This window comes from Epinephelus lanceolatus, chromosome 6 (assembly GCF_041903045.1).
Source record: "Epinephelus lanceolatus isolate andai-2023 chromosome 6, ASM4190304v1, whole genome shotgun sequence".
Taxonomy (NCBI): domain Eukaryota; kingdom Metazoa; phylum Chordata; class Actinopteri; order Perciformes; family Serranidae; genus Epinephelus; species Epinephelus lanceolatus.
The window spans coordinates 3,860,239-4,436,954 of NC_135739.1; the positions used below are offsets into that span (position 1 = coordinate 3,860,239).

The 576,716-nt window shown below is 43.3% G+C and overlaps 4 protein-coding genes and 1 long non-coding RNA gene across 20 annotated transcripts; 4 read left to right on the forward strand and 1 right to left on the reverse strand.

Annotated features, from left to right (window-relative positions):
- The first annotated feature begins 54,174 nt into the window (after nucleotides 1-54,174).
- dab1a (DAB adaptor protein 1a) lies at nucleotides 54,175-360,814 on the forward strand. 11 transcript variants are annotated; one of them, XM_033621350.2, is made up of 18 exons: nucleotides 54,175-54,563; nucleotides 220,483-220,536; nucleotides 276,177-276,450; nucleotides 302,100-302,239; nucleotides 308,843-308,941; nucleotides 323,361-323,492; nucleotides 330,711-330,830; nucleotides 331,295-331,333; nucleotides 331,792-331,854; nucleotides 333,280-333,333; nucleotides 344,455-344,601; nucleotides 346,398-346,460; nucleotides 348,321-348,417; nucleotides 349,353-349,759; nucleotides 351,191-351,386; nucleotides 351,475-351,623; nucleotides 353,016-353,112; nucleotides 359,675-360,814. In XM_033621350.2, exons 3-17 carry the CDS (start codon nucleotides 276,381-276,383, stop codon nucleotides 353,094-353,096), a joined length of 1,857 nt encoding a protein of 618 aa, XP_033477241.1. In that variant the 5' UTR covers nucleotides 54,175-54,563; nucleotides 220,483-220,536; nucleotides 276,177-276,380; the 3' UTR covers nucleotides 353,097-353,112; nucleotides 359,675-360,814. The 11 variants fall into 11 exon arrangements, with proteins under 11 accessions (XP_033477241.1, XP_078024611.1, XP_033477237.1 ...); XM_078168485.1 differs by lacking the exon at nucleotides 344,455-344,601; XM_033621346.2 differs by lacking the exons at nucleotides 54,175-54,563; nucleotides 220,483-220,536 and adding an exon at nucleotides 237,950-238,229.
- A 5,934-nt stretch (nucleotides 360,815-366,748) lies between these two features.
- Nucleotides 366,749-383,470, forward strand: LOC117253341 (uncharacterized). 4 transcript variants are annotated; one of them, XM_033620704.2, is made up of 20 exons: nucleotides 366,749-367,124; nucleotides 367,652-368,844; nucleotides 368,956-369,104; nucleotides 372,110-372,298; nucleotides 372,392-372,680; nucleotides 372,765-372,889; nucleotides 373,235-373,263; nucleotides 373,408-373,442; nucleotides 373,643-373,811; nucleotides 375,721-375,880; nucleotides 377,820-377,946; nucleotides 378,067-378,101; nucleotides 378,177-378,261; nucleotides 378,430-378,464; nucleotides 380,202-380,271; nucleotides 380,374-380,445; nucleotides 380,587-380,603; nucleotides 380,820-380,853; nucleotides 381,296-381,407; nucleotides 381,490-383,470. In XM_033620704.2, exons 1-19 carry the CDS (start codon nucleotides 367,116-367,118, stop codon nucleotides 381,390-381,392), a joined length of 2,919 nt encoding a protein of 972 aa, XP_033476595.2. In that variant the 5' UTR covers nucleotides 366,749-367,115; the 3' UTR covers nucleotides 381,393-381,407; nucleotides 381,490-383,470. The 4 variants fall into 4 exon arrangements, with proteins under 4 accessions (XP_033476595.2, XP_033476594.2, XP_033476593.2 ...); XM_033620703.2 differs by having other exon boundaries at nucleotides 366,750-367,124; nucleotides 380,584-380,603; nucleotides 381,493-383,470; XM_033620702.2 differs by having other exon boundaries at nucleotides 366,751-367,124; nucleotides 380,584-380,603.
- A 1,769-nt stretch (nucleotides 383,471-385,239) lies between these two features.
- prkaa2 (protein kinase, AMP-activated, alpha 2 catalytic subunit) lies at nucleotides 385,240-403,275 on the reverse strand. 2 transcript variants are annotated; one of them, XM_033622315.2, is made up of 10 exons: nucleotides 403,013-403,275; nucleotides 400,101-400,242; nucleotides 398,893-398,986; nucleotides 396,624-396,768; nucleotides 395,619-395,706; nucleotides 393,027-393,251; nucleotides 392,753-392,915; nucleotides 392,289-392,627; nucleotides 392,078-392,204; nucleotides 385,240-390,936 (listed from the first exon to the last, which is right to left on the reverse strand). In XM_033622315.2, the coding sequence occupies exons 1-10, from the start codon at nucleotides 403,110-403,112 to the stop codon at nucleotides 390,686-390,688; spliced, it is 1,674 nt and encodes a 557-aa protein (XP_033478206.2). In that variant the 5' UTR covers nucleotides 403,113-403,275; the 3' UTR covers nucleotides 385,240-390,685. The 2 variants fall into 2 exon arrangements, with proteins under 2 accessions (XP_033478206.2, XP_033478207.2); XM_033622316.2 differs by lacking the exon at nucleotides 403,013-403,275 and adding an exon at nucleotides 402,604-402,963.
- Nucleotides 403,276-406,813: 3,538 nt separating this feature from the next.
- On the forward strand, nucleotides 406,814-445,272 carry plpp3 (phospholipid phosphatase 3). 2 transcript variants are annotated; one of them, XM_033622317.2, is made up of 7 exons: nucleotides 406,814-407,410; nucleotides 426,315-426,472; nucleotides 428,793-428,885; nucleotides 431,169-431,356; nucleotides 431,455-431,512; nucleotides 435,052-435,228; nucleotides 443,008-445,272. In XM_033622317.2, the coding sequence occupies exons 1-7, from the start codon at nucleotides 407,272-407,274 to the stop codon at nucleotides 443,134-443,136; spliced, it is 942 nt and encodes a 313-aa protein (XP_033478208.1). In that variant the 5' UTR covers nucleotides 406,814-407,271; the 3' UTR covers nucleotides 443,137-445,272. The 2 variants fall into 2 exon arrangements, with proteins under 2 accessions (XP_033478208.1, XP_033478209.1); XM_033622318.2 differs by lacking the exon at nucleotides 426,315-426,472 and adding an exon at nucleotides 425,822-425,976 and having other exon boundaries at nucleotides 406,817-407,410.
- Nucleotides 445,273-538,501: 93,229 nt separating this feature from the next.
- Nucleotides 538,502-562,846, forward strand: LOC144463650 (uncharacterized). The gene is made up of 3 exons (XR_013491691.1): nucleotides 538,502-538,691; nucleotides 539,685-539,802; nucleotides 562,450-562,846. It is a non-coding gene; the product is annotated as an uncharacterized LOC144463650 (long non-coding RNA).
- Nucleotides 562,847-576,716: the final 13,870 nt, after the last annotated feature.

Consider the following 576,716-nt stretch of genomic DNA (forward strand, 5'->3'; position numbering starts at 1 on the left):
TAAGCGGCTATGGATAATAATTGAATGAAGAAATATAACAAGGCTATATCTCAACAATGACAACTTTTCCCTTCTTGGTTATTAGCGGAGAACAGCAGAGTAACTAGTTAACATTAAATATGAGAGAGAGCAGAGAGAGAGAAAATGACAATTGAAACCGTTTCAGATATTCAGAATCGAACTGAATCTATTAATCGATAATTCAGTGAGAACCACTTAAGTCAAATAAACCTTTATTTCCATTTGCAGTATATTATTTGGTGTTATGGCTCTGTTCTGGGGCCTCTCTGCCTTTCCTCAGGCCTACACAGAAAGCCTGAAGCAGAGAGAGCAAACCTCCCTGCCCTTCCATGCGCCTACATGGAAAGCCTGAGGCAGGGAGAGCAGCAGCAAAGACCCCCCGGGAACAGAACAGAGCAGCATCAGTGACAAACAGAAATGACATTAATAAGTCAGACACAGCATTAAAAGGAGGAGCTGGGGTGGAGGCAGGTTGCAAAGCAGCTTGCAGAGGAAGCAGCAACAGTAGGCGGGCCAGAGCAGTTTAAACAGGGCGCCATGAATGAGATTTGCCAATTGGTTGCATAGAAAGGAATCATGTGATCTATCAGCTGACTCCCTTTCGTTAATCAGCTGCTCCATCAGTTGATTGGGCTGTTGGAGATCAGCCGATGTAGCTGTGATGTGAGCTGAGCTTGACACCGTGTCCTGCCTGAACTGTCACTGCAAAATGTTCCAATATGAGTGGACATTAGGGGCCCCTTTGTGCCAAATTTTTAGGGAAGGACCCCAAACATTTGCCGAGTTTGACTCTCCTGACGCTGCGCCCCTGGTTCGAATGTGTGTAAGAGTAAAAGGAATCAAAGCTCTCCCTTTCTCACACCAACCAGTCACACAGTGAGGAAAAGATAAGAGGAGATGTAGACTGAGTCCTGTGAAGTGTTCATACGTGTGCGTGTGTGTGGTTGAAACAGTAGTAGCAGTTACTTATTGATGCCAGGCTCCTGGGGAAACTCCTTGCTGGCCTCTCACAGCTGATCACACAGAAGTACAGTTTGGAAATCTTGTAGATGAGATTACACCAAGCCAGTCGTAATCAAATGAAAGCTACCAGGATTCCCATCAGTCAGCTTCACTGCAGTGCTTTTGTAATGCCTGCCAACTGTTACAAGTTCTTGCATCTTGAATACGAGATCAATCTTGTGATATCTCTGTGTAAAGTTTCCTTTTGAGCACGGACCTCCGTGCTTCCTGCTGCAGGAGACAAGCGGAAACTAAAGCTGAGATGACTTAATGTGTTGCTCTTCCTGGTCACACAGATTCAATCTGTTTTTTTAAGGATATTTGGATCCACAGTTTTCATTCATTTTAATGGAGACTTCCCACTTCCTGGTCACATTGTTGTGTATGCACGCTGAAGCATCTGGATGCAGCTCCCTCACCACTCAGAGAGAAATTGGAACATGAGCAGGCAACAGATGACACACTCACACCCAGAGGTAATTGTAATGAGCGTGATACAATACACACACACTGCGCTGAGTAATTGTAGCCTACTGCTGGAGTCTAAACAATACTGCAACAGAGGGCTTAATCAAGGAAAACAAAGAGACAGCAGTCAGAGGGATTGAAAGGACAGAAATAGAAAGTAGACAAAGTGGAACCATGGGGGTTGACAGAAAAAGATTTATTTCAGGTGTGTGAAAAAGAGCATCTTCTTGGTGTTATTTACATTTAAATCAAACATTTGATTTTTAACATATTTTAATAAAAATACTGGATGGGAAAGTCCTTCCATTCCATGTGGGTTCTCTGTGTTCGCATGCATAGCCTTGGGCGCATGAGATCTGTTCCACGAAGTGAGCTAGGAATCAGGTGTCTACTTTATGTCTGTAAATGCACCTCAAGTCTCAGATTGTTTTGTGTTTGTATATTTTTCCGCCCACTAGAGACATCAGACTGCTTCTGAGACCTCTGACAAAACCGCTCGCAGGTATTTCAAGATATTGACAAGCAGAGCAGCGTTGAAAAGTAGAAGAAGGAGAAGAAAAGGTAGCACACCCACAACAGAGAAAGCTGAATGCATGCTAGACGGCAAACTAGCCGTGTTTCCCCCAACAAAAACAATCCCAGAGAGAGTCAGGGCAGTGCGAGAGCAACCCAACACATCTGCTGTGTAGGTGGCTGAATGATGTCCCAGAATGCAGTCTGGCTGCCCTCTGACCTCCCTGTGGAGTGTTGCTCGAAGTGGCTCATCCACAGTTCCATTTCTTGGATCCACCCCGACACACACACACATCTACACACATGCAGCAGCTGGCTGCGGCGTGTAGAGGGAATATGGTGATGGAAATGTGTGTGTGGTTGTGGTAAAAGTTGCTGTGTCCTTCCGCTGTGCATTAATTATACATGTGGCATGTGGGTGTCTGATTGAAATGAATATTTTACTGCTTTTAATCACTGCCATTGCCAGAGTGATGGAGCATCTGGCTGTGTTACCTGGGTAATTAAAGACGCTGTCTCACACATGCACACATGCAAGTCTCAGAGGTTGTGTCTGCAGGATGAGACAGAAGCACTCCAGAGGCTTACTAATGAGTAAAATTAGATTTGGAATGTTTTGAAGCAATGGGGCCCGTGGAAAAATAAAGATTGCTTTTTGTCTAACTTTGATTAGCAAAAAGCTTTTCATACAGGCCAGAGGACAATGGAAAAACTCTTTTAGCTGATGTGGCATTGGACAGAAGTAGCCTGAGCTGCAGTTAAAGGTACACCATGCAGGATTGTCTTTCAAAACAATGTTTAGACTCATACAGAGAAATCCCTCTCGATCATCACTTATGGCACAGTAGAAGTTTGTGGCAGTGAATTTATCTGCACAGACTCTGCCCTTCACCTGTATTTTCTTATTCTCCTCTTATTTTGCTATGTTCCAAGACAATCCAGCGCTCAGGTGAGATTGGGACTTTACAGAAAGGTAACAACCAGGTGCCAGACCATAAGCGTCACGCATTTAAGAGGAAGCTACAGGGCGTCGGTGGCTTAGTGGTAGAGCAGGCGCCCCATGTACAAGGCTGTTGCAGCAGTGGCCCGGGTTTGACTCCAGCCTGTGGCCCTTTGATGCATGTCACTCCCTCCCTCTCTCCCCCTTTCACACTTGTCTGTCCTATCAATTAAAAGCTAAAAATGCCCCAAAAATATCTTTAAAAAAGAGGAAGCTATGAAAATTGCGAACACAGCGCTGAAAAAACAAATACAGTGAACGAGAGTGAATCTGGGGTTAGCTGTCATTTTAACTGGATATACAGTTCACATACAGTAACTGACAGTACCTGCATAGTATACCTTTAAACCTTAGTTCATTGTCATGTACCAAACTCTTGCACATCCACACTCTCAGGTCTTCCTCCTCCGTCCACCTTACTGTCCCGACAGCCCACCTGACCACCGTGACGTCTGGAGCCTCCAGCCGCTCTGCCCCCCGCCTCTGAAACTCCCTCCCAGTGGACATTTGAAGCATCAACTCTCTCTCCACTTTCAAACCCCGCCTCAAAACTCATCTCTTTCAAATAGCCTATTCAGTACGACTCCCATCCATCTAGCTGCACACATCCACTATATACACAGAATTTTATTCGCTGACTTGTTTTGCTTAATATTTGTTATATTATTTTATTTTATTATTATTATTTTATTATTTTTTTATGTTACTTTATCTTATCTCATTGACTTTTTTAATCTGCTGTTATTTTCTCTATCTTTGCCTCTAAGGTGACCTTGAGTGTCGTGAAAGGCGCCTATAAATATAATGTAGTATAATTATTTAATTATTTAGTACGATTAGCATAAACGTAAAATCTTAATTCTTTGTTTTTTGATACAACTGGCAAATGGCTGTCCTAAATTTTCATCTCTCACTGTTTGGTCCGTGTTTTTCTGCAAGTAACAATTTAATCTTTTGTTCCTAAGTTTCAATTTGTCACTTCCTGTACACTGAGAAGATTCCCCGCTGAACAAACCTGCCAAAAAATGTATTTTTAGCAAATAGGGCAAAACTGGGGCGCTCAGAAAGGCTGGGGTTGTTCTTCTCTGGTGCAGTCTGTAGTGGGATCTAAGTAAGCTGATCGCAGTCCTTTTTTCTACCTTAAAGCCCTGCATAGTGCAGCTTTAAAGGGAGAGTTCACCCCGAAATCAAAAATACATCTTTCCTTTTACCTATAGCGCTCTCTGTCAGTCTAGATTGTTTTGATGTGAGTTGCAGAGTGTTGGAAATGTCTTTTGTAGAGATGTCTGCCCTCTCTACAATATAGTAGAAATAGATGGCACTCGGCTTCTGGTGACAAGTGGCAACAAAATACATTTAAATACTTCTGTCTCTTCCCAGAAATCATGACCCGGTTACCCAAGACAATCCACCTACCACTTTAATAAAGGAACTGATTTCTTCCTGCCAACAGCGGGGAGCGTGCATCGACTCATGGACAAGAGGCTCATGCATGTGACAGCGCAAGTTGTAAACATTTAATGGCGTCCTCCTTGGCTGAGCTGTAACGTTAGCTAGCTCAGTGGTGCAAGGTGACCCAGCAGTAGATACCTGCTTCTTCCTGCACGGTGATATGATTGATGGGTGTAGTAGAAAATAGTTCCTCCATGAAACTGCTCACAACAAGGTCTGTGGAATATTTCCTTTTTTTTCTCCAAATCTTTTTATTGACTTTTCTGCAGACATGAACAAGTCAATACAGCAGTACAGAGTCTAATAAAGTGTCTGTGGTAGAAAAAAAAACAACAACCAGAAAACAGAAGAATGGGAAACCCACCACCCATCCCCCTCCCAAAAGCCCATGCTGGATATGGTCACATGCACACACACACACACACACGCACACAAACACGCACATAAAATAAATAAATAGGATTTTTTTTTAATTAAAAAGAGATTAAAAAAAATAAAGTTACGAAATAAAGTTGGATAAAACTATTAACTAAAATGAAAATAAATAAAACGAGGCATGAAGTGTAGTCAAAGGACCATTAAGTAAGCCTGCAGTAGCTGTGATTAATTATACCAGATAATTCCTTGATCCATGCACACGATGTTGTTGAGTACAGAGTGATAGTAATAATAAAGAACAGGTGAGATGGAAGAAGCACACAGAAGGACCGTGAGGAACAACAGTGAAAAACCCTCTCTCCACCTCCAATGGGGGTATCGGAGGATAACAGCTAGCTGGAATAACAGCTACACTTGAAGTGCATGGAACCCACGCCCAAAATCATTTTGAAAATGTAATAAAACTTCGTTAATGCATTTCAAAAATGAGAACTAGCACCACCACTAGCCATCAGCTAGTCTTGCGCGAGTTGCCATGTAAATACAGCACGCCTGCAGGGCAGACTAACTGACCACGGTGAGAAATGATACTATAAAAGTGGAGTAAATGACATCTTTTCAAGTCAATTTTGCATGCCGCGGCTTCAGGGCACTTGGATTACGACAGACAAGCCATTCTGAGGTTTTTGAAATGCATTAGCGCAGTTTTATTACATTTTCAAAATGTGCCTTCCGTGCACTTCAAGTGTAGCTGTTATTCCGGCTAGTTGTTATCCTCCGATACCCCGAACGAGTTTTATAGATTAAAAAACTACACTGGACTTCTTGTCGGCATGAGGGTCAGTAAGTACTGTCTGTATTTTCATTCTAAAGTGGCCATTTCCTTTAACTCTTGTTCTTGTCCTACTGTATTTCCCCCTGATGCCGCAGAGTGCTGGTAAACTATAACGTTGACCTGCCGCTTATCTTGCCGATGTTAAAGGACGGCTTTTTCGTCAGTGTCTGATGTAAGTCACTGCCCAAGTGCCGGATTTCGACGACCTGGAGTGAGACCGGGTTGTCTGCGTTGGTCACAGTACACACAGTAATAGCCTGAGAGAGCCATGCTTTGCTCGGTGAAGCTTAACATATCTATCACAGAGAGCTAAAAAATGAACACAACCAAAATGAAAATTGATCTCCAATTTCTAGTTGAAAATGATTTATAAATCTGGTATTTTTTACATGGTCTTTGGTCGGTGGTTTTCCTCGGATCTGTTCTGTCTGTTGTGTGAACCGCAGTGAAGGAACTGTCTCGCACGGGGTCATCGAGGCTATCTGGGTATTCTCTTTCAACACACAATACGGGTCTTCCTCTAATGGCTCCTCGTGTCTTCCCCGTCTGTCTTATCATCTCGATCTGTGCCCGTGCGAGCGTGTGTGTTCATGGTTGAACTGGTAGAGGTTTTTATAGTCTGGCTGCTCTGATGCTATTAGAGATTAGGATGTTAACACAGTCCCTCATCTGACTGCATCGATCCCCAACCCTCGCAGTGGAATCACATTAATACTAACAATGTCAGGTACAAGCTTTGTAGCTCTCTTTACCCCTCTCTCTCTTTTTACATCTGCTTCTCTGTCAGTGTTGATTTGAATTTGAATAACCAGCGTTCTTCCCCGTCTTTCAGCAAGGAGAGGGTGCAATCTAATGAAGGGAAAGAGAGGAGGAAGATTGCAGAAGCAGAGGGGGACTAGAGGATGTGGAAATGAGATGAGATGAAACGGTTTAAATCAGTCTTCCTCAGCTTTGACACCGGTAGCTTTCAGTGTTTGAGTGCATACATCAAGTCACCACTCGGGGTAAGCGTATTAAGATAGTGAACAAGTATCTTTTTATGGTCCCATGAGGAAAATGAACAGCATGCAACGGTACAGTTTACTTAAGGACAGGTGGCGACAAAGTCAGATTAAAGGTCGGTGATGACAATAAAATATAAAAACTGACATTGAAAATTTGAATTTAAATACATGTTGTGAGAAACACGTGCCTCTTATAAAGACATTGTATTTTACATTTGGTTTTAACCCCTTTTAGAACATGATGTTGGCCAGCTGTGAGGTAAGATATGTGTTCTACTGGTGTAAACAGGACAGAAACCAACACAAACCTTTTTTAATCCTTCTCTTCGTCCGTCAGTGCAGCAGTGCATTATATTTTTCCTCTCAACTCCTCTGTGATCCCTGTGAATGCAACAAGACAACATGGAGGGGAAGATTCACACCAAAACACTGCCTGTGCTAAATTCAACAAACTGTGACAGACCTGATTGGACATTCAGACCAAAAGCACTGTACAGCTGGCAGGCACAGTATGTGTGTTTTGATGGCTTCCACTTTAGAAGAACACCCTTAACACTGATATCATCCAGACCTCTTAATTAGCTTATGAAAAGGTTTGATTTCATTCATGTATATACGCTCTGTCACTGCAGTAAAAAAAGATTTTTCACTGAGCAGCTGACCCTGAGATGTCAGATTTCGAAGCCTCTCGAAAGCTCATGAAAGCACTGTATACTAAATAACCTTCGTCCTGGTCCGAAAGAAAGGGCTTCTTCCCATATTAGTACAAGGCTATTAAATGAAAGCTAGGACATACTCTCTGTGGGGTTTTACAAATGTGAGATGTAACTAGAGCTGTGATGTTGAAGGGTTACAGCAGAAACAAAGGGATGGTGTCGGCTCAGGTGCTTTTTGGGTGCGCTTGGATGGATGGTGGCCAATACACAATAGAACATTTTCATATACAAAGCACTTGTTTGAGGTCTTCTTTTGAGGACCTATTCTCACCCATATCTTTAATTTTCATCTCAATTATATTTGATCCAAGGCTGACTGTGGACACCTCAGCAGGTGAATCAGTCATCCCCATGTTCTATGATAGTGCACCAGCTATTGAGCCTTTCGGCAGATGCAGACCACATTTCACTGTGCATGTGTTGGACCCCACTGATACGATGCAATATGGAGCTGTGGCTTCTCTTTTTAACCTCCTTGCATCAGCAGCAGGGCTCTACAGTAATGTTTGCCATTGCCAACCATTATGAGAAATTAGCAACCACTTGTAGCCTGTGGTTGTCATCAGGGGCAACCACTTTTTAGCAATAAAGAGCATGCATAACAAACAACAACACATACACCCCCAACCAGACAACGCTGCATGTGCACTAGTGCATTTACTCATGTGTGCACAGAGGCAACTGTTCTAAGGACAATGGTGAAGCAAATTAAGTTGTTTGACTGTGGGGAGAAAAGTTTGACTAACCCATCGACATCATAAACTTATATGAAGTTAATTTGTTAACTTAGGTTCAGGAGCAGGGCCATGCCTCAACCACACCTCTGATTACCTGCCAATCCTATGTATACCTGGTCAACCCATCCTGCTCTGTTTGGCTGAGGTTTCTTGACCCAGCCTCCCTTTCCTTCCCTTCATCCATCACCCTCCCTACCTCATCCCTACCAACATTCCTTCATCCTCTCTTCCCTTCTCCCCTCATCTCCTCTTATTCTTCTTCTTCGAGTCCTTTGCCATCTCAAATGTCATTTTGCCAGTATCTAGTGCAGGTCACAGCTGATGGGGTCAGTTCAGCCAGGTCTCGGGGCTGCACTGGGGGGTATCGTCGCATTCCAGTAGGTGGGACATGGTCTGTACTGCTCCACAGCTGCATTTGTCTTCTGTGTGATATTTCCATTCTTTCATCAGTGCTTTGCACCTCCCCTGCTCCACACGCAGTCTGTTGAGGGTCTTCCAGGTTGGCCATGGGAGGTCGTGCCCGCTGGCGAGGCATTCGGTTAGTGTGATTCCTCTCTCCGTCCATTCTTGGGCTCAGGTGTTGAGTCTGAACCATTCATCTTCCCAGATGTTGGTCCTTGCGGGTTCCTTGGATGTCTGGAGAGGTGTGACTGTTTGCAGGAAGCTGGATCTGGATTTCAGTCTGGGTGGGGGTGCTGTGTGTCCGTGCAGGGGGTGCCTTGTGTCTTCCTCCTGTGCTCTCCGCTCATCTTGAGTGATGATGGATCGCCTGATGTGAGGGGGTGCAATGCCAACTAGGGCATAGAGGCATGGGACAGGGGTTGACTTTATGCATCCTGTGATGATCCGGCAAGTGTCATTAAGGGCTGTGTCGACCAGTTTGGTATGGTGGGATCAACTCCAGCTTGAGCAGGCATATTCTACTGTGGAAAAGCAGAATATGCCTGCCTCTTATTAAATCTGGTGCATACCTCTCCTATGCCTCATTCTAGGTACCGTCTGTGTGACTGTAATCAGCTGGGGTGGAAAACGCCTGAAACAGAACCCCCACACTGAGTCTCCCTCTGCCTGATCTTCAGAACATCCTCCCAGACCAAACAGAGGACATCACTCCACTACCACACCCACTAACATCCACTCTCCAGTCCTCAACACCTCCTGCATTACACTTAAACATTTAAACAACATATTGTTGTGGTGTGCTCCTTGCTAGTGAAGTGCAGATTGTTTCAACTAACATAGAACCAGATGAACCTGAACAAAAAAACAAAAGGGAAATTTGTTAAGTCTCAGGAGGCCAAGTATCCCAACATCTTTGAGCTGGACTGAAAATTACACTGCAAAGCATGTACAACACACACCTCGATAAGGGACACATCGAGTTCACTAATTCAAGGTAGCCCATCCTGCAGAACCACAGGGCCGGACAACCACTGCAGCTCGAAGCAACACAAGTGGGCTGCTCAACAACATAATGAGGTGGAGGCTGCAAGAGCTGGCACTGCCGCCGACCGCCATCCGCAAGATTAACACCACCAGCCTGGAGATCCTTACAAAACTGTCAACATCGCGTAAGGGCGTAGGTTTTGTTTTAACATTTAGGGTGACACATATGAAACAGTGGATTTGTGGGTCCTCTGCCAGAACATTTTGAGAGTCTGGTGAATTTTTATGCACAGTTTGTGTTTATGCATCTTTTTTTGTGTAAATAATTTTGTCAAAAAGGGGGATGCACATGCTCTGAAGAATGACAAACCCATTCTGCTGGATCACAAACTATAAAGAATTTTGTTTGGATACTGTGAAAAAGCTTTGGAACATTTTTATGTCACATTTTTATTATTAAGCTGCCATATAACCGCATAGTATCTTAAATACACAAAATATAAGATGACTAAAATGGCAACCCATTTTAAAAATTAATGTTGAGCCTTGAGTCGCCTCAACAACATGGTGAAATGTGTCTGAGACAGTGTTTGTCCAACGAAAATGTTTCTAGAAAGCTCTGTCTGTTATTGCTTTATGTTTACTGCCACTAAATAAATCTGTTGATGCATGCATATATCGACTTTATAATAATAAACCCTGCACACATACACAGGTGTTTTCATTTTGATCAGACCACAGTTAAGTTTAGCAGAGCTTGTCTGAGCACCAAACTCAGTGTGCCAAGAGAGATGAAGGTCTTTTCAGGTAATCATATGCAAATTATTAAAATCCATATCTGTCCATAATTTACAGTGATTATGATATGAGCAAATACAAAGGATAAAGGTGTCTGAGTTGTCCCACTGCTGACAGGTGCATCAGGAGGGAGGGACATGTCAATCAAGTGGGAGTGTCTGCACACACCCACACAGTCGTGAGAGGAGGTCTAATCAGGGAAGTGGGAACACCTGTGTGAGTCAGTCTGCACCACCTGTGTCTTACAGCTATGATTAGCACCGCAGCTATGTCGGCGGTAAAATGGCGAACAAGATATGGTTCAGTTCATTGCTGAAGAAGCTTCGGATATCCGTAGTTTAAATGCATTTTTTATTTTGAACACAAGGGAGCAACGATGAGCCCGACACGGCTGTGCAGCCAGTTTGAGGCAGAAACGACGATGAAGATGTAACTTAATATTTCTTGGAGAGTTAGCCACAGGTGAGATTTGTGCTTTATTTATGCCTAGAATATGAAAGTGACTCTATGTGTTTGAAACCAGGATACTAAGGACATGCAACTAATTTAATATGCTGGATAAACATGTTCAAATGTTACAGGTTAAAATGTCCCACAAGTTGCAGTCAGTAAGTTTATTCATCTAACTAAAACATGCTACAGTGTTTTATGCTCTTAGTACATTTAAGGTAACTAGTGTTGTGGAGGGAACTACATGTAATTAAACTAATAATGTCTAACAACATTTTGCAGTGGCTTGTTGGTAGATCAGCTACATTAATATTTGCATAATGATTCAAGTAGTTTTATGACATTTATTTTTGTTGTTGACATTTTTTACCTCATCAAATTCAAATGGCTCATCCAGATCCAGTTGGTCAAAATTGGGTAAAAATTCAGCCATGACTACTCTAAACAGTCGCATTTGTAAGCTCGCTCCAGCGGTAACTTCCTGCAACAACTCAAGTCTTGCGAGATCAACTGCCATAAAACACCATAGACTGTATAGTAAAACACCAAAGAAGAAGAAGAACCATCTCGCAACACCAGACTTTCACTCTCTGAGTGAGTGTTTTGACTTGCCACAACAAACATGTCCGAATTTTTACCCGATTTTGACCAACTGGATCTGGATGAGCCATTTGAATTTGATGACCGCCCGTATTTATTTGAACACGGAGTACACGGACGCAGAGCTCATTGAAACTGAAGAGGGACGAGGAGAGAGAGGGAGCAGCAACAGGCAGAGGAACATGTCTGATGTTAGTAATTATACTAACAATCCGAGCCTATCTGTGTGAAAAAATGCACTTTTAGTGGACGTATTTTGACGTTGTTTGACGCTGTCTGAGTGCCCTATTATTTAATATAGCGCGCACTCACGGGCTGCAGGCAGGTCAGCCCTAGCTTCGTACTGGAGAAATGTCACATATTGAACATCCTATCACTCATTTAGACAAAAGAAGATCTGAAAATAGGGCCCAGGTTGAAAAAAACATTAGTTCCCCTTTAAGTAAAATAAACAACAAAATGTCAGTTAAGACCTGCACGTCCACGGGCACAACTCCATTTGCTACCAACAGAAGTGGCCACTGGCGGCAAAAAGAAGAGGACTTACTTTAGGCATTTGTGTGTGTTTGTGTGCGTGTGGGAGACTGATTAAGAGTGTGTGTGTGTCTGCCTGCTTACAGCTACTTACCAGGGATATTATGAGGGATTAAGCCTGGAATAAATTACAATAATTTCACATTAATCCTTGTATGTTTGTTTCTGTGACGTTTGTTTTAAATTTGACATTATAATTCCAGCTTACTGCCGGGGGAAACCATCATAACATCTGAGGAAACCTTAATGCCAGCCACCACTACATGCTGTTAGCTAAGGTTCACAAAACAGATGTGGTGCCAAAATCTTAGTGACTGGGAATAAGTGCACGCTTTCTGTTGGGTTGAGTCCAGCTGAATTCTGTACGTGTTAAATGACGAACTTTGATAGCTGAGACTTGGACAACGTAAAGGGAAAACCCACAGAGCCTTTCCTAATTCAAAGCACCGACTCACGCTATGCCTCAAAGTCCTCCAGATCTGCCAAGAAAATTAAGTACCTCAGTGCATCTGTATGTTTGTCTCATTCCAACATGCATGCACTGTAAAGGGGGGAAGGTGTTGAAAACTAGCATTGAGAATCCTTGTGTCTGTTCTCCCACATATCTTCTCAGTTCCCCTCCCCTTCAGTCGTCCTCTCAGAAAACCCCATCCATCCATACATCCATCCATCCTCACTCAGCTTAAGCAGTGCTGTCTGTTCGCTGTCTCGTTGTCATGGTTTCCATTATGCTTCCTGCCTGCTCTGGTTTGAAGGACAAAGCGCTGATGATGGTTAGTCTTTAGAGACGGAGGGAGAGAGAAAGAGGCAAAACAAAGGAGGAAAATGTATGTATATATGATGTACTTTTTCTTTTTTGTTGCTGGTTGGTAAATGTCATCTCACACGCAGATACACATGCACACACACGCTGTGGTCTTCGATCCACATCCCCAGGGTTCCCGAGAAGGTAGAAAGGCAGCTTTATGCCAATACCCCCTTTGGCGTTAGATGTTTAGCTCTAGCAAGCCTTATCTTTTAACTGATCAATAAGCAGGTGGTACGGCACTCTCTATGGGATAGGCTGCAATCACACAGGACTGCACTGAATCAAATGAGCGCGCACCAGGCCTGTGTTGTGCACACTGTGTAGCAATACAGGAAAAAAGGACTGGCTCTGAAATCTAAAACTAGCACTTGATGACTGAATGCATGCAGTTGGGTGTGTGCATGTGTGTGTGTGTGTGTGTGTGTGTGTGTGTGTGTGTGTGTGTGTGTGTGTGTGTGTGTGTGTGTGTGTGTGAAGTCTTCAGACTGTCAGAAATTAGGCTAAAACGGTGGACTTTATTTAGCTGACCTGGTTGGAGAGTGAGGAGGAGTCAGCGGAGATGAGTCGGGAGGGAGACAGGCATGGAGTGTGTGTGCTGTGATGAAAACAGGAAACAAAGAAAGAGCTTAAAGCTCAGTCCTTTCTCCACCACACGCTTCACCCCCTCCACTGTGTGATTCTCTCTCCCCCCTCACCCCGCTCTCTTATTGTAAGGTTCTTAGGGCCTTCCTTAACTTTTAATAAGAGTCTTTAATAAGTCCCCAGATCATGGCTTGGTCGGTCAGGGCTTCTATTTCAACACAGCTCTGCTTAATCTCACTCTAAAATAGATCTGCTCCCTCCACTCTCTTACTCTCAGCCCCTCTGCCTCCTCTGTCTGTATTTCTCCACAAGATTGTAAAAGTATTTAATAAACTACTGGGGGATCAAGCAAGGTTGTATCGTCCTCTGTGGTTTGTGTGTGTGTGTAGGCAGCCTAGCAAAGGTACATGACTGGGGACGTGCCAGTTTTATTTCTATTAAGAAGGATCAACAGGAATGTTTTCAGAGGGAAATTCCTCAGTTATCACAGCGATGAAAGGCAAGTTTGGCAGTGGTGAGGATGTATTTTTTTGCATTAATGTATGAAGTGATGACAGCCACGCTGAAAATGTAAAAGTCAGGTGAAGTCAGAATTAGGCCATGTAGAGATTTAGTCTAATTGTCCCTCCAGCTAGTGATATGTTTGGCCTCCTGTGACTGTACCATTCACCGAAAGTGACTCAACCATCACACACACACGCACACACTTTGAATTTCTAAATCGGCTCCTAAAATGTGTTATCCGTGCTCGGAGTTCCCAGTTTCCATGGTCTTCATGGTGATGCCATGGTGCGTCTGTGTGTCATACTTTAGTTTCAGTCTCTTTGGCCTACTTAGGCGTGTTGTAAGTAGCACACTGAGCTGCTTCTTCTATCCCCATGGACTCGGGCTGAATAATTGAGTGGTGCTGAGGCCGGGTAATAAGCTACACTGCTGCTGTAATAACCTCCTGGACAATGTGTGTGAGTGTGTCAGTGAGTGTGTGTGCTCATGTTGCCCGTGCACGGTAATGACTGCTATTACTCCAAGGCTTCGGAAGCAGACACATGCTGCTTAAGGAACCAGACATGTTATGTGAGCATGTGTGTTTTTGTGTTGTCTGTATGCAGGTTATAGGAGTAAAGATGCACAGTCTGTTTTGTGGTGTTGGTGTCTTTATGAGTCAGACAGAAAGGAACCTCCTGACTGTCAGTTTAAGAGCAGGTGTCCTCCATAAGCTTCTCATGCTGTTATAGCCAGGTTCATTCTGCAAATATCTTATTTTATGTTATGTATTTTTATGCCTCTGCGCTGGCATCAGCCGTGGCTGGAGGCAGTATATTGTCTGGTTGTCCTGTTCACATGAATGCAACATTTCAAAAACACTTATAAGGAATTTTCAAATTTCAAAGGTCCACTTGGATTCAGTGTGGCATTGATTAGAATTTGATGGTCAGAGGTCAAGGTCACTGTGACCTTGTGTCCATCTCATTCTTGTGAATGCAATATTTCAGGAACTCCTGGAGGGTTGCTCTATTTTTTCATCTTGCCTGTGTGTCCTTGTGTCAGTCTGTCCTTTCTAACATCTGAGGTTTTTGCAGGTCCATGAATGCAGCACAGCTGGAACTCTTCTTTTTTCCCTCAGTAGCAGTTTTTGGAGTTTTCAGTCATGGGATGGATAATTTATCAGTGGATTAGAGCTGATCAGATCAGCTGGATGGATGAGAGGAGCAGCTATCTGAGTAAAAGCAAACTGAGGTTAAGTTTCACTTTCACTGCGTCTGTCGTTCTGCTGCGCTGTCTGCGCCCTCAATCTGTGGAGCAAAAATAACCGAACGCTCACCTGGATATATTCCAACAGTGCATCTAATGAATGGTCCAGTGACAAAAATAAAACATCTAAACATGGCAGCAGATGCTTCAATTGTGGTGGCCTGCCTCAAATAAATCAATGTGTGGGGGAAACCCTGTTGGTTGTCTACCTTGAACCTGTGCTGATTGTGTAGCTCTTCTGTGCTGCTGGGTTCAAGATGTGTGAAGCATCCATTTTTAGAAAATGTAGCTTCTTTGCAGCCACATCCATATTTGAAGCATTGTCAGCTGCCAATCCTGCAAATTGACCTGGACACAAATGTAAACTGCAACTTGACCGGTTGGAGGAGGCTGATAACTGCGAGGCAGGAATTCTAGTTAATATGTTGATGTGCATATTTGTTGCATTCTGTTCCGTTCTGTCTGGTTGGAACCAGGAGGGTGCCAGGTTCAAGTCCCCATCTGGACCTAATGTGGAGCATGGACTGATAGCTGGAGAGGTGCCAGTTTGAGCAAGTCATCACTCCCCCCCTGCTTCGACATCTCTTCATTTAATGCATGTATAGATCCTGTTTGTGCATGTGTGACAGAGTGGAGAAAAAAAAATGGAATTTCCCTTCGGGGATTAATAAAGTATATCTTCTTCTTCTTCTTCTTCTTCTTCTTCTTCTTCTTCTTCTTCTTCTTCTTCTTCTCCTTTATGACCCCACTGATGGGTGTTGTCACCATTGCTAACAGCAACCCCCATTTTCTTTTGAATTAGTCAAATGGCCATGACAAACACCTCTCATTTTATTTCTATGGATTTCCCTTTTTTTCTCTTATTGATTTATAAAAAAGTAAACACTTGCTAAAAGCTGTTGCTCATGCAATTGTGTGAAATATTGTGTTGAATGACAATAAGCTGAATTTGTCACCTTATCCCAAACTTCACGTACACTCACTGGGAAAATAATCCTGTTAAATAATTAATGTTAACTATGATAATTGTCATGCAGACCACTGTGACCCAACTTCAAGAGCAGAAGTTGTTTTCTATCAACAATATTTTGTCTACCCCCCACTTTTCTGCTTCTCCCTCCTCCTGTGTGTGTGTGTGTGTGTGTGTGTGTGTGTGTGTGTAAAACTAAGAAACACCCCCCACTGTCAAATGGTACACACCACTTAGCAGTTCCCCCCCGCCAAGCACCAGTATCACTGTACAGCTGAGCGAACCCCTCCCCTGCTGTAATCTCAAACCAGCATCACTTAGAGCCCATAAATTCTTGATGCACAGTCCTAAACCTGGAATACTTCAAACCCAACTCTCCGCTTCACTCTGCCTGGTCCCCTCCCATCTCTCTGACTGACTGATTGGCTGCTTGTTTGATTTGTTGATTCCATTCAATGATTCAAAAGTAGAATCATAAGCAAAATCCAGGTGCTTACCAGACAGTGTATATAACATCTCCTGATGCCACCATCTTTCCTCCTTCTGCTTTGTAGCTCTCGCAGATGAAAGCGATGCCTCCTGGTTACTGAAACATGACAAATCAGAGGGAGAGTGGAAGAAAAGCCATTTATCAAAAAGTTGGAGTTGACAACTGTGTTTTTCTGCAGTGTTGCACGTAGGTGAGTGTGTTCTCTCTTTTGGCTTTGTGTACACTTTGAAGTGCACGTCACTTGTTCTTGTACTCGGCGTGTGTTTATGAGAGCTGCGGGACTAGAATTACTGTCCCTGTTGTGTTGCATGCAACAGTCTGCTGCAGACAGACTTGCAGACATTTCCTCTTGGCAACCTGTGTCACCCTCCCTCTCTCCTCTTGTCAGTCTGTCCATGTCTCCATTTTGTTTCTGACGTTTGCTCACCGCCTCATGTTGACAACCAGTATAACAGTCTGTCATTCAATCACCTTGTTGCTTGGCTTTGGCTGCTCCGTTAACAAAATCACCCTGTTACCCAGCTAACTAACTTCTGAAATCACACACACTCGCTCTCACACACACTCTTGAGTTAAAGCTGTCTGTGTGATGGATGTGCACTCTCAGACAGAACTGCTGTGTGTTGCATCTCAACCTCCAGCCTCACCTTCAGGCTATACTCACAACCAAGGCGTGTGTGTGTGTGTGTGTAAGGAGAGAGTGTTTGATCATGAATACTTTTTCTGAAAATACAGTGGAATGTGTGAAAAAAACAGGAGACACAGGGACTGACACACACACACACACACACACACACACACACACACACACACACACACGCTCCTAGTGGCTGATAAAGACCTTTTTGGCAGAGGTTCTCCTCTGTGCTGTGGGCTCATTAATGCTCTGAGTGTGTCCCTGTGACTGAGGACTAAGCCCTCAGCTCTTATCAACAACACCAGGCCTGGTCGGCTACACACGTACACACCAACACCCTCACACGCACACACACAAACACACACAATGGATTATGAAGAGTGTGGATAAGTCGCCAACATCAGCTCCGATATCCCCTTACAGGACAATGACAGACACCCCCCTCCCATCCCACTGTCACAGTCAGTGTGTGTGTGTGTGTGTAGGGTTGGTGGACGCACTGCTTTCCAGTTGATCCATTTGTATTTGTTGATCCATCTGTACACAGTTCCTTTCATGGATAGGTCATTTTGTGAGTGTGTGTTTGGTGTGAACTTGGGCATTGTTGGGTGTGTCGTCTCAACACAGGACGACAATGATGATCATGCCTCTTCTCCTTGTGGGTGCTATTTGTTTCCTCCAGCACACACACACACACACACACACACATGCAAGCACAAACTGTGGGGTTATTTACATATTTATTACTGCGCTGTGCTTGTGCTCCACAAATTGATATTGTGTGTGTGTATGTGTGATTAACTGGGTGTTGGTGCAGAGTAATGTTACAGGCCTGGTTCAGTGAGGACAGTGTGGGCGGCTGGTGGTTTATGGCTCTTTCAAGTTGGTGTGTGTGTGTGTGTGTGTGTGAATTGTTTGTTGTTCCCATGTATTGTTAGAGCCCTCAGGCGATATCTATTCAGCTTGGTGGAGAATTATTATTACTTTATCCTCAGGGAGAGCAGAGGTGACGTACTGCAACACCTGCCACCCACCACCACTCCCTGCCACGTTCCAACATACACACACACACACCTCTGCAGACTTGAGGCGTCTTCCCCTTTTCGTGTATTAACACCAAGGTCATGGCACAGCCCTCCAGGACAAATAAGCATTGATTCTTATATCTTTTTTTTGCACATGACGATGAGGGAACAACATGTTTACATGGAGTCGCAGGATTTTTTTTCTGTGCAGTGTCTCATTGCAAAAAAAATTTCCTGCATTATTAAAAAGTCAGGTTTTCAGAAATGTTACGCTGCGGTCTCATTTTCAATTTATACATTTTAACAAATGCTATTACGGGTTTCGAGTGGATTTTATTAGCCCAGAGGTCGCAACAATTGTTCTGCCTATTACAGACCTTCAAGTAGAAACATGCAAATCACCAAAATTGATGCTGTAGTTTTAACAACAGCAGCAGTATTATTTTACATCTTCACATTCTCAGTTCTTGCTTTCAGCCTGAGGCTGTTTTGAAAGATGGAGGGGACTCTCCTCACATCAAATCCCTCTTCCCCCTTTGTCCAGCTCTCCCTCTTTTTCTCCTGCTAAGAGCAGCAGACGTTGAGGTCTCAGCATAAAAACTATATTTTTTATTTCATTTTGAGCTTTTTAATCTTGGCTCTCTGTACAAGAGTACAAGTGGACCGGATGTCCTCTGGTGAGTTCAGATCTAATCACGTTGAAAGGCAGCCAGTGTAGCCTGCAGCGCTCGATAATTGGTTGACCCCAGAAACACTCCAACTCTTTCTGAGGATTTGATATTTTACGGCTGATGCTAAAATGTGGACGGCTGGTACTAACGATGGTTCTCCCCGCTTTACTGTCTAAGTCATCAGATGGTCCTCCCAGATTTGGACCAGTCAGGCGGCCAGCTACTTATTCACAGCTATGTTACCATTAGCATGGCTAATTAAAGACTGCATCTGGGGCCTGGAGAGAAGGAGAGGCAGAAAGGGCAGGTTTTAAGCGAGCAAGAGGCAAAGCTCTGTCAGTGAAGCAACACTTGGGGAAGGGGCTGAACTTGAGGACACATTATGAAATTACAGTTCGTCCATTTTCTCTTCAGTAGTTTGTGCTGATTTTTTTTTTGCACCCTGCCGAGGCTGTAGAGTGTCATTGTCTGTTTGCCTTTGTGTGTGCATGTGTTGGTGTGTGTGTGGTTGTAACCCTTGGGCGTTTCTGGTGCACGCGAGTGTTCCTTTTGTCTGTTGAGGGAGTTGAGAAGCATCTCTTTAATTTGGTCTATAATTGAATTTGGCCCATGGGCATGCCATACTCTTCTGAGAGATGGCAGCAGATGAGAAGGGGATGAAAAGAAGTGGCAGAGGGAAAGAGAAGGGGACAGGAGACGAGATGGCAGAGTGGAGTGGAGAAAAAGGAAGTGGCAAATGGGTGGAAGATGTGTAAATGTACAGAGGTTAAGAAAGGAGATGTAGGAGGAGGCTGAGGGAGGACGCAGTATTGCATCCTCAGTCATCTGTGAGACTTCATAAGGACTGTGTGCATGGGCTGGCAGTCAAGTCAATATGACATATGAATATTGCAGGAGCTATTCTCTCCCCTCCTGCCCTCCTCAATTATTAATGTCTGGCTCAGAGTTGGCTCAACTTTTACTTGAGGCCCTCCTCTCCACTACTCCTGAAAATAAGTGAGAAACTCAGACATTTGGACAAACGGACATAAAAACAATGGAAAAAGGAGCCCGTCAGACAGGGAGAGATCTACCGCCCAGCGTGCAGGGAGCAGAATCAGGCGAGGTTAATCTACTCATAATTTATTTCCACAAGAGAAATGAAGCTCACTGTTTGTTTTCTGCAATGCATTGTCAATCCAAACAATCCCAAAGGAAGGAGAGGTCTGTACCAAGAGCCAAAGGCAAGACCACAGTGCCTACTACAAGCTGCTGCAGAAATGCAGTTATCAGCCATTTTAATCACCTTTTATTACTGGATTTAAACAGGCTGCCAAGTTCAGAGCAAAGCATTCCCAATTTCATGCATGTCTGTGTGTGTAAAGTCTTTTTCTCCACAGGAAGAATGTTATCATAAGCTATGCATGCTCTTAAAGATAGAGAGGTGCCAGGTCATTGTAGTTTGAGGCAACATGTTTGATATCAAGATGACTGTTATAGTATACTGCATTCTCACTGACGTCTTGATGTTGAATCCTTTTGAAGGGTGTGGAAGAAACTACAGCTCATGGCCTTTTTGAAAATCAACACTGTGGTGTTGTGTAAGGGTGCTTAGGGTACATCAGCCTCAAAAAGGGTTTAACAGTTGGTTAGAAATTTAGGTCACACGCATAGTATTTTTAAATCTATAGTTCTGAATGTGGTTGTGAAATGAGAACATCTTTATAAAACTCTTTTCACTTTTAAATTGTAGATCAAGCCTGAGTGTGTGTATCCGATATGGGTTCTCTCTTTTTTTTTGGTGACAGATTTAAAGATGAATCATAGACCCTAAATAAAATGGGGCGGCTCGATCCCTGGCTCCTCACATGCTGAAGCACCCTTGGTTTAGACACTGAACCCTATATTGCTCCCAATGGCTGTCCCATCAGTGTGTGAGTGTGTGTGAATGGTTACTGAGCAGCACAGTATATGGTAGGCTCGGCCAACAGTGTGTGAATGTGTGTGAATGTGACTCATAGTGTAAAAGCGCTTTAAGTGGTCGGAAGACTAAAAAAGAGCTATAGAGGTGCAGTCCATGTTTCCATTTACACATAGAGAAAACCAGTCGTCAGTTTTCATGTTAATTGGTCATTATAGAAACTGTGGAAGGTCAGGCTGAGTCATCTGTGCAACAGGTGTAAGTGCACAGACCTGTGAGGTAGAGGTAATTCAGCGTCACACCGGGCTTTAATTGGCCGCAGTCGATCCTCGTGTCAGGCAAGGTGGAATGACCTGGTTGACCCACGTGTTACTGGCTACACTGGTGATGTGCCACACATAAATTACACAGGCTGTTTGGAGGATAACCATTAAAATGAATGATAACTCGTGTCATTTCCAATTTGTGTTAAGTATTATTTAAAGGCATTAAAGCATCACATTAAACGAGCAAGTGTGAGTGTCACATCAGATATGTGAGAGCTGATAACCTTAAAAGTAATGCATGCATGAAATAAAGTTTTGAATAGGTCAGGGCGGCTAAATTAATACAATGTGACTGTTTGTCCTTGAGTAACACCATCGCTGGGCAGACTGTTGCCATGACGCCAGCCAGGTTGCTGACATTAGGCTCCTGTTGACCTTACTGGCAGGTGAGAGAGGAAGGTGTGTTGGAGGGAGAGGGTGGGCTAAGAGGTGCTGTAGTGTGTGTGCGTGTGTGTGAAGGCCGGAGGTTGGGCTTGGTCAGTGTGATTGACGGGGTGTTAGCAGGGCATCGGCACAGCCACAGGGTGACCTGGGCGCAGGAGATCTGCCCCAGCTGGGTATGGGAACTCAGAAAGTGGATGTCAAGGTCTCCCCATGCTGTTTACGCACTCCACACAAACACACACACACACAAACACACAGACACACACGCACTCTGCCTGTGTTTTGAATGTTGACCTTGTTGCGCTGACAGAGTTAGCAGGAGCAACACCTCTCTTTGGCAGCATCATCTGTTTGTTTAGAGCACTGCAGTGTGTTACTGTGTGTGTTTCTGCACTGCCTGTGTAGTTTTGGTTAAACTCCCACTGGACTCTGATTCATCTGTTACATACGCACAAGCTGAGGAATGGATTCAGCAAAACCAGAGAAGAAGAATAACAAGGGTAAAAAGCAACAGTAGGCTTGCAGTTTGTCTGCCGTAGGCTCACAGTGGATGTTACAGGAAGTTTTTGGAGAACTGACTCTGGCTCAAAGAGCAGAGATTCAATCAATTCAGTCTTTGAACTGAGCTGATGAAGGCAAATTGACAAGTTGAATGTATGCAGGCTTAGTTTTTGGACATGCATATCTATTAGATTAGATCCCTGCTGTGAACAGCACCCACAGAATACCTGCAAGTGTGTTTGTTTCACAGTGAAGATAAGAAGAGAGTGAGTTGATGTCTTCATCAGCCTGAGAGGCATCACACAAAGAGAATCGGTGTTGCTCTATGAGTGTCGCTCTCTATGGGAGAGGGTGATTTATTTTTTAGAGCATGTGCACCATAGCTCTGCGTATTGAAGCTAAACACATGTTCAGTGCCGACTCCTTAGAATCTAGTGTCAAACTGTTAGCACTGACAGATGGTAGTGAACGGTTGGTCAGATTCTTAGTCTTGGGTATTAACTCAAATATTTCTTAATCTGAGTGTAGACAGTTTTCTTACAGCAAAAGTTGTGTAAGACATTAAATTTGTAGGAAATATTCAAAGTGGAAAAAGTATTTTCTCAACCCTGATTGCTAAATTTTAGATTAAATGTTTCTTTTAACTTCTCTCATCTTGGGACCATGTTAGAAATAAGTGTTCTCACTTAACATGTTATCCCTTAGATTTGTGAGTTTTTTAGATTCATACATAAATGGAAACAATCAAAAACTCAAATGAGTTTGTGGACTGGACCAGTCTGAATATTCGCTGCAGGATATTAGAGTCGAAATACTACGAAAATTTAATTTCGATGATGGTGTAGTGCGTCAGCTCTCAGTACTTAAGTCCGGCAGGCAATTTCAACCATGATTAAAAAGTTACTACAAAAGTACTATTTGGATGGGATTAGTTTTACATAGGGATGTGGACTAATGTCAGTTTACCACAGGATGCCTGTAATATAAATGTCCGATTCGCACTGGACAAGAAATCTCCCTAATTCTACCAGAGATGGGAGTGGTAACTCGGTTTGCGCCCTGGCGTCACCTCCCTGTCGGCATGTGTGTCCTATGTTGCTTCCTGTAAGCATCAGCTGAAGGATAATAATAATTAATGATTAGCCCATCATCGAAAAAATGTGCAAAACTAGTTGTAAACGCGGAAAAATGGTTGTAAACAGGACGTGACGAAATATTGTTCACACGGGATTAATATTACCCCAGGTATTTTCTCTGGACCGTTTTACAGAAGGTAAAAGTCGCTGCAATGACTGCGGCGTTCAGACGGGACTAAAATCCCTGGTAATAATTACTTTACCCCACGTCTCCATGTTAAACTAATCCTGTCCGAATAGGGCTAAAGACTAATTTGTTACCTGTCCTTCTTTTTTTTGGGAAAAAAAGAGATTAAGTTGTTTTCACCACCTGAACCTGTAATCTCTTCCATATGTCCTCTGCTCTTCCCACTGTAACTTGTGTCAGTCAGCACTGACCATCAGACCCCCCCGCATACACACACTCACACACACACACACACACACACACACACACACACACATGGGTCTCCACTTCCTCCCACTGTACAAAAATAAAGCCAAAATATCACAGATGTGACTGCTTCCATCTTGCGCTGGTGGCATCATTTGGAGTCAGAGTCTGTGCAGTAGCGATCGCCGCTGAATTAAAGGGCCAGTTTGAGTTTTTTGAATTGTGGCTGTATGAGATACTCATTTATAGTCAGTGTATTACATTCAGTAAATGGCGGTCGGAGTGCTCCCTGTTTGCAGAAACAGGTGGGACTAGCATCCCAGAAACTCAGCTATGCATTGCTGTGGATAAGGGTTAACAGCAAATGGTATTTTAGCAACTTTAAAAAGGCCTACCTAAAAAAAAAAAAATCAATCTAAGTGGACACTATATTTACAATATTTGATTATAACAGCAACAACAAAATGCTGTTCACTTTTAAGACAAAAGGTATACCATAATGAACCAGAGTATAGAGATATGTAGAGGTGCTGATGTCTACATTCAGTGTAACTAGTCACAGATGATTTCATTTCCTTGTTTGAGCAGCCTGGACAAACGCAAACACGCACCATCTTAGAAATCTTTAGAAAGGTGAGGTTGGTTTCAGTCAGATCACGCAGCAAGACTTTCTGACCCGAATGGCTGACCTGCAGCGTAATACAGTGCACAGTTGGGCGTTTTTGCATAGGAATATGAAAGTTATACGGTTGAGAAAATGTAGTACCAAATGAAATGTAGCGTCCAATTAGACTGATATAGATTTTTTTTTTATTTTAGGTTGGCCTTTTTATAACCCTAACACACAGCAATGCATAGCTGAGCTTCTGGGATACTAGTCTGTTCGGTTTGTGCAAACAGGGAGCGTGCCGACCACCATCCACTGTACGTAATACACTGACTATAGGTAAGGCTCTCATACAGCCCCACTTCAAAAAAACTGAACTATCCCTTTAACGTCCCACCATACATCTGTCCAACTAATCATGAGCAGCGCCATTAGTCCCAAGCACACCACTGTCGATCATGATGTTACGCCCTCTGTTTATGGCATCAGATAACTAATTAAAATTTATCAGAAAAACAAACTCTTGACCATACATCAGTGTGACGAGACCTACGTAAAATGACAGAAACCATCTTTATGAAAGAATTATTTCATGCGCACTTGATCGTTGAGGTTGGCTCATGTCCAACACGAGGGGGGCGGGGTTTATTACCTATACTGCAGCCAGCCACCAGGGGGTGATCGAGACTTTTTGGCTTCACTCTTGGGAAGCTGTTATATCATTCATGATATAACAGATATCGATATCATTTGATTGCGACAGTCTTACGACAGAATGGTCAGGAATGCCAGTTCCCATAACCATAGTAACTCACCTCTGCCTGCATGCGCATGGCGAGAGAGGAGAAGGAGAGATGCTTTGCTGCTGCTACGGGAGCTGCTAACTGAGATTACTCTGAGCAGCAAGTCGCTAAAAGGGTCTGAAATGTTCGGGGCTACTCATAAAACATTCGAGGCTGTAGCCTCAGACGCCCTGCAGGCTGAGCAATGTCACTCTTCCACACTAGTGAAATTGCCCTTTTTTTTTTTTTTTGAACTAACTCCGCCATCACTGAGCCGGTAGGAATGTCTCTCTCAGCCATGCTTGTTGTTGCTGTGTGCAACGTCATTACATCAACATGTGGGAATATTGCCATTATTTGGATAGGATTTTTTTTCAATCATATAAAAAATTTCGCCATATTATTGTGAAGATTATCATATGACACACCTCTACTGTGCAGTGTGAATCATTCTGTATGAGCGTATGGCTAAGTGCACGTGTGTGCTTACATTCAGTGTGGCTTAAATGCCCTTATGTGTGTGCAGCAGTGTCTCTGCCTGTGTGTTGCAGCTCTTGTAGCAGTGATTGACGAGGAACTGTGAGTGTGCAGTAGGAGCAGAGCTCAACCCCATCTGACTGATCTGTAAATATTCCCTGTTTCTGCTGCCTCAGCAGTCTCTGCTGGAGCACAACACATGGATCACATTGGCAGGGTACAGGCAGGGCGGGAGTGGGGGTATGTGGGGAAAGCTAACAAGTGTAAGCGAATGAGAGGGGAGGCAGGGAGAAAGTGTGGGGACTGGAGAAATGGAGGAGTGGAGTGTTGGAAAGAGGGGGAGCAGGGAGAAAAGAGCGGGGCTGCAGAGCTCTCTTCATCAGAGCTGCAACATTGGGTCCTCAGGCCCTGCTGGACCACAGCCAGCACCACACAGCAGCAAACACAGAGCATCGACTCCTTCTTTCTCCCTCTGTTGTTCTCTGACTCCGGGCTCCTCTGTCCTCCTTCCCTGTGTCCTCTTCTCTTAATCTAAAGGCTTCACTATGGATAGTATGGGTAGAAGAAATGGATGACAGAGAGAGAAGCTTCTAGTTGGAATCAGAGAAACAAGAGTTTGTCAATCAAAAAGAAGTTTAGCCATGTTTCAATTTAAAACATGAAATATTCAAAGCAGTCCTTGAAAAGTAAATCTTTTAACACATCAGAGTCTCTCACTGATGAATTATGCTTCATGTCAAAATTAAGCTTTGCTGTTCCAGACATCCAAGCTGCTTTTGAGTTGTTTACCATTTAAGAAATGTAACCATTAAAGCCAAAGCAAATAGATGGATGGACAGGTAAGAGGACCTGAAACAGAAAAAGAAACAAACGCATAAAAAGAGTCAGATGAGGTCGTCATCTGTTGCCTTGTTCGCCTCTGTCTTTTTTGTCCCCCGGCGTTCAGGCAGTCTCTATCAGCAGTGATGGTGAGAAGCAAACGCTTGGCTTCAGATGAAATGGACATATTGATATTAAAGGCCGGTCCTGCAGTGGAGCGTTACTGGGTAATTTTCTAAAGTAAAATTTTACATTTTAGTCATGACCTTTATGAATCTGTTTCTTTAGACATTTCCCTCTGATGCACACACACACACTCACACACACATCCTCATATTCACATTTCACAGCATCGACATGCCGAGTGTTTCGGGGCGGAACTAAAATCTTTTAAAGCCACTTTGTAAGGTTGGTCCACTGGCTAATTCCATTCAGTGTGAAATGAAATTGTGAGCTTCTGTGAGGCTTGTCCAAGTCTTGATTCGGAGGCCTGCAGCTCCTTTAAAGGAGGATTTTAAAAAGAGCAAAGGTTTGACACAAAGTGGCTTTGTTGATTGCGTGAAATTAGGTCCTGCATATGGGCTTTTTACACTGCTGCTCTTATGCAAGACCCCGTTCTCCCTCTTATATAAAGCCTGCTAGCATTTCCATTACTCTTTGACAGAAGCATATGACAATAGCTTTCCTGTGCGGTAATATGATTACATTAACATGGAGGAATGGAGCCAGTTGCTCCCAGAAAGCTCAAATCAAACAGGCTGCTCTCTGAATGGCTGCTTCACTGCGTTTAACAATAAAGACAAACACAAAGGGACAACTTCCTGTGTCAAACGAGAGCTCAGTAGTTTATTGTTTTAACCTTGTATGTCTAAAAACAGATATCTGCATATGTGTGCAGAGTCTGTAGGTAATGGGACAAGATTTATTGCAGATGTTTGTAGTCCGAGTAGCACTGACCAACTGCGTTTTAGTGCTTTGTAAACAGTCCGTGTGGAGAGGTGGAACGCATTGGCCGACATGCAGTCTCCTAACCCATTAGCTATAATCTGACAATGATTTATCTTTATAGTGGCTTTTTTAAAAAATGTATCTGCATTAATATGCAAATATCTCTTGACAGAGATTAGCCAAAATGACTGAATGCATGGAAGAGAGTTTTGGCCCAGATATCTGCTGGCTTCACCAGATCTCCCGCAACATTGGCTGTTGCCTCAAGAGGCTTATTGTCGTCAGACAGCTGATTAATTCTGAGATTGACACCCTTATAACTAGTCTCTGTGTCCTTTTCTCTGTGTGCATGCTCTTAGGTCAGTTCTTTTGGCCCAAATGCAGCGGAGGCAACAATGCTCCTTTGCTGCTGACCAACATTGCAAGCATCTTTCAAAAGGTAAGAGTAATCAGCATTTTAAGCAATGTCTTTGTCATTATAAGACATGCACAAGTGATGTGTGCAGAGCATGTTGAGTAAATAAAGGGGGTGGGGGTGGGGGCATCAATTCAGGCAGCATTTTGCAGGTGCACCACACCTCGAGAGTGTGTTTGATGTAGTTCAAACTGCTTTTGAACTTCTGTATTTTCTTCATGCTTGGGTTGAAAAGAGGCTGTCAAAATCCCATCTAAAGCTTACTGCCACAACAGCTCCAGACTGACACTACTCTCCGTGGAACTGATGGTCCCAACCCCACTGATAAAGCAAGAAATTCCACTAATTAACCCTGATAAGGCACACCTGTGAAGTGGAAACCATTTCAGGTGACTACCTCTTGAAGCTCATGGAGAGAATGCCAAGAGTGTGCAAAGCAGTAATCAGAGCAAAGGGTGGCTATTTTGAAGAAACTAGAATATAAAACATGTTTCCAGTTATTTCACCTTTTTTTGTTAAGTACATAACTCCACATGTGTTCATTCATAGTTTTGATGCCTTCAGTGAGAATCTACAATGTAAATAGTCATGAAAATAAAGAAAACGCATTGAATGAGAAGGTGTGTCCAAACTTTTGGCCTGTACTGTACATCTGTGTCACCAACTCAAGAGCAGATGCACAGAGGGGATTTTAAAGTGCCTCTTTGAAAGTTAGAATTTATACTGAAGCTTCTAGGTTGTAATTTATTCTGAAGCTTCCAGGTCTGTTTTGTGATTGTTTCGGTGTTAGTGGTGCTATCTGTGTGCATGATAGAGAGGCTGGTGAAGCTCCATTCCAGCACATCTCGGAGACGTTCATCCTCTGCTCCATCTGTCTGTGTTGTGGCTAATGGCCTCCTATTCTGTCTGAGAGCTGGGCTGTTACCGCAGCTGATCTCATTGAGCAGATAGCAGAGCACTATTCACGAGTTTACAATACAGCTTAATACACTGAGACCGTCTTTGATTTGACTTTATGTCCTTATCAGGTTTCTGTATTAGGGTTATATGGATGTGCGTGTGTGTGTACAATAAACGTGTTTGTAAGCATTGATGCAAGCGCGGACATTAGAGTGACTGTGGTGAACCCTTTTAGCCCCTCTTTGCTTTTGTGGCTTTACACACAGCAAAGGGTCAGGCCAAACAAACCACTCTTAACACTGTTACACTTAACTGTGTGTGTGTGTGTGTGTGTGTGTGTGACAACAGGAAGAGAGAGGGCGCATTGTCACCTCGATATTGACCCCAACTTGTCCTTGTAATTAACAGATAACCTTTAATGAGGCATTGGCCTCACAAGCCCTGATCACGGAAATGTCACATTTATCCAGGCCGCGACACATCCTGGGCCTACACATACATGCACACATAAATATGCACACACAAACACACACACTCATGCACATACACATACAGTGGAAAATGTGTTAAAAGTGTCCTGTCATGCCCTAAATGTCATCTGACTGTAATGTTCAGGGACAGCCTCTGTGCTCTTTGCAGATGGGTTGTGTGGGTGTGATGGGAACAGGCTGGGAAATATCAGCCTGTCACAGTGTGTTGTCATCCTGTATTGAGAAGAACAGTGAGCTGAGCACATGAACAAATTAGTTTAATCTGACGACAGTTTTGATTGAATTAAGTATGTCATAGCAGAATCCATTCCACACAGTTAATATCTGATTATAAGAACTGTTTTCCCCTGAGAGGACAATGTCAGAGTCATTTCATAAATATGAAAATTGGGAAACAATTATTCTATAAATGGGGGTTCAAACCCAACAGGCACAATCTGTCGCCACTATTGGGCCTATTCCTCTTTTCTGTACACACACAGGACAAAATAAAAATGTCATGTCATGATTATCCAGCCCAAAATAAGTGTCATTCACAATATTATCCCAATGATCATCAAAATTAGGCCTGTACCCGACTCAGTCAGTCAAATCAGTTTTGGCTGTTCACTATGAATATTTGATTCTTTTTTTTCCCCATATCATGTTTTAAACTTTGAACAGGATTTAGCAGGACGTTCAATGTGACAGTGACATTCATTTATTATAATAAACAAGCTAACTGCATTAATGACGGATCAGAAATGTGCAACAACATCTTTTGCCAACACTAGACATCAAACAAAAGCCAGAGACCGTGTCGCATTAAGTTGCTGCACCCTTGTAAATTCACAACTTCTAAGCAGAGAGAAAGTAATGTTATCTCGGAGCCTTGCGGTGCAGAGTCGCTCCTCCATCGTGCTGCTGCCTGTGTGTCTGCAGCTGTCTGTACCAAAGAGTATCATGAAAGTCTGAAGCGCTCACTCTGCAGCAACATCTGAGGACTAAAACGTCCTCAGATGTTCACACAGCACAGCACGCTGGCTAACAGAAGAAAAAGGCTGCTTGACTTGGAGCAATTTGAGTCGACTGAGGGGTCCTCTGATGGCACTAACACATACTGAAGTAACGTTACCTTACATTTATCAAGAAACAAATGTCTTTACTTCATCATAAGTAGGACATGCATTTCTTTAGTGAAAAACAATAAACAGTCTTTAAAAGGCAGACTTTTCAAGAATTTGAAATGGCATCGGATCTTGCAATATAAAATACTGTATGCCAGTGCTTCATCAAGCTATCTGGCATTTTTTGAGGTTGGTGCACACACAGCGATCTCTTTAGGTGCTGCTGGACAAGATATTCACTAAGGCTGGGCCAGTTGATGTGTGTGAGCCAAACACCAGACTGCTATACTGAATTGTACCACAAGATCTAGTCACACTTGGCTCTGTAGCCACTCCCAGATGGAATATAATGACACCATGTCCCAACAGCAAATGTGTCCGAATATCAGGTTCCATTAGAGCTCTCGGTCTAAACTGAATCCATTAAATATGCACATCATGTAAACAAACCACATAAATATCAGCTGTGTGCTTGAGATCATACAGGAGACGTAACTACTTAAAAGATGAGTGAGTACTTGCTATCTTTGTTTGCTTGTACTTTTTGAACAAAATAAAAACACATTTTATATCGTAACAATTACTGGAGATTACATGCAGTATAGCCAAAGGCAGGCCTAGATCGTTAATAGTGATGGTCACTTACCTTAACAGAACCTTAAAGCTCCCTGGCAGTCTTCCTCCCGCCAGATGCCACCGTATTTTGTGTTTTTCTGGTGAAAGAAGGTATCATAGAGATAATTCCTCATTTCAGCTTGTGTGAAATGTGTATGTCAGCCGTGTTCAGCTCAAGTCTGTGCACAGTGTAGCTTGCAGCCAGTTAGGACACCTCTTTCGTCAGCTTTAAATCTGAAATGTTGCCACACTGGTGCAGTTTTAGTTCTTTTGACTAGCTCTGCCAAGTATAACGGGTGCCACTTGTTCCCCCTCCCACCTTCACTTCATGTTTCTGCCCTCAGCACAGGTTGCTGATGTGACTACTTTTTAATTTTCCTTTTTAATTTTCGAACGTGTGATAATGACAAATGCTGGTTCAGCTGGTTTGCATGAAATCAAACTGGTTTAAGCTCGTACACCTGACTGGACCGGCAAAATCGATCCAGCTCTTTTATTCATGATTATCCAGATAACGAAGTTTCACCACCATCCAACCAACTCACAGTGAGTGTTTTTGTATGGCCATCTGCAATAAAATTGTACGTCGTCCCATCCCTACTCACAGCATCCCTTCGATCTCGCCTCCCCTGTCTCTCTGTCTCTTTTCTGCTTCCTTCCTGCTTCGTATCTGGCCTCTCTTTGAACACAAACAACTTTTTCTGACAGTCCATTTATGGGGAGGTAGATTGATGTGTGTGAGGTTTCGGTGTTTTTTTCCAGACATACACACTATAAAGAGGAAACTCAAACACACACGCGTGCTCACACACACAGAGGACCGTCTCACATCCAGCCAGATATCCATCAGGGAGCTATTGTTTGTAAGGAGGTTAAACTCTGCCCTGGATGTGGTCACTCGGGTAAGCTCTTGAGCTGTCATTTTCTTATTGGGGCTAAATAGATTTTCCAGTTTTTCGCTGAGAAATAAATAAATAAACGCCCAGTTTGACAAAAGCAATAAACTCACACCTGAACCCTGATGTCACCTGATAGGTTTGTGGGGCTCTCATAATCTTCTGGAGACCAAAATGCTGATTTATTTAAATACCCATGAATATTATAATGGAAATGTATGGATGTCTCTTTGATTCAGTGAACTGCAGGCTGGGGTTTTGAAGAGGCAAATAGGCTTTCAAAGAGTGACATACAATAAATGCGTTTGGGTCTACAGAATGTGAGAAAGATACTGATTCTATACACAAATATGTACACATCCAGCGAACTTTATAGCTTGGTGATGTTAAAGGGGAAAAAAATGACATGTTTGGCTATTCATTGGCTCTGCAGCAGTGAGTGAGGCTGTGTGAGTGTCATTTCACTGTAAATCGGTTTAGAAGTGAAACTGTCAACTTGCATCAAGCAGATACGTGACGGCCTCTGAATCTTGACGAGATGTGTGTGAAGCTCTGTCGGCCGTTCTGCACTGCAGCCTAATGCAGAGATGTACTCATGTACTGTATTGGTCGCGTCCCCCACCCTTGTGCGCATGCATGCACACACACACACACACACACACACACACACACACACGCCAAGTGTCAAGATGTACGAACAGACACAATCACATAGATATTCCCCCTGCAACTTCAGCTCTCGTCACGCCTCCCTGACTTTCTCTCATTGTCTGAATCCGAGATGAATACACACTCAAACACACACTCAGAGACACGCACATAAACAAACACACACATACACCATTGCACAAATTATACCACCCGTACGAACACGCTCTTCTTTAGGTTAGAGGACAATTTGTTCAGCATCTGTGAAATTAGACATGGGTTTACAATGTAGCCTTTTCAATACTGATTACTGTCATACAAGTGTGTGTGTGTGTGTGTGTGTGTGTGTGTGTGCGCATGTACTTGTGCGTTTTATTCTGAAGAGAGTTAAATAAAACTCAGTTGTGTTTTTTTTAGGTTCTTTTGTGAGCAAGCTTCAATGATAATTCAGGGTTTGCACACGAGGAGACTCGTCTTAATGTACTGTGTATTTATGGACCCATGACATGGATTTTCTTTTTCTTTTTTTGCTTCATGCATATAGCCAAAACACTCCTTCATGCAGGACTGCCTCAGGCCTACAAGGATCTTTTAGCCAAGACTGAAATGCTCTCCAACCTCTTTTCATTTTCTGTCAGTGAGCCATCTATTCACAAGCCAAATTTACCATTCCAGTTTACTGTAAAATTTACTGCAAAATACAGCCTGTAGAATATGTGCTGTTTTGGTGTATCTATTTGGGGAAAAAGCAGTGCTTCACATTTCTGTCTGCAGATGCTGAAAGGCCATATTACTGTATGACAAAGTGAGTGGCACTGAAAAATACTACACAGTGTACCATGGTGAAATATAAACGGATAGAGTTGAACAATTGAATTTAACAGTAATGTTGAGAACCAGAGTTTAAAGGAGCTCATACAGCTTCATGCCCCAACACATTTTGCTTCCTCCATGTCAATGTCGGTTCTTTCCCCAAGTAAATACTACATTTTGTTTTGGTTTGAGAGTGTGTCTGGGATTTGAGTTGCATGTGGTAAGGTTTTTATGTCTTTATACAACTTCCAGTGCAGCAGAAAATATCCATCAGAGGTGTCCGGTCGTGCTGTCTGTGGCCACCAGGGTTGGAAACGGCACCAGCCACCAGCCAAATGCTGGTTAAGTATGCAAGCGGCTGCTACATGTGCTTCACTCACCAGCCAAAAAATCGTTAATCTATTAAATGACTGGTAGTTCTTGGAATCCAGTCAGATACAGTGGCAGGTGGACAAAAAGTTAATTTCCAATTCTGGTGGGCACACTTTCAAGGTAGCATTAATATTCATTCCTTCATGTTCTGTAACCGCTTATCCTGTTAGGGGTCGCGGGGGGGCTGCAGCCTATCCCAGCTGACACTGGGTGAGAGGCAGGGTTCACCCTGGACAGGTCACCAGACTATCACAGGGCTGACACATAGAGACAGACAACCATTCACACTCACATTCACACCTACAGACAATTTACAGTCACCAGTTAACCTGCATGTCTTTGGACTGTGGGAGGAAGCTGGAGCACCAGGAGGAAACCCACACTGACACGGGGAGAACATGCAAACTCCACACCCCTCACAGCAAGAGGGTTCCAGGTTCAAACTCAGGGTGGGGGGTTCGAACCTGGAACCCTCTTGCTGTGAGGCGACAGTGCTAACCACTGCACCACCGTGCATTAATATGCATTAACTTGCACTGTGAAATGTAGTACCACTAAATAGTGTCGTCAAAGATATAGATTTATTGATACATATCAATTTTGGATATTTGAAACAATTTCAGTATTTATGTTTATTGATAGTATTGTTACAGCTTTCTTACTCTCCCATCTCTCTGACAGGGAGTTGACACACACACACCGCTGCAGTGCCCACATAGCCCCGCCTCCTCTCACTCATAGTTCTGTCTTCTCACTCGTGTCATTCACTTTGGTTGCATATAGGCTTTTGCCGCACAGTTTTGTTTTTAGGGCTGCAACTAACAATTATTTTCATTGTTGACTAATCTGTCAATTATTTCTTCGATTAGTCGACTAATCATTTTATCGAAAAATGTGTTAAAATGTTGAAAAATGTCGGTCTGTCTCGCCCACACCCCAAAATGATGTCATCTAATGTCTTGTTTCATACTCACGCCAAAGGGTTTTAGTTCACTGTCATGGGAGAGTGTGTAAAGCTGCCAATATTTGAACATAAGAAGCTGCAATAAGAGTATTTTGGGTACTTTTCTATGAAAAATGACTCAAACCGATTATTTTAATAGTCAATTAGTCATCGATTAGTCGACTAATCGTTACAGCCCTAATTGTTTTGTTTTTTGTACTTGCACTTTATTGTGTTTTGAATGTGTGACCACCTCATAGGCTTTTTAACATTTGCACTACCACAGTGACAATATTGTTTTCATTAAAGCTCCAGTAGGCAACATTGTTTTGGCATAATTGAGAAAAAATTTTATAATATCCTCTAAGCATAATGTAAATCAAGTGGTCTGAGACAAACAGTAGGTTTCTGCACCTCACCATGGCTCTGTGTTCAGCCTCTAAAGAATCAGTATCGTGCCGATGTGCATCAACCAATCAAAGGTCAGCTCAGACCACTGCGTTCCTATTGGCTGTTCTACTGCATATGTGCGTTCCCGTGCTGCCGGCAGAAGGGGAGAGCAAGCGGCACTGGCAAACAGTGCACCAGGTAAAATAGCTATTCCAGCATTGGCTACAACTGCCTACACGGCTAAACCCAAAAAAAGGAAGACAGAACTTGGTTCCCCGGAGCCCCGGACGGAGGGGAAGGGTGAGGTGGGGCCGGGCCCGGCCGGAGGGCGCGAGGGTCGGCCGTGGGAGCAGAGCGGAGAGCGAGAGCCCAGCCTCGGCAGTATGTGCGGGTCCCCGAGGGAGGGATGGGGAGGGCTGCTGCGCGGAGAGGGAGAGCCGAGCCTCGAGGGTATATGTGCGGGGCCACGAGGGAGGGAAGGGGCGGGCTGCTGCGCGGTGAGGGAGAGCCGAGGGTCCCAGAGAAGGAGAAATAGAACCAAGTAGGATAAAATACTCGCATACTCGTCTGGTAGGAAGGGCTCAGGGCGGAGACGAACGAAACATAACTCAGATGAGACTCAAAAATCAACTGTTTTCAGGCTTTCTACCTACTGCAGCTTTAATGTAAAAAAGTTTTAATTATTGTTGATGTTTACTACAGTCAACTCCACTGCTAACCAAACAACCGTCATGTTATAGCCTTGTTATATTTATCCTTTAACAGAAATTTTTAATTGTATGCCCTTAATGTCAGTGTTTCCTTATGGTATCAAATATCGATTTTTCTTCAAGGTATTGGTTCATAGTTAGAAATTCCAGTATCATGACAATACTATTAAATGTTTCTGCTGGATCTCTGCTCGTTTTCTGGTTGTTATATATTTGCTTGTGTGCAGCTAATGTTCCCGTCTCCATCATGTCACCAGCTGTAATTACTGGGGATATTTGAGACAGAGCTGCAGATCCTTTATTAAATAACAACCAAATCAAAAACCAGAAAGAAATCAGTCTTGATGATCTTTACACTAAATTTTGATAACGTTGATTTTACTCCCCAGTCAGTCTCAGCTCTAGTGCTTATTTCATCTTCTTATTTTTCCAACATCATGTCACTGTGTGAAATATGGTAAACATGGCTTTGTGTAGCATAAAAAATACACTGGAAAAAAAAGTGAACATGACATGTAAATCATGAACTATAAAACAAGGACTGGAAACAAATTTCAACTCGGTGGTTTTCATCTGGACCGGCCCTACTGCTACAGTCTAATATTCAGATATAACAGACCATAGAATACATTTAAAACACATTTACAGCTCAGATACACTCAGTTAAAACCTAATAAGCTGAAGCCACCTGAGTGGTACAACATTGACACTGCTTGGTGCTGCTGCTAACTGGCTAGCTCTGTTTACTGTCACTAACATTAACAGTATCACCTGCTCAGAGGTTGTCATGTCGCTCGTCATCAGCAGCGGGCACGACCTCATCTTCTTGCCCCTGGGCTGGGCTGTAACATAGCTCTGCTGGTATCAACCTGACTGCTCATCTGTCCACGTTGCTCTTTCCTCCTCTTCATTTGGTCAGCTGTTGTTATTGTTATTACTGCTGCTATAGTTAGAGACACTTTGCAGCATTAGCCTTGAGTGCTTTTTTATTTTGTCTCTGACCTTTTCTGCTCCATCTTTTCACTTTTAACTCATTTATCCGTCTAATTGGTATTTTCATTCCACCTACTCCATTCTGTCTGTCTTGATTTCACTTATTTCCCACTTGACCTCTTCTGCTTGACCTCTGACATTACATGATGGACTGATCCACTTGTTGGGGTGCGTGTAGGAGACAACAGCCAGTACCACTGCAGCTGCCATTCAGTGTAGGTAGGCTATTGGCTATTGCGAGACTGTGTAACCCTAATCAGATTGGCTGTTCCAGCATCAAGTGGGCCACAGCTGGCATGTCTTTTTTTCCCCCTACAATATTTTTTCCAGTATGCATTCAGAGGAACCTTTGAACTAGGAAAGTCCTTGTCTGCACATCATGACGTATTTAGTCTAGAAATACAGACTGCGCCCCACACAGTATGGCATTTTTCTTCACTGGGGTTACATAGGCTACTGTTGTAGGAAGTATGTGTGGGAGCGTATCAGAGAACTGTACCACAAGCCTCTCATGTATGTGTATGAGTGTGTGTGTGAGAAAGAGACTGGACTCCAGTTAAATCAAAGCTGCCTCTGTGCTCGCTCCCTGAATCCCCTGTTGGTGAAAACTCAGTTTGTCTGGGAGCTAAAAGAGACTGGTGAATTATTAAAGCTTGCTGAAGCTTCACTCATAGAGAACCAGCAGACCACTGAGACACCACAACACACACACACACACACACACACACACACACACACACACACTGAGAGGCCAGTCCAATGTAATACCCACAGGGTACCATACTCTCAATCGCTACACATGAAGAATGTTGACTGCTCATGCTGAGCAAAGCTGGTGGATTTCACTGTTTGCAGCTGCAGATGGACTGCTGCAGCCTTTCAAACATCCAGCTATAGGCTACTATTACTTCAGCTCACTACAGCAGGAAAAATATCATCCCACCTGGCTCACAACATTTGCAGCTCGTAGTCTGAACTTAAGAGTCAGACAGGGTTCATGAAGAGCTGCTGCTGCATTTCATTCTTTACCCTTTTAAATATTTATTCTGAAGACATATCTTTTATTAGATAAACAGTTGAGGGAAAAGTTGAGAGCTGTAACCTCGCTGTGTAATAATTGGTACAGTGACATATAGGCATCTCAGGTGATCCTGCAGATAGAGATGCTGGATGTGGAGGTGCCGAGCTGGTGTGGTTACATGTGTTCTGTGGTTGCGGCTGCTTATGGTTGTGAAATGAACATTCAGTTCACGGGCAGCAGCTCTGGTGGACATTCCAGCAGTCAGCATGCAAATGGCACACTTCATAAAACTTGGCGACATCTGTGGCACTGTGTTGTGTGATGAAACTGCACATTTCGAGTGGCTTTTTATTGTGAGCACCTGTGTAGTAATGATGCTGTTTAATTAGTATCTTGATGTGCCACACCTGACAGGTGGATGCATTATTGGATCATGCTGGCAAAATGCTCACTAACACAGATTAAAACAAAATTGTGAACAAAACATGAGAGGAATAAGCCTTTTGTGTGCATAGACAAAGTCTTGGATCTTTTATTTTAACTCATGAAAATTGAGAAAATACAAGTGTTGCATTTATATTTTTGTTCAGTGTAGAAGAGACAAACTGCACTTTTTTTAAAAAAGCCAGAAAAAAAATCAAATTTCCAGCTTCCTAAAAATGACATGCACCAGTTACAGCCTCTCTATCCATCCCAGTGACTCTCTTTACAGAGATCAGCCAGACTGAGTTGCTCTTTATAGCTGTGTGCATAGTGTGATTCTTCATGGTGCGGCTTATAATCACATGAGAGGTGTGGTTAGACGGTGCTTTGACATGATTTGAGGCATGTCTCTCTGCACTCATTGTTCCCTTTGTTGACTTTGCTGCACTCTCAGAACAACACAGCCTGGCTTTCGAGAGTATGAAGGCATATTTCATGACACAATTCTGATTTTTAGCAAACCCTGAACTCCCGAAAACCGAAGTACTTTGGCAGATTTTGAATTTCTAGTTGGAGGCGCTGGCACAGTTCAGTCACAGGCTCAGCAGTGTTAATAAGATGTATATTGGTGTCGATCATATTTATATGCCATCAATTTGTGATCAACTCGGTTGTTTTAATGATCAAACCTTCTTCTGTTTCTTAGAATAACACGACCATCCTGAGAGAATAGGGTTCCCTGTGCTGTAAACATGAAGGTGGATAAAGCAATTACATTGTTTTAGTAAATTTTTCCAGTTGAGATAAAATGAGCGCGGGGAGAATAAAGCCACCGTGCCCAGTGGTTTAATTAAGCTGCTAAAATGGAGCTCAGAGTGTAGGTATTAAGCGTAAACATTAAGTCATTTGTGCCACCTAGATGAGCTGATGATCAGGTGATTCCTCTAAGTGCCATCAACACACTCATTCACATAATAAAGTGGTCTATTTAACGCCCAGCTCCATACATCTGCTATCTGCCCACCATGTTGACCACTGCTGCAGTGCAGGCTGAAAATGTCCAGCCTTCAGCCCTAATTTATTTGATTTAAGCCAATTCATGGGCTTTGCATTATGACTTACAGCTGTGATAACCTGAGCCTTCAAACCTATATTTTAACCATCTAGTATGTTGTCATTATATCAATACTCTCACACTGAGTAACAGTGTGATGCCTGAACTCCATTTGCTCTGATAGCAGAGAGAATACAAATGAGCACACAAGCATTGACCCACAGATAGTCCAGGTAACAATGTTTTGTATTAGAGGTGGGCGATATATCAATGATACTCAGCTTATCGCAGCTTGATCACATGGGATGTATAAAATGACTGTATTTTAGTCACCAAATGTAACTTGTCATGTCAAGCATGTTAGACTCACTTTGGCGTTTCAGTTCTGTCACTCTGTCCTGTACTGTTATAATAAGGTTAAATAAAGTAATGTTATAGTAAAGTTAAATAAAGTACTTTTATAATAAAGTTAAATAAAGTACTGTTATAATAAGGTTAAATAAAGTAATGTTATAGTAAAGTTAAATGAAGTACTTTTATAATAAAGTTAAATAAAGTACTGTTATAATAAAGTTAAATAAAGTAATGTTATAGTAAAGTTAAATAAAGTAATGTTATAATAAAGTTAAATAAAGTAATGTTATAGTAAAGTTAAATAAAGTAATGTTATAATAAAGTTAAATAAAGTACTGTTATAATAAAGTTAAATAAAGTAATGTTATAGTAAAGTTAAATAAAGTACTGTTATAATAAAGTTAAATAAAGTAATGTTATAATAAAATTAAATAAAGTACTGTTATAATAAAGTTAAATAAAGTACTGTTATAATAAAGTTAAATAAAGTAATGTTATAGTAAAGTTAAATAAAGTACTGTTATAATAAATTTAAATAAAGTAATGTTATAATAAAATTAAATAAAGTACTGTTATAATAAAGTTAAATAAATTAATGTTATAAAGTTAAATAAATTAGCTATAGCTAATAATGTAAACAAATAATTGGACAAAACAAAAAAGTTTTACACCCACTGTTTTAATTAATTAATTTCTGCCATTTTTCAACCAAACAATAAGAAAAGATGGACTTTGATGATGTCCTCAAGTATTGTGGGGTCATTTATTGCTGATGAAACTCTATCTGACACTACAGAGGCAGAAATCATGATCACAGGCGAGGAAATGAAGGTTTTATTCACGTTACCTTCAGCCATGTTATGTCATATCATTCTAATGAAATACCGATTAGTTAGTCACGACTATTTCTGTAATAATAATAATGCCTTTTATTGATAGGCGCCTTTCAGAGCACTCAAGGACACCTTACAAGACACAGTTAAAAAAAGCAGCAATGTTTCCATAGATCATAAAGTCAAACAAGCCAGTAATTTACAAAAATAAGTTACTAAATTAACTAGACAGAAATCCATCCATCCATTTTCATAACCGCTTTTCCTCTTCAGGGTCACGCGGGGGCTGGAGCCTATCCCAGCTGACATTAGGTGAGAGGCAGGGTTCACCCTGGACAGGTCACCAGACTATCACAGGGCTGACACATAGAGACAGACAACCATTCACACTCACATTCACACCTACGGACAATTTAGAGTCACCAATTAACCTGCATGTCTTTGGACTGTGGGAGGAAGCTGGAGCACCTGGAGGAAACCCACGCTGACACAGGGGAAAATGCAAACTCCACACAGCAGGACTCCCTCCTGGGAATTGAACCCGGAACCCTCTTGTTGTGAGGCGACAGTGCTAACCACTGTATCACCGTGCCGCCCTAGAGAGAAATCATAATTATAAATATAGCTATAAAATGATAATCATAAAGTCAGGTGCGTTTTCAGACGGGATTTAAAAGTGGAACGGGAGTCTAGAGGAGATTTGAAAATATTGTGATATATATTGTGTATGGTGATATAGCCTAAAACATTGTGACGTTATTTACAGGCCATGTCACCCAGCCCTGTATTAGTGATGAGCAGGGCTTTCTATAGTGAGATAAGTCAATCACTAAAATCTTTACCAAATTACCTCTAAAATAGTTTAAACCTTCAGGCACTTATTGTATTGTCCTGTTTGACAAATGCCACCAATCTGCTGTTCCAGGAAGGTTAAAACAAATGCATTCAATTATTTGCTAATGCTGTTTGATCAAGCTCTTGTATAGTAATTGTCAAAGTCCTTCAAGCTGCCAGGTCTGCCACAGTTTCTCTCTGCATTTGCCATTTGCCATCATTTTCTAGCCTTGGGAGATTGCAGCTAATCTATTCTTGCAAGCCAGTGGCAAGTTGCAGCATTATCTGCTGTGTGTGGCAGCCTCCATTGACTGCAGCTAGTCAAGCTGGCATTCATTATCAAGCAGGTAATAACACAGAGCAGTGGGTCTAACTCAACCGGCAGTGGACTCATTAATATAAACAGGACCCTAAACCCAAACTCAATTTACTTGAAAGCCTCTTTGGAGACAGGGGTTCAGTGAAGAGTCTTTGCCTGAGTATGTGTATGTGTGTGTGTTTGCATCTGCGTGTGTGTCTAAGAAAGGTATTAATCATTCCTCTCCCACAGCCTACCACACCAATACACAAACAGTTCTGAGTGTGTGTGCATTACAAAGCTCCAATTAGATAGCTGATCAGTGGTGTATATTTAAGTAGTCACTCATCTCTTCTCCCTCCCCACCCCCACTCATATCTCTGCCATTAATGAGTCCAATTAGCACAAGCAAATATTTACTTCTAACTAGCATTTGTGATTTATCACACTGTTCACTCTTTAAAACAAACAGTCTGAGTCATTTTTTGTGTACGTGTGTGCGTGCACACGTGTGTACGTGGGTTTTCTCTCTTTATTCATGAAGGCCCGTCAGCTCATTAGGCCCTCCTGCAGAGTAAGATCATCAGCAATGCGGGGAGAGGAATCAAAAGACAGTGTTAAGAGGAGGAGAAGGAACATCCCAGTATTCTTCACTGCAATATTCGGTTATGCAGACACACATACACCCCCGTGTATCAGTCATTGATTTAGGGTGTGCGACTGTAATGGGTACCACTCCACCACCATCAGATTAATGACACCCAGACATTGCAGAAGGCACTGGGGGGGGGGGGGGGGGAGAGATTAAATAGAGGCAAACAGAGAGATGCTCTTTTAGGGAGTTATTGCTGAGAGGTACTTAAATGTGCTGCACATAGCATTTTAAAATATCAATATATCATTGGCAAATGTGTTATGACACCTTGGTAGAATTGACATAAATAAATGGTTGCTATTATACATGCTAGTGTTTCACAAAAATAAGACAAAACCCTATCTTCTCTCTGTGCTGCCTCCTTTGTGCTGCAAAGCTGTCCATTCACTACAAAGTCTGACTTGATGCCGCGCAGTATAAAATGCAGTGTAGAGGCCATTAGAGGCTGCGGGTCGTCTTGGTGATGGCGGCCTTTGTTAGCAGACATTCTGTCTCAGAATTAATGTGCTGATGATTTATTCATTTTAATATGCTGCATGTAGTAGACTCAAGTACAAAGTGTCTCTCTATATTCAAAGTACAATGTGCTTTGTGATAACTACACTTAATGAGTGTAAGTATATGATATACTTGCTTTTTATCTACACATATGTTTGATAAGCAGCTGCAATGCCAGTGGCATTAAGTACATCTATATGGGCCGTCATATTCCACTAACAGTCAGTATAATAGCCCAATCAGAATGAAAGAAAACCGTCATGTAACCTCAATCAGAAGAGGTCGTCCGATCTGACCCAACTGGAATGGATGGAAGTGGAGGTGGAAATTTCAATTGAGTTGAGAGGGGTGGTGTAAACCTTTGATAATCCCTTCAGTAGGTAAATATCAGCGCCTGATACCATGTGAACACTTAATCCACTTGTTTCACTGGTTAAAATAAATATACTCTTTATGTGCATGTTTGCTCCATGTGGGGGTAACATGTGTCGGGGAGGGACAGAAACATGGTGGTAGCAAAATATAACTGTGGCTCACTGTTTCCTCCTCTGGGGCCTTACACCTCTTCACTATATCGTTCACGATAATACAGGTATCATTTTTAACATGATATGAAAAATTGATATTGTAATAACAGCAATATTTTGACTCTTTGATGTCATATTGTTACCCATGGCAACAACAAGCATGGCTGGAAGCTAAATTATTACAGACTCTGCGGTGGTTCCAAAAAGAGGAGCAGCTTCAGTAGTGTGGAATAAACTGTGGCGTCCTGAATGTTTTATGAACAGCCCCGGACTTCTCAGACTCTTTTAGTGACTTACCGCTCAGAGGGAACTCATTCAGCGGCTCCTCTGGCAGCAGCACAGCTTCTCTCCCTCTCCTCTCTCGCCTTGCACACACAGGAGTCAGTGTCGTCAACTGATTTTGTCATCAAACTTCAGCCCTTTTTAAACAGGAATTGTGCAAATTTGCAGGAAAGCCCAATCAGTCTTTTTTCAGCATTGGCAGTATAAAAACAAAATCGGGGAGTGCAGCAAAATGCCGCCTGCCTACTTTTGTTTATACAGAATGCACCTTTTTCGGGGCAATGGGGGGCGTGAGCAAGTAACAAAACGTGTAGCTCAGCGTGTGACGTAAACAGTGACGTGGGAGGGAAGCCACAGCTGGTCAGTCCTTCGGCAATTCTCTCATAAGTCGGCCCGTTCTTCACCGTCCCCGTCATCTGACAGTTGATGGCCTCTTCGTTTGCGAAGGGCGCACAATTCCTTGTCTCCCCAGTTGCTTGTTCTGTTTAAACCAAAAAGGTTCCGCCAATATGTCTACCCTACGAGGCGGAAAATTGGGCACCTCGGATCAACTCGCCAGTCCAACTCTGTGTGTCTAAACACTCGCAGCTTGCCGGCAAAATGGCCCAACATTCGCGGAAAATGTGGCAGTGTAAAAGGGGCTGTTGATAACGTAAACCTCTGTGATTCTTACGTCTCCACAAAAAAACAACATGTGCAACATGTGTGGGATAAATTTTGTTTAATTTTTAATGAATATTTGAAGGTAAACTGTAAAACTTTATCACTTATTTTGTTGCCATGCCATGTTGACTTAATTTTATGTCATATTGTCAAGAATATCGTTGTCACAAATATACCCTGAAATATTGTGATATTATTTTAGGGCCACATTGCCCACCCCTACTCTCAACTAACATGCATAGTTCATGAACGACCGTGCAGTCATTTGGAAATGTTTGTTTCTGTTGCTGATTGATAAACTCTGAATTCTGTTTGCTTGAGACTGTCATCCACTGGCTCCTGGTCTTTGGCAGAGGAAGGGACAGTTTCTCAAAAAAGTTGGAAAACAAAAATGTCTTCTTCTGTTATATTTCCTGCAGATTAGACACCTCACAGCAGGCAGAACCATGAATGATTTCAGTTGGGTTCAAGAAATATTTTCCATATAACCGCAGCATATTTATATTGGCATTGTCTAATCTTTTCCTGCACAATTTGTGTGTATCTGGAGGATTAAAAATTCCACTGAATAGTATGTCAGGGCAGAATCGTCCCTCGCTGGAACGCTGGAATTATCCTCCCTGAGAATTTTAGATTTTGCAAAATGTAGACACATTAAACGAAACATGCTGACACTTAAGGACGTTACTGTGTTGAAATAGTCATGACAGAAAAAGTTGCAGTGGTGACAAGCTGTGTTAGTATCTCTTTAAACCCTTTTAGCCATTGTTGCTTACCTCACTCCACATCCTGATAACACTGCCCCCACCCGTCATGGGCTTACCTGCTGATTCTTGCTGTAGCATTAATTTCTGTGGACGCACACGACCAACACTCAGAGGAAGTGCAGGTTATGCAGCGTAGCCATCACGTTCATGTGGGTGCGTCGTTAAATAATGCACAACGGCACTCTAAAACATCATGTTTTATCAATGTCATATTTTATATGACTTATCAGAACAGTGATACCGTTGAAGCAAAGTACAGTCAAAGAAAAATCATTTAGACATTAGGTTGTAAATTAAAAAGAAGACACATACAGTGATTAATCAGTTACTTGACGAATATTTAATTCTTGCTAACTAATTTTTCAAGAAAAAGAGTCAAAATTACCTTCAGCTTCTTAAATGTGAATATTATCTGGTTTCTTTACTCCTCTGTGACAATAAACTGAATATCCTTGGGCTGTAGACAAAACAATACCAATATGGATGCCATCCTGGGCTTTACAGAACACTGATAAACTTTTTACCATTTTCTGACATTTTTTAAACCAAACAACTAATCGATTAGTTGAGAAAATAATCTTTAGACCAACCAACAATGGAAACAAAGGTTAAATGCAGCCTAAAATCATATATGATTGTCTATACATTTATTTGCCATTGGGAAATCATTTGAAAAAACCTTGATTAACACACTGTGCCGTATTGCCAGTTTGCTGTCCACTAGAGATTGAATATTTGGGAGTTCAATGGAGCCCAAATCAAACACTAATATATTCAAGAGTGTGTACCAATTACTTTTTATGATTATCTCTGACCTGTAGGTGGGTGTGACGAAAGGGAATTGGTTTCTCATGTCTTGCCATAAATGTGATTGCACGGTATATGCGTGTGTTTGCATGCATGTATGTGTGTATGGGCTCTAATCTGATGGCTGCAGCGTGATCATCTGCTATGTTTTATTCATCCGGGAGTCACCGGCTAATGGAAAAGGTGCTTGAGTCCACATGCATATGTGTTGTACTTGTCTGCCTCTGTGTGGGTGTCTCAGCCAGGTTGGGTGGGGGACCTACTTCTAGTTCTCTGACCCCGTTGCTCTGATTAGCTGTGTGGATGGCGGCTCTGTAAGCTGTCTGTGGAAGATCGGGAGGTAACGTATAGACACAGAGGAGTGTAAGAAAAACAAAAACAGAGGAGGGGGAAGTTGGACTGTAAGGTATATATTGTGTGTGTGTATAACTCCAGGCATACAGTAGAGTCTGTGTGTATAGTGCACATAGAGGCCGGTGACAACTGATGGTGAAGCAGAGAGAGCTTCTCATTTTTATGGAATTGAATCACTGAAGTCCTTCACACTGAACTGCTGCTCATGTCCAGAAGCTCCGCAGGAAGGCAGAGAAGCTACAGAATTAAAGACCCCGTTATGTGTAAATCAAATCACATGAAATCAAGTTTATTTATAAAGCACATTTAAAAACAACTGCAGTTGACCAAAGTGCCGTCCAAATGAAAATAATTACACACATATGTATAGCAGTATAACATGTACACAAATATAAAACGGAATAAGAACACTTACATACGTGAAAAAAGAAAAAATACTAAAATATTAAAACCACTACAAACAATCAAAGGCCATTGAAAACGTGTATGTTTTAAGATTTGTCTTAAAAGTGTCAATGGAGGGGAAGGCTATTCCAGAGCTTTGGAGCAGCTCCTGCAAAGGCACGATCCTCCTTACCCACCAGCCTCGATCATGGGACAGTTAAGACTTTGTTCTGAGGATTGAGAGATGGTAAGAGGTTGGGAGTTGGAGTAGGGGCAGAGAAGTTCAGCAATATGGGATGCCAGCCCATGTATGGCTTTAAAAACAAATGAAAGAACCTTAAAATCAATCCTATATTTGATAGGAAGCCAATGCAGGGCTACCTATAGGCTGTTTAAAATGGATTTGCACTGATGCAGAGATCACTTTATTTGAAGCCCTCGTCCAAATCCCTGGGATGCTTGAAGGAGAAGGACCCAGCTTTTAGTCACCTTATGAATGTGTATGTCAGAGGATCTGATGAGCACAGAGACTTGTCATCAGCTGCTAAACATAAGCATGTTAGCATTGTATCATACTGATGTTGGGATCATACTCAGGATGTTGAGAATCCATCTTGGATCATTTAATTGAAAATATTTTTTTACCCAGCCCTACTCAGGGAGAAGCTGGTACTTCAAAGTGTTGTCCTGACCAATAGATAAACTCTCTCAATGTCATTTTTAAACTGGGTACCACTTATTAATAAGGTGTATAACTCTGGACTTCAGCTTATTGTGGCTGAAAACTCTTTATTACTGAAACTTAAATTTATAACTGCGGTCTTGATGGCTTATTAGAATGTCTGTCTTTCTTAAGAGGGCTTGAGTTTCTCAATTTATAATCCATTATATCAGTAGTTGTAAATGGTAATAAGATTTAATGAAGATGATTTTGGTTCCAAATGCCCTGCGATCTTTTATCTAGAATTAAATGGCCGAATGGTTCATTAGAGGATACTTCTGATGAATTAAAGAGCTGAAGGGACAAAGCAAGGTCTGAATAAACACCAAGTGGACTGTTTATCGGCCTGTTGACCTAAAAGTTCTCACTCTCTTAATAGCTTATTACTGATCTATAAAGCAAATATGATTTATAAAGTATGACCTATCACATGTTTATATATTACATTGTTGCAAGTGTGTGTTCGAGAGAGAGTTATGGTGAATGTGCTGAGAGCACACAGGTGAGTCTCCTGTGTGCTTCCCGGCCGCAATCTGGAAGCTGAAGCAGGAATTTTCAACAACATGTTAATAAGGAGAGTGGTGGAGTGATAGTCAGTGTGAAGTTCAGTGAAGATCAGTAAGATTCATGTTTATTTATCATATTAGTGTTCACACCTGCCTGTTGGTCTGCTTTTTTCAGATTTTATTTAAAGAGCCAATGTGCAGGATTTAGGGGGATATATTGGCACTAGAGCACAAACTTCTTGTGTTTATTTAAATTAATAAGTGTGTTTTCTTCAGTGCATAATCACCTGAAAATAAGAATTGTTGTGTTTTTGTTACCTTAGAATGAGCCGTTTATATCTACAAAGGGAGTGAGTCCTCATCTATGCAGATCACCATGTTGCACCGCCATGTTTCTACAGTAGTCCAGAACGGACAACCCAAACACTGGCTCTAGATAGGACCACTTGTGTTTTGCATTGGCCACCCAAAGAGTAGCGTGAGTCAAACGCTGATTTTTTTTTTTTTTTTTTTTTTTTTTTTTTTTTAGTGAAGTGGCTTTATTTTGTGTTTTTAGCAGTTAAAACCACTCGGTCTGTTTGTTTTGGAGAGGAACAGACCTCTACAGTTTCTGGTAAAAACCTCCTGAACACCTGAACTGTGTCTCAAATTGCATACTTCGTTAATACACTTCTATGTAGTATACTATGTGCACTATGTACTTATTGGCGTAGTGCGCGAATTTAGACAGGGTAGTGTTGTCTCAAACCAAACACGGAAATGAAGGCTGCAAAGTAGCTAGTTAGCACGTTAGCATTAGCATTCGCGTTATCGTTCGTGGTACCAAATCATTACAGACTGCTAAATTAACCCAATAAACTTACTGGCTTATACCTGACAACACTATAGTGGTGCTTAGTGCAAAAAACACGTGTTTGTACACGTTCACGGTCGCACAGTCCTCGGCCGCCATTTCCAGTTTGAAAAGTGGTCCCTCCCCTTCTGCTACGTAGCCAAGATGGCGACCATTGAGGGCGAGAAGTGTCCATAGTTCCACACTCAACTTCTTGACCGTTTTGACCATGCGGGTACTCATAGTGCACTGCATTTTTCCATATTTCCCAGTGTGAACGCACTTATGCACTCAAAAAAAAAGTGTAAGTACAGAACACTGGATCAGAAGAAATCTGAGCATGCGCTAAGTTAGCAGTGAAAAATGGTGAGCACACATTAGCAGGTGCTGGGCTAGTGGCCTGTCTCCAACGTGCTGAACAGCATCAGAAAAACAGTGATTTGTAACATGAAGCTGCTTTATTTTGAGGTTTTACTGGTTTTGATACCAGGTCTGTTTGTTTTGGAGAAGACGAGACCTCTGTGGATAATTTGTCTCCCGGTAAAAACCTCCTGAACAATGAGCACTGAAGGAATTCTAACCAGGAGAAGTTTCAGCTGTTTGCAATCTGCAACTAGATCGCTGCCAGGAAGCACGCATGACACTCTCTGCTTGCCAATACCCGTTTGATCTCAGTGTTTCCAGCCTCCGTTTTTACAATAAAAATACATTATTCATATCAATTCATGCATCAGCGTGTCTCATGTCATCATAACGCACACAAGAGCAGTTTATGTATCCACTGTATCCGATGTTGTGTTGGTCATACTACAGAAAGATTAACAGTATGGCTTGTGTGCCGTGGATTATACAGGAGATACAGAGCTTTTTTAAAAAGAAAATCACACACTGAATGGTCACAATATTAGTTCCCAAAAACAAAACCCCGCAGATAATTATTTTTCCATATCGTTCAGTCCTACTTTAAACAAGCATTTACAAAGTATGGCTTGTTAGACAGTGGTGCCAGTTTTACTTTTCACCAGCTGACTGCTCATTTGTTGGATGGCTTTTTTCCTTGAGGGTCTAAGTTCATCCCTGGAGTCACAAATAGATGTTACTCTAATAATCACTCTTAAGAGGTGAATTTGCATTAATTTGCCAGAGGATAATCATATGGGAAGACAGAGTCTTATCTGTATAACTCAACTGAAATGTTATTTTATCAAGGCTATCCCCCACAGATCTTATTTTCTCAGTATGATGCTTAACCAAACGGCTTTTAAAATCTTCCTGTGTGTTCTTTGAGTGTATGCTGTGTGAGCCTTTTTGGTGTATGAATGACGCTGTGTGAGCCTCCATCAGCAGAGATGGCCGGCAACATTTACCCTTTGATCTCCAAAGCTGTGCTTGCTGAGTGCTTACGTCTCAAATACAAACCAGAGGGAGATTTTTTTTTTTTCAATTATTTCTCAGCTTCAGCATTCCAACACTGCTCTTCATTTACTTCCTCACCCATCAGTCCCCTCACCTCACCCCTACCAGCCCCCCCCACCCCCCTCCTTTTCTCTGTCGCTCAGCAACCATCCGTAATTAATGAGCTTTTACAGTTCGATCTGATCTGCCTCAGGATTGGACACGTCTGATAAGCCGAATGGAATATACACACAGGCCTGCCCCTCTCTGCTCAGCACTGCCTGGAAATATAATTACTGGAGGATGAATACACACACACACGAACACACTTAAACACACACAGACTGAGTAAGCCCAGGTTAATACCAATCTTTTTCCTCTTCTCTGCACTAATTAGAAATGTACTGACGAGAATCATTTGTTTGGAAGTTGAATGCACTGTGCACTTGTTGTCGTTATTCAGAGACTCAGAAAGTTAGATAATTAAATCTATTTAATGATACGCTTTAGTGAGCGTATGTGTGTATGTTAATGACATGCTCTGATGCTCTTAATGAGCATGTGACAGTGGCGGAGAGATGGGACAGCATTCCACATCGTTCAGCCAGTCATTACTTAAACGTAATCCATCTCCTCTGTGCCAAATGACAGTTAACACACGCTCTTATCAATCTGCCCCTATGGCCACACTTGACAGCTGTCAATAGACTGTGGCTCCGTTCATCACCAGTAAGTAGACGTATTCATGACAAAACTAATTTCCTAGATGAAATGATGTTCCAATACCCGTGTGAATCCTGGTGTATAGATCTGTGGGAAGCCACGTTAAACCTGGTCTGCAGTGAAGAATGATGCAGGTGTTTGTGTGTGTGTGTGTGTGTGTGTGTGTGTGTTTTTCCTCATAGGTTTGACACAGCGAGCGTGTAAGGGCATAAGCACATCCTATACAGGCACTCATTCAGTGTGGAGTGAAGCAGCACAGTCAGGTTTATTGCTGTGGCCATAGCAACAGCCATGAGTGGAGATGGAGATGGCATTTTTTCTTTAGTGGTGATGCACCGAATGTCCTTGTTCAGATGAGAGAAGGAGAGCGAGGGATGAAAACGCAGTCAGAGTGAAGGATGGAGAGAGGAGGGAGGGGTGGAGAGGGCTGGAAGAAATTTTAGAGAAGACTGAGCAGAGGCTTTCTTTCATATCCTTTTAGCTGTTTGTTCTACAAGCTGGCAGAGCTCTGTGACGGACTCTTTATGAGTTTGTCATTTTCTTCTCTCTGCCCCCTTGAACAGTGGCTTTATCCACAGCTGCTGTTACATATGGAGTCACCATATTGGATCAGGGCAACAATAGAAGAGTAGTGACATTTTACTATTCAACACACAACAATGTGAACATTGTGAACATGTTGCTCAGGCTATATGTTAATGATTTTTCAACTCTTCTGCAGTCTCACCCTGTCTGATACTCATTTTATGGTTGCTCTTTTTTTTCCCCAATGGGTGATGCGCCACTTGACTCCCCCCCACCACTGTTTATGTGTTCGTCTCTTCCCTCTCCTCTGTGCGAGTGTCTGTACGTGTAGTCTGTCTGAGGCTAATCTTTGTGTTAGGGAGGGCTGAATAAGCCTGTCTTTGTCAGGGCATTAGGTTTGGAGAGGATGAATACATTAAATGATAAATGGTGGTGGTGAAGGTGGCGGCATGTGGATTTGGATTCATCTGAATGCCACCGCCCCTCTTCCATTCCTGTCCCCCCTGCTGTCATAAGTGTGCATTTATGTGGTCTGTATGCCACTTTGTATTTTAAAAGGTCAGTTCACCCAATTACTAAACGTTTTATCATTTACTGTGTGCGGTATCTAGTCATGCAGATAGTTTCAGTTTGATGTCCTGAGGTTTTTCTTCACAGGGACTATTCATTTGGTAGAAAGTAGTTCTGCTGATACAAACCTTTTCTTTTTTAAATTTGTGTCAAATATTATTTTTCAGTGTTGGGAACTGTGCTTTCCATTCACCTTAGTTGTATTAAAGTGGAGGCAGAGACAACTAGTAAAGTGCACTCAGTATAGTGCAGATTTTTGCCAGGCGGTCACGTTCCAGCTGTCTGAGCTGATCGTGGCCACTCTAGACAGTATTTCCAGCAGAGGCGCCAAAACACATTTCAGAAGAGACTTTATAATTATGAGGATGTCTTTCTAATAAAACACAGCCACAAATATTTGATAACTGTCATTCATTATTGGACTTTTAATGGTGTCAACATTGTTTGTAGGCGACGGCACAACAAAGAATGGAATAATAACAATGAACACAACAACAGACTAAGAAAGAAACAATTGAACTAGGGCTGTACCCAACTCAGATTTGGATTTGGGTCTGAGTCTGAGTTGGGTACAGCCCTAGATCAATTGCACCTCCAAATCAGAGGCCATGGTTCTCTGCCAGAAAAAGATGGATTGCCCCCTCCAGGTTGGGAGAGAGTTACTGCCACAAGTGAGGGAGTTCAAGTATCCCAGAGTCTTGTTCACGAGTGAGGGTAGAATGGAGCATAAAATGGATCGGCGCTTTGGTGTAGCATCTGCAGTGATGCAGGTGCTGCGCTGGACCGTCGTGGTGAAGAGGGAGCTGAGCTGGATGGCGAAGCTTTAGATTTACTGGTCCATCTATGTCCCAACTCTCACCTATGGTCACGAGCTCTGGGTAGTGACTGAAAGAATGAGTTCACGGATACAAGCGGCTGAAATGAGTTTCCTCCATGGGATGGTTCAGCTCAGCCTTAGAGATAGGGTGAGGAGCTCAGGCATCTGGAGGGAGCTCGGAGTAGAGCTGCTGCTCCTTCGCATAGAAAGGGATTAGTTTAGGTGGTTCAGGCATCTGATCAGGATCCTCCTGGGCGCCTCCTGTTAGAGGTGTTCTGTGAACGTCCCTCTGATAGGAGGCCCCGGGGCAGACCCAGAACACACTGTAAGGATCCTGGTTCATCCTCCTCCGTGCCACTGCATCACTTCCGCAGCTCTCTGTACCAAAGAGTAGTGTGAGAGTCAAGAGCGCTCACTCCACAGCAAAATCTGGGCACCAGAACCTCCCTAGAAGTTCATGGTCCTGCACGCCGACCAGCAAAAAAACAAAAAAAAAAAGCAAAAACTAATGCATGACTTGAAGCTATCTTAGTCAAGTGAGGGATCTCCGACTGATGATTCAAATCTCTGACTTTCAAGGGGCAGCTCTAAATTTAACTACATAGCCTGCTTGCAGGCAGAAGCATGACAGAAGCACAAATATGCAAGATACAAAATATGCAAGTCTACAAAATGGGGCAAGCAAACCACTCTGCTTCCGAAACGCTCTTGTGGTATGATGCTGTGCGGCACAGGTAACACAACTGGGTTGTAGCTGCGCCTGGTGCAGTTGTCTCTTTCAGCTCCCTGACAGTCAAGATGGCGGCAAGGATAACGAAAATGCTGATTTATTCATCTTGTAACATGCCTTTAGTGGATCACAATATTTCAGAAATGGAATTAATCTGCAAATGTTCTGGTTACAGATGAGACCAGACTTTTCTGTGGATGTCTTTGAGCCATGACGAAGGCCAAAACGTGTCTGCAAGTGACTCATAGAACAGACTAGGTGAGGCAGATTTCTGAAAACCCTACCTGCTGGTTAAGAAGAGGTATGAGTCAAGGTCAATAACGATATGAAACAGTCAATACAAAAGGGTTTCAACAATTGTGAGTCACTGCAACCACGAGAGGTCCTTGAGCATAGTCACAAATGTGCACACAAAAGTATGAGGCTGGTTAGTCAGGTAGATTGTGAGATAAGCTGTGGACAGACAGAAATGCACACACACACACACACACACACACACACACACACACACACACACACACACAACCACACAACCACGCGCATGATCTCCTCCTCCAGGCATACTCCAAGCAGAGAAAAGATCAGGGCTCGTCACCATTAGCACAGGGCTGGAGAAATATGTTCCATTGACAACCAGCTGTGTGCAGGTTTCTATTTCAACTAAAAATTGATACGCACTTGTTGAAGTAGAGTGGAAGAACACATCAGTGACATCACTGGCAGAGGTGATCACTTTGAGTGAACACCTGCAGACCGTTTCAACTTCAAATTGACTTTTGACCCCAAAGACAAGTTTGTCTTTCAGCCAGGTCGAACATGAATTGAACAGAATTGAACACAAGATGGTTGGTTGGTGGCTGCATTTTGTTATTTTGAAGCCAGGGAATGTGCAGTTAAACTCTGACAAGGGTTTTTACCTTGACTTCAGACCCTTTCAAAGCTTTCTTTTTATCCTGAGTGAACAAAAACACAACACACCTTGGAGAGGGTGAATAGATTTGTGAGAAGAGAGGATATAGCCTCATCAGAAGGTAAATCACCAAGCTGAGGAGAATCATGAGAGCTGAGGATGAGTGATGTATACTTTAGTTAAGGGAGGGAGGGAGAGAGGATTCTGCTATTAGGTGGAATGTGGTAACTGTGAGAGAGGAGAGGAGGGGGTAGAGGCAGAGCGAGAACACGAGAGAGGCAGGCGGGGAGGGGGGCTAGGTTGCTGACTCTGAGCTTTGCTGCGGTGAGCTTTGAGCTAGCGACTCTCTGAGCTCTCTGGCTGTGTGTGTCTGTAGGCTGCTGTGGTGCAGACCGTAGCCTAGCCACATTAGCCTCCCTCCACCACTTCCACAGCTCAGTCAGCCGGTGCCTCCAGTGTGCTTCAGCTGCAGCAAGGCTCTACAGTCTCTGAGTGTGTCTGTCTGTCTGTAGCTGAGGATTTCCTGCCCCTGCAAGGATTCTCTCTCTTTCTGGCCAAAGCAGAGAGAGAAAGAGAGGGACAGGGAGTAAGAGGAGAGCAAGAGGAAGACAGGAGGGGGAAGAGCGACAGCGGGCCGGCAGTGACCTTCGTGGTGTGGTGGCAAAGCAGAGGAGGAGGAACCGGGAACAGGCACAGGATCCATCAGGTGTGTGTCAGCACTTAAAGGGATGAGTAAGAGAGAGTTTGAAAGTCTGCTGTGGGCTTGAATTTGTATTCAGAGGCTGCGCATGGTACAGTAGGAGGGATGCTTTATACGTGGAGCACAGAAATATGTCAGAGCGAGATATCTGTACACTGAAATGCACTTAAATGTCATTTTAAACTGTAATGCAGTGCTAGTGTTCAAGTTAAGAAAGTAGCACAGAGCTGAGGGAGAGGAGTTGTAAGTGAAGAAGATAAGCACTAAGAGAGATATTCTTCTGTGACATGTTGTAGATGGATACATCCTCACAGAAGCCAGATATAGAGATGCTGATATGAAGAGAGGGAGGAAAATATAAATGGAGAATACCAGAGATGGATGGAGCAGGAGAGAGGGGGAGATGTATGTTGTGCCAGCAAGAGCTCAGCGAGGATGACAGGCGTGTTTGTGTGTGTGTGTTTTCTGACTGGCTTGGACTTGGCTAGCGAGGAAAAACGGCTGTATCGGAGTATCAATCACTGTGGGCTGGGCGCTGCCTCAAGGCTGCAGGCTAGTGTGCACTCACAGCTCTCTGGGAGCATTTGTGTGTCTTTTTAAATGTTAATTTGTCCTTCTGTGGGATTATATCTTAGTATTAGTGCATTATGCTTCTTTATTGGCACTGATGGGCTGGAGTCTTTACTATAAAGGGAATGTCTCTGTTGGAGGGAGCTGGCCCTCGTGTAAGGTGCAAGTTACAGGATGTAGTTGTGTGATGTACCATACATCTACATCTGTGTATACGACAAGACCTGAAGCACTACTAGCATTTGTGCTGAGAGTTTCTGAATCAAATCAGCGGGAGGTTGTAGCATGTGAGGTTCCTGTCCCTCAGCCAGGAGGCCTGGATTCAGTCCTACATGACAGATATCACGTGCTGTGCTGAACTGGCCTTGAGGCAGTGAATCTCACCATCTAGAGGTGGTGCTGCTTGGTGCTAAAGCTCCCTGCTGTCACTTTTGTCATATTTGTGACATTTTTATACACATATTTACACCCAAGGAAACATGGGCAGGATGAGCACTGTCCAATGGACTCTGGGACATCACATCTCAAGGCCAATCACAGTTTTGCTCATTCTTAGAGTCCTGTTAGACATACACTGATCAGACTGTGATCCAAAATGCAGGAATGTGTGCACCATCGACAGCTAGGTAGAGAGCAGGGGGATGTGGGAGGATGAATGGACAGGAAAATGGGAAAAGCAATTAAAACGTCTAAGACAAAACTTGCAAGTCACTACATCGGCTCTGAGCCAATCGAGGGGCCTCAGTGAATGTTTTTGTGTCCACATGTTTATGCGCATTTGTTTGTACGACAGCCAGGGCTGGAGAGTGAGGCATAGAGGGAAAATATACCGTGTGTATGTGAGCGAAATCTGGCTTTGATGTGCATGCCTTGAGGATGGTCTGTCTCCCTGTATCTTTCTGTCTCTGTCTTTTGGTTTCCTTTTTCCCATCACATCACATCACATCACGTCTTTCTGAGGTAACAACTAGACATTGACCTACTGAGAATTAAGCTCGACTCAGGCTAATCCATTTTGGACCCTGCGTGACTCAGCAGCAGGAGCACACACACATATACACACACACTTGCAGGCTATTGGTAGTCGTGAGGTTGTTAAAATTCTGGTCTTGCTTCTGTATTGCTACAGCGCAGAATATTGACTGTGAATATTGGCACTGATATAGAGTGGATATGAGCGGTAATATTACTTTGTTTGAAAATAACAAAGGGCTACTGTATCATACTGGCAGCTGTAATATCACACTGTTTGCTGTACTGCATTTTCTGTGTACAAGTGAGTCTGAATGTGTATACAGGTGCTGTGCAGCGCTCATAACTTCCTACCCCTCCAGAACATCATCTGTTAAACCAAGAGGGGAAAAATCCAATTACATTCTCCTTACACTGTCTGCCAAAAACGAGACAGGCTTTTTATATCTTTGATTTTACAAATCTCTTTCAATCATCAAATGGGCCGAATGTACCTAAAACGGTATGCCTTTATTGTATTCATTTGGCATGCAGCATGTGTATGGGTTTGAGAAAGTTATGCGTGCATAAATGTGTGTGTGTGTGTTTCCAGCTAAGGATAAGTGTGTTATCCATGTGGAGGTAAAAGCTTTCCCTTGATAGATCCTGACAGAGAATTCCATTATCTATGTAGGTGTTTTCTATATATCCTCTATGGATGGAGTTCAGTTTGAAGCACTGTATAGGTGTGTGTGAATGAGCAATATAAATGCACATATTTCTTTTACGTAGTGCCTGTGTGTGTATGTATAAGTGCAAGCTATATAAATGCACATATTTATTGTATTTCCGCAGTATGTACCTTGTCCTTTTGTGTCCTTTATGCATTTAAGAACCCTTGGACATGGCAAATGAGAGATGGAGGGAATGAAAGGAGGAGAGCGTCCCTTCCTCTCATCCCTCTCTCTGGTGCCGCTTGGTGCTATCATGGCCGTAATGAAAGCTCATTTATCTCCATCTCAGCACAATCTCATCATTCACAATGGGATTGCAATAGATCTGGAATGAGGATGAGTGTGTGTGTATTGTTTAGGGGATGGTCATGTATGTGTGTGTGTGTATCAGAGTGGATGTTTGAATGCAATCAGTGATGCAGAAATGGACCTGTTGATGTACCTGTTGAGTAGAATGAGTGGAAATGGGTCACATTTGATACAAAAGGGCAGTGTGTTGTTGTGTTTGGTCAGCATTGGGAGGGCAAACTGTTGGCCCAGAATTGCATCAATGGACATAGATTACATTCAGAGGTCAGGGTAAGTAAGCATCCATTTGAGCTGTGGAGCCACCTCCTCAGCTCGGAGCTGAGAGGGGATGAAGAGAGGGCAGATTGGAAGACAGACGCACAGAGAAACAGAGGGACGTGTGTGGAGAGATAAAGGGCTGAGTAATGTCATCATAGGCCCCATGTCCTCCAGGTCTGATTAAGAGCCTCTCTGAGCACTCCCAGACGCTGCGCTGTGATAGGCCAAGGTCATGGCGAATCACGGCGCAGCGCTGCAGATTGATGCTTAACTCCGTCAGGAAACGTTGGAATCTAATTTGGCCAATGGGCTTCCTCTCCACTTCAGATGAAGAGGACGATTCCTCTCGCCTTGGGGCCCTCTGAGGAAATTTGTGTGTATGTGTGTGTAAATGTCTGCTGGCTGGCAGCCTAGTCAGATGAGGGTGTGTGCGCATGTCTGGATTCACTCGGCATGTGTTCCCACAGCATGTAAATGTGAGTGGAAATCTGTGTGGGTGTGTTTTCATCTTATTGTGCTTGTGCTGTCTGTGTGTGTTTGCCTGTCTCTCGCTCATCCAGTTTGTGTGGCACCTCCACACTTGTCAGCGTGTGGTTAAGGAATGCGTCGTAAGTGACTGGCAGGCTATGATATTAGTTTGGGAATAATAAGAGTATAATAACTCGGTGGCGTTTGCCTCCAGAGAGTGACTCTCAGGTAATCACATTTACTCAACACAATCACTGTCTCGCACGCCAGTGCCCGGGACAGGGCCACGCTCTTTTTCATTTCCTCTTATGAATGTCATGAGCTCTGGTATGTGTGAAGTGTTGTTTGTGTATGTGTGTGTGTGTGATGCTGTCTCGCAGCTTGGTTATGAGTGCAAACTGCTTCAGTTTTGCAGTTTCTGTAAATGTCCATAGGTACAGTAAGTAGTGAAAGGTTGTCAGATATCAGAGATGTGCGAGTAAAAGGCTGAAAGTACAGCTGTATGTGTGGACACATCACCAGCTGCCATATTAAGAGAAGGTGCTGATACTTATACTCACGTCTTTCATTTGTGTAATCCACGAGTGTCCTTTTTGAATGCAGACATAGATTTTTTTTAAATGTATTGTTTTGTAATAATTGTGTATACCTGTGTGCTTGTTAGGAGTGCTTAAAGCGTTAGAGCTTTGAACTCAGGACTTCAGCACCAACAGAGAAAAGTCTGAGGTACTGCTGAGGTAAAACACAATCTTAACAGGTCTGTCTGTGCAACAGAAAAGTTTGGCCTCCCTCCTAGAGAGAAGTTAAGAAATAATGTGGGTGCAGCAACAAAGTGCACAGTCACTGTTTTTTTTTTTCCAGACGGATCCAAGGGGCTGTTGTAAGTTAAATGCAATGCAGCAGAAACTCAAACATCAATTATGGTGATGCAGTATGGCAGCGTTGGTTGCGTTGATGAAGACATATCTTCTTTTAGGAGAGGCAATATCTATAAACTTCAGGAACACCTTTTCATTTGAGCAGCAGATGTTTTCCTCTTAGATTAGTTCTGTCAGTGGTCAGCAAACTATTTATTCTTCCATGTTTGATGGAAATAATTTAGATGAAGCAAAATCGTATTAGTGGCATGCCTTCATGATATTTAAAGGAATACTAAGCAGATTTTCAACCAGCTCTGCTTAACGATGTGGGTAGTATGTGTAAATGAACCATGGTAAACTTGCCTCTACCTTACCAGTTCACAGATCTCATACTCGTCTTTCAGCTCAAATTTACTGAATGACGCGTTACATGTCATCCAGCTGATTTTCGCTGGCTCTAGGGCTGCTGTACCACACATTGTACCTCTGGATTTTTGTGTGCCCACCACCATGGACGTAGAGGTGCATTGAGAAAGAGATCTGGTGCTCTCTCTCTTAAACTCAGATCAAACGGTATAAACCAAAGAGTTCTGATCAGATAAAAACCAAGAATCTGTTACTGTATTGTTTCTCACCTAAGATGTATTCAGGAATATAATTTAATGCTTTGGCTGGAGATAGCAGAACTAGTGAAGAAGACATACTGTTTCCTACCCTGTTAAAACAGAGGCTCAATATCAAACGGTAAAACTAGACATTCATTCATTTCTGTAACCGCTTATCCTGTTGGGGGTCACGGAGGGAGCATATCCCAACTGACAATGGGTGAGAGGCACGGTACACCCTGGACAGGTCGCCAGACTATCTATTGCAGGGCTGACACATAGAGACAGACAACCATTCACACCTACGTCCAATTTAGAGTCACCAATTAGCTTAACCTGCATGTTTTTGGATTGTGGAAGGAACCCCCCCATCCTGGGGTTCGAACCAGGAACCCTCTTGCTGTGAGGCGACAATGCAACACTGCACAACTGTACCACCTAAAACTAGACAGTGCAGATAAAATACAGACCAATCTGTTGCTGCGTTGCCTATTCTCACCTCAAATAATTTTAAGACACTTATTTTGGCATACTTTTTAATGTACCTCCATATCGTTGGTTACCAGCCAGTCACTAGAGATGCACGGTATTGGATTTTTTTGCCGTTATCCAATACCCTGGAAATCCAGAGTTCTTGCGTGTCACTCTGGCAATCAGTAATGATGCTCATTACCTATGCCGTTGGAGCCAAGCTGCACCAATCACATTGGTGTATCTGATATAGGCGGGCCAGAGGCAAGCTAAACAGATGATGACAGCGCTGCGATGACGAAGTCCGGAATCAGTCAGTAAACATTGCAAGATGCAAGGAGGACGTTTTTGCTGTTTTGCCGACCGGATACAGCAAGAGTCTAATCTACCAGTTAGCTCTGCTGGTAGCTAAGCGCTAAGTATTGTTCTGATTGGTCGTAGTGTTATCCAATTGTGTGCAGTGATATTTTCAAATGCATGCTAAGTGCCGCCCCTCGAGTTGGGCCATTTGCATTACTCATAGCCAGACCCTAAATCTTTCTAGGTTTGGGTCTGGATTTCCAGGCTAGTTATCCAATATACCAGTACGGCTGATTCTGATAGGTCATTTTAAAGCCAATATTGGCCGATACCAATGGTGTGCTGATATTATCATGCATCCCTACCTGCCGCCATATTGTTCTCTATAGAAAGTACTGGACAGTTTAATAAGAATAGCTTTTGATACTGTTCATGCCACATAAAAATGGTTGACCAGTAAAAAAATCATGCACTTTCTTTGATTTGGCTTAAACCTTTTATTGTTATTATACTTAGTCAATTAATGTTAAGCAACCTACTGTTTTTCACTTAACCAGTTTATGAAATAAGGTCCAGAACTCAATGTGTCATCCCCACTTTGCTTGTTTTGTTGAAACAGTGGTAAAAAAGAAAAGAAAAATCCAAATATATTCAATTTAAAATGATAAAAAAAACAGGGAAAAGCAATACGTCCTCTTATTTGAGAAGCTGGAACCAGTAAATCTTGTTCAAAGATTTTTTGCTTGATACATGAACCCAACAAGTAATTGATTATCAGTATTGTTGCTGAATAATTGCATATTCTTTTACTCACTCACTTTGTGCACTTAGATAAGGGGTTAATGCAGAGAGCGAGAGGAGCTTGTGAAGTGAAAGGTGTCCACTGGAGTCCTCAGTGGCGCAGCAGTGGAAAGAGAAGGAGGCAGCAGGTGGAGAGAGAACGCAGTAAAAGGAGTGGACGAGGGGTAACAATATGGCTGAGCTGGTGGATCGATAATATACTCTCTGATCCATAACATATTAATAGGAGGGAATACATTATTACTGTTAAGAGATGTCAGGTGGACAGGGCAGAGACACACACACACACACACACACCTCTGAGTGCTGGGGAATTTTCAGCTGAGCGAAGGTGAGGGACACAACACTGCATCTGGGCACAATGCCAAAGAATAACCCTCAATCCTCTCCTCTCTCCTCTCCTCATTCTTAACCTTGGGACACTCTGTAGAGCTCCATCTCCTCTCCTGTCCTCCTCCTCCTCCTCCTCCTCCTCCTCCTCCCCCAGATGTACCCCCTCTGTCCATTTCATTTCCTGTCTTAATATCCTGATTGAAGTGGTCACCTTTCTCTGTTGTGGTTAATGAGCAGCAGGTGTCTGAGTGCAGCTCACTCGACCATGGCTGGGACCCAGGGACCATCTCACAGCAGAGCAGCTTCTTTATCAGCCTGGAAAAGAGGAAGAGCCTGCGGTCCACCCTCCTAAAGCATTTTAATGGTTTTTCATGAGGAGGGGAAATAAAAGGGAGAAAGAGAGACACAGTGCAATGTTAGATGAGACATTAAAAGGTGTGATATTAGGGTGTTGTGTGCGACAGAGTTATTGCATTAGAACATTCTCACAGTGCTTTTAGTTGTTCAACTCAGTGAGACTGTTATAGTGAAAATAAGCTTGGTTTTAAAAATTGTAGAATCACAAAAACATTACGGTGTCACCTCCTTGCCAGTACAGTAATATACTTACTACACAGCCTGTTCTCTTTCCCTGGTCATCAAATACCAATACTTGTCACGCCCCTCGGTGTCTGATAGCGATGCATTGGGCACCATTTCGTCCCCGATCACACAGAAAGCGATTTGCAGGTTGTGAAATGCCTTTTCTTCAAATAAAAAAAAAAATCAAATGCCACAAAAAATGCTTGCTGCACCTCTTTATTGTTGCCAGGCAACCACAGACTCACCTTCTCATTCTAACCTTCCCATCTAACCAATCTACTGTTTATTTATTTATTTTTATTTATTTGACAGTAATTAGTATCTAGTTCCTAAGATGGACAGGCAGAGGGTACTTGCTGTAGCTCTGGTTGAGGGTGAGTGGCTGTCAGCAAATTTTTTGTTGGGCACAGATAAACGGAGATCTTTGTGGCTACATGAGACCCAAAAAAAGAGGCTGGTTTACGGGGAGTACCACCAGTTGGTCTAGGAGCTTCACCTCCATGATGACTGTTTCCAGGCATAATTTAGGATGACTCAGGGTCAGTTTGACAACCTGCTGTCAATCATCAAGCTGTATAGCTCTGGGTGTCCAGCAGCCACTACCACCAGTTTCTCCTCCATTGTTTACCAACTGTAAACTTGTTGTTGCAGCTACCGCAGAAGACCTGCTGTCTTTCAACTCATCTGATTGGACAATGGGAAAAAAGATGAGTAAAAAAGAGATGATGGGGGGTGTTTTTACGCGTTGAGTTTAATTTTTTTCAACTAGAGGAGTTCAGAGTGCTCTGGCAAAAATGCCAGGTGCTTAGATTGCAGAAATGCGAGGCACGTCGCAACGCAATCACTGCGAGCAAAAACCTTCAATCTCATTAAAAACAATTACAAAAACGTGCCTCCATCTGCTAATACACTTTCTGTGATCAGGGCCTTCGCCTGTCTATGTGATGCACAGCTGAAACACATTGTAACACATAGTTAATGTTGGCACAGTTCGGTTTAGGCAACAAAATTACTTGGTCAGGTTTAGAAAAAAGATCATGTTTTGGGTTTAAATAAGTACATTTGTCATGTGATGTAACATGATGTAAACACATCAGGTGAATGACATCAGTGTGGTAGTGACTTTTGGTTTCACAGGGGACACGAACTGCGGTCTCTTGGGTAAAAGTCCGGTTTTGTTTGACCAATCCACCTCCCCATCCTCCCACCATATTCGGACATTCTCACGCTTTATACTACGTCAGTTGCTCTCAGCATTAAGCCTTGCCACAGATGGGTTTACATTGGAGTCAGCTGACAGCCCAGTGCGTGTCATAAAGACGCTAGAGGGTGCCTTTAGCGTCAATATCACATGTCAGGGGAATGAGAAAGGGCTGATATTTGACTTCCTAGAAATGAGAATGAGCTAAAATATAAACCCACTATAGTACCAGAGTTTCAGCGACAGTTTGAATCCACACAGTAATAGCCTGCACATCAATAGTGTGCACCTGTGTGTTTATGTAGCCTGACAGCAGCGTTCTGGCTGTGTGAGTTGTCCATTGCAATGCAATGCAACATAGCACAGCAGTTATGTGCTTTGAATACACAACTACATCCACTAGATGTGAAGACAGAGGAGGAAAAATCTAAACTGATATGTTGTGAATATAATGATGCATCTCCATAGTCCTTTCTTTCACTCATTCTTGGTCAGCTCTCTGCTGTGATGCTGAAACTATATTACCAACACTAGAGACATGTCAAACCAGTCATGCCATGATTTGATGAGCATACATTTTATATAAATAAAATAATGTCTCGTGTGACAGTTGAGCCTTGACGAGACAGATCGCAGATACGCGTTATTCATGCAGCAATGGTGCAATTCAGTAGAAAGAAAATAGTTCCTACATGTAACTGCTCACAACAAGGTCTGTCCCCCAAATTCCACCAGATGCGTGTGAGTTGTGTCTGCGCTCCAGAACGGTAGCGGAGCCGATAAATTTCAATTCTAGTCAATGTGTGTGCTTCCACCGGTTGCGGCTGTGCTGCGTTCCAGCTCCGTCACAGCTGCGGCACTCCGGAGCCCTCCGCAACAAATACGCAGGACTTCTATTTTTGCTGGACGCCGGAGCACAACGCAACAATTCAGCACAGAGCAGATCGTGCGGGGCAGGAAGTTGTGCACAGAAACAAAATAAAACATCCGGTTAATTTTCAAAATAAAATACACAGTGTTCACAGCGGATCATATTTCCCTGCACTACACCCTGAAAATGTCATAATGGGAAGAGGCAGGCCTGAAGTCAACAGGTCAGAGGTTTTCAGACGTCATTTCACCCTGTTGACACCATGGACGAGGAGATGTTAATCATGGAGGTGCACCGAGATGTCTTCCTACTACTCCTCTGGTTTTGTGGTTCTGTTTATAGAAACTACATCTTGTTATATCGCGCGATTATGCGTGAATTCGCAAGATCTCGTGGGTCCTCGTGACTCCCACTGTCTGGTGGAGCTGCACCGCTCTGCACAGCGAACGCAGCTGGTGCGTGTTGATGGACGATGGAGCATGCAGTGGATAACCAGTGCAGCCGTTCCGCAACGGACTCGAATCCAGTGCAATTCCGGCGTGTGAATTATCTTGAGGAACAAGGTCATGATTTCTGGGAATAGACATTGCTGTTGAGTTCTTCAAATATATATTTGGCACTTTGAGCACCACAAGCTGAGTGCCATCTACTTCCATTAGATTCAAAAGAAGACAGACTCTATGGCAAATATCTCTAACACCCACTCACAACAAGACAGTACAGAGTGATGTATAGCACTACAGGTAAAAGGTGAAATATGTATTTTTGATATTGGGGTGAACTGTCCCTTTGAGAACTGTAACATGAGGATCAAATATTACTCTGTTGTGAGTTGTTTAGTAACTAATGGTATGTTAAAAGTACAGCATGTATTCTGGTTTTTCGGTTATCAAGCACAGAAAGGCAGCTTGTTTGTTTAACTCTGTGTATCAAATTGTTTGGTGTGTTTCAGTATAAATGTGTGTGTTTATCTATAATGTATACATGTATTGTTTGGATTCAGCTATACCTGATAGTGCCTGAGTTTATCATGAAACGAGACACATATAGGATGTATTATTTTGTGTGAATAATGGAGAGGTTAGCATACTAGTTATCAGTAGTCCTCACCCTTAAAACCCAATGATGTACCCTTGAGAAAGTCATTTAACCTCAGCCATGCTCCAGCGAGCAGCAGAGGGCTGACTGTACATACAGAGCACATCAACATTTGTCTGTGTGTAGCAGAACATTTGACATACAACACTTAAAATGCAGAGTATAGTGGTGCATAATGAATCGGGATGTTACTGACAAGTAGGAAGATATGCAGCATATAGGGAACAAATGGTAAATAAAAGATGAAAGTCTCCTCCTATGAGCTCCCAAAGCTTTCCAGGATGTCACACCTCTGATTTGATTGGTTGACTGGTGCAGTGTTATTTTTGCTGTCAAAAGGAGGCTGGGTAGGTGCTAATGGATGGCTGCCATTTCTAAGACACGAAAATAAAAGTAACACATACATAGTGGGTCAGCGAAGCCTCCAACCTACAATGTTACAGTCCTGGTGGAACTCAGAAGCTCGGACACTCCATCTTTATGTTTGCAGCTAAAAATAGCCCAGGTTTATCGTCATCACATGGTCCCTCGGGTGTTTGTTTGTAGAAAGTGAGCAAGGGTTAGAGAAATGGGCACTGCGTTCTGGGTTCAGCTCCAACTTTATGTATTTATCTCTTAGCCACAGCTGAGCTTAAAGTGGGACGAAGGAAAAAAATGGTGGACAGTTGGACAGAGAGGTGGGTGAGGGGGAGCACACACACACACACACACACACACACACACACACACACACACAGGGCTGAAGCCAGGAGCCTGGCTCAGGGTTTGTAACTCTGACAAGCACAGATACAGTAGGTCCATATGTGTTGGAGCATCGTACACATTGGGATAAGAAGCATGTGTATTTGTGTGTCTACAACTCAGTCACTAGAATGTATGTTTCTGGAAACCACTTGCCCGTAAACCCTGATGGGGAAAGTGATTTAGAAATCTACTTGCCCAAAGTCAACTTTTACTTGCCCTTCTATAAATGGTTTTATTTATTAGCGGTTATCAAATTACAACAAAGACTAAAGCTGATTGTCATGAGAACGTTTATCTGCCTTGCTCTCAAACCTGTGGCAAACTGTGCAATACATTGGAGTTTGACCTACATCAACTAAACTTGTGTTTCCAGGATAATTGAAATGCTCGAGTCTGCTTCAGTCCGTTGACTTTGTCTTGAAGTGCCTATTGACAGTGTTCACATACAACTCAGAACAGAGATGATAAGAAAGCGAGACGGCAAACTCCTCAGCTACTTCCATCATCAGCGCCAGAAATAATAATGTGTTTGATTTGTTTTTACCACTCCCTCAGTTGTGAGTTGGGCAAGTGCAAGTGAGCAGCCTGACATGATATTTTACTTAACCTGGGCAATCGGCTAATCCTTCTTGTTGAACCTTGCATCTGTAGTGGATTTGTTGAAACTTTAGAGGTAATAAAAACATTATGTTTTGTCTTCAAATACCCCGTTTGGTCGCTAAAAACATGGCAGGAAATGTCTAGTTGTGAGCTGGGCAGGTGCAAGTAAGTATCAGAATTTACTAGCCTGATGTGACATTTTATTTGCCCCGGGCAATTGAGTAATCCTCATCGTCGAACCTGCATATGTAGCGGGTTTGTTGAAACTTTACAGGTTATGAAAGCATTATGTTTTGAATTGAAATACCTGGTTTGGTTGCTAAAAACATGGCAGGGAATGTCCCGAACTCTGGCTGAAAAACACCCAATGAACAGCCGCCTTTGTTGGTCGTCTGCTGCTTGACAGTCGTCTCACCCGGGTGTCACATCATCCACCGTTTCCTCCTCTTCCGGATGAGACACTCAGCTGATATACATGGAATCAGAACTACGTCATACGCATGAAACATACAACATATCCGTAGTTTGCAGAAACGTACAATGCAGTTTTATTCTGGCAGCTGGACCGGTGTGTGTGAGAGACACAGTGAGAGTGGAACAGTGGAGAGCACTAAACTACAGACATAGTTTCACTGCTCATGTCAGAAAAGCACAGTGATGCGGTTTCCCTCTTTTTTATTCCCCTTTTCACTCTCTCTTTCTCTCCCACCCTTCCCTCTCTCCGCCCCCCCTCCCTCTCTGCGGTGTGAGTGAGGCGAGGCCAGATGAGTTGCTCTGTCAGAGGGAATGCAGTAGTGAAGGAGGAGAAGCTTTATTTCTCAGTGAGAGGTGTATTTTTCTCTTGTCAACAGGCATGGCTGCATCAGCCTCTCCTTGACCCCCGCCCCCTCCCACCTCCTCCCAATCTCCATCTTTTCCTTAGATTTCTGCGGCTCTTTTCTATCTTTGCCTCCCCCTTTCTCTCACTCTCTCTCTCTGCCTCCTATCTGGAGGCGTACAGAGGACAGATTGAGGGTATTATTTTTCTTCGACTGAGTTTTTCTGCCATGCGGTGATACTGAAGGTCCCATTCTGCTCCTGTGTCCAAGATAAATCAAAAACATTTTTCTACAGCTGCAATCAATGCCCTAGCCCTTTTTCAACAGCTCTGCCTTTTTCCTCTCTCTCTTACACATAGGCACACACTCTTCTACACACACATACACACACACTTCCTCTTCTCTGTTTCTTCCTGAGGCAGTGGTTCTTTCTTGAACGCTGACATCAGATAGCCTCCCTCCAGCAGTCCACTCCTCTGGGAGGGATTTACATCTCATTTGCATATCATTACAGATTTAATAGAGCAAACTGTGCTCCATCCTGAGTGAAAATGACGAGAGGGGGGAGAGGAAAGGTGAAGATAGCTGGGGAGAGTCAGTCTACTGGTGACTGTGTGTGCCTCTGAGCAGCTGTTACTGTGTATCCCCTGTCTCGCACACAGCTATGTCCCTCTGCAATTAACCATATTCTTGAAAAATAAAAATGATAATGATGATGATGTCATACCCTTGCAGAGAGTGCAAGTGAAACTGGAACAGGTTTCCACAAAATTAGATGTCTTTAACAAACACTTTTTTTTAATCCCAGCCCAAGATGGGTTACATTCATAGCTTTACACTTGGTTCTACACACTATATTGAAAGAATATAATGCTGTAAAGAATAAAAAAGGCCAATCACTGCTTGGGTGTGCTTATTGCAGCATCACCAGCTTGACAGACTGAGACCAGTCAAGTGGCGAGCTATGAGAATGACACAGAGGCTCGAACAGCGCAGCCAGGTTTGTAGAGATGGGGATATCATGGATCAGGTGGAAATGGTTACATTTAATTTGTGCACTGCTGCACAGGAAACATTTAACTGAGCTGTAGTTTTCAAAATCTAACAAATCAATTGTTTTTAATTTAATTAAACTTTGAAAGGGTTCAAAAACTAATGTGAAGTGTTGTTTTGGTTACACACTGATTTTAGAACATAGATTGCAAACCCAAGGAACAGCATCAGAAAGACTGATGAAAGAAACCCTGAGAGGTTGCAGTGAGTTACAGAAGCCAGTGGCACAGCAGCTGGATTGATTTGACTTATTGATTTATTTTTTTATTATTGTGCCATGCATAAATATTATGCTCAGCCCAAACAACCTTATAAGACACCGTTATTTTTGAAAATTAGTTTATTTAGAAAAAGGCACCAAAAAACATGTAGAAATATAAATTACAAATAATACTAAACAAACAAACCACCCTGATGTTTTTTCCCCAAGCTTTTGAAACAAACAACTATTTCATTCTGCCATCATCAGAACATTTCCAAGCCATTCCTAGACTTTGACCAGACACTTTATTAAAGGTCCAGTACATAACATTTATTAGCAGAAATTGTATTTAATATTCATAACTACATTTTCATTTAGTTATGGTTACCTGAAAATAAAAATTGTTTTTGGAAACCTTTAAGGTTCATTCTCACTGCCGCGATGCGGAAATGCAGGATGGATTTGCAGAAAATTCATGCAGCGCTTTTCCGCGTTTAAACCATACACACAGGCGCGGTGTGGAATTTCGCGTTGTTGTGTTCCATGTCCGCGCAGTGTGAACGGGTGTGGGTGAACATGGACTAGAGTAGCAGCAGCAGCAGCGAGCTACCAAGCTAATGTTTAACAAGCGTCAACATCATCTTTCTTTAGCACTTACCACTCTCACCGCAGCCACCAAGCTGGACAATGGACTGCCAGATGTTGTCCTTTAATTCATTGTTCATAAAATCATCCCATCTTTTATCAAAAAGGACGGGGTGCTGTGAAATGAGGTTCATCAACCTTTCTCCCATACTGTCCTGCCTGACTGGATTTTGGGCTCTCCCGGGTCTGCACGACATCACTATAAACAAACAATTTCATTGGCCCAGCTGTGTAGTTCCGCCGGCAAATTCTGTGGAGGTCAAAGTGGGCGGAAACTTTTTTCACCGCACGAAAGTTCCGCCCCGGTGTGCAAACTTCCATAAGAACCCATGAAATCAGCTTTTATATTTTTCTGCGAGAATAATCCGCATGGATATTCGCCCTCAGTGAGAATGGACTTTTAGAATGAGTGTTTTATATCTTCAAACAGAGGGTCCTCTTTCCGGGTCTGCCATGTTGTTATACAGGAGCCTAGAATGGACAAATCAAATGTTGGCTGTAAATTGCACGGTTTCACACACATTTATTTATTTGTGGCGGCCTGCAATGATTACAACATCTGCCACCACAAATAGATTTTCTGTTTTCGGAGCTGGACTGTTTGTTAGGAGCGCTGTTGGAATATACGTACAGTTATCAGTAGTACCACATTGTCAAAGCGTAGAGTTTACTCAGGGCAGAGATGTAGCAGCAGAACATCAGGCGCATTCAAATTGAAACTTAACCGTTTATTCTGCTGGTCTGAAAGTTTGCACTGACTTGCAGCAGCTGCTCCTCTCTGATCTGATCAGCTTTAAACGGCTCGACAGCTAAATTATCCATCCTGTGAGTCATGCACTGCTGCTGGGGTAAAAAATAACTTGCGCTGCATTCATGGACCCGCAGAAGCCTCCGAATTTAGAGAGGGGACACAGAAGGATACAAAGGGACACACAAGCGTTTAAAAGAAAAAAAACAAAAACAAAGTTTCTTTAATGGCATCATGACAGCACTAGTTAGGACTTCAGCTGTCTCTTGATCTTGGTTGACAAATTTCTTCCGCCTTGCTTAAAGGCACCTCATCAGGGAAGGTGTTTGATGACACAGCAAACTGAAAGACAGTTTTTGAAATCAATAAGTCACATTATTGTCGTTAGAAAGTGGTGGATGGACTGGTTAAGACAGTATTTTGTTCCTCTTCTCATAGTGCACAAATACACTTTCACATACAGTTAATAGGCCAGAAAATATGATTTGTTTATGTAAATTCATATCAGTCAGTGTGTGACAATCCTGAGATAAACTCTGGCGTATCACACAGCCCTTTTTTAATTACCTTATTGTGCTGTCTCTTCTCAGCAGCAAACTCCTGGAAGGAAGAGGCTTTTTCAATTAGGACTCCCCCCCCCATCTGAGCTCCACTCTCTACCACACGCTTTGTTATTGTGTGTGTGTGCGTGTGTGTGTGAATTATTTGGTAACCTTTCTAATTTCACACTTGTTAAGTTTCCATGTAAAAGGCAACATTTTAGAAAGAAGCCCTCAGGATGGGTGAATGTCATTAGTGACTGTGTGTGTGTCCCTGAGTGTGTTTGTGTGTATGTCGCCGCTTTGATAGTACACAGATTAGTAATATAAAATCAGGGGCAGGTTTGAGTCTCTCAAGGGCCCTTTTTCACACAGACCTGGACACACATACACACAACAAAACACATCACCATACTGTTGCTTACATTCCTGCGACCAAATGAGGTGATCAGCCATTTGCTGCTGTTTGTGATCTCAGGCCTCCCCTGGCAGGCTGCGCTGCTGTTTCTGCCATGACGATTATGCTTTCTTTGCGTTTGTTCCTCTCTCTTTTCCCATCCCTCTCTCGGTCCCTCTCTTTCTCTAATTTATGTGTTGTTGTTGGAGCTGGTGCTGATAGGCCCAGAGATGGCATTTAGCTAAAGAGCAGAGAGGCTGTTAGCTTCTCCATTCATCTAATCAATCTCACTAATGAAACCACTGTCCTCTCCACAGCCTCTTTCTTCCCTCTCTTCTCTCATCCTTCTCTCTACCTGCCCTCTACCCTCTCATCATTTGCTCTCCTTGTGCTTGTATCCTTTAAGTGTTTTGTGGCACACTGTTACCCATTCTCATTTTGTCTCCTTCCCTCTCTCCTTCCATCCTCCCTTCCTTCGTGTAGCTGTCCTAGATTCACCAGTGGTAGCTCTGTTCCCAGTGAGGCTGCTTTTTCTGGTGTTTGCTTCCTCCATTTCAGCAAAACCCATGTCTCCTCCCCTCCCCCAGCAGATAGATGGTGGATTGACCCAGTTAGGGTTAGAATGGGTATTGTACTGGGGGTGTATATGTGCCAAGGTGTGCACATCTGCGCATGCATGTATGCAAGTGAGTGTTTTCACATGTGCACATGGGGCTTCTTGTACATGCATGTGTGGTTTTGATCCTGTGTAGGAGTGCTGGTGCTTTAGAGGAGTAATTTGGTTCAGTGGTTAATCAGTTTTTAATTGGACTTTGAGGCAGTGTTGTCGACACAATGTCAATTTCAGACAGATTATTATGTGCTTTGTAAAGAGGTCTTGTTATATATGAGTATAATCAATGAGGTCAAAGCTAGAACACCAAAAGGTGATACTGTAAGGGGGGTCACCTGAGCTGGAACAATTAGCTGATGAATTGATGGACAACAATTTGACTATGAATTAAACAGCTTAAGGCCTTTTTTTGAGGAATAAGGCCACGTAGTATTTGTTGGCTCCAGACTCTCCAATGTGACAATTCCTGCTTCTCATGGTCTTGTTAAAGTATAAACTGAATACCTTTGAATTTAGAGCTTTTGTTTGGGCAGAAAGGACATTTTGAAGTTTTCATTTTGGGCTCTGGGAATATTTTCACCGTATGGGTATTTTGCCAAATGATCAATTTATCAATAAAATGCAGGATAATCAAATGTAAAAGATAATGGTAATTGCAGACCTACACTCTGTGTTATCTGACTGGAGTTTCAACAGACAAGGCAAAATCTTAGGGGATGAGATCTGGAGTGCATGGATGTAATAATAGTTTCAACAATAGTTTCTTTATTTAAAAAACTTTGACAGACGTCAAAGGTTATTTTTTTTGTGCTCCAGCCATTATAACCCCATATGTTAACACGATGATGCAAACTATTGTTGCTCTCCCTCTGCCAAACCCTTTATTTTCCACCACAGGACTTATTCTGAGTCACTACATTAAAAAGGAGAAGCTGGATCCAACTCATCATCCATTTGTAAAGGTGGTGTCTTTGACCCATGGTTAGTCCCATTCACCACTGAGAGTTAACTGGTAATGTAGCGGAAAGCAGAAGTACTGTTGCTATGGCTACCGGCAGTGTAATATTGCACACTGATTTAGTAATGAGGTTAAAATGTCAACACGAACTGTGTCTAAGGTGATTCAGATTTAACTGAACAGTCCAGTCCTGACCAGAGGAGAATGTTGGCATTATGTGTTTGTGTAAACCATGAATATGTTAATGAACAAGTTTCATATGTACCAAATAAGTGAGCTGACTTTTGTCATCAGGGGATGGTGGATGGCGTGTCATGTAGGCGAGATGCCCGCCAAACTGCAGACCAGTGTTCAGACACAACACCAGTTGACCTGCATGGACCTGCACTTGTGTAGCGCCTTTCTAGGGGGTCTGCCCATTTTTCCGACAGCCCATTGGTCCGACAGCCCATTGTTCCGACCATATTAAACCCATTGTTCCGAAGTCCCGTTGTTCCGAAATCATCATGATGCCCTGTGGTTAAGGTCTGGTTAGGTTTAGGCACAAAAACCACTTGGTTAGGGTCAGGAAAAGATCATGGTGTGGGTTAAAATGAAAAAGAAAGTGACAAACACATAAGCCGTGAGCCTGCTCCGCCTCAAGCCTTTCCCAGCTGACCCAGAGCCGGTCGCGGTGCACCATCAAGGTAGAAATACGCCCGCTGGGAGCCATTCAGCATTGCGGAAAGCTCCCCACACAACCCCGACCCCAGAGTTAATAACAGGAGGTTATGGTGTTTCATTCTCTCCTCTCTATGACACTTGTATCTCGACTAGTAGCCTACTTTTGTTGCGTTGCTGATCCTCTATGGTACACAAATACAGTAATAATCACATATCGGAACAACAGGACGTTGGACTAATGAGAGGTCGGAATAATGCTACAGCACCCCTTTCTAGTCATCTGACCACTCAAAGTGCTTTTTACACTACGAGTCACTTTCCATTCGCACACACATTCACAAACTGGTGGCTGAGGCTACTGTCCCACTCTATCTCAGAGCCCCCAACCCTTTGTTATGTTTCCACTGGTGTTTGTGGCACTGGACCAGTTTTATTTTTTTTTTTTCTTCAGCAGCACATTGCGGTGTTTCCCAGCAGCATTTGAGCCACCAAACCTGGGTGTTTCTCATCCACACATCGTGGCCTCTCCCAGTGATGGTTGAGCCACTGAGTCTGAGTGTTTTTCACCCACCTGCTTCTGCTTTACCTTCAACTCCTGTGGCACCAAACATGGGTGTTTTAATCCAGTACATGATCTTTTCCCAACCACACCTTCACCACAGCGTTGTTGAGAAGCTTGCAACACATCTGTGGTTTGCAAACAGGTACAATACAAACAATTTTCTGTCGATTGGCTTGAACTGACACCTGTCAGCCAATCATTAATTACTAAGCTCCCTTTGTTATTTGGTCACTTCTCTGCCTGTAAATCTTGTAAATCCTGTACTTCTCCTCTCCATTCAGTGACAGTTTTGGATATCTAAAAAGTGTTAAAAACATCCAAGGTAGCGTGCCGAGATGTGAAGTAAAGTAAACAGGAGGAAATGAGTGAAATTGCTTAAAGTGATGAAATGTCTCTTTAATACTGTAACTCTATCCAGAGAGAGTGAGAGAACAGGAGACAGAGGGAGAGAGAGATTGCCCTCAGGGTCCCTGTGTTTCTGTCTCTGCATCACTTCATCCTGAAATCTGTATTTGTGTCTGTGTGTGACTACATGCATGTGTGTGTATATATATTACCATGTGTTTGTGTGTAGCCTTGGGGTGTTGACGTGTGCTGGACAGAGAGCCTACAGAGAGCCTTTGTAGAGAAGTCTTCCCTGCAGCAAGGTCGCTCCTTCCCTCCCTCCCTCTCTCTATATATCCCTCGCTCCTCTCCTCCCTCCATCGGTGCATCTCTGTCCATATCTGTGCAACATTCAGTTTTCATGTTTCTCTCGCTCACTGCCACACACACACACACACACACACACACATACATTTATACCCAGACAAAAAGCACATGCTACATGAATTAATTTTCTGAAGGCAGGTCTCTGGTGAGGCTGGTGGCTGTAACTTCAGAATATAAAGTGGACTCTATATCTGTCATGGTGAGCGTGCTTGTTTGTGTGCGACTGTGACTTTGTGTGGGTCTGCTGGGTAACACCGCTGATTATAATGTATAGATACACTGACTTTTGTTAGAGGGCATAACTTGTCCCTTATAGTGCATCGCATACACACACAGTCACACAAGCTTATACATTAAAAAGCTGAAAAATCATTCACTGTGTCGTATATGTTGTCCCCGCGTCACAAACTGTATACAGGAGTATGAAATACACACAAAACATTATTCATTTTCAATAGTAGATACACAGAGGGACATTTTGTCCTTGTAATGCTTTGATGTACACTGAAGCGCTGCACTTTTAGTTGACTCTCTGTTTGTGTGTGTGTGTGTGTGTGTGTGTGTGTGTGTGTGTGTGTGTGTGTGCACTGCAGGACAGCGATACCGTAATTCCCCTGCTCTCCCACTGTGAACAGAGGAGCCGCATTGCCATGATTTTACCTTTGAGCCTTTACTACACACATATAGTATGTGTCTCTCTCTGTCTCTCTCACTCATTCACTCACTAACACACACACACACACACACACACACACACACACACACACACTCTCCTCAGCTGGATGCACATCAATCATAGCTCCAGCCTCACCTGTCATTGTCTTTGTTGTCGCTTATACAAACATCCTTTTCCTGGTCCACCGAGTATGGACCCCAATCAGGATTTACATTCACAGCACAACACCTTTTTGCTCCCATACACACCTCCTCCCACTGGGGAGGAAAATAACACAACAGCAGTGCTTCAGCAAAAAAGCGTAGAGGAGAGTGCTGTTTCACTCTTGCAATTACAGTTAAAAAAAGAAGTGGTGAAATAGAGAAATAGATATGGGTTCTTTGCGGAGGAGTTAAGTTGATTTGTGAATGTGATAAAAGACGAAAAGAATGGATGGTAAAGATGTAGACGGCACGAATGTGAAATTGGGACAATCAAGTCAGAAGGAGGGACAGGTGAGGCGTGTGTGTGTGTGTGTGTGTGTGAGATGAGCCTGCATAAACATGCACAGTGCTGAATGCTGATCAGGGACAATAAAACCTCCATTAAAGATTTATTCTGGAGAGACAGAATAAGGGAGGGCCAGATGATAGAGAGAGGAAGACGGGAGGTGGAGGGAGGTAGAAGGTAATGGGAGGGGGGAAGAGAGAGCACTCAGGTTTGTGTCACAGAGTGGATTATACCAAAGACGCCTCTCTCCACCCATCACTGCGAGACACACACACACACACACACACACACACACGGGTGCTCAGACTCTGTGCATTTTAATAGCCCTGTCACCTCCAGCTATAATACCAGACAATGGCTCTTTGAGCAGACACTCGTCTTCAGAAGTGTCTTTCGTGCTTCCTGACAGGCTCAAGCGAGAGCTAACTGGCTAGCTCACCACAATTATAGATCCCATCTGTGTAGTCAAAGAGCTACGGCAAACCTTAGCACAACAAGCCCGAGGCCTACTCTGTCAAAATGTCACCTGGACCAGGCTGTGCTCCAGGCGAGACACCCATGGGGAAAATGTAATCTAATTCGCCGCCCCCCCCTCCTCCAATGAAGTGTGCTGTCAGCTTTATCTGGAGCTCCAAACCCGTGCCCCCCTCCTCTACAAGCCCCTGCTTTTTTATCCTGTTTGAGATGATTGAGATTCAGAGTTGATGCTGATGACATTTGAGCAGGTACTTTACTGTTCCCCTCACTAGTGACTGACTGACTGACTGACTTACACACTGGGTGAAATGCTAAATGCATGGGGGGGGGGGGGGGGGGTTGGCTGATGGCATGGAGTTGGAGTCGGAAATGGAAAATGGGACTCGGTGGTGAAAGAGGGAAAGAAAGGAGACAAAGAAGGATGTTGGGGGAGGTTAGGGAGCTGGAAGAAAATCACAATCAATGGAGCAGATATGGGGGAAAAGGGGAGTCGAGAATAGATAAAGATGGAAAGTGACGAAGGGAGGAGGGGACGGAAAGCACTAGAGAGATGATGGTGAGGAGGAGAAGGAGGAGGAAATGGAAAGGACTTGAGAGGGAACAAAGGGCATCCAAAGGGCAGCTGGGACAGAAGAGGGCAGAGAGTCTCAGGAGTGGGACATTTACTCCAAAATCAACCAGCGCTGCAACAGAATCAATACAAAGATCCCCATGTAGGCTGCCAGGATTAGTGTGTCCGTATATGTGTGTGTGCATGGGAATGTGATTATCAGCGTGTTTGAGAACACTGTGACAAGGATAATTATGTTTGATTACTAAAGACCCCAGTGAGGGTTTGCATTATCAGCCACTGTGCTCCTTTGGTATTTTCCTAAGCCTTGATGGTGAGCTGCCATCGCTCTGTGTGTTTTTCTGATAGCCCTGTCTTATTCCTTTTCTATTGAACTTGTTAAACAGGAAGTTCTGCATAGTAAATACAAAGTTTGAATTGGTGTCTGTGATTGATAGGGAACTTTTTTACACCCCCACTCCACAGAAGTGGAGCTCAGTGAAGAGTAGTTCAGTCAATGATTAATAATAATTAACTTAATTTGTAGTGGACTTTTGGAGTGTTTACAAAATGCTTTGTCAAACCCAGTAAAAGCACAGCGCTCAGCTAATAGAGAGAGGCTTATAAACAGCTTTAAAACTGAGAATTAAGCAAAGTAAATGACTGAAGATAAAATAAAGTAGCAGTAATACCAAGAATTAAAGAAAAACAACACACTGTGCTGCTGTTGGTTTATAAACATGAGTTTTGAGAAGTGATTTAAAGGATGGCAGGGATTCTGCTGCATCTTATCGGAAAAAGTTTCCAAATGTGGTGAAGGGTTGTTGACCTTTAGACATCCGAGTGTTGAGGAGCTGAAGAAGCGCGACAAGAAGTTCTCCAGCAATCTTAAAGTCAGATTTGAACTGAACATTGAGCACATGGAGAGGAGCTGAGACTGGACTGGTATGAAGTTATCTGTCAGGACCAATAAGGAGCTGAACGGCTGCAGTCTGGACTTCTTGGAGTTTAGACAGAGGCCTTTGCCAGTCATTAATTTCTCCAGGCTACTGAAAGAGATGATTAAATTTGATTTGGGGTTTTTGGAGTTTTAAAGCTTCACAATCAATCCAATATTTATCACTATCAGGATTTTAGCTTCCCACAATTAGATGAACATCATTAGCTGTGATGTTGACGTTTAAAATGTGTGCTCCACTCTTAGAAAACTCAACTACATATCATATCAAGCAACTTCTAAAGTAACAGCCTTTACTTTTGAAAAGCTGTCATGCCACTATGTGTGCACCCTGCAGCAGCTGCCTGAGAAAAACTTAAATGAATATTCCAACTGCAGACAGACAAAATAAAAAAACATCCGTTCGTCAGCCTCTATCATCTGTTATTTGCAAGTCTTTCAGATTTAGTAAGGAACAAATCTTATGCAACGAGTGCATGACACTCGTGTCTGCACTGCAAAGCAACACGACTAACTTGTTAAACCACAAGAAAAACCCCACAAACTGCAGTGAGATGAATGCATGAAGGTCATCACTAGCCCCTTTTACACTGCCAGATTTTCCGCGAATGTTGGGCCGTTTTGCCGGCAAGCTGCGAGCGTTTAGACACACAGAGGCGGATTGGCGAGTTGATCCGAGGTGCCCAATTTTCCGCCTCGTAGGGTAGACATATTGGAGGAACCCTTTTAGTTTAAACAGACTGAGGCGGCCTTCCGCAACAGGAGCGGCTGTTGAAGACTTGTGAGAGGAACTGTTGATGACGCCGCATGTGCGAGCCACTGGCGGTGGATAAACAGCTGATAGCAGGAATTAGCGAGCAGCTAGTAGCAAGAGGGAGACACAAACCTGACAGACACTGTAAAGATGAGCAACTGGGGAGACAAGGAATTGCACGCCCTCCTTGTCCTCGCAAACAAAGAGGCCATTAACCGTCAGATGACGGGGACTGTGAAGAACAGGCCGACTTATGAGAGAATCGCCGAAGGACTGACCAGCCGCGGCTTCCCTCCCACGTCACTGTTTACGTCACACGCTGAGCTACACGTTTTGTTACTTGCTCACGCCCCCCATTGCCCCGAAAAAGGCGCATTCTGTATAAACAAAAGTAGGTAGGCGGCATTTTGCTGCACTCCCTGATTTTGTTTTTATACTGCCAATGCTGAAAAAAGACTGATTGGGCTTTCCCGCAAATTTGCACAATTCCTTTTTAAAAAGAGCTTCTGTTGCCTCACTGAATCCTCGTCCTTGTCCAGTGGCAACTCAAAAATCAATAACAGTGATGCTGTACAGCATGTCACGGTACAGTGACCGCTGTAAAATTAAAAATACCTATCCACCCAGCTCTCAAGAGACAGACTGAAATAACCAATGCAATTTTATTTATTTATCTTTTCTATTTTTTTGAGGAGATGCACTGTGAATAAGAACCAGTTTTATTTTGATGCAATTATTTGTACATTAGCAGGAATGTAGCATCACGTGGAAGTAAAAGCAGCGCTGTGTTTATTTAAATGTGGAAGTGCAATAAAAATTTTTTTGAATAATCGATCTCAGTATTATTCAGAGTTATTGTAGTTATCATTTTGACCATAATCATGCAGCCCTGTCAAGTTGTAGAAAAGAGGAATTGTAGAAAACGTTATTGTGGTTTGATGGAAACAAGGATATGAAATGGTAAAACCTGTTTTTTGTTTCCTCCTTTCTGATCTGTCTCTCTCTCTTGCTTACTGTCGTCTCTTGTTTAGGCTTTTGTGTCGGTACATTTGTTTCTCCTTGAGCATTTGGATCCGTGTTTGGAAGGAGGTTTGCAGGTTATTAACAGTTTGATCCCCATCTATTGTGTGATTGCATCTGAAGTGAAGCCAGTGCCTGTTGTCCAGCTCTGCTCTGAGCCTGCTGACGCTGGCCAACACTCTGTGCCCAACGCACACACACACACACACACACACACTGATAATTATCCATGGCTGAGGGTCAGAGGTTTGTCTGTGAATGTGTATTTGTGTCATGGATGGACTGATGTCCTTATGGTGCTATTGGGACCGGGGCCATTGTGTGTGTAATAATTGGACTCAGAGACTGTAGAAATCTCTCTCACTCACACACACACACACACACACACACACACACACACACACAGAGCAACAAATATCGAGGTTTTCACGCATCAGTTACAGTTTCAGCTAATTGCTCACCTTTGGCTCCTCCCCCGCCCGCTGGTTCTGTCTGTCATTTCCTGCGTCTGCCTTACCCCCCTGCCCCACTCCATACCTCCACATATGCACACGTGCATGCACTCACATTTATCACTGCAGGTCTCCGCAGTCATGCAGTCATCTCACGTAGCCCCAGCCTCTCTGCAAACATATCTTCAGTCCGATCCTGCCCTGCATCAGAGTATTGTGCTCTGGTACACATAGACATACAGACACACACACACGTTCACATAAGCTTGTATATTAACTGGTCTTTATTGTACCCTGGGTGAACACTCAAGCTTTTTAACATCAATGAAAAATTGCAAGAATGATGAGGCTGTTTTCTGAGATATTATATTTTACTGTATTGTAGTTTAAAGATGGATGTTGATGATATTTTCACAAAACTGCTTGAATAGACGAGGCTGCTATTGTGGAGCAGTGGTTCTCTTCTCTGACATTTTATGGATATAATGCATAACAGTAACAGTACAGGACAACTAATAGTCTGTGCAATTACCCCCAAAAGTGAGCACAGTAACTGCAGGAAGTTTCTGTAAAATGAGTGATTTAGATGATCAGATTATTTCCTGTGAATGCTGCATCAGAGATGAGTATTCCTGTAATATTTGTAACCCTAATAAAATTCTCTGTTTTGTATTTTGCGACTTACTTAATAGACCTTTTTGTCAAATTCAGTGTCTCCTTCTCTCTGACACTTGGACGTTATTATATTAGCTCTTTGGTTGTTTTAACTGCGTACTTTCCAATGCAGGACGAGGCTGGTAAGCAAAGAGTGAAGGCTCTGTCAGTAAAGCTTGCATTCAGGTCGTCACTGTGCCCTCATCCTGAGACTTTTTATGCCTCTGCTTCTTCAGATTGTCCATCCTTCTGTCTCATTCTCATGAACAGGATATCTCAAAAAGTCGGTGAAGATTCTCAGTCATCCAGGTCATGGTAATAGTAAGTGCTATATCGTAGGCAACTGGACTTGCTTGCGTTTCTTGAAGACGTATCAGAGACGAACTCTTGGATGAGAGGCGAAAACGTCTTCAAGAAAGGCAAGCAAGTCCAGTTGCCTACGATACAGCACTTAAGATATCTCAAAAACAACTTGAGGGAATTCCTTCAAATTTGGCACCAACGTCCACTTGGAATCAGCAATGAGCTGATTTGATTTTGGTGGTCATAGATCAAAAATCAAGGTCAGTGTGACCTCATCTGTCTCATTCTTGTGAACATGATATCTTAAGAACACCTTTAGGTAATTTTTACAAAATTGGCACAAACATTTACTGCTAATAGAACATAATGGTGAAATAATGACATTTTACATCCAAAAGGCCAAAGGTCAACTTCACTGTGACATCATAATGTTCTGCAAAAACACTTTTCTGGTCGTTATTCAACACCATAGCTCCGGAACAGAGGGAGATGCATTTGGTCAAACACTTAAAGCTACTCTCACCTTTCTTGCATTTCACACAGCACTTTGAAAAAATTTGAACATCCACAACTCCCACCTCCCTCCAAAGTCCCAACCCCCTCCTCCTGCAACTCCACCTCCCTCCAAAGATGTTGCACAGGCGGTTACGTCAGTCGGAGTGATGCAGTGATTGGTCGGAGTTTTCTTAGAACCGTATGAGAATTATGAGTTTTTGTTTCTGGTGGAATTCACTTACATTTTAGTGTATTAATAGCATTTTAACCTAAACAAAGAAAAGGGTAAAATTTTCAGAACGGTAAAGTTGCTTTAATTGGTGACACTAATCTCAGGTGCCCACCTTGAAACTGTGTTGATTGCATAGATCATCAGTGCTGTTTTGTTATGATTTAAATTTTTATTGTGTTTTCTTTTTATAGGGTATACATTTTACATCTACTGCAGTAATGCATAGATCATCAGTGCTGTTTTCACAGAAATGGATGTAAACTGAAAGTGCAACACAGAGGCATACTACCGCAAGGTGGTAATTCAAGTCGTAAGTTTATACTTTAATAATAATCCACTTTAAAACTTTAAAATTAACAATTTAATTTAGCTTTCTTCACAGAAATCAATGATATGTTGAGATATAGGCCAATTGTATCTTCTTTCCCCCCAAAAAAAGTTTTCTTACACCCTTTAAAATCAAGACAGCCTTGCGACCTCCTGTGAAGCTTTGGTGACGCGTAGCTGGGGTCAGGACCCCCAGGTTGGGCTCCACTGGGATACAAGGTAATCCTAACATGTATATTTTCTTAAACTTGAATTATCCTTTGTTTTGCTGTTTTGGGTTAGCAGCCACATGTATGCTGTTCCTGGTCATATTAACCTCCCATCCCATCATATGTACTTTGTTTGGAAACAAATAAAATAATCCCTGGTAATATTGTATTATATACGTAACACTACAGCTCCAGCCTTGACTGTATATGCTTTAAGAAATTGAACTTTTTTACACTTGCACAGCTGGTACAAGTGAGCACCATACTGTACATGTTAACTGATGGCCTGTTCAGTTAGATCTGTACTGCTCAACCAGCTATAAGCATGAGCTGAGGTAAAAGCTGGAGCAGAGATGCTGAGGACAGGAGTTACTCGAGAAACACTGTACTGAGATCAGGGCGCGAGGCTGGAGCTGTCCGCGGTGCTGAATCTCACTGGCTGTGTGTTGATGCAGCTGCATTATACTGAATACTGTGGGTTACATGCTGCTGGTGAATAAATATTCACAGATTTCCTGATCCTGTGTGCAGCCCGCTCTGTGTTGTCATATTTTCTATTCTGTTGTGCATCCTTACTGAGTGACTTTGAACTGCCTCCTCACTGAGTGTGTCCTCCTAGTGGCAGACCTGAGGTCAGGCCTGCTGTTCGGTTCAGATTGGAGACAGCTTTAGCTTTTACACTTACGCAGCTCAGTCCAGCTGGGCAACTTTATCATAAGTACCTCACAGTGTCCTTTGCCTCTGGTCTGCTGTGCATGTCTGCTGTAGCCCTCCAGCCTATCTGCCTGGTCCATACTGTCTCCGTCTCCTTCACCCACACACTCTGAAGACCCATCTCACCCCGCTGTCTTTATCTCTCTGTCTTCTCTTTGTCTTCTCCCGCTCCTCCCTGCCTCTCCTTAGGGCTACTTAAAGTGTCAGTTAAAGCGGTTGGTAGGCAATAATGAAATCTCTTGTTACAGCGGCCTAATGAAAAGATGAGGACATTGCTGTCCCCTTCCCCCTCGCTTCAACTCCTTTCTCTCTCTCCTCCTGTGGATCGGGTGGGCCAGATGATGATGATGCCCCGACTGCAGCGCGCCAGTAGCTGTCTGCTTGAACTGTGCAAGCTTATGACTTATTGTATGTGCGAGTCTTATCTTAGTTATTAGTTTATCTCCATGACTATCTGGGTTCCATAGCCCTACTGCCTCCCTCTATCACCCCTCCACATATTAATCCATCTGCTCCCTGTTCACCAGCTCTATCTGACTAAAGCTCCCAGATAGTCTAAAGGCCATAGATAACGCTGACATGCTCTTGTCTCCCTTCACACTAATTGAATTGACATGAATTGTTCTGCATCAAAATCAGACTCAACCCCTGGTGACATTTGGTATGTTTTGTTTTTTCACCCCAGCATCGTTCAGCCATTGGCTCTCTGCGCGGATACTTAGTGCACCATGACTGACAGCGAGAATAATTTTTGTTTATATATGTGTGTGTGTGTGTGTGCCTGTGTGACACACTGGGTGCTGTTAATGTGTAGTGGGTGAGCCCTCCTGAGCAGTGAAATCGGCTTATTTCCAACAGCCTCTAAAAACACCTCAGAGGTGCGTTAATGAAAGAGCAGAAAAGGAGGGATGAACACTCCTCTAATCCTAATTTGCGTCTGCTGCTGCTGCCCCCCCCACCCCCCCACAGTCTGTTTCTGTCTCTCATTTCCTCTCTGAGCTGGTCAGCTATCAAATTCACGCAAGCAACGTTCGTGTAGAAGTACAAATTTTTACTTGCAAGTGGACCGCTGGTTTGGAAATATTAATGGTTTATTCTTCACACATCTTTTGCTGTTAAATGACTAATGTAAGCTGTGATTCTGGCTGCGTGCCCTGGTATTGTGGCCGGGGTATTAAACAGTATTTGGTGACATTAGACTCTGGCATTTTTGTACAGCCTGAGGGCACGCTCAGATTGATTTCTGCCCCGACACCAGTTCTAAAACCAATACCGTCTCTGCCCTTGTCCTCTGACCACGCGCTGGAATTTAACTCATTTATAAAAGCACAGAAAAATGGCATGTGCTGTCAATATGTGAGCAAATAAACAGTGGATGTGTGAAGTGAAGGAGAGAGAGAGAGAGAGAGAGAGAGAGAGAGAGAGAGAGAGAGAGAGAGAGACAAAGCTGTGGGGGTAGAGCCTTGGTGTTGCATTTTGAGCTTTGGGGCAGGCTTATATTTAATGGCTGGACTGGGGCTAAATGAGCTGAATTAATAAGGTCTGCTCTGAACACTTACATGCCTGCTAAACATACATTTGGGTGGGTGTATGCGTGTGTGTGTGTGTGTCGTTATTAATTGGGTCATCTTTCAAGCATTTCATGCCCTCTCAACCCAGACTGGGAGGATGTGGGTTTGTAGGCTATGGTTTTGAATGTCATGGATGTACAAGCCTTTCACATCATTTATGAGCAGTATGCTTCTAAATCCTTTTGAGTATTGTTGGTAGCAAATTGATACATTTGTTATTGTTATTAATTTATTTTTTACACCTTTAAATTTTGTTGTATTCTTAACTTGTAGGGCTGTAAAGGAAATCTTGGTCGACTGAAATTCTACTTGTTCATTAATTGATTGGTCAGTGAGGGAAAAAATCTGTTGTAGATCGGCCTCGACCTTTTGTGCGTCCACCAAAGTGTTTTCTGCTAAGGTCAGCATATTTTATTAATCTTTGCAATTAGAGCGCTGCATATTTACACTATGCTAGAAATAACATCAGCATTGTTAAAGTGTTAAAAATCAACTTTTGGTAAAATGCTTTTACCCACCTGTCCAGTCACTGTGTGGGTGGGGCAAATACTACAAATACCAAGTGTCACATCCTACATGTACACTGCTAAACAACAATAACAATGAAGCAGAAATTGAAATTGCTGGCCACACAGTCCGGTGGGTCCATCGCAGGAGCCAGAGCAATTACTCTACCATGTGCCGATGTTTTTGTGTCTGCAGATTTATCATAGCAACCAGGCACAACCAAAATGTCTCAGCTAATAAAAAACGCTGCACCCCTGGAAGAAGACGCCTGGTGTTTTCAGCTTTTCTTTCATGGACACTTGGCCTTATGAAAGTAACACCAGCAATCGTCTAACCACTGAGACTTTGGCCCAACAAGAGCATATCGACCAACCAATGTACCGACCGACTAGAGGGCACCAGCCCTATTAATTTCAGAGGTTTAGTATTTTTTTGTCTCTTTCTATGCACTCTTATCAGAATTTTTGCAGACACATGCAGAATATCAACCATGCCTCTCACATATGTATCCCTTGGTGATAGTGTGTGCGTGCACCAGGCTAAATGTTGGCTTAGAATTAAAGAGTCATTCCCCAGTGTGTTCACTGAATCAGTCTGGTGCAGGATCACTACAGGGAGGATCGGGTCCACATCCCCCATCTCCATCCTTCCTTCCCTCGTTCTTCTCTCTGCTCCAGCTTATTAACCCCCAGTTTTCCCATCTACCAAGTCTTCCCTTCTCCACAAACTGCTATCAGTATGTATCTCTCATCTGTCATTAAGAATTCCTCTTCCCTCCCCCTGCTCTGAACTGGATTGGTTCAGTCCAAGTCAGCCTCAGCAGGGGACTGACTCCCCGCAAATAAGGCCAACCATTCTGACATGAAAGGGTACAGCCTCAGAAGAACAAAGAGTGGTGTGTGTATGTGTATGTGTGTGTGTGTTTGTGCACATTTATGTGTGTCTGCTTGTGATGTCTGCTTGCTTGTGTCTCAGCGGGCATGTTTCACAGGAAGGCGGGTAGTGTGTATTTAACGTGCAGACGTATGTGGGAGTCTGCAAGGACTTTATGCAGTGCATCCTCCTCTTCTTTAGGCTTACTTGACCACTTCAGGAATGTTGTGTGCATGTGTTTATGTGAGAGACAGGGAGGAAAGACCCAGAGACAAGAAGATGAAACAGCGCGAGTTAGACTCACAAGAGAAACTTTTGTCTCCGTCTCTATCTGTCTCTGACTATCTGAGCCTCTTGTCTATCTTTTCCTCATTTCTCTCTGTTTCTTGCTCAGACAACGTGGCCTCTAGGGTCAGGATTGGGCAGGATGTTTTCAGACAGATTATCTAGACAGTGAGGGGACCGTGTTCAAACAGAGGGTCATCCAGACTGCCTCGTTCTATCCACAGGCAAAACACACAGAACAACCGTGACTCACTTTGTCTCACAGTAGGAAATCCTCTTGATAATAACTGAACTCGGGCCTCCATCCTGCACCTGAATGTGCAGGAAACTGCAAAAATACCACTGCCTGGTTGTGGGTAGCTCATGGGAAGTTCATCCTCACAGACACACACAGACAGCGTGTGTTGTGCAGGATATTGTACAAGTGTTTCCTCAGCAATATTATCAGATTAGGCTGAATTAATGAGACCCAGTGGAATGGTAAAACTGCTCTTTTGCATCCTTCCTTCTAGTTATCTCACCATCCCTCCAGCCTCCATTTCTTCCTTTCACACCCACTTCACCCTACAGCTCCCTGCACCCCTGATTTTATTCTTGTTCTCTGTTTGCTCCTCCCTCCCCTCACCAGTCATAACCCCCTCACTTGTGGAAAAGATCTCATTGTGGATATTTGAGGTCTCTTCTTCTTTGACCATCTCACTGCTTTAATTAGACAAACTGTGTCGGCACATTCTGCAACCAAAGATACCAAAGTGATGGCTACACACACACATACTGTACATATAGACCACACACACTGTATATGCACCCACACAAGCGCGCACATACCCTCAAGCATTTCTGACGGATGGTTCACACAGAGCAGCATTCCTGATTTGCCAGTAAGTTATATTTAATCTGTGCACATACAGTATAATATGTGATTAAATCCTGTTTGATATGTGTGAACGCGAAGAGAAGCTGGTTGTTCTAACCAGCTGCCTGTCTTAATATGTGAGCTGGCATGAAAAGAGGAGGCAGGAGATTCCCTCATCCCACTGTCTGCTTTTCTTATTAAACACACACTGCTTGTAGGACTCTCCTCCTGCAGACAGCGTGATGTGTGTGTGTGTGTTTGTGTGTGTGTGTGTGTGTGTGTGTGTGTGTGAGTGTACAGTAGATTTTATGAATTTGCAAGTCTCCCCTGATACAGGAGTTGTTTATTTCATGATGCAAAATATACTTCATTATGAGTGACACCATGAACATGAGGACAGAGAGGGAAAGACTTTGAATGCGTTAGTGTGAGCGTGCACACTTGTGTTCGTGTAGCCTAGGGGCTGCTTCCTGTGATGTTTAAGCAGAGTTTCATGTCTCCTCTCATTAAATCAAAAGGAACAGATCTTTTTGAAGAATTGCTGGTGTGAGCATTTACATATGTGTGCTTTTTTTGTGGAGGTGGAGGGCTGTCATTGGCTCACCTCTAACAAAGATCACAAATCACAGGGCAAAGTTATTGGTCATATGCGCAATGACAATGACGGGGTGTGCATTGACGGGGGCACCTGCTATTTGCATTCATATGGGTGCAGTTTGCCACACGCAAAAGGGCTGGATCAAGTGGAATAAATTGACAGGTACGGTGATTGTACCTCTCAGCTGGTCACATTACTTACACATTACCTTTTTAAACAGCTGTGCTAGTTTCTGCAGGTAGAAAGTCCACAAGGACCAGAGTGGCAACGTGTGAGCCTGCCCACTTTGGCTATCCTCAGCAAAATCTATGGTGTAACTACTATATTGTATCAGGATGAAAATTTAAACAAATTGGATTTATCTGGTGCCGCCTTATGTTCCCTCATCTGAATGGACTGCACCACAGTGTTGTTGTAATCGAGATCAGTTTTGGTTTTGAGACCGATCTTAAGACCACTTTTTGAAGGTCTCGATCATGTCTCGAAGTTGACTGCGTTTTTACTTGGTCTTGTCTCTGTCTCCGACAAAGAGAACTCAGGAATTTGTTTCAAAACCGGTCAAGAACACAACTGTGGGGATATCACTAAACTGTCTGTGTACTGGTCTAGTTTGGGTCTTGACTCGGTCTGAACTTCGTGTAGTCTAGGGGCCTGTCCCAATACCCACACTTTCCCTAGAAATACCCACTTGCACTTGGTTGTGCATGTTCACGTCTAGGCTGGTGGTGTCCCAAAACAGAACTGAGGTAGTGGAAGTGGTTTCCAACACTTTAAACCCACCCTAGACTCCAAGGGAGCCCCGACCCACACTTACAACGAAGTGGAAGATGAAATTTCCCAGAACACCTTGGAAAACAATTTGTTCCTGTACGATCGGAATGTAGGCCATACAAACAACAGATGGTTGGACTGGTGTAAACTCATCAGCAACTCGGTTGAACACATCGTCAAAATATTTAAACAAATCGACTTCCCCAAACAAAATCGATCAGAACTAGAAGATGTTGTAGGCGCCTCCTGTTTTCAGCATTTCTCTCCGTTGATTCATCAGACGGAGGAGAATAAACATAGCACACGCCACAACACAAGCGCTGGAGCCGGCATTCTCATTGCGTCGCTACTACTCCGTCCATCTCTCACCCAACACAACACCCAGGTCCTGGTCCACGCACTTGTCACTTCACGTATCGATTACTGCAACTCAGTCCTCACTGGTCTCCCCAACAAACTTCTCCATCGTCTCCAAATCATCCAGAACTCTGCCGCCAGAATCATCACCCGTACCAAATCCACCAACCACATCACCCCCATCCTCATTCAGCTCCACTGGCTACCTGTCCATCAGCGAATCCAATATAAAGTCCTTCTCCTCACATTCAAAGCTCTCCATAACCTGGCCCCCCAATACCTGTCAGACCTTCTCCACCCTTACACCCCCACCTGTGCTCTACGCTCCTCCTCAGCTGCTCTTCTGTCTGTCCCTAATTTCAAACTGACCACTATGGGTGCTAGAGCCTTCAGCTGCTCTGCACCCAGACTCTGGAACTCTCTGCCCCCCCATATCCGTCAGATTGACTCCATTGGACAATTTAAATCACAGCTTAAAACCCATCTGTTCAGACTTGCCTATCCGGTTTAATTTTCTGTCATGTATTTTATGTATTTTTAATGTTGTATTATTGGTATTTTTGTATGTTTTTATTGTAAGGTGTCCTTGGGTGCTCAGAAAGGCGCCAACAAATAAAATTTATTATTATTATTATTATTACTAATGTGTGACGTACGCTGGCACATCGGCCACTCCCATTTGCATGAAGTGGTGTCCCATTTCTTGGGGAAAGATCTCTACCCTAATAATTCTCACTTCACTCATCAAGGGTTATCTCGCAAATGAGGACACTCAATACCAAGTGGAAGATTTAAGGGGTAGAAATGGGACAGGCCCTAGGTCTCGTCTCGGTCTTGATACCCTCTGGTCTTGGTCATTGTCTCGGTTTAGGTGGTTTTAACTACAACATTGCCTCCTTGTTAAGCCCGGGTTCGACTCCAGCCTGTGGCCCTTTGCTGCATGTCACTCCCTTTCTCTTTCCCCTTTTCACACTTGTCTGTCCTGTCCATTAAAGGCAAAAATGCCCAAAAAAAATCTTAACCAAAAAAAAAAAATTAAAAAAAAATTTGGCTACACTTAACACATTAGCCCATGTGCAGTGAATGTACTAATGATATGCACTTCGTTGGTGGAACAGCTAATAGTTATGAACCTTTGCTTTGAATCCATCACATCTTGTAAAACTCACTGCATAATACCAAACAAGAAAACATCAAAGAGGTCTTTCTTTTTGTAAGCAGGCTGCAGCTAGCAGCACTTTTCCTCTTTCTTCATCCTCGCTGTCTTCATTTTTTGTCTGGCCCAATCAAAGTGTCGGGCAGACAGTGATTCCTCTGGAGGTTTGATTAATAGCATTACATTAAATTTAGGGAGCTGGGAAGTGAGAGTGAGAGAAATGGGGAGAGAGGAGTAGATAGAGAGCAAAGTATAAAAGGAAAGAGACACTCAGTCCTTTTGTATTTCTCTGTAATAACAAGTCTCACTGTCAGTTGTTTCTGAGGAGGATAAACTGCTGTTGACACTCTGTCCCTGGAAAGACTTTCACTGCAGTTTAGTTCAATTCAAGTCAACACTTCAGTTTAGTTGAATGCAGTGTACAGTTGGAATGAAGACCTTCACATGCCTATTTTTTGTATGCATGTTTTTAATCCGTCATCTCATGAAAATCGATGCGCAGAGAAACCCTGCACCCTGAGTACAATGTGTTTATTAATCTATTCTTTGCGAAAATTTGCAATACTGTACAAAATGGAAGGGCACATTTTCTCACTTGGCTTTCTCTGCATTCTGCATTTGGCACGGCGGCTACCTGAAAGGGCCGAGCTGTCCTCCCTCTCTGTGTCCACACTGTTGCTCTTTCTGTCAGTGTGTGCAGTCCTCATCCTCTATTTCACCTATTTGACCTGTTGAAAGTAACAGAGTTATGAAATGGCACTGTGCACCCCATTCCTCTGGTTTTGCTAACATATGTGTCCTGCAGGTAACGCCACTTTTTTTTCACCGCTTCGTGGTCAAACAAGTCTCTAAAGGCTCTTAACAAATGGGAAAAAAATCAGACTATCAAACCCATTCTGAAAACTAACCAGACTGACACAACGTGAGGTCGTATTTATTTTTCAATGTGCGTCATGTTCGACGAACTTGATGTGCAGAGGCCTTTAGCTAACTTTCAGTTTGGTGTACCAGCACCATCAAGGGCCCCATTGCTCTCTTTCTCCGTCTCTCCTCAATATAAAGTCTTCTATGAATGCTGCACAGATTAAGAAACATTCCCAATGATATTATTCTCAACAGCAGAGCTACAAACTTTTGTTCAACACTCACCAGGAAAATGTAAGCAGTACAAAGACTATATTCTTTAAAGCAGCTGCTGTTCAGCTATTTATCAACTAACATATTGTGGAAAGGGAAAGTTCCTTTTTTATTACACTCCCACAATCTTTCCGCAGGCATAAAGTTTACAGATATGTGTGTTTTGCTTTGTCTCCTCCGCATTATACTCGAGCCGGTAAGGTGAGAACTACGTCATCACAGCTGCTGTCCTCTGACTGTCACCAAATGATGTTTGTGGCCTGCGTGGGCACCTGCTTTGGCACTGTGTGTACTGAAACTGGTGCACATCTGTGTTCACTGATATGTGTGTGTGTGTGAGAGAGAGAGTGTGTGTGTGTGCATACATTGAGGTGAGTGAATTTGAACACCAGCCAGGAAACATTTAATTCTCCCTGATGCTCCACCTTCACAGTCACTCTGTGAAAGCAGCAAACTCTGTATCATTAGCAGAATACATTAGTCTCCCCCTGACAGCTTGCCAGCTAAAACACCAATTAATATTCACATCCCACCCTTAATGGAATCAGGGGAGCCAAAGACGGCATCATTTTTAGGAAAAATGGACTGCTGTCCAGATACTATGAGGTCATAGGGCACATAAAACACAGATACAGGCACACACCAAGATGCACATAATACACACACACCCACAGTTGCACCCAAATAGATCTGCATGTGTCTCTTTAGATAATTAAAGGTGTGTGGGTGAGAAATCCAAATAGAAAATAGGCTTATGTGTGGTGAAATTGAATTTTAATTGACAGTAAAGCTCGACAGATTAATCTGATTTCTGATCTGATTTTACTTGTGTGTCTCATTTTAGTGGGAGATACAATACATCACTCAATGGATATCTTATTAAAGTCCCAAGATTCAATTTCTCCTGTGCCAGGGCAACCAACATGGAGTCGCAGTCGGGTTGACAAGGGATCGACTTCTCTATTTATTTTAGATTAGCTTTTGTGTAGATGATGGCTATTGTGTGCATAGATGAATAGTGCTGAGCCTTTTAAATTTGGTACCGAGATTCTGCTCTCTCTTTAAGGTGGAGTGATTTAGCAGGGTGCGACACAGAGCTGTAGCGTTGGTCAGGTTGTCCTTCCCCATCTGCTCTGTAAAATGTGTTTTCCTGGATGCTGTGTAAATGGATTGAAGCTTTACTCGCCCTCCCACTCAGCAGATCTCCCAACCATACACCTCCCTCCCTGCATGATGCTCAAATGTTTCTCACTCTGCTGGGCCTCCACCAGTCTGTGTGTGCGTGTGTGCCTTTACTGTATGTGCTTGCTGAGCGTGTGTTTAGTGTTGCTTCACATGTTGTCCTGCACGACCGGCTCACATTTATATCCTGATTGTCTGTGATTTTTCTAGCCTTCAGCCTGGGTGTGTAAGTGTCCATATGTGTGTGTGTGCAATTACTCACGTGTCCATGCATGGGTGCGTTCGTGCGTTGGTCTTTTAGTGTCACCATAGACCCGCCAACCTGTCCATGTGCACCCCTTCAGGCTCCCCAGGCTCTTATACTCAGTGTGTGTGTGTGTGTGTGTGTGTGTGAGCAGGCACGTCTGCAGCCCTGTTACACTGGTTGTTGAGGTGGTTTGTTACATGTTTGTTGCTCACTGACTTTGCGTGAGACCTTCCTGTATGTAGTAATTTGTTGGGTGAGATATTTGCTGGATACAAATGTGTGTTCATTAATGATGTTTACTGGAACGCCGTTGCACCAGAAGTATCGATCCAAACCAGGCTCTCCGTGTGCGTGTGTTTGTGTTTGTAGCAGTGACTATTGATCTCCAGCGCTCCCAATAGTGTTTATTCCTACAGCAAGTCTGTCAAAAGCCAAGTGTAAGTAATCCCTCTTCCCCTCTTCCCCATTTCTCTGCCTTTTCTCCCTCTTGTACTATTTGTCTCACTCAGTCAGATTCAAATGTTCTTTTAAATTGTTGTATTCATGTTTTCTTCAGTCTTGCTCTCTTGCCTTTATTTAAATACTGTCAGCATTGTTTGTCCCTCTTTTATTTTGTTCATTTATTTTCTTTGATATGCTTTATTGCAGCTCCGACAAAACCAAAAGCATGAGAATGAATATTTGGTCGGGTAGCTGTCTGTGTTTGTGTACCACCAACTATTCTGCATTGCAGAACATGAACATACTGTAGCATCAAATTACACTTGCTGCACTGTAACTAAATTCCACAGATAATGTCTTTTTTTACCACTGAGTGGAGTCCTATTCGCTGTGTGTAGTGGTTTGTGTTTGAAGCTACGGGGCTCAGTCTCTCTCTCTCTAATTGCTTTTGACTTGCAGCTTTTCAAACACATTACCATGACAAGGCACACTCTGAATCCAAACTGTAATACATTAATTGTTTGTGCTTTCATCTGTCACACAGCAGCTCTGACAAAGACACATACACGCACGTACACGCAATCTTTAATGCTGCCTAATAGCCACCCACATCCCAGCCAGTGCTATGACAATACTTTAATTTGTTTTAATGTTTAATGGTTTGTGTCTTGCCTCCATGATGCTGAAGCTCACACTGCTGAGTTTAAAAAGAAAACATGGCAGTGTGAGACAGGTAATGTTGATCGGTCTGTAGGCAGTGTGGAAAAGATGACTGTGTCCATGCAGCCAGTCAAATACTGTACGGCTGTCACCCGACATGTGAGAGTGACATAAGGCTATATTTAGACACATTTTTATAACTGAAGTGGTCTCAAGAGATTGCCACAGATTTTGAGTGAATACAGAGCATGTTGCTTTTTCAGTGGGCTCCATATACTAGTGTCAGACAAATTTAAATGAACTAAATCCTTTATTCATTACTCATTGCTTTACTTAACAAAGTAATTAGTTACATTACTTTCACTACTCAGTCCAGGTGCATTTACTCCAACGCCTCCATGCCTATGTTGCATCTCCTGTATTTAAAACTTTTTGAAACAGAAGATGAGACATTTTGGCTTAAAGGGATAGTGCACCCAAAAATGAAAATTCAGCCATTATCTACTCACCCATATGCTGACGGAGGCACTGGTGAAGTTTTAGAGTCTTCACATCCCTTGCGGAGATCGGCGGGGGGAGCGGCTAGCACACCTAATGGCAGACGGCGCCCCAGACTAACGTCCAAGAACACAAAATTGAATCCACAAAGTATCTCCATACTGCTCATCCGTAGCGATACAAGTGTGCTGAAGCCCCGACATAAAAAGTTGTTTCGAAAAACGTCATCTGAACATGTGCGTGCTCAAGGTGATCGGTGATCTCTGAAGAGCAACAGTCTCGTCAGTACTGATGTCCAGATTCTCAAGTGCAGGCATCGCCAATTCCCAGTCTGAGCAGCAAAGACTTTCCTCATCCGTTGGCACTGCTTTGCATTTGAAGCAACTACACCACCAGGTTTCCAGTGCTCGACAGTATTCTGCGGCTGGCTGAGGGTTAGGCTCATGAGCTGTGGTGTCTGCTTCGTCCAGTGGCCTGAGTTCCGTCTGTATACTCGGGCTCAAACAAATACGGCTCAACAAAGAAATGCTGTTCCTCCTCAATTTCACAGTCTTCAGACATGTTGGGCTGTTCTTTGCTAAAAGACCGTAGTACAAATTATCTTTTAGCTCTGTGGTTACTGTTGTCTCCCTGTGGTGCACGTGTCACGTGATGTAAACACGGGTGAGCAAAGCTCATGCTTTTGCTGGTCTCGCACACACGTGAGCGCAGAGCACAGAGAAGCAGTCAGAGCTACAGGCTACAGTGAGGCTAAAAACAGAGTTCATATGACGTTTTTCGAAACAACTTTTTATGTCGGGGCTGCAGCACACTTGGATCACTACGGATGAGCAGTATGGAGATACTTTGTGGATTCAATTTTGTGTTCTTGGACGTTAGTCTGGGGCGCTGTCAGCCATTAGGTGTGCTAGCCGCTCCCCCCACCGATCTCCGCAAGGGATGTGAGGACTCTAAAACTTCACCAGAGCCTCCATTGGCATATGGGTGAGTAGATAATGGCTGAATTTTCATTTTTGGGTGAACTATCCCTTTAAGCAGCCAGCCTGTAAGATTTTGATGTATTTACCTACCATGAACAGCTGGCTTTTTCCCACAGTGTTTCCAGATGTCCAGAAGTCCTGTCCTTCAGGCCTTTGATATCACAATATGAGACAACATGAAAAGACACATTTTCTCCCTTGCTTCTTTCCACTGGAGTTGCCTCCCTGGCTGTTGCCACTTCCTTCCTGTGTCTTGCACTTGGCATCGTGGCTACCTGAAGGGGCCGAACTGTCCTCCCTCTGTCTCCACACTGTCGCGCTGTCTGTCTCTGCTCTGTCTCATCATCATCCACCTAAATAGGCCAATTACTATCTGACCTGTTGAAAGTAGACTTTCTGAGTCATGAAATTATACTGTGCGCTCAGTTTCTCTCTCGTTGTGAATATATGTGTCCCGCAGGTTATTCCACATTTTCTTGGCTGCTTCCTGATCAAACAGCTCTCTAAAGGCTTTTGACTGATGCAGAAAACGCAGAAAATCGAGCCTTTTTCGAAAGCTTTAATGACGGATGAAGGTTTCAGAGTCGGTGTGCAAATGTGATTGACACAACGTGGGATCGTATTTATTTTTAAATGTGCAACAACAAATGTGAACACATAAATTTGATACTTATCAGCCCTCCATTAAACTCCTGGTAAGATAGCAAAGAAGCGGACCCTTAAAATGTCAAAGTACAGCCCACACACCAGAATAAAGTGTTTTTAGGTTTCATATGTACAGCGTAGTTCAGATTACATGTGTATAATTTCTCAGTCCGAACAGCACTGCCACCTGGGTTTGTTGAAGGTGGCGGTGCTGTTTGGGCTGAGAAAGCCATGTGTAAGTAAGGTAAAGGAGGTTGTTGGGTCGGTGCGGGGAGCAGTGAGAGCTGGCATTAGGGGAGTGTCTCTGGGACGCCAGAGATCACTGTCGTGGGACCAACTAGATGAAACACTAGTGAAAGGAGGTTCCCACCTGATGACCCCAAAGACATGTTAGTTATCACTGCTCACTGGTCTGTATAGTTAAGCCTTGCCATAATAGCTTATCATAGGGCTTAGGAGGTTATTCACTGAGTGCTGATCCTTTCTCTAGAGCACAAATTTCTTGTGTTTATTTGAACTATGAGCTGAGTTTCTCATCAGGAGGAGGAGGGAATAGTAGATGCAAAGCAGCAAACAGCAGCAGCAGCTCTATTTTTCAACAAGAGGTTGGGACATTTCCAGCCGTGTTTGTGACGACCACACCGGGTATTTTAAGCCAACATGATGTTTTCTTAACCCTCATCGAGTGTTCTTTGTGCTTAATCCTAAACGCCTGTTAACCAAAGCATTATCACAGCTTAAAATTGAAAATTCAAATGTTAATTTTCAAATTATCGGCTACATATGAAACGTACACATGTGACATATTCATGGCTTGCTGAAATGTACTTTACTAACATTTATTCTGGAGATTGGTTCGAAGTAACGGAGTATTGTAACATCATAACTGACTTTAAAATTGTTTTCTTTATACAACTTGTCACTGAAAAGGTAATCATGTTCACTGTCATGCCTTTCTAAGTCATTTGTTACTGAACCCTACCAGTAATTTATAAAGAGTGATTATCTGATCTAAAAAATGTCAATGCCATTGCTGTATTTTCATTGGAGTTCATTACATCAATATTTTGTTGTAGGATCAACCAAGTGAGTCTTTTTATAAAAGCAAGAAATGTAAAACATTGCTGGAAAGTGCTGTAAAAAATATTCAAACTCTAACATTATCCATCTTTGTTTTCAGGTTAGTAAAGGAAGCAGTTCATCTGTGATTACACACAGTGCTCACCTCACTGTAATATGAACAGTGCAGTTTAAGACAAACCATAATTAAGAAGTTTATCACACCCAAACACAATCTTACTGTATGAATGTGGCAGTGAGGTCCAGGACACACGTCAGTGAGAGTGCTGTGGAGCTCAGTAAACAGAGAATGCAACAAAACCTGCCGGGGTGCAGAGTTTTTATTTCCCACCGGCCACCCTTAGTAAAATGTATGCACTCGTGATGAATGGTGGGATAGTCGAATGGATTCCACAGGATTGGAGGGGAGACTAGCAGTGGGAAGGGGCAACGGTTGAGAAGAGAGGTGAGATAGTAATAATAAGATTGGAAAAGAAAAGGGAGGGGAGAGATGGAGGGCAGCATGGGTGTTATAAGGGAGGAAAGAGGTTGTTCAGGGTTGAGCAGTGAAGCAGAGAAGCTGTTGCACACCGAGGCTGAATTGTGAGTGTGTGTGTGTGTGTGTGTGTGTGTGTGTGTGTGTGTGTGTCTGTCTGTGGGTGTGTTTGCGAGTAAGCGTCTGTATGAGATGATGAGTTTTCAACCCTAGAACTCAAGGAGCCAAGCGTCCTCTCACCGCCTCAAAGTCACTTTCCCTCCTCCTTTTCCTCCTCTTTCCACCCATCTCCCCATCAGCCCAAAGTCTCTGGCTCTCCTCCACTCCTCTCAGACACACACTCTCCCCCTCTCGTCAGGGGGTCCAGTCAGCTCTGGCATTAAGATTCACACCACAACTCCCAGCCATTGAACAGAGGAGTATGACGTGGCTAGACATGTCTCTTGACTGTGGTCCTCTTTCCTCACCATGCCTTTGTTCTCACAGTATATCCCTCCTAAGATCTCTGTAGAAACTGTGCTGAAATCCCCCCGTGTATGTTTCTTTTCTTAAGAGTATGTTGAGACACTGCTTTATGTGTGTCTCTATCAACATTGGGCTTGTTACTCAAAAATATAATTTATTACTTGTTAAACTTTTGCAAAGTAATCTTACTTATTACTCCCTGCCGACAGTAATTTCTTACACTTCTCATGTGAATATCATGGTCATCTCTGGTCAGCACACCTAAGGCCGGATAGCTTGCAAATAATTTTTTACCTGGGTGTTGTCTGTTGGCTGTGACTCGTCATTTCTGTTTGATCTGTTTAAAAGATATAGATAGCCGACATTTCACCCACTACATATCCAGCCACAGGCTTCATTAGTTCTTTGTGCTTTGTAGCCTGTAGTCCACGATTAAAATCCAGTTTTGGTTGTTTAGCCAGTGTCAGGCTACAGCTACAGGACTCATCTTTGGTGGGTTGTATTTCCACAAGCGTCATGGTGTGCTGTCAGTCGTAGTCGGTGTTTCAGACCAGAAGTTTGAGGCAATGTTTTCCACAGTGTAAAGAGTCTTAGTACCACTACAGTACCTGGAACAATGATGTCCTTGTCATCTCGCCTCCTGACAAAGTCAAGGTAATGGATATGTAAGCATTTTCATCATCAGAGCTGGCTTGCTGCTTTGTGACGTGCCTAAGTGATGATTATGGAATTTAATCTGGGATCTGATTGATGGTTAGATTTCAAATGGTTGGGAGGTCAATAACAAAAGTAAGGTTGTAATATTATCACTGGAGTTTTATTAGCAATTTGTTGCATGACTATTATTTGTGCATGTGATCTGACTATGCTTGCAGCAGAAGTTGGTGTCAGTGGTGTTACACGGTGTTTCGGTACACACTGATTTTATGACTTGCCCACCACCTCACTGTCATTTTGATTTTTTTCTACATAAATGAAACCCATTGGTGTTGTTAAAAATATTGATTTGTTGATACATTTTGATTTTGAATGTTTGAAATGGCGTCAGTGCTCATTTTCTGCAGCATTGGTACATCGCTACCAGCTGCACTTTCTTGCTCTCTCTTATTGTTGATGTTTATTACAGTCATTCAACTGTTCTCTGCCACTAACCAAAATTTTCATCTCATGTCATTTTCATGTTATTGCCTTGTTATATTTATCTTGTAATGAAAATTTTAACTTGTATGCCCTCGGTGTCAGTTTTCTCCCGTGGTATCGAAAATGGTATCAAATATTGGTCTGTAAGGTATTGTGCTGAGGCTATAAATTCAGTATCCTCTAATCAGAGCCCATGTTCATCAAATAAAAAGTCTCCAGGCGCAAGCTGGGACTATATGTCCAAGACAACATTCATGGACCTGTGCTACTGACTAGGACTCAAATGTTGAGGAGACCAAAAGGATGACAGAGGAAGAAGCGATCATCCTCGGGTGGAGGGTGCATCCCATGATAGAGGGGGGAGATGAAGGGAGGAGGAAGTCGCGGCCCAAAAGAAACAAAACTTTAGCACGTTTATTAAAAAGAAAATCTGTGCTGCCACACCAACTGTCCCTGTTCCGTTTTGTTCAAAGTAAGGGAGAGATCTGGAGATCTAACGTAGTAAAGATCAAAGTAAGTGCTCTGCAGATATTGAGCGTCATCGACGAATATCTTTTCTTGTAAAATGTCCGGTATAATCGCCAACGCCGGTGTTGTCACAAGTTTATTAACCAGTGGGAAAATTTCCTCACCGTGGCATCCTTAGATCTGACACACATGTGGGTTGTCTCTACTTTTCTTTTTTCTGTGCCGGCCTTGGGATTGCACCTCATTTCTAAATTTATCCTCAAAGTGTGCCACCTCTCCTGTGAGTGGCTGCTGGGATTCTGTAGTTGGGGGGGAGGGAAGGCAGAGGGGTGAAGAGGGGTGTAGAGACTGGTGAGAAGAGGGGAGAGCGGCGGCAGCGGGGTGGGGGCGATAATCGGGGGGGAGGAGGAGGAGAGCGGTGAAGGAGGGAGGGGAGCTGTGGTGCATGTATGTGGGACACAGCAGCTCACATCCTTTCCTCTGCTTTCTTCCTCTTTTTCTTATCTCTTCTGCCATCACCCCATCTCTGTCCCCAGGCTGCTGGGTTTATTTGGGGGGATTAGCATTGTGAATGTGTGTGTGTGTTTGTGTGCATATGTCTTGTGTGTAAGTAGCATTTGCACTCACGTTCCTGCTTGCATGGACCCTTATTTGCATATTTGCATGGAAACATACATGTTATACTGAACACCAGTGTCTTTGTGCTGCGTTTATTACAGACTGGACCCTGGAGGACGCTGCACAGCAGATCATCTTAACTATAATACATCGCGAATTACACCTGGTCAGATACTGTGCACTGTGTAAGAAACGTGTGTGTGTTTTGGGGGCTGATAAAGATATAGCCCTATGTATCCACTTGTGGATACCCATGAATAGAAAATCAATATCCTCAGCAGGATTAATTACTGGGCACACAGCACGTGCGAGCCTTAGTGTGTACATACCACTGGTGTGCGCACACATGACATTTGCTCACCTTGTACAATATTAGTGGGAGAATCTACAAAGCTGTAGTGTTATAGTGTGCCTGCTGCCATTTCACGTCTTCATTGACGTTAAACAATAGCTGTTATGTTGAGGGAATATGTGGCTCTGTATGTGTCGAGATGTGTGTGTGTGTGTATTGTCTACAATAGCTGCTATGTGTGGTTAATCTCTCTCTGACAATAGCCTCCCTGAGCTGCCAGCTCTCAGGTCCACAGGCCTGGAGTGAAGCCTGGGGAGCGGGGTTGGAAGTCACCCAGCCAGGACTCAAGGGACTGGGCTTGGACTGCCTCCAACTCTCCCTGTGTGGGGATGATTGAGGGGGTTGCAAGGACACTACTGCTCTGCAAAGAGGAGAGCAAGAGAGGGGGATAGGAGAGGGGAGATGATGAAAGGAGAGAACAGATGGAAATGAATGGGAAGGGCAGGGAAAGAGCAGAGTAGGGGAAAGAGGATAGGCTAACATCTTGTTATGGCTGCTAAAAGCAGTATTCCCCATGCTGTTTGTGGTGCAATCGAAAGAAAAACACAATCCCCCATCTGTTTATTTCTTTGGGAATTCTTTGTCAGAAGTCCCTGCAGTGAGCTCTGTTACACTCAAAGGGTGCTGAAATTTCTGTTAGCTGCAGTTAATGCTGTTGCTAAATCTGTGTCAAGATAGGTCGATTTTAGTTCTATAGCCACATATTTTCTCAGTACGCCGCAGAAATGGTTCTGACTCAGCCGAAGCTTCACACAAACCTCCACAAAAGGCGAAAACGGGGAAAGAAAACGTCGAGAAGAAATTTAGAGATTCCCCGTCCATGGATGGCTGTGGATGTGTAGTAGGAGCAACTGAGGGTGTGATAACAAGATGGTGTACACTTTAGTTCGTGTACAGGTTTCATTTAACCTTGCAATTTTGTCATCATGTCAGATGATGGTACCTGCTTATTGAAATACCTTCAGAGCACTGTGGCTTCAGTTTACTCAAATGAAGAAATGAACACTTCCCTGACACTTTATCTTGAATTCAATAAATTGTCACAAATGTGGTTTCTCTATACGGCATGGACATCTGCTCTGAATGTAGATGGGACATGGACTATTAGTCATAGTGATTTACAGTTACTACACTCACAGTGGCAACGCAAAGGTGCGACATTTAAATGGCAACAAAACCTAATTTGTAAATGTATTCACCCAGTTTCAAATGGGCTTAATTGCCTCAATTAAATAACCCTCTTGACACCGAATGTAAAGATACAGATGGTGCAGTTTCAGTGAGTTTCTTTTCTCTAATTTCCCCACTGACACAGCAATCTTAGGTAGAAAGAACACATTCAAAGTTCACCATCTGTATCTTTACGCACAGCGGTGAGAGGGTGATAATTTATATTTTCTTTGAAACCTCAGAGACTGTGCTAAATCCCATCTAAAATGAATCACTTGAGTCTACTTCAGTCACAATTGAGTCTACACTACATCTGAAATTCTAATAGACAGCAATTAGAAGGACCTCATATCGTTCTGAGCAAGAAAGACAGATTTAGAGCAGTTTTTAATGAAAAGAGTGTCATCATCATCTTAAGGGACTTGGGAACGTGATGTCATGTGACCACTCGGTGCGGTATAAGCTATACTTGTGATATGGTGTCATGCAGTGCACTTGTCTTCAGCTTATGTCATGCCAAAGCTCGTTCTGTAACGTGGTGACTAACTGACTTCAGTGTTTACCTGCAGTATTATAGTAATATTTTGTGGCTTCAGCCAGTGCAGTGAGTGGCAAAATGAGAGACACGCAAACTAACAGGTGGTCAGATAGCAAAGTCTTGAGCTGATTGAGGAGTTTGGTAGATGGGTTGGTCAAGGCACAAATATTTAAAAATATAGCTTTTTCTATGGCTTTTGGCCTTTATCCACATAAAAACTGTGTTTTAGGCCACTGAAAACTGACTTTTTGCTTTAATGGCAGAATGTGCGTTGTTATTTCCTTTGTGCAATTGGCAGATGTGGCCAAATTAGTTGTAGTTCTAAACAGAACTGAACTGTTGTAGGCAAGGCTCTGTTCATTTCTATAGAAGCTGCCTAGTGGTGCGTGAAGCCTCCCTGGGGATCGTTCACATTGTTGGGCCCTTAAAGTAGTGCTAAGATCGGGCCCAAAAAATCCAGCCCGACCCCACCTGAGACTGTGCATGTTCTGTCCGAGCCCGGCCTGTCCTGTCCCTTTTACTGTAATTATGAGCCCGAGCCTGGGTTAAACCCGACATTTTTTTTAAGGATACGAGCGTGGACATTGAAAGCTGACTCTCGCCTTTCTTTCCATGGCAAGCCTTTGTCATGTGCCTCTTAAGTGTCCCTGTCTTTTTGTTGTCATATACTGTACCAGCACTTGGTACACTTGATGAAGCCGACACACATGTTGTCACCGTCGACAACTCATGTGTGGCCAGTGGCGCCGTCCAGCCTCCCCCCCCCCCCTTTTTTTTTTTTGGTAATAGCTTTTTTTCAAGCTTCTGATTGGCCAACATCATCGTTCTCTTGCGTGGCTGTAGGGTCAGGATTATGTTGTGGCCCGTTGGTTTGGCATGCCTTTGACAGTGCTTCAGTTGTGTTTTTGCGTTTTCATTTAGACTTTGGTATCACTTGGATAGTGAAATTTCAGCAGCTTATCTTACTTTATAATGAGAAAACTCTGTGTGTGTGTGTGTTCCACGTTTTTCTCCTCACTGACTTGGTCAATCCATGTGAAATTTGGCACAGTGGTAGAGGGTCATGGGAGGATGCCAATGAAGCAATATTACATCACTTGGCCAAAGGAGGGCGCTATAGCAACCGATTGAAATTGCAAACTTTGAATGGGCATATCTCATGCCCCGTATGTCGTAGAGACATGAAACTTTGCACAGAGATGCCTCTCCTCATGAGGAACACATTTGCCTCAAGAACCCATAACTTCCGCTTATATAGATTTTCCGCCATTTTGAATTTTTTGAAAAACACTTCAAATGGATCTCTTCCTAGGAAGTTTGAGCGATCTGCATGAAACTGGGTGAACATAATCTAGGGACCAATATCTAAAGTTCCCTCTTGGCAAAAGTTGGAAAACTTACTAAAACTGAGCTTCTATAAGGCAATGAATATTGCGGAGGGCGTGGCTCATCACATAAAGGTGTATAACATCTCAAGGGTTTCACCCATCACCACGCAACTTTGTAGGCATATGACCACACATAATCTGAGGGGACCCCTCCATTATTGACCCCATCAAACAAAATGGGGGCGCTAGAGAGCTCATTTCTTATCTAGGCCTAACCGCCATATGGATTTTTACTAAACTTGATAGATATGTAGAACAGGACGCCTCAAGGTGACTGGAGAAATTTAACTCTAATTGGCAACTGGGTGGCGCTATAACAACAGAAAAATGCTTCAAAATGGCTAAAATGTGACCGATCACTGTGGCTCCCCCTGTGGACCAATGTTGGTGTTTTCTAATGTTTGGTATGACTAAGTCATGGTATGGTATGCTGTACATAATCACGGAAACTGTCAGTGTGTCATTCTGTCAGTCAGTCATTCTGTCAGTCCCATGTTTTTCTACTCACTGACGTGGTCAATCTATGTGAAACTGCACATAGGCATTGAGGACTGGCATAGGTAGAATGTGACAAAGCTACCAGTGGCTATGGACTTGTTAGATTAGATTTAACAATTCAACTGTTTCACTTTAGTCTGTAGATGTTTAACAGGTTATCGATTAAAGAGCATATGTGACAATTCATGAGCAAACCTAGGGCGGCAGTAGCTCAGTCCATAGGGACTTGGCTTGGGAACCTGAATGTCGTCGGTTCAAGTTCCTGCCCGGACCAAAATATTGAGCATGGACTGGTATCTGGAGAGGTCCCAGTTCACCTCCTGTTGGTGCTGTTGTTAAAGCCCCTGCTCACCTGTAGTCCACCAACACAGCTGTTTTCACTTATGTTGCCCGATTAGGCCTCTTTTCATGACTGTGTGAGCAAGGCACCGAGCTCCCAACCGCTCAGGGCGCCTGTCCATGGGCAGCCCCCTCACCCTAACATCTCTCCATTCAATGCATGTAAAAGGTCCTGTTTGTGCATCTATGTGTATTTCCAGCCTGGGTGTATATGTATGTGAATTTCCCAGCATTGAATTTCCCCCTTGGGGATTAATAAAGTATATAAAATTAAAAATTAGAAATTAAATTAATTAAATATTCGACCCAGAATAATTTAGTTGTGCAGCATAGGATGAGTGAATAGGTAACTGTGTGTGAATAACTAAATCACACCTACAGATAAAGGGAAATGGGTAAATTGTTGTTGTCAACTAACAAGCATTTGAAATGTTACAGATACTCTATGAACTATCTGAAGGTGTTACTGAGATTTTTTTATGTGCTTGTGTGGACAGGAGGGAACAAAAACATTTTCAAAATTACCCGTGGACCTGTGGTCTGAAGTCATAGGGACAGAGAGCTATGGACAGACGACGTTGTCTGATAAACATCGAGTCACCAGCTAATACAGTATTTATATTAAGTACAGGGAGAAAGTCACGACTCTTCCTTGGCAATTACTTTTGAGGGACAGATATGACTCACCTTGTTCAAACACCGTCTACAACTTATCCTTAACTCCTGGTGTTTTTTCCTTTGGTTGAAAAATAAAACTTGATTTCTGTTTGCTGCTGTCCACCACATGATGCCTCTGCTCACCTGTCGTCCACCCACACAGCTGTTTTCACTTATGTTGCCTAATTAGGCCTCTTCTCATGACTGTGTGAGCATTTACAAACTGTGCTTGATTGGCGTCTTTCTCACCCTTCTGTTGGATTTGCTGCACATTAACAAAGTTATCTGTGTTTATATACGGGTGCAGTTGGACCAGATTTACTCCAAAGTTGTAAATTATACAACTTTTAATCAAAACACTTTACTGTCACTGTTCTTACACTTACTTCAGCTCTATAGGCTACTTCTTCGGTGCTTTATTCATGTCAGCATGCAGTTGTATAAACAAGAATTTTACTGTTGTCTTTCTACTGTAAAATGTACAATGTACCATTTGTAGCATCTGCTCCATAAACAAACAGCCATGGCAGATAAACCAATGAATAATGTGTTTTAACTTGATATCAATTAATGCAGTCTGATCAACAAATGCTTTGACTAGCGAGGACACGCTGGCCCCCAAAACACCTAAAAGTGTGAATACTTCACAAATGAAAAATGTCAGATACTTACAATTAAAACAGGAAATGTATTAATAAACAATGTTTATTCTGCTAAACAGAACACGTTGCTTTGTAGTTCACAGACAACGATCCCCAGACAGATAGATGAAAATAAACAACACATACTGTACCTTTTTTATTGTTCTAAAGAAAATAACAGCGACAGACAGGGAATTGCATCCTTGTGTATTTTCGTTCGTGGCTGATGTGAGCGGAGTGCTATGGCCTTGTAGATGATCTAAATTTGCATCGCTGCAAAGACATGACTCTAGTTAAATATGATCAAGACAAATGTCTCCCTTCACCTCAACTGACTTACTGGTGATGAAACAGGAACGTTTCTGGGTCGTCCTGGTGCTTTGATAACACCAACCAAACAGCATGAGTGAAGCATCTGAGACCCTAATTATTCTGACTGAGACCAGATCTCACCAGCACTGAGCCTGTGTGCATAGTTAATCTGTGTGAATGTGTATGTGTATGTCCTGCACTTTATGTTTATACAATGTGTGGATGGTTGTGGATGTGCAACTTCCCAACGGTTTAATACTGAAGGAGCTATATGTGACATTGAGATTAATAATATACAGCCCCTCCATGATGTTGCAATGTCACAGTCACAACAATTTGTCACAAAGTCGGCGAATCTCCATGAATTCTGTCATCTTGCAATTTTGTCGAATTGCTGCAACTTTTCAGTAAATTGACCAATCATCTTAGTTTGCCAGTTATAGGAGTCCCCCACAAACATCACCAAACTCAATTCCTTGTTTTATGGTTGTGAGGATGCAGACATTAAAATCTCACATTTACCAACAAAAATGACTGCTCAAGTGAGACTGTGAAGACGGTTCGAGGCATTTCCCTGATGTTTTGCACAAATGACATCCATTCTACAAACTATTTTCTACTGCAAAACACATTCAGAGAATGACTCAAACACTTTGACAACAGACAAGACGAATCCCAATGACGGAGGCTGTTGCATGCAGGTTTGTTGCAGGTGTGTTACTTTAAATACGCATTCTAAGTAGTAAAGTAAGTGAAGTATAAATCACAGACTCAGAACAGTGCGGTTTAATTCTCACTGGAACAAGATGCCTTTGATTTTTAACAAATCATGCACAGGAGAAATGGCAACAGTAATTGCAATTTTCAATTAATCCTGCAATTTCCTTGCAAAGGAACATAAAACATTGCAACATGCTTTGCAGTTTTTAAAAAAGCTGCCGTAAATTCAAGCATTTTAGTGGAGCTGTGAGCAGAGTCAGAGTCACGCTACCTCTGTAGCCCCTTTTACACTGCACAGATTTTCGGTGAATGTTGGGCTGTTTTGCCGGCAAGCTGCGAGCATTTAGACACACAGAGCCGGATTGGTAGGGTAGAATCGTAGGGTAGACATATTGGTGGAACCTTTTTGGTTTAAAAAGAACGAGGTGGCCTTCCACAACGGGAGGGGCTGTTGATGACTTGTGGGAGGAGCTGTTGATGACGCCGCACGTGCGAGCCACTGGCGGTGGATAAACAGGAAACAGCTGATAGGAGGAATTAGCGAGCAGCTAGTAGCAAGAGGGAAACACAAACCTGACAGACACTGTAAAGATGAGCAACTGGGGAGACAAGGAATTGTGCGCCCTCCTTGTCCTCGCAAATGAAGAGGCCATTAACCGTCAGATGACGGGGACGGTGAAGAACGGGCCGACTTATGAGAGAATCGCCGAAGGACTGACCAGCCGCGGCTTCCCTCCCACGTCACTGTTTACGTCACACGCTGAGCTACACGTTTTGTTACTTGCTCACGCCCCCCATTCCCCCGAAAAAGGCGCATTCTGTATAAACAAAAGTAGGTAGGTGGCATTTTGCTGCACTCCCCGATTTTGTTTTTTTATACTGCCAATGCTGAAAAAAGACTGATTGGGCTTTCCTGCAAATTTGCACAATTCCTATTTAAAAAGGGCTTGAGCATCTCTATGGTTTGTAAGCTAGTTCGGCTGTGCATGCATGTTAGTGCATGTGAGTCCCTGTGATTTTGTCCCATTGGCTAGGTAATTGCTGCATCTCTGCACTGCATTCGTATGAAGGTTACCGCTGATATCAGGACGGCTTTGTTGAAGAAACTTAGTGCCTACTCTCTAGTTCCCCCCAAGTAACAATGTTAGCTCTGTCAGCACTGCTGCTGTTGTTATTTATTGTGTTAGCACCAGCTTAGCCACCATCATGTTGGGAACCCTGTGCAGACAATCCTGCCTCAAACTCTGAATAATCAATATGCTCTGAATTTCGCACATAGCTCCTTAAATATCTTAATGTTGTGTCTTTATCACAGCAGCATCTTTTTGGGCTCATACACACTCGCTCCCATTTCCACAGATACACACAGATGCATATACATGCAGTGCAGAGAGAGGATCCATGTGAGAAATGTGTTTTCAATAAGACCAGGAGCTTAGTGTATTCTGCGTTAAGAGGCGAGCAAAATGAGCAGTTTTTCTCCAAGGAAATATCTAGAAGGAGATTGGACAGCTACAGCAGTATCACAGATAGTACATGGTAAATGAGCTTAGACTGTGATAGTCAACAGGGAGATAACTATCTCTCCCTCTCCGTCTCTCTCTTGCTTATACGCTTTTTTCACATTTTTTTCTCAGCTCTCATTTATTCCATCTTCCAATATGCATTTTTACCGTTGCTCTTTCCCTGGTGCTCACTGCTGTTACAACATATCCATCTTGTCATGTTTTCCTCTTTAGAGGTGTATGAGAGAGAGAGTGAGCTAAAGAGAGGGAGAGGGAGATACAGTATCCCTGTGTATTTAGCTGTGAGTGCATGTGTGAGTGGATCTGTGTGTGTTTGTGACTGCTACAGTTATGCATGCCTGTGCTCGGGCCGGGCATAAATCATCATTAGAGATGGCAGTTGTGTGTATGTGCGCGCGTGTGCACTCGTGTATGTGTGTATTTCAGTGTATGTGTACACTAAGACAGACCGACTGCAGCAACTGAGCTTTCCATGCTCAACAGGCTGCCTTATTGTTACAGCTCCAGTGCTCTGTTCCACTCCGTTTCCAAGGTTTCCGAGACCTGGGACTGCTGTAAAACACACACACACACACACACACACACACACTGCACTGTCTCTGACAATGGGTGACCTTGCACAGTGATGAGAGACCGGTTGATAAACTCTGCTGCTGGAGTGTTTACTCCGCCTCCATAAAATGGCTCGCACAAGGCTAGCAGGCCAGTAGCTGTGTGGCCGTGGACCAGCAGTTCACACACAAAAATATGGCCTCTGCAGAGCAGCCATTTTACCAACTGACAGCACAGGGGACAGAAGCTGCATCAATTCACAGTGACTCTGTGCGTCAAGCCTGCATAGAAAAACATATATCTCACTTTGTAACCATGAAAGATATCTTTCATCTTCTCTATATGCAGGCACATCCTACTTTGTGTTGTGTATCACTTTTTGGACCACTTTTTTGGCGCTATTGGAATCTGATGCAAACCTCTGTGAAGAAGCTTTTGGGCAAAGCATCACTTTAATTAGTTATGGTGCCTATAGTTTTATTATCAGTTAATTTATGTATGAAAAATTTAACTCCACAAAATGTGAGACAATTCTGAAAAATGCACATGAGAATTTCTCCAGAGCTCAAACTAACATCTTCTGATAGTGTCTTCTGTTCAACCAACAGTTGCAAACTCCAAATATGCAGTGTTACAAAATGATCACACATTAGTAATTATTAACACATGACTCATGTTAGTGTTGATAAATGTCTACACTTAAGTTCTATTCTCAGTATGTGGTCTCTCCATCTTTATAGTATACATGGCCGTAGATTTTGGGGGGGAACATGGGACACGGCCACCTCAATATTTAGAACAGGGGCGATTGCTCTGAGACAACAAGGGAGGCTGAACTTCCCCTAAAATTTCATAGAAGAAATGGTCAAATATGCACTATTGAATTTACATTACAATAAGAATTTACATTGCATTAAACGTGCGCTAGGATGCGTTTAACATCACGACTATGATGTTCAAACGTCAGCTGTTTATCACCAGTTTTCAAACGCAACCTCCCTGTCATACATTCTCATGTCAGCACGGTGGACGCGGAGCCTCCAAGCATTCCTATGAGACAGCGCTGAGCAGGTTTTTTTCATGCAGCAAAGCGAGACGCTCATTGGATAAATGCGACAAAATTGTCACTTCCAGGTAGGCTCAGCTTCTCTGGGACCTAATGGAGCGGTAGGCGGGAGAGGACGCTCAGTGTCTGCATGATGATTGGAGGAATTGTCTTAAAGGGCTGAACCCCTTTGTGATTGACAGCGCTTTGGAAATACACACCGGCATCGGCGAGTGGAGTCTTCTGGCAGAGTGCTGTCCGTTTGTACACAGTTCAGGAGTTTAAACACATCTGAAATGTGATTAAATGTTCCTTTTATAAGTTACTGCCTCGCTACAATATAAATATGATACAAATTTTATGATGTAGACTTAAAGTGAGCTTCCCCTGTTTGAAAGACCAGCAGCCGCCACTGATTTGGAGCATGTGCATTGGTCAGGCTCTCCAATAAAAACATGAAAGTAGAAGTGGACCTTTGACAGAATTACATTTACACCAGCAAATCAATGCAGAATAGGCACAAATTGGTGCACGACTGGTGCGTCATGCCGAAAAACCCTTGTGTCATATGTGTCCCCTTTAATGTTGAAACGAAACCTACGACCTTCAATACAAGCATGTTTTTCTAAGCAGTACCTGGTTTTGAATGAAGTATGTATGTATGTTTTAACTCTTAATTTTCCTCTTCTTTCATGGGAATAGGGCTGCCTCCGACTTAGAATTTTCCTAGTCAACCAATAGCCTTCATTCAGGACCATTGGTAGATTAGTTGCCCGTCTGTTTACGATATTAATTCAATTAATTATTATTGGTCCAGTCGTATGTTTGGATTTATTTTGACAAGGTGCAGCTCCTAAAAGAGTTTCACATTTGTTTTTGTTTTGATTTGGTCTGACCTGTCTGGTCAACTAACGTTTGGTCGACTATCACGGGGCAGCCCTACATGGGAGGTCCAAAGAAATCACAGTTGACAGAAGACACTTGGACATGAGTTCCTTTGTGAGTACACACATTTGGGCACGTCATGGTAAAAGATCAAAGCTAGACAAAGAAAGGATCAGGAAGATCCACAGAAACACCATTAAATGGAATATGCATTATGGTGAGCTAAAACGGAGGTGTCACGTCGCGTTAAAAGAAAAAGAAAAAAGGAAACATAAGGTTTTGATAAATTGGCTCTCCTCTCTTAAACAGTCCGCCCTCAGCTGACTCATTTGTGTGCGACGTTGTTGTGAATTGATCTTAAGAAGAGGCCAAAAAGTGGTCTCACCCACACACTCACACACACTGTGATAGATGAGCTCAGTGATGCAGTAGAGGAGGACATATGGTTAAGAGTTGGCTGGGGATTATTAATGATAATTTCCTGCTGCCCTCTAGTTACTGCAATCAGCTGCATTCATCAGGAAGCTCGGTGAGAATGAAGGAGGGAGAGGGGAACAGTCTCTGTCGCTCTGCTATCAGTCCCTCTATCTTTTCATCTCATACTGGATCTCCCTCTGTCTGATTTGTGTGTCAGTCAGTGTCACATGCTCCCTGCTAGTCCTCTCAGCTTTCTGGCTCAGTATTAATATGCGTTTTGTTATCTGTTTGGATTTTTCTCAGCATTCAAAACACTTTGACAATCCCTCTGCTTCTGGCTTCATTCACCTGGCAGGCCTCCAATACTTTGACTGTTGTGTGTATGTTTGTGTGTGTGTGCTTCTGCGGCTTTGCCAGTCCCTGTGTTAAGGGAAGTATCACAACTGACAGTTTCTTTTTCCTGCCTTTCATTTGTATCCCATCATTCATTGTGTGTGTGTGTGTGTGTGTGTGTGTGTGTGTGTGTGTGTTAAAGGAGGCGGTAAAGACTCCTCCAGCAGTTTGATCCACAGATCCACTATCCTCTGCCTACCTTCTGACCAGCTGGGGTGTGTTTCCGTATGTGTGTGTGTGTGTGTGTGTGCGCGCGTGTGTGTGTTGGACGCCAGGCAAAGGAAAATCAATGGTATTAATTTGCGGAGGCAGTGGTGTGAGCTGAGGCAATCTGCTGCACACTGGGAGCCACGCTTTGCTCTGATTTACCGCACACACACACACGGACCCACCTCCTCTTCAGTTCCACCTCCCCAAATCGCACCTTCCCTCCTCTTCTTCTCCTGTTTGGTTTGCATTCACAGACAATATCAGTTTACAGTTTATGAGGCACACTGGAATGTCACGCTTCGCTCTCCCCCTGCTTCTCTGTCTCTCTCTCTCTCACTCACACACACACACACACACACACATACACACACACGCTTTCTCCCTCACTAGCCCGCTCACTCTCGTGGTCCAGGTAATTAAAAGGCAGGCTGCTCCATGGTGGCAGGAGGGAGGAGAGGACTGCAGGGTAGGGCAGGGTAGAGTCACCACCACACACTGGCCATGCACAACCTCTGCCAACAAACACATGCACACACACACACACACACACACACACACAAACACACACACACACTGTACAACCTCTGTCTTACAATACAACATGAACCGCATTGTCACAGAGGAGGAAGGTTATGTGGCTTTGCAGCAGCAGTGGTGGTGACAGATTAGTCGCACTAACTGGTCTGCAATTAGCAAAAACCCTCATTTTCTTTCAGAATTACAGTCAATAAATTATCCCTCATAACAGTTTTATTTCAGGGGTTTTATGTCACAATTAATAAACTTGAGTAGATGCACCAGCACACCACGCTTAATGGGAGAATGACTCAAACTTGACTCAAAGCACTTCCTGTGACAAGTGACACACTCCACACACTCTTCACACACTCTTCTTGAGTACATCTAATCTACGACCACTTTTACATTTCTGCATTAAAATCAGTTTGTCGGTGTTTAAAGTTGTCATGGCAGAGGCAGTGCAGGTAAACTAATTTGTCATGTGTAGGGGAATTAATTGACGCTAAACCTTTCAGCTGTAACAGCTCCTTTCAGGCTGCGATGTGTACTGAGTGGCAGGCTCAGACTGGCCATCAAGAAGTTTTAGCAAAAGCCAGATGGGCTTGGCCGAGCTTGTACCTCCAGCAATGTTGGAAAAAGAACTGAAGGTAAAAAAAGGAAAGACCTGATGTTGAAACAGCCACGGTGCCAAAATTATCAGTAGTTTACCTACAGTATACTGTAAGGCAGGTGCAGTGACAGGGAGACCGGGGTAACATGAGCCACTTTTCATATTCAGGATCACTACATCAAGGATATTATAGTTTTGTTGCTAACTAATATATGTGCATATATTTCAGGATGTTGTGCATCCCTACAAACAAACAGAATGAGTGTGAACATAACTGTTTTGATAATATAGCATGTCCAAAAAAGTGGTCTCATGGCACAACTTACCCCGTGTCTGGGGTAAGTTGTGCCATCTCCCTCCTTCCCTCCCCCTGCCCTCCCTCCTACCCCCCTTCCCCCACCTCACCTTCTTTCCTTCCCCTCTCTCCCTCCCTCCATGAGTTAAGATATTCCACAGTTATACATGTCTGTACTGAATTAAATAAGACGCTTCTTCAAATCCATGTGTATTTTTGTTTATAATACACAATTCAACAGGTACCAATCTTTTTTAAAATTATCATTGCATATAACAACTTTAAAACATATAAACATAGGCCTGAGAATGCCTTAAAGTGCGCTTAGGAAGAGAACCTTAACAGAAGTGTTTTTGGAAAGAAAACACTGAACTAAATCTGTAGACGTGAATCCTAGTTTGGAGCGCCAATTGTGGAAATTAAGGTATTATAATAATTTGAACTTGTTTATTAACACATTTGAGCATATTGAACCAAATATCTAATTCTCTCATCATCCTTCCTCTATATGTCCTCCTTCATCCTCTCTAAACTCTTCCCTCCATCTTACTCTCGTTTCATCCACCCCCCTCCCTCCTTCCATCCATATCCCACCTGCCCCTTTACTCAATATTCCACCTGTCCAGGTTGCAGGGGAATACAAACTGCCGGGACTTCCTTGCTGTGCCACCAACTCTGTGAGCCAGTGGCTCAACTTACCCCTGTTCAAATTGCTCAACTTACCCCATAGCTACCATATTGACTTTATTAGCCCCCACAGCTAAAATGGTGCACTTTCATGATAGCTGTACTACCTCATTTTGTAGCTAATAGATACCACAATTGATGTATAAAACAAATGAAAAAAATATCTATTTAGGTCTAAACACAATCCCCATGAAACTCATGATAGACTAAATTCACTTTCATGAGTGAAAAATGCTTTTTTGGACATAAATCTCTAACCACTTAATCCATGTGGTTCTTACCTTCACCGACTCCATGAAATGATGCCTTCCTCCTAAATATTTGGTCACATGTTCAATTTTATTTACGGTTTCCTAACAACAAGGGGCGGCTCAACTTGCCCCTATGCTCAACTTACCCCAGTCTCCCCTACAGGCTGTCGTCACTTCCCCCATCACTTCTAGCGGTTTGGTCCATGATGTAATGTCAGAGTTCAAGCAGGAAATAAATAAAATCAAGACAGAAAGAGTTGAGTAAATGGGATGAAGATTAGAATTAGATGGCTAAAGGAAGAATGAAGAGGTGGAACACAAAAGGTCAGAGACAAAAAGAAAAAACAAGGCAGGGGGAGAAGATGAGGTGGTTGCCCGCTGCTGAGGACGAGCAACTTGACGACTCAGCAGGTTACACTGCTGCCTGGTAGCAATGGGGCCGGTCCAGGGGAAAATTGCCAGGATTAAATTTGTTCCCAGTCTGACTCTGCTTAGTGGCTGAGTTTGCCAAAACCAATGAATTAATGCCGGCCTTACCTGAACCTGATGAGACAGATTTGTCTTAGAGTTGTACCGATACCGACTTTAGTTGTTCTTATATCTCAGACATGTTAGGATACCTTGACATGTTTTGGAAGAAACTTCCGCCTTACTCAGAAGTGTCACTTGGTGGTGGTTGTGACATATCTTTATCAGCTGATAAAGAAGCGTCAAAACAATTCATATCCCATCCATAAACTGCAGGATCTAGTGCAGCAAACAGGTTTGTACGAAGTTGTAAATTACACAGCATTTTATCAACCATTACTGTCTACAGTAGTCAGGAGGTATTACAGTATTACCACCAAGTTTTATGGCATTCATTCTACTATTATGTATTCATTTCTTAATATTTTACATAGAGTTTTAGGAGTTGAGACATACAACAATTCATATCCCATCCATTTTTATTTTACGCGCTAGTATTGGATCGGTACTTGGTATCGGCAGATACCTAAGGTTCAGGGATCGGAATCAGTATTGGGAAGGAAAAAGTGGTATCGGTACATCTCTAATTTGTCTCCTGTGATGTCGCTCCACTCAGACTGGGTGCTGGGGGCGGGGCCAGGTGTTCTCTGGTGTGTTGTCAACAGTGCACCAACAGCTCAGCTTGTTCCATTTAATTTAGGTCTAAACAAAAGGAGTTTCCTGCTACCCTGCAGCACAGCAACTTTTTGCCGTTCTTCTTCTTATGCCCTGGCTCCAGCCTCTTACACACTCATATTACATAAGACCCACCGTCTTCACATTTTCAACCAATCAGTAGGATGATGACCACCATGTGACCACAGTGCACAGTCCAACAAGACTGAAGCTTGGTAGCAGAATGTACTTGTGGGGAGGAGGTAATGTATATGAACTGCAGGATCTAGCGCAGCAAACAGCTTTGTACAAAGTTGTAAATTACACAGCATTTTATCAACCATTACTGTCTACAGTAGTCAGGAGGTATTACAGTATTACATTAAGCTCCGTTTGTCTCTGAGCAAAATAAACACAGACAGCCACCTGCCATGAACTTCAAACTGAGTCAATTATCATGTTTTATGAGTTATTAAAACCAACATCATACACATATTTTTCACTGTGACAACTAAACCTACGTTTGATGAACTCAGAGGGACATTTTTCACACTTTTTATGATGTTTGATGATCCTCGGTGATGGTTCCGATGAATATGTCTATCATTCAATATAGAAGTACACATTAGGACAGCGCTATGCCTACATTACTCACAGCTATTTATTATAGCAATTAGGAGGCATTTTCAGCTTAGTGGTGGATGTTTGGTACATTTACAAACTAAATGAGCTGCCAATCTCCATTATAGCATCAGTATTTATCCTGGTATTTCATTCACGTACACTGGCTGTGATAAAACCCCCTTTGTCACAGTTATGAGATTAAACTCACACACATACATACAGTTATGAGATTTAAATGCACGCACAAAACAGGCACACTGCTCTCGCTCTTCCTCTCTCCATGTGTCCAGCATCACACCAGACATGACTAATCCACTGTAGAGTGTCTTAATCCAATCAGACCTGTTGTCTGCTGAACCGAGACACGGAGGGCCACTGCTCTGATATTGTTAAACATGTGCGCACAGCACAGCACACACACATTTTCACTCAAAACATCACCTTGTACGGGTATATGCTATATTTAAAACCTCAGGTATGTGTCTGAGACCTTATTTTGTAGCTCTTATTTTGGCAATTGCTTCCATTAGTTTAAGTAGTTATGTTTATATTAATCTCTATAAACGATATCTGCATGTTTGCAGAATCTGTAGGGAATGGTGCAAGATATCAGTAATCAGAAGCGTTCTGGTCTGGGTTGACCAATCATGTCTGAGTGACAGTGAACAGTGCTTGTGGAGAGTAAAAAGGCACAATACACGGGTCGTAATGATATTTCAATACCTGTCGCCTTTTGTCTTACAACGATTTAGCATTTTAAAAGAATTTATCTGCATTTATATGCAAATATCTGTATATAAATGTTAGCTGAAATGACTGGTGCATGGATGAGGAAGCCAGATATCCACTGGCTTCACTGGAGCCCCCGGAATATTGGTCAGTGCCCTCCGAGGCTTATCATCATCAGCCCAATATCTGCTGGCTTCTGAGATTGTTTTTACATTGGCTTAACAAGAGTAATTACTGAAAACATTGCAAAAAACAACTGCTGTGTGGTAAGAAACTCAAGCATCAGAAGATAAAACATAGAGACAGTTTAGCCAGATGATTGTAATCCAAACCCAAAGCACCTGAAATTTAACGAGGGTGGGATGATTTGATCCACTGGATCAGTATCGGTGTTGATACTGACTTTATTAAGTAGATTGCGTGTCTGCTCATTAATCAGTCAGAGAGGATTGGCCAAACATATTTGGAAGAGGAAACAAAGGTGGACAGTTTATTAATGGTAACTGGCTCATTCAACTTTTACCTTTGTACTCACTGTAGTTGTTCACACAGGTGTTATTAGTGGCATTATGTGTGTGTTAAACATCCAAATAAAATTGTTTATATCAGTGGTTCCCAACTAGTCCAGCCACAGGGTCCAGATTTCTCCTTGGTCATTAGTTCAAGGTCCAAATAGTTCAATATATTCAGTGTCATACTTGTGTTTGGCCATGTTGTCCAGCTAGTTTACTGTCTCTGTCAAGATGCTGTCCATTTGACAATTACTCTACAGCAGGAAATGGCACTTCACAATAAAAGTTCTGTGCCAGAAATTCACTGGACTTCAAATTAAAGTGGGTTAGGGTCCATTTTTCCATTTATTTTCCTCAGCCTGTTTTTAGTATGTTTCATGTTACATTGTTTTGTCATTTGTCTGTTGAGTGGATGTCACCATCTTGCTGCAAAACAAATCTACCCACGGGTATAAATAAAGTAACCTGAACCATTCAGAATCGACCCGCTACCCACCAGTTGGGAATCACTGATTTAGATAATCTCGCTAAACTGTACAAACTTCTAGTCACAGAATGCTCCTTATTTCTTGCTGTAGTGAACCACAGCAGCTTTGTTGCTGTGTTCCAAAATCTCATCAAGTACTCAGGTAAGTACAATGTCATGTTGCTGCATGTCGTACCCCTCTTTCTCCTCTCATTTGCTTTTTAAATCTCATCTATTATCTGCCCAATAAAGACAAAAATGTAAAACAAACAAACACACAAAAAAATCAATGACAATTCTGTAAAAAATCAGCCACACAGAATATTCTGATAAACTAATCCAATATTATTTTTTAGCCTCATAGCTCGGCAACTGAATATTTTAATTTACTGACATTGAACATGTTATTGCTTTACATAATTATAAGATTGTAATGAAAACTAAGAAAATATGTTTTTGTGTTAGATGTGTGAAGACAGTAAATTCGTGATGTTTTTTTTTTTTTTTTTGCTGACATTTGCCAGTTTTTCTGTTATGTTGTCTGATTTTATGGTTTTGAATTACGTTACCTAGTGGGTATTAATATTCTATGTTTTATAATCCATGTCGGTTTCTTAGGATGGGAGCGCTGCCATTTCCATGATGAATAATGAATTCAGAAATCGAACTTGGAAGCCTGCTCATGAAATACTAAATTTCCTCTGTCTCAGCCAACCCTATCAGCCCTCTTCCTGGTTGCTGGTATCCTGCTGCTCATCATGACTGACATGCATGGTTGCACACAGTTTTTTTAATTGACTTTGGCTTTTGTTTTAAATAACATAAACAATGCAAAGCTGCCAGGTGGCGGTTATGAGGCGCAAAGTTATTACTCCCACACTCAGATCTCTCACATGGTGTTAAGATGCTTTCGTTTTTATCTCTCAAGTCCTTTTTGATTTATTGGGATTCATAGCTCAGCACCCATCTTTGCTTTACCTTCTCGGTGCTGTCACTCTCTGTCACGAGGCCAGTCTTAGTCTTTTCTTCCAGCAATCAAAAATACACACAGACTCAGATCTCACCCTGCTGTCACACAGACTAGAAATACTGAGGAGGAAAGAAAAACTTCGGGGAGATGAACTGAGATGATTTCAGTTGTGTTGACTCGTCATTGACTATTTGCTGTTGTTTGCGGGGATGCGGATTGTTGATGACTGATATTGTGTTATAGCTTTTCTCTCTGTCATCTCAGCGAAGGAGAAAAAAAAAATCTTTTCTCCGGTCTGCTTTCATCTCGGAGACCTCAGACTCTTGCCTGTTATTGAATAGCTGAGGAGTCATTTTCTACTCCTTGTGTCGGAAAGAAGAAACTCACGCAAGACAAATGGTCCAATTCTACTTTAACAGGCCCATTCATATTGTAATAGAGGGCTGGAACAAAGAAAGGAGAGAGCTGGGATATTAGGAATGGCACAGTCAGCCTTACTCACTGTGTTTGACTCTGCGTGAATGTGTGTGTGTGTGTGCATGTGAGAGAGGAGTGAGTGAGGGAGGAAAAGGCAGAGGGGCAGAGAGAGAGAGGGAGAGAGGTTTTTCTCTTTAATTCTCTCTGTTGGAGATGTACTACCTCAGGGATATTCTGCCATCTGATCCATTTTAGTCGTGTGGCAAACAGCCAGGGCATCTTTTCAATTACAGAGAAATGGATAGTGTGTGTGTGTGTGTGTGTGTGTGTGTGTGTGTGTGTGTGTGTGTGTCCATGGGAGTGTGCATGCACGGGTCTGTCAGTGTGTGTGAGTACAGAGGGAAAGACAAAGACACAGCAAGGCAAAGAGAGAAAGAGAGAGCAGGGGAAGTCTGAAAAAAAAGAGATTTTAAGAGGAAGCATAGTGCAAAGCAGCAAAGGTGCAAGCCGGGGGTGGGGGGCTGTATTCCTCCATCGCTGGCTTAGGACTCGTCAAGAGGGAAGCGTCCAAGAGCGAGATGAGAGGGGAAGTGGGATTGAAGAGAGAGGGAGCTGGAATAAGACGGCTTTGCCATGGAGGGAGAAAATACTGCTCCCCCTCTGTCTTTAAGCCGAGCAATAATTTAAAGCCTCGGCCCTCTGAAGCCTTGGATCCACATTGACTGGTCATCTTAAATCAAATCAGGGCAGTGGGCTGGCCGCTCAGTGTGTGTGTGTGTCCGTACACACATATGCAGAGAGAGCCCCTGGTCTACTCTGAATTATTGACGGTGGAGAATAATTGATTGGTTCACCTTCAGGCCTATCAGCCTCTGTCTGAGTGCACCACCTCATATGAGCATGCCTCCTCCTGTTTAACTCTCACTCCCTCACACTCTTGCTTTGTTCTTTATCCCCGTCTTTCTCCTCCTACTGCTTGTTTTTCTTAAAGTTATATATAATATATATGTAATACTATGTAGGATTTAAGTCAAAAGACAATGTATAGACTTACACCAGGGTATTTTTCCCTCTGCCTGTATTTTCTCATTTCTTTATTATCTGTGTTCAGGATGTTTATAGGCAGGTACCCCCACAGTGCTCCAGTGAAGAAGGGGCTTTCTTAAAAGGTAGCCACCAGGTGCCAGACAGTAAGGAGATGCAGCGCCAAAAAAAATGCTAATATAAGGAGGCGAAATGCCAAATGAGTGAATCTGGGGTTGGCTTTTACTTTAACTTTCACTGGCGAGCGTTTACCAAGGATCCTACCTTTAAAGAGCTCATCCAACAAAAAACTAAACATATTTTCTCACTTTGCAGTCGTGGCATTGAGCCGCACAGTCTGGTTCTGATTACATGTGCCAAGGTTTTAAGATACCTGCCTATAAAACCCAATATAGTACAGACTGAAGAGATTTGTGTTAAAATGCATTGATGAATTTAGCTGGCAAAACTCAGTAGCAATTAGTCTTTTCTAAAAAAAAATGTTCTGGCTGTTCAGGATGGTCCATAGACCGTCGATAGTTTTCATTTTCATGGCTCAATACACTTTAGTTATTTGGGTAAACTAACCTTTAAAGCCTTTGTCAGTCTTACAAGTCATTTTCTTTTTCCTTATTTCTTATCACTTCCTTTGTCTGTCCTCCCAGCTACTGTTGACAGCCCTGTCCATGACAAGCTGTGCAGTATGTGATCAGTCATGGCTCACTATAGTGTACCAGCACATGCATCCAATCAATAACATGATTCTGCAGGCAGGAGATGACCATGACATACAACTGCTGCCCTGACATACATTCACACGCGCTAATACACACACACGAGCAGAGGTGCACACACACACGCTGGGCTGACATACAGCCCTGCTGCTTTGACAAGGTGGAGATGAGGTGAGGATGGATGGATATGAATGGATGGACAGATGGGGGGGTGGAATGAAGGTAATGGAGAGAGGTGGATGGTGCAGATGCTGCTGCAGGATGTCTGTCGGTGACGATGGAATCTGATGCTCTCTATCCTGTGTTAGGCCTCACTGAGAGCTGGACTGTTTATGATAAGTCTCCAGGTATGGATTTTTACATCCTCCATAACTCTAAAGGCTATACGATGGGCCGCCTGGCAGGTCTTACAGTTTAAAACCCAACAAAATATAGAGCTCAATTACCAGCTTACTGTGCAAATCTTCTAGTCACAGAATGCTCGCTGCATCCCTTGGGTTGTTTGGGGTCCTTTTTCAAAGCTGCCATGAACCATCCCTTTCCCTCCTCTACAGCATAAATGCCAACATGGCAGACTGTAATAGCCTCTATTGAAATCAGAAAGTGGCACAGATGCCATATAACTGTGTACTGTATCAACAGCTGCATAGCCTGCGCTCTTATTATTGAAACTATAATAATCTTCTTATAGTCGGCATGCAATTCAAATGATTATTTATGCTTATTACGCAGACCCTGTGCTGTTTGTACACTTTCATTTGAGACTGTGGAAACTCCCCAAGCTCACCAGTGATAGTGTATCACAGCGCAAACTGCACATTCTGATTCAGCATTATTTCAGCTACAAAGGCGGTGCTGCAAATCCCTTACTGGCAATTCTCAGTTCTCTTTTCTTATGTTAGTGTAAACAGCCTGCACCTGCTGCTTGTTGTATCCATATCAGTGTTGTGCTGGCGGGACGTATGCAGTACTCAGGTGTGTTATGCAAATGTGTGAACCTGGATTAGACCAATGGGAGAGTTAGGATAGTGTAATCCTCTCTCCTGTACACTTCATTATCATATTCACACCACGGCCGTGTCCTGTCTAATAATCCCTCTGACTCAACCCATCTCAGAGACAGAGACAGGTAGAGGGTGAGACGGGGAGAGAGAGACACACAGAGGCATCCTTGTAGCATCTCCTCACCCACTGCTTTCTCCTCTGAATGTGCTGACTCCATCAGAATCCCTCACAGCTAAAAGAGAAGTCAATTAACCTGCATGCGTCTCTACTCGCTCCCTTGTGTGTAGGTATGGTGTGTTTGTGAGTCTCTGTGTGTGTGTGTGTGTCAGAGCTTATGTGTCTGCGTTTGTCTATTTGAATGACAGGCAGGGGCGCGCTAATCCTGTCGCCTTTGCTTGTCACCGCAGTCAGCTCACACAAACGGGGGACACAAAAGCGTTGACACAGATAGTGACAAACACACAAAGCCACACAAACTTACGTCCATTCTATCTTAGCCGGGATAATTAATCATTAAAATGTGTTTCTGAAGAGTGTTTGTTTTATGAGCGTCCACGTCACACTGTTGAGTCCCGCTGCTCGCGTGCTTTGCTTTTACTGTCACACACTGGCAGAGGAACACGGCTTCTCTGTGGGATAGAATTATTAGATGGTCCTCAGTCTCAGCTTGGTGTCTCTATGTCTTAACTGTGACAATATGGAGAGGGAGAGAGGGAGAGAGGGAGAAAGAGAATGGGTAATAGAGACAGACAGAGCAAGAGAGAGAGACCACAGTACGTGCCACCAGAGGTAATTAGCAGAGCAGCTGTTTGAGAGGAGGAAGCTATAGCCGTGACACTGCAGGAAGGAGCTGGGGGAATAATTAGCCGGTAACACCCGTCAAGCTTTCACAAAGAGGAGATGTGTTATTCTACTTCTGCTCTCCACTGAGGAACGCCAGACCTCCACGCACGGTCCAACACCTACTGACTTCCAGCCTGCAGATCCTTCTAGTTAGATGGAATAGGCTGTCACATGTGGATATGGCATGTGTGTGCCATGTAGCTGCACCACGGGCCATATTTAGACCATGTTAATTGGGTATTGATTGTAGCGCAGTCAGTAATGATGTATGAAACTTTCAGGTGAGTCTGTCAGCATGTTATATATGCATATCTATATGTGCATGTTCCTCCTTTAGTCAATAACCATCACCATTTTCAATCAAACCTCTTCAGCTTCTATTCTTCCTACAACCCGATCAATGCACTCCAGCATAACCAGGCTGCACCACCATCATGCACAACATTTTAATACAACAAAGCTTTGGCAAATGACATTTGCTCTGCCTTTGTGCTACAATGGTTTGAAAACAGCAGGATGGTCTTTCATTTATTCATTTATGTGGCTGTGTCTAGTTTTAAGTGGCTTTTAAAAAGTCTGTATTTTTACCATGTGGCTATGGATTGCAGCTTTCATTGCACCAGTACCAACAACAGTGGTGGTGTGGGAATACTAACAGGGAGTGTTAATTTATTAGAAAGTTAAAGTACATAGTATGTAATTAATTAGACCCACTTTATAGACATTAAGGATTTTAATTTAAATTCAGAGATGTTTATTAGTGCCTGCAAAACACTTTAGAATCATTATCATGAAGTTGTATAAAAAGGATGTTTCTATTTGAGCTCATTTCATTGTGATAGAATTTTGTATTGGCAGGTTCTGTCATTGTCTCTGTCCAATATAGCACGGTGACATACTGAACTGCTCGCACAGTACGACTATATTCTTCTCCATCTGGGAAATTGTGTGGTCTAAATTAAATCTGAACATGTATATTTAACCCACATCATGACATTTTTACAGTGTAATAACAGTGTGCATTGTGGTCCTCTGTGTGCAGCTGGATTGATGTTCCTCTCCAGTCACTCTGCAGTGCAGACGACCTAAATATACAGCAGCAAATAAAGTTACAGAAGCTATTGTCATCTGTCTCCATATATCCACTGCTATAGCAGTAACCTGGTTATGGTGCACCTAACCACAGCCATGTCATATCCCCAGTGTCACATCGTCTGCCTCGGAGGCAGCCCCTGTCTCTTCAAAAAACACTTTGAATCTCTGTTTTTTCTCGAGCTGCTGGAGTTATCAGATTAAGACCTTTGTCTTGGTGAAGTGGAGAAAACCTAATCGGCAGAATAAATGGTGGCAATGTATGTTTCACGACATATGTTACATTTATACAATATTATGTAGCGGATACATTGAAACTTTATGTTTTGAAACTGCTGTGGATAATGTGTGGTTAGGTTTAGGTACAAAATCCCCACTGGAAAGGTACCAACAACCTCCTTTCACGGCACTGTCCTGTCAGGAAACACAGCAATGTCTCAATTGAAAAAAGAGCTGCTTTCTGTGGCACTATCCGCGATGGGAACACAGTGATTACTCGCAGAAAAACACCCATGTTTGGTGTCTACAAAGCCGGTGGAAACACAGCTATGACTTCCTAAAACACAACTGGTTTTGTTGTTTGTTGGTCTCCAACAGTAGTCTGCAGCTTGGCAGGCATCTCGCCGAGGTGTCACATCATCCACCATCCCCTCCACCCCCTCGTGACAAAAGTCCTTTTAGATAGGAATTGTGCAAATTTGCAGGAAAGCCCAATCAGTCTTTTTTCAGCATTGGCCGTATAAAAAACAAAATCTGGGAGTGCAGCAAAATGCCGCCTGCCTACTTTTGTTCATACAGAATGTGCCTTTTTCGGGGCAATGGGGGGCGTGAGCAAGTAACAAAACGTGTAGCTCAGCGGGTGACGTAAACAGTGACGTGGGAGGGAAGCCGCGGCTGGTCAGTCCTTCGGTGATTCTCTCATAAGTTGGCCCGTCCTTCATCGTCCCCGTCATCTGACGGTTATTGGCCTCTTCGTTTGTGAGGACAAGGAGGTCTCCCAGTTGCTCATCTTTACAGTGGTTTGCTGGCAGTGTAAAAGGGGCTAAAATCAGATTATATACCGTCACTTTAGAAACACTGATATGATACATATGAAGTGTGTAAATGTAACGTCTTTGTGGTTTGCGGAAATATACAGTGCCAACATTTGATTTCTGGTTTGTCTCTGTCGCAAAAATATAATTTTGAAGGAAATGAAACATGAAAAGTGAAAATGATTGCTGGTATGAGAGAGAAATACATCCGGAGGGAGATGGTGTTAAAGGAGGCTTGTTTACAAAATAAAAGACCGATTTTTACCCTTTTTTTTGTAGATAGTCATTTGGTGTTTCTGAAGTAGAGTCTTCTGTATATTACAGCCCTCAGACTCACAATTTGCAGTCAGTCTGCTCGCTCAACTTAATTTCCACACTGACTTTTGAAAGGAAGCTATCAGAAATGAAATAGGTGGAGTTGGATGGAATAAATTCTCTATACTATATATCTGTCAAACAGTACATTTATTCTCTGCTTGCTAAGGAAAGCAGTGTACTCTAAACAAAATTAAAATATGGATTTTTCAAAGGCTGTTGTATCTGCCCTGTTTATGTAATGATGCCCAGGTGGAGGAGGAGAAACATGTTCCAACAAACACACAAAAACCCAAATAACCAGTCACATGAGCTGGTCCATCAATCGTGGGTTCATTAAAAGGCTGTGTATGAGGCTGTGTGGAAGTTTCCAAAACTTCAGCTGGCTTGCATGTGCACCATGTGGGGACTGAAGTGGTTTGCTTCCTTTTCATTATAAACCTCACATTTTGTCTGCACGCCAAATTCAGTTTTCTTTGGCGTATACTGTCGTTATGAAGATCCAAGCTTTGTCGCACCCAAACCGTCCTCCTCCTCCCTCTTCTCCGTCTCATTCCCCGTCTGTATTGTGGATAAGTGCCTCTCCATTTCGGCATCTAGGGTAGCCATGAATAGGCTCCATGGTGTGTTGGCTCTGCAAGAAAGCCTGTCAAGTTTGTGTCCACTGTGAGTCCCTTTTTACTATGCTGAAGCATTTAGCAGCTGCTCTCTTTCTCCCCCTGCACTCCCTTGGAGTGGGTGAGGGTGTGTGTGTGTGTGTGTGTGTGTATTTCCGCGCCCTAAGCACTCTCTACCTAGAGATTACCCTTCATTTTGCAGTGAGCCACTGGAGCTGCTGACACAGCTACTTCCTATAGAGAAACTTTGCATATGTATTGACTCTGTATGTGTGTCCGTCCCCATGTCTCCCACCTATTCCCACCACAGCACAGTGTAAGCTACTGTATTCTGTAGCTCAGCGTGCCTTTGATACTGTCACACCTCTTCATTTCATTCATTACTCTTCACATTCACATGAGAGATTTGTGTTTACTTTGCATCTTACTTTGTAGCTTTAGATCTGTTAAGGTTGTTCACAAGTCCTTCAAGGCCCCGGTATCACACTGGTGTGTGTAAGACAGTGGACATAATGTGTGTGTGTGTATGATTTTGTATGGATGATGCTATGGGACTGGTTTTATTCCCAGCGCTCTGAGACAGCAGTCAAACGAGTCATAAATATACAGGAGCATCTGTTTGAGGTTCACACATACACACACACACACACACATGCACTGCCCCAGCAACCGGAAGGGCGTTGGCTTTTTTTTCTCCCCTGACAACGCTGACACCTCCCAGTGGGAGCCCGCATCGTTATGGCAACTGGGACAGTTGGATTTGCATATTCATGAATACTAATGAATGTACTGGAATGGAAATTGAATGTTAAAACTTTTTTTTTCTCGGGCCATATGGTGGACAGTGCTCAGGGAGGGAACTGAGTTCACTTTGAATTTGTTTATGCATGTTGTTATAGGAAGGATGAAGGGAAGGGCTGAGGAGGAGGAGGAGGACATTTACTGTTTGCTGAGTGTTTGAGTTTGTGTTTGAGTCAGACAGTGATTGCGAGGGATGGAAACTTAGGGAGTCTGATGGCGGGGTCACAGCGTGGTGCTTCCGAAAAGTTTTGTGTGTGTGTGTGTGTGGTGTGTTTTGTTTTTTCTTGTTGCTGCTTTCAGAAACACCTAAAGGTCCAGTGTATGCGATATATTGGCAGAAATCAAATATAATACAATAAGTATGTTTTTGTGTGTATAATCACCTGAGAATAAGAATTGTTGTGTCTGTGGTACCTTAGATTGAGCTGTTTATATGTCCATAAGGAGTGGGTCCTCGTCCAAGATGTCCGCTTGCATTTTTCGTTTTCATGTTGGCCACTGTATCTAGCAGCCCCTCCACAGTGAACCGAACACTGTAAGAGAAACACAGATTTGTATTGTGAAACTTCTGTATTCAGTGTTTTTACTGGTTTCAGTCACCACGTCTGTTTGTTTCGGAGAGGAAGAGACTTCAACGGATACTTTGGCTCCTGGTACAAACCTCCTGAACATGAGTTCACGGTTGACACGTGGGAGAAGTCTCAGCTGATCACAATCTGCGATCCTCTTCGCTAGATACTGCTAAATTCTACACGTTGCTCCTTTAAATAACGAGTGAGGTGGGTCTGAAGTTTTAGCATTGCTAACGAGAGTCTGGACATCTGAGCCTACATCCACACGCATATGTTTCCATTTTAAAAGGAGTATCTATTGCCTAGCGTCCACACTGCTCCAGTGTTTCGGAACACCTTAAAACGAGACCTCTGAGAACACTGCTGACCTCATTTTAGTTGGAATATTCTGTTTTAGTCTGGATGGGCAGAAATGGAGACTTTTGAAAATGACAACACTTTTGCATCTCGACTGGGTCCTTTCTGTCACCTGTTGAGCTTAAACATTGTAGCTAGATCTACAAGCCTTTTGTGATTTTATCGCTCTTTTAAAGGTTCTTATTTCCCATGGCCATGACTACTTCTAGCAATGAATAACGCTCCCATTGCTGCTATAATGTGTCACTGTATTTGCTTTGCAGAAACTTCCAGTCTTTTTTTCGCTACCTTAACAGGTCCATCTCATTGTTGGTCCGAGCACAGAAATCTCTTTTGGATATCTCTGTAGTATTTTTAACCAGCCACAGAGGAGACAATCTGCTTCTTGTTTACACTGGGATGTGCATACTCAGTGTACATGAATGGTCATGTGATGTGCGTTTTCAGGTGTGTTAGTATGAACAGAAATTATTTCTGAAGTGGTGCCAAAATGCTCTTGTGTATGAAGATTGTTTTCTTTTTAAAATGAAAGCAAATTAGTGTAGCTGTGGCAGTTTCTTGTACAGATATCTATTCAGACCACTTTTGTCCAGTTGAGTGTGAGGGGCAGAATGACCCCTGGGGGTCACTGTCTTAGTCTTGTTTTATAGATGATTGTGTCTCCCTCTTGCGCTCAGTTCAGCCCAGTCACGTTGTAACTTCTGATATTTCTGTTGTGTTTGAAAATGCAGAGGGAGCAGTGTGTGATACAGCTGTTGAATTATGAAAACAAACTGCAGGATGAGTCACACCAAGGAGATGCTGCTTATGCTATCTGGCTCGTCTCTCCAGTGTGCCTCAGGAAAACAGCGAGAAGGTCAAAGGTCAAATGTTTTATTAAGAAGCAAAATCTTAACATGTATACAAGTGCAGTGGTTAGGGCGTCAGAGTGCTTTCCTATTTCCAGGGATCAAAATACCACATGCAAATGTACGGTAGTGCATGAAAAATTTGAGCTCGCAGGTAATAATGCATTGACGCTCTCATGCCACACATCCATTCTCTCACGCAGTGAATACCTCTTTTATTAGTGATAGCACCACAGCGTGAAAAGAGGACACAGACCGAGCCCAGATAGATGTGAAAGAGTAGCACGGTGCAATAGCACCTCTGTATACATCATATATCATAAGTCTTTTGTAATATATATGATGCAAGCTAAAAGTCCTAATATAATAAAACAGTGTCCATAACTTGTCAAAATGTTCCTGACTATGACCTTAAACAATTTCAAGTAATTTCACTGCGACTGTACAGGGAAGATCATCTCAAATGATATTATAACACAGTGAAAACGTCCTAATTTTTAAACTCTCATAAATGAAATAAAGCTTTTCTTTTAGAGGTTCGCTTGAATTTTCTATGTAACCCTGCTCAGGATGATCCTGACCACGACCATGTAAAGTCTGAAGTTGTTTTACTGTACAATTTTAGAGATAATTAAAAGGAAAGTAAGCCCAATTTCCAGTACAACATTAATCATTTCCTCACATTTGAGCCGTCATAAAAAAAAAAAATCTGTAATAGCTTTGCTGAAATTTTCAATGACGTCCTCCTCAGACTGACCCGACTGTGACCATGACAAATTTGAAGTATTCCACTCCAAACTAAATTATAATAATATAATGATATCTTTATTTATATAGCACCTTTAAAAACAGAGTTTACAAAGTGCTTTGACAGACAAAGCAAAAGCAGTGCAATGCAAAGCAAAGACATGATACAGAAAACAGTAACAGATCTGACCTTAAGAAGACGGCGGCCGAAGACGAAGAAAAACAATAAAGAGATGATGAAAAGGTTAAAAGATTAAAAGACAATAGAAAGATGATTGAAAGACAACATTACATAAAAGCAGGTCTGTAGAAATGGGTTTTAAGAAGTGATTTAAAAGAAGTTACTGATTCTGCGAGATTGAAGGTTAGTTGTCCGCCCGCTGCTGTTGTGTAAGTGTGGAGAAAGGACAAAGGTGGAAATACAAAAGATTTGGCACATGAAATATTACAAGTTACATGCAACAGTGCATGTACACAGAAAAAAGTATTTCGAGCCCTGCTGTTTCTCCGTTCTTTTGCTCTATCCTTTTCAATCTATGTGAAGAGCCTGTTATGTTTACCCCGTCTTATGTTTTATCTCCCAAACACTGAACTGTGCTAACAATACTCCACTGTCTCCATCCGTCTCATTCTCTTCTCTCGTCACACTGTAACCTCTTCCCACTCTCAATTCTTCCCAACAGTCACCAGTGCACATGCCCACCTCACGAGACGAGCTCATTAGTGGCTTGGGGCTAAGTGTTGCTTTTAAAAATGCCATTTACTTCAAATCACACACACACACACACACATACACACACACACACACACACGGAATAATTGCCAAATGTTGTCACCTCCACTAAAATTCTAATTGCCACCTTTCCAAACTTAACAGAATAGATGAAAGTGCTCCTGCAAGCTTTCAATTCCTTAGTGCATGATACACACAAACACACACATTGCAGGGAGTGAGGAGAGAGGAGTCCCTGGAGATTGTTGCTCCTCAAACAGAAGACGTTTACAAGTGTTCCATCTCATCAGGCCCCCTCTCTCCCAAGCCCTGCACCACCACAGAGGGAGGAATACAGGTTAAGTTGTGTGAAATCACCGTGACAGCACATGCAAATTCACCACAGCCCACCCACAATGGAACCTGTCAATCTGAAACACTGTCTCCCTCCTCCTGTATAGGCGCGTCTGTGTGTCTGCCTGATCATAATGAACCTTTTTCCTGGTGCCATCAGGATACCAAAGTAGCTCCGCTTGAGGCTGTTCAGCTCCAGTCCATGTCTCATCTAGCCAATCGTAGCCCTTGGGCCTCTTTGCTTGTTCATTTTGTAAGTTGTGAAACCGCATGTGTATGTATGAGTTGTAATTTGCATGTTTATGCAAACTGTCTTTTCTGAACAGCAACATACACATCCCCAAGAGCAGTTTCACTCAGCTGAGTTCACCACTCACAAACAAATTATAGGCCTCCTCTTAATGTGTGTGTGTGTGTGTGTGTGTGTGTGCGTGTGTGCACGGACATCCTTATGTTCATACTTACACTATCTGCAGGATTACTTGGAATCTTGACGCCTTTCCTGAGAGGAATGAGAGGAATTCTTGATTTTTGGCAGAAAATACATGTTGTCCTCGCTAACTGCTTATGTTTACCTCCCCCAGTTCTAATCTCTACTCGTAATTGTCTAATCAGATGTATTTACAGATGCACACTGGGCTCTCTGCCTTCCACCATTCTCTATATGCAGTAAGCTCCTTATGTTCCACCACGTCTCCCATTTATTGGCTCAGTCTCCTTGTGGATTTACACTTTGTCCGTTTGCTTCACAGGTTCCCTTATTTATTTTTGTAAGTCTGTGATTTTTTTTGTGCAACACACGAACTGCTCTCCACGCCATTGTTGAAAAGGGGTCATTTAGGGATCAGCTGTCAGCATAAGTTTGTTCCTGGCTGTAACAGTATCCACTTTATCCACTGCAGTCAGTTGTTGGAGAGAAGTTGCATAAAGGAAAACCGTGGAGTGCCGGTGTTGTAGAATAGGAGCTGCCAGGATTAATGCTGTTCCCCACAGACAGGAAGTATCAGATAGAGCGGAGGAAGTTTGGACTGAAGCCGAGTGCGATGTTACACCTATTATCACACAGTGTCCCACAGTGCAGTGAGAGTCACAACTAGTCGCTGCACACAGGGACACACTGTTTATACACATGAGCACAGGCTTTCTAGCATAAGGCACATACAGGAAAAAAATGAGCACAAAGCTGTATATATTTGTGCACCTTGTTTGATATAAATCTTCTGAAGAGTATCAGGTATTGAACATTGGATCCTACTATATGCTTGCCAAGGCCAAACTGTATCTCTCTTTGTGTTAAGTGTGTGTGTGTGTGTGTGTGTGTGTGTGTGTGTGTGTGTGTGTGTGTGTGTGTGTGTGTGTGATTTCATTAGGACCAAGTCCCCAGCCTCCATTATTTGCCTATTTGGTGTTTGTTGTCACTAGCCCAATTTGCATGTTGATATCAACTCATTATGATCTTTAACTGAGTTGATGAATGTAGATTATGCATCTTGGTACTCAGCTACTTGCCGCAGTGGGTGCACATGTACGTACACATGCATATGGGCGCACAAATGCATACAAACACACACGCTGGGATCTGAAATGAATATGTATGTCCTGCAGAGGGACAGAGAGGAAAGATGAATAGTAGTGTTGTTTTACACACTGATTCACTGTCTCCTCCAGTCAAAGCAGAGCCAAGTAGCACAGTGAAGTAAGAGAGGAAAGGATTGCAGAAAAGAAGGTGAGGGGGGTCATCTGTTCTCTGTAGCATTATTCACCACATATTATATCTTTCTTTCCTGCTTTTTACTCCCTCACCCACTCCCAGTGGGACATACCACCCTCTCTTCTTTCTCTTTCTTTCTTTTCATGTGTCTCAGCAGGGACTGTAAGCTAGCGTGATGAAACAAAATGAGGACGAGTGATGGCAGCAGAGGGAAAGATGTCAGGGTTTCCAAAAGCGGAATGACCAAGAAAGAGAAAACAAACTTGTTGCATCTCCTTTTAAGGGCTCATAGTAATTAGAGTAGATCCCACTTTTTACACTCTGCCTCCGTCCACCTCTCACTCTCTGTGCCTATCACTTAATCTCTGTGTAGATGAAGTGATAAAAAGCAGAGCCAGTTGGAGCAGAGTGAGCAAAGGCAGACAGAGAGTCTGGATTTAGATGGTGTTTTTTAGGCCGCTGTGCTCTGTTACCAAGCAACAAGCAGAAAAGTCCTGAGTCACTGGGTTTCTGTGGTGAAAGCAGCTGATCTCGCCAAGGTCGGGGTGAAAGGTCAATGCAGCCCTCCTTCCAAGAAAATATTGACTCACAACAAATAAAGCAGCTGCAGAAAACACTAAAAAAGTGTTTGAGTTTGATGCCGTCGTCTGTGCTTATTTGTGAAGGGAAGGGAGGGCGTGCGTCCGTGTGTGTGCATGTACTGTAGGCTGTACAGTATGTGCCGAGGCTTGTGTAAGTCCTTGGTGGCTATTTTGATGCTATGCATGCATGCGCAACATGCATGTGCATGTTTGTGTGTGTATATGGTTGAAATGACCGAGTTAACCCCGTAGTGTGTGAACCTGAATTATTCATAGTGTGAAAACCCACGAGACCCTCTATCCTCAGTGTTACAAATGACTACCTTCCTCCCTATATGCAGACGCAGACTTCACGCTTCAGTCTCTGGATGGTGAGGGTAGTGGTTTTATGTTTATTTTATGTTTTTACAAGAGTATAAACTTCCCAAGTGCCACATATTATTCACTGGAATATAAATTAATGTGTCACTGTTGGATGGAAAACTTCTCCAATGCAACAGACAAAATAAAAAAAAAACGTTGCTAGATCAGGAGTATTTGGACACTTTGCAGATTTTAATGGGTTTTGAGGAGGCTTAGGTCTCAGTGCACCACATTAAAAGGTTGCAGTGGGATTGGAATCTGGTGGGCCAGACTGGACCCAACGTCAATGTTATGCAGAATACATTAACTCCGTGTTTAGCATCATTGTTACAGAAATGGGAAGGTGGAAAACCTGCAGAGGGGGGTGGGTGCAGGAAACAGCCATGCTAGCGGCTCTGTGAAGGTTGTACACAGCAGTGTTTTGAGCTAAATGCTTGTTATTGGAACATATCACTTTCAGGGTATCACCAGAATCACCATTAACTGTATTAGGACAGTAAATGTCTGTTCAAAATGTGGGCCAATCCATTCAGTGTTGACTGGATAATAAACATTTTTGACCTGCTGTTCAAAAATCTACCAAATGTCATGAAAATCCATTTCATAGATGTTTGGATATTACAGGCTGGACCAAAGTGATGGACTGACCGACCTATTGACATTGCCATCCCTAGAGCCATGCAGCTAACTTGGCTCATATATATGTAAAAAGCAGGATATTCTTGTAACATTTGTGATCATTTATCAACTCACTGACTTTGACAAGAATATTCATTTTGTTTGTCTGCAGCTAATACCGTGGCATTTCATTTATTTGCATCTCAGTCAAAGAGAATAAGAACTCTACAAGCCTGACGTCTATTTTCAAATTATGAGATTCATTCATCACATTCATTCGCACTTGGTGTCTTGGTGTTGTAAGAATGTGAAACACTTTGAAATCAGATATGTTTCACATCATATATGACCCATTCAGCTCATTTGAACCAAACCTCTGTCTCTGTTGTGACTTCTGACAATAAAATGCTGCAGAATCCTGCAACTGTACATTTATAAATAAAATCTGATATAATCTTACATGTTAATATACAGTATGTACTGGTAATAAGTCACATTAAAAACAGAAGACATTAGACAACTAGCATTGTTTCGTCTAGTCAACATCATCTACAGCGAACACTCATCCGCTGGTCCTGTGATCAGAGCTATTAATCAGTGGAAAAGCAGACAGACAGTGGGTGTACAGTGACTCAGCTCCCTCCTCATTGTGTCTCATTGTGTGTATCGGTGTGTGGGTTGGCCGGCAGCTCCCTGCGGCCCTAAACATTGACGGGGAAACCTTTGGTGAGCCTTGATGATGATTCATAGAACTGATTCCAGTCATGAATATGCTCTGCAAAGGTTCTAGCTGGAGCTCGCACACATGCTAGTCTGACTCACCACATGTAAACTGTGGCTATTAGCCTGCCCGTGGCTATTTAGGCTGGCATTCTCACCTCCTTCCGCTATCTGTGTGCTACCGTTTTCCAAATTCCCTTCGCTACAGGTAACAACACAACAGCAACCACCGAGCAAACACCCTACATGCTGAAAATGGCAGATTGTATGACAGTGATTTGGATCATGAAATAAGGCATGGCTGCTTTGTTCTTTTGTTGAATTATAAAGCTCTACAATGAATAAAACCACTTGTGAGTGCACCTTTGAAGAGCTCAGACTCCGTCTCACAGGACTCTTATGCCTGATGTTGATTTGTTTTCTGACATGGCCGGTCAGAGTTGATCATTTTACCCTGGCAGCAGCATGCAGCACTGGCACCGACTCCACCAATGTACGAATCTGTTCCACTTCACATTAGCTTGTCTGTTGAGCCACATGCAGCTCCTCTGTGGTTTTAGAGGGTCCAGTGAGCTCCTCCAGAGCTAAAGTCCAATCAGGCTTCACCTCTAGAGCATTGATTATCAAATTATGTTCGTCTAACACTGTCGACATCTGGTGTACTGTTATTGCTTTTTGTGGCGTTTACTTTTGCAGGAAATTTGACATTTTAATGACAGTGCTTTTCTCCTCACATGCAAAAACGTGTTCCCTCCAGATGCTATTTTGCAAGGGCACCCTTACGCCGGAATTCCACTGGATGCGTGTCCATTGCGGAACAGCAGCGCTGGTTATCCGCTGCGTGCTCCGCCATCTGTGAACACCCACCGGCTGCGTTTGCTGTGCGGAGCAGTGCAGCTCCGCCAGACAGCGGGAGTCACAAGGACCCACGAGATCTCGCGAATTCACGCATAATCGCGCGATATAACAAGATGTAGTTTCTATAAACAGAACCACAAAACCAGAGGAGTAGTAGGAAGACATCTTGGTGCACCTCCATGATTAACATCTCCTCGTCCATGGTGTCAACGGGGTGAAATGACGTCTGCGTTGTGCTCCGGCGTCCGGCAAAAATAGAAGTCCTGCGTATCTGTTGCGGAGGGCTCCGGACCGCCGCAGCTGTGATGGAGCCGGAACGCAGCACAGCCGCAGCTGGTGGAAACACAAACATTGACTAGAATTGAAACGTATCGGCTCTGCTGCCGCTGCGCAGACGCAACCCACATGCATCTGGTGGAATCTGGGGGTTACTGTATTCTGGACCTAACACTGTCCAAGATGATTGTGATTGGTTTAAAAGAATACAAACAAGTCAGAGCATTTTTTTGCCTATAGCAAAATGATAATGTGTGCTTCCAGACCTTTTCCTTAGCACTGACACAGCGCTGTGAAGATAGTTCTAACTACATGAGACTACACACACACACACACACACACACACACAAACTTTGACTGACAGGTGCTCTCTGTGCATCTACGTCTTTCTCTGTGCGCCATATTACATCTGTGCAGTGCTCCTTACAGGGTATGTGGCCCTGGGGGCTGATTTAATGGATGAATGAAGTGCACACTAATAGCTGCAAATACGTAGATGCTTGCACACACACACACACACACACACACACACACACACACACGCTCTCACTGAAGCGAACATACCACATACAGGCACATATTTTAACACAAGTATGCACGCTTCTGCTCGTAATAACAGCAACACAAATGGCTGCCACTCTGCTCCTGTCAAGTAGTGGGAGGGAGGATGGAGGGAGGAAGACTGCCAAGAACAGTGTATCAAAGGGGAAAACAGAGAGAGAGAGAGACAGAGGAGAAGCACTGGAAGATGTGACTGTTATATACCGTCTGTCTCCAAATAGCAATTGTTTCATTTCTCCAACTGACTTGTGTCTCTTCCAACATGCAAAACTGTTTGTGTTACGTGTAAGAGGGACATTGAGCAGAGATGACTGGGTCAGATACCAGTCACTTGTTTACACATAGCTGCCTCTCATCATCATGTGGTGAGTGAGATAATGATTGTAGAGGCACAGAAAGAGAGTGAGGCTGTTATAGTCAAAGCTTTTTGACCTCTGGCCCCATTTGTAGCTCTCAAAATTTTTTTGACTCCAGCAATTGGGATTTTTCAGTGCCGTCAGAAACTGTCTCTATAATGGAGTGAATGGGTAATAATTTTAACATCATATAAAACAGCAACTTGACAAGATGTTGTACAGCAGTTCCTGCAATCATCAGCCCCAATGAGACTGCATCACTGAGACCTCACATACTTTGCAAACGCAGAAATAACTTTCATCTAAATGCAACATTTGTCATGGCGCTTGGTAAATATTGCAGGTGAGCGTGTGGGTGTTGTTCCACACTTGGACGTTCCTGGTGTCTCGTGAGGGAAAGGATAAGGTTAATGTACAGAGAGTGAGCGCTACGGAGGATTATTTAGATAGAGCAGGGATTTCACCTGCTTCATCTAATGAACACAGCAGCTTGTAATCAAATCCACATCAAGGCTGCGCTGCCTGCCTGCCTACACTGTGTGTGTGTGTGTGTGTGTGTGAATTCCAGCAATAGGATGGTTTTTTTTTTTTTTTATTCTAGTACAAATATAGATTTTCATATCAAAGTGTAAAGTAATACACCGAATTAGGTTTAATAATGTGGTAGCTGGGAGATGCTCTACTTGGAAGAGGTTTCTAAAATATTGGCTAATATCCGCATACATTTTGAGTTACAAATAAGTTAAGTCTGTATCTGTGTATATCTATGAGTGCTTTCCATTTTGTGTGTGTGTGTGTGTGTGTGTGTGTGTGTCTGTGTTCTGTGAAAGAATGGACACGACTCTCTTAGCTTGGACATGGATGTCAGCCTTGTAATCCAATCGCAGGGCCAGTAAATCAAATTATAGAGAGCAGCTAAGAGATGGGTGTGTCTATACAGTGCCAGGCAGAGAGATGGAGCTGCGCTCTTTGCCTAGAAACACTGTTATAAGGAGTTGTCAAGCAGCCTCGCAAAGGCAGCCATGTTGGTCAACTGGTGTGCAAGATTAACACTGAGAATTAATGCCTGCAGTTGATGAATCAGGTGGCTGTGGGTAGTTTACAGTTACCTAAAGAACAGTTGTAGCTAGCTTATAATTTATTTGTGGGTGTTCGACTCAGACCAAGCCCCAATCGCATTTGTTATTTTTAACCCTACATCATGTTTTTGATTGCCTCTTTGCTCCTTGTAACACAGTTACAAGAGGTATTGGTTGAAATCTTTCCCTATGAAATGGGACACCTCTTCAAAACCCCGTATACATCATCAGTATCATCATGGTCTTAAATGGCATTTACATAAACTATGCCAGTAATGGTATTACCACAGTGACTTAGCCCATTTTCCTGACGAAGATAGAAAAGCATAGCTCATGATTTGTTTCACAAATTAAGTTTCATGCTATTAATCGATGAAACAAGTCATCAATTAAAAAAGAACACCGCTTCATTACCAGGCTGGTAGCGGGCCCCGTCGCTAACATTAGCAGTCCTCACTAATATTAGGGGAGCGGTAACAAGTGCAGCAAATATTGCTGCTGGACTTAAGTTGAATTTCGGGCACCATATGCTATCAAAGAGGGGGAATGTGACATGGAAATATGTCAAAATGCGCGACTGTCGTGCACAAATCAGCAGTAGCAATGTAACGTTTACTAGCTAGCCAATAAGCTACCGAGACATCAGCATGCTACTGGCATTTTTGTTGTTTGAAGTGCTATATTGTAGGCAACTGGACTTGCTTGAGTGTCTTGAAGACGTTTCACCTCTCATCCAAGAGGTGTCTTCAGTTTTAATGGACTGGTGAGTAGTTGCAGGCTTTTTACTCTGTGGGCAGCTGTGGCTCAGAGGTGGTCGTCCACCAATCGGAAGATCGGCGGTCCAATCCCTGGCTTCTCCAGTCTGCATGTCGAAGCATCCTTGGGAAAGATACTGAACCCCAAATTGCTCTCAATAGCTGTTCCATCCATGGTAGCCTCGGCCACCGGTCTGTGAATGTGTGTGTTAATGGGTGAATGTGACTGAGTAGTGTTAAAAGTGCTTTTACAAGTGCAGCTCCATTTACCATTTATACTCTGTGCGGGTATGAACTGTGCTAGTGTGCGGGTGTGGTCTAGGACACCACTTATCACCCACCTAAAATACAGTCTTGGGATCCCTCCCCAGACGATTTAACACCCATTCAGACTTGGATCCATCCAACCCTAATGACACGCATGATGGTCAACGACTCACATGTGACCTCAACGACTCTGTAAGGGTTCACACGATATAGATGACCATGACCTGAATGACTGAGAATCTTCACCTTCATCTTCACATTTTTGTTGTTGTTGTTATGCTTGCTGTGAAAAAAGGACCATGATATATCAAAACTACATTTGACTAAGATAATCACAATTTTTTTTTAAATCTTTATTAACAAAGAAAATACATTTGTGGGTTTCCTTTGTTCGGCAACTATCCTGCCAAAGATTCCTCATGACCCTCGGTTTGGAATGTGCCTCTAAAAATCGTTGGAGAGCCACAACACTTCGCCCTACCCTCTATCCCGACAAAAATTGAGACACCCTACATCTGCATATGAATGGGCAAAACAGATGGTGAAGGGCTAAGTGGTAGGGGCAAGGTGTGTATTGGGATTGAGCCTTAATGTGAGGGACATCCTCCATGTTTGCCAAGTAGAGTGATACATTGGAACAGGGATGTAACGATCCATTGATCTGGATCGATAAATCGATTCAGTGATCAATGATCCAGTTTCATCTATGCTAACTGAAAACATCGATCTGTATCGTCATCTTTAGGATATTGTTCCCTGAATTGCATTGTTTCGAAATCGTATCATGGCAGACTTTGTAATATCGGCAAATATTGTATTATTGTCCAAAAAATCAATAGAATTTTTTATCGTGATGAAACCAGTGATTTACATCCCTACATTGCAAGTAGTGATTATAGAAAACAGAGAAACGTCTCTCAGGTGTACAGTGGTTGTTGGGGAGAAGGGAATTAAAGTGAAGACACTACTTGTCAAACGAGAACAAGGACGTTCAGATGAAAATGTCTTTAAATTAATCAGAGGAAAACTCCTCATTTGTTTGCCTCCTGCTTCCTCCCGTTTGATTCATTTCTTTATGCAGACAAATGTATGGTGTCACATTAAGGTTTTGTGTGGGCTTGTTTGCTGCTATTTCACAGCCTGTTCTAATATGACATTATACAAATGGCTGTGGACAGCATGCGTGTGTTTCTGAGAAGAAGGATGGGGTGGGGAATAATATGTGAGTAAAAGAGAGAGAGGGAGAGACAAGAGAGGCTGCTTGAATTAAATTGGAAAAGTAAATCCTTTTGGTACGATGCCAAATCATCACAAATGTAAAAATTGTGAAGCTAAGAGTGGGGAAGAGAATGGAGAGATAAGGAGTATAAAAAAGCAGGGAAGGAAAAACAGAAAATGAAAAGAGGTAGGAAACTAATATAGGGAAGTAACAAAATGTAAATGGCAGTTGAATGTAATTGTATGTTCTCACTGTCTCAGTATTTTCCTGCTAGTTTGTCTTCTCCACCTCCCTGATTCCATCTCAAACAAACAGGTGCAGATGCAGGAAATGGTGTTGAAGCTCTATTAGAGGCTTTGGAAATGGAAAACAGATCTCACTTGAACTAAAAAGCCGACCTTGTCACAAAGTTCTCATCTAAAAAGCCCCTGAGTACAATTAGCTAACTTTGCATGGCTGCTAAAAGGGTCTTAAGAGATGTGGGTTTCACTTTGAATAAGGTTAGCTGCTGCAATGCTGCTGAATAAGGTTAGCGCTGCCCTTGTATATCTAAATGGGGTTAGCGATTGCAGCTTGTGCTTTGGTAATCATGACGTTTGTTCTCTGCTGAATGCTAACGTCGATGCTAACCCAGTTTCATCAATGCTAACGCTGTCTTCCAAATTGAATTAATTCACAGGAGGATGTCAACAATAACCCCTAGAGCGCATATGAGAGGGAACAGCTGAATCCTGAGTGTCTTTGCCTCTTTTTGACTCTGATACAAACGAAGCCTCGCCTCGCAGTGCAGTCTGTGTCTGTTTAAATGTGTCTTTATAATCTTCTCCCTTTTTACTGAAAATCAGACACATATTCACTCCACATGCTGCAAAGATTTAAACTGATTTTAATCTGTCGTATGCATCAAAGATAATGGTAGGGAGAAAGCAGACAGATATATATGAGTTAGTGTGTGTGAATGTGTGTGTCTCTCTGTGTGCGTTTTTATGAAGTTAAGTTAATGTTATGCATTAGCTAAAAATGTCTTTCCTCATCACAAGAGACCGGGTTGTATAATCCAAGCCCGTTTGAAGTATTAGTGTGTGTGTGTGTGTGTGTGTGTGTGTGTGTGTCTGTACAGTACAGTACATGCATACACATATACACACTAGTGCTCATGCTTGTGTTCATGTACACACACACGCACATGCACATGCATGCCCGAATGGATTATTTGCTGTGTGCAAGAGATCCAACAGCCTCAGCCAATTCTAATGAACCAATTATAGTAAAGTCTTTTCCTCCCTCTTCTCTTCCATTTGATAGTGAGAGTCATACTGTGGACTAAGCTGCTTTACTTTATTGCATCTCATTAACTTTACCAAAACAATGTTTGAAGTCCAAATCAGCTGTTTAAAAAAGAACATGGTATCGAAATGAGGCCCAGACCCAAAGTTAACTGCGACTAGAAACTTGATTAAATGTTCAAATCAACATAAAAGGTAACGGGTTGTAACTCTATCTGTGAGCAATGTGCTGGATTCAATTGTTAACATGATTTTTACGAACAACTATTTTCGTCTTACATCTCTGGGAGGTAATACGGGCAAGAGGAGAAGATCATCTTAGCCATCCATGGACCAGATCCTGAGGCCAGGAAAGAAATTGTCTGTGTGCCTGAGCAGCACTAAACTGACCTCCACTCAGCTCTCTGTACATGAACTTTGTCTTTCCTTTGATCCAGTTCCCACCCAAGTCCATTTCAACTCCTTTTAGATCAATATACATTTCTCAGAGATGTAAAAATGAAAAAAAAATCTTTCTGAAAAATGATTCCTCTCAGAACTCTGTTTCGGGAGGCACTTTTTAAAATGAATATCAGACATTATTCACCCGGCAGCAGAGACCATGCAGTAGAAACATATTGTAGACTTGTAGAACTAGAATTTGAAAAACATCTTAATTGAAACTGCTGACAAAGGAGGTGCCATTGTCATAACGGGCAAGTGTAATTATGACAATGACATTTTCAGAACAACTTAAAAATGAAGTTGAAATGGGTCCCAGTCATCTTGAAGAGCTGCTTGTATTATTTAAAGAGGGTGTTCTTGATGATTAGATTTCTACAAACAAGTCAAAATGTTTGCTGAATGAGTTTCCTTCAAAAGCCACAGAAACCAGCAGGTAGACCATTGTTTCTGAAACTGGAGATCTGGCAGATTGTCATGTTTAGTAGACCACCACACTGAAGAATTTTTTCCTTCTTTAAAGTCTAACAATAAAGACAACTCTCATTTTTATTTTTTCTTTAATTGATCCAGAGGTGGACATGTGCACTTAGTCTTTGTATACAAATATTGACCACCACCAGCTGTTATGTGGTATGCTCATCTGACTGCACCATAGGGCGACATGCACTCTGTAACAGAGTTGTTGAATATTGCAGTAACAATATAACGTATGATAAATAAACAGGTACTAAAGGTACAGTTTGTAGGATTTAAGGGGATATATTGGCAGAAATGGAATATAACATGATAAGTATGTTTTCTTGGTAACACTTGAAGGTATCTACACAAGGGTGACATGACACTGTCATGAACTTGTTATAAACATTATGTACATGTTATAAACATTTTTGACTGCTGTCATTCGGTTTTTGTAATGACAAGTTGACATTGTTTGAGTTGTCTTGATTATGACAGCTTGACATTAATCAAAGTGACATTACCAGAAGTTGTCTTTGTCATGACAAGTTGACATTAAATTTGTTTGGGATGTCCTTATAATGACAACTTGACATTAACCAGGATGGGATGACATTACCAGAAGTTGTCTTTGTCATGACGAGTTGACATTAAATTTGTTTGGGATGTCCTTGTAATGACAACTTGACATTAATCAAAGTGACATTACCAGAAGTTGTCTTTGTCATGACGAGTTGACATTAACACAAAAAGACATTTCTTGTTAATATCAACTTATCATGACAAAGACAACTTCTGGTAATGTCACTTTGATTAATGTCAAGTTGTCATAATCAAGACAACCCAAACAATGTCAACTTGTCATTACAAAAACCAAATGACACTTAATGACAGCAGTCATAAACGTTTATGACATGTACATAATGTTCATGACCGTGTCATGTCATAGTTATGACAGTGTCATGTCACTCTTATGTAGATACCTTCAAGTAAAGTGCTACAGTTTTCTTTGGTGTAGAATCATCTGGAAATAAGAATCATTGTATTTTCGTTACCTTAGAAAGTAGCTGTTTATATCTAAACAGGGAGCAGGTCCTCGTCCAAGGAGATTGCCAGGTTGCATCACTATGGTTCTACAGTGGCCCAGAATGGACAAACCCAACACAGGCTCTAGATAGGGCCATTCACTTTTTCGCATTGGCCACTATAGTTAGCAACCTCTACGCATGTAAACGTCAGCATTGTAAACGTGACACTGCTTTATTCTGTGTTTTTACCAGTTAAATTACCATGTCCGTTTGTTTTGGAGCAGAGGAAACCTCTGTGGATAATTCAACTCCCACTTTAAACCTCCTGAACATCTGGATCTTAAGTTATCAGAGAAGAAAGGTGAGCAGACATTAGCAGGTGCTGGACTAGTGGCCCATCTGTGACGAGCTGAACAGCTTTAGAGAAACAGTGATTTGTAACGTCAAACTCCTTCATTCAGTGTCTGTCCTGGTTTAAACCACAGCGTCTGTTTGTTGTGGATAATCTGGCTCCCTGTAAAAACCTCCTGATCAATGAACACTGAAGGAATTCTAACTGGGAGAGGTTTCAGCTGCAGTCCTCATCTCTAGATGCCACTAAACCCTGCAAATTGCTCCTTCAAAGTGTACTCAGTTATCTGCCGTTCTGCCTCCTTCAGTAAACTGCTAAAATACAAGTGGCTCGTTAAATTAACAAATAGGAAGGAAATTATTTACAACAGTCTTTTATTGAACAAATTGAGCATTGAACTGAACACAAAAGGCACCAATAAAAATGCTCTACTTACTTTATTTACATTTTACGTGCTGTTTTCTACCAATACTCTCTTTCAGCTGACTCAGAAAATCCCGTGGAGTCTTTAACAATGTGTTTATTGCACACGTTATCAAAAAAACAAAAGATATATTGTGTAGCCCTACTCAAAAGCTACAAGATACGTTTTTGTTTCTGATGTGTTCTTCATTATTACTGCTACAAGACTTCATTTTCCTTTAGAAATGCTTGGTGCCAGTAATTATTTGAACATGCACCATGGTTAGCATAGCCAGCTTTCAGCACCATGTAGATAAGGTGATAATTCTGGTGCTGTCAGAGCTTACACTGGGACAGATGTTCACTGTGCTAGACTTACAGCAGTAAGACTAGAGCTTTAATTACTGAGGGTGTTTGCTTTGTGTCATTGTGTTTACATACAATCCTTCATTTGTTCAGTAACAGCGTTTTTCTGTTTCATACCTCAGGTTAGACTGTTGGCCTGTGCTACGTGTTGCTATAGGAACCACAAAGGTCAATAGAATACCTTTTGAGTGGGTCTGTCAAGGCTCTGCGTAGGAGACAAATTTACCTGTCTGGCAACACAGATAGAGAGAGAGAGAGGAAGGGAATCGTTTCTATTGCTTCCCTGTCTTTTTTTGCATCTCTCGGCTCCCTGTTTTGGTCCCTCCCTCACAATAACCCCTCTTTACAAGCCTCCTCTCCTCTCCTCCATCCTTCTCTCCTCACTGGTTTATAGACAGATCTCATCTCCTCTCTTGCACCACACATTGTACTTCTAGAGAGGCATTCTCATCGACACTGACAGCTATCTAATTGCCCTTGCATCCTTATGAGTAGCTGTGGAGCGTGCCCCCCCTCCCAAATCCCCCCACCACCCCAAGCTATTACCAGAGCTGGTTCTCTGCTACATTGTGTGGTATTTTATAGTGTGTCTTTCATTGTGCACTGGCTGTAGCCAGTAGCGCCTCATCAACTTACAGCTCGATAGAGTAGTTCAGAACGGAGGATTTCCGTCAATGATGGGAGGTGAGAGGAGGGGGGAGGGAAACGAGCAGGGAGGAAGAGACAGAGAGCAACCTTTCCTTTACAGATCCATTTTAGAGGTGTTTTTGTGCTGGCATGTCAAAGAGAGAGTGTGTTGTGACGGTGTTGATGCACAGATGGACATCACAAATAGCAGCGTGATAAAATTTTGTCGCTTGGTTTTATGCATTTCTGCACAAACCACAGCACACACACACACACACCTACACATAGTTTTTATAGAGAAAACATTTTTTTGGTAATTCAGTCCAGTTTTTAAAAAAGCCCATTTGATTAGCATAGACAAGACATTTTAATAAGCAATGAAATGAAAAACATAAACAATCCTCTGCACATGTACACACAAACAAACAAACATGCACATCCTCACGTGTGTGCACACACTCACACACCCAGAGTTTGATGAGACAGATGGCAAACGGCTGGTGGATGAACCAAACTGTCCGTGTTATCTTTAGGTGTAATGGTGCGGTTAATGATTCTGCCTTGCTTGAACGCTATAGAATATTACATAAATTACAATGTATGCACTATCAGTTAGTGTGAGAGACAGAAGAATTTATCTTAGTTTGAGTAGCTGTTCATTAGCCCTCTCTCCCAGGCATCCAGCGATATGAGAGTCTAAATCAGCCAGACAAAGGATCAAAGTTTTGCCCTGAAACTTGGTCTGTTTTTAGCTTGACCCGATTGGATTAGCTGGTTATTAGGATGCGGCGCTGAGCTTCAAGGCTACAGCATGTTTTATAACATCCAAACCTCGTAGTGGGTGGATTCAGCTACATGTCCTTGGAGGGAGAGACAGCGAGAGGAGCAGACAGACTGTGTGCGCGTGTGTTGGCATATGTGTGTATCTGTGTGTGCCAGTATTGTGTCGTATTTAGTGTCTGTTTGAAGAGGATCGGACGGACAAACCTCCTGAGTTTATTGATTCTATTCTATCCTATCCTTCCCCAGGGACAATGCCACACTACATCACTTCCTTCCACACCTCTGTGCGCTTTTCAGTGTGTGTGTGTGTGTGTGTGTGTGTGTGTGTGTGTGTGTTTGTAATAACCCCACATGAGCACTATCTGGGGCTATGTTATGTTGCATGTTGCTACCTCTGTGTGATTCCCCTGAGAATACACAAGGCGCTGGGATTATCCCGGCCAGTCTCACATCACCTGAACCAAGTCATCAGTCACTTCAGTCTGTGTGTGTGTGTGTGTGTGTGTGTGTGTGTGTTTTTTTGGGGGAACGCATTCACACATAATTCATATGTTCCCTCTGCTGTGTGACAAGATGAGAGGATTTGTGAACATGCCAAAACAATGCCTGTGTGTGCGTGCGCACGTTTGTAGCCGTGTGTGTGTGTGTGTGTGTGTGTGTGTGTGTGTGTGTGTGTGTGTGTGTGTGTGTCTGTGAAATGTATTTTCTTTTGTTTCCTGCTCATGTGGGAATATGTTTTTGTTGAGATGCTTGCATGCAGTTTAGAAAGCAGTGTTTTCTTTAGGAACAGCTAAACAAAGACAGGAGTGAGACTAAGAAGGTCAAGATTAAACACAACAGACACTATGACAATAACACTTTTCATCATAGTAATTTAGGGCCTGTGTCCACGTTCTGTTTTTCATTGGCAGAAAAGCGGTGGCAGGGCGCTGGGGAGCGCCTCATCCTCGCGTTTAATTAAAAAAAAAACAAAAAAAACAAGCAAAAATAAAAACTGCTCCCAAAAAGAGATAGTATGCATGGGTTTAGTTTCTATGACAACAATATCTTGACATTAATATTGGCTAGGTTAGCTAACATAACGCTGTTTAACAGAGGGTTGACTGCACAGTGAACAACACGCTGTACGTTAATGTACAACACTCACCAGCAACATCCAGTATCTCACGGCTGATCTGTTCCCACAAATCGGCTTTTCTGTCTTTGTTGTTGTGATAGTTTCTCACTGACTTATAACACATCTCTGGATCGACAGTAGCTAAAGAAGCAGCAGTGATGTCACCAGCAGCTCTCTGAAAAGTTGAGAGATTTTTTTAAAACTAAAAGCGTGCAGAGCAGCCGCACAAAGAGGAGGAATGCTCTGAAGAAAGACGCTGGGCACACTATTTTTTCTCTAAGGACACGTAAGCTCTGTCCTTGTTTGGAACAGTTGAAAAAGACGCTGGTGCTCAGGAAAAAAATGTTGGATACAGGCCCTTAGACTCTTTATATGCTCGTATTTAAAAAGAAATAACCGACTGCTTTACAAGTTGAAATAAAGAACAATTTTATGTATAATCCATGTTGCCATGTTTCAGATATCAAACTCAGTGATATCTTACACTTGTGAAAAGTGCTAAATATGTTAGCTACATCATTTTCATAACTCACATTGTGACTTGTCATAGTAGCTTAAGCACTGGTGGAACACGAACTCTGGCTCTGGTCTGTTCTTTTCCCAGTAAGCCGTGACAGTGAACCAGCATGCACAATACCAGGACTGAAGCAGCTAAATTGAATTCAGCCATCATTCAATGTTTTATGTACACCTGTTTTCCCTACTGTGTCATGTCCAACCCACGCTATTTCCTGGTCATCAAATACCGACACTTGGTCACGCCTCACAGTGTCTGATACTGACGCACAAAGCACGTATGTAGTTAACTTACACTACTTATTTTAACCCAAGTTTTTCCTAAACCTAACTGAGTAGTTTTGGTTCCTTATACTAACCAGAAGTTTATTTTGAAAAGTCACTGTATGTAATGAATGTAAACTGCACATTTCCTTTGAACATGGATGCTTATTTTGAAGACACTGTGTGCATGTAATGAATGGAAACTGACACCGGGGCCACACCGCCCGCGGAAGTGCTGCGAATAGCCTCGAAGCGCCGAGAAGCGAAGCCAGTTTCCTTTCGGCGCCCATGTTAACCGATTGTGTCATCCACACCAGCTGCGCCGCGCCGGGCAGCTCCACCGCACCGGGCAGCTCCGCTGCTGGCTCGCACCCTGCAGCGATCGTTTCGGCGTCTGGTCGCAAGAATTTCGGTGCACTACGCTTCGCAGCACTTCCACAGGTGGTATGGCCCTAGCTGCGAATGAGACAAACCTACTATACTGTACATTTGTACGTATTGTATGTGTAGGTAAATATGTTAGATCACTGCTATGCTGTATGTTTAGTTGAAAATACATAGTTTTCTCAAATACATTTTAGAAATAGCTTTTTCATTAATGAGCCTAAGAATGAAATAAACCAAAATAACATCCTCATATTAAAAGTAAATCTCATAAGGCTGCTGTCATCAGCCTTGGAGAAATGAGCAAAAACATTTATAGAAGACAGTGTGCTTTTTGTTTAAGGTCATCTTGTAAAGAAATTCCCTGAAGAAAAACTATGAAAACATCTTTCTTTAACTTTGGTTTGAACACTGTCACAGTTTGAGATTCTCTTTTGCTATGTGTTGGTTTACTCATGATTTAAGAATTAAAAAAAGGGAAACAACGAGGAATGTTAGCTTACAGTATGACTGGCAAAATCTTATTTTGTTAGACAATACATGATTGGACTCTTTATACAGATTCCCAATTCACATTGACTCCTAAAAAGGAGACAAATTATGCATCTGTGGAAAAAATCTCAGGAAAAATCATTATGGTTTTAGTCAGGTCAAGACTGAGGCCACAGAATATGTGATTTATTTCCAATACTGATACAGATCTGGACTAGTGTGGGTGTAAGAGAGCCCAAGCAGGCACTTCACCTTTAAGCTGTTCTGTTCCTTTGGGGGAAGGGTCTTTTTTTTATATATCTGTAGGACACAGCCAATCAGATCCAGGATCAAAGGGCAAGGGTCAGAGGTCAGGACCTCATTGACAGCAGCGTATTCTTCTGACCACCTCCGGCCAGGTCTCATCTTAATGCTGCACCGGGGCCAGATTTGTGATTGTTGTGCCGGGTTGAGGATTGCTTGTCAGGATGGAGAGCTGATTTGCGATGGGCAGAGAATAGTTATTTATTGAGGTTGGCTGAGGGGGTAAAAGGTGAGGTAATTGGTTGTAAGCTGCAGATCTGAGGTTATAGGAGCAATGAATTGTGGTCTCAACCGCGTCCCATAGGTTTCCAGAGAATGTTGCCATATGGATGCAGCACAGTATCACAGTCACGCCGTGTTTCAGCCCTGTGAAAGATAAATTATTATTTCACAGAAGGACACTTCAACCTCTAAACATTGGCAGGGCCCAGTTTTTAATATGCTTGCTTACTAACAGAGCTTACTAAATAAATCAGGATGGAGGGTCTCAATTTTGGTGCCAATATAACTTCAAGTCCAATTTGTTTCCCTACCGTAGCACTAAATTGGAGGGATTGAAATAGAAGTCCAAGCCCTTGCAAATTTGTTATAGACTTTGGATCACGGCTTCATTATACACACTCATTTTCTTTTTCTAATATTGTGCTGCATGTAATTTCCCTGCAAATAGCCAAAAAGGATATATTAAGTGTTATCAGGCTTTGGGCTCTGATCTGTGCTGATACATTTGAAGGTCAGACCTCATAGAGGAAATGGAAATAAAGAGTATAATTTAATCTCAAGTGTATTGTAATAAAACTAGACACACAAAATGAACCGCATGGACAGTGTACGGTCCATTGTTTTAAAAGCTGATAGACTAATTGTATTGCAACAAGGACCACTTTGGAATAAGTGAACACTTCCACAGCCACATAATGAAATACAAACTGAATGGACGGGGGATAGGAGAGTGCTTTGTGTGTGTTTGTGTGACAGGAAAAGGCAGAGAAACATTCTCCCATGACAGTGCATTCATTTGTGTGGATCCATGTCTGTTCTCAGTTAGTTTTCTTCCACATGATGTATGTGTGTTTTGAACTGTCCTCTTTTTTTCCTCTTCTGTTTATTCAGAGGGAGCCTAAGAGGAATGTCTCAGGCTGGCTGTTTTGTCTCCCACACAGGCTGATAATCGTTAATGTGTTAGCTGTTTTCACAGAAAGTGCCAGACTTTCGGAGGAAACGCAACGCCACTTCAATTTGCACCTTGTCTTTAGAAACGTGTGAACAACAGCGAGAGAGTGTTAACCAAACCCTTAGGGAATGGTCTTTAAAAATGATGCTAGTGTAAAAAAAAATAAGTGTGAGAGAAGGGAAAGACGAGGGCATCATTAAGGAAGAATATGGTGGATTCTTTGAGTCCATACCAAATGTGTCGGTGTAGAAATTTTGCTTTTACTTACTGTATCTTCACCCCGAAGATGCAGCGCAGATTAAAAATGACAGTGATTCATCGAAGGTTGAGCTTCATAGATAGATATGTGAGGCGAATTGCTGGCAATAAAAAAGACAATTTTGTTCCTAATGTGGGGGATTGGGCTTTTGTGACAGTCTCTATAAAGAGACTTAACGTCCCCCTCAGTGACTCCCCTGTCCCAAAGCCTCAATGCCACCTCTTCATACATATACATGGCTGCTAAAGAGATGGTTCATGAATACTATCAGGGTCCCAGTCTCCGAAAGTATTGTCTGTGTTCCTACGTGAGTGTGTTAGAGAATGTGTGGTAATTTTTTTTCTCATCATAAATGCTATTACTGGCTGTATGTATTCAGCTCTTTTGCATGAGCGTCTCCAGTCGCCTTGTCATCCTTGCAGCAGTTGTAGGAACCAGTGCGGCTTTGTGTTCATCAGCCTCAGCAGTTGTGTGTTTTTCTAGCCATTACTGCCTCTACAGGTACCTTCACACCAAGCTCTGCCGGTAATGGTTTTCTCTCTAGTGGGAATATGCGCTTAAAAAAAGGCTTTACTAGGGTTAACCCTCAGTGTGTGTGTGTGTGTGTGTGTGTGTGTGTGTGTGTGTGTGTGTGTTTACATGTGTGTCTGTAGGTTTTTTAATCTTTGTGTGTGTCCATGTGGGTGAAATCTTTTAATGCAACTGTTTATCAGAGGAAAAGCCTGAGGGCAAAATTCTCTTTCTCTCTCTCACACTCACACACAAACACACACACACACACGCATGCCCTTTAATGAAATGTTAGCTGTTATAGAGTTTTGCAGTGGGCCTGTGTGTGTCTGAGTTGTGAGTCTTTATCAGTAGTGACTTGATATTGTGTATGTTCAGGGGGAGTTAGCTGTGTTAGGCTGCAGCTGCCAGCTTTCTCTTTATTACGCTGTGCTGTAACTGAGCTGGAGCACTAGTCCCAAGCCTACTCTCTGTGTGTATATGTGTGTGCGTGCTTGTGCGTATGCTTGTGCGTACCTGTGGCAGCTGTCATGAGCATGCTGTCTAATCATCTAATGTGTCACTCTTCACAGTGGAACAGATTCCATACTCTGGTCGCTGTCACTCTACCAGGGAGCCATCTCACCTCTCTTTTAGTTAGTCAATCAGTGTTTTAATTGTGCCGCAGTGGGAGCGTGCATATGTTTGTCAGGGACGTTCTTTAAAGGTGTGCTAAACAGGGATTGTCAGTTACTGTTTGTAGACGGTATCGCCAGAGAAAGTGAGAGCCAATCCCAGAGCCACTCTCATTTGCTATAGACGAATCCGGGAACAGCTCTGTGTGTTCTGCAATCTTGCAGCACTGCCATTACTGTCGTGGCAGGTCGTCAGTGTCTGCTGCAACCTGCTGACACTGATGACCTGAATTGGTAGGATTTCAATTCACAGTTTGATTCAGTTGGGGATATTTCAGTTACACTTAGTCACATTCACAGCGCCGCCATCTTTATTGATGTCATCACTCAGGGTGGAAAACACCCAGAAAACTCATGTCGTACTGTTGTGTTCCTGGCGTTACCTCCTTTAAACGTCAGGAATCTGACAAACTGCTGTCCTTCCATCGTTTCCCTGTCGACCAGGCTTTAAGAAAATAATGGATTGTTAAAGTCCGAAGGGATATCGGCCCATATTTCAAGGTAAAACAACATTTGATAGCCCATCAAGCTACCCCCAGCATTAGCTGCAACTGCTAACTTTAACGCTAAAGTTAATGTTGATATGACATCCTTGCTAATGTAACGTCTCATTATAAGGTAGGAGTTGAGTAAAATTCAGGATGATCAACGCACATCCTAGATACATTTCATGTCGCGCAAGCCTTTCATGTTAACGAGCTCATCTTTTCAGCTGACATCAGATGCTGTGTTCACCCTGCTGCCACTATTCTCCTGAACTTTGACTGAAATGAAATAAGCATCACTGTTATGTTGTCACTAGCTTCCCGACTCTTAAGTAAAACCAACATTCACTGAACAACAGAGGATGGCGTTTGTAAAAGCCATTATATAACTTCGTATAACAGACTGTCTTACAAGCAAACCGAGCAAATGTTAGCGTTAGCATAACAATGCGGGCAGTCAGTGCCAGTTTCTTACCTTCAGTATGGTGAATATAACCCCCTTTTTTGCACCCTTTTGAGGATGCTGGCCTTTTGGCTTGGCCATGAACCAGTTTGGTCCCAGGAGATGTACGGAACAGCCTTCAGACTCCTGCTCCAGAGAGGCATGTTTTCAACGGGTTGCTATGGGACAGCGTTGAGTCTTTCCACCCCGAGTGATGACGTCAGTAATGATGGCAGCGTTGTGAATATGGCTAATACCAATTTTTGTTAGAATGTGAAAGAGATTCTCAGAGAGCTAATAATGTAAGTTTTACAAGGAATTATTAAAAAAAAGAATGAAGTCAGAACATGACTGAATATTTCATAACAGTGATGTTTTTAGAGCAGCATCAGTAATATTAAAACAGCAAAGTCACAATATAAACTCAGTATCCCACTGGAAACAAATCAGACATCCGTCCTCTCTGCTGCTGTGGAGAGTCACTGCCTGCAGGTCACATTACCACTGGTAACTTTTAGATAAATTGGCAAGCTAAGTTAAACAGTTAGACAAAATGTTGTTGTTTTAGCTTGTTAGCAACAATTTGAGAGACTGTGGACAGAGCAGATTAAAATGTTACTTTTCTACATGTTTATGCTTGCTGAACAGGTGCATTGATGAAGTATTGACTTTGTCCTTGTGGAGGTTTTATTGTGCTTTCAGTAACATCTGTCAGCTCAAGTTATCGGCACTTCCATGTTTGTGTGTCTGTGTATGTGTGTAAAAGTGGCGCAGCAGCCTCAGTCAGTAATTTTCCATTTACTCTGGATTCCCTGCCACTCCTACCTGTCTACCTATCACCTGTCTGCTCATTCACCACACCCACCTCATCAAGGCAACTCAGTACACTTGTCCCTGATGACACATAGCCAGTACATATACCCCATCTTCACAGACACTCATTGCTAGATTGTTCTTCACAACCCATGCAAGACTGTCCAGCGCTTTATTCTGGACTGATTTCCCATCACTGACCCTGCCTGCATCTAACCTGCCTGCTTCGTCTGATTCCCGGTAAATGACTCAACATTCTGTCCCTGACCGTGAGACCTGCTTCTGTGTCCTTGGTTCCTGTTTACCTGTGGCTAACAGGCAATGTATGTAATGTTACTTTGTCAAAACTAACGTTACATTGGAAATAAAAGTAAGAAGAGACAGACACCAAGGCAGTAATAGCATGTTTTTTAAAAGCTGTTTTTAACTTCTGGTAGTTTCCCCGATTGCTCGATAAAAAAAGAATAAAAACATTTTAGGCCACTGTTTCTGTGATTTTACTAGCTTCTCTTGGATGCGTGCCACTTAAGTATTGCACCTACTTGCTAGTTGTTGTTTTTTTTTTTTTTGAAAATAAAATTCCAACCCCACCTTTGTGCTGTGCCCAGGAAGAAGAAGAAAAAAATACATCAGCAGAGAGCAGATAACTACACCGCTACACACTTCTGGTGGGTCATAACTGATGATTTTAAGGACTTACTTTTGTAGTCTATACATCTTTTTTTGCTGCATAGTGTACCTTTAGTACAGCAGTCTTTACACCAATCACAAATCCAGACACACATAGGACAGAAAGAGAGCTCACGAAAAGTTCAGTACAAAGAGATGCAAACAACTTCCTGTAGAACAGTGCACATGGTGGGTTATTGGTGGCTTCCGACAGCCAGCAGTGAGCACTCAACATGCATGGTTGTTGCTTTAACTGTAGTAACTATGAGTGCATTTTTGACACTGTGTCTTATTTTCTTTCCTCTTGAATCCTTTTCACACAGACGAAAAAAGCTGATTGACGGCTTTCTGTGTCAGAGAGTCAGAGCAGCATTTTTCAGATGACAGCTAAGCTGCCTGTAGACCAGAGCAGCATTCCACACTGTGTCACAGGGGTGCCTCACAAAACATTTCACAGTTTACTACTGTATATACTTTCATACCATTGTGTATGTACATGGTGATTCTTGCACCAGAGTTTTAGTATACAGAATAGTATCTTTGTTGCTGTGACAATTTGTATAACTTGATATCCATACCGATAAAACCTTTTATATACTCATACCACATTTATACATCTTTTTCGAGCCCCTATATCCAAATAGGGATCCAAATATGGTTTTCAAATCAGATCTTTCAGACAGACTGTCCTGATTGTTATTTGCAAGTGATCAGATTGGATTTTATGTCCAGACCATAGACAATAAAAAAGTGTAAAAAAAAAAAAAAAAAAAAGAAAAAGGACGAGGCATCTCCACTTACCCCCATTTTACAGAGGTAAAGCTAAAATATCCCAGATATGAAACACTTGAACACACAGCAGTGTGATAAAAACTACCTTAAATGACAGAAACCATCTTTGGGAAAAAATTATTTGGTGTGTATTTTGAGTTTTTAGTTTGGGTCATGTCCCATCCTTTAACATAGACGGTGGGGTTTATGACTTATACTGCAGTCAGCCACCAGGGGGCGATCGAGATGTGTCGGCTTCACTTATTTTTTCATCCACCTTTATAGAGTCACAGTCTGTGGTCCAGACATCACAAACATGAGTTGCTGTGGTAATGATGTTGGCATCAGTAACTACGTAGCTATGCTGATGACGTGGCTTTTTATAGCAGAAACATAAGAAATGACGGTCCATAATTTTCTCCTCCCAAAAAATCACACTGTCAAGTTGAGGTGTAGAACTCCTCTGTTGGCGTCTGTCAAAGGACATTTGTTTTCAATCATAAATGATATATTGAAGGCAACTGGACTTGCTTGAGTTTCTTGAAGATGTTCCACCTCTCATCCAGCAGCAACGATTCTGCCCAGCACTACCCTCACTCCTGCTTGAATGTTGTCGTCCTGTGTCATGTTGTGAGCGGAGTGTCTGCCTGTCCTTGAAAAGACTTAAAATGTCTTAAATTCTTTTTTTTCTTTCTTTTTTTTTAATATTAGTCCTTCGAAGTCTAAAAATACTCTTAAATTTGAATTTGTGTGGTCTTAACTGACAGATTTTATCTGATTTAGTTGTCCATCTTTTAGTTTCTTTTTCTCAAAATGAGTCAAGCTCTTCTACATGAAATCCAGATTTCTGGTTTTAAAAATCTTTAATCCTATCACTGAACCTAATCTTTTTACTTTATACTTTTATTTAAAGATGTGTTAGTTATCACTGCTCACTGGTCTGTATAGTTAAGCCTTGCCATAATAGCTTATCATAGGGCTTAGGAGGTTATTCACTGAGTGCTGATCCTTTATCTAGAGCATAAATTTCTTGTGTTGAACGATTGAACATACCTGTTGGCAAAATGTAGATTAACCTAACTCAACCTAATAACCGTATCCCTACATAAAACCTGCCTCTGCATGGTGTCACATATATACTACATACCTTTTATACTTTATACTTTTGTCTTATTCAATGCTTGAATTAACCTGGAAATCCAGATGCCCTGCCCCTAGCAAATTCTAATTTGCACTGCACAGGGATCTGGCCCTGACGAGCAGAGCCTGCTGAATCGCCATCGGACCAATCAGATCAGTCTATCTGACAGAGGCGGGCTCTGGGCAGGCGTAACATGGTGAGGACAGTGCTGCGCCGTAGGAGTCGAAAAGTAAACAGCCAAGATGGCAGCTGCCCAAGAACTGTGTCCATTCAGTTCAACATTTTTGCCGTTTTGCCGACGGGATACGGCAAAAGCATAATATATCAGTTAGCCCCACTGTTTGGCAAACAAATGGCGCTTAGTGCAATGAATACGTCACCTTGTTTTTTGCTCTTATTGGCCATCGTGCTATCTAATTGCGTGCGGCGGTATTTGAGATGCTTCCGTTAGTGCCGCCCCTTGGGTAGGAAGGGTGTATTGGTGAGGGCCAGACTCAAAATCTTTCTAGATTTGAGTCTGGATTTCCAGGCTATGCTTGAATAAGAAAAACGATGATTCATCCAAAAAACAGTCTTGAATTTACTTAAAAATCATCTTGAAAAGGTCTTAAGTGTCTGATACCTGCACACACCCTGGTTGCGAGTGACACATAAGACACTATTTTAGCAGATTTTACCATCCAGACTGAGATACATCACATTTTAAACCACCTCCAAATGCTCTAATTTGTACGATTCACATTTCTTTTCCTTTTTTGCTGTCCAGACTTTCTGCTATCAATCTTAATTTGGATATACAAAGAGAACGGTTTTTGGGTGGCAGTCTGAACAAATCCTAAATCATTGCCAGTAAAACGTGCTACTGTGCGATGGAGGATTGACATTGCTCTCCAGCAGGAGAGGTGCTCAAAGAGTTTAGACCGCGATGCTTATTTAAACCGCAGCTTGATTTGTTGTCGCCAAAATAAGTCTTTGTGACGAGACTGAAGTATATGATTTTGATTAATTGGACCCACATTGGTGAAAGACTTGATAATGTCAGTGACTGGATTGCTACCGGGGCTCCACTGTGACTTGGACATTGAGAAGGTTGGCAGTGTGTGACGAAAGAGGCCGTGCTCTCTGACAGACCTTGCTCTCACGCTGTCTAAAATATATGACTCCAGGTGATGCGCAGTGCTAATTAAAATTGATTACATAGCCCTGCTGGTTTTGTGCCCTTCAGTAATGGCTCTCCTCTCTCGTATTCATGTTCATTCATTCTCTGCAGTTTTAACAGCTTTTCTCTCTTTTACTCTTGTTTCATTTGGTGCTTTACTCCTCCTTTTGTGAGCCAGTCGGCAATGCATCTGATAATGATAGTAAAAATATTGTCATTTATTGGTGTTATACAGTGCGCATGGCATGCACATCCACGCACAATCACAGACAGACAGGCACAAGAATTTCTCAGCATGACCTTATTAAAAGGAGTCATCATCATTGCAGGAAAAAGCTAAGTACTTGTGGAGAAAATGACACCACTGCTAATGAGGACATTGCAATGACTTCCTCAATGAGCATTAGAGACAAGGCGGAGGAGAGAAGATGTAAAATGAGAGAAAGGCTAAAAGAACAAAAAGAAAAGGACCAAGGGAGAAAAGGTGTCATTGATTTGGTCACATGGCGAGACGGGCCGCAGATGCCCAGTACAATAAAAGGGCTGCAGGCTGAAGAGTCCAGTGAAACCTTGGCAATGAGAAACGGACCACAGGTGTCTATACATCAGCTCCTCGTTCTCCTTGACCACCTGTATCTCTGAGCCATTCTGTCAACGTCTCTACCAATAGATTGATACGGGAAACATTTTCCCTTCAAGCCTTTCCCTCTGTCTTTTTTCATGGCTTTATTTTTCACTTTCTCAGCCTGTCTTATTCTACTAGTTCAGTTCACATCCTCTCATCGCTCTGCTGGATCCACAGGTTTGTGCTCGGGTTTTGATTTGTGTTTCTGTGTGTGTACGCGCGCAGCTGCTATAGTGTTTGTGTGTTTGTTTGTTTTGTGTGTGTGTGCTATGTGCATATAAGTGTGTTTCTCTACCTGCCCAGGCTTGGGATTAAACGTCAGTCTCGTAGATTGATGTTCTCTCTGATAGAACGCCACAGCAGGAGTGAATCCATCGCAGTTTACAGATGGGAATAGAGAGACACACTTCAAAGAAACATATCGAATATCGAGTTCAGAACGCACGAGTCGACGCGGCACACGCTCAGACTCGGATGCAGCAGTTTTTATAGACTCACTGTCACATCCCGTCAGCGTTTTCCTCGCAGGCAGAGCGGTGTGTTGACTGTTGATGGTCCATATTCAACATAGGATGAGCTTCTATGAGAGCGCATCAGCAGTAAAGGGCAGGAGGTTAAATGCTTCCTTTTTCAGCACATACAGGGGTCGCGCACTGGTAATGTGCTGCGAGTGGCTGGCAGTGTGCCATGCGGAAAGGGCACACTTCTACTGTTTCAGCGAAGTGGAAGAGTGGGGGAGGGCTTGTGTGTGTGTGTGTGTGTGTGTGTGTGTGTGTGTGTGTGTGTGTGTTTGGATGTTTCTGAGTGTGTGAACATATATGAGTATGTGTAAGTGTATGTGCATGTAGGTGTGAAAAAGAAAGGGTGTGTAAGTGTATGAAGTGAGTGATTCATGGCGCAGGCCAGGGAGTGATGTACCTCTGCTGCAGCTCTGGCATTCATCCATTTTTTGAGAACATTTTTATCAGACTCTCCTCTGTGGGTGACCTCTCTAATGTCTGTGTGTGTGAGAGCATGTGTGTATCACTTTAATACTGTAAATGCAGTCATGTCAGGTCTTACAGTATGTGTGGGTGGGTGACACTAGTGCTGAAACAATTAAGTGGCTGATTAAGGGAAACTTAAAGGGACAGTTCACCCCAAAATGAAACGTAGATATTTTTCCTCTCTCCTGTAGTGCTATTTAGAGACAGAGGGATTGTTTTGGTGAGTTGCAGAGTGTTGGCTGTGACAGTCATAGAGATGTCTACCTTCTCTTGAGTATACAGGAAGTAGATGGCACTCAGCCAAGAAGAGACGCTTTCAGTGTTTACAACTGTTTAGTTTAGTTTAGTTTAGTTTATTTGCACATACATGTATAGAAAATCCAGGAAAAAGAAATTAAAAGTTTAAACATTGTGTAGGAGCGGTTAGAAGCCAAAAATGGCTCATGAAGACACCTCTCCTGTTAAATTACAACAATCATACATAAAAAGAAAAAGATAAAAACAAAGATTGTGTAACTGAATAAGAGTTCCAGACTAAGAAGTATTACAAAACTGTTAAAGATGTACAATTTACAAAAAACAAACAAACAAACAAAACAAATAACAAATGAATCAATGAAGTGTTTAGAGTCTTTGCAAATGAGAGTCCTTTTCAGATGTTTTTTGAAAAACGATACTGTAGATGATGATTGTAGAGATGGATAAAAAATTGTTCCAAAGAGATGGTATTTCAGTGAATATTGATTAAGAGTCCAACACTATAGAAGATGAAGGTCCTCAGCGTGTCTTGTGGAATATGAGTGAATGTCTGAGGAAGACACTGGAAAATGCTCGGCAAGTCATGAGTGAGATGTACATATTTATACATGAATACACAAGACTGGTATATGTTAACATTAAAATTGATAACAGTTGATATTTTCTAAAGACGGAAGCAGATGATTCACATATTTTAGCAAAGCTCGTCACTCTCCAAAATGTCTTTTGAATTAGAAAAATCTTATTGAGATAAGTGGGACATGTGGCAGCCCAATATGAGGGTAAATTAAGCTATAGAAAAAAGTTAAGTTCAATATGGTATTTCCAAATATAGGACAATAATTATTACGTAAGCTGGAATCACCTGATTTGAAATAGTGGTATGACTTTAGCAACTTTAAGGGTCCCTAGGTACAGCAGGACGCCACTCATTCATGAGTATACACACGCTTTTTTCCCTGCGTGTGATATGGTTGGCAGGTGTAGTTCTTTAGAAAGAAAATAACTCCGCCTTGAAACTGCTCACAAAAAGGTCTGTGGATTATCTTGAGTAACCAGGTCATGATTTCTGGATTGAGATATTAGCACTTTTTAGATAGGAGTTGTGCAAATTTGCAGGAAAGCCCAATCAGTCTTCTTTCAGCATTGGCAATATAAAAACAAAATCAGCCAAATATTTTTATTATTATTATATTAGCCAAATATTTCCAACACTAGGCGACTCACACCAAAACAGTCTAGATTGTTCATAAACAGCACTACAGGTAAGAGGAGAAATGTGTATTTTTGATTTGGGCTGAACTGCGACATTAACACTTTGGAATATCTATCACTCATTTGTCATTTATTGGGTAAAAGTACCAAATATTTACTGGTTGCAGCTTCTAAAGTGTGACATGTAACAACAGTGAAACATTTGAACATCTGAATATCTCTTCTTCTCTCCCCTGCCTCCCCCTGGAACAGCTCTAAGAGGTTAGTACCTTATCACTATTTCTATCACCACTCTTGTAAGCTGCGACTGATTCTGAACAAGCTTTCTTTATGTGGTTGTAGTGCGGGTGAATGACACAAAAAGAGCCCCGAGGACTATTATATGGCCTCTCTTGACTCCTTTTTTCCATAAATTATGGTTTAAGGTCCAGAATGGCTCTCAATCCTTCTTGTGGGATTTTATGGTGGCAGACAACAGTAGCAGTGTATTTTCAGTACGCCCACAAGAGTCCTACAGTAATACTAGATTTCTCATTTCGGGACTGAAAAAGACCTGCATGCTACATTTACAGGCATTAAGTCCGAACTAGTCATGCTGGAAAATGTAATTCATTTCACAAAATCCCATATTGTCCGGACTCTCAAGTTTATACATGAGCCTATCTGGCCTTCTACAAATCCCCCCAAAAGTGGAAACGTTCTTAGCGAGCGGCAGCAGAGGAGCTGTCCTTGGTGCTGAACTCACAGGAGATTTGAGAGCTGGAATTTACTGTTTCTGTGGAAGTTTTCTGCTGCAACACTGGATAATAAATGTGCTGTTTGGGACACATGATTGTATCTAAGACATTATGAGAAGTCAGTCCTGCTTTTATGTCGAGTAGACAGTTTGCGGCAGAACTCAGGAGATGAAAAATAGTCGTTTGTACGTTCTTTTTGTGGCTTTGCGACTGTTTGTCTAAGCTTTATTTTCTCTCTCGCTCATACACTCATTTTCTCGCAGTCTGTGCATGCGTCGCTTCCCCCCCGCCTCGTTCTGATGTTGTCAGAGTGAATTTTTTGCCACATGCAAATATTCAGAAACAATCAATCATGGTTCAACATGATTTCAGCGTTTGATGATTGCCTTATGCACTCACACTTGGGAAATGTCTATCAAAAACACAGACTGCATTAAATAAATATTAGGGCACGTTTCGTCCTCTGCCTTTATGAATACTTTAAGGCAGAGCTACAGATCCAAGCTGGTGCGTCTGTGAGGAATGAATTAGTTGATCTGACTGGCTGCGTGGATATGTGGAAATCTGATTGATTTGGCTCAGTCTGCAGGACAACAGCGAGTGTAGCAGCATTGCATCATGGCGCTGCTGTCAGACAAACCCCTCATACCTCCAGTGTTGATGTTTTATCGCTTCTGACTGGAATTGAATTGTGCTTTTCTGAGCGCTGTTGTTTTTTTATGACCGAAGGGCCCTCAGGGACCCATTACAAACCCGTTGTGTAGTTTCAAAATGCCCAGGCATCAATTGGAATATCTGACTGGATGTTAACTCAGTTCCTCACAAAAACATACATTTCGGCAGTACAAGCCTTGAGTCTGACAGCAGCAGTAGGTGTGAGTACTGAGTGCATGTAAACAGATGGTGGAGAGCAGAGATGGCAGAAGGCTCAGAACTGTCTTCACTCCAGCTCGTCTCCCTCCATGTACGGGAATGTTAGTTCACATCACACTGAGAAATGCCTCCAGCAACATCTTTCCTGCTGGTCGGCATTCTTCAACACAGTCAACCAGCACATACGTACACACACACACACACAACCTCTCTTCATATACACACACTCTCCTCGCCACAGAAAAGAGATGTCTGCCAGATGTGTACCACATCTATATGCTGTTGTCCATCTGCCTTTTTTCTTGTTTGTACTTATATGTGCATGCAAAAGAGTGTGTGTGTGTGTGTGTGTGTTTCTCTGCTGTAAAAGACACACTCGTTAGATGTACATTCTGAAGCACACTAATTAACAGCCTCGTTAAGGCTCAAGCAGCTCTCCTGCCGAGGCTGAGAAACAGTCACACACACGCACGCACCCACACACACAGATCTGCACGTGTAGCCACACATACACACTCATCAATATATGCATATACATTAGGAAACATATCACAATGCGCAATCACAAGCAAAACATTAACATGCATGGACTCACTGCACACACAAAGGCGCAGCTACACTCGCACACTGACTGTAACAAACACACAAACAAGCTTTTTAATCAGGACACCATCCATCATTATGAGAAAGCTGCATGTGCTGCTGTTTTTGCCTGAGCATTAATAAAGGTCATGCTTCATGTGTGGAGTCTTATTGTTTAACTGTAATATTACAACGGCAGTCAGCTGTGACTGCTGTCAGTCCAGCTCTCACACATGTTCCAGTATGTCTTATTTCCCACGCAACATTTACAGCGTTGTACATGGGAACCACAGCAGCCTCGCACCGCCCTGTCTCCCACGACCCCCTTTTTTTTCCCCACCGCTTCTGTCACTCCCTCATTCTGTCACTGGCTCTACTCCAGTGATATGCATATGCAAATTTGGTGCTAAATTACTAATTATAGTTTATTGCAGTAACAGCACTGCAATTAGGGAAGGCAGTGGTCATGTAGAGGAGAGACTAAGGTCAGTACAACATTTTGACACGCTAGAAATTGCAAATTAAAGCAATAGCTTTGCAGGAATCTCCATAAAAGCTGTCCTCTCATGACTTAGCTCGCCAGATTAAAATAGTTGGCTTTATTGGTGATGAATGTATTCACTTTTAACTTGTCACTTTAAAGCTGTAGTCTGTAACTTTAAAAAAACAAAAAACATCTTTTCATATTCCTGAAACTGTCACTGTATTCTCTCTCAGATAATCTGTGAAAGAAATCACACTCCTCTGCCTACTCTGTTGCCTTGTAGTGCTTCTAATGGCCCAACTGCATGTGAACAAAAACAACCAATCAGAGCAGAGGAGTCTGTAATGCAGCCGTCAATCATGACAATCACTGCTTGTGAATTGCGGTCAGACTCTCAAACTAGGCAGTGCTGATGAAATCTGAATCCAGATTCTGTGCCTTTTTCTCACCTCGAATGTTTTCAGAAACATATCTTACTATATAATGAGAAAACTGTGTGTGTGTGTGTCTGTTCCACGTTTTTCTCCTCACTGACTTGGTCAATCCATGTGAAATTTGGCACAGTGGTAGAGGGTCATGGGAGGATGCCAATGAAGCAATATTACATCAATTGGCCAAAGGGGGGCGCTATAGCAACCGATTGAAATGGCAAACTTTGAATGGGCATATCTCACGCCCTGTATGTCGTAGAGACATGAAACACATTTGCCTCAAGAACCCATAACTTCCGCTTATATAGATTTTCCGCCATTTTGAATTTTTTGAAAAACACTTCAAATGGATCTCTTCCTAGGAAGTTTGAGCGATCTGCATGAAACTGGGTGAACATAATCTAGGGACCAATATCTAAAGTTCCCTCTTGGCAAAAGTTGGAAAACTTACTAAAACTGAGCTTCTATAAGGCAATGAATATTGCGGAGGGCGTGGCTCATCACATAAAGGTGTATAACATCTCAAGGGTTTCACCCATCACCACGCAACTTTGTAAGCATATGACCACACATAATCTGAGGGGACCCCTCCATTATTGACCCCATCAAACAAAATGGGGGCGCTAGAGAGCTCATTTCTTATCTAGGCCTAACCGCCATATGGATTTTTACTAAACTTGGTAGATATGTAGAACAGGACGCCTCAAGGTGACTGGAGAAATTTAACTCTGATTGGCAACTGGGTGGCGCTATAACAACAGAAAAATGCTTCAAAATGGCTAAAATGCGACCGATCACTGTGGCTCCCCCTGTGGACCAATGTTGGTGTTGGTTTCTAATGTTTGGTATGACTAAGTCATGGTATGGTATGCTGTACATAATCACGGAAACTGTCAGTGTGTCATTCTGTCAGTCAGTCATTCTGTCTGTCCCACGTTTTTCTACTCACTGACGTGGTCAATCTATGTGAAACTGCACATAGGCATTGAGGACTGGCATAGGTAGAAGGTGACAAAGCTACCAATGGGTATGGACTAGTTTTAATTAACTTTCAACTATGAAATGAGAAAGTTTGTGACTGGGCTGGAAACATTTGACCAAAGCACCAACTCGGAACAACTCTTTCAATTTCCAGCTGAACGGAAACACTAGAATATGTTTTTGAAAGCATGTGAGGTGAGAAATTGGCAATGCAGAAACTGAATCTTGATTCATCAGCATTCCCTTTGACAGTTTGACCACGGTTCAGGAGCGGTGATCGACGTGACTGACAGCTGCATAAGAGACTCCTCAGCTTTGATTGGTTGTTTTCAGTGTGCTGCGTGTGTGTCTGGCATATGCCATTAGAAGCAGAAGGAAGAGGAGGAGGGACATGATTTTTTTCACAGATTATCTGTCTTCTGTTTTTCTGTCAGAATACAGTGACCGTAAAAGTTATTTTCTTATCCTGTGTGATCACACTCAGTCTATCATTACATCGAATGTTTGCTTGCAGATAAAACATTTCTCTTATTTGTGTGTTTGTGTACAGCTTTATGTGACATCACTGCACTGTATATACTCCAGGATTGTTCCTGCATGTGTTTGCAATGCTTATGTGATTTAAACACTCTGAAGGACATGTTTGTATTGTATGGCTCCCATTATGTCTAAACGCATATCTCTCCTCTCCATCTGTGTATCTGATAGTAATGAGTATGACAGAATAATGCATTCTAAATGCCTGACAGAGAGGTAAAACTGTGGCTGCTTTTTCCCTCTGTGCCTGTGGTTCTGCATGAGTGACCATTTAAACACACACAGTACAGAACAACACACAGTAACAAGCACACACAAGCAGCGTAAAGGCCATTTGCTACTTGCTGCATTCTGTCTTCATGACGCTGCTCTCACCGGGCAACTCACAGATCCCATAATTTAGCCCTTATCTTGCTGGCGGAGGTTGTTTGTAGGGGAATGTGTGTGTGTGTGTCTGTGTGTAGGTGTAAGTGTGTATGCATTCAAGCGGCCATTTTTGTGCCTGCAGACCAGGCACCACTAACTCCGTGCACTGTATTTACCACCACCTTGATTTGCTCCATTGTTTGAGTCTTAAAAAACAGTTGGCATTTGCAATCACTCTCCGCTACTTTGGCTAATTACTGCATTTCACTGAGTAGGTGGTGCAGTGAAAAGGGAAATGCAGGCAGCGTATTATAAAAATGTAGAATGCTTTGTCAATCATCCAAGTTACTCCGCTCAGATGTGAGAGTTTAACTTTGGTAATTATTAATGCAAAAAGCCGTGTGCTGGAGGTGGAGGTCTACAGGAGGTGGGCTGGCTGGCCTTGAGAAAACCTGCATTTTGCAGGAGCCAGGAGCTGAAAAGTGAGATGGGATCAATGCTGCAGGTCTTATTTAGATTCCAATTACAGCCATTTCTGATCAATTGGCTCCTCTCCACACCGGCAAACTGGGGCTCTGCCTTTGATCAATGGCCACACACACAGATGAGCTCGCATACACAGAAACACAAGCGTGAACACACTTTCACTTTTGGCTTTCACACATGCAAACACACACGCACACACACAAGCACGGATGCAAAACCATCCAAATGTGTTTGATCAATGCCCACTCGGCCTGAGAGCAGGATCTGCATTATTTTATGCTCTGTAGTTCTAATTGATCGCAGGATAAAATGATTAGTGAAGGAATCTTTCATGTTGTTATTTTTCTCTTTCCTCACACCGAGCCTCCTGGAACTCATTTGCAAGGAGAAGCGTTTGTCCTTGGATGTGTGTTTCTGTGATTTTGGTTTTGATCTCTGAAAGACGTAACAGGTACTCATTCAAGGAGCTTGCAGCTTCCAGTTGCATATTATGATGTCATGCTTTGTGAGTTAGAAAATGATAGATTTATCTCTTCAGCACCGGGTTGCGGTGCATTTTACCTGAATTATTTCGCTCGTTTTGATGAGAAAACGTTCTAATCTGATTGATGCATACACTACATGACATATTCATATTCATGTAACTTTTCATCTTGCAGTCTGTCAAAGTTTATTTTTCCATGGGCGAAACAGTGGAGGGTTAAAGGTTTAAAGGTCTAGTGTGTAAGAATTTGTGGCAGTTCCAACCAAGGGAAATTTCTCCTGTGTTCCAAGCATGTAGGAAAACTATGGTGGCTGATACAAAACTCAAATGATCTTAGCGAGAGCCATGTTTGGTTTGTCAGTTCTGGGCTGCTGTAGAATAACATGGCGGACTCCCTGGAAGAGGACCCGCCCCTTGGTTGATACAAATGGCTCCTCTTTAAGGCCCAGTCTACACATATACAGACGTTTTGGCCTCTTGTCCACACGCAAACCGAGTTTAAAGTCACTAAAAAGGTGCAGATGTTTCAAAACCCTGGTTATTCTTCAAAATGGAGAGTAAAATGGAGCGTTTGGGAATTGATGGCATCACCTCCTCAATTTGTGTTTGCCCATTGTTGTTTTGTGTCACAAGCATATGCTAGAAACAGCAAAGGCAGACGGTTTGTTAGCGTGGTCTAATGACTGCTTTACACCTAAGCTTGGTGTTGCTGCATCACTTCACAGATGAACGGAGGCGTCTGCTGCGCCCCGTGTTATTTTGTCCACCTTAGTTTAACGTCTGCCAAGATACAGTTTTAGATCAGACCTGGTTGAACTAGCAGATGGTCGGACACTTTCCAGAGTGGGATTGTTTTCAATGAGAATTGGAAGGAAAACTTTTGCATGTACGGAGCATCACGTGTATCTTTGGGTGAGCTCCTTCATCCTTATATTGAACGGGAATCAACAGTGATGAATATTATATCCTATTCCTGCCTATATATCCCTCTAAATCCTACACACTGGACCTTTAATCTACCTGCTGCCATCACCGAGCTGTTTAGGTGCCTTTGAATGAGATACTGAACTGTAGATGTGGAGAGAGTGGCCAACTGTATACAACTTGGCAGATAGAAGTGTTTCACAACTTTTCATTTTGGACAGTATCCATATATGTGTGTTTATAAGGAAGAAAATAAAACATATTTGTAAGTGGGTGGTGTCAGTGACCACAGTTTCCCAAGACAAAAACTTGTGTTTTGTTAAAGAGCACTAGATGACCTGAAATAGTTGCAGATGGCTCCACACACATGTCCACAGATGTACTGACACACATATCCTCACACACGCAGTAGCCTGGACTCCTCTCATGCACTCTTCCAGCATGCGTTTGTGTCAATATGTTTGCTTTGTTTGGATGCGTCAGTTCATTTTGTTGACTTATTTTCTGCATCAGAAACAATCGCTGCGGCAATTGGGAAGGAGATTAATTTTATGCAAATGTATGCAAATAACTGTGACACAGAACTCCATCCGCATCGGTTCTATGCAAATGATGTTTGCTAAACAGGCGTATTGGAAGGGCCAGCATTTCCCAGCCCCCTCACATCCCACCCACCCCTCTTCCCAATCCATCCTGCTCACCCTTTCCTCCTCCTTGCCACCATTGCCCCTGTGCTTCTTTTTTTCTATCATTTCCCCTTTTGGCCCCCCTTCAGTCTCCCTTAATCCCCTCTCCACCCTTTTTTCTCACTTGGCCAGGCACTCTGCCTGGTCCGATCTCCCCAGTCTCACCCAACACACTCCCCCCTTGTCTCGCTCCCTCTCCCCTCTCTTCTGTAATCCTCCTCTTCATTCCTCCCCCTCTCATCCTTCTGTGTGCTGCATGGCTGTTAGTGGTGTGAGGAGGCACTAATGGGGCTTGAGGAAAACATTGTCATAGTGCCTGGAAAGCGCAGAGCCGGGAGCCATCCAGGAGGCAGCCACGAAGGCCTGACATTAGACTTGCTAATGGAAGGTTAACAGAACAGAGAGAAGACGGGATGGAGAGGGAAAACACAAGGCCTAGAGGAGATAAAGAGGACAACGGGACTCCAGCAGCAGCAAGAAGGGTGGCATGGAGAAGGAGATATAGATGGAGACAAAGTGTGACACAAGAAAAAAAAAAAGAGAGGGAGAGACACAGACAGAGGCACTTCCAGGGGAGATGGCAAACAGTCTCATTCTCTGTTGGCCCGTCCTGCCAGCACTTTGGGGGGAAGGAGGTAGACAGAAGGGAGAAAGGGGGGAAATAGGGTGTCTCTTTCCTCTATGCTCCAATCCTCTTTTCTGGTTTCCCATTTCATGAGAAGATTGTGGCATCACGCGTGACACTTCCCTTCAAAGGCGAGGGAAAGTGTGTGTGTGTTTGAATGTAAGGGAATTCATACCCCCCCTCATCCACCCACCCCAGATTCCCCAGACAACCCCCGTGACACACACCACTGCCATCACAGCAGGAGAGAAATTCTTATAAGACTTACCCATCCATGGTTTTGTGCTCATTTTTAATAGCACCAAGGAAAGTACCATTGCTAAAAATAGTGGCTTTACAGAATTAAAGCTTTAAAAAGAGTTTGTCTCACTGTGGCTGAAGTGCCAAAGAGCACTGTGGTGCACTGTGAGTGTCATGTGGCGCACTGAAGCAGTTGGTCACAGGACGAGGGCTGAGAGGGAAACTATTTCCCCACAGCTTGTGTGGAGCAGCCAGCCACAGTCTCACGGCTAAATGGCATTTGTGAGTAATATGCTTTTCTCTGCTGCAAGTGCAAGCAATGCAATACAGCTAAGTAATATCTCTCTGCAGAGCAATACTGTCTGTCAGCATTATATGGATGAGTTGATGTCTGTGACGTGCGTGTGTGCGCGCGTGTACAAGGGTGTGTGCATGTGTGCGCGCTTGTCAGATCCATTTAGATTGCAGGTATAGCAGTTGGAATGAACTGTTGGGAGAAAGAGGGAGAGAGTCTTGCGTTAGCCATGCGTCATTAGCATTTGTGATCAGTCGCATGGTTGACTGTGTCTCGGCCATTAGGAAGGAAGTGTGGAATGAGAGAAGGAGAAAGTAAAAGACAGAATCACCAACTACGATGAATGCACAGGGATTTGTCTCTGTAGCATTACTGCAGAAACATTGTTAACCTCCATATTAAAGGAAATTACAGTTTATTACAGCTCGGGTCTTTGCAGTTTTGGCCACCATTTTTGTCAGTTATGATGTCATTGTGCTTGATGCATTGTACAAGTAATTGCTGAGATCTGGGAACATTGCAACATCGCTGTCAGCGGTCAATCAGACAGACAATCACACCAAGTTTGAAAGAGACAGTGATTTAAACAATACTCCAACCTCCAAATGACACTTTGTATATCACTTACTCACCTTGTGTTATGTTGACTTTGTGAAGAAAACTTTGTTTTTCTTGAAGGCCTCTGGTGAATGAAGCTATATCAGAACATCAGATTATGCCAAACAGCTTTGTTTTTGCTGTTGACTCTTGTTTGGTGGATTGGATGATTGAAGTCTGAAGAAAGAAGACATATTGGCAATATAACAATTCATTCATTTAACAAGCAGGAGCCTCAGTAGCGTGTGGAAGAACCATACACAGCCACAACAGCCTGGCGCCTCCTCCTCATGCTGGTCACCAGCCTGGTCACACACTGCTGTGGGATGGCGTCCCATTCTTCAACCAGCATTTGTCGCAAATCAGCCAACGTGGTTGTGTTGGTCACTCTGGCACGAACAACACGCCCAAGCTGATCCCACAAGTGTTCAGTGGGGTTGAGGTCAGGACTGCTGGCAGGCAATCCCATCCTCTCCACTCCCAGATTCTGGTGGCAGTCTCTGATAAACCCCGCTCTGTGGTGATACTAAGGCTCACTCCAAGTGATGCCGCAACTTGGTTTTGCAGAACACCAGCTTGAAGTTGCCCTATCGCACGGACCCTATCCAGATTGGTCAAACTTTGCATGCTGATTCTTGGAGCAGACACCAACTGACCACAGTAGCAGGACCCATGCTCACAGGTGCCAGAAGCTCAAAACAAGAGTCAATAGCAATAGCAAAAAAAGCTGTTTGGCATTGGCAGAGGTGCACCCCACATACTCAGCTCTGCTGCTCATCCCACAAATGCATGTTCCTTACAATTGTGGCACCATTTAAAAGGGAAATAAACAGGCTTTCCAACGGTATAAGATTTATTGCCAAGAAGCATTGTTACAACAAATAAATAATCTACCAAACACAAATTTCCTTACTTTTTTGTGCTGAGTTTAGTTTGACTTCAATAAAGAATTTTCTCAGTTTTTGGATTCTTCGTTCACCATGGAGGCATGCAAGAAAAGGTTTTAACAAATTCAACATAACACCAGGTGGGAAATGAATTTAGAAATTATCAAATGGGGGATGAAATATTCCTTTTACCACATTATCGAAACCAGCTCTGAAATGTTGGTAGTAATCTGTTGCTCCACTGGAAAAATGTGTGTGTGGACCTACATGAAGTTTGGTAAGTCAGTGATGAGCCAGGAAGTTAGTCTGCAAACTGATTGCTGTTTAGAGGCTGACCTGGGAGTTTGTGCACAACCTGTCTGATCATCTAACTGCTCATTTGTTGCCCTGTCAGATATTAGTGATGCCACTGTGTTCCCAGATCTCATCATTTAACTTGGTGAGTACGCTGTCATTAACCAACAGGTATTATAGCCAGTTCTACAAAATAAGACCAGTCGAATGAACCGGAATTATCCTTTAAGTCACGCTGAAAATAATGGCAGTGCAAAGGGACAGTGATGGGTTTCTGAAACTGGCTGAGCAACGACAAGGAGGGACACACACACACACACACACACACACACACACACACACACACACACACACACATGCGTGCATGGACGCACACACAGGGCACCAGACAATACAGATTTATGTGGCAATACAATGGCATGGCAGTTGGTGACAGCCACTGCGGTGACATCCAAACTCAGCAGGCCTCCGGCTCAGTTCTCTGTGTGTCTGTACTGTATGTACACACTCCAGTGTCTCCAGAAGCTCTCATCTGTCATGGCTACAGAAGGCTGCTGTGCCACCACGAGACGCTGCTCTTTGGTTGTGACAGACATCTCGCTGTGTATGAGCGTCCGTACGTTGCTGTTTATGCGGCTGATACAACAAGCTAGCTAAATGACTGAACTACACGCCTGCAGCTAACAGCCCAAACGAATATGCATTTACTGTAGACACGGATACACACACACACACAGTCGTGACATATAAGCATTCATATCCATTTCAGCTGTTTAGATGTGTTTTGATCCCATGAGGCCAAACGTGTTATTCTGTCACTCTGGATACTATCCAGCAAAGTTGTCTGAACAACAGCGGCTCTGCTGTTCCCGCTGCCTGCTTTCTAATTCACGCTCCGTCTTCATGCTGTAGCAGAGGACAGGGTAACGAAGTGAGCAGAGATGGATGGGGGGATATAGAGAGCGAGAGATGGTGACACAGGGAGAGATAGAGAGAGAGAATAAGAGAGGGAGAAAGAAGGATGGTGGAGTGAGATGGTGCGGGGAGTTTGATTCCTCTAGTTGTCAGAGGCGCTGCATTATTGATGTGCTGAGGATCCCACATTGTCGCCGAGATTCTCAGTCTGTCACGTCACGTCCTGTGTGCACGCCTGTGTGTGGCTGTGTATGTGTGCGCGCATGCCGCACTAGTTTGTTGTGGTCGTACAAGTCCCGCAGGAGTGTTACCTGTCAACACCTCCATATCACAGCGAGCTCAGTCAGTGACAATGCTGTCTCTGTTGCGCTGACCACATGGGAAGGACGTACTCACACACACTTCCCCGCCGATTTGTGTGTGCGACGGATTTTGTGTAGTATTGTGGATTCTCTTGGGTCTCTCTAAGTTTCCACTCGCTGCATGACTGTGATTTGGCTTTGTCAGTCTGCATTATGAAGATAGAAGTAAGCCGAAGTAGCTCACCGTGTGATTGTGCATGTGCGTGTTTGGGGATGATGAATCTCTGACATTGAGGGATGGCCCTTCTGCTCTGAGTTTTATCTCATGAATTCTTTACGCTGTCTCCTCAGCAGACAGAATACCTCACCATTGGTTACAAACACAGCAGTGCATGATCAATATATTCATGTCACACTGTACAGCCACCAGTGCATTAATGGGACTACAGCTAAAGATCTGTTCACTATTCCTTCCATTAAGTGGCTATTTGTTTAACCTATAAATGTCTAGAATGTAAAAATAAAATGCCAGTCACAGTCTCCAGCAGTCAACGTAAAATCTTTGAATGATATTTGATGTTTGAAGAATAACACAAAACACAGAAAGCCCACAAATCCTCATATTCCTCATAACCACAAATGTTCAGGCATTTTTGTTTGATAGATGTCCTCAGAGGTTAAATTGTTACTATTCATTTTCTCACAGTTGACGAATCGGTTATTTTAATTTTTCACCCTTTTCTTCAACCAAGGACGGCACATTTTTTAATCTCCAAACATCAAATCAAAGTAAAGAATAAAACAGGGAGTGCTACACAGCAGTCAAGACACTGTGTGTTGGTGATAGTAAAGAATCAGGTGCTCTTCAAGGATAAGGCAAGCAGTTACATCAGAATAAAAAACAATGACTGTCCAAGTTACTTAATGTAGACTGCCATAGAATAGGTTTGCACTCTGAAAAGCATTTAAGGCACTCAACCCTTTACAAATACATGGATGACCAACGTGTTCCGACCTAAGGCTCATTTATACTCCGTATAAAACATTGCAGCATCAAGCCATATTTCCGTGAGTCCATGCGTCCTTTATGATGGCATAGATGCAGCCAATAGATTGCATTTGAGGGCAGAGTCAAACGTTTTTAGACAACAACAAATGAGGCAATTGTGGAGGAGGTCATAATATTGTATCTTAACATGGTTCTGGTAGACCTGGATCAGAGACCCTGCTTCCCAGCGGAGATTGTCACAACCAACTTCAGACCAGACCTTGTACTTTGGTCCCCTTTGAGTCGGAGCGTTTACATCATAGAGCTCATAGTGCCCTGAAAGGATTCTGAGGCCTACGAGTACAAGAGGCTTCGGTATGCCGAGCTGGAACAACAGGGCTGGAAAGCCACGGTTCGCCCTGTTGAGGTTGGCTGCAGAGGCTTTGTGGACAGGTCAGCTACCAGCCTCCTCAAGGACATGGGAGTCAGAGGCCAGGCCCAACGTCAAGCCATCAAAGCCCTGCCCAGTGCTGCTGAAAGGGCAAGTCAGTGGCTCTGGATCAGGAGGAAAGACAACATCTGGGCCCTGAAATGACACCAAAGGGCAAGGCAACATCAAGGGGTGTGATGAAGGAGCTAAAGCAGAGAGGAGCACAACAGGGACGCCAGTTGTTGCTGTTGAACCCTCTGGAGGTGTCGTGGGCCTGTTCAATGAAAACACCTATGAAGGAGGGCGCCCACCCAACGAACCATAGCTCCTTCAACCACCCATACCTGTGATGACATCATCATCCCCATCCCGTCTCTCAAGGTATAAGCAAGGATTGTAACATCTAGTCCCATTCAGGTATGAGGCCAGGCACAAGCGTCATTAACAGGCGGGTCGCTCAGTGTGTGACGTGCACTTGTAGATAAAATATAGGCCTATATTAATGAAGGTTCATTAGTAGTTTTGTGTTTCTCTGTAATGTAGCAGTGTTAACAATGTTGCTCGTTCCGTTCCACCATTATTTAAATTTCTTCGTTGCCTCCTACGTTCGTATCTCACTTGACCTACACCACACTGCCTCCATGATCTCTGGTGGTACTGCTCTGTTTTAACTGTATCCATAAGCTTTCAGAAAACTAAGGCTGTACCCAAATATTCGGATATTTGAATATTTGTTTCTATGGGTAGGTATTCGTCATGAAAATTTGGTATTCGATATTTGTTTTTTGTTTTTTTTTGTTTTTGTTTTTTTTTTTTTACTTTTTTGGTGCTAAATGTAGTCTTTCTGTTGTTGGTAAATGTAGGTTATCAATAAAAATCAAAACTTTTAAATTGCATTGTTAAAAATGTGAAAATATAGTATAGCCTACCAACGGAGCTTGTGTGCACGGCATGCTTGAGCGCATCCGTCTGAGGCTGTGGATCAATGCCAAGTTTTACCACTTTATCACTATCCCCTCTCACTTGTAGCTGTTTTTTCGTCATCTTTTGAATTTAAAATGAATTATGAACCATTTTTGTCAACGTTTGTTTCCCCCATTTTGTACAATAAATTATTGTTTAAAGTTTCAACAAGTTTCTTTTGGAGTGCGTGACACAAGTGTGTTTTGAAAACGACCGCGGACTGTCACCTGCTCAACGCATCAGTACCTTTGGATGCCATGACAGTAATAGCCAATAATGTCAAAATATCATTTACAGACCGATTTAACAGACGATCACTGCTGCCCGACCCGCAGGTCCATTTGCGGGTCCTGCGGGTTACAGGTCGACCTGCGCATCACTACTCAGCTCAGTCTATAAGGCTGTGCTTGTTTCAACGGTTCCGATTTAATCAGAAGACAAATTAAACAGGATGACTAGCCAATGTGAAAATTAAAAGAAAGCATAGAATAATGTACTGAAGGAGACTGTTGTGCCATCACATTTTTTTGGTTTCAGGAGCAAAGTAAACAATGAGTAGCCTACTTCATATACAATGCTGCTTCAGAGGCTTCTCCAGCCTGACCAGAGTACAGTTCTCTAAAATAACAATAAAAACTTACTGTGGTCATATTTTAAGATCTTGTGTAAAACATTGTCAATCCACAGCTTCACTTCAAAAGAAGCTGTATCAGACTTCTATCTTCAAACAGTGTTGTTGGAACACCACTGCAGAGGCACTGCCAAAACTTTTTATTTGTAAATGGTTTGTAAGGCAGGGGGTAACTTAACCTGCTTCCTTTATAGCATCTTGTTTAGTTTGGTGTGTTGATGCCAGCAAAATGCTCCTGTGATGACAGTGAGGAGACGACTGACTGAGTGTGGAAGAACTAAGACATACTGTTGAAATTGCACTTATTTTTCTTGGGACATCTCAGGCTGTGTATCCGTTTTGGAAACGGATGGACATTTTCAAAATGTACTTCTTTACACTACAAAAGGGGAAACAATTGGAGTCACTGTTATAGAGTACTGTGCAGTGGTTTTACTTGTCCAGCCTGACCCTTGAGATCAAATTAAGCTGTACAGTACGTGGCCTATGAACTAAAACTTGTTTGACACCCCTGGTTTAGACCACCTCGGATGCTTTAAAGAACCCTGCTCACGTATGTGATTTCCACAGACGCTGCTCCTTTTTTTATGAGCACATTTGTAGATGCAGTGCAAGTATCAGTGCTGTTAATTCACTTAACTTAAACAGTGTATAGTTAATCCTTTTTAAGACTTATTAAGTGAACACCAACCTTTGTCAGCTGTTAAATAATGCACCTATTTACTCTATAAAAACTTTAATGAAGATACAGGATGAAAAAATAAAGTGCCTTGCAGAAAGTTGCTGCAATTAAGTTTTTTTACTCCTCAAATGTCTTGTGAAGTTTAATGTCTCATTATGGGCTCAGCAGTGCAATGTTTTAATTTATCGGTGAGAGCTGATGGCTTGTTTCCAATCCACTATATATTAAGGGATTTTTTTCCCCTTTGTCTATAGTGCAGATGCACATTAAACACAGGGAGATGTGCCGTTGTTGAGATGCCCATGCTTAACAATTTCAATTAAATGCCAGTGCTCCCAGTAAGTTACAGCAAGTAGAGTAATAAATGTGTTTGACTCAAATCATATTTCATCAGTGCTTCTTTGGCTTTTATTGCCGTGACCTTAAAGCGTGTATAAGCAGCCGCTGCCTTTGGGCTGCCGGCGCACACCACCATCAGGATGACACACACCCTCACCCTTCAACTTGCAAAACTCCCACTCGTATTTCGCTTTTATCACATGCCATGAACTGAGCTCTGGATTCCATTTTACAGCGACTGTAATGCAAGAACTTATAACTTTTTATGACAATTTGTTCATTGGCGAAGGACTTCACTTCAAGAATTATCTGCAGTGAAAAGCAATTATCTGAGAAAACATAATAGAAACCAAATGACAGACGGACAGATAAAAAAAGAGAGGGAGAAGATGGAGAGAAAGGAATAGATAGCTGGAGAGAGAGAGAGCGTATTGTGCTGGCCATCTTCCCAGCACGGAGGGATCGATCAGCAGAACGAGAGAGCCTCACTATTTCCTCTGTCGGTAGAATGAGCCAGGCTAATAATGGAAAGCAGTCATCATCTCCCCTTGCTCTCTCCCTCTCCCTCTTTCTTTGCCTCCATTCCATTTTTCTGGGAAAACAATCATAGCCTCATCGGAGGGCCGCCTCACTCTCCCACCATGATCTGACATTTGAAAAACAAACCCGTTTAGTCGGAGAAGTGGGCGTCAAACGGCAATGAGCCTTCTGAAACACTGACTCACGACATCCGGGGGGAGCCAACACACATATGCACACACACACACACACACACACACACACACACACACACATACGCACACACATAAATGGTACACCGCATGAAGCTGTCAAAATCCCTCAGTGTATCCCAGCCCCACATCAGAAACAATAGAGGAATCAAGAAGGCCGGAACTCAATGGTCCAATCACGGCAGCTGCATCCGCTGCTACCTGCTAGTCATAACGAGCTAAACGACCTTTTCCACTGCACTCATTTCTGCCACTCAAACCCTGTCCATCACTCAGCTCCAAAACACAATTACTGCCATTCAGGAAGCCGAGAGGCCAAATGTTTGCTACTTGTCATTTATGCAAGTGTTGTCCTTTGTGTGTGTGTGTGTGTGTGTGCGTGCATATGTGGGTGTGTTTGTGCCATTCCTCGCAGGTGGTAAAAATAAATGTAAGCCTTTATGTTTCTTCCCTCTCTTTGCTGTCATATCTGATTTTTCTGTGCCTATATGTGCCCATATTTCACATTTGCTCAGATACTGAAATGGAGACACTAATCTTGGGGGCCCACCTTGAAACTGTGGCGGTTGTGTAGATCTTCTGTGCTGTCGGGTTGAAGATGTGTGTGAAGCATTCATATTTTAAAATGTGTAGCTTCTTTGCAGCAGCATCCATATTTTAAGCACTGTCCGCTGTCATGGCTACATACGAGTCTGGACACAAATGGATGTAAACTGCAGTTTGATTGGCCGGCACAGGCGCACAACCACAAAGCAGTAATTCTAGTTTCAAGAGAACCACAGATTGAAGCCTGTAGCTGTGATTGTTGCACTGTTTCCCACTCATTGATTGTAATGTTGGTTAGAATGTCAAAAGGTAAAATGTCAGGTGACAGCAAAAACAGATGATCAAAATTTTACTTCTATGAGTTATTTAAATCTATATTGCAGTATATTTTGGACTCGGAGGCTTTGATAAGCTGTACACACAACATGATCACTTTGTAATGTTGCTATGGTGAACACCCTAGCAACATTTATCCAACAGACACAACAATATTTGGCACCACTTGATGACTGTAATGCCAGGTCCACACTGGATACAGAAGCGCAGCGAAATGCTATGTTTAACCTTAAACTCATGTTTTTCTCAACCTGGGCCCTATTTTCCGATCTACTTTTGTCTAAATGAGTGATAGGATGTTCAATATGTGACATTTCTCCAGTACGAAGCTAGGGCTGACCTGCCTGCAGCCTGTGAGGGCGCGCTATATTAAATAATAGGGCACTCAGACAGCGTCAAACAACGTCAAAATATGTCCACTAAAAGTGCATTTTTTTCACACAGATAGGCTCGGATTGTTAGTATAATTATCTGACCACATAACGGAAAGGAGAAATGAACGTGTGTGTTTACCTTTAGCTGGATTCAGACATGTTCCTCTGCCTGTTGCTGCTCCCTCTCTCTCCTCGTCTGCTCTTCAGTTTCAATGAGCTCTGTGTCCATGTACTCCGTGTTCAAATAAATACGGGCGCTCATCAAATTCAAATGGCTCATCCAGATCCAGTTGGTCAAAATCGAGTAAAAATTCAGCCATGACTACTCTAAACAGAGTAACTCCTCGCGTTTGTAAGGTCACTCCAGCGGTCACTTCCAGCTACAACTCAAATCTCGCGAGACGTGAGATTTCATAGCCAGACTTTTCTGAGTGAGTGTTTTGACTTGCCACAACAGACGTCCGGATTTTTACCTGATCGGAAAATAGGGCCCAGGTTGAAAAAAACATTAGTTCTCCTTATAGCAGTCAGGCTGTTCGCACTAGATGCGCTGTGTTTCAGATTTCCACGGTCGACTTGCAATCTGCAGTGACAGTTTCGGCATCTGGTGTATTTTTTCCGCACGCTGTGGGTGGATCTGGGGGAAAAAACACACTTATAATCTATTTTGAATTAAACAAAGGATACATTAGATATGAAATAAATTTTCTGATTGTGATTAATGATTAACTCTGTATCCCATTCTTCCACATTTTTGTCAGTTGAGTCTGAACAGAGAGGACAAAAAGACACACACACACACACACACACACACACACCCACATACAAGCAGAGACAGAGCTTTTGGTGTGATTAGAACGGCAGAGGAGCAGAATCACTTGCAGACAGTGAACAGCCAGGCGACTGCGGACGGGCGGCTGTGCAGCAACTGACATATGGGGGCACTTCTGAGTTCAATGTGAACATGGCGTAATTCTAGTTTTTACTTCCCTTCATATTCTGGTGTGATCTCTTCCAACACCTATGAAAAATACCTGGCTCTTTTGCTGCTAATCTACTGTGTTCACCCAACTGGTTGTAATGCCCAGGTTGTCAAATACCAATGCTTTGTCGGACCCTTGTTGGCATCTGATTGCAACACACAGGGCAGACTTTTGCATATCTGACGCACAGCTGAAACACATAGTGACACGTAGTTAATGTTGTAAAATGATCGCAGTTAGGTTTAGGCAAGAGAACTAATTTGTGAGGTTTGGAAAAAGATCATGTTTTGGGTTAAAATGGCGTGCTATGTAACACATGAAACGACTGTACGTAAATTACGGAACGTTTCGTTAAACAGTGGTGACTTCTGGTTTCACATGTGACATGAACTGTGTAGTCTCTTGGATGAAAGTCAGTTTTTTCTTTCCCCATCCACCTCCACTCCCTCCAGCCCTTTGTGGACTATCTCGCTCTCACAACATCACTTCCTGTCAGTGTCAAGTGTTGCTGTGGATGGGTTTACATTGGAGTTTAGTCACTAAATGCTGTCAATATCAAACCCCGAAGGCTGTGATAAAGCACTGGAATTTGACAACTCTGGAATGAGAACAGGCTGCTTCACCAGCTTGTTGCTAACTTTGTGTTTACTATTTGGTGATTCAGTGAATTTATGAGAGCTTTTTTTGTTGTTGTTGCAGAAAACATTTGCTTGCTGCTGCTGGAAATGAAATTCTCTGTGGGTTCATCACTACAAGCGTCACCTTTCACATTACACACAGTCTTTTGATCCGTTGTTGATATAAAAATATTGATTTATTGCAGTTTTAAACCTTCATATATTCTTCATTATTGGAGCAGCTGTTGTTGGATCACACCACTGTTGTGACACTCTTACTCAGCACAGCTCCCAGTGATGGTAGAGTTACCTTTAGCTCTTTGTTGTGGAAAACAAAAGCATCGGGGGGAGAAGCTCTGAATGAAAAGCTCCATGCTACTGAGTAGACTGCTCAGGGCTGCACAGTTCTCAACCTCAGAGTAAACACCGCAGCAAGCGTGTGCACGCGTGTGTACGTATGTCTGTGTGTGTGCACGTCCTGCTGATGTCAGAGAGAACAAGCTGTCATTCAGACAATAAGATCACAACAGGGATGTGGCACCAGTATGTGACACATGTCAGTGACGGCTTACAGGCAGCGACTGTGTGTCTGCTGTCTGACATACTGGAAGGCTGAGAGACGCGGACAGATGGAGAACTGGTAGATATACGTACATACTGTAGACAGATAGGCAGACAGACAGATGGAAAGAGACTGGTCCTTTTAACCCACCACCTTCCTCCTCCCCTCTTCCATGTAGAGGATCCCAGTCCAACTCTCCTCCAGCTGCTAGGTTGTCTTTTCAGATCTTTACAGCTATGTCATCATTCCTCTTTTTATCTCATCATCCCGCCACTAAAAGACTAATGTGGATCACACCTTCTCCAACTCTTTCTTCTTCATCTTCTCTCCTTTCCTCTCGTTTTTCTGCTCCCTCTTTTTCTTTCCACTCATCTCCCTCCTCATCTCCTTTTCCATTCACTCCTCACTTCTCCTCGCCTCCTGTATCTATGCTCACAACCAGATTGCTATCTGGAGCACAGTGTGGGGTCATTAAAATTCAACATCCTTGCACAATAACTTTAAAGAGTGCTTTTTAATAAAACACTAATGAGGAGCACTTCCTATCCGCTGCTCAATAGTCTGTTTGTTTCTTCCTCACTCGGTTTCCGAATGAACAAATGAGAAATGTGGTACATCCCTGTAGCTCAGAGTATTTTGTATGTTCAAATGAAATACTTTTTACTTCTTAGACAACAGTAGGTTAAAGGGAATGACACTGCAAATTTGTGAGCAACCATATTAAACTGTCTTCCGCTCCCTGATTGTCACATGTGGATCTTCTGGACTGATATCCTGTTCAAGAACAAATACGAAAAGAATATTCCCAAAATACCATTTAATTACGATGTTAAGGATCACTGGCATGTCATACTGTAGTGTGTGTGTGTGTGTGTATTTGCCTGAAATTTTATACTTGTGTGTGACTTTGAGGTCATGTACTCTCTAAGTTTTGTGAGCAAGCAGCAGCTTCCTGGGCTGAACAATGAAGTGCCAAAAACTGCAGCTCCTCTAATGGCCACTTGAGGGTTGCCTCAGAAGCCGGTCAATCATCATAGACCACCATGTTTAAGTGCCCAACATTACAGCCAAAATAAACATGTTTACAGCCTGATTCAAAAGATGGTTTTGGTCTGTATAACTAGTTTCCCCCTCCATGACACCTGCACGTGGGGTGAATTTTTATGCAACTAACCCCTGTAAATGATATCAACGCTGTGCATAATTAAGGTTGTGACCATTTTGAGTGGCAGGTTGGTGCCGTCTGTTGACAATGCTGGTTAGGTAACATACTCATGGTAGCATAGGTGTAACCTTAAGTCCAGTTCAGACCAATGATTAGCGACGAGACGAAACCTTTTTAGAACACTGCAGAGAAAAATTGCAGCGGTGTGAAGTGGCCGTCTGAGCTCAACTCAAGCTGGCCGTCATCTGTTTCTACAGCCAATCAGCTTGGAGTGAAGTCCGCTGGTCATGTTAAAATGACTGGCAGACGGCATGTTTGCTTGCTTTGAAATGTGCTCCGCCCCCACTGAGCCCTCTGTTTCTGTCCTCATGGTATGCCGGTGTCGGACGGTGGGTCACTGCTGCTGCTCGCTGTATGTGCTTGCATGTTTCTACTTGTCTCGTCGCGAATCTTTTGTCTGAATTGGGCTGTAGCTATCACTTTCTCAGTATGTTTTTAGTTACAAAAGCAAAAAGACCCTCTGAGGAGTCAAATGTTCAGTTTTTCCTGTAAGTACATTTTGTTTTTTATAGCTTTAAAGAAATACTTAACCCAGCAGATGAGCATTTCTGTATCAGTTCCTCACCACATGTTACCTTGAATTGGTAAAGAAAATGTTTTTCTTGCATGCGTCCAGTGGGTCATGTTATAGCGAAAATGCATATGTTTGGCAAGTACTGAGCATATTGGATAGATGAGACTTGGATTGTACTGCACAAGTTGTGTTGTAGACAGATATTTGCCTTTATTGGAATCTTCGTTCACATTGGAGGCATGCTAACAAAAACAGTCTTTCTCATGACTTCAAGGAAACATGCGTTGAGTGATTGATGTACAAAGTGTCATTTTGCCTGTGAAGAATTACTTTAAGCCGGTTTTATGCTACCCAAAATTAGCATTAGCATTTTCGCAGTTAACCATATGGTGTGTCTCAAATCACATACTTCCGTTAGTACACCTCCATGTAGTATACTATGTGCACATTGGCGTAGTGTGCAAATTTCAACAGGGTAGTGTTGTCTCAAACCAAACACGGCCGTTGTGCACTCACCGGAAATGACGACCGCAAATTTTTCGACCTCTTCTCCTTCTTTTAATGCCTAATTGTAACCGACCAGTGGAGCATTACTGCCACCGTTTGCCCACAACGTCAAAATGTGCAGCTGTTAGCTAGTTAGCAAGCTAGCATTCGCGTTATCATTAGCGGTACCAAATCATTACAGACTGCTAAACTAACCCAACAAACATACTGCTGGCTTATACCCAACAGTATAGTGGTGCTTAGTGCAAAAAACATGTGTATTTGTACAATGCAGTGACGTTCACAGTCGCACAGTCCTCGGCCGCCATTTCCAGTTTGAAAAGTGGTCCCTCCCCCTCCGCTACGTAGCCAAGATGGTACTCATAGTGCACTGCATTTTTCCATACTTCTCAGTGTGAATGCACTTATGCATTCAAAATGTTAAGTGTAAGTACAGAAGTACATGATTTGAGACACAGCGATAGACTGTAAGGCACCGTGCTAACCAAGCTAGGAGCTAGCGTAAGGTTTAGCTCCACCTTATGGACACTTCTGGCTCCAAAAAGATGGCGACAATCAAAATGCAAACCTTGATTCTCCAAAACAGGAGTCCACAAACCAGTGAGTGACGTCACAGTTGCTACATCCATATTTTTCATACAGTCTATAGTTGTGAGCTGAGGATTGAGAAGGCTCTTACCAAAGCTACAGACCTCAGCTTCACTACACACTCCTCTATTAGACAAATAATCTTGTTAATGCTTGGACTGGCCTCATAAATGCCTGATTAATGCTTCCAAATGTTCTTGCTTGTGTATTAATAAGCACAGTGCATGTAAAGTGGAGTGAATGGACACAGACAGAGAGCTTATATTCTACAGGACTTATTGTCAGCATTCGTCTATATTGTGCGTTTACTTGCTCACTTGGTGCACATGTATGTTTGCAGATATTCCTTTGATGTAAAGAATAAGTAAATGTTTCTGCTTTGTTTGCAGAGCATCTCATTTCACTAGCGCACTCCTGTAGTTGTTAGTTTCCTTGACCGGCTCCTGCAGTCTGTGATGTGCACGAATGGGGCCGTCAGATAATCTTCAGCTAGTTGTTCACATGTCTTTGATCATTGCTGCAGAGCTGCTCAGTCAACACAAAATCGGCATCTTTAAAGGTAAAATATGCCCATCTCTACTATTTCCTCACCTCCTGCAGTCAGACAGAGTTGGATGGTGCGTGTATGTGCGTGCCTGTAAGTGTGTGTTACTGTGCTGTAATTGTAGTATGACATCTACTGCTGACAAAGTGGTTTTAACTTCAGTTGATATGGACTCTTGCTGGCTAGTCTAGACGTTTCCTCCTACACCTCACTTCTGGATGGAGTGGGACAGAGACTTTGATGTTGACATCTACATTACTAAAGACAGGAGGAGAGCGAGAAGCAGAGTATGATGGAGAGAATAAGAAGCAGAGAAGCAAAGAGAGATTCAGTCAGCATAGGGTGCTTAAGAGTTTAGTTAATTATATTTATTTTCCGGGGATGATGTATGAGAAACATTGTCATAGAGATGACCAGATTCAGCTTCTTGCTAATTTTCATCTACAGCTGCACAAAATAATTTTCCTAAGAGGTGTTCCCAGGAGCCATAATAAACTGGAATGGATGGATATGCAAACAATATAAACATATGCATATGCAGGCGCACAGTGAGCATGGATGGATTGAAGTACAAATTGTCTAGCAGTCTCCTAATCTGATGTGTGTGTTTCTGTGTGTGTGGGTGCATGTATGAGTATCCATGTGCAAGGCAGTGTTTTGCTGCTGGGTTTTTGTGAGAACGGCGGGTTTGGGAATCACTTAACTTCTGTCACTAGCTGTTATGTCTCTCCCAGCCGGAGGGACAGGGGAGGAGACAGAGGAGGAGAAGGAGAGCGACAGAATGAGAGATAGAGACGGAAGGAGAGAGGCAACCAGGGAGCTGCACAGCTTTTACCTGAACTGAGAGGAGTGATTCATAAAAAGTAACTTTTTTTTTTTTTTTTGGCTCTTTCTGTCTCTTTTGTACACATGCAAACATACGCATTGTTTTGTTTGTTTGTGCTTCCATTTGCATCAATTACTGTCTTGAAAATGGAGAGAGAAGACGTGCGAGGTCTGGCCTTTTTAGCTCAACACAGCAGCCCTGAGCAGGGTTAAATATTCCTTTGCTCCTGCTCTGCCTCTACCACGTCGGATCTGTGTCATAATTTGAAGGAACTGTAGCTTTTGGCTGACAAACATGGACATACTGTACCTCGGTGCGTGGGTATGTGTGCCCTACATACACAAACACACACATGCACCGACACAAATGCATACAAGGGCACCCATCTTTCTCCTGTGTCTGTGTCACTCAGCCACCCCCACAGCAGTATGAGTCCTGTCTCTACATCCTCCTCCTCTCATCCTGAAAGGTCAGGGCTCATCACCATGTCAGATGGAGTTTATTCATTCCTTCTCTCCCACCAACGTCATTCTCACCAAGTCGGCTGTCAGAGTGGGTGAATGTCGTGCACTTGTCAAAACCGCATCTCCAGGATTTCTTCGCTTCTCCTCCTCTCTGAACGCTGAGGCTCCTGTGTCGCCCTCAGGACGTGTCTCCTCTTTTCATGTTTCATTCGTTTACATATTACGCATAAATATATGCACGATGCAAGCAGTCATGGGTTTCTTCATTGTTCATTTGCCTGTTTGTGTCTCTGATTTGCTTGCAGGTGAGAAGAAGAAAGCATGTGATGAGATTTCCCTTAAATCCAGCCATTATCTTGACTCAGAGCTCAGCCTCTCTGGCTCTGCTGCGTATTATCTGATTGCACACAGAAATTCCTTGATGCTGCCTGTGCAAATTGGTTTGCCAGACGCCGTACACATGAAGGCGAAACTGAGAGAGGGAGAGGGAGAGGAATTCGTGGCAATTAACACCACCTCTTTACACAGGCTACTTAAAATCCTTTCACTCTAAGCAAAAAAAAAAAAACTGTCTCTCCTCTCTCTATCTGTTTCCTCTCGTGGGCTCTCCCACTCTTTTTTATATCCTAACCAAAATATGAGTCTCCCCTGTTGGTGTAGTGAAGCACAGCAGGATTGCTGAGCCCATGTCTGCGCACACTCAGATGGTCATTTGAGAATTGCTGGTGTCAGGATGCATTAAACAGGTCAGACTGAGAGCAGTGTGATGTGGGCTAATTTAAGGCATTAAACCAAACGAACATAAATGTTTTTGCCAAATAGCCCACAGCTACAGTCAAGACAGATTAGAAGTGGGGGCTGAGATCTAAAATTGAAACTCACTGTCAGATGTGTTACACTAAAAGCAGAAATATTACATGCCAGAAGATGCAGCTTGGCGTACTTGGCCCTTAATTACCCGTCTTGTAAAAACCTGGTTTGGAATTAACGGTTTGTGGTTGCTGGCAGCCATAATGGCTATCATTAATTCTTGTCTGCTTTGCTGTTGTGGTCCTTCAGCTCCTATTGTCCTTAAAGCGGAGCCTAATACGAGTGCAGTGTATTGGGCTTTCAGTCCTGCTCTGCAGCCAATTAGAGCGACAGCAGCTCGTCTGTGTGGCCCATGGAGCATGTCTGGTTCTGTCCAAACCTGACCCCGCTACTGCTCCCTCGCCTCCCGCTGAAAACTGCAGATCCATTGCGACCGCTTGGTGCTGTACAGGCAGACTGCATCTGTGGGCGACTGTGTCAAGTGCGAAGGGTCCTCAGGGCCTTGGTGACCTACCATGCAGAAGATTTGTTCCAAGCTCTCCAAGTGAGTTATATGGGGTAGCACTGTGTGTGTGGGCAGGTTAGGGGACAGCCAGGGCGCAACACGGCTTTTCCATCGGCCAGACAAAGTGTGCTGATCACCCAAAGTCAACAGAAACTAATACTGCAGGGGTTAGCCACAAATCCCCTCGCTTTTAGAGAGGGGGAGAGAATAAAAGTGAGAGAATGGAAGGTGTATTAAACGCTACGGGCCTCACTATCCTATTCAGAGAAGAAAACATGGCAGAAGGTGGGGAAAAACAGGGACAGAAAGAAAGCAACGGCTGTAAAGAGTTTTGAAATGCCAGCACCAAGTGAGCAAATGGTAAACTGAAATACATTTAAGTCTGGTTTATTGATGCGGTGGATTTGAGGCACTAGCAGATGTGAGTTCCCTTTCAACCTGCAGCACCGCCAGATCACAGGCCCAGACTCCCTGGGGAGCTACACTTTACCAAACACACCACTCAGCTATGGATCGAAATAGAAAATGAAGGATTTTTTTTTTTATCCCGTGACAAAACGGCTTTTTGAAATAAATGTCTCTGTGTGTCTCTTTCTTGTGGGAGTCGTATAGGTCAACTACCTCAAAGAAAGCAGTCCATATTACCTGCTGTTAAATTTATCTTGCATCCAACAGGCACCCATTGTATGTCATAGACTCTACATTATACATCATACACAACAGTTCCGAATTACGCATTTATTTCTGTCTTAAATGTGCACACACCACATTTCACCTGTGCAAACCAGCCGATAGAGAGATGTACAGGAGTCCGGTCTGTGGGAGCAGATCATGATTACTACGGCTGTGTGTGAACAGTCTGTACTGTGCTGCAGAAGTCAGACAATATAGGGAATCCATGGGGGGAAGCTCCCACCCACCCTCAATTACAGGCTCACACTGACAGCCAGCCTCTTTGCTCATCAGCCAGCCAACCCACCCGGTCGTCAGCCAAGCCTGACTCTCCTACCCCCACTCCCAGTCAAGACACCCCCTACCTGCAGCGCGGAGCCTTCACGAGCCCCTTCACCCAGTTTCCAGCTAACCTTTGCTTTCTTATGTCTGAAACATCCTCAGTAACTGCTCTACTGTGTGTCTGAAACACTACATGTAATGTAGTGACAAAACAGTTAGTTGATTGACAGAAAATGAATCACCAACGATAATATAATAATTAATTGATCATTTAAAAAAATATATATAAAAATATATCAAGCAAAAATGTATTGGTAGCAACATTTGCTGGTTCCAGCCTGTAAAATGTAGAGTTGGGCTGTTTTTGTCTGTTTTATGTCATTTTGAATTTAGTATTTTTGGGATGGTGAAACAGAACAAGCAATCTAAAGAAGTCTCTTTTAGCTGGAGAAACAATGATGGGCATTACTGGCTATTTTCAACATTTTATGGAGAATATGGTGAACAGGTTAATCCAATAAATGATTGACAATGAAAATAATTGTTAGTTGCCGCCCTACTGACATGTTAAGTCCTGCTTTTAACTTTGTATCATGTTGATTGAATGTCTGATGCTATTTGAAAGACAAAAATGATCTAATCTGAATATATTATAGTGAAGATGGACACATTTTATCTAGATTCCGTATTGTATTGAAGCATACAATTGAGTTTTAATGTTGAAGACAAAAATCACGTTTCTTACTGCTGATGAAGAAGATGAAGACAAAATAGTCTGTCACACACAGAAACCAAACTAGGGCTGTACCAAATGTCTTTTCCTTGCTTTCTAATAAAGCTTTGAATGTCTGTCATCATATTTCATCATAAATAAAGAAATAAAAGATCCATGCACAAAATTTTCAATTTGAATAAAGTTATTCTTTAGATTAAGAGTTTTTATTAAATCAATTTTCTTTGATGAATAAATGTAATTTACGTTGCTGTTAGACTGCCAGATTAATACAGGTGCGTGCCTCCCTTTGACCGCATACAATACGTTTTTGAAAGGCTGAACACCTACAAGTATGGACTGAAGTAGAATATTTCATTAGATAAAAATATGTTGTGAATTTTTTAAATGATTACATCTTTATTTCTTTTCAATACAGTTTGACTTTTGGACTCAACAACTCACTCCGAGTTGGGAGTGAGTTACTGCCCCAAGAGAGGAAGTTCAAGGATCTCAGGGTCTTGTTCGCGAGTGAGGGTAGAATGGAGCATGAGGTGGATCGCCGGTTTGATGCAGCATCTGCAGTGATGCAGGCGTAGTGCCGGACCGTCATGGTGAAGAGAGTTTCCTCTGTGGGGTGGCTGGGCTCAGCCTTAGAGATAGGGTGAGGAGCTCAGACTTCTGGAGGGAGCTCGGAATAGAGCCGCTGCTCCTTCGGGCTCTAGTTTCGCAGACTGGGCAAGGCGGGGGCGCAGCGCACCTGCGCTTCGCCAACTGGGTGTGGCCAGGTGAATTTTGCAAGTTTGGCACACTGTGCGCCTGGCGCAGCTACTCCTCTTTCCCACCTCCGTCCCTCCTACCTGCGCAAGTCGGAAAGAGGGAGGAGAGAAGGCGTGGAGTGGGTTTTACACACATCACACCAATCAAATGAGCCCCTCTCCTCGCCCTTAAATGCGCCGCACGAAGGTGTAATGAGAGTTTACTCTATTCGCCATGGCAGAAGAGAGCAGCAGCGTCAGACGGCCAAACTTCTCCCAGGAGGAAACTGATGTTTTGGTGCGAGAGGTTGCGTTTTTCCCTTTGTGTTGAAAGGGCTCAGTTGAGGTGGTTTCAGATCAGGGGCATGTCCCACTGGTAGGAGGTCCCAGGGCAGACCCAGAACATGCTATGGGGATTAGATATCTTATCTGGTCTGGGAACGCCTCGGGGTCCCCCAGAAGGAGCTGGAAAGCACTGCTGGGCAGAGGGGCGTCCAGAATACTTTGCTCAGCCTGCTGCCATTAGACGCTCTGGAGTTTTTGGAAATATTTGGGTCACACACCACCATCGCAGGAATCTTATTCTACATATAGTATAACACACAGGGCTTGTGCATGTTGTGTTCAATGCAGTTACTTACTCATGAACGTGCAAGCTGTAGCAGTAGTAGCAACTTGTAACGTGTAGCGGCTTTTAGACCCTCTAGACTTCCAGCTCACCCAGTTGCCAGCCAAATGTATCCTCGATCCCCTCCTAACCACCTCAGCCCCGACCCCCTGACCCCTCAGAGCTCCTCCAGTATCCATAGATTATCTTCTGTGTGTTGAGCCTCGGGGGTACCAGCAGGCGATGACAGAGGGGGGTTGGTTCACAGCATCAATAACACACGGGTTAACACGGCCCTCACTACACGCCACATTGCCTCTAACCACATGACTCTCATGTACTCGCTCACCTCCACCTGCGCTTCACCCTCTGTCACTCTTGTGTCTGTCTTCCTCTTGTCCACTGTACACTTTGACACCTCCCTCATGTCTCTGTTGTTGTCATCTTAGCCTACCAAACATATAGAAGCCACATATTTATACTAACATGCATGTTTGAAATATTTTGAATGTCTTGATTCTCCCTCCTGCTGATGCTGCCTCTTTTTCTTCCCCTCCTCTCCCCTCTCTTTGTCTTTTTATTTTCCCTCTCTCTGGCTGTCACCGTGCTCCCTGTCTTCTGGTTTCCTGAAGCCCTAATCAAGGCTCTCAGATGAGGCACACAGAGTCAGAAAGAAGAGAGCACGGAGGCTCCCAGTATGTTCACTAATAGGGCAGAGGTTAGAGTCTGTCAGCTGTGGCCATAAAGACTTTGGTGCTGTGGCTCTGACAGCACACGGCTTCTTCTGAGTAACCAGGAGACCCAAGTGCTAATGCAGACGGCACGGCACGGTCACAGGCTAACTGCTTGCTGCAACGCGTCAAGAGCCCCGAGATGAATCCAAGACTCTGAAACAAAACTTTTTTTTTTTTTTCACAGAAATCACATAAACAGGAGCCAACTCTTCTTTTTTCACTCTCACATTCCTGTCTCCTCTTTCCTGCAACTTATCCTCCATCACGTGTGCCGTCTCCACCCCCACTTGCTGTGACTTAAGCTCAGGTAATTTGAATATGTAGATGTGAAGTATGAATGATTAATTAGGGTAATGCAGGGGGATTCAGAGTGCTATACCTCGTCTATGCTGATATTGAATGACTACAGCTTATTTGCATAGATCTTAACCTCATCCCACCAGTGTAAAGTCCACTTTGAATAAATGCACATGTCCAAAAAAGGGACGAATGAAACCAAACCAGTAAAAAGCTGACTGTTGTTACTTGACAGTTTTGTCATTTCCAGTTTGCTAAACTAACCACGGCCCAAATGTTCCAGTCACTGTGGGATTGTTGGGAATGTCGGGGTCGACAAATGTGTTAGCTGATGTATTAGCCCAGCTTATAGCCTGACATGTTACATATATGTTACCAACACAGGGTCAGCGTGATCGATCATTTTCCAAGCCCTGACTGCTTTGATTTTCTCTCTTCTCTAATTGGGCACAGGGGACCGGCGGTGGGGGAAAGGACCTGAGATATGATCACACTGCCCTTTTGGTGTGGCAGAAAAACACGCAGCACAGCTCTCGCACATATAAATAATTACAGAAGACTGCACACAAGTGGCGTTTTCTAAAAATCAGAGGGAAACGGCAAAAGAAAACAAAATTTGTGATTGGAACGACTGTTGTATATTAAAAAAAAAGAAAAAAATTACAGTAATCATTTCCCCATTATGTCTTTCATCAAGCTCCATGAGAGTTTGGTGCGTTTTAATCATAAATAATAATGTTGATGTTTAATCTTGTCTGTGTGCTGCTGGAGCCAGAACAATTGTCATTTAGTCAAAGAGGAACCTTATGTTAGATGTCTAATTTCAGACCACTGGAAGAAACCCCCCTCTGATTCAGTGGAGCTGCTGGAAAAATGCGCAGAGAGACTGTAATTGAAATGTAGTCAGAAATGATTTTTTTCTGTTAAGTTGAATTTGATAGCCTCCAAACTGCGAGCACATTTGCATATTTTTAATTAAATGTCTGGCCGTGTTTTTTGAAGATCATCTAAACCAACTTGTCACTTCCTATATTGTGGCATTAACTAATTAATGTTTGCCCTGACATGTCAGTTTGTATTTGTCTGTTTATTCGTTATTTAGGATACGCAGATCTTGAACGTCTTTTCTGCCACATGAGAAAACTTGCTGGACTGTGTGTGTGTTTGTGTGTGTTTGTCTGCCCCGTGGTGCCTGTGTGGTTGAACTGCATGTTCCTGTTATGTGTAGCGAATTTACATACCTCCTCACAGCAAACATTTCTCTGCACGTCGTTCCCTTGACCAGTCACACCTTTGCAGAATGGTTGCCATGACAGCCTTATAGCCTCAGCCTCTGCAGGGCTGCCAGAGGTGTGTGTGTATGCGTGTGTGTGTGTATATTCTTGCATTTTTGTGTTTCTGCCACAAACGCATAGCCAAAGAAAAGAAGTAAGCAGTGATAAGGGCTCAGTTTAGTCTTGTGGGTGTGCTGGCGTTCTTATCTGTGTGTGACGGGTAACATGGCCTCGCTGTAGAGGAAGAATATTCTCTGGAGAATCCCACCAGTCTGATTAATAGCTCATTGGTGGAGAAGCAGTAAAAGCGGTCAGTTAACATCAGTCCCCAATCATTCTCAATCAGTATCTTTCTTTGGTCAGCTTCAGTAGCTGGCTTTCAGAGGACATGTTACTGGGGTAACGGTCACTAACCTTTACTCCTCTATGACATAAGAAGGTGAACTACATGTGTGTGTATATTATGTCCAAGCGTGTATGTTTGCGCCTTATTTCTGTGCACATATTTAGCTTGTGGTTAAATGTTTATCCGTATCTGCCATGTGTTTGTGATTGAATTGTATATAGCCAAGTGCCAGAGGCTCAGTATGGGGTGCAGAGGGGGAGACACATTTTCCTTTCATTCTGTTTTTTTTTTTTTCACCAGACCTCATAAATGTCAAACATGGGTTGAGGAAATGATGCTTGTTTAGATTATTTAGATTCATCCCACATTCATTCCCAAAGACCTGCAGTTTTCCCTGCTTCAATTTGCTTCACAAATGGACATACTGGTGTACATATACAAGTGCAAGTGCACAACACACACACACACAGAGGCACACACATAATGGATGTCAAAAAGAATTGTTTGGTTTTCTCCCAAAGGCTGGGGGGCAAGGCAGCTGAGAGACGAATACTTAATCACACGTACACAAGCAGAGGAAAACACACCGACACGACGCCCCCACACTACCACACAGAGGAGTGAGGGTATGGGAGGAATGTACAATGACTTGCAGGTCTGGTAAGTGCTGCGAAGGAAAGGAAGACCGCCAGAGAACGGGGGAGGTGTGGGCGCAGGGGGCAGTCTGGGGTCAATTAGTATTCATAAAAGACAAATGAATCCATAGCTGCGGCCTAATACCAATTACTTTTGATCACCTAATCAATTAGGGTTGGTTAGGGTTACTGTAGCTAAATAGAAAATTAAGTGCGACATTCACCATTGGCGTCGAGATGACTTTTCATCAGCCACCACATCGGACATGTTAATTTCCTCATCAAGGTGGAGAATGGAAGGATATTCGCCCGCCTGGTCGGAAATGCACACTGCTGCACACACACATGCAACCACGCGCAGTTATTACAGGCCCTTTATTAAATATCCCTGTGGCCCCTTAATAGACAAATAGCATCTGATTCTATCAAGCGGAGTATAGAGAAAGAGAGAGCGAGGGAGGGGAGAAAATTAATGGAGTCCTCGGTGGCGGAGAGAATATGCAGCACTGAGAGACAGAGTAAATGAGTAATTCAGAACTGATTGATTGTACAAGAGAGAGTGAGAAGTGGAGAATGAGTGAGAGTGCAAAAGAGGGGGAGATATAGAGAGGCAGAGACAGATAAAAAAAGGACCAGGGATTGCAACAGAGGGGGAGCGATTGGAAGTGAGAGGAAGAAAATGGAATGTAGAGATGTGATAGATGGATAGCGAGAGAGAGGGATTCAGACGAGGGAGAGATGGAGTGGTAGTCACTCCCCAAACCTTCGCTGGATGGTTATTAAGCTAACACTCCTCTGCACGCTGTATGTCTTGTGTTACTGCACCTTTTCTTTCCATTCCCACCCCTAACCTAGTTTAAGTTCAGCTATTGCCTCGGGCTTGTGTAAAAAGGAGTGGCAGCAATATCAGGTCAAGCCCAGGGAGGGGAAAAGCCCAGTGGTTAGTATTCCCGGAGTGTCGGAGGCAGAGATGGAGGGGAGAGAGTGTCTGGTGGGGGGCAGGGAGAAGATGTCTCGAGGAGGAGGCTTTAACTTGGCTAAAGCTAAATGCTGGTGGTCTTCTGGCAGTGCTGCATGTGGCTTTTAACATGACTTACATCAACCCTGTGTTCTAGAAAATCTTTTTAAGAACACTATTCATTTTATAGAAGATGCAATTGTTGCCTGGTGAGTGTGACGTCCTCTTATGGCAAAGAAGTGGTAGGTGAAGTCAGGGGGTTTGCATCCTTTATTCTGTGTGTTGTTGGGTTTAGGCCACCGAGGTTAAGTTAAGCACTGTGGTTTTAGTTGACTGTTGTCAATGTGTCTCATGTCATGTAAAAAGTTCAAGTCAGCATCAACTTTTTCCTGCGGCACCACGAGCAGGTCAAAGCTCTGACGTTTCCAGTGGAGTATCGCAACATTTTCTCAGAAGGACTTGGCACCAAATTTTGGACAGACCATTTCCATTTAATGATGTATCCTTCTGACTTTCCTCCAGCTCACATTTCAATTCAGTTCAAGCTTATTCATATAGCCCAACATCAACAAATCACAATTTGCCTCAGAGGGCTTTATAACATACAACACCCTCTGTCAGCAGATACCCAAAGCCAAGGTATTGGTATCAGTATCAGGTCTGAAAAAAGTCGGATCGGTGCATAGCATGTCGCTTAAAACACTGCTGTGCTAAATTCCAGCTTCACAGGTTACTATCATGGCTGTTAGACTCTAATGCCTGATTTATGGTCCTGTGTTAAATCAACTATGTACCTACGTCGTAGGGTATGTGGCTACGCAGGAGACTCGCCGTAGCCCCCGGCGTAGCCTGACGTGCACCTCCAAAAAATGTAACTACATGTCACGGCGACGCAGACCCAGCGCAGACCGAGAGGGCTGTGATTGGTTTGCTTGGTAGCAACGCATTTCCGGCTCCGTATTTCCAGATTGCGTCATCCCCGCCATCTTTAAACATCTTCTGTTGCGATGTAGATGTTGCAGTATTAACATACTTTCTTCGACATCCAACAACTCCAACTCCAGCAAGATTCTCTCTCTCTCGGTCGCCATTGTTCACTGTGACCGGAAAAGCCAGAAGTTAAACAAAGAATCAACTAGAGATGACGATAACCATCCAGGAAAGGAACGCAGCCCCCTACCGCTCTGGCGGTGAATTGCACCGCGACGAAATGGAGTGACGGAGAAGTTCGAAGGGTTCACGACGGCGTCACGGCAACGATGTAGGTACGTCGTAGGTACGTCGCAGGACCATAAATCAGGCTTAAGTCTCGTTCAATATTTAACCAAGACCACTACCTTTCTGCATGCATGCATGTATCTGAATTCCAGTGTAGCCATGTGTGAGCACATACTGTATGTGAGTACAGCTGGCGGATGTGTGTATGACAACAGAGCTCACTCCAGGTGGAGTTCATCACTTCCTGTACTGTACTATGTGGATTGAATCTCCACTCACTACATGTGTCACACGTGCAGATCACACCCAGAAAGGCGTATGTGTGAAATAATCCTCATTCCTGCAGATTCATTTCTCTCTGCCCTCCATGTCTTGCCCTCTCTCTAATTTGTCTCTCTCCTCCTGCTCATCTCCATCCCCTCCTCCCTCCATGTCTTTGAGGCCAATGGCCGAGACAGGCTTGCACGATGCAGTATTGATGTGGACGGTTAGTTAGCTCTTCCTCCACATATAGTCCTTCCTGTCTAATTAGTGTCGAAGGAGAAGAGCCTGTCACGGTGTGTGTGTGAGTTGAGTGTGTATGTGTATGTGTATGTGTGAGTGTGTGTGTACACGTGTGCCCTAGCCTCTGCTCTCTTATCTCAGAGCTCTCATTAACCAGGCTTTGTTTTCCTTAGCTTCATTAGCATTCCCATGACAGTGGCTGTTACCTCAGTGCTAGGCTAAATGCTAGGCTAAATGTTAGCAATAAGAAGTCAGTCTGCCCCTTGTCATTAACATTAGCCTGTTTACATTGTCTAAGTGTTCGTAAGAGCAGTGACACAGATTTCCCTAACAGCTCTTTGGCAGTGCGTCTACATATCAAGTGTTTGCTTTTGCTGTTCTGCTTTAAAATTGTGAGAGACAAATCGTCTCTGCTGCCGAATATGTTAGTCCTGCTTTCACCTTTGGGTGAATCCACTTGTCTGTGCCCATGAGGAGTCCTGGCTACTCTATTAACATGAAGGCAGCATCTGCACAGACATGTTTCCTCCAGGTGTAGGACACTGTGCAGTCTCTAATATCAATCCCTGGCTCGAATGCAGAAAGAAAACAGGGGAAAAAGGAAAGCACCAGGAGGGTTGCTTTTCTGTGGACAGGCGTGGGGGAGGTGGAAGCAGAAGAAGGGGGAAAATGGAAAATGTGTGAGTACAGCAGAGGGGGATGGAAGGGGGGGTATGTTTTAGGGGTCCCAGTATATGTTCCTCATTATGATGAGGTCCTCTCTGGGGAGCTTGTAGTGAATCAGGCAGCAATATGTAAAAGACACCAGGCTGTTACCGGAGATCACCTGTGCTAAGGTGATGCAGGAGCGAAGGGTGCAACTACCATCCATCCGTAATGATCACCATGGAGACCGTGTATCAGTGAGATGAGGAGGAAAGAATGTTCAGCTGAACCCACCATAGTCCCAGAGGAGGGGTTCATAGGCCACTCTGCATTTCCTCCATCCATCTTCTCCCTCCCTCTCCCACTAACACCAGCCACCACCCCCAACAGATGAACCTTACACATGGCTCCCTACCCCAAACCAGCTATCAAAGAATCGTAAATGAGGTTTAGAAGAAGGTTCTGATGATCCGTGGTTTCTGGTTGTGGAATGATTTAACTGTAGTTTTGGGTATTGTTGTTGTTGTATAAATCAAAACCGCCTCGCCATTCTGTATACAAAGTGTGATCGTGGAATGCGGGGAACAGAGTTGTCTAGCCTCTGAGCCAGGAACGAAGGTGGTAACAGTGCCAAGGCAATGTCTGTATGAATGGGACAGCCAGCAGGACGGGATCACAGATGTGATATTTTGATGACATGTTATAAGTGCAAAACTGTCAGTATGTTTTTCTCTAAAAATCCATCTACCACCTCAGAACCAGTCATAATGCTGTCAGGAAAAAAAAAATGCAAGTTGTCTCTGAATATAAATATCTGGACATCCTGATCGATTCTCGTCTGTCTTTCAAATCCCATGCTAAAAAAGTTCGTCATTGAGCCAAATTTAACTTATCCAACTTCCGCTTTATCAGAAACTCAATGAACACCAACGCAGCCAAATTGTACATGAACACAATGATACTATCATATCTCACATACTGTTTGACAAGTTACGCACAGGCAAATAAAACAACACTAAAACCTCTCGAAGCACTGTACAAACAAACGGTCAAAGTTTTGGATCACAGATCGAATAACTACCACCACCACCACTGCCTTATCTTAACAAAGTACAAACTTTTGAGCTGGGACAGTTGAATCAAGTACACAAACCTTTGTCTTGTTTTTAAGATCATACATAACACTGCTCCCCCTCCACTCAAACTTTCATCACACAGAGGTCAAGCAATAACTGGGCAACGAGAGGTGCAACCCGAGGAGACTGTGTCATACCCATTAGGAAAAGTGCCTTTAGCCACTCAGCATTTTCAGTTAAGGCGTTGCAGGACTGGAATACAGTACCAGTACACATCAGAGAACTCAGTTCATACCATTTGTTCACAAAACAGTTGAAATCATGGCTCATCAACAATCAAACCTGTACACATTAATACTCAACTGCTGCCTCTGTCTGCTCTTTAACAACTGCCTGCCTGCCTTATTATTTTGCTTATGTCTATCTTGCTGTTGTTTGTCGCAGTCTATGTTTGTTTTTTGTGAATTAGGCTGCTTTGTAATTGTTATTTGTAGAGTCTTGGCTTGCTCTGCTTTTATGTTTGTGTTGCTATGTTTACCTGTTACTATATTTTTTATCTTATATCTTAAACTGCATGCAATGATATTGTTTTAAGCTTATAACTTTTTTATTACTTAGGCTGCCAACTCAGATCTGGCCAGGGACTGCAGATGAAAACTAGCCTTTTGGCTAATTCCGGTATATTTACAGTTCACTGTTCATTAATATGCATTGTCCCTGATAAATAAACAAATAAATAAATAAATAAACCCACTGCGGGAGATTTAAAAAGTAGCAGCGGGCGACTAACTCAAAGAAGAACAGCAGCTGGAAATATCTGCAAATTGGGAAAACAATGAGGTCCAGGAGCTCCGTACCCTCCGAGCAGAGGACGAGATTAATCACCATATAATAGACACTAAATGATTGTTTTTGCTAATTTATGTCATTGTTATTTTTCATAAAGCGCCGCCAGCACGTTTCCTGCAGTTGTGTTACATGTCATGCCTGTCACGCCTGCAATTCTGCGATGCCAGGATGCAGTCCAAAATAACAAACAGGAGTGGAATGATGGTGCGACCATTTGGTTCTGTGTAAAAATGCAAAGGCAGCACAAAGAAGGGACTTTGTAGCGGCCCTATAGCACGATCTCTGTGTAAAAATCCATCCGTCCACACATCCTAACCCCAACAAGACAGCAGCATGGTTGCTCCTCTAGAGTAGACTGCGCTGCCTCTGCATGGTGTATAGCAGTGATACAGAGCAGGAACAGGACAGCACCTCACAGTCTCACTATTATACCAGTCCTTATTTCCCATAAAGCACACAACTCCTTCTCCCCTTGTCTCACCAAAGTCATCTGCTCTGTCAGATCAGCACATGGAAAAACAGTCGCAAAAGAATATCACTGATCCTGATATCCCGTTGGAAACTGATGCAGCCTGAAGCAGTGTCCAGTTGTCTTTCCAATGCCTGTACAATGGCTAGCATGATGCTAGTTTGGCTGTGCCCATCTTCTACATCTTTTCCTCAAAGTTTAGTGATGCCTTTACAGCCTTTTTAGAGCAGAAAAGTCATATTGTTTGTCTACTAATTAGGTGATGTCTTAGATGAATATAGGCCTACTTTATTTTACATTATCAAAGAGTCAGCTAACTCAAGGCATGCAGTATGTACTCCTTCTTGTGTAGGTGGGAAGCTCTCGATACCAAACAATAGCAAGGACAGGAGGAGAGGTGTATATAATTGGATATCTTGTCATCTTCCTTTACATAACCAGTTTTCAATAGCTTTGTCTTGAGACATTGAGACATTTCAGCATTGCCTAATGTTTATAGGAAGATGGCTGGCACACAATACAGCTTCAAGTTACAAGGCCTCCTCAAGCTGTGTAACAAATAGACAGCAAATAATTGAGTAGTTTCTCTTGTGCATTTCGGTAAATTGTACCACAATAGGTTTATCTAAAGAAAAACTTTCCTTGACAGAAAAATTGGATTCATGGTGTACCTTCAAGTACTACTCCACCAGTGCATTGGTGTTTCTTCCCAATCAAATTCTCCACTATATCCTCCAACCTCCTTAATCAGATGTTAAATGTGATTCTTCACACTTGACTACTATGACTGACAACATGAAGCTCCACAGTAGTGTATCTAAAAACTTACGGCAGCAATCCCTCGGAGCGTAAGCATAAAAAACGTGAGTGGAAATGCATGGAATACGAAAAATCTCAAAGTATTGTGAAAGTTTGAAGCATGGGGGAAATGGAAAATCTCCATCGTCCAGTGTGCTCTCTGTTATTATACATCGCTGGTGCTCTTCTGATTATGTTATCTCACTGTGCCATCTTCCGCAGTGGCACCTGACTGGAGAATTAGCACCACCTACTGCTTATCTCGATGACCCAGCTCCCAATATTTGCACAACAGCGATGGATGGAGGAGCATAGCGCATTTTCTTTTGCCAATTTTCTTTTAAAATTTGTGTTTGGATGGAAACCCAAGTGTTTTTTTCATCAGCACAATGCTACACTGTTCAGTCTGTAAGGTATTCAACCTGGTATGTGCAGTTTTATGGATTTGATCGGCCAGAGCTCTGCGCTGCCAGACACCAGATTGCGCTAATGCAGAAATTGTGCCCCTTCTTTGCCACAACTCTCAATGTTTGCAGCAACAATGCTGTGGTCTCATTTTGGACACGATGCTATTGTCACTTCAAATGCAGCTTTAAAACGAAGCTAAAGGGGCTTAATGGGAGAAAAACTTCAACTATCTGAAACCCTGTTGGATGTCAGCCTTACTGAATGTGCGAGTACCTCAGAATCAAAGCGCGGGGGATTCTTTAGACTCACCAGTTGGTACCACTGTTAAAAAATAACAGGGAGAAATCTGTTGTTGAAGAGACAGACATTCTTCAGCAGACAGTTGACTCAATGATCCATGATGTAATGCAGCGACAAGACATGTATTTTGAGAAAGGGCTGTGTCTATGTCTCTGTCTTCTCTGTCAGATGAATGTTACTCAGGGATTGAGAGTGGCTAGACAGATGTGAGTAATTATGAAGAAAGCTGTCATACCTTCTATCCATTCTTCCTCATCCTCCTCTTCCTCTCTCCACCCCCTCTCCTCTCCCTTCATCACTCTTCACTCCCCTCTCTTTAAACCGCCCACTAACCCTGTCTATCAGCGGCCCGCTGCTTACATATCCTTGCAGAAGCTGAAGTGGTCATTATTCACAGCTTAGGCCATGGCTGTTTGCTGTGAAATAGCTCACAGTGTGCTAACATGCGTTCAGAAATGCAATTAGCATAGCGATTAGCATAGCTATTTCACATGTTAACCCGTCAAATGCACAAGCACCTCTCTCAGGACCCCTACAGTCAGTCCTGACAATACACTCAATGAAAGGCCATGCCTTTCCATCATGCACTCTTTCCTTTCTGAGGTGGGAATAAAGGAGAGGGAATGGATGTATGTTTAAAAAAAATGAAGATAAGAAATGCAGAACCTTTCTTTCCTTGCCTCTTTTCTTTACTTCATCCCTTCCCTCCATCTCAGCATCATGCAATGTTTGTCTCAGTATCAGTTTGGCCTTTTTCGTCCACAATACGTCCCCAAGGATCCATTCGCTAAATGGGAAACCCCTCTTACTGATGGATTTACACACACACGTGCACATGGAGCACAAAGTGGCAATATAATAATGTTATTTCAACAGCATGGCCAGTGACCCCTCTAAAGAGGATCCCTACTGTGGCTGTATACACATAACCTTAATAATTCACTCACACACTGCTCTCAAGCACACACATACACACACACACACAAAGAAAAGGTCTAAATAATTTACAGAGAGAGACGTCTAGCCCGAGCATGAATAAGTAAGAGGCAGCCCACTGGCCAATTGCGCCCCTTTCACCGCTCCTCTCTGACCGCATACACAGTTTAATCAGCACATAAATATTGCATTTCTTGCTTACTTGATAGTCTCACTAATTCTGTATTCAATTTTGTTTTCATTTAACTACCACTTAGTGAGTCTACAGATTGTGATGCTAAGAGACAGACTAGAGATACTTTTTCACATGCATTTGAAGAATGGAAACATGAGGAGATGCAGATGTTTAATTCATTGTTGCTGTAATTAGATACCATTAACCTACAGTATGCGGCTCATAGCTTGTGATTTCTTTTATGCTTTCAGACTAAATGCTTGTTCCTTCCCCACCTACTTCCTCTTGTTATTGTGACTTTAAAAAAGTCTTTGCCAACTCTAACAAGTCCCAGTTCGGCTGTTCTCCTTCTATAATTCAATTCCACTCTACACACACAATAACCATTGGGGGTGTTTATGAATTTATTTTATTTCTTCATTTCATCTGCATGTGTAACTGAACCTTTAAACATCCACTCTTAGTTTTATTGCAGTGTCACATTCTTTCTTGTATTTTTCTTCTATAAAACCTCTCAAAGCACTGATCGTAGCAAGTGTAGGAATGTAGCTGATGCCAGTGTCATTTGTGGGGGAATATTAAATTTATTACACATAAATTGAATATGATTGACCAATCAAGTGATTTTGGAGTACCAGATAGGGGAAAAAGCATCAGTGGCAAGATAAGAGAGATGCTATTACTGTGTGTTCCTATTTTTATGACTGTGTCGTGATAAAAATAATAACCAATCTTATTGATTGAAAAAGCATTTCACCATTAATCTTAATACAAAGCAGCATAGCAGGGGTTTTAATTCAATATCCAAAATATGATTAACCAAACAGATGCATTTATTTCTCACTAAACAACAGCACTATAAAGACATGACACAAATGGATTATAAATGGGACATTAGACTTTGTATAGATAACAAAGAGTGGAGATTTTTGGATAAGGACCTTTGACCAAATTCTCTTGTGGTGAATATTCGATGAGACAAATAATAGGGTAAATGAAATTGCAGTTAGTTGTGCAGTAACCATCATTTGGGGAAGAACTGGTCATGGATGGATTCCTGAATGGTCTACTGGGCATCATGGGGTATCAGTGTCAGGGGCCCCCCCGGCATTCACCTGCAAAATGTCACTTAAATTCCACGTACTGACCAGGAAGAGACTCAAAATGACCACAAAGAGACATAGAAAGACCACAAAGAGATGCAAAGGGACTACAAAATTGGGTAAAACAACCCCAAAGAGACAGAAATTGACCAAAAAAGACACAAAATTACCCCAAAGAAACACAAAACAACTGAGACAGAAAACAACCAGAAAGAGAGACAAAAAAAGACCACAAAGAGATGCAAAGGGACGGCAGAGAGACACAAAATAACTACAAAATTGGGCAAAACAACCACAAAGAGACAAACAATGACCAAAAAAAGACACAAAACCACTAAAAGATGTATAATGACTAAAAAGAGGTGCAAAATCACCATGAAGTCTCTGCGCTTTTCCCTTAAGGCGAGTTCACATTACACGATTTTCACCCTGATTTTGCGTCGCAGACTATTGTAATCTTTTGAGTGTTCATACCTGGGGATGTGTGTTTCTGTAAGCAGGAGTCTCGCCAACTGCGTTACAACCTGTGTGTGCACACCACAAGATTTCTCCACCGAGCCCTTGCCGACAAAGCCCCAGGTAACGCGGTGATGTCACCAAACTACGTTTTTTAACTTGGAGGCGACACCTCGTAAAGGCATTGATATTCTTCCCAGTGTTGAATCAGGTGCTGATTCTCATCCCAGCCGCCTCATTCTGAGGCCATGGTCCTCAGCCGGAAAAGGGTGGATTGCCCACTCCGGGTTGGGGGGGAGGTCCTGCCTCAGGTGGAGGAGTTTAAATATCTTGGGATCTTGTTCACGAGTGAGGGTAGGGTGGAGCGAGAGATTGAAAGGCGGATTGGGGTGGCGTCAGCAGCGATGCAGGCGCTTAACCGGTCCGTTGTGGTGAAGAGGGAGCTTAGCCAGAAAGCGAAGCTCTTGATTTATCGGTCGATCTACGTTCCAACCCTCACCTATGGTCATGAGCTCTGGGTAGTGACCGAAAGAACGAGATTGCAAGTACAAGCGGCCGAAATGAGTTTCCTCCGCAGGGTGGCTGGGCTCAGCCTTAGAGATAGGGTGAGGAGCTCGGACATCCGGGAGGGACTCGGAGTAGAGCCGCTGCTCCTCCACATCGAGAGGAGCCAGTTGAGGTGGTTTGGGCATCTCGTAAGGATGCCTTCCGGACGCCTCCCTTGGGAGGTGTTTTGGGCATGTCCAGCCAGGAGGAGACCTCGGGGCCACCCAAGGACACGGTGGAGGGATTACATCGCCCGGCTGGCCTGGGAACGCCTCGGGGTTCCCTCGGAAGAGCTGACGAAAGTGGCTGGGGAGAAGACTGTCTGGGCTTCTTTGCTGAGGCTGCTGCCTCCGCGACCTGGACCCGGATAAGCGGAGGACGACGACAACATGTTGAATCAGACCTGCCTCCAGGGCCTGGGTCCAAACACAACATGCTCCCCATGATCCTGTGGACGCCGCCTTTGTTGTTGTTGCTTGCCGGCTTGTCAGTGTTGCCAGATCTTGGGAGAAAAACAAGCAACCAGGGCTATGGAAACAAGCCCAAAAGGATGCGTTTAAATAACTTATTAGATGGATATATAGAGGAAGGTGACTTTTAGAGAGCAAGTCCAAATAAGGTACTCCACTTTAGAAACAAGCCCAAAGTCGCGACTAATAAGCGGACCTGGCAACCCTGCAGCTTGTCCTCCTCACATTTCTTCCGTCCTCCTGCATGCTGACGTGGGACGTATCCCACCTCTCATTGGCTGATGCTCTTTGTCAGTCGTGTCCCACTTCATCAGTTTTCTAGCATGCCAGATATCCAGTCCCAGTCACAGACGAGGGGGCGACTTGCTCGTAGGTTTGTTCACACATGAGGACTCGTCGTGGCAGACTATCTGCCAACTCAACTCCGACCCAAGGTGGTTCTCAAGATCCTCTGCGACGTCAAAATGGCGGTGAAAATGGTGTAATGTGAACTAGGCTTTAGGAGCAGGGGTGGTGGGGCCTTTGGCATATCTGTGCCCAGGGATCCATTGTCTCATAATCCACCCATGGTGCTGGTCAACACTTACATGTTTCCAGGAGAGAGTCAATGGACATGTACGACTCGAATAACATTTGAATCATTACTCAAAGCTCATAGTTTGAGGAGCAATGCTGATGACTGATTTGGAAAGTTTGACTTAAGGCCAGTGAAATGATATCAAACATTACATAGGTAAACCTAACTATGATCAAATGACTTTAGCCACTGCTATAAATGAAATACTCAAACTAATGAAGCAAATCAAACAAACATAATTCTACTAACAGCATTACTGAAATGCCTCCATTAAATAGCCTGCAGAGGTTCTTTAACTTGCTATCAATATATTGATTTCCTTCATACATAAAAGTTGGCTCTTTAATTAGATTGTACATTTCCCAAATTAAATCTTAATTCTAAAGTATTACAATACACGCAGGAGACATTTTGTACTCACAAAACAGTGACTTTAAATTAGAAAACAATTACAACAGTGTGTAGTCAATGCAGCTCCTGGGTCCTGTGGTCCTGATCGAGGGGTTACACAGCAGGGCTGCCTAGACATGTGAGGGAGGTCCCGCAACATAAAGTTCATTACACAGAAAGTGGTTTATTGGCTGTCTTTGACATAATGCTGCTTGTGTAGTTTAAACCTCCTCCTGAGCCAGTGTGCTGTCAGTCTGTTGCTTGCGTCGTCTAAGGTTAATAGATTAAATTCCGTTGTCTCTTCGGACGTAATGTTTGTCACTGTTTTACCAGGAGACGTTTTCTGTCTCAGAATTTGGACTGACTGTCTCAGAGAGGAGAATCGCTGTCTGGTGTCAGAGGTTGAAGAAAATTGTGTTTTCTGCTGTGATTTTTACCAGGCGTGACAGCCAGCCTGGTATTGTTTTCACCTTGTGAGTCTGTGTGTGTGTCATCATGGCAAAATGTGTTTCTGAAGACACCGATTGTAGTGGGAACACCCACAAACGTGGTTTTGAGTGCTTTGCCAGGTGTTTGTGTGTCTGTCTGTGTGTGGACAGGTTTTGTCACCACCGTAGCATCATGACTGTGCAAGATGCAAGCACAAAACTTTACAGGTGTGTAGTTGAGATCACACTGAAAGACGAGGTTAAAGATGGGTGCGATCTGAGAAAGGAAGTGAGACAGTAGGAAGTAAGGAGGGGGCCATTGTCCCCATACTTTATGCCCCTGGCCCACATTCATTTTAAGTTGCAGATCACTGTATCGCAGCTGGTGTGATACCATTACAAGATGGTCTCTAGTAATTAATGTGTTCTGTTTGTATGAAACCAGTAGGACACTATAACAAGGTAGTAGTGGGTCTGCACCATTACTATGCTGGCGTATGCCTGAGATGTGCCAAGTAGGTGGAATCTGCTCTCCATTTTACAGTTATCGTAGCTGACAGATCTGCTGGATCCACCAGCCCCTTTTACACTGCCAGATTTTCAGCGAATGTTGGGTCGTTTTGCCGGCAAGCTGCGAGCATTTAGACTAGGGTTGGGACTCGTTAGGATTTTAACGATTCCGATTCCTTACCGATTCCTTCTTAACGGTCCGATTCCTTACTGATTCCTACATTATATTCATTATACTTGCTATACTTAAACAAGTATATAATAAACACAAATGCAATCATACAAATACAAAAACTTTATTCTAACTGTTGCACAGTACAGTTAGATGAAAATACACATTTGTGTGTGGTGTGTATTTCAGATTTAGAGCTTGTATCATCTCCCTGAGAATATATAACAACAAAAAGTGATTCTCTGATTTCTACAGTAACACTATTGCCTCAAATTAACCACAACAATGTAATAAAAAATAGCCTACTTATATGCATTCATGCTTGGGCACTGTTATTTACGTGACAACACCTGAACATAACACACACAGACACACATTGGCTGTTTATTTCTACTGCTCCCCTCGCTGGAAGCAGACCTCCCGCCGCCAGCCTCCGCCTTGATTAAACGCTGAAAATTAAATAAAAGAGGGAGACAGGTGTCTCCTATTTTATCTTATTTTGTTATATTCCTCTCTCCTCTCTCGCTGGAAGTGTCGGACCTCCCGCTGCCCGCTCCCGTCTCAAATACAGAGGTCTCCCTCTCCGCTGAGCACCCATGGCGCACGCCCAGCCTGTTAAATAGACTGTAACCATGACAACTGTGTGACACAAACTCGGTGCTTAGTGATTAGATAATGTCGGGCTCGGTCGGGTTCGGACAGAAATATGCGGCCCGTGCCGCACTCTAATGAAAATGCACGTCTAGTTTAGACACACAGAGCCGGATTGGCGAGTTGATCCGAGGTGCCCAATTTTCCGTCTCGTAGGGTAGACATATTGGAGGAACCCTTTTAGTTTAAACAGACCGAGGTGGCCTTCCACAACGGGAGGGGCTGTTGATGACTTGTGGGAGGAACTGTTGATGACGCCGCACGTGTGAGTCACTGGCGGTGGATAAACAGGAAACAGCTGATAGCAGGAATTAGCCAGCAGCTAGTAGCAAGAGGGAAACACAAACCTGACAGACACTGTAAAGATGAGCAACTGGGGAGACAAGGAATTGCGCGCCCTCCTTGCCCTCGCAAACGAAGAGGCCATTAACCGTCAGATGACGGGGACAGTGAAGGACGGGCCGACTTATGAGAGAATCGCCGAAGGACTGACCAGCCGCGGCTTCCCTCCCACGTCACTGTTTACATCACACGCTGAGCTACACGTTTTGTTACTTGCTCACGCCCCCCATTGCCCCGAAAAAGGCGCATTCTGTATAAACAAAAGTAGGTAGGCGGAATTTTGCTGCACTCCTCGATTTTGTTTTTATACTGCCAATGCTGAAAGAAGACTGATTGGGCTTTCCTGCAAATTTGCACAATTCCTGTTTAAAAAGGGCTTAAATTACAGCAGTGAGAGCAGCGTTTACGCCACCATGATCACATGGAGCATACAAACACAAACAAGTCGAGGGAGATTGATAAGACAGTGAATTGATAAATGTCATTCAGGCTTACATAAAATCATATTGTGAACATTACTGTCCATGTAGGCAAAGCTACCATGGCGTTTGCCCTGTAGGCCAACGTTGTTTGTTTTGTCAGCTGACAATTACGTGGTTGGTGCCGCTGGCTGACAGATTACACTGCATCTGAACAGCTTTCCCAGCCCTCGCCATTACGTGTTATGCAGTGCACTGGCGCACTAAAATGAAGCAAACCCACTGCTGTAACAAAAGTGCGATCCTGATAGACCTACACACAGATCTCTGATAGGAAGTTTAGCCAACCCAGAAGCAGCTCTGCTGGGAATTTATCTCATGTCTATGTGATGATGGGCAGATGCTCTGAAACACCAACACACCCAGTCATAACTACAGTACAGGCTTACCTCAAACTACAAGAACCTACATTGGTACCTTTATGGTGCTTTCAGTGCAAAAATGTGCTCCTGCTGTTTACCTTCTGTGTTTTAGTGTGTATCATAAGGCTCAGTTTAAGAACATGTTCTGAGCCTTACTTGTAGGGAATTACGTCTGTGTTTTTGTGAAGAGCTGTAGTTTGAGTTGGAAGGCAAAACAAAAACCTGAAAGACTGAGACAAGCTGTCCCGACTCATCTTAAATTTGTAATCTAAATAACTGAGCAAACACAAAGCTTCCAAACAAGAAGCGCCCTGGCTTTCTCTTTCTCCGTCCCTTTCAATGTGTGTGTGATTGGCAGCATAACAGTTGCATAAAACACCCTCTCCTCACGTCACTTTCAGTTCTGTTTCATGTAGGATTCTGTGATACTATCTCTCTGCCTTCCCTCCCTCCCTCTTACCTGCTTATCTTCCCTCCTGACCCATCAGTCTGTGCTGACAAAGCCTGGTACTGTCTAGCACCCCGGCATCTTAATGGTCAGGAGGGCACCCTTACTACAGCAGCACAGATCTTGACAATTAATCCAGGCTGAAGAAGTGAAAAGGAGGAGGGAGGATCAACCGAGAAAACAAGATTTCTGTGTCTCTTTCTCTGTCTTACACGCACACTTCTTTCTCTGGTACTTCATCTCTCTCAGCAGGGGATTCTTCTGTTCTCCTGCAGTTATCTCTGTGGCTCTCTGAGTGTGTCATTTTGGTAGTAATTAAACTATCCGTTAAATCAGTGATGCAGAGGCTTACGGAGCCAGGCTTTGACTCCTTTCATAGCAGAAGCTTTGGGAGCAGCTTGGATGAAATACTATGATAATTTTGACCAGAGAAAGGTTCTGCAGAGGAAATCTCTGTATGTATGCATGATAGGTGAAGCAAGAGGACTATGGAGAGAGACATCGAGGCAAAAGGTTTGAAGGGAGAGTAGACGGAGGGAGAGGCAAGGAGAGGTAAAGAGGGAGAGGAGTATAGAGGGAGAGGTAAAGGGAGAAAGAAAGCGAAATAGCGTAAAACGTTGAGCGCAGGGTGCTGCATGTCGGCGGGTATCAGGGGGAGTATTTGGTGGCCGGGAGCCAGTATGAGTGAGATGAGGGGAGGCGAGTCTGCAGAGCCAATAAATTACGGGCCTTCAAGCCCCACTTTACATTAATGGAATGTGCAGCGCTGCTCTCTCCAGTCGGCCGCTGAGATTAAAGAGTAGGGAAATGGCTGTGGACAGGCTCTCCCCAGCCTGGGCTCTCTGTGTGATATGGGCCTTCAGAAACCCACAGAGCAGCCCCATGGCCCATGAAACGGTGACTGCTGTGTATGGACGTCCAGACTGAGCATTTTACTGAAGAATACATCCCAACAAAACCCGCAAGGTGTCTTTGCCTTGTGATTGCAAGCTGTGGGCTTTGGTGCTGCCGAGCCAGAAAAGGTGGTATTTAGAGCATCAGCAGTAATGGCACAAAATCCTCGCCTGGGTTGTTTATGTGAAACACTGTATTAAAGATCCCTTTCTGGGAAAGTCAACCTGGATACAGTGTGGGACTCTGAAGATTTCTTACAGATTATGTGGGATAAAGTGTGCGAGTATGAGAGAATGGCTGAAGCATATCCACCTAAACCCCACTCCCTTTCACAGCCCCTAAACCCATTACCCCACTATTCATCTCTCAATTGAACTGTGCCACCGCTGTGTCTGTGCCTGTGCCTGTCTCCTGGTGGTTTTAGACTTGTTTGATGGAATCAGATGCATCTGGGAAGATTCAATTAAAATGCCGTTGCCTTTCTTAACTACTTCTCATCGCTCGCATGTCTCCTGCCAGTGTTTTAAAGTGATTACACACAATTATTTCAATTAGATGTCAGGAAGTAGTGCCATCATCATCAGACAGTAATCAGGTTGTGGTGGAGCAGTGGGAGACAGAAAGCGACAGCTCCTCTCATTCTCTTTCATTAAAGATGGAGGAGAACATCGCAGAGCGTTTTTGCTTTTCTTTTTTTTTTTTTTTTTAAATTTTCCTTCTATTTTTCACAATGTGGCACACTAGAAACACAGAAAAAGACACTTTTGTACCCCCCTGCAAGCTGTTCTCATCTCTGCTAATGAATGAAATCCATTTCTGGATCTCTGTCTGAGAGACGGGTGACTATGAGGGATTGAGTGAGGCACAAAGGAAGAGCAGGCCTCCTGTTGTGTCCTGGACGGAGTCAAATAGAGCAGGAAGAGAAAGGGAGATTATACAGTCAGCCTTCTGGCTATACTTTACAGTGTGGAGCAGTTATTATAACACCTGAATGAAGTCCTGTTGTCTCACTGAAAATTTCAAATGTAATTCAAATTGATGCTGATGTGAAGAATTACATAGACACTTTTTCTTCTTTTTGTCCAGCTCCTACATCGCTCAAGACTATATATATATGTTTCTTCTTTCTTTGCTTCCGTTTTGAACTAAACTACTTCACCAGTATTCTTCAGCTCGTTCTTCAATCAATTACGTTAAATTTGCTGTCTGTCCTTCGCACTCGCCTTAAGACACGTGGTGATCCAGCTTTTGCAGCCGTAGCACCTAAATTGTGGAACGCTCTGCATACTTTCTTCTGCTAAAGGCAGATACCCAGTAAAGGCACATACCTGGTACCTACAGTCAGGTAGGAGAATTTGGCATTGATTTAGCACTGAAAAGAGGTGGCACCAAGTCATTATTTTGCAGTTCCCAAGTCAAGTCCCAAGTCATAATGCGCTCTTCACCAAATGTAATGCCATTTTAACAAAAGAGTAATATATTTACAAAATTCATGAATATTTTTTAAAAATCATATTTATTTGTTAAAACAAGTTTGTTGGAATTTGTTCCGTCTCCGTCTGTAATTTACGACCAAGTGTTGTATACTGCAGTTTGGTTTTAGTTGACCACCGTAGTTTTTGTGCGTGAACAAAATTATCTTTGCTATCTTTTTTTCCAACTGGCACTCAGTAATGTAACGTGAGATCTTTGTTGTTCTCTCCTGCCATTTGACTGGATGCTGTCTGATTGGTTTTAAAAAAGTGGATCCGGGAATTAAGTGCTGACTAGTGGGAATGAATAGTGTTAACGTTAGTTGATTCGGAAAATGAAGGTAAATGAATCGATTTATGGCACAATTTTTAAATAATTTTTTAATCTTTTGACTTGACCTCACAACAAGAGGGTTCCTGGTTCAAACCCAGGGTAGAGGAGCCCTTCTGTGTGGAGTTTGCATGTTCTCCCTGTGTCAGCGTGGGTTTCCTCCAGGTGCTCCAGCTTCCTCCCACAGTCCAAAGACATGCAGGTTAACTGGTGACTCTAAATTGTCCGTAGGTGTGAATGTGAGTGTGAATGGTTGTCTGTCTCTATGTGTCAGCCCTGTGATAGTCTGGTGACCTGTCCAGGGTGAACCCTGCCTCTCACCCAGTGTCAGCTGGGATAGGCTCCACCCCCCCCCACGACCCTCAACAGGATAAGCGATTACGGAAAATGAATGAATGAAGTCAGAAGGCTTTTGTTCGAGTGAAGTCACGAGTCATTGGTGGTTTGGTCAAGTTGCAAATCTTTTTTGATTATATCAGTCGCATCAAAAGTCATCAAATTTGTGACTTGAGAAGTCCAAGTCAAATGAATCGAGTTGACACTTCTGGTACCGAAACACTGGCTCTGGTGACATCCCTGGTTGTGATGGGCTATGGTGGTGTGTGCCTCTGTTGGAGCTCCAGTGCACTGTCCTTGAGGAGCAGAATATGCTATAGGAGCTCCCATGGGACTCAGGTATGGTAACAGAGCTAGCGCAGGAGCTGCTGGGACTCAGTGTTGTGATAACAGAGGCTTTGCAGGAGGAGACACACACAGCATAATGAACAACCCACCGCCTACTGCAGCACAGGATGCACACACAAACACACACGTGCGCACCCATGTAGAAACACACATGCGCTCACATAAAGTGCATGTTCTTCTATAATCCCGCCTTTCTCTTGTAGTGTTATTTTCATACAACATCACAGTGCATGCACACATGACAGTACACACACACACACAGTTATGAGGCAGCCCGGCCCTCTGCAGCACATGCTTGGTTGCATAGCCGAGGCCACGCTGACTGCATGTCTTACAGCAGCATCAGTATGCTACGAGCATGGTCCCGTGTCTACACCACTCTCCTCTCCCTCCCTTCGTCCACCTCTCCTTTATGCCTCCGTCTCAGTTCTCTGTCTTACCTCCATCACTCTCTCCAGGCTTTCTCTGCTCTGGTACTCCCTCCATCCCTGATCTCTCCCTCTTTTAGCGTAAAACTGAGCCAGATTGGAGCTGCTTATTACTACAGAGCCGTTGTGTATTCATCTCTTTACTATTTTCAGCCTCCTTATCTTATCTGTGAACAGTGTGTTTTCCTGTACTCCCTCATATTCCACTTCTCTCTGCACTTCATCTCTCCCCGGTCTCCCTCCTTCACCATGTCTTTGCGTCACTGCTGGCTTCGGGTTTTCGGGTCCCAGTGTGAAACAGCATGCTAGGCTAATTATACCATTAGGATCCAGCCATACTGGCTAATGTTTTTTTTGCTTCTTCTCTCTGTTGTATTGTAACCAGAGGATGGGCCCATTAATTGCCCCACTGATGACTGTCATCACCCACACCCCTCTATGTCCGACACAGAGGGGTAGAGTGTGTGTGCATATTTGTGTGTGTGTTTGTGTGTGTTTGAGTCTCAGCGGGTGTCTGATGGGAGGGTGCTCAAGTGTGGAGGACTCATCATGGGTTATTAGGAGCATGCAGGGGGTCCATCAAGCGTGAGAGAGATAGAGAGATAGACACAGCAGAGAGATGAAGAGAGGGAGAGATGGTTACGACAGAATCATTCCCAAAGCAAAGTAGTGCTGGTCCTAAAGTGTGGCTTCGAAAGAGACTCATTGAGTTTCTCCTCTTCCTCTCCTCTTGCATCTCTATATTTTTTCTTTTTATTTCCTGAAAATTTGGGTACATTTTTGTCCTCATGAATAATAGTTTTTGACAAAGACACTAAACTTGGTAAAGTTGGGGGATTTTCATGAGACTAAAAAATAATGATAAAAATTGAATCAGCAGAGGGCGAGATATCCTGACTTCTCGTCTCCACCGTTAAAAATGCAGGATCTCACACCTCCTGCAACTCTGTAGTGTTGCATGATTAAAATGTAGGTATTTTTTTTTTTCATAGCTTTTTGTTAAAAACGGTTCAGTACTAGAATATCCCAACATTCTTTACTTGTTGTCGCTTTAATGTGTCATGATCAGGGCACAAACGACTCGGCATTCATCTCCATTGATAAAACGCAAGCCTCAGCTTTTTAATTGAGACAGAGGCCTCTAGTTTCGCAGGCTGGGCGAGGCGGGGGTGCAGTGCACCTGCGCTTCGCCAACTGGGTGTGGCTAGGCGGATTTTGCAAGTTTGGCACACTGTGTGCGCTGGCACAGCTACTCCTCTTTCCTACCTCCGTCCCTCCTACCTGCGCAAGTCGAAAAGAGGGAGGAGAGAAGGCGTGGAGTGGGGTTTACACACATCACACCAATCAAATGAGCCCCTCTCCTCGCCCTTAAATGCGCTTCGCAAAGGCGTAATGAGAGTTTACTCTATTCGCCATGGCAGAAGAGAGCAGCAGTGTCAGACGGCCAAACTTCTCCCAGGAGGAAACTGATGTTTTGGTCCGGGAGGTCCAAGCTCGCATGCGCTCTCTCTTTCTCTCTCGCAGTCACACTCTGTTTCTTTTCTTTTGACTTTTCTAAGATGACAGATGCTGAATATATACTCCCTATCTGATGCTGTGGCTGTTTGTGGTTGGCTGAGAGGGATGTGAACTCATTAGTTTGCAGCTGTGTTAATCAAATCAGGTTGGGTTTCCATTACACGTGCCAAACATGCCAAACGTGCCAATCCCCTTTGATCTGACATCAGATATGACGGGACAGTCGATATAGAGATACATTTATGTGCTGATTGCAGATAGTTGCATTGAATAGTGGTATTTATTGCATTGTTAATGTGCCTGACATTCTGGAAACCTGCCTGTGAGGTTTTGGTGACGTGTGCGCACTGTCCGCCGGTCAGCCAAACTTCCACTTACACCGGCTGCACTCCCCCTGCGCTGACAGTAGATGTGGTTTCAGCTGGCGAGCTTTTAGCGCACCTTAGGCGAAGCCTTTTGGCACGAAACTGTCACTGCGCCAAGCTGGATCTGTCGACACCTCCCCCTGCTGCGCCGCCACACCCATCTCAGCGCACCTCGGTCTGCCAAACTACCAAACTGAGCGCGCCTCGGGTTGTGCTGCTCGAAACTAGCTCTGCGCGGGGTTCGCCACCCTGCGCCGCGCCGGGAAACTAGAGGCCTACATGTTAACGTTCCACCTTTAAAGTTGCTGGCAGTCGGCCCAGTGAATTAAGTTATTTCTTTCTCAGTCTACAGCTGCTTCAAGAGGCAGTGAAACATCCTTTCATTTTATTGATATGGTTTACTAATATGTGTAAGACTTGTCACGGTATGAGCAGTGGTTACATTAAACCAGACACAACTCAGCCCTGAGCAGAGTGACCATCTGCTATTGACCAATCAGACTGCAGAGTTCACAGCTCCACTTTTTAGTTCCAGATCTGTGTGCTAGGTACCCCAACAGAGGGGGACCAAACATGGGGACGGTAAGGAACAGTTCTGTTGGTACCATCCACAACCTTTAACATCGGAAATGGAAAATTAACCATTCCAATGTGTATTGAACTGAACTGAACTGAACTGGACTGCTCGGCAACAACAGCGTGTCATCTTAAGCAATAATACCTCCACTCATTAACTCAATAGGCTGCTGGGGCGTTGTTGGCTTAGTGGTAGAGCAAGCGCCCCATGTACAAGGCTGTTGCCACAGCGGCCCGGGTTCGAGTCCAGCCTGTGGCCCTTTGCTGCATGTCATCCCCTCTTTCTCTCCCCCTTTCACACTTGTCTGTCCAAGCATCTCAGTGACAAATGCCAAGACCTCTCCAAAAAGTGATGTGATACTTAACTTGGTATTGATATCATTGGTATCACAGAGCTGGTTATCAATTAGCTCAGTCAGCTCTTGGTTTTGCTTCCCATCCACGAGTGTGTTCATGTGAAAGAGGCGTGGTTGTCAATTCCAATAGCAGCAGCATCAGAACCATGAATGAAGAACTCTGTTTTGGGACGGCAAAAAGTCGTATTCATTGTAATGTAAACAGCAGAGTAAAAAAAAGTAGATGCACTAGATATAATTTCCAAATATCAAAAGTAGGCCAGGGCTTAAAATACATGTAGGTGTTATTATATATGACTTAAATAGAAAGTGTGTGTTTTTTGCTGTGTTGTTGGAATATGAAGAAACTCCTCTGAATGTCTCCCATAAAACACTTTAAAAAGTAACGTCAGACAGTTTCTGTGACTGACGTAAAGAGTGGCATCGTAGTTAATGATGAGGTCTGTCTGACTGAAATGTTGCATTTCTAACAACTGGAGTCAATTAACAGTGTGTGGATTATTTGCCTTTGGTTTTTATTTCCATTTCTCATTACACAGGTGTCTCATGTTATTCTGAGCTGCAGTGATGGAATCAGAGTGTAAAATCCACCACACTGTCAACTATCACTCCAGGGACAAAATAAACTTTGCACAATTAAAACGCAGCTAAAAATAATTGTGTGTTTAGCGCGGTAAATGATTTCTCTGTGTGTGAAAGACCTTCTATAAAAGACAGAGTGGGAATAGAAAGCCTGGAGCATTTTAAAGACTCTACGAACCCTATAAAAATATATAATCTCTTTTTTTTCCCTTTTTTTTCTTTTTTTTACCTGTGGTCAGGATCCTTTGTTTCCAGTGGTATGATTGGTCTGTGGTTGCGGTGTTGACAGGTTGTGATCTGATCCTGTGACGTTACGGAGCAGGTTAACTATTCAGCAGAAGGAAGGAGGATGCACAACTCCAATATTTCCAGTCGTGTTGGGTGCAAGTTGCAGAGGGATTCCAAAGAAACTAGTAGGCAACAGCACTCACAAAAGACTAGAGTCAAAATCTATGTTTTAATGGGGCAACACATGGCCAAGCAAAATGACAGACGCATTTCGGCCTAAGCAAACAAAAGTCATTTTTTTTGGCCATGTGTTGCCCCATTAAAACATAGATTTTGACTCTAGTCTCTTGTGAGCAGGGGCGCAGATGGGATTTTTGAACTGGGGGGTACCAAGCTGTCAGCAAATGATTCCAGCTCAATTAATTATTTTGTGTAAATACATACAATACTTCATGTGGCAGAAAAATCACCAGCTCAGTCATTAGACAGTTGTATATGATCACTGTGGTTACCGCTACAGGCACAGGCACAGCTACCAGCTCTCCAAACAACGTAACCTCCGAACTGAGCGCTTCCCAGTTTAATAACTGGGACATGGAACATGGAATTTGAAAAAAAAATGGACAGTTAATGAAATGAAATGAAAACCCCAGCGTTTATGCTTGTAGATGCTAGATTTCAGTGCTTTTCCAACTTCAAAACTCCGACTTACGAGTACAACTGAACGCACCATTATGTCCCCCCCGTTCCCAGTGCCATCTGCGCGCATGCTTGTGAGTGCTGTTGCCTACTAGTTTCTTTAGCTATTCAGCATAAAACAGTGATTTGTCGCCATAAAAAGTAGACTATTCGACTATGTGGTTATTTGTTCCTTAGGTAGGTAATTTCACTTTGGTTTTATTTATTTTTCTGTATAATGTAAAGCAGGGGTGTCCAAACTTTTTTGAATGGGGGCCAGATAAAACAACGTGAAAATACCTGGGGGCCAACTGATGCCCGCATCAACTGTTTTGTTTGTTTGTTTGTTTGTTTGTTTCAAAAAAAGGGAGACAATTGCAACCATTTTTATCTTTTAATGAACCATTACTACTTGATGCCTGTCTACAAACTGTATGATAGTCCTATCATTGTGAGATGAAGGGTAAAAATGTGAAGTGATCTTGCTTGATTAACCATTATTATTTAAAGTGCCACATATGGTATATTTTGAAAATCAAGCCGAGGGCAGATTAAAATTGGTCTACGGACCAGACTTTGGACATGCTTGGTGTAAAGGATTGGCTCAGTGCAGACTGAGGACGAATTTAGTTTAATTGTATGTAAATACTGAGAAATGACATGATAGAAAATATTAATAAATGTAAATTTGTTGGAGGTGGTGCAATGTTCTTGTGCTTTTGTTTCACAGCGCTTTGTTTAGCATTGTCACAGGTTCAGAGCCTGTTACTATGATCATTTCTGTAGGTCTGTAATTTATCCATGGTAAAAAAAAAAAGAATGTCACAAGCTGTTATTGTATCACAAAACATGCATTGATAGCACCACAGCCAAACCCCTCAGGATTACAAACATGATTTTGATAACAAATAATACAAACAGCAATACTGTCGAATAGTCCTTAAAAATGTACGCCTTCAATTAAACAAAAAGACGTGTGTTGCAGGGCTTTGCAGTCCATCTCAGCCAAGCAGGGCTGAGTCCATCCCTCTCCACCCCCGTCCCTGCTAGCCAAATCTTCAAATAGTCACTTTTAATTACTACCAAAGCTCTGCAGCCCCAAAAGTGTTATTTGTGACAGCCCTTGTTAAAAGTGAAGCAGCTTTGTAGTATTGAAAGCCCAAGGTTAACCCTGAAGTTACCTCGTTAACCCCAAAGTCTGCTTCGTAGTACAACCTCAGTAGCCTGGTCGGACCATCCTCATAATTTGAGCTCAACATTCTGTTTTGCTCTCTATATCAGTTTGGACTTGGGAGTAGGCCTACTTGACTTTACAGACAAACTCCATCAGCCAGTCAACGTAATAAAACACTGGGGAACATCTTCATCACAAATGGAGTCAGCGGAAGAATTGAGCTTGCAAATGCACACTCTTGTCCTTGTTTATTTGGTGTTATCGACTCTATTTCTTCAATAATTTCACTTATTGCTGTGTTTACTAATGTTGAAGTCAATGCTTGTTGCTTTGCGGAGCCGCCATTACTGTTCTGCAACCTGCAGCCTGCATTTTATGTCATCAACTACAACGCGGTCCCTGATTTGCTGCTTACGTTGTCAGCTTCGGTGCAGATCCCTCACCGGCAGCACCGAGTTCAGACTGATACAGAGGGTGAAACAGAACGTTGAGCTCACATCTTACCAGGCTACACAGGCCCAAGCTGAGGTATCTCTGCTGACTTCACTGTGACCTCATCAGGGTCATTTACTCAGCTCTGAGTGCAAAACTGTTTCCACTGTCTCAGCAGATACTATCCATGACTAGTTAATGTGATGACTGTGGTGACGTCACACAGGGGTGGAGTGCTCCTTTAAAAAGATGTCTTTACTCTCATAAAAACATTTGTGGGATGAATGAGTAGTATAATGTGGCATTAAGTAACAGGTTTCACACTCTCACACACTCACACATATATAGTGTGTACATACATATAGTACACACACTGGTTCCTCTCATTGGCCCCTGTTAATTTCCTGCGACGCATCCTCACAGCACATGAAGGCAGATAAGGATAAAGGATAAGAATCAAGACAGCCTTGTGCGCCATGATTAATTCATTCCATACTCTGCTTTGCCCAGAATGAATGTGCAGTTAATATTTAATATTCCTACGCTTTTTCACATGATTGCAACATGATTATGAAAAGGACACATAGTGGGTGTGCATGTTTGGGAGGTGAGAGCGAGAGGGGCAGCGGGAAAAATAGAGAGAGGGTTAAATCATACGTTTTGTAAATTGCATTGTTAATACTGTTTGTGCTTACCAGTGATGCTAATGTGACGCTTAAGTAATTGAAATTGGAAACAAAATTAGATTGAAAGAGACAGTTAAAGAGAGAGAAGAGGAGGGAGATGACTGGAGAGGGGGAGGACTGCTGTAGGAGGAGAGAGAGCCAGCCACGGCATTACCATATGTATTTCAGTGTGGGGGGTGAAGTGTGTGCTGACACAGTTTGTTGTTGTGCATCTAAGCAGCACAAGAATAAACACAGACTGCACCTCTAGCTTTATTTTCATGCTGCATGGAACTAGAATTCAATTTATGAAACACAACAATGAGTAACTACAGATTGTTTGCAGTATATACATTACACTCTTCCCTCTGGAAACAGGCGGCGTGAAGGAAACACATGCATCGTAACAGCGAAAAAGAAAGGCGAGAAAGAGAGGGAGCACAGATTTCATGATAATACAGCCCTTGAAATGTTATTATTGTTCTTAATTGGAGACTTTAATAAGCCTGCTGTTAGGTCATGGTGTTTTAGTGGTGTGCATTACAATAATTTACCAGCTTCATAAAGCAATGGAGACTTTGGATAAGCCTCCATGATGTCACACTAAAAATACCCCCCACACACACACTTCACCACCTCCCTTTCTATATAGTAATTACATTGCTGTAAAGATGCATGTAAATATCTCTGCAGATTAATGTAGAGAGGAGACTTATGGGTGCAGAGGCTGGCAGTGGAGCTGAGGGTTGCGCTGGTGAAAAAAATCTTTAAACCACTTTGAAATTAAGCCAAACACTGGACATGACTGCTATACCAAATGTTACCAGGTGTCGCACTTGACTCAGCAGCTATTCCTTGGTGAAACATAATGACCACTGAGTATTGCAGTGGGTAACATCAGAGCTCTCTGTCCACACTGATTCCCTTAAATATACTCTTCTGTCGCATCATGTAAACAAACCACACAGCTATTAGCTGTGTGCTCGATCAGACTGTGGATGTTACTGCTTAAAAGATGGGTAGCCTCCTTGCTGTCCTCCTATGTTTGTACTTTTAAATCAGAAAACACATTTTTGAGATATTTACTGGAAAGTTACATAACCAACGGCAAGTTGGTTGTTATGGGTGATCGTCATACCATAAACTTTTGACTCCCTGGTAAGCTCCTTCCTGCCAGCTGCCATCTTATTTAGTTTTTGTAGTAAAATAAATGAAGCATCGTAAAGAAAATCCCACATTTCAGTTTCATGAATTAGCCGTTACTCGTCCATTGCAGTGTTTTCAAAGTGAGCGACAAGAATAAATAGAAACAAGTCAAAAGTGCAGCTCAAAACGGAGCACAGCATCGCTCTTTCATCGGCTTCAAATCCAAAATGTTGCCATATTGACCCTCCACTAAGCCCCGCCCCTTTGTGATGGTCCGACAAGCTGTCGGAGTAAATATGGAGCCCACACTGTAACTAACTTCACTCCCTGAAGAAATCATATTTTTGGAGAAATGAAAGAGTGATTCCAGAGAGAAGCAGACAGAGGGGTCTACAGTCTGTGTTTGAAGGATGTATCCAGGATGTCAAACTGACTCAGCAGCAACAACAGGTTAAAAAGACAAAGATAATTAGAAGCTAAAGCCGAACTATAGGCTACAGATCACAGTGTAAAAGTGAACCACCACATCACTGCTGATCGCCACACAAGACAATGAATATCAAGGGAAACTGTGCTGATATTGAACCAGCTGTGTGGCATCACAGTGTGTGCAGATGAACAGTGTTTGGCTTCGACCTCGTGACGCTGCCAGCACCCAGACATCCACCGCCGGACAGGCAGTGATCTCCAGGGGAATCCAAACAACATTCATCTGCGCACACTGTGATGACACACAGCTGGTTGAACATCAGCAAAGTTTCCCTGCTTCCCTTCACTGGTTCCTGTACAGCAGGGTCGGTCTTTGTTTCACTGTTATAATCATTGAAAAGCAAAAGCAGCATGTGTATACATTCAGTAGGCTATATCTTCAGTAGCTAGCTAGCTAACCCTACACTTTACAGGGTTTGATTTTGGTTTTGGAACAGGGAAGAAACGTATATCTTTTTCCAACCTCTGCAGGTAACAAGTATCATTAATACACGACGTGCCCCAGGCACAACATTTAGCTCCAAATCCACAAAACCAGCCTGGAAATGAAGGAAATCTGAAACGAGTGCATCAGAGTCAATGGAGCACAGCTGTGTTGTTGTCGGACCCTGGTCTGAGCCAGCTTGATGCTACGTTATGATTGGCCAGTCTGCGTCCGGAGGTGGGACTTAGCGACGGATCAGTTGGCGCAGTTTTCTTTGCCATGGCTTCTTTCATCACCATCAAAAAACACATTAACTTTGTAGTCAACAAACTCAACGTGTGCTGCTTGTCTCCTCTTCCACTGCCCCTGAATACTGAGCTACTTTATTTTGCTGGTGCTCAGTTAGAGTCCTGTCAGGCACTAGTGGTTCCGTTAGTCCATTTAGAAATGTGTTATCTTTGTCACGTTGTCCTGTTGCTTCTTACTAATGCTTTATAAGTTGGATTTAGCACTATGACCCCATCAGCACATGTTGCTGATGTAGGCTACTGTTTAGTTTGCTCTGACATGTCATAATGACAAATATCAGTCCAGCTGGTTAGCATGAAATCAAACTGGTTTAAGCTCATACACCAGACCAGACCATCAAAACCGGATATCAACCCAACTGTAGTGGAGCTGACTCGCAAACTTCCCAAATCTCCACAACACGTTGTGTATGCCCCATGGGTTAGAAACAAGTTGATTGGTTGATTCAGCTTCCTTTCCAGAGACAAGATTGAAATTAAACACTGGAACTGAAACTTAAAATCCATACATGTGTTAAACAGCCATCACAACTTCTCTAAATGACATGAAATCTATGTGTGCTTAAGTAGTGACAGAGAATTCCTGCGTTCACACACACACACACACTACAGACAGTGTCATGTTGTTGCAGCCGTACTATTGTAAATGTAATATGAAGTAAGAGCCATAGGGCTGATGGAGAAGTTAATTAGAGGCCAGGCCAGTCATCTCCACCTTCTGACCCATTTCCACCCCTCCCGTCATCCCCCTCTACATCTCCCCGTATCTGTCATTCACATTCCCACCACTGCTAATGAGCTTATTCCGAGCCATACATTAAGTCTGCAGCTGTACCTTTTTCTCCGTACAGTGCAGCTCGCCTTTTTTTTTTTTTTTTTTCTGAACCAGAAACAGAGAGATGGCTGCTCGTTCCCACCATGTCTCCAATTAGATGCCCCTCTATTCATCCTTCTGTCATTCCTCCCTCTTCTCTCTATCCTCTTGTTTCTCTTGTCTGCCAGTGTTGGAAGCAGGTTGTAAAACAGGCTGCCTTATCCAAATGGAGACAAGCCCCGCGGTCACTGTAGTTTTGTCACATTAGCCTCTTTAGTCTCAGTGTGTGTGTGTGTGTGTGTGTGTGTGTGTACGTGCATGTCACTCTCTCACTCTGTGTGTGTGTGTGTGTGTGTGTGTGTGTTTTTAGGCTGAGTGTGACATTAGCCTCGCAGTCACAAGTAATGATCTCATCTCCCCGCTGGTGACTAGAGGCACACAAAGAGAATTTTACACACACACACACACACACACACACACACACACACACACACATACACAGTGTGAGAGGGATAGATGGGGAGCAGAGACTGGTATTGTAATGGTACTCTAATGGGCTACCTGACAAGTGCTTTTTCTTAATGATATGCCTCTCCCCTCCCCCTCCCTGTTTCTCCTTCACTCTCTCCTACAGGTGCATTTTCCGTCTTTGAGGAGTGATATGGACACCAGGTGTGGTGACGTCCAGGTATGTAGTCAGTGCTCATAGCACAGTGTTTGCGACCATCATACACACCATCTTTTGAGTAATGCCGTCCTGTCATCACATAACGACCTGCGATCTGTTCTGCCACTTTGACCTTTTGTTCAGCTGCCGTTAAACCAAAGCTCTGACTGTGTCTGATATCACTCACCTATTTGCTCCGCCCCAATTCTGAGTGAGAATTTAAAGTGACAGTTCATCCTAAATTCAAAAATACGCATGTTTCCTCTTACCTGTAGAGCTTTTTATCAGTCTAGATTGTTTTGGTGTAAGTTGCCAAGTATCAGCCGTAAAGATGTCTGCCTTGTCCCATATATAATGGATCTAGATGTCACTCGTGGTGATGGCTCGTGGTGTTGAGATGTAAATATTAATGGTATCCTCCTCAGTGTTGATATGTGAGCCAGCAATAGACGCACACTTCCTTATGCATGGTGATATGGTTGGTGGTTGTGGTTTGGTAGAAAGAAAATTGTTCCTGGATGAAACTGTTCATAACAAGGTTTGTGGATTATCTTGAGTAACCTGGTCAAGAATTTCTGTACAGAGACATTGCTGTGAGTTTTTCAAATGTAATATTTTGGTGTTTTGGGCACCACAAGCAGAGTGCCATCTAATTCCATTATATCAAGATTACATTTATGCGACTGATATAGCCAGCACTCTGCGACTCACATCCAAACAATCTCTCTAAGGGTGCAGGGCAGCATTTACAAGCGGACCAGATCAAATGCCTTGTGTGAGAAAGCTGCTCTTGATTGGTCAGAATTTCCATGTGGGAAAAATCCAGGAAGTAAAGCAAACGTTGAAGAAGAGTACACTTGCAGGATAAATGTGACACTTTCTAATGTCACAATGGAGGGACAACTACGCAGGTTGATTTTAGCGCTGCTCATCGTGGACTATATTGCTGTCATTGTTCATTTTAGTCAAACCATACAGTTTGAAAACGAGGCGCGGCTCCAACTAGAAAACAATGTTTTGATGCATTGGATGTGCTGAATGTGCATATTAAGGCAGTACAGGAGGAGGTGCACATTAATAATCCTCCAGGACTGTAACATGCTCATGTTTAACCCAAACAATGTTTAATGCTCGTAAAGAGGTCGGAACACGTTCTCACCACAAACAAACTGCACCAGAGTTCGTTTGTAACCAGACCAACCAGACTGAGACCTTCTTGAAGAGGTGGTCTCGGTCTGGTTGTTTTGGTGCACACCTGAGTGAGATTGCTGTGTTCACACCTGCTCAAACAAACCGCACATAGGCAGTCAAACAAACTTGAGTTTGATTGAACTGAACCAAACAGGGCAGGTGTGAAAGCACCCTAAATAGCACTACAGGTAAGAGGGAAAATATGTATTTTCAATTTTGAGGTGAACTGTCCCTTTAATGCAATATATTGTGCCTTCAAAACTCCACATAATCAAATTGATGTGTTTGTGGCATATTAACTACTTTCAACCATCCCACAGTGCAGTGTGTTGCATTTTAAAGGTGCAGGAATGATCTTTGTGCGACACCTGTTAGTAATGAAACCAAATGGCAAGGATTCACAATTGTCATGAATGTCATTTAACTGCTCCCTATAGATAAAACTACTCTTTTGAGTGTGTGTGTGCTATACTCATACTCTATACTCATACTATACTCATACTCCTCATTCACTCATAAAGAGTGAATGAGGAGTGATTTTGAACGCAGCTTAAATCCGTACACATACCAAATGGCGACAGAGCAAGTAGATAGATTAGCATAAAAACTCACATAAGCTACACAGCAGTCATCTCCACACATGACATTAATCACACAAAAACCTGAGTGAGTGCACAGGGGAAACAATGCCAAAACAAACCAGGGGGTGCTGAGGCAACAGCCAGCAACAACAGACGAGTGCTGCAAACTCTGCTCTGAGTATGTTGTTTTGAACCTGTTGAAAATTAATGAAGCAGCAAACAAAACAGTAAAAACAGCAGCATGAAGGCACAAAATGGCAATCAGACTCTCAGCTTTTTAAAAATCAATTCTGCATTGTAAAATAAAATCATATCTTTACTGTTTGGATTTGGTATTGCGTTGGGAGACCGCCACAGTTCTACATCCTGCAGCTCCATCTGATATGGTTTCAGTATGACAAACCAAACTTGCTATTACATTCAACATTTGTTTAGCTTTGAATGCTGCGGCCCATCCACCTCCTATCAGATCTAACGTTTTTTTTTCCTCCAGCTCTGAGCAGCCGCTCCACCCCACAGACGCCCCACAGACACACTATGATGCTCTTATATTCCTGGCTCTCTATTTTTCTATTTATACCCACTGAGATGAGCAATGAGCCCCAGGCAGCCCTCACTCACCAGCCCGAGCACACGTAGACACACACCGACACAGAAACACACTTTCTCTCTCAACACACACACACACACTTACACACACGCTGTGAGTTAAGGCTGAGGTGGAGGTTAGATGCTTTCATCAACAATGTGTCTGACCATACGAACTAATGTAATGCAGTTAGCTGTATTGCCGAGCCTCAGATAGCACACAGAGGACTGGAGTTCCCGCTGTGTCCTTGCTCTCAGCCTTGTATTTAGGCATTCTGTGGCACGGCCTTAAAGGGAGAATCCGCTCTAAAATGGCAACAGTGTCTGCTGTTCCTGTGATATTGCTCACTCTAGGTTTGTAAACATGAAAACCAGTCTCTCCAGGATTTCACGGGCTATTTTTGGGATTGTTCCAGTCTGAATTGCATAATTTCACCTCCAGCTTTTCTAAATAAATGCAGTGTGTGCTGCAATGTTCAGGGGTGTTTTGTTTTTATATTATATTATAATTACATTATCATTTATTTTTTTAATATATTGATAGTTGTGATGTCGCTACAGATTGAAAGCTTATTAACATGACCAGTCAGTGTTTCCCACAGAATTATTCTCTATCTGTGATGGTGGGTCGGGGGTGCAATAGCCATTTGCTGCAGCGCTGAAGGACCGCCTCCGTGAGCCGCTGTCCTCCTGCCCTCTCTGCCTGGTTAGCGTGAGCTAACACCAAACATTGACCCAATTGCCAGCTTTTATTGTCATCGCAATGGAAATAAGCCTTTGGGCTTTATTGTGTATTTTAATCCTCGACGATTTTTAATTAATGTATATGAAACTGATCTGCAGTTACTCATGTATGTTTTTTAATTGTTGTCAAATAAACCTACCTACCTACAAAGTGATCTCACCCCTACTTGTCATGTTCTGCGGCTTGGGCTGAAGCCCTGCAGCAGCGTTTAGCATCTGACCCCATAACGGCTCAGCTCTGTTGTTAAACTTATTAATGTAAGATGAGAATTATTTTCTTGAGAACATAACCAGTAGATTGTCTTGTTTTCCGTTGTTCATCATTTTGCATCTACATGATTTAATGTTAACTACATTCATATATTGTTTACATATTTTATTTTGCTCTTTACGTTAAAAATTTGGAAGTATTTAATATCGTGCACCTTATATGCAGGTAATGAGAGTTATGATTACGTTTGGCGGAGTGATATATATACATATATATAAGATGTGAGATGCCACTATTGTTGTCGATGCTCAGTTGTCCTACGTTCTTTTCGGACATTGAAGTGGACTTTGATAGTTAATTCAGTAACTACTAAGTTTATTGGTGAGACAGAAGAGAGAAACCTGCTTTACATTAATAACCTTTGCATAACGTTAGCGGTGTGATGCTAACAGTTAGCCCTGTCACTGTGTGCGTGACTGTGTCCCAGACAAAGAGCTCCAGTCCTGCAGCAGTAGTCTCGTGATAAACCCAGAGAGAAAGAGGGGCTGAGCGACTTAAAAGCTGTGTGCAGCTCTGCAATGAAATGAGATATTACCTATTTTTAAATAGTCAAATTTGTGTAAGTTGTGGTGATTGGACAAAATTGCAAGGTCGCTCAGAATTTACAAGGATTGGCTCAATTTGTGTTAATTGTGGCGATCGCAGCATCCTTGATGGTCTGGAAAACATGATAAACAAGCAAGGGAAGACTGTCTTGGCAGAGTAATCATGACACCCATCTCGACGCAACACTGTGGCAGTAATCGGGGCTTTTTAATTGGTAGCTGTAATCAAAACAATGAAGTTAAGTAATTTTTAGATGTAAAAGCTCAGGTCAGTTTTATATGAATCCATAAAGTCTTTTGACTTTTTTCCTGAATCACTGCCAAAGAAGCAGCACGACAGAGGGAGCGTGCGGGTCAACACCAATATCTGTTTTTAAGTGGATTTCTAAGCTTTAATTAACTCCAGCAATCAAAAAACAATTAGCAGTGAGCCATTAACCTGCTTGTTTTTCTGTGACCTCTACTGAAAGGTGAGTTTATCACATTAAATACATGCCTGCACTCGTACACCTGCACATACCCAGGCATGCAGCTGGAGTACTACTGTGTAACTGAACCAGTTAAAAATGAATGAAGACAACATCCATGAGAAACAGCACATCCTGCATTATTTACAATATTGAGAATACACTGAAGCTGTGTCAGCTTGACTTGTTCCACCTACTCTGCCCTCCTTTCCCCTTTCAGTGCTACCATCACCCCCCCTTTCCTCCCACCCAACACACACACACACACACACTTTTCCTCCCCTTACCCCTCTCGATGAGTGATTCTCAGAGTTTACCAGAGGTTGAGCAGGGTCTGTATCATAACTCTTCAGTCCAGTGGAGAGGAGGGTAGCGTACAACAGATACTCTTATCAACTCTTCACCTCACACTGATGCATGATTCTTCTACTTCATTTTTATACACTTTTATACACACATTTCTCCTTAGATAAGTGTAGATGTACTGGCTGTCTGCAGTGAGGACTTGTCTCTGGGAGCATGAGGGTTGATCTTAACACATACACTTTTATATATCATGTAGACATCAGAAGAAATGCTGTAGAAGTAGCTGTTTGAGAAGCACGTCTTACATGAAGTATAATCATGTCTTTTTCACATTTATGAAATGAAAGCTTGCAGTAATGGAGGACAGATAAATGTCTCTGACTGTAGATTTTGAAAACTGAAAATACAGATAGCCCATGGCTGTTGGTTGATTGCACCCCTTAACAATAAGGTAATGCTTAGCTTTGGTTCTATTGCAGGTCTCTCAGTCTATTATTGTGTCCTATGATGTGTTTTACATGATTGTCTAGCAGATTGTCTGTGTTGTTGAGAAGTTCTCTTCAAGTCCACACAAGACGATTGTTCTCCATGAGGATCAACTTGATGTTCTTGATGCCTCGCAGTTGTCAAGGTTCCATCCAAATGTAGCACAAAAACAAAATACCAATTAACACACATTCAATACTGCTATGCAACTATTAGAAATTGGGGGCTGACGTTGTGCATGTTCACACTTCACAGTTTCTCATATTTCAGGTCAAAATAAACAAGTTTAAGTTCATAGTTTGAAGTTGCCCCAAAATTCCAATTAGTTTACATTCATGTCACAATTCTTTTTTGTATATAAAATTTTGTGATCATCATTCACTCGCAGATATATCCCAAGACTGGTCGGATGCTTCAACTTGAAGTGTCATTTCAAATTTGTCGCTGATGTGGAATCTGTGCTGATTTGTTCATAAAACTTCCTCAAATATCCATATGAACAGGCTCCAACAGCACAGTGTCTAAAGTGCAATTCACACTAGAACAGGAGGGAAACGCAATTTGATAGGGAAGAGATACCACACCGTTGTTGTGTTAGCACGGTGGGTGCTGTAAAGCAAGTGTTGGTCACGTCACAGAAGTGAACGGTACACATGTTCAAGTTCGTACGTTGCAAACTGATACATTCAGTTCACCAGGCACGTGCAGATGGTGGCTGAGGGTGCACACTAGTGATGGGCGAAGCAGTTCTTTAGATGTTACTGAATCACTAGAATCAGTTCATTAAAATGATTCGTTCAAAAGATTAGTTCACCAAATCGCTCAGTGCTTGGTGGGAGGAGCCCTGACTGTGTGCTGCATAGTCCGGCTCAGTCTCTCTCCGTTGCTGCTGCTGCGTCTGCCCTGCACTGGTGAGTCTCATTACTGGCCAGCTTAACGTTTTATGTTTGTTTATCTGGAAAATAAGTCTGTTAAAACAATGGGGAGGTGTGTGATTGTGTTCATGTGGCTTGACTCCTGGCTACATTAGCCGTTAACTTGGAGAAAACGGTCCCTATGAAAGTGTATCGCTGAGAAGAAATGATTTGAATCACTCAGGCATCGAGGTTACGTCATTCACCGAGTGATTCATCACGCGGTAGGCAGTCCCTCCCTGCACCCTGGCTGCCTCGCGACTCGCGAGTGATTCATCGTTCTGGAAGTGATTCAGTTTAGTACGTTCACTCAACAGATTCGTTCTTTTGAACTATTCATTTGCGAATGACACAACACTAGTGCGCACACACCTTTGCCACCTTTGCCCCTTGATACCTAAGGTCCAAGCCAAGACATTATGTTGCATAATAGACCAATTCCAGTCATGATAAAAAATTGAAGTTATTCTACTGTGCTACTTTTTACTCAAAAAATGGAGATCTAGAGTTAAAATATCATCAAATAATTATCTTTGGCATAAAAACCTTTCCTTCAGAAGTTTGCTGAGAGTTTCAATGGATTCCTCTTGTGGATGACCCTGACTATGACCGAACAAAGGTTCATGTTCTGTACAGTTTTTGAGAAATATAAAAAGGAAAGTTCTCAAATTACATTATAAACATTCATAATTCATAAATTCATTCATAATTCATAATTCATATAAACATTCATAATTTCCTAGTATTAAAAATTCCATTTAAAAGAATAGGTTGTGAAATTTTCAAAGTATTCCTGCTCAGAGGTACCCTGATTATGGCCGTGACATATTTTATGTGATTTTACTTTACAGTTTTTGAGATATATGAAGGTGAAGTCAGCTCAAATGACATGACAACATTCATAATAAAAGAAAATATGGGCACATTCAGTGAATGTGCTCTTTTAGAGCACGTTCATACACAAAAGTGTTGAGAGCACTCAGCCAAACAGCTGGTTGCACTAATTCTGGTCTGCTGCCATTAAACCATTGATTGCAGAAGAAGGTGCAACAAGATGACATAGTTATAAGAGCAGCAGCAGAAAATTCCTTTATAATCTTGATGAAGGTTACAGTCTTTTCATCTCTTCACATAGATGTGATGTTTTCATCTGCTGTGATTTTTCATCCCTTTATTGATGTGTGACGATACACTGACTTTTTGGCAATATGTGGACTTTATTTTGGATTTCTGGTGTTTCCACTGATGTTTTTTACACACAAATTGAACATGCCCATAAAAACACACTGGCCGTAGTGGCATAGTGTGTTCTTTAACAGCATGATTTAGAAGGCCTATGTTTTATGTGGAAGTCATCTTACTATCTTACTATATAATGACGAAAACTTTTTTTTTTCTCATCACTGACTTGGTCAGTCCATGTGAAATTTGGCACAGTGGTAGAGGGTCATGGGAGGATGCCAATGAAGCAATATTACATCAATTGGCCAAAGGGGGGCGCTATAGCAACCCATTGAAATGTCAAACTTTGAATGGGCATATCTCATGCCCCGTATGTCGTAGAGACATGAAACTTTGCACAGAGATGCCTCTCCTCATGAGGAACACATTTGCCTCAAGAACCCATAACTTCCGCTTATATAGATTTTCCGCCATTTTGAATTTTTTGAAAAACACTTCAAATGGATCTCTTCCTAGGAAGTTTGAGCGATCTGCATGAAACTGGGTGAACATAATTTAGGGACCAATATCTAAAGTTCCCTCTTGGCAAAAGTTGGAAAACTTACTAAAACTGAGCTTCTATAAGGCAATGACTTTAACTATCTGCCTTTCAACGTGCTACCTCAACTACTAATGTACAGTTTTAGCCCACTAACTATCCCACTATTGCCAATGGTCCTACTGTACTTTCAATAAAGCAATCGTACAATCAAATTCACGAAAACTCTGTCTGAATACATTGCTCTTCTTAATGGATTCAGTTGACTATTTAATCTGCAATTTCCTATGACCTGTATCCCAACACACACCATGTGAAACTGTATGTGGGCAGCTGTGCACTCAATGGGTATGGACTAATTTCTTTTATTTAACATGTTAATTTTTAATCATTTTATGTAAAATTACTTAGACAGACACATCTCCTTTTCTAACATTGAATGCTTCATTCTTGAGTCATTAACTGCACAAAATAAATTGATAAGTAAATAAATAAAGCAGAGCTGGAAAATTCTCACAGGCGAATGAAATGAGGAAAATTGGAGCTTCATGAAGAGTTTCTAATGTTGCTGCTCATGTTATCACCCCTGCCTCCTGCCACCTCCAGTAAGACCCTGTTAATATTCTTTCTGCTAATAACCTCCTTTAATTACTTTTCGGACACAAATTATGTTGCTGTAATGAAACATGTACACATCCACTAAGTAGGAGAACAACTTTTGATTCATGTATTTATGTAACTGATTTGTCTCGTTTTTAAAACTAAACAAACAATTGTCTTTTTTAGACAAACACATTTGTGCCACACCAGATCAACACATAATCACATTACTGTTGTGACAAAAGTCTTTTTTATTTAGTCTTTTTTATGCCTCAGCACCGGCGATAGCTGTAGCTGAAAGCATTATGTTTACAGACTGTCCGTTTGTATGTACATAAGTCCCATTCTTGTGAATGCTGTATGGCAAGAATACCTTGAGGGAATTTCTACAAATTTAGCACAAATGTTCACTCAGACTCAATGATTTGAATACATTTTGGTGGTTGTTGTTCAAAGGTCAAGGTTAGTGTGACCTTGCATTTGTGCCATTCTCGTGAACGTGATATCTCAAGAACGCCTTGAGGGAATTTCTTCAAATTTGGCACAAATGTTCAATGACTCAATGATTTGATTACATTTTGGTGGTCGTGGGTGAAAGGTCAAGGTCACCGTGATCTCGTCTATCACATTCTTGTGAACACAATATCTCAAAAACACCTTGAGGGATTTTTTTTTCAAATTTTGCACAAATGTCGACTTGGGCTCAACGATGACCTTGCACTTGTGTCATTTTTGTGAATGTGATATCTCAAGAATGCCTTTAGGGAATTTTTTCAAATTTGTCTAAAGATTAAACTGATTAGAATTTTGGGGTTGAAGGTCAAAGGTCAAGGTCTCATTTATAAAACAATGCATAGGATCCACACTAAAAATGTACGTAAGGACAAAAAACAAAAATGTTGGTGCCAAAAAAATATTCAACAATCTCTACAATCAGGGTTTGAGTCGCCAATTTCCCTTCTCCAAAATGTTCGTAAGCATTGGTCCCATCAAGTCTGTATGCCTCTTTCAGGCCTTGTTTTGTATGTATTCAGTGCTGATAAGTGAGACCCAAGGTCAATGTGACCTCACAAAACAAGTTCATTGCGGTAACTCAAAAATTCCTTAAATGATGAAGTGATGACATTTTGTATTTAAAAAGTCAAAGGTCAGCTTCACTGTAACATCACAATATTCTGCATAAAACACTACTGAATTGGTGACTCAGATCTTGAAGCTGTGCTGAATGTAAAGATCTTCTTGCTGCCGGGGAAGGATGTGTATGAAGCACCCATGTTTTCACAGATATGGATGTAAACTGTAAGGGCCGTAATATACTTGCTGCAAACAACGTGAACGCGACCGCATCATGGCTGCCATGCGTGATCTGCGTTCGTTTGATGCTTTGGTCACACATCTCAACGCGTGGTACTGTGACGCATGCGCGAAATGCAATATTGACATGACCGCTAGAGGCGCTCATGCGAATGAACACAGTGACCATGAGACCAGACTAGACGGAGTTGCTGTCGAAGCAATGGCAGAAACTTTTGAAGGGAGGCTGACAGACCTGGTGCAGAACTACCTGCATCTCTACGATGTTTCCACACTGTTACATATTGACATAGTTCTTCTTCCTCATCAAGCATATGAAGGGTATTCATGTTTGTTTACAACACCCAGCAGCTGAATTATTTTTCCTAGGATGGCAAAGGCATGGCTCACCCTACTCTCCCTCTGATTGGCTAGTAGTCATTGAGTGCGTTTACATGGACAGTTTAATTTCCTTTTCATTCGGAATGAAAGTTCTTGTAAGCACCTAATTCAGAATGAAAATGGCCAATGCGATTGAAAATCCGATGTAAGGGGCTGGAATATTCAGTTTCTAATTGCGAATGACAGAATTTCTCGCACTTGTATACACTGCTCTTTAACTTCATTCCGAATGATTTCATTCAGATTTATTTAATTCCGAATGAGAAACCATCATGTAACTGCACCCATTGCCTTTTTTGGCTGGATTGGTTAGGTTTAGGCATGAGGAATGAGATTGGTTAGGGTTAGTGTAAGAATGTCAGGGTAAGTCAATTGGAGGCAGAGTAGGGCGGGTCTTGCCTTCGCTATCCTAGGCATGCATTACCCCATTTCCGGGTCATATTTCTGTTGTCTGCCCCAGGTGGAGACAGCCAGTATTGTGCGTTTTGGCTGCGTAGTGCTGCAGCAAGCATATACACAGACACAGCGCATTATGTACGCGTACTTTCGATCAAGCGGCAAGTCTATTACGGCCCTTTTCAACCAGGAAAATCCACATTGCGTGTGCTGGTCAAGACAGGCAGCAGTACAATTAAACAAAGTTGCAGACATATAACATTTCAGAATCACAGCATGAGTGTACAATATCTTTAAAAGACTTAATGGGAAAAACAGTGTTGTGGTGACGTATGACACAGTTGGTTATTTTATTTTAGAGTGGTGCAGGTGTCAGGGCTGATAGAGTACAATGAGTTCAGACTGGCAGCAGGGCTCACAGCGACGCTCACACAGAGGTGGGATTAGATACCTTTTGCTTCCCCTCTGTTCTACGGGGGAAACCCTTTGTGTGTGTGTGTGTGTGCGCGCAGATGTCAGCGTATGCTGGAAACGTGTTAATGAAATATGATGAAATATGATGGCTCCTCCCAGAGGCAAAAGCCCGCAAAGTTACACATCCTGATGAAAGCATAAACATGTGTGACATTTCAGCAGAGCACATCTTTATATCTAACCCCCTGTGGGTTAATACACGCACCCACACACACACGCACACATGCACGCATACACACTAGCTCACAAGTCAACCTGTCACCTAGATTTAAGTTGTGAGCATGCTCAGCAGTGTCTCCCTTTCTGTTTCTGTCTCTTTTCCTCTGTATTTACATATGAGGATACAATAAGAATGGCCTGTCACATTGTCAAAACTCCCCTGCATGTGTTTGCACATAGAGTTCTCAGATTCAATATATTTTCTCTCTCATAAACCATCTCTCCTCATCTCCACTTGCTCCTGTACTCTCTTCACATCTGTCAGGCACTTGATATCCTGATACATCAGAGTTATTGAAGAGTGGCATGCTTTGATAGCTACGGTTATGCTGGGATGTTTCGTCTTTGGAGGGGGGTCCGGCTTCATAGCCCTGTTCCATCTGCCACTGCCTACCCTTCCTCTCTCTATCGCTCATTCAGTCTTCACGACACACTCACACATCCACAAATGACGCCCTGGTGTTCGCAGCTAAATAAGCAGTATGGGAGATAGTAGGTGAGACAGGTCACCGTGTATGTTTATGTGCATTTGGGACATAGCTAATCTCATTTCATTCGTGATGTGTCTAACAAATTCACCTCCAGACGTATTGACACCTTTTCAGAGGAGACTGTGTCATTTACAGGCGTCAACGAACATTTGATTACAATGTCATGTGACTACACAGTAAGCCACATTGTCAGGTAGTATGGAGGGATGAGATCTGGAGCACACGGTTACAGTTAAAGCTTTTAATACGGTGTAGCAACCAACGTGTTACCGCCATGATGTCCTCATCAGTAAGACGAGGCAGTGGCAGAGAGGATGTTTAATTTGCCTGCATCCAGGTAAAGCTGCATCTCGTAGCATGGACAAGTCCTGGGCTTTTCTCATTCATCCAGCCAATGGCATACACAGAATGCAAAAATATACATCATAGAAAAATTGGTGTATGTCGCCCGAACAGAATGAGCCTTTAAAGGAAGGATGTCTGTTTCACCTGGAGCTGAATGAGATGTCACACCATTATGTTCTATTATGTATGCAAAACATGGATGGGCCTTCACCCTACTGTGCTTTAGTATTTAAAGGACTTAATCCTACTGGATTTACATATTTAACACATCTGAAAACGTATGGACAAAATAAATACAGTCATTCATCTTGGGTGCCTTGATGTACGTATATTTATGAGCTATGGTATTGGCTAGACGTATCGCCCACAACCTGTCTGTTTTATGAGATGCCTCTTTTCACTCGGAGCAGGCATTTTGAAATTTTTCACCTCCACTGCATCTCCTGAAGCTGATGAAGACCTGCTGTTAGTTGCTGCATCTTTCCTAAAGTTTGAATGATGAGTGTGTGTTCCAGATCTCATCCCCCCCAAATCCCGTCTCATTGTCCTCTCTGGTGAGCCATGTGTTTGAGCTCCGAATTGGCATCATTTCTATCCAGAGATTCCCTCATCCATATGAACATGTTTTAATACTTTCTACCATGTATCTGATGTATGAACGTTGTTGGTCAACATGTGTTACATGGTACATGGCTTAAGATTTTAATCAGGCTTACTGTCCAATGATGAAGTGACTGTCAGAGACCATCCGGCTGTACTGTACTGCCACTACTGTAGCTGAGCAGTGTTGAGCTGTGCTCAGGCAATTAGAGAGCTGCCTTTGTTGCCTTTAACGAGTTTGACCCGTTTTGCTGATAATACGCATAAATTTCCATTCTTTCGCCTTTTCTCTGTTTTTCTCTCTCTTGTCTCCCTGTCGGTCTCACTCTTTTTTCACTTCCTCTCTCTGTCCCTTTCTCTGCATATGTGTGTATTAGAGGGATCCTAATCCTGTGAAACAACGTTTAGTGTGAACAGTAAGATGGAGCCAACCTTCACGTTCTCACCGGGTATCATATCCATCTGGACATTCCCATGGATTACCCTAAAGAGAGTGTGTGTATAAAGAAGTCTGTGTCCCTGTGCATGTGTTTATGCAATTACATCTATTCAGGTGTATTTCTGTGTGACTGCTGTGTGTGTGTGTGTGTGTGTGTGTGTGTGTGTGTGTGTGTGTGTGTGACATGGGAGTGAGAGAAAAGAGAGAAAGCTAGCTGCTGGCTTGCCCACATGAGCATCCAGGAGTTATCTGTTCAGCCAAGCTGAGACAGACAGACAGAGACTGTGAGGGAAAGAAAGGAGGACGGTGAGTGAGGGAGGCAGATACTGAGGGAGGGAGATATGGCAAAAAAGGGCAGAGATACTGAAGTGTGGGAGGGAGATAGACAGGAGGGCTCTGCACAGATAGAGAAGGTAAACTACAGCTATACTTAGGTAGGAAAACAGCAGGGAAGGAAAGATGATGGGAGGACAGCGTATTGGGGAGGTGGGGTGGTTGAGAAAGAAAGGAGGGGTGAGAAGTTTATTGAGATGTGAGGTTGATGAGATGGAGAAATTAGGATTTAACTCGGGTTTCAGATCATAGAAGTAAACTTAAGCCCTTTTTAAATAGGAATTGTGCAAATTTGCAGGAAAGCCCAATCAGTCTTCATTCAGCACTGGCAGTATAAAAACAAAATCAGGGAGTGCAGTGAAATGCCGCCTACCTACTTTTGTTTATACATGGCTGTATCCTATAGATTCTATTGTATGTCAACCCAGTCTCCAGAAGAAAATGTAGGCATTGTATGTTTCTGCAAACCCTGGATACGTCACATTTGTACATTTCATACATGGCATATCAACATTTCTCTAAATCGACATAGTATATGAGCAGACTTTGTCATCGCTAGGTGGAGAGGATGGTGGATGATGTGATAGCTGGGTGAGACGCCTTGGTGTCCAGAGCCAGTCCAGTGACTTTCACTTATCCCCAGGATGTCCAGGTGGTATCGTTTCATCTTACTGAGGATTTGTGCTGTCTCGATGGTCTTGTATGTGGTTTGGGAATGTTCCAAGGCGGATCTTGGATTTTGGCCCTAGTAGACTGTCTTTTGCACTTGCGATTTCCTCTCGGCTTCCATCAGGAATGGTCACACTGCCAACGTTTTGGTGGCTGGGGTCTACTAAGTACCTTATGTCAACAGTTTTGCTCATTGTAGTTTCTGTAACACTGTGTTTTATGGGGTGGCATTAGCCCTTTTTAAATCGGAATTGTGCAAATTTGCAGGAAAGCCCAATCAGTCTTTTTTCAGCATTGGCAGTATAAAAACAAAATCAGGGAGTGCAGCAAAATGCCGTCTGCCTACTTTTGTTTATACAGAATGCGCCTTTTTCGGGGGAAATGGGGGTGTGAGCAAGTAACAAAACTTGTGGCTCAGCGTGTGACATAACTAATGACTTGCACCTTGCTCCACGGAAAGCTGTGGCTGGTCAGTCCTTCAGCGATTCTTTCATAAGTTGGCCCGTTCTTCACCGTCCCCATCATCTGACGGTTAATGGCCTCTTTGTTTGCGGAGCCAAAGAGGGCGCGCAATTCCTTGTCTCCCCAGTTGCTCATCTTTACAGTGTCTGTCAGGTTTGTGTTTCCCTCTTGCTACTAGCTGCTCGCTAATTCCTGCTAATGCCTGCACGTGCGGCGTCATCAACAGCCCCTCCGACAAGTCATCAACAGCCCCTCCCGTGGTGGAAGGCCGCCTCGGTCTTTTTAAACCGAAAAGGTTCCACCAATACGTTTACCCCTACGAGGCGGAAAATTGGGCACCTCGGATCAACTCGCCAATCCGACTCTGTGTGTCTAAACGCTCGCAGCTTGCCGGCAAAACGGTCCAACATTCACAGTAAATCTGGCAGTGTAAAAGGAGCTATTGTTAGCACCATGCCCACGAGCCAGTGTGCTGACTTTTGTCTGGCTCCTCTCCTGAGATCAGACTGGTAAGGTTGAACCTTCCAGGGGCCACAGACCACCCCCAGCATAGCTCTCAGGGTCTTAGAAGCACACAAGCCTCTCCACCACAACAAGGTAACAGCACAGGGAGAAGGGGCGAGACGCCTGCCAAGCTGCACATCACTGTTCAAGACCAACAAACATGAGAACTGGTAGTTTTTTAGCGAGTCAGTGCTGTGTGTTTCCAGCAGCTTTTAGGCATCAAACGTGTTTTTTTTCAGGGACCAATCCCTGTTTTTCCAGCTTCTTTTTAGCCCCAAATGAATGTTTTACACTGTGTTTCCACTGTAAATAGTGCCACGAAAAGTGGTTGTTTTTTTTACAGAGACATTGCTGTGTTTCCTGGACAAATAATATCAGTGTTTCTCTAAAGTGATGTAGAAAACTATTGTCAGCTGGCTTTGTCATCAGGAAGCGGAGGGGACAGTGGAAGGTGAAAACCTTGGCGAGACGCCTGCCAACTGCAGATCACTGCGCGAGACCAACAAACAAAAGTAGCTGTTTTTTAGTGAGTCATTGCTGTGTGTTGCCTGTGGCTTTTAGGCACCGAACGTGGGTGTTTTTTAGGGACCTGAGACTGTTTTCCAACAGCTTTTTAGCCCCCAAATGTAGGGGCTTGATGTTTGGTCATGGACTTTCCACGTCCACATACGATGTGCTAGGTACCCTGGGTGTGTTGGTTGTTGACGTTCTGGGACACCGTGTCAAGTTCAGCCTGTTACATGCATTGTCTGTTTTCAAAATACACTTCTGTTTTCACAGGAAATGTAACATTTACGTAAGTTTCTTTCATTATAAAAGCACTACGTAAGTACAACACCGCAAATTGATGTTTGTTTTACTTCGACAACAAACACACATGGTTGGATTTAGGAAACAAAAGACAGGGTTTGGCTTTATACTCTTACGGGATGCGAGCACCACTCTCTTGTGTGAAACCCTTCCCACCCGCCCCACTTGGAGTTTCGCCACCTCAACTTTCGTTCTTGTCCCGCCGTGTATCATGTCAATGTTAAAGGACTTTTTTCGTTTGTTTCTGACGCCGCAAGTCACTGCCCAGGCGCCGGATTTCGATGATTTCGGAGTGAGATCGGGTTGGACGTGCCTGCGCAGTGTGATGCTTGGTTGTGATGTTGTATTTCATGTCAGTAGTGATGTGATAACAAAAGCAATGTTGTAATGAGCTGTTTGGTTTTGGAGTAACTGTAATATTAATACTGACATTGTATTAGTAATTAGTTAAACTGCTCATTACTGGAAAAATTAATATTATTACTGTACACGTCACACCCCACCAACAACTGTGTCTCCACCAACTTTGAAACCAAGCCTACACTCTCGCTTGAATGTGGAAGAAAAGGTTTAGTTGGCAGACTGCTGAGCGTCCTCCAGTCTTTGCACAGATGAGAGGAATTGTGTCCAGACTGGGGCTCCCCGACCCCTGACGGCAGCACGCCACATCTGGAGAGGAGGATGATCTGAGGCGAGGAAGTGGAGAAGAAAGGGAGCAGAGGTGGTGCAGGGGCAGAGAGGTGACAGGTGGTGTGGATTAGAGGGGGCAAGCTGCACAAGGTTAAGTCTTAAGGAAGAATGGAAGAACGACATGAAATGGCAAAACGCTGTGGTTCAGTGAAGTCAGCATCTCTGCATCATCCTCAAGTTTTCTTTTGTCAGTCTTATTCCAATAAATAAAATAACAGTGAGGACGCTGTGTTTTCTGTCTTTAGGCCTAATTAACCTCACGTTTTTCGTAGTTCCACAAACTTACAGAGTGTGTGTGTGTCCCTGCTCTCAAGGTGAGGGATGAGTTTGCCAAGTCCATGACTCACATACACACAGTTGAGACTGCATGAGTTGAATGTGGGTGGTTAACTAATCAATACTCTCTGGTGAATGACTGGGTGAAGGCTGCGTCACGATGACTGCTTGCGTGCATCCATGACTCAATGAGTGTGTTCTTTGTCAGCATTACTATGTGTGTGATGGTGGCAGTGAACTTTTCACAATACAGTCATCCTTTCACATCCTCTAAACTACAAAAAATACACTTCCTGGCCAAACAGTGACGCACAAGTCTGACGTTTCCTCCGCAACTTTTAATTTCAAATCCCAAATTCCCCCAGCAGCCCCTCCTCCTTCCTGTCTCCTTTCATCTTTTCTCGCTCATTATAAATTTGTTAATATACGTTTTTCTAAATCCTTCACCATCACCCAGTGCTTTTCTTCTCCTCACACCCCCCTCCACTCCCACTCCTTGAAAGCTGGAAATCAGGACAGTTCAGCAGCGGAGGGGTTAAGCTGAACCCGGCCTTGTGATTGGCTGCCGGCCGGCGGTCTAAACCAGCCTACAGAAAGAGGTAACCAGGCAACCTCAGAGAGGGAGAGAGAGGGAGAGGAAAGAAGAGGGGGCAGAGGAGCGAGGAGGAGAAAAAAAACGCGCTGAAAGAAGCCTGACATAGTTTTGTGGGGATTGTGGAAAAAGATGTAACGAAGCTTGCAAGCGCTCTCCCCGGGATGGAAAACTGGATTACTCTCCCTGCTGAAACACACTGTGGATGTCTGAATAAACCAGGAGGAGATACACGGCAATGAATGGATTCTAAAGCCTTTTCACAAAATGGGAACTAACTGTGCTCATTTTCGCTGTAGTGCAAAGGTAAGTGCGCCAATGCAAACAGGCTGAACGGATGCAGCACAAGTGGCACAGCTTGTCCCGGTCCCGTGCGCGGTGGGGGCCACAAAGTGTGTACTTGTACATCGGTGTGTGGTAGTTAGTGTTTTAGGATGTGAGAGGAGCCTGTGGATTCAGTGTGCTTCTCTGCTCTTATCACTGCAATGAATTATCTAGTGCTGCTGCTGCTGCTGGTGCATCGGGATTTCAGTGTGTGTGTGTGTGTGTGTGTGTGTGTTGGGCGGGTGTGGGGGGAGTGACCCCCTCATAGAAACACAGTGGTCAGGGGCTGTGTGTGTTTGTTAGTGGTGTTAGGCGGGAGGTTTGCTGCATTTGGCATCTGTGTCCCCAGCGTGTGTAGTTGTTACCGTGCGCCCTTCTCTCGGAGCAGATGATGCGTAATTGCTTTCTATAAAGTGATAAAAGCGGTGCAAGTTTTTCATTCCTGCACATCTTAGAAATATCTGCTGTTTAACGTGCACGTCAATGTGCGTCCCCTTGTTATGTGCGCGTTTTCCTGCTCTTATACCCCCAGTGAAAAAAATCCAAGGGACTGGGGAAGCCTGTCTTTGGCACTCCATGGTGACTTTATAGTAACCTTATTATGCTTCTGCAGTACAGTGTGTTTTATGACCCTGTTTGCACTTATCCTTATGATTTTATTCATTTTTACAAGTGCATAATCACATATTACTCACTTTATTCCATGTTCTTTTATAGACTGATGCTTTCAACCCCTCCTGTTGTTAAATTAATGTTCCCAATGTGTGGGGTTTTGTCCACTTTGGAGGGTTGACTCGCAGTGGGAGTTAAGTGAAATGAAGTGTAGCGCCTAGGTTACACTGGTGTTGAAGTGCTAGTGCAGAAATGTAGTCAATGGTGTGTAGGTTATAGCCGGTTCACAGTCACTGGGTTTGGGTTGATGGAGGAAGGGAGAGAGGCGGAAGGGGGGAGCTGAATGGGCGACCCGGTCAGTTTGCTTTGGGGGGGCCCGGGCTCCGCTGCAGCTAAAAGCCGCATTAATCATGAAGCTGGTGTGCTCTGCAGACCCTCACTCTCTCCTCTCTTCCTCCCCTCCTCCATGCACACAACCTGCATCAGCTTTATATATGTAGGCTAGCAGGTGTGTATGTGGCTGGTGTGTAAGTGTGAAGAGGTTGTATCCTGTCTGCATGTCTGAATTGGGACTGGATTTGCAATAAAATCTCTACTCAGTGGGGATTTATTAGGTTTAAAATCAGTGTGTCACTCACAACCATGCCAGGTGCACCCAACCACCTGCATGTGTGTGTGCATTTACACAACAACCGCTCTTTTATTCTGAGCTCCTGTCACTTGAGTGTTTCCCATTTGTGATCCACGAGCTTCATGTGATCCTTTGCAGGTGGTCCCTTAGTCTTTACAGCTTGCCACTTTATGCAGACATTTACATAGTGTTAGGTGAATTTTTGGTTCAGCATAAAACTTTTCTGAGTAAAGAGGAGGCTTTCCAGACATCAGAGGTACACCGTGTCTCAGAGTTACAAGCTTACTTTTTCAAGAACAGACACCTCTATGACCGGTATCCTCAACATTCAGCAGCTCACAAAACAATCTGGAGTGATAAATAGAAATACAAGGAAGAGGAAAACTATATTTTGATCTCTCTATATATAGCTAAATTATCCTGCATGTCAGATAACACATGCAGTTCTTACTCTACTACATCTGCGTTTCTTGGGAAGAAAAAATGAACTTCAGGGACACATGCACTTGAATAAAGTTAAGCCTTTATGCAAAAAACATGGCTGCTTACATTAAAACACGACCGGTTTCAACCCTGAGGTCTTCATCAGGGTGCAAAAGGGTGGACAGGAGTCAAGCAAAACATTTATAAGCTTGTCAGTTTACTATCAGATTTAGATTTTATACATTAAACACTGACATCATAAAATATGATAAACCTCCACTGGATAATTATATACTAAACGTACTCATTAGACCACCTTCGTCTTTAAAATACTTCTTGTACAGTACAAACAGGAGACCACCGTTCATAATGAGTATTTGTAAGTGGATTTCACAGCTGTCACTTGTTTTCTTTTAGCTGTGAAAGCAGAAATTTGAATGCAGGACATTTTATTTTCACTTTGTTAATTGTACATTGTAGTCCCTCTGCTGTAACCAAGGTTAAGGATTTGAATACTTTTTCCACTCCTGCCAAACAGACCTCTTACTTCTGCCTCTATGGGCCCAGCAGGCGACTCCAGGGTGTCATAGTAACCCACAGAGTATTGTGTGGAAACGCTCAAAGAAAACCCTGTTGAAGGCTCTCTTTCTCCCTCTTTCAATTCTCATCTCCATCTGCTCCGTCTACAGTCTCAGGCTCCCCCTTTTTTTTTCGTACCCATTCTCTGTTACTTTCCACTACCCAGCCTGCTTCTTGCAATTTATTTTGCCAATGCAGCATAGTAGGACTTGTGTCTGTGCAGTGTATAATGGTCGACAAGGCAGTCTGAATGGATGTTGGGCTCAGTCTTAAACAGAAAAGATCTCCTTTAAGCTGTGTAGTTTTGACATGGGGAACTGTTTGGAACCCGGAGCTTACTGTTCAGGTTCCTAAAGCTTTTTACAGCTTTTGCAGAAGGAAGCTTGTAACTGTGAATTTGTTTCTGAGTGGGAGACATGATGTACCTCTGATATCTTGAAAGCCTTCTTTTTATTAACAAGAGTTTTATGCAGCATACAAACTCACCTGACACCATGTTAATGTCTGCTTAAAGCTGTAAAAGAAAGCACCATCTGCAAAGAACTACATCAAGCTTAAGATGTTAAACTGTGTTCTGTACAGTTTGAACTACTGTACTTTAAAGTAAGGGTGGTCATTGAGCACACTGAAGTGTAGTTGCCTTTGGGATACCAGAGCCACTGAAAACCAGTTGACCTGAGCCCAACTGGGTCCAGTTCCAACTTTCTAGCCAAGTCGAAATGAACTTTCATTGGTCCCACCAGTACTGAGAAACAACACAGTGTGTTTTTATCAGCCAGGGAGAATGTAGTCTGACTAACATGATGTCAACTGTGGTTATAGGCCTGCCACTTCTACGTGCTAACATTTCACAAAGGCATTGTTGCTGCATCCCAGGCTTAGCGCTGAGAGTTGTTCCGATACCGATACTTGTATCGGAAATGCCTTCGACACTACCTAAAATGCTGGATTGGGTATTGACAAGTATGCAAGTTCATACACAATCTGATACCACATGGTTTATTTGTTATTAATAAACTTTGAAGTAGTTTCACACCTGAATAAAACAGCAGTTTTTGTGTAAAAAAAAGTTCTTCGCTACTCTAAAACCACACCTACACTACACTAACTACACCACAACCGCTACTGGCATTTACTGTTTTAGAGCTGTGAAGAAGAATTTTTTTCTGGTGTTACTTCATCAATATTTTACACAGGATAAAAGAAAGTTCGATGGCATTCATTCTCTTCATGTATCAGTTTATGTTTAAACTAAGGGTTTAAACTGAACAATGCCTCACAACAATGATAGCAATCATTTCACATCAACATAAGTAGTGAACAGCTGTTTAATTTTTTCTTTTTTAAGTGTTTAGCCAGGTTTGAAGTGTTTCCTCTTTTGGTCTGGAAACTTTGGAGGCACCGTTTGCACACCGGTTTTTGCGAGTTTATAATTACTCCGCTTTCAACCACCTCAGATGTAAAATATCCACACACAACTCCTACTACCTGACTTTCCGACAAGTTGAAGTGTTGTGGCTCCAGCAGCACTTACGGAAGCCATTGTTTCTAGTAAAGACGATGGAGAACAGGCGTTCTTCTTTGGCGCTCATCCTTGGCACAGACTGATATGCGTATACTGCCCCCGTCAGTTCTGACAGGAATCGACACGGCCCGCTGAGGGTAAAGTTGTATCCGGAACTTACGGTTCCAAAAAATAAATAGGTACCAACATATTTTTTGGGTATTGGCATTGATGGAGACTTGAGCCTGTGACCCTCCACCTCCCGATCCAGGTCCCTATAGACTGAGCTACTGCCGCCCTATACACCCAGAGTAGTGTTGTCTCCCATACCAGAATGATAATGGGTGCCTCTAGACCTTTCTGTAGTGCTGACACAGTGCTGTGAAGACGGCCTTCCTTCATTAGACGAGGAAGAATTTGACAAATCACTGCCTTGCAGCGCTGTGACAACCAAAATGTTGAAATAACATGTATTAGTGGAATTCCTCCCATAACCTGTTTACCCCATAGAGTGGTGTTGTAATCTTATTCACATTGCTGCCTACTTTGCTGTGGCACCTCAGTGACACTTGTTGCTATGGATACAATTCAATGCCACAATAAACTGACGGACTATTCAAGTTACCTACTCGACTCCACGCAGGCGGTGTCTCAGCGGCACTGCTTTATCAACAGTGATGAAAACAATGAACAGGCAGCTGCAGTGGAATAAAACCTGTGCATGAATATAAACATTCACCAAGTTCCCCTTCTGAAGTTGATTGGACTGTACATTTTTTCTCACTTTATCTAACTTGACAACAGCAACACAACTCCACATTCAGATTAATTTTCCTTTGGAACATTTCTGACAATGGTTCAGTTGCTCTTGGGTCCATTTTGTACAGCTTTGCCTTTAAATGGACAGTTGCATTAGGTGGATGTCAACGGTACTTTTTAGGGCAGCTATATTATTTTTTGTATCAGTGAAACCTCCCATGAGGTGATAAATCCAACTCATGTTTGACTTTCTGATCAGCACTGTGCACTTTTAAGGCCCAGACACACCAAACAGACATCAAAGAATCAGTGGCATCAAAGGCCAACTGTTGCATTGCCTCACGTCGCCTGTATCCTGGCCAAAAAGTTGCTCATGAAAACACAGCAAAGACTACAGCAATTGCCAGCTAGCACATACATTCTGTGCCTGCGTGAGAGGACATAACCCTTCATGTGAGCAGACAGAAGTAGTCTGTATTTATCATTCAAAAAGGGACACTGGAAGACGGATATGTAGGATTCAAGATGCTAGTTAGCCAGTTAGCACATGAATGACACAACCTGATGTTGGTTGAACAACCGATATTCACTGTGTGTTGGCGAACAATAACACAATTAAGAAACCTTTCTGCTAAAGAGCTCAATGTGTAAAGAAAAATAGTTTTACGTAATAGGCGACAAAATGACAGGTTTTTCGGACACCCCTTGACTTTAGCCGTTTTTTTTTTTTGCTTTTCTAACTTCCGTTTCTCTTCTTGTGTGCTGAACTGAACTGCCAGTCAGAGTGAATGCATTCACAGACGGGCTCTTCAACAAGCTGAATCAGCCAAAAAAAGGTTGACGTGTCCGACAAGTGCAAAGGTACAGGACACGCTGCAAAAATTAGGGTGACGGACGCTTAATGACTGTCCCATGTTGACTATCAGCCGACCATCTGCTTGGTTAGGGTTGCCTTACAGCCAATGTCAGCTGGGGTGGGCTCCAGCCCCCGTCTCAGACCTTTTGTATGCTACATTTCCTGCCCTTACCTCTGTAAGTTAAGTCCAGTGCACTGGGGGGCGTCTCAGCACATCTCTGACTCAGGACCAGGGTTATATTCTCCTTGGTATGAGCTACAGATGCTGCAAAGAACTCTATCTTACTTAAACGTATGTCAAAGGCAGAATTCTCATGCAATAAAAGAACAGAAAAAAAGAAATTCCAGTGAAATGTATTCGTTCTTAGCTGAGGCATTTTAACCAGGTTGAAACATGTTAAATATTGGTATTTTTTAAGTAGGGGGTTCCACTGTTACAGAGAAAAGCAGGAGGGAGAATTGACTGACTCTTGGCTGGCTGCCCTTCCCATTGATCCACATCCTGTGTGTCTGTGCGTGTGTGTGACATTCTCTCAGATATAATTGGCATCGGGAATATCTTTACAGCCCGCTGGGAGTATGTGTGTATATATGTACCCTATTTCCTGGCCTTTATTCATTGTAAGGCAAATGGAATTGCGTTTGTGATACCATGCAAATCAGCATCCATCACACAGACATACACACACAAACCTTGAGACATCACGTGTGCACAGAACTATCATTACCACCAATCACTATTACTTATTGAATACCAACAGGCACACTAAACGCACACACACATATACACACACAACCCCACAGAAGGGCTGTGAGAGAGCAGAGCAGTCCATCCAGAGGTGCAGATCGAGCTGCCAGCTAATCTGCCTCTGCAGTCTGTAATCTGTAATCTTCTTAAAAACACTCGCAATCTGTCCACACCACTGGGATTAGCATCTGCAGACACAACAACAGCGCGCACACACAAAAACACACACTTTTTGCTGCCTTTACATTTGACCGCGAAAAGACTGCTGCGTGGGTTTGCTGTGCTCTGCTTTTGCAGGCCAACTTCTCATCTTTAGACGGCACTGTGACTGTGAAATAGAATTAGCAGATAAACAGAAGGAAATGCTGCACAGTTTGCTCGTTTGCAGACCACTTCACCTACAGTATTAGGTCTAGGTTATGTAAAGTGTGTGCAACACTATGCAGGACTTGGATGATAGTGGTTAAATGGGGATTGATAAAATTGTACTGACACCAGTGCCATTATTGATTCTGCTTATCGGTTCAGTTCTTTACTGATTCCTGATCAGTTTTCACTGTGAGGAAAAACAGTAGGCCTACACAGGTTTCAGCATCAATGCAACAGTTATATTTTAAACTGTTTTGTTTTCTCAGAGTCTGAACACAGTGTAGATGAAATGCAAGAATATTTGTACAGCATTCGTCCTTATTTAGGTTTGGACGTGCTGCTCAGTTGGGAAGCAGAGGCCCTCATATTAGAGTGTCATTTAATTCCTGGAATATAAGCTGGTATTGTAGAAAGATGTTTTGGCATATTGCTGCGCTTCCTGCCCTTACTTAAAATGATCATTTTACCGATCGTCTATCTTCTTGAAATGTAGCCAAGCTTTGGACCGTTCTTCATCTCCAGCATGACTCCTCCTTGTTGCAAGTTTCTAGCAGAGTAGATGCATTAGTTTGATGTCACTGTTTTGCAATGCACACCTGTCAGAAAAACATGACGGCATTAAAAAAGGAATTGATAAATTTGTCTGCATATGATTCTCTACTGGAACAGGTTCTCAATTCAATTCACTTCAATTCAGTTTTATTTATAAAGCCCAATATCACAAATCACAATTTGCCTCACAGGGCAATTGCCATCCCTAAGTGTGTGGGCAGGTTGGGTTTAAGTCCAAGATGGTCCAAAAGACTTTACAGTGATCTTCATAAACTGCATGGATATATTTTTATATTTACAATAGACTATAATAGACTGCTGCTTGAAGTTTTTCGCTACAAGACTATAGACTGCAAAAATAATGGACGCAGCTACTAGGGCTGTCAAAAGCACCATGAAATTGAGTTAGAATATTTTCGAATTAATTTAGTAGAGTTTGAATGATATTCAAATTTATTATTATTATTTTTATTTTTTTTTACAAAGAACACAAAAAATAAGATGCTTATTGCTGACGCAATATGAACGTGACGCTCAGATAAAAACACCTGTTCTGACCTCACTGAAGTGCCAGGTATGACCAACTTCTGCCTCGCTATCTGAGCAATGTTTGGATACTTCAGTGCGTAGTTTTCCACCACAAGAGTGGATCCTGGTCAGCTTGTAGTGGTGTCTCATTCTGGTCACGTTTCATCTCTTCTTCAAAAAGGGTAGGCAGGGAGGCAGCAGGTGCAACCTGAACAGGTCACACATCGCAGACAGCGCAGTGGGTGGTGTTGGCGCAGCGGGCTCCTCCGTCGGCGCCTCTCCCTCCGTTGCTGTGTCCCTCTCTGGCCTGGCTTGTGCGCGAGCCATCTCCACCCAAATGGGATTCGCCATGATATACAACATTATTTATAGTATTAATTATTAGTGATATTCGAATTATCAAATTTAGGTTCGAACTTATAAAAAATTCGAACTTCGAATTTTTTTTGAAAGCCCTAGTAGCTACTGTAACGTCACCCCTTGGTTTGTGGACCTCTGTTTTGGAGCCTCGAATTTGGCATTTTGGCCATCGCTATCTTTTTGGAGCCAGAAGTGACCACATTTGGAGGAGAGGCTGAAGCTGTGGACGAGTGGATCTGACTCAGTGACTGCTGTCACACACAGCAGCTCCACCCTTAAATATGGATAACTTTTTGCCTTAATAAAATGTGAAGGGGTGAGTTGTATAAAAATTCACCTGTACAGATGTCACGAATGTTAATATTAGCTACAGAGACCAAAACTGTTTTTGTACCAGGCTGTAAACATGTTAATTTCTGCTGTAAAGTTGGGCATTTTAACATGAGGGTCTAGGGTTGACTCGCTTCTGGCGCCACCCTCAAGTGGCCATTATAGGAACTGCAGTTTTTGGCACTGCCTCGTTGGCTTCATTTTTCAGCCTCTGAGGTTTCTGCTTGTCTGAAAGACTGGAAATGAGCAACCATGATAACTGCTTTATTTTTTCATGCACATCCAGCTTCTTTCTAGCCCTTTGCTTCTCTGAGCATAATCGCCCCTCCACATCTTTACCCCCGCAGTGTCCTTTCTGTGTTTTCTCAATCTCTGTCTTTGGTTCTCCATCTCTCGCCTGTTCCTGCTCTCTCTGTTTTTCTTAGCGCTGCTCTCTCTCTCTCTCTCTCTCTCTCTCTCTCTCTCTCTCTACATCTCTCTGTCTTTCTCTCTTTCTCTCCCTCCATCTCTGCCTGTAGTGTAGCTTCGGGGATCCTCTTGTTTCAGATGAGATGTTGATTATGGAACTGAGACTCTTGAGTTCGTCCTTTTTTCCTGCTCACATTCACACCACCATTAGTATTTCACATCATCATTATCACATTTTCTTCCATTTTCTCTTACACACTGCACTGCTGTACATGTTTGGTCCTCTGCTCATTTCTTTCTCCAGTGAGCGCCACTTTGGGGTGAAATCGCAAAGGTGTTCACTTTGTTAATGAGTTTTCACAGCAAACAAAAGCACTTTAGAGTGGGAGGTAAAGACACACACATACAGAGGCATGTGCCACACTGGAGGAGTCACAGCACATTAACACTTCAATTAATTGAACGCTTTACATACTCATTTCCCCAGAAGTCAAGATCCCTGACCACCCCTCCCTTCAAACCTCTCTCTCTCTCTCTCTCACACACACACACACACACACACACACACACATAGCAGTGATGTATGGTGCCCAGTGTCGTGCCTCAGCAGACCCCAGCAGTATTACATGCTCCTTGTGACATTTTAGGTGCTGGAGAGAATGCGGGCAAACAAAGCATCATGAATTACATTTTAATTTGTGTTCCCTGCCTTTCATCCAGCATGTACAAAGGAGCGGAGATGCCTGGTTTTGTACCATATTCTTTATTCAAGGAATACAATAGATAATGAATGCATACAGCACGGGAGGGAGACAGGGAGTGGGCTCTCAGGTTTGCTGGGGGGTTTGTTAGCTACACTTCCCTGTGGAACGGCTCCACTGATTTCCACACTCACTGTGAGACTGCAACAAAGTTAGAGAAAGAAATAGACAGAGACGGGAATGGAAAGATGTTTTCCTTAGAGGATTTCCTCTTTATATTTCTCCCCCTCTTTCTTTCTCTCTTTGTCTCTCTTGCTTTCTCTCCATCTGTGCTTTTCTGTGGCTGCTCACTAATAAATTTTTAACCGTCCCATGATTCTCCCCTTTGTCTCTCCCTTACTCTCTCTGTTTGTAAAGATTAGCCACAATTCAATATCCATCATTAGCTCTTGTCTTCATTGCACCTAATTCACAGTTAGGTTTCATGGTATGGGAACTTACTGCGTGACAGGAGCTTTGCATCTGGGAGTGACATAGTCTGTCTGACCCTATCTTGCTTTGAAAGACAAGGTGCTGGTAACCTAATTCAGTTCTTCATAGGGGATGTTAGGGTTGCCTTGTGTGCCAGACATCTGTTAAAGCAGATGAAACAGAGGAGGAGGAGGGGGTGTGAGTCTGGCATATGTATCCAGGACAGAAGAGCAGTCCCCGGGCCGGAACCACATCCCGAGCTGCCTCCCTGGAGCATCTGGTGCCCGGCTCGTACAGCACTCGCCGGGCTCAGAGGAGCGGGTAGACGCCCAGATGCTGCTGCATTCAGCCTGCTGAGCTCACACTCTCTGATGTGCGCTGTCACACTTAGATACGCTCATGCATGACATACATACACCTCCGCACGCATTTTCACGCAGCTACAAACTTGTGTGTTTCTGCTCACGGCTCTCAGCACTTCAGTGTCGCACTCAGGCACTTTTGTGATCACAGAATAGAGTTTTATGTGGTTTCATGGGTCATGAAATCTGCTCAACCCATAAACCAAGTTAAGTTTCAATTACGGTAGAAACATAAAAATGATCAAAATGGGATTCGTTTTTTTTTTTTTTTTTATTTTCATGCAGCATTAAAGCAAAATTTGAAAAACTCTGATACTTCAGTTTTTACTGTGCAGGTAGAGCACATTTTGCAACTGCATTAAAAATACCAATCCAAAACAAAAGTGATAAATTCTGCTGTTTTTCTTTACACCTCTGCAAACAGTTTTTATGGACAAACTCACGGACAAAATGTTTATTTATGAGGAAAATGAACTGAGGCGTAAAAGAGAAGGAGCTCAGAGGAGGTCAAGGCTGAGGTGAGGAATAACTGAAGCTCCTCAATGTCAATGGTGCTGCTGAGCTGTGATTGGCCATTTCACTGCTCGGCCTCGGCCATTTGTCCTCCACGCTGAGTTGTCAACACTCACACACTAGAACACACACTTGTGCGCATGTAAAAACTTGGACACACACTGCTACTGTCTTTGCCCATCACACTACCTCCCACTGTGCACCTTGCACACACACAAACACACTCTCACACACTCTTTCAGCCCTCCTCACTGTGCCATGCATTTGGAGAGGTGAGGGAAGCAGATTGAATGCAGTCTATAGGCCACATTTTCGACCTGCTGTGCAGAGGTCAGTTGCCTTGACTGCCACAGTCACCACTGAGAGAGAGTGGCCAGGTTCTGAATGGACAAGCCTAATGCATTTTAAACTAGTTTGCACTCAGTAGAGAGTATGTTATACCAACAGTGATTTTTAAATATTCACCAAATGTTACTCATTTCCTCTGTGTCCCATTTCAAACTATTGCATTTCACCTCTTGAGACAGACACATTGTCACATTGTGAACTGGCACGTAAGACATACATTCTGGCCACTTTGACACACTTAAGCTATTAGATTTTTGCCACATCATAAAGGCTGCCTTCATACCAATGCACAAGGATTTGGAGCTCTGCAGAGAGGATATACACAGTTTGAACTGGAAAAGAGCTTTCCAGTGCCAACTTGTGGTTTAATTGGACCGTTATCAGGCTGGTTGTGCTCATATTGCCAAAGGAAAGCAAAGTTTGTTAATGTTGTGGGAACTTCCCCAGAATTTTGAGGACTTTTGTGAGAGATCACACAAACCGTCACAGCACTACAGGCAAGTGCCGCTAATCAATGACCCGTAATTCCTTTCCCCTCAGTTGGGCTGGGTGCTTGATACCTTTAAAGTATTGATCAATAACCCAGTACCAAGTAGTGCTAAAGCTTCTCCAGTCAAACAATTCCTGCATTTGATCCATTTTCTACCTAGATCATGAAAAAAATGACTATTCATGTGGTTTTGCTTAGGGATGCTCAATGACATTGGCTCATCATTAGTATTGGCTGATATTGGCTTTAAATGAAATATCGTAATCAGCCAACGTGCAAATAATACATCCATATTGGCCAATATCGGCTTTAAAATGAAAACTACAGTCGGCCAGCATGCTTTTTCTGTGCAGAAAATGTCTCATCTGCTGGTGGGCCATCACAATTAGAGCATGCATGCACAATATGATGTTAATTCCACGACAGAAGAGACTTGATATCACTAAAATTAGGTGGGGAAAAAGTGGATATATTGATATTGTTATCGGCCAAATGAGTTGTTACATATCGCATAAATTGGATATCAGATATCGGCAAAAACTCCATTATCGTGCATCCATATTTTTGCTTGCTGCCAATGACCACAAGAATTCTTTGACTTAATGCAACATGTGATTGGCCCACTGCCGCAGCTACGACCCATGCTGGTGAGGTGAAGTTGAGTGCAGTGTATTTGATGGAGTTGGCAGTTCAGTGTGCAAAGATTCCACCAAGATATTTGAAAGTTGGGTTTTGCAGTGAGTCAATATTATATCAATATTGTGTCATGAGACAAGATATCATCTTAGTGTGTTGTCTTGCCATGGTTTTAAAGGCTTCAACACATCTACAGTTTTCATGAGACTTCAAATAGACAGAATGACACACATGAATAAATAAACAGATCTCCATAGATGAGAGTATATCCAGTAAGATCCATAAGCAATAATCCACTTATATAATCACTACCACAGGAAACATTTTTCATTTGGAGCACATCTTTTGTTTAATTTTTAAGAATAGTCACTTTTACATTTAGTACTTTGGCCAGCTGTTGCAGTATGTTCTTAATCGGTTCAGGAATGGCTGAGTTGATGACTCACTGCTGCAGCTTTAGTGGAATTTTTCTTTATATATTTTGTGTTCATCCATGGAACAACCAGGTACACACAGTTTTACTAATACATTTATATGTAATGTTGTTAATGCTTCTCACACACACAATCAACGCCCTCCTAATGACCCAACATATATCCCTCCAGTGGCAGTATTTTCATTTTTTCCACATCTAAATGTTGTTTACTGGCAGTTGTGTAAGAGGATTTGACCCGCAGACGCATAAATACACATTAGGAATAAAGATAAAATGAATCGGTCCTCACTTAACTGCTGGGAATTTTCAGCTTGCATCAGCCCAGAGCTAGTTAGCATGGCTTTGTGCTTCAGAGTGAGCTGTAAAAGTGGAGCTTTAGCACTAGTAAGGATGTACTTATTAGACAAGCATTTAGAGAACATAAAATACAGCTGTACCATTTATTTTATGAAAGCCTAAAGTAGCTTAAAGCTGCATTAAGCAATTTTCAACTTGCGGTGGGTAAAAGACCCCAAAACAAACGTAACAGTAAGGAGCTTGGATAATGTATCAGCTTATCAAGTTCTTACGGCTAAGCCCGTAGCTGTTAGCAAACAATTGCCCACTTAATCCAGCAGAACCAGCGCAACATGAATATCCCATTAGAATCCACATTCTCTCTACCTGTTCAGTGCAAGTCTAATATTTACTGGTATTTTGTTCCTGGTGTGACCCACTACATGCTGAGATTAAGTGGGTGTCTCTCTTGCTGCTTTGTTCCTTCGGCTCGCCACCAGTTCACACTGATCTAGACAGTGAAAAGACAACGTATCATGAGGTTTGGCAGTCTGGCGTTTGAAATGTCTGTATGGTCACTGGGCTGCATTTTTATAAACTTTGACAATCTGGTCACATCACTACCTTTTCCTCTCCTTGCTGTTCGTCTACTCATACAACTGAAGTTACATTGAGTAATGACTAATACTGGTCTGTTTTTGCAACTTCAGTATTAGAGATTCAAATGTTTATTACAACTTCAGTAATATCTGCTGTCTTAATTCAACACGCAGTTCTGGTCTGCTACTCACTGGAGCAGCTCCAGTCTCTTATTTGTGATGTGTAACCAAACTGTGGGCCAAACTTCAGCCCTTTTTAAATCGGAATTGTGCAAATTTGCAGAAAAGCCCAATCAGTCTTCTTTCAGCATTGGCAGTATAAAAACAAAATCAGGGAGTGCAGCAAAATGCCACCTACCTACTTTTGTTTATACAGAATGCGCCTTTTTCGGGGCAATGGGGGGCGTGAGCAAGTAACAAAACGTGTAGCTCAGCGTGTGACGTAAACAGTGACGTGGGAGGGAAGCCGCGGCTGGTCAGTCCTTCGGTGATTCTCTCATAAGTCGGCCCGTTCTTCACCGTCCCCGTCATCTGACGGTTAATGGCCTCTTCGTTTGCGAGGACAAGGAGGGCGCGCAATTCCTTGTCTCCTCGTTCTTTTTAAACCAGAAAGGTTCTGCCAATATGACTACCATACGAGGCGGAAAATTGGGCACCTCGGATCAACTCGCCAATCCGGCTCTGTGTGTCTAAACGCTTGCAGCTTGCCAGCAAAATGGCCCAACATTTGCCGAAACTCTGGCAGTGTAAAAGGGGCTATAGAGTGTGACTGCAGACAGAGGGGCTGCAGCCAATTTAGCGCATTTTTCTATATTTACTTATTTAACGATAGCATCATGTGGCTGCAGATTGCGATGATGTGGTTATTGGTTGTTAATTTATATGAAGTGGATTTGGTGAGTTCGACTCAGTGAGCCAAATGTGGCTGTAATTTGTGTGAAACTGCAGAATTTGGTGTTCATTCTTAGTGGGATTAGTTGTATGGTCAATATATTATTTAGTGTCAACATGAACAGTGTTGCCTTAAATATCTTTAGCATACAAACCAGGCACTGGACTCGGTTAATGCCAAATCTAGCAGATAGGCATTACCAATGAAAATGGATTGAAAGTGCATTCAGCAGATTTAAAGACCCAGCAGTCTTCTGTGTCCATATGTATGTGTGTGTGTGTGTGTGTGCGCGTGTGTGTGGTCAGTCTCTCAGTCAGGGGTCTTCTTTAAGGACGAATGGAGGATTCAATCACCTGCTCTCAGGTCATTTGTGCTCCTTGATCGAGTTCCACTGAGCATCCACTAGACTGACACACTCGACTGGGCTGCTGGAGTCGCACACTCTGACACACACACACACACACACACACACATATAGGAAGAGAGCGAGAGGGAGTCAAATGATGAAGGGGACATTCAACTGAAGGGTAAATTATTTTTTTCATTATAAAAGTGCTTTTAATGCCCCCCTTACCCTTAGGCCATGACCTGTCTCGCCCTCTTTTTTGCTCTCCGTCGCATCTCCTTCACACTTACACACACACACATGTGTGCACACACACTTCCCCTACATTTTATATCTGAGCATTAAGATAGGCAGCCTTCAATTAGCTGGATATGCTTTCAGATAACGACTCCTCTCTATCTATAGCAGTCTGAGGGCTGATGAGGATGATAAGTAATTTTGGGAATGAGGGTGTTAAAGGACCACCCATTCAACCATGGGGCCATGCTCACTGTGTGTGTGTGTGTGTGTGTGTGTGCGTGCGTGCTTGTGCACATAAAGCTGGATTAATGGGATAGGCAAGATCTAAGAGCTGCAAGATTAAATGACTGTGAACTGATTTGATGGTTTCAATCACACACATCCATAATAGCCATGCCTGCAGCTGACAGAAATATTTGGCGGGGGCTTATTTTGAAGTTGATAATATGATGTGGATGAGTGGACTTCCATATTTGGCGTGTGTGTGATTTCAATGGCACACATGCTTATTTCGGCGCTGTGCAGCCTCACATTGCTTCAGTCTTACGAGGCAGCTGGTAATAGCAGCTGTACTGTAAAAGAGATACTTCTAAAGTGAGCTTCATTTGTCTTTCCTTCCCATATTTTCCCATGTGACGCTACGAATGTAAGTAGGCAGAGCAGGCATGGAAAGACTGTTCTCTTCAGCATGGAGCGATCTGTAAGGAGTGTGTGCTTTAAGCAACTTTTTCACGTCATAAAGCAGCAAAGTGCCACAGCAGCCATTACGGAAAGCCTGCGTCCTTCTGGGCAAAAGAAAGAAAAATTAAGTGACATAAAAAGTAAGGTGAGAAGAAAAAGGCTCTATTTGAGGCATGTGTTTAAAATGGAGCCATCCAGAGAGGGAAATAAATAGGGAAAGGAGTGAATGACAGAGGGAGGAATAAAGGCGGAGCAACAGGAAGTGAAAGACGGAGGGAAGTGAGGTGAGAAATGGTTGTGATTGCCTGGTGTGCCTCACTGAATTCTGCTGTTATTAGTCATACTACCTGCTGCTGTGATCTGCCCAACTCACCTCACCCACACCCCGCCTGCACCCTGCCACCTGTCGTGTGCATGTGCCCTCATGCGTTTGTGTGGATGTCTAATGGGTTTTAGAGCTGGCGATGAGTCCACTGTCTCACCTTTCCCAGTCCCCCCCACCACCACCACCACCACCGCCACCCCCCTCTCTGGAGACTCTCCACTCGCCTGGAGAAAACACACTCTTACCTTGGCCTTTGCTGTAAATCGCCCCTCAAATGAGTTCTCACTGTGATCCCCTCACGCTGCCTTGGACCAGAGCTCTCTTGAGAGAACAACTTAATGATCCCGAGTCTGATAAACGGAGGCCCGGGGAATGAATGGAAATGTGCACTGAGGGGAATATTTGAAGCCTATATTGTCTATCAGGTGGCCTTACCCGAGAGTGGACCTCTTCACCAGAGTGGATTGACCTCCGCAATTTATTACCTACACCACTGACATCCATCAGATCTCAGCCCTCAGGGACACGCACGCAATAATAATATCACAGCAGCCCTATACTCGCCATATGACTGTCTGCCCGTCGCTGTGGCAGCCTGTAGGGTTTATTAAATGACTGACTGGATGGTGCAGTGGCTTCCTCTATGGTTTCTATACAACATACTGCCTCCTTCTGTGAACTTTAGGTGAATGATTTGTTTTATGCTTGGGTACTCTGGCTGTATGTTGGCAGTAAGACTGGCATTACAATCCTGTAGCCCCATCTCCATCACTAGTCTGATCCTTCTTCTTCCTTCTCATCTTTTTCAACCGTTCCTTCCTGTCAGGATGTTAGAAGCTTCACACTTCATCATATAGGTGGTGGCAGTTTTACATGTTGGTCTTGTGTTTGAGTAAAGGCCCATTTATGCTCCCTTTACGTACAAAAATGTATACGTCCGTTTCAAACGATGTTACCGTCACTGCCCACATACTTCCATGCATCCTTTACGTTGGCATGGATGTTAACCAATATATCCACCAGGGGGCAGCCCAGAATCAAAAGTTTGACAACAACAAACTCAAAAACAAACATGGCGACTGTGGAGGAGATATTGATAATGTACCTCTTGCATAAAAGACAAAAACAGAGGGACCCCAGTTGGAGGGCGCGAGGCTCGGCCCTGGGAGCGGGGGTATGTGCGGGGCCGGGAGTGCGGGCTCTGCGGAGAGGGAGGCCTCTGTGTTTGAGACGGGAGCGGGTGGCGGGAGGTCGGACGCTCCCAGAGAGGGGAGAGGAAGAAATATAACAAAATAAGATAAAATAGGAAAAACCTGTCTCCCTCTTTGATTTTATTTTCAGCGTTTAAGGCGGAAAAGTTCCGCCATTGTTATTTCTTCTTCATGTCTCACTAGAGCTACGTATTGGGTAGTGACAGCAACACTGCCCCCACGGTTCCCGGTGGTACTGCTTCGTTTGGCCCGTATCCGTAAGCTTTATGAAAACGTGCAGAAATAAGGACGAAATGAACGCGGAGCACGGACAGAAGGCTCCGTCTGGATCCGGATCCGGATCCGTAGTTAACATTGAGCATAAATGGGCCTTAAGACTCACTTTTCCACAGGAATCACAACAGTAATCTTACCCAGTCACATCTCTGCAACACCTTCAGCATGGCTTTAGTTGGTCCTGAATGGTGTCACATTAATATAAATGCTACAGCAGCACAAGGTGTATAAACCAAGAAATGCTGCAGATGAGCCAATTCTAAGTTCTGATGAAATGTTTCTCGTGTCAGATCACTCTGTAACACTAAGTTTTTGCAATTTCCTCCTTTGCAATGCAGGGCAATAGGGGGAAAAATAATAATTTGAAATCCACAATAATCCTCAGACAGTCTACTTAAATGTGCTACTCACAGTATGATTAGCAAAATGCTTCACATACAACATGCAAGCAAACAGGAGTTAAATCAGAGTCACAGACTATTTCTATCTAATAAATAATGAAATTGATGAGAACATTTATTAGATGATACGGTTGAGCTGATCGATGATGCCGTCATCCATCGCCCATGGCCGTCAGTCATCGACCACTTAGCCCAACAGCGTGATTTAAAAGCGAGTGAGTGAGTGGGGCGGACCTGGGTGGAGAGTGTGAGAGAGGAGAGATGTTCATTGGTATGCGTCATGTAATGCAACTTGACCCTGTATCAATATAAACGGTGTTGTCTAAATGTATATCGTGCTTCAAAATATATCGATATATTGTACATAGTCGTTACATCGCCCAGCCCTAACACACACCTTGAAGAGCACTGCTGCAGTCACTTCTAATTGTCCCCCCAAACAACAATGTCATCGTCCAACAGGATGTTTCACTGTGGACATGCTCATTTGCCAGTTTGGTAGACTTCACCCAACCCTACTAAAGAAACCTATAATGAAAACTGGGGGTTGGCATCCCGTCAGTGGAGCAGCCTGTAAAACAACTGAGAACATGTTTCCTTCATGTCCTTATTTTATTATGAAGCTGCCACTGCCAAAACAGTCTTCTCATGGAATGGTCTGCATCTATATCGCACTTTTACCCAAAGTTCTTTACAACTTGCCTCTCATTCACGTAGTTACACAAGCGTTCACACATAAATCGGGTTTCCGTCCACCAATTTTTATTCGCATTTTCAACAATTGCGAAAAAAAACTTGAATGGAAACACCAGAAATTTGAAATAAGGCCAAAATATGGAAAAAAAGTTTTTACACTTGAGCTGTGTTCGAAACCGTCCACTCACTCACTCACTCACTCACTCACTATTCCCTATTTCGTGTTTACTATATAGTGCACTACATGGGGAACGACTGAACGAGATTTCGGACACTAATTGAAATTTTCTGAACGTCGTTGCATCAGTAGCTGCGCCACATACTGCTGTGACGCAAGTGGACGCTCCGAGCATCATGTAAACAAACCGGGCACTTTGAGGATGATCGAACTGTATGGTGGTTGTACTTTTTGTCAATAAATTGTTGAAATGCCAATGTTGTGGACGTTTGGTTTTGTCAGCTATGGTTGTGTGTCTGCATTGTGAGCTGTGATAGCCCACGATAGTGCACGAGCTACAAGCTACCTGGCTCGTGCGAGCTAAGTGGCTGCTGTTAGCTCGTGAGCTAACGTTACCGGCTAGCATCCTATTTGTTTCTTTTCTTTTTGTGTATTAAAATAATTCTTTATCCCAAGGCATTTTCCACACGTCAACAACGTTACAGTTGAGATAGTACGTTTGCGCCGGAGTTTTTAATGGTAGCATTAGCTAACAGATACAAATACAGGACATTGGAAATTGTTCTTCTTCTCCTCTGGCAAAAGACGACCGCATTGCATTGTGGTATACGGGTGTAAAATGTAGGGTACATTGTTCACTCACATTTGCTGTGCATTGTGGGTATTTTATAGTCCACTATAAAGTGAATGAAATTAACCGCAGAGAATTCGAACAGCACTACAAAATGGCGAACACACTATATAGTGCACTATATCCGTGATAGGGAGCGATTTCGAACACAGCTTTGGAGGGGGTGGAAAAGTCAGCGTATCAATGGAAACAGATTTAGCGAATAAACGATGACATAGGCTACCGGATCCTACTTCTACTTCACACACACACCTGTGTGAACTTAGAGAGAGGTAATTACTCCAGTGTCAGGTGAGTGTATTTCACAGCTTACCTGAATAGACTGGACGTGTTGAATACCACTGCATCATGTGCGCTGCCTGGTGAACCAACACAGACATCACAGCATTATGTAGGCTACGCTGACAACGCTGATATGAGTGTGATGAGAGCTCTCGCAATAGCCAAGAAGTTACCAAGGAATCTCTCCATCTCGTCATAGTCGTGGATGTGCCGGTAGTTGTTTACATCAGTTGTGACGCTTGAGTTGAGACGCTCTCAATGACGTCGGGTGTTCTTTTGCATTTTTATTTTTATTTTTCACGAGAATTGCCACCTTCTGCTCGACCTGTTGACTCCCAGCGTGCGTAAATTCGCATTTTCTTTTGCACATTTTCACAAAATTCGCTTAAAATTTGTGATGCATTTAGATGGAAACCCAGTTATAGATGGTAGCGAGCTACAATGCATGGCACTGGTCTAATGATTAGTGGCAATCGGGGTTCAACGTCTTGCTCAAGGACACTTCAATGTGTAGACAAGTGAGGCCAGGGGCTGAACCTCCAACCCTGCATTGTACCTGCTGAGCCACGGCTGAGCCATTACCAATCATTTGCATAACGGAGACTTATGTTATGAAGCCCTAAGCCCATTACTTTAATAGATGTATGGACCCAGCTATGTTATAGACTCCATGCCTGATAAAGGCTCTATTGTGAGGTGTGGCTGTGAGTGATGATGTGTTTGTGTCGTAAGGTGTGTGTAGCCATCCCGTGGAGTGTGTTATGACTGGGCCAGGGGAGTTCTCAGGGGTATAGCTGTAAATTAAGACAACAGCAGAGATGGGAGGGATGGAGGATAGGAGGAACACTTCCAGGTGTTACAGAGCGTTTAATCACTCACCTGTGAGACTAATGAGATGAGCCGGCAGGCCACACACACACATACACACCTATATATGCCCACACGTACACGCACGCTCATACGCTGGTGGGACTAATTACCCAAACTCCACCACGGTGAACACAGCACGGCTGGTAAAAGCTCCAAACACACATACAAATACGCGACAGCTTGCTGCTGCCTCCCCAACTCATTACACCGCTCATCTCCAGCTCCTCTCCTCATCCCGTCGCCATCTGAAGGAGACACGGAGGGAGAGGAGACGAGAAAGGGAGCAGAGTGGTAGCTAGTAGGTCAGGAGGCAGATAGGCAGAGGCAGCTATTCTCCATGCAGGCTGTGGCTGCAGGCAGCGCTACAGGTAACAAACACATCAGTCACATACACAGCGCACCTGTTACTGTACAGATGGCAAGCCCTGGGAGAGAGGCAGGCAGAGCAATGAAGAAAGATGAGCCATCAGACAGAGAGGGAAACACAGAGGAGAAGAGACAAAGAGAAGGGAGGAATGATATTTTTCACGGGGAGATTGTTAAAGGAGATCGAAGCAGGGGAGATCCGGAGGGGGCTGGTGGTGTGGGGTCAGGAGGGGCTCCACCTGTTTGTGTAACACCATAGTAACAAGGGAGTAGGACTGAGGGGAAGATGGAGGGAGGAGGCAGGAGGAGGAAGAAAGAGGGATTTCCTCACCTGTGTCCTCTGCCTGCAGCAGATAGTCCTGTGTAATCTAGTGAGTCTCTCTCCAAGTTCTGTGTATATCATTACACATGCACACTCACATCTGCATCTTTTTTTATCTCTTTTCTTTTTATCTCTTTTTTTTTGTTCAACCTCACATAAGAAATAATCCTCTTCATTACCTGCACCCTCATCAAAGACACTGTAACATTCTCCAAAGCTCTTTTTGCACTTGAGATCTGCCATTATAATTTTTTCCTCTATAATCATAGAATAAAGGGTGTTAGTGTGTGTGTGTGTGTGTGTGTGTGTGTGAGGGAGCGTGTGTGCATGTGGTTGTGCCCCCAGCTACATATCTTAATCTCCTGTCTATTAGCATATTCAGAGTTCTCCTTTAGCTGGTGGAGGCATCTGATAGGCTAATTTCACAGCCCCGCTGGCCTTCATCTTGCTCCAGGAAGTGAAGAGGATGATGTGTCTTGGGAATAAGATGAGAAGAGAAAAGAAGTGCTCCAGCCTGCTCTGTTTCACTCACTCTCTCAACAGACCCAGCTGAATTCTGAATGAGCTAAAGGTAGTCTGGAAAATCTAAAGATTAATTTTGACAAAAGTAAACTCTTTGGTTGTGCTGTTATTGGTATAATTTTAGTTCCTATTTTGGGCTGTTGGTTAACTCTGTTCCTGAGCGATCTTTAATTGAAGGAACAGTGTGTAGGATGTAGTGGCATCTAGCGGTGAGGATCGGGGGTTGCAGAGTGCAACCAGCTGAAACTTCTTCCATGTGCCGGAGGCAAAGGTAAAGTGAGTCGTTCAACAATCAGAAGATCATCCGTTGGATCTCTGGGTCCTCCAGCATGTCCAAGTATCCTTGGGCAAGATACCAAACCCCAACTTGCTCCTGATGGCTGTTCCATTGGTGTGTGAGTGCATGTGAATGGTTAGAAGCAGGAGGTACCTTGTATGGTAGCCTCAGCCACCAGTGTGTGAATGTGTGAATGTGTGAATGGGACATGTAGTGTAAAGGCCCTGACACACCAAGCCGACAGCTGGCTGTCGACCAAAGTCGAGCCGTCAGTGAGCATCTGTTGGCCTACTTTTTGTGTCCTGCACTGTCGGCGGCTTTTCGGCAGATTGAGCATGTTGAATCGGCGGCGGAGCTTGTTGGTGAGAGAGATCACTCTGATTGGCTGTTCAGGCTTTATTCCCTCGCCCCTGTAGTGAGTGAATCTGCCTGTAGTGAAACCGGGGCTAACCGGTGCTTCCTCCTCAGGCTCCACTTCACTCAGCTGCCCCACAGACCCGCTGCTTCTTCACACTTTAACCTGAATAACAAACCGGAGCTAGCTGGGAGCGGCTAGCAGAGCGTTAGCCGCAGCATGACCGGAGGGAAGCACAGCCAGTTAGCCTCCGCTAGTCTCTGAGCTAGCCCCGGCTCTCCATTTGAATCCAACCGGAGCACCGAGCCCTGGTTTGTTATTCAGGTTAAAGTGGGAAGAAGCAGCGGGTTTATCGGGCAGCTGAGTGAAGTGGAGCCTGCGGAGGAAACACCGGGACCGTCAGGTGGAGGTGCTGCGGTGCTCGGCTGCGGTGCTCAGCTGACAGGACTTCGCTACTTTGTTTATCTCATGCATTCCTCGGACTTCCGGTTTCCCTTTTTGCGTTATTTCCTCTCGCGCAGGTGCAGAACGTACGTGCTACTTGGCTGTCGGATGTAGTCCGGTTAAGTGTATTCAAATGCAACTGACACAGGGCGACGTGAGGCAACGTAGACAACGCAACAGTTGGCTTTTGTCGCCGTTTGTTCTTTGATGTCGGTTTGGTGTGTCAGCACCTTTAAAGCACTTTGAATGGTTGGAAGTCTGTTTTGCAGTCCATTTACCATTTAACTCCCGATGAGGATTCCTTTGTTCTTTGTCTGGGAGGTTTTTTACCCGAAGGCAAATTATCCACGGGAGGTCTCTTCCTCTCCAAAACAAACAGACCAGGTAATTAAAGCTGATAAAAACACCGCCTTTCGTCTTGTCGCAGACAGGCTGCTAGCACCTGTGGTCACCTTTTTTTCTTTAATAACTTCAAATCCAGACGTTCAGGAGCTTTTTACCTGGAGTTGAATCATCCGCAGAGGTCTCTTCCTCTCCAAAACAAACGAACCAGGTTATAAAAAAAAGGGTAAAAACACTGAATTAAACAGTTTCACGTTATAAATCAGTGTTTCTCCTAGCCTTTTTGGCACTTTGCAGTCGGCCCACTTGTCTAGCATCTGCTAATGTGTGCCCACCTTATTTCTGATCCAGATGTTCAGAAGTTTTTACTGAGTGAAATGATCCTTCTCTCCAAAAGAAACAGACATGGTGTTTTAAATCGGTACAAACACTTAATAAAACAGTTTTGTGTTACGCATCAGTGTTTTTAATGACGCTGCTTATTGTGGAGGGGCTGCTGCATATGGTGGCCAACACGAAAATGTTAATGGCACTATCTCGAGCCAGTGTTTGGCTTGTTTGTTCTGGGCAACTATAGAAACATGGCAGTGCAACATGACCATGTCCTGATATAGATATAAACAGCTCATTCTAAGGTAACACAAACACAATGATTCTTATTTTCAGGCGATTATACACTAAAGGAAACAGGTAGAATGTAAAGAACAAAACTAATCACAGGAAAATAAGCAGTTTTCAGTGTGGTGCAGATAAATGGACCTTGACATGCTCGTCTAACACTATTTTGGGGCCATAACCCTGTAGATATCCTTCACAGCAACATGGTCAGATTAATTTTGCAGAGAACATTCGTGGTGCTTTGTAGAGCTCTTCAGGAATACTTGAACATTTGCAGTATTACAGTGCCTTTATTATAACTGTCTTGAGTTCTTCCTCAGATTTCCCAGCTATTTTTATTCCAACAAACCAAAGGGATTCTTCAGCCATTATTTTCTTTACAAGCTCTACTCCAACATTCATTTTTCCGTGAATACATTTTCTCTCGTTGCGAGAATTGAACATGACACGAGATATTTCTGACCAAAACTCTTTGACTAAAACTTTGACCACATAATGTGAGTGAGACATTTTAAATAAAAAGCTCCATTTAGCACTTGCGTTGTCTTGCCACTGTGTTGCTTAAAATATGAATACTTTTCCTACTTTTATCCCGTCTATCTCACAGACGGAGGGATTTTAGATTTCTCCATGAAGCCGTCTCTGAAAATAAAACACAATCTCCAGAAGTGCAGACTTGTGTCTTATTCCTGAGTAGCTCATAGAGGTCATGTCGAACATGGAGCATCCACTGGCCTTTAATATTAATCCACACAGATGCAGTGAGCTTCTCTGTGTGTTTGGCAGTGGGCAGTGTTGTGTGTGTTTGTGTCTTTGTGTGTGTTTGAGAGAGGAGGAGGAGGACTGGGGGAATCAGAATTGCCTATTCCAGTCACACAGATCGTCTTTCACTCCTCAGCCTGTGACAGCACATTTCCTTCCCTCTTCATGCTGGTTGCCTCTTCTCTACCAGCTCCCTTTCCCCTCTTCCTCCTCCTCCTCCACCCCTCTTTCTCTCAAATGCTAATGCAAATTCAAATTAGCTTTATTGGCATGACAAGGATTTGTATATAACATATACTAGAGTACGGTAATAACAGTGAATTTCTTGTTGTTCTTTCTTCTAATCCCAGCTGCCTCTTTCACTTTTGCCACAACTATCTTCCTCTCCGGCTCCCTCTCTCTTCCTCTTCCTCTATCCCTGTCCTCCTTTTTGTTTTCCACACACCTCTCCCCAGCTCCCCTGGCCCTCTCTGTGTTGGTGTATGTATTGGTATCATTAGCAGCAGCACTATGATGGATGGCACTGAGAGGCTGGGCCCTGACGGGGTGGGACTCTGCTTTAGCACACCATCATTACCTGCACCACATACACATACATACAGATAACGCACACACCGAAGCACGGATGTATCACGCTGATTCTGTGTGTGTGTGTGTGTGTGTGTGTCTACTTAGGTATCTGTACCAAAGTGCATTTAAAACGAATGCATGCCTGAAGCAAATGACGTCATTCAGACGCCTGCTTACAGATGGAAAAATGACTATTGAATTCTAACATCCCTCTTTTCTTTCTCTCCCTCTCCAGCACACACATACAAACACACACGTTCAGAAACACACACAGCCTTTTCTGAGTTTTAAGAGGTTTGTATTGACTTGGAGTCCCACAGGGAAGTGAATGCCAATAGCCCCTCTACTCTCTGTGAGAGTTCAGACAGACCAGCAGTCCAATAGACCATAGGGTGCTAAAAGGGTCTATTTCAAGAGCTGGCAGAAAGTTTCACCTCCAGGAACTTTCACAGACTCCATATGCAGCATGAGATTTTCACACATTGCCATGCCGTGTGTGTGTGTGTGTGTGTGTGTGTGTGTGTGTGTGTGCGTGTGTTTGGATGGAAATGTTTGCGCAAAGTTCAAAGAGTTTGGAATTCAGAAATGGAAATTATGCAAATCGTGTCCTGAGTCTGACAATCCCGTGGTGATTTACACCGACTCTGTTGATGACATCGGAGGGTGCAGTCTTTATCTGGGCTTGATGTGCATTCATGTGTGTGTGTGTGTGTGTGTGTGTGAGGAATAGATGGATGGACACAAGTAGAACAACAAACAAATATGAAATTTAGTGTGAGAAAGTGTTAAATATCCAGCTTACTGTGCCACACATCAGTGCTGCTGTTACTCCCCTGTGTGTGTGTGTGTGCGTGTTATGTGTCTGTGTGTGTGAAGTGGTGTGGGGGCTGATCACGTTGTCAGAGTCCATAAGAAACAACAGGGCCTTATTAAACACGGACACTCAGTAAAGATTGATTTTGTTTGGCTGTCTGTGTTTTAACTGGAAGGGCAGGCGGCTGTGACAGTGTGCGTGGGCGATTAGACACACGGGCAGGAGGCAGGAACTGTGACTGACTGATGGCTGCTAGTGGCAGGAGGCTGCACGGGGAGATCCTGGGAGAGAAGATGTACTTGTACCCCCTCGGGGGGTTCTCCCAAGGGTTTAAAGGGGCAGATTGAACCTAGACATTCCCTCTGCGGTCTGAGTGGGCTCTGAGGACCGAGGTGGAGAATCTGTTCCTCCCCCCTGCAGCGCAGACAGACTGACAGACAGAGTTTGAAGCCATCGATAAAGATCACCCGTTGGCTTCTCCAGATGTGTGTTGTGGAACAAGTTGCTGGCAGCGAGCTGCTCAGGCAGGGCACGCCAGCGGCTTGCAAGTGAAGAAGTTCAGGGCTGTTATTGTTGAAGGTTTAGCCTAAAGCATCCTTAGCTTCTTTAAGTCACTGCATACTCCATTCCTCTGCCATCCAGTCCTCCCCCCTCTCTATATCATGTCTTTCCCACTTTAAAGCATGAGCAGAACTGTGCGATTTTACTTTTACAAGAATTTAAACATTCCCATGAGTTGCTCCAAATAAGCTCCACGTGCTTATAGGGAAAAGAGCACACATTATATGTGTGTATGCTTGTGTTATCACGTTTATTAGTGAGCTGATTGTAAAGAAAATAAGATTGCATTGTGCAGCCTGGGAAAGGGCAAGGCTGATACACTGATACTTCTCCTGATACATATTCAGACACTGATCACAGATCAAATACCAGTCATCTCTTTCCCTCATTTTCATGTAAGGTAACATGAGGCCAGATTGCTGTGGCACTACACGCTGAGTCGGTGCCCGCCATGACGGAATGAATGTAACTGTTTTTTAGGAAACACAAAATCTTTACAGTGACATTGACAAAGGTACTGTATCCAGTATTTATCAGTAAAATCATGGCTGATAGCCGATCCATTAAAAGGTCAGCACAGGCACCTCTACCGATCCAACGTATTGGATCCCTGAATCTCTAGAATGGGCACTACAGTGCTGCTATATTTAGAGGTGTCACCTCACTCACAGCTCAAGTGAAAATCCACCAGCTGTGTGGACGCCATTAAAGTGGGATGGTAAAACAGTCGTTAAATATCGACTTTGTAGGCATGATTTGGAGAGGGGATTTTTTTTCTGCATAGCTTGTTGCCTACCTAAATACAGCCATTGAAAAATGGTGATGGTGTGATCGATGTCGCCACACATTAAATAACTCTTACTCTGCGTATTTCTTTGAAAACTGCGAGGTTAACTGCCCGATGAAACCCCAGCACAGCTTCCAGGTTAAATGAAAATGACATCTGGTGGATGGCACTTGCTACTTGGGCTGTAACGTTAATTACATTATCAACTTATGCTACGATAAATGAACATGACCTCGATCATGTCGCTAACCTCAATATTGCTTGCTCTATTTACATGTGTTCGTTTACATTAGAAGGTTTTTTTTCCCCAGTTTTCCCAACTATTACAAGACCTGGGTGCAACGGTTCTGCCTACGTGCACGAGTCTGAAGAACAATAAAACATTATTGAAAAGACGAAAAGTTTGTCGTTTGTAGTTTTACCCTCTAACAAGTTCATCCTTCACTCTGTAAATCCACCAGCAAACTGCCCAGCTCCCAGGCCGTCCATCCTCGGGGTCACACTGCCAAATTACTGAGGTACAGCGTTTCCAGAGCTTTGCAAAGCTTGCCTATTAGTCGCAAGAGGAGTCACTTGGTTTTGTTGTCCAACTTAAAGACTTACACTGAAAAATGTCTGGCTACTTTTATGAAGGAGCAGCAGTTAGTTACTTTCCTAATAGTACGTTAAATACTTTTTCATATTCCAATGTCTAATTATTCTTAAAAAGTCCTAAAAGTCCATTGCGTTTGTTCTTTCATTACTATGTTAATACATTATCATTATATCAGAGGCATAAACTGGTCTCAAAATGACAATGATACCGTTTATCTCAGTTATTTATGGGACAACATATCGTCCAACAAAAGTAGTTATTGTGACAGGTCTGCTCGCTACTGATTGGTTTGGGTTAACATAAACAAACTGAAGTGAAACAAATGTCACTTTAGTAGGATCATCAGGTGATCGACGGAAGGAGAACACCAAATTGCCAGTAGGTGTGATATGAGTGTGAGAGTTTTCTCTTATTTTTTTGGTATCCTTGTGACAGACTGGCGAGCTGTGAAGTGTGTACCCGCCTTTCACCCTGTGAGCTGTGATAGGCTCACAGCCACCTGTGACACATGATAATAAATGATGGATGGATTAACATTTTAGTGTCCGCATGTGTTTGGGGTGGCTCCTGTGTTATGTAATCTTCACCCCTGTTCCTGTGTTTATTGTGTGACACTGTCTGTGACACAATTGGTGTCCGTAGAAAATGATGCAGAAGCAACAGTAGTCATTTTCTTTAATTCCTCTTCATCCATCTATCTGTCTCTGTGTGTCTGCCGTCAGCGGCACAGTGTGATAAGCCTGTGGTACGTTTGTGTGTGCGTGTGTGTGCACGTGTGTGTTTGTGCAACAGCATCGTGCGACACCATGATTAAGTGTTTTGAATAATTGATGATTGCATCCCTCATTAAGTCTCAGTCTCCTGCTCCGGCAGGCTCCGGCTCTATTTTTATGCACCAGAATCCTCCTCTCCTCTTTTCTCTTCCACTCCACAGATGTAGCAAATCCATCACTCACTTTAGGCGCTGCTGATGGGGGTCCAGAGGGGCTGTGGGGGATCTAAATCATTTTGAGTGGACATTTTTAACAGGCCAGCAGCACTATGGACTGCAGCTCAGTGATGATGGTTTTCTAGAGCAAAGAGCGACCCCTGGCTTTAGAGCTGGCGGGGACACACTGGCTGCAACAGGCAAATTGTTGACTCTGAGCGTTGGTACTTTCTTGCCTCAATTGAAAGAGCCCCAATCCTCTTCTCTATTGTGTCTGCTGTCATTCCCTGTACACTATTTATTCATTCATTCACGCACCGCTGATGCATAAAATTAAATAAGTGAGGATGCCATGAAAATAACTAAAAATTGTATTTATTTGTATCTGAGGGGTCAGGGGAACACACAGCAGACCCTCTGACCGGCCTGGTGTGTGTGTTTGTTGTGCTCTTGGTTGATGAGGATCATTACCATATTGCTGACATTTGCCTGCTTCTGTCCACCACAAGAACCCATTAATCAGTGAATCATTTGCAGGGAGGAAGGCGCTCCAACACCACTTCCACATGTTGCTGAGATTTGGGACTGAGGAATAACATGCAGGAGGTCTGGATGTGTGAGAACCATCTGCAGCAATTTAGTTTTCCATGTGTTTGCTAAAAAGATGAGAATGTTGCAGACGGATGTGGTAGAATAGTAGCGTGAGATTGAAGGAGGCGGCGGGGAGATCAGACTGACAGACAGACAGACAGACAGACAGAGAGATGGAATCAGAGCGCAGGTTTGTTAATAAAGGCATATCCACAGTCTGTCGGCAAAGCCACAGCTTCCACTCTGCATGAAAAAGGAAGCCTTATACACATTGTTGAGCACAACCAATTTACATTTTAGCACATTAACAAGGCAGAGGAGACACACACACACACACAGGGGAGGTGCAGGGAGAACGAGATTCGTTTTTCATCTATTTCCCCTTAAAACATGAGAAAGGAGGAATTCCCCAAAGAGAGCGCAGCGCTTTGATATCTACAGCCCCGTGTCTGTAAATAGGTTAGGTGAAGACGATGTGAGGCGTGTGTTTGTGTGTGTGTGTGTGCATGTTTTTGTGTTAATTTGCGATCGGCACGTGCATATGAATGTGTCATCTTGTGTTGTATCCTATTTCTGGCAGGGGATTGTGGGTGGGAACGTGTATGTGTGTGTATGTTTACCTTTTCGTGATGAGGCCTCTGCTGAATGTTCCTTCTAGTCATTCAGGCAGGCAGGGAGCCATGTGGAGTACCTAGAGCAGCTCAGAGCCCCGTGTTTCCATGTTTCCCTCCTGCAGTGTGCTGTTGTGCTGGCTGGTGGCCTGGCTGACTGCCTGATAGCTGCACTGCTGTTCTTATAGGCCTCCAGGCCTGCTGCAATGGCTGGTGCTTTATCCACCAGACAGCTGCAGTAACAATTTTGAGGCGTTGTTCGTATGTGGTACAGATGTAAGCACTGTTGAAGTCACGATTTTTATTTTTCCTGCTTCAACCTCGAGAGGGATTGTCTGAAGTCCAGCGCTGCTAATGTGGTGTTGGGGGTGTAATGGCTCTTTAGATCAGTGTCAAAAAGGACCCTTTTTACCACAGGCCTGGTGTAATCACGCTTTAGCTGGGCTGTGGTGTGCTGAGCTGTGATCATATGCATTTCGACAGCGACCTTACATCAGGCGTTAACTGCATTGATCCATGATGTTGTGCCAGACAGTGCCAGTCTGTAGCCTCAGCTAACCTGTGCAAATGCAGTGTGTGTTCGTACAGGTGGTTAGAGAGATTTTTTAAAAGTCTATCCTTCTATGTTTAGCTTTTATTACTGAGCTACACTTTTTAGTTTTCTGTGGTTTCCTCCATTTCTTTGTAGATGTTCTTAGTTTCAGCTGTTTATCTTGGGTTAAGGCTGAAACTAATGATTATTTTCATAATTGTTTAATCTGCTGATAATTTTCTGAATTAATCAATTAGATATTTAGTATTTAAAATGTAAAATAAGAAACTTCCTCTAATGCTGATCATAATTTGCCAATCCAAGATACAGAGACATCTTCAGTTGCTTGTTTTGCCCACACAATGGTCCAAAACCCCAGTATTTTCAGTTTACTGTTACATAAGACAAAGCAACGGAGCAAATTCTCAAATCTGAAAACCTCCAACTGGGTAATGTTTGGCATTTTCGCTAGATGAATGACATAAAGAATAATAGATTATCAGAAAAGTTGCCAATTCCTCTGTTGATCAACAAATCAGTTAATTAACTAATCATTTCAACCTCATTGCGGATCAGTAAAAACATGGTAATACTCTCAGATTTTCTCAAAACATGTTAGCACTCGGTTGATCAATAATCAATGATTGATCACTGTTCAGTCAATCAAGGGGCCACATCTTTAACCGCCTGGAAAACGCCAGGTCGGACGCTGGGTGCTACTCTTGTGCCTACTCTGTGCCAACTGTCAAGGGCGCGGAGGCAGGTTGCGTCTGAGGTTGCTAAGCGACCGTAACCAGCACCGTATCAGCTTACTCACCAGAAATCCTGCGTGCAGAGCTGATCTTCTTCCAGGCGCTGTTTTTTAAGTGTGTAATCAGCCAAAAATATTGTCTGTAGGACAGATATGAAGTAAGGATAGACCGATACATCGGCCGGCTGATATATCGGGCTGGTATTTGAGTTTTTTACTTGTATCGGCATCGGCCGATACACGCGTGGGTTCGCGGATTTATTTTTCCCTGGCACTTTTTTTCATTTGAAAGTATGTGGTTAAGTTGAACAAAGCTGTTGAATCCTACTGTGTACAGTAGTTGTTGTTTTATTTATGCTTCAGCTTAAATATTTGTTTATTTTATAAAGACATTACTGGAAGATTTAAGAGCACTGAACTCTTTTTTTTATTTGAATGTATAATAATAATAATAATAATAATATTCTACCTGTTCTACCTCAACTTTCCATCTTGTTTTAATATTTTTTACTGTTCAATAAATGTTTCTTATTTTAAACTTGAGACCTGTAATATTTGTTATCATTGTGTCTTTTTTTTTTTTTTATGTAAATTGAGGGAGCAAAAGCAGTATCGGCCCCAAATATCGGCTCAAGAAAATCGGCAGTCCATAATCGGTCATCGGCTAAGGGTGATGGAAAAAAATCGGTATCGGCATCGGCCCTAAAAAATCCATATCGGTCTATCCCTAATATGAAGCTCTGGTAGCCCTGAACTAGAATGATCAAATTCTCTGTATTTATCACAGACTGATATTTATGGAAGAAGGGAAACATATCTGTCAGCTGTGACTGGTTGTTCCTCATCACGTGACATGTGGTGTGCACTGCGTTCCAAAAGTTGAACTCTGTTTATCTCAAGGCACAGCCATGGCAGCCTGACATTAGGTGCTCGGGAATGTGTGCGTGCCGCAACAGTAGGGCTGCTTGATTACGGAAAAAATCATAATCACGATTATTTTGGTCAAAATTGAAATCACGATTATGCGGTGCATGTGATGACTTATATATTTTACACGACAGCGTGTCATTTCTGACTCTACATGGTCTTGCATTAACAATTCTCCTCTGCTCTCTGTATCGCGTGCGGCGGAGTTCGGCCATGATGCGCGCGCACACACACACACACACACAGACACGTGTGCGCACACACACATACACACAGACCAACCTCTGTGGCTCTCCCTCTGCCATTTTCCGCACGCTGTTTTTGAAATCTTCCACGATCACCTGCCCCTCACATTATTCGTAGTTCACCTACTTGACTGGCTCGTGGAGTGAATAGAGGAGAGGAGGGGTCGGCTTCCGTAGAAGACAAAATAACATCTACAGGCGTCTGTGACCAAAAATGGTTTAGCCTAGATTTCATTCATTTTGAAACTGTTTGACCTCAGAATCGTAATCACGATCACCAGACGATTAATTGCACAGCCTTACCCTGTGGCATTTGAGTGCACTTACTGCGTGTCTACATTGAAAACGATGAATTTGAGGGCGCACAAAATGTGGCATGTGTACAGCCCCTAAGAATATTTTAGTTCATCCCAAGTGAAGTTTGGCCATTTGTTGAAGAGTTACAGGTGGAGCGGGCAGCAGTTTTCAGTGACAGAATTATTACATGTCATTTATGTTTCAAATATAATTCAATCACAGTGGTTGCAGTGGTTAGCACTGGTGCCTCACAGCAGAGGGTTACTGGTTTGAACCCAGGATGGGGGGTTTGCAACCTCTTCAAATTGCATGTTCTCCCTGTGTCAGCGTGGGTTTCCTCCAGGTGCTCCAGCTTCCTCCCACAGTCCAAAGACATGCAGGTTAATTGGTGACTCTAAATTGTCCGTAGGTGTGAATGTGAGTGTGAATGGTTGTCTGTCTCTATGTGTCAGCCCTGTGATAGTCTGGTGACCTGTCCAGGGTGAACCCTGCCTCTCACCCAGTGTCAGCACAACCGCAACATTGCTGTGAGAACTGGATTTGGAAATAAGGAAATTACTTAAAATTTTCCACCCTAGTTGGTCTGTTTTGCAATTTAATCCTCGCCTTCTATCAGTCATACTTTGTTCTGTGCTTATCTCTTAAAACATGTGGCATTGACGTGAATGACGCTGTATTTCATGTATTGTTGGCTGAGGGTTGGACAGAGTCAAGTGATATGCAGCAGTTATCTGACACTGAACTTTAGCCTACAGCTCATATCCTCAGGTCTCTTCCTTCCTTGTACCTCCCCCTCCTTTCTCCCTGTCTTTCTCTCTGGCACACAAACTAACATTAACTCATTCACCTATTGGTATGTCCTGTCCTCTCAGCAGTTGATCTTTCACCCTTCCTGCTGTCCCTTTAAGTTACGCCCCGTTTCGTTCTTCACCACTCTTCTTCTCTTCCTGAGTTGGTGAGACTACTGAAGTTTGGTGGGCACTGTATTTTACATACTACAGATCACAAACTGGTAGGTCTCAATATTTTATATCTTTAGTTATTGCTGTTAACATACACATTTTTCTGAGTTCAAATGGTCTTTGATTGACATTATGTCACTCTGTGGTTTCCTATAGTAGTGTGCTCTGTCAGTTGACCTTTCAAGGTACATTAAGCATCTCTGAGCCTAAAACTAGGAACATTTGATGGCGTCGGATTGTAACGCAGTCTCAAGAAAGATTGTTCATTTGCCATTCAGACATCTGAACCATGACAGACTGTAACATGGATAACCTTTTGTACTCGCAGTCATGGTTATTCATCAACAAGTATACAGCTCAGAGGAGAAATGTGTTGCTGATAAGGGCTCTGCATCAGTGTCAGGATACAAAGGTGGCAGGGTTGGTGAGTGGAGAGGAGGAGGAGGAGGAGGAGGAGGAGGAGGAAGATGGTGGGGGAGGAGGCAGAAGATGGACAGAGCACAGGTAGAGAGAAGGGTGGCGTAGAGGTGGTCTCTATGATTATTCATTATTGAGAGATGGCAGGAGAGCTGAATGAGTGGAGCCGCTAATCTAACTCTGAGCCTGATGGACAGAACACAATTACCCTGAGAGTGTGAGGTGGGAGCGAGAGAGGGGAGGCTAAAGAGCCAGCACCCTCCCACCCCTTTTCTCTGTCTTTCTTTTTTCTTTCCTTTCGCCTGGCAGACTTCACTGTAGCTGCAGATGATTTCTGGGCATTAAGCTCCTATTGGCAGCATCTGTTTATCAAGTCACACACATACAGCGGAGTGCATACACACACACACACACACACACATGGGCAGATCCTCACATCACCCACTCGCGCCTGTTGGCAGCGCCCCCATTTACAGACGTCCAATTTACCGCTCGTTCCCTTCTCCTCCTTTCCTCCCATGCGCGTCTCCTCTGGTGCGGCTTCAGATTGCTGTCTAAATCCAGACACACTAAGCCGTGTTCCACGTCCTCCTCTGCTGCTACTTTTAGCTCGCGCGCTGATTCCAGGTCAAACCGCCACTACAGTGTTCACGATGGCTTTTGATGGCGCTGCTCTTTCTTTCATGTTGTCTGTGTGTGTGTGTGTAAGAGGCAGGGAATTTGTACAGCTGAAGCTAGACATGGGCTGCCTTTTTTTTGAGAAATTAGCTTGTTCTCCCCTCCAGGGACTGTAGCTTAGATGTAGAACTCTTTCCCCTCGAGTCTCCAGAGAAACGACCATATGTCTGGAGCCTTGGAGAAGTCTGGAGAGCGGCGCGGCAGCAGATTTTTCATTTTCAGCCTCAGAGTCTTGTTTCTTGCTCATTTTCACCAGTAGAGTGGTGGCTGTTTTGCTCGCAATGGTTGGATGAGTTGGACTTCTTCAACTAAGTGAGTAGTGCTCTCACAGGAGCAATTTAGCGGACAGAATATGAACTCGGAACTCATTTTGCAATTTTTCCGTGATATATTTTTGATTTTACACTCGATGTAAAAGCACAGAAACACGTCTTAAATCCTGGGGTTTGTAGCTGGAGAATTAAAGCTGTTATTTTCTGGGTTAAGGCAGTTCAGGGGGGTTTCTAGACTGCTTCCTTTCTGGTCCAAGTCGAGGATTAACAGTCTGCTTTTCTTAAACACAAGCTCCAGATGCTGCCTGAAAGACTTCACAGCTAGAAGGAGAAGAACAAATTCAGAGAACAAAAAGGCGAGAGAAGGGGGACAGAGGGGGACATGTTCAGGGTTAGAGCTGGAGCCGCTCAGACTCCATCCTTTCAGTTCTGATTTTACTTCCTTGGGCTTTTTTCTCTCCCCTTTTACCCCTCGCTCATTATCTTACTCACCCACTCTATGTTCCCTCACCCCTCACTTTCTTCCCACTCTGTTCATTTCTCTTCCCTCTAACCCTTCTCTCTTCATACTCACTCTCTCTCCATCCATTTGGTGGAACAGTGCTGCTGATAATGCCTGTAATTGGAGTGACTCACACTTTTCCAGTGTGTTTGGACCAGATAAAGAATATTGTCAGCATTTTGCCGACATGGCCTCTGCTGGCAGAATTAAATGGACTCTGTTCTGTTCTGTCTGCAGCAAATTAAAAGCCTCTCAATTCATCTGTTCTCGCCCGAGGCTCACAGGGGCCTCCTATTCACACAGAAACACCGTGGAGAGGGGGAGGAAGAGAATAAGAGAGATTTCCCTCTTACCCAAGAAGCACCAGTCTTTTCGGTTTGTTCAAGTCTGCACTCTGCCACTGTTAGATGGAGATGGAGAGGGACGGAGAGGTCAAGACTGATAGTCTAAGGAGAGGTGAAGAGCAGCTCAGAAGGTAGTCAGATTCATTATGCAGCATGTCAACTTGCAGCTGTCTCCTGCTGTCTTTGTACTTCACCATCTCTGCGTAAGAAAGGAGCTTGTCTGCATTTGTGTGTGCATGTAAATGGGTGTGTGCTTTCATGCATTCACGCGACAGGGTTAGAGTGCAAATCTGAGTGTTTTTGGCTCCTAAGTTGTCGTCATCGCTGCCAGTCAGCACTTCAGAATAAAGTAGCAGCAGATGGGCAAAGAAGGGACAGACTGCTGGGGCCAGAGGGGACCACCAGGCACTGGACAGAGCCCAGGGAGGGTAACGAGTGTGGTCGTAGCATTAAAAGAAAATTACAATTTCGTCCAACATGGCTTATTAGTTTTGGCCATCTTTGCTACTGGTAATAATAACACTGGAGCCACAGAGTTAATTGCCAAGATCTAGGAATGGGACAGCTTGTTGGAGGAAGTTAGACAAGGCGATGAGCAGATGAACAGACAGGTTTTAAACGTCCAGTTTAGCCAAATCTTTTTTCTTTTTTTTTTTTTGTAAAAACAAAGAGGTTAATGTTAATTTATTACCTGGTATCACTTGAAAACACCCGTCGCAGGTTACAAGACAGGTTCAACTGTGACCTGCTTTACTTATTGTTGTTGTGTACACACACTTTTCTATGCAATGAGGGATTATAACCAGTAGGGGTGGGTGATATATATATTACACTCAATGTATTGGGGCTTGTGTCACGTAAGATGCATTAAACGACTATATTAATATTAAGTATAAATTGTCATGTCATTTTTTTAACCCACCAGCACAAACATGATATGTCACACACACTCCCTGCCCATCCAGACCACTTTCTTGTGAGGTGCGATGTGTAATCTTGTACCTGCAGGACTCCAGACTGAGACCATTTAGCAGCATTTTGCGGCCATGGAGCACCAGTGCAACTTGCAAATATTGATGAATTAACTTAAGAGCTGTTTGTTTGTTTCCTGCTGAAAGTGAACAAATCCTTGAAATTAGCAGTGCCACTGTAAGAGTTTAACTTTCTGCTAACACCTAACTGTTTATCGGGAGCTTTGGGCTCACAGGAAAAATATTAAGACAAGGGGTTTCAGTTTAATTTATTTAATTAGAGAAATAGTTCATTAACAGTACTTTATTCAACTTTTTTATAGTTGTACAATATTGACCTTATAACAGTACTTTATTTGACTGTATTATAACAATACTTTCACACTCACATTCACACCTACGGTCAATTTAGAGTCACCAGTTAACCTAACCTGCACATCTTTGGACTGTGGGAGGAAGCCGGAGTACCCAAAGAACATGCAAACTCTGCACACCTGATGTTGCCTTACACATAAAAGAATGATCCCAGTCCCCACACTGAGGCATACAGCTTGTTAACTATGCGCTGGTATTGGACTCTAAATTGGCCGTTGTTTGTCTCTATGTGTCAGTCTTGTGATAGTCTGGTACCCCGCCTCTCGCCCAATGTCAGCTGAGATAGGATAGTTCTTGCCCCAACATTGTTATAGTGAGTTCCCAAATCATAGCAATTAACTCAATGAGTGCAGTGACAGGAATGATGGCTAAAACTAAATAAATAAGACCAGGATTGTAATTATCCAGAATTTTGATTAAACTGATCAAAACTCTTGGAGAGGTGGGATTGTATTTTAAGCAGTGTCCTTGCAGAGACATATTATTGACAGGAAGCAGGAAGTGTGGAGCAGGTCTCTACAGTCTGTTACCATGGGCAACATCTGTTCAAGGCCCCCGATCAGAAACAAGCTCATTGTCATGCCTTCTGAGAACTCTTGCAAGGTTTCGCCTGCCAAGAGTAAACAGCGCCTAACTGAAGCAAACCTCTTTCTTCCTCTCTGTCTCCCCAGCTCTCTGTGGGTGTGTGTGGGATGTTGTGTCAGGGCTAAAGCCCATCCCTCTCCCATGAGCCCGTGTGCCCACACACACACCTGGCGCCTCCACGCACACACCCGGCGCCCACGCACGCACAGCCGGCACTGACGCTGTGAACTGGACCCTCGGAGCCCAGCGGAGCCAAGCGGAGCGGAGTCTAGCCCAGTTGGAGCCTGAGGATGTCAACAGAGACAGAGCTACAGCCAGCGGTCAGGCCCAGCAGCGTCAGACGGGACTCCAGGAGGAAAGGTAAGTACACGATCCACACCTGCTGTACAGTTTGAAACATCATTATTTCTCTAAGTCATAGAGATGCCACAGTGAGGAAATGTTATAAACTGGTAACAACTCCTGTGTTATAGATTACACTGGACATTTTGCAAGAAAAGATGGGAGGGGAGATGACGCTCAGTATCTGTTTTTGCTAGTGCAAATGGACCACTTCCTACTGCTATGGCTTTACACTGATACATCTAACTGGCAAAACACAAGCTGACTTTTATTATGAAGTCACAGAAAATGCAGTGTCTTTTTCAGTGCGATAGTACTAACGCTGGTGTTCATCCAAAATACATCTACCAAACAAGACAACTGTCATTTTTGGCCTCTGTTGACAGCTGATCCATTTGAAATATTGCAGGGAGGAATAGAACAAGAAGGAATAGCCACAGTGATGAGAGCTGCAGGCAACAGGCTGCACACCTCCAACTTCTTAGTGACGTAATCAAATCCTTCTCCCTCATTAACAATAATAGGTTCCTTATTAGCACTGGGTTAAAATCCAAAATGTTGCCCAATAGGCAATTTTGCTTTTTGCTTTGACACCGAATCCTTCGCCATCATCTTGTCAGTCAACTCTCCTTACTTTTGTCACTTAATAAGTGAAATCAGACCACTGCTACTCTGTTCTGTTAATCTGCTGTTGCTGCTGCTGCTGCTGCTGCTGTATTGAGCAGACACTTTCAAGCCCTTTTTAAATAGGAATTGTGCAAATTTGCAGGAAAGCCCAATCAGTCTTTTTTCAGCATTGGCAGTATAAAAACAAAATCGGGGAGTGCAGCAAAATGCCGCCTACCTACTTTTGTTTATACAGAATGCGCCTTTTTCAGGGCAATGGGGGGCGTGAGCAAGTAACAAAACGTGTAGCTCAGCGTGTGACATAAACAGTGACGTGAGAGGGAAGCCGCGGCTGGTCAGTCCTTCGGCGATTCTCTCATAAGTCGGCCCGTTCTTCACTGTCCCCGTCATCTGACGGTTAATGGCCTCTTCGTTTGCGAGGACAAGGAGGGCGCACAATTCCTTGTCTCCCCAGTTGCTCATCTTTACAGTGTCTGTCAGGTTTGTGTTTCCCTCTTGCTACTAGCTGCTCGCTAATTCCTGCTATCAGCTGTTTCCTGTTTATCCACCGCCAGTGGCTCGCACGTGCGGCGTCATCAACAGCTCCTCCCACAAGTCTTCAACAGCCCCTCCTGTTGCGGACGGCCACCTCGTTCTGTTTAAACCAAAAAGGTTCCACCAATATGTCTACCCTATGAGGCGGAAAATTGGGCACCTCGGATCAACTCGCCAATCCGGCTCTGTGTGTCTAAACGCTCGCAGCTTGCCGGCAATACGGCCCAACATTCGCTGAAAATCTGGCAGTGTAAAAGGAGCTACAGTTTACAATTGTAGCATCCGTCATCCAACTAAGTACTGATTAAAAAAGGCAAGACCACAAAGGGGACAATTAGCAAGTGAAGTAATCGGTGTATGCCGGAACACGGTGTAACACCAACTACCACGGCATGCCTACTAAGTTGTGGTGAAATTAAGTACTTCATGAGGAAAGGAATCCCTTCACTAAAAACAAAGTACTTTCTCAAGCAGTGCCATCAGTGCTAGTAAGAAAAAAGGTTAGACACACTGGTATACAGACACACATCTTTGTCAGCTACTCTTTCCCCCTTTATTTATGATGGATTTGGGTTAGACAACAGCATGCAGGGCGGCTGTTGTTCATAGCTAATTAACAGGTGTGGGGGTATTACGGTACAGTAGGTTGCTACCAAACAGGTGCGGGATGTTGTGGTTGTTGAGAAGCAAACAGATCCAGGTGTGAAAAGCTCCAGAGGCAGGTAGCTAGCAGGTGTATGAGAGCAGGCCTGGGTGGTCTCAGAGCAGAGGTGATGCCAGGGGCCAGGCTGGCAGCCATCACCCAGCTGCTCGGTGCCACCTGCCCGACTGCGAGAGCGACGCCTAGCATTCTCTGAATAAGCATCTGATTGATGTAGCAAAAACTCCGGACACCGTCGGGAACGACACTTAATGGATGCACACAACCACACAGAAACCCAAACACGCACACGCACACACACACACACACACACACACACACACACATACACTCACTATCACCTGCAGCAGATGCCTCATTGCACACGGTGCGCCTCAGCCCCTGCAAACAAGCGTCGGTTCCCCCATACACAGTGTGTGAGGGAAGGCTGAATGCCTCTCATGTCCTATTTAGAAACACTATTGTTCTGCTGCAATGGAGATCATGTTCATCATTCAGACTGCTCTCCATATGTGGGGAGATGCAGACACACACACACACCACGCACACACACTCACTAGGACTGGGATTGAAGCCCAGAAGAGCATATGAGAGGAAAGATGAATGGTTTGCCTTCAGCATTTAGACTTGAGGGTTTTTAGCTTCTCTCCTCTGCCTTCTTACCCGTCTCCGTTTCTCTCTCTCTGTCCCTCATACACACACACACACACACACACGCACACACATACAACTTGTCTCATTCTGCATCTCTTTTTTGAAAAATGGGATGTACAGTTTACTCGGCCACAGAGTCGTCGAGCTGAGCTCACACAGAGCCCTCATCTCTGCTCTGATCTGGGTCATTCTTCCCAACAGATACACATGTGTACACACACACACACACACACACACACACACACACACACTCAGCAGGGTGATGAAAGTCAAATGCAATCATATACCACACACAACCAACAAACCTTCACTGGGAATAGGAAACCTTGATAATGTACCTGTTATTGTGCTTCATGTGTATGACCTGAAACCCTCGTGTACATACAGTACACACACACACACGTTCGTGTTTCTGTCCTGCCTCGAGTTTCTGTCTCTTCGGAGGAGCTGGATTTAAATGGAAATAGATCCACTGAGTAGCTGATCATCATTAGGGTGTAAATGGCAGCTCCGCCGTAGTGAAAATCCCTGCAGGATAGTCCTTAACTCTTCTAATACTCTTCCTCTCCCTCCTCATCCTCTTCCTCCTCCGCCCACCACTCTGACTCCTAAATGACCTTGCCCTGAATGAGTGAGACACAGAGTGATCACGACGAGAGAGGGAGAGTGAGAGAGACTAATGAGTCAATGTGAAGGAGAGCTGTTTAATCTCAGGCCTTTGTTTCACAGCTCTGTGCTGAAGAATGTGATGAAAAAGACTATGGGACTGCTGCGTGTCACACATTAATCACAGATGGTGTGTGACTGGGTCTGTGCGTCGGCGTGTATCTGTGGGTCTCTGTGCACGTGTGTGTTTTTTATACACACAATTATGTTTGATCGCTGAGTTAGGGGCCGTTCTTCTAAGGGCACTTTTTTCTCTACATGAAGGTTTTTATTGAATTACTGTGACAAGATGGAGATAACCTTCGACCTTTAGCATTTACATGACCTGAAGTGAATAACAGCGGCTCTCTGCTTCTGTATTAGTCAGTCTTTTTGGTCAGGCTTGGTTCTTGAAGTATAATAGTCTTTATTAATCCTCAATAAATCCAGAGAGATTACATCTGTGCACCTCTCTATCCCTCTCTGATTACTCCCCACCTCCTTCCTCCCCCACCTCTCCTACTTATGAAATCATAACAACTTCAGTATTAATGTCAGTATTCATTTAGATGCCTGGTTACCGACCCTGTAGGCTTGTGCCTTTGCAACGAAGCACCGCCTACTCATGAGCCCTTATCACAGTTTCCACAGGTATCTGTAAACTCTGAGCAGTCCAGACAAAGAGTTATGTTTCCCCCACAGATGATTTCATTTGGTCAGTTTTTAGAGGCTTGCAGAGGTCAAACTCTCCAATATGTTCCAATAAAAAGAAATAAGACCTGAGAAAACTCAAAAATCTAATGCGATCCAGAACAACAACCCTGCCATGGCATCTGTCTTCATGAGGTCATAATGATCAAGGATTGGCGAAATGTTAGAAATGTTAAAATTCACTTATATGTTTATTATTGAGGTCGTAGTTACTGTACAGGTAACGTTGTGCTAAACTAGTGGACTGTTTCTTCTTTCTTTTGTCCTCACCCTGCAGTGTGCTGTCTGTACTCGATACCTCTTAAGGTATCGACTGAAATAACCCAGCACCAAGTGGTATCAAAACTTTGAGTCAAACGATACCTGCATTCAATCCATTTTGTATTCAGATTAGGGTTGTCATGAGAACCGATACTTCGGTACCAAGTCAATGCCAACACGCCGGTACCCGTTTTTTTTTCCGGTACCGTAAGTACCGGATACAACTTTGCCCTCAGTGGGCCGTGTCAATTCCTATTGGAATTGACGGGGGCAGTATACGCGCGTTAGTCGGTGCCGAGGACGAGCGCCGAAGTAGAACGCCTGTTCTCCATCGTCTTTGCTAGAAACAATGGCTTTTACAAGTGCTGCTGGAGCCACAACACCTCTACTTATCAAAAAGTCAGGTAGTAGGAGTCGTGTGTGGAGAGGGCCTCATTTATACAGCAAGTGATGCATTCACGTAGCGCTCGTGAATGGCGTTTTCATTTCGGCGAGCATGTTAACAGGTTAGAGCATTCACACCGCATCCATTCTACACGCTGCTCGAAAATAGAAGAGACGTCGTCTTTTTGTGTGAGTTGCGAGCGAATGGTCACGGTATTACAAAACACAAAAAAAATTTCAACAAAAAACATGAGTATGCGTGTGTTGTGACCTCTCTCGGCCACCGTAGACATCTCCCTCTTGACCAAGTGAGACCTGACAGGCACATGTTTCATGTACTTACCCATTTGTAGGGCTAAATATTAATTCTTTAGCGTTGGAATAATCACTGGCACGTGAACCTGTCCACCCTGGGCTTTGGGTCCAAACTCACTTCTTCTTCTTTGGGGTTTATTGGAGATACGGTGCAAACTGTGCAAACATGGTGCACTACTGCCACCAACTGTTCGGGTGTGGTTTGTATTTTGATGGGACAGCAGCGGTCTGTTCAGTTTTGGTGTGAATACATGTGTGCTGCCGCAACGCTTGTGGATCATTTGCTGTGTAAATGAGGCCTTAGAGTTAAAGTTTGAAACAGTTTTAATAAAGTAATGAATTTAGAAATACATGAGTTCTGTTTTTTGATTTTTATCGTGGTATTGAATGAGTATCGAGAATTGTGGAAATTGGAAGCCTGAAATTCAGGTATCGTGACAAGCCTACTTCAGATCTAGAACAATGAATATTTGTATGGTTTCGCTCGGTGTGGTGAAGTCAAACACAGTGTATTTGACAGAGTTGGCAGTCCAGTGTACTAAGATGCCACCTAAATGTTCAAAATGATGGCTATACTACACGCCTGTGAGATCTGGCTGCGTTTTACACAGCTGAATGCTTCCAATCACACAAATGAAGCAGAAAAAAAGGATCCAATGAAGTACTTTATTGATATTGGTATCATTTTAAGGGCACTGGTACTGTTATCATTTTATCAATGATACCCAATCATACACCCCCGTAACTATGACCCTGATTCTAAAAGATATAATTGAATTAACACGACTGTGACAGTGACAATAAGAAGTGATCATTATAGGGACCATAAAAGACTTCATGGCAGAACTATTGTGTTGGATCTGAGTAGATTGTACAGGTGTAAAGTGGACACTAAGTGTATGTTATTCTGCTTTCCTAACTTGTATATCAGTCACACAACCTCTCTCAATGTATTGCAGCCTCTCAGAGGGGGGGAGGTGCACCTATTTAGGCTTTCACAAGATGTGCAGTGGTGCTGTTTGTGTCCCTGTCTGTCTAATGCAACCTTAATGTTATACAAAGAGATACAGCTCCAGTAAGATGCCTAGAGTGGATGTTTAATTAGTATATGCGTTAGTTTTTTTTTTTTTTTAAAGGAAACACATTTTGATATTCGTCCTCATGATCAATAAAACATGGAGTTGACAGTCTGCCAGTGGAAGCACTTTTATCTGCATGTCAAATTAGAACAGCGAGCCAATTTGACATTTGAGCCCAACAGCAGCAGACAGTTTTGTCTCCACTTAAAACTTTTACATCTCAGCGCCCACCTCACTGATGAAGTACGATGAACCGTGAATGCCTTACTCCGGGGAACCTTTGAATCGCATTTCTCACTTTCACAGCGCAGGCAAATCATCCTGACATCATAATGTAGGATTCCAACAACACGGCATTTTGTCAAATGTAGCGTAATTAATATAATTACAGATTACACTTAAGATGTTACAGCATGCTTAATGAACGTATGCTCTGCTTTTACTTCACCCTCCAGAGGATCTCTAGTCAAAACAGGGCATGGTGTTGGTCTGTTGACGAGCTGGCAGAGAGACAGTGGAGTTTTATCTTACAGAACTCTAATTTGGTTCTGTTGTGTAACAGAAAAACACAAATGTTTGCAGTGTTTTTTTCACAGTTGATGCACTGTGAAGTTCATTTTCCTCCAGTGGCTCCATTCTGACAAAACTAAACAAAAAGCACGAACAGATACAGCTAAAAATAGTGAAATCCCACAGTAAAAAACTGTGCTGATTTTGGCATATCTCTCTGTGGAGCTGGCATTTTGCCCATATTGTTGCTACAGTATGTGTGGATGTTGATGAATATTTGAGTCTGGCCAAATGTTGGTAAATTGTGGCTCTGACTGGTTAGCTTGTCTATCCACGCAGCCTCTCTGGCTGGTAACCAGCAATCATTTGGATTCTATTTGCATGTTGTTCGGTCCTTAGACCCTTATTGTAAACATAACAGCACTGATGTTTGTATGTTTGAGATTTATCGCCCACTCCGGCCAACAGACAAAGTTTTTTTCCTTTTCTATTTGCAGTCATTGTATTCATAACATCATTAAACGTTCAAATAAAACATTCACTGATGTGTGGCTGTCTTTCATGACGTGACACCGAATATGATTACAAGTTATAATAACTTCCATTGCTGTCAACACACGCAGTCAACTGTCATCACAACTCCGAAAAATCACGACTCTCCCACAATGGGATTTAGCTGAGGATGTGTGGGAGTGTGTTTCTACAGTGTAGCTGGCAGCCAACGGCATGAAAAAAGTGGTTAAGGGTTATAGCTGTGCAGCTGTTAGCCTTTGTGTTTGTGTGTGTGTGCGGATGCGTGTGGGTGTGTGTTTGCTCGTCTCTGGTGTGCGATTAGCAAACACATTATCTTCTTCGTGTGGATATTATGCACACATCCAGTCTATCTGGCACAATCACCGAAGCCATTTACTCTGATATCTTTCCCTGGGGAATCTTAGAGCACAAACAACGGTATTTTGAGTGTGTGTGCGGTGCATGTGTTTGTGTGTGTGCCTTCTATGAGAGGTAATCAGATCTGTTCCCTCCAATCAGACAGAGATTGAATTGAATTGGCTGTCTGCTGTTGTGGTTGTCAGTGGAGGCCAATAGTGGATGGGGTGGGGGATAGAAGACAACAACGACACTCACCAGCAGATAGTGGCACACGCTTTCCAAACGTGGCTTTTCCAGCACTAAAACTATATTTAGAGATAACTGCCGCCACTCTGTCCTCTCCTGCAATCTGCTGCCCTTCTCTCCCATCAGTTTATTCCTGGAAATGTAGTGATCTATTCATTCTGCTGTCTACTCTTTTACCCTTCTGTGCTCTCATCGTACCCATCTATTTATCCCTCTGATTTCTTTTTTGCAGCACTATAATAACTTAGGAGGGAAGGTAAGGGTGGTGAGTTGTGATCAATGCTATTCCCAGGCTGGCATCACATTCCACGCAGCAAACCCCACATCTTCTTTCTGTGCAGCAGCTCAATGACACACTCCTCTGCCCCTATTCCTGAGTGTTAAAAAAGATTCATCCAAGCTTTTAAATGTGACCACAACGAATAAGCATTCAAAACGCCTGACTCAGAGAGAAAAATATATATCAGTGAAAGCCTTTAATTTGCTTTCCTGAGTCTTGGACTGTGTGTGTGTGTGTGTGTGTGTGTGTGTGTGTGTGTGTGTGTGCGCGCGGTAGATTGTGTACTCTGTGATCCTCTCAGTATGTTCAGCTTAGTCCTCTCCTGCACACTAGTTGGTGTGGCTTTGCCCACCGCATCACTAACTACAGTCTCCATAGCAACAGTTTGCTCCGTGCTCATAATTTGCACAAAAGGAAAAACGTCCCAATGTCACACACAGGCTGGAATAGAGGCTGATACTCTCACCCTGCTGTGCTGGTTGAAGGACTGTTCGTTGAAAGGACATTTCTCATTTGTTAGATGTTGACGGGGTGCTGTTTTCTATTTCAGTTTTCTCACAAAACACAAACAGAGCCGGTGGTCTGTGCAGAGATCAAAGATACATCAGTACTATGAGTTATAGCAAAATATGTATTGTTAATTTTTTTATGTTTTGTTAGACTATTGCATAACTCCATTTTCTTTTAACTTGTGAAGGTGATTTATAATTGAAAGCACCAGTTATCCCATTTTGAAGTGAACAAAATCACGTCAAAGTGATTTTTCACATTTCTTATTAATAATTATGTTAAAGGAGCTATATGTGAGAAATCTAAAGCAAATAGTCGTAAAATCCTCCTAATATGTCACAGAGACTAAGGAATAATGTTCATATAACACTGATCTCACCGACAACAATAGTTCAGCCAGAATATTTGCATTTAAAAAACAGTTTTACGGTCCACAAATCATGTTTATGTGTATTTGAATTTGTGTTTTGGCCTGTTGCTCCACCCACCGCCGTCTACCAGTCACACAGTCAGTAGAGTCTCAGCATCAGTTACAGTTACGACTGAGCTACAGCAGCAAGGCAAGCAGCATTAGCAGTGTCCCGGTACATAGCATTAGCAGCTGGCTCCTCAGCTGTATCCCAGCAGCAGCGTTAGCAGCAGAGAAGCCGGACTTGCTCCAACGGTCCGCTGGAAAACCGAAGATCAAGGACACGGCGACGCAGCCCTGCCATGACAGCCGCCCGTGGGCAAACAAATCAGTCTCCAGCGTGCCGCTGTCCAGCAACCTCGAATCTGTAGGGGAGGGGGGGCGGACACGACTCGCGGCAGTATTTTGAATTTGAGTGCAGTAACCGTTTTGGCCACATTCTTACATACAGTGCCTTTAATATTAAAAGGAAGAATAAAAGTCTCTGGAGCAGCAGAAATGCTCCTTTAACCTTCAAGTCTCTGCCTGGGCAGGCCAGTGTACATGTTTGATTGATAGCTATGCCGGCAGTAGGTCGTGAACAGATCCACCTCAAGAGCTTGCAGGAGACCAAGAACCTTTTCAGGAACTCAGGACCTAAACCTGCGCTTCATCTGGTGGAAATATAGTGGCTTGTTCCACATGGAATGTATAAAATGACTGTATCACAATTATCAAGTATAATTATTTAAAGGGATAGTGCACCCAAAAATGAAAATTCAGCCATTATCTACTCATCCATATGCCGATGGAGGCTCAGATGAAGTTTCAGAGTCCTCACATCACTTGTGGAGATCCAAGGGGAGAGGAGGTAGCAACACAACTCCACCTAATGGAGGCTTACGACTCTGTTTTTAGCCTCATTGTAACCTGCAGCTCTAACTGCCTCTCTGTGCACCGCGCTCACGTGTGCGCGCTTGCACGCGAGACCAGTGAAAGCACGTGAACACACATGAACGCAGTGCCCATGTCTCACGGTCTTGCGCAAGCGCACACACGTGATCGTGGTGCCCAGAGAGGCAGTTAGAGCTGCAGGTTACAATGAGGCTAAAAACAGAGCTTAAATGACGTTTTTCCAAACAACTTTTTATGTCGGGGCTGCAGCACACTTGGATCACTACGGACGAGCAGTATGGAGATATTTTGTGGTTTCAATTATGTGTTCTTGGACGTTTGAATCTGGGGCGCCGTCAGCCTCCGTTAGGTGGAGTTGTGTTGCTACCTCCTCTCCCCTTGGATCTCCGCAAGTGTTGTGAGGACTCTAAAACTTCACCTGAGCCTCCATTAGCATATGGGTGAGTAGATAATGGCTGCATTTTCATTTTTGGGTGCACTATCCCTTTAAGCCAACAGCATCATGATGCGTCACACACATGCCAATCCAGACCCTTCTCTCCTGGGCAGGAGTGTACCAGGTGAGGCGTGTGTTTTTGCATCTGCAGGGCTCCAGACCACGACCATTTAGTCGCATTTTTCAACCATGGAGCACCAGTGTGACTTGAAAATGCTATACATTTATGAATTGGAGAGCTGCTGTTTTTATTTTCCTGTCACAGTGAATAGATCCTCACATTTCAGTTTAACTTTTCGCTAACAGCTAACTGTTGACCATAATCTTAAAGTTAACAGCAAAAACATGAGACGAGCCGGGTGCTTCAGAATAAAAGTATCAGTGGTTCCACTCTGATTTATTTCATTGAAACAAAACCTTATTTAACTTAATTCTAACAGTACTTAATTTAACTTAATTATAACAAACTTAACTTTATTGAAACAGCACTTTATTCAACTTTATTATAACAATAACTTATTAAACTTTAATATAACAGTACGTTATTTAACTTTATTTTAACAATACTTTAATTAGTAGTTTATTATTTTAGTAGTCTACAGTAGTTTAAAAGAGATTTCTGAATATGGAGATATATATTGTGTATTGCGATATAACCTAAAAATATTGCAATATTATTTATAGGCCACATTGTCCAGCACTAAGAACAAAAGTTCCTCTTTAAGGGTTAGTACTTAACAAAAGTTCAGTAACTTTAGGGGCTAAGTTTGGCAGAGCTGATTGATCAAACACAGACGTTTCAGCAACTTGTGTCGGCCCACGGCTTCATCCACAAAACAGGGAGGTGTTGTTGTAAAGACATCAGACTTTATTTACTGATTGTTTCATGGTGGTTTTGTTCTAAAGCAGAAAAAAATAACCACCAAACACTCAGCAGATCATCTGCTGTGGAGTTTCTTTTCTCCTTTTCCAATTCTACGTGCCTCCTTTTCTTTCATTCATCACACCCAACTCAAACATCCGAGTCAGGCAACAGAACAACAGAATTACTCTCTCTCTATATTTCCTGTCTGTCTCTACATTGTAACTACCTAATAAAACAAGGCAAAATAAATATTAAATTCAAATTCTTTGTACTGATTTATTTTCTGAAACAAGACAGCAGGACATGTAATTAAATTTACAAAGACAATCTTTATGGTGCTGACTGAAAAAAAACAAGCAATTTAATTACAGTTTGACTTAAAGGATGATTGTGATAGTGTGTACACAGTGAGGAGATGTGAGAGAGTCAGAGACATGGAGGAACATTCTGGCAGATGGCGGAGCTTTCTTTTCCTTTTCATGCTCTGTGATGTTCCTCAGTCCTCCTTTGCTCCATCCCTCTCTTCCAGGACCCCGGCGGAGTGAATGAAGGGAAGGGGTTCATTACACAAGATGAGAAACAGAAAGATAGAGAGGGGAAGGACAACAACTTCAAGTGGTTCCATATTTTGGCAGAGATGACAGACATGAGAGAAGGCTTTGTTCTGGCACACTCGCCTTGGCATAAAGGAGGACTGCTGTGTTTTGAGGAGTTACCTGTGTTCTGTGTTTCCTAATGCTTTGAAAGAGGGGCCTCTAGTGTTTGACAGTCACACACACACACACACACACACACACACACACCCACATCCGTTCATAAACACACATACACGCGGACTTACACAAGCGAGCGCACCTCCTGTTCACACAGACTGTGGGATTTAGGAAACAAATAGTTTTGACACTTTTCAGTCAGAAGTGTCTTTTAGTGTTTGAACAGACTAAATTGCGTGTGTGTGTGTGTGTGTGTGTGTGTTCAGGTAAGGAACTAACACAAGAATGACAAGGACAACGTATGAGGTGCTTTTTCTGCTTCTTTTGAAGAACTACTTGTTCTGTTGCAGCACTGTATGAACATTAATGCAGAGCTGGAATTGAGCGTGTGTGTGTGTGTGTGTGTGTGTGAGAGAGAGAGAGAGAGAGAGAGAGAGAGAGTGGCGGCTCAGGGGCGACCGACAGTGCAGTCCATGGGGGGAACCGCTTCAGTGTTGCATGACAGGATGCTAGCGGCTTGTTTACACAGCCCGCTCTCTGATACCCTGTCAGAGCCCAGAACACACACAGCTGCACCCACAAACAAAACGCATGCACATGCATACACACATACATATGCACACAGACCCAGTCACATGCACACTCGCAAGCCATGTTTCCCTTCGTTAGTGAGACCAATTACCTTGTAATTAAAGCCGGGGCGAGAAACGAGCTTTAGCACCAAGAGTCCTACATAGACGGAGGGATGCTGGGTGGAGGAGGAGAGACAGAGGGAGAGGGAGTTCACAGCGCTGAGAATGGCCTCATGCTAGCAGAGCTATTGTTGGCTCCTTATTAGATGGGGAGAACATAGAAAAGGCCGACGTGGAATGAAAAGGTAGAGGAGGTGATTAAATCACCTTATTTCACTATAGAACATGCTGTGTTCATGTTCTGTTGTGTGTTTGTATGAAATCCATTTCCTCAGATGAAAACAGGGCTCAGATGATGTGGAAGGCGGTGGTCATTAAGTCTTAATCAACACGTGTTGCACAAACAACAATTTCAGTGTGTTCAGTGTGTCAGCTGAGCACCTCTCTCTAGGTGTACATGTTATAGTGAAAGTAAGATTCTGTAAAACAGAACACACGTGTATGAAAACAATTTAGCCACAGAGAATGATGCCATGCTGAAGAGTGCAGGCACAGGGCAGGGAGTAGTGCTGTATTAAAAGCTTCAAGCATTTCCTAAAGTTCGACTTCGCCGCATACCGGTAAGGGAGCACTGAAATTTAACTTGTGCCATGATAGTCGTGCGCACACTCATAAAATCCTCAGCGGGTTTGTTGCTGGATAAGGCGATCAATGCAAAGAAAAATAACAAGCACACAACTCATCCAGGCCCATAGTGAGTGTGTGCATATCTAAGAGAACAACTCAATTACAACTCAATGCAGCTCAACTCAATATGTGGTAGAGCTGGGAGATATAGTTAAAAACATCTCAGTATTTTTAAACTTTACTAAAGTGTAATAGGCACATCAGTTTAGTGAACCAGCATTTCATGAATCCCAAATATCTGCACAGCACTGCACCACACTTCAGACAAATAGCCTGAACATGTTGCCAGTTACCAGAAGACGGGCATATCTGTGTACTTTGTGTTGTTTTAATGCTTCCTCTTAAACTTGTTCTTTTAATGTGTTGTTATTCCCAACCGCGCCACCTCGCAGACACCTGGAGAATCATGAAAACTAATTTGATCAGTGGTCTGAAAATGCCAAGAGTTCAGTCGCATAACTGTGGTGTGTAGGATCCAAGAACGTCTGCCTAAAACCAGGCTCCTACTCGTAATGTTTATTGTGTGTTCACTTTGAATTCATGTCAGCAAGACTTTCCTCAGCTTTAAAGATGTATAAGCTCTACATGGTAAATACAAAGGCGGTTTTTCGCCACTCTACATCTCTGAAGCTGTGAGAAGAAGAGGAGAAGCTGTGAGAGCAACAACCCTCATTTTATCCAGTAGTCGAAATATGGCTGGTCATGTGGTGTTGCGACCTGTTCTCATTCCCAGGGCGTCAAATATGGCAACCTGGTCAATTGGCTTCTTTTCCCAACACACAAGGCTCCCTACAGTATCTGTATAAGAAGAACCAGGCTGTCAACTAAATCCAATGTAATTCTGTCCAGGGCAGTAACATCATAGAAAGAACAAGACAGTCTGAGTAGGGTGTCGTGGATGGGTCAAACACACACAGGACTTTCACTCAGGAGTGTTTGCGTCCTGTGTGAAATCCAGGAGGCAACTTGAGTTTTTTCAACCACAGAATGTAGTTACTGGTGTGCGACATCGTCTTCATGTTGCTAGCTCTCTCAGTGACAGCTTACCAGCTCCGAACCATAGTTGGGAACATGCTGGCTTATTTACATTAATTTAGCTTGGCACGTTATCAGCTGGTAACTAGCTTCTCGTGGTCCGGACCACTCTGCAGAAGAAAGGATGGCGAGGTGTTCCGGTGCCGTTCACCAACAATGGCTTTATTGCAGCCTTAACCACAAAACAATAAACATGGCCTTCCCATGAGGTTGAACAGGAACCCTGAGCTCATCTGGACACTTAATTTTTTCTTCCCTCTTTGCCGCCTGCCGTCTTCACCATGGCACCCTGAGAGAGCTGCTTCCCTCCATATTCACAAAAGGAAGCGTCCTAAACCTGAGGTAGTTTTGGTGGTGAAACCTGCATTTCCTGAGAAGACTGGCATTTGTTTTGAAAGACACTGTAGCATGTAACAAGTGGAAATTGGGAAAGTGGAAACGAAAACGGATACATCCAAAACTCACACTTGATGGGTACCTATAGCGTCATCGTTTGAAGCGTAGGGCCACTGACTAAGTTGCCATATTTGACAAGTTTGAACTGGAAACATGTTGTTGTAGCTTTGCACAATGACACAGAGCCTCGAGTTGCCTGTTTAAAATGTTGTCTTGCACTTTCAAGGGTAAAATTGGCATACAGGTTCCAGGTTTGCTATTTATTCTGTTCAACTTCAGAACTTTAGCCTGGAAATCCAGACTCAAATCTAGAAAGATTTTGAGTCTGGCCCTCACCGATACACCCTTCCTACCCAAGGGGCGGCACTAACTGGGCATTTCAAATGCCATCGCACAAAATTGGATAGCACGATGGCCAATCAGAGCAAAAAACAAGGTGACATATTCATTGCAGTAAGCCCCATTTGTTTGCCAACCAGTGAGGCTAACTGATAGATTATGCTTTTGCCGTATCCCGTCAGCAAAACGGCAAAAATGTCCTTCCTGGAAGCGAAGACTTCTAGGGCAGTCTTCTGTTCCTCTCTCAAGGAAAAAGATAAGTGTAGTTGGCTTAGCGTTTCTTCTAAGCTGAATAGAATGGACGCAGTCCTTCGGCAGCTGCCATCTTGGCTGTTTACTTTTCGCCTCCTACGGCGCAGCGCTGTCCTCATCATGTTACTCCTGCCCAGAGCCCGCCTCTGTCAGATAGACTGATCTGATTGGTCCAATGGCGATTCACTGGGCTCTGCTCGTCAGGGCCAGATCCCCGTGCAGTGCAAATTAGAATTTGCTAGGGGCAGGGCATCTGGATTTCCAGGTTAACAGAACTTAACTTCCTACTGAAAGTGTTTTAAATGACATACAAAGTGCCTGTGCTGTCAAAAGCTATAAAAACAAATGTTTTTTTAAAAAAGTTTTGGAGGTGTGTCTGTTATCCAACTCCCACCATGCACAAGTCAAAAGATTTCTCTGTCTGCTTTTCCAAAGTGACCTTGGTGTAGGGTGTGTGTGGGGGGTGGGGTAACGGGATGATAATGGGCAGTATGTTGCGTCTGTCCCTGACGTATTTTCAACTCTAATGTTTTTCTGCTGGTGAGGATAGTTCTGGATGCCTTGGGACACACATGTGCACACACACTTTAATGCACAGATAGCTCAGGTCTCTGGCTGTGCCGCTGTCATCCAGGTCACAGCAGCGGGTGGCGGGTAGGGAGGTGGAGCTGGGGAAAAGGGGGAAAAAAACACTAATGGAATGCTAGGATGAGAGAAGAAAAACTACCCCACTATAGCTGTTTTAGATCACCCAGAAGTCTTACTTTACTTAGTTTAACTCTAAAGCCTTCTCTCTTGATGAATTACTTGCGCTTGAAAGAAGCATCTTCATTTGGTAAACACAACAGCAGTCATATTGCAAATAAGAAAGAAAAAATGAACCCTAGCAAACGCACAGCACTCATTTATTTGATGAGTGGCAACATTACTTTATAATCTCATTTTACACCCGGCGTTTCACTTCAGCAACTACGGCTATGTTTTTGTAACATGCGCATATGCGTATACTCAGTCAAGTGTGAGCTTTTGTGTGCCAAATCAATCGGCCAGAATTAAGCATGAGCAGAAGGGGAAACTTGTTGTTTTCTTGGCACATGCTGTTTGTGGGTTTAAAGGAGTCTGTGTTAGAGTGGGTATGAGTGAGCGCTTCATCTGAACAAGTCTCTGATAGGTAAAGAAAGCACAAAAAGCCCACACACGTTCTCTCACACACATTCGGCAGCGGGTTTAGAAGCAGGATTAATTGGAGAGTAACTGCCGGGTTCCCTCATGTGCTGTTGAGTGTTTGTTGGGAACCATCCCAGCTGTAGTTAAGAGCCTCTGGGTGCTTCTTCATCTGAAGCACAGTGAAACAAGCTACTCACTTTACCAGCAAACAATACAGGCCTGCTGAAAATAAGCAGTGGCATCAGCTTTTGTGCCACTAACATCACATTTTAGGAATATCAGGTGTTCCACAGAAATAAGGAACAGGAAGACGCTAACAACCTCCTGTCACAAACCAGGAAAGTCCACCTTTCGTATGCATAGAGAGCTGCTACATCTCTCACTCATACTCAGTGGCCTCAAACTAACAGCCTTAGTCTCTATTGTCTAATGAAATTAATGGACTAGACTGTTATGCGCTATTGGCTGTACACTTTAAACCCTTTGCACTTGGCTTCAATCTTCAGCTTAGATGATCAGCATGCATTTGGATGGAGAAAAACTGCACCATTGAAGATCACCCCGAATACCTCTGCAGGTCATCTCAAGCGTGTTTGGACACATTAACATCTGTCTAAAAGCAGGACAGTTCTAACCTTTTGTACTGGAACTGTATGAGTGAATAGGTCATGTGGCAGGCAAATGAGATGGCAACAAAATGAGCTTTTCTTGTGAACAGGAAATAAGCCAGACAAAGTGACTGTCGATTTCAACAAGAGTGACTGTGATTACATTCAAGGAACATTACAGTTTAATACTACTGCAAGAAGTTTTATGGGGTAAGATACACTAGCAGTCGATCAGACGAAGAGTAAAATTTATAAAAAATTATGAGTCATACTGTCCATTGAAAACATACATCACAGTTTATAGACCAACTTCTTGGTATAATACTGAGTTACTGTACTGATGTGGCTTTTCCATGTTGTGTCGAGTCACACCATGCTGCATTGATTTCCATAGACCATTTCCGGAGTTTTGTCAAAGCACACCGCCAAGAAGGTTGCGTCTGATAGGCTGCATCATCCTTATTTAGCGTCAGAATTCAGTGATTCGATCCATTCCGTCATTCCGTCTTTGTTTTTCAAGCAATAAGCAGCAACATTGTAAACAACAACCTGAAAATCCACAATGAGAAGTAGCCACTAGCAAACGACCATTGGATCGTTGGGTGTCATGAGTTAAAGACAGTTGTATGGAGACGCAAATCCCTGCAGCACTGGGCTAACGTGCCAAGTCAAGCCAAGCCAGCATATGTGTATGGAAAAGGCCTATCACAGTAGCTGTGCATGCAGCAGCTTTCCTGAGGAATAAGGAACTATTACCTGTGTTTCAGCTTTTACCATAGACTGTATAAAACATGTAGATGTAGCCTTAGTAACGTCACCCATTGGTTTAGGGACTACCATTCTGTAGCCTGGAGTTCAGCATTTTGGCCTTCGCCATCTTGGTCTTTTGGTGCCAGAGGTGACCATATTTGAACGAGACAGTGGAGCTGTGAAGGATCAAGGGTGGATCTGACTAAGAACCGGAGGAAACCGCCATGGTTACAACTAGTCAGACACTAGGTAGCCACATCCTATTTTACTACTATTAGGGTTTTCTGCGGGAACTCCAGCTTCCTCCCACAGTCCAAAGACATGCAGGTTAATTGGTGACTCTAAATTGTCCGTAGGTGTGAATGTGAGTGTGAATGGTTGTCTGTCTCTATGTGTCAGCCCTGTGATAGTCTGGTGACCTGTCCATGGTGTATGCCACCTCTCGCCCAATTTCAGCTGGGATAGGCTCCAGACCCCCAGCGACCCCCAACAGGATAAGTGGTTACGGAAGATAAATGAATGAATCTGCATCTTTCCTCCTTCTCACACCTTTTGTACGCTCCATTTTCCAGTTAAGTCCAGTGCCTTGGGGGGCGTCTCAGCGCATCTCTGACTCAGGACCAGGGTTATCTTCTCCTCAGTGCGAGCTACAGATGCTGCAAGGAACTCTATCTTAAATGTATGAATAAATGAATATACCGTCTATTTCACTCTATTGGGACCATAGTTTACAAAATGAACATCATGCTCTAGGGCTGGGCGGTATACCGGTTTGTACCGAAAACCGGTATTTATTTTTGTTATGATATGAATTTTTCATATACCGCAATACCGGTGAATAGCCCAAACAATGTCCGGAACCTACGCAGCGGGAAAGTGTTTCAGCGGGGACCCATTTCACCGCTGCACACCACAGGCACGCTTGAGCAGGTGAGAGTGAGAGCATAGAAAAGTTTAGAGGCGAGAATGGCTGCCGGAGAGAGTCCTAAAAGCGAAGCAACTGTACACGATGACCCAGAAGAACTCATACCAAAAAGAGCAGTGTTTCCCCTATATGCAACTAGCAGCGACGCACCGCCGTTTACAATTCTCCTCTGCCCTCTGTATCACGCACGGCGGAGTTTCGCCCCGATGCGCACGCACACACACACACACACACATACAAAGCGCACACACACAGACAAAGCGCACACACACAGGTGAGCACCTGCATTTTCCTGACCGAAGATGACCCGTCCCGAGTCCGAGACAGTTACGGCCGGGCTCCATCGGGCACGTCAGCGGCGCGACACATCTGCAGCGCGAGTCCCGTAGCAGCTCGCCCCCCTGTTAATCAATTACAGTGGCTCCACCGGCAACGGGAGCGGCGCGACAACCCCCGTCTGTCGCGCGACAACTCTCTATTTTACATGGCTCTTCTATTTTTGTCGCGCCAAGCTCCCCTACGCCACCCTCCAGCAGATAAAAACTACATGAAATAGTGTGCTAAACGAGCACAATGTGCACATTTGAAAGCGAGTAGATGACAAACAGTACAGTAAACTTGTAGATAACTCAAATATATGTAATAACTTAGGTGGAAAATGCTTTAACATTTCATGCAGCCTACATGCAGCCTCTCGGCTCAGCAAATAGTAAACAACCCCGCTGGCTTCTCTACGTGTCGCTTCCGTACGCAGTCAGTGGAGCCCAAATGAATGGAGCAGAGCGTATGTTGTGTTCAGGCGTTGTCAGGTAAATAACAAATTCCGGCACTTGAATAGGCCATAGCACAACACAGCAGCATGTCAAGTTGGCCGAACCTGAGCAAAATACCGTGAAATACCGTGAAACCGATATGATTTTTTCTTAAAACCGTGATATGAAAATTTTGTCATACCGCCCAGCCCTATCATGCTCTATTGAATAAGATTTGAAATGAGCTATTTAGACCATGAACTTGTTCGGATAAAATTTACTGAGGTCATAAATCAAGTGAGAAGTCGGCTCATTTTCTCCCAGACTTACATCCAACCAGTGGAGTTGCCCCCTGTTGGCCATTAGAAAGAATGCAGGTTTAAGGCACTTCTGCTTTGGCTTCACTTTTCAGGCTTGGACATAACCCCTTGGTTTTTACCTGCAAATATTACTCTGTCTTAACTGTTGGCTTGGTTACAACTCGTCAGTGTAGCCATGTTGCCGAGTTTTCAGTATCTCAGGAATGACTTTGGTGAGTGCAGTGTCTAGGAATTTTGCAGGAGAAGAAGAAATCTGATTCCAATATGTATGTAATCTAAATGTAACCCGAGCAAAGGGGAAGAGTCATGCAGAACAAAGGGGGGTTGGGGCTTTAGCGGAACAGAGGAGGTTAAAAGGGGAACTAGTTGGAAGAGGGTGATGGAGGGGCACACAGGAGGCAGATGGTTACAGCTGCCAGGGGCGATGCTAGGGGCTTCCCTGAAGGGCTAGGCGTACTGTACCAGCAGTCACCTGCCATCTATCACCTGTGGAAGTCAGTGTGTGTGTGTGTGTGTGTGCGTGTGTGTGACACAGAGAGAGAGAGAAGAGAGTCAGGGGGGTTCTGCCTGTCATAACGCTCTAATCCTGAGTGACATTTATCCAATGGAGGCCTCGCTCATTCATCCATCCATCACGTTCTATTCCTCCTTTCCATCCTTTGCTCTGCGCTTTATGTCCTTCCCTCCCTCTTTGCTTGTTGCTTCAGACAGACAGCCAGACCATCCCTGCATACCAAGTACTCGCACACACACAAACACACACACACACACACTGTACGAGGTATTAACTGCTTTACTATAGCCCAGAAAGCTGAATGCCAGACATTACGACTCCGGTGCGGCACTGTAGCTGTCTATATGGTGTGGTCTTACATGTTGGGCTGTGCAGATGTGAGTAGAAGTTTGTATTTGTGAATGAGTGTGTGTGTTCACCTGTGGAGCTGCCACGACTAATGCACCAGAAGATTCTTTAATTAGTGTTGTATGGTAGGTGTGTGCTCATGTGCTTGGTTGAGTTTCTGATGATAGAGGAAGACGTTAAGCTTTTGTGTGTGTGTGTGTGTGTGTGTGTGTGTGTGTGGGTGTAACAGCCGTGACAGATGAAACGGAAGATTCTTTCATTAGTTGTGTTTGAAGCTCAGCAGGGTCACAGCAATAACAGACATTTTTTTTACAGCAGACTGAATGCTTCCCCTGCTGACACACAGGGACACGCACACTCACACGTGCACACACATGCACACACTCACAGGGAGGGCTTTTCATGGAACATGCTCCCAAAAGGTAATAATATAAACCACTCAGCAGGAGAAGTAACCCTGGACCCCCTCTACCCTTTTCTCTCTGTCTTCCCCTCTTGGCCTTTCGCGACTTCTCCCTCTCTCTGCGTTTCTCTCCCTCGGTGTGCTAAGTATAGCAGCAGTAATGGTGATGGATGCAGATGGAGGGAGCAGGTCTTAAATGTCAAACTCAAATGAAAACTGCTGTTCCCTTGAGACACAAGCAGCTGGACACATCCACTGTTATTTAACACACAGATATACTGTACATTCATTCACTCAATTATAAAGTCCTGCAGACGATATAACAATGAAGAAATTTATCCTCAGATGAGTGCATGTCATTTCTAACAACATTTTATAAATTACTTCAAAGTTAGGGGCAGCTATGGTAAAAATGGTATTGATATTTTCTTCAGATTCATAAAGGCATTAATAAAAATAAATATTTTAATTATACCAAAGAAAATGTTTTGTTTTTTAAAGATCTATCCAATCGCAAAAGGTTTAAGATCAAACTCCAAGAGGGAGTTGAGGGTGAAAATGTAGAATGCTTCTCTTTGTAAAAGCACATTGTTGATGTCACCTCCTTTGTCTTTGTCTTCATCTGCAGTGACACGTTCACTCGAGTATGCCTTTCACAGTCAGGCTATCTCTAATGTTAATACACATTTGATATGGTTTTCATATGTCTACACGTATTTCTCGAGTGCAGCCGGAGGGAGGAAGGGGTCCGGTTTGGGGACCTCAGAATTGTATCTCTGCTTTTCGCAGATGATGTGGTGCTGTTGGCTTCATCACACCGTGACCTCCAGCATGCACTGGGGTGGAGTGTGAAGCGGTCAGGATGAGAGTCGGTACCTCCAAATCTGAGGCCATGGTGCCCCCACGGGTTGGGGGAGAGTTACTGCCTAGAGTGAGGGAGTTCAAGTATCTCGGGGTCTTGTTCAGGAGTGAGGGTAGAATGGAGCGTGAGATGGATCGGCGGTTTGGTGCGGCTTCTGCAGTAATGCAGGTGCTGCACTGGTCCATCGTGGTGAAGAAGGAGCTGAGCCGGAAGGCGAAGCTTTCAATTTACTGGTCCATCTATGTCCCAACCCTCACCTATGGTCATGAGCTCTGGGTAGTGACCGAAAGAATGAGATCATGGATACAGGCGGCTGAAATGAGTTTCCTCTGTGGGGTGTCTGGGCTCAGCCTTAGAGATAGGGTGAGGAGCTCAGACATCTGGAGGGAGCTCGGAGTAGAGCCGCTGCTCCTTTAGGTAAAAAGGGGTCAGTTGAGGTGGTTCGGGCATCTGATCAGGATCCTCCAGCTGGAGGTGCTCCGGGCACATCCCACTGGTAGGAGGCCCCGGGGCAGACCCAGAACACACTGGAGGGATTACATATCTCATCTGGCCTGTGAACACCTCGGGGTCCTCCAGGAGGTGCTGGAAAGTGTTGCTGGGGAGAGGGATGTCTGGGATGCTTTGCTCGGCCTGCTGCCCCCGCGACCTGAATGGATGGATGAATGTCTACACAAAGTATTGGCTTTGTTATTATTTAAATGTTAACGTAAACAGAAACTACTGCAGATTTTATTTGTGGTTTTCAATATATAACCTGGTGAAATTATTTCAGCATGTGTGTTGGTACTCTTCAGCACATTTTAACAACACCCTGATAATACTGATAATTGTAATAATTTTGGTCGCCATCGTGATATGAAATTTTCATACCATTATATATCTGTGTGCTAACAAAGGCAAGGAAGAAAAAGGCTGCAAGTAAACATAAACTAAGCACAATTTAAAATATTAACAATCGGCTTTGCAAATGTTTTATGAGGCACGCAATGCACTCAGCACATTGTTAGACCTGGGTGGCACACTTAATGTGTTTTTGTGAGTAACACTGAATGTTTGTTTACAAGGAAGCTCCACAGGGCACCTTTAATTCTGACTGGCTGTATAAAAATGGAACTTCTTCCCAAATATTAAGTTAAAGTTTCCTGGTTTGTTTTCACAAGCAGTCAAAGAGATTTGAAGCTGTGGTTTTTCCAGACAGGCGACTCGTGTTTGGATGTGACAGTTATACTGTACTGTTCAGTATGAGTGTGTTCTTTACACACAGCAGTGGACTCATGTTCCTTACACAGGGGAGAGAGATGGCGGGTCATTGTAGCCGCTGAGTGAACATGCTTGTTTATGAGCGCTCTCGCCTGTGTGCACACTTCACGGGACTGTTTCAACTTTAATGAAGGCAATATTTAAATGTCTTCAAACGTCCCTGCGTCGAACAGAAACAATCCTCCGGTGGTTTAATCACTTACTCTCATCTCAGCCCAACTGAGACTTGACACACAATAGAGAGAGCGGTTCTCTTTCACTCTCTCCAAAATAAGGACAGATGTTCTTCAGCTCTTTTGTCTCCCAAGACTTTGAGGCAGACAGTCATGATTTACTCTAAGTAGGATTGTGACTGAGTGTGTGTCTGCTCAATGATTCAGAGGAATGAGCTCAGCCACACAATATTTGTGTGTGTGTGTGTGTGTAGGCATTGTTTTTTTATCAATGGAGAACAGAGTGAAGTGTTGTTCACTAGTCTGCCCATTTTTCCTTCACATGGGACAGGGAAGATTTTCAGACAAATACATTTTAATAAACATGATCTCCGGCAGCCTTGGACTTTAAAACCTGCTGTGTTTGCTTTCACAGTGCAGGTCATAAGCTTTATATATATATATAGATGGACGACGTGTCTCCACTTCCTCTCACTGTAGGAAAATAAAGCCAAAGTATCCTGGATACGGCCACTGAGCTAAAGCGGTGTAAATCACCAGTTTCATCACGATACGATATTATATCGATTTTTTGGATAATGATACAATACTTGCAGATATTACAAAGTCTGCCACGATATGATATTGATTCAAGTCTCTGCATCTCCCGACAGAACAGCTTGGTTGAATTTCAGTCTGCATGCACGTCTTTTCAGCTGAACATTGTTGAAACAGCAGCTAATGTCGCTGTACTGGGAAGTTAGCGGAGATGTTGTGTTTTATCTCATAATGGCATTGTTTACGTACGTCATGTGCTCTGTCTGTTGACCCCTAATTTCTCCGAAACCCAAAATATTTCCACTGAATAAATAAAGTTATCCTCGTTGTCTTTCTCTCAGCTGCTTTCCATCTTGACAGTGACACAGACTTTCAAAATAAAAGCATGTCCTATAAGATGATATCGATCGATGTTTTCACTTTCCATCAATGATGATGGATAGTAGATCATTGAATTGATGTATCGATCCAGATTGATGGCTTGTTACACCCCTACTGAGCTATTGATTGCGAGAACATTGATTGGCACACATAGCTGTCAGCCATGATGTCAAACCCTTTTTTTTTATAGCATCAAATACCTAATTAAAACCAAACTCATCAGGAAAAGGAACACCTGAACATACAGCAGCGTGATTAAACCTACCCAAACTGGCAAAAATGAATTTGACCCTTACTTTGATGTTTTAGTTTGGCCCATGTCCCATCCGCTAACATGGAGGGGGCAGGGTTTATGACCTGTGCTGCAGCCAGCCACCAGAGGATTATCCAGATGTTTTAGCTTCACTCTTTTGGAGCTTTCATGTCATCTGTCTTTATTATACAGTCTATAGTGCAGGGCTATGAACGCAAGGCCCAATCCAGCACTAGAATCCTGTAATTCCTCTCATAATGAGGCCTTTTGTAGCCTTAAATGTCCTTAAACATCGTCCAACCTCTAGAAATTCCAACGTAAATATAATTCAATTCATGTAATGCATTTAAAGATGGGCATGTTTGTGTGTGTTCATGTGCAGGCCGGCAGACAAAAGCCAAGGGAGGTGGGAGATTAGTGTCGGACAAAGGTGATTCAATAGAGCCATATAACACGATGCTCTCACCTGCGGTTAAAGGGCTCGTTTCTACGATACTGCAGTGCTTTAGGGACTCTGTGTGAATGAAGGGAGTGTGGAAGAACGAAGAGAGGAGGAGTGGGACCTCTCCATCACTCCGACTATGACCTTCCAAGAGTCACGCTGTTATAGAGTACAGAACTAATGCCTCAATATATTATCTGAATATGCTGCATTATCATTATGCCTCTCCCTCTCACTATCGCTCTTGCAGTCTTTGGCTCACACACTCAGAAACACGATGCAGAGACACACACAGATGCAGGAGTGTTTCACCTATACAATATTTTATGATGAAATATTTGCGCACTGCAGGTCAGAGATAGAGAAACAGAATTGGAGGAAGACAGAGAGAGCACGACACAAAGAGAAAGAGAGTTTAGCCTTTTGAGCGTCTCTTCTGTCTCTCTTTCTCTGTTCTGTATTGTGTGTGAAGTGGTAGTTGTAGTCACTTCAGGAGATAACATACAGACTTCCTGGACAAGAGCAAGGTCAACACACCCGCGCCATCGCAACACTCACTAATGCATGCGCACAATGCCGACAATCTCGCAACACAATAGAGGGTGAGGAGAGAGGGAGGAGAGAGGGAGGACCGAGGGAGACGGCGGAGATAAGAACAAAATGTCACACCATTATTTCGCAGGAGGAGTAGCCGGAGAGGAGAGCAGTCACAGTTTTAACTCTAATCCCGCTGAATTTTCATTGATTAACGTGTCTGAGTGTATTGACCGGTGCCATTCATATGATACCACAGTTCAATGCCCCAAAGCCTCCAATCTGACTTAGCAACATAACAAGATGTTGCTACCATCAGTAGCTTTGACCTGCACCATGGTTGTTTTTTGTGAGATTACTGTTGAAGTCTTTTGTGGTCCATGTGATTGATGATCCCAGGGTAATAGCACTGGTCTGAGGGAGATGGAGGTCCTTGACTGGAAGATGTACTGTAGACTGCAGAGCGTGTGTGTGTGTGTGTCTGCAGGGCAGGATCGCAGCGAGGCGGCTCTCATCAGGCGTTTTAAGGGTGATGGCGTCCGCTACAAGGCCAAGCTCATCGGCCTGGACGAGGTCACTGCTGCCCGTGGAGACAAACTCTGCCAGGACTCGATGATGAAGCTCAAGGTAAGGAGCGTTTCTCTCTTCTTCTCTTTTCTTTCTGTTAATGAATTAAGAATGTACGTGCTCTTTTAATTTACTGCTTAAAGCTACAGTTGGTGACTTTTATAGAAATAGCTTTTTGTCATATTTGCTAACAGTGTCAGTTCTGTGATAAAAATCATGTTACTCTGCCTCCTCCTATTGCTTCTAATGGCATCTGCAAGAATCCACTGCATGTGAGCAAAACAAAAAAATTGTCTCAAATGCAGCTGTCAATCATGTAGGGCTGCCCCTTAAAGGTTGAAGGTTCGATGTGTCAGCCAGAGACCCCTCAGTCGGCTGAGATTGCTTCAAGTTGAGCACTCCTTTTCGTTCTCAACTAGTCAGTGTACTGCTGGGGAAGTTTTGGTCCCCAGATTTTGCTGCGGAGTGAGCGCTCTTGACTTTTACGCTACTCTTTGGTGCAGACAGCTGCAGACGTGATGCAGCAACACAGAGGAGGAGAAACTTTCCACCACAAGGCTCTGAGATATTATCGTCTTTCTTCTGCTTGGAAGTGGTGAATTTACAGCTCACAGACACTTAATACAACACAGACTCTGGCTTTTGTTTGATATCTGATGTCTGCAAAAACTGTTGTTGCATATTTCCGAACTGTCGTTAGCTCAGTTAGCTTGTTATTATATACCATAAATGCCGCTGTCACACTGAACGTCCCGCTGAGCCACGTTCAAACCTTTAAATGTTATATGGAAAACAAAACAAAACAAAGAATTGTTGAAAATCCATATTAAACGCCTAAATCTGATTTGACTGAAGTACTTCCAAATCAGTCACTGCCTGTGAACTGTGGTCAAACTCGCCAGCGCTCGTCAAATATGAATTTGGGCTTTCACATTTCCAAAAAATCAAAATCAGACAAATTTGAAACATTCAATTTGTTCAAATAAATTCAAATGTCATCTAATTTTAGCAGGTGAATCTGAAAATTTGTCATTATAGTAGAGTAAAAACACAACAAACAGTATAACACTACGTTACTTCTCCATCCACGGTGTAGAACTCAAAATACTTTTACACACTGTTTCTCAAATAGTTTGGTGTCGCGATTGTTCACTCAGGTTGGATTTGCTTGTACAATAGCAATACTCGCTTAAGTCCAGTTTATTGATAGGTCAGGAGGACATGCAGCAGGTCAAGCTAATAATGACATTTTAGAGCATCATCAGCATACTTGCCAACATTGGGTTGTGAAAAATAGGGAGATGTTTTTTTCATCGGTGTATTGGCCCAAGGAACAAGGTTCCTTCGCTTGTATTTTAAACCTGATGGAGGAAACTTGTTCTGAAAATGTTGTTTCTTTGATATTCAATAAATGATTCTGTTTACCATTGAGGACAATGAAAAAATGAGCAGTTTCAATTGTTGAAATGAGTACCAGAAGGCTAAATAATAAGGCGGTTACACTGCAATGCATTTAGTATGCAGTATTTATTGCACATCAGATTAAAAAGTGTGTGCCACTGACTGTGCAAATCAACACCGGCTGGAATGTAGAAAAAGTTGAGTCCCCACACTAGATACAGCTCCCAAGATTTAATCTGAATATCACCACGTGACGTTTAGGGCACAGGCCCTTCATCAGACACCGGCTGGCTCTAACCCAGGGGAAGGTCTCGGTCCACGCTTTGTTGAATCTGGAAGCATATTTCTTTTTTCTTTTTCAATTTTTCTTTTCTTTGGAGGAGTGTCAGGTATCTCTCTTGCTCTATCCATCTCTGTCTGGGCGCTGAACTGAGCAGAAGACAGAAACCAGCGAGTGACTTTTTCTTCTTCTTCTTCTTCTTTTCCGGCAGTATCAACGCTACTTGGTATATCACTGCCTCCAGCGAGTGATTTAGAGGCTGTTTACACGTTGCCGGCTATTTTCATAAACGGACATTTCACCGTCTCCGTTTTCAAAAAATTCTTCGTTTACACTTACCCGTGTATATATACACAAGAGCATGCCAAACCTGTAGGTGGCAGTGTAACGAGAAGCTCAAGCCTTCCATGTATCCATTGTCACCATAGCAACATAGGTCGCACTCATGGGTCGCACTTTTGACACAGGCGCAAGTTCCGGCGCATACTGTGACATCGGCTGCCTATAACTCCGTCTATCTCAGTTTACATGCAAACGCGCAACCGGAGTTTTCCAAAATCTCCACTCTGGCCGGAGTTTTTAGAAAGACTCGTTTTCAGAGGAAAAATCTCTGTTTGCGTGTAAACGAAGGGCACAAACGAAGGAAGATGTCTCCATTTATCAAAATCACCGTGTACGTGTAAACGGCCTCTGAGTCACGTCACCAGCTTGCCTCATACGCTCAGGCAGGCCAGGGTTGCCAGATACTGCGACAAATATCCCCCACAATATTACTTGTTTCCTTCACTGTAAAATCGGGAGATTAGCGGGAGAAATTACTGACCTGGAGCATCGCGGGAGATAGGGTTAAAAATTGGGAGTCTTCCGCGTGAATCGGGAGAGTTGGCAAGCGTGATCATCAGCTGGATCACAAGGCAAACTACTTAAAGCGGTCTGTTGTGCTGATAGACTGTCAATTTTAAATTCACACAGGTCCTTACAGATCGAAAATTAACAATGTTGGAACAAACAGTTGAATTTTAAATAAAAAGTGACAGCCCTGATACGAATTAAAAATGTTACTGCAATGCCTGTTTCTTGCCTCGAATGTGTTCAGAAACAAATTTATAGTCATGTTTAGATGTGTAACCCAGCCGCCATGTTGACAACAGTGGAGCCAAAACAAAGCCCAGCACACCAGCCGGAGCAAACTTTCGTTTTACAGCTAAACAGTACACTAAAATATGTTTGTGAATTTGAGGTGAGAAATGGGCAATGCGGTAACAGAATTTGAGAGTTTGATAGAGGAACAGTGATTGACATGATTCACAGCTGCAGACTCGTTGGCTCTGATTGGTTGTTTTCCTTCAGCTGCAGTGAATTCTTGCAAATGCCATCAGAAGCACTTCGAGGAGGAGGAGGAGGAGGAGGAGGAGGAGGAACAAAATTTGTTTTTCACAGGCTATCTGTCTCATGCACTACTGCCAGGATGTAGTGACAGTTTCAGGAAGTACAACAAGAAAGTTAATTTTATAAACGTTACCAACTACAGCTTTGAAGCTTGCTACGTACACAGATCTTTGCATGTTAGCAGCAAGAAGTGACATAATATAACATGACTGCCTACATCCACATTAAGTACCATGACCCACAAAAACCACTGAACGTCAATACACAGTCGCAAGTCCATGAATGGTTCTTCAAATTCATGCATATTCTAGAGGCCATTTTTTAAATATGCATGTTTTATACATCACAGCATAACCGCGCCTCTGTGTGTGTGTGTGTGTGTGTGTGTGTGTGTGTGTGTGTGTGTGTGTGTGTGTGCATACGTGTATAGTTTGTTGCATTTTTTAGCACGCTGCCAGAGGAGAAGCGTTGGAAGGAGATGAGGCAAAAATAAGGACGTTATAATTTATAGGCGCGGTGATGATCAGTGCAGGGGGAAGTTAGAAGGTTAGCCATATGGATGAGAAGAGGATCGGGGTGAATGTCTCATTTGCAAGGACAGGAACAATTAGAGGGAGAGGTAGACAGATGGGGCAGTTAGCAGAGGAGAGGAGGCTTATAGGAGGGGAATCATTTGGATGATAGGTGAGAGGGAGATGAAAGGGGATAAAGATGAGGAGAAATACGGCATTTATTTATTCATTTATAACTAAAGTCACAACAAACAAGCTGATATAGTGAAGTGCTTTACTGGAGCATGTATATGAAAAACACATTGCTTCTCTCACGCTAGAAATGTTCAAATATACCTCAAAACTTTATGTAAGACTTTGCAAATGAGTGTGTGTGTGTGTGTGTGTGTGTGTGTGTGTGTGTGTGTGTGTGGGGCGCCTTATTCATTATTAATTGTTCTTTAACACATGGGATCCACAGACCGCAGGAGATGTTTGAATTGAGAAAATTACATTTACGTTTTGTTTATGTGTAGTGAAAACTCTATCCAGCCGGGGCATGGAGGGGTGAGGAGAGGATAGACAGCTCATTGATCAAACAGCTTCCCACCTCCTCATTTATTCAGACAGGAAATCCATCAACTGTTTTTCTCTGATCTCCCCACCTCTTCTTTCATACTGCTCCTCCCTCTCCTTGCCCGACTCGCTCGATTCTCTGATCTTGCTCCTCTCTTTTCTTCTCCTTTTGTGACTCACCTATGCAAATGGAGGTGGGGTGAACATCAGGGGGAGTTTCACCCTTAGATACACTTACAGAGTTATAAATCAGTTGTGTTGTCGTGTCATTGTTGCAATTTTACTTTTTGCTGTACCTGCCTTGTCTGATTTTGTCAGGTATTATTGATTTCCTGCATTTCCCAAGATGCATTTCAATCAACTAAGATATATAAACCAAAAAAAAAAAAAAAAAAAAAAACATGTGTAGGCTCATACAGAAGTAATCCCTCTCAATCAGAAGATCCACCCATTACTAAAAGTCCTCTACTGACCAATCAGACTGCAGTGTTCACAGCTCCACCTTTTAATACCAGATCTGTGTGCTAGGTACCCCAACAGAGGGGGGACCAAACATGGGGACTAGTGCTGCACGATTAATCTGTGTTAATGTCAGGCTGTGCGATTACATAACCGCATAAAAGGCTGCGATTTGCGATTTAATGTAAATAAATATTAACGTGTGTGCCTGTGAACGTGACTGCTTCTCCTGTAGTGTGTGGAGTTTGTTGACATCATGTCCACAAGCTATCCTGGTGTGTGTAGCACGTATGGTCAGGTGACCACCCAGCGTGCAGCGTTGACCAACACAGACACTGAAGAAGAGGCTGAGTTGGTGGCGAAAAAAACCCAACGTCTTTTATATGGTGATACTTTGGATTCAGGTACGGCGACGGTGAACAGTAAAGGCCTCTACACATGATCAGCTGTAAAACCGTTTTGCGCTGGCTGTCCCATTGTTTGTGTATGGAGAGGGTGGTCTGACAAAGCGGCACCGCTACCCTTGGCGTCGCGCATCGCTCGGATTTTCGCCCCGAGCACTGCGCTCAGAGCTGAAATTATTTGAACTTTGACCGAGTTTACCTCTGACCTCTGTGCCGCACCTGGTGGTGAGCGAAGCATGTTGTTCTTATCATGTGAAGGCTGCTTAAGACGTGCTGTGTAAAAGTTTAAAAGTTAAAAGCCCTTTTCACACAGAGTGCACAAAGCGCAGACCTCCGCCGACGAACCCATTCATTGTGTATGTGCTACCGTGGCACGAGAGCGCACCGCTCTGCCGCCGAGCTGAGCGGCGTGCGAGAGGGCGCATGCCGCGGTGTCTGCGCACCGCCAGCCTGCACTTGAATTGAAATTTTTTTTAATTTCGCCGCAATGCGCTGTGACGACATCTCCGCGCGTCCAATAGCAGAGAAGAGCCTGAAGTAGACCCGGAAGCGGTCACCACGGAGCTGTAGCTCCTGAACGAGCCTGTACTCCCCCAAATCCTGTCTTGCTCTGCGTCCTACCTGCGGTGGGCGCCGCGAAAATCGCCCTCTGTGTGACAGAGGCTAAAGTCGCCACGTCCCGTGGCAACACGACCAATCTATATCAGCACTTGAGACAGCACAGAGAAAAGTAGGAAGAGTGCATGCAAGAGAAAGCCGAGCCGAGTGACGTTAAAGACGAAGAGACAACTGAAAGCCACCAGAGGTCAAAAAAAAAAAAAAAAAAAGCCACCAGAGCCTCATAAAGCAACAAAGCACAGTTACGCAAACATTTGTAAGTATCACAGGGAAATCACGGACTCCATAACAAACTATATAATAAAAAATGAAAAATTGTGCAATTTTGCTCGGTTTCGGCCCGCGTGACATGCTGCTGTGTTGTGCTATGGCGTGCTGGAATTTGTCATTTACGTGACAACGCCTGAACGCAACACAGGCTCGTTCCGCTGTGTGTACAGTGCCGTGCTGCGCTGCTGTGTGAGCAGCGTGTTTGACTGTGCTCAGTCTGTTGATGGCTGACTATGTCAGGTCAGGTCAGTGCCCTCCTTATATAATGTAGGGGAAACAATGAATCAAGCAAGAAGACTTCTGATACCATTTATGTATTATATTGTAATCGCAATTGCGATATTGTCCACTCAAATCGCAATCACACATTTTTATCAAGCAGCACTAATGGGGACGGTACAGAACGGCTCCATTGGTACCATCCACAACTTTTCACAGTGGAAACGGAAAAAATATGGATTATTGAGGCTACCGTGGATGGCAGAATGATCTCCCCACCTCTGATGAATTTGTCTTTGACCATTAGCTGACTGATTACAGAGTGATTCCAATTCAGGATGTTTATTGTTGATTTTGTAGAGCGTTATATTGACTGTTATTGACAAGTAAAAGAAAAATGGATAATCCAACAAGAAAATGGTCTTTTGGGAGAGACGGGAGCCAAAAGAGATGCTCTTCATGGATTTATCTTCCAATGACGCTACTCATGTGTTTCTGACCTGCTTCTGACATGGCTGTTTGCTCTGTGTGTGTGTGTGTGTGTCTCTGTCCTCAGGGTATAGCTGCAGCAGCACGGTCTAAAGGAGAACACAAACAGAAGGTGTTTCTGACCGTTTCCTTTGGAGGGATCAAGATCTTTGATGAGAAGTCAGGGGTAAGCTCAGACGCAAATGTGTGTGTATTTGTGTGTGTGTGTGCCTGCATGCAGTGTTTCTGTGTATGTGTGTTTTCTCTGTTAATGAGGCATCTCCACGAGAGGGAGGGGCCCCCCGGGAAATCAGGAGGCCCTAATTGAAACCCTGAGAACAAGGCCTCTGTAGATGAGAGAACATGGCTATCCCATTGTCTGCCTCTCAGAAAACAGCGACAACACTGATTCTAGATTATGCTCCAGGATTATGCATTTTCAGTCTTACATGGCTGCTTTTCTGGTTGACCGGCTGGATCTATGCAGGCTTTGCTGTCCTACTGATGTCATTCCTCCACTCGTTTTTAATCTCTCATTTCCCTCTGTCAATCGGTGTGCCAGCCATCTTTTTCTTACTGTTCATTGAGATCATAGAATCCCCTTAATGACATAAATCACAAAAAAGATATATTGACAATGCAGAGATTTACAACAGTAGGACCTGTCATAAACAGAGGACACTCTATGGAGAGATAAACTGTAAATTCAGTTGTTGCAGAGCGACTGTGCTTGCAGCTCAAGGGAAAGTGGCCGACAGAGCGTAATGATTTCTTTCTCAAGGATCCTCTGACAGGTATTGTCCAGGTTCGATTCCCCAATTGGCCATACCTGTCACAGTATCCTTGAACAAGAGATATAATGCCTACACTCCTCAGGATACTTAGCGCTGCCGTTAGAGGACAGCCTCACTAAAAATGCCATTTTGCCTCCATTTGTGTAAATAAAGGAAAATTAAAGTTGTAGTTGGTAACTTAAAAAAAAATGTTTTTGTTATATTTTCTTAAATGGTCACTGTGTCTAACATATTTTAATGTGGAATGAGAAAGTTTGCTCTGGCTGGTGGGCGGTATTTGGTTTTGGCTTGAGTGTTGTTAACATGAAGGCCGAGTCACAATCTTTCTCTCCATGGAGGACTCTTGCAAAAGCCATTGGGAGGACTGTGAGGGTGCAGAGCCACATAATTTTGCAGACTATCTGTCTCCCATACTACTCTCAGGCTATCCACCTTATTTTCAAACACAGAAGTAAATAGTGATCAACTTCAGTGTTTTTGTGCATGACTTCTGGTCAGCTGCTTTCCCTTACCGGAGCTAACGGTGCAAGCTAATTTTTTTCAATTTTCAATTGTTTATGTTAGTCAATCAGCTAGTTAATTAGTTAGTCTGTGTATTTTATATAGATAACTGTGCCCATGTTTTCGTTATCCAGTAATTGCTGGTAAAAATAATTCCCTCTAAACGTGAACAAATTGCGCGTCAATCAAAAACTATGAATCAAAAAAGCACAATCTATCCCGAGTGAGACAAACTGCTTGATCCCCGTCTCCAGTGTACCAGCAGAGAACCTGCAGAACCGAATCAGCGAAAAAACACACCGGGTTACACAGCCTCTCTACCTGAGCAGCTGAAGCTGCGGCTCGCACCCTCGACACACAGACACACAGACGGTGCTTCTGCATGCCAGCCACACGTGTGCGCAACTGTGAGAAATAAATATGTGAGGTGTACGCTGCTTTTCTATCTTTCTTTCTTTCTGTCAGTGACATACACTCCTAACACAGGACGGGTTGTTTTTATTGACTGAGTTGATTATTGAGCCATAGGGATGCGCGGATCGGCTCTGATAGCACCTGATTCACCATGTACGCATCAACCATCCAGCCGCACCCGTCTGCAGCTGCGCGGACATTTCCACCGCTCTGTGTAGGCTAAGTTACCTTTTAAATTACCTTTTAAAGCTTTCCAGGTGATTTATTCTTTAACGATTAACTTCAAGTATTTGAAGTTAGTCCTTAAAATTGCTTTCAGTAATGTAAACATTTCCATGCGTGCAGTAATGTCACGGTAGCAAATACCGTGGGACGTTTACACAGTGGTCAAGAGTGCTGGACCGGAAGTGTTGCACAAAAAAACGGAAGCTGGCTGCGTTCTGTTTTGCTGAAACTTATTTCAGTCAGGAACACTTTAGTGAAAGAAAACTTTATTTCCACTGCAGTATTATATTTGATGGTATGGCTTTGTTCTGGGGCCTCTCTGCCTTTCCTAGGCCTACGCAGTGAGCTTTTTACACACGCCTACATGGAAAGCTTTAAGCTGGAGAGAGCACACCTCCCTGCCCTTCCATGCGCCTACATGGAAAGCCTAAGTCAGGGAGAGCAGCAGCAAAGACCCCCCGGGAACAGAACAGAGCAGCATCAGTGACAAACAGAAATGACATTGATAAGTCAGACACAGCTTTAAAAGAAGGAGCTGGGGTGGAGGCAGGTTGCAAAGCAGCTTGCAGAGGAAGCAGCAACAGTAGGCAGGCCAGAGCAGTTTAAACAGGGCGCCATGAATGAGATTTGCCAATCGGTTGCATAGAAAGGACTCATGTGATCTATCAGCTGACTCCCTTCCATCAATCAGCTGCTCCATTAGGTGATTGGGCTGTTTGAGATGTGAGCTGAGCTTGACACTGTGTCCTACCTGAACCAATACTATGCTCTTTTTTTTTTTTTTTTTTTTAATTAAAGTTACCAACTGTAACTCTAAATCCCAGGGACCAGTTGCACTAAACACCTCAAGTTTTCTCCTTAACTATGACACTTAAGGCTAAATTTCTTCTTAGCTGAGGGATTTACACAGTTGCACAGAATTCCTTATAAAGTTTCCTTTGTTAAGGAAAAACTCATTTACTGCATTGACAGAGATTTTACAGCGCTACAAGTTTCCATGAAGATTGTTTGTTCTTTTGGACTCGTGCTTGTGACGCCTGTTATTGTCTCACAAAGTTGTCTCATAGTTAGATGGTGAAAAAATGGCAGAGGAAAAGAAGACAAGAAAACCATATTGATCAGAGGAGGAAAAGATTATACTTCTGGAGGACTACAGTCATAGAAAGCACACACTACAAAGTAAATTGGATCCCCAAATACCAGAAATCAGAAAACGATTGTAGGAAGAAACAACGAAAATGAATTCAGTCAAATCTAAAGTGTAAAATCAGAAGCGTATCCACTGGGTTCTCCTGGTCACAGAACACTCTTCTCAGGCTGTTAGTTTTTTCCAGTTACCATCAATAACTCGATCATGTCGCAGTTAAGATAGCGTCAGAGATACCTTAAGCTTTTTTTTTTTTTTAACCTTGTTTTGGTTGCTAAGGTCCTTTGTGCAACAGTCAAGGGATTCCTTAAGTTTAAGGCGAAGACAAGGAGAAACCATAAATACTTAGGTAAGCATTTTAAAGGGAAACTACTGTTTTTTTCAACCAGGGCCCTATTTTCCGATCTACTTTTGTCTAAATGAGTGATAGGATGTTCAATATGTGACATTTCTCCAGTACGAAGCTAGGGCTGACCTGCCTGCAGCCTGTGAGGGCGCGCTATATTAAATAATAGGGCACTCAGACAGCGTCAAACAACGTCAAAATATGTCCACTAAAAGTGCATTTTTTTCACACAGATAGGCTCGGATTGTTAGTATAATTATCTGACAACATAATGGAAAGGAGAAATGAACGTCTGTGTTTACCTTTAGCTGGATTCAGACATGTTCCTCTGCCTGTTGCTGCTCCCTCTCTCTCCTCATCCGCTCTTCAGTTTCAACGAGCTCTGCGTCCGTGTACTCCGTGTTCAAATAAATACGGGCGGTCATCAAATTCAAATGGCTCATCCAGAACATGTCCAAAAGCAGCTAAAGGTAAACACAGACGTTCATTTCACCTTTCCGTTATGTTTTCGGATAATTATACTAACAATCCGAGCCTATCTGTGTGAAAAAATGCACTTTTAGTGGACGTATTTTGACGTTGTTTGACGCTGTCTGAGTGCCCTATTATTTAATATAGCGCACGCTCACGGGCTGCAGGCAGGTCAGCCCTAGCTTCATACTGGAGAAATGTCACATATTGAACATCCTATCACTCATTTAGACAAAAGTAGATCTGAAAATAGGGTCCAGGTTGAAAAAAACATTAGTTCCTCTTTAAGGAAATCTGAAGGAGAAGGCGTAAGGGTGTTTTGTGCTGATTTATTATGAGGAAACCTGAACTAGGCCTTTAAGGATAATCGTAACTTCAGGTGTTTTGTGCAACCAGCCCCAAAAACTTCCAGAAAAAGCAGCTACAGACTGCAGCAGGGATGACATTTTTCTGCAGGCGGACTCAGATGTCAGCGTTGCCCTGGTTCCCTTCCCTGGTCCCTGAAGTATAAATGCAAATGCCAGAAGTAAAAAGCTTACATCAGGTTATAAACCAGGTACACTATGGTTGCATGATGTAATGTCACCACCACTGCGAGGCTGTAAAGCTGTGCTTGGTGTGGTAACGTTTGTAGTCTAAACTAGCCACCTTGTTAGCGACCCCTTTTTTTAGGCCACGTAAAAGCTTCAAAATGTACAAGTGGGATATTTACTGATGTGTTTAATATCGTAAAACAAAACAAGAAAGTCTCTTAAGCTTGTGTTAACCACAGACCTTATTTCAGGCATCGAACCAAAAACCCAATTTAAAAGACCCACTGACTTCAAGACGAGGGAACCGGGAGTGATAAAATGGCAACTCGTTTACTGGTTTTAGGATTCATTCCTGCGGCACTCTATGAGGTGTTCAGTTTGCTCACTGTGGCCCGCCCAGATCATCTGTGCATGTTCGACTTTTTGTTTCGGCAGCTCCAGTGAAACAGCCTTATTTTTAAAACATAATACAGCATTAACATCTGCTGTTGTGTGCGTCGTGTAAATATGCAGAGTGAGCTGTCAGTTTAACTCTGCTCTGTGTGGCTGTCAGCGGATCTGATTGTGGATGTAGTCTGGTTTAGACACAATTTGATGCTCGCTGCTCCACACCTGGCTTTAGTGTCTGAGATTTACACCTCGACAGGAGCTGGATGTCACTGCCACTGTGTGTGTATATGTGTGTGTGTGTGTGTGTGTGTGTGTGTGCCTAGCATTAATTCAAAAGTGCAGGGTATTAGACAGGCAGGACACAGTAACCAGTGGCCTCCCACATGGCAGCCATATTGCATGCAGCCAAACTCATCCCTCACCAGTCCAATCCCTCTTTTTTATAACCCTCATTTCTCTTCGTCTCATTCCCCATCCCGATGCTACGAACCCTCTGCGCTGAAAGATTGAGGGGGATAAAGAGAAAAAACCAGAGATAGATAGAGAGGTGGAGAGTCAAAGGGGAGACGGTGTGGAAGAGAAGAAACAAGAAAAGTGTGTGAAGAAATGAGGATGTGAAAAAGACAGATAGAGGGAGGATGGGAGGGAGGGACAAAGACAGACTGAGACAGAGTTAGAGGGATAGGTGGAGAATCAGCGAGCATATGTCAAAGTAAAGCTCTCTACAGGGAGACCTTGTCCTCTGTCTCCGCACATTAATATTAACTATAGAGATATGCTGTCCTTACTATCAGTCCTTCAACCACTTCTAATGGCTAGGGAAGGAGGGAGAGGGGGAGACGGAGAGAGGGAGAATGACTCTGCTGAGGTTCAGGGATCTTGACAGTCTCGTTCCCCTCCTGTGCATCAGTCAGCTGGATGGGCGGATGGATGTATGGGTGAACGAATGGATGGATGGCCTCTCTCGTGGAGGAGGGAAGGTCGTGCAGGATGGAGGGAGGTGGTGCTTGAGATGGAGGAGAAGAAGAGAGGAGACATTAATCTAGCAGAGGGCAGACCAGCATGTCTCTCTTCCTCCCTCTCTCTCTCTCTCTCTCTCTCTCTCTCTTTCTCTCTGTCAGCTTCCCCCTCCGAAGACACATACACACATAGAGACACGTGTGCACTACCCTCTTCAACCCTTTTTGTCAGTCTCGTCAGGGCTGCTGCACCACGTCAGGTCAAGAACTCACAAGAGTGAAGGGCTGAGCTCACCGGCCTGCTGCTCCCTCGGAGAATGAAATCAGAAAGATCAAATTAGTCCAGTTCAGCCGGCAGAAAGGATCATGTTAAAAAAAAAAAAGTACACATGAGGGAAGGCTATGTAGAAAAGACCCTGGAGCACAGTATTCATATGGAGGCTACCCAGAGAGGCAGCTGTAGCAAGGCAAACAAGACAGAGGATGGTATTAACTGACAGATCCTTCCATGAATTCACTTTGGGTCCCGTGTTGACCAACAGAGACCACCCCACTTACTGTATTCAAGGAAAACTTCACTGACGAAATGATCTTTTGTATATCAGTTACTTACCTTGAATTGGAGAAGAAACCCCCTGTGTTCCCCACCATGGTCTACACACACATTAATCCCCATTCAACCCACCATTCACCCCCCAAGCTTGACCATCAAGTCATCTCCCCCTCCAGTTTTAACCCCCTGTCATTCCTCTCTCCACTCCTTCTGATTAAAGGTATGGCATGTAGCCATGTTTCAGGTGATAGGTCATGTTTGTAGTCGACCAATGAAGATGAGTTTACATATCACCTTGGGTTCGTCCTTCGCCTTCTCAAAATGATCCCACACTTTGGATTTCCTGCCCGACATGTTATTAACTAGCCTGTGGAATAACTGCAGGTACCAGCCCTGGAAATTTATTGGCTGTACACATGCCGTGTCTTTAACTGCCTGGAGGTCGGGCTCTGGGTGTTTGTAGCATGACTCCTGTCTGACTGCTGAGCATGGCCTCTTCCTGTGTCTGTCCTTTCAAAGTAAATTCCCACATGGTCCACTGATATAGGTTATGATTTATTTTGACAAGGTGCAGCTGCTAATAGAGTTTCACATTCGTTTGTGTTTTTGTTTTTTCTGCAACTAAGCGACCAATGAAATCTTGCCGACTAATGACCCTTCTGTTTGACTAATGTTGACCATTAGGGGGCAGCCCTGCAGAAATGGTTTTAATAGTAAGGTTTTAGCTAAAATACATGTGTTTGGGAAGTACTGAGCGTGCGACTGGATAAATGAGACTTGGATTATACTGCACAAATTGTGTGAAGTTTTTGGATTCTTCGTTCACTGTGGAGGCATGAAAGAAAAATGTTTCCCTCACCAATTCAAGGTAACACAGGGTGAGTAATTGATATGGGTAAAGTCTTACTTTAATTAGAAGGAGTGGACTGAGGAATGACAGGGGGTTGAGATTTGGAGTTGGTGTGATGACCTGAGGGTCAAGCTTGAGGGGATGAACTGTGGGTCGAATGGGAGTTAATATGTGTGTGGACCAGGAGGTGTCATGGCAGGGAACACAGGGGGTTGGACTCAGGGTGAGGACAAGATCTCAAGAAAGCAGAAGAGAAGACAAGGGAGCACAGACCGGTTTTGTTGGGCCAGATAAGCCCCTCATGTGTCTTCATTCTTTCAGCCAAATTCTCAGCCAGCTCTGTGTCAAACTATTAAGTTATCAAGCATTATTCATAAGTAAAGTTCTGCTTATGTGCATGTGTATTTGTGTCTGTGACTACTGACTGACTAACTACAGCAGTGCTACCTCTTGCAAAGAGCTAATAACACCTCAACTCTAATCCCAGTCCTGTCCAATTGGGTTGGAGACTGGACAGCTTCTGAAGGCCCTCTTATGACGGTCTCCCCTTCAAGAGGATGATGTGAAGAGCAGGGACAGAGTGAAACAGTATTCTACTGCCTCTCCTCCTCCCAGCATAACAGGGAATATCTTGGTTCAGTGGCCAGCAACTGCTGAAGGGCATGCTGTCCAAAGTCCCTCAGAGACACTGACACTGTGTGTATGTGTGTGTGTGTGTGTGTGTGTGTGTGTGTGAGAGAGAGCGAGAGAGAGAGAGAGAGAGAGAGAGAGAGATTGTGAGAGACGGACTAATAGTGCATAAACAGTGCTGGAGAGAAAAGAAGAGAGAGTACACAGTCCGTATTGACTTTTTTTGATACACCCACCTGTGTGTTTTTTGCAAACAATCCACTTCCCCAGAGAATGCATCTGTTTAAGCAACTTTGAGCGGCATCTGATAGTTGATGCTGCCAGACATGTCGGCTCCAGCAGTGGCCACCCTCCTGGGATTTAATCTCACTGTTCTGTCCAAACTTTATCAAGACTGATACAGCAACGACATTTGAATGTTTGCAACAAAAACAACAGCAAGTCACAATTTTACTGGCAAAAAATGTATGTCATGTTATCAAGAGACCTAAAGAGAATAATGACATCTCATGCCAATTACAACTGGGTACAACTGTCTTTTTGTAGCATACAGGGCTCCCACAGATCCTTAAACAGTCTTAAAAGGCATTGAATTCATTTATCTACAAATGAGGCCTTAATTACTACTAACATGTCTTAAATAAATCTTTCAATAGTCCTAAATGCTCAGACATGGGAAGAAGGATTTTATGAATCTTAATTTCTGACGTTGCATTTTTAAATTTCAAATTAATTGGTAACCAAATACCTCTTGCAATAACATCACTCAGATCAGGATAGCGGAACCGACAACACTCATATTTTGTTTGTCACCGGGATGCTCAGAGCAGACGATCCACTGTACCATGGATGATACGGGGAACTTCAGATTCAACGACCACCAGTTTAGTTTTTTAATCCACAAAACTCGTTTGGGGTATCAGAGGATAACAGCTCGCCTGATTTTTTCCATACACTTGAAGTGCATGGAACCCACATCCAAAAAATGTAATAAAACTCCACTAATGCATTTCAAAAACGTCAGAATGGCTCGTCTGTCGTAATTGCCCTGAAGCCACAGCATGCCAAATTGACTTGAAAAGACGTAATTTACTTCACTTTTATAGCATAATTTCTCACGATGGTCAGTTAGCCTGCAACTCGCGAGACTCGAGAACAAGAACAAGAAGTACAAGAACGTTCTCGAGTCTCGCGCGAGTTGCCACATTAACACAGCAAGCCTGCAGGATTGGATTACGATGGATGAGCCGTCACCAGAGGGAGATATTTTGTGACTGATACGATGAATCTGTAAAGACTAGGTGGTGATGGGAAGGTGGAGGGCAAGAAAGCAAGAATGAACTATGGCAGAGAAAGAACCACATTTAAAATGAGGAGCAGTAAGATGATAGGCTGATAGAGGTGTGCCGCTGTGCTATTGGTTGATTGTGAATCAGCTGAACACTTAATTGACCTACCCAGACACTGGCACCTAGAGATAGTGAGTGAGCATGAATGCAAGGAGTGAGTGGCAGCGTGAGGAAAAAAACTTACAGCCTTAGCATGAGAAGTATTGTCTTCCTGGCCGAACTTTCACTAGAGCTTCATTACAAGGCAGCACTGTACATATGAGGCTCACTGTATTGTATTCAAGAAGTTTCCTAGACAACATGATGGTAATTAAGGCTGTGGAATCTCACATGCAGAGTGAGAAACTCAAAATTGCCAAGAAAACCCGCCAACAAATGCCATGTATTTCTGAGTTCTGCTTTACTCTCGTCTCTGGCACACCTCTTCCTCTAGTTCTGCTACCAGCAGCAGGGTCAGGACTAACAGATTTCTGAATAACTTTTGGGTGCACGCCTACACAGAAAGCGGAGGTACTGTGGTGCCTAAACGCTGGGAGACAACAATAATCATACAACTCAAATGATGGAGTAGGAAAGTGTTCCCCGCAATGTTCCCAGACTATTTTAAATTATTATTATTATTATTATTTTTTAAATTGGCCTTAAAGTTTGCTCTGTATGGCATTGAAAAACAAAGTATTTCATAACTGTACTAACCCTGGTGTAGATAAGAGAAAAATCTGCAGCAAAAATTTGAGTTCCAGTTAATTAAGAAGGGCAAGGTTGTTCTATTCATTATGTCTTGGTGACCAAAGCCACACAGAATGTTGCTTGAGTGCTGCTTTGAAAGCAGAAAGATTACTAAAATTTATACTTCCATCAAATTGATTTGAAGATTTCATTTGTGTTATGTGTATGCATGCAATGTACCAAGAATTAAAATTAAATGCCCAAGGTTGTTATGGAAAATTCCAAAAGCCCAGTCTGAATTCTTATTTTTAACTGCAAGCCGTACATTTTCTGCCAACTTGAGAATGAAAGTGCAAAGTTCATTCCACATTCAGCTTCATCACTGACGTCACAGTGTTATCCATTAGAATGTGCGCAATAATATTTTCTCGACAAATCTTTGGCAGTAAAATAGATTTGTTTTCTGTCGAGTAGAGGCCAGGGTAAACTGCTGCCATGATGCAGTCTGCCAAGATCCCTGTGGAACATTTTCAACACTTTGTTAAATCTTTACATCAAAACAGTGGCTAGTATAGGCTGCACCTGACAAACTAGGTACTGACTGTAAGTATATGTAAATTGTCTCTGCTCTCTGAGATGTAGCTTCGACGAAGCAGTGCAGTTGAATCTTTGCAGTCGTCTCATTCGCTTCTCGCTTTGAATCAGAGTCCGTCTTTGTCACCTCACCACCCACCCAGAGATAATTCAATAACCCCTGCAAATGAGCTGTGTGTGTGTGTGTGTGTGTGTGTGTGTGTGTGTGTGAGCACATGCACTGCCTTAGATGTAATTTTCATGTCAATCAGAAGTGATAATAATAATCATTACTCTAATTATTAAATTTAGAAGACACAACTCATACAATGATTATCTATTTCTACTGGGGCTCTTAGTGTGTGTGTGTGTGTGTGTGTGTGTGTGTGTGTGTGTGTGAGAGAGCAGCAATGCCCCCGTGTTAAATTGGTGTCACTCTGCTCTGCCATGTCTTAGGTCTGGAATAGCTTCAAAGAGAGCAGATGTGTGTGTTTAGCCTCTGATGTATAGAGCTACAACCCCTAGCATGCACTCAAGGGCTACTGGGTCATTATGTTGACTGTGTGTCTTTGCTCCCAGCATGCAGCTGGCACACACAATAACAACAAAGCAGACATTTAGTGTGACTTAACAGAGGGCTATTGCATATTAAGTTGTGAATTGTGTTTGTTTGTGTGTGTGTGTTTGTGTGTGTGTATGTGTTTGTGTGTGTTGTGCGTGAGGGCACAGATGAAGTGATCAAGTCGACAGCTTGCCGAGCTGTGATTGTCACTGATCCCCCCTCTGTCCTCGGGAAAAAACAGTGCCATCTGCCACGGGCAATGCCAGCTTGGCACTCCCCACCCAGGCTAAACTAGAGAGGGCACGGGAGCTAGGAGCAGTTCAATACAGGATACAAGGTCTCCGTGTGAGAGGGTTTGTCTCTGCGTGTACACTTGGGGGAGTTTTCATCACACAGGTTTTTGAGGAGGCGTACAGCAATTTGGTGAATTCTCTGGTTGCATTTTGAATCTTTGTGTGGGAATGACGTCTCCAATGTTTTAGTATCAGTTTGTACACCTGAGAGTTGGCTCAGTCACTTAAGTTCTTGTGTCATTCATGAAATTTACCTGGTTTCAGATCTGTAAATTGATCCACTCCACTAAGTTTGAGAAGAAATAAAAAATGACCTGAGTGCCAAAACCAATGAGGAGTGAACACTTCGACTGCCGTAGACCAGATAGATGCTACTATCAAGGCTATTCTAATGCCCCATTTCCACCGAGCGGTACAGTTCAGTTCAGTTCAGTTCGGTACGCTTTTTCCGTTTCCACAGTGAAAAGTTGTGGATGGTACCAAAGGAGCCGTTCCTTAGCGTCCCCATGTTTGGTCCCCCCTCTGTTGGGGTACCTAGCACACAGATCTGGTACTAAAAGGTGGAGCTGTGAACACTGCAGTCTGATTGGTCAGTAGAGGACGGTCACTCTGCTCAGGGCTGAGTTGTGTCTGGTTTTGAAGCTCATGTAACCACTGTTCATACTGTGGAGAGTTTTATTAGTAAACTGTAACTATAAAATGAAAGGATGTTTTGCTGCCTCTCACAGCAGCTGGAGTCTGAGAAAAAATAACTTCATTCACTGGGCCGACTGCCGGTGACTTTTAAGGTGGAACGTTAACTTGTAATGTTACTCAATGCATGAGTTGATGACGTGAATCCATCAGCACACCTTAAATTTCACTGTGACAACTTTGACCATCACTTTAGTTTTTATATTGTCTCTCTTGGATGACATACATTTACACAAGAATATATATTAATTTCAACCGGATTATGTGAACTGCATATATCCCAATCCTCAGTTGGAGCGTCGTTCCTGTGGGCTACAGCAACACTAAACCCCTGAGCTTGCCTGAGAAGGACTAAATGCACAAAGCTGCTATTTTTAAATATCCCATGGAGAGAGACTCTCACTGCAGCCTGTTCTATTTTGTTCTGAAAATGTCGGCATGTGACCTTGTTCTGTGGACGATACACGGGGAGCATAAATACAGTGAGTGCTGGACAGAGCAGTGATTGACAACACCCGCCTACACTGTACTGTTTGTGGCGGAAACGCTAAGCAGACCTAGGGTCTAGGTACCATGTCTGAAGGGTTAGTTTTGGTTCCAAAGGTACCATACTGAAAATGTTTTGTGCAAACGGGGCTTAAATTGACACGTCTTATGAGTATTGTCCAACATTGGAGTTTGTTTTTACTTCACTCTGCTCCACTCTTAAAACCTCAGCAAAATGTTTGTGCTGGCATGGCTACGCATCAGCGTGGACTTAACATGACATTAGATTCAGGTGCATACATTAGTCTCTAGTGATAGGTTAAGGGGAAAATCAATCTCCCTCCCCCAGGGAAATTGGTAAGAGTTAAAGTAATGTCAGACTGAAGACATGAACAGAGTGAACGAGCTGACAGTTCTGTTTGATATCAGGCAATCATGAAATGTTATTTGCAAAGCAGTCTCTTTGTTACGTCCTGGACTGATAAATGAGGCCAACGCCATAAACTGCTGTTCCTTGTACTGCCACTTGAGGCTTGCACCTAAAGTGAGTCGATCCTCATAGAGCCAACCTTAAAAATGCCCGACTTTACATAAATAAACAGCCTGCTAACCAAAAAGGGTTTGGTGTCTATAGGTAATTTCTAGGGATGCACTGAATATTCGGTAACCGAATATATTCGGCCGAATATTGCAAAAAAACGCACATTCAGTATTCGGTGGAATAAGTGAAAAGCAAGGCCGAATAATAGCGGCGTGTTTTGATAACGCAATCAAACAGCGTGCGGTGACGGATGGAGTAAAATGTCGGTAGTGTGGCGATATTTTACTCCATCCGTCACCGCACTCACATTTGCGACTAAAAATAGTTTTGTGCGGGCAAAATAAATCATTCAGCACGCTGTGTGAGTACAGATTTCAACCAGCAGCAGAAACTAAAGGCGAATCCCGCTGGATGTGGGTTGAACGGGGGTCACAGACACAGACAGGAATGTATTCCTGTCAAATACGGCGGCCATAGTGCTTCGCAGTGCAAGATAAGGCTTACCGGCGACGGAGAAGTCCGGCTCCAATAATGTCCTCTTCTTGGTGTCATGACTGCCCAAAAGTACCTGAACAGCCGAGCCGTGGCAGCACACAGGTATATGACGTGTCAGAGAAGAAACGAGCCGTTCACATTTCTCTCTTTGTGTCAGTAACGGTCTACAAACCTCACCGCACTTTAGGGACTGTTCTTTACTTATGAAGGGACTGTTCTTTACTTATGAAGGGACTGTTCTTTACTTGTCAGGGGAGGAGGGTGGCTGGTTGATTTTTATTTTATTTATTTATTTTATTTTGATCCCCCCTATGTTCATCACTTATTGATGCTGTTTTTGAAGTATGAATAAGTCAATAAGTAATTTATTCCATTGAAATATCATTGATGTATTATAGAAAAGTGATTTATCTTTTTATAAATGACAAAAGGCACATCTGCCTCATTTTCGCTGTGGTGTGATACTACTCAGAACCGTGATACTTTCACTGGTATTGTACCGTGGGTCCCAATTTTGGTACCGTGACAACACTAATCTGGAGGGGGTTCATCTGCAAAAACTAATGAAAAACTAAACAACGGTATTCGGTATTCGGTATTCAGTATTCGGTACTCGGTACTCGGCCAAGCGTTTAATTTTATTTGGCTTCGGCTTCGGCTACAAATTTTCATTTCGGTGCATCCCTAGTAATTTCCCCCTTTATGACAACTGTAAAGGGATGAATTTTTGAATAAGTGATTCTTTAAAGGTTTGTTATGCTGTCGATTAATGGCCGCTTTAATTGCCAGGCTGTCTGTGAGGCATCACCACAGTCTATAAGTCAGATCCGCCCCTCGCTCCTCCAATATGGTCACTTTTGGCTCCCATAATCAATGATGGTGACAACCTAAATGCCGAACTCAAGGCTTCAAAATGGGAGTGAAGAAACTGATAGGTGACTTCACGGTGGTTACTTCCATTATTGTTATACAGTCTATGGAATAAAGTCAACATATGTAGCAGACGGTTCCTTGTTAAAAGCACAAAGTCGTAAATTCTAAAATAAAAATAATAAAAAAATACAACTGTAATCTTTTGTTTGTTGGCTGTCTGCATCATTTATTAAACATCCTGTGTCTCGTGTTCCTTCAGGTCCTCCAACACCACCATGCGGTCCACGAGATCTCCTACATTGCCAAGGACATCACGGACCACCGAGCCTTTGGCTACGTCTGCGGGAAGGAAGGGAACCACCGCTTCGTGGCGATCAAGACCGCACAGTCGGTCAGTGTCAGTGTGCAGGCAACTGTGTGTGCATTTCAGTGTTTCACAAGCGTGTGTACATGTTTTCCCCACGCACCCGCTGTGTGTAGGTTAATGTATGATTCAGTCTTTTCTCAATAACACGAACCTCTTGACATTTAGATAAGGACCCTTGAACACCAGCTCATGTTCCTTTGTGCCATTCATCAAACAAACTGTTTACCCTGTAGAGCTCTAGGTTTTTTGTGTGTGTGTGTGGAAGGTTTCACATTCAGCTCTGCAGCCACATACTCTGTATGATATTGAGTACCTCTCTTGGACCTGTTATGATTGTTGTTGCTGTTGTTGTGTCTATGTGCCTGGCTTGTTTAGTCTGGATCCAGCTGGCTCGCTCTGTAGCCATATTGATTTCCCATAGTGAGTCGATGAGGGTTTGAGTGTGTGTCACCGGCTCTAATGGCATATCCATCCTCCCAGGGCCATGAACCGTGGCTCTTTGACTTAGACAGATACACACAGCCTCACACACACACACACACACACACACACACACACACACACCAGGCTGTACTCTACAATTACACCAACATGACTTGCACTCAAAAAATGTTGCTAACAAATGCTACTCTCCGGAGCATAGTAGCATGAGGCTAAGCTCTCATCAGTCACCTAAGCTGTCATTTACCTGACGTGTGCCTGAGGAAAGGTCACAATTATATTTTACTCACATTTTCAGGATTTGAACCCACCATCACTCGCACTCAGACCATGACGATGAGAGGGGTGGAGGCGCGGAGCTTATGGCAGAGGCTGAGACTGTAATTGGAAAGTAACCACTTTGATGTGAATTAACAAAGCGTCTCTGTCGTCATGAAGACTAAGACTTAAGGTTGTTCCGAAAAAGGCCAATTTAGGGGTACATTCGAAAGTAATTGGCTTACCACTCAACTCGAAGTCTCAGCACAAGACGGACGTGTTTTATTTAGCAAGTTTTAGTGGATATGGAAGGACACTAATTGTGTTAGAAAGGCTTTCGTCGACAGACTCTAACTTCATTACAGTCTTTGTTATAAGGTTTTTTAGAAAAGTTACAATTGTAATTAATATGAAAAGATCTATTTGTTACGAAATCAGCTTTGTATCCAATTTATTGAAAGGCTACAGAGAGTTTAAAGACCTCTTAGTGTCGGTCTAGACATTTAGACTGGGTGTTTTTTAAGAAGTTATTATATCTAAAGTTATTAAATCTTTTATTTTAGTCTTTTTGAAAAAAACTGAAATAAAAGTACCCCCATGAGAGCAAGTCATAACACCAACCACAGATGAAAAATAATGTAGTAGTAAAGTGGTTCAGCCATGACTGGCGAGTGTCGCTTTCTGCTGTTTCAGAACAAGCTTTAATTTACTACTAATGGAAATATATTTAACACTTACCAAACAAAAACCACCCAGTTTGTAATGTGCAAGGTGCATTGACTCGTACATTGACGTGCAGTGCTCCACCTGCTCTGCCACCTGCACATATGACCAGTTAGTTCTGTGGCCTGACTCAAATCTGCAAATCCTGTAATAAGCCATGTGCTGTTCAAATAATTTGGTTAGGCAGCATACTTAAAGTCGGTGGGTTCAGTTGTGGATTGGCGGTTTGGCGTGGCATCTGCAGTGCTGTAGGTGCTTTGCCGGACCATCGTGGTAAAGAAGGAGCTGAGCCAGAAGACAAAGCTTTCGATTTACTGGTCCATCTACGTCCCAACCCTCACCTATGGTCATGAACTCTGGGTAGTGACTGAAAGACTCTGTAGGGTGTCTGGGCTCAGCCTTAAAGATAGGGGGAGGAGCTCGGACATTCAGAGTGAGTTCGGCGTAGAGCCGTTGCTTCTTTGCGTTGAAAGAGGTCAGTTGAGGTGGTTCGGGCATCTGATCAGGATCCACCTGGGCGCCTCCCATGAGAGGTGTTTCAGGTGCGTCCAACTGAAGGACGCTGACAACGCCTTGGGGTCCCCCAGGAGGAGCTGGAAAGTGTTGCTGGGGAGAGGGATGTCTGGAATACTTTGATCAGCCTGCTGCCCCCACGACCCGGCTTCAGATAAGCAATTGAAAATGGATGGATGGATAGAGCACACTTAAAATTATTTTTATATTTTTGGACATTTCATACATATACAACTACGATATCATATTTCAAAACGATTCAGGAAATGCAATTCAGATGAATACATTTTATGCCTCCACATTGGCCGGAGCCTCCACAGCAGTGGCCGGAGGCATTTTGTTTTGAGCTGTCAGTACATCCCATTCTTTTAAAAGTGATATCTCAATAATGTCATGAGGGAATTTCTGTAAATGTGGCACCCACGTCCACTTTGACTTAACGATGAACTGAATAGAGTTTGGTGGTCAGAGGTCAAGGCCTCCCATTCTCATGAACACGATAGCTCAAGAAGACCTTAAAGTAATTTCCTCAAATTTGGCACAAACGTCCGCTTGGACTCAACAATGAACTGAATAGAATTTGTTGGTCAAAGGTCACTGTCACCTCACAAAACTTTTACAACTTATTAGCATTCATTAATATGTTTCTCATAAGGTGGCTACTGTGCAGGACATTATTTATGATTATTTGGTACTTTGATTTGCAGAGCTGGCAGTGAAAGCAAACAAGAACTACTAAATTCTCATGTTATTGCAAGACTTTTACTTTTTTGGATTTAGCATCCATAGCTAACCAGCCAGGGAGACTCAAGACTATAGCCACTGCTATCAAAGTTCGGCACTATTTCAAGGAAAAGGTGCCAGACAGTAGATGTATTATGCACATTTTAGTTGTAGACATGTTAAAACATTTATTTTATTCAGTATATAGGCTTCACATTTTATAATCTGAGAATGTAGGGATTTCTTTAGGCCTACAGCACTGATAAATGAAGGTTAAAACGTTGGCTTTTTGGTCAAAGCCACAGCGAGCCACTGGAGAGGGGCTAAAGAGCCACTTGTCGATCTCGATTATCGATCTCCTGTGCTGTCGGGTTTAGGATGTGTGAAGCATCCACATTTCAGAATATGTAGTTTCTTTGCAGCACCATCCACATTTGAGGGATTGTCAGCTGTCATGGCTACAGAATGAGTCTGGACAGACATGGGTGTAACCTGTAACTGTAACTTGACTGCTTCGTGAAGGCATACAACTGCGAGGCGGAAGTTCTAGTTGCCCTTATTAATAACATTGAGCAACACATCTCTGCAGTTGTCTATAAGTAACAGCTAATTGAGGCGGCTTTCATATTCCAGCTGGCGCATAAGACAGAGCCAACACACAAACTCAGCAGTCAGAGGATTAAAGTGTTAAAACATTAAATCAAATTCTAACGATTATTATTTTATTTGAGTGTATTCATCATCCACTGCCTACAATCCAACCCACATGTACTTTGTTTCATCCAGAACCAAACCCAGAAATAAAATCAACACAAAATACCACTTGCGAATTACATTTTTTGCAGGTCACACACTGGGTCCACGACATGAGGCAGGACAGTTTTTAGTTCAGTGTTTCCCGCTTACTTTAGTGGCAAAACATTTTTGAATCTATCCAAAATGTCAGTGGTGTCAATCAAAGGTGTCTGAGCCCGGAGTCACCGAGCGAATGCTTCTGTATGAGTTTGACACCAGGGTTCAATGGTTACAGATAAATAACTCCCATCTTCAGAGGAGTCAGAGAAGACGTACAGTTCAAGTTTGAAAGTTTCAAATGGGAAATGAATTCTTGATAAATTCACTGGCAGAATATCCTGGAGTCTGTCTATAACCAACACCAGAATTTAATTTGGGTAAAGGGTGAATCTATTGCATTAATATTCAGGCGGATTTGAACCAAAAATTCTGATCAGAGCAGATTTTAATAAAACAGCGTATCTGCCGTAAAATCTTTATCACTACTTTTTGTTGGAATCATTTGTCACTGTTGCTGTAGGCTATGAATTAGTCATCTGATTCAAGAGAGCTGAGCTGAGGTTATCTCATCTCTTTGGTCCATTATGGCCACTTCTCCTAGATCATCCTTGAAGCTTTCTGCATTTACGATTCCAGAATTCACTGCTCGTCTCAGCTCCCCGTGTCTTCTCTCTTACCTACAAGTTTTGATACAGAAGGAGCGAAAAGGAGAAAGAGACAGATGGGAAGAAAAGATGGAGATTAGAGAATGTATTGTCAAATGCAAAGAGGATCTGAATCTGACAGAGTGACAATATGTTTCACTGTTGGCTCAGCAGGAGCCACCGTTTACCCTTGTGTGTCTGTCAGGAGCAATATGCGGCTGGGAACATCTTGCAGAAAGGCGACACTAAAATAGAACTACTTTATGCAAGGCAGCATTCAGTCTGTTAACTCTGGGTGCACTTGGCATAGCCCCAGTCAATAATTGATTTGGTCTGAAACACCGTTGTATTATAAGACACTTCGCTGTAGTTTTAAGTTGTGAGTCACCTAACTTGTTTATCGTCTGTACTTTTGCTCCCCTGACAAGAAAGGTTGTACAAGGTAAGACAAGCGCAGAGTATCTGCTCTTGTCAGTGTCTGAACCAGGCCTAGAGAAGGAGCAGAGTATCTAGTGATTGCTCCTTAATCTGGTTTATAGATCCCAATCACAGGCAGGATGATATATTTAGAAATTCATAGCCTGGAACCTCCATTTTCTGAGTTTAGTTACTTTCAGCACTTACAAGGATTGGCGAGTATTTAACTAATCACAGGGGGAAACAATCAGTCACAGAGACATTGTTACTTTTAATGAAAGATTTTAGACAAACTAATTGCCGAATTGGCAAAAGTGGCAAATTCAGTTTGCTGCCATTTTGTTTTTCGGCATGCTGCCTAATGGAATCATCCATAATCAGCTGTCAGCAACCCAACCCAGTATGTCTGACTCAGTCCCAAAGAGGCACTGAATTAGAAAAATGCAAGGGTCTTTCTCAGTTGGGGCATGCTGCCACAGGTGGGAAGATGAAATATAATCCAGGAGTCATAGTATTAAAGTGATTAATAGTTTGAATCAGACATCAAAACAAAAGATTTTGTAATTCTGGAAAATCATAATCTTGGTGATAATGCATACCAACGCAGCCGGGTGTGGGATAAGGTGAGCCAGGTGAAACTTTTCTGCCACAGCCCTCTGCATTGGGGACACTGCTGTGCTGATGAGAAAGACCATAATGTTTTTGTTACAGTGCTATTGTTGATCTGACCATGGTCTCAATCTCCTGTCATGAGGTAGGGCAGGTTCAGTAAACATTAATCGCTACATATCTAGAATAAGCAGCCATGATTTATTTAATTTAGGTCCCATTGAGATTGAAAATCTCTTTAACGAGAGACCTGGCCGAGGTTGGAGCCAAGAAAAACACATTTAAAATGCAACAAATACAACATATAATACAAAAAATCAACAATGAAACAACAACTATTCAAACAAAGTGGCGTCGCAAGAAAAACAAGCACATGTCTCTGTCACCACATTCTTTATGATGCCCTTAAATTCATCAGTGGATATAAGTGTTTCTAATTTTAGGTCTTTTTAAAGATTGTTCCATGTCCAAGGTGCATAGTCGGAAGATGCTGTTTTCAGTTTCACTTTTTTTTTTTTTTAGCAATTACACTTTTTGTTGCTTTTTCAGCATTAGAACAAACAGTACGTTGCAGATGTACAAACAACATTTGAAATTAAAAGACGAAATAATAAGGAAAATAGAAAAGAGCGTGCACATTCTTCTTGGCAGTGTGTAACACAGGCTGTCATGCAACATTTATACCACATCATACTGTGTCTTATGTTCATCCACTTAGCATAGACACAAGGATGGGACCCAGAAATATCAACTGACACGTTATTTATCTTTACCGATCATCTCCAGATAGGAACCCCAAATATTTCTGAAAACCTTTACACTATTATTAACTTTGTGGATAAGCTACTCAAAAGCAGCTATCCTCAGCAGCTCATCACTCCGTTCTTTGAGGCTGAATTTCCCCCCTCCTCCATTGCGTCCTCATTACGTCTATGATAGACGTACGCGTTGGCATGGTAACGCTAGACACACGGAAGAGGAGAGCGAGTGTAGCGTAACAACCAAGACAGTCAACCCCGGAGTTTTAAAACTCAACCGGAGTCAGTGATGACTGATGAGTTTTAGAATAAGGTTACAGTGCTAACGTTAGATAGTAGCGTTAACGTTACTAGTAAGTGGAAACGCACAAGGAGGATAACATTAATGTTTCAGAGGCTACGCTACAGTAGGCTAACGTTAGCCATTAGCAACTGGATGCTGTGTTGTCATATATAACGTTATATGTTATATTAGAAGCAAACTAAACATAACGTTACCTGTCCCGCACATGTCCTGCATATAACGTAAAAGCTAACGTTAGATAGTTCTGGTGACTACAGGGCTACAGGCTAACTGTTAGCAACTGGATGCTGTGTTGTCATATATAACATTATAGCTACATTATAGTTACATTAGAGGCAAATTGAAAATACCTGTTACGCGAGCGGTTACGTCAGTCGGAGACAGACAGGACACTCGAGTTTTCTTAGAACCATATGAGAATGGTACAATTATGAGTTTTTATCTCTGGTGGAATTCACTTACATTTTAGTGAGCCATCAGCTTATTAATAGCATTTTAACCTAAACAAAGAGAAGCGTAACATTTCCAGAAAGGTAGGCTAAGTGTTGCTTTAACTTCCAGTGTCTCAGCACTGTCCTGTTCCCTGTAGTGAGGCTAGTTTCACCCGGGAGCACACTTTGAGGACAGGTTAGTCTCCGTTGGTAAGATGCCCACTGTACAAAATGCGGGATCCCCACTGAAGTCTGTTTCCAGTATATTGTTAATACATTTGACAATAGCTGACCAAAAGTCATGCACCATTTCACATTCATACAGCATGTGGACCAACGTGCCCCTTTATTTGCTACATCTCCAACAGCTATCACCCTTCCCAAGCCCCAGCCTTGACACTTTTGATGGAGTCCAAGCTCACACTTTCCACACCAATGGCGATTCAGCTCTGTTACTACCTCTGCTGCTGGATTAAAGGCTGAAAATCTCTGTCCCCTCATTCTGTGTTCGTACCTGTCAGACAGAACAGCGAGGCCGAATAACAACGTAACATTCCCGCCTTGACCAGGCAGTGTGAAAGGCCTTGTGTGTTAATGGGGGGTGTAATGTGTCCTTGTGTTCTTAGGCTGAGCCTGTGATCCTGGACCTGCGGGACTTGTTCCAGCTCATCTATGAGATAAAGCAGAGAGAGGAGATGGAGAAGAAGGCCCAGAAAGACAAGCAGTGTGAGCAGGCGGTCTACCAGGTACGCTTCCCATCTCTCTGTTACCTGTTTTCTCCCTTTTTAACCTTCCCTTAATCATGTGCCATAAGTTTGATGAGCTTCATCTGAGAGACTCTTGACAAACAAGTCAAATAAGACTTGAAAAAGAAAAACATCAAAGCAAGCGAACGACTTAGGGAGGTTTCATCAGTGTCACCATCTGCCCATTTTGCTTATTTCACCTTTCTCTGTTCCGTCTTCTCTGCATCTCCTGTTTAATTTTTCTTTATCTTTCTCTGTGTGTGTTTCTCTCTCTGATGATTGCCAAATGATTATCTGAATGCCGGGAAGCTGCTGTGTCTCGCTGTGCTTGCTGCCTACTCTTTCTACTCCACCGGCTTAACTCTCCGCCTCTTCCCTCTCTTCTGCCTTCTCCCCTCTGCTCCTCTCTCTGTCTCCTCCCCGTGTGATCTCTCCCTCTATTTCCTGCCGCCGCTCATCCGCAGACAATACTGGAGGAGGATCTGGAGGACCCGGTCTACCAGGTAACTTCCTGACCAATCGCATCGCTGCTGTCAACCTGCCGCATTCCAGTCAGCTTGCTCCTCTGTGTGTGCACTGTGGGGAGACAGCCCCTGTTTGGTTACAGTGTGGCAGTGTGGTACATATCGGAGGGTTAGATGTCCGCGGATGTGTGTATGGAAGCAAGGAGACGTCCAAATATGAGGGTCCTGTGTGTCTGCATGTCTGCCAGTTGGGCTGCATGATTATCTAAAAGATGTATAACTTTTCTCAGCTGCTTTTGGAGTTTTCGCTGCTTAAATTCTCCCCCATGTGTCACCGGGATCTATTCTGCAGCTGCTTTTTAACGAGAGCCTATTGACAATGCTGTTTGACTAATCACCTCTGCAATTTCACCACTTTTCTCTCTCAATCTCTTTATCTTCCAATGTCTCTCCTGCTTCCTTGTTTCCCTCTCCTCCCTCCGCTGCTGACGTTGTAGTACATTGTGTTTGAGGCGGGACACGAGCCCATCCGTGACCAATCAGAAGAGAGCATTTATCAGGTACTCACGAGCTCGTCTTGTGTCGCTTGTGTCTCAGTTATATTCTGGTCATCTTGTGGTCAGCTGTGGTTAAAGTCCCAACAACAAGAAGCTCTTAAACGGAAGAGATTTAATCTTCCGTTTGCTTGCCAATAGCTACATAACTCTTTAATGGGATGGATACATTGTGGCCTGCTCATAAAATTAACGGCTGTGTTTTTCCACTCGTAAAAATTGTACAAAGAGTAAATAAAAGACGGTAAGAATCAGAGGCGAACAACCAGCCAGCACTCTCCAGAGGGGCCTGACAGCTAAAGCTAGCTACCCTAGGGAGAGCAGCCTTTCTCTGGGTGTACTCCTCAGAGGCGTGGGTAGACCTCGGAGGGATGAAGAAGGGGGGGAGGGTATGGTGCATGTGGAGGGGATGTGGAGGTTATTCCTGGCCTGTGTGGAAGGCGGACCCCTCCTCTTTTTTTTTTTCCTCTCCTCCCCTCCCTCTTTTCTCGAGGAGATGAAAGAAAGCGGGGGAAAGAAAGATTAATCACCAGCCTCTCGTTTGATCTTTAAATAAAATGGATTGAAAATAGACGGAGTGCTGGCGCGTGCACAAACATACACAAACAGAAAAATGCACACACACACACATTGATACAAACAAACCCCCACACACACATCGGGCATAAGAAACGTGAGCCTCAGCCAGCCTCCAGCCACAGAGGAACTAATGTATGAATAAAGATGGCAGCTTCTGGAAATAAACATGTGGAAGAAGTAACAAGGCATTGAGAGGAGGAGAAAGACGGGCTGTGCTAGATAGATATCCACATTCTTCATCAGCGCTGTGTTTTCATTTACCGCACAGTCTGATTAGGGCACAGCGAGGGAAGAATAAAACTTTACTTTAAACATTGTGTTGCTGCAGGTGAAACAAAAGCACAGGAATCCAAGGATTCACACATATCAGCAGTTTGCTATCAGTGCTCATTGTGTCTTCTCATTGCACACACTGTCAAATCTATCTTCCTGTGTGACATGGAGATATTACATGTCTCCATGTGTGTGACACTCTGAGTTATTACATGTCTGTGAGTGTGATAAGCAGCCTTATCCATTCTTTATTAGGGAGAAAGCCAGAGAGAGAGGGAGACCATCACCGGAGGCCCCTAGTCTTCTGATTAGCCTAGTAGAGGAGTTCTCACTCCACAGATTTTAATTCTGATTATCCATGCACACACACACACACACACGCACACACACACACACACACACACATGGTCTCACACTCTACTACTGATTGATTTGGATCCTGAGGAGCCAGGTTTCAGGGTTTTGTCTTGGCATCCAGTGCTGTACCAGTGATGTGTAAAGACTGTTTTGATTGTGTGAATAAACCAGAGGTAACAGGCTCTCTTGGCTGTTCTCTGACCCTGTTGGACAATTGTGTAGGTTCCCACCAGTCAGCAGAAGGAAGGGGTCTATGACGTCCCAAAGCGACACCCAGTGAGTGACCGTGTGTTTGCCCGTGTCCCACCGCCCGCCTCAGCCTGCCTCCCCCTCTCAGACAAACCTCTCAGCTGTCCCACTCTGACTCGAGCGTAAAGCCCTTCCCTTTCGGCGCCCTCTCCTTTTTTTAGAGCCTTGTGAAGCTCTAATTTCGCAGCGATTCTACTTCCTGTCAACATCGCTCCTGCACAGTCATCCAGTGTCTCTTTAATTTTTCCCTGAGAGGTTTGCTGGGACTCAGTGCTCGTGTGCAGTGTGCTGTGCTCCTCCTCTGCTTGTGCTGTGGCTGTGGTGGCTATTCTCCTTGTGCTCTGTTGTGGTGCCTGCTCGTTATGGTGAACCGGGATACCGTGTGTGAATATATGTGTGTGTCGTGCTCGATGAAGCATGCTCAGCTGTGGTTTGCCAGCAGTGAATCCAGTGCATGACCTCATCCCAGATTGGGCTGAACACGTTTTGTCACTGTCATCTGTCCTTTAATGGATACAAATTATGTGTCTGACTATAAATGTGCATGGCCTCATATTTTTTTAAATCTATATATCAGGATGCATATAAGTAAGGCTGTTTGCAGTGTAAATCTATATCACTGTTGTGTGTGTGTGTGTGTTTAAGCTCCAGTTATTGCCTCACACTGCCAGTGGTAATAATGAAAGATGACCTTGACCACTGTCAGGCTGCACTATAACTCAGCTGCTCTTTTATCTGCCTATAAAGATGCTAGTTATATTGTTGCCTGATTTAATCTGCTAAAATCTTCACACTCCCAATAACCAGGCTGCTGTCTTGTGCGTGTGAATGTGAGGTTGTACATGTGCATGTGTGTGCATTTGTATGTGAACACTTCATCCCATGCTGCTGCTCTGTAGATCAGTATTCCCTCAGTCCATCCAGAGCCCTGCAGCTCCGTGTGTATCCCCCCTGCAGTGTTGTTTTTTTTATCCTTAAACCGCTAAAACTGGACTCCTCCACGTCACTACTGGCAGCCCCAATCCCACTCCATGAATTTTGGTAGACTTGGAATCAGTCTCGCAGTTTCCTGGCTGCATATTATCCCCAGCTTTGGTAAGGAGCTTACAGGCACCATAGTATTTCTGTTCTCTCCTCATCCAGCCCACAACACATGCTGCTATTTGGATTGCCTTTGCGTTGGCAGGTGTCTGAACGTGAACAAATCCAATATTTCTCTCTTGTTGTGCAACCAATTGGACTAGTCGTCCATTCTGGTTTAAATAAAGCAAATCCAAGTCTTCTCTGCTTCCCAGTCAGTCAGAGGGAGTAAATATAACCCAGGATCATAGAAATATAAATGGATCATACAAGTGTAAGAATGTGTTTTGTGGCAGACAGCTCGTATTGTAATTTGAAGATAATGTAATTGGGTTTTAAGATAAATCCAGACTCACAGTGAGCAGAAAACAGCTGCTGTGCTGCTCGCTCTATGGGCTGAATCTTTCAAGCGTGTTGCGCCACAAGTCAGTGAAGCCACAGCAGGTCTTTTCCATCATGAGTCAAAATGCTGCTTTTGTCTTTTTTTGTGATCAGTAATTTTTATTGTTTTCTTTTAAACAGAAACAACATCAAATAGGACACATCATGTGGATGTATAAAAACTGAAGAGGTTACACAGTGAGACAAACTTAGCAATACTAAAAGATAAAAATCTAAATAAATGAATTAAATAATCATTGGCAGACGTGTAAATAAGTGAGTGTCACATGACACAATTCTAAATGGTTTTTAAGGATTTGAGCCAGTCTGTTACCATACAGTTGCATCAGGGACAGAGTAATGAAGGAGATTTAATTCACCCACTTAGCATAGTATTTCTCCACCTGATTGATGAGCCTAAAGGAGAAGCCCTCATGTGCAGCCACAATACCCAGTTGGGCGAACCACACCCTGGCTGGCAGTGACGTGATCACCTTCCATTCTGTTACAATGAGTTTTGTCTGGGGTGCAGGCGAGGGTTTTAGAGGGACAGGATCAGACAAGCTGGGGCAGAATGGGATGTCTCATTTAAAGATCATTTTGATACTCTCATGTATGGCAGACCAAGATTTTTGGACCACAACATGCAGAGCAGTGTGCCAACGCTCAGCTCACACCTCCAGCAACTCAGGCTGTCTCTTAATTTCACCCTAAATAACCTTGAGGTGGACCAGTATACCCTGTTCATTATTTTAAACCACACTCGATTCATTCTCAGTTCCCATGATGATTTCTTTCAGTTCTTTACAATGTTGTTCTGTTCATGCTCTGTGAATGATAGGTTAAATGGACCTGCATTTGTATAGCACCTTTTTAGTCATCCGACCACTCAAAGCGCTTTTTTTTTTACACTATGAGTCACATTCACCCATTCACACACACATTCACACACACATTCACACACTGGTGGCCAAGGCTACCATACAAGGCACCACCTGCTACTCAGTTTTTAACACACACACACACACACACACACACACACACACACACACACACACCAATGGAAGCATCATCTGGAGCAATTTGGGGTTCAGTATCTTGCTCAAGGATACTTCGACATGCAGACTAGAGGAGCTGGAGGACAAACCGCTGATCCTCCAATTGGTGGACGACCCCCTCTACTGCACCTCTGACTTAAGATTAAAGACTTGATTGTCAAAAGTTTTGCTGCATTCTTCTTCTTTGAAGCCTCAAGGAGAAATGGGGAATTTCTGAAAGCTACAGTATCTTACATTTAGTGGAAATAACTGAAGAAGTGTCAAAAACTGTAGTCTCGCCACCAGACAATCAGAGATCTCCGCCTTCTGATAGTCTGGGGACACTCCTTTCTAAAGTGTGTTTAACACACCGGAGAAAACGTCCGGCAACAAAGCAACGCCTCTTGCATTTTTGAAAAGGACACACCCTCCCGGAAATGTGCGCTCCCCCTTTTCTCGTCCGCAAGGACACAAACACACAGAGAGCTTGAAAATGGATGCCAAGAGATTTACCTCCGTTTTATCAAACTTGTGCTCAGTCCACAAGATTGTGGAAATGAAGCACTTACAGCGATTTTGTTTAAAACTTCTAACGCAGTCGGACTATGTTTACGAGCACAAGAGTTCAGCGAGCCACCGAAGGACCGCCCTGCGGATTTACTATTGGTTGTGCAATGTAGGAAGTTTTTTTAAACTCTGAAATTGTATCCGCCCATCTAAACACAAAATCAGGGAGAAAGACATCAGTCTTTAGTTAAGCAAAGCGTCTAAAGACTGACTTATGAGTCTACAAAAACTGATGCTGAAATGGCTACAAAGCTGCTGTTGTGGGCAGTGCAATGGAAGTCATTGTTAACACCAACGATCAATTCAGCTACTTTACCCTTTAAAACGTGAGCAAATTGGCTATACTTCTTGTTTTCAAAAACACAGGAAGAAGGCAATGAGCAACGAAAGACAAAATTACCCCCAAAAATTTGCAAAAACATTCATTCAAAGAAAATTCAGAACAAGAAAATTAGTAAAAAACAAACAAACAAACAAAAAGACCTGGAAAAAGTGCTAACGATGACAGTAATTAAAATTGAAATGATACTAATTATGTACCATGATTTTAAATATGTAATAATAATAGTAATAATTGTAACTATAGTTTTTCTCTCACTGTTTTCCTTTTTTCCCTATTTTTTTTTAAAGAGATCACATCAACTAGCACAGGGATCAGAGGTTTAAGTACTTGCGAAATGCATCTGAAAGCAACACAAGACAAGTGATGTTGCCCCAGGTTTCAAGGGGTTAAATGAGCTGTATAGCCCAGTGAACGGGTTAGTTTAAATGGTAGTTTACTCATATATAGACATTTTTAAAAACAGATATTTCCCTCTCCGTTTTCAAACAAAATTCTGTCCATATGTTCTTCATTAAATAAAATATCTCAACTACACTAGAAGGCAAAATAGACGCTCACAGCTAACGCTTGCCGGCATTAGCTGAACACAGTCTCACCTACTGGAGATCTCATTGCCATTGATTCCCCTTTGATATTCAGAAGATGGAGCTTACTAAGAGGTACCAGTGATGCTCTGAACATGCTAAACTTTTCCCTTCCACCATCTACTGGCTCGTCGTTTCTGGTGGACTTTAAACTGTGGACGCTGAAGTGGACTGATAACATTGGGTGCAGCAGACGCCTCCATTTGGCGGTGAAGTGATGCAGCATTACCAAGTTTAAGTTCCAAGCAGTGGCATAAAAAACATAAGCAGAACAGTAGTCCACCATTGTTACTGTTTCTGGCGCATGCTCATTACACAAAGCAACAATGGGCATGTGGCAATTTAGGAGATGACGTCATCATTTCCCATACACTCGGTTTTACTTGTCCTCATGGATACAGAGTCTTAAAGAATTTGCACTGGGAGAAAAAATCTGTCTTAGTGACCTAAAATTCAGATTGTGTGTGAACAAGAGGAAAAAATCTCTTTCTAAATATATCTGTATACATGTAGACAGGGCCGTAGTGAACAATCTTTTTCACAAGGTTTGTGATGTGGAAAAAACCTGCAGCCTTGATCAGTCTTCATTTTGATGAATAATAAAATGAACCCGATGAGTCACAGTAGATCTTACTTGAATATACATTTAATACAACACAAATCTGACCTCAAAGAACACCGTGGTGCAACATCCATACGGACACAGCCATACCAAAACCTAAAGTAACAGAACAATGATTCAGCCTTCTATAGTGTATTTCACATGTTGCAGATGTGTCCAACATTGGAGTCCAAGCATCTACAAGGTCTTCATCTTACAATATGTCAGCCTTCAGACACTCTGGAGCCTCCTCACATGCCTGCATGCAGACAGTGAAGGACTCTATTAAAACCTTGACCATGACATATTATTACAAACAATGAGATTCAGATACTTGATAATGAATTTTTTTTTTTTTTTTTTCACAACAGTTTGCATTTGGGGTGAAATAATGCATGAAATAACACTTAAGAGGAAAAGCCAGAAAGAAAGAAAAACATTATGAACGCAGCAGTAGTACCTTTTGTGACATTACTGAGTGAGGAGTGACCAGAGGTGGCAGCATTTATCTGACCGTTGTATCTTAGGGCGGATTTACAGTTTATTTCATTGGGAGAGGAGGTTCATTGTCTCCTCAGCAGGATTGACAGTGGACAGCAGCGTTAGATGAGATCGTCGCTCTGTGAGTGTGTGTGTGTGTGTGTGTGTGTGTGTGTGTGTGTGTGTGTGTGTGTGTGTACACCTGGAATGAAATGATACCATAATGGCAGAAATGCGACATCCTGTCTAAAGCTATCTCTTCTGTTGTTTACTCTGTCACCTAAATGATGACAAATCAATAAAACACACAAACACTTACAATAAAGCGATTTCAGTCTATTGAGCCTTTGACCCCTGTGAGAACTCTGTGTGTGTGTGTGTGTGTGTGTGTGTGTTGAATCAACACCAGCCCACACTACTGCAAAATCCACACGTAGAGGTCAGCATGTTACCACCTAACAGCCAAACACACCAGCTCTCTTCTTGGGCTGCGTCCGACTAAGAATTTTCCCAGTCGACTAATAGTTGTAATTTAGGGTCATTAGTTGACTAGTCTCCTGTATGTTTATGATATTAATGTAATTATTGAATTATAAGTTTTGGTGGTTTGAGTTGAAGGTGTGAGAAAGAATAGTATCAGTAACATTGTTAACACTGTGCTACATTACAGAGAAACACAAAACTGTACTAATGAACCTTCGTTAATATAGGCCTATATTTTATCTACAAGTGCACGTCACACACTGAGCTTAACATTCACTCCACCCTGAAGCTGTTCAGAATGACAAACACATTTGATTTCTGATGTGGTCAGACAACACGTCATAAGAACCAGTTCTGAGAGAGAAAAATGTAGTTAAAGTAGTGTTTGGTTCCTCTGACTGATATTATTATATATGGCATCATTAGATTATTAATACTGAAGCATCAGTGTTAGAGCAGCATGTTACTGTTGTAGCAGGTGTGCAGTTAAATTGGTCGTATTCGCTCTTTTTGTTGAGATGGTTTTAGGACAAACCCGGCTCGTCCAAATTACTGGGCTGCCCTCTGTCATTTGGTTTCAATCCAAAACACTCCCACACAGGGGCCGTGGCATTTGGTTTAGGAACAAGTTCCCTGTCTTTCTCTTGCGCTCAACTCTCTGTTTTCTTCTCCGCCTCGTCTCCCCCTCACGAAGATCGCACTGTGTGTGTGTGTAGCCTGTAGCCCCGCCTCCCCCACAGAGACAAAGACACTCGATGACAAGAGCTTTCCTTCTGTTCATTACGCTAATGAACCAACTCACCTGGCTGCTAGACAATGCACGGCAGTGAACGCTCTTGTCGTCCAGTCTCTTTGGTGGAGAGGGACGAGGAAAACAAACAACACATAAATATGGCAATTAATCCCTTTTAATTTACCATGCAATTAACCAACTTATCGCATATCGCGACCGGCCTAATTATGATTCCCAGTCCCGCTCACTCCCGTTGACTTTTTTTCCCATCCCGTCCCAATCACGTGAAGAATAGTGAAACTGATTCCCATCCCGTGGGAATCCCACGGGAATCACATGACCCGTGGGACTCCCAAAAAAATGTCAGCCTCTAATGGGCGTGTAGCTACTTCCATGTTTCAGATGATACGTCATGTTTGTAGTCGACCAATGAAGATGAGTTTACATATCACCTTGGGTTCGTCCTTTACCTTCTCAAAATGATCCCACACTTTGGATTTCCTGCCCGACATGTTGTTAACTAGCCTGTGGAATAACCGCAGGTACCAGCCCTGGACATTAGGGGCGGTACACGTTCTGCGTCTTTAACCGCCTGGTAGAGAGGAGGACGGGCGCTAGGCTTTTGTGCCTCCTTTGTGCCTTAACAAGCATCGTATCATAACGTACCTGAAATCCTGAGTGCAGAGCTGATCTTGTTCCAGGAGCTGTTTATAAGTGTGTAGGCCTGTCGTCCGTGGGACAGATGTAAAGCTCTGGGTAGCCTAGTAGGACACTTCCTTTGTCTGTCCTTTCAAAGTAAATTCCCACATGTTCCAGTCATATAAGTTTTGATTTATTTTGACGAGGTGCAGCTCCTGATAGAGTTTCATGTTTGCTTGTTTTTTTGGGAGTTTTTTTGGGCGACCAAATGAAATCTTACCGACTAATTACCTTTCTGGTCGACCAGTAGGGGGCAGCCCTACTCTCCTCATTGGATCAGTATGATACATGATATGATACTGATATGAAGCACTATATGGCCCATTTAAGTGGGTCATTACCATGAATTAAAATATGGCCTGGCTTCCTGGTTTGAATTAAGGTCGCTGGTCATTGGTATCTGTGTGTGAAAGAGTGACTGAGAAAATGGCTTAAAGGGAGAGAAATAAATCCAGTCTGGTTGTGTTGAGCTGAGAGTTGTGAGTCTGTGTGTGTGTGTTTGTGTTTGCATGTGACAGTTCAGCCGTGTTTTTGACCGTGTGCCAGTGTGATCAGTCAGACGGTAGGGGATCAGCAAGGTGGCGTTAATTAAAGGGGCTGCGATAATTGTATGCAGAACACATGTGCACAGGTAATTACTGTTACCCTGGAGATGGCTAATTGATAGGTGGTGGCTGCACTGATAAAGATAAAGGGCTGGGCAAAGAGATGGGCGAGAGTGTATAATGGGCGCAGAGGGATAATTGGCAGGGCATGAGAGAGAGGAATGGACGGAGAGAGAGTGAAGAAGGAAAGGCAGCAGCAGACTGTAGCTTTAAACAAGGATAGTAGACGGTGTGTATTTCTGCTGTCAGGTAAATTGAAATGTTCCAAACAGATTAAGTACATTTCATCAGTGGAATCTAAATGAAACATTATGAGAGCTGAGTTTCTGATATAAAAAAAACATCCAGTTGAAAAATGGACAACATTTCCAGAACAGATTAGTATTGGGCAAGCTGTTATTGTTCTTCAGCATCAGCTAATGATGACCATACGTCATGCTTTCATCCAAAGAAGGGAATACTCTCAGCAGTATTGTAGTGCACCAACTACTCTTGCTTTGCCAGACCAATCTGCACATGATGTGTCAGTGCCAGCTCTGCCAAAAGGTCCTGCAGATCCCACCATCATTCCACTCCATGAAATATGTTTTGGAGGTTGTTTATACAGTCATATTTTTCAGTTGAGGGTGTGAAGTACAGTGGAAACTGCTTATAGTGATCACAAATACAGTAATCAACCGCTTGTATGGATCAAAAAGGTTGGGACAGAATCAGACAAATGCTGTTTAGATTAGTGATTCCCAACTGGTCCAGCCACGAGGCCCAGATTTCTCTTCAGTCATTTGTTCGAGGTCCACACAGTTTAATGTATTCACCATCATACGTGCAGCTAGTTTGTTGTCTCTGTCATGCAGCTGTCTGTTAGGCCCAATCCCAATACCCCCCCTTGGCCCTACCCCTTAGCCCTTGGCCCTACCCCTTAGCCCTTGGCCCTACCCCTAGCCCTTGGCCCTCAAAATGAAGCAACAAGGGGTAGAGGTAGAAATCTTTCCCTAGAAATTGGGATGCCACTCACTACGTCACCGCGTCGGTTATGCTCACGCATACGAAACTATTTTAAACAGGAAGCTGCGAGCCATCTACATTTCCAACCGGCATCTACAATGGAGTCTCATTCATGCTACTGATCACGTTTGCCGCATTCATCATGCTTCGTTTGATGAATGACAGATAACAGGGGACTTCTGCTAGCTAGCTAACCAGCTAACATTACGAGGCAGCATAGTTATACTAGCTGGCGTGTTATCGTAATGTGGAAAGTCCGACAATTTTGCAGAACAGGACAGATGACAGATGCCAGGTAGCGCGAGCTAGCTAGCTAGCTAACAAGCAACCTGACGATGGTAACGTTAGCTATGTATGAACTTTTTTACCCGTCTCTTGCTCGGTGGTAGCCATGGCGACGTCTACGTGCAAATGTAGGGGTAGGGCCAAGGGGGGTATTGGGTCGGGCCCTTAGTCACTCACTCAACAGCATGAAAAGGAAAATTAAGGGTGTTTTTTATAAACGTGACACATTCGTGAGATACTTGCTGTCCATTCAGAATGGACCCGCGACCCACCAGTTGGTTTTAACAATTCTCTTATATAATTAAGTTGTTCGCTTACAGTGTTAATTTTGGGTCTTTTCATACATGAGATCCGAAAAAAACAACAACATATGGAAAAAATTTAAAACTACAGCAGTTCTATTTCCCTTTACTTTACTCCCATGGTCCTTTGTGTTTGGCCAATATCAGACCATATTGTCATCTAGTTACACTCTGTTACCATCTTCAGTCTGACATTGCGTTCACAATAATCTATTTTCCCCAGGGGAGGGGATTTGATTTCCCCTAACCAATCACTAGAGACCCACATGTCCGCCTGAATCAAATGTCATTTTAAATCCACGCTGAGTCTTGTCAACATACCTCTTTTGCTGGGGTTTTTAAGAGTGGAGCAAAAACAAATTATGATGTCAGGCGGTATGAAGAAGACATATTGATTTAGATCCGCCTATGTTGTCTTTAGCACTTGTAATTGAAGAAGAGGAAGAAGAAAAAATACTTTATTAATCCCAAGAGGAAATTCAATTTTTTCACTCTGTTGTCATACACACAGGCCCGAGTACACACACATGCACAAACAGGACCTGTGTATGCATTAAATGGAGAGCCCTGAGTGCCCTGAGCGGTAGGGGTTATGTGCTTTGCTCAAGGGCACCTCTCCAGCCACCAGTCCACACTTCATACTTGGTCTGTTGACTTGAGCCAGCAACCCTCTGGTTCCCAAATCAAGTCGCTATGGACTGAACTATTGCCGCCCCAGCACTGCTTGACAACGGCATAAGTCCTGCCAGTGGCACTGATTGGTGAATCGAGTCCACCCAGGGCTCTCATTGGTTGTTTTTAACCGAGAAACTGCTGATTCATGTCATGATGCCAGACGAATCAGTTAACTTGAACTCAGTGGAATGGGCGGACTCAAAGGTCTGGCACTAAGCAACCTTTGTCGTGCAGTAGCAAGACAAAGGTTGCTTAGTGGCAGATGAATCAGTCAACTTGAACTCAGTGGAGTAGGCAGACTCAAAGGTCTGGACCTAAGCAACCTTTGTCTTGCAGTAGCACGTCTGCTTCCAGCTCACTACCTGAGGCTGATAAAGGAAATCAGTTTCTCTCAATGAAAAACGTAGTGTCCTTTAAGCTTATCACAAAAATGAGTCAACGAGATGCAGCAGTTAAACTTGGTGTTTCTCTGTGTAGTTGGCTCAAATAACGAGAAACATGGCTGCCAGTGATGAAGACAGAAAACAAAAAGAGAAAGAAAAAATTCTGTTCTAATAATCATCCCATTATAGCGAACAATGTGACAGATGTGATCACTATAGGAGGCTCCCACTGTACATGCAGATACACCAGTATGGCTCACAGCTGAGAAGCATGACGGCACAAGCTCTATCAGCTGCTGGCTGCACAGACACAGTTGGATAAAATCATTTTTGGCTTTATTTTAATGGGATTTGTTGCTGATAATAAAAAAGATCACATAATGCCGGCCTTATCCTGTAATATTAAGACTGTAATTCACTTTGATGAAGATCCAGCCGACGATGACACAAAGCAAGCCAGCAGAAAGGAGGCTGTGTAACATACTCCCTACCTTTGCTCTGACATACAGCATGTTCGTTAATCCAGCTCCTGTCTACCTTTCTGTCTGTTTCACACTGTGGTTCCTGACACAGGGGAGCAGGCTTTGCAGAAACACAAAGGGGGTTTAAACCTTAGCTCAGCGCTGTAGTATAGACTAAAGGTGGGGATGATCTTTAAACCTTTTTAAATCTTTACTTGGGCTCCGAGTCTGGCAGGAAGAACCTTGCTCTGTGTGTGAATGTGTGTACATGGGTGTGTTTAGTGACACCAGCAGACCATCATATCTCCCTCTTAAATACGCCTCATTTCACCTCACTCCCTTCTGTCTCACCCTTTCTCTGAGTGTATGGAAAACAACTAATTTGTGTGTGTGTGTGCACATTTTCATCCCACCTGTCATCTAACACTGGGGTTGTGATTGCAGAACGGACATCAAAACAACCCCTTCCACCACCATCATCATCAGCATCATCATCATTATGATCAGCCCCTCCAGCAAGAACAAACTGAACCCCAGCAGCAGCAGGCAGTGGCAGATCTGATAGACTTAGACCTGGACATGGTGAATGAGGTAAGCTGCAGTATACCACAGAAGCACAGTGCTCCTGTTGGTGTGGTTTTAGACAAAAGCTCGGCGGGTTTTCAGTTTGTGTGAGCAGGGAACATACTGTCCTAAAGGGTACCCATCAGCCCTAATGAACAGCTTCTTCAGGCATATCCTCAGATGATTTCCTGTCTCCTGTCCTCATCCGTTCAGCGCCACTTTTGTTCCTCTCTAGTCGTAAGTCACCCCAACTCTTGACCCCTGTCACTAATGAATAAAACATGCAACCTTGCCGTTGCATAGTAACCAAGTTGAGGCAGAAAGTAAAGTGTGTATGGGTGCACCTGTGAGTTCACATCTGCATGTGTATGAAAGACGGAGGACGAGAAGAGAAAAACACCCCGGTAGCTCTAGAGCAGAGGTCCTTTAAGGGCGGAGTGGATGTAAAGGTCAGCGTGTCTGTCAGAGAACCGGTGGGGGTCAGCGGGGTGAGCAGACAGCGGCGGTCATCTCGCCAACACACGCAGAGTCGGGCTGCTCGCAGCACATTAACAAAGCCTTCATAACACTCTGATAATCACAGCAACCTGACCCCCGCAACCCCACCACCACACACGTAAAGAATATTGAGTCAAGTGGCTTAACTTAAAGCAGACAGAAAGTCTATAAACTTCCTGTACTATTTGAACACTCGCTCCAGTGGCATTTATCCTGTGCCGGGAGTTTCTGTTTGAAGAACATTAGCAAAGGCTCTGTGGTATTGACTCAGAGCACTCAGTGCCACAACATTCAGTAACAGCTACAGGAATTTTTATGTTAAGGAGAGTGTTTTTAAAATGTGTTTTGTGCATTTAATCCCATGGACATACTCTTATCAGTCCCTTCTGCATATCTTGGATATGTAGCTTATCATCTTGTTGGGTTGATTTTTATCTGCTACGTTAGACTCCGCAGCAACAATAGTCCATATTACATCCTCCTACCCCCCCCCCCCCCCCCCCCCCCCTCCAATCTGTGCAGAAAAAACATACCCATCTAGACCCATGACTGTAAAACACCATGCTCACAGATCCATTTTCTGATAGATGTAAAAAGAACTTTGTGACCTACGAGAGAGAACGAGAGCGGAGATATTCTAAGAACATTCATTATCTCAAAAGAAATTATCCGCATCCATGATTTATGCAAATCTCTGACCATGTATTCAAGGCTTAAATTCCTTTACGACTAAAAATAGAGTTTCCTTCACTTGCCACCGGCCTAAAGATATTATTAATGTGGGGAAAAAAGGGGAGATACTAAAGAGAGGGGATCATGGGGAGACTGTGAAAGGAAACAGAATGATACAGAACAAATTCAGATCAAATAGAAAGGCTGCTGTCTTTGATAGCTATTCCCTCTGAGGCACACCACACATCCTCTTCAACTGGGGAACCGTAATGACTTGTCCAGAAGAAGACACTGGCGCAGTAATGATGCAGGGAGGTGTGGTAGCTGCTTTTAGCCCAGCTGGTTGAAAGCATCTTCATGTGGAGCAGATGACAAAGATTGTGAGTTTCTTTCCCCCTTTGGAAGATTGTAATAGCTCTTGGTAGGTATGTCATCATAATCATTTCATCTCATTATCCCATCTCTCCTCACCCCTCTGTTACCTCCTTTGTGTCGCTGCCACAGTGCTCAGGTAGGTGCCACAAAAGCTTGTGTCGTGTTGCATGCAGTGTGTGATGCATGTTGCACTGGAATGTAAACTGACCCAGATAATATATAGAGAGCATAACAGCAGTGTTATTGTACCTAACAGGTATACTTTCTTTTATTCTCAGAATATCAACCAATTAGAGATTTTTGGAGACATGTCCACACCTCCTGACATCACCTCTCCATCGGTGAGTAGCTGTCACACATGCACAGATTGTGGTTGACACCGAATCGCAATGTTTGTTTAAAATAACTTACGGATGCAAAAGCTACTGCAGTGTGTTAGTTTTTAGCCACCTGAAAAAATGAATATCAGTTTAAAGGTCCAGTGTGTAGAATTTAGAGGGACATATTTGTGGAATATAATTTCTTTAGTGTATAGTCACCTGAAAATAAGAATTGGTGTGTTTTCGTTATCTTAGAATGAGACATTTACATCTACGCAGATTGCAGCTCCTCGTCTACAGAGATCGCCATGTTGTGCCACCATGTTTCTACCAGAGATGGGGGACTCGAGTCACATGACTTGACTCGAGTCAGACTCAAGTCGCAAATATGATTTGAGACTTGCTTGACTAACGTTGATAAAAGACTCAACTTGACTTTGACTTTGTATTCATGACTTGAGACTTGACTTTGACTTGAGACAGATGACTCGAAAGGACTTAGCTTTAATTCAATATTAAAGGCACGTTAAGCACCGTTGGGCGTCACTTCTGTTTACGTTCAACAATGTTATCAAACACAACGGAGCTAGCCCCGACATACAAAGTTGTTTGGAAAAACGTAATTTAAAATCTGTTTTTAACTGCCTCTCTGGGCACCGCGTTCATGTGCGTGTGCTTGCTTTCGTTGGTCTCGCGCTGGCTGGTTGGTGCTGCCTGGACCCAAATGTTTTTGTTGCCATTTGCGGAGCCTGGGCTGCCTACAGAGACCGGACTTTTTCACAGCATATTCAGAGGTTATGTAGCTAGTGGATCATGAGGAGATGTTTGCTGTATGTGACGTATGACTTGACTTGTGACTTGCTTAACCTGAGCAATGACTTGACTTGCTTGATTCTCACCACAACTAACTTGGGACTTGCTTGAGACTTGAAGGTAAAGACTTGAGACTTGCTTGTAACTTGCACATGTGTGACTTTCCCTCATGTCTGGTTTCAACAGTAGCCCAGAACGGACAAACCAAACACTGGCTCTAGATAGGGCCATTTGCATTTTCGTATTGGACACCGTAGTCAGAAGCCTTTCTGCAACAAGCAGCATTGGAGAAACACTGATTTATAACATGAAACTGCTTTATTCAGTATTTTTACGGGTTTAAATCACTTGGTCAGTTTGTTTAGGAGAGGAGGAGACCTCTGCGGATAATTGGGCTCCCATTAAAAACCTCCTAAACACTGAATTCTAAACAGGAGAACTTTAAGCTGGTTGCAGTTGGCAATCCTCACCACTAGATGCCACTAAATCCCCCTGAATCTTACACACTGGACCTCTAAGTGTACACTATATTTAGAATATTTTCACTGCTTTACCTTGCTATCAGATAGCCTTTACAAAGGGGGGTCATTTTACTTTGCAGAACGTTGGAGTTGCTGGTCTAGCACAGCCTCGATTGGTTAATGTGTAAGGTAGAGCGGAGAAAATACAGCGTACACTTGCACTGATATAGATTTTGTTGGTGGGACTTTTTTTTAAGGTGACTAAAATAGATTTTACTGTGGAACCTGTCGACAGCAGTACATTGTTAAATGTCTGTGCTGGTGGATTTGGTTGATCACAGACACTAGCAGAGAAGCAGTAAATAAAATAAGCACAGCAGAAGCGTCACATAGCTTGGACCACCAGGTATGCCACAGTTAAGGCTGGAAATGATAAAAGAAATAAGCTGTTTTGCTGATGTCCCATATTTCCACAATTGACATCAGTTGCCAGTTGTCTACCCTGAAGTGAGTGTTGGTGTCGCAGTGATTTGGTCTCTAAAATCCTAACTGTATTTCCGATGATGTGCTTTTTCCTCAATTCCACCTCTGATCACAACCCACGCAGACCCCCGCCTCTCCAGCCAACACCCTCGACCCCTCGCAGGGCCTGCAGCCTCCCACGGAACTATTTGCTCCCTTCAATCCTGCGTCTGTGCCCTCAGGTAGGACCTTGTTCATTTTCTGCTTAAATACACCACCGCCACAAGCGGAGGGGAAAACAAACGCAGCGGGAGAGAGAGCGTTGAGAAAAGGAGATGAAGGGGAGCTGGAGAGTCAGAAGCTTCGGAGGCGGAGGGCAGAGGAAAGAGGGGAAGAGAAGAAGAGGGGGGTTGAAATAAATAGAGGGGGACAGAATAGAATTGAAATGTAGATGAGGGGAGGGGAAAGAGGAGAAAAGGTGGTGTTGGTTGTGTGTTGAATATGAAATGCATCATTAGCTTGCTGCCTCAGATGCTGCTGATTTACCTGTGGCTGAAGCGACTGTGGTGGTCAGGGGGAAAGGAACAAAACATGCTGAGATGATTGTAGTGAAAACTCTCTGTATGCACAGGGCCACTGCGAATTACACGTTGGTATATATTTTATAGTTTCCCCGGTCTCTTCTCCTTTGCTCCAATCCTCACCTCTGTTCGTCTCCTCTCCCCTCTCCGTGCATATGTCAGGGTAGCAGGGTGGCCGAGGTTAAATGTCAACTTTCTCTGCTGTAGGTAACAACTGGAGACCAGAAACAGGCGAGTAGTGAGTGTGTAATAGAATGAGCTTCTACTGATGAGTTTGAGTGATTTTAATGAGTGTGTGTGGGGTTCTTCCTTTTCATAATGACTCTCCCTCATTCTGGAGGTAATTATGATAGTTCACCATGACCATCAAGAGACACCACATTAGCTGCAGGCAGAAGTAGGGCAGCACTCTCTGGTGATGCATGGGTTATTATCTGTGTGTGTTTGTGTGTAGAAGTAAAGCAGTGAGCATATGCACTGTGGGTATTTTAATCACTTCCTTCTTTGTCTTCTTTTTGACTTTATCATTAAAATTTGACTAAGTACCGACCTTTTCTTAACCTCAAACTCTTTGTTCTCTCTCCCCTCACCTCCAGGTTATGTGACGATGGGAGCAGTACCCCCCGGCCACTGGTCACAGCAGGCGTTCGCTGCCCAGACACCGCTGGCCTTTGGGGTCCAATCTCCTCTAGGTCCGGTCGCCCAGGTGCTGCCGGGCGGCCAGCCTCTGATCTGGGGCCAGGCCAACATCTTCCCTGCCACCCAGCAGCAGTGGGCAGCCATGGCAGCCGGAGCCTTCCCCCCTACAGCCTACCTCCCTGCCCAACCTGTGGGCACTCTGCCCGCCGCCATGTTCCAGACTCTCACCCCCGTCACGACTGTGACTCCAGCCGGCGAGAGCCATTCAGGTGCTGGAGCCAGCGCCTCAGCTCCCTCCCCTTCAGCGTCGTCGAGTCCGCAGCACGGGGAGAGGGCGAGGAAGATGGGCAAGGAGATGTTCAAGGTGGGGAGATATTGGATGGGACCAGAATTATGATCATTAGAACTATATTTTCTACCTTGTCTTTTTTAGAAAGTGTGACACAAAAAACATTGCAAAAATCAATCAGAGGAACCAGGAACCATGTTTAGCTCGTCATTTGTTTCTGTTGTTTCTGGAGCATTATATGCCTTTATTAGAAAACCGACAGGGAATGAGGGGAGAGAGATGAGGAACAATATGCACAGGTCCCTGACTGGTCATAAACTGGGGACTTGTGGACATTGTCAGTGCCATAACTTGGCAGTCTATGCCAGTGGTTCCCAACTGGCGGGTTGTTGTCCAAAAGCAAGTCGAGGGTCCACTCTGAATGGAGCACAAGTGACTCGCGAATGTGTCAAGTTTCTAAAAAAGACACTTTATTTTGAAGTACAGTGAATATCGGTACTCAATCCCTTTAAGGTATTGACTGAAATAACCCAGTGCCATGTAGTATCGAAACTTCAATTGCATTCCATTTTATTGACCCAGATCGAGAAAAAAGGTGAATATTTGTATGGTTTTGCTCCCAGTCAGTCACCACAAGATATTTTAGGCAACTAAATGCTTTCATTCACATGACGTATGGAATGAAGTACTCTTTTAATATCAGTATCACTTTATGGGTACCGCTGTTGGTACTGATATCGGAATGTTTTAAACAATACCCAGCCCTACCCATGTGGTGCATTTGCACGGGATAAGCAAAGACTGTATTAAACTAGAATTTACTGAAAATCTTCCCGGATGTTATGTCAAGGCTCTGCATGGGTCAAAGTAAATGCATGAGAAAAGGTTCTTTCATGCAACTCTGCTCACTTTAATGACCACCACAAGTCAGGCAGCAGGATTCCAACAGTGTCACTTTACTCTCTTCTGATGTATTTGAGCTCTTTTTTCCTGCAAATGGGTCTCTATGCTGTGAAGCAAGATAAGCCTTCTGAACTTGCACCCAAAATGCTGTTAGAACTTTTATTTGTAATTGCCAACACAGCCTCCATAATCCTCAAAACAGACCCCAAGACGCCAATCTGCACGGGACTAATATTATTACATGATCTCCGTGTTTAGAAACATTTGATAGGTTTTTACTTGACAAATTATGGACATGGCAAATTTGCACTGGATTAAGATCATAGATGACCTTAGGCCCAGGTTATACTAGGCCTAAAGACTGTAATCGGTGCAACGTATCCTCACACAGCAGTTTGCATGATATTCTACAACTTATGTTGCATACTTAAGGTAAGGTTACAGAGGTATAGGCAAGTGAAGTTGCTGTGGTTAGTTTTAGGAAAAGAAACAAAAACACATCAGAAATAATAAAGTCTGAGTTCCATTTTGAATGCACCTGCAGTGAGTCAAAGTGTTTAAGTCTCTGTGCCCAGTTTTAACGTCGGCCTTCTTGACCTTCAGGATTTCCAGCTGGCGAAGCCTCCGGCCATGCCAGCAAAGAAGGCTGAACAGCCCGGCTTAGCAGGAACCTCAGAGGCATTCAGCACTTACTTCAGCCGTGTGGGCACCGCCCAGGACACGGACGACTGTGACGACTTTGACATTTCTCAAATGAACCTGACACCAGTCACCTCCACGACACCGTCCACCAACTCACGTAAGAGCTCAGCTATTCGTGTTTGTCTGCTCTCTAAGTTACACGCTTTTCCCGTAGCTACGTCTCACTGGACTCATCCTCCCTGCAGCACCCACCCCAGCTCCCAGGCAGAGCTCTCCCTCCAAGTCCTCAGCCTCCCATGTCAGTGACCCCCCCACCGATGCCACAGACCCCCCCACAGACGACTCATTTGGGGAAGCAGAGGGCAGCCCAAGTCGCAGTGGAGAGGAAGATGCTGTAAGTGTGTGTAGTTGTGTGTGTGTGTGGGATAAGTCAAGTGTGTGTGTGCCTTTAATAACTCACTCCTTATGCTGCTATAACCTGCGCAGCGTGTTGAGATCTGCTGATAAATAGCCTTTGTAGCAGTGTTGGCGGGCCAGGTAATCACTCTGGCTGATTAGGGGGCTGATGCTGTTGTGTCCCGTAGTGTGTGTGTGTGTGTGTGTGTGTGTGTGTGTGTGTGAGTTTGTGTCTGTGCATGTGTGAATGTGCACATGGAGAGTGTGTTTCTGTGTGAGCATGAGCAGTGGTGTACCTGCATAAGTATGTGGTTCAGTGTGTGTGTGTGTGTGTGTGGGTGTGTGTGTGTGTGTGTGTGTGTCTGCCTGGTCAACACAGCGTTAAATTAGCTGGTGGAATTGTCAGAGACATCATTAAGCTGTTATTAATACCAGCCAGGTAGCATCCATACATCACCACTTCTATATGGACAGACTCATTTGTGGCGAGATAGAGGAGAAATAACGTCCCCAATTCTTCTTCCAGGGGCAATTAATATTTATTTTAACCAGCAGCACCTCCATCCATGAGAGATAGTGAGAGAAATTAAGGAAAAATGAGAAGATAAAGAGATTTTTAGGGAGGGCGGAGAAACTCCCTTTGCCTTTGACCAAAGTCCTTGCAGAAGGAGTGACCTTCCAAGAAACAAGACTTTTGTAGCTCTTTCCTGCCATTTTTCTTTCTGTCTCCTTCTCTCTTTTTTTGTGTTTCTTTCATGCTTGCCTCTTTCTTCTCTTTTGCTCTCCACTCTCCAGGCGTGAAACATTAGTTTTATGCCTCCAATCCAGCTATTATTGAAAAAAAATAGAGGACTTTCACACTGCTGAAAATGTCACCAGGCCTGAATAACACCCAGACACTTTACACAACCCAGAGAAATGTGCATTGGTGGCAGCACCCAGTGAGTGAGTGCGGCGAAAAAGGTTACAAAGAAAGACGGGAAAGACGGAGCGAAGGCAGAAAAACAACCTCCCACTCTCTGCAGGGCGAGGTGTGAAAAGCGGAAGTGTTTTTGGAAGAAGAGAAAAAGCAGTGGATCAATAGAACAAAGGCTTTTATAAAAGAGAAAGAACTGTAAATGAGTGCATGTATGTTTGTGTGTATTTGCAAGAGACTGCGTGGGCTGTGGGTTCTGTCTCCAAGTGTCCTTATTTCTCCTCCGAGTATTGACACCTTTTCTCTTTTGCTTCCTGTTTACGTCTGCTCTTTTAGTCTCTACCGATCCTGCAATCCTTCTTTCATAATTATTCTTCTCTGTCTACTTCCACTCCCCCTTACTTCCTTCTCTTATACCCCTCCATCGACTTTTCTTCCCATACTTTTCCTTCCTCCCCTTCTTCCTGTCTTTAGGCGTGTGGTTCTGGGTCGCCCTGCCCCAGCGAGACAGCAGAGCCCAGCCCAGACCAGGCCAGTCCAGAGGCTGGGAGCTAGATAGCAGCAGGGCAGGGTAGGTATCAATACCTCTCCTGTCCCCTAACACCTCCTCCTTCACTTCCCAGCCCTTACCTGTTCTCCTGGTTGACTGTTGTACCTCACACTGATCTGCCCAGGTTCTCCATCTATTTTTTCATATTTTCCTTCTTCTGTTGCGTCTTTGGTCTCATTTCACCATTTCCCTTTGTGTGATCATGGATGGATTGCTGAATGGGCTGATCAGACACAGGCCTTGGGTCCCAGAGTGTCAGGGGGGTCCCCTGTCCTTCACCTGCAAAATTTCACTTAATACATACTGACCAGGAAGAGACTCGAAATGACCACAAAGAGACACAGAGATCCCACAGAGAGATGCAAAGGAACTGCAAAGGGCCACAAAATGACCAAAAATGACAGGAAATCACCTCCAAGAGACACAAGACAACCACAAAGATAGACAGAATAACTCCAATGAGACACAAAACGACTACAAAAACAGGCAAAACAACCACAAAGAGACACAAAATGACATAAAAGACAAAGAGACACAAAGCAACCACAAGGAGATGCAAAATTACTTCAAGGGGATGCAAAACAACTACAGAAAGACAGGACACAACCACAAGGAGACACAAAATTACTTCAAAGAGACACAAAAGGGCTACAAAAAGAAAACAATCACAGGGAGATGCAAAATGTCCAAGAAAGATGCAAATTACCTCAAAGAGACACAAAACGACCACAAGGAGACACAAAATCACTTCAAGGGGATGCAAAATTCCTTCAAAGAGACATAAAATGACTACAAAAAGACAGAATACAACCACAAGAAAATAAAAAATGACCACAAAGAGACACAAAACAACCACAAGGAGACAAAAAATGCCTCCAGAGAGACATAGAATGATCTAAAAGACATAAAACAAGCACAAGGAGACACAAAATAACTCTAATGAGACCTACAATGACTACAAAAACAGGCAAAACAACCACAAAGAGACACACAGCAACCACAAGGACATGCAAAATAACTTCAAAGGGATGCAAAAATACTTCAGAGAGATGTAAAACAACTACGAAAAGACAGGACACAACCACAAGAAGACACAAAGTGACCACAATGAGACACAAAGTGACTTCAAAGAGACACAAAATGGCTACAAATATAAAACAATCACAGGGAGACACAAAATGTCCAAGCAAGATGCAAATTACCTCAAAGAGACACAATACAACCACAAGGAGACATAAATTACCTGAAAGAGACACCAAACAACCAAAAGGAGACACAAAATCACTTCAAAGAGACATAAAATGACTACAAAAAGACAGAATACAAACACAAGAAGATAAAAAAAAATGCCTCCAGAGAGACACAGAATTACGTAAAAGACACAAAACAAGCACAAGGACACACAAAATTACTTTAGTGAGACACAAAACAACTACAAAAACAGGCAAAACAACAACAAAGAGACACAAAATGACAGAAAAGACAAAGAGACACAAAGCAATGACAAGGAGACATAAAATTACTTCAGAGAATGCAAAATCCTTCAAAGAGACATAAAACGACTACAAAAACACAGAATACAACCACAAGAAGACAAAAAATGACCACAAAGAGACATGAAACAACCACAAGGAGACAAAAAATGCCTCCAGAGAGACAGAATTATCTGAAAGAGACAAAACAAGCACAAGGAGACACAAAATGACTTCAAAGAGACATAAAATGACAACAAGAAGACAAAAAATCACCTTAAAGAGACACAAAACAACTACAAGGAAACACAAAATTACTCCAAAGAGACACATATTAACTTGAAAGAAACATCAAATCACAAAAAGATGTTTAACAACTACAAAGAGATGCAAAACCACCACAAAGTCAGTGTGCCTTGCTCCTGTGTAGCAGAGGTGGTGGGGCCCTTTGCCTTTCTGTGCCCAGGGGCCAACTGTCTCATGATCCGCCCATGTGTGTGTGGTTGTGCATGTGTGAGTATTTGCTTGTGTTTCACTCTGTGTGTTGTTGAAGCCTCGACTGGAGTTTTGTAAGTATCTCTTCTGATGTGGCATCACGTGTGTGAGTTTTTCAAACAATAGGTGACATGTTCATCACGCATGATCACTTTGGCCATAGTGCTCCGTGCCCTCATTGTGTCCTGTCTTTGTGACGTGTACTTAAATCATGCCCAGTTCCCTGAATAGCACACATCTCACTTGGAGAGCCAATAGCGTGTGACAGCCAATCAGAAACTGTGCACTTCAGTGAACAGGACGTCATCTGGGATTTGCCAATGTTGTGCGCAATATGCTGATCTCGGATGTTTAGCTTAATATAAAAATGATGCGTGCTGTCATTTTTATGCATTATGTATGTTACATGATGAAATGTAACTCATAATATGTGCGTTATTGTAAGAGGATCAAACTGAGAACGACAAGCAGCGACTATCAGAACTCAGGGAACTGATGATGTGTGTGTTTTATACTTTGTGCGCCTCAAACTTTCACACAACTTGCACAGGCTGGAAATTTGTTTTAGAGATGTGTCAACATGCTGTTTGCACAGAGACAGAGGGGCGGGCACACAACACACACACACACACACTAAAGAAGAGAGACGTTTTGATCCCTGCCTCCCTACCCGGTGTCCTCACCCACACAACTCCCGAGTGTGGCTCCTTAATGATAGCTGCTGGCACTTACATAGGGAAAAATGTAATGGTTTTGTTTTCATCAGCTAATATTGGGGTGCCAAGATTAATGACTGCCCTGGCATAATTGGCATTAATTAAAACCCAAGAAGCTTTCTAGTCCTTCCCCACTCCAGGAGAGGAGGAGGGACGGCTGAGCAGCCTCTCTCCCCTGTTGGCCACCATCCTCATATAGAGACAGTCTGAAAGCTGCAGGGCAGCAGGTGGATGTGGGCCTTAAGTGGGAGGACGGATTGTAGAGTACCGAGTGCTGAGTCTGGCTGCACACTGACTGTTATGGCCAGAAGTACCGAGTTTTTCCTCTGTAGTAGGTGGACTGCTTTGGTCCTGGTCCAGTGACGCTGCTCCCATATGGTGTTTACTTGCTCAATCACATCGACTTTAGACAACTCCCCAAACACCCCCCCCCACACACACACACACACACACATACACACCTGTGCAATAGGCCCAGTTATTCCCCAGATGAGCACACCTGTGATCGATACTGTCACCACCTGTGCTCACATTGGAGCCAAAAATGTGTGTTTGCTGCTGGCCATGACCGCCTGTCTTGTCCTCCCCCTCCCACTGTGTGCTTCAGACAGACATGTGTTCAGGCTAGTGGGAGTGTAAGTGTTTTTTTTCTGGGGTGATCTCATCATGTCCAGCGAACGCTCCCGAGTCTCAGCCGTGAAATGGCCTGCTTCCACGGTTCACTGAGCAATCTCACATTGCTCCCCCGGCCCAGGGCCTACCACTCACACACACTCATACACACACACGCACATTAAATGTCCACACGTGTACCAGCCAGGCCAGATATTTTGGCCTTCAGGCTGGTGCTAGGCCAGCACATCGCTCATACCTCCACCCGGTTCCTCCCCTCCCTCTCTCGGGGTTTATGGAGCTGAAGCGGCCCCGCTTGGCAGCACTGGTTAGATGATGCGGGATGACACTGCCGGGCTGTGGCTCTGGTGCAGGGGCTGAGCAGTGTGTGCTTGCTGTCACTGCTTGTCTCAGCCTCTTTGTCACCTCTCTCAGGGCTGCTGGCAGCTACTTTCTGCTGACTGTCTGGCCTTGGCCGGCCCCACAGTTACAGCTCTGTATCCCAGAGCCCAGAGCCTCGGCTAAAGCATCTCTCCCAACTTTAACCCCACTTTTATGTGCGGATGAAAGCCGATGCAGATTACGCAACAGGCCAGGTTTTGGTGTGATTTTGAGCGTGAAGCAGCTTTTTGAAAGTCTTTCTCCTTTTTTTTCCCAGAGCTGCTTTCAGACACAACATGAATAAAGTCTTACTTTATTTGTGAAAATCTGAACACTGAATTGATTTTACCATGTGTGTGTTTTGGCCCCAGATAACCAGTGGACAACTATTAATATCATGAACATTAACTTTAACAGGGCTACAATAAGCTCCTGTTTACATTGTTAATAAATCTGCCCAAGATGACATTGAAATCCCTTGATTTGTCCAAGTGACAGTCCAAAACCTAAAGAGATTTCATTTACTATTACATATTTGAGAACCTGGAACCAGAGAATGATGTTTTTGTACATGCAACTGTGTGAAGAGAGCGTTTATGTAAAGATAGACTAAGCAGGATAACAACATATAGAATCATTCATTCATTTTCAGTAACCACTTATCCTGTTAAGGGTTGTGGGGGGACTATCACAGGGCTGACACATTACCCCTTTCAAGACAGGAATTGTGCAAATTTGCAGGAAAGCCCAATCAGTCTTCTTTCAGCACTGGCAGTATAAAAACAAAATTGGGGAGTACAGCAAAATGCCGCCTACCTACTTTGCTCATACAGAATGCGCCTTTTTCGGGGCAATGGGGGGCGTGAGCAAGTAACAAAACGTGTAGCTCAGCGTGTGACGTAAACAGTGACGTGGGAGGGAAGCCGCGGCTGGTCAGTCCTTCTGCGATTCTCTCATAAGTCGGCCCGTTCTTCACCGTCCCCGTCATCTGACGGTTAATGGCCTCTTTGTTTGCGAGGACAAGGAGGGCGCGCAATTCCTTGTCTCCCCAGTTGCTCATCTTTACAGTGTCTGTCAGGTTTGTGTTTCCCTCTTGCTACTAGCTGCTCGCTAATTCCTGCTATCAGCTGTTTCCTGTTTATCCACCGCCAGTGGCTCGCACGTGCGGCGTCATTAACAGCTCCTCCCGTTGCGGAAGGGCGCCTCGGTCTTTTTAAACTCAAAAGGTTCCACCAATATGTCTACCCTACAAGGCGGAAGATTGGGCACCTCGGATACACACACCTCTGTGTGTCTAAACGCTCGCAGCTTGCCGGCAAAACGGCCCAACATTTGCGGAAAATCTGGCAGTGTAAAAGGGGCTAGTGAGAGAGATGACCATTCACACTCACATTCACACCTACGGACAATTTAGAGTCACCAATTAACCTGCATGACTGTGGGAGGAAGCTGGAGTACCCAGAGGAAACCCACGCTGACACAGGGAGAACATGCAAACTCCGCACAGAAAGGCTCCCCCCTTGCTGTGAGGTGACAGTGCAAACCACTGCACCACTGTGCCGCCCAGAAGTAGTCCCTCTCAATCGTCACTTATGAAGAGTGTGGCTGTGTATTTTTCTGCAGACTCTGCCCTCCACCTACTGTATATTGTGTTATTGCCTTCTTATTCTCCATGTCCAGGGCGTGTGCCCCCACAGCGCTCAGGTGAGGTCGAGGCTTTATTAAAAGGTAGTGATCAGGTGCCAGACTGTAAGCAGCAGGCTTCCAAGAGACAGCGCAGAAGAAACACAAATATAGTGCGGCAAAACACCAAATGAGAATGTATCTGGGTTTGGCTTTTACTTTTTCCTCCAGACCCTCACCTGTTCCTCTTGACTCTATGTTAAGGAAGTGGAGTCTCACAACTCAGGATAACCATCAGGGTTTCCCCAGGTTAGACATGTTTGCATAAATGTGTCTTTGCTTCACTTAATGCCGTATGATTGAACTGAGGGGCAGCACACAGTGGCAGCAGAGACGGCTGTATGTGATGAGATTTGCATAACGTCATTCATATTTGGGCTTAAAATGATGTCACACATCAGCAGAACCTCCTGTCACTCCAGTCTGCTCACATCCTCAGTTTGCATCTGATCCTATGAACATTAGGTACCAGATCCATGTGTAGCAGCTACTAGCAGACCCCAAACTCTCTGCACAGAGTGAGAGACGTCTTCCAGAATATAATAGGCCAGCCAGTAGTCTCCAATCAAGTTGTCTGCATGGCAGATTGAGTGGCTGGCTGTAATTATGTGTACGATAATAACGGGCCCATTGTGAGTGACTGCAGCAGGCTTGGTGCTCTGACTGCAGGGTGTTCCATCATCTGCTGTTGTCTTCCGGCTCAGTTGGGGAGAAATACAGACATGATGACTCATAACTGGTCTTTCAAGGCGCTAGTTTATACCTCTGATTCATACTGGTCCTGGAGGGAGCCTGCAGTGGGAGAGAATATGCATGTGCGTGCACAATGACACACTCAGAGACAATAACTCACACACACACACACACACACACACAAAGCCTCCGAGAGTGAGGGGTGAATTTTTCAGTGGGAGCTCTCAATGAGCTGAGAGAAGTGACGTCGCCTCCAAAGTGGTGCGCTACTGTCACCTGGTGGCCATGATGGGTACAGGAACTAACGAAGCTTTGCAGGTCTGGATCTGACTTGTCGGGGCTTGTAGGTGATACTTGCAGTTCGGCTGGTGGAGAGAATGAATCAGAATTATGAACTTGGGTCCTCCCTTTTAATTGTGCAACATTCAGAGGAACTGTTGAGGCCAAACATTACAAATCCAGCCAGGTTTATATACTGAGAGGAAAAAGAGGCTGTTTAAAATTGCTGATGTTTTTCTCTCTCATGCACAGAAGGGGAAGGACCCTCTCTACGCCCAGATCAACAAAGGGAAGAAATAAAGAGACACACAGGAAGACAGACCTGACCAGCACTGAGAGAACAGGAGGAGAACCCTCACCTTGTGTGTGTGTGTGTGTGTGTGTGTGTGTGTGTGTGCGTGCGTGTCTGGCACATTTCCCTGCCAAGCCCTTCTTCTTCTCCTCCTCCAGCTAACAACCTCCCAGGAGGAGCCTCCACACTCCCTCTGTCCTCCTCCTCCTCCTGTGCTCCACCTCCTCCTCCTCTCTGCAGCCTCCTCTCCTCCTGAGAGGAGAGAGCTCTCTCGGTCATTCACTCCAGGCAGGAGGGATATCAATCACTGAGACGGATCCAGTTCTCCCTCCACTGCGCTGTCTTCTCCTCTCCTCTCTCCTCCCTGTGGCGACTCACACCCCAGCCTTACAGAACATAACCTGCTCCTTCCCTCTCTCCCTCCTTCCCTCCCTTCCTCCCTCCTCCCTGTCTTCGCTCTCACACTCCTCCCTCTGCCTCCTGTGTCTGGCCAGAGACTGCTGCCAAGGAGGGACTGAATCAAGCAGTGCCTCCCTGTCTCCGACACACACCCACGCAAACACGCACGCTCATCGGGATTAGAATGATCATCTTTCGTTTTTAACTGACAGAATCTGCATCTGTAGCGAGGAGATCCCACAGGAGGAGCTTAGACTCTAACGAGCCTATCAGGGACGCCCGTTACTGGGATCACTGCTTCTGATTGGTTGGTTGGTTCGGGCGTTGTCTCCCCATTCTTGTGAGTGTCTGCTGGATCACTATGCAGAAACAGACTCTCTGGGAGCTACTCACACACCAACTACACGCATACTGCGCACACAGCAATCAGCCTACATGCACCCACCACGCACACACACACACACACACACACACACACACACACACATACACACACTCATCTCTCACCCTCTCTAACATGCATACACACAGTGATTTGCCAAACGTCTCTCCTCGCAGACAGACTCACACAGAGGCCAGAGGACCGGACATACTGAGGAATGGACCCTGAGAGGGAAGCGAGTCCAACAGATTCTGTGATTGAACTGTTCATTCTCTATAGCTTTTGTACAATACCGATTAAAAAAGAAAAAAAGAAGAAATTGAAAAATGGAATTTTTATTTTATAAGTCAATCAAGCCGCTGGGGTCAGCTCTATAGGAGTTATAGAGTCAACATGGCTTTAAGGCATCTGATCGTTGGTTTGCCAAACTCATTTTGTAAATAACGAAGACAACAACCATTCTGTCCACCGGACTTCTGTGCCATAAAATAGGAAGGCTTCAGTTATGCAAACTTGACGTTAACCCAAGCAATACCAACATATGTTTTCTTTTTCCTGTTTTGTTGCCCTCTGATATCATTTTGTTCTTGTGCATGGATGCTGTAGGTCTTCGTCTTAACCTCGCTTACTAATCCTGATTCCAGCTGCACATCTTTACCCCTTATTGGTCCTTTCAGTGTCCCACCACCTCACATTATTATGTCCCAAACAGATTTGCTTCTGCAGTTTATGTTGCCACAAGTACGCACCGCAGCCTCACGTTTTCGCACCACTCCCTATGTTGCAGTCTCACTCTCCTCCACCCCCCCCCCCCCCCCCCCCCCCAGAATAGTCTTTAAGATACAGTGATGCTCTGCCCATCTGTCTGTCTGTTGGTCAGGTGCCAAACCGCTGCTGTCCGAGCGTCTGTGTGTGGACTGCAGCAACCTCTGCTACAACTACATCAACTGTGATGCCAATGACTCCCTATTTTATGGCCAGAGTCCCCATGTCACTTGAGAACTCTTTTGGACTATGACGTTGATTAACTTAAACATTTGACAACTAGAAGACGAGCAAAGAAGTTGAATAAAAAGGGAAACGTTGCTGTTTGAGTACATAACATTTCTAGACCTATTTTAACTTTACCTCAGCTAACAGTTTCTTAATGTAAATTGACACATTATTTTTATCTTTATGAATATGACATTCTACAGTGGGTTTTTAGATAATTTTTTGGTTTTCTCTTGATTTACGTATTCCACCATGTATTACTGTTACAAATAAACACATCCCAAATGACTGATACATCTATTTATGTGTCTTGGTTTGTGTGTGTGTGTAAGAGAGAGTGTGCCTAATGGTGTGTGCCTGGCAGAGGTGACCCTCAGTGAGGCTATAGTTAGTGAAAAGTGAGTGTTACAGTACTTTGTTGTAATTTAACACAGCTTTAATGGCCTGTCACATTCTGCTACAGTGGCAGCCTCTAATGCAAGCTGTCATAGGCTTTATTAGCAAGCGACTACAAAACAAGGACTTCAGGCTTCTTCCTTTAACTTTACTTCTCCATTCCTCCCCGTGGAAAAGGTTAAGACATTAGAGCACTTTGTTGATTCCATATTATACAGGAGAAATGAGAGCTGCAGACTTTATCCATCCATCTTCATTCGCTAATCCGGGGCCAGGTCGTGGGGGCAGCAGGCCGAGCAAAGCACCCCAGACGTCCCTCTCCCCAGCAACGCTTTCCAGCTCCTCCTGGTGGATCCCAAGGTGTTCCCAGGCCAGATGAGATATGTTACCCCTCCAGTGTGTTCTTGGTCTGCCCCAGGGCCTCCTACCAGTGGGACGTGCCTGGAACACCTCTAATGGGAGGCACCTATGAGGCATCCTGATCAGATGCCCAAACCACCTCGACTGACCCCTTTTGACTTGAAGGAGCAGCGGCTCTACTCAGAGCTCCCTCCAGATGTCTGAGCTTCTCACCCTATCTCTAAAGCCTAGTTCACATTACACAATTTTCACCCTGATTTTGCGTCGCGGAGACTAACGCAATGTTTTGAGTGTTCATACCTGGTGATGTGTGTTTCTGTCAGCGGGAGTCTCGCCAACTGGAGAAGATTTCTCCACCGAGCCCTCGCCGACAAAGCCCCAGATAACGCGGTGACGTCACCAAACTTGGAGACGGCACAACGTAAAGACATGGATATTCTTTATTATCCTGGGTCCAAACACAACACGCTCCCCATGATCCTGTGGACACCACCATTGTTGTTGTTGCTTGCCGGCTTGTCAGTGTTGCCAGATCTTGGGAGAGAAACAAGCAACCAGGGCTATGGAAACAAGCCCAAAAGAAGCAACTGCAGTCTGACATACTATCATGTGTTTAAATAAGTTATTAGACGGATATATATAGAGGAAGTTGACGTTTAGAGAGCAAGCACAAATAAGCAACTGGCAGACCTGGCAACCCTGCGGCTTGTCCTCCTCACATTTCTTCCGTCCTCCTGCGTGCTGACGTGGGACGTATCCCGCCTCTCATTGGCTGATGCTCTTTGTCAGTCGTATCAGCCTTCTCCAGTTTTCTAGCATGCCAGATATCCAGTCCCAGTCACAGACGAGGGGGCGACTTGCTCATAAGCATAAAAAAACAAACATTTTCTCCCTTACCTACAGTGCCAGCTCCCCGTGCAGTTAGTTTCAGTTTTATGAGATGAGGTATTGAGAAATTCATTCATGATTTTTTTCATTTATTTATGTTTTTGCTACCACCCACATACTGTGTAGCTGAATGGAATTTTGTTCATCGCATTGAAAAAGTACATTTGACAGCAACGTGTCCTTCCAAAAACACTGTCCCAGATACTGGATAATCCACAAACCTCACCGTCAGCAGTTTTCTTTGGCAATATTTCTTCTGTGAAAACTGTCAACAGTGAGGTCTGGATTGTGCCGGATTACCGGTTTTGTATCGAACAGTGTTGTTGCATAACGCCCCCTCAGTGGTAATGGCTTGAGCTAAGAGTCTGGTTCAGGTTTAGGTAAGGGCTCATTAATTTTGCAAAGATGAGTTGCAGTTGATTTTTTTTTTTTTTCAACTGTATTCTTTTTTAATACAGTGAGTCTCACACATTAAATCCAGTTCATCACTGGTGTCACAAACTTCAGACTAATGTCTTAAAACTTTAGCAGATAAGATATGAACAATTTGCATGACTGGATACAACCAAGGATTAGTGGAAAGGTGTTTTTGTAGGGTTAACTGACGCTTTAAAGGGGAACACCACCTAAATTACAAATTCCAATATGTTATTCCCATGGCCTTGAAAGGTTCGATCAGTATTTGTGAACATGAGCTACTCCCTCAAAGCCAGACACCAGAGAAGTAAGTGCCAGACTTGTGATGTCGTAGGGCAGAGGTGTCAAACTCATTTTAGTTCATGGGCTACATACAGCCCAGTTTGATTTCAAGTGGGCCAGACCAGTAAAACCATTGCATAGCAACCTACACATAACAACCCCCTCAAACTTTCCCCCTTGGTAGTTTAAAGAAGTTCATTCTGAAAATGTTCATTCATTTACAAAACAAATGACCAGCCTGCGATATCCTGAGAACAATATGTGCAAATTAACAAGTAAATTTCCCACTGAAGCGAAAAGTATTGACAAAGCAGGGTTCCACTAATATTGTTTCAAGATAGAAGTCTGATACAGATTCTTTGGTACTGAAGCTGCTTGTTGAGAATATTTTGCACAGTGTTTACTATCTTTAAACATGACCAGAGTAAGTATTGATTGTTATTTCAGAGAGCTGTATTCTGGTCAGGGTGAAAAAGCCTCTGAGGCAGCATTTCACATGAAGTATCTACTCACTGTTTCAGTTGCTCCTAAAACCTGGCACCTCTCAGCCTTCACATGTGCTTCAATATTAAGTGCAAAGTCATCTAGTGGACTGGATTGAACCCTGTGGCGGGCCAGGTCTGGCCCCTGGGCCGTATGTTTGACACCTCTGTTGTAGGGTATAAAGTCTGGAGCTGCTCCATAGACAATGAATTGGAACTTTACTCTATTGTAGTGGTCTCCATTCTGAAACAGAAAATGTACCCCGAATGTTCCCCTGAGTGCTTTCAGTGTAATCCATTACATCTTTCCAAAGTCACTGTCTATGAATGTTTTCAGACCTTCAAGGACTTTTTTTCTGTCTGCATTTGCAACCAATAGGAACACGGAAATATTATACTGTGAGCAGGCTGCCAGTTGGAATAACAACATTACTTTTAATCATGTATATCCACCATTACATATATGCTCAGTAAAGCCTGGACTTTACTGTCGGTCCATTCGTCCCTGAATTCTTCCATTTTTTTTCTGGTTACGAGCTGTTGTCTGTCTTTTGTGCTGTCTGTTGTTTACAGACTGGCTGTTCATCCAATTAATGTACCTTTACATCAGTCAAGGTTTCCCTTGAGTGCCTACTGTGAAATAAAAGCTGAAAAATTCCCTCAAAACAGTGTCCTAAGTACCTCCATCGTTCCTACTTCTTGTGGTGCAGACTCAAGAACTATACTGTGTCTCAAATCACATACTTCTGTACTTACACTTAATATTTTGAGTGCATAAGTGCGTTCACACTGAGAAGTATGGAAAAATGCAGTGCACTATGAGTACCCGGGTGGTGCACTCAAAATGGTCAAGAAGTTGAGTGTGGAACTATGGACACTTCTTGCACTCAATGGTCGCCATCTTGGCTGCGTAGCAGAAGGGGAGGGACCACTTTTCAAACTGGAAATGGCGGCCGAGGACTGTGCGACCGTGAACGTCACTGCATTGTACAAATACATGTGTTTTTTGCACGAAGCACCACTATACTGTTGTCGGGTATAAGCCAGCAGTATGTTTGTTGGATTAATTGAGCAGTCTGTAATGATTTGGTACCACGAACGATAACGAATGCTAGTTTGCTAACTAGCTAATTAGCGGTCGTCATTTCCGGTAAGAACACAACGGCCGTGTTTGGTTTGAGACAACACTACCCTGTCGAAATTCGCATACTACGCCAATGAGTACACAGTGCACATAGTGTACTACATGGAAGTGTACTAATGGAAGTATGTGATTTGAGACACACCAATAGTTTCTTACAACCATGAAAAAGTTATTCGGGGCCGAAGACACCTTATGGAGTAGTTTCAGACTTTATATCCCATGACATCTCAAGTTTGAGTTTTAGCACTCTAGTTTTTGGATTTGGGAAAGATTTGTTCACTAATATTTTAGCGACCTGTTTACTAATGTTTTTGGACTGTGTTAGACTAGAGGAATACAAACAGGAATGTTTTTGGGGCCATTTTATCACTTAATTTGCTGTGTTATGAGTGGGTACATTATTAATATTTAAGTTGTAATGATTCAGCATTATTGAGTAACTGGTAAATTATTATTTCGTTGTCATATATAGTACTTTGTATATTGTTTCATTTGTATTGTCATGTGCAGTGTTTAAGCGGAGTCATTGTGTTCCCTTAGTTATGAGTTAACTGGTTCCTACCTGTGCTTGTTTTGTGGGGACAGTGAAGAGAAGATGCTGTACCCATGAGTTGTAAAGTGTTGGTACGGTCTTGCCGTGTTGGTAAAAATTAAACATTGCCCACAGCCTGGAAGAACTGAACACCAACCATCAAGACAAGAGGGTTACACGTGTATGAATTTTGAAAATGGCCGTAGTTCCCCTTTAAGTTTAAGTTTCATGTCCAGTTTAAATGGTTTCAATCTACCAATATTCCACTACACAGACCAGACCAGTGGGTTTCTGTTAATAACCAGGGAAAGAGAGGCCTGTGAGTCAAACCAGCAGCCCTGTCTGTGTATGAGGTCTCAGCTCTGACACACCTGTCAGCACAAGCTCAGGTTGGCAGAGAGTATCCTTTAAAACTGTGTCAGGGAGGCTGTGTGCCTGTAACATATGGTGTATTGATGTCATATTATAAATGCCTGCCTAAATACTTTTGTATTCTGTGTAACAAACCTGGAATGTTGACTGACCTCCTTTGTTTCCTTTTCCTCAAATGTTTACCCTCAAGATTCAGCTGAAGCTGCAGACAACACACCGTGAATCTAATGATGTATTAATGATACATCAACTCCTCACTACAAGAAACAAGCTGCTTTTGAAAAGGTGCAGGGCCTAATGTGTGCAAAAGTCGCAGTGGAAAATGAACAGTTATAAAAAACAACTGCAGCGACAACGTTTCATGACAGTGACTCACATTTGCGCGTACACGTAGTGCCAGCTGGGCCACATTCCTGAAGGATAAAAAAAAAAATCTGTTGAGAGTCAGCGTGGTGCGTTAAACTCAGACCCGTTTGACGAGACGGACTGTTTTTAAAAGATGAGTGTGAGTATTCCTACTCAACCTCATTCCAACACTGAAACCGTCTCTCGCGCGCATGGGACGCACACTTGTCTCGATCAGCGCGGAGGAGAAAGACGCACAGGTGCGACGGGTCGATAAAGATACGTTCAACTTATTGTTAGTGGTGGATTTTAATCGGTACATGATGAGAAACTGATGAAGAAACTCGCTGGAGTTAACTTTTTTTTTCACTACGAAGACCTTTGTCGTTTTGGTGGATAATTAAACACAATGGATCAAGTGAGTTGTGCTTTTTATATCAAATCCTTCCTCAGTGTGTATTTAACGATGATTTATGACATTAAAACGACACTATTTGCAATATTGAGATATTTAAACTGTGCTAACAGGTGTAGGTCTGCTTCCTGTCACAATGACACCATCTAACTCTTTAATACGCTGTGACTGAGTCAATGTCTTCACAGTAGTTGGATTAATTGAGCAGATACTGTATTTCTTACACACTTGTAAGACTCTTATTACGTGAGTGTGTTGACAGTCACCTGGTTTAAGCACTACAAATCAGGTCTGCCTACTTTCTCTCTTCAAACAGAGAGTGGTAGATATGTAAATGCAATAACAACACAACGATCATTGTGCTGTTAAGGCTGATACACTGCCGTGATTTCATTCTTACTCTGAGCTCAGCACCACACGATCTGTAATATCAAGTGACATGTTTTGTGATCTCAATCAGGTAAACTTAAATTCTGTATTTGCCTGATAGTGGTAATATATCTCAGCCTTATTCACTGTCCTTTCACCAGGAGGACAAATTGGACTTTATGGCCCTGAGGGCCAAGTTTCAGGAGGGAGAACACCTCCTGAAGCAACCCAAAATCAAACCTGCTCTCCCACAGAAACCAAAAGTTGTTCCTCCCCCACAGAGTCCCACTCACTACATCCCTGCAGGAGCACGCCCCTCCCTGCTCACCACCATCAACCAGAGCCTGGACGGGAAGACACCACTTGCTCCCAGAGTGGTCTTCAAGGATGACAAGAAGGAGAGCAAAAAGCCTCTCAGCCAGGTGAACTCTAAGGGGAAAGACAAGAGTGAAGGGAAGCTGAAAAAGAGTAAAGACAAGTCAAAAGGAAGCAAAGAGAAGCTCTTTGCTGATGAGGATGCAGAGGAGCAGAAGCCGAAGAAAGAGAACGGTAAAGACAAGAAGCTCCCGTTGCTCCCTGTGGCACCCAAGCAGAGCACTGCAGAGCTGGTGCCAGCCACGCCTCCACCTAAAGCCACAACACAAAAGAAGAAGGGCTTCCTGGGTTTCAGGAAGTCAGGAAAAAAAGATTCAGTGGAGGTCCCAGCAGAGCCCATCCTAGACAGCCCCAGCGCTGATGTTCCTGGACCAGCTCCACTTATCCCAGTACCTTCTGACTTTGGTGACACGCCACCAGAGCCGGAGATGGCAGCACCAAAGGCTCTAATGCCAAACATCCCCACCTTACCAAACGCAAGTGCTGCAGTGGAAATCACCCCACCCTCCACTATCCCTGCCTCTCCCGACTTCGGTCCACCTCCTGCCTTTATTCCTGATATTCCAACTCCTAAAGTGCCAACGCCAGAGATTGAAACTCCACTTGAGATAGAAACTCCTGCGCTGCACGTTTCCAGGCCAGCCAGCCAAAATGAAATCATTCCCAGTCCACCCAGTGCTACCCCAACCCCTCCACCCACTCGTGCCATCATTGATCCCCCACCAGTGGCCTCTACTCCCTCACCATCACCTCCTGAGCCTGAGATTGCAGTTGAGGCTGTAAACATAGCTGCGGTGGAGACGCCTCCTCCTCCAGTGGTGAATCGTACTTCCAATTCCACGCCATCTCCAAAACCTGAGCATCCGATCTCAGCCCTCTCAGCCCTCTCCAGGGCGGAGGACATGAGCCCAGTGAGAAGGAGTATACCGTGTGACCAGAGGATCTTCAATGCTCTGGAGAAGGCACGCAGGAAGACCAGGTGAACAACACACAACTTTATCAGTGCAGTTCTTTACTTTCAGAACTATACCATTTAGTTGTCGATCATTGCAAAACACTAACATCTTACAATGCCTTCATCTGGTTTCAGCCCACAGACAACCCCCATCACATCCTTCTCTGCCAGCCCACCTCCTGAAGAGTTTCCCCCGTCTCAGAGTCCCACCATCTCTCTCCCAGAGCTCCCACCCATTGATTATGCGGGGAACGCACCCAAACCAGTTAACGGCCTCGACCACCGTAAGTCTGAACTAATCACTGCAGCATTAATTTCCTCTTCGCTTCTTGTTTCATTATTTCTGGATTTTCTTTGACTCTTTACCTGAACATGAAGTGCACAACAGCATATCTCATCATCAGGTGTGCAGAGTGCAGCTACAGAACATCATTCGTCAGTGTAGGGTTTCAACTATACAGAAAATGTGGTATGTATAGTATGGTTTATGCCACAGGGTTGCTTCGGGTGTTGGTTTGGAGAGGCAGCTTTAGAGAAACTCACACACACACACACACACACACGTATAACGAGAACAGTCCTGACATTCCTCTGTTGTGCCAGAAACAACTGAGCAGCAGGTAGGGCAAAGCTGCAAAGGTATGTCAGCAATGACATGAGGAGGAGCAATGACAGGAGCATGTCCATCATTATGACACAGAGCCGCAGTGACAAACACTTTAATGGCTGTGCAGCTGACAGTGCATGAGATGAAAAGTGAGTCTGCTGCTGTGTTAACACTGAGTTCATTTACACAGAGATTATTAAGTCTGCATGTCGTAGAGCTACGAGCAACGAGGAAAACGGGATAACATCATTGAATATCACAATAACGATATTACTTGTGATAAAAAGACATTACAGTTTACCAATGTCTCCTTAGTCAACAGTTTGTATGATATCTAAGGAATTAGCGCCCCACAAATGGCATCGTCGTAATGTACTAAACATAAAGTTATGTAGGTTAGGTTTAGGAAACAAAACTTGGTAACGTAAAGCCAAATACTTCACATGAAGTTACCTGGGTTGGGTTTAGCAACGTGGTTGGGAATAATCGCATTATGTACTTAACGTAAAGTAACATACTTAACATAAAGTTATGTGATTATATTTGGCCAAGTAAAGTTACGTCAGCTAGATTAAGGAAAAAACACAGATGGCCACATTACTTACTTGACGTAAAGTTACCTACTTTACATTAAGTTACGTATGTTAGGTTTAGACAGGTCAAGTTGCGTGGGTTGGGGTTATGAAAAGATATGTGGTTGGGCATCTTCATGTTACGTACTTAAAGGTAGGATCTGGAGGATTTTCAAACAGAACAAAATATAGACATATACAAATGAAATCCTGCTTAATCATCACCTGTGGGCTTCTACTCATGTGTGGTGGTGACTCTGTTTGCAGAGCTCCTGCCCTTTAACTGTATTTTGATGTTTTTGTGAGCTCGGACCGCTTCTGGGTGGAGATTTGCCGTGTCTGAGCGTGTCCGAGCATGTCCGAGCGTGCACCAGCGCGAGCCTTGCCTGAACCTCTTCTGTGAAGCCGTTTTCTGTACCTCCGGGCTCCGTACACTCGGGAGAGTTGAGCCTGATAGGAGGGGCCAAATTTGAATGTGTGTTTACAAACCGCAACTGGAAAATCCTCCAGACCCTACCTTTAACATAAAGTTATTTAGATTATGTTTAGTCAAGTAAAGGTGCATCAGCTAGGTTTTAAGGAAAAAAACACAGATGGGCGTCGACATGTTACTTGAAGTCAAATGACATACTTTACATTAAGTTACGTATGTTAGGTTTAGGCAGGTAAAGTTGCGTAGGTTGGGTTTAGGAAGAGAAACGTGGTTGGGCATAATCACATTATGTACTTAACATAAAGTAACATACTTAACATAAAATTACATACATGAGGTTTGGTCGAGTGAAATTACAAAGGTTAGGTTTAGGAAAAGAAACTTGGATGGGTGTTGTCACGTTACTTACATAACATAAAGTTTCATCCTTTATATAAAGTTACAAGTTACGGAGGTTAGGTTTAGGAAAAGAAACATGGTGATGACGTGCCTTAAAAAACTCAAAGAGCACTTGGTTTCACACCGAACATGGTGACCAGTCTCCTGGGAGAAAGTCCTGTGTTTGTTTGACCCAGCCACGACCCAAACCTGCATAAATCTTTCACAAACTTTTGCTCTTTACTCCTGTCAGCACTTCCGTTGACAGCAGCCTTTCTGAATACATGAATTATACACACATTCTGGTGCATTGCTTGTTGTAGGAATACATATGAACACAGCATGAGAACACCGTCAGTGTACTTAAAGGGAATTATTTCCAACATTATTTTACTGAACAAATTGAACATTGTTCGGAGCATAAAAGGCACCAACAAAAACAATATAAGTTACATTTTAAAGTTGTGTTTTCTACTGATACACTCTTTTTAACAAACTGAAAAATTCCTGAGTGCAGTATTAAAGTCTTTAACCATGATGATAAAAAAATATCTATGTTATGCAGCTCTGGTATGTAGGTGTTCACACATCTATCAGTGTTAAACAGCCTCATGCTGTTTACCATTTCAATGCCATTGTCACTTATCATAGTGTAGTAACACTCATATATTTCTGCCAATTCTCAGTGCCCTTTTATTTTTTTAAAACACTTAATGTGCAGTGCAAAGTGATAACATTTTCAGAACAGTTCAACATAAATACAAGTTAGAACAGATATATTTTGCATTCCAAGTAAGAAAAGTGATGTACTTTGATGTAATGTGTAGAACAGAGTACCTTACAAGTTCTTTAGATTATAAGAAATGCATTAACTTAAGAAATGTCTTAAAAAGTAAAAATAAAAGAAAGACTCAAAGATTTTTAAAGCGAGGTACGCTGTGTGTTTCTTCATTAAGGTGTCCTGATTTTTCACTCGTTGCATTATCTCTGCTCTGCAGCGTTCTATCACAACAACTTCCACACAGACTGGTTTGGTCTCCTCACAAATCAAATTCTTCCACTCAGCTTGCTCTTGTCTTCTCTCACTCTCCCTCTCTGTGCTTGGAATCTTCATTCAGGTGTTCCAGCTGAAGTGTTTTACTGTTTTGACTGTGTTCATATGCAAATCTAGCTGCTTAAATGTCTGTTAAGATTTTAATTTAAGACTTTGTAAAACCAGTAAACATGTGACAAACAAGCCATGCACAGAGATTCTAAGCATGATACACTTGTGTTAATACATGACGTCATTCTTTGCAGGGCAAGCCTCTCCAGTGCTGGAGGGTATCAGTGAGGAGGGGTCCAACCCTATCCCAGAGCTGTTGGTGGTCCCACCTCCTCCACCCAAGAAGATCCTCCGAAACACTGGGTCTCTGGATCCTACTCCAGAGGAGCCAGGCAGACCTCCATCTGTCAGCCTGAATGAATTCATCCCTCCTCCTTTGGAAGGTAACGGTCACCATTTTGTACTTACAACTTTGTGAACCCAACTTAAACAGCCCCCTGAATATTGTTTTTATATTGTCCCCTCCTCATCTACAGAGATCCCTGCTCCTCCTGAATTCGGGACCGACACCACAGATGTCCCAGAGTTTGACGACGTGGCCTCAGATGCTCACTCTCCAGAGCTGCCGGTGTCACAGAGGAACGGGGATGAGTACTCAGGTCCAGATTCTCCAAATGGACAGAACCCGCCAGAGTTTTACGGCAATGGGGTAACTCCTCCAGGAGTGGAGGTCCCTGCATCACCAGTGTTTGGGGGCGAAAACCAACACAATTCACTACCAGAATTCTCTTTGCCTATCTTTCAGGGGTCCCCACCACAGGCAGGGTGAGTCATCCTGATCTCTGTGCCTGGAAATACTCGTTCATCTCTGAGAACTTTGTTTTGATTCTTTCACTCTAACTCACCCAGGCTCGAAACTCAAGTTGGCAACGGTGTCTACGCAAGTGAGGAAAATGTCTATGAGGACATCTCCACATCTCCGACCAAAAAGAAAGGGAAGAGTGACGGCAAGAAACGCAAAGGACCACCAAAGAGTAAGGATTCTCTTTGGTCAACACTACCAATGAGACGTTAGAGTTTCTGAACACCAGATATAATCACAGCAGTCATATCACAATGATAAGAAATCTAAATAAACACATTATGTTCATGTATTTGCTGTACGATAGTGCACCTGCATCAAGTGTGACATTTAACTAGAATCTCTAGTTCTAAAGATGCTGAAGTCTTTCGTCCATGCTGATCGCCATAAATAAACAATATTTTCTTGTGTGAGGAATGCATCAAAACTGAATAGCACTGTGTAATAGTACCATATGCTGTGAGCCTTCCTTGTTTGTATTCTAAGCTGACTTTTTGACAATTTGTTGTTTACACAGATCCATATGCTGAGGCACAACAGGAAGCCGTAAGTAGCTTTGTGATAACTAAGTCATTCTCAAATATACAAAACAAACACATTTTCTGAATGACAGCTGTTGCTTATCTGTTGGAGATGCCACTGATTTAGAATAAACTGAATCAAGTCTTATCTCTTCGTTGGTGTTTACAGGCTGAAGAAAAAACCAAGACGGGCAGGTTTGGCAGGTAAGGCCTTATTTCTTTTTTTTTTTTTTTGTTTTTGACCCACTTCTCTTTTCATCTCGGTTATCCCCCAGACGCTGTTAGCAGTGAGGGAGTTCGGTCCGCCTTTGTTTCCCTCATAATCTCCTCTGTCATTTAAACATGCAGCGAGGAGTCCCTTTCAGACAAGATGATATCCCTCTCTCTTCCTCTCTCCTCTGCAGGGGCGACAAGAAAGCTGCCGCAGAAGGGCTGGATGAGAAGGAGCTGAAAAAGAGAGAGAAGCAGCGCCTGGAGAAGGAGAAGAAGGAGCTGAAGGAGAAACAAGAGAGGGAAAAGAAAGAGCAGAAAGAGAGGGAAAAGAAGGAGAACGAGATGAAGAAGAAATTCAAAGTGAGTGATGTTATTTGGACGGAGGAGGGAGGTATGGAAGGTGAATGGGCAGCGGGGAAGGGTGGGGTATATGTCTTGGCGTACAAACCTGTCTGGATTCATTCCTCCAAGTGAGAGAGTTGAGCTGAGCAGCATGTGCGAGCTCAAATGGAATCTGTGTAAACATTGTCTCATTGTTTCTCTGACAGGAGATCGATAGGCTATTCTTTTCTTCTGTGATATACCATCACCATATTCTAACGACAGAACATGACTCTCTCCAGGATCCAGTGGGTCCTGCGAATGTTCAACTTGAAACCGACATCTCTGGCCAAACAGAAAGAATAAGATGCATTATAGTTACTGAAGAAAAAGCGAGGCAGCAAAGCATCTTATAGTTACAGTAAAACTCTCCACAGTATGAACAGTGGTTACATGAGCCTCAAAACCAGACACAACTCAGCCCTGAGCAGAGTGACCGTCCTCTACTGACCAATCAGACTGCAGTGTTCACAGCTCCACCTTTTAGTACCAGATCTGTGTGCTAGGTACCCCAACAGAGGGGGGACCAAACATGGGGACGGCACACGACAGTTCTGTTGGTACCATCCACAACTTCTCACAGTGTAAACGGAAAAAAAGTGTATCGAACCGTACTGCTCTGTGGAAACGGGGCTTTAGTGACAAGCTGGTGAACACAGTGAAGAATTTAGCAGCTAATGAGTCAGTTATTTCCCTCAGCAGATGGTAAGGAGATGAAAAAGAGTTAAATTAGAGCGGATATTAAACAAAAAAGCAGTTAGTGAAAATGAAACACTAAAAGTCTCATGAATGCATTCCACACTGTCATAAGAGGTGTTATGTCATGAAAGGGGAAGTTCATTATTTTCCAGCCTGGACCCTATATAGTTTTCCCATGTTTTTGTGTCTCAGTGACTAATGAAAACAACAATCTATGAAATTGCAGTATTGAGCGAGAGGGCTGAAGCCGTTTGTGGTGGAACAGGCTGAGGCCTTTCACCCTCAATGTACGGCCACTGAAAGTGCTTGTTTTGCTTCTGACGTGCTCAGATCTCATTCAAAGTGTCTGAGACATTATGGAAAGGATCCTTATAGATGTAGACCTTGTTGTTAAAGAGTAAGATCCTTTTTGTTTAACCAGAAATGGTCCTGAAATCACCATCACCAAACCCACAAGACTTCATTTCAACACATGGTCATTTTGGTGCGTATAGAGTCACCAGAGTTGGCAATTGATGGAAAAGTGGGAAGACAAACCAGGACAGCTTTTGTGAGTTTTATTTTGTTTCTGTTGACTTTGTATGTATGTGTTTTATGATGATAAAATTACTTCTTTTTTTTTTTTTTTTTTTTACATGAAGTATGGATAAATGTTTGGTGATGGTTATTTCAGGGCTGTTTCAGGTTAAACTAAAAGGATCTTGCTCTTTCACAAAGAGGTCTTTCTCTGTAGGATTCTTTCCGTGATGTTGTCAGACACTTAAAATAATCTGAGCCTGTCTGTGGCAAAAACAATCACTTTTAATGGATGTAAGTTGACAGTGCAAACATGCTTCAAGTGGTTACACTGCAGTCTGTTTCACGGCAGTCTTCTCAATATTGGACCAATTTCAAAAAGTGTTGTTCCCATCAGTCACTTAGATACAAAACATGGTAAAATTAGGGTCCAGGTTGAAAAATATCAAACTTGCAGGAAAAGCACAGGTGAAATTAGTATCTGTAATAATGGCTAAGTTCCACTAGGTGTGAACTATTCCCATGAGACAGGACGTCCTCCCCTAAATTGAAAGCAGCTTTTCCTGCTGTGAAAAAGGTCTCTCTCTCTATCGCAAGTATGTGAGCTCTGTTATGTGCATATGTACAAACAGTATGTGAATGTGTGGTTTTAACCTGCTCCTGTATTTGTTAGATCACAGGACAGGAGGATGCCATGTACCAGGCAACAGTAACTGTGACGACCAAGGGACGTAAGCACGATCTGCCCGTCACCAACGGTGACACCGTCAGCATCATCCGAACAACCAACTGTCCTAAAGGGAAATGGCTGGCCAGAGACAGCAGCAACAACTGTGAGTTAACAACAACAAAAAAAGTAAACTATGTCATTAGAAATGTGCTCACGTCAAAGGTAGAGGGATGCATAAAGAAAGAGGTCTATTACAGGGTCCTTCAAAGAGTCTTAATCTCCTGAGACCTGAACTTTTGTTTGGTCTACATTTTTAATTCAGCAGGACCCAATAAGTAGAGTAAAACTAGAGATGTACTGATACCACTTTTTCCTTCCCGATACCGATTCCGATCCCTGAACCTTAGGTATCTGCCAATACCGAGTACAGATCTGATACCAGCGCATAAAATAAAAATGGATGGGTTATGAATTGTCCTAAAACTCTATGTAAAATATTAAGGAATAAATACATAATAGTAGAATGAATGCCATAAAACTTTTTTTATTATTATTATCCAGTGTTGACACAGATACAAGACACAGGTTAAAGTGCAGCCACACAAATTGGTAAAAAAGACATTTTAAAGGCTACAGTAGAATGCTTTTTAAACTCCGCTCCGTTTCCGTTTCGTTTGCCTGTAGCGTGCGTATGTGTAATGATGTGAGGCATTACGTGGTATCGGATTGGTCATAGGCTGTACTCGTATGGCAAGCCGTTTTAACATTTAATAGCTAGACTGGATATTCATTACTGATATCTGCAACATAATTTTGCCTAGTCAAAACTCTTATTCAAGATATCTGTAATTAGATTTTGACTAGTCAAAACTCTAATTACAGATATCTGTAATTCAGTTTTGACTAGTAAGATTCAAACTACTTTTGCCATTCATGTGTATGGGGTTTGTCATTGTAGATATCTCCAATGTAGTTGCGGATATCTGCAATTCTTATTGCGGATATCTGCAACTGAATTGGAGATATCTGTAATTCAGTTGCAGATATCTACAACGTCATTTTGACTAGTCATAATTCAAGTTCAAGATATCTTTAATTATCATTAATTGAAGATATCTACATGGTCCTTTCTAGATATCTTGAATTAAGTTTCAGATAGTCAGAATGACGTTGTAGATATCTGCAACTGAATTAGAGATATCTCCAATGTAGTTGCAGATATCTGCAACTACATTGGAGATATCTATAATGAGAAACCCCATACACATTAATGGCAAAAGTAGTTTGAATCTTACTAGTCAAAATCTAATTACAGATATCTGTAACTGTAGTTTTGACTAGTCAGAATGACGTCATAGGTATCTTCAATTAAAATGCATACTAGTCACAATGACATTATGACTAGTCAAAATGGTGTTGTTGATATCTATAATGGTAATTCCGGATAGTCAAACATAGCGATTAAATGTTAAAACGGCTTGCCATAGTACTCGCCGACCGCATTTTAGGCAGTATCGGAGGCATTTCCAATACTGGTATCGGTATCGGTACAACTCTAAAAAAAACTAGACATTGTTGATTATAATTAAGTCCAAATGTCCTCAAATGAATACAGCACTGGCAGCACTGTCGCTAGCATTGGAAAAATTTGTTGCCATATCAAACTAGACACATTATTAATCATAAATAAACAAGTTTCTGTCCACTTTTGTGTCGGGATCTGCCGCAGCCTGACTTGGCAGAGATGGCTGCCATCTTGTTTTTACATGGATTAGTGTATTTTGCTCTTATTGCCACTAGATGGCACAAAAAAGTGTCCACAAACGAGGACAACAGGTCTGAGTTGAGAAGTGTGAAGTATAGGGTCAAGTAAACCCAAAATGTGATGTCCTCATATGAGGATACTGGGCCTTGATGTCATGAAATGATCTTAATTTAAAAAGCATTAAATTTAAGTGTCTTCTACATGTAAACACCTTGTATTAGTGTTTGTGCACCTCCCTTATACACAGCTAACTGTATAAAAGTGTTTGCACAGATAACTTTATCTCCTGTGGTCTCTGATTGCTGATTGCACCGCTGACTCTGTGAGTGTGTTCCAGATGGGTATATTGCGGTGGATCATGTGGAGCTGGACATAAAGGAGATGTTGGAGCTGGGAAAGAAGGCTGCAAACACACACAAGAGCAGCAACAATATTATCGAGGATGTTGCAAGATCAGGGAGCAGGTACATGTGCACATGTGATAACTTATCCCAACAATCCAATGAATAAACCTCCTCACTCATTATTCATTACACTGTTAAATTTAAATGATGATTTATAGCTGTTGTTGTCTCTTTTCTCAGGACCTCAAACCACTATCCTCTGTCAGCAGAAAGCTGTAAGTTTTAATAATGATAACAGTATATGTTTAAGTTAATCTGCAGCAGTTTGATGCTGATGTTGGTGTGTTCAGTCACAGATGACAGTGAGGAGTGGACCGGTGATGATGACGAACCTCTGTCCCCTACCTCGAACGCTACAGATCCACTGGCTCCAATGTAAGTCCATGTTAGCCTGAATATACTGCACAGGGCTGAGCTGTTCACTTTTGATTTATAGAACAAGATACAGACCCATGATGAGCATTGTTGACGATGATCTCTGATTAGTCATTTGTATTTTTTCTTAACCAAAGCCATGTCTTGTCAATGTCTTTTCCTCCGCAGCGGTCACTCCAGGACGCTCTCAGTGCCAGACATGGGTAAGAAATTCCAAACCAGACTTTCTTCAGCAAATTGTACTTGTAAGCTTAACAATAAGGTTAAACAAAGTGTGTCTGCTTGTGACAGTAGGTTACATAACCACACACGTCTCCTCCATGTGTTATCTTGATGCAAGTGTGCAGATACAACAGAGAAGCGATACTACAAACAGATGGATTTTTACGTCAGATTAAGTTGATGATTGTTTCAGACAAGCACAGGATCCATGTACAAGTCTTTATCATCAGATGGTCTTTTAAAGGCAGCAGAAAACTTTCGCCATCTATGCTTCTGTGGCTGCGAGTTGAAGGTGTTGTGGAGCCCTAGCAAAGTTTTTAGTGACAAATTTATGTAATAACTTTTGGATTATTAGTTAACACCAAGTCTTGTATCTGTAGGTCAGAACAGGAGAAGTGATGTGTGAGGCTACATCTTTTTTTCTCTCGTTAGTTGTTAAGCGCTGGTCATCAAAGCACAAAGACGATAATCACGGACGAAAATCACGGAAGTTTAGGACTGAGCTTCTCCTCTGAGCTGGCTGAGAATGAGGCAGGAGGGTGAAAAGGACCGGTGCATGCTGGCATTCTAAAAACAACAGGAAGTTAGTGATTTGTTTTTTGTTTTTTTCAGCTGATTTGACCTGCTCATCAACTCAGCAGCAGTGGCTGTAACGCACAACTCATGGAGGCAATTATGGGACTTTAAAACCCACTTCCTCTCATCATAACTCAGTCAAATTTGAACACAAAGATGAAATATAAATATTCTAATCCGGTGACCGTCGCCTCCATAAATCTGCTTGGAAATCTAATAACTCTCGAACTTACCTGAGAATCATCACGTTTTAAGTTTTCTTCGGTATCACAGTAATCCAGTGACAGCTGACTGTACATCCATGGGTACACTGCAGACAGGGTATGCTAATAGCTAACTCAGGTATAAAACAAATAAACTAGTAGCAACATAGCTAGCTAACTGACCCTATGGTGACATTATACTTCCTGTTTACATCCCCCAGACTCCCAGAGCATTATTGGAAGTGTAGTCTCAAACCATAGAGCATGATTGTCTCAGGGGCCGTACACACGCCATGTTTTGCCTTGTTTGTGCCAGCTGTCAAAAGGTTGCATCTGAGGAGTCAACCTTTGCAAGCACCGTGTCATAGCCTATTTACCTGAAATCCTAAGTGGCAGCCCTGATATCTACGGAAGAAGGGAAAGATATCTGTCGGCTCTGACTGGTTGGTCGTCATCACATGACATGTGGTGTGCGCTGCTGAGTTCCAAAAGTTGAACTCGGTTTATCTCGATGCACAGCTGTCATGCCCTAAAAAAGAAGGTGCTTGGGAATGCGTGCGCATCGTGATGGCATTGCTCTGGCTTTTGAGCACGCTTGCCAAAACAATGAATTGTGTAAATTTTATTCATATTGCATTCTAAGTTGTGTGGTTCAGTCAATTCGTCTGAGCCACAGTGTCAGACTTTCGAACTTGAAAGTATCATCAGTAGCATTGTGGTGACACTGGCCGCTTAATTTAGTCTAAGGGGTTTTTAAACTTAATTTAAAGACACACTGACCTCTTAGCTCTGTTTGCATACTTTAACAGTGACTCACAACCTCACTGGATGAGCCGGTTGTTTGAGTAAACAGGAAGATGTGATTATGGTATGATTAATGCTTTAGGTGCGTGACGTTAAAGTGCATCACATTTACCTCTCATTTATTCATTTTCTCAGGAAACAAAGACCTCAGTGTAAACCATGCGCACAGTCAAAGTGACCTCAGTGCAGATGGCCCCCATGTCCAGTGAGTTCACCTGTTTCCCTCTTACATAAACACACACACACACACACACACATAGATGCAGAATGTGGATATACAATACATGTGTGTTTGTCTTTTTATCAGAGCAAGACATGAAGCACTTCATAAGCTGGCGACATTTTTCCATTCACCCAAACCTGTGGAGCCAGCTGCCAGGTAGGCTCAGTGCACAAATGTTCACCTGCTGTACACACACACACACACACACACACACACACACACACACATATATGTGCACATGCACATGCATACAAATAAGGTTTTAATTTTTGCTTTTGCTTTTTTTTTTAACAGCAGCACTGAACCAGAGAAAAGTAAGTGATGCATAAAATATCCCCGATCCTAAAATATAGAAAAAAGATATAGACATCTTGCATGTGAATACAACATAGATTATATAAAATTATGTATGTATAATGGTGTGTAACATGATCATTCAGTCACTGAAAAATCCATCTGTCTCCCTTATAACACATTTGATGTGTTTGATAAATGGATTTTTGAAACTTAATACTCTGTTCCTATCTCAGGTCCTGTGCCTGTGAAAGAGGAAGCAGCTCCCATGTGAGTAGGGTTATAAAACACACACACACACACACACACACACACACACACACACACACACACACACACACAAAGAAAAATGCCGAACATGTTGTGCAACCTGTAGACGGACAAGTTTCCTTCATTTCTGTCTGTAATGGGTTGCTAAGCATGAAAAGAGCGTTTAATTCTTTTTGTGTTTGAGAGAAAAAGAGACGGACGAAGAATCCCCTCCTCTCCTACCAGGAAGTTACACTGGCTTGTGCCCTGGTAGAAGAATGAGTCGAGTCCTCGTAATGTGCTTTTCACATTTATCAGTGGTGTCATATTCATGGTCAAAATGAGGTCACCCTCCTTTGTCGCTGCTGGCACAGTAACCAACATGGCAGCACCTACGTACTAAGCAACAGTCTCTGGGCAACACGGGGAAGGTTGAGTTATTTTGAAATGTGTTTTTCTGCAGACCTGAAGCCAGTTCAACACAGGAAGTTGATTTAGACTCTACTGATATGCTCATTTTACCTCCTCCTGCCCTGTACGCTGACCTGGCCGCGGAGTAATTATCATAAAACCAGGTGAGCATGAATCACCTGGAGTCTCTCGTCACTCACAGCTCTGTGCACTTCACACACTGACATGATGTCTTTCTGTTTGTAGCAGCTGGGCAAAAAGCAGCCAGGCAGAGGAAACAGGATTTGTCTATGTTATTCTTCACTCCGTGACCCGTCTCAGTCACATAATACTGTGACAGTAACTTCATCTTCTTGATAATAACCTTTTTTACCTGGTGACTGCATTTGTGGATCAGTATGATGATGAAGAAGAGCAGGATTTGGGGATTTCTCGACAAGCAACACACCATCTCAGCAACTAGAACTTTTTGTGCGCTTTTTTTGAAGCACTCGCTGTGAAACCAGAGGGACAGTTTGCCTGGTGGCTCTGAGTGACTTTGAATATTGGACCAAGATGAACTGCTGATCCTGGGAAAGGACTTATGAACTGTTGCAGACACACACCCTGGAGGCTGTTGTAGGGAAAATTACAAACTTCCTGTGCAAACACCAGAAAGCTAAATCTATTTAAAGTGGAAACAGACAACTTTTCAGCTTTCCCCACTAGCATTTCCAAGGGGTATTATTGTTGGCACCACTGTTGCAAAGACAACCGGCTCACTTTACATGTACTTTTGAGCTTAGCAGCCACCACAGTTTCACAGTTACTTCGGTTGTTCCACTGTCTGTCATTTCCGCTACTGGGGATAGTAACTGCACAGAAGGTACACTGATACTCTTCAGTAACTGTGGATGGCTACTGGGGAAACAAAAGCGCTATCCTCTTTCTGTTTTTGGTTGTGCAATGGTTGATGCACTTCCTTGGTGCCATAAACAAGCAAACAGGATTGCATAATGACAGTGAGGCTTATGGGGAACCAGTCTCAACACGAATAGTGTCAGTATTCTATAGCCATTAGGGTACAGTTACACATGAGCAAAATTAACAGTGGTGAATATTAGCCTTCCGTTCACTTCCATTCAATGTGAGCAAAGGGGGGCGTTGAATATTTGCTTCTGGTGGCAAAGCAAATCACATCTTCACATCACATGGAGTTCCTCAGGGAACTATAGTGAACTTTGCTTGGCAACGTTGCAGCTTCAAGTACTAGCAGAGTAGCACATGTGGAGGAGACAGTGATTGTTGCTCTGTTTAACCAGCCAATACTGAATGATATTGGCCATGAAAAACACAAACTGCTCCACATGAGAAATGCTGCTTGGCGAGAGACAGAAATGGAATGTAAGAAAATGGAAAATAACATCATATTTCGTTGTATTTATCAGCAGGCTAGCTAACATTAGCCAGAAAGCTAGCCCATATTATCGCCTTGGCAGCGTGGCCACTCGCCTGCGTTGCTCATGTGATTGTACCCTGACATTGTGCAAGCCATATTTACTTCATACTGACAAGTTAAAGCAAAAGAAATTGTCTATTTCTACTTTAAAACGGTGGAAAGAAGGAGAGGACAATGAAAATGTAGATTTTTCGTAGACCGGGGAATTTTTTAAGGTTAGGACGCTATCCTGAACGGGGAATTGTTAACTAACCAATTCCATCCATGTTCCCAGTAATCAATAGTTTTTCTTCAGGCTCAACCACTAATCCAACAGTTCAGTTATCGGTGTCTGAATATTTATCGTCGTCTACATATAGCAGTTTCAAGGGCTGGATGGAAATTGGTGTCTTACAAACTTGTTACCAGTTTACAGTGTTGGTAGCAAATGGATGAATAGTAATATAGCTGATAAACTTACAAATGAACAAAGACTTAAAGGTCCAGTGTGTAGGATTCGGTGATGTCCAGCAGCTGAGGGTGCAGGTTGCTCCCGTGTAATGAGCGTGGCCGACGCAAAAACGTGAACGGCCCTGTCAGAGCAGTGATTTGTCTGTTGTGGGCTACTGTAGAAACAACATGATGGACCTCATGGAAGAGGACCCGCTCAGTACGTAGATATAAACAGCTCATTCTAAGGTAATGAAAACAGTGATTCTGTGAATATTCTCCCTGAATCCTACACACTGGACATTTAATATGATTTTAGGTTTGGTCATCAGCAGTAATTAAAGAACCTGTATGTGGCCAGCTCTACCCCACAAGTGTTGTGATCTATTTTAGTTTATTTCATACTGCATCTATAGGACTCTGGTTAAAGTGCCGTTCACCCCAAAATCAGAAATGCATTTTTTTTGTCCTCTTACCTGTGGTGCTATTTATCAGTCTAGATTGCTTTGGTGTGAGTTGCACAGTGTTGGAGATATGTTCCAACACATGTTCACCGTTCCAAACTTCCTGCTGTTGAGAAAAGGTGATGAGAATGGAAGAAACGAGCAAGAAGTTTTCATTTACCTCTTGGGTGACCCCGCCAGAATGTTCTGGGAGCCTGTGAAGCTCAGTAACATCAAGTGGAACTTTGAAAAGTTTCTGGTGGGACAGGACGTGAAACCGGTGAAGTGTTGGCACCAATGTTTTAATGTTTCAGAGGTCAAAGCTGACATTCGCAGATACCTCCTCCAGCAGTACACACGAGATCTTTAATTCGATCTCTGACTCATCATACTGTATTGTTGATCTGATGACATAGTCGCAATAAGATACACAGGATAAGTAGTGCTAATGGAGACTGTAAGAGTGAGGCACTAGATGGCGCTCAGCTTGTGGAGCTCAAAGCACCAAAAAAATCCATTTGTAATACTCAACATCAATGTCTCTTTCCAGAAATCATGACCCAGTTACTCAAGATAATCCACAGACCTTGTGAGCAGTCTCATGTAGGAACTATTTTCTTTCTACCGAACCACACCCACCAACTGGATCACTGCACAGAAGGAAGTGTGCATCAACTGCTAGCTCACCTCACGAGCATGAGCCTCTCGTTCATGAGTACATGCAAGCGTCCTTCTGTGTGGTGATGCGGTTGGTGGGTGTAGTTTGGTAGAAAGAAAATAGTTCCTGCATGAAACTGCTCACAACGAGGTCTGTGGATTATCTTGAGTAACCGGGTCATGATTTCTGGAAAGAGACATTGTTGTTGAGTTTTTCAGATGTATTTTTTTGGCTCTTTGAACACCACAAGCTGAGTGCCATCTAGTTCCAGTTTAATGGAGAACAGGCAGACATCTCTTCGGCCGATATCTTCAACACTCTGCAACTCACACTAAAACAGTCTTGACTGATAAACAGCACTACGGGCAAGAAGAAAAATATGCAATTTTTATTTGGGAGTGAACCGTCCCTTTAATATTGTTTAAATTGCTCATTTTCTTCCAAGTGTTTGTATTATTATGTTGTATTGTTTTTGTACACGAATATCTTTTCTACTTTATTTACCCTCATTATTTTGTTAGAGATCGTTACAGATTATGGAAGTGTTTATGTAACGACTCATGTCATAGTATTTAAATGCTGAGCTTTTAACATGTAAGGTGTAATAATTATCTTTAATGGTGCACCAATAAACAACATGGAGCATAATCTAAAATACACAATCTAACAATTCAATTAGTGTCATTTGTGTTGGTCATAGGTACACCTTCTGGAGGGAAGCATCACCCATAAACTTTATTTTCTTACATTTTTATGGAGCGGATGTCTGGCAGGTGTCAGTTTTACGTGCCGCCTTTCTTCTTATGACTTTCCCCTCGAGCTGATGAATAATAAGTGTTACAGAAAGAGAAAGTCGTGTGATGATCACCCGAGGTCATTTTCATGTAAAATATTGTTGACATCTAAGCGTGCATTTTGTCTGGAAGAAAAAAAAACCCACAAAACTAATCCTCTGTGATGGGTGTGTGTGTGTGTGTGTGTGTGTGTGTGTGTGTGTGACACTGACAAAGCCTTTAGGGACAAAAACATTTTTCCTTTTATATGTTTGTTTATTGTTTTTCAATAAATACTCATTAAAGTGCAAATCATAACAGCAATATCATGCAGTGCATAACAAGAGAAATCCAAACCCCAATCAGACAGAGACAGGGAGAGACAGTTGAAACACACTGTCACATTCTTACACACGCACGCGGAAACACACCCTTACACACATTCTTTCACAATTACCAGTGTGCACACACACACATACATACACACACACACACACACACACTGGGGTATTTAAGGTTACACTAATCATAAGAACCCCTCCACAGATGAACACCCTTGCTGTTGCAAATACTCACTTTGGTACAACACGTTAAAGTCTGTATTTGATTAGGCCCCCGGCATGTTTCCCAGCTCTAAACACAAATTAGAGTTTACATGACTAACATGCCACTGGTAGGTGCATACAGGTGTAATGGTACAGTACTACATCTGACAGTAAATACTGGTTATATTGGGAGTTTTTAAATACAACCCATGACCTCTCCCAGACAGTGTGCTCCATTGATCGACGTGTCATACTGTTGTTACGAGCAGCAGAATCAGGGATGGATGCACAGTGGGCCAGATGTGATCCTGATGTGACCAACACAGCTCACTATCCAGAGGACAGGTCATTTAAGACACAGCAACAGAGTGTAATATAGAGGTTTGACTGAAGAACAGAGATAAGTGTTTACAGGACTGCGTGTGCAGTGGCATGTGTCTCGCGCCAGGAAGCACAATTTCTCCCTGACGTCAAGGTATATTCAGTCAGTGGTGTATGTGGCATCACAGACAGCGAAGGCAACCCGACACAAGACACGCTAACAGAACATACATGTAATAAAGGGTTTCAGCAGAGTAACAAAGAATGTGGCTTTCACTGTTTCAACCAGAAGCCTTCACAATTCTCTTATAAGGCAAAAACTACTGACTCAATGCAGACGATGACTCACAACAAGTAGAGAACCAAACTACGTCAAATTATTGTAGGTCCAACAAAGTACTAGGTTAACACTAACTAACTGAACACTCATAGTTGAGAGCGATGTGTGCAAACCTCCAACATGGCCAAATTCTCCCCAATATTCTGAAATATTATCCTATTATTCTTATGTTATACTAACTATATAAAACGAAAAATAACATGACATTTTTCATTTTGCCCTTTTGCCAATCACTTGCCCCAAACCTGTGAAAATAACGAGAATGAACACAATGAATTGGCCATTTTGGGGTTTCCTATTCATGACATCAGTGTAAAGCAGAGTTCGTCTATCCCTCCAACCTGTTTTATCAAAAACAGTAGAAAGGCAACAGTCCAGCGCTCTCCATCAAAACAACGCTGCTTTAAAAACCAAGAACAAACCCAGAGAGAGACGGACAGGAGGATCTGCAACTGCAACTAACAGTTATTTTTATTGTCGATCAATCTGTACATTATCAATTAGTTGTTTGTTCGGTCTATAAAATGTCAGAAAATGGTGAAAAATGTCCATCAGTGTTTCCCTAAGGCCATAATGATGTGTTTAAATGTCTTGTTTTATCCACAACCAAAAGATATTCAGTTTACTGTCATAAAGGAGTGAATACACCAGAAAGTATTCACATTTTAGAGCTGGAATCGGTCAGTTTTGTCTTTTATTTTGTTGTCTTTTTCCTCAAAAAATACTCTAACCAATGAATCAATTATTAAAGGGGCAATAAGCGAAATCGTTTCACCACTAGGTTCGCTGTTGTGCACTGCCTGTAGAGCAAAACCAAGTGTGTCATGAGCCACTCCTCCCTCTACCTCTGCTCTCCAACACCCCCCCCCCCCCCCCACTCGCCTCGTCTGTGCCGGCGAGTACCGCAGCATCTCCACGAACTATCACATCCAGACGGTCCCGGTGTTTCTTCCGCAGGCTCTGCTTCACTCAGCTGCCCGATAAACCTGCTGCTTCTTCCCACATTAACCTGAATAACAAACCAGGGCTCAGTGCTCCGGTTGGATCCAAACGGAGAGCCACTAGCTGGGAAGCTAGTGGAGGCTAACTGGCTGTTTTGGCAGCTGAGTGAAGTGGAGTATGAGGAGGAAGCCCCGGTTTCACTACAGGCAGATTCACTCGCCACAGGGGCGAGGAAATAAAACCTAAACAGCCAACTTAGTTTGGCTTAGTTTAGCAGTTAGCGATGTCTTTCACTCACTCTCGGTCTCTGCTGTGTTTAGCTATTTCCATGCTTTCCTGTTAGCGTTAGCACTAGTCGGCTGCCACGCTAACGCTCCAACTCCAACTGAGCCGGGCTCACGGAGAAGAGTTGGAACAACGCTTCTCCGCCAGGCTCAGTGAGTCGGAGCCGAGAAGCGTGGGGACGTTAGCGTTAGCACTAGTCAGCTGCCATGCTAACGTTCAGGATTCACATGAACGTACATGAACGCGCAGCCGGACCGGCTTGTAAACAATGGGCTGGAGATCAATACAGAGAGAGGGTGTGTGAGGTCATGCTATACTCCAGATCAAATTACACCTCTAGTTCTTCACATAGCAATTTTTTAATTCCTTCAATCTAGAAATGATGAATTTCGCTTATCGCTCCTTTAAATGAGTCAGTGATTAATTTAATGGTTGACAATTGATCAGTTAATCATAGCTACACTGCAGCACCAGCTTTCACTTTTCACTTTCACACTGATTTTGAAAAAATATTCCATGACAACACAACACAAAACTCAGCTATGGTCTGATCTCACAGGACAATGCTCAACATTTACATAAGAAATAACACCATTGAAACAAAGGAGCAGAAACAACAGATACAGTGAAGTTTAGTGTGAGGCAATAAAACAGTAAATCCACACGAGTTTTAAAATGCAGACTGAACAGACGATGACGAAACACAAACACCAAACACCATGTCCCTTTGTCACTTTCTACCAACTGACCAATCTCCCAAAGCACTGCAGAGATGCTCCGAACAAAGTCAGTGAGAAAAACATGACGATCGTGTGACACATTCTACCCATCTCCACTACACACACTGGCTCATACACACACTCTCCATAAACATATGCACAGTTACTGTGTTGCATTCTTTAAGGCAACTGGAGAAAGGTTTCTGTGGCTTATACTGTCCTGCAGCAGATACACACCACCTCGCATGGATTTGTCATTTGATTTCTCATTGATTATCATCATCACCTCATTATCTGTTCACATACACAGACTCAGGGCTAATGAAGTTTAACTCTGCTAATATGATTGGTAGCAATTTTGAAAATTGATCGACTATTGGAGCAATTTATCAAGTAAATATTAACATATGCTCTGATTCAAGACCTCAGATTAGGCTCTAAATTCTGATGCACATTTTCTCATTTTAAAAGGCTTAAAGGAACAGCGTGTAAGATTCAGGGGGATTTAGCAGTGAGGATTACCCACTGAAACCAGCTGAAACAATCCCAGTTACAATTCCTTCACTTTTGGCTGTTCAGGTGGCTGAATTATCTGCAGAGGTCTCTTCCTCTCTAAAACAAACAGACTTGGTGATTAAAAACACTAAACAAAGCAGTTTCTCCTACGCTGTTTGGCACATTGCAGCTGTGCCTACTAATATCTGCTTACCTGTTGATCTGATAACTGAAGATCCAGGAGTTCAGGTTTTTACCAGGAGCTAAATTAACCATAGAGGTCTCTTCCTCTCCAAAACAAATGGACCTGGTGATTTAAACCAGTTACATCACTGAATAATGCAGTTTTACATTTACAAAAATGTATTTTTCTGACATGCTTATCGGGGAGAGGCTGCTAACTATGGTGGCTGATGCGAAAACGTGAACGGCCCTGTCTGGCGCTAGTGTTTGGTTTGTCCATTTTGCGCTACTGTAGAAACTTTGCCATCTCCTTAGACGAGGACATGCACCCTATGTAGATATAGACGTCTCATTCTAAGGTAACAAAAACACGACAACTCTTATTTTAAGGTGATTATACACTAAAGAAAATGATGACCCCCCCTAAATCCTGCACACTGGACCTTTAAGTCAAAAAAAAAAAGAAGATAGTTAATAATTGTAGCCCTAAAAATTGCTACACTTTTCATTACAAACAGCACATGGCGTCTGTCTTTTTCAGCTTACTGCATATGTGACTGCCTGCCATGTCTGTCCTCCTGATATCTCCGGCCTGCTCGCGCTTTTTAAATTACATTCTGTGCATGCATGGCTGAGCAGCATATTAGCAGTTGCTCAACTTGTCATTTGTTAAGGGCTAAACTGAAGTGTAGAGGAGTCTGTGTGTGTGTTGTTGCATATTTATGACAGTTACTGAATGTATAAAATGATGGTTGTGTGGGGAAAGAAACAGCAGATGTACGGTATGAACGGCATCTTTGAAAAACACAGAGACCGACCATAGCTGTGCGAGAAGTGACCATAGCTGTGCGAGAAGTCAGGTAATACGGTGGCTGTGAAAACTCATGTTAGATGGTGTGTATCTGTGCTTCATCACTAAATGCAGGACACAGTCGGCACCATGCAGAGTATTATCGCCCGACTATCCCGCTGCCTCTCTAGGTTCATTAATCTTCTACAATCTATTCAAAATCAGGATAAAACTCTACGTCGATGCAGTGCTTAAATAATATAACTACAGCGCCTAAAAAACAATCTCTCAAAAATAAATATGGATCTGATATCTAAATAATAATCATCTTCTTTATGGAGTATAAAGTCTGTTATTTGGTATACCCTTGTCAACCTTTTCAGCTATGTAATATAAATATAATATACATGGATAACAAAAGTTTCTTTACAAACCATAGAATATAAAACCTGAAAATAAATTTTACATGTGCTAACGTTCCCTCAGACACAGATTTTATGTCAATTTTAACAACCTTCATCAAAATATAAGACGAGAAGCAAAACTGACCTCCGATCAGTGTTTGGGGAAAACTCAGCAGGCTTTCCCGCCATTTAGTGTTATGGTAGGCGATGACGTTTCAGCAGTTGATATAGATTGAAGGTATTTGTGGGAGGAGTGACAGTGGACTTGACCTTTCCTGACTCCGACACGACTGCGTGCTGTGACCTATTGCCTATGGCCTTCAATATGTCACAGATTCCAGTCCCAGGATCAGTTGTCATAAGCTGTGGCTGCATGTTTAAACTCTGAGACTCTGATCCAAGGACTGTGTCAAAATACGAAAAGAAAAAAAAAAAAGCTATTAATCTGCCTCTCTGAGAAAGGATTCCTCTCTGTGTCTCCCTAATCTGAAGTGACAGGCTTTGCTTTTTACACTTCCATTCACCCTTCCAGGCCAATACAACTGGAACGGAGATGGAGAGGAGACAGAGAGAGGAAGTCACTCCTAACATCTACACTCCCCTACGTCCCGGATCAGCAATTGGCTTAAAAACCCCACTGACATCGAGGTTACAGCGAGGTTAGGAGTGGATGCATCTCAGCGTGCCAGCGTAGTGATGAGACTGGCACACATTTCAAAGAAGTCCATGGTGTGTGATCCCTGACGGGGGGTGAGTAGAGGGTTGCTACCAGACAGGGACCCCGGGAGAGAGGAGCTGAGCTGGGGCAGATCAATCGCGGGGCTCGCTGAGTCGATGCTCAGTCTGGGTCTGTGCAGTCCAGCTGTAGAGCCTGATCTCTGAGGAGTGGACGAGCCCGATTTAAAGCCAACTGCCTCGATGATGTCATCTGGGGGTCACATGAGCAGAGGATAGTAGTGTCAGCATTTAACAGAGGAGCAGTTCATGACGTGAATGTAGGCTAATTACTGTATGAGAATCATGCCATAACCAAAATAAATTTGAATTATGTGTTTGAGTTTTTATCTAGTCTTTCCCCACATGCACTTATAAATCCATCTACTGAATTCGGCATCAATTCTAACCAGTTACAGTTATGTTAAAGCTGGAGTGTGGGACGTTTGCAAATGAATGAACCAAACAAGTTCACACAGTGCTGATTGAGATGATCACCGCCAGGGAAAGCTCTCTGTATCTCGCAATATACCAGAGTTGTTGTGTCTGTGGTCACTTTCTCGCACCGGTGCACTGGAAATTATGCAATTTTCGTCAATTAACCAGAACTCAAGGGAGCAGGAAGTGGGAAGAGAGCATAGCAACAGAGCAGCAGATAGGAGTATGGGGGGAAAATCCTAAGAAGCATCCAAGAAAGGTTTCTGGAGTGGATGCTCCAGATAAAAAAGAAACCTGCCATTTAGAGAAAGGATTAAAGACAGACTTTGAGAGAGCACTCCTGGGGGCGGAGGAGATGGGGCGAGATCACCTGCAGGCATATGTCATGAGTGTAATTACTCTCACTGCCAGAGGGTGGAGACAAAAGCTCCACACTTTAGCTTTAATATAAATTCAAGTAAATTAAATGCAGAAAATTATTTTTTTAAAAAGCAGGGCCATGTGTGCCATCTGTACTTCTGAGCACTGACATCATGTAACTTCAAATCTGTGTGATAAAGACAAACAGTTGCACGTAGAAAAGCACATGGCTATGTACAGTACATGTGTATTTAAAAATATATTTAAATCAATGTCAAATCTGAAATTGTGGGTAAAAGACACAACTAAATACACATGAAAGATATGAAGTGACTGATGCACTTGCATTTCAAAGAGGTGACCTGTACAGGCTCAAATGCATTTATGCTGGGACAAGTGCCCAAAGTGCACTCTGCTGCCTGATTTGCATCAACACCACCTCAGCTGTTCCAACTCCAACAACTCAAGATTTTGGAGCCACGAAACAGGGACAGACAACTGAACTGCAGGTGAAGCCATGTACAATGTAAATCAAAACAGTTTGGGATATCACCAACCATCGATGCTCTTGAAGTCGAGGAGGTAGGATCTGTTGTCCACCTGATACAGCTGCAGGCTCATTTTCACCAGGTTTCCCGTCACTGGATTCTTCCTCCGCACTCGCAGGTGGTACGGGTTCACCACCTACAGCACAGAATAACAGACTGTCTCGTTCGTACGTAGACCTTTGTATGTTCTGTATTTATACGTGTAAGACATATCCATTACCTTCCAGTCGAAGCTGAGTTGTCTCATGGCCCTGTACACTTCAGCCATGATGTCATAGGGTCTGCTCTGGCTCCTGATACCGAGGTGCCACTTGGCCTTCTTCACTGCTAGCGGTTTGGGCCGAGTGGTGTTGAGAGCATCCAGAGGACAACGAGACTTGGGGCTGTCAGCCAGCAGCGGAGGCATCCTCTCTGGGTGGGGTTTGATCCCGGGGGGCAGCGGCATGCCCTCTTCTATGAAGGAGCCCTGGGGAGGACTGGAGGCCAAGTAGAACTCGCTGGCCTGGGTCATGATGCGCCGGTTGTCTATTATGAGGTGGTAAGCTACTGCTAGCTGATCCTGCATGAACAGAGGGAGGATGGAGAGTCAGTTGAAGACCACTGAGATAACAAGTTAAAGCTAAGGACAGACCTTGAGATTACTGAAACCTACAACGACTCCACTCATGAATGAGTCTTGTGTACCTGTGGGTCCCCGCTGTAAAGGCTGGACACAACCTCAGACTCAGTGCATTCAAACTTCTCGCACACTTCCCTGACAGCCTCTTCATCCAGGACTGTAGCATCATACGAGGGGTCCTCGGGGAACAGGTAGCCTGGCAGGTCCTGCTTAAACCACTCATGTTCCCTGACAGAGGAGAGGATAACCACTCAAAATCATCACTCTTAACTACAAACACAAACCTATATCGAGTGAGGTTGGTAATTAATGCCAAAGTGAACAGAGTAGTGTGAGCACCTGATGTCTTTGATGGTGGCTCTCTTCAGAGGATCCACCTGCAGCATGAGCATGAGCAGCGAGGCCACAGAGCGAGTCAGGTACTCGGGGATGTAGAAGACGCCTCCTCTGATCTTCTTGAACAGCGTGGGGACGTGCTCATCGTCAAAGGGCAGAGTGCCGCAAAGCAGGGCGTACAGGATCACGCCGCAGCTCCAGATGTCCACCTCTGGGCCTGCATAGAGTCTGACAGAGTGATGAGAAGATGTGACATGTAACAAAGAAGAAGATCCATAAACAATGTGTCACTCTTGTGGGTCCACTGGAAAAGCAGGTAACACTTTCTTAACTTTTAAGTGCTATCATATAGCTTTAATATATAAATACTAGGGGTGTAAGGGTTCACTAAATCCACTGTTCAGTTCGATACGATGCAGTGATGTCACGGTTTGGTACGTTTTTGTTACAGCAAAAAAGCAGAAATTTACTTAGTTTCTTTAAAAACTATCATCATAAAGTCTGATGTTTTTTTACTCTGAACCATGACGGAGCTACACCTGAGTGACCCGTCCTCTGGGGTGTCTTCTCAGCAGCATATGAAACAAAAAAGCTCCTTAAAAATATTAAATGTCATACAGTAGTTATAAACAAATATGAACAAATAAACAGTTCTGTTTCTGAAACGAAAGGGAAAAAATAATATCCTTGTTTTCTTTTGTTTAATTTAAATGTATAAAAACTAAAATCATAATGCTGCAGGGATACATTAGCATGTAGTGTTTGTGTTGCCCCCTTGTTTTTGGCACACTGGTGAAGTCGGCATAAATGAGTTGACATGTTTGAAGTATTCTGCACTGATGTAACCTACTGTCATGTGGCTCCCAGCGCCAGACCTGTAGGTTATCAGGGAAACTTTTTTTCTGGTCTGGAGGGGCAGAAAGCAAATTGCCTGTCGCCATGTCGTTTGGGCTGCCTTGTTGAGTGCAGTGGCGCTGAGAACATTATGTTTCACACAAACATAGCTGTACATTTTATTTTTAAATTATAACAGGATTAGTTTGAAGAATTGTTCGGTTTGTAATATGTCCTGAACCAAAAGCCTCATTCCGACTGGTTCAATACAAATACTGTATTGTTGCACCCTCAAAGGCGCTGTATGTAAGAATGTGGCCACAACAGTTACTGCACTCAAATTCAAAATACTGCCGCGAGTCATGTCCGCCCCTCCTCCCGTACAGATTCGAGGTAGATTCACTGGAGACTGATTTGTTTGCCCACGGGCGGCTGCCGTGGCAGGGCCGCGTTGCCGCGTCCTTGATCTTTGGTTTTCCAGCAGACCGTTGGAGCAAGTCTGGCTTCTCTGCTGCTAACGCTGCTGCCGGGATACAGCTGAGGAGGAGCCGGCTGCTAATGCTATGTACCGTGACACTGCTAATGCTGCTTGCCGTGCTGCTGTAGGTCAGTCGTAACTGTAACTGTAACTGATGCTGAGACTCTACTGACTGTGTGACTGATAGACGGCGGTGGGTGGCGCAACAGGCCAAAACACAAATTCAAAACATAAACATGATTTGCAGACAGCGAAAAAAAATTTTTAAATGTGAATATTCTGGCTGTACTATTGTTGTCGGTGAGATCAGTATGTTATATCAACATTATTCCTTAGTCTCTGTGACATATAGGAGGATTTTACGACTATTTGCTTTAGATTTCTTACATATAGCTCCTTTAATAAATACAGATTTTGTTTAAGTGTCATTTGTAGCTTTTGTGAAGACAAAATGCACACCCATGGGCGACGCAATTGGTTGTTTAGTGTTTCCACTACTTTACAGGTGCCGGTAGTGCGCTAAGAAATGCAGCAATGCATCACCAAAGGCAGTGAAGAAGAAAATTCCAGGCGAGTAATCCACGATTTAAAATTTACTTTGCAACTGTTTATGAGGAAGTACATGCATTTTAACATATTTGTTAAACCATACGCATACACAAGGTGCGCTTGGGTGTGGAACAGTGAATGTAAACAGCTTTTTTGTTTGTTTACGAGAGATCTCCACAGGGCAACTAAGAGTTGTTTTCTGTCAGGTTGGACTTCAGGCAGTGTTTAAGGCTACATTCACACTAATACGTTTTTGTTTTAAAACAAATAACTACTGCTACGTTTAAGCCGAGCTTCCACACTGCTGCGGCACTTTGGAGCTTTTGCAACAGAGACCTTTAAAAACTCTGCTGAAACAGTTTTAGTTGGAAAAAAGCCTGTTGCATTTCAGTCTGGATGAGCGGTCACAGTGACCAATAAAAACAATGACATGCGATGACCATGTTCGCATCCCAGTTGGGTCTTATCAGTCAGGATGTGTTGAGCCAAAACATTACAGCTAGGTCTACATAACCTTTTATGATGTGGGTACTCCTTTCCTATTGTCATGTGTGTTACTGTGGATAGAGGCGGTGCTAAAACCCTTGTGTTTATGTTTTAAAACACTGTTTTAGTCCTAAACTACATTGTTCCTAAAGCCATATAAATAATGCCGATTAAGTAACTGTCCTCCAGACGTGAATAATTGTGATTAATCTTATAGCCGTGATCGTACATGTGATGTGATCACACACCTTCCTGAGATGACCTCTGGAGCAGCATAGTTGGGCGAGCCACAGCTTGTCCGTAGGAACTCCCCATCTGACATCATGTTTGACAACCCTGTTGATAAATGCAAGACATCCTTCAGTCTTCACTCTGACAGTGACACAGTTTAACAAAACGATCCTCTGTTATTATATTACTGCTATTGATCCTATGGTTTAATTGCACATGGCCCACCACAGAGAGGGTGAGTTATACACTGTGGACGTCGCAGATATCTCTATCCTTATTTACCCACCAAGACTCTAAGCTCTAAACACAAAGCTCATCTAATTGGATGAGCTTCTCCCAGCCTGCCTGGGCCGAACGCTAAACACCACATGCTCTGCGATGTGCTGACCTTCCCTTTATCTTTTATCCCTGTTCCTTTAAGACTCTTTCACTGCTCATTGGTGTTTGTTGCTCTCAGCCAAAACACTCCTGCTGCTGCACAACCCTGACGCACCCCCACGATTCCTTCCCTATCAGATGACACTGGGCCTCAAGGCTTCCTGCCAGACATGATATGAAACCTGGCCGTTGCTAGGGGGACCTCTCTCCACCCCACACACCCTGCTGTGCACAAGGGTCTTTGTGTGTTTGTGAGAATATTTCTCTTTTTCGTGTTCGTATTGCATCAGGCACAGTCTCCAATCAGCTGGAACAATTATGCCCCAACTGTTAAGAAACTGTGCTCAGTGAGAGATGTATTTAATAAAGAGGGCAACAGGTGCATGACAGTGATTTCACACTTTTCTTTAAGTGTATAATTAAGAGTCTAATTACGCTTTGTACTATGACTCTGCAACAAATGTTGCCTCTAATCAACAATTCAAATTACTTGGCAATTCCACTCAGCTCTGCCACAAACTCTGCCTCTCTGTCTTTCTCATTCCCTCTGTGAACATTTTCTGTTGTGCTTTCTCTTTTCTTAAATTCCCTAACAATCCTTCAGCCTCTCCCTCTTCCTGTAACTCTGTTGTCTGGGATCTTACCAAAGTCAGCTATCTTGGCGTTCTTGCTGGCATCCAGCAGGACGTTCTCAGGTTTGAGGTCTCTGTGGACCACCATGTGCCTGTGGCAGTAGTCCACAGCTGAGATAATCTGCTGGAAAAGGCGGCGGGCTTCAGTGTCCTCCACCTGAAACACACAATATAAACAGACATGATTAGACTGTGGCTGCTCTGAGTGTTTCTATGATTGTGTGGAAGGATAAAGAAGTTATGTGGTGTCTTGTTTAGAACAAATGTATCATGTTCTGTGTTGGGTTGGTGTGGCTCAGGACCCAGGTGAAGCTCAAGTAGGATTATTCTATTAAAAATAAAGACCCCAGTCCCCAGAGGAGGTCATCTCTACATAGCTGTCGGTAACAGCTCAATGTTTTGAACATGGAAGTGAACATTTAAAGGTGTGTAAATGGGGCATTAAAATTATCACTGACGACTCTCAGTTAGAAAGGTCAAGCAGTGATGGTGTGTGGAAACACTGTTGCCCAACAAACTTTCATGTCTCATTATCATATCAAATAGAAATTTCCAACAGTACTTAAAGCAGGAAAGGCAAATATTTTGGCATACAACACATGCATGTGATGGGATAGTTGCAGTTTCAACACTGTGCATACAGACAGTATTTGTTATGTCTCTACAGAGTAAGAATAAATCCAGAAAGTTTTGAAAAGAAAGAAAATGCTCATGCAACTTACGTTAAATAAAATTATTTTAGGGTCTAGGGTCTAACAGCAGGGTCTATTTGGTCACAACAACAACTGTATTAGTATTTAATTAAAGGGGCAGTTCACCCCAAATCAGAAATACATATTTGTCCTTTTACCTATAGCGCTATTTATCAATCTAGATTGTTTTGGTCTGTAATTTAGTGTTGGAGATATCAGCCATTGAGATGTCTGCCTTTCTTTAATATAATGGAGTTGGATGATACTCGGCTTGTGGTGCTCAAAGCGCCAAAAATATACAAAACTGCACAGAAGGAGGCATGCATCTACTCATGGACAAGAGGCTCGTGCTTATGAAAGCGCAAGCTGTAAACATTAATGGCGTCCTCCTCGGCTGAGCTGTAACGTTCGCAGGGTCAGTGGTAGGGATGCACCGAAATGAAAATTTGTGGCCGAAGCCGAATAAAATTAAACGCTTGGCCCAATACCGAGTACCGAATGCCGTTTTTTAGTTTTTCCTTAGTTTTTGCAGATGAACCCCCTCCAGATTAGTGTTGTCACGGTACCAAAATTGGGACCCACGGTACGATACCAGTGAAAATATCATGGTTCTGAGTAGTATCACGATACCACAGCAAAAATGAGGCAGCTGTGCCTTTTGTCATTTATAAAAAAATAAATGACTTTTCTATAATACATCAATGATATTTCAATGGAATAAATTACTTATTGACTTATTCATACTTCAAAAACAGCATCAATAAGTGATTAACATAGGGGGGATCAAAATAAAATAAATAAATAAATAAAATGAAAATCAACCAGCCACCCTCCTCCCCTGACAAATCCCTTCATAAGTAATGAACAGTTCCTACAGTGCGGTGAGGTTTGTGGACCGTTACCTGCCACAAAGAGTAATGTGAACGGCTCGTTTCTCCTCTGACACGCCACATACTGTGTGCCGCCATGGCTCGGCTGTTCAGGTACTTTTGGGCAGTCATGACAACGAGTTATTCACCTGGAGCCGGACTTCTCCGTCGCCGGTAAGCCGTTATCATGCATGGCCGTATTTGACAGGAATATGTATTCCTGTCTGTGTCTGTGACCCCCGTTCAATCCACAACCGGCGGGATTCGCCGTTTCGTTTCTGCTGCTGGTTGAAATCTGTACTCACACAGCGTGCTGAATGATTTATTTTGCTTGCACAAAACTATTTTTAGTCGCAAATGCGAGTGCGGTGACGGACGGAGTAAAATACCGCCACACTGCCGACATTTTACTCCGTCCGTCACCGCACGCTGTTTGATTGCGTTATCAAAACACGCCGCTATTATTCGGCCTTGCTTTTCACTTATTCCACCGAATACCGAATGTGTGTTTTTTTGCAATATTCGGCCAAATATATTCGGTTACCGAATATTCGGTGCATCCCTAGTCAGTGGTGCCATCTAGTTCCTAGACAGTTCTAGTTCTAGACACCTCTACGGCCAATATCTATAAGTCACTCACCACCTCAGACACTGCTTAGCAATGTAAATACTGACTATGAGGTTAATAATACTAGTCATATAATAGATGAAATGTCTTACCCGTCCATGTTTGCAGATGTAGTCAAACAGCTCACCTCCAGACACATACTCCATGACCATGAAGAAATCTGTTGGTGTACTTATCACCTGGTACCTGAAACACAAACATGTCTGTATTCACATGAACTTGCTGGACATTAATTAACTCTCTTACATTATGTCCCTAAATGTTAATATAACTGTAAACATACCAAAAGGCTTTTGTCTCAATCTCTAAAATAAATGTATTTACTTCAAAACTGCACAGAACTAATATACAGAAACACACACACAGATAGGTGAGGCCACGCTGTGATGTATGGCTGCTGAGTGTAGGCATTACTTTCCTAAAGGTCAGGTATATTAAGATGCAGGCCCAGTCTCATGAATGGTTGCTCTTGTGAGATTCTGTGCTTCATCACAATCTACTATATTCCTGTCAAGTCGGGTGTTGCACAACACGGCCGGCACCGTGGGAGAAATAAACACCAACCAAATCACACATACAGATTCTGCGAAATCTTAACAGTGAGAGCACTTGAGGGAAATGTTAGGACATTTATTCTAATTCATTTCAGTTCATGCTGGTTTTACAAACGCTGCAGATGTATCCAGAGTCTGCTCTGCTCTGTCCACAGTCCTGCAACAGTGCAAACAGGATGTGTATGTGCCTAAAATATATGCATGTTTCTGAATGTATATGGCTGTGACAGAGTGTTCAACAGCACTTGAGCTTCTGACCTAAGAGCTCACATATCTGCCATAGCTTACAGTGCGACAGTGGACTAACCCTAACCTAAAAATAACACAGAGATTGTTGAGAGAGACATGGACTGACAAGGAGAAGGAGAAAGATGGGACACAAGGTCAGATAAATAACCCATGACAAGCTAAGATACCTGAATGAGGACAAGAATTTAGTCATGCAGGAACTACAGCGACTTCTATCATCTTATCTGGATATTTGAACGAACCAGAAGTGTGTGTGCATTGCTATGTTTGTGTGCTCCACCTCCTGGGAGCCCTGTGGGCATGCTCAGTACAGTGCAGCTGTAGCTGTAGTAAACAAACAGGAACACACTAAGCATGCCACAACACAGAGGGAACACAACATAGCAAAATACCCACATTACAACAGCCACTTATTTAACAGAGCTCAGTTATCTCCCTGTGTCGGCGCTCAGAGTCTTAAAGTCTGATAGAAGGATGTGTCGTCTTTCTCTACTTACAGCTTGATAATGTGTGGGTGTCTGAACAGTTTGAGATTCTGGATCTCTCGTTTGATCTTCCCAACGACATCGAGACTGCGGATCTTCTGTCTGTTTAGGATCTTTACAGCCACTTTATGGCCCGTCAACTGATGCTCGCCAACTGGAAACAAAAGAATACAGATATGAAGCACATACAGCACACAGATGGTAAAACCACAGAGCAGCTCATCATAAACAAGACAGTTAAGCACAATATGGAAGAACAAAGAGAGGCAGAGGCACTAATGGGTTACGTTTTAATTTAGAGAATTGCTACACAGTAGGGCTGCAACTATTATTTTCATTATGGATTAACCTGCCAATTATTTTTACTACATGTCAACAACATGTCATGAAACTGTAAAAAATGCTCATCACAAATTCCCAAAGTGACGTCTCTAAAGTGCTTCTTTTGTCCAAGCAACAGTCTAAAACCCAAAGACTCTTCATTTATGATCATAAATGACAAAGAAAAGCAGCAAATGTTTGACATTTTTGCTTGGAAAATGTCTCCAACAATCAACTGATAATTAAAATAGTTGGTGATTAATTGTCTTTCGGACCACTAAGTGACTGATCAACTAATTGTTGCAGCTCTATTGCACAGCAGACTTCAACAGAGCAGTACATTTTTATTCTAATGTAGTTTTAAGTCTTAATTTAGAAAGTTGTTTTACAGTAGGGCTGCAACTATTATTTTCATTATCGACTAATCTGCCAATTATTTTTTACTATTAATCGCTTAACTGATAAAATGTCATGAAATTGTAAAAAATGCTCATCACAATTTCCAAAAGCCCAAAATGATGTCTTTTTGTCCAAGCAACAGTCCAAAACCCAAAGACTCTTCGGTTAATATCATATATGACAAAGAAAATCAGCAAATAATCAAATTTAAGACGCTTGAACTGGAAATTGTTTAACATTTCTGCTTGAAAAATGACTGCAACGATCAATCAGTCATTAAAATAGTTGGCCATAAATCATCTTTCGATCAACTAACTGATAAATTGCAGCTCTATTGCACAGCAGACTTCAACAGAACAGTATTTTTTATTATGATGCAGTTTTAAGATTTAATTTAGAAAGCTGCTGCACAGTAGGGCTGCGACTATTATTTTCATTATTGACTAATCTGCCGGTTATTTTCACATTCAATCGCTCAATCTATAAAACGTCAATTAACTGTGAAAATTGCTCGTGACAATTTCCCAGAGCCCCAAGTGACGTCTCCAAAGTGTCCAAGCAACAGTCCAAAACCCAAAGACTCTTCATGTACTATCATAAATGAAAAGAAAAGCTGCAAATTCTCAAATATAATAAACTTGAACCAGCAAATGTTTGACATTTCTGCATGAAAAATGATTGCAATGATCAATCAGTCATTAAAATAGTTGCCAATAAATCATCTTTCAATCAACTAAGTGCTAAGTTGCAGCTCTATTGCACGGCAGACTTCAACAGAACAGTATATTTTTATTATAATGCAGTTTTAAGATTTAATTTAGTAGGGCTGCAACTGTTATTTTCATTATCGACTAATCAGCCAATTATTTAGCTCAATCTATAAAATGTCAATTAACTGTGAAAATTGCTCGTGACAATTTCCCAGAGCCCCAAGTGACGTCTCCAAAGTCCTTATTTTGTCCAAAACCTAAAGACTCTTCAGTTAAATCATAAATGACAAAGAAAAGCTGCAAATTCTCAAATTTATGAAGCTTGAACTGTAAACTGTTTGACGTTTCTGCTTGAAAAATGACTGCGATCAATCCATTATTAAGATTGTTAATAAAATTTCTTCCTATCGACTATTCACCAAGTGATTGTTGCAGCTCTGTTGCACAGACAGAACAGTTAACTTTTATTATAATGCATTTTTAAGCGGCCTACTGTAGCCTTCATCTTTTTTCCATATCTTTAATTGTGCAGGGTGTTGGAGCTATAAGCCTTTCTTATTAGGCTCTCAAGCCAAGATGCTGCTGTTGCTGCCAAACAACAGCTTGACTACAACAATATGAGGTATTAATATACAAAAGGTGCATAAACTGCTCTTTCTCCCACATAGAGATGACCTTAACACAAACAAGTCATTACTAACATTTGATTCAGTTAAAACAAAGTGAATTCAGGCTGCACGCATTCACTGAGAAAAAAAAATCTCTCCATTATACAGAATTAAAGACGTGACGTCAGCCCTGCCTTGAGGTGCGTTCACCCCCTGCTAAGCTAACACATCCCCCCAACTGCGCACACAAGACACAGGCTGGGTGAGCGTGGACTCAAAGCTCACAAGGTCACGCAGTGTCCGAAAACTAGCTAAGAAAACTGAAATAATATCCTGTGAACGGCCTCTCGAGCAAAACTTTACCGCTGTGACAGGTTTTCTCGACTTACTTCACAAGCTAGCAGCGGTGGGCTAACGTTAACACCGGACTAGCTTAACCGCTCACAAACATTATGTCAGTTATATCAATATGCTCACACGGTGGGTTTCGGCCAAGCTGTGCGCCTCACTCACGTCCTTTACCGCGACAAAACCATCACACTAACTCCTCTTTTTTTAACACAATGCGACACTAATGTGAGTATGACTGTGCATCTTCTTGTAGCTGTTGTCCTCCAGGTAATTCACCTGCCATAGCTGATAACAGCAGCTACAGTCAGAGGGGCTTCAGAGGAAGAATTTGACTTTCAAGCTGGCGGATTCACGGAGCACATTTACGCTTTAAATCCCTCCTGTCGCCGGCGTTAACCCACCCAGCTACGCAAACTGCTCACCGGCCGCCGGCAACTTCAACAGTCCATTGACTGTGGGCGACTACTTCAATATTACTCCAACTGAAACACATCCACACATTTAATCTCGGCGTGACACAAAAGCGTGACTTAACTTTTCACTTTCCCGAATGTCCCCACTCCGAGCGTGTCGCCGAGGATGTAGTGTCCGATCTTTACCCTGCCTTCGTGTTTCTGTTGTTGCCGCTCTGCCATCTTCTCCGTTACCGACGGCTGGGTTCGCTCGGTGCGGCGGGTGTGCTGCCTGCCTGCCTATGGAGCGCGCGGAGGGGCGGGGCACTTGTCTCCCTGAGAGCGAGGACGGGGAGAAGCAGCGAAGACTCGACCCCGATGAACGGGCACTGTCAGGTTTACTGTAAATACTGGAGCAGAGGAAAAAAATGTAACTGCCAAAAAATGCTCCCCTGGAGGCCATATGGCGTCTGACGTAAAGCACCGAGTGTGTGTATAACCGGGATTATCTCTCCTAGAAACCAACGACTTCTGCCATCCACCCTGTGGGTGTGCGTCTCCACCTGACCCGGTGTGTGTGTCGAGTTTTGCACCCTGGTTAATTAGCTGATAAATACTCTCTACATGTCTAAATCATCCACAAATTACAATATATAGAATATTAATTAAAATGGAATAGCCACGAGCAACATATCAAATGTAGTTATATTTTCAGAAATAAATAATGCTCTGTTATATATTATAAAGGCAATAATTATAATACACATCATTTTCATTTTCAGATATAGGCCTATTAAAAAGTGGAAAGCTATTGTGTATTTTGAGTGTTATGCAGGCTTTATTACTATTTTAGCTTTTAATGAAATTGTTTTCAAAAAAGGCTGCAAAAAAGTTCAATCATATGCTGGCTTCCTAAAATGACTCTCGGTTATCAACACTTTCCCAACTCATGATCTAATGCTGTGTTCCAGGTACACCTTAGGCCAATGTAAAGACGCAATTACACACGAATTCCCGCAGGGTGTCGCGATAGGCGCGATGGACGCTATGGGCATGACGCGAATTATGATAAGCAGCAAATGAAGCAATCCACGTCATAGCTTATTCGCCAGAGTTGAAAAATCTGAGCTTAAGTCACCAATTCGCATCACATTCATTCATCGATTCAGCGATTTCGTGCTTGTATGACACGGGTCAATACAAAATATTTTAGTGTTCAAACTTGCATGAGGAACAGGACACGAGAATTCACATTAACACAATATAAGATTTTCTTTCTTACTTGCTTTTTCCTTTAACCACTGCACAACTGTGCTAACCAGGCCCGTTGTCAGCTGGTTCCAACCCAGGTTAGGGTAGCATATTTGTGTGGAGTTTGCATGTTCTCCCTGTGTCAGCATGGGTTTCCTCCAGGTGCTCTGGCTTCCTCCCACAGTCCAAAGACATGCAGGTTAATTGGTGACTCTAAATTGTCTGTAGATAGCCCTTTACACTTAGCCCCTTTTACACTGTCAGATTTTCCGCGAATGTTGGGCCGTTTTGCCGGCAAGCTGCGAGCGTTTACACACACAGAGCCAGATTGCCGAGTTGATCAGAGGTGCCCAATTTTCCGCCTGGTAGGGTAGACATATTGGAGGAACCCTTTTAGTTTAAACAGACCGAGGCGCCTTCTGCAATGGGAGGAGCTGTTCATGACGCAGCACGTGCGACCCACTGGCGGTGGATAAACAGGAAACAGCTGATAGCAGGAATTAGCAGCTAGTAGCAAGAGGGAAACACAAACCTGACAGACACTGTAAAGATGAGCAACTGGGGAGACAAGGAATTGTGCGCCCTCATTGTCCTCGCAAACGAAGAGGCCATTAACCGTCAGATGACGGGGACGGTGAAGAACGGGCCAACTTACGAGAGAATCACCGAAGGACTGACCAGCCGCGGCTTCCCTCCCACGTCACGGTTTACGTCACACGCTGAGCTACACGTTTTGTTACTTGCTCACGCCCCCCATTGCCCCGAAAAAGGCGCATTCTGTATAAACAAAAGTAGGTAGGCGGCATTTTGCTGCACTCCCCCATTTTGTTTTTAGACTGCCAATGCTGAAAAAAGACTGATTGGGCTTTCCTGCAAATTTGCACAATTCCAAGTCAGCCCTGTGATAGTCTGGTGACCTGTCCAGGGTGAACCCTGCCTCTCACCCAATGTCAGCTGGGATAGGCTCCAGTCCACCCACAACCCCCAACAGAATAAGCAGTTACAGAAAATGAATTAATGCTCTAAAATGGGCAGTTCAGCTGTTGAGTTTCCAAAAATGTCTCCTGGGGGAAAGGTTTGTTGCAGACCCCCCCTTGAGGGTTAGGTCCCCCCAGTGTTAAATAGGTAGTTACGTCCCTGGTGAGACTGTTCTGAAAGACAGCACCCTCCTTCTGAAAAAATGGGGAACGTGTTTGTTTTGGTTTTGCACCTATAGTCCACAGCTGAGGCCATCAGAGCATTGAGAAGGATCCATTATCCATATGGGCTGTCAAGCTGCTCCATTAGGTCATAGATAGTTTCACTGTTCTCTCACAAATAAGTGCATCCCACATTGTGTACACCACCCCTGCAGTTATATCATAGTGTCATATTTCTCTTATTTAGTTGGCCCCGTCTCTGCTGCATCAGCGTCAAATTGGTGATAATTTTTAATTTAATTTGTGTACCAGACTGGACTGGTGAAAAATATGCCTGAAGAGTGAAACTGATGGATCGTACCACTAGATGGCAGTGTAAGTTTAATTTATCAGTATCAAGGCTCACTCTTGGCAGTGCTTCTGCTGCTGTCTTGTGCATATAATACTTGAGCTCTCTCTGGGATTGAAAAGCACTCGTGGAGCTTGTGCATGAACGTTTTCTTATCAAAGTTAAAAAAAAAGAGGTTTTGAATCATTTGGTTTTAAATACACATAAATACCAGTTAATCAAATTGAAATTTCCACTGATAAATATGTTTAAAATCTAGACAAAGTAATTGAAAAAGTTAAAGAAGTCCCCATTACACGTCCTTAAAAAATGAATAATGCAATAAAAACGACGGATCATTAACTTCTAAATAGTCTTCATAATATCGAGAGAGTTTTGCTATCGTATTCGCAAAATACACAAAAAGGATAAACATCTTGTTTAGGATAATTTTTTTCTCTTTTTCATCATATTTTAATATAAATATTTCATAGAACTGATGAAATATCATCTACTGTTACCATTTTTGCTGTAATATAAGAAATATTTGCTTTAAATATCTTCTCAGGATGCAAAGAGGGCAAATATTCCCACTCAAGATTCAGATTTAGATTTTGTTGTCATTATCCAAACATAAAGAAACTGCAAATTTGTCATCCTCAAGTTGTGCATACTATTAAAAAAACTTAACACATATTTACGTACAGAATAAAGCACGAGTGTAAGAGATAAGAGATAGTCAACAATAACGTCATATAAGCACAAAAAAATAAGCCGTTTTTAATACTTTTATTATCAACATTTTTTTACAGTTAGGAACAAAAGAAAAAGAAAAAAGAAAAGACAAATATGAGGTAATGGGATGTTTACAGAGACGCGAATAGGTAATATTATTTCTGAAAAATATATCTTAAAGTGCAACTAACGAGTGTGCAAGAAGCAGCAGCAGCAGCAAAGTCCAGTAATGTGTAGTATGACAGATATGAAGTGAATATTGCACGCGCACAATAATGGCATCTCCTCATTTAGTCATACAGGTAGATGTCTGAGTTCATTGATGCCAAGGCTGTTTTCAGTCTTTGTGTCCCGTCTCCAATAACAACATATTCTGAAATGCTCCAAACCACCATCACTCCAGTGCGCCTGTCGTACCTCGCGTAACCACCGGGGGCGCTGCATCCCCGCGCGGCTCTCTGCCCTCCTGGTCACCAGTCTGAGAAAGTTTTCCATGCAGGGATGGAGGTGATTACCCACCGCTAGCAGAAGAGGGAAGAGGGCTGAGCCTTGAAGCTGCCGGGGGAACTTGAAGAGAGCAGGGGGAGGAGGAGGAGAAGAAGGATTGATATAACAAGAGCGGCTGTCGATGCGCAGCGCAATTCTCACTCACTCCAAGTCTTTGAACCAAGAGCGATAAAGGGGAGCGGGCTTTCCATTCATTTCAAGCGCAGGCAACTTTGCTTTCTTGAGTCCGTGGCGCGGGTCCGTTCACCATTTAATACTTATATTTTAACCTTTTTTTAACGAGACATCAGCAGATTTGAAACTTCACGAGACCTCCGAGCCGGGGAGTTTGTTCCCTGCTGAACTGCATGACATTTCTTTTAAGGACTTGAGAGCCTGACAGACTTTCTTCACCTACCTACCGCGTGGTGTGGGATTTGGAGCTGAAACGGGGACTTCTCAAATGCAAAAGTATATGTATGAGAAAGCAATGGCCCAAGAGACAAGGAACGGAGGAACCTCTACGTTAAATAACAACAATGGTGTTGACAACAGTAAGAAGAAGCTGCTAATAGCGCTCGACATCTTCTGTCTTCTACTTGGTAAGTTTATTAAAAGTTAGACTGTCTTTATCATGATTTCAGTTGTTTAGTTTTTGGATCAAATCAGCTGTTTTACACCACAGAGTCTTTAAACTCTGGATTCACACACACATAAACAACAAACAGATTAAACAGTGCCCGCGCTTTCTAATGGTTGGCAGTAAAAGCCTTATCGTTTTAAAAGTATTGCCTGTTATCTGTCACCACAAGGCAACTTAATCTGTAACATCCCCTTATCATCCCGCTGCAACACACCACCCCATGCGCGGCACAAAACACTACAATACTCAACTTATTTGGCTTTTATATTGTTAAACATAAACAGCTCATAGTAAACAATCTCACAGTGAAACAACACATATAGTCAATGCAAGAGGAACTTTGACATTCTGCTTATTGACTGACACGTGTGTGTTTCTCTCAGCTGAGACTTCAGGATGAAAATGTTGTCATCACATCATATTATAGACTGATCATTTCAAAGTCCACAGAGCATCACTGGGACACAGATGCTCCTGCCGCCTGCCAACATGCCCCGGGCACAAATGTTTTGAAGTGTTGTAACCTGCCCTTTTACTGCCCTTTAAATAGCCCGTGACACCCCACCTGTGCCCTCTGTTCATCTGACCCTAAACCCTCCAGAGGTGCCATTCCAGCTCGAGCTGTCCACACACAGGGATGCAAAGTGGCCGAAGTAAAAAAAATCACAGTGTAATTAAAGTATTGATCCACAGTTGATTAAAGTGTCACACAGGCTGTGTTGGGTCTGATGTGCTCCACTTGTTTGTGAGTCTGTGTGTTCGTCCTAACTTGTTATTCCGCTTGCGTCCAGAGTCAGTGTGCAGTGTTTATGTGTGTGTTGCTTTGATAGCCGGTTTGTTTTTGGCTGTTGTCACTGTAGCCCAGTCCTTTTAGTTCCTCGCTCCAGTGGCCCCCCTTTCTCTTCTCTTTGTTTTCAATCCCTCCGCCTCTCCTTTCTCTCTTTTAGAAAAGGATTATGGGAGTTGCGCTCAACTTCTACACATTCTCTCCCAGAACCCTGCAAATCCCTGGCCAGCTGCCCCCGATCACTCCACTTCAAATTACTTTCTCTCTGCCTCTCCTTGGCTTTCTATCTGGCCCTTCTTTCTCCCTCTCTGTCCAGGGGACTGCGTGGAATAATTGCTTAAGCATGTGTTGTGGCAGGGGAATGCCTCTCCAATCTAACAGAGAGAGATGGAGAGGCAGGACGCGTGGCTGACCAGGCATTAGAGGAGCAGGTGGGAGCCACACCAGCAGCTTTATATGGAGAAACTGAGGCATCAACAGTAGTAACACAATATGCAGCGTCGCCACACAGGAACAGGGTTTTATCACCCAGGATGTTACAAATGGTGCAGATTAACTCCACGTTCTCTGAAGTGCTGGGTAGAAGAAGCAGATCTGCCCGACAGACGCAAAGTTTTCCAGTGGGTGTATGTTGGTTTGCGTATTAAAGAACCTCAGACAGAGATAGGCCGTTTGATCTGAACACATAAAAATGTAGATGAGCTTTGAGCACATGTGGAGTGAATTTCCCGCACGACCAACTTCCTCCGCTGGTAAAAGCTCCTCTTTGCCGTGTAAGGGCAGCACACACACACACACCCACACACATGCATGTAAACACAACAGACACACAATGCATGTAAGCACACAGACACAAATGGGCTCACAGATTCTCCTTTGTCATGCTAAACACAATCTGGCTGCTGAGTGGTGATTGGTTGGCCCGCTTTAGTGGTTTGGTGGGGAGGTTACACATGGGGGTTTCAGTGGGTGGAGGGACAGGGGGGTTAAAGGAGAGGAGAGAGGGGGGTTATCAGGGGGTCCTGAATGAGGAATGCGGGTGTGTAGAGAGCTCAGAAGAATGCTCTCAGAAAAGGCCACAGCTCACCATACAGCTAGTTAATGCATAAATATCTCGTTACCTTTAATTAGTTTCTATCTGCCAGCTGCTGTTACACACACACACAAACACACAAACACATGGTGCGGTGACACCTTTCTATAGGTTGTCAGTCTGCCAGTCACACACCCTCAGGCGCAGCTAATGATTCTGTTAGCATAAAGGACATCTGAGGCCATCTATAATCACACACATGTGTACTAACGAAAAAATGGTTCCCTCCTTTTGTTGCCTCTGCTGATCAAGGCTAATGATGCATAAACACAGCAGGATCTGAATGGTGATTAAAAAATGTATACACGCATGCACACACACACACACACAAACACTCTCACCCAGCGCTCAGCTGCTGAGACCAGAGTTTCAGAGTACAATTTTGGCTGCTGAGCCCAAGAATCATCTGCTGATTTCACTTTGGCTCGGGTTCCACTCTTACTGTGCAGCAGAGATGATTTAGCGACGCCATAAGGAGCACACACTCTATAAATACACAAACTCAACCGCAGGCTGGGACGTTTCATTCTTCTCTTTCTCTCTGTCTCACATGCGACCCTGAACATGGCTTCACATGCTCTGATAGCCGACTGTCATCGGGTTTAAAGTTAATGTTTATTGTGAAAATACTTTGCTTTCAGGAAAGCATTCCTCTCAAAGTAGCCTCACCTAAACCCAGATTAAGTTTTACACAATGCAAAGGAGATTATGCATTGTGTGTTTGCATTCGTGGCTGTCTGGGTTTAGAAGCCACTCAGAGTTTGAGCTGCAGGGGCCTTTTTGCAGAGTATAAACATGGACTGTCCAGGACTGGCTCCATTGACTTTCACTCCTGTAGGTTGATTTAAAAGCTCTGCTAGATATGTGGGTGTTGCTATAGTGACAAGCCTTCATGTGAGGCCCAAGCTCACCATTTTTATTTCAGCTTCTCACATTTCTTGTTATCGGCTCTGATCTGTGATACAGTCAGGTGTTTGGTGACGTGATTTTCCAAGAGCGACAGACGTGGAGATTGTTATTAGCAGCATAGAGGAGCGTAACCTTTTGGCCCCGGGGAATCGGCTTCAAAACTGGCCCTGGAGCTTTAACCCTATATGGCTCTGGCCCAACTCCTGCCTCTCTATTAGCCGCTATAGCATTACAGCAGTCAGTCACACAGCCCCTCATTAAAGCTGGAGAGGTTTAACCTCTACCTCTCCAGGCCTCAGCCACTTCAATCCTGAGCCGCTCCACAAATATTTTCCAGAATTTCTCAAATTCTTCATCTGGCTGTAGTGCCTTGGCCAGAGACTCTTGATGTGACATCTGGTGCAATTTTGGGAGTGAGTGAATCAGGGGGCACGCTGTGTGTGTGTGTGTGTGTGTGTGTGTATGTGCATAGTGGTGCTCAGGAAAGGGTGGGAAACGGAAAGGTAGTGTCGGTCGGAGGTAGGTGTGGTTGTGAAATGAAATCCTGTCCATTTTTTTTTTTACCTCACAACCCATTTCCACCCCCCACCCCCCCTTCCTTCCCTCTCCCCTCCCTCTCCACTTGAGCATGTCTTCCCTCTTCTCAACTAGCTTCGCACTAATGGAGAGAAATGTCACGAAAGAGGTTTGGTAGCAAAATTAAATACGATACCATGTGGTTAGTGTATGTGTAGAAACTTATCCTCCCGACAACAACAAGATAAGTAGCTTTTGCCAAGTGTCTCGCAGAAAACTGTAATCAAACAGCAAGTGGGAGGCCCTCACACACAAACCCAAACACGGGCTCCTGTCCAAAGCTGCCGACCTTAATCTGAGGGCAGATATTCTCAGGAGTTCTGCATGAGTCTGTCTGTTCAGGGCCAGGAGCTGACTGAGCAGAGAAGTGGACTACCTACCCAGATATAGGAGCCTAAAGAGCAAAGGAGAGGTGGAATTAAGTAGGAGAAGCACATGCCAGTATATTCATTTCTCTTCAAAGTCTGCCATGTCGAGCATCACTAGTTTGGGTGTTGTAACAGTCAACAAAATAGATTTAAACTAGCAGCCGTTACGTTGCTTTTCACAATCTCCCAGACGGCACGTGTATCTATTGAGGACATGTATTGAATAGCATTTTCTGTGTCGCACTGTTGATGCTCCTTGTCAGTTTATTCTTCTGTTTGTCATATAAGGTCAAAGGTCGGGTAGAAAAGAGAACAAGTGCCTGCAGCGCTCTCCGTATGACATTTCCCGCACTAACACAAAGCTGAGGGCTCAGTGGACACACACAGAGGAACATGTAACATCAGGTTCAATTCTGACAATAGTCCATGTGTGGTATGATATTTACGCTGTGATTACATCCCTGCATGTATGCTTGTGTGTTATCTGTGGCTCTAGGTGGTGGCTTGTGGTGTGTGTTTGTTATGGCTGCAGGACGAGGGGAGGTTGGGGCTCTTAAGAAGGTGAGGAGGGTCCTCTGGCAGACGACCATCACTTGATTATGTAATAAGATAAAGATCAGCTGATGTTCATGACAACGGTCGTGGCCACAGGGCTGCTCGTCCTTGAAGAATGTATGGAATTTTAAGTGTGCCTTTTTGTGTTGATGTATATTTTTGATGGATAGTAGCGGTGGTATTGTGGCCAGACTTGTGTGTGCAACATTTCTGCCTGTCATTGTCACATGTGGCCGGTTTTCTGCTGGTGCGTGAGCTAAATGACAAAACCTTGGGGTTTATGTCTGTGCAGGGCTGCGATTAGAGGTGTGCGGGTGTGCATGTGTGTCCCGTGGGGGTTTACGAGGGAGAGGGAGCACCCAGAGCTGTCATTACAAGGACTCTATGGCCCGAGGGGTAAAGGAGTCTATGTGTGCGTGCACTTATGTCTGCAATGCGTGTGGGTAGCATGTGTGAGGCATCTGTGGCTCAATTTGTGTCTATGTGTGTGTTTATGTGTGTCCCATGTGGTTCCCGTGGGCAAGCCGAAGGCATCAGGTTGACTGATGTGACTGTGTCTCTTTATACTGGTATACAAACCAGACGCATTCATCTCGTAACTATTTCCCCCAACGTCTCCGTCCTGGCAAACAATTAAATTGCACAATAAAAGACTAAACTCTGACAATAGATGAGCAGCAGCTTGTAGTTTACACTTTGACAACAATAGTGTAGAAAAGCCTCTGCCTCTCATATCTCTGCACTCTCTCATCTATGATTATAACCCTCTTAGGTAAACACCCTCACACTGCTCATTTAGATAAAGCAGAATTACTGGGCTGCTCCCTGCCATAAACTCTTGTCAGCAGCCATTCTTGGTTGTGTTTAAGCTTGTGTTTGAGTTGCAGTGGGTGTTGTAATTGAATATTTTTTGGAAATGTGTGTGGGCAATGGGCTCATTCATAAACACCTGATTGGTCATTACACCCAACTCTGAGGTTTTCTCACTCTTACACTTGTCTTTCCACGATCATATGAATTAGCACTCACTATATATGGTTGTTGTCTCAGAGCAGTGGTTCCCAGCTGGTCCAGCCGTGGGATTCAAGTTTTTCTCCTTAGTCATTAGTTTAAGATCCACACAGTTTAATACATTGCTCATCATACTTGCATTTGGTCATGTTGTGGAGCTAGTCTGTTATTTACTCATTCTACAGCAGAAAAGGGCACTTCAAAATAAAAGCTCTGTGCTGAAAATTCACTGTACTGTCACTTGCGGTCCATTAAGAATAGACCCACGACCCACCAGTTGGGAACCACTGGTCTTAGAGTTTTCTAAACTGACCAGACTGCTCTAGCTGTTCTCTTATTTGCCTTTACCCACTTTTTCATTATATTTACATCACTGATGATTATTATTCAAAATGCCATTGTTTAAATATTTTGTGAAAACACCAACAGCCAACCCTACAATATTGTTGCTCTACTGATATTGAGATATTTGAAAACAAATATTGTGATATTTGATTTTCTCCATATCATCCAACCCTAGTTAGACTGCATGCACTTCAACCAGAGATACACTGATCTATTGGCCAAACATCGGTAGCGGCCTCAGTACTCACCTTATTGAGCCATCAGCCTATCAGCAAATAAAACAATATTCACTTATAGCAGTGGCTGACATTTTTCTGTGTCGCATCAATTTTTTTGCCAACAAAAAAGCAGGGCTTAAGGCCCCGTTTATACGACAACGATTTCAACTGAAAACGGTAAACTTTAGTTGCGTTTTGGCCGATCGTTTACATGACAGCGGCATTTTGGGTGCCTGAAAACGCAGCGTTTTGAAAACGGGTTCCAGAGTGCAATTTTTTGGAAACGGCAGTGTCTCCGTTGTCATGTAAACTTGCAATATGCCATTCCCCTGAAAACGGAGACTTTTCACACATGCTCATTATGGTTCGAGTCACTAGGCATGCGCGAGAAAGTCGACCATCACAACAACAATGGCGAGCTCTGTTTGTGCTGCTCACCCTGTTGATTTGAAGTGAAGTGTAGATCTGTTAGTGTAGCAACTCCACGTCGTCGTCCATCCAGACAAAGTTATCTGTGCATGCTTTCGCCATTGTGTCTTCTTTGTTTTGGTTTGTAATCACCGCATTGTAGAGGAAGGCGCTTCAGCGCAGGCGCATGGCGTCATGCCGTGGTGTTGCTTTGAAAATTTACACTGCCACCCATTGACAGCGTTTCCAGTAGATTTTGCGGCTCTGTGTGAACGGGGATTGTTTCAATAACGTCGTCTTATAAACGCAGAAGTTTTTTAAAACGCAAAGGACAGACTTTTCTGTTTTTAGAGACACCGTTGTCGTCTAAACAGGGCCTAAGACTGATGGCATCCTGACATCCCAGGGACAATAGAAAACGTGTTCGGGACCAACAGAGACCCTGGGACGCCTTCGTAACGAAAGGACACAGTAAAGTCACTATTGACGCACCGTTGTGTTCACTGCATGAACAGCAAAGCCGTATTGAAAGCTAGCTAATATTACCTGTTAGCAGCTGGTGGCTGAAAAAAACAGTTACGATTACTTTGTTTGCCTAGAACAAAAGCTGAAGTAAACACAAACAACAACAAAAACAAAACACCAGTATAAGCTGTCAGTCTAATTGTTATCTTAAACACTGTATTGGTATCGACCCAGAATTTCACAATCAAAGCATCCCTAAGTTCTACGTATTAAAATGGGACCAGCAGCTTGAAAAGAAACAATGCTATTAGCTTTAATGTAAACAGGAGCAGCAGATGATGTTATACAGCAGCGCTTCATCATAGCCAGCAGGCTGAGAGCTGCCGGCCCCATTTCATCTCTGCTCCAACACACTGTCCTCGCCTGGGCCTCCTCCCTGCTGTTACACAGGCCCCTCTGTCTGTCACTTTCTCTTACTACATTGCCCACTACAATTCTCTGTATATGTGTGTGTGCGCATGCTGTGCACAACCAGAGATGGGGGGTGGGGGGTTGGGGGTCAGGGAGATTTCACTGTTTCACTGAGAACAATGCCCCTTTTGATGCATCTCAGCGCTCTTTGTTTCGTTAACGAGGACCAATGGGCCTGTGGCAGACAGAAGGAGGATGAAATGGAGGGAGGGGAAAAAGTGAATGAGGTAGAGATGATGAGAGAGTGAGAGAGACCCTCCTCGCCGGGCACTCAAGACTGCTTGATTATCTGTCAGTGGTTTATTGCTGTTGCTGCTTCGAGCAGTATTGTTGACTGGATTGTGGGCTGTGGTGTTTATCTGCTCTGCTGTGGCCAGTGCTGGGCAGTAATCAGCTCAGCATCTTTATTGGTGCTGGCCTTATCTGTGCTGCAGCCACTGAGCCCTATCCTGTTTACATACAGAGAAGAGGCCGTCTGAAGAGGCTCCCTGTGATACTATACATCATGCAGAACATTCACACTGTTGCTCCAATTTAACACCTATTGTCTTCAGATAGATACAGCCCATGATGTGTGCAGAGGTGAGCGGGATATTTAAGGAGCAGATGAGGGGAAGGAGTGCGAGAAAGGGAGGAATGTTCTGAGTGAAGTTTAGGGGAGCATTATCCAGACAGAGGCATCAGGTTTCAAAGACTCCACAGCCCTCTTCTCCGTGGCCAGGCTTTTGTCCCAGGGGGTAATAATGCCATTATGGCAACAACAGAGAAACGCCCAGCCAGCCAACCAACCAACCAGCCAAATAGCCTGATCTAGCCCCTGGGCGCTGCTCAAGTTTCCCTTCACTGGAGCAGCTGTGTGTTCGTTCGTCCTCCCTCAACAGACAGTGTGGCCAAGCATTAGGAATGTCTTGATGACTTGTAACTGATCTTTTTAAAACACATTATAAATATCCTCTACTTGCTAATGTGGACCAGAGTCCCACAAAATCGTGTTGAATCCAACATCTCTTCAAATGTTCCTACAAGCCAACAGCAACACGGAGCCAGGAAGCAGCATTCGGAGGCTGCCCTCGCAGGTGCCTGCTGGTAAAAGTCCCCGAGAGAGTGTCCCAACAGATGCCTGTGTGTGTAAAAGGGCATTTATTCCTGTGAATAAAAATCTCTCTGAGTAAGCACATGCTTCAGCCAGCGGCCCCCCGGTCGCTGCAGCATTCACACAGAGGGGGAAAAAGGACAGGGATTCACTCTGCGCACCACTCTGCTGACCTCAGCCACTCCTGTGTGTGTGTATTTGTGTATCGGTGAGCTTTGTACATGTGTGCAACACATCAGCAGCTTGTGGAAACAAAGCACTGATATCTGAGGCCAAACATCTGTATCAGTGTGCACGTGCGCATGTTCATGCATTTGTTTATAAATGTATATTTTCCTAAACAGTGATTAGGCGTATGGAGAACCTGGGTGGTTTTTATGGAGCCGAGTTTGTTTATTTGGATTGCACGAGCATTTTTAAAACCCTTTGTGGTCGACAACTCAAAAATGTTTGAGAAAGGCTTTGCTGAAGTTGCCAGTGGAACCACAGTAATCCACTTTAACACCCACATAGCCACACACACACACAGGCACACACTCTCAGTTATAATACGCAGTGTTACAGTGACATGTGCTCTTGTACCCTACAGTATAATCTGAAATTGATGTCACATCCCTCACCTTTGACCCTTGGCTCTGTAGCTACTTCCAGGGCCTGTCATGAACCCCAGCTAACCTATGCACTCTGTTCCCAAATGTCTGGAAGGCCACACATACTCACAGCCTCAGTGACCTACAGATAAAGTGAACTGTGTGGGCTTGTGCCGCTGTGTAGTGTTGGATGTGTGACAAATTTCAGAACATCCAAGGCATCTGCATGGCAGGCCATATTTAAAACCCCAGAGGTCACAGTGGTGTTTTAGTTGACTGCTGAAGAATGCGTCTGTGTGTGTGCATGTGTGCGTGCCCTCTCTAAATGTTAAGATATATATATTAAAGGTATAGTTTAGAACTTCAGCCACCTACAGAAGTCCCTGAAAGATCAATATCAGTTTGAATTTATGCTACATTCAGTATATTTTCACTGCTTTACATGGCCGTCAGCCAGTGATTTCCAACAAGGAACTAAAGCCGTTATATCGCTCTCTTCAAAACCAGATTCCATTGTGAAAAACAGTGATTTAACATCGCTGGACACAGGAGCTGCTGGTACACCCCCGCCCCAATCAGTTTGTTTGTTTGTGTTATGGTTTGACTTCGGCTTTTAAAACGGTTAGTTTGGATTCACCAAAGTCACACAACAACACGAACAACCTAACTGATCGAGGCAGTGCTAGACTGGTAGCTCCAGTGTCCAACATTGTTAAATTACTGTTTTTGTGAATAGAGTCTGGTGGCTTGGACAAGTGCACTGATTGGAGCCGTTAACATCTTCTCTGAGGCTGTCTGATACAAGGTCAAGTGGAGAAAATGTTCTATACTCTTTTGTAGGTGACTCTTTTTTAAGTGGCCAAAATCTATTTTGCTGCTGCCCCAGTCCTCAGCAGTACATCGCTCAGCTTTCATGGTGGTACTCCTGTCTGCTTCTCCAAACTCGGGGCTTGCTGATTACCGTCTACTCTATGTAATGCACTGACTACGGATAAAAACCTCACACAACTCCGAAAAGATCTGAACGATCCCTTTAAGGCTGAAGATGAAGTGCAAGCTAATCTGTATGAGTTGCTGTTGATATAATTCATTAAGATTTGGCTTATTAACATACACCAAACGTAGAATATCTCCATGGCAGGCTCCACAATTATTTTCCACCTGCACACTGTTGCCTCTGAGCCAGCTCCCTGCTCACCTGCCCTCGCTTTGGCAGAACAATGTCCGCCATTAAGTGGACCTGGCTCTGAGCCACTCATTCTCTCTGATCCCTTGTTCTTATCAGACACACTCAAACAGCACACACGCTCTCACTCTTCACACACACACACACACACACACACACACACACTCACTTCAATTACACTGGGGCTTATTGCTGGAAGAGAGCATTTATCCAAATTAATGGACTAGAGGGCTTTGCTAATGCACGTAATTGAACAAGGACACCCTCTCTGTTCATCTCTTTCTCTTCACACACACAGAGTCACACACATATCACGTAACTACAACATAATATCTATACATATTTCCTTTTAGGCCACTTTAGAGTGTCCTTTAGCGACAGAGGTTATGTTGCAGGGTGTGTGTGGATGAACTGATAGAAGTGTGTCAAAAGTTTCCTCAGGAGACTGGGATCGGCCTGAAATAGACAAGTGAAGGTAATGGATCTGTACACATGAGCCGGGTTCTTCTGTCATAACAAGGCAGACACAGATCAGGTTGTTTCAAGGTTTGTGGTGAGAAATGTCTGTTCCATACGATGATGTTACGTAAAGGGATTTAAAGACAGAAATATATTTGTACACATATATTTTGTGTTTGGTTCACAGTAGTCTTGGGCTGCGTCAGGAAGTAGTGAAAAATGCGAGCTCAAGATGGTGTCTTGAAATTCTTTGTTTTGACCAACTAACACCCCCAAACCCAAAAATATTCAATTTACAACTTAAAACTGAGAAGTGAAGCTCATGTTGGGCTTCTGGTGATTCCCACTTCTACTAACTACATATTCTCTGCCAGATTTTGGGTCTTCAGGCGCATGAAAAACAAATTAGTCGCTACCAAAAAGCACTGAGGTTTGATAAACAGCCACACTCTGAGCCACTGATTCACCAACAGTTATCTGATTGTTTGCAGAGTGGTGAGAAAGATCACAGAAGAACAGAAGACATAGTCGTGATTGATTGACTGGTCAGTCTATGGAGTGAAGTCCCCCCCAGCCCCCGCCCTCTCTAACCGTCCTCTGAATTCTTGGTCCCACTCCTTGTCAGGACGGGTCACACTGGGTGTGCTTGAGAGACAGGAGGAGGAAATCCTCCATTAGAGCACGCCACAATACCTCTTCCTCTGCGCGGCTACGCCTCCCATTCACCTCTCACACTGACTGCTGACGCTCCAGCTCGCTCACCATAATCACGATATCATTCTAATTCTGCTCCTGAAAGCCATGAAAGCTCATTAAAATGTCAATAGAGACACAGAGAGGGGAGAGAGTCATGAGAGAACGGGAAGCTTGTCACTATAGCCTCAGCAGACACACAGGTGCTGCTCTGCAGGGTCATTTGTACCATGTCAAGGGGAATTAACCTTTTGAGCGACGCAGAGGTTTAGCTGCCTTAAGAATAGTTATTGTGTCCTGTTCTGGCAAGTACAGTCGGTCTTAAGATGGGAGAAAATAATAGATCTCTGATCCTAACCCTGCAGGACAGAGGGACTTTGGACTTTATATTAATTAGCGCTGTTGAAATGCACGGAAAAACAAAATAGCAAGTTCTAACTGTAGCGAGCTGAGGGAAGAAACACATTTCTGTCCTTTATGTCTGTGAGAAATGTAAAAACCAGACTTAGTCGTGTAACTCCTGCTAATCTAAGTGCTAACTCGCTATACCAAATTTAACTCCAAAGCCAATCAAACGGGCGCCGGCTGGTTAATCTCACTCACACAAACAAATGCGTGCATTCACACACACTCACACACATACAAAGCAAGCTGTGGTCTAGTGTGTCGGATTGAGCTGCTTCTTTTACAGTTTCTAATTCACAGTGATGATAAATGTATTCAAGATGGGAATGTTTTATGTACTTTAAATGTAAATAAAGAGTGCAGGGTGCATAAAAATCATTAAAAAAGGGCTTGTTTATTAAAAAAGAAATCCAGGGGAGGATTCCCCCTGGACTCCCTAACACAGTGGTTCCCAACTGGTCCAGCCATAAGGGACATATTTCGCTTTATATTCAATGTCCTGCTTGCATCTGGCCATGTTGTGGAGCTAGTTTGCTGCCTCTGTCAAGTAGCTGTTGGTTAGTCACTCACTCTACAGCAGGAAACAGCACTTCAAAATAAAGGCTCTGTGCTAGAAAGTCACTGTACTTCAAAATAAAGTGTGTTTTTTTACAAACTTGACACATTTGCGAGTCACTTGCGGTCCATTTGGAATGGACTCTCAACCCACTTTTGGACCACGACCCACCAGTTGGGAACCACTGCCCCAACAGAAGCCCCTTTTACACTGCCAGATTTTCCGCGAATGTTGGGCCATTTTGCCGGCAAGCTGCAAGCGTTCAGACACACAGATTGGCGAGTTGATCCAAGGTGCCCAACTTTCCGCCTCGTAGGGTAGACATATTGGTGGAACCCCGCTGGCGGTGGATAAACAGGAAACAGCTGATAGCAGGAATTAGCGAGCAGCTAGTAGCAAGAGGGAAACACAAATCTGACAGACACTGTAAAGATGAGCAACTGGGGAGACAAGGAATTGTGCGCCCTCCTTGTCCTCGCGAACGAAGAGGCCATTAACCGTCAGATGACGGGGACGGTGAAGAACGGGCCGACTTACGAGAGAATCGCTGAAGGACTGACCAGCCGCGGCTTCCCTCCCACGTCACTGTTTACGTCACACGCTGAGGTACACATTTTGTTACTTGCTCACGCCCCCCATTGCCCCAAAAAAGGAGCATTCTGTACAAACAAAAGTAGGTAGGCGGCATTTTGCTGCACTCCCCGATTTTGTTTTTATACTGCCAATGCTGAAAGAAGACTGATTGGGCTTTCCTGCAAATTTGCACAATTCCTGTTTACAAAGGGCTAGAGGTTCGAATGAAGTCCCGAACGTCCTCATAACCAAGAAACACCCTTGTGTATACCTGACCTGTGCTGGGCTGCTGCAACTGGCCCCTGGTCTCCTGTCATTTTGCAAAAGTGGCCCCTCTGAAAAGCGAGTTAAGTGTCCCGACACTAGACCTTTAAACTTCTGAACATATGCACGCAAAGCATATATCAACAAACGCAAACATACAGGGATTTCTAGCATGCAGTGTAGCGTGAACATGTGAGTGGATTTACAGATGGAAAATAAGTACAGCACACACACGTACTCACACACACACACACAGGCCCTGCAGTGACCTCTGCATATAAACACTGATTCAACCAGCCAAAGAAATACCTCTCTCTCTCCCTTCACGCACATTCTCTCTTTCTCTATCTGACCTGAGGTAAGTAGTCTTTAGTGGTCTGCAGAGTTTCCTCATAGACTTAAAGAGAGAAATGCATGACAGAATCTGATAATACAAATAGAACTGTTCCCCAAGCCACCCACTTCACATGTGTTTTTGTCTCTTGCTGTATTTTCGCCATACTTTCTGTCTCTTTCTCAGAATTTAAGGGTTTTTTTTAAGGCTCCAATTATTCTCAGACGCCATTTAAAAGCAGCTCAGCGCCTTGATAGCTCATAAGGCTCATTGGCTTCAAAAGCTCAGAACACACAACCTCAAACATAAAACAGAAGGTGAAAGTAGTTAGATGTAATGTAGCATTGAGCATTTAGCTTCCTCTTTGGAAGTAGAATAGGAGTGTTTGCAAGCGTAACAGGTGTTTCTCCTCCTTCAGTGAGGGTTTGAGAATCTCCAGCATTACTGAATGTTACTGACCTCATGTCAGAGCTTGTAAAATAGTTGTTTTTTAATTCACTGACGCACCACAGGCCTTTGCCAACGACCCAGCCCACCTCTTTCTTTTTCTCCCCTTTCTGTTTTTATCTCTCCGTCCTCTGACACTCCCCCTCCTCTCTCTTCCTCTCTCTCCGGGTCAGCGGGGCCCTGTGAAGGTCACCCGCTCTTTATACCATTGCCATTAAAGAGGTCATATTTCTTCACACCGCTGTTTGCAGATGAGGCTCAGATGGGCTGCGGGGTTAGAGTGAGTTTTAGCTTGTGCTGAGAGGGTCATGGACTGATTGTGGTATGCCCACATACCAGGCTGTTTTCAGGGAAATGGCTTCGGGGGGCAGCACAAAAAAGCTTGGCATCTCAAGTCTGGCAGCGTGCGGACAGAGAGGCTTTCATAAATTCTCAATAGATAGTGTTGAGGTGCTCAATCGCTCGCTCTCACTTTCCTCTTTCTGTCTTTCAGCTGGTTAGCGCCTGAGTTTCCCATGGTGTTCTCCGATTGGTTTAGCCTTTAAGCACCGGTTTGCATGTGTGTTTGTCTGTGTTTGTGTGTGTTTCCCATGTCTGTTAAGCCCATGACCTCCTTTCACATCTCCTCATTAGCATGTGAATCCCCCCTCCACAAGTAGGCCAGAGTGGAGGGACAGAGAAAGAGAAGGAAGGAGAGGGAGGAGAAAATGGAAAAGCAGAGGAGAAGCTGGCATGAGAGAGAAAGCATGATCCAGTTTCAGAAAAAGTTGTTTGCCCCATCTCAGTGTTTACCCAACGCAACTCATTTTGTTCATGGAGGCATGGAGGTTCTCTGTGTGTTTAAGGTATAAACTGTACCCAATTGAGTTCACAGAGGCATTAAGCTTAAAGACAGAAAACAGACACGCACATTGCCCCTGTAAGTCTGTGTGAACAGGCTCACCCAAAGCTAACCCTGCCTGTTGTGTGGACAGTGTGGTTCTCAGACACCACCAAAGCCTGGCCCAGCCCTGTGTGGGCCCACCAGCAGCTTGTCCAGCCCTGGCGCTGCACCCTGTTTGTGCAGGTGTCTGCCTCAGTGACCATCCCATCTGCTGCCCTCTGCCACACACTGGAGAGAGAGACAGTCTGCTTCCATTACACTGGAACAACAAATCACAGATAAATGATTGAAACTCTTTGCGCCATTTTAGCGGTTTTCAGCTGTTTTTGGTAAGTAGAAGGAGCTAGCCTTGAGGTCCATTTAGCAGCTGTTCTGGAGCTTTAGATCACATCATGTGAGCTTCATCAGCAAACTGAGTATCCCTAGTTTCCATTTTTTTATGAGCACTTGCCTGTTAGGAAAGCTGAGTTTTGAGGCGCGTTGTCAGGGTTTGGCTGCGGTCCGCGAGACGTCACCGCTACCCACTTGAGGGCAGGCTGCTTAGCCTTTGGACCTACTCCTGAGAAGGTCCATCTCCGCCGCAGCTTAGCGTGGCACGGTGCGTCTAAACTGATATGGAAACAAAAATTGGTGCAACCAAGAGTGCCAATTGAAAAAGGTACTAGATAGCCACTTAGCACATTAACGTTATTGTGTGCTAGTGACCAATAATGGAAAGAATTACAAACCATTTCTGCTGAAGAGTAAAATGGCTAAGAAAAATAATCTCACCTAATACAACAGGTTTGTTTTGATATCACTCCCTCTTGACTTTGGCCATTTGTTCCCTTTTCTAAATTTAGTTTCTCTTCTTGTGCACTGAGCTGAGCTGCCAATCAGAGTGATTTCCGTCGGCTCCGACACCGATTCAACACGCTGAATCAACCAAACCTCAAGTGACAAGGAAGGACTAGTGACAGTGGTGCAGGACACACTAAAACTCGGACAACTGACACTTTCAAAAGGCTCAACTTGTAGACCATCAGCTTGGTTCATTCTTGACCTCAAGAAGCTTAATTTTTTTGGAGACAGCTTTCAAAATTATAATTTCCTATGGTCAAAAACCACCACCACATATATGAATGCAAAAAGAAGGATAAAATAAGGAAAAACAGCACATTTTTCCTATTTAGTCATTTTAGTGTGGACATGGACTCGTTGACACCTGAGACAACACTTTCTTCTTCCAAGTGGGAGCAGATGTCACAGTGTGGATGTTAAGAAGTCTGTGAGAGCCTTGAGTGTGTCTCCACAAGAATGCATACGAAAGTGTGTTTTGAGGTCTTTAAGAAGTTCATGCGAATGGTTACTGGTGAGTGCTGTGTTATTCAGCACAGACCAGTAACATGATCTCTCTCTCCCCATTACTGGTGAGACAACAGCCGCGGTTCTCAGCCGCATTAGGAACATTCATGCGTAGATTTCTGACTTTGACCCAAATGTCAAAAATCCCTGTGATGTGAGCTAACCACACGAACCGCATGTGGGAACAGTTTCTGTGCAGTCTGATGTTGAATGTATATGCTGGTGTGTCAGTGTGTGGGTCTTCAGGACGCCTTCTTGTCTTGAGCTCCCTCTACTTATGAGCTACTACAGTTGTACGCACACACGCCAAACATGCTCTCATGCGAAAAATGTTCCAGAGTTGGGTGGGCTTAGTTTTGTTTTTCTTGGTGTTCACACTTTTTAAAATCCCTGAAGGAAAACTTTCAGTCCCAGCCAGAGTTTGCACGCCTGTATTTGTACTGCTTTGATTTGGAGATATGTATTTATTTTCCCTTCATCAGAATAGTATGTGGATGTTCACTGAACTTCCAGTCCGGCTTTCAGCTTCTACATTTGTTGTTGAGGTAGCCGGACAAAGCTTATCCAGATCCTCTTGAGGGCTGGTATTAATAGTTGGACATTTTGGGAAATACGCTTATTTGCTTTCTTGCCAAGAGTAAGATAAGAAGATTGATATCACTCTCATATAAAAATGTGGCTACTGTAAGCAGCTGGTTAGCTTAGCTTAGCTCAGTATGGAGACTGAAAGCAGAGAGAAACAGTTAGCCTGGCTCAGTCTAGAGCTGTTTTCTCATATGAACCTCGGGCAGTGTTTGGAGAAACAGGTCTAGAGTTTCTCTTTCACACATGCACACAACAGGAGATTGTCAGTTTCAGAAGCGTTCTCACCTACTGGAAATACGCTGTTTAGTGTAGGCGAGGGGTGGCACCTGGATAGAACATAAAAGAGGGAGGACACAACACAGATTACACCGCATTCATGTGGCTGGTTTGTAATTTGGTCATTAACAACAGTCTCTTGACACTCTTTGAATTTGTCTGACGATTTCAGCTTCAGCTCTTACCGACAGAAGTTCCCGAATCTCATTATCTCTCCAGCTGGACAGTTTCATCGCTGTCTTTGTGTAAATGATGGGGATGAACGATAATATTCGTGGGCCATTACGAGAAGAGTATGCATGCATAATATGATGTTAATTCCACTACAGAAGAGACTTGATGATCACTAAAATTAGGCAGGGAAAAAGTGGATATATCAATATTGGTATCAGTTATCAGTTACACATCGACATATCAGATATCCGCAAAAAATCCAATATCATGCATCCCTAATAAATGACCCTGTTTTCTTCCAGTTTCACAAACTGCATGATAGAAACTGATCAACACACTGACTCGCTCACTGTGAGAGTTCGTTTAACATCCAATCCAACTCTTTCAACTCTTGCATTCTCACACACAGTTCCTCTGTGTAATGTCGAGATAATTTCGGGTGTACAACATGTGTGAAAGGGGCTTATCAGTACACCAAACATGGTGGCCATCAGGCTTGTCTGGGTACAAGCTCAGTTGCTTTGTCTTTCACTTTTACTGGTGACATTCGTATGGAACCTTGCTTGCTTCTTTTTCTCCTCTCTCTTTCGTTGCACTGGACCTGGGCTACCACGTGGTGCCAAAACAATTTCTGCAAACCATGTTAAGTGACAATAATAATAATTAAGTATCAAGTATCTGAAGGTCATTAAATCCACCCATAAACACCTCAGAAGGTCAGTCTCGTCATTTGTTTTATACATCCCAAACCTGGATTTTGTTACCAGGCAAGCCGTTTTTTTTTTTCTGTGTCAGCCTCTTTGCTAAGCTAAGCTAACTGGGTCACTTCAAACAAATGGAAGACATTTCAACACTCTACCTGGAATGGCACTCTCTTCCCCTGCAATCCATAGCGCTAAAGTTCCCACAATGTGTTGACATAGTACTCGTGTTGGTGGGTTTCTTTTGTCTCCAATAATGGACCCCGGGCCCTGAATGTCAGTGTGTATTTGCTCTGTCAGGAGGAGGAGGGTCTCCTAATGCTAAAGAATAAACCTCAGTCTCTATAGCCTGTTGTCAGACTGTCAACAGGAGCAGCAGGAGGAGGTTTGCTGAGTAAACAGCCTGATTAGTATTAGCATGAGCTCACACACACCTGTGAAGGTCTGTTTATGTGTGTTTTAATGTGATTCTTTTTTCTTCAGCTAACAGGTAAGTGAGGTTTGCTACATGATGCAGTATGATTCCCTGTATTAGGCGTGTCTGTGTGTGCGTGGTTTCATACATCCATTCATGTATGTGTGTGTGTGTGTGTGTGTGTAGCTATGCTGCCCAGCCTGGTTCTGCACCGTACCTCTATTCGTCCATACCAGCGGGGTCTCTACTGCAGTGACTCCAGCCTGAGATACCCCTACAAGAAGAGCACCGTCCCCTCCTCAGTGCTTACTTCTGTTGGCTTGACACTGCCCGCGGTGTCCGTAAGTCCCCCCGACACAAAGAGCGCTCACACTAGGGGAACACTGAAGGCAGAAACAGGGAGGGCGGATGGTTCATGACGGTGGCTGTGAAAGTTTTTAATTTATAGTGTCACTTGAATCTAGTTAAAGAAATCCATCATTCCTCTAAGCGGACCTTACATGCCACCCTCAGGCCCCACCCATGTGATCCCCTGGTGCCAGTGTGCTCCTTGTGCTCCCCCCTGTTCTCTCCTGTTTATGTCTGTGTCACTGACCTGGTGCTTTTATGCTTTCTTTCTTCTCTCCCTCTTCCTGTCTTTCTCTCTCTTCGCTCCCCTCTTTCCTTGTGTCTTTTGTAGCTAGCCTGCCTTTCCTGATCATTGAGACTAGCACCATAAAGCCGTACCAGCGCGGGTTTTACTGTTCGGACGAGTCCATCCGCTACCCCCGAAAAGAGGGAGACACCATTAGCGATGCTGTGCTTTGTGGTGTTGGCATTCTTATTGCCATCTTCTCTGTAAGTCGACCTTCACACCTCCCTTTGTTTTTTCTGCTTTTTAAAGTCACTTCTTTTTTAACTCTTAGATATCTTAGCCCGATAAAGTACTCTCACTAACATAGCCCCTGAATTTAGAAAGTTTGAGTGATTTCCTATCATGCAGTGTTTTCTAAAACACCCCAGTCTTTTGCTGTCAATGTGCTCTACATGTCCTACCCTTTCATCCTGTGATGTTTTCTTCGTCATACTGTTTTTATTACTTCACTAAGCGAGTCCGAGGTGGCGAGAGGCCCCCTAAGCGACATTTGTGTGTGGGCTGACGCATGCATGCCAATGACCAAAGAGATTTTTACAAGCCCCTGGTCCATTCTCATACCTCCCACTCGTATTCCTGCACCCTCACTCCATGCCCTCTCTGCCCTGCACATGACTTCGGGTTAATGTATCAGTGCTCTCTCCCGTGCCCGCAGTGCTACACTGATAGCCTGAGGCATCTCGCTAGTTAGCAACTGCATGAAGTCTTCATTCCCATGACTTGACTTCTGCTCCAGAGAGGGAATGGCTCCAGGACAGTGCCAGCAGGATTAAGCGTGGGGTCAGGGTTAATGGAAACATGTTATAACGACATGTGTATGTGCATGTCAATTAATGCCACGTGGTCAGTCTAGATGATCTTTACAGCCCCCTCATAAGTTCCCAGACGTCGCTTAGGTTGGTAGGCACACACAAACGCTGTACCAGCTCAGCTCTTCTGCTTATTGGAACCAGGAGACTGTTAGTTAGTTCCCTCACATGTTCACGTGTGGGCAAAGTTGGCGTGTCTCACGCAGCTGTGTTTCATTAGTGGCGTCTACTGCCATGCCGACACCATTCCTCTAACACACATGCATGCTCACTCATGCAGGCACGCGCACATGTGTGCACACATAGACACACACTGGTAGCAGATTCCAGTTGGGCCTCTTGTTTATCCTCGCTGCGAGGGAAATCCCAACAGTCCTGCTGGTCCGACATATCCATGTCTGACGGGCTGCGTTTCCACTGTGAGAAACGCAGTTAGCCATAGCGAGATAGAGTTCAATAAGCACTGACGATCCAAATAAACCCTTCAGGCACCAACTGAGCCTTCTGCTCTGATCAGGAAGGCCCGCCGTATCCATGACAGGCCCTGTCTGCACTTAGACTCCCAGACACACAGCAATAAACCAAGACAGGGAGATAGCAAAGGGGAGGAGAGGTTTGAATGCAGATTCTGACAAGCCAAATAAACTTCTCTGTCCTGTATCGGCCCCCTGTGGTTCTAATCTTAAGCTTAGATCAAAACAATTCATTGACAATAGCACACACACTCTAATACACCGCCATGTTTGTTTCTTCTGGCTGTGAGCCTGCCAGCTGACCACCCAACAGGCAGGATAGGTGTGTTTATCAGGCCTAACAATACACAAACAATACATGTAAATACACAAACATTATGAATCTGTATTAGGCGGTCAGGGGAATACTGAGCCTGCAGATGTGCACACATTTAAAGTCTTAATGCTGGTTCAGAGATGGGCAGGTAAATATTTTCCTGAGAGATTGGGTGAGAAGGTAGGCCGAAGACTGAAGCCTTGTGTGGAAAGAGGAAGGAAAGGGAGATGTGGTTAGTGGTGGAGAGCAGCCGGTCCGTCACTCAGATACCCCAGGTGGTGCAGATGTGATTGACATGTCCGTGCCTGGAGGGTTGGCTTGGTGTAAGCCCCCTCAGTGTAGATGAGGTCTTTCCATGGGCCCCAACACGACTTAAAACCTTCTGGCTGGAATGCCACAGGATCCAGGGTTAGCCCACTAGACTTAAGCCCTAAAGCAGAACATTGTCCTCATATAAATCCTCCTTGTATCAAAGTCAGGTCGGTCTGAGACATCGACCCTGTCTGGATCATTTGTTTTCATATTTTCCTTTCCCCTTGCCTTCACTCTCTCATTATCCTTCATATTCCACTGAAAAAGGCCCCATCACATCATTAAGCAGAGCATCACCACTCATTTATAATCTCACATCGCATCAAAACTGCCTGAGGGAAAGGCAGGCCATGCTCATTCTGTATGTTTGTCTTTGTGTGAATCTCATTCTGTCTCTCCTGTCTCTCCTCATCCTCTCTGCTCATTCTGGAATTAAATTAGACTTCCTGCATGATACACACTCAAACATTATCATTTTACTGCATGTTTAAATGCACCTAAATCTAATGTAAGACTATAGGATTCAGCATCATAATAGCTGTAGGATTTGTCTTATATTTGTGATCAGTGTCAGCTGTTCTGTGATCTAAATAAAAACTATCCTTTCTTTCAGATTGTGATTGGAGAATGCTTCAGGATTCACCAACTACATGAGGGAACCAAGTCTTTTGTTGGGAATCCTTATGTCGCAGCCCTCTACAAGCAGGTCAGCTCTCCATAAGTGTGCTTTCTTACCCTGGGTGCACAACCTAACGCATTGACGGATTGACACTGACCGGAAGTCATTCATTCCAATGGAGGTGAAAATGACGGATAGTAATGGACTAGCGCGCAGCACGGCAGCGGTTCTATTGACCATTGGACCGTGGAGGCGTTGGATTTTTCCTGCTTGGGCATTGACAACATGGGAGAAACAGAGCGTTACAGTGCCGGAAGTGGGAAATAAATTGCAATCACAGTTGTAAACAAACAATATCTCATTTATTTATGCAAAAGAAAAATAAGCATAAGCTTTGTTTCCACTATTAAAAGTGATTGTTGACCATAGGTTGGTTTCTATGCGGTTGATAATTAATCTATATTATCGAATTTTGTGCTCATTTCCATAGCCTATTTCACGCCTATATATCAGCTCTTTCAATAGTACACTACTCAACTCGTCTTAGTTCAGTTGGTACAGTGACAGTCAACATGAGAGATCTTCGCAGGAAGATATTGCTAGCACTTCTGCTGGATGACTTCGCTAACAACTCTTGCCGACAGCATGCTAGCTAGCCACCCGCATCTGGCCAGGTCCGGCAACAACGGAACCTCGCGGTGTTGTTCTGGGGGTGGGGAATGTGTTGGGGAAACACTCCGTTAAAACAGGAAAAATAGGTTGTGCGCCCGGCGTTATGTGTTCAGGATATTGCATACATATCGTAAATGACTCGTTGCTAAACGCCTCCCCTTAACCTGTAGAGGGGTACTCTGTCTGTATAAAGAGTTTGGATGGTGGATTCTTATTTTTAGCCTCATCAACACTAAAATACAGCACAAGTGTAAGGAAGGGTTCAAACAGTGTCTGCTCATGTAAGCTGCCATTGTTAGCATGTTGCACTAACTAGCCATGCCTTACCATCTACAGTAGTAGGCCAAGGAGCTTTTCATACCACATTTTGTGGGTTACAGATTCAGTTGAAAAAAGCCGTGCTCACAACTCGCACTCACTGTGTGGGAGCCGATCCTGGATGCTACTATCAAGACCCTTTCCCACTGCACAGAACCACTAACCACTAACACCCACTAGCATCTGGCTTTTTTATTTAATTAGGAAGGCAACAGTCGGCATCACTACTGGTCAAAAGACTCGGCAATAGTCACAGGTATTTACTGGCTCTAGCTCAGCTTCCATTGGCTGTGATGGAAGTACAACACCCAGGTGGATGTGCTAATGTTAGCCTCTTTGCTAACGCGATGCAATGACAGCCCATCACAAAATAATGTCCGTGTCCATCCAAGCAGTGCTCGAACATCGTTCCAAATTACTCAGCACTGAGTTTAAAAGAGAAATTGAAGGAGTAGTCTTACATTAAGAGAAGAGACAGAGAGGCATACTTGTCTGCTGGAGAGCCGAGTGCACAGCTCTGGTCTGCTGGTAATGGGAAAGGAGTCTTATCGCGGATTTTTAACGAGTTTTCCTGTGTTTAAACAATCCGCGAACAAGCGCTAATTTTGGTGTTAAAGGGGTTTTAGAGTGTAGGCTAACAGCAGCTCTGTCTTGCTGAATTGGATTTGGGGTACAGCATTATATTCCCCGAATACATCAGTTAGTCATCAAGCCTTAAAGCTTTTTTTCTTGTATTGTTTGAAGTGAAACAGTTTTAGAAATACAAATGATGAAGCATTAATCTCATCTTTGTTTTACATGGCCAGCTATATAAGATGAGCAGCTGAACAGGTTTATGTTAGAATGAAATAACAGCCTAATTTTATAGTTTTTCTCATCATATTTACAACTTGAGGACTTACAATGCACTGCAATATAAGAGCAATGCTATCTATATCCATGTCTTCTACGTGGATCGTCATCCAGAGAGGGTGCTGACTTTTTGCCTGCGACATGTAGCTTTAGCCTCAAGTCTTTTAGCATGATATTCATGTACTGTATGAAACCATGAAGTGCACATTTTAGACTCCTTTACAGGCTTCTTGGTTTAAAATGGGGCTGCTGTAAATGTTACAAAATCAGCCAGCGACAGCATTTCAAACCAGTTTGTTAAGCTAACATTATTTTTAGTGAGTTACAGCTGGTGAAATCTGTAAGCAGCAGCTGCCACTTACGCCACAACAACGAAATGAGAAGCTTGTTTTTGTTTACCAGTGTCTCACAATGAGGACTCATTGTTTAGGAATTACTAAGAATGTTGAGTGGCAAATGTGCCACAGTTTTTTTTTAAGTAAGCTGCTTTGTTATTGTGTCTAACCATTGGTGTATGTGATCTTGCAGATGGGTGTGTTTCTCTTTGGATGTGCCGTCAGCCAGTCATTCACAGACATTGCCAAGGTGTCGGTGGGTCGTATGAGACCCCACTTCTTAGATGTGTGTAAGCCAGATTTCTCCACCATCAACTGCTCACAGGGATACATCACCAACTATACCTGTGCTGGCAATGAGAGTGATGTGCAGGAGGCCAGGTTTGAGAAAACACCGTTACATACACGATATGCAGTAAATATGCTGGACTGAAAAAATCCTTCGATTGAAAAACTGACTGAAGATCTTTACTCCACAGGAAATCCTTCTTCTCAGGACATGCCTCTTTTTCAATGTATACCATGCTCTACCTGGCTGTAAGTAACCATTAAGCTCTCTTACACACACACACATCGTCACACACTCACATTCATGCAAGCACACACATGCAAAGAGCCCCAGAAACAATGATTTACAGATCATAGAGGGAGTCATGGAAAGAAGGCTGGGCTGTGATTTAGGGATTTGCCACCTGAAGACAAAAGATTGTTCTTATCCACGTCTCCTCCTCCTCTTCTCTATCTCCTCACTCAGTTCATAAAGAGTTTTATTCTCCTTTTTACCCCTCCGAGAGATGGATGGATGCGCTCCACCTGTTTTCTTAAGAGCAGCTGCGCGTGCACTTCCTGTCCTCTCCCATTTCCCTCAGTCTCTGCCTCTCACTCCACCTGTTGTGGGTGTCGGGTGAGGCTTAGCACCCTCGAGGCATTTCATGCTTCAAACAGTCTAATTACACACACACAGACAATCACCAGCTCATAGCTCCCCAATCATCTCCTCCTTCTCCTCTTTCTCTGAAGAGGGAAGAAGACAGTCAGTGTTTTGGGTCTGGCTGGCTCAAGCTTTGTTAAAGGGTGGTCTCGGTTCTCACAGTGTGCTGACAGTGGAAGTTCTGGTGTGTCGTAGTGTATTGTCATGCAGTGAGAACTTGCTGCGGGTATTTCCCAGCCTCTGGATGAACCTACAGCTGCATTCTGGTCAGACCAAGGAAAAGAGATGAATTAAAAGCAGGGGAAAAAGCAGAGAGGGAACGGACATGTGATGCATCCAGACCACAGTGTGACACAATAGTCAGAGACCAGTGTTCCAGCTGCGGCGAGCTCAGGACCTCAGCCAGAGGAGGCTGGTGCAAACAGTGGAACAGAAAGAGGAGAGGAGGTACAGCTTGTAGTTTATGTTTTGGAACATAAAACCAGCCTGAAACAAAGCCCACTGGAGGCATTCCCAGTGGAAAAAGGAATCTGCAGCATTTTTGTTTTGTTTTTGCCGGCTGAAAACGAGTCATGTGACATCACGTTTTCACTCACAGAGCCTCCTTCTCTCTTAAAATCTTCTTAAAGACGTATCATTGTGTTTCTCATTTGTCGTCCTCAAGGAGACGTTACTAATCTTAAGTTAAATCAATAGAACATGAGGACGGATAATGGCTGCAAGTTTAATCGCTGGCTTAAGATGCATGATATATCCCATAATAATACATTTAAAGATGATGCATTTAGGTCGCCATATTCATTTTCTGTCCTTTTGGTCAAATAATAGAATAATTAATAAATCAACCATTCATGTCTACAATAGATAGATATAATGAATCCTCTCTTTCTTAGGTCTCTTTTTGGCCCTTGTTTTCTCCCCCTCGTCCTCACCAGGGTGAAAGTGTCACTTCCACAGTGTGGCTGTCGCCTAGCTCTCCCCCCCATCCCCCAGTCGTCTGCTAATTGCCACTCTTTGATTTCGAGGCACTTCATTTCCTGCAAAGCTCGACTGAGAGCTGCGTTTGCGTCTGATGTGGTTTTGAGCTGCGACTTCACAGCGCCACGTTCTTCTGCGATGGCACGTAGATAACTGGCACAGATGACACGGCACGCTGCTCAGCTACAACCGCAACCACAGAGAACAAGCGTGTGTGAGCATTCATGCGTCCTACTGAGCTATCTTTTGTTTTGTCTAATGTGCAAACACACGATCCAGTGGCAAAGGACTGGGCGCATTTCTGTGGGTTATTCGTGCTTACTGGGCCTGCTGTCGCCGAGGCAGATAGCATGTTGTTTGTTAAATAAAAGCCAATATGTTTGTTTGTGATCAGAGTGGTTTTAACCACAGCTATGCTTCCGTCTCACAGCATGGTGTGAACCAGAAGAGAGGATGGGAAGGGGGAAGCCGTGTAAAACGAGCCCTCACTCTCATTCTTTCTTACGTTGTTGTGTGTTTTCTTTTATTGAACACTGAGTCACAGCGAGAAAGACAGAGGGAGAAGATCTCACTGGAATGAGCTGGATTCCTTCAGAAACCACCAGACTTTGTGTCGCTCTTGTCTCCATCTGTCATGGGAATCTGCTGGGACTCCGTTTGTTGTTGTGTTTTATTGTTGTTTTCCTCTGATCTAACTGTTTAAGACGCACAACAAATTTATGGGAGGACAGCTAGGGTCAGAAAGGCAAGTGCCTGAGTCTATTTAAGTCTTTCGAGTTTGATTTATAGAGGAGACGAAAATCCATTTTGAGACTTTAAGAAGGTCGTTAACCTTCTGAATTGCTTATCGTGACTTCATGTGTTCACACTTCTGCTGAATCAGAGTTGGATGAGTTATTTGGGTTTACTCACTGCCATCCACTCAGATAGGGCCAAGTTGAACGGGTCACTGTAACTCTCTCTTTTTGGCTAAGTGCTCATCCTTTCTCCTACAACCTCTATCAAAGCCTGCTTAAAACTGAGAGGTTTAGGATGTTGCGTCATGGCTGCAGGACGCCAGACAAAAGTACTTATCAGCAGTCCTCGCCCGCTACCTGAGAACCACATTGGAGGAAACCTGAAGTCTAAACATCCCTGCTGCCAGGGAGGAGAGAGCGAGAGCAGAAGGGATGGGAGGGATCACTTCCTCTGCGTCCACAAGGAGAAGAACAATGATAGAGTGTCGTAGAGGAAGTGCAAGGGAGCTTTACACCTACAGGAGCTTATAGTGGATGGGGGTTGATGGGAAGCACTGCGGCTTTCTGCTGGTATTGTTAGCCTAGCTGATTATAAGACGCAAGGTAGACCTTGGCTGAGGCTGGCCCTCCCATGCCCTCTGTCTCTGGGTGTGAGACAATGGAAATTGGAGGGTACGAGTGGTGTAGAAACACAGGATGTCTGAGGGACCTGGGCTGATCTCACCGCTGTGCGTGTTTGAGGATATAAAGAGAGAGACGGCGTGTATTTGCACTTCTAAGAGTGACTGAAAGTGACCTTGGACCCAGTCATTCCTGTTTTGGCTCTTCTCTGTCTTTATCATGACCCAGAAGATGGTTTTTGGCTGCAGGCGCAGTGGGGGGGTGCATCCGCTTTGTCCTCTATTTACTCTAATAGAGGGGAGCGAGTTCATCCCTACAAAGTGTTGAAATGTTCATGGTAGGGTATGTATGCATGTATGTGTGTGTGTGTGTGTGTGTGTGTGTGTGTGTGTGTGTGTGTGTGTGTGTGTATTCCAGTGGCTCTCTGTGGTCTTGCTGTTTTTACAGCTGGGATGTTTAACCATGAATCAGTCATGTCCGGGTCTCAGGCAGTCGAGTGTGTGTTGTGGAAGAGATTATGTGTTTCTTTGCGGCTCTGGCCAGCCTGCCCACTTTGATTCAGTCTAGACCTCTCAGACAGTAATAATACACATGCACACACACAGAAACACGCGCTGCAGGTGTACACCTTGGTGTGCAGGTCATTACTGGCATCAGAGAGGACTGACAACCACATTGATAATGCATGTTTTACACCAGTAAATTCTTTATTTAAGGGTTTGTGTGTCAGAGTTTTTACACAATAACTGTGCATAATTGATTCTGTTGTTTGGAGGAAAATAAATAACATCATCTCTCTGTTTTCTCAGTTTTATCTCCAGTCCAGGTTCTCATGGCGTGGCGCTCGTCTCCTCCGCCCGCTGCTCCAGTTCACCCTGTTGATGATGGCCTTTTACACCGGCCTATCACGTGTGTCCGACCACAAGCACCACCCGACCGACGTCCTGGCTGGCTTTGTGCAGGGAGCCCTGGTGGCCTACTGCATAGTGAGTACACATGTCACGCAAAGAGACACATAAATCCAACACGCAACCTGCTTGAAAATATAATCCGAGTGATAAAGCACGAAGGCATATATCTTTCCGCAACTTAATACTTTTCTATAATTGACCGTCGGGGATCCTACAGACGCACCGACCTTCAAATAAAGTCTGCCTCTGCCTAGCTCTTTCTTTGACTTTTTCTGTTCTCTTCTTTCTCTGAAAAAGAGAAATGGAGCAAGCAGTGAAGTGAGGAGAATCTGATTCCCTTTAATGAATAACACATTGCGTGGAGTCAGGCCCTTGTTCAGGAGGGTGTGCGTGTGTGTGTGTGCTAGTATGAATCCATACTCTGCAAACTTCTTTGCTACTTTTGTGACATATCGTCGCAGCAGTTGCCAGATGATTTTTGTAACCCTCGTCATTACACTAAGCTAGACGGAGCCAAGGAAAATTGAATTCGGGTCAAGAGGAAAATGGAGGGAGTGTAAAAAGAGAGAGAGCAGGAGCGTGCGCGAGAAAGAGAGAGAGAGGGAGGATTAGCCTTTGAAACAGGAATGAGGCTGTTAATTATTTTGGGTTTTTTATTTGGCGGCTCTGGTTCTATCAGCACAGCAGGCCCCTGCTAAACTCTGCTGCCTCTGGGAAATGCATGGAAAGACACACTCACACACACACACACACACACACATGAGCAGCCCTTACCTTTCTACACGATCCAAATCATGAACGTGGAAAGGATTAGATTCATAAACTTTAGCAAGACCTCAGTAGTGGCGCCTAGGCAGACTTTGGCACAGCTAAAATGCACATGCACGCTCTCTCACACACTCACACACACACACACACACACACACACAGCACACCAGTGTCCTTGAATGCCAGGATTATTCAAGCATCCAAAACAAGCAGAAATCAATGAGTAACAATAGACAGTAATGCTCTGGCAAAATCAGCACTCCTCCAGCTGGGCGAAGCTCCTGGACGACATCAGCTTTGACAAGAGGGGGAAAAAAGAATGTTCTCAGAAGTATGCTCAATGTATGAGCTTGACCTCTGGATGGGCAGATCTGGCAGGAGGAGCGAAGGGAGGGAAGTGACAGGAGAGAGAGTAGCCTTGTCTACATCTTGGCTCGGGATGAGCGTGGGTTTAATCCAACTCGGCTATTCCACAACCCTCAGAGAGACAGCTTAACACACAAACACACAGACGCACTGTTCACATCCACATGCATACACAACACATGTACATACGTATACACAGACGCACGCGCACTCATTTTGAAACCCCTGCCGATCAAGGAGGTGAGGTTAGTTTTACGATCCTTGACGCCCGTTCTGATTTGCCCAGTCTTAGTAGAAACACACATCTGTGAATACTTTAGCTCGGCTGTTTCAGCCTCTCAATGAGCAGCAGAGCAGAAAGGACCTGACAGGAGATGAGTGGAGGCAGGACAGAGGCAGTATGAAGCCTGTTTGCCTGAAAAAAGCCAGCAGAAAGAACTAAATCAAAGCATGAACATACTTGGATCTTATGTTAACAAGTGTGCAGGTTCCAGTCATTGATCTTTTAAATGTCGAGTTTGAAATATAAGAGCAAAAGCACGAGTTCACACTTTGAAATCAGAGATGTTCAGAGCACTGAAACAGTCTTTTAAATGTCTCCGCTTGGATCTGCTACATGTCCTCTTGATGTACAGTGATAGTTGTTCATAAGTGTGCCTTTGATTTGTCTTTGAAGGTCACTGAGAATACACTGTAACAACATGACGAAGGCTTTGAGGGTTCAGTCTGTATCCCATACTGGTTGTAGAAGCAGCTTTGTTGTTGGAGAACTTTGGGCGTCATTTACCCACTGTTCTTAAGAAGACATTTCTTCTTGAAACTTAGTTTTCTCCAAAGTTTTCTTATTTGGGATTTGTTCTTGGGTAAGATCAGACTCTACACACTCTCAAGAGCATTGTTACACACACTTTGTGCTGAAATGTTTGTGCACAACAATAATATTTGTATAATTTACAATACTTATAAATAGTTATGTTGTATCACTTTACAAAAACCATTATGGTCTTTAAAGGCCCTGACACACCAAGCTAACCATCGTCTGTTGGTCAAAGTTGGGCCGTTGGTGAGCGTTTGCCACCCTCATCAGTGAGGTATGTCCTGCACCATTGGCCCTTGTTGGTGCTAGTTGGCGCTAGTTGGCTTTTTTTCCGTCAATTCAGTTGTTGAATCAGCGTTATCAGTTCAGCTTAGTGCACAAGAAGAGAAACGAAAGTGAGGAAAGTAAACAAAGAGTTAACATCAAGAGGGATTGAGATCAAAACACACTTGTTCCATTAGGCAAGATTAGTTTTCTTTAGCCTTTGCGCTTTTTAGCAGGAACGTTTTGGTTCGTGGTTCTGCTTCTTCTTCATCTTATTCGTCCTTTTCTTCTATTTCTGTGGGTGCACACGGCCCTGCAGTCTCATGCCCTTTTATGGGGATTGGCGGGCTGTTTACCTTTGCTGGCACGTGCATTAAACTTACAGGGACAATAAGATTCATCATTACGAGAACACATGTACGAACAGTTCTGCTGTCTTAGACCACGTCATGACAAAGACTTTTCTCGGGACCTTTCTTCAAATTTTAGAAATAAAACTTAGGAAGATATTGGTGAATATGACCCCTGTAGCCAATCATTCTCATAAGATGCTTCCATGAAGCAGTTGATATTTAAGAGCCCCATGGCAGCTTGGGTAATGTGGTCCATAAATCTTTCCTGAGCTTGCGTACGTACAGTGGAGACATGGAGACAGCAGCCTCCGGACACTCACACTGCACTTGTCCTGATACAAAAGTCTGATTCAAAGAACAAAAGAACGCAGTGGTGCAAATTATTGGATTTTCACGTCAGTCCCAAGTGTGTGATTGTGAACAATTGTTCTAAATATCACATGATGAGTTATACAGTATAGCCTTGTGGAAAAGTATCTTCCTTTCCAAATACATTTGAGTAATTGGCTGTAGAGAATTGTATTATTCCATGACTTTATTGTCAGGGCTATTCCAGGTTTCCCCAGGCTACCGTTACCTCTTTAATCCCACTGTTCTCCGTGTTGAGTGCCAGTAAATGAACAATACAAACCTGAGGCAGGAATGAACACATTCATGTGTAGTGACGTGTTCGACTGCGGCTTTGCTGTAAGTTAATTGCTGCTTTGTCTTTCCTCACATTTGATGACAGATGGTGCCTGAGTCAGATACATTAAGAGTTTTTTTTGTTAAGAATATGTAGATGAATGTCTGTTTTGAGTCAGACTCCAGACTCTGTCTGCAGGGCTCTGATCCAGAGATTCAAGGAACCACAACAGGAAGTGGTCCGTCTGTCCTACCTGGCACTTCCTTTCAGACGCAGTGACCTACTTTTCAACATGTGTGGTAACAAAGGTCAAAAGGGCCCAATCCAGCAGGAAGCAGCTGTCCGAAAGCTGGGGCAGCGCTTTTCGAGGTTCATTGTCACAGTAAAGAGGAGTCGGGTCAGGCATTAAAGGAGGAGAGGGCAAGAGGATGCTGTCCCTCCCTCTCTGTTTTAAACACACAAGGACAAGCTGGACATGCTCAGGGTCTCAAATGTTAAAGCTGCGTGGTCAGTGAACTTGTGTAGAAGCAGGAAGTCATTTTTTTTATCACGCAACTCAAGTCTCTAAATTCTGAATTATATGCGCAGTGCAAACAGTTAAAGGTCCAGTGTGCAGGATTTATGGGGAAGATAATATAATAGGCATGTTTTGTTTCATGTATAACCATCTGAAAATAAGGCTGCTTTCACACCTGCCCTGTTTGGTTCGGTTTAGTCAAGCTCAAGTTTGTTTGCCCCCTCAGTGCGGTTCGTTTGGGCAGGTGTGAATACAGCAATCACACTCAGGTGTGCACCAAAACAACCAGACTGAGACCTTCTTGAAGAGGTGGTCTCAGTCCGGTTATAAACGAACTCTGGTGTTCATTTGTGGTGAGAAGGTGTTCCGACCTGGATGTGAACCAGCTGCAGTCACATGACACATTGTTTGGGTTAAACATGAGCATGTTACAGTCCTGGAGGATTATTAATGTGCACCTCCTCCTGTACTGCCTTAATATGCACATTCAGCACATCCAATGCACCAAAACATTGTTTTCTAGTTGGAGCCGCACCTCGTTTTCAAACTGTATGGTTTGACTAAAATGAACAATGACAGCAATATAGTCCACGATGAGCAGCGCTAAAATCAACCTGCGTAGTTGTCCCTCCATTGTGACATTAGAAAGTGTCACATTTATCTTGCAAGTATACTCTTCTTCAATGCTTTTTCCCACATGGAAATTCTGACCAATCAAGAGCAGCTTTCTCGCAGAAGGCATTTGATCTGGTCTGCTTGTAAATGTTGCCGTGAGAACACGAACCAACTCTAGGCAATTATACAACTTTGGAACAAAATGAATCCCTGATTTGGACCAAAGCAAGACAACTCCAGGTCTCTAGGTCTGAGAGCACCTTAAGAATCATCATGTTTTTGTTTCCTCAGAATCTACATAGAGAGCGGGTCAACATCCATGGAGTCTCTGGGTTTGAATCACCTAATCCGTTTGTTTAGAGAGGGAGAGACCTCTGCAGATAAATTGGCTCCTGGTGAAAACCTTCTGAACACTGAAGAAATCCTAACCGGGAATATATGCTTGGCACACGGGAGAATTTTCAGCAGGTTGCAATCTGCAGTCCTCACTGCTAGTTGCCACAAAATCCCACACTAGACCTTTTAACTTACTTAAAAAACTTGACATTTGACATTGCGAGACATGCAGTCATTTGATATTTCCTCACAAATGTGTCAGAGTTCCATCCTCTGACCTATATTGGCTGAATGCATTAACCGATGTATTGTGTGGTTAGGCTGCAGATATATTCATAATTGGTTTCATGTGCGTGCGAACAAATTCACTGGCGGGGGTCTGGTGAGTAATGATGGTTTTTTAGAAATTCGCAGTTCCTGCAAGGTACTGCACTCACTTCCTGTGTGACTCACTTACTTAATGTGTAAGGCTTGATATTTAAATAGTGGTTAAGGACAATTAGAGGCAAACTCTCTCTCTCTCACACACACACACACACACACACACACACACACATATATGTATTCATATTCAGTACATGCACTGTTTTTTTTCCTGCAGTAGAAGCCTAACTGCTGAGTCTGCATCTCTTAACACAAAAGAACTGGAGGCTGTGTGTGTTTGCATACATCATGCACAGGAAGTGGCGAGGTCGTGATAAGCCTTCCACCATGGCAGGTTCAGGGGCGATAGGTTGGAGGTCGGTGACGCGGCAGCAAGGCCCACTATGATTGGACGCCGAGCATCCCCGAGGGGAAATGAGCTCAGGATGTTTCCAAGGACGGGTGATTCTCAGAGATATGACTTCACATCATATCCCCCCACACTGCACTAATTATATCATATATGATATACCATATTATGATGCACAGAAGACGCTGTGCAAACTAACGGCTGTACAGACAAAGAGCCCTTTTAAAGCCTTGAAAGCAGCTGTGTGTTAAGGAGGAATCTGTATACGACTGATGTCATCTATGAGTCAGAGGTCACCAGTGAAGGTCTTTATGGTCAGTAAATGTCAAGCTGTAATAGAGGAGAATGTCTTTGTATCGAGTGAGTCTTTGTTTTATAAATAGATCACCGGCTGTGTGTTGACCATGGCCACTCGTATATGTTTCTCCGTATGAGACCAGCATGTATTTTCACTGCGTATTTTCTCCCATGAGAGTTATCCGTGCTGTTTTCTTGGAGGAGCTGGTGCCCAGTCGGCTCTCTTTCTCAGAGCTCGCTGTTGAATGGCAGCTCCCCCCTCTTGGCCCTCCCTCCTCCTCGTCTCCCTGGCACAGGCCCTCTGCTCGCCCTCGACTGGCAGCATGGAAGGAAAAGCTGCTGCGCCTGCCAATTATGTGTGTGTGTTTGTGTGCGAGTCCGCAGCTGAAGCCACTGTTGCTCATGACTGACCCCAGACCCTTGTAAGTGGAAACGGTAATCCACTCTTTCAGTGGACAGTAGTTTCCATGGTCCCACTTCCTGTCCACCCCTGCCCATTTTCCTGTTTGACATATGATGTCATCAGGATCTCAGGAAGAGATTTCTTTTCTGCCTCTTTTTTTTTTTTCTCCAGCATCCTTCGTTTGCCACCAGCAGCTGCCAGGCTGACCTCAGAGTTGATGTAAAGGGGGAATTCACCCCTGGCATCATTTAATAGCGGATTAGCTCGGGTTCACTACGTTTGATTGTCAGTTTAGAGTGAGTTACACTAAGATCACTTCCTTCAGCCAGATTACTCAACGCTGCTCGTTTGGGGATTGCACAAAGGGTGGCACTTCTCATCATGGCATCATAAAGTAATGCAACATTCCCTTTTACACTTCTCGCCATGCAGACATTAACAACACGTGGGTGTACATACACATTAGCCCTGTTCAGACCTGCTGTGTTTTACCCAGACTGTTTCCAGACCCAGCTAATGGGTGCAGTTCACACCTGTTATTAAATTAATCTGACATTTCACTTGCGCAATTAGATTTTTTTTCTTGTGTAGAGAGTGTAGCTGCTGTTAATCCGAGAAAAAAACATGTTTGAGCCCAGCCTCAGAGCCAAGAGGAGACACATGGTGGTTATTTGGTAACTTGGGAGTTGTCTGGCATAGGCAAATCGGCTGAGATAGGTTTATCATGACCGATGCAAACTACAATGAAAACTCTTCTGTCCTTGAATGTGGTGCATTTGCATTAAAACCGAACTGCTAAACTGGACACACATGCCCGAAAAACAGCTTCATATTTGGTTTGAGCCACTGGATCCCGTCTTTATCATCTCCGCCAGGTATAAGTTAGGTGGTTTGGTTGAGTGCGTGTGTTTCTGTCTGTCTGCGTGCAGCTAATCTCACAAACTACAGGACCAGACAGCCTAATATTTTATGTGCACATTTATGACTGTATACTTCAGGATCTTCATGGTTGTGGTGATTCACAATTGTCTTACATCATCATTTTCTGCTGACTCCTCACTCTTCATCAGCCTGTAGGGGCTATCAAGTCCTCAACAACATCACATAGCATAAACATTGAGCAAAAGGCATTTCTGACAGTCGGCTCAGCTAAAAACAAGAAGCCACAATATTTCAGGTCTCATTTTGGTCTTTGTTGTGGCTCAAAAGCTGACATCCAGAGAAAAGTTCAGTCTCATTTTAAACCAGAGCGTCTTCAAATTAATTCCATACTTGGTTTGTTATGAACCAGTAAGTCAGACATGATAGGAGATTTTTTTTTGCCACAATCATGGCCATAAAGGAGCCAGGAGGGACAATTTAACCAGGCGCAACCATTCTGAATGGACCGCAAGTGACTCGCAAACATGTCAAGTTTGTAAAAAACACGCTTCATTTTTAAGTACAGTGAGTTTTTGGCACAAAGCTATTTGAAGTGCTTTGAAGTGCGATTTCCTGCTGTAGAGCGAGTGCATAATGGACAGCTACTTCACAGAGGCAGCAAACTAGCTCAACAACGTGGCGAAACGTAGTTATGACACTGAATATAATAAACTTTGTGGATCTTGAAGTGATGGACCCTGTGGCTGCACCAGTTGGGAGCCACTGGTCTAGAGTGGCCACATGCTGAGAGCACTTTGGGATGATGTAGTCCCTCTTGTTTTCCTCTGATTCTTTATGTCTTCTCTGTTTCCTCACCTCTCTCTCCCTCCGTCCACCAGGTGTTCTACGTGTCAGACCTGTTTAAGCCCCGGGTGAAGCCAGCCACGCCCCCGCCCTCCCCGATCAAGAAGGAGCTGCTCCCTTCTTCCGACATCATCGAGAGGAACAACCACCACAACATGGTGTGAGAGAGGCCGCGACTACTTCCTGCGACCGAGGAGCCAATCACAGCGCTGCTCACCTCCCATCGGACAGTAGAATGTAGCGACGAGAGACTGTAGCTGCTTCTCAAACGGCACCCTCCTCCCTTTTCTGCGGCGCCCAGCGAGGCGCTGTGTGGACTAGGGTGTCAGATTTGAGATTTGCACAGCAGAGTCCACTCTCACTATCCAGACATTTTTTATTTACTATTATGTCAACTACTAATCAACATTTGAGCCCATCATTTTGAGCACAAACAGAAAAGAATTGGAAGCTAAAAGGCAAAACGAATTAAGAAATTGACTTGACAGGCAGAGCTGAGGGTGTGGAGGTTTGATGGAAGTGTAACCTCATGAAGGGAAAACACTTGTGAAGAAAAACAAATGAAGAAAAGACACAAAAAAAGACAAACCCCCTGCCTAGGGAGAGAGGGGGTCCCAGTGATGCTTCCTCTCTGAACTCTCTGTGGCCTTGGAACATCGTAGGACAACAACTTCCTTTGCTATGGGAAGGATATTACTGCAATAACTAGCAGCATAGAAATATTAACAGTATAGAAAAATATAACTTATAGCACTGTTCATTGTCCATTATCACCACTTGCTGCCTGAGACGTCAAACTGACAGAAAACTTGATGATGCTGACACACACGAGACAGAAATATCGACTCCTGGAAGCTGAGCGAGCCTGAAGTGGTTGTTTCATAAGACTCCATCCTCAGGCAGGATAAAGTTAGCATAACATGGCTTCTATAACAATAACCCTGCACCAGTAGGTCCACTGTAAGGATCATATACTGATCTTTTAAGGCCGTTGTAACAGAGCAGAGCAGTCCGTCGGCTGTCTTTCTTCTTAAATAACCTGTGTCTTTAAGAAGTGAAGCGACCTCATATACCTCTGTCTCCAGATCAGCACGTCAAGCTTTTTGCAGTGGACTCTCAGAGCGGCCCAAACCCGGGATGTTGCATTTCTTGAGGGTTAGATGTAGTAAAAGGGGGGATGTATTCTGTGGAAGGAGGGAGGCAGATCTCACAGCCACCCAGCACCTGTACAAGAGGCGTGGCTGTGCCATGCCACTTCCTGGTGTTGGGGAGGGGGCATCTGTTTGGCTTCCATAACAGGAAGTGGACGGGTGGACAGAGTGAAGGGGTGCGGGCTGTCACCATGGAAAGCGGGTGATGAATTACAGCTAAGCTGGCACATTATTTTGGGATGATTTGGGCTCTTTCCGCTGGCAGGGAGGGGCTCTCACCCACCCAATCACTCATTGGCGATGGATGTTTGTCTCTCAGTGTGTGTGTACACTCCTGTGCTTGTGTGGGTACGCTTGTGCTTGTACATGTACATCCTGTGTGTGTGAATGTGTGTACATATGTATGAGCGCTGTGAAAAGGAACCCCCCCACCTCTTGATAAACTACGTGTGTGTTTAGTAAAACACGCACACTGTCAGCTGTGCCAGGTGTGTTTGTGTGTATGTGTGTGTGTGCGTGTATGCGTGTGTGTGAGAGCGAGAGCAGGTGAGAGTTATAAAAACTGTGGATCTAATATTTTTATTCTTTGCTAAGAAGCATCTTTTAACCTTGTATGTTTATAGCAAGTCCCTGTATAATCACTAACAGTTGTACAGTACAGACACAGAAGCCCTTTTTATTTTACAGCCGACTCAGATATCCTCCTCCAACAACACACTCCGCCATGTTGCACATCTTTCTCATCGTATAGTCCGTCCTATCATTTCACCAAGCCGTTTTCACTCTTTTTATAAATATATAAATAATGTATAGATCACTAAAATTAACTCTGTAAGATATTGTTTCTTAACATGTTTAGATATATCCACTATGATTACAGACCTGTGTTCTCTACAAAATGCTGCTTAAAAAGCATCGATTGACAGATTTTTGTATCTAGATAACTAAACTATTGTAGATTGTTATAGTTACGTTTGTAATATGCATTCAACAAAAAATACACCCACATTTGTATTAAAATTCAATATTAGTATTTTTGTATTGTCTCGTTTTTTTGTACAAAGACATAGTTGCAATGCTGTTTTTTCTGCTAAATGTACTTAGCTCTAATACATGTGCTTTTAAATAAAAAGCTCATTATGAACACAACTTTTGGTTTGTCTTCCCTGTTGATCCTGCAAATGCATGTTTAGATTATGTTAGTTTTGTACAGCTTGATGGATTCTTTTGAATATTTGCAGCTGGAAATGATCCCTTTGCTTTCCCCATTCACAAGACAATATAAAAACTGCACACAACTACAAGTACATTTACCCAGGTATTTGCTTTATTACAAATTTTAGGGACTTACGTATAACAAGTACATTCTGCTGATAATACAGTCGACAGAAGAAAACATTGGTATGGGATGATGCTGCAAACCATGAATAAGTTCCATTTGCTTGTTTCAGACATATAGCAACATTTCTAAGGTGATGTGCCAGCTGACTTTGTCATTAGACGAAGGGGATGGTGGATGGCGTGTCACCAAGGCGAGATGCCTGCCAAGCTGCAAACCACTTGTCAACACCAACCAGCAACAAAACTGGTTGTCAGTATTGTTCCAGCAGGGATAGTGCTATGAAGAGCGATTGTTTTTTACTGAGACACTGCTGCATCTGCTGCTATAGTGGCATAAAAAAGAGGTTGTTTTTTACTAAGACAATGTTGCTTTTCCTGCTAGGATGGTGGCCTGCAAAGTGATTATTTTTTACGAAGACATCCCTGATTTCCTGCAAAAAAAAGCAGTTATTTTTACCGAGACATCACAACATCTCCTGCTGGTATAGCGGCACGAAAAGTGGTTATTTTGTACAGACATTGCTGTGTTTTCTGCCGGAATAGTGGCATCAAAACCAGGTATTTTAAGCCAAAACATGATCTTTTCTTAACCATGACTAAGGGGTTTTTGTGCCTAACCCAAACCACATTAACCACAGTGTTGTTAAAATAAAAAGTTCCACCGTATCTGCAACACAATAATGTACAAATTCAACATATCCACAGTTTGCAGAAATGTACAATGCCAATATTTTCTCTGGCGATTGGGTTGTTGCGATAGTGCTGCAGGGATAAAACCTGTAAGAGAGGATTTACAGTGTGTTTTGTGCTGTTGCTACTTTTACACACTGGAAGTGAAGGATCTGAGTACTACATTCCTCCACCACTGCTTAATATAGTGCCAATGAATATAGAAGCTGCAGAAGTAACACTTTTGCAGCGGCCTCACCGTGGCCTTAGTTCCTCTTGTCAAAAATACCACATGAAATACACAAATACGACACACACTTAGACATGGGCTCAGAAGTGTGTGTGATTTCACACTTGGGCAGACACCAGACCAGAGGGGCTGGCGTCACTGCGTGCATGTAAGTGTGAGTGTGTGCCATCATGGTTTGCCATTCTGATTGAAACAAGAAGTGTCATTTTCTCCACCACAACGTCTTTCAACCAGGGAGAGAAAAGCCTGAATGACACTTCTCAAGTGTGTGTCGCCCTCTTTTTGATAACACAGTGATTAAATTCAAAAGCTGCGCTGTAATCGTGCACAGCAGCACACCATTTAAACCGCATGTACACATAACAATATTAGGTATTTAACGGGAAATTTCAGTTTATTTCAACCTGTCTCCTATCGTCCTAAATTTGTTTCAAGTGACTAGTGACATAAAAATAATAGTTAGCATGTTGGCCGTTAGCCTAGATACAGCCGGGGTGTCAGACCTGTTAAAACGTAAGTGAACGGGCAACCTTCAAGTGCAAAGTTAGTCCACTAAACAAGCTTTTTTTCCACAAAGACCACCTCATATCGTTAGGATAAATGTCAGAGAACATATAGAAAACGACATGTAAACGTGTTGTCTTACCTTACCAGTGTGCTGCCATGTTTGTTTACCATCTAGCTCTGCTTTCCAAAGCGCGGCCGAAATATATCTGGCGAGAGGCATTCCTCTTCTGTGGGCACTGGGGCACAGCATTCACAGGTACACCACCAATCTCCAGAGCTACGCAGCCTTGCAGCAGCCATTCCTCCTCTCTCGTCCTCTACCTGTTGCGCCTCTCTCTCTCTCCTCCTCCGTTCTTCAATTTCACGAAGCTCTTCCTCAGTGTATTCTGGCTCAAATAAATAAGGGCGGCCATCAAACTCTGCAAAATCAAATTCCTCCTCCACAAAGTCGAAGTCTGGCAAAAAGTCAGCCATTATTCTATAAATCTTTCATAAAATAAATGAATGAACCTTTCAGGCTACTGTCCGGTTCTGCCTTCCAGCTGTTGCTGCTTGTTCTCGCGATATTTCAGGCACGGTATGAGATCGCTGCTTGTTCTCGCGATATTTCGGCCACGCTTTGGAAAGCAGAGCTAAATGGTAAACAAACATGGCAGCACACCGGTAAGGTAAGACAACACGTTTACATGTCGTTTTCTATATGTTCTCTGACATTTATCCTAATGATATGAGGCGGTCTTTGTGGAAAAAAAGCTTGTTTAGTGGACTAACTTTGCACTTGAAGGTTGCCCGTTCACTTATGTTTTAACAGGTCTGACGCTACTATGCGCCCCGGCTGTATCTAGGCTAACGGCTAACATGCTAACTATTATTCTATGTCACTAGTCACTTGAAACAAATTTAGGACGATAGGAGACGGGTTGAAATAAACCGAAATTTCCCTTTAACACATACATTTAAAACTTTTCTGAGTAGTTTTCATGCGAAACATGATGAGGAATAAAAGAAAGGAAAAAGTTAAAAAAGGAAGAAAGACTCAGACAAGAGCTGTCGAAGCAGTGAACGACTGGTACTTACTGTATGAGCTGAATGAGTAAAAAGGCAGTCACTTAGTGCAATCATTGGACTGATGTTATCATTATAGTGGCATGTGTGTTTCCCCTCAGTGTCCTGTAAAGTGCAGTCTTTTATTGACAGTGACAGTACAGCTGGTCTGAGGTCAGTTGTAAAAAACAGCACCAAACTGAGATTTACGGTGCCTGTGAACAGCTGGTAGGCCTGGGGTCAGCCATGCGTGGCTGTAATAGTAGAGGGCCTGCTGCCGAGGCAGAGAGGCCCATGTTGTGGTCTTGTTTGGCAGCAGTGGAGCAGAGCAGAGCTGGCACGGGGCCGTCACAGGGAGGCCAAGGCATTACATAGTACCGTACCTCTCTCAGCGTAATGGGTGTGTGTGTGTGTGCTGCATCACATACTGCACAGAACATCCACTCACTGTTCTCATTTACATGAAGCTGATGTTTCCGTCATCTTAGTGTCCAAACGTGTATATATAAAAAAGGCGAGTTCCTGTTGGCATGTGGAAACCTTGTCGCTCTGTCGGTAATGTTGACATTTTAACACAAGTTGGATGGATTATGTCCTCTGTGGGCTGAGGAATTCCTCCACCCTTGGTCTTATAAAAGCTCTTCAAAACCCCTTTGGATAATCTACAGAATGCACCGTGGTCACGTTAAAAACAAGCCAGTTTTTCCTCAGTTTATATATTGGAGACACAGCTTCCACCACACGCTAATGCTTCTGCAAATATGAAGCTTTCACGCATAGTGGTCACTACAAAGGACACAGATTAAAAGCCCATTTCCTTGAATATGCATGGCTTTTGATGCCGTAGTTGAACAGCAATCATCAAAGTGGTCATCCCATACACTGCCACCCGTTGGCCAGCCTTTATAGGTGCAACACAAATCTTTTGAAAAACCAAGATGGCCGACGGAGGGACGGAGGGAACGCAATGCTCACCAGCTCATGCCAATACTTCCACAGCAGGAGACAGACCCCTGTAGGTAAGTCAAATTCAGCAACATCAAGTAACATCTAATGCCTACCAGACACCAGAGGACTGTGACAAGACTTTCTGTTGACTTTTGACACACTGTAGTCTCACACTCTTTCGCATCTACACACAATGTGAATTTTTAGTCACACATTTGCAGATCTTGCAGAGTCACGTGCAAGATTACAATTAGATTCCTTTTGAGATTATTTCCCATCTTGCTGCTGGTGGAAAATGTTATACCAAAGCCCGTTTTAAGAAATGTGACATATCAACAATCAACTTTATGTGTCTGCAAAAACACCTAACTCTAGAAACACAAGATAAAAGGTGTCACATGTCAGCAGTATTCTTGTCCGTTCGGCATCAATCTGGTTGATAAAGATAAACAGTATTTGTGCACAGAGTCGCCTCAACTCGCTACCAGCCTCTGCGTGTTAGCTGGTGGATCAGATACACACTGAATTAAAACACGGCCTCTTGTTAACTCTATGTACGAGAGAACTGAGAATTGTTCACTTGCACTTCCCCGAAGTGCCCTCCATGTTTACTGCCTGTTTGCTGCTTCCTGTTTGCTGCTGGAGTGAGTGCCCATCATTGAGCTTCACTATTTGCATGAGCCAAGACTAAAAACTTACAATGATACTTAACATGTTTGATCATACTGGAATGTCAAGATGAGAAAAAGACTGACTTAAGAGAGCTCAGAATTTTATGACCACCTCACACCAAACACATAAGATCATGGGAGCATGTGACAACTCCCGCAGAGCTCTCATGATATATATGAACATTGTCTGTGACAGGGAAATCACTTGAAAATTGGTTTGTTGTAAGGCCTGCATAAAGAAAAATACAACTTCTAAGTTAAAATTCCCAAGTACTAATTTTATGTGTGGAGAGAACCAGGAATAATCATCATCATGCATTGCCTTACATCATACAGTCACTGACTGATGATGCTTGTGGCAGTGATGATGATGAATACCTGCATATGCTATCAGTAGTGACAGTGGAGCTGAGGGAGCAATAACCCAATTGCCAGGAAAAATGTTGCCACTATATGTTTCTGCAAACCACAAATATGTTACATTTGCATGCTAATATGTAGTGGATATATTAAAGCAATGCTGTGGTTAACGGGTGGTTAGGCTTAGGCATAAAAACCACTTGGTTATGGTTAGGAAAATTCCATGTTTTGGCTTAAAGTATCCAATTCTGAGGGCATAATCCTGCTGGAAAATCAATGATGTGTCGGTTACAAACAACCACCTTTTGTGCCACTACCCCAGCTGGAAAAACGGTAACAAGACACTAAAAACACCCACATTTGGTGCCTAATAAGCCACTGGAAACACAGCAATAACTCACTGAATCTCAACCAGTTTTGTTGTTTGTTGGTCTCCAGCGGTGGTCTGCAGCTTGGAAAGCTTCTCGTCTACAACACCATCCTCCTCCGTTAGTAGGGAATGTGAGCTGGGTTTAGACCATCATGAGACAGCTTAGTTTTATTCTCCTGATGACAAAGTCAGCTTATATCATATGTTACTTAAGAAATGTTGATATGATACGTATGTACCACCATTATCTTCTGGCAACTGGGCTGTGAGCTGAGGAGGCAGATGCTTGAACAGTATTACAATATGTTATATTTGTATATATGGGTATTAATTTGTAAACTAGAGTACCAGCATTATAGATATATTTTAAGTTATAGTTTTCACAAATTAATCATTTTATTCAGTGGGTTGTTAAATACATATTTAAATGAATGTTTCCAGGGCAACTGAGGCTCAGCGATAGAGCAGGTCGTCCACTAATCAGAGGTTCAGTGGTTCGATGCCCAGCTCCTCTTGTCCACATGTTGTAGTATCCTTGAGCGAGATACTGAAGCACAATTTGTAAGTGAGTTAAAAACTGTGTAGAAAGGTGGCACCTTACCATCAGCGTATGAATGTCCATCCATCCATTTTCTAACTGCTTATCCTCTTGAGGGTCGCAGGGGGGTGGAGCCTATCCCAGCTGACACTGGGCGAGAGGCAGGGTTCACCCTGGACAGGTCACCAGACTATCGCAGGGCTGAGAGTCACCAATTAATTTATCCCCAATCTGCATTGGGATCAAACCAGGAACCCTCTTGCTGTGAGGCGACAGTGCTAACCACCACACCACCATGCCACCCAGCGTATGAATGTGCACTCTGCAAAATGATTCATGGCGTTAGTGGATAATGCTTGAAATAAATAAAGAATTTTTTTTAGCATTAAAGAAATACATTTCTCACATTTTTGTGTTTAGGTAAGTTGACAATTATTTTAAGACGTTGGTGGAAGCCAAAAACAATTTTGAAATTTCTGAGTAGGATTGATTTAGAATAATAAGTTATAATATTTTGAATAAAGTAATTTGATCATTAAATATTGTCACAACTTTTGGATAAATATTACGTTAGTTCAACTCAATTAAGCTTTTCTTTGCACTTTGGCTGCACTAAACTAAGTTGGTTTGTCAGTTGTAAAAGACTCATTGGATTTACTCAATAATGCCAGAGTTGGCACTACTTAAAAAGATGCATGCAAACTGTTAACTTAATTTGTAAAAGCTGAGCCAGTGTGTGTGAATGGGTGAATGTGATGTAGTGTAAAAAGTGCTTTGAGTGGTCGGAAGACTAATAAGATGTTATCCAAGTGCAAGTCCATTTACCATTTAGTTAAAACCTCAAACCTGCACATGTGAAAAGAATCTTGAAAAACACATATTTAAATATACATTACAATATATTTTCTATGCCTAAAGAGAAATAAAAACACTAAGGGAAATAAAAATTCCCATCTAAGGTTACCATAATAAAAGGGCTTTCATCAAGTCAACATGCAACATAACTGAGTAATACAGCCAATTAAACATTTTTGATACACTCAAATGTAAATAAAGTGTCATTTGACAGCTGGTAAGTGTCAGCGGCGAGTTAACCCCGTTCTGCTCAACTGGACTTTGTTAGAGATTCCAGTATAATTGCTGTGGAAAACCTTTCCTTTCTGAGAAGACGCCTGACAGATTGATAACATATGTGTCCACATGCCATATGCACCAAATGACTGAACAGGGACATGGGTGAATATCACACAGGTCTGCAAAACGTTTGTCACAAGCAGGAATGCAGAATTAGAAAGTGGGAAATATTCATTTTAGTTTATATTTAACTCAGCACAGTGGCGGAGAGTCAGCATGTGTGTAAGTGGTTAGAGTGGCTCTCAGCTGGCGATTCCAAAACACAGTGGACTAACAGACTTCTCCTCATGCCATGTAGTGGTTGTAGTCAGAGAGCCCTGAGTGAAATGGTCCACTGGCACACATGATATAAAAAGCATCGCGGCATAACAAGAGTGCTACTGTAGGTGGCTCCGGTTTGGCCTGAACGTTGCGAGTGAGTGTGTGTTAGAGAGAGATGGAGCTGGGTTGCGGTGAGGGTGGCACCTCCAGGAGAGCCGTCCAGAGGCCTGGAGCTCTGAGGGCCTTTTCTCTGCAGCACGGTCCAGGGAGCAGAGAGGCAGCTGGGCCCGGGGAAGCACACAGGCTGGCCAGAGGAGAGCCAGAGGAGAGCCTGAGGAGCGCCAGAGGAGAGCAGTGTGGGTAGGGCTCTGCACTTCCTTAAAGGAAATGGGAGCAGAGACTCCCAGCAGTCAACTGTTTACAGTATGTCAGTGTCTGTTTTACACATGAGGTGTGTAGACATAATATGACCCACCCGCAGGACACAGAGTGGACAAAAAAATGAATCTAGTGTGCAAGAAAGAAAGAGAAAGAGAAACACTTTGTGTCACATTCCACCTCCTGACTGAAATGTTTTCCATCCTGACATGACCAACTGAAACAGAATGATAAAGAACAGCAACAGCTTCCTCTGCCACCTGCACCCCTGCCCTGCTGTGTCACCTCGGATTTCACAGAAGGAATAATTTCCTTAACTCAACATAAACAGACACGTTGGGAAAATGGAGCAGCTTTTAAATAAATGACAAGTGTCGACTGATTTTGTAAAGTATTAACCCAGTTTTTGGTCTATCTGCAGTATTATATGTGTTTCAGTGGTTAAAATAAGGACACGGTGGGGTGTCAGTCAGAAGGAACATGTGTAGGCAGCAGGAGGATTAATACTTATAGGATTAATGCCATGTTTTTATGATGATGATCCGGCATGAGAACAGTACGTCTTTGTTCCAGCTAGAGAGATATTTTGGAGCAATTTGATATGAATGAAAATCCAGTGAGTGTAAAACGGAGTCAGACATCAACCTCATGTTAATTGTGACAGACAGGAAGACTGGATTAACCTATTTCATGTGTTCTGATTTGAAAGGTTCATATTTGTGTGCGGAACAAACAGTAGGTGTAGTAATAGTAAGTTAGAGCAATGAGGAATATTCAGTTTGAAGTGTTTGTCAGGGTTTAGCTGTGGCTCTATGGATATCAATACCCGGCTCCTCTAGTCTGCACGTCAAAGTATCCTCAAGCAACATACTGAACCCCAAATTGCTCCTGATGGCTGTTTGATTGGTGTGTGAGTGTGTTAAACCACATCTTTCCAGAGTGAAGTATCTCAACAACTATTGTAAGGCTGTAGCCGTAAAGTCAACAATGAGGTGGACTAAATCTGTCGTGGGGTCTTGAGGTGCCTCCCAGAAAAAATTCAAACTTTGAAAACTAATATCCTAATATATTTTTTATCATAAGCAAGTACAGCTATATATTATACCATGCAAATATGCAATAAATCTGTTCCTTCAGGATTTTGCAGCCTTTTTTTTTGCATTGTTGAGGCCTAAATTGGCTGATTTCACGATAGCTTTTCTAAAAAACTTTTTGAGGCATTTATTTGCAATGAAATTAAGCAGGCAAGTGAAAATTGCAAAAATTCTTGTGATGCTGTCACAGATTTGGAACCTATTATGATGAGTGTTCAGCTTTCCGCCAACGATAAGCCGTTGTTGCTGTTCGACAGGGTGTCTCTCTGAGCTGGTCTCCCTCTGCTCGGTTAGCACAAGCTAACACAGCAGCAGCAGCAGCTAACATCCAACACAGAGCCATTAAACAGTCCCAACTATCCCACACCAACACCGAAACAGCTCAACTCTGTCATTAAACCCATTAATAACCGTTGGCTAACGTTAGCCATGTAATGCTAACAGTTAGCCCTGTCATTGTGTGTGTGACTCGCTGAGCTCACTCACGCAGCAGTGGTTTCATGATAATTAGAGACAGTAACTCCTTTTACACTGCCAGATTTTTGGCGAATGTTGGGCCGTTTTGCCGGCAAGCTGCAAGCGTTTAGACACACAGAGCCGGATTGGCGAGTTGATCTGAAGTGCCCAATTTTCCTCCTTGTAGGGTAGACATATTGGCAGAACCCTTTTAGTTTAAACAGAACGAGGTGCCCTTCCACCACAGGAGGGGCTGTTGATGACTTGTGGGAGGAAACATAAATATGCATAAACACATTAATAGTTTTCTCAATGCAACTGAATCGAACGCAACTGGACTTGGTTTTGTCTTAGAAGACGTTTCACCTCTTATCCAAGAGGCTTCATCAGTTCATGCTTGTCTGACTCGTCAGACTAGTTCCAGCCTAGTCAGACAAGCATGAACTGATGAAGCCTCTTGGATAAGAGGTGAAACGTCTTCTAAGACAAAACCAAGTCCAGTTGCATTCGATTCAGTTGCCTTGAGATAACTATGTCCTGGATGAATGAGAATATCCACAGGCACATTAATAGTTTGTTGCTGTGTGAATGTGTGGCTGATTTACTGCAGGTAACTTTGCTATGATATACAACATTAGTGCTGGTTGATTGATTAGCGCTTGCATAGTGGTTTCTTTTCACCAAAAATGTTTCCATTACAGACATTTTTTAGCGCAAAATAACGTATTGACGTTAATGTTTCCTTTTCATGCATGTCCTGACTGAAGTGAAGTGTTATTGTGGCACAGTTGTGCAGTGGTTAGCATTGTTGCCTCACAGCAAGAGGGTTCCTGGTTTGAACCCAGGGTGGGGGAGCCTTTCTGTGCAGAGTTTGCATTTTCCCCTGCGTCAGCGTAGGTTTCCTCCAGGTGCAGCTTCCTCCCACAGTCCAAAGACATGCAGGTTAATTGGTGACTCTAAATTGTCCGTAGGTGTGAATGTGAGTGTGAATGGTTGTCTGTCTCTATGTGTCAGCCCTGTGATAGTCTGATGACCTGTCCAGGGTGAACCCTGCCTCTCACCTAGTGTCAGCTGGGATAGGCTCCAGCTATAAGCAGTGACAGAAAATTAATGAATAAATGAACTTTGCTATGATAGCTAATATTAGTGATGGCTGATATATCAGCACTCACAAATTGGCCTATTTGTGTTACCCTTTCATTCTTTGTCCCAGAGGATGAATCCCATTGACTTTGGTGATCCCTGACTTTTTGTCCAGCACCATCAGCAGACCAAATGTTTCCCTTATCCAGTAAAATATCTGAACATCTGCTGAATTGGCTGAGTTTTGCACAGACATTCATGGTTCCCAAATGATGTATCCTAATTATTTTGGTGATCCCCTGACTTTTCCCTTTAGTGCCACCATGAGGTTCATATTTGTGGTTTTAACCATTGGATTGACTTGGTGCACACATTCAGACCTTTACGATTTGCCGTAAAGGAGCCTCGTTTCTGAAATGTAACTACTGCATGAATATAAAAACTAATTGCCTGCCTCACACGTAACAACACTATCCCTGTGTGACATAGTGTCTGTGCACGGGTGGTGAGCTGGATGGAAAAACAGGGAGAGGAGAGCGAAGGATAGAAAGTTAATAAATTTCACAGATGTCGGTTGCACACGGGGGTTAACAGGTGATTATGTCATTTTCATATAATCGGCCTGTGTCCACCTACTCTTCTGCACTCTGGTTCTCTCAGATCCACATTTTCTTCAACATGTCTTGCGAAGCCTCATTTAACTTCTTTACAAATATTGCGTCTGAGTTCGTGCGCAAGGATTCAGTCTTATTCACTAACCTAAATCCTCTTATTTTCAATTTGAACAACGTAAAAGCTGCATTACGTTTCACCTCATCCGTGACTCCCTGTATGGAAAAGACATCTCCCCCTCCCGTCAGTCCCCTGATGTCCCATATGGAGGAGTGGACAGGTCAGAAAAGGAGCACAGGGATTATGTTGCTCTGATCTTTTTACTAGACATGATTTTTACAGATGCAAAAAAAGTTTTATTGGTGGTTATTTCATTTTTTCTACTGACACAGAGATCATTGTACCAAACATCATGGTTAAGACCGAAACATCAAAAGGAAAAACCTAATGACATCTTGACCTCTTTGAATGCACACACACACATATAGAAACACACACTCACCACAGTCATCATCTCCACTGATGCAGTCAGGCAGGTTAAACAAATCCAGAGTGAAGTTTTCTATTGGTGTCTAGTTTCTTTAGAGCAGATGAAGGCCTGGAGAGATTAGAAAGAAAGGGGGACAGCGGATGAAGGGAGAGCAGTGACAGGTGAGGAGGAAATGGGGTAAGATGACTGCGATGCAGGCCTCTGTGATCCTTCAAATGTACAAAATGGAGTTAGGCAAGCGTCTCTCTCCCTCTTTCTCCTCTGCCTTGTTTTCTCTTCAAGGTTGCCAAAGGGAATTCTGTCATCCAGCCAAAGTTGCTTAAACCCCCGTGGATCACCTGCTCACGCAACCCCAGCACTCAAACCCATATTGCTCCCACATGCACACACACAAACAAAAACACATACATGCATTCTCCAGCAGCGCAGAGCCACTGGGTGATCACTGGGAGTCAGAGTACAGCTCAGTCCCTCTGGCTGCGATCCAGAGGCTGCTGCCTGATTTACTGGACATCCAGCGTGTGTCCGTGGAGCGTTTGCGTATCTGTTGTGTCATCCTGCAGGGAGCCAACTGTGAGCTCAACACTTGGGGACTATGCATCTGCCTCGCTGACAACAAGCTGAATACCTACTCCAGACATTTGGCCCATCCATTGTACTCGTAAAGATGTGATGTTGGCTCTGAGGAATTTACTGGAATTTGTGCGTATTCAGGTTGAAAGCTGTAATTTGACCGAATACAGTAAAGTAGGGGTTATAGATCGTGAAGCGCATGATTCAGTGCTGGTATCAGTTTGTCTTTCTCTGCAGGAATCAGAGGGTAACAGAGGAGAGTGCAGCTTTCTGCAAGGTTTCATAAGGTCAGACACGGGACTAGATCGAGGCAAGTTAGGGAATGTGATTTAGTATGTAACAAAACTCCCAAAGCTCATCTATCATCATCTACAATCTGGCCCAAGCTTATGTAAATGCATATACAGCATATGTGTGTGTATTCTTTTGTGTACGTGTGTGTTTCCACATTACCCTAACTGAACACTCATCCCAAATCTCTCTGGAGAATGTTGAAATACTTTTGCGGTGAATCTCCCCACACGTGATTCAAACTTAGTCTAATCTGCACCACATTGTTCTCAAAGGAGCTCCTAATGTCTCTGACCTAAAGTATTTTTATGCACATGCTCACACATAAACCTCAGGGTTGTGTTAGTTGTCAGATTGAGTCATTCCAGGTTCATGGGGTTCTATGAGAATTTAGTGACACTGCAATTTCTTACAACTGACAGCTCAGAGACAGCGACAGATAGATAGATACCAGAGCTAAATGCTGACACAGTAATGCTAACATGCTCATGTTAAGCAGATATAACTAATGTTTGCCATCTTTAGCGTGTTAGGATGCCAATATCAACTATCAGCGCTAAGCACAAAGTACAGCTGAGGCCGATGACAGTGTTTTGCATGTATTTGGTCAGAAACCAAAGTACTAGATGAATTCAAATTTTGACCTGATGGTGGGGCTAACTGGAAAGGTAGCTGGTTCATTCTCTGGGGACCATGATAGTGTGCACCAAATACAGCAATCTGTCCACTAAATGTTGAGATGTTTCAGCCTAAACAAAATGTAACCCTCACGGGAAAGCTAGGCTAACTTTGAGATCTCAAAATTGTGAGTTACAGACACTCCTTTTTCTGCATTCTGTTGACTTTTAAAGGATGAAAATAACAAAATATGTTAAAATTGACATTTTTTTATGTTAAAATACATTTAATTAGGGGCCCGGGCAGCCTAAGTTGCCAGGACCCTATTGTTTTGCTGCATGTTCTTCTTCTTCTTCCGAGGAAATCATACTTCCCATGCGCGAAAAATCACCAAACCTTGCACAAAGGTCCAGTCTCATGTCACATTGCCTCAGCTGCAAAAACAGGCCAATAGTCCTGATGGTGGCGCCACAGCAAGCCTCTAAAGTTCAAAATTTTGAAAATTCACAACAAATCAACCATATGTGCTACAGATTTGCAACTTTCACCAAAATGTAGCCACAATACTGAAGAAACTTTTGTACCTTTAAACCTACTGCAAATTATGAAGTCCATCACTCTGTTTTTTTCAAAAACAGTAAAACTTATTAAACCTATCTCCTCCCACAATTTTTGCTCAATTGACACCAAACTTGCTACAGAGCATCTTCAGACTGTCCTACACAAATGATCCACACAGATTTTTTGATTTATCGAAAATTGTGCCTACAGTGCATCAAAATGTTTGACTGTAAATGGTTCTTGCTAAATACATTTTCAATGTTCATTAAAAAAATGACAAAATTCTAGAGTCATGGTAGATGATGTTTGGAAAATATCAGAGTTTTATCTCAAAAACTGAATTTTTTACAGCATTTTGAATTTCGCTCTCATGCGAACAATTGGAGTCAATGTAAAAATGCCATTTTTAAACATCAGTTTTTCACTTATGGAGCCAATAAATCATTGTTAAAAACAAATTACCAACATCTCCATGCTGTCTAGATGCAATTTGTGTATTTTTGGATTTTTGTCTTAATAACTGAATTTTTGACAGCCCTTTGAAATCTGCTTTTACACACTAACAGCTGCTGTCTTGCACACTGGTGACTGGCTTAGTCAATTTGTGACATTTCTGTTTGCCAATTAGCTCAGTGAGATAGAGGATGGTTCTTGGTGTTGAAGATTGTGAGTTCAAGCCTCAGCTAAGGCAGAATGGACATTCTAATGTGAAAGTCCTATGTTAAGGCATCATGCTATGTGGATTAGAGACTACTATCATCCCTTGTCTCTTTTCCCTGTTTATTTGGCTTAGCTATCAGTCAATATGCAGAGTCTATCCAATAGCTACTTCTACATTTTAAAAAAATGTTTTCATCTTTGTCACCATGGATAATGTTTAGCTTTAAGCTAGATCAGGCCAGTTTGTTCATAATTGTTAGCAGTTAATGTTATTCTTACTTTCTTGTTCTTGAGTTTTTTCTTTCCTTTGTATATTATGAGTCCGATCACTTCAGCCACTCATCCTAAATTTGAAGGGCATGCCATAATTATATGATGTAACTTCTACGTTGTGATATGCTTTGTTTTAGTGTGTGTGTTGCTCAGAATTGCCTAATTTTGCCTTAAATTGCGCAGCAGCTATAATTTGGTTTGGTCTTTGGTTCATGACCCTGGTACTCAAGCAGAGTACTCAAGCAGAGTACCAGGGGAGGAGGGGAAGCCAGGCTGTAGGCTTGGCCCACACCAGGAACCCACAGCCAGCTGTCCTCCCTGGCCCACACACCACTTGTTCCTACATGCCAAAGCGAGGTGGAGCATGAAACTCAGGGTCTCTGGAAGACAGCTAAGTACCCCAGCATGGTGGAGGGCAAGCCGGGTCCCCCCCAACCCACAAAGCACCCCTCAATCCCTTAATACAGCATCCCATCAGATTTAAGCAGGGTGTATACTTCTGCGTCAAATCAATGCTGTACTTATGGTGTAGGCTCTGACGTGCACCTCCCCAGAAATGTAACTGCACATCATGGTGACGCAGACCTCCTGTCTGTTTCTGTAAACTGAAACCATTTCCCTCAGTGGAAACAAAGATTTTATTTACTTTAATTTCACAGATAAGAAACAATAAATTGTGAAGACAATAAAGCCTCCACAAAAATAGCATTTTAAGTCTTGTGTGTGATTTATCCTGGCTTCATATGAGCAGAGGAAATCTCCACTAGTTGGCTAATTTGCTAATTTACACAGTGTAAAATGCCATAGGCTTGTGCTAATGATGTTAGCAATTTGTATTTATTTGGAAAACGTGTTTAGTATAAGACAGTTGTTTTGTCAGTGAACCTTGTGAGTTGTAATGGAGCCGAATTTTGTAACCTTACCTTTATTAAATGTTACTGTTTTCGCTGGCTTCATATGAGTAGAGGAAATCTCTGCTAGCCGCTAGGCTAATTTATACAATGCAAAATGTCATAGGCTTGTGCTAATGTAAGACTGAATTTATATTTTATGGGTAAAAGTTACTGTTCTCATTGTATTATTGTTCACTGGAGCATTATTGAAGTATTGCCTGTATTTTTATGGCATGTGTTAGTGTCAGCCACTTGGCGGCGCTGTTGAAACAGCGGGTAATGTGGAGGTCAGATTTAGGGAGAAGGGGGAAGGAAAAACGGAGGAGAATCGTATGGCTGTTTTTGTGACCTGTGTTCAGAGACCGCACTAAACGTTATGAACAGAACCCAGTACGTTGTTGGACTCATTCATTCATGCACACACACCCACGTCGCTTACACTAATAACGTTAGCATGTTGTATTTGTGGGGAAAATGTGTCCAGAAAAAGACAAGGGCTTTGTCTGTGACTCTTGTGAGTTATAATGAAGCTGATTTGTGTACTTGTAATTGAAATTGTCTCTATTAAGCCATGTTTAAATTGTGTTTTGAATCATTTAAACTTTACAGCACCTTATAGAAACCCCACCGTCGACTAGTGTTTTGGAGGTGTAACTGCAGCAGACACGCCACCACACAAGTATAAATCCGCCTTTACGCACGCATAACATGGTCAGCACAGAGAAGGTGTCCAATGGCAGCCATGCCCAACTCATGTGGGCCTGATGGACGCCCCTCTCCAGTCCTGGAGGGTCAGAGAAGGACACAGAGAGGGAGAGGCAACAATAGGTTGGAAATAGTACCCTATTAGACTAGTAAGGCTTATAGACACTGTACAGTGCCAGAAACAGGCTGTGATAACAAAAAGGTGTGAAAATGTGTCATAAATTGGGAGAAATATTGGAGAACTGTGAGCCCAGGAGGAAACCGAGAGAGGAAAGTCTGCACCAAACTCATCAAGATACATCTTTTGGGAGCCATGAACGTCAAGATAGTTGTCAAGATATTTCAGTCTGTAGCAAAGTCATGGTCCAACCAACAGAGCCATCCCCACAGCCGTGCTAGCAGGCTAGCTCAAAACAAGACAAAAATTGTGAGGACTTGAGCAAAGACAACAAAAAGACAGGAGCAGACAGAGGAGTGCGAGTGAGGGATGAGAGACAGAAACAGATGAGCGTCGAAGACAGGGGGTCAGGGTGGCATGGACTGAGCAAAGGCCTTAACGTGAGATTACATGCTTGTCTCTGTTTGACCCCCAGTTAACTCCATGTTGTGCATGTCGGTGCTCCCAAAAGAGGTCCATTCCCACACTGTCATTGTATACGTGTGTGTAAATGTGTACTTATACTTGATACATAGAGGGGACCGAAACACTTTATAGCCAACAGAGTGGGGACATTTTTGGAAAGTGATTTTAAGGCCTGTTTGAGGGTCAAGACTTGGTTTTAAGGCTCAGGTTACGATTAGGTCATGTTAAGGCTAGGGAATGCATTATGTCAATGACGGTCCTCACAAAGATAGAAGTACAAGAATATGTGTGTCTGCATATGTGTGGGAGTGTGTATGTGTGTGTTTTTTCTCCAGTCTATGACCCATTTACAAAACTCCCTGACCACAAGTCACACATCTGAGTTACAGGAATCGACTCCTGGGTTTGAATCCCACCACAAATGTTTTATCTCTGACTCCTCACAGGACACTTGAACCCCCCCTGATGTGTGCAGATGCTACGAGCAGTGCAAGGAAGTGAGTCAGACTCTGAAAGAAAAGACAGTGACCACTTTCACTACACGTCCACCCCCTACAGAAGGCTTTCACTCAGCATATCTTAAGAAATGCTGAGGTGTGGCACAATGCTGTAATCTGTCCGCAGCCAGATGCTTGTTTGTTGTCTCTGAGGCCTGGAGAGCAACAAGATAATGTCTCCTTTGAGAGTGAACAATAACTGTCAATGTATGTTTTATGGCCTCTCTGAGAGACAATGTCAATGATGTCTTTATTGCCTTGACATGTTGAAGAGCCTCATTCTTAAATGAGAAAGAAAGTCTGCTGCTCTGACAAAGTAACTGCTGACGCTTTGGGAAAGCAGTTATGTTAATGGCAGTTTGAGGAGACATGCTGTCTTAATGGTGGCCTTGTCCTCTGCTGTGTTCAGCTATTAATATTTAACATGTATTTTACAGCATCATTACTGTCACATTACTATAAACAAATGGGACCATACTTTCTCCAAATACCATACTTCGTTCAAGTGGTTTTCCAAACTAAGACCAGCCTCTTTCTTTCTGTCACAAACAGGATACTGCTAATTGCTTTGTTTGTGCTGGAACAATAGCGTTTCTCCATCTCCCTCTTTGGTTCTCCAGACTCTTTCCCCCACATACCCCCTTTCCACCAACATGGGACGAGCTAAGTTCTGGTTCGTGCACATAATCTTGAACTGTTCAGAGAATTTTGACCAAAAAATAAATAGGTTCAGAACTCGAAAAGTTGATTCCCAGCTGAAACACAAAAACAGCAGGTTCTCCTTGCCCTGTGCAAACCAAAGAGAGGATAGAGTCTTGCATGTAGCAGTAGTCCATGTCCTCTTATCATTAAAAGCTTATATCTGCAATAACGGAACAAATGCTTGTAGGTAATCAATTTGCCATTTTGCTAGAACGTATTACTTCTGTTGTGCATTGTGCAATGCCCTCGGTTGATGATGCATCCTTGATTACAATAGTTCCGCTCAAAATCGGTGGGCTGGTTCGCTAGATGGCATCAAGGGCCTGAGAGTCTTGAACAGACCTGGTTAAAGAACCAGAGATATTTTGGTGGAAAAGGGGTATCTCTCTATTGTGTTATTTTCAGAACTAGTCATTGCCTGCCCACTGATGCCAAAGTCCAAAGTAAATAATTCTGACTCCGTATTCCCAGTTTCTGATCTAAAATGGTCCCGGTGCATCTGCTTGGCAAAACCTGGACACCACTAGCAAACATTTACAGCTTCCCAAGTATCTACAGAGAACCTAAATCAATTGCCACAGCATTATCAGTGAAGAGAAATGCTATCTAAAATAACTGTCTTTCTTGTCTTTGCTCATTAGAATAACGTACAACACTGAAAAATTGCGTGTACAAGTGCCAAGCAAAATAGTGTGAGCCACAGCCAACAGCATAAAATTGTAAAACTTGTGTGCATTCATTTTTGCCATTATCATTACAGCATCATACAGCATGTTTCAAAAACACAAACACTACATAAAACACTAAATATGTTAATAATTGATGAAAGGTGATACTGAGTATGGTTCACTGTTTGCGCCACCATGTTGCTGTGACGTCAGTTCAGTCAGAAAACACTTTATTTCCATTTGCAGTATTATATTTGATAGTATGACTCTGTTCTGGAGCCTCTCTGCCTTTCCTCAGGCCTACGCAGAAAGCCTCTTCCATGCTCTTATGTGGAAAGCCTTAAAACAGAGAGATCACACCTCTCTGCCCTTCCATGTGCAAATGAAGAAAGCCTGAAGCAGAGAGAGCAAACCTCCCTGCCCTTCCATGCGCCTACATGGAAAGCCTAAGGCAGGGAGAGCAGCAGCAAAGACCACCTGGGAACAGAACAGAGCAGCATCAGTGACAGACAGAAATGACATTGATAAGTCAGACACAGCATTAAAAGGAGAAGCTGGGGTGGAGGCAGGTTGCAAAGTGGCTTGCCGAGAAGCAGCAACAGTAGGCAGGCCAGAGCAGTTTAAACAGGGCGTCCTGAGTGAGATTTGCCAATTGGTTGCATAGAAAGGAATCATGTGATCTATCAGCTGACTCCCTTCCATCAATCAGCTGCTCCATTAGGTGATTGGGCTGGAATGTGAGCTGAGCTTGACATTGTGTCCTGACTGAACTAACGCTATGATCAATGTGTGTTTGTTGGTAAAATCAGGCTTGGTGGATCTTGCCCGAGTGTCCAACTTGGAATTCCGACTTAAAAATGACCATTCCGCTGCACTTTTCACTGTTGGAGGTCATTTTTAACATGTTCAGAGTACAGTGGTTTGCAGGGTAAGCACCCACAGTATCCTCATCACCTGACTACCATCTGCCTGCACAACTGCTCCCATTTTGCTCAGTAGCACTTGACATCTGACAGGAAGCTGCACTGGCCAGTCAAATACATACAAGAACACATATTTACTTGACTTTGTAACTACAACAACATATTTCTACGGTTTACCTTGTGATTGCTATGGATAAAGGTAAAATGATCACCACCATGATCATCCTGTCTGCGAGTATTATATACCACAGTGCAGCATTTTGCCATCTTATAAACTTGGTTAGTCTTAGTCTTGATGTCCAAGGATAAGTCTGATTTCTAGTAACATCAACAGTAGCATCAAGTGGCCATGTTTGTTTTGTGCTGTGAAACAATGTCCTCTGATTGTCCACATAAAACAAATCCAGTAGTACAAAGTAAATACAATTAGGAGAGGGAGAGGCTGCCAATCATCTCAGCAGCTGTCAGCTGGCTCAAAGGCCTTTTGTCACAGCAGACATTTTGACTTGTCAGAGGAGAGAAGGCATGGCTGCTACCGTTAATAAACCATGACAATATAACAGTGACCAACATGCACAATACCAGGAACCTCACACAGACGCAGCTAAATGGAATTCAGCCAACATTTATGTTATTTACACCTCTGCTTTTTTTCATAGAAAAAGTCCTATTGGTTTCCAGTAACTGTACAAATGTACAACAAAACTCAGAATGAAAGAAGCAATACTTTCTTGGTGCTAACATGCAGCACTTACCAAATAAACTCCAGTATTTACTACATTCTGGACTGTAACGCAAGTACTAACACTTTTATCACTCTTATCTTTAATCTCCAAATGGGTCTATTATTTTTTATATTAAGTCTAGGGAGTGATTTGACAAATTATTCAGTTTTCTGCCTTTGGCCAAAAAACCTTTCCTCCAGACAGTTTCTTTTACTGGAACAGCGACAGACTCTTATTATTTCCTGTGAAAACTTACTACTAATATCCCGCAATGCAATGGCTCACTCTGAATTGTGTATTCCCAGGAAGATTAATTCATCAGTTGGTTTGTTCCATGGAAAAACAAGCCACCTGGATAGTGGGAAAGCCAGTCATCACATCTGCAGTACGTCTCCTCTATCATTCTAAGTTTCAGGGCTTACACTTGAATGAATGCCAGGAAAAAAATAGATTTTTTTTTCCAATGTTTGGGTTCCTCCCCCAAGAAATTTTGAGTGTCAAACACTCAATTCTTTGCATTCTTGTGACTTGTTATGCACCAATTTATGGTGAAAATATCACGGTACTTCCTGCTTCAACCGTGCATAGTTGCTTCTTCGTCCCTGTGATTTATGGCAGACTACAACGATTGTTTTTGAGGTTTCATTCAGCCACAACCAACTTTACCAGAGGCATTGTTGCATCTATGAGTTGCATTATCTGCTATTGTCATGTTTTTACTGGGGGTTTTACTGCACATGTTCTAAATATTGAAGGGGACATGCCCCCCCCCCCAAAAAAAATCTACACCTATGGATATCAGTGCCCTTATTCCTGCTGTCTTGTGTCTAGGAGAGAAAAAGGACTCTGAATGAAAAGAAGGGACGCAGAAGAAGCATGAAAGGAAAGGAAAAAAGAGATGGTGTAAAGGAAAGGAAGGAAAGAAAGGACAGAAAATATTACGGAGGAGAACGAGGTAAGTTGTTGGGAGGTGTGGCATCACATCTTCAAAGGATCTTAAGTTTCACGTTATGGAACTTCAACGTTATTAAAGCAGGAAAATGTGCAGATTTACGAGGTGTGGCAGATCTCTCTCCCTTGAGCCTCCCTCCTCAGGGACCGATGTGGGTAGTATGCAAGACTGAAGGCAGGGCACTCAGGGGTTATGCATTGTTATTTCGCTCCTTCCCTTCATCTACCTTCAACTCCTCTTCCTCCTGCCTCCCACTCCTCGTCATCCCGACATCTGGTTTCAATCTAAAATGAGATTACAGACGTAAGCGCCGCATCAACAGCAATCCCCCCCTCTCAGCTTTTTGTGTTCTTGTTACATTGTGTTGCTCATTTCCAGGCAGTCCTGAATGACTGATTTGGTTTTGCAATAAGGGGGACTGACTGGGGATTAGTTGTTTTTTTTATTTATTGAACTAACTCATAAGGAAAATAACCTCTTGTTATCCCAGCTGATCATGAAAGAAAGTTAAAGGAATAGAGCAGAGATACTCAGTGATGACCAGCAGTGCACTGACCATGACATCCAGAGGTGAAAGGTCAGAGGTCAGGATGCAGGAGATCATGTGTTAGAGGTCAGAGGTTAACAGGTAGCACAGAGTGCTGGAGGATGAAAGGTAAAAGGTTGTTTATAGCTGCAGCGAATGAGGACACCGAAAGGGCATCCTTCTATCAGGCGGGGGTGATCTGTCTGTCTCGGCTTCCTGCTGTGACTGCGCTCATCTTCTCTGGGCTCTGTCTATTATCTGCTGTCTGTCTGTTTCTGTGTACCTCAGTGTGTTCGTGTCCTCAAGATCCATGGATGAACAGACATTGTTATTTATGTTTGGTGTTTGAGAGTGGGGTTTAGTAACCTGGTAACTCTGGGTAGGTCAGCACAACAACGCCAAAATGTCACCAAATAAAACATCAAAACAAGAATGGAACAGATTAGAGCGTTAAACATGGGATTTTCCAATGACTGCCATTCCGTCAGTGAGATAATAATTTCAATATTGGTACCAGCCTTCTCACCACATTGTTTTGGATTCACTGTGAGAACTTAGTGAGGAACTTTAGCAAAATTGCACTTAAATAAAGCTGGGAATGACAAGAGAAAGAGACAGCAGACGCCAAATTCCTTACTTTTAGTCCTTACGAGTATGGGTCAGGCTCCAAAAACACTGGATCCTTCATTTCCCATAATGCCACTCAACAGTGTCTTTCATGCCTTCCTCCTACATGCCCATCCATCTATCCATTCACATCTGCTTATCTGTGACGGGTCGCGGGGGCAGCAGGCCAAGCACCCGAGACATCCCTCTCCCCAGCAACGCTTTGCAGCTTCTCCTGGGGGTCTGCCCTGGGGCGTCCCACCAGTTGGACATGCCTGGATCACCTCTAACGGGAGGCGCCCAGGAGGCATCCTGATCAGATACCTGAACTACCACAACTGACCCCTTTCAACGCGACTCTGAGCCCAGCCACTCTTCGAAGGAAACTCATTTTGGCCACTTGTATCTGCAAGTCTCATTCTTTTGGTCAGTACCCAGAGCTCACGACCATAGGTGAGGGTCCGGTCCTTGTATGATCAAAGTGAGAGCTGCGTCTGTGTACTTGGCTTTAAGTCAAACATGGCCTCAGTGGGTGTTGGCATCTGCCAGAGTTGTCCCTTGTCACCAGTCTTGTTTGTGATATTCATAGACAGGATCTCAAGGAACCTCAGAATTGCGTCTCTGCTTTTTGTTGATGATGTGGTTCTGTTGGCTTCATCACACCGTGACCTCCAGCATGCACTGGGGCAGTTTGCAGCTGGGTGTGAAGCACTCTGGATGAGAGTCGGCACCTCCAAATCAAAGGCCATGGTTCTGGGCTGAAAACCAGTGGATTGCCCCCTATGGGGTGGGAGAGAATTACTGCCTTAAGCGAGGAAGTTCAGGTATCTCAGGGTCTTGTTTATGAGTGAGGGTAAGAACATGCCCACTCCTTTCAAAACCCACCTCCACTTTAGCCCCTTTCCCACTGGACAAAAAACCCACTAATGCCCACAAACATCTGGCTTTTGTCTTCAGTGGGGAAGGTTACAATCGGCATTAATTTCTGGTACAAACGATTCTGCAGTAGTCACAGGTATTTCTTGGCTTCAGCTCCAATGGGCTCTGGTTGGCAGGGATTGAAACACGACCCCTGCATGGACATGTGAGTGTTTTTTTTCACCCCTCTTCTGGCCTGATGCTATTATGTGCATCACCTCTGACAGTAACTTCTCAGCTACAAATTTCATCTGTCTCTGTCCAAGCAGCCTTTAAACATAGTTTGAAATTATTCGGCACCCAGTTTGAAAGAAAGACTGAATAAGTAACGATTATAAAACAGAACATTCACTGGCCTAAATTTTGCTCTCCGCTGGTTACTAACCTTGTTTTCTAACATGTTTGTGACATCGCACATGACACACCAGAAAAAAATCACAAAGGTGATATCTACTGGGCAGTGTAACTGGTCTTTAGCCTATTTTTTATTGGGTTTTCCTGCGTTTAAAAAAAAAAACCTGTATACACACACTAATTATGGTGGAAAAGGGTATTTGGAACACAGTCTTTCTGTTAAAATAAATCCCACTGTGAAAATGAGATAACCCAGATGACATCACAATGAAATCATCAGGGTCATTTTTTTCAAACTCTTGAAAGCTCCTTCAGAGCCACAGGAGACACAATAAAATTGACTGCAGGATGTATTTGCCACATACATCTCAATATAGTGACTGTACAGATTTTAGCTATAGATAGCTAGCAGTATATTCACTTATTATGTGTGTGTGGGGTGTGCCTCTGCAATGTGCTTTCTGTGTAGGCACATGGAAGGGCAGAGAAGTGTGCTCTATCCACCTTAGGCTTTCTAGTCATACCGCCAAGTATAATACTGCAAATGGAAATAAGGTTTTCTTTTACTAATGTGGTCCTGGCTGAACTACATTAAGAGTACACCACTTCCTGCACTGGCACTCAATGTTAAATCCAAAGGTGCAGAGTCATCTAATATAAAAGAAATTCCCAGAGATACTTGGATAGCTTGTGTGACAGTTCAGCCCCTGACTGATTACAAAACCTACTCCAGTTTATAAATATTTGCATCCAAATTCCTCTCTTTTCTTGCTCCAGTGTTGTCTCATGCAGTTTTTGGGATTATCACAGATTTGTTTTCTCAAATTGAAACATTTTTAACTCATGCTGACCACTCTTCACCTCAATTTGTACATTCTAGAACAAATTTGTTTCTGTTCCTGTCAATTTATTTCCTTTCAATGACTTTATTTGCAGTGGGGACACATTTACAATCCACTTTTCAACCATTCTAAACATTAGCTTAGACATGATTGCTGCTGCGGAGGCTCCTAAAAATCTGGGTACATTAAAATGTGGTTCTGGATAAATGGTGGATAAACTGATGCGGTCCCTAAAGTCATGGAGGTGTCTGCATGGGTAAGGACAGGAACAGGGGGGCGTGTATCCAGGTCCAGGTCCCGGGGTTTGTGCTGACGCTGACAGGGGAAAGGTTCAGAGTGTGTGTCCAGGTTAGGGCTCAGGTCCAGCTGGGTAACGTCCTGTTTCTCTCCCCGCTGGCAGCAGCTGTGGTCACAAACCCACAATCCTTCATTCACACACAAGCACGCCGTTTCTATATGCAGAAGTCAGCCAGAGCTCCCACGTCTCTTACCTAAATGGAGGGAGACAGATGGAGAGACAGAGACCGGGAGAAATGTACCACTGACTCTGAGAGGCCCTAAACTCAGGTAGAATGTAGGCCAAGCTCCCAGGAGAGTGTGTGTTTGAATTTCTTTATATTTAACATTCACAGAAGCACCATTTATACAGCATGACTGAGAGTGTGAAATATGAGTGTGATCTGCAGTGAGCCGGTTGAGTCTTACGGCTCAGAGTGATTTATACACATCTCAGTGTCACTGCCTTTTTCTTACAGCTGCCATAAAACAAGATAGCAACAGATTGTCTGAGCAAAATGCCTCTCCAGACAGTTCCACTGAGCTTATGTAAGTGCTTAAATGCTAGTATAAATCTGTGTGTGTGTGTGTGTGTGTGTGTGTGTGTGTGTGTACAAAATGTACTGTATGAAAGGCCACGTATGACTTTTCATCATCATAACTTCCTGTCGGCTGAGACCGAACATTCTGTCTCAAAGACTCGCACGCACACACAGTTTAGGATTAATTATGAATTAAGGAAGCTGCTGCCCACATGTGTTGCTTGAGATAAGTTTTAACGTGGACACCTGTAAGCTTTTAAGATTTTACGGTTTACTTTATTATCTCCCATGGGAGCAAATCGTCTTGGATTAAGGGAATAGTTGAATCAAAACTAAACATCACAATAAAACACATTATATAAGTACCAACATGCAGTAAAACAGCCAGGGGTCATCAGGGGCGTAGCACACAGTTCTGGACCCTGGACATAGGCATTCTCTATGGGGGCCCCCATCTCCACATCTACAGCTATTAATTCTAGTGTCTTTGTGGGCACTAATTTTACATGTTTATAAACACACTATGAAGCCACTTCAACTTACCCAGGATGTTTTCTCATTATCTGGTTTGTCTAACCCTAACATCGACCATCTGGATAATTGGTACTACAAAGCTGGTTAACAACTAGTTCAGTCAACTCTGGGTGTTCCTACCCAGCCATGATCCAGCCATGAGTTCATATGAAAGAGGCAGGGGTGTTAATTATGAGCGACACCATCAGAGCCATGAATTAAGTATGCTACCTCATATGATATGAGATGAAACGGTGCTGAAAGGGTCTGCCACTGCGAGACAGTAAAATGTCAGTGACACAGGATGTAAACGATACTCTGTAATCTTGTAACGGAAAATGTAGAAACATTGAAAATACTATCCAAAAACTACAAGACTTAAACTTGTAAGTATCACCAGGCTGAGTACTGAAAACCCAGGCCTCTAGTTTCCCGGCGCGGCGCAGGGTGGCGAACCCCACGCAGACTTAGTTTCAAGCAGCGCAACCCAAGGCGCACTCAGTTTGGTAGTTTGGCAGACTGAGGTGCGCTGAGATGGGTGTGGCGGCGCAGCAGGGGGAGGTGTCGACAGATCCAGCTTGGCGCAGTGACAGTTTTGTGCCAAAAGGCTTCGCCGAAGGTGCGCTAAAAGCTCGCCAGCTGAAACCAGGTCTACCGGCAGCCGGTGTAAGCCGAAGTTTGGCTGACCGGCGGACAGTGCGCACATGTCACCAAAACCTCACAGGCAGGTTTCCAGAATGTCAGGCACATTAACAATGCAATAAATACCCAAAAAAACACTATTCAATGCAACTATCTGCAATCAGCACATAAATGTATCTCTATATCGACTGTCCTGTCACATCTGATGTCACATCAAAGGGGATTGGCACCGTTTGGCACGTTAGGCACACTCAATGGAAACCCAGCCTGATTTGATTAACACAAACTAATGAGTTCACATCCCTCTCAGCCAACCACAAACAGCCACAGCATCAGATAGGGAGTATATATTCAGCATCTGTCATCTTAGAAAAGTCAAAAGAAAAGAAACAGAGTGAGATTGCGAGAGAGAAAGAGAGAGCGCGCACACGAGAGAAACGCAACATTGATTTACAATTGTGGTGACCTCCTCCCAGGCTACCTTTGCATCATCAGCCCGTGGAGGTCTGCTCGCAGTTCCGTATATTCAGACACTGTGAGCTTGGACCTCCTGGACCAAACATCAGTTTCCTCCTGGGAGAAGTTTGGCCGTCTGACGCTGATGCTCTCTTCTGCCATGGCGAATTGAGTAAACTCTCATTATGCCTTCGTGCAGCGCATTTAAGGGCGAGGAGAGGGGCTCATTTGATTGGTGTGATGTGTGTAAAACCCACTCCACGCCTTCTCTCCTCCCTCTTTCCGACTTGCACAGGTAGGAGGGACGGAGGTGGGAAAGAGGAGCGGCTGCGCCAGCGCGCACGGTGTGCCAGACTTGCAAAATCCGCCTGGCCACACCCAGTTGGCGAAGCGCAGGTGTGCTGTGCCTCCGCCTCTCCTGGTCTGCGAAACTAGAGGCCCCAGAGTTAACCCTGAAGTTACATCGCTAACTTCGTAGGACAGGCCTGTGGAGTTATCTGAGTTCATCCAAACTCTTTTATCCATCCTCCAGGAGTTCCACACTGATCAGTTTAACTGATGGAAGGAGAACTTAACGTTTATAATTAATATATTGTGCTGACACTAGGGGACCCTGTTTGCCTGGGTCTTAACCTTTGAATCTGCCCATTTCTCTGAGTTTGATTCAACTGATTCGTCTGGCATTGTCACATGAATCAGCTGTTTCTCAGCCAACCAGCACCAAAGGCAGGACTAATGTCATTGTCAAGCTGGTGTCAAGCTTTGACAAGGGCTATGATGGAACCAATGAGTAGTCGTAATAATGGCAAGAACTATAGACAAGATAGACGCTGCTGTCGAGGCTTTGTTTTTACTTTGTTCCGTTCAGCTCTTAAAACCCAGCAAAACAGGTGTGTTGGCATGGCTATGCATCAGTGTGTAATTAAAATGAATAATGAGTCAGGCGAATACATTGGTCTCTAGTGAATAGTCTGGTAAAATCGAATCCCCCTCCCTACACAGAAATCTGTTAAATTGGATGCAGTATCAGACCGAAGATGGAAACAAAGGATAACGAGTTGACAGTTCTGTCTCATATCAGGCAAGACCCCCATACCTCCCTCCAGGATTCATTAACACAGAGTTCAACATGGGACAGATGAAATCTTGTTGGTCTGCCAAATAGTACACTGCTCAAAAATGTCCTGGGGGTGAGGGGTGTGGACGTTCCCATAATCTTCCCATCCATCTGAACCAAATTAAATATTTAAGACCTTAAACTTGACCAAGGTTTTCATATGGACTCTATTGTAGTGTCAAAAAAAGAGAGCATAGTCCTGCAAACAATATCCTTCTCTTTAATGTTTCGTTGGTTCTAAATACTTGCTTCTTCGAGGCACTTTTGTAAAATCTATTTTTAAATAACTTCCCAGTTAACTTTTGTATGTGAACCCCATGTGGTTTGTAAATGAGCTGAAAAATGGGCCCTGTATGGAGTTGTCCATGAGTTCCATAATGCCAGTTGTCCACATGGGTGGGTTTACCCAAGTGGGCCCCACATGGGTTGTGCTACGACTACCTGGGTACCAAGTGGGTATGGGCCCAAAATGGGCATCTTATCTTGGGCCAGTTGGGTAAAATCACCCATCTGGACATGGAATCCTTGGACAGTCCCATATAGGGCCCATTTTCCAGCTCATTTACTACCCACATGGCCCCACGTACAAGTGTTGGCTGGGTTATAGTTTACAGATTATGTGTCACAACTTTAGAGGCTAAAAAGAGCTTTGTGAATTATGTATTGCCACATTTAAAGGAATACTTCACCCACAAAATGACCATTTGTAAATCAGTTAGTCATACAGCGCTGCCTTGAATTTTGAAGAAGACTGTTTTTCTCACATGCCTCCACGGAAAACAGTGAACAAATTTATTCACTGATTGATTGGATGCAACATTTAACTAAAGCAAAACTACAACAAAACATCCATTCACAAACTCTCACACGACTTGCCGAATACAATCCCGATCTCATTTATGCAGTCACATGCGCAGCTCTTCCTAAACACATGGATTTTCACAAAAAAAAAAAAACTCAGTAGGCTTTGAAGAGAGCATGACTAAGTCTCTCTTTTAGTTCAGTTTTAAATAAGGTTTTAGTGAAAATGCATGTGTTTGGGGAGTACTGAGCACACGACTGGATAAATGAGACTTTGATTAAACTGCGTGAGCTGTAAGAGACTTTAACAGTTTATGTAGTTTTGCTTTTGTGAAACGTGGTCCCCGATCAATCCATAAATCAACATATTCACTGTTTTCCATGGAGTCATGCTCAAGTTTTCCTCATGAATTTAATGTGACACAGCATCACAGATAGATTTACAAATGGTCATTTTGTGTAGCATTCCTTTAGGCCCTTGAAAACGTCTTTAGTCATTGAGCTTCATTCTACGACAGATGGAAAAAGACTCAGTTATTTGCCAAACATTAAACAGTTTTACATAAGAGATTTCTGCATTTGAAGTTTTTGTCTAAGCTTTTCTCACTGGTTTGAAGCATGCAGATTCATCTACACCAGGTTTCAGCAACCTTTCCTATCAGAAGAGCCAATTTTGACCAAAATCTGTGTGATGCTGCAAAACATATTTGAGGCTTTTTATTGGAGGTAAAACAGCCTATCAAGTCTAAATTAGACTTCACAAGGTGGCTGCTCTGAGGGGCACAATTTATGATTATTTTGTATTTTAACTTTGCAGAGCTGGCAGTGAAAGCAAACAAAACTACAAAATTCTGTATTTTATTGCGAGACTTTTACTTTTTTGGATTTAGCATCCATAGCTAACCAGCAAAGAAGACTCAAGACGAGCCACTGCTATCGAGGTTCTGCAAAATTTAAAGGAAAGGCAGTAAATGTATTAGTTTTTGAAATGTTAAAACATTTTTTAATTTGGTATTGAGGCTTCCCATTTTTACAATTAGAGAATGTAAGAATTTCTTAAGGCCTACAACATTGATATAAAATGTGGCTACAGAGCCGCATATTGCCTCCCCTGATCTAGACCAAGACTAGGTCAAAACATAACATGACTGAACAGTGGATAATGTTCATCTGCAATTTTCTGTAGTGGTCCCAGCAATATTTGCTCCCGAAGTAAACTCAATATCACATGACAACTGATCTCAGACAAAGGCCTTGTGATGGCGCAATCGATACTCTGTCATGGCTGTGAAAACAAAAGGGACATTACACATGAGGAAAGAATTGTAGTAAACATGGTATGCACGCATGGCGGCATATTCTTTCAATTTCGGGGTTTCCGCTGGCATTTTTAGGGGCTTATGGTGGTTTGTATGCTCGCACTGCAAGTCCTGTTTTTCTTGATACAGGAGAGTAGCACTCTGCAGATATACTGCAGCACTTATTAACTGCTCTGTGTCTTTCTATTAGACTGTGAGTGTATTTGTGGTCTAGACAAATAGAAACTGTGCAGTGGGTGCACAGACTAATGAAGCATAATTCATGCTGCTGTTATTGTCTGCTCTGAGTTGGACTGCAGCCTCTGTCATGATGTATTTGGAGCTGCGACTCCTGTTAACTCCTGGTTCTACAGAAGATGTAAACAATAAAGCAGCCATGTTTTTCTCTGCGACAGGAATTAACTTTACCAAAGCATAGTGTGTTTTTGTGATATAATCAGTATCTTATTTCCAGTTTCTCCTCATTACATTTCTTGATGTCCACCCACAATTTGAGGACTGTATGCGCCTATTCATTTTGAAAATGCAGCAGTCAGTGGAGAAACTCAAACACTCAACCACCCAATGGTGTAAGTACATCACTCACTCAGTCCGGGACAGACTTTTGCGTTTATAGGGTTGGCCCCGCTTTGCCACTGCTCAGCCAAAAAAAGTGATGTCACATCCTTCCATGCACCAGTGACAATTGGGCAATGTTTGAATCAAATATGATGACACTTGTTTGCTCATGTTGGCAGGCTGCTGTCAATCAAATCTGATCAAACGGCACCCAGATGAAGCTGATTAGATGAGTTTTAGAGTGTTTTTAAGTTTCTGTATGTGACATTCAGAGCGTTAACAGAGCAGCAGACCACTGTTTGCTATGTAAAGATATATTGGGATAATGGAGTCCTGAGCAGAGAATGAAGTCAAGCTACCTCTGTGTGTGTTGTAATCTGAACCTCTCTTTGGTTTGTTGTCGTAAGTGTGCATGTTGGTGCATGTGTGTATCGCACTGGTTAGCTCATTGCTGCTGCTTTGCACTGTGCTCATACAGTGGTTACCACTGATAATGGGAGAGCAGCTTTGCAGAGGTGTAGTGCCCACTGTCCGGTTGTGTCAACACTGTCGGCTCTGTCAGTATTGTTTGGAGCTGTTTATGGCGTTAGCACCATTAGCTGCTAGCCACTGGCTCAGCCACCTCCATGTTGAAAACTACTATGCTCTGAATTTTGCATAGAGCCCCTTTAAGCTCTTAATAAATAATACATGTTTCTTTTTAGTTACAAACTAGTCCATACCCACTGAGTACAGCATACCATGCCATGACTTAGTCATAACAAAAATTTAAAAAAAAAAACCCCAAACATTCGGCCACAGGGGGAGCCACAGTGATCGGTCGCATTTTAGTTTAGTAAAAATCCATATGGCGGTTAGGCCTAGATAAGAAATGAGCTCTCTAGCGCCCCCATTTTGTTTGATGGGGTCAATAATGGAGGGGTCCCCTCAGATTATGTGTGGTCATATGCCTACAAAGTTGCGTGGTGATGGGTGAATACCTTGAGATGTTACACACCTTTATGTGATGAGCCACACCCTCCGCAATATTCATTGCCTTATAGAAGCTCAGTTTTAGTAAGTTTTCCAACTTTTGCCAAGAGGGAACTTTAGATATTGGTCCCTAGATTATGTTCACCCAGTTTCATGCAGATCGCTCAAACTTCCTAGGAAGAGATCCATTTGAAGTGTTTTTCAAAAAATTCAAAATGGCAGAAAATCTATATAAGCGGAAGTTATGGGTTCTTGAGGCAAATGTGTTCCTCATGAGGAGAGGCATCTCTGTGCAAAGTTTCATGTCTCTACGACATACGGGGCATGAGATATGCCCATTCAAAGTTTGCAATTTCAATCGGTTGCTATAGCGCCCCCCTTTGGCCAATTGATGTAATATTGCTTCATTGGCATCCTCCCATGACCCTCTACCACTGTGCCAAATTTCACATGGATTGACCAAGTCAGTGAGGAGAAAAATGTGGAACAGGCACACAGTCATTATATAGTAAGATGACAACAAGTTAACATCAATACAGAAGCTATATCTGATAAAGACATTGACTTTAACCCTGTTGAAGCCAACACAGAAGTGCCAAAACAGCAGTTCCTCAAATGGCCACTAGAGGCTGGCTCCAGCTGCCAGGCAGTCCCTGTAGACCGCCATGTTAAAATGCCCAACTTTGCAGCAAAAATAAACATGTTTACAGCCTGGTACAAAAACAGTTTTGGTCTCAGTAACTAATTTCCCCCTTCATGACGACTGTACAGGTGTAAAGTTTTATACAACTCACCTGTTTACATTTTATTAAAGCATTTTATTAAAGCTTAAAGTTACACATAATTAAGAGCGTTGCCACTTTGAGTTGCCGTAGTGTCCTCACCTTCTCAGTTGGAGCCAGCCTCTCATCTCAATATGGTCATTTGTAGCTCCAAGAAAACAAGATGGGGGTGCCTGAAATGCCGAACTTGAGACTTCAAAACAAGAGTCCACAAACCAGTGGGTGACGTGACAGTAGCTACATCCATTATTTTATACAGTCTATGGACAAAACAGGCGAGCTGGCTTACATGTTTATTGATCAAATATGAAAATGGATGATCAGACTGTGATACTGACGTAGAAGAACAGGCCACAGGAGCTTAAAGTGTGTAAGCTGCCTTTTGTGAGTTGTTGTTTTTGTCTTTGTTGTCCTTTTGCTTTGTCTGCCTGTTTTGTTGTTGATTGCTAAATATGATGTGCTGTTAAAAGGGTCGGTGTTAAAAGATGTAGCTTCAGCCTACACCTTTTTCAGACTGCAGAAGTATCTAGGTTATGCTACTACAAGCTACTTCATTGTAATGTTTTGCACTGTGCTATCGAAGCCATTTTTTGTGAGGGCCTGTGACTTTATTTACATAAATTTGTAGAATTAAACATGATGTTCTTATTTCTATTTGCAGACCAAAATAAATTCTAAATGAAAAAAAAATCTGAAATCTAAAATGTTGTTTGGCTAAATTGATCATTGGATGATGGGAAGGCCCAGAGGCCAGAGACTCCTGGATAACAACTGAGAGGTGGAGCTTCAACTGCTTTTTTTATGTATTAAAAATGATCAGATTGCAATTAAAAGTAATCCCATCATCAACCCAGATCTGGCAGCTCACCTGGCAAACACAACATTATGATGACCTCATTCGCTCGTCTCCTTTTTAAATGATAGCTGACACATTTGTCCAGGCGCACTGGGTGAGTGATTTATGGGCCCACAGCCCAAAGGCACACATACTGTACCAATCTACATAATTACAATCAAACATGACGTATAAAAGATTGATGATGTTGATAATCAAACCTCAACCTGACAGAATACTTTGATCTCGTACATTTCCATGGCGGGATAAACATTGTTTTTCACACAGCAGATAGTGTTTTGTAATTAACTCTTCATTTGCGTGCCCATCAGTGACTGACACATGAAACCACTTGGCTGCGAGTATTCGTACACTAAGTGTTTCCTGTCTGAATCGCGGGTTGCCGCAGAGCAGCTGGGGAATGTGCGGACAGAGACTGAGGTTTACTCTTAATTGGGTCTGGTAATCCTTCTGTTTATGGCCCTATTATAGTCGGACAAGGAGGGGCTGTCAGTGCACATTCCTCCAAGCTGTGTTGTGTAAGTCTGCTTCGCTGGAATTGTAAGTTCCCAAATGCAGCATCATTTCGTTCTTGTAATTAGTCCTTGATGGTTCCTGTGAAGAAAATACACACAAGCATTTCTTATCTTTCACTCAGTAGGACACCAAATACCAAAACTCGCCCCTGTATCCAGACCCAATGAGTTCAGCACCCCAGAGACCAAAGCTGCTCCATATAAGGAGGCATTTGCACGCCGATCCTCTGCAGAACATAATGCACGGGAATCGCTATTTCAGTGTAGAATACATTTATTTTACTCGTCAGCTCGTGTATGTATAGTGTGTGCATGCCTGTGTGTATGATAGAGACCAGAACGTTGTTTCTTCTGGGACTCGGAGCCTGGGAAAACCATGTTCATGTTCACCCCTCTGTGCGTCTCTGGCTTTACTTTCTGTATGTCTTTTTGCATTACGCAAACTTTTCACTGTAATTTTCACACACTCTTTCCTCACTGATCCCTCTTTGAGAGTGCTATGCTCGCACAGTGTTAAATTAGAGCTGGCACAAACATGCTTTCCCCACGCTGAAGCTTAACTCAGGCGCCCTCTCACACAGTTAAAGGGAGGTAGAGAAAGAATAGATGAGATGGGAGAGGGAGAAATGCGGTTCTCCAGTTTCGGAGAAGTGTCTGTTGTTGTTAATGATGAAGAGAAGATGGGTTCCTCTGAGAGCTGACAGAGGTCGGGGGGTGGAGAAGGCTTTCTGGTCTCCGTCCAACATATACACAGTCATACAGATGTCAGCTATTCCCAATTTACTTAAAGCCACTCTAGATTTGTCTAGAATACAACAATGTAATGAAAAGTGCAGGCCAAAGCGAGTGCATCCTAATGAGGACCAGACAGGCAAATGAATACCCTGAGATGAACTTGGATCTGCAACAACGGCGGCACTGTCCTGGCCATCTTGTGAACACGAGGCTTACATTTTGGGGAGCTGAAGTAAGGCCGGTAAACTCAGGGGAGCTGCCATGTCTTGGGCAGTTTTCTGGAAGAGCCTCAGCGAAGGTTATGGCTATAAAGATGTGAACATAAACACGCAAAAGCATGAAAAGCACACGAGCACACACGGTTAGTTTCAGTTTTAGTTTCTGTCTGGCCTGAGAATTTCCCAGTTTGATGAAGGTCGTACTCACAGTGTTCCCTTTCCAGCAAACGTCATCAGGTTGACATAGCAGCCCCTTTAGTGAGCAAGAAGAGTTCATCATCACTCCGCTGGGGCTGAGAACTCAAGCAGACAGCAGCAGGATTGCAGCAGACTGGGGTTTTGATTTTTTAGCAAGAGCAGAATTCCACTTGCATGATGCTTTTTCTGTGCTTTGTCTGGAACTAGAAAAAAAACGACGATATATCAACACACTCATCAAACCACTTTCTTTCTTTCTTTGTCCTCCAAAAACACACTCACTCTGGAATATCATGAACATTATGTATTAGTTCACACAACAGAAACCTATCATTTAAAAAGCAAACTGCTCAATGGGATTGAAATTCACACACCACTGTCTTGTCCGTTGCAACGGTTCCTTTTTAGCAAGTTAGAAAGCAACTATGGCTTTGTCATTCACCATGCTCATACACCACCACACCCTCTGTACTTTCAACCTCAAAGAGGAGACTTTCTACACAGAGATCACGCTGTAGGGTTGCTACAAAGTCCCTTCTTTATGCTGCCTCGGCATTTTTACACAGGACCAAATGATGGCAGCATCATTCTGCTCCAGTGTGTGATCATACATTGCACCCTGGCATCCATCAGTCCAAAGACGCATGAAGGACATGACACGTTAAGCCTAGTTCACACTGCACGATTTTCACCCTGATTTTGCGTCGCAGAGACTATCGTAATCTTTTGAGTGTTCATATCTGGAGACGTGCATTTCTGTCAGCTGGAGTCTCAACAACTGCGTTACGACCTGTGTGTGCACACCACAAGATTTCTGCACCGAGCCCTCGCCGACAGAGCTGCAGATAACGCGGTGACGTCACCAAACTTGGAGACGACACAACATAAAGACATGGATATTCTTTATTATCCTGGGTCCAAACACAACGCACTCCCTGTAATCCTGTGGACGCCGCCATTGTTGTTGTTGCTTGCCGGCCGGCTTGTAAGTGTTGCCAGATCTTGGGAGAGAAACAGGCAACCAGGGCTATGGAAACAAGCCCAAAAGAAGCAACTGCAGTCCAACATACTATCGTGCGTTTAAATAACTTATTAGACGGATATATATAGAGGAAGGTGACGTTTAGAGAGCAAGCCCAAATAAGCAACTCCACTTTAGAAACAAGCCCAAAGTCGCGACTAATAAGCGGATCTGGCAACCCTGCAGCTTGTCCTCCTCACATTTCTTCCGTCCTCCTGCATGCTGACGTGGGACGTATCCCGCCTCTCATTGGCTGATGCTCTTTGTCAGTCGTGTCAGCCTTCTCCAGTTTTCTAGCATGCCAGATATCCAGTCCCAGTCACAGACGAGGGGGCGACTTGCTCGTAGGTTTGTTCACACATGAGGACTCGTCGTAGCAGACTATCTACTGACTCACCTCAAGATCCTCTGCAACGTCAAAATCGCGGTGAAAATCGTGTAATGTGAACTAGTCTTAACACAACAGCGTCAGCCTGAGTGTGACATATGGCATGTGTTGGAAGCATTTTACAAACAACAGCAACAACGGCATAACATGTCAGTCACAATCATTTACCTTCTCTGTTACATAGCGGCTGATCTTGTCCTCTGCTCGGAGGGTAAGGAGTTTCCCAATCTCATTGTTTTCCCTATTTGCTGACTTTTACGGCTGCTGTTCTTCTAGAGGAACCAAACAGCACTGGAGAAATACTGATTTGTAGAGTGAAACTGTTGTATGCCGTTGCTTTTACCTGTTTTAGTTACAAGGTCCATCTGTTTAGAAGAGGAAAAGATCTCTGCAGATAATTCGGCTCCTGTTTCAAAACCTGAAGAAATTCTAACTGGGAGAAGTTTCAGCTGGTTGCAATCTGCAGTCCTCACCACTAGATGCCACTAAATCCTCCCAAATCCTACACACTGCACTGAATGCATCAGTGATAAAACCCCTATAATAAATATAACACTATGAAAGGGGCCAATCTGCATGGTAAGTGCTTTTCCTTGTGTTACTTTAGATTTACATTTTGCTTTGAATACTTTTCTACTTTTATGCAAGATTTTCAATGCGGAACGATTTTTAAATTGTAGTATTATTACTTTTACTTAGCTAAAGGATCTGAGTACGTCTTCCACCATCTTAAAACAGAGCAAATATAACTCTTCATACGTTTTGCCCCCTGAACCTAATTCTTTCTAATTCTTTCATAAATGCAGAAACAGAACAAACACAGAAACCTTCAGTTACTGTAACACTACATCCAATAAACCTCCTGTGTATTTCATGTCTAAAGTGTTGTGGTGAAAGAGCTCTGCCCCTCTCCTGACCTTGTCACTGGTGAGCAGTATCACAGCACCAGGAAAGCTCTGTGGAATCATTCAGAGCCCCGTTTTGCTAGACTACTATGGTGCGCCACAGTCATCTAAGACCAGTAGACGGCTATCATTTTATGGCTACATTTTTTAAAAACCAGACTGTAAATGCCATCTGCTAAGGCAGTTTAAGCTGCCTCCATCGTCCACCTGCATGTTTCCTGCCTTTACTGGAGTCAGCAGAGTCTGGTCGTGGCTGAGGCTTTGGATGGACCTCTCCTGCTCTTATGAGCCACATGTCGTCCCGTTGACAGCGCCCTGGTGTTGTGGTTGGCTGCTTTCTGGATCGGTGGAGATGGTGAAATGCCTTAAAGCCGCACGCTCTGAGTTTGGTTTATTTAAATGCTTATCAGTTCGAGAGTAAACCTCAGGGCCATGATTCATGTGCACGACTTATCATGTCCAAATCACTTCTGTGGTTTATGGTCGGAGATAAGAGGATGAGTTGTGGTCAGGCTTGTTTTGTTTGCTCGGCCATTCGTTACACAGTGCTTTCCGTTTACCCCTTTATCTGTGTGACCTTTCACCTCATTTGGTTCAGAGGTCACAGCTAAAGGGTTAAAGGGGTCATGTTAGCATCTTCCATCCTCCTTTGACTTGTGTATATTTTAGGAGCGTCTGTAGAATCGGTTGTGAAAGTGAATATAATGTGATTGTTGCATTGTAGTTGATATGTGTGTTTTTGGCAAAAAAGGGGGGAAACAAAGAGACTGTACCTCTCAAAACAAACTTTGTCTACACACAAGAGGAGAAAATCTAAAACCGCTCTGCAACTCCTGCTGGGATTTCATGAGCACAAACACAAGAATTACACACCATCTCACTCGGTCCATGTACGGGTAAAATATGTGAGGTGTGTTTTCGAGGTGAGTGATAATTTATCAAAAACACATGCTGTGCTGTTCGGCTGCCCTCGCCGCTCCGCAGTTTTTTGTCTCATTAACTCCTTTGCACCTCTTTGCCTTTGCACTTCTTTATCTGCACTGCTGCCAAACTCTCCAGTTATTTCTTCTTCTATCACCCCCCTCTTTGACTTTTTCTCTCCCCCAGTCTGGGACTGCAGGGCCTACATGGTAAATCTACCTGCACTGGCTGCACAGTGCTGCTCTCCTCCTGCTTTGAGTCCGTGTGTTAGATCCTCAAAGGTTCAACAGCTCAGTTTCTCTTGTGTTCTTACCATCAGTATCCCAAACGACAGACCTTTATGCAATACTCTCGCTCCTCCTTAGCATTCTCCTCCTCCCTATCTCAGTCTAAATCCCTCTTTTCCTGAATCCCTGTCTTTAGTTATCTTCCTATAAATCAAAAACACATCATTTTCTAATTTTAAACAGACCTCAGGGATGAAATACGCGCAGGACAGGAGAGCACATTCCCTGAGGTTATTCATGGTAAAAAAAAAATCCAGATGCAACATTTTCTTAGCACCAACATGATCAGTGTTCCTGTGTCAGATATACGGTGTACGTGCATGACAGTTTGATGGCATGGAGGTGAAGGCCATAAAAGTAGGTTAGGTGTGTGATGGTCGTTGGATCGTAGAGAGAGAGGTGATGAAGGATGCGTGAGCGGAGGTGGCAGCGGGGTTGTTTTTCACCACCTCTCCCTCGTCCGGCCTTCTCTGTGGAGCTCCGCGGGAATATAACACACCCTGTCTGCTGATCCACATATCACACATTCCTGTGTGAATAAAAAGAGCGGGGGGTGGAAAAGGGAAGCAAAGACAAGGAGAAGGAGAGGGTGATTTGATACAGACGAGTGGGCATCAGCCGTGGAGAAAGAATGAGGTTGGCATGCTGTGCACAAGAACACATCATTCATCCAAAAGAACTACAAATCAAGCTCAAAGCTGACACACACTCACTGATAAACAGGTGATGTGATCCATCAGTCAGCGCCTGTACACTTGTACAGTATGTCCCTGTATGTGCCCATCTGGAGCTCATATTTAGAGCTGTGTGTGTCATACAACTGTGTGTGCGCTGCTTGTTTCATTGTAAGCTTTATGTGTGTTTATTTTATTTGGCAAAGTTCCCCATGGGCCTGCCACTTTGAGGAAATGTGGGCTGGTAACTGGACATATCCTGTCGTGAATGAAGTCACTCGTACATAGATAAGGTAAAACGTCACATATATACGTAAGCATGGACTTCCTCACATTACACACCACGCAGGTCAGCTCAGGAAGTGGGTGGTGAGGATTCATCATGAATTATTAGAATTATCCATAACTTTCTTCTAATTAAATGATTAGTTGGACATTTTTGGTGAATATACTTTTTTGCTTTCTTGCCAGGAGAAACATTGAAACACTGATGCCACTCTCATGTGTGAAAGACCAGGAGTAGGGGAATCAGCTAGACTGGCTCTGTCTGAAGGGATTTGAAAAGAGCAGATAAAAAATTGCCAAGCTTTAAATGTGCTTGTTGGCCAGATTTGTTACCTTTGGACAGAGCCATGCAAACAGTTTCCCCCTGTTTACAGTCTTTGTTGGAAGCTAAGCTAACTGACAGCTAATGGTAGCTTAATTAATAGGCTACTTGCTGTATGGATATGTGAGTGGCTAAGGTGTAATTTCCACTGGGGATTGGTGGGGCGGGGACATTGGGGACATGTTCCCAATGAACAATTTTTTTCCTCCAAGAACAAACACATGGTTAGGTTTAGGAAAAAAGAACAGGGTTTGGCTTTATAATCATACGGGATGCATACATCGCTCTCCCCGGTGAAGGTCGGTGTTTGTTGAACCCATCCATCATCCCTCCCACCCACCCTACTTGGACTTTCGCTGGACTTTTGCTGCCTTAACTTTAGTTCTTGTCCCGCCATGTCTCCCCCTGATGCTGCCGAGCGCCATTAAACTACAACGGTGACCGGCTGCCTATCATGCCGACATTAAAAGGATAGTGCACCCAAAAATGTTCAAATGATGTTTTTCCAAACAACTTTTTATGTCGGGGCTTCAGGACACTTGGATCACTACGGACGAGCAGTATGGAGATATTTTGTGGTTTCAATTATGTGTTTTTGGACGTTTGAATCTGGGGCGCCGTCAGCCTCCATTAGGTGGAGTTGTGTTGCTACCTCCTCTCCCCTTGGATCTCCGCAAGTGATGTGAGGACTCTAAAACTTCACCTGAGCCTCCCTCGGCATATGGGTGAATAGATAATGGCTGAATTTTCATTTTTGGGTGCACTATCCCTTTAAAGGACAGCTTTTTTTCGGCAGTGTCTGACATCGCAAGTCACTGCCCAAGCACCGGATTTCGCCGGCTTTAGAGTGATAAGAAATATTATCATATATGTTTATAATGTTAATATAATGTAATATTGGTGAATTTTGCTGCCTTCAGGCTCGCTGTTTCTCTCTGTATCCAGTCTACGTGCTAAGCTAAGCTTACTGGCTGCTGGCATAGCTTCATTGCTGTACAGACATGAGAGTGGCATCATGCTCATTTTAGCCTTTGCAAAATAAGCAAATAAGCGTATTTCCCAAAGTGTTCAATTATTCCTTTATGATTGTGCTGTTCAAGAGTGGAACATCATTGAAAATACATGTCCTGTCAGCTGACAATAAAGAGCTGGAATACTCACAGCGGTGTAAGGCCATCAACCTCTCACAATCTCATGAATTTATGAAATCCTATTATATTGCCAGCACCCTCCCTTGTTATCTTTTTAATTAGCTGGCAAAGGTTCAGCGTGCAAAATGCCAAAGTTCATTCCCCTCCTTCTGTTTCAAACCCAAGACCACTGAGTGAGATTGAAAATTCCACTCCACTTTATTATTATTTATGAAGAAATTACTCCTCGGTCAGAGAGGAAAATTGCTTCTGGTATTTCATATGCACTTCCTGGAAATTATAAAGATAATGTAGAGAGGGGAGGCATGAGAGGTGAGATGAGTGATGAGGAGAGGATATGGAGGAGGGAAAGATGAGTTCAGAGAGTGAAGAGAACGGAGAGAGTGGTAATATTATGAAGAAGGCATCCATCAGAGATCAGGAGGGCATCAGTGGGAGTGGGAGTGATAGTGAGAGTGCAGTCTGTCTCCTGGCCTTCAATCAGTAAGAAATTTCATTAGAGATATTGTGAGTAGACGTTATCAGAGTCAGAGAGAAAGACAACACAGACAGACAGGAGGATAAATGAAAGGAATAACTCAGTCTGACCTGTGACCCCACCTCTCAGTGAGTGCAGGAAGGGAGCACTCAGTGCGTCAGACCTTTACACAAAAATCCATCACTCACCCTGTCTACTGAGCTTATCTCCTCTCATACTAAATGATCCCATTTCCACAGGAAAAGATGGAGACAGCAAGAGAGGGAGATGTAGGGTGTGGCGGCTCCCCCTGAACTAACAAAACTTCCACCCACTTTTGGGAGTGTTGGTTCATTTCACACCGGGTGAACAATAATAGAAGAGCGGAAGGAATTGGTGATGAAGTGGGAAAGGAGAGGAGAGGCAGCTTCATCACCATAGTAAATGTTCGCATTGTATCTTTCTGCAACTCACAGGTGTATTAAAAGTTTGCGAATAAGTTTAGCCACGAAAACACTTGGTTATGGTTAGGAAAAGATCATGTTTGGACTTATAATACTTTGCAAAGTCTTGGCAGGAAATGCTGCTGATGTCTTGCTATGTCTTGGTGGCTCAATTGTCGCTGGAAATAAAAAACGCCCACTTTTGGGGACACAATCAAGGCTGGAAATGTTGCTGACATCTCGTTAAAAACCCCACTTCAGTCAGGACCACTTTTGTCAAAGGAACTTTATTTCCATCGCAGTATTATATTTGAAGGTATAGCCATACCTTCAAATATAATACTGCGATGGAAATAAAGTTCAGAGAGGTCTTCTGGGACCTCTCTGACCTTCCTCAGGCCTATACAGAAAGCCTAAGGCAAAGACAACATACCCCTCTGCCCACGCATGCACCTATGTGGAAAACTGAAGGTGGAAAGAGCACATCTCCCTGCCCTTCCACATGTCTGCATGGAAGGCTTAAAGGCAAAGAGAGCAAACCGCTCTGCCCTTCCACGCACATATGAGGAAACACTGAGGCAGACAGAGCAAACCTCCCTGCCCTTCCACACGCATATGAGGAAAGACTGAGGCAGACAGAGCAAACCTCTCTGCCCTTCCACGCACATATGAGGAAAGACTGAGGCAGACAGAGCAAACCTCCCTGCCCTTCCACACACATATGAGGAAAGACTGAGGCAGACAGAGCAAACCTCCCTGCCCTTCCACACACATATGAGGAAAGACTGAGGCAGACAGAGCAAACCTCCCTGCCCTTCCATGCGCCTACATGGAAAGCCTACGGCAGGGAGAGCAGCAGCAGCAAAGACCCCCAGGTAACAAAACAGAGCAGCGTCAATGACAAACAGAAATGACACTGATAAGTCAGACACAGCATGAAAAGGAGGAGCTGGGGTGGAGGCTGGTTGCAAAGCAGCTTGCAGAGGAAGCAGCAACAGTAGGCAGGCCAGAGCAGTTTAAACAGGGCGTCTTGAATGCCATGCTCTGGAAAAGTCCCTGATATCTTGTAAAAAAACAAAAACAAAAAACCAGCCTCTTTAGGTGGTACAATCACTGCTGGAAATGTTGCCGATGTCTCGCTAAATCTCGTTGTTTGCTGATTGTGAACAGTGGGGCTGCAGTGTAGCAGCCGTATCCACCATCTCCTCCTCCTCCGCCTCCCAATGACACAGTCAGCTCATACACGTGTAATCAGAACTATGTCATTTTGGAAACGTTAATATGATAAAGTACAAATGTAACATATCTGTGGTTTGCAGATATGCCAACATTTTCCTCCTGTGACTTGGAGAGGAGAGGAGAGGAGCAGAGAGGAGAGGAAAGGAGAGGAGGATTTCAATTTAGCTAAATAAGGAAAGTTAGTGGGATCTGAACAGTATTAATAGAGTTTCATTTAAATGCAGACTTTTTTTTTAACAGTCCAGGGGTGTGTAGATGCCAGAGTTATGGTGCTAAGGATCACGAGGGGGTGTGGGTGGAATAATGAATAGCACAAAACGAGCGATAATCCCATCCTGAGGAGGTGGGATACACATTTCCTGTTTACCTTGTAAATCTGAAATCAAATCCTGGTAAAAGACATTGGACGGTTATGGAACAACTGGATTAAACATGGAACAGATTAGGTTTTCCCCCTCAGCCCTAGATTTAATTTTGGGTTATGGAATTTGGTTTTCAAGACACTTTGCAATCCTTGGTGCAAATATGAGAAGAAAATGAGAAACACACATTATTTTTGGATCTGCTTGCAACATTTAAACACTTTTAGGTTTTGGATTGGGGACTCAAAGTGGAATAAAGGACATCACGCACTCTTCCTGTCTCGAAACTTCCTGTTTCCTGTGTTCTAGGAAATGAGACACACATGTGTTCTATTTATCCATCAGAGAATGTTTAATATGGTTATGACTTTAATATTGTTGTAATCCCTATCACCCCCTCAGGCCCATGGCTGGGCACCATTTGTGAACTACAGGATATGAATCCAACACTTATCAGCAAAAGTCACTTTGTTTTTGGAGTGATGCTTCCAGACTGAACATGTCTATGACTAAGTGTAGCACTATTGTGACAGCTTTCATGTTGTCACCTCACACCCACATAGCATAATTCACAATACACAGTCTGACACACTGTTCACTGTTATGCTTCCCTTTCACTCTGAAAAAGGACATGCAGGAATATTATTAGAAGGTTGTCAAACATTCACACATTTTCTCCATCTAGTCCTGACTTTGATCAGCTGATTTCACAAGCACACATAAATAGACGTGGTCAGTACCGCTCCATGTTTCCAAACAGAGATGGAATTTCCACTGGCTGGTGTGTTTTGTCACTCTACTGCAAATCGCATCAACTCCTAAATACACACACATCTTAAAGACATACCATAAAGCCCTCTGGCACTTCATGGTTTAGGTTAAAGCTGTTATAATCTATGTTTTTGGCTCCACAGACTGCAACTTTAGTGTTTTAGTTCACTCTTACTGCTCTTATCAGCAATGCTCCAGGTACAGCAGGACGCTGTTTTTGGAAAAAGGCTCTAAAAAAACTCACTGTATATGAGCTGCCAAGCACCAAACGGACAACAAACATAGACTCTGTTAACACCTGGTATTAACAAGCATCTTGGGTGATCACAGGTGGACAGCTCTAAGTACGGGTGTGAATGTGTCTTGAGATCCGATCATTCAGACCATATTCGGAGATGGTCTGGGCTGCATGTGGTAACATTCTTTCGGCAGTGTGTACGCTCGGGCACGCCAAGTTGTTGGTCAATGTCGAGCCGTCGGCGAGTGTCTATTGGCCTGGTTTTAGCAGTGTTTCATGCACTGTTGGCACCAGTCGACCCTTTCCTGCCATTTTGTCATCAGATTCAGCGTGTTGAATCTGTTGCAGAGATGGCGGAGCCCGTTTGTGAACAAAATTTCTCTGATTGGCAGCTCAGCTGAGTGCACGAGAAGTGGAAAAGTGAGGAAAGGGCGTGAGATCAAAAGAAACTAAGTAACTATAGGACAAGATTCTTTTTTTAGCCATTGATCTCTTTAGCAGAAACGATTCTGATTTATTTGTATTATCATTTGCTAGAGCACGGTAAATACGCTTTGTTCTTTCAACATTAGGTTGTGTTGATAATGTGCTAAGTGGCTAACTAGCGTTCAAGTCAAGAACACTTTAGTGAAAGAAAACTTTATTTCCAGTAGCAGTAGTTTTGCAGTATAATATTTGGCAGTATGGCTCTGTTCTGGGGCCTGTCTGCCTTTCATTGGGCCTATGCAGAAAGCCTCTTCCATGCGCCTACATGGAAAGCCTAAGGTGGATGGAGCATACCTCTCTGCCCCTCCACACGCCTGTGTGGAAGGCATTAAGGCAAAGAGAGCGCACCTTTCTGCCCTTCCACGTGCAAACAAGGAAAGCCTGAGGCAAAGAGAGCAAACCTCATTGCCCTTCCATGCACCTACATGGAAAGCCTAAGGCAGGGAGAGCAGCACACCTCTCCACCCTTCCATGCGCCTACATGGAAAGCCTAAGGCAGGAAGAGCAGCAGCAAAGACCACCTGGGAACAGAACAGAGCAGCATCAGTAACAAACAGAAATGACACTGAGAAGTCAGACACAGCATTAAAAGGAGGAGCTGGGGTGGAGGCAGGTTGCAAAGGAGCTTGCAGAGACAGCAGCAACAGTAGGCAGGCCAGAGTGGTTTAAATAGGGCGCCCTGAATGAGATTTGCCAATTGGTTGCATAGACAGGAATCATGTGATCTATCAGCTGACTCCCTTCCATCAATCAGCTGCTCCATCAGTTGAATGGGCTGTTGGAGATCAGCTGATGTAGCTGGGTTGTGAGCTGAGCCTTATACCATGTCCTGCTTGAATTAACCTTATGCTTAGTTCTTGAATCCATCTTGTCGTCTTCCCTTTTTGAGTGACGAATACAAACTACCACCGCCTGCTGCTATGGATACGTAATATTTCCTCTCACACAGGTGCAGAACTTACATGCTAGTTGGTTGTTGGCTGTAGTCATTGCATTGTGTTCAGGTGCAACTTTTTGGCCGAGATAACGTGAGGCAACGCAACACTTTGCCTTTGTCGGCACCAGTTCTTTGATGTTGGTTTAATCTGTCTGAGTGTTAACGGCCCACAGCTTAAGTGTTTTGGTTTGCTCTCACTGCTTTCATCAGCATTGTTTTCAGGCACAGCAGGAAACAGTTTTAGGGAAAACGCTCTAAAAAACCACTGTACATGACCCACCCAGCACCAAACAGCAAACAGACAAGTTGGTAACTAATTGGTGAGCACAAGTGGAGCATGTTGCAGCTAAAGAGTCAGTTATATTTGCCAGGAGTTGTCAGACAATACATCTAAGAGTGGATATTGGATTTACTCTCACCAGGTGGCCAGAGACACAACTCAGAATGAATGCTAATGTTGCTTCATATCTGCTGGATGTGTAAATAAGCAACTGTGTGTTAAAAAAGTGTGTTTACAGCCTGTTTCTGTTTACTCCCTAAGTGGCCAAAACATCAGTTAAATCGAGTTTGAGCAGAGCTTTCTTGTTGTATTTTAAAGTGGTGAGAAACGCTTTTGACACTTGCCTCATTTGATGTCACTGTTCTCATGACATCAGTAAAGATTTCGGGTACACCATGTTTTATGGTCCCACACTGAGGCTCCAGCGGGGAGGGGAGAGGGGTTTTTGAGGGATGGATGCCAGATTAAAGTCATCACAAAGCACTGTGTTAGAGATGAGTTAGGATCCTCAGTTTGATTGCGGTGGCTAATAGGCTCATGACTCCAAGATTGTCAATTTAAAAAACCCCTGATTGATAGAGACATGGGGAACCACATGCTATAAACACAATACACCCAGAGCCATAAGCTCACTATCACACGAGAACACACAATGTACATGCAGGCCTGAAATGAAGCACTCATACCCACATTGTGACACAGACATGCTATAGCCACACACGCACATGCCGAGATTGTATAAACACAAACATGCTTCCACTGCGTTCTCTGACAGTGGAACGTCTCAGAGTTGTTGGCAGGATTCTGGTTCCCATAAACACCGCAGCCCAAAGCCCAGCCTCGCCCCGGCCTCCATCCGCATACCGTGAGGAGTCAAGAGGAGACAGGCTGGAGCTCTCAAGAGTGTTTAAGAACCTCTAAGACCCTTGACTCTGGTTGGACCGGGGCTCCGTCAACATACAAACAGCAACACCAGTGGATCTGAACAAATCGGCGCTGGGTTGTGACACAGGGTTCAACCGCAGTTCTCTGAATTTTACAGAGACAGAGAGAGGCAGAGGGAGGAGTGGGTGGGTGGGTGGGTTAGGAAAATTAAAATAAATGTGGCAGTAATTTAGATTCCTCATAATGTTGTCAGATCCACCACAAAGCACTTCCAGCTTCAGGAAAAATGCTTTTTACACCAGTCAGAAATTTTACTAGTGAGTGTGCGTTAGAAGGAGCAGGTACCATGCTGACTGATCACTATTACTCATTAATATCCAGCCATTTCTATTGTTATATATTTGGAGTTGAGCATGGATGAGTAACACTTCTTCACACCATTCATTAAGCACTGGGCACCAAAGACCAAGGGGTCACAACACCCCATCTAGTGGATGCCATTATAATTACATCAAGCTGAGGAGCCACTGGCACTGTATGGATAGAGGAAGTTAATTAGTACAAGGGGAAACTTAGTGTTCAATATGATCTAACATAAAGCCATTACAGTGTTCCGGTCAGTCTAAGAACCCTTGAACAAAAGTTAATGGAAGGTTTTTCCCGACCTGCCATTAAGACTAATGGGAAAACAAACTCTGCAAAGTCAGCACTCTGAGTGTAAACATTTGGCAATCAGAGAGAGAGAGAGAGAGAGAGAGAGAGAGATGGAGTTTGAGAGAGATGTGTGTTGTAAAAGGCTGAAATGGCTCCGGTAACAGGGCTACGTTATGGCAGCTATCATTTGTGCTGTAAACTGCACTCTGTAACATCATCCACCTGACCCCAGCTGGAAGCCTCCTGTGGAGCAGCCTGTGGCCCCTATCCTGTCTCCATAGGTGTACATTTCGGGTGTGACACATCCCCCTCAATATTTAGAACAGGAGAGGACTTTTATATGATACACTATTAATTCGTGTAACATATGCTCAGATTAGAGCATAAAAATGCACCAGAATGCAGGAAATTAAGTGTTCGATGCTCAAAATGTTTTGGCCGAGGAACCCCAAACTCTGGGCAAAGACCTGCACAAGGCCCCACCACCTGGACAAACACACTATGTAGTTGTTGTCGCTCCTTTTGTTTTTGTTTTGTGTCTCTTTGTAGTCGTTACGCATCTCACTGTTGTTTTGTTTCTCCTTGTGCTAATTATGTCTCTTTGTGGTGGTTTTGAGTCTGTGGTTGTTTTGCCCCCTTTTGTAGTCATTTTGAGTCTCTCTGTAGTTGCTTTGTGCCTCTTTGTAGTCATTTGTGTCTTTGTAGTCATTTTGAGTTTCTTTGTAATTGTTTTGTGCCTCTTTGTAGTCATTTTGTTTATTTTTGTGGTCATTTTGAGTCTCTTTGTAGTCATTTTGATGCCCTTAGAGGTCATTTTAAGTCTCTGTAGTCGCTTTGTGCATCTTTGTAGTCATTTTGTTTATTTTTGTAGTCTCTTTGTGCCTTTTTGTAGTCATATTGTGTATTTTTGTGGTCATTTTGAGTCTCTGTAGTCGCTTTGTGCATCTTTGTAGTCATTGTGTATTTTTGTAGTCTCTTTGTGCCTTTTTGTAGTCATTTTGTAGTCATTTTGTGTATTTATGTGTTCATTTTGAGTCTCTGTAGTCGCTTTGTGCATCTTTGTAGTCATTTTGTTTATATTTGTAGTCTCTTTGTGCACCTTTGTAGTCATTTTGTGTATTTTTGTGTTCATTTTGAGTCTCTTTGTAGTTGCTTTGTGCCTCTTTGTAGTCATATTGTGTATTTTTGTGGTCATTTTGAGTCTCCTTGTAGTTGCTTTGTGCCTCTTTGTAGTCATATTGTGTATTTTTGTGGTCATTTTGAGTCGGCTTGTAGTTGCTTTGTGCCTTTTTGCAGTCATTTTCCGACCATTAGACATCATTTTGAGTCTTTTTGTAGCTGCTTTGCATCTCATTGTAGTTAATCTATGTGTCTTTGTGTTCATCTTTGAGTCTTTTTGTGGTTATTTTGTGCCTCTTTGTAGTTGTTTTACTTCTTTGTGGTCATTTTGAATCACCTCCTGGTCGGTGCTCACCTCTTAGAGTGTCATTTTACAGGGGAAGGTCGAGGGCGGCCCCTGACACTTTGGGCCCCTGGGCCTGTGCCCTGTAGGCCTGTTCAGTAATCCATCCATACCCCAAACCCACCGTTTCATATGTGTCCCCCTCGATGTCACAATGAAGCTTCCGACCCTGCCTGACTCACACTGCCTCCTAAATCCTCCACATTGTGAGCTCCACTCATACCCACTTCCAGGCGCCCACCTGCAGTGCAGACGCGCTGTCGCTCCCAGTGCACAAACACACGACCAGTCAATGAGGTGAAAGTGTGGTCTTCCCTTCATGTCGGTGGGAGAGGGGGCCATGGGAAGGTCCTTCCAGGAACAATACACTCATAGAGAGGGTTATTTATAGTAAAAGGGGACATGGCGATGAGATGACCAGTAAAGGCTATCACACAGTTCCTGGCACAGTGAGACGGTTTGATGGCTGTGCCAGGTGACCGGAGGGGGGAGGAGGGGGGTCTCTGGCAACATCCTCTTCCTCTTCTCTCTTCCTTGATGGCCGACAGCATCCGTCTCGTGTCTCCTTCAGTTTTTTCCTGTCAGAAGTGTTTTGTGAGTCATGCTTGGTATATGTGGTTTGGGTACATCTACAGCTGCCACATAAATCATGTTGTTGTCTAGGATACATCTCTGTGCTGCACTGCACGTGTGTGCATGAGTGTGTGTGTGTTTGAATTTATTGTGGTTCTGCACAGTTTTACTTCAGCGCTGGAATATCAACCAGGGCCCATATTTATCAAACAGAAAAGTGATTTTTGAGCAGAAGTAAAATATAAAAATAATAATAATGCAAAATACTAAAAAAACACTCCAGCAGTCTGTAAAGCTGTTTAAGAGCCTGCGGGGTCTTTCTTATAAGCTGTTATCTAAAGAAAACACTTCTGTGAGATGTTATGTGTCTTTTTTGTATTCAAAGGCATACACAAAGCATGACCTATTCCTGGGTGTTTCCTGCATCTTTTTTTTTTGTCTGTAGTTTTCAATGTGATACCACGGTAGATTCCACTTAATAGTTTCCTCTGGTGTTGCTCTTCTACCAGCAGTTAACTTTCCTTTTTGTTTTTATTGAGGGCAATTTATGATACTTTCATGACTACTGTATGATCTATACTAGGGATGAGTACGTACACCATTATCTGCATCTGCGTCTGTCACTGCTCAACCAACTAAATGATCTGTATCTGTACTCAGAATAGGCGGGCTTTCAGACAGAGGGGTTTTAATCAAAAGTGGGTGGGGCTTAAGTAGAAGTTGTTATTTTAAACCTTATATTGATATGGTTTGATCAGAAGTTGCTATAGTTATTATTAATTAGAAAACAACTTGCACAACAACCTCAGAATTGAACTTCAGATCGCTGTTGATCACAGTTCACAGATTAGGGGTGTAAGGAGCCATTGATCTGGATTAGCATTAACATTAGCTGCTCTGTTTCAACAATGTCAGTCTGAAAAAACACGTGCATGCAGGCTGAAACTCAACCGAGCTGTTCTGTCGGGACATGTAGCTGCTTAAACCAACGGTGAGCAAGAACAATAATAACGTTACATCTCATTTGTGAAGCTATGAGTAGAGGAAAAAAAGTCTGCTAGCCGCTGGGCTAATTTCTGCAATGTAAACATACTTAAGATAATGATGAGTGACCAGCAAAAAACAGTTGTTGTTGCTGGACAGTTATTACTGAGAGAAAGGACTTTCTGGAAGCACTGAAGGCTAATTTATTCCATGTGCTGTTTTATGTGTTAGTGAAGTCAGTATAAAGTTAACTTTACTGCACTTAAGCAGTTACAATAGCTGACATTATTTATGTGTTGTTTTTATCTTTTATGGCCAAAATCAAAAACAAAGTGGTGGCAGCTTCTTCTGTAACAGACTGTGTAAAATGGGCAGATAATATTGTATCATATTGATTGCAGGCCCTGAAATTGCATCAAAACTTATTGTGGCAGACTTTGCAATATTGGCAAATATCTTATTGTTGTCCAAATAATTGATATAATATTGTATCATGATGAAACCAGTGATTTACACCATATTAATATGGTACTTGTACTGGTAAAAAGGCACATTATCTGCACCGTTTGGTCCGAGTATTCGGCTCAACTCCAATCTACACTAGACCATATAGATATTTAATTGCTACTGGAGATGTTAAAACTGTACAATAATATCTAGACCATACTGGCCTTTGTTAAATAACGTCTAAACGTAAGGATTTTGTCAGAGAATGAACATTTGGACAGGTGTGATGTAAATCCTTGTCTGATTGGTTATTCATGCTCAGAAAATACCCTCCATTCACTCTTACAAGCTGGCAGGGTAGTTTTCGAAAATCTAGCCCATTAAACATATTTACCGTCCATGTCAAAAGTCAAAAGCGTTCATAGCAGATTTGCACTGAACAGTGGGGTGAAAAGACGCCTGTAAAAGTGAGGGGGGAGACACAATATGGTTTAAATATGGGGATCAGACAGTCTGCTCAGTGACAGAGAGAAGTTCAAACCCAGCTTACGTTCTCACCTCGCGACAGTTGGCCCGTCGTGGTGTGAAGTGAATGTCAAATTGTCGGTTTTGGAAGGCGGACACAGCCCGTCCAATCCCGACATCAAGAGAGAGGGTTTTTGAAGTTGTTCATATCACCTGTGAAGCAGTTCTGATGAAGTATATTGGCGCCTTTATAAATGTGTCTTACTTTTTAACTCTTGAATTGGCTCCTGAGTGCAGTTCATAGAGGTTTAATAAATCCATCCTTAAGCTAGAAGTGAAAGTGGAAGCAAATATTTTGCAGGTTCAAAATAGCAAAGCAGGGAAAATGAAATTAATCACCACTGAGTCAGGTGTCTTCATGGCCTGCCAGCACTCAGACAGTTTCCATTTCTCTCAGACAGACAGATGGGAGAGGGGAGAGCTTTATGATTTCTGTCTGAGGGCTTCCAGGAGGCAGTGAGCATACTGGGTCACACAATGGTCACCTGTCGTTTCTCACTCAGCACTCACCTCCTGGCAGTCCGAAATATAGGCTACAGTAATGTAAAGTGTCTCAGAGAGTCAGAGGCCTAAGGAACAACTGTCTGAGTTCTGTCGACAGTAAGAATCAATCAGATGTGCAGTTCACATGTTCAGTGTCCTGATGGAGACCCAGAGGTGGGTGGTCACTGTGTGGGTGTGTGGCACCTCCCCATGTTTACTACCAGGAACATAACTCTACTGGGGATAAACCACAGTGTCTCTGTGGCTCCAACCACTGTGACTCAGACTATTCAAACCACATTCCAGCTGATTTACTGCCGCTTGATATTAGTGTGTCATTGTTTATATACAGTATTTATGCAAATGTCTGCAAGTGAATGCCTGTGTATATTACGGACGTGCACTATGTTCTTGTCTAAATGTTGTTGACTTTGCTATTGTTTTGCAGAATTCCTCTGTCGCCACAAGTCACTTGCATCACTCCACTCTCATTTGTTTGTTGTAGTTTCCTGCAGAATGTCCTTTGCAGATGTCTCAGATCGTTCTCTCCTCACTTTCTGTGCTGTTGATCATTCCCGACACAGATGCTGGTTGTTTTCTCTGCTTGCCTGGCCTTGCCGGGCTCTGGAGCTTCTCGAGTGTTTGGGTAATATTTCTGCACCCCAGAGCAGAAACCATTTGGCAAGCACCTGATATGGCCATATCAGTCTCAAGCTTGGTCTCTAATCCCTGAGTTGCGCAAATCTGCAAATGGTGTTAGGTGATTTGGACGATGTTGACAGGGACACTGAAAGTAGAAAAAAAGATTCACCCACAAGGGATTTTAGAGGCTTGTGGTTCAGAACTGATGTTTGTCTTCCACTGAAATCATTTTTGCAGCAAAAAAATGTTTCTTTGAATCTCTTGAAACTGCTGACCGCCACCTCAGAGCATAAACAAGCTTGTGTTTGTTCAGCCAAAACATCCTGAATCCTCTGGGAGGACTGGCATGCTTCAAACCATGTGTGTCGGTTATCTGTGTGTGTATCAATGTGCTGTCCTGCTCTCTGTTTTTGTGGTGTCTTTTTGCTGGGTCCAGAGGGGTTTTCTTAGAAGCACAGACCTCCCTAAAGGAGTCAAAGATCGAGTCCTGCGAGAGAAGAAGAGAGGTGAAAGAGTGATGGAGCAGAGTTCTGAGATTGAATAAACAGAGGTGATGACGGCCGCCTGTCATAACCACCCATCTAATCTCTCAGGTTTATGGGGGCCAAGTCCTGGTGAGCACCAAGACATGCAGCTGATAGTGGAGGGTGTGAAAGGACGGGTTTGAAGTGATGGCGTGTAAGTGAAGTGAAGTGTGTGAGTGGTTGATTAAAGTTAACGATGCAAAGCGTAGCCGCTAATGATGTGCAGTTTGACAAAATGGCAGCAGATATGCATGAGTGTCTTCAAGAGGGACCTCGTCCCACAAACAGCTTGTAGAGATTACTCTCACAGCGTCAGGCACGGATTACATGGACACCTCGTGATGAATGCATTGCAGACAAGAGTTCTCCATACTTTCCCTCACAGCGGCGTGCCCTGTAAATCTGTATGGTGAATTTGATTGGTCAACCTGGACCTCCTGAAAGAGCGCTCCTGGAAAAGTCCAAAGGGACAGAGCATGAACAATATTTCTCTTTTATAGCCTTAAACTCTTAACCAGGCTGTCACCACAGATAACACACAGCTTAAAACACAGAACTCACTTCACCTTTCTTTCGAGCAGCAAGTTTCTGTTGCTCGTTTTCAGTGTACCATATAGTATATAAAGCAGTATCTTAAACTGTAAAAAGACATTTCTTCTATAAGACAGGTGGACATGCTGTTAAAATGCAGCCTTAATGTGGCCCCTGGTGATACAAAGTAAGAACACTTGTGCCAACAGCTGGGAATGCTAAAGCTACGGTACAGTGAGTCAACACTGAACAGCATCTTTCTGTATGACACAACAATGAAAATATGCTCAAGCTTCTACAGAGAAAGCAGTGATTTATACAGGATGTACTGCTGTCCAGTTTCTGTATTTACACTGTTATAAAGAAGTAATAAATTCAACAGGACATTGTAGTTGTGTCTTGGTTTCCTAGCTTGCCTCCATTAGCCCTTTTTATGACGACATCCCACAACAGGGTCGCTACAAAGCCCCTTCATTATGTCACCTTTGCTGGCATTTGGGAAGCAAAAGAGGCGTGACGGGTGTGACCTGTAACCCAACAGCACCTGCTTCTAGTATCTGCAGCATTTTCTAAATAATAACAACTAGTCCATAGCCATCGGTAGCTTTGTCACCTTCTACCTATGCCAATCCTCAATGCCTATGTGCAGTTTCACATAGATTGACCACGTCAGTGAGTAGAAAAACATGGGACAGACAGAATGACTGACTGACAGAATGACACACTGACAGTTTCCGTGATTATGTACAGCATACCATACCATGACTTAGTCATACCAAAAATTAGAAAGAAGAAACACCAACATTGGTCCACAGGGGGAGCCACAGCGATCGGTCGCATTTTAGCCATTTTGAAGCATTTTTCTGTTGTTATAGCGCCACCCAGTTGCCAATTAGAGTTCAATTTCTCCAGTCACCTTGAGGCGTCCTGTTCTACATATCTACCAAGTTTAGTAAAAATCCATATGGCGGTTAGGCCTAGATAAGAAATGAGCTCTCTAGCGCCCCCATTTTGTTTGATGGGGTCAATAATGGAGGGGTCCCCTCAGATTATGTGTGGTCATATGCCTACAAAGTTGCGTGGTGATGGGTGAAACCCTTGAGATGTTATACACCTTTATGTGATGAGCCACGCCCTCCGCAATATTCATTGCCTTATAGAAGCTCAGTTTTAGTAAGTTTTCCAACTTTTGCCAAGAGGGAACTTTAGATATTGGTCCCTAGATTATGTTCACCCAGTTTCATGCAGATCGCTCAAACTTCCTAGGAAGAGATCCATTTGAAGTGTTTTTCACAAAATTCAAAATGGCGGAAAATCTATACAAGCGGAAGTTATGGGTTCTTGAGGCAAATGTGTTCCTCATGAGGAGAGGCATCTCTGTGCAAAGTTTCATGTCTCTACGACATACGGGGCATGAGATATGCCCATTCAAAGTTTGCAATTTCAATCGGTTGCTATAGCGCCCCCCTTTGGCCAATTGATGTAATATTGCTTCATTGGCATCCTCCCATGACCCTCTACCACTGTGCCAAATTTCACATGGATTGACCAAGTCAGTGACGAGAAAAATGTGGAACAGACACAGAGTTTTCGTCATTATATAGTAAGATGGCATAACATGGCAGTAACAATCATGTACCGTCTGTTCTATGTAGGCGGGTCTTTCTTCTGCTTGGAGGGTAAAGAGCTCCTGGACCTCATTGTTCTGCCAGTTTCCGTACATTTTCAGCTGCTGTTCTTCTTTGAATTAGCTGCTAACTGCTGCCAGCTGCTTTTTAAATCTCCCAGCGATGGGTTGCACACATAACATGTCATCAAAACGTCACATCTGTCCTGTCTTGCTGGCTGTCCCTTTTACACAGACGTCAATTCAGTGCAGTTACTACCTCCACTGCCAGCTCAAAGGCGAAACAACTCTGCCGAACAGGTTAGCTGTGAAGGGTTTTTTTTTTTTTTTAAATTGAAATGAATTAAATCACATATTTTAGCTACAAGTTATCTCTTTATAAGGGGTGGCCACAACATACTGATACAGTCAATTAAAAAAATCATTCATAACTTGTTGTATAGGCCCAGTTGAATATTGCTATAATAATGTGTGGTTATGACCAAATCCCACGGCACCCCTGGATTGGCATCCTGACACACCAGTGTGCCACAGCACAGCATTTGAGAACCACTGCTATAGACTGTATAAAAGCAAAGGACTTAGCCACCATGACGTCACCTGTTGGTTTATGGACTCTCATTTTGAAGCCACAAGTTTTTGCTGTCGCCATCTTGGATTTTAGAGCCAGAAGTGACCCTTTTGGCGAGAGGGTGAGAGGACACTGTCTGCAGACACTCACAATGGACTCACCCTTAATAATGCATAACTTTAAAACATAATAAAAATGAAACGGGTGCAGTTGTTATGAACGTTGAAATTAGTTGTAGAGACCAAAACAGTTTTTGTATCAGGCTGTAAACATGTTTGTTTCTGCTGTAAACAAGTAGAGCATTCTAACATGGGGGTCATGTGGATTGACTCGTTTTTGGAGCCAGCGTCCAGAGGCTGTTCAAGGAACAACAGTTTTGGCACTTCCACATTGGCTTCGTTCTCCAGCCCCTGAGGTTGCAGTTTGGGCTGTGCTTGCTACTTTCACTTACAGTGCTAAAGCCAAAAACAGTTCCCTTTGGTTTACATGTTTTCTCATTTCCCTATCATCTGGAATTCAGCTCTGGGGCCTTTTCTGTGTCACTACTGTAAATTCCTCTTTATCTCTTTGTGTTGTTAGTTGTTACCTTATCTTTCAGCTCTCAGTATCCACTGCCAGTTTACTGTTTTATGTGGAAAGATCATTACAGCAGTCTCCACTTACGTAATATGTGAGTGATCTCAAAGAGAGGACAAGAGTTTATTGGATTGGGACTGAACCATTTGGTGCAAATGACCTTCAATTTCACTACTTTTTCACTACTTAGCTTTTCTGGCGAAGTTTGAAGCAGTAAAATGGAAAAAGCCTGAGCGGACTCCATTAGAGGTTACATGTTAGATTGGATCTGTTGTTAAATGAGGTGCTCTACTTCAGCTTTCTGTCTTTGTTCTTTTTGGGCGCACTAACAAGAGGTAACTGCAATCAGCTGTAAAATATAAAACCAATGTACCGTGGCCGCGCGCACACATGTGTGTTGTTCAAATCAACAGCAGAGATGTGTTACACACTTTTGGCCTGCAGCTATATATTGTTTCAATTGTGTCGGGAAGTCTTTAATTCAAACCAGGAACTCAAACAAAACACACCCACTTACACACGCACGCACACACACACACACACACATTTGGAAATGTTCAAATAAATGTAGAGCAACACGTTCCTACCAAAAAGTACAAGATGCATAAAGTAGGAGGCAGCACAGCACTCTCACATTTATCACTGACTCATCCTGTGTGATTCACAGCTCACCATTATCAATCACATGACTTTGTCTGCTATTGTTTAATAGACATGGAATCGTTCACTTAAGGAGGAGCTGCTAAAATAAAAAGAACAAATGATGCCCACGCTTTGTTTGTTAGTCAGATCTGCTGCAGTGAAGTCTTTGTCTCTGCAGGGGTTTAGGTGGTGGAGGTGGGGCAGGGTGAGACTGTAGGGGGGACAGAGGCCTCTTGGATGGTTTGATCAATGATCTTTGCCATCAGATAAATGTCCTTTTTATCTGATATTCATTTCTTATCTTTTGGCCAATGCTGCTCTCAACTTAACATTTGATTTTTAGAGGAGCCATGCTGGTCATTACTACATACCTCAACACTATGTTGGAAGTGCCCTGTGAAAGACCCTGTCACCACATACACGCCACATATTTTTGATAACTGATATTTTCCTCTTTGTTTTGACCTCAAACAGAGTTTTTAGTCACTAAAATGAAGATTTTTAAAAACTCTTCAGAGCATTTGGGAAACGATGACATCATGTTCTCAATTTGTGCATGCCCATAGTTGCTTTGTGCAGGGAGCCAGAAACAATAACAACAATGGACGACTACGGGTTTGCTAACGTGTTTTTAGCACTGATTGGTCCAATGACTACAGTAAAACAGCAATTAAAAGCCTAGTTCCTATTTAACACCCAGTCCCTTTTACTATCCTGGTGTTGCTACGCATTTTGACAAATAAAGGCCTGTCTCGAATAAAGGCCTGGTCTGGTTACTAGGCATTTTATTTTTTAGAAGTTCTTCAGATGTATAAAACCATGTTGTTGGGAGTCCATGTCATTGGTTCGACATCCCATTAGTCCGACTGTCCGCGGTGCTGAACGGCTCGCGGCGGGCGTATAGTGCACCGCGACTGGCTTGAGGTGGAGCAGGCCCACGGCTTATGTGTTTTCACTTTCTTTTTCATTTTAACCCACACCATGATCTTTTCCTGACCCTAACCAAGTGGTTTTTGTGCCTAAACCTAACCAGACCTTAACCACAGGGCATCATGATGATTTCGGAACGGACTTCGGAACAATGAGTTTAATATGGTCGGAACAATGGGATGTCGAACCAATGGGCTGTCGAACTAATGGGCAGTTCCCATTGTTGGCTATCCAGTTGACTTCAGCTGCTTCAATCGAACATACGAATATAAATGTTTAAATTTTTGTCAGTATAGAGATGCTACATATTGTCAGCTTGGTTAGGTTCTCCACAGTCCAATCCTTTAGCTCATTTTCATGAAACTACAGCATGAGCACCAAAGAAGACAGTAATTCATTGAGACTTAAGTGGTTACTCCCTACAGTACCTCTGTTATACAGTCAGTTATATTGTCAGAATATGTGTCCAGTCCTCAATTAAGTTATTAATATTCCTTCGGAAGAATGAAAAGTGTATTTCATAAATATGAATCCAAGTTGTGAGTATTGTTTTAACAGGTTAAAGTGGTGTTGTGTCGGTATGCTGGGTGCTGTAAAATTAGTGTCGTGACTCTTTGTCTATGATGCACAGTCTCTCAGAGATACATCAAATGAATTATTCATAATCAATATGTTCTTGAAAGCCTCATTTTTGAACAAGTAATATTCATACTGGTTTGAATAAACAGTTTGATTATATTTCCCATCAGCGTCAGGTTTCTCAGTCTCAGTGAGGAAGAATGCAGCAGTGAAGTGAAGCTCTGTTAAACTCGTCGTAGCATCTCGTGTCGTGAGATACTTAATATATAGTTAACAACAAAGTGTGAGCATAGAGAGTGAGCCTGTCAGTGCAAACGTTTCTTCAATCACACAAGCACAGCGAGAGATGAGTGCCTGCTGCATGTCACATACCGAGGACAAATGCCCTGTGTGTGCCAGATGCCTACATAAAGCCCCGCCCAGCCTCTAGCTCTGCACGCTGTTTTTTGATAATCATAATTTTCCTCCCTGAGCGATTGCCACTTTATTGTGGTCAGGGGGTTTGTGTGCCTCAGTGACCCTAAGAGCTATACCAGCAGGAGCTTAGTCTTCAGGTGGGACACCTGAGTTGGACAGGTTTCTTTAGGTTGGGGGTTGGACACACAGCTAACAACAACCCAATTCTATGTAGAAAACACTGTTATCAACAACAAAACAAGCGGCGAGCACATTTAAGACCATGGTGACACCCTCTATAGGGCACTCACACAGCATCCCCACATTCTGCGAGTGAGTGAGTGACCTTTATATGTCAGCTCTACCTATGGCAAAAATGTGCTGGAGCATGATGCCCCCTTCACATTTATGACTGCCCCCGAATATGTGCCTGTCTAGAATCGGGCTTGTCAGTGAATTAAGCAATTAATAGCCCGGGCTATTAACTGAAGTTTTATATTACTTTACACATTAATTTAGTGTTGCCTCATCACTTCAAGGATGAACAGAGGCCTCTGTTGCTTCTAATATTATTGGTCCCCCCCAGCGCCTGCCATTTAGGACACATTCACACTGGCACTATTTGGTCCGCTTTAAACGAACCCTGGTCCACCACCGGATAGTTCAGTTCATTTGGAGCGCTTATTTGAACTCTCAACTACTCATTTGGTGCGGACCAAACGAATAAACCCTGGTCCGCTTGAAAACTGGGGGTCTCAGTTCACTTACAAGTGAACCCTGATGCGGTTCGCTTACAGTGGGAAATGCAAACAGACTACCCAGTGAACCAAAGAGAGGAAGTGACGTACAGCGCAGTGCATTTTGGGTAGGAAAAAAACAAAGCCAGCAGCACAAACCGGGAGAAGCAGAGGTAAAAGAAGAAAAGGTTGGAAAATGAATTGTGGGCAGACGTGGAGTCGTGAGGGGGTGCAGGCGCTCATTGATACATGGTCAGAGGACTATATTCCATTGTTTTTGTGGTGACCAAGCCGGCTAAAGAGGATGGATTTCCGTTTTCAGTCCTGGCCAATCAATGAGCCGGGTTTTCTTCTTCCTCGTGCTTTTTTTCTTTCTGGTCAGTGGTCGTTTCAGGCAATACTGCCCGCAAACAAGCAGCTGTATGTAACTGCATGCCATTGTTTGGTCCACTTTTAAAAGTGCAGTGTGAAAGCGAACCGAACCAAATGAAGGTCTGAAATTTTTCGGCATTCCCCGCCCAATCGAACCGAGTCCCCCGGACTATCCTGGTGTGAATATGCACTTAAACTCTGTTTTGGATCAGGCCTGGTTGAAGCAGCAGATGGTGGGACACTCTTATGAGTGTTACTGTTGTCAGTGAGGATTGGAGGGAACACTTCCGTCCTGAGCATCATTCATACATTTGAGTGAACTTCTTTGTCCTAATATTGAATTGGAATAAACAATGTTTAAAAAAAAAAGGTGGGCTGTATGCTTCACTACCTTTTGTGATGAGGGGAGACTGCAGAACACTGCTAACTCCTGCAAATCTATGCGTTTCTATGTTCTAGTGTGGAAATAAATTTTTGTAAAACAAAGGTTGTGTGGACAGGGGGAATATGTTGGTTTTCAAAAATATCTGTTGATGTGTAGACAGGGCCTCAATAAGGCACACAACACATGTTCTTACGCACATCTGGACATGCACACCATAACCACACACACAATGATACTGCACAATACTTCCAGGCGTCAACATCAATGCTGCAAAGAAAAACAAATCATGCAGCAAACCACATACTGTACATTGTTCCTGATCCAAAGAATAGACAGTAAAATATGTTTTAAACACAAACACATTATGAAAGCTGATGTCCATGTGTCGCCCAGATACTCTGATAATGCAAAAGTGTCCGTTTCATTAAGTGTTTTCATTATCTCATCATCCACCAACAAAAAAAACCAAAACGTTCTTTGCCCTTACGAAACGTCGTATTTTTAGATCATGATATAAATGATGTTTAAAAAAAACAAACAACAAATGTTCTGCTGCATGTTCTCTGCAGCACATGGACCTCATATGTGTGTGTCCCACATGAGGAGCCTATTACACTCTACTATATTTCATACACACCAGCTTGTCCCACAGTCAGGGTTCCAACCAAAAGCAGAGATTTATGACAGGTGGCCGACTCAGGATCCACACTCACCAAGGGGCCCCATTAAGGAGCCCGTAAGATCACACTATGCTCTCCTTTTTTATTCACCACAGATGAAATTTTACATGTTTTTAACTGATTAGAAACACTTACTGCTGTATTCTGTGAGGCAGAAAATGTAAAAGAAATTCAGTATCATGCAGCGGGCTTTGCATCAGTTGTTTTCCTGTTCCTCTCTCTTCTGATGGCATTGTAGCGTTCCTACAGTCATGTCTGTCCTTGTTGGCCTTTGTTTTGCCGTGCTGTTTTAGTGGTCTTGCTGGTGTTACAGTTCACTTCAAAGATGCTTCAGCTTGATGATGATTTCAATGCATATGTTCTATAAGTTGGAGAATACATTTGTCGGTCTGCAGTATTTTCTTTGGGGATAGTTGGTTCCAATGTGGTGCAGTCTAAAAGGTGCTAAGCTCCTGCAATAATGGAGAGAAATCAAACTCATTAAGGCAGAAAAGCTTTTTTTGCAAATCATCTTGTGTGTTCCTCTATTTTTGGAGTCATTGACAGGTTAGGAACCGTTGACATGCCACATCTCTAACCGCCTGGAAAACGCAAAGTCAGGTGCTGCGTGCTACTTTTGTGCCTTTTTTGAGCCAGCTAACAAGAGCGCAGTTGCAGGTTGCGTCTTAGGTTGCTAAGCAACCTCATCAAGCCCCATATCATAGCCTATTTTCTTGAAATCCTGAGTGCAGGGCTGATCTTCTTCCAGGCGATGTTTGTGTGTCGGCCAGTTGTTGGTGGGACAGATGTAAAGTTCTGGTAGCCCTGCACTAGAATGATCAGCTTCTTATGCCGGAATTCCACTGGATGTGTGTCCGTTGCAGAACGGCAGCGCTGGTTATCCGCTGCGTGTGCTGGAAGACATCTCAGTGCACCGCCATGATTAATATCTCCTCGTCCATGGTGTCAACGGGGTGAAATGACATCTGAAAATCTCTTACCTGTTGACTTCAGGCCTGCCTCCGCCCATTATGTACTTTTCAAGGTGTAGTGCAGGGAAATATGATCTGCCATGAACACTGTTATTTTATTTTGAAAATTAACCGGATGTTTTCTTTTGTCTATTTTATAATAGAAGTCCTGCGTATCTGTTGCGGAGGGCTCCGGAGTGCCGCAGCTGAGACGGAGCTGGAACGCAGCACAGCCGCAGCCGGTGGAAACACACACATTGACTAGAATTGAATCCTATCGGCTCTGCTGCCGTGCCGGAGTGCAGACGCAACCAACATGCATCTGGTGGAAATTGGGGGTTATTTATCACACTGATATTTACGGAAGAGGGAAAAGATATCTGCAGGCTGTGATTAGTTGGTCCTCATCACATGACATGCAGTGCACGCTGCTGCGTTCCAAAAGTTGAACTCTGTTTATGCTGGTGTTTGAGGTAGCCTGCTGTGTGTCTACATTGCTTGGAAACGCAGTGATGGCTCGGTGAACAACTCCCATGTTTGTTGGCTCAATCCCTGCTAAAAATGAAGCAGTGGCTCTGTAAAAAAACACCCACTTTTGTTGGCTCAATCCCCGCTGGAAATGCAGGGGTCGCTGAAAACTACCCACAAGTAGGGGCAGAGACGCAGCTGGAAATGCCTCAGTGTCTTGCTCCTGAAACACTGCTAATGTTTGACCAACCAGACAAGCATAAGGAAAAACAAGAAATTAACTTCTAAGAACAATGGATGATTAAAAACTAACAGATGTTGTTGGTTGCTCTCGAACAGTGGTCTGCTGCCTTGACGTCACGCCGTCCCCCATCCCCTCAAGCTCTGGATGACAAATTCAGCTCATTTACGTGTCACCCCATAACAACGAACATGGCACTTTAATAGCTGAATGGTATTCTTAACATGCTGATCAGTGCAGTAGGGGCCCCCTAGCCTACATCTATAATGCTGACAACTGCAATTAACGTCCATTTAATAGGGTGATAACATTCAAACTGAGTGTTTACGTAGTATTTCAGGAATGTATTATTATTATTGAATATTATAAGGCATAAAATGAACTGTGACCTAGTGTTCCAAATGTTTTATGATTCAGTATGCCTTCATAAACAATACCACTCATGCCATAAGTCAGTGACTGGGGAAGAGGGCCCACAAACAGAAGTCCCCCTTCTTCTGCCTGGAGGCCTGTCCATGAACGCAACCCTATCTCCTGTCAGCTATAGTTGGAACAAGTGTATTTACCGTAACCATAGCCTATCGCAGGATTGTTTTCACTCCTTTTACTGTCAGAATGTACAGTTAACTTGTAAGGTCAACACTTGAAAATGAGAAACATTTGGAATCACTTGGAGTTTGGGGTTTTTCCTATTGTGCAGGGATGAACACAGTGGGGGAGGGACATGGAGACGGACGGAGGAGGTTTCAGGTGAAAATGTATTGTGAGAGGAAGACTTGGATCAGCAGTGGGCTGAGGGGGGTGGATGGATGAGGTGAAGAGACAGAAAGCAGAGATCCCTGGGCGATGGGCCTGGTGCCATGTTGATGTAAAGGTAAAGTACCGAGCAGTGGGAGTCGCCAAGGTTACTGAGCCCAGAGAGGCCCAGCATGTATCTCAGCCAGAGGCCCTGGAGCCATACATGTTGTAGGATCCCTCTCTGAAACATATGGTGGCAATCTTTACAGAATGCTGGGGTGCAGAGAGGGAAGAGGGGGAAAATGGGAGTCAAAAGACATGGAGGATAAGAAGAAGGAGTTTTAGGGAGTAAAGGGATATTGGGGAGAATGGGGTAGTATTTAATTCACTTCCAAGAAGAGCAAGTCTGTTTTCCATCCAAAAAGAAGTTGTTTTGAATTTAACTGCAAGTTTAGGATGAGCATTGGAAAACATTTTTGGGGCGTAAATCATCCGAAGTGAAAATCCCCGATGTGAGTGTCACGATCCCTGCTCTTTATTGGGTTAGGATACTCATGCTTTTTATTTCATTTTCAGATGAAACTATACACTCAAGCAGCTCTCCCATACGAATAACATTAGCACCATTGCAGGGTTTCATGACATCCTATAAGTTGTTGCATTGAGGCTCTCTTTACCCTGGACGTGGATTCAGCTGGAGCCCTTCCACCCAACACACCCAGCGCCGCTTGGCTCCCGCACATGAAAACAGTCGTCAAGCTGTCACATTAGCGAACACGCAGCATAGTTTAGCTCACATTAATTAGGTGATGTAATGTACAACATAGGAACCTCAAGCCTAGAACCATTTAGCTGCACTTTAAGTATTCAGACTGTATCATTTGACGCCATTCATCTTCCTCCACTCGGCTCTGCTTGGTGGTCAAAGGTCATATGGTTCCTCCATAGTGGTACAGTTAAAAAATCAACATGGGCCAATTATCCCGATTTACAGCTTCCATTGAATCAATGAAAAGCCTAAAAGCAGATAGAAGTGATAGGTATGAAGGCCGGATTTACAAGTGAAATAACATTGTAAAATAATGACGTAGTGCCTTTACATGCAGGTCTTATGTGATGTTTTCTAACTTTACTGGAATCCACTTTCATGTTATATACTTTATGGCAGAATTATGCAAGTCTGTAGACTGGTGTTGTAAGAATCACGTCTCTCACAGGGTTGTAAAAAAAACATGAAGCAGAATCCTGGTCTGGGTTCTGTCTGCGTGTATGTTCCCTGTGAGCTGCAACAACATGGAGATCAAAGACCAGCACTCCTGGGAGGAGGATTTGTTGCTGTGCTGTGGTTTCACTGTTGGGGTTTGATGTCGGAGAGGCAACCGCCAGGTAGGAAGCCAGAACAGGAGGGTGTGTGTGTTGAGAGGTGCAGACGGAGAGAAAATTTTGTGGAACAAACTTAAGATGACAAGAGTTCGTAAGTTCACATAATGTTGAAAATCACTGTTGACTTTTCAGATGTGCTGAAAATGACCAACGTTATGCTGATGCTGCCGAGTTCAGGAGCAGGCTACATGGCTCCATACAGTTTAAACACCGCAAAACACACAAGAGCCAGAAAGCAGGATCAGAGAGTTTATGCTCGAGCCCAACTGCCTTCACCTTAGCCAATGTATTGATATTTTCCAAGCTTCTGAGTGGCACGGTGGAGCAGAGGTTAGCATGGTTGGTTCTAATCCAAATTTTGGGGGTTCAAACCCCAGGGATGTGGGAGCCTTTCTGTGCAGAGTTTGCATTTTCCCCTGCGTCAGCGTAGGTTTCCTCCAGGTGCTCCAGCTTCCTCCCACAATCCAAAGACATGCAGGTTAATTGGTGACTCTAAATTGTCCGTAGGTGTGAATGTGAGTGTGAATGGTTGTCTGTCTCTATGTGTCAGCCCTGTGATAGTCTGGTGACCTGTCCAGGGTGAACCCTGCCTCTCACCCAATGTCAGCTGAGATAGGCTCCAGACCCCCTGTGACCCCCAACAGGATATGCAGTTACGGAAAATTGATGAATAATTAAGTATACTTTTTTTTAAGTTTTGGGATGCTGCATTACACATGTCACTGTTTTTCCTACCTCAATTTTAATGGACTTTGGTTGCTGTTAAGTTACCAAGTTTACCTTTAACATTTACCATATTTGCTGTTAGTGTTCCTTTTTTTTGCTGAAACGTCAACATTCAGTACTGGTTGGACACTACTTTCCTCTGCAGCACTGATTGGATTAAACCAGCTGGGCTTTCCTCAGGATGGATGTAATTTTTCTAGGTCAGCTGAAAATAATAACAAAAATAAATGGTGATCTTGATGTACGAAATGCTGCACAACCAGCTGAATCTTTCATTATGAGCGCATGTGGAGACCAGTGTACACACACACATACACACACACACACACACACACACACACAGCAGAGATCCAGCTCCTTTATCCTCCTCTGAGCCTCTGTGTAATCAGGCCTCCCAGGCAGAGGCTTTCTGGACAAGAGGAAGACCAACGCTGGTTGGAGAACCAGGATCCGAAAGAAGCTTCCAAGAGTTGTCCTCTGGGCCCGGGACTGGGGGTCCTCAGTGGGGGTGTACACCTGTACATGTGTCATAGACAAACAACTGCTGTCTCTGTTAAGTGATTTCTGGATGAACCGCAAGAGGAAATTGCCTTCAGGATTCAGTAAAGTTTTTGCAGGGGTGCATTACTTTTGAGTGTGTGTGGTGTAACACCAAGTGTTCCTCTAAAAGCCGGCCTCGCTCAGTTTCTCTTTTTCCTCCCTTGTTTCCCTCACAGTCCTGACACACTCAATAGTCCAGGCAGCAGGGTCTCCTCCAAAGCACTGACTCCATCCGAGAGGAATGCATGAGCTGGATGCTCTGACACACGCACGCAGAAAGGCACACGCAAGTGCACATTCAGGCATGCACACATGAACGGATAGGGGCAAACACGTGCACGCACATTCACATCGCTGACTCTGGCAGGAGAGTATCTGGCAGCAGCAGGTGGTTTCAAAACACTTACTGGAATCAGAGTGGCTTCCTCACCGAGGCCACATCGCTGACGTGTGTCACTAATATTTGTGAAAATCAGATCATGGTATGAAGTTCTCAGAAAAGCACCATAGACCTGGATTAACCTATCAGATTTAACCTTTGGGGGCTCCAGTCATATTTACTTTCACACCTACGGGAAATATTAGAGTTTTGTTTCCTCTAAAGTTGCATGTAGGAGGAGATGGGAGCACCGAGTGGCCCAGCACCGGGTCTGTCTCTGTGTTCATCCTGATAGATTGAATGTACTTGGCTTGTCACCTAATGCATGCTGGGTTTGGCTATAGCTCGCCTGGTGACCCTGACCAGGATAAACGCATGGGTGTTTAATAATGGATGGATGAGCAGACAGGCTCGATTCAGATGCACATCGCAGACATGATGACATCTGTGATGCCTGCATTGAAATCGATCCACATGCTGGATTCAGACTTGCACCACTTCATGCCAGAGGAATTTAGGCATGACTTTCACTTGGCTTTACTCAGATCTTTGGCTTCTCCGTCCTTCTCTCCTCCTGATTGTGGAAAACTGGGTCATGGACTTCTCACCTTTTCATGTTTTTGTGGTAAAACTTTGTGGTAAAGCACATTTCTTCACATATGGTGCTTGTATTTGCACCTTACATATGGTACTGTGCTTGTAAATGTGCTTAAGTGGGAAAATGCTGTTTTATAAGAGCTCCTTGTTGCCAAAATAAAATAAACTTAAGGAGAAAAGTGAGCCGTATGTGCTTTGGCTTGCTGCTGAGGATGAATGTTGCTCTTAGAAAGACCTTGGAGCAGTTTACTGTATATCCTCCCATTTAAGAAATGGATAACTAACTTTACAGGTTTCCATCACAATCACGAGGGCACTGTGGATGCTTGAGTTTAGGCAGTCTTTGTTTGTCTGTGACTGGGAATGTCAGGTTTGTTTTGTTTTGCTTGTGATAGCCTGACACCTATTAACCAGTAACAAACCAGTCAAGAAAAAAGAAAAAGAAAAAATGCAAAATAACATGAAATAGAAGAGGTCTTTTCTTGCCTTTTATTTTCTGTTGGTTTTGCTGACAGAACTCCCACTGCCCAGCCTCCGGTCTCCACTGGTTAGCTAACGTTAGCCTTAGCGGTAGCCTCTACACTGTGCCACACCCAGGTTGGGTTGGAGCTAATGTTAGCTAGCTAGCAGCACAGCTCATTCAGCTATTACAGATAGTAACATTGTCCTTGTGGCAGGACGTGTTGTTGTGGAAACATGGCGGCCAACCTCTGGTTTCCCCCCAAGTAGCCTGGTAAGTAGCTTTATTTTGGGCCCAAAAAAAACTTTAGTACTGTTAACTACCAGCGCACCACAAACCTGCACTGTTAACTGTGCTAATTGAGCTAATAGTGAAAACTTGAAATGCTACAGGAGTTTTGTGGCTCAAAATTGAGCAACTTACATTAGCTTTGGCCACTCAGCACTGTGCCACACCCAGGTTAGGTTGTAGCTAACGTTAGCTAGCTAGCTAGCTAGCTAGCAACACAGCTCATTCAGCGATTACAGATAGTAACATTGTCCTTTTGGTGGGACATGTTGTGGAAACATGGTGGCCAACCTCTGGTCTCCCTACAGGTAGCCAGGTGAGTAAGCTTTATTATGGGGTAAAAAAAAAAAAAACCTTAGTATTGTTAATCATGTAAGCACCACAAACCTGACACTGCTACCTGTGCTAACAGAGCTAATAGTGATAACTTATTTAACAATACCAATGAGGTTTTGTGGCTCAAAATTGAGCAACTTATATTAGCCTTGGCCGCTCTGCATTGTGCCACACCCAGGTTGGGTCAGAGCTAATGTTAGCTAGCTAGCAGCACTGCTCTTTCAGCTATTACTGATGGTAACATTGTCTTTGGGCTGGGATATGTTGTTGTGGAAACATGGTGGCCACAAACATGACACTGCAAACTGTGCTAACAAAGCTAATAGTGATAACTTAGTTACTTACTGACAATGCTAAAGGGCTTTCGTGGCACAAAACTGAGCAACTTATGTGAGTCTTGGCCACTCTGCACTAAACGGGTTGGATGAGAGCTAGCCGGAGGCTCTACTCGTTTGGTATTACCACTGGTAACATTGTCCCGCTGATCACTAGCAGTAGTCACGGAATGAGCGGTGCCGCTAGCTAGCTTCCATGGCACCCAGCTGTTATGCAATGCAGAGCGGCCAGGCTAGCAGTGGAGATCGGAGGGTAGGCAAGTTAACACATCCAGCTGGATGTCTGTCTCCCAACAGATCCAGTTGGTGTGCAGTGCAGTAAACTGAAGAGTAGCAAAAATAACCAATAGATCAACATGCATAACCGGTCAAAAATATTTTCTGCAGTTAACCAATTAGCTTCCCTGTCTATGATATTTGCGCTAAATAGATAACACTCAAAATGAGTGGGCTAAAAATGGACCCAGTTTAGGTCCATATAGCACCAGTACAATATTGGGTTAACCAAACATATACTGTAGGTGCCTGCATGTATACAAATATACTGAGACATAGAGGGAGAAGACATACCAGTATGTCTGCAGTCCTACATACAGTACGTCTGATTCTAAAAAATCCAAACCTCTCAGTTTCCTCTGCGTATCCTTGGTCTCTCCCTTCTTAAAAATAGATCGAACCAAGTTTGGCCCTTAAGCTGTAAACCACACTGCAGCAGGCATTATCCTCTTTCAGTCAATGAGCAGAGGGACAGGTGTATAGTGATGCCACACTGTAGCCACTTGTGCCGGCCAATGCCGAGGGCTGGCAGGATTTGGAGGAGTCGTTGTCGCTATCGTTTATAGGGACCGTGTTCCAGGATCAAAGCATTGCCTGCGTGATTGAACCTGAGCCCAGCGGTAAGGGGAGAAGGTGTGCATGCATGCCTGGTGCACGTAGTCCAGACTATCCTGGAGCTGCACTGTCTCTGCTTACTGCTGTTCGAATCAATCCACCTGGATACAATATCACATCGGGTTTTAAAATCAGCCTCTGAATACCAGCCGCTGATCTGCAGATATGTTTGTAACGTGTGGAGCAAAGACACTCCAATAATGCGTCATACAAAAAGAGTCATGCTCTGATTTTTCATGGGGTGACTCACAGAGGAGTTAAGACAGTTCTGCTCCACTGGGACTGACCCCGAGTCCAGCGCCCCGCCTCTTATTCAGCCACAAATTGTTGCCATTACAGTCATTACACAGAGGGAAAAGATGAGGGAAATGGGTGTGTCTGACGCTCTTCATTACGCATTCATGGACCCTAGATCCCCCTCAGTGACGAGGGGATTTGTGATTATTGATGACCCACTTCCACCTGGGTCAGAATGGGGTTCAGTGGCTGAGCTGCGTCAAAACCCAGAGGAGAACGATCCAAGAGTGACTCGGAGGACTAGAATGCCTTTCTGAATCTGCTCGCCTGCAGACTGTGTTGACTGGCATGCCACTGCTTTAGGCCTGTCTGCGACAGCTGAACTTGATGTATTGGTCAAGCATGTGCGTGTGCACCTGTCAATGAGCACAGGAAGCGGCTTGAGTGGAGCACTGGTGTGTGAGTGGGCACTGAAAATACAGTGCAAGAAGCAGTTTGCCTTGTATCCTCATTGAAACCTCATAAATGTATAGTGGGTCTTTAAACACAAATTCAGTCCATTAGTCTTGGTATTGGGCATCGATAAGTTCTTTACATTATCTTGGAATCGTTAGTATTGATGTCGTCCATGTGTGGGTGGATTATGAGACGTGGGCCCCTGGACACAGATGTGCAAAGGGCCCCTCCACCTACAAACGAGCAAGACACAAAGTTTGTGGTTGTTTTTGCATCTGCTTGTGGTCATTTTGTGTCTCCTTATGATTGTCTTGAGTCTTTCTGTAGTTGGTTGGGTCTCTGAGGTAATATTGTGTCATTTTTTGTCATATTCTTTGTAGTCCTATTGTGTCTATGGTGCTTATTTGGTGTCACTTTGTGGTCATTGTGTGTCTCCTTGGGAGACACACAATGACTTTTTGTTCTTTTTGTCTTTTTGTTGTCATTTGGATCTCTGAGGTAATTTTTGTGTTATTGGCTTTTATTTGGCTTTGTATTTTGGTCATTTTGTGTTACTCCGTAGTCATTTTGTGTCAGTTTGTGGTTGTTTGGCATCTCTTTATGGTCATTTTGTGTCTCTGTGAGGTAATTTTGTGTCTTTTTTTTGTCATTTTGTGTCAATTTGTTTTTTCTTTTGTGTGTCCTCATGGTTGTTTTGCATTTTTTGTGTAGTTATTATTTGTCTCTTTGCAGTTCCCCTCCATCTCTTTACAGTCTTTTGTATCTCTTTGTGTTTATTTTGTGTCTCCTTGTGGCTGTGTCTTTTTGTAGTCGTTTGGGTCCCTGAGGTAATTTTGTGTCTCTTTTGGTCGTTTTGTGTCCCTTTGTAGTCATTTCGTTTCTCTGTGTCGTTGTTTTGTGTCTGTTTGAGGTAATCTTGTGCCTTTTTCTGTCAGTTTGTGTCTTTTGTAGTCATTTTGTGTCTCCTTGTGGTTGTGTTGTGTCTCTATGTAGCTGTTTGGGTCTCTGAGGTAATATTGTGTCTTTTTTGGTCATTTTGTGTCAATTAGTAGTTTTTTTGTGCGTCTTTGTATCTCTTTGCTATTGTTTTGTGTCTCTTTGTAGTCATTTGGATCTCTTGCAAATGTTATTTTATATCTCTGTGGCAATTTTATCTTTTTTGGTCATTTTGTGTCTCTCTATAGTGGTTTTGTGTCTGGGGTAATTTTGTGTCTTTTATTTCTCAGTTTGTGTCTCTGAGGTAATTTAGTGCCTTTTTTGTCTCCTTGTAATTGTTTTCTTTCTCCTTGTGGTCGTTTTCCACTTTCTGCGGTTATTTTTTGTCTCTTTGCAGTTCCTTTGCATCTCTTTGTGACTTTTTGTGTCTATTTGTGGTCACTTTGAGTATGTGTTCATGTGACATTTGACATTCTGCAAATGAAGGCCAGGAGCCCCCCTGACCCTGGACCTGTGCCCCGTAGGCCCGGTCAGTAATCGATCCATGCCTCTATGTCGTATTAACATTAATGTGTCTGGCTTGACTATTCCTGTGTGATGCTTGTTTGTGACATAGTTTGGAGATGAGAGCTTTGGATATTTAAATGATCTGTAGCCTCTTTCACCCAGAGAGACGTTAAATCACTTAAACTGCTTAATAACATTAACTTGAATATTTTTCAGATCCACCATCTGGCATCAGTGAATAGAATAAGTTAAGGAATAGTAACATCGTTTGGAGGTCTCTTGGTCTGCATGAAATGCCAAAAGTAATAAACGTTTGACAAATAGGAACACTATACAGGAACATCTGAAACATACTGAGACTGTTTAGAGGTCATTTCGGTTCTATTTCTCTGGAATCTGTGACCGATCGTGCTGAAATACGAGAAGTTCATGTTGGGTAAGGCCTCATTCAACCCTCCTGGAGTTCAAACCAGGACTGTCCTTTTTATATATGTTTAGATCTACACCTATTTTTTCCACATACTTGTGAAGAAAATATTCCTGTTTATACCTTTATTTGTACAGTTCTGTTGTCCTTGGTCTTAGCTGTTATGTCTATTTCTGTTTAAGTACATTGAGAGCATGCTAAACCAAATCATATGAAATGAAAGTTTTTAGCATCAAGCACTTAATTTCCTGCATTCTGAGGATTTTTTATGCACCAATTTGTGCTTTTGCTGCATCAATCCATGGCGTAAACCTCTTCGGTTTTGTCAAAATAAAAGTCCTCTGCTACTTTCATGTTTTTATAAGGGGAGACAAATGCACATGTTCTAAATATTGAGGGAGACGTGTCCTCTGTGACCCCTCGAAATCTACGCCTGTGGGCAAAAGTACCACCAAGAAAGTGCAGAAATGTTTTAATCATGCCAGCACAATAGTTTGATTCTGCTTACTGTGTTTTTTTCAGTACTTGTAGACGTTTGTGGCAACACTGTGCTCCAAATTTTTCCCAGTTTCACAATGACTCTGCTTTCTAAACACAGTCGTGGAGCAGCAACACCAGCCGTCGGTCAGGGGAATCCATCATCGTTGTTGCCAAACATCTCGGGACATCTGGCAACAGCAGTGCAGCGAAATGAGAGTGTGCAATTAAACAACCTACGCTGGAATGTCTCATTTGCATCCTAAGACTTCCTCACTGAGGTTTTGTGTTTGGTTATCCTTTTTTCCCAGTGACTCACACTATAAAAACAAATATTCCCCTCAATTTCCCAACACAAAAACACAGAGTATATAAACCAAATCAAAGCCCGGGAACTGAAAAGCTTGCTCACTGTATGTTCAGTTAGTATGAGGTGACTGTATGGTGTTCTGCTCGTTGTCAGTGCTGCAGCTAAATCAGCTCTTAAGTGCAAGTTGTAGTTATTGTAGTAAAATATATGTGCAGTTTATTTTAACAAGAAGTGGAACTGGTTGTGTTAATGCACTTAGCACTGCGGGTATTTAGCACATCCGACCGCTAACCCTGACTGGCCCCTTCAAAGCAAATGTGTCACCATAGCTAACTTCATTAACTGCCCTTTGACAGCCTTCCAATCCTGTATGATTAAAATGAGAAACATTGATGTGCAGGGTGAGACATCATGACTGTGCCGATCGGCCTGAAGTGTTCTGAATCAGCACCTTGACAGCTTTTCACTTGTGTTCCCTCCTGTGGGAATAAAATGCTGACAAAGCAGGAGAGAAGCATGCAACCCCCTCTGACGCGATGACAGAGGCGCACCGCACAAATACACAAACTAGTGAACACACACACACACACAGACACAAATACTCTCACAATCAATGTTTCCTCGATGTACAGGAAACCAAATAGAGTTTAACTTTTTAGGCAAAATAAGTAAACAGAGTGGCAGGCCGTACTTATGCAGGAATGTAGTCGAATGTCCCGTCAGTTCTGGAAAACTTCTTTCTCAATCTGCTTCTTAGGTATCCAAGCCAGAGCTGCAAGTGCATTCTTGCAGAGCTGACGCAGAGGGACACTTCATGAGACACTGCTGGCATGAAATCACTTCAACTCAAATCCCCACAGACGATACAGTGAATGTCTTGGTCTGTGGAAAACCACAAGGCTCATTAATAACTAAGTCCTACAGGCGATTTATGGATTTATTGTTATAAATGTGAGTCAGTGAGAGTGATGGATGATAGGGTGAGCTTCTTTTCGTGCAACAGTGGATCCATTTTTGACTCATGGCTTTGGGCCCTCTTACTGCTTTAGATGTAACTAAAATCAGACAGAATTGTCAGCTTGTTGAACTCCATTTCCATCGTCTGTCTGAGATTGCATCCACTCTGACAGATTTCCAAAGGGGAGGGGAATTTGATTTTCCCTAACCAGTCATTAGAGATCAACGTGTCTGCCTGAATCTAACATTATTTTAAATCTGCACGGATGCCTAGCCATGCCAACGTACTTGTTTTGCCAGGGTTTCGAGATTGGAGAGGAGTGAAGTATAACCTGTCGTATTGACAAGACATTGATTTAGAACAGCTTCAATAACAGCGCCTATCTTGTCTATTACGCTTGCTATTGTTGTTATTACTCTTAAGTGGTTTCGGCACACCACTTGACGACACTTGGCTCTGTCCCGCCGTGGTGCTGATTGGTTAATCAAGACGCCAGCAGCACTCACTGGTCGTGTTTTATTTTAACCGAGAAACCACTGTTTCATGTCACGATGCCGGATGAATCAGTCAACTTGGTGGAGTGGGCGGATTCAAAGGTCTGGACCTAGGCATGCTTTAGGCTTGAATTGTGGTTCTGTAGAGGTCCTGTGATGGTCCTGTCTTTTCAGACACACACAAGCAAACACTAAGTCAGCCAGCCTGAGGGCTTCTGCAGTTTCCATAGCACAGGATGTGACCTCATCACCTTTCATCTCTGACCTAAATGGCCTCTCACCCATTGGACACTAGGGGTGGGAATCACTGGAGGCCCCATGATATGATCACAATACAATATTGTGAGTATTGTGACAGTATATATAGACTGAATCAAAATGTATACAATAATTTCCATGTAGAAACCCCCTGCATCGCAGACATAAAACAGCGCAGAGCAAACGCTGCCTCAGTTTTTAGCCATCTTAAAAAAGGCCAATCTAAAAAATACAATATTACTTTAAGTGTAGGCTATATTCAAAATATTTTCACTGCTTTACCTTGCCATCAGACAGCCCTTTCTGACAAGGAACAGAAGCCATTATGTCAAAGTCTCCAGACTCCACTGACACAAACATTCATTTTAGAACACAGAAGTTGCTGGTTTGTTGCTGCCTTGACTGGTGAGTGTGTGAGATAAAAAAGTGAAAATATTCAAAATATAACATACACCCAAACTGATATTGACTTATTTAGGTGGCTAAAATACCTTTTGCTGCAGCCCCTGTCCACAGCGGTACATAGTTTAGCTGTATTGCCAGAAGATTTGGTTTATTAAAGATGACAGCAAAGCAGCACAGTACATGAAATAAACACAGCAGAAAGGTCAGATAGGTCGGACTTCTGTGTTTAACTTTAATTGTTATAGTTACAGCTGAAAATGACAACAGAAATAAACAAGTCTGCCGATTTCACATCTCTGCAATTCAAAACATTTGGCAGTGTCTACCCAGCAGTGTTAGCACGACGTCACAGTGATTCGGTCTATTGCTATCCATCCATCCATCCATCCATCCATCCATTTTCATTCGCTTATCCGACCAAGCAAAGCACCCCAGACATCCCTCTCCCCAGCAACACTTTCCAGCTCCTCCTGAGGGACCCCAAGGGGTTCCCAGGCCAGACGAGATATGTAATCCCTCCAGCGTGTTCTGGGTCTGCCCCGGGGCCTCCTACCAGTGGGACGTGCCCAGAACACCTCCAGCTGGAGGTGCCCAGGAGGATCCTGATGAGATGCCCGAGCCACCTCAACCGACCCCTTTTGACGTGAAGGAGCAGCGGCTCTACTCCAAGCTCCCTCCGGATGTCTGAGCTCCTCACCCTATCTCTAAGGCTGAGCCCAGACACCCCACAGAGGAAACTCATTTCCACCGCTTGTATCCACGATCTCATTCTTTCAGTCACTACCCAGAGCTCATGACCATAGGTGAGGGTTGGGACGTAGATGGACCAGTAAATTGAAAGCTTTGCTTTCTGGCTCAGCTCCCTCTTCACCATGACGGACCGGCGCAACACCTGCATCACTGCAGAAGCCGCACCGACCCGACATCTTTATGACCTTCTTTATGACTGCGATATATTGCCGTTTATTACCTTTTTTCATCTGCAAATTATTTCCCCCACCCTATTGGAGACTTTGGAAGAGAAGAATTGAAGAAGAACTGCCAGACTCAAAATGAAGCATTTATGTACAGGTACATGGCATCAAACCTTTACAACTTGAGACATTTGTATTTGTGTGTGGCTGCATAGACGCATTGAAAGAAATAATAGTTTGTTTTACTTCCCTGGAGGGCTGAGGGCCAGGGAGTGAACAGTACACCATCAGCAATTACTAAAGATTTAATTAGAGTTATGTAGAAGCTCACACACTCACTTTTAGGCATTTTGTTTTCTGTCAACACATCTGAACTGGCAAATTAAGGGACTCATTTCATTGGCAATAAGAAGAAAGAGTCATGTCTGTTACAGACACCAAACAAATCTGACAGTGCAGCATCCAAACTCTTAAATGATACCAAAGAGAGTGAAGCAGGCTGTCTCTGAGCACAGCATGGCACTGATTTGGCACACGACCAGAGCCACTTAGGGAGAGATGGCAGCAAAGGCCCTCGACTGATTTTTAATTGGACGCGGCTTGTTTGATCTCACAAAGCTCCCACTGTGCTGTCTCTCCTCTCTCATCCCTCTAAGCTCTCTGCAGGCCTATCAGAGGTCCTGGCTGCCCATAAAGCCAGAGGTCAGTGGCTAATGGCTCAATAATGTGTGGATTGTTGTGGAGAGGAAAGGGGGGGGGGGGGCATGGGCCCAAAACAGCGGGAATCCAGTGATCACAGTCTGATACAAATACAAGCTTTGTGAAGAGAATGAAGAGAGAAGCGGAGAAATATTTCTGAAGCGCCACATCATATCTAAGAGATGTTTTTATGATTGCTGATCTCGTTCCACTTCTCGAGTGGACTGGACGTCCTACACACGCCGGGTTATTGAGTGCCATTACGCAACTCATCGCCAGAGAGAAAGGTCTGTTTTCTCACTCTGGACCTGAGGATTGTTATCTTTCCCATTAGCCTGAATCGCTGTGTCTCTCTATGAGTGTGTGTCCATATATGTGTGTGCCTTTAATATATACACAATAACAAGTGCACGCCGGTCCGTGTCTAATACTCCTTCCTGGACATCACTCATAAAGGAGGGTCAGGATGAGAGTGTGGGATTGAAGTTTGGAAGACTGCTGAGTAAGCGGTTTCCCTTACACCCTGAAGCTTTATCTCCCCTCCTGTGTTTATCCTCCGAGTCTTTCTCTTTCTCTCTCACACACACACAGCTGACCGACCAAAGCCCCGACTATAATCTTTGAAGGTCATAAAGATGTGAGACTTTCCTCCGCGGGGCTCGCACAGGCATTTCTTCAAAGTGTGGTAGATGTGTGTGTGTGTGAGAGAAAGGGAGCTAATATTGCTGATATTTCCTCTCAGGGCCTGACTTCACACAATGACCACCAGCCGCATGTAATGACTTCACCTCTCTGCTCTCCTGTTAGGAAAAGGCACATTACAGTAACTTGGACAACAAAGTGTTCCCGGGCCTGCAGGTGGGAGCCGTACGGTGAAACCCACACACACCAGACTGCTTAGCGCATGAAAACCTACATCTGACTCCTTTGAAAATATTTTGCCAGGCTGTAACTCTAAGCTGTGGATGCTGAAAAAAAAGAGAGGAAGGAGGGAGGGGAAGAGTAGAGAGACGAGGGGAACGAGCTGGACTTCCCCTAACTCTATGACACCCTGCTCCATGTGATTTTTCTACTTATAACCCCGCTTGACTCACTGCATAGCACATTTTCGCGTCCCAAGATACACGTTAACTAATAACTCTAAATCACATTTCCTAAGGTATGTCTCAGCAGTGATATAAGTGCTCCTCTGTGGCTCTGTGACCGGGGTGGTCATGAGTTATGATTTCGCACAGCTCTCTCCTCTCCAGCACTGGACATTAAGTAAGCTGCTTCCAAAACAGAGCTGGTATTCTTGTCTAAATTGTTTGGAGAGACCGGTGGATGACTAGATAGGTATTCATCTCTGGGGACGCCAAGTTATTTTGTGTGCGTCCATGTGTGCGGGTGTGTTAATTTTAGATTCAGTCACATTTGGCCAATCAAGGGAACTATGTGGGGTATTCATTAAGGCAATGAATTTGGCAAATTAACACAGCTCCAGTATATATTGGTCAGAGGATGGCCCTGGCTCAGACCTCAGACATCCAGAGATTGTACATTGCAAGCCAGCAGTGCTGTTTACTCTCCTTGCACTGACATTACCTCCAAACACTGTTTGCTTCCAAATTGGAGAACAAGAGAGGAATTGAGGAGGAAAAAAATCTGTGAAAGAAACAGAAGATGCCATGTGTTCATTTAATCCTCAGAGAGTGGGAAACACATCCTCAGTTTTAACCTGCTGCAGAGCAAATGTTTAGAGTGTAAATGTGAGAGTGTAATGTGATTTAAAGTGCAGACTCCAAACTCCACAGACACAGGAGACAGCAAAGCAGGGTTTTTGAGGAGATAGAGGCCACTGATACTAAGACAAGGAAGCTTCTCACAATGCATGGAGGGTTTCATCCCAAGTCCAGCACCCTGAGACTGTACACTAAGCGTAACGAGTGGGGCAGAAGACTGGTGACCATCAGAGCCACTGTCCAGGATGAAACAACCAAGATCCCAGAATACATCAGGAAGATGGCCCCCAAAGATGTGCTGCTAAGTGAATACCTCAGGCAGAAGTGGAGGACGAACCATCATGGAAGGACAAACCCCTGCATGGCATGTACCACCGACAGATTGAAGAAGTGCCTGACCAGTGTCTGGAATGAAGGACAGCACAGAGGCGCTAATCATAGCAGCAGGAACAGGCACTTAGTACAAGATCAATAGAAGCGGAGGTCTACCACAGCAGACAGGACCCCAGGTGCAGGCTGTGCAAAGATGCTCCTGAGACAGTTCAGCACATAACAGCAGGGTGTAAGATGCAGGAAGAGTGTACATGGAATGCCATATCCAAGTTGCTGGCATAGTGTTCAGGAACATCTGCACTGAGTATAGGAAGTCTCAAGGTCAGAATGGAAGACACCCCTAAAGTGGTTGAGAATGGCCGAGCTAAGATCCTGTGGGGCTTCCAGATCCAGACAAACTGGTGATGGCTAACCAACCGGACATCGTGTTGATGGACAAACAACAGACAATCAGGAAGAAGCAACACAAGAAGCTCGAAAAATACCAAGTGCTGGAAGAAGAGCCAGAAAAGATGTGGAGAGTAAAGGCAACAGTGGTGCCAGTGGTGATCGGAGCACTCTGGGCTGTGACCCCCAAAGTGGGAGAGTGGCAACAGATTCCAGGTACAACATCTGATGTCTTTATCCAGAAGACAGTCCTAGGAACAGCTAAGATACTGCACAGAACCCTCAAACTCCCAGACCTCTGGTAGAGGACCCAAGCTTGAGGAAGACACACAACCACTGAATGAAGAAGTGATTCGATTTTGGTGGTCATAGATCAAAGGTCAAGGTCACTGTGACCTCATCTATCTCATTCTTGTGAATGGGATATTTCAAGAACACATTGAGGGAAACTCTTTAAATCTGAAACAAACGTCCACTTGGACTCAATATTTGATTGATTAGAGTTGGTGGTCAAAGGTCAAGGTTAATGTGACCATGCGTCCGTCTCATTTTCATGAATATGATCTCTTAAGAAGGCCTTGGCTAGTTTAACATTTTGCATCAGTCTTCTCATCTACCAGCAAAACTATGGACAAGACTAACCCATTATACCCTATGGAACTATAAGCTGGAATGGGTGAGTGTTGTACCAGAATAAAAGTGACACCAGCATATCTGTTCAAGCTCTGTTAGAATAAATAAATAAAAAATAGTAATTTTCTGATTCTTAAACAGCTTCAGTTCTTAAAATGTTCCAAAATGCAATTGAGCCAAACATGAGCTCCTCAAATTTTAGTAATGATATGAAATAAAAGAGTGTGTTCTGGTCATGTTTGGCAAGAAACGTGGCAGCTAAGTTTAACCAGCAGCAGGTGGTCTTCTCATCGAGAAGAGTTGGTGGTTTGATTACAAAACAGCTAATTCCAGACCTCGGCCACATTACATTCAGGCTGTGCAAGACAGCGATGCCTGCCAGAATAATTATGGGCATCCCAAGAATTTGCAGCGACAGTGTATGTACTGTATAGTAGGCAAGGAGTCAGGGACTGCAGTGACATGGAGCCTGTTTGCCATCAGTTATTTCTAACTGGGTCACAGTGCTTTTATCAGGCCATCCAAGAGACAGAGCTGGATCTGTCTGGAAAATACCTGCAACTCTCTCCACAACAAAAAAACTTCCCATTTTTGGACGTGTGTGTGTGTGTGTGTGTGTGTGTGTGTGTGTGTGTGTGTGTGTGCGTGTGTGTGTGTGTGTGTGCGTGCGGAGTATGAGAGCACCTTATATGAAGAAACACAAACACACACACACACACACACACACTGACGCTTTTAAAAACACCAATGATGGACTTACCATGTCCCAGTAAGCCTCTCCAAACTCATCCCCCTCAAACACACATCTCTCTTACTTTGTGTGTGTGTGTGTGTGTGTGTGTGTGTGCACCTAAGATGATGGAAAGAATGTGGCAAACTTTGGCCTAAATAACAATGAATGCACACACACATACACACACACACACACACACACACACACACAGAAATACAGACTTTGGTCCCAGTGGTGCGGAGTACAGAACCAGAGCCCAGTCTGACAGAGGAGCGTCTGAGTGTCTGTGCGTTTTGGAAAGGGAACATGGCTCCCAGCACAGTCATATAGATGCAGGTATAATATATACGGCTCTGAGTTCCCCTCAGAGAGCTGGAGGACTGCAGGAGGAGTAGAGAATCTGGGACCAGAGGAACAACTGGTGATTCAGCAGCAGCAGCAGCACGTCTGTCCTGGAGGGAAGAAAAGACTTTTCTTAAATAAATAATGAGTGAGGCAAAATTCATACACAGAGAACAGTGTCATTATTTTGGAAATGTGTTCAGAAATGTTACAGAAGTGACCTAACGGAGTTAATTCAACCAACCCGACCCGTTATGAGAGCCAATCCAACCTACCTGACCAGTGGTTCCCAACTGGTGGGACACGGTTCAAAAGAGGCTTGCAGGTCCATTCTAAATGGACAAAGAAATGCTTGCTTGCTGTTAGGACACAATGTTAGTCCTACTTTTTTTAGAGGGCAATATTATTACTGGAAATCATGACCAAATAGATTTAAATACAGTACAGGCCAAAAGTTTGGACACACCTTCTCATTCAATGCGTTTTCTTTATTTTCATGACTATTTACATTGTAGATTCTCAATGAAGGCATCAAAACTATGAATGAACACATGTGGAGTTATGTACTTAACAAAAAAAGGTGAAATAACTGAAAACATGTTTTATATTCTAGTTTCTTCAAAATAGCCACCCTTTGCTCTGATTACTGCTTTGCACACTCTTGGCATTCTCTCCATGAGCTTCAAGAGGTAGTCACCTGAAATGGTTTTCCAACAGTCTTGAAGGAGTTCCCAGAGGTGTTTAGCACTTGTTGGCCCCTTTGCCTTCACTCTGCGGTCCAGCTCACCCCAAACCATCTCGATTGGGTTCAGGTCCGGTGACTGTGGAGGCCAGGTCATCTGCCGCAGCACTCCATCACTCTCCTTCTTGGTCAAATAGCCCTTACACAGCCTGGAGGTGTGTTTGGGGTCATTGTCCTGTTGAAAAATAAATGATCGTCCAACTAAACGCAAACCGGATGGGATGGCATGTCGCTGCAGGATGCTGTGGTAGCCATGCTGGTTCAGTGTGCCTTCAATTTTGAATAAATCCCCAACAGTGTCACCAGCAAAACACCCCCACACCATCACACCTCCTCCTCCATGCTTCACAGTGGGAACCAGGCATGTGGAATCCATCCGTTCATCTTTTCTGCGTCTCACAAAGACACGGCAGTTGGAACCAAAGATCTCAAATTTGGACTCATCAGACCAAAGCACAGATTTCCACTGGTCTAATGTCCATTCCTTGTGTTTCTTGGCCCAAACAAATCTCTTCTGCTTGTTGCCTCTCCTTAGCAGTGGTTTCCTAGCAGCTATTTGACCATGAAGGCCTGATTGGCGCAGTCTCCTCTTAACAGTTGTTCTAGAGATGGGTCTGCTGCTAGAACTCTGTGTGGCATTCATCTGGTCTCTGATCTGAGCTGCTGTTAACTTGCGATTTCTGAGGCTGGTGACTCGGATGAACTTATCCTCAGAAGCAGAGGTGACTCTTGGTCTTCCTTTCCTGGGTCGGTCCTCATGTGTGCCAGTTTGGTTGTAGCGCTTGATGGTTTTTGCGACTCCACTTGGGGACACATTTAAAGTTTTTGCAATTTTCCGGACTGACTGACCTTCATTTCTTAAAGTAATGATGGCCACTCGTTTTTCTTTAGTTAGCTGATTGGTTCTTGCCATAATATGAATTTTAACAGTTGTCCAATAGGGCTGTCGGCTGACCTGACTTCTGCACAACACAACTGATGGTCCCAACCCCATTGATAAAGCAAGAAATTCCACTAATTAACCCTGATAAGGCACACCTGTGAAGTGGAAACCATTTCAGGTGACTACCTCTTGAAGCTCATGGAGAGAATGCCAAGAGTGTGCAAAGCAGTAATCAGAGCAAAGGGTGGCTATTTTGAAGAAACTAGAATATAAAACATGTTTTCAGTTATTTCACCTTTTTTGTTAAGTACATAACTCCACATGTGTTCATTCATAGTTTTGATGCCTTCATTGAGAATCTACAATGTAAATAGTCATGAAAATAAAGAAAACGCATTGAATGAGAAGGTGTGTCCAAACTTTTGGCCTGTACTGTATGTCGGACATTAACTGATTTGACTGGTCAAAATCCAGATGACAGAAACCCTGAGCACAGCAGAGCTGATGATAAAGCTGCTTGCTGTGTGTGTTTTGAGAGAGACAGAGAAACAGAGAGGGAAAGAGAGGGTGGAAGGTGGACTATTGCACAATGATCCTGTAAGTTATTAATAACTTACTCAGAATGCTGCTTTGTCACTTAATGACTCACCTGCCTAAAACTTGCGACATGTTCTACCAACCCAAATCACCCCCGCAACAGTGGGTCGACCGGTGCACTGGCCTACTGGGCAGGAATCGCTACCAAACTTTTCAAACCATTTCAAGAATGTGAAATGTATCAACCAATCACAAGACATCTTAAAGCGATAGTTCACCCAAAAAAGGCAATTTACTCAATATTTATTCACCTCAGTGCTGATATGAGGATGGGTTAAGATTCCCAGTTCACAAAACACTCTCAAACAGCCTTGCAGCCAAATTCAGTACAATTGAAATGAATGGTGAGCTGTTCTTAGCTGAATTGTTCTGTGTTTTGTGAACTGGAGATCTTCACCCATCCTCACATCAGGACAGGGGTGAGTAGATAGTCAATGAATTCTCATTTTTGGTGAACTATCACATTAACTTCACATTGAGGGAAATAGTTTCCGTTTGGGGAAATACACTGCCAAGGGTTGGATGAGAAGATTAATAGCTCTCTTACATTGGTAGGACAAATTTTAGCCAGCAAACATTTGCTTAGCTTAGCATCAAGAGTGTAAACAGGGGGAAATATTTAGTCTGGCTCTGCCAGAATTTAACAGAATCAACACTTATTAAGTCACTAAATTAAAACATAGAAGTCACTGCCCAATGAATAGTCCCAAACATGATTGATTCTTAAGGTGCTTGCACATGATTGCCAATTTGCCGACGCTGCAGCGCTTGCCATCGGCTTGACCCAGCGCTGATCTCTCCTCCATCTTACAGTTGGATCTTTAAATTTTTCCACACCCCGTCTCCACCCCCGCCCCCCGCCTGCATTCTACTGTAAAATCATTGGCTCTACATGGAAAGGTCAGCGCCAAACGGGGTTGAAGTTCAACAAAATTGAACTTTCGGCATCGCGTCAAAACGCCGGTGAAGCCCATAAAGCAACGCCGAAGTTGAAAAGTACCCCGACGTCAGCGTTAACGCCAGCTTCCATAGGAAAACAATGGCATAGTGGGCATGAAGAGATTTTTTTTTTTTTTAAGAGATTTTTTTGGGGCATTTTTAGCCTTTATTTGACAGGACAGACAAGTGTGAAGGGGGGAGAGAGAGAGAGAAGGAATGACATGCAGCAAAGGGCCACAGGCTGGAGTCGAACCCGGGCCGCTGCGGCAATAGCCTTGTACATGGGGCGCCTGCTCTACCACTAAGCCACCGACGCCCCCATCAAGAGATTTTTAACGCTGGTCATGTGCAAGCGCCTTTAGATTTTTGATTGGGCCCAAAACGTCAGGCCAGACCAGTCAATGGTCAGTGACTATGGGTGTCAGACAAAAAAGCCGTCCTTTCCCGTTGGCATGACACATGGCCAGTTGCAGTTATTGTTTAACAGAGCCTGGCAAAATCAGGGGAAAAAATGGTGGCACAACAACGAAAGTGGAAGAAGTGGGGTGGAAGTCAAAGTAGGACGAGCAGGAGGGGTGGTGGATGGGTCCAACAACCAACAACTTTCACCCAGGAGGCTGGTGTTTTCTTCTTGCAAGATTGTTAATACTACACAACCGTATTGCACATCAGCCACTCATATTGCACATAACATCAGCACACAACAGATCACCATAAGCAAAACACAACACAACCCCTGATCATAATGTTGCTTGATGCTTAAGTGTGATACTGTTATGTGTAGTATGTGTTTTTATGTTGTTGTTTTTTTTATGGTGTATGCTTTTCATTTCTTCTGGACTGTTATTGTAAGGCAGCAACTCTTGTGAAGCTCCTGAGTCCAAGATAAAATTCCCTACAGAGACAATAGAGTGTATCGTACTGTATCGTATCGTATCGCATCGCATCGTATCGTATCGTATCGTATCGTATCGCACCATATCGTATCGTATCGTATCATATCGTATCGTAAAGCCAACCATGTGCTATCGTTGCCTAAACCCAATCACATGCGTGTGTTGGCTAGATTTAACCACGTGTGTTTGTTGTTGAAAGAAAAAAAAAGAACATAAATTTGCAGTGTTGCATCGACGTAGTGCGTTTATTTTCAATGAGGCTATACGCAAACTGTAACTGAAGTGTATTTTGAAAACAGACAATGCAAGCAAAAGACTAACGTTGACACAGTGTCCCAGAACGCCAACAACCAACACATCCAGGGTAACTTGCATGTCATATCTTGACATGAAAAGTCCATGACCAAACATTGGTAGGTGGCGAGGTCGGAGTGAGAATGTGTTGACCCAACCTGCATATTTTTTGTCTGGGCCCGACCCGAGCCTGAACCATAACAGACATTTGTGACGTGGGGTCGTTTGTAAATTGTTGCTCCAAGCACTGTTGGAATAAACTGTTAAGCTATTCAGAGCATCAGCGACCGAGGCTCTGAACACTCTGTTGGAGGAGACGAAGCAGCAGAGCGCCAAACATAGTAAAAGTAAAACGTTTAGAATATGGAAATTAGCATGAATATGGAATATTTAATTATAACGTGTTAGTTTCTTCTTCAGTGTTTTGTTTTCAGGTACAGTTTTAGTTGGACTTGTGCACTGAAGGCAGAACAACATTTCTTCTGAATAGCTTCTTTCTGTTGACTCACATGAAGTTTGCTGCCATGTTGGAGAGTGTTTCCATACCTTACTGTGTTCCTCCATTGTTTCTATGGATTCACAACAACTTGATCGATGTGTGTAACTGTATGATGTCACCGAAGCACGGAGTTGGAAACTCTCAAACTCTGTGAGAGACAGTGGGGAATATCAGGAAGCCAGGAGTGAGTCCTTACATGGGATGACATGGAAGCTGGTCATCATCACGCGTAGATGCTGATTTACTGCGATTCACTCCCATGGAGCTGGAACATTTAAGAGCATGTCTTTGCAACTCTGTGTGTGAGTGTGTGAGTGTGTGTGGTAACGTAGCTCATTTCACAGAAAAGATTAAATCCGAGCCAGGTTTTATATTTTATTTATTTCTATATTTTTAGTTCTTTAGACACAGTGATCCCAGTTTGACGCAGCGGGGTCCGATTACTCTCCTTTCTCAACCCGCCTGTCTACACCCAGAATGGCATCACCACCCACCACTGACAGCTCATGATATAATGTCACCATGTGCTCTTACAGTGTCTCACTCCAGTCAAGCTTACAAAACACTGTCCACAGCAGTTCAGACAGTGTTTTGGGAATTACACATGATTTGGTAACTTTGGCCCCTTTTACCTTCTTTCTCTCTGAGCCTCAGGAGGCTCCGGTTAACCGTGTCCAGTTGCTTTTCACGCTCTTGTTAGCAGCTCTGCTTTGAAGTCTTCTGGGACCAGTCTGAGTCAAGTCTCTGTTCAATTAGAACAAGTCAGAGTCATGTATGAGGTCTTGTCAAAGAAAGTCCAAGTCAATTAACAAGTTTGTATAAGCAAATGGCAACTCCAGATTTACGTCTTCTGCTTCGCTGAATACTGAGCATTAAAGTGCTGCAGCATTTTTTCTTTATAAAGCTGTATAAACAGCTGTCTTTTTAAACTACTCTAGTGATTTAGTATTGCACTTTAATAAAGCTAGAGGGTTGCAAGATCCACATTTTTATGCCATCACACCAGCAATACGGCGTCTTGTGAATGCGACATCTCAAGAACACTGTAACAGAATTTCTCTAAGTTGGGTACAAACATCCACTTGGACTCAATGATGAACTGACTGGTCAAAGTCACTGTGACCTGGTCCAGTGCATTCTTGTGGACGCAATATCTCAAGAACACCTTGAGGGAATTTCCTCTAATTTTGCACAAACGTCCATTTGGACTCAATACATGCGTTTACATGGAGCCATGTATTCCTTTTGCATTCGGGTTGGAAGCCCTACCCGAAAAGAAATGCTCCTTGTAAACACCTCAACCCAAATGAAAACAGCCAACCCAAAAGAAAATCTAATCGGGTGCACAGGGGTGGAATATTCCTTTTCAGAACCCGAATGGAAGAATTTTTCTGTCTTGTATACACCTCCTACCCAATTCCAGCTATTCCGGTCTTTCTGCGCATGCTCGTTTCCTTGCCCTTCTGGCGCGATGACGTACATAGCATGCATAGCCACGGGCTGAGATAGAGCAGTCGGACTCGTTGCACTCACCGGTTTCCATTCGCCAAAGCACGGTCATCTACCTCCCTTCTTCGACCTTCTACCTCCCTTCTCCTCCTCAACAGATGAAGCATTAGCAGAACAAGGTTGTTGTCGCACTGCTGCTTCAAGAATATAAGCAAAACAAGCCTGAAACAGGCACTAAGAATGGCGGCGTCAAGCACCGTGTCATCAGGAGCGAAGACTACAGTGTTTTCTTCCGGTACATGTAAAATCCGCCCCGCCCCCTATCCAATCAGAAACCTTCCCTGCCCCAAACCTTGCGTGGACCCGAATAAAGGAGATTAAACTGATCTCCATGTAAACCCTCATTCGGAATGAATATTTCTCATGTAAACTACCTGGAAAGATTTTAATTCCGAATGATTTCATTCAGATTCATTTCATTCTGAATGAGAAGCCATCATGTAACCGCACCCAGTGATGAACTGATTAGATTTTGGTGGTCAAAATGTCAAGGTCACTGTGACTTCGCATCCATCTGATTGTCATGAACATATATTGTGAGAACCTTTGGGGCATTACTCAATGTTGGCTCAAACATCCACTCCACGTCCTTTCATGGATTATGGCCAAAAACGTCTTTCTGGCTGTAACACAAATGTCTAATAGGATAACATGATGAGGTGATGACATTTCATATCCAAAAGGTCAAAGGTCACCTTCACTGTGACATCGTAATGCTCTGCAAAAACACTTTTCTGGACACTATTCAACATCATATGTCAGGAACAAAGGGGGACACATTTGGTCAGATACGAAATTTGTGACACTAATCTTGGATGTCAGTCTGATTGTATAAATCTTCTGTGCTGTCGGTTTGAAGACATATGAAGCACCCATGTTTTAGAATTTGTAGCTTCTTTGCAGAAACATCCATATTTGAAGCAGTGTCAACTGTCGTGGCTCCATATGAGTTCGGAGAGACATGGGTATAAACTGCAACTGCAGCTTGAATGGTTTGCAGAGGCAAACAGCTGTGAGGCAATATTTCTAGTTTTGTCTTGGAGAAGTAGCTATGCCCAGCCTATGAGTATGGAGTATGGGTCAGACCTGAAAAATACATTTCCCATAATGCATCTCACCAGCATCTTTTTGTTAGTCTATTCTGTAACTCTGTAAAATATATTTTCATTCCTCCAGTAAGTTGTCACACAGGCTCTCTGTTATGAATTTGTATTTTACAAGCCAGATAACATCCTGATGACATCACTTGAGATGACAGCTCCCTCCTGAGCCGTAATACAACCGATTTTCACAGGCTAAGTCCAGTATGATGAGTAAACTGTCTTTTCAAGTCTTTTTAATGCAGAGGCCTCATACAGTGATTCAAGATGTGCAGCAAGGCTTGCCTATCACAGCGTTATGGGTTTGTTTTTTTTTTACTGTTCCAACATTTACCAGGCCACCACTTGAGACTTTCTGATAGTTTTGCTTTCAAGTCTAACGGCCAAATACATGGAACACGGCTGCCTTGTGACACATCTGCCACAGCATGCCTGCAGTGGTACACATCCATTATAATCAACTGATGCTGCTACACTTGCCTGCGCAGGCACCACACTGCTCGACATTAATTTTATACAGCTGGTATATGTGTTTTTCTCTACAAGCAGCTCCGCAGCCCTCCAACAGGTAAAAACTACATAGAACTGTGTAAAAAAAATGAGTACACTCTGTTTAAAAATGATTAAAATTATTAATGTGCACCTCCTCCTGTACTGCCTTAATATGCACATTCAGCACATCCAATGCATCAAAACATTGTTTTCTAGTTGGAGCCGCGCCTTGTTTTCAAATTGTATGGTTTGACTAAAATGAACAATGACAGCAATATAGTCCACGATGAGCAGCGCTAAAATCAACCTGCGTAGTTGTCCCTCCATTGTGACATTAGAAAGTGTCACATTTATCTTGCAAGTGTACTCTTCTTCAACGTTTGCTTTACTTCCTGGATTTTTCCCACATGGAAATTCTGACCAATCAAGAGCAGCGTTCTCACACAAGGCATTTGATCTGGTCCGCTTGTAAATGCTGCCGTGAGAACACGAACCAACTCTAGGCAATTATACAACTTTGGAACAAAATGAGTCCCTGATTCAGACCAAAGGAGATAAAGTATAGCCTATGCTTCTAAACTCTCCATAACCAAGTGGCAACTGCATGATCACTTGGCAAAACTCAATATACACAAAATGAGTCCTGCAGCAACCACACGCTGCAAAGACAGAGTCTGTATAGCAGGTATAAAACTCTGCTTCTCTCTGCCTACTTGACGCATCACGTCCATGCCTCATGTATTTCGGCCATAAAGTCTACAGTTAAGCTCCTAGCGCACTGGTATCAACCTGGTGAATTCAATTCATATAATTATTAATAATATAACTATTATAATTATTTCATGGTGTAACACAGCATACAAAGAAGGCAACTTTCCTGATCCTGTGTATTTTGTTATTTAAAGTTACAGCAGTAAATGTTACATTTAATCACATATTAAAAGCTTGACCTGAAACCGGGCTTTACCAGGGTGTTAAACTCATTTTAGCTCATGGGCCACATACAGTCCAGTTTGACCCCATGTGGGTCAGACCATTGAAATCATTGCATAATTACCGATAAATAACAACACCTCAGAATGTTTCCCTTACTTTTATTGTAAAGAAGAACAAGCACATTCTGAAAACAATCCATTTACAGAACAGACAATAAACTGCCTAAGATGTCGTAAAAAATAAGTGCAGATTCAACAGTACATCTCAGTTTTTCCACATTCAGTCAGTCTATGATTCACTGTGCATGTTCCCATACATTTCCATTTTTCCATACATCGGTCAGATGTAATTCTGGCATCACCACACCAAACTAGAGCAGAAGCTATTGAGGAAGCAGATTAAAATATCGCCTGCCTCACAAACCATTTATAAATCACAGGTTTTGGCAGTGCCTTATCAACAGGGTCTCATCAATATTGTTTTAAGATAGAAGTCTGATACAGATTTTTGTACTTCTTGTACCAAAGCTGCTAAATGACAAGAATTTGCACAATTTTTTTTGTCTTTAAAAAAAGCCTGACACCTCTTAGTCTTCACAGTTGCATCAATATTGTGTGTGCAAAGTCATCCAGTGAACCCTTTGGTGGGCTGGTCCTGTCCCATTGGCTGTGTGTTTGACACCCCTGGGATATACCAAGATAAGAAATAATGGGCTCCAGCCAAAAAGATGCCAAATGCCATTCTGTTCAGTGTTATCTGAAAAAGCTGGTACTGGTCAAGGCATCACTGTTGATGTTCACTGTTTGAATCAGAAGGTGAATGTTTTAAATTGCTATATAATATCTGTAAAGCCTTTACATACACAGGAGTGAAGTGTTATGTAATTGCAAAGTTGCTGCCGTATGTTGTTACACTGCTGCTGAATGGCCTCGTATGACGCCCGACTCTGGGCTTTAGCTGCTCTGTGAGTGTGCTGCCCACAGGAAGTTCCCACTGCTCTGGCTATCAGGGCGGAAAATGAGTGTTTGTCACCCACTTTAGTCACAACTCTCTCTGTCTGTCTCTCTCTAATGCACACACACACACACACACAGAGTAATACATAGACCATGGATCATTGCCTCACATCCTTTTTCCCACAGCAGCAGAAGCAGACTAGCAGGGATCTAACTGTTTAATTGAGCCTGAGCTGCTGGATTATTCTAGTTGTAGTTTTAGGAAGTCGGCTCAAAGACCCAAAGGATTTCATGAGAAAGTTTTTCTTGCTTTCAGTTTGACATGCAGGTCATGTGGCTGTTGACTTTGATTCAAACTGTGTCAAAAACATGCTGAAATGTAACTTTGAATAAACGGACCGAAAGTGTTGGCAGTGTGTGAACAGGGTGCTTTTTCAATGCACCTGTCTTGTCGTGCAATGATTTATTAATTTTTTTTTTTTCATTTTAAGACTATAAAAAATGACATTAAAACAACAGAAGCCAGACTGTAACCGTTGGCAGCCAAATGAAGTATTTCTCTAATGCTGTGATGTGTCTTTTATAGGACAGTGTGAGTGCACATACCTTATAACAGATTACAAAATAGTCAATATAACTGAAGGCCCCTTCACACCTATCTTGTTTGGTTCGGACTTTTGGACTTTTTAGTCTGATCAGAACCAAACGGTTCCATACGGACCATGATCCAGACCAAACAGCCAAGCTCTGGTTTGACGAAAAGAGGTGGTCTCGGTTGGATCAAACTGAACCATGTGTGAAAACATTTTTTGGATGGTTTGGACTTTTAGACCAATTACAGAAAGTTTTTGCAGGCAGTAGAGAAGTGTCTCAGTGCGTAGTGTGTGTCTGTGTGGTTTACACCTCGTTTCCATTTACGTATGCGACTGGTGTCCGTAGATCCGTAAATATACGGATGATGCCTCCAGTGTCCAACGCAAGGAAGTGCATTTCTTAACGGATGGATAGAAACCTGATGGAAACTACCTGTAGCCATGTTAGCTAAGCTAGCACACTGTCATACGGTCTCTCCAAAATCCACCGCAAAAGTTCATTTTTTTTTACGTACTTGAGGCAAATTCCGGACTGAAATATTTGAGTCTCGCAGACATATCGGACATCACAGAGATTTCCATAGGAATGAATGGACTTCCGGTTGCCTAGTCTCTGTACACGGAAAGGAGGCGTTAGAGACAGAGAGAGATCAGACAGCTGGTTGCGATCGAAGCAGAAGAGATATTAGCAATTACGTTACCAAGTGGTTGTAAATGTACGTTTTAGGTTTCAGTTTGTCCGTGAACAAGGCAACATAACAAATGAGTCGTGGTAGCACACGGGGAGAGGAGACATCTTCATAAAGAGTCCGTTAGAAAGAAGTCTGACACTTTTCAGTTGTTTTCCAAGTAGATGAGAAAGAGAGGACAAGAAAGGACAGGAGAGCCCATCTATTAACAATCCATCCATCCATCCATCCATTTTCAACCACTTATCCAAAGCCGGGTTGCAGGGGCAGCAGGCCAAGCGAAGCATTCCAGACATCCCTCTCCCAAGCAACGCTTCCCAGCTCCTCCTGAGGGACCCCGAGGCGTTCCTGGGCCAGAAAAAATATGTAATCCCCCCAGCGTGTCCTGGGTCTGCCCGGGGCCTCCAACCAGTGGTATGTGCCAGGATCACCTCTAACGGGAGGCGGCCAGAAGGCATCCTGATCTGATGCCCGAACCACCTCAACTGACCTCTTTGACGTGAAGGAGCAGCGGCTCAACTCTGAGCTCCCTCCGGATGTCCGAGCCCTTTACCCTTCTCTACAAACCATACAATTTGAAGTATGGGGAGACACAGGTCACGTTGGTGATGAGGACAGGAAGTAGGTGTGTCACGTATAGTTCTCTGACCTTCCTACACAGTGTAAAAAACAAAATGTGACTTTCAGGATTGAAAAGGCTCTAAGTTTCAATATAGTGGTTTCGAAATAGAGTGAGTGCGCACTAAGTGTGTACATGGCTCTGCCTTCTTGCATGCATGTATCTTCGTATGGTCCCTGTGGGTGTGAGCAGCACTTGCTCAATATAAGTTCAGCAGGTTTATGATCTATGTTTTATTTCTCCAGTGGAGCTTTCTCTCTGTTGATCACAAAGCGTGAAAAAAGCAATAGAGAGAGCAGCAGAAGGCGATAAAGAAAAGAGAATTAATGAGTTTTGAAAAGGTTTTTGTGGGCGTCATGTGTGAAGCCAGAGTTGGTCGGTCAAAGGGGATGTAGAAATGTGTGTGATAAAAGTCAGCTGGCTCAAGGAGCTTTCTTTTTGTGGGAGTGACCTAATTTCAGCAGAGAGTAAAGAGGTGAAAAGTCGAAGGTGGCTTGATTCACATTAAGTTGAAAAAAAGAAAGGTTCTGCTGAAGGTCCTCTCAAGGCCAAGAAGTTGAGAACCTTGGGAAAGACAGAAAAGTCATGTCATGGTTCAAACCTGGCACAATTACAGTACCATCCGAGACTAAGCCGGGCAATCTGCAGGATGCATGGTGGAGCTGATTAGAGCTGACAACATCTGTAGTGCAACGAGAAGACAAAGATCTGCTTTGGTTTACACAGAAATGAGCTGTGTCTCAGCGTGTGGGTGGGAGCATTGCACTGCTTTTTTTGTTGACTCGCAATATGTTCCTGTGGAAACTCAGTTCGATTGTCTGTTTTGCAATCTGTTATAAATTCACAAGGTTTAAGCTTTAAGTTTTTGCTCTGATTGTTTCCTGTCAGTCCCAGTATGCTGTATTTAAATTGGATTAACCGTGCTGTCAAAGCTATACTCATTCATGGCATTTTAAAAGAATGACAACACAACCAGGCTGCGCAAACAAGTAGTAAGGTACAAAATAATCAGACTGACGGGGGTCAAAATTAAACTTGTACAAGGATTATACAAATGCTTTAGGTTTCATCCTTTTTGCCATTTTCTTTACTGATTTTTCAAATATTTACACGTGTGTGATTATTGTCCCCTGCAGGCTTATGTGGTTCATGGGAGACTGAGAATGGGACTCATTCCAGTGTGATCACTGTGGAGCAGGCTTTGATCAGAGAACAGTCATGCAGCCCAAAGCTACAGAAACTGTTGGCATGACGCAGCCACCAAAAGAAGCAAATGTTAGCCCCTCACAAACTGGGGCAACAACAAAAAATAAAGCAGTAAGTAGAATAAATAAAGAGCTCAGTGGTATGTATTGAGTTTTTCAATATGCGTGCAAATGTATAGGTTTGATTTGGATTTAGTTGCCTCAACTCCCTGCCACCCTCCATTGGTTTGCTGCACTGTTTTCGTGGGAGGAGACGATGGGAATGAGAGGCAAAAATTAAGTTCTGATAATTAAGATTTCTCACTAAAATAAGTGCTGCTTTTTGGATCAAGGTAGACGCCACATTAAAGGGATGGTTCAGATGATCTGAAGTGGAGCTGTATGACGTATTTATCTGTAGTCATGAAATCATATAGACAGCATGCTTCCAGTTATAAGAAGCAGATAGGAGTAACCATAGATATCATATACAGTAGATACTTCGTTGACGGCTTTGGCCCGTTTCAGCGATGCGTCAACGTCACCGCCATCTTGGGGAGGTCACGGCCGGCTTGCTAGTACTGTTGTGTATGGAGATAAGTCTTCAGCAAACTCGGCGTGCTCACTCAAAAGTCTCAAAGTGTAATTGGGTGCCAGTCCAAAAAATTACAGCAAAGCAGAAAAACCCGATAGCACTCACTAATACTTTTTAATATACTTTTTAATATAGTGAATTGCACAGCAGCAGTCGAACGGACACGTTTCAGCTCATAGCTGTCCTCAGCGTTAGGAAATGGCCACTTTAGATTGAAAATACAGACAGTACTTACTGACCCTCATGCCGACAAGAAGTCCAGTGTATTTTTTTAATCCACCAAACTCATTCGGGGTATCAGAGGATAAGAGTCATCTATGATTATATATATCTATGAGAGTAACACCACGGAAGCTAAGCTATATATGGTTGTGGACAGGTGTCAGCAGTGCCCCTGTCCACCCTTGTTCTACTGTTGAGAAAATGTAGTACCAAAGGAGAGGGGTTATATGACAGCAATGTATACAGGTGAATATATTCTAAATGAAGTGCACTGAAACTGATATTGACTTTTTTTTTTTTTCTTTTTAGGTGGCCGTTTATATTTTGGTGCTAACCCCCGTCCACAGCGATACATTGCTGAGCTTCTGTGTTGGTACTCCCACCTGCTCCTCCACCCTCAGGGCACACCGACCTTGTTCTACTGAAGGTAAAACACTGACCATGGATAGGTATCTCATACAAACCCACTTGTAAAAAATCTGAAGTATCCCTTTAAACACCGACCCTTGTTCACTCAACAACTCCACCAGGTCCTCCTCCTTTCGTATAGTCCAAGAGAACTAACGCCAGAATTCCACTGGATGCGTGTCCATTGCAGAACGGCTGCGCTGGTTATCCGCTGCGTGCTCCGCCGTCCGTCACCACCCACCGGCTGCGCTTCCTGTGTGGAGTGGTGCAGCTCCGCCGGACAGCGGGAGTCACGGGGACCCACGAGATCTCGTGAATTCACGCATAATTGCGCGATTTAACAAGATGTAGTTTCTATAAACAGAACCACAAAACCAGAGGAGTAGCCGGAAGACATCTCGGTGCACCTCCATGATTAACATCTCCTCGTCCATGGTGTCAATGGGGTGAAATGACGTCTGAAAACCTCTGACCTGTTGACTTCAGGCCTGCCTCTGCCCATTATGATGTTTTCAAGGTGTAGTGCAGGGAAATATGATCCGCCGTGAACACTGTGTATTTTATTTTGAAAATTAACCGGATGTTTTATTTTGTTTCTGTGCATGACTTCCTGCCCCGCATGATCTGCTCTATGCTGAATTGCTGCGTTGTGCTCCGGCGTCCGGCAAAAATAGAAGTCCTGCGTATCTGTTGCGGAGGGCTCCGGAGCGCCGCAGCTGTGACAGAGCCATTGTGACATTAGAAAGTGTCACATTTATCTTGCAAGTGTACTCTTCTTCAACGTATGCTTTACTTCCTGGATTTTTCCCACATGGAAATTCTGACCAATCAAGAGCAGCTTTCTCACACAAGGCATTTGATCTGGTCCGCTTGTAAATGCTGCCGTGAGAACACGAACCAACTCTAGGCAATTATACAACTTTGGAACAAAATTAGTAATAGCAAGCGAACTCTAGGTTTAAAAGCACCCTAACATAAGACGGCTCAAACTGAGTTTTATGACCACCTTACACCAAGCGTTCGCGATCACAGGAGCGCGTCCAAACTCTCAAGATTTTATTCAGACATTGAAAATTTTTCTGTGACACTGAAATCCCTTGAAAAGTCATTAGGTGTGAGGCCAGCAGTACTTTCAGGTGATAGAACAAAATGAAAAGTAACCTCTAGATAGTCAGTATGTGAATTAATGTTTCACCACTCCTCAGATCCACCACTCCCGTCCTGTTTCATTCTCTTTCCACTCTGTCTTTCTGGAACTAGCTCTCCAGAGGGGTTTGGCGTCCCACAGCCACAGTGTTTCATTGCCTCCGTACTTTACCTCTCAACAGAATTATTTTTCATCACTGGGTTACGACCGTTCTGAGCCTGAAGACTCTCAGCTCAGATACATCATCTTCTCACTGATCCCCCAACAGATTTGAAACACAGCTTCATCTGAACTGTCCAAACATTGTGGTTTGTTCGGCAGAAAGAGACAGTGAGCAAGAATGGCAGAGACTTTGAAAGGTTCATCTGCTATATAATCAAAAAAACAACTAATAGATTGCAGTGCAAGGGTGTGTTTTCTATTTTGAGGCGACACTGAGAAAACAGACTCTCCATATGTTGCTTTCCCAACATGAAACTAACTATGGTGGCCCCCAGCAAAGCCTCTTCATCCAGACCCCAGCAAAGGCACTAAATTTGATTTAACCCTGAACATCTACCAAACAGACAGATTAGGAGTTGGTACACTCTGCTCATGTTTCCTACTCAACCTCGAGGGCAAATATGGTCCTTATTTTTGATTCCCTGCGCACTTCACTTCCCTTGCTGACTTATTTTATTAGGCTTTACTCGTTAGTGGGAATTTTAACGTAATTCACATCACATTTATTTTCATTCACATATAAACCTTGCATCCCCGTCCAACAAATAGCCATAGATGAATGGAGTGTTTTGGATAAGTTCACTTTACCCTGGATTCCAAGAAAGCCACTCGATCTGGGTGAAATAGCACTGCAACATTTTTCAAAATATCATCTGGCCTTTTTAATGGGTGTGGACGGCCCAAATGACTACCACGAATCCCTGAGCATTTAAATAATCACTGTAATGTTTTAAGTTTTCAATTTAGAGTATGTTACTGTGATTGACCACTGGCACCTGAACATACTTGCCCTGGAGCAATAAACCCCACCCACTGATTTATACAGGCTGAAGAAAAGGCTCAGAATGATTTGGGCAGTGTTTTAGCTTTAGCCACGTTAGGAATGTTCAGCACTCACACAATCACAGATAGTGCACCTCAGTAATGAAAAAAAAACCTGGGTACATGCATACATAAAGTAATAAAAGGACACTTTGGTTCACAAATCACAAACTGTGGCCCCACAGAGAGCTGCGAGGCCTGTATGAGAGCTGGCAGGACTATCAGGAACGTTCTGTCCTGTTACTGTTCAGCTCAACTTTCCCAACACACACAGCAGAGACCGAGACAAAAGGGCAAAAGTGATGAGTGGAGAACAAAACAGAGAGGGTCGGACAGAGAGTAAGCGATCCATGCAGTGAAGAGCTTGCCTGATTGAAAGCAGAGCAATGGCTTAAAGATCACTGGCGAGGTGGAGGCCACAGTGTCAATGTTCTTGTCTCAGAAAAATATTTCGAAGCGAAAACAAAAATGAAAGAAGAATATCAGCAGAACGCTGAATATGAAACTACAGCCAGCTTTGTAGTTAGCTTAGCTTAGCACAAAGACTGAAGACAAAGGGAAACAGCTAGCCTGGTACTGTCCAGGGTAACAAAATACTGCCTACCAGCACCTCTGAAGCTCACAAATTAACATGTTTTTAGAAATCTGAACAAAAATGTCTAAAGTGACAGTTCACTCCCAAATTAAAACACATATTTTTCCTCTTATCTGTAGTGCTATTTATCAGTTTAGATTGTTTGGGTGTGAGCTGCCAAACTCATAAATCATGGCGTGGTCACTCAGGATAATCCACAGACCTTGTTGTGAGCAGTTTCATGCAGGAATTATTTTCTTTACTACACCTACCAAGCGTATCACTTCACAGAAGGACGTGTGCATCTACTCATGGACGAGAGGCTTGAGCTTGTGACAGCACGAGATGTAAACATTGATGGCATCCCCGCTAGCTGAATTGTAATGTTTGCTAGCTCGTGGTGCTAGGTGAGCTAGCAGTAGATGCACACTTCCCTCTGTGCAGTGATATGGTTAGCAGGGGGCTCGTCGGGTAAAAGAATGGTTATTTTTTGCATCCACTCCTCTACAGTCAATGAACAGCAGGTTCGCTCGTACTACTATTAGTTATTACTTCATTGTAAAGAAACAAAAAATGAAAGCAGACAACAGTAATGGAATGAATTCCAATTATTTTGGGGGATACAGCCTGCAAGCTAGCAGGTTGAACTAAATGTTTCGCTACCAGCATTATATTATTAGAGTTGGTGAATGCTGACTTGCTTGATTATTACTTATCATTAGTTTGCGCTACTTGCTTCATTGACGTCACAAATAAAATGATTTAAGAATTTGACAAAAGGGGGTGAATTCATAGCATCCTCCATCTTTCTCTTCTTTTCCTTCCTTTGTATACTAACGGCACTGGACAGTTGCATCACTGCACAGAAGGAAACGTGCATCTACTCATGGATGAGAGGTTCAAGCTTGTGACAGCACAAGAATAAAACATTAATTCCACCCTCCTTGGCTGAGCTGTAACGTTAGCTAACTCAAGAGAGCTTGCAGTATGAAACTATTAGTTATAAAATTATTGCTGCTATTTGACATCTTGCGCTGTCCTGAGCATGAACCTCCTGTCCATGAGTAGATGCACACTTCCTCCTGCCATCTAGTTCCCTTATATTAGAGAGAAGGCAAACATCTTTACGCCGTATATCTCCAGCACTCAGCAGCTCACGGCAAAACATCTAGATTGATAGATAGCACTACAGGTAAAGCCCAGTTCAGACCAAAGACTCGCGACAAGACCAAACCATTTTAGAACGTTGGGAAGAAAAGTTGCAGCAATGTGAACTGTCTGTCTGAGCTCCTCTGATGCTAGTGTCACCTGCAACTCCGCTGGCCAAATCACCAGCAGCTGGTTTTAGGATGTACTGTAAAGCATGTCGCCTGTTTCTACAGCCAGTCAGCGTGTAGTGAAGTCCGCTGATCAAGTCAAAATGACCACAGGTGGCGTGTTTGCTAGTTGCAGCAGGTGCTCCGTCGCTGCCGAGCCTTCTGCGCCCATCCTCATGGTGTGCCAGTGTCGCTGTACATGCTAACACCCTCTACACACACACACACACACACACACACATTCTCACTAACTGATTAATTGGCAGCTGTTATTTGTATTATTGCAGTGTATTGATTATGATATGATTACAGTCCATCTGATGCTCGTTTTGTTTATGTTTCTTGTCATTTTAATGACTTTTACAAATGCAACTGCAGCCAGTATCTCACTGTCATGATCCTTATTCATATTATAAGAAGCTACAAATTACATTCAGACACAAAATAAGCCTGAAAAGATGGAAAACAGAACAGCAGTACAGAGAGTTGTTGCATAGAGATGATACACCATCTCATCTAGTTGCATTGGAAGTAGTTGCCTGTTTCAACTTGTCTCGTCATGAATTTTTGGTCTGAACTGGGCACATGAGAATATGTTTTTCTTATTTTGGGGGGAAATGTCTCTTTAAGTATTAAAACAACTTGTGGTTTTACGGAGGGTTATGAGCCGGAGTGCGGACACGAGTGGTATAGGACTCTCATCCAAAATGTCAAATTTCATGAGATGTCCCAATAAATTCTTTGGTATTTTATCACTTTTAACAAACAAATGCAATATAAGATGCACATGTTTGTATACATGCAGATGTCTGGGAAAAAAAAACACATTTATACAAGCAAACAGGCGGAAAAACAGTGGTTATGTAGTAAATGTGAACAGTTTTAAGAAGGAGAGAATTTAGATTGTAAATAATTCCAGTGGAATTAATTTAGCTGGTATTTTACTGCTGCCTACATCGTGTGTGATCTCCATATAGAGGCCAGGCATGCATTCATTTTATAGGTGAACAACTAAGAGGCTTAATTGAACACTCGTGCCTCAGCTAACACATAAACACATTAGCACTCAGGACGCAGATAAACACGTAAACATAAATAGCTGAGTTGTATAATGTGGAATAAGGGAACAATTAACAGAACGTTTACATTCATTTTATCGTGTTTATTCAGGAATGGATGATGTGTCAGCTGTGATGATGGTCAAAAGCTGTTCAAAGGAGCCATCTTTAATATTTTATTGCTTTTTTCTCATCATGTATGTTGTGGAGGGCGCTGCGCATGTTTCACAGATGTTCTGTTTTATTCAACTGCACTTTGATATCTTGCTCAGTATTGTAATGAAAGCCACAGAATGGGAAACATTATTGGAAGATATTTGTCAGAGGAATGAGATCCACATGGGATCTGGATCCAATCAGAATCAAACTCTTGTTTGTTTGCGCACTGAGAGAGGCCGAATCAAACCGCCATCTGATTGATTATTAATAGACTTAGTCATGTGTTTAAAGAAAGAATATGTGTGTGTGTGTGCATGCACGTGTTTGTGCGAGTGCTATCTTAGCTGGGACAAAGTATTGAAGTTGGCGCAGCAAAAGTTTCAAGACATCGCCAAGAAAATAAACAAATTCTGGAGGGGATGATGTTGTATTTTTTTCTGTTAAATAATAAGTTGTCACGAAATAGACCACCGCCATTACCAGAGGTGTACTCACTCCTCTCCCTCCACATTTTCTTCCCTCTCCAAACCTACTCGCTCTCATTTTGACTCTTGATTCAGTAATGAATGCTCACCTAATTCAACACAGATTGAGCAACATGACATACTTTACTTTTATTTTTTTTACACTTCATTCGTGTGTGTGTGTGTGTGTGTGTGTGTGTAGTGTGGACCCAGGGGCTGTTTGTCTGACTTCACTCTATCATGACTCTGACCCAAAATGTAATTTAATTCAAAACATTCAAACAATCATTTCAGGACACAAATATGGCTCCAATGAAACTTAATGCTCTAATCCCCAAGGTAACAGTACGGTTGAGTCGAACCTTCAGCACCGTGTTTACAGTCACACACACACATACGAGTCTGTGTAGAAGATTACGGGGCAAAGTTGCCAGAGTTTTTTCTGCTCAACATGTAACTGTCAGAAAGTATCAGTCAACACAAACTTTAATGGCAGACCTCAGTGTTGCGCAATTATGGATCCCACCAGCTTTCTGGGCAGAAGATCTGTAACCAGCCTGCCGAGGGTGGCTTCCATGTTGCTGTGTTAGTGACTCCTGCTGGTTGGTGGAGAGTTTGTACAGAATGAGGAAGGACATAGCGTGATCCTTTACAAACGTAATGGCCGCCTGGTGAGACTCCTCTTTGACAGGTGAGAAGAAACAACTCAATTGGCCTCGTACACTAATCAGTCTTGAGAAGAAATTTCTGACATTCACCAATGTTTTCCTATCTGGGGTTTGTTCCTCGGTAAGAACACAATCTACACACACATTAAAGAGCATGCTTTCTTCAGTTCTACAGATAAATAATATCACAGGATTTAAATTCCAATAATATTTTATATTTTTTAATATAATGCCTCCACACCAGCAACAGCTTTGGCTGGGGGCAAAATGATTTCATGTTATTCAATTATTTCTGTCCGCATCCCATTCTTGTGATATCTCAAGAACACCATGAGGGAATTTCTTCAAATTTGGCACGAACATCCACTTGGACTTAACCATAAAATTATTACATTATGGTGCTCAAAGATCAAAGGTCAAAGTCATGGTGACCTCGCGTCTGTCACCGTCCTGTGAATTGCATTATTTGAAGAATGCCTTGAGGGAATTTCCTAAAATTTGGCACGGACGTCCACTTTGACTCAGCGCACATAAACTAATTGGATTTTGGTGGTCAAAGGTAGGGCTGCACCTGACTCACAATTATGACAGTCAAATCAGATTTGACCATTTAATACAAATATTCAACGATTCCTTTTTTTTTTCATATAAAGTTTTTAAGATTGAACGGGGCCCAGCAGGACGTTAAGTGTGACAGCGGCATTCATGTAATATAGTAAACAAGCTAACTGTGCTAGCGACGGATAGGAAATGTGCAACAACCTTTTTTGCCGATACTAGATAACAAAGAAAAGCAAGAGACTGTGTAGTATTAAGTATCTGTGAGCTTCTCAGCAGAAGAGAGAAGATAAAGTTATCTCAGAGCCTACGATGGAAAGTTTGTCCACAGCTGTCTGTATCAAAGCGTAGTGTTAAGATCAAGATAACCCAAAACATGCTCAAAAGTACGCTGCACTGCACACTGACTAGCAAAAAAAAAGAAATCCACTCGAGGCAGTCTCGGTCGACTGAGTGTTCTCCGACTAATGATTCAAATCTCTAACTTTCAAGGGGCGGCCCTCGTCAAAGGTAAAAAAAAAAAAAAAAATTAGGTAGAATTACAGCAACATGCATGACATGTGACAAGAAAGTTCCACGCAGCATATTGGTACGTTGATTTTAAAAAGTTTAGTATCATCCATCCCAATTGCACAGTGCGCTTTGTAATTGGGTCGGATCCAGATTGGATCATGTTCCCACCACAAACGAACCACTGTGGAATATGTGATTGACTAGTATTTCATGGTCAATCGTTTTTGAGACATGTCCCTCAAAACCGCAAACATATCAACCTGCTGGTGGTGCCGGAAGAACAGTCAGATCACCAAGGATTCATGCTCATGACTCCATAAACATCTGTACAAAGTCTCATAGGAATTTTCTGCAATTGTTTTGAGGTTTTTTGAGTCTGTACCAAAGTGGTGAAGCGACTGACCGCCCAACTGACGGACAGACAACACTGGCTGGAGCCTAAAAATGCAAAAACAACATAAGAAGGGTGAAAATCTTGGAGGACTTCCATCAGTGAGAATGCTGCAGTGCCAGGGAAATGCCCCGCCACCGCCACAATGTCTGATATACGCTGTTTCATAAAAGTAATGGGCTCACCACAGCACCAAATTTCCTCACATCCCATATGTGACTGCCTGCATGCATGTCCGCATGTGGGCTTGTGTTTCGATGTTTGTGCCCGTGTGTATGTACTGTAGGTCTGAAACAGGAAACTGAGGGAAAAAAACACCACTTTAGTAGATCCTGTGTGTGGAGGCCACTGACCACAGACACACCACAGAGTGAGAGGAGCTCCACCGCAGGCTGCAGGGTGAAACAGGAGAGGTTTGAGCTGACCGGGCACCCAGCAGTCACCACAACTGTGGCAAAAGATCCATAGAACAAGATTGATAACGTGGCTGTCCGATGCATATGTGCACATACACACTCATGCTTGCAGGCGCACATCCACCTCTCTCATCTGGCTGACATATGTCCTCTTGTTGCAGTTTGCACACAATCAAACACAGCAGCGTGAGAAGATACGAGCTATTCTTAAGCCCCGTTTCCACCAAACACTTTTGGTATGGTACCTTTGGAACCAACAGTAACCCTTCAGACATGGTATCTAGACCCTAGCGTTTCTGCTGCAAACAGTACTCTTAAATCTGGGCGTTTTATATGGTGTGTTATCGTCCACAGAACGAGGCTGCACACCAGCATTTTCAGAACAAAATAAAACAGGCTGCAGTGAGAGTCTCTCTCCATGGGATATTTGAAAACAGCGGGTTTGTGCATTTAGTCCTTCTCAGGCAAGCTCAGGGGTTTAGTGTTGCTGTAGCCCACAGGAACGACGCTCAACAGCGCTTTTTTTTTTTTCTCCGAGTGATGATTAGACACACATAACCTGGCCCAAATTAATATAAATTTTGAAACAATTGAAGAAAGAAGAAAAACTAATGGAACGGTCAGAGTTGTCACAGTGAAATTTAAGGTGTGCTGATGGATTCACGTCATCAACTCATGCATTGAGTAACATTACAAGTTAACGTTCCACCTTAAAAGTCACCGGCAGTCGGCCCAGTGAATGAAGTTATCTTTTCTCAGACTCCAGCTGCTGTGAGAGGCAGCAAAACATCCTTTCATTTTATAGTTACAGTTTACTAATGAAACTCTCCACAGTATGAACAGTGGTTACATGAGCTTCAAAACCAGACACAACTCAGCCCTGAGCAGAGTGACCGTCCTCTACTGACCAATCAGACTGCAGTGTTCACAGCTCCACCTTTTAGTACCAGATCTGTGTGCTAGGTACCCCAACAGAGGGGGGACCAGACATGGGGACAGTCAGGAACAGTTTTATTGGTACCATCCACAACTTTTCACAGTGGAAACAGGAAAAAAAAGCATACCAAACTGAACTGAACTGCTCAGTGGAAACAGGGCTATAATGAGTGCAAAGTCTTCATAAGTGCAGTGGTACTTTTTCTTCCCTGTATCATTAGCTTCCATACAGATAAACCCAGGATTGATATGCTACAGAGGCCAGTAAGCACCTCTGCTCTCCCAGCGAGTGCACACTAGACCAGAGGGGCCAATAATTCAGGGATTACCCAACTTTTTCAGTTCTATTAATCTTTAACAATAAAACATGATGCACTCCTATGACTCATTCATTACTTTATCAGCTACAATCATCAGGGGCTTGTAGGGGAGTAAGGAAGGGTGACAGAACCCAAAAAAAAGAGTGATCGTGAGGTGAGGGATAAGAAGGATAGCAGGATTCCCAGGAAATGAAGATACAGGCAGTAGTGGCCTGTGGAGAGAGGAGCGGGGGGGTGATGGAGAAAGGGGATTGAGAATCGGAGGAGGAGGGAGGGCTGAAATCAAAACCATATGCAGGCTGAATCTCCAGTATTGTTCCCAACTCAAACCAGCTGTCCGCTCTTGGCTTATCCATCAAAATAAACATTTTCTCGATGGCCACGAGCTACACTGGCCTGTTAGTCATTAAAGAGCTGCAGCCTCACACTCACTGAATTACAGCACACACCAACAAACTTAAAGGAATTTGAATATTAAAAAATGCAATATTTTCTGTGCATCCATAACGTGCACTTAGATTTTTCATATGCAGAGGTACATGTTACAGTCAGAATCACTGAGAAATGATCAAGGGACATATGTTTCCCGCACACTTGTTTGTTTGTTCCACAACAACCTTGCCTCTTTTATAGCTGTTCAACCTGAGTTTACTGGCTCAAGGTCAAAGCATTCTGAAGCAATTACTCCAGGGCCCTTGAAGATGAATCACACATTTGTTTTGCTCTTTGCTGGCTTCGTTGCTGCCATTAAAGTTTTCATCAATTTACAAACCACTGCGAGCACTTCAAAGGCTTCCTTCAGCTGAATGAGTCTGTGTCGAGGGTCTGTGTTTGGTCTGTTCGTGCATGCCAAGTAACCTGTTGCCAGTGAAGTCAGTGCCTCAGAACTCAATCACTTAGCTGTCTGTGTAGCTTCTGATCTGCAGGATCTCCATGGACAGATAAAGAGGGGGAAGTGAACGATGGGTTGTGGAAGCTGCTTTCATGTCTTGTTGCATTTCTATTAATCACTTTATTGTTTTAACAGCGAGCATCTGTTAACACATATACTGTTTGACGGGGGAGTGTGTGAGGTCAGAGCGGGCGCCACATCTCAAAAAAGTGGGTCTACGTATGGGTTCCTAATGGTTGATGAATTTTATTGCACTGGAAATATGAATCTTACTCTATATAGTCAATTATACAGTAAATAACAGCCGTAATCACTTTAGGTCTAAGCTCCACAGAATAACCTTGAAGTCCTCACTGAATTTTCCATCCATGTTTTGACGTGTTGCTGCATGACACAGGATGTGTTTGGGCTGCAGTTAATTATAAAAGGAACTCGATTTGAATTTTAACAAGAGCTCAAAAGTAGATTTAAGCCACTTGAACTGCAACCACAGTATTTAGAGAAATGGAAACATTGTTTTTGCAGACACCCAGATATACAAGTCTGACCTATTTTACTGCTGCTAGTGCTGCTAATGCTAATTAGCTTCACGCTGCATTGATGGTTTTTTACTTTACACATAAGCCCGTTTCAACCAAGCAGTTCAGTACAGTTCGGTACGCTTTTTTTGAGTTTCCACTGTGAAAAGTTGTGGATGGTACCAATGGAACCATTCTGTACGTCCCCATGTTTGGTCCCCCCTCTGTTGGGGTACCTAGCACACAGATCTGGAGGAGACAAGTGGAGCTGTGAACACTGCAGTCTGATTGGTCAGTAGAGGAGTCAATAGTCACTCTGCTATTGTGGAGAGTCTTATTAGTATAAACTGTAACTATAATATAAAAAATTGTTTTGCTGCCTCTCACAGCAGCTGGAGTCTGAGAAAAAATAACTTCATTCACTGGGCCGACTGCCGGCAACTTTTAAGGTGGAACGTTAACTTGTAATGTTACTCAATGCATGAGTTGATGACGTGAATCCATCAGCACACCTTAAATTTCACTGTGACAACTTTGACCATCACTTTAGTTTTTATATGACACACACTTTTAGTAATGAGTGGATCTTCAAGCGTTTATGTCAGAGATGGGGACTCGAGTCATTGTGACTTGGACTCGAGTCGACTCAAGTTGCTGTTTTGATGACTTATGACTTGTGACTTGACTTGACAAAAATAAAAGACTTGAGACTTGACTCAGACTTGGAAGTTAAAGACTCGGGACTTGACTTGACTTGAGACACGATGACTTGAATGACTTGAGTGTTATTCACATCATGATTTCGGTTAGAATATAAAATTAATAAATTAATTTAAAAAATAATGTCGATTATCCGGTAGGAGCGCAGGCTGAGAATGGCATTGTCATGATTGGATCACTACCCTGTCAATCAGTCATGCCCTCTCTACGTACCTTACGTGTTTATTGGAGAAACAAGCCCTCTTATATCAGATAGGCATCAACATGTCAGCGGGAGGGGTACCGAGAGTCATCGTCTTCGGCTTTCGGAATTACCATTATTACGGCAAAAGACGAACTGCACAGTGCAAGACATGCGGCATAAACATCTCAGACAGCCAGACGACAACTTCAAACTTTGTTTGTCATTTGAAGAGCCATTCTGCCCAGTAAGTGCTTGTCAATTAGCTAATATTATCTGGTTAGTCGGGAGTTAGCTAACGTTAGCTTGATACGATACGGGGATGGGGTGAGTCATTTTGGTGGAACTTGTTTTTTAATTTATTTGCTAACATTAAGCCCAGAAAACGTGAGCGAACATTCCGACCAGTTCATTACAAGACCAGCTGTACGTTTTATGAACGAGCAACACAGGGTTAAATTAGCTAAATGGGTGATTTTGGCCGCTGCCTTGGTTAGTGTGTGTGTGTGTGTGTGTGTGTGTGTGTGTGTGTGTGTGCGCGCATGCATGGGGGTCGTTCCTGCAAAGTAAACATTGCAGCGATGAAGTCAATGTTTACTGACAGTTACTTATATCTTGTCTTTTCACTTTATTAAGATCAGATTCTGCAGGTAAAATTACAATAATAAGGTGACTTGACTTGACTTGACTTGACTTGACATAACCTGTGACTTCACTTGACTTGACTTGATTTGCCCAAGAAAAAATGACTTGGGACCAGAGGTCGCGTTAACCGGATATTCTCGGTCATTGACCGTTTTTTTGCAACAATGACCGGAAAATCTGAAGGCCGTCGGTCATTTTGACTGGTTGCAATTACCACCCCTGCCCACTTGGCGGCGGAGTGCACAGTCAGTGGTTTAAGTGGCTGCTGTTTTCACACTGCAGAGAAAAAGTCATTCATCTGCTTCATGTAGCGTTGTTGACATAACGCCCTGGACACACCGGACACGAAACCGAAGCGCAGCACCCAGCAGCGGAGGCAGTTTTCAGTCGGCGCCCATGTTAACCTATCTGACTGTCCACACAGGCCGCTGAGCAGAGCAGAGCGCCTGCGGAGGCAGCGCTTCAGTTCGGCGTCTGGTCTCTTTTTCACGGGAGGCGCGAGCGCTTCTGTCAAGCTGGATAGAGCGGATCGTACCAAACAGGAAGTCAGACACAGAAAAGACAAGAGAATCCGGCCAATTTTCAAAATAAAATAACAACAGCACACACTGAGGAACGTGAGGAGAAAATACCGTGTTTGTAATTTAGAATAACAAAACAGTGCATAACCGAACACATTTTTCAATACCATAATCACTTCATTACAATTTTAATTTCGTGTCACCGAGCCTACAGGCAAAACTACATAACGCCCTGGACACACCAGATGCGTTAGTGACGTGTTAGTGCCGTCCAGTGTGTCCAGGGCGAAGCCTAATGGCACGGGTGTGAGGATGTCTGTTCATCTTTTCGTTCATGTCCTTATTAATGCACACTTTATAACTTGCTTGTTGGATTTATTAAAAACGAACGAATGAAAACTAAATGTCTTTGAATATCTTTATTATCATTTAAAAACGAAAATTAAAATGACCGGTAAAAATAGATTATGACCGGATTTTTATGACCCTGTCGGTCAAAATGACCGGCGACAAAAAAAGTCTAGCCCAACGTCTGCTTGGGACTTACTTGAGACTTGAAGGTTAAAGCTATAGTTGGTAATGTTGGATAGCTAGCAAGATTTGAAAGCGGCACCTCCTCTAAGCTCCGCCCCCTGCTCCCCCTCCCGTCAGTGCTCCGTCCACAGCCACGAGCCCAGACATGTGTGGACACGCATCCTGCACAGCAGTAGAAGTCAGCAGAGCAGCGGAGAGCCGAGTAAAATAGCAAATCCCCCAAAGCAAACAAATAATTACCTGTCCAACAGAAAGACAGCAACCTCTGCATCACCTTTCAGGCCCTTCAGCTCCCTCAGTTGTCTCCACCGTTCAAAAGCTGGACTGCTGTTGATGTCTGGTTTGTCCTCTCGCTTTATCCAAAGTCTATTCTGCCTCTGACTTTCTTTTCTCAGCCTGTTTAGTGGGGTGAGCCATTACAAGTAACACTAGAAGTGATGCTTTTGGCTGCATTTTCTCTGCCATTGTTCAGCAAACTCCTGCTAACTCGGTATTTCTGCTGAGGAGTGTGCTGAATATTTCCGGCAACGGTGACATGTGATGAGTACATGCAGGGAGGAGGGAGGGAGGGACGGAGGGGGGCTCAGGCAATACGAGACATGAAGGCATCTGATTGGTTCTTTCCATTCGCACCAAATGGCAGGGATTGGTCAGAGTTTTTACAGGCCTGCAGCTGCCACAGAGGTCTGATTTTTTTCATTCTTTTTTCTGAACACATTATGTATTGACTACTCTCAGGATGGAAGGACCATTTTACCCAGTATAACAAAAAGTGTTTCTGAACAGGATTACCAACTATAACTTTAAGACTTGAGACTTACTTGAGACTTACACATGTGTGACTTGGTCCCATCTCTGGTTTATGTATATTATTTTTTTATATATGTAATTATGAATTAATTTTGGCTGGGTTATGTGAACTGCATATATTCAAATCTGCACTCGGAGAAGAAAAAAGAGCGTAGCAGAGGGTCGTTCCTGTGGGCTACAGCAACACTAAACCCCTGAGCTTGCCTGAGAAGGACTAAATGCACAAAGCTGCTATTTTTAAATATCCCATGGAGAGAGACTCTCACTGCAGCCTGTTCTATTTTGTTCTGAAAATGTGGGCATGCAACCTCGTTCTGTGGACGATAAACAAGGTGCAGACTTCCATCTATGAGGAAGTGCTGGACGGAGCAGTGAGTGACAACAACCCCGCCCACATTTAAGAGGACTGTTTGCCATGGAAGCGTTAGCTTCCAGGTATCATGTCTGAAGGGTTACTTTTGGTCCCAAAGGTACCATACCGAACATTCTTGGAACCCATCGGCTGTATTTGGCGTCTGACTTCCGGCAGACGGCGATACAGCCTCTGGGGGCAGACCCCCAATTTTTTGGCATTCCAGTTTGATTTGGGCGGAGGAGGCGCATTTCCGTTTCCAACTTCCGTTTATATATAAGTAAATATGCTGAACCATTGTGATGGATTCAGAGTTTGCAGTGACGCCAATTATGTTCCGCCTCGTTAGTTCACCGCACGGACCGTTTAACCTGGCAACAACTGCAGCTGGCTCAAACTTGATTGGTCAATATCACGTGGACTACAAACACCCTACAACCGGAAACCAGGGCTCTTCCGCTCTTCTTCTGGAGGCAAAATCTTCAGGCTTTGCCTACAGACTCTACATTCACTGAATGTAGAGTCTGTATATAGAGACTACATACTGAAAGCATTTGGTGGAAACAGGGCTTTAGTTTTGCAGGCATTTGGTCATTAATCAAAGTATCTGACAAATTGAAATTTGAACCTGCATATGGCACTAGAAGAATCATCAGAGTCAGCGGGAGTCATCCTCTTTTGTCCATAATTGTCTGCACAAAATTTCATGGTGCATGTTCAGCAGTTTTTTAGTTGTTACAGTCTGGATCAAACAGACCAGAACGTCACTGCCATTTATAGAGGCATGCTGCTAACATGGCTAAAAATAAACTGCAATTTATGTTCAAAATATTATCACAATTAATGACTGAACTACTGCCACGTGCCACAACACTGCGCACACTGTAATACTGATAAAAATCAAAAGGGCTGCAACAGTGTTGCTGAGCCAGAAACTAAATATAGCCTTTACATATCGGCTGTAGCAGTACTTAATCTCACTGTACATGCATGCACACACAGACACATAGCAGTCATGTATGCAGGCCTTATTCAGGGATCAACACAGTTAACCACAGTCAACTGCAAGCCTAAGAATATAACACACACACACACACACACATCTGACAGCACTAATAAGGGAAACATAATACACACACATTCTGTGGTTTGCAGATGCTCAGGGAAGAGAAGGTCCTGACAGTAAACTGATGCTCTGACGCTCTCAGACATCTGGCCTCCCCAGATAAACTTAAACAACCTTAGTCATAAATACACAGCGCCATGCACAGCAGACATGACAGAAGACAGAGGTGCTGTTAAAGGAGAGAAAGATGGGGATAACACTGCAAAGCAAAATATAAGACAGGTGGGCAAAGAGAGTAGATGTTGAAAACATTACATAGAAGAAAGGGTTCGGGCAGTAATGAGAAAATAAAAAACAAGCGGACGCAGTACAGAGAATACTTATAGGCTACATAAGAGGAAGGGGGAGTAAAACACACAAAGAGGAAACAGAGGAAGGGTGACTCGGTGCCTCCTGCAGCAGAGGAGTTTCACGTTTCTCTCCGAGTCTTTTGCCACTGTCTATTGTCCTACTGTCCATATGTTTCCTACCATCAAGCGGTTATGTGTCAAACAGAGTTATGCTAACGGGACCGGGACTAGCCTCTGCCAACAGACAAGGGCTTGCAGGCCGGACAGTTTGGGTGGCCTTGTGCAATCACTGTGCAGCATCCTTCCTCTCGATACTCCACCGTACATTAGCGCCGTGTCTGTTTTTTCTCAGCATTTGTGAGATGACGATAGATTAAAAAGTGTTTATTTCTTGTTGTTTGGTGCTGAGGGGCAGGGCCGGCTGTATTTGACCACTGAGCTGCTGCATATCCCCCTGAAGGCTTTGCTGTGTCCAGTGCCAAGAAAAGCAGCAAAGGCTTTAGACCTGCAGAGGCCTTATCCTGCTGCCTCACAGGACTATACGTGAGTGTGAGCTGAGCATGTGGAGCATTTTGAGTGTATCCACCTTTGTGCACATGTTTCAGTGAGGAGATGGACGAAAGGAGTGTGACTCTGCATCCATGTGTGTGGTGAACACATTTGTTGAGTGATTTGAGGAGTACAGTTTATCCCAGGTTTAGGCCACGTTAACCCTCTCCTTCCAGAAATGACCTCATCATGCTGCTCTCTCTCAGACAGGACAAACAGGCCCACTGCATCACATGACTAAGAGGTAGTGAATAGCGTCTAAGTCAGTTGAATTTCACATATAGATTGCTGCACAGTTCACACACACACCGTAAACATCCTGTGGTATGAATGTGCTTCTCTGGGTTTGAAAGTCAACCCTAGTGTAACCCCAAAAAGGAATAACACAGCGGCTACTGTTGAGACCAGCCTATAGAACAAGCTGCTCATTACGTAACCGTCAACAGACACAGTGTTGTGTATGAGAGGAAATACTGTACGTCCTACTGGTATACAGCAATTATTGTATCAATAGACTGCGACTCATAGCGATTTCAGGAAGGCAGCGTGTCACACTGTTGGTTACAGCTGTGGATTCTTTCATTGAAGTCTTTAAAGGAATACTTCACTCACAAAATGACCATTTGACTATCAGTTACTTACCCTCTGTCACGTTGAATTTGTGAAGAGAACTTTGTTTTTCTCACATGTCTCAGCAATGTAGGAAGGATCCAAAACAGGAAACATTCTCTACGAACTGAAGTCAAAGGGGGCCGTGTTTAACAACAGCAAAACTATAAACATATATAAAACTAGAAACTAAAAACTCTCACGAACTCTCACACAACTCGTACAGTAGTAGAAATGCTTTTCATTTCTTCTGGACTATTATTGTAAGGCAGTAGTACCTGTGCAGCCCATGAGTCCAAGACAAATTTCCCTATGACAGTAAAGTATTGTATCCTAACCTATAGTATCGTATCGCATTGCATCGCATCGCATCGCATATATCGCATCCTATCCTACGCTATCCCAAAGTATTGTACTGTATACTATCCTATCCTAACATAGCGTATTGTATGGTATCATATTGTAGTGGATCCTATCGTATCCTATCCTATCGTATCCTACCGTACCGTACCGTACCATGTCATGTTGTGTCATGTCATATCGTATGGTATCCTATCCTTTCCTATCCTATCCTAAAAAATCGTATCACATCGTATGGTATCCTATCCTAACATATTGTATCGTATAGTATCGTATCGTATCGTATCGTGTCCTGTCCTGTTGTATCATATAGTATGGTTTCCTATCCTATCCTATCCTATCCTAACATATCGTATCGTATCGTATCGCGTCCTGTCCTGTTGTATCATATCGTATGGTATCCTATCCTATCCCATCCTAACATATCGTATTGTATCGTATCGTGTCCTGTCCTGTCCTGTTGTATCATATCGTATGGTATCCTATCCTATCCTATCCTATCATATTGTATCGTATCATATTGTATCGTATCATATTGTATTGTATCGTATTCTGTCCTGTCCTGTTGTATCATATAGTATGGTATCCTATCCTTTCCTATCCTAACATATCATATCGTATCGTATCATATCCTATCCTATCAGAATCCAAAAACAGGAAACATTCTTGATGACCTGAATTCAAAGGGGGCTACGTTTAACAACAGCAATACTATATCAAATCATTTGTTTACAAACTCTCACCCAACTCGTGCAGTATAATCAAGCGGCAAATTCTAGGGCGGAAAAATTAGGCCAATGCAGAAGTGTCAAAAATTGCAGTTTTGCAATAATATGCAAATACTGACTGGAATGTAGCTGTCAATGAAACATGAATTTATTGCAATAAAAGTATTTTTAAAAAAAATGCACTTCATCAGATGGCCACTTGAGGCTGGCTCCAGAGGGAAGTAAATCCCCATAGAGCCCCATGTTAAACTTCACAGCTGAAATAAATGTGTTTCCAACCTGGTACAAAAACCGACTGTGGTCTCTATAACTAATTTCAGCATTAATGACCACTGTACATGGGGCAGAGGGGAAAGGCCAAACTTGAGGCTTTTTTAAAAGTCTACAAGCCAGTGTGTGATGTCATGGTTGCTACATCCATTATTTTATACAGTCTGTGAGTGTATTCCAAGTTTTATTTATCCAGTCGTACGCTTACTACTTCCAAAACACATCCATTTTCACTAAAATCTTACTATTTTATACACTTCCGTAAAAACATTCTCAAGCACGGGTGAGTAGCGCATGAGTGCATGAGAAGAGTTTGAACATATGTGCTTGTTCAGGTGCCCTACTTGTACGCAAAAGTGTTTTTAATAGTGAGGTTTTATTTAAAATGCATGTGTTTGGGCAGAACTGAACATGTGACTGGATAAATAAGACTTGGATGATACAGCACGAGTTGTGTGAGAGTATGTAAACAGATGTTCTGATATAGTTCTGCGGTCGTGAAGTGCAGTCCTCTTTTACTTAAATTCATCAAAAATGTAAAGCGTTTTTGGATTCGTAGTTCACCGTGGAGTCATGCAAAAAAAAAAAAAACACAAGTTTTCTTCACAAATTCAAGGTTACATGGGGTGAGTTATATACAAATGGTCATTTTGTCGGTGAAGTATTCCTTTAATTGTGACTAAGTTGTCCTGCATAACAGATTTGTCTTGTGAAACAAAAGAAAAAGAAGTGCCTGTAAAATTCATGGCGTGACAAAAGTCAGCAGGACTGTTGGGAGCTGTTACCCAGACCTTACCCAGTTATACTGCTGAGCATGAAACAATCGGGATTAAAACAATGTGTAAACATTTCTGTGTGACTCTGTGACTTCAAAGTCAACTCTGACTTTTAAAAGTTCTCCAGCTTCAGAGGAAGAACGGGGGTGTGTAGACAGAGCATATCCACGGCCCTCGGGGGTTCTGAGAGGGAGTGGAAAAGACAGAGACTCTCCATTGATACTTAACACAAACTGCTGACTGTTCCCTCTCTCTGTGGGTCAAACTCTCTCCCACTCTCATGTTGCTTTCCTGTTGTTAAAATAAAAGACTTGACAGTTTAACTCAGGATGCAGAGTTCACTGCCAGGTCTCTTGTGTCGCCTTCTTTTCTGCCTTTATCTTCAGACTCTTTCTAACTGCAGACCTCTAGAAAAGTGAGCTGCCAGGTGCCAGTCTTTCACAATTAATCACATATCTGTCAACTTTCTCTGTGGCAGATACATTCCTTATCAGTAGGAGTATTTCGCAATGGTAAAATCATTTCTGTAAACGAACCCCGTGATCTCTGGAACCCTGTGTTGTACGTTTTTCTGCAAGTAGTGGGAATGTTTCCTGTAAGCTTCCTGCTGTACTTCAAAGGTAACTTTGTGGTTAAAGAAATATGTTAGGTAAAAACTACAGCTGGAGAAGTGGACTTGTATTCCCTGCTCGCTCTGCCTCCCTCTGTGTGGCAGAGACCACTGCAAACTCTTCTTTCATCTTATTTATCATCATTTGCCAGACTGAAAGTTGTAAAGCACTTTTGCATTCGCAGGTGTGTGATCAAAACTAAAAAATACTGTTAGAGTCATCGACTTAAATCAGCTGTACTGAAAACTGAGTCACATCACGAGTTGCCTCAGCCTGTTGGATCAGCCTGTGATTTATTTTTTTTTACATTGATTTTTGGTATGATTTTAAATCCAGCCCTCAGGGGTTGATGATGTTGGTTTCCACTGACTTCATTCATCAGGATCTGATGTGTGATTGAAGTGTCCCCCTTTTTTGAGCAGTGTACTTTAAAGTTTAACATGTGGGAAATCGCAGTCAATACCATGTTAAACATGAAGCTACAGCCAGTTAGCTTAGCTTAGCATAAAGACTACAAACAGGGACTGCCCATTGTTCCAACAGCCCATAATTCCAAATCCCTGTTAGTCCAAAAACTGTCCTACTCGGCCAAAATCCCATTGCTTCGAAGGCCTGTTATTCCAAAAAAGAAATGCTCCCATGTTCCGTTTCTCTGAAAATACACTCTTCCTGAAGTTAAGCAACCCAATCACCAGACAAAATGTTTGCATTATACTCTTCTGTAAACCACAGATGTGTTACATTTGTCAGCAACACTGTGGTGAAGTTTCGGCACAAAAAACACTTGGTTATGGTAAGGAAAAGCTGACATTGGGTGAGAGGCGGCGTACACCTTGGACAGGTCGCCAGGCTATCACAGGTGTGACACACAGAGACAGACAACCACCTACGGCCAATTTAGAGTCAGTGTCTTTGGACTGTGGGAGGAAGCCGGAGAACATGCAAACTCAGCATAGAAGGGTTTGAACCAGGAACCCTCTTGCTATGAGACGACAATGCTTACCACTGCACCACTGTGCCGCCCTTCTGTGTCTTGTGTGATTAAATATTTTAAATGTCTCAACTTTATATTTATACCAACATATTTTGAAGTATATTGTGTTGCTAAATGGTTAAAACTCTATCATGTCATGATGATTTATGAGCTCATCAGAATCAGCACTGATGTTTACTCGTGTCCCCTCATCACAGGTTGCATGTGAGTTGTGAGCAGTATTTCACATTGCAGGGGGGAAGACTTGAGAAGAGTCCAAAATATAATCAGAATTTTGTGTCCTTTATTATTCTCTATTCCAGTAAAAATAATTTCCAACCACTTGTTTTATCTCTCATAACTTAGGGGGCAAACTGACCCCCAGGTTGGAAACAACCGCTAATTCTTTAATGTAACCAGTACAGTTGTCAGATAAACATGGTGGAATTAAGTGTACAGTATTTGCCTCTAATATGCAGTGGAGCGAGACTTCTCAAAAAATGAATACAACAAAACAATGACAGCATCAGTCGTTTCAGTAAGTGCCCCCAAACAACAGATGTTTACGATGCCTGATATCAGACGGGATCATCAACTCATTATACTCTGTTTCCATCTTCAGTCTGACATTGTGTCCACTCCAGCTGATTTCCGTGGGGGAGCGGGATTCAATTTTCCCTAACCAATCACTAGAGACCAACATATCCGCCTGAATCTACCATCATTTTAAATCCACATTGATGCATAGCACACCTGTTATTTTAAGAGTTGAGTTGAGCAAAGTAAAAACTAACTATGATGTGGGGTAATATTGAGAAAACATGGATTTAGTACAGCCTCAATAGCAATGTCAGTGTTGTCACACAACTATTTTAGCTAAACAAAGCATTTCCTTTGCATGCATGCTCATAACAAATTCCTTCACAGGAGAAAAATCCAAAAATGCTTAATTTAGCAATAGCGAAAATAGTTGTGTTTGGATTTCCATGAGCCCACAAATGGATACAAGAGGATTGGATTATTTTTCAGATATTCTGCTCTCCGTAATGCCATTAAATTGAAAACTTTTTCTGGGACCAGTGGAGAGTTTAGGGAGATGACTACTATGTAGAATCTTGGGGCGGTTGAGGCTCAGGAGATAGAGAGGTCATCTACCAATCAGAAAGTTCGATCCCTGGCACGTGCAGTCTGCATTCTAGTGCAGCATACTGAACCCCAGTATGTGCCGTCAGTGTGTGAATGCATTTATTTGATGAGTAGGTGTCAACTTGTATGGCAGCCTTGGCCACCAGTGTATGAACGTGTATGTGAATGAGTGAATTGTGCTTGGGTTGTAAAGTGCTTTTAGTGGTCTAGAAAAGTACGATATAAATACAGGCCATTTACCATTTAATCCACCACACCTACCCGCCAGCTTATCACCTGTCCACAAATTTCCCACTCCTGCTGGTCCACCACATCCACCTCACCTGTGGATCATTACCTCCTGCCAGTATAAAGACTCCAGCTTCACAGACTCTCCTTGCCAGATTGTTCTTTGTCATACCCATGCAAGACTTTCCTGCTTTTATTCCCAGACTGCCTCCTCGTTGCCAACCTCGCCTGTCTCTGACTCACCTTCTTCGTCTGCTCCCCAGTAAACCACTCAGCCTTCTGTCCTCGACTGAGAACTCTGCTTCTACATTCCTGGTTTCTGTTCGCATGTTTCCTGTGGCTGGTTCCTCGACTCCCCACCAGTTCTGACCTGCCTACAGCCGGCTCCTCACTGGTTGGCTTCCGTTGTGTGTTCACCTGGTATCGAACCCTATGCTCCTCTGACATCCCCTCCCGTCAGCTCTCTCAAGGTACAGCTGCACATGTTTTAACTGCACGTCATTGGTATGCATCCAGCTGATTCGGTGTGCCACACAAAGTGGTGTGGACTAAATTTGTGTCTTGGAAGGTTCTGAGCCAACAAATCGACTCTTGTTTTTTCCCCAGCCTGCTCACTCTGTGTTTGGCAAGTGGTTTTATTAAAGACTATTACAAACTGTCCTTCTGTCTTTGGTGCTGCTGTTGGGTTCAGACCACACCTGTGACAAAGTGTAACCAAACCATAAGCAGCCCAGTTGCCAGAAGAAAATGTTGGATGGTGGATGGTGTGACACCTCAGCAAGATGGCTGCCAAAGCGCCTGCCAAACTGCAGTACACTATTCGAGATCAAAAGACAACAGTTGTGCATTAACAACCTATCATTGCATTTGCTGCCAGGATAGTGTCACAAAAGCAGGTATTTAAAGCAAGAACATGATCTTTTCCTAACCATAACCAAGTGGCTTTTATACCTAAACTCAACTACGTTAACCACAGCGTTATGGAAACATAAAGAAATGTGAAGTTTTAACCAGGGGCGATTCTAGGATCAGAGGTTTAGGGGTGCTGAGCACCCAGAGAGCTGCCCGGCCAGGCAAGATAAATTTCACTGTTTTGTACATTTTAACTCAATTTCATTCCCACATTTGTGAAAGAAAAACACTTCTTGGTAAAGTCTGTGACTAAACCATCAAATCTGATAAAGGTTATTTAAATGCTGAGCCACAGCAAAAGAGGAATGGATTGGAATCATAAAAGAAACATATCGTAACCCTAATTTCTGGGGGAAGACAACTCATTTTGATACAGCAGCTCCTCAACATACACATAAACAGTATGTATGTTTCTGGAGTAAACCAGCCCCCTATAGTGAGTACCAAAAATACCAAAAATATACCTTGGACTTATTTTTTGGACTTTTATTTGAAATGCAATGCACAACATGTAACATTAAAGCCTCAGTGTGTAAAAATGGTGATTAACAGTGACATCAACGGTCAAATTCTAGATTGCAGCACTCACTCGCGCTCACTCACTCACCCCTCCCGTCGGGTAAGTGACAGTGGCCTCAAAGGACCAAAAAGCCTTGCGCAGACAGCAGAGTTTTTCAGGAGTATCTAGCGACGAGGTGAATCTTTATTTAGGAATCTAAACCATGTTACGATATGTTATAGACAGGGAGACATTACATTGCAACCAAGTACTGTATGGTAAAAAAAGTAAAGAAAAAAAGTTTTTTAAAAAATCTCTCAAATTTTAGGGGTGCTGGGATTCAATTTAGGGGTGCTTCAGCACCCCCAAAAATGGGCTAGAAACACCTATGGTTTTAACATACCTGCAACATAATAACGTGGAATTGTAATGTACTCAAGGTTTAAATGAACGTAGAATGCCAACATTTCCTCTAGCGATTAGGTTGCCATAAACATAGTGTTGTTACATCATAAAACTGATTAATTTTCAGCAATGATTTGCAAGGGTTTTGGAGGACACAAACAAATGGTATCGCCCTGCCAATAGGAGCGTCAGATGTGCCATTCTAGAAGGTACACACGAACAAAATATTCTATCATTTAATTTGGAGGACTCGTGTGAGCACAGGTTTAAACTTTCAGAAAATGTAAAAGAAAGAATGTGTGCATCATAACCATAATCAGATGCTGCCCTTTACAACAATGTCCTGGAATTTTAATATCACGATGCCACATGGTGACGGACCAGCCCTTAACAAACCAGCACCATCCTGCCTACACATACCCACACACACACACACAAAATCACAGTCAGATGAGAACACACACACTCTCTTTCACATTACCTTATCTTTTACACCACATACTGAGGCATTTAAATCTAATGGCCCTATTCATATGTCACATTAATGAGGAAAGCAAACTAAGTGTTACCTTCTTCGCAGCTTCCCTCCTGAGAGCTTCAGGCTCTGAGGGAGTCAGGATGAGCTCATGTGTTGCTCTGTAGTCTTTTCTTCTTATCTCAGCACACACACACACACACACACACACACACACAGCTCAGGGGCTTAAACAATTGTCTTGGACTCTAATTTCTCGACAGTGACCTCACAGTGGAGGTGTCAGGGTTAACACTGTGAGTGATGTGGAGGGCTTCGTTGGTGATATAGTTTGTCAAAGTGGGCTAATCGCATTGAAACACTGCCTAATGTAAACACACCTGTGTCCTGTAATGATGCCAGGCCCACTCCTCCTCACCCTCAACATTCCTCCCTCCTCATCTGTTTCTCCACATCCCTTTTTTCCATTCCTAACATCCCTTCTTTCCCCCTCTCCTGTGATTTACTCCAGTTTTGGTCCAGTGAACCTCTCAGTTTCCTCCATCTTTCCGCTCGTGTTGCCCATTCTCAAAAGTGCCATGTACTTAGAATAGCCACACACACACACACACACACACACCTGTTTTATAGATTTTTATGGAGGGCACTTGGTCTAAGAAAAGGGGAGGATTGCTTTCAGATGCAGAGGTGAGAGTGTGACTCGTGAAAGATATATCTGTTTTAAGTAGGATTTTTTTCATTTGGAGTGTGTGTGTGTGTGTGTGTGTGTGTGTGTGTGTGTGTGTAACCCCTGCTGTCATGCACAGCTCACATCTGCTGTTCATTTACTTTACGCTCATCTCCCATGTATCCATCCATCCAGTGGGTACATACACACACACACACACACACACACGCACAAACATAAATACACACTGCTGTTCCTCCACAGTGGTCTTGGTAACATAATCTTGTCATGTAATAATGCCTGCAGGCGACTGATAAATGTAAAATGAAGAGAACCTATAAACATGAGATAAGACCCTCGACCACGGGGAGGCCTGAGGTCAGGATGAGGGCTGACTGGAAACCCCTCAATGAGGTCGGCATAATTTGGACCGGACACTGGATCCAGCTGGAGGTCAAAGGTTACTGGGTCAGTGTGGCGGGATGGTCATGTGTTTGTTTTCCTGTCTGAAGTGTTTTGTTTGTCCCATTCACACAGTACTGGTCAAGTTACTTGAAAATGTGATCAATCACTTGTTACTTATTACTCATGGAAAACGTCATATTACTCATTACAAAAAAGTGGATGTGATTACATCCCAAAACACACTGGGTCAAGTCACCCAGTTTCAGAGACTATATTCTAATGCAGAGGGAACAATGACCCAGATATGACCTTGTTGAGCCCATACACAGGTCGCTGGTTTGTTTTAAAACTGGGTCAAAAATAACAAATTTTTGGGTATCAGTGGTGACACAGTGGTTTTAATTTTCATGAGTATTGGGTGAACTTTACCCAGTTATGGGTTGGTGCCAGACTGACCCAGTACTGAGTACCACGAATGACCCAGATTGGATTATAATTGTCTCAGTATTATTGTTGAATTACTCAGCCCAGCTCTAAAGACTCCATACCCACACATGAAGAGATAAAAATAGAGAGTCTGTTTTTATGTGGCACATTTGATTGACTTAAAGGTCAAGTGCGAGGATTTAGCAGGATTTAGTTTTTCTGTAGAACAACATGGCTGACTCTGTGGAAGAGGACCCTCTCTGTATGTAGACATAAACACCTTATTGTAAAGAAACAAAAACACAACAATTCTTATTTTCTGGTGATTACAAACTAAACATAGTTTGAATTATTAGGTGAGTACAGGACCCAAGAGCAGAACCGATTAAGGCAGGACAGTTAGTAATAGACTCGAATGCACCGCTCTGATAAATACAAAGTGAACAAACTGGTGAAATAACTGGGAGAGTCAGTGTCCAGGTTTGGAGCCTTCTGAGAAGCAGGTTCAGGCCAGGACTCTTGGCATGGGATGCCAAAGCCAAAAACAGGCGAGTAGCTGGTGATCAGTTCAGTTCAATATTGTGCAATGGGACCATAAGGGAGTAGGCAGAAGGTAATGTCAGATGAGCAGGGAATCCACAACCAGGCGTACACACAGGAGAAGCCAACACACCTGTGCAGATAAACAGGCAGATAAACAGGTAAACCCATTATCGAGAGCTGAGAGATGGTCTCTCCAAACAGCCTCAGGGAACAGGTGAACGGAAACCAGGAAGGCAGAAGCAGAGCTCTTGGTCGAGGACAGAAGGCTGAGTGGTATACCAGGGAGCAGGCGAAGCAGGAGAGTCGGGGGCAGGCGAGGTTAGCAACGAGGAAGCAGACAGGGAATAAACCCTGGAAAGTCTTGCATAAGAATGATGAAAAACAATCTGGCGATAAGGGTCTGTGAAGCTGGAGTCTTTATAGTGTCAGGAGGCAATGATCCACAGGTGAATTTATCAAGCAGAAACAAGCGATTTTTGAGAAGGGCAAATCTCACAGAATCCTGTAAGAAAGATTTCAGATGTCCATCCATTTTCAACTGCTTATCTGAGGCCAGGTTGCAGGAGCAGCAGGCCCAGCAAAGTGTTCCAGACATCCCTCTCCCCAGTAACACTTTCCAGCTCCTCCTGGGGGATCCTGAAGCGTTCCCAAGCCAGAAGAGATACGCAATGGAGCACCTCTAACAGGAGGCACCCAGGAGGATCCGGATCAGATACCCGAACCACCTCAACTGACCTCTTTTGACGCGAAGGAGCAGCGGCTTTACTCCAAGCTCCCTCCTAATGCCTGAGCTCCCTACCCTATTTCTAAGGGTGATCCCAGACACCCTTTGGAGGAAACTCATTTCGGCTGCTTGTATCTATGATCTCATTCTTTCGGTCGTTACCCAGAGCTCATGACCATAGGTGAGGGTTGGGACGTAGATGGACCAGTAAATCGAAAGCTTTGCCCTCTGGCTCAGCTCTCTTCACCACAACGGTCCGGCACAGTGCCTGCATCACTGCAGACGCATTACAATCAGATAAAAATACAAAAACATTCTTGCATTAGGCCCACTTTTAGTTTAACAAACAGTCAAGCTGTGGTTTGGAGCTGTTCCTTAACAGTTAGTTTAGCCCTTGTGACTGCATGTAATAACACTCCAGAGGAACCATCGCCTTTATAGAACAACTATTCAACAGTCTCACAAACAGTTCTGATAAAATTCACTGGTGCTTTAACATGTCCCGGACCAGTCGACACACACACACTGATATCCTAATAATTTTAATGAGACCACTGCATTGACTCAACTGGGGTGCCAACACAGAGAGCAAAGGGAAAAAAGTTGTACCTGGCTCGATATGTGGCCTTCCTGGTAGATTGAATTTCTACTGTTCACCTTGTGATCGTAGTCACAAAAATTGAAATGATCATCACTGATAAATTTGCAGAGTTGCAAAATGCTGTCTCATAGTATTATAAACTTCTGACCATATTTTACCAGTACCTGACACAACACGCCAGCCCCTTGCACTGTTTCAAAGCAGGGCTGTTTGGTCTGAACACACTGGTATATGTGACATGTGATGCACATGTGATGCACATGTAAGTGAATCCAGACCCTCCCACATCAGCACCGCGTCTCTGGTTACACGTCTGGAAGTAGTTTGTCCACATCTGACAGCATCATTAACAAACAGGACTTGTTTTTCACCTGTGTGTATTGTGCAAGTGTACGCAGCCCCGAGTGATTCTATACAAACAGATTTATCATTAGCTTTACAATACCTCTCTGCCCTAATGACACCTGTCTGAACGAGCCAAGTCAATGATGGAGCGCTGCGGTGCTGTCATTAGTTCTAACATAAGAACTGATGAATTGAAGAGACCTGGGGACTGATCCCTCAGCCCTGCTGAGGAGAGTTAAGTTACGTTTGCAATAATACACAGACAGAAAAAGTCACACACGTGTGCGCCTGGAGAGGGAGTAGGAAGAAAACAATGGCAGTTACGTAACTTAAAAAACACAGAAATGTGAAATGGTGCTTTCTTTATGAGGTCACACTGACGAGAACTAATCCACTCAGCCTGATCTGCGTAAACTGAAACATCCCTCAGCAACTGGAGGATGGAAAAGGCCCAACCAGACTTTTTAACAAAGACACAGAGCAGGTCGGGCTCCTGCAGCAACAATGTGTTTTAATCAATCAAGAAAACTTTGAACAAATAAAACGTAACAAACCAAAAGACGACGTGCTCCAGCAGTCTGTGATAATGTTTGGTAATCCACGTGGGTGTGTGCATTGAAGTGTGATTACAGTTGCCTATTCGTGTTGTAATGTGAGTGCCAACTGGAGACTTTGGTGCCCACACCAGCAGAGAAAAACTCACAGCCAACAGTTTAGTCACCAGGGAGGGGATGAGTGGTGCATACTGTACTGTAATATTTCCAAGAACCAGCTTACCACCTCCGTTACTGAGAGATCTCTTATCAGCTGATGATAGGAAAGTAATAAATACTCTCCGAGGCGCAGCCAAATGAGTTGTGTCAATCAAAAGAGCGGCCTAACCTGAAGCCTAGAATCACTGCTGTGAGATCCGTTGTGCGTGTTTCTGTTAAGTATCATACATCCACGCTCTGCGCCTGCCTCATGTATGACCTATGATAATGATCCATCTATGTCTCACCTCCGACCCTACAAAACTGAACCAGGTGTGTGCGGAGTGAGTGCAGAAGGGGGAGGCATGAATGTGTTTGTGTGCATGGAGGACCCCTGCCTATGCTGAGTGACAGGTTTGAACTGTTTCTGGTACCATGGGGCTGACGGAGGGGAGTCTTTCTTCTAGTGTTCTCTTCTCTCCTCATTCTACACAGCAGGACTCGTGCCTGTCCATGTGTTCACCATCTGAGCCTTGCCCTGCTGACGTCACTGAAGATTACACTGACAGCCATTACTGAACAGTGAAGAGAAGACAATACTTCAGCAGCAGAGAGGAAATTACAGCAGCAGGGACAGTACGGCCTGTGTTTAGAGTCATGACTAGAAACAGTCCATCATCCAGTGGGTCCTGTCCTGGTGGCTGTGGAGCAGGGACAAACAGAAACAGGTGGTCTGCACAGGGTGATCAGAGCCAGGGGTCAGGTGCTGGTCTGACCCCCCGCAGACACACAGGACACCAGGTAAACAACCTGCTGACAGGAAATCCTCTCTGTCAAACATCAGCAAGAGAGCGACGTCAGACTCCTGACCCCAGAGTCACCAGCTACACACACACATACACACACACACACATCGCTATTTCTTTTTATGTTTTGGCCATTTATAAAGCATGTCTCATGCAACTTTTTTGTTTTTTGACTTTCTTGTTGTGTTGTTGAGCCTTGCAGTTGATTTTATTTTGATTTATCCGGGTGAGCCACTTCAATACAGTGATTTTTGCTTCAACTCCAGGATAATGTGGTGTTCACAACATTGAGAAATGACAAAACACAACTACAGCCATGCTAGCAGCTCTGTGAAGTTACTCCAGGGATGACGTTTTTCTGTAGTTTGACGCAGACGTTAGCATCGCCCTGGTTCCCTCGTCAAAAAGCCTATGGATTTTGGATTATTGCAGAAAATAAGCTCTGTGGCAAACAGAAGTCTATGAAACTTACATGTTCCATTTTGCAAGACTATCTTTACAAATGAACACCACTTTTATGATTTCTGAAGTCCAAATGCAATCGCTGGAGGTAAAAAGCTAATGTTAGGCTGTAAAGGAACTACACCCAGGTTACATGACTTAACGTCACCACCACGGCACGGCTGTAAAGCTGTGTTTGGTGTGATGACGTCCTGTAGTTGCATTTAGCCACTTGTTAGCACCTGCCTTTCTTAAGACACATAAAAGCTTCAAAATTCAAAAGTGGGGTATTTACTGATGTATTTTATGCAGTAGAGCAAAATATGAAAATCTCTTAAGCTTGTGATAACCACAGACCTTATGGCGTGTTCCAGGCAACCCGTAACACGTGCTTTTACAACCTTCTACCAATGAAAGTGCACTGGAACGGCAGTCAAACCCGTAACCTACCACCTGTGAACTCGTACCAGATCAATGTACTCCCAGTTATGCTTTCTGACGTCACACAGACCTCTAAACCAATTACCTTACTCCTCTAAACAACAATGGCAGCTCCATGGATGCAGTGTTGATGCAGGTGATACACGGTGAGAAATCACTGCTAATGTTGACGCATTATTGGCAGCCGCTCTAACAGCTGGTTTCCAGTACAAGAATAAATCAATACAAAATACGTTTCCAAACACACAAACTTAAAATAAAAAGTATAATAGCATCTGTGACCTTATGCGCCGTTTCTACTCGTCTGTTTCGCTCAAATCAGCAAGGAACAGGCACCTTTGGTGACAGAAGTGATCATAAACAAACATAAACCCCGTACGGTCCGCCATGTTGCTTTGACAGTTTGGCGTGACTTGCCTGGAACGCTATGAAGTCGTGAGTCGTGACTTGAAGTGGTGACTTAGGGGCTCAGAAACTTGCCTGGAACGCAGAATTATTTCAGGCATCTAACCAAAATGATTGGGCCCATAGAGCAGGCGCAGTAGAGACTTCTGCTTGCCAAGCTGGCTACTTCCAGCTCAGTGGTCTGCTAACATGAATGGGAAAGAATTAAAAGATTAAATCATGTGGCTTTTCTAGACTTTCTGAATGTTACCGGATCAAATGGATCAAATCAAGTGGGGGTTGTTACACTAAAAAAAAATGTATTCACTCATTTACAGATGTCTCCCTCACAATCTAAGTCTATGCGAAAATTATTTGTGGGCCACAGGGCATCACGTGATGGATGTAATTCCACTGTTTGACCACCACCAAAATTGGCTTCAAAGCCCAGCGCACTTCCTAGATGCCTGAGTCATACGTATCCATAATGCTAATGTCAGCATGCTAACATGCTCACAATAACAATGCTAACATGCTGATGTTTAGTCCAGATTTTTTGCCAGTGGCGTTGCCTTATATCCTGCATCACAGTGTTATTTGTCTGATGCACGCTCTCGTCAGCTTGTATGTGGTTGTCTCGTCACTTTTTGGAAAAGCTAGCACAACTATAATTAAAGAAATTATTTATTGACCTCATCTTTGTCTTAACCCCAAGATTAAACCCACAGATGATCTAAAACCTAACTGTAACTTCAAATAGAGATGAGTTTTTATTGTTTTGTGATTGATTTACAAAGATACAAATAAGATATAAATTTTTGCTCCTTGCACTGCTGGCATGGCCACAGCAGCAACTAACGTTAGACTTCCCTGCAGATTTTTAAATTGGTAAACATAACTTTATACTGGAAGATATGTAAAACTAAATAGTGCTGGAATATATTGACATGTAGATGGACTACATTATGTTCAACTGTAAAATCCTCTCAGGTGAGGGGTCTGTATTCAGATATCAGGGTAGTGTCTTGATGCCCAGACTAAACGGGCTTACAAGGCAGACTCTCTATTTCCATGTACACATGAGCTTTAGAAATCAAACCAGTCTGTACTTTGCCATTCAATCCAGTGTCTTATTTTCATCAAATCAAAATAATTCAGGATTTGTGATCTGCAAAACAATGCCCACCTGGGTGAAATGCTAGGTTTGTAGGGAGTCCCATGGTTTGTGGGTGAAATGTTCACCAGTTAATCCTGGGTGACAGCTGCATTGTTTCTGATAAGTCACGTTTTTGCTAAATTTGTTCATTGTCTTGGAGAGCACAAATGAAACAAACCAGCAGAGAGCTCCAAACCTGGGTTCATACAACTAAAACCACCTGTCAGACTGGGTAGCAAGTGATTTGGTTGAGCTGAGCTCACAGAATGACTCAGATTCCAGAAGAATTTACACACAAATACCCAAAGATGACGCATAAACACTTTTACGTATTGAAACCAACACATTCCTGCAAATACGCCTCCTACTTCCGCACAGATTTCCGTATCATTTACAAGCAAACACTCCCCCCACAAACCCTGAGGCATCTCTCCTCACATCCACACTCACTGACCTGGAAATCTCCCTTCCAAGAAAGTCTCATAGCAGGGTTCACAATGCAGACAACACAGTTCCCAAACATTCCCCTAGCAGTTCCACTTAAATCAAAGTATGAGATAAGAGCGGCAGCTGCTCTGTTACAGTCAGAAGCTCCTATTAAAGTGCTACAGGAATAAATCCTGAAACCCAGAAATGAGTTAGCATTGTAGCGCTCCTGGTTACCTCTTTTTGAAGTCAGTTGTTTGTTTCTTTAAATGGGTTTTAGGTGAGATGCCTGAAATAAGGTTTGTGGTTGACAAAAGCTTAAAACAGTTCCATGTCTTATACTACAAAATAAAATACATGAGTCAATATACCACTCATGAATTTTGAAGCTTCTGTGTGTCTCAAAAAAGGTGGTTGCTATCAAGTGGCTAAATGAGACGAGTGTCATTAGCTGAACACAGCTTCACAGCATCGTTGTGGTAGGGATGTTGAAGTCATGCAAACATAGTGTAGTTCATTTATAGCCTTTAAAGCGGGATTTATACTTCTGCGTCAAATCAACCCTATGCTGTAGCCTGACGTGCACCTCCCCAGAAATGAAACTACACGTTGCGGCAACGCAGACCTCCTGTCTGTTTTTCTAAGCTGAAACCATTTCCCTCAGTGGAAACAAAGCTTTTATTTACTTTAATTTCACAGATAAGAAACAATAAATTGTGAAGCCAATAAAGCCACCACAAAAATAGCATTTTAAGGCTTGTGTGTGATTTATCCTGGCTTCATATGAGCAGAGGAAATCTCTGCTATTCGCTAGGCTAATTTGTACAATGTAAAATGCCATAGGCTTGCGCTAATAATGTTAGCATGTTTGTTTGGAAAACTTGTTTAGTATAAGACAGTTTTTTTGTCGGTGAACCTTGCGAGTTGTAATGAAGCTAATAACATTAATTTTGTTAAATGTTGCTGTTGTGCCCCTCCACAAGCCGCTAGGCTAATTTTTACAATGTAAAATGCCATAGGCTTATGCTAAAAACATTAGCATGTTGTATTTGTGGGGAAAATGTGTCCAGCAAAAGACAAATGTTTGTCTGTGAATGCTGCGAGTTACAGTGAAGCCGATTTGTGTACTTGTGTTCGAAATTGTTGCTATTATGCCATGTTTATTTATTTATTTTTTATAAACCTTTATTTAACCAGGAAGTCCAGGAAGTTTAAAGTGTGTTAAAGTGCAGAGTGACACAAACACATTACCGCACAAGTATAAAATGCTCATACTGGTGCAGGCTAGAGCCGATGCACAGGTAGCTTATAAATCCCACTTAACTTTAACTTTTTACTTCTGGCAATTGCATTTAAGCTTCAAAAATCATAAGTAGGGTTTGTTTGTGAAGACACCAGGGCAATGCTAACTTCCGGCTTGGCCTGCAAAAAGCACCATCCCTGCAGCACGATATATTGTTAGATTTCTCCAAGACACTGTTGTGTGTGGCACAACTGTGGACAGAGAGCTTTTTGCAGAAGGAGTCTAGTAGTTGCGCTCCCCCCTTTAAAAAAGCACGATGACTAACAGAACCTGGCAAACATTATAGAAGAGTGAGAAAAAGCCGTTAACGCATGTTTCTGTTGTTAAGTCATTAGTCAGTCTTTTGTTGGCCAAGAATGATCAAAGCCCAGGGGCCCTGTGTATTTATGAGTTGGGGGGTATGGTAGCCAGTTGTGAGCTTTATGTGTATGTGTGTTTATGTGCAAATATGTTGTGTGTCTTTTTGTGCACATCTGGGTTCAGGCCCAGTGTTATCACACTGCTGTGGATAGATGGACTCGACTCAATGTTCCCGCAGGATGCTGCTTTTTCCAAAGGTTTGTGTTAGTGCTGCAGCACTGATGTCCTCTGATCCACAGCCAGGCACACAAACAAGAGGGTGTGCGTGTGTGTGTGTGTGTGTGTGTGTGTGTGCGGGCTCCTGCTTTTGAAATATGTTTAGTTTGGACTGAGGTGTAGAATAGCAGTTTGCCAGGGAATAAAACAGTCCTAACTGGCTGGAAGAGGGCTAGTGGGGGTCTCAAGTAACTGATCTGCGTTCAGTGGGTGGTAGTAAATGGTTTCATCAAGGGGTCAGTTTGCTGGTCAGTGCGCCTCTGGGCTCCAACCGTGAGATTCAGTATTTTATCAAAATGCCAAGTGCAGCAAAGCCTCAACGACGTGTCAAATTGTCTTTCAAAAAGATCTTCAAACAACAAACCCCTTTATCTGTGCTCCAAACCTCCAAGGAGTCTCCACCTCACAAAGACTCCACACAGCTCTTCGCCCTCTAGCCCTTCTTTCACTTCCCTTCGTTTTCAGCTTCCTTCTCCTCTTCCTCTCCTACTGTCTCTGTCCCTCCTCCTTCCTCTCATCTCGTACTTCTGAGCATATGGAAATCTCATTCTGTATTCTGTGTGATAGTCGTTTGTGGGACTGTTGCTCCGTGTCGAGGTGGACATCCGTGTGAGTGTGGCGTCTGGTGCCTCCCTGGCTCCTGGCACTCTCTTTGACGGAGCTATTTCAGAGCTGTGATACCGGAAAACACGCACACATGCACAGATCTGTAAATAGAGCAGTGGGCTATGATGCCCTTTAAGAAGCTGAGAAAGGAAAGCTGCTCGGTGGGGATTGAGTTTCCGGATGGTATCTGAGACAGGACCTCCTGATGAGTGTATGGAAATGACTTGATGAAGAGTTAGAGCAAGGGACAGGAGAAGACAGAAGAGCACAAGAGGCGATGACAGAGGAGACAGAGTTTTAGAATGTCTTTATTAATAGTCCTTTTTCTGTGTGTTGCAAGTCTTCTTTTTGATCTCTTTCCTCCAAGGCAAACCCTGGTGAAAATACACCAACACCTGTAATGTTTGATGATGCTCACTGGTGAGAAGAGACGTTCCCCACCAACACAACATTCATCAGTTGTTCAAATATGCAAAACCTTCTACGTCCAAGTTTTTCTGACAAATGACCTCTGTCCATAGTGGGTTGTTTGGGTGTACAAAGTGTTGACTCAGAGACTGCAAGTCTCCTACTATCACTCAACACTGGTTTCTACTGACCCAGCCCATTATCCAGAGGTATTATGTCCATACTGGACGCTTCCCACGATCTAGGTTCAATGCCAACATTGAGTGCCCGCTCAGGAAGTAGTATGCTCTTTATGTTTCAAGGCGGAAAGTCAGGGTGTGGAGGTGGCCCCGGGGGATAAAGGGGCGAAGTTCTTCCCCTTCCAGTGGGCCGCCATGGGACCTCATTTCGGAAAAAATATGTATGGTATTTAATGGCAAGAGATGAATCATTTTATGTTCCCGTTTGAACTGTGCCATGAATTTCACATTTGATGTTTTTCAATTCAAAAGATTATTTTGCAAGTCAAGACAGTCGCAGTTTGTCGTAAAACTGTTGATGTTTAAGACTGCGAAAGAATGTAATTAGAACGACTACATGATGTGCAAGTGACCAGCTTTCTTTCACTTTGAGGCTACAGATGCCTGTGTTTCATAAAGCCAAGTTCAGACCAATTATTCGTGACGAGATGAACCCGTTATAGAACGTTGCAGAGGAAAGTTGCAGCGGTGTGAACTGACCGGGCTGAGCCGGTTGATGGTATTACCTGCAACTCAGCTGGTCAAATCACTTAGAACGTAAAGCTCATCACCTGTTTCAACCATCAATCAGCTTGTAATGTAGTCCGCTGGTCGAATCAAAATGACCGCAGATGGCATGTTTGCTTGCTGTAGAGGTGCTCAGTCCCCGCCGAGCCCGCTGTTTCCGTCCTCATGGTGTGCTGGTGCCCACTCACACACACACATTCTTATTGATTAATTAATTGGCGCTGGTTATTTATATTACTGTGACGTATTTATTGTGAATACAGTCCATCTGATGCTCATTTTATGTTTTCCACTGTTTCAACATCACTACTACACGTGCAACAGTAGCCAGTATCTCACTATCACTATCCTCATTCATATTTTAAGAAGCTACAAATTATATTCAGCCACAAAAAAAGCCTGAAAAGCTGGAAATCAGAATGGAAGTACAAGAAGTTGTTGCATATAGAGATGATAAACCGTCTCGTCTAGTTGCACTGGTGTGAACTGGCAGGTTTTTTAGAACGCTGCAAGTAGTTGTAGTAGTTGTCTGTTTAAGAATCT

Bases quoted from the DNA above. Each gene is read 5' to 3' on its own strand.
- dab1a (XM_033621350.2), top strand. From the start codon at position 276,381: ATGTCAACAGAGACAGAGCTACAGCCAGCGGTCAGGCCCAGCAGCGTC. The intron at 349,760-351,190 runs GTGGGGAGATAT...CTTGACCTTCAG, and splicing joins TGGGCAAGGAGATGTTCAAG to GATTTCCAGCTGGCGAAGCC. The intron at 351,624-353,015 runs GTAAGTGTGTGT...TCCTGTCTTTAG, and splicing joins GCAGTGGAGAGGAAGATGCT to GCGTGTGGTTCTGGGTCGCC.
- LOC117253341 (XM_033620703.2), top strand. The intron at 375,881-377,819 runs GTGAGTTAACAA...AGTGTGTTCCAG, and splicing joins CAGAGACAGCAGCAACAACT to ATGGGTATATTGCGGTGGAT. The intron at 380,272-380,373 runs GTGAGTTCACCT...TCTTTTTATCAG, and splicing joins GCAGATGGCCCCCATGTCCA to AGCAAGACATGAAGCACTTC.
- prkaa2 (XM_033622315.2), bottom strand. From the start codon at position 403,112: ATGGCAGAGCGGCAACAACAGAAACACGAAGGCAGGGTAAAGATCGGA. The intron at 395,707-396,623 runs GTAAGATCCCAG...ATTTATCAACAG, and splicing joins CGCCAAGATAGCTGACTTTG to GGTTGTCAAACATGATGTCA. The intron at 392,916-393,026 runs GTGCTCACACTA...CTCCTCTGTCAG, and splicing joins GCCACCATCAAAGACATCAG to GGAACATGAGTGGTTTAAGC.
- plpp3 (XM_033622317.2), top strand. From the start codon at position 407,272: ATGCAAAAGTATATGTATGAGAAAGCAATGGCCCAAGAGACAAGGAAC. The intron at 426,473-428,792 runs GTAAGTCGACCT...CCTTTCTTTCAG, and splicing joins TTCTTATTGCCATCTTCTCT to ATTGTGATTGGAGAATGCTT. The intron at 431,357-431,454 runs GTTTGAGAAAAC...TTTACTCCACAG, and splicing joins AGTGATGTGCAGGAGGCCAG to GAAATCCTTCTTCTCAGGAC.